Here is a 548,446-nt window from a genome sequence, read left to right as displayed (position 1 = left end):
CAAAGATACTTTCAAATAATAAGAAATACACATTTTTAGGACATTTTGTTATGGACATTTTTCATGAAGAATATGCTTCGAATTTTGAAACTGGTGCATTATTAAAACATTATTAAAACTGATTTTACAGATGAAGAGAGGAGACAGGATTCGTGACCAGATCTGCCTGATCTCCTGAGGGGTTTTGATAGAGTGGCACTTGATTCAGAGAGTCTTCTTTCATAATGAAGTGGACACACTCCTGCAGAGGACTTTAGGCCAATCACTGTGTGCATCATCAGCAGTGTAAAAATGGAACATGGCAATATCAGCACTCTTCTACTGTTTTTTTAGATCAAATTACTGATTAAGATAAGAGATTAAAGGTTAAACTGCTCTACCAGTTGTTTCAGGTAAAATTTTAAATAAAGAAAGAAATTTGTCGACATGAAGTCAAGTCATTCAGAATGTGCATTTAAACATCTTCACAGCTATTTTCCCGCTAGATGGCAGTAATTCCCCATTCATCCACGAGAGAAGTGCAATAATGGAGCCCGATAGAAAACCGTGAACCCAATTATTAAGTGATTTATTACGAAGGACTATTGCAGGCTTTGTCAGCGTTACATAGTTCAAGTATACAGGTGTTTCATGTTTCGTAACAAAAAAGATGAACCAACAGAAAGAGAAAATGGCACACGGGCTCCGTGAGACCTTGCCCAGTGACGTTTCTGAAGTATTTTGTGTTTGCTGCAGCTGCAAAAACATAAGTGGTAATCTATCTTTTCTGCCTGAGAAAGAAAAGGTGTAGGCTAGGACAAGGATTATACAGCAAATAATCACGTGGCGATAGAAAACTCTGTGAGATATATATAGCAAATAAATATTTAATAAGAGATCAGAGACATATTTACGTCTGTCATTTTTAGCATACCTTTTCAGAGCGCAATAAAGCCTATTTCATTTCTGACAGGAATGAAATTGAGCCTGTGAGGAAGAAAAGTAGTGTGCAATCGTATTGTTGTCTTAACAACATAATTGTTTATCTCGCATAACATCTTTTTCCACGTGTGTTTGCTTTGTTTTGTTTTTATAATAAATAAAAAGAAAACAAGTAGATAGAATAGATACAACAGAGTGTTGGCGGAGTCTGGCTTACATTCGGCACTTCTGGGTTAATTCTGGCGCGTTTTTTTTTTTCACAGTCTGGTGTGAAACAGCATTTGGCTGAGCCCCGGCAGGAGTCTGGCCAACCACAATAAAATAAAAGCACGTTGTATCTTTTTGGCTGAGCAGTGGTTAGAGTTTGGTCCAACAAAAAAAAAAAAGAAAATATTCAGCTGCCATCTGGGTGAGTTTTGGTTAGCTGAAGAGTAAATAAAATATCTCTGGCATTAATGTGATTTACAGTAAAACAGACTTGTGTAAGATATGTCTACCTAATTTTATACATCCTTTATGATATTTATTCAAATAGCAGATACTTTTGGATATTGTAATTAATTAAAGCAACATTTATGGACTGAAATCGATTGAGAAATAAAAAACTGTGTTTTTAGAAAAAAAAAAGTAAGTTCTGGGGAGAAGACTGTATTCTTGCGAGAGTAAGCTCCAGGGAGAAGAGATAGGCCTAAGTAATCTCGTGATTACTGTCTCGTGAAACACTGCTAGGGATTTCCCGGAATCTGTGCATGCGTTCACACCATAAGGTTCATACACAACCCGTAAAGGTCCCCAATCAGAATGTGACGTGTAATGTATGCGTCGAAGACGCTAGTCACGTTTACTTTCACTTAAACTTGGCCAACGATCTCAGCTTCAGTGCTGATAGTGAGGAACTAACTGATCTTTGCTTCATTACATTTTATACATATTTTTTCATTGCCAACGTTGATCTGCCTTCAAAACACCCAGTAAAAGAGTTGCACGATAACGTGCGTCATCAATACGACAGACCCTTTACGCCATTGGTTCTGGCTTTTGTTCACACAGAGCTCGTTCCGGGACTGAAACCGGCAATGTTACTAGGTCCCCAACCCGGGATCGATCCCGGTGTTGTGCCCAATTTTGACCCCCTGCCAAATTATTACCCCCCTCGTTCAAATCGCTACCTGATTGCCTAATCCTAACCCCACCCCTAATCCTAACCCCTCCCCCAAACCTACTCCTAAACCTACCAATACTAGGGGGGTAATAATTTGGCAGGGGGTCAAAATTTGGCATAACACCGGAATCACACAGAAGGCAATCTAGCAATGTTCCAGCAATTTTCCGGGACCAATGTGCAGTGTGAAAGGGGCTCTGGTAAACAAGTTAATTGTATCTGTTTTGATTAAAATGGTGCATTCGTGTCAAGTTTGTGACAGGTGTTTTATTTAGCGTTCTCCTCTGTGCATCCGCGTTCATCACTCTCTCCCCAGATCTTATGTTACACTTTTCGTTACGCCTGTCATACACTCGACTGACTTGTTGTGAACGCGCCTGCTTGAGCAACCAGAAGGTGGACATTAAAGTTTATAAAGTTTTAAAAATCTATATTTTTCTTAAACTAACACATTGTTTCACTTCAGAAGTCCTTTATTAACACCCCGGAGCCATGTGGAGAAGTTTTATGATGGATGGATACTTTTTTTTCGGATTCAGAAACGGGGCACCAATTACTTCAATTATACAAGAACAGACTGGACAATGTTGTATATAACTCTGAATGTGTTCGTCTGAAAGAGGAATGTCAGACATGCCTACGATGCCCTGAGGGTGAGTAAATCTTGGACTAATTTTCATTTTTGGGTGAACTATCCCTTTAAGGTCTGTTGGCTGTCAATAAACTGCAGTGTTTCCGCGAGCAACTACAATGATGACATTTAAATTCCCATAAATAACTGAATTCTATGTGTTTAAAACAAGATTAAGCACTCTAAAGAGGAGTGACAACTGTATTTCAGCCTGTCCAGTGGGAAGGAAATTTAACCCTTTAAGTTATCATGTGGTCAGTCAGTCCCAGATGTAATACAGGAAATGACTATTATATAGATAACCGGGAACTCTCTGTTTACAATTTATAGGCCATGAAGTCCACTGTCTGCTGTCAACACCATTGATGTGTTTTCTCTGACCTGAAGCGTTATCCTACTGGGAATTTCAATTTAAAACGGACAAATGTTTCTGGCCATAAAACGAGGCAGAAAGAACACATTTATGCGAATTAGCATTTAAATGATGCTCATTTGACACTAAGGGGCTTAGTTTTTGCCAAGAAAACATTTTGAGTATCATTACCCTGCCAACAGCCAACTCTAAACACAGGAAGCATTCATAGTTTCATGCTGTTTACACCTAATTTTGAACCCAGCATCTGTATAACATTGCGAAAATTGAGATTAATCAGACAAGACTGTGTTTTCCTGTCCTCACTCATCTGTTTTTGCTCATGTGGCTGCTATGGCTTTATCTTCCAATCCATAGCTGGCCGAATTGGAGCCTAGCATGTTATTTCGCTGCCGTAGCCCATCCAACCCTTGATGTGTTCATTTTCAAAGATGCCCATCTGCTGTGGTAAATAGTGCTGTTTGAGTAATTGTTGCATTTTTTCAGTTTGAACATGGATTGCTATTCAACAACAACTTTTTTTCTTAGCAATGGTGCTTATTTGGAGTAGTTTTTCCATTTTGGTGCTTGGCAAAGATCAGTCATCAAGTCTGCATGTTTACATACTGAAATGGAGCCACATTTGCTCTTTACCTGGATGTTTACATTCTTTAAAAGCCTATTGATTATTGAGATAAAATCTTTATGCAGTATTGATGCACAGTCTCATGTTTCAATGTCCCAGGAGGCAGAATATCAGTTATCTGCAGGTCTGGAAATTGAATGAAAAGATAAGCAGCACAGGAAGTCATTCAGATGATGGGAAGACCAAGCAAACAACTCAATAGTATGAGACAAAAGACTTGATAGCCTAGTTTTTTTCTAGAGATAATTGCATAATTAATTCTGAAATATGCCAATAATGATCTTCAAGCAAAAGCACCCTTTTTTTTTCAAAGACACAATTCTCTTGGTCATAACTGTCACCCCGCCCCGAATACGGGACGCCTAGGTTTACTTCACTATATTACAATCAAATCTAATCTAATCTTGACAAACTATATATCGTTGGAAAGGTCTAAGATTCCCAAATATATATTTTACCAATGTTTTTTGTTAAATTTTATGACTATAAATTTATGTTATAACAGGAGTTTTGACCCTCTTCGTTGCCTTTTTCTCTATCACATTTTTAGAAATCATCAGAAGTTATATATCAACTGAAAACTTAAAATTTCAAAATCAGACATTGCATTACCATGTAAATGGTACATCAATATCATGCTACAAAATGTTTTCAGTCATGAATTATAAAAATTTAGGTTAGTATCATGCACATTCAAGTCTATCTTCATAAACGTGAGTAACAGTTAAGGGGTTAAAATACTTTCCATCTTCTGAACTCTAAGCTTTTTTCTGATGCAATGAGAACTTTAACTTTGCTTCCAGACTCAAATTGAGTGCAATATTAGCTATATTATGCTCATATAAATCTTTTTAAAGTCTAACAAAACTTTGAAAACATTGAAGACTGGTTTCAACAAAAGTTCAGCCTTAATTCATTGGTGTGCTGAGTACATTTTAAAAGTAAATGAAGATATCAAGGTTGAAGTTGTCCTGCAGAGATGTCTCATTTCCTAGACCTTTTCCTTTTTTATGTTTCTTCAGTGATATGAGCCTCTCTCCTCCCTGTCTCTCAGCAGCTTTATATCCCCTGCCTTACAGACACTATGAGTGGTTGGTTTGAGTCTAAACATCACAGCAGCTGTGGGTGGATGATGGAGCGTGATACCAGAATCGATTCTCCACAAATTAGATACAGTAATGGGTCATTTCTCCCCATAAATACCCATCGCCGCTGGGGCCACTGTGTGTTCTTAGCCTTGTGTACACATATTTTTTTAGACTTGTATCAATCTTGTTCTAACCCAGATACTGTAGGTCTTTCTATATCAAATTATCAGAGTTAATAGAATAACAAGAACAGGGATTGGTCTGTTGAATTGACCCTTGGCACAATCTGAAAAATACATACGTAATACTGGACTGTAGTACAATGATGCTTTTGTAATCTTTAAAAACAAAATAAAATAATAATATAATAAATAATATAATATAATACAATAATCTAAATAAAATTAAAATGTAAGAAATTTCAGAGGTTTTTAAAATAACTGTCATGATTCATGTTAAGAGCAAAGCCCTGCTTCACCTGTGTCTTAATGCATTTTGGGCAACAGTGAAGGACTGCCCCCTCATCTGTCAACACAACAAGTGTTTTAAACATAATGGTTTATGATATGTTGGGCAGGTCAAACTTTGCAAGGACAGTCTGGCACTTCTGACTCAGCCTGAAGTTGTCCTTTATATAAAATATTTGATATAATATATATAATATATAGTATGTTAAGAGACGTAACATTTCTGTGACGTGCTTGAGGCATTCGGCTAATCACAACACACTGGATAGCTGGCCAGTCAGAGCACATCTTGCTTTTTCAGACCGATGAGCTTTGTAAAATCGACGCATTTCAGAAAGCGGGGCATAGAGGAGAAACAATAATGTACATTAAATGAAAAGTAATGTGTTTTTTTTACCGTAAACCGCAAACACATTTCATTACACCAAATACACGAAATAATGTTCTTTTTAGCAGCATCATATGACCCCTTTAAAGGCAAAGCATAGCATATAGATAATAAAATGTATTACGGTTTTCAACATGGTTAAGAATAAGAAATCTATCTTGAACACCAAATCAGGCTTATTAGAATGATTTCTGTTGGATCATGTGCCACAAAAAAAAATGAATTCTAAAATTTTTACATTTATCAGACGCTTTTATCCAAAGCGACTTACAGTGCATTCAGGCTATACATTTTTTTTTATCAGTATGTGTGTTTCCTGGGAATTGAACCCATGACCTTTTGTGCTGCTAACACAATGTTCTATATATATATAATATAAAATTGCAGGAAACATATTCTACAGTTCCTTAACTTGTATTCTATTTTATTTATGCTTTTTTATACTTAAAGATAACCAGATTTTCAAGGCCGGAGTGCAACCAGTTCAGGCATTTGATGAATCTATGCATACGTTTTTCAAATGATATGATTTGTTGTTTTAAACAGCAATGTTCTTTCCTATATATCTGGGGAAAACCTTTTATTTTAATAGAATACCGATGTATTAAAAACAACAGCATTTTAACACTGTCCTAACAAAAATAGAAATCTGGCAATCAATAAAAGGTCCTGTTGCTTCTTATTATTACATTCACTGGTGGTTATGACAAAATGTTTGCATGTACAAAGTTAACATAGAAAAGATTTGCATCTATTTAGGACTGTGTAAGAATGTGGGAGGGGACTGAACCATGACCCTACTTTAATAGGAGTTAAAAAGGAGACAATATTGTTGTTTTAGTGTGCTTCCACACCTGTAGATCAATTGCTTTGTTCCGAAACGGAGATTAAAATGATTACAATGTTTATTTTTATTCTTGGTGCGGTTCCCTTTCACATGGCAAAGTTTCTAAACAGACCAAAATTGTTAATACAAGTTTTGTGCGAGTAAACTGTCCTCATTGTTCAAAGTTCCATGGTTTATTTTCCAGAATTCTGCTCATAGCTGTAATCCATCAAGATGGAACAGCAACAGCTTCGAAGGCTAATTGTTGTTGTTTTTTTTGCTGTTGTTTTTTGCAGCTGTAATTATATATTGCATCCCAATGTGCATACTATCCATTAGGGTTGGGCCAATAGATGATGCCATTGTCCATTGCCGATGGCTGATAGACATCACATTGTCTAATTAGAGGCGTGGCCACTTGAGTGACAGGTGGATTGCCACTGCCGAGACTGCTGTCGAGCAAGATGGGCATGGCTTCAGCAACCAGCTCCTGCCTTTTTTCCCATTTCCGATGATCCGGGACGGCCTGCTCTGCCCACCTTGAGCTTCAAAAATGCTCTTCAGAAAACTACGGGTGACGTCACGGACACTACATTCATGTTTTTATCCAGTCTATTGGAGGAACTTGTCTGCCAGCAAAACTGCTACATTTGGAAACAGACAAAAGGTTCTCTTCATGGAGAGGTTTATTTCCCAATCAGTGGGAGACTGGGAGAGTGAATGTAGGCAGCATTTATGGGACGTCTGTTCCCATTCAGGCTCCTGACATCTTGGTCAGCGCAGCAGCTCAATTGAACCTTAATAATAGTGCCAAACCAGCAGTTTTCTGCATGGGAAATGGAGTTCTGCTGTCAAAACTGTCATATTATCATTCTCCACCAGATAGACTTGACAGCAACACATGATTTTATGACCCTTCAAGCATAAAGCCAGCTGCATTTCACACTCGGGGAAATATATATTCTCAAGAGAGTTTTTCATACCGTTTCAACTGATCTCAGGTATATTGCTTCCAAGTACCTTATTATTCTTATCACCAACTAAGCTGATGCTGCACATGTTACTGTTTGGGGCAAGTCTTCTAATATTAAGTATCAGAGATGTATGCTATTGGCAATTAATGCAAGAGCTTCTTGCTTTTTTAACTCAGTAAGTCATTATGTAGAGTGCTAGTGTGTTGTTTTGCCAGTGTTGATTTGTTCTGCTGTCAATACTGTGTACAAAATGCGTAAATTAGTTTTTTATTTCAAGTACTATAAACAAGCATTTTCAAGATACTCTGATTACCACTCTTAAAGTATTCACACTGAAACCTCACAGGCCCTTTCTGAAGCCTGAAGCATTTGTTTAGAGAAGCGGGAAACACCTTTAAACAGGCTCATACATTCTTGTTCATGATTGTCAAAAAAAGATAAACATACCATGCTGTCTTTGTGCTCTGGCTGTCACTAATCCAAAAAACCCATTTCAGTTACATGATATAAAAGGCCTGGCAGCAGATTTCAGAAATGGACTTGGTCCAAAGAACAAAGGTGAAGACTTTTTATCACTAAATGTGGGTGTTTTTTTCCCCACCATGGGCACTTTTGACCCTCTGGACTTTTTAGAAAATGACTCCATTATATTTGTATATATGCCATATGCATTGCATATGAGTACAACAGTAGCTTATATTTTAAATATACATAATTACAGTTATAATTATAGTACTGTATCATTTTCACCCTTTTCCACTGTTTATGCATGTATATATTTGTTTTTTCCCTAAATAAAAAAATTAAAATTAAAAATCTTCTTTGATTTCTTTCCTCTGTGTAATACAAATGGACAATTCAGTGCATAAATCATGTACTTTTATGGTACTTTTGTGTCCTTTTTGAAGTACAAAGTCTTCAGTCCTCAGTCCACATTCAAATGCTCCCCTCTTGTGTTATGCAGAGGAGAAAAGGTCAGATGAGGATGTGTGGATGAGTCAATAATTACTTTTTTGGGTAAACTATTCATTTAATAAAAATCTACCCTGGGACAAAACTCATGAGTCCATACGCATTTGAAGAAACATCCTGACATATTGCTGAAAATTGTGCCTTGCTAAGAATCATATCGTCTCTCACATACTTACTTATTTTAATGACATTTAAAGCTTAAATGCCACACACTTAGGATATCGCTGTTTAAAGACCTCTGCTGTAACATTAAAAAATTATATGAATAAAGACATATAAGTATTAAAGGTCAGTTGTGATAACTCATGACTGAATAGAAAGGCAGGCATTCACAGCTATACGATTCCTCTGCGTTGCTAACCTGACAATGAACCAGATAAAAGACTGATGTAGCAGAGTTTGGGGAGAAAAGATTGTCACCCTCAGAGAAACATCATTTTGATGCCACCATATATCAGTCAGGCTGATACTGCTTCTTTCAAATGGCCTGCATATCTCTAGGTAATGGCAGTGCACAGCTGCTGGGAAAGTGTTTTTCACTTACAACATACTATACTTAATGCATTTCTAAAGACGGGGGAATTTACTAAACTGTTGTAACTCTCCTGCATGTAATATTTTAGTAAAGCATGCTGGTGTTCACTCAGAACAGGTCTGCAAGATGGGAAATTGCACCACACAAATTACACTCATGACAGATTTTTGGCTGTTTGACCCATTACCAGATTAGCATAATTACTTTAGTGAATCAAGTGTTAAAATGCACAGCACATGCAATTTAATGATGATATCAGCAGGTGAAAATATATCTGGAAAGAAATTAAGAATGAGATTTCATCTAAATGTCACCACATTAAACAGTTACAGTAGTTGAAGAGTCACACACTGGCATCAACAGCAAATCCAATATATCATGCCATTAAGATTTAACCACAGAATATAAATGTACTTAAATGCATGCAATATGCAATAATGTAAATTATATAACTTTTTAATTGGTCTCTTTTTTTATTTAAACCATCACTTCTGGCAAGTACCAAGTCATATAATCAATAATAAAGCTTTCTCCAGTGACAAACTCCATCCCCCATAGTTTTTTTTTTTTCAAAGCAGAATCCATCAACATATTTATATAACTGCTTTAGACTGTTTTCATTCATAAACAGTGTTAAATCTTTCTTTTTTTTTCTCTCCTGGTTCAGATTACTTTTTCACTAGTGAAAGCAATATTATGGATAGAGAAATCTTTTTTTTTTTTTTTGCTGGCAGCAATGGTAAAATATTAATTTTAATAATTAAAAATATATCATTATAGATAAGTTTCTTACAAACATGCAGGTTTTCCCTTAACAGCTGTTAGGACTCTTGTTCCGTGGCACCCATCCACTGCAGAGGATCCATTAGTGAGCAAGTGATATAATGCTAAATTTCTCCAAATCTGTTCTGATGAAGAAACAAACTCTACATCTCGGAAACGCCTGATGAAAAGTAAAGTTTCAGCAATTTTTCAACATGTGAAAGAAATGTGATTTCTGGATTTATTTTTATTGGGTTGCGAAACAAATTTTGGTAAGCATGTTTTCAAATCCACCCTTTTTTAACCTGTTTGAAGACACACACATTTCCATCTTTTTATAATCCGTGTTCCCTTATGACAGCAAGGACAGTGACATCTGTTGAAAAAGCGACTAGTGTTGCTGGATGAATCACATTTGCAATGGATGTCTGTCTAAAGGAATTTAGAGAGTGTGTTCCACATTGGCACATTTACATTCCGCAGGTCGAATATCCTGGGAGACATCATCAATTAAGTCAAATTGCATCATCAAAGGACTGACAGGTTATTCACATTAATGGCTTTTGTTAATTACAAGCATAACTAATGAACATGAATTGGGGTCACTAATTAGCTTTTTTGTGTTGTTATATTTGGCTCACTAAGGATGATATGTGTGGTTCAGTTTGGAGGGCCACACTGAAACAAGCAGTGCATTGTAAGCATGGTTGAGATATTACAAATGCTGGAGTTAAATGACACTGTAAACTCTAACGAACCAGAGATCATATATACAATTATTGCATTGCATCTGTGCGTTTAATTGCTGATCATTTTCTCCTCCGATGAAGCTCTGAAATCTCATTGGCAATGAAATTAAAAAAGGCACATAAATACATCTAGTTTAGTCGTCAAGGGATAATTCACTCCAAAATGAAAATTACCCGATAATTTACTCACCCTCAAGCCATCCATTTGGGAACCTGAAACCGCTATTTTTTGGAAACGGGTCCAGGAGTGGATAAATCTGAAAATGACACCTTTGCGTTTTCGTGTCTACAGTCAATCCGTAGATTTTGTGAAACGATGATGTCATCACCCCACCTCTCAACCCTACACTGCTAACAGCAACAACAACAACAATGGCAGACAACCAAGGGCGTAACTTTGGGTCTACCATTGGGGGGGTTAAACTCGCGGCATATTTATTTATTTATTAATTTATTGTATTATTTTCTTGTGTAAAAGGTAACATGCTAATTTGCATAATTTAATTATGCAATCCCCCCCAAAACGGGTGACTGTATTGGAGCAAACAGCAGTTACAATTCAGTGACATTGGTTCTACACAGTCCCTGGCACCCTCTGACTTTACCTCATAGGACACTGGCAAACGAACATCTAGCCAGCCAACTCCAGTCAACAAAACAAATCATCAGCTAACTCAGTGTTTCTCAAACTTTTCTGCCATTCCCCACTTCAGAGGTAGGAAAGGGTTCCGAGCCCCACCTGTCCCCAATCACCCCAACAAAATGTTAATAAACTAGGCTTTAAGTTTAACTGTTAAAATGTATTTTATTAACATCACATTTTAAAAACTTAACATCAAATAACAGCATTAAAAAATTTCAAATAAAGAAAATGAAAGTGCAATTATATTATCACTTTGCATGAAATAAGACTCAAAATTAGATTAAAAAATAATAATAATTGTGTTTGCATTTAGCTTCTGATAACATCAATACAAGTGTGGACTAACATTAACCTAGTTGTGCTTTGATTCATTTTGACACTTTGCAAAATCCATGCAAAAAGAACAACAAAAAAACAAACAAACAAACAAAAATAAAAATAATCTCAAATTGAACCAGAGGTGGTAAATTCCTAAAAATGTACGTATTTTTTTAGGTATTTTAATAAGATAGATACCTAAAATACGTTGCGCATACAGCTCAAGTAATGCGATCGTTATAAAGGTGTTTGAACAACAAAACACATCCACTTGCACATATTTGACAATCGGAATATCAGATATATCCTGCTATAGCTAACACATTTGTGAAATTTTGAATAAAAAAGGAAATAAAAGCAGATCATCAGTCATTCAGCACTATTGTGGCTACGGTGTGACAAGCAATGAATGGCGCGTCTCCATGGGAACCATAAAGCGATACTACGATCAATAACGGTAGCCTTGAAATACTTTTAAACTTACGTGTGAAGAGGTTAAGCAACGTCAAGGCTTACATTTAAATGTGTCTTTGTTTTGAGTGTATGGTCAATAAATAACGGAATTTAAAAGATGGGCACAAAACCTGTTTGTCATGTTTCTATTCCCCACACTTTGAGAAACGCTGAGCTAACTTAACAGCTAACTTAAGGGTACCTCCGTTTGGTCAGGATTTTTCGTTTTTCTTTTTTTTTTCTTTTTTCTTTTTTTTTGGCTGGTGTCGACAAACAATAAAAAATCATTGTCTGGCTGCCTTTCAGTGTCCTTTTCATCTTTCCGTCAGCTTTCTCCAACCATTCATCCCATCGACTGCGCAAAATAGTGAACAAACTTGGTACAGAAAGCGGGTTGGGTAATACCAGAGACTTTGGTAATACCAAATCGGTGCGGTGGGCGGGGGGTACATTACAGATTATTTAAAATATGATACTATCTTTCTTGCTGGCAAATGAAATTAATAAAGAAAATGAACAAAAGTATTCATTCTGAATATTTCATATCTATTTTAATCTGAATGATGTGATGATATTGGGGGGGTTATATTAGCTGGATCTGATTTTTGGGGGGGTCATGACCCCCGTAACCCCCGTGCAAATTACGCGCATGCAGACAACATGCTTGTGTTGCAGACGCTACTGAGCCTGGTAGCTTTATTAACTTTACAAGCTTTTCTTGTAGTTGTGGTTGGTTTGTATACAATGCACAGAGTTTATGCGCATGCTCCATCTCGTTTTCTGTTTTTAATGTATCTCTGTGTATAATTCTGTGGCAGAATTACAGCACCACATACTGGTCTGGCATGTATACTACACCACTTTGAGTCGGTTTCAGTGGTGTCGTGTATGCAGATATTTCTTGAGATTACATTGTTTTTATGCAAGAACGTGGAATAAAAAAGATCGGATCGGGAAAGATCTTACTTCTGTGGATGAGCCCTACATCATCCGCTGGTATGCAAGTCTCTAGTAAATGCACATATGACAGTTAGAGGAAGATAGAGATTACAGTTTATACATTATTTAATATAGATATTTTTCCTACACAAATGCATCGCTTTACCCTGTGAAGTACCTTTTATGATGAATGGATGCACTTTTTGGGCTTCAAAATCTCAAACCTCCATTCACTGCTATTATAAAGCTTGGAAGAGCTAGGACATTTTTTTTTTTATAACTCAGATTGTACTTGTCTCAAAGAACAAAGTCATATACACCTAAGGGTGAGTAAATCAAGGGGTAATTTTCATTTTTAGGTAAACTATCCCCTTAAAGGATAAAATTGTAAAAATCTGTAAGACATTCTTTTTTCTGTGGAAGAAAAAAAGAAGACATTTTAACCTTTCAAAGTTCCAAGAACTTTGGTAACCAAGATTTTTTGGCGCCTATTGACTTCAATTGTATCCACATCTCTCAAAATATTATCTTTTATGTGCCACCACAAACAAAGTAATACAGAACTAGAATAACATCAGGATGATTTTTTTATTTTTTTATTTTATGAAATACATATCACCTTTACGATTGCCATGACAAGTTTAAGCATGTGAAATAGAGAGAAACTGAAGAATTTCAGTGAACTGCTAGGAACATTTGCATGTGTGGAAGCAGCTAATGGGACAATTTGCCACCAGCTATTCTCTCTCTCTTTTAGTTACCATAGACATCTCTCCTTCCCTACCTGTGGGCACTGGGGACTCAGATCGCTTTGATTAATGCCTCTCAGCATGAGGCATGAACCACTCTGCCCATATGAGCCAGTCCTACAGCGTCTGAAGCAGTTCACATCCTTCTTCCAGCTGGGCCTGTATAGTGTCTATGTACGTTGTCACACAACCCCTTGGGATTTAATTGCAACATCTGTGCACTAAAGGAATACTGGGAACTAGAGCAACAAATGCTTTAGCACCAGCTCAACCTCTTTTAGCAGCTACTCCAAGCATCCAGACAGATCTTGGTTATAACAGGCTTTGCAAAGATTTGTGGCAGAATATTCTATAATTGCGCTTGACCTACCCAGCAATAAATCATTTTTGCCAGCTTGTAAAGTCTGCTAGTTCACTGATCTGGTTAAAAGAGATAAACAATACAGTCCAGCACACAATTTATACTAAAAATACTTGTAAAGACCAATGTAGTTTTAAAATAAATGTTCTTCATTCAATCATCCTCCAATGAGGTGGTCCCAGCTTTTTTATTCTGCCCAATCACCTGGAAATTGAGGCTAATGAATGGGCACACAAAGACATTCAATTCATGAATTATCTTCATGATTGGTGTGTAATTACGTTATCTAGAGGGATCACAGTCTGGAAACATGAAAATGCTTATGAGCCTAAGGTGCCTTTGGCATTGATTTTTCCTAAATTATTAACTGGAATTGATTCAAAGCAATGGCTCATGGAGCCAGAAATGTTTTTGAAGAGTAGACAAACAAATTTACATCTTTACAACTTAATCAGATCTAGTCGAACTGAAATGACAAGCTGAATACCTGAAAACTGGCTGCTTTTTCTTTTTTAGCTAACGTAGTACCTGTAGCCCTGTCAAATTAGCTTAATTATATTTATTTTCAAATCATCACAAATATAAATAACCTGAGGAACAGACCAAAATGTGTTTTTTACTGCCAATAAATTAATTAATAAAAATGACCATTTAACTTTTTGAAAACATTTATAATAAAAATAAATATTTACTGGGCACCAAATCATATAAAAAACAATAGATAAAACAAATAATATTTTAAAATAGAAAAAACAATTTTTGGGGGGCAGCTAAAAATTCAGCTTTGACTTCACAGGAATAAATTTTATTTTTAATATATTTATATATATATATATAGTATATAAAAAGTAAATTTAAATTGCAATAATATTTCACAGAATTAAAAAAAAAATCTATATTTTAAATCAAATAAATGCAGCCTTCTTCTGTATAAGAATGCTTTATGCATATCTTAAAATGTGACTTTATTTCGTCTTCATTAAATATCTTCATATTTTTCTTTTTTGGATGAACTAAACATTTAATAAAAAAGGGATAATTGTTCAAAATTTGCCATATACAGTAGTATGCTAAATAAAAGGTGAAAGAAGTGTAACTATAACTGCAATGTATTGACAGAGAGAGGAAAGCTCTAATGGAGGTGACTGACAGAGGACCAGAAGGTAGCAGAAGCTTTGACAAACAACTCAACTGAACAGAGATGAGATGTACACAGTGATAAAGCTCTGCTGAAACCTACTTATCCTCTTGATCCCTCTATAGGAAGAAAGGAGCACTCAAGAAAGCAATCATCCAGTGGTACAGAGGGAACCTTGAATGAGTTTATGGAATCATGAACCTCACGGAAAATTATCCACGTTTCTTGAGTTTCAACTACAAAGCTTATATGGAAATGAAAATCTTGTTTGTAGTCATAGAACCTTTTAAGCCATTTAAAATTTCCTTTGATTCTAGACTGCAGGGTACAGGGAAGGAAGTGATGTTGTGCTTGTGAAAGTTATGAGTGGATAGATGATGATGATGATGACATACATATGTTGCGCAGGGCTTTCCATAAGAGCACTTGTGAAGAACCAGTTCGGCTCATTTACTGGCAGAGATGAAAGCAAAGAGCGCTAAAAATAGCATCAGTGCTGTAGTGATGCTACTCAAGTGAATCAACATGTTTAGCAGGGTTTGTCCACGGAGGTGATCGGATGTTAAATACAGGTCCAATCAATACAAGTGTCAAAGCAACACTTTAGAATAATCCCTACAATCTGGGAAAAGCAGGAAAGCACAAGTCTGCCATAACCTCCTCTGTAACTCCCACCTTTCTCTTTCTCTTTTCATTGCAGTTCTATGTGACATGCATTGTACAAGCTAGGGCTTTAATCGTTTTTCGATCAATATTTTAGATCAATATAACAGAATGACACACTTCTTTATCTTCCAATTTGGCAAAGTACATAATTATAGTGCTGTTTAGCAGTGAACAATGTTTATATGGACAGTTTTGTGGGAAGTCGTGGCCTAATGGTTAGAAAGTCGGACTCGCAATCGAAAGGTTGTGAGTTCGAGTCCCAGGCCGGCAGGAATTGTGGGTGGGGGGAGTGCATGTACAGTTCTCTCTCCAACTTCAATACCACGACTTAGGTGCCCTGGACCAAGGCATCGAACCCCCAACTGCTCCCCGGGCGCCGCAGCATAAATGGCTGCCCACTGCTCTGGGTGTGTGTTCACAGTGTGTGTGTGTGTGTGTGTGTGTGTTCACTGCTCTGTGTGTGTGCACTTTGGATGGGTTAAATGCAGAGCACGAATTCTGAGTATGGGTCACCATACTTGGCTGAATGTCACGTCACTTTCTCACTTTGTTTTTTTTTCAATTGTAAATAACACAGGCATGAATATTCAGATTAATTAAAGTCTGAATAACTGTTAGATTGTATTTTTCTATGCTACTGAGGAGGAAGGAATAAAAGTAATTTGAATCAATATTAATTTCACTTACACCTGATTGAGGATGTGAACAAACTAATTAAATACGTGCATTCTGCTTGTCAGCGTTTGTAAGCGTTACCTCAAATCATGGCTTGTTGGGGAGAAGTGTGGACTTACAATTTCCCCTCGCCAGACGACAAAAATGGACTAAAATAAATTCCACTGAGTATCTAGGAAAAAGAAGGTCACAGACACTTGGGTTTATTTTACTCAGCAACTACTCAGAACACCCTAGCAACCCGCTAGAAAACTGAAAAGGAATCAAAAACACCTTAAAAACCTATTTAAACTATATATCATATGCATCATATATCACTATAAAAACCTTAGCAGCCACATATTAACATCCTGGTAACCATCTATAACTTGTTGTCTGACGAATTAGAGGTTATTCTGCAATGTTATTCCTCAAAGACACATTCAGATGTACCCCCCCCCCCCCAAAAAAAAAAATACATGACATTCACTTTTTTATTAACCTTATCAAACTTACATCTATCCATTTGGATGATAAATTTATACAAAGCGACTTGCAGTGCATTCAAGCTATACATGCTATTAGAACATGCATTTCTTTGGGAATTGAAACAGTGACCTTGGCTATGCTCTAACAGTCCAGTTACAGCTCAACTTATCAGTTATCAGCAAATTTACATAAAGCAAATGAAGTGGGAATGGATACATGCCTCATGGCCCTTGAAATTACAAGTCACCTTTCCAACCTCTATTACGAGTATTCTAATTTATGCCTGATTACAAATAAACCTCCTCAGCCAGTACAGTGTGTGTGACTATCTCAGCCAATGCACTAAAGCACAATGCATGAATTATAATGATGTTTAGCTCAAAGGATAATGGAGAATGACGAAAAGACAGTGTTTTAATGAGGCAAATTCTTCAACCCACAAACCAGTCTTAAAAAAAAACAAATAAATGTCTGTGCTAAGAAGAAATTGCCATAAAGGACACTACGGTACATCTAAGCAGTTTTTAAGAACATAAAGTATCAATGCATTTTCTGAGTTCTTCAGTATGAATTTAATAGAACTTTAAGTGCTACACTTTCATCAACTGCTTAGATATCTAATGATGAAATATATATTAATATTGATTGATTGACTGATTAATTGATTTATTGCTGTATGGGTTCCTGCAAAAAAATTCTGGATAATGATATTGGGTTCATTGCTTGACCTAGAGAAGCTACCAGAAAACATAAAGCATGAAAATGAGCGATAAGAGCTTTGGTAATGAAAATGCCAAAAGTTGAACAAGTGCTAAACATGCCCATTGACTTTGTTTTTTATAGACATTTTTCTATCTTAGAAAAATGAAAGGAAGTTATTTGTCAAATTAAAAGTAATCAAAATCAGACAGGCTCTTTTAGGTTCCTATTTCAGATAACTTAAGTCATTAAAATGTACCACAAAACTCTCAAAGAAACTATAATATATATATATATATATAAAAAAAAAAAAAAATATATATATATATATATATATATATATATATATATTTTTTTTTTTTTTTTTTAACAGTATTATTAATGTGCCTAAAAATGACTTCCATTATGATAATAGCACTTGTTTTTGGACATGATGGACATATTCAGCACATGTCAAATAGCTCAAGGAGCAGAAAATCATGTGGATATTTCTAGATTGAGATTTTAAAGTGTCTCTGATTCTATGTACTTCCAGCCAACTGACCGCCATGATTCGCTGTTCCAATTACATCCGCTCTCTGAGAATAGACTCACTTAAATCTATTTTGCAGCTCTCTCAATCGGGGTCATCATGAAGGGTAGAACAATCAAAAAGATGCATAAGAATGTTGTTCACTACATTGCACAGCAGGGAAGGAAAAAGGCTATGAACTCTGATCAGAAGAAAAATAATAAAGCTGTGTATAAAAAGGTTTGACTGTCCATTAGCCTATTAGAATAGTTTAAAATGTCATTATTTACTCACCGTCATGTGTCCATATGCTGTTTCTTCAGTGGTTCCATTGTCTGTCAAACTCAAAAAAAAAAAAAAAAATACGATATGGTTTAACAATATGGTTTAAGTGATGACATTTGAGTTTTTCCACTGTAATTTATATATATATATATATATATATATATATATATATTTCAAAAACCTTTGTATTAGTTCATTTTATTACTAAAATGTTTCTGGACTTTAAATTACTGATTTATTATTTGTCTAAGGCCCATATGAGCAGTTCAAACTCTTCCATAATTTTATAGACTACATGTACTTTAGCTTGTAAAAGACACTACTTAATGACAGACCAATTCTCCAAAGACACAGTAAAGCTCACTCCATTCATTATAACTGGACTGTTTACTAAGCAGCTGCCAGTAATGTTGAATCCTGCATCTGCTGTACAGTGCTCTGAAACGTGACCAGGGCTTTAAAGAGTGCATACTAAAGGTCAAATACCATCATCCTATTTCCCCCCTTATATAATTAGCTTTATGACATATTTGTACATCTGCCATAGCTCAAAGATGATAATTAAAGGCTGAGGTCACTGCAAATCATGTCGGAGAGCACCTATATACAGTATACATACATATTTTTCATATATATAATTTTTCACCATAGCGTGTTCCAAGTTAAATAACCTCATTACAAATTTTTTTTTTACCAAATATATTTGAGTGCATTAGTAACATTTCAGTTCACATGAGAATTCCCTCAGATACTCCTCAAATGCCTTTGCACTTTTTAGTGTTTTGCTACCTTAAAATCTGTTGCTCTCCACATGCAATACGTGAGTACAGCAATCACAGTCCAATTCAAAGCGAAGAGCACTGATCTAATGCACCCTGAACAGAGCACGTGAAACCACAGGGAGTGAATTGCTCCACAGAGCACTTCACTTGCAAGTCAATCCCAGGAGCAGATGCAATTAGATTTGTAATCTACATTTGTCAAAACGAACAACACCTCTGAGACTCCATCAAGACAACGAAAAATTGAACACGGCAGATGGCCCAAAATTAATACACTTTTTCGAAGGCTCTTGAAAACAACTATACAAACCTCAAGAAAACAACGGATCAAGAATGAATTAATTCTCTATGCACTTTGAAGTGTAACATTCAAACATACAAGAGTGATAACAGCATGTTGTTTTCTGCACTCTGCCACCTTACTGAAAAAAATTACTTTTTTTGCTATCTTGAAATAAATGTAAAATTTAAAGACAGAGCATTACAAAGATTTGAATTCCAATACTTGGGATTAGGGATTAAGAGAAAGTAACAAAGGGTTGAAAGTACTTTGGCATTGATTATTTTAGACGAACAAACTCACAGCTTCAAGGCATTCACAGCTTCATTCATTGATAATTTACAGTTTGCGTATTTATGTGTTCTCACAATAAACTTGTGCAGTACCCACGACAGTTACATACACAGAAATTTGTTATCTTCGTTTGTTGATGCATCCAACTTAATGAGTGAGCACATTCCTGTAGCTAGTAATTTCCATAAAGCTTGGTTTTCTACATACCCTCGGTTATTTTATGATTATTCAGAAAGTGTGCCATTCTTAAAAACAGTTATTTCAACAATTATTTCTTTCTTAGAGCACAATGCATTTTTTTGCATACGTGTCATATCTGTCAGTTCTATTTTTTTCCTAAAATTTAGGATACATTTTATTGCAAACTTGGCAGATAGGCAAGGAAATGTTTGCATGCAGAATTTACATTCAAATATGGCATATGCACAGTTAATGGATATACAATATAAAATCAAAGAATAAACTAGTTTCAAACAAAATCAGGCAAAAACTAAGTTTGTTTGGAGTTTGTTTCTGGAGTTTAAAGCAGCTTAAAAAAGCAAAAAGACAGTCGTTTGACAGACAAGACAGAGCAGATTCATTTTGGTATGAAACAAAGTTTCGAACAATAGATATCATTTTGAGACTCTTTAATGTGTCGTTACCGATCGCTGTAGTTCCTCAGTTCAAGCAGCACATGAACTGATTATCCCTTCCTCTGTACTAGTTATAGCACAAAATAAAAATGAAAAAAGATCAGAAGGTATTTTGTTTCAACTTCAGAAAGATGTCAATACACACCATTTTTCAAGTTCAAGTCCACCGATGTTAAAGGGTTAGCTCACCCGAAAATGAATATTCATCCATCCTCTACTCACCCTCGAAGCCTCCTAGTTGCATGTGACTTTCTTCTTTCAAAATAATCCAATCTGAGTTATATTAAAAATCATCCTGATTTTGTTTTTGTAAGAGAAATATCCCAATTTCAATGTAATAAACACTTTTTTCCCACTTTTGCTGACTGGCACGTCCTGATTTTGCTGAGTTAGATGTGTTCCTAGGTCAACATATTTTGTTGACCCTGGAACAACATTTTACTCCAAAAATATATTCTTAACCATATCCCTACACCTAAACCTAACCTTAACCATGAGTAATCCCTAAAATCAGGGGAAATGATAGATGAATGACACTGATGTTGTCCCAGGAACATTTCTCACTTGGTAAAATCAGGTTCTGCGTTGGGAATCGGAAGACATGCAGGTGGAAAACGTACTCGGTTACTAAACGTAACCTCGGTTCTCTCTAGAAGAGCGAACGAGTACTGCGTCTTAGCTAAGACGCTACGGGAAAAGTCTCTTTTCACGAAATACTGAAGCAAAAAATTATCCTTAATTTTGTATTTTTGTAAAGCGCATTTGCAGCAGTACACAGCCATAGGCGAGACGGCTCGTTCGCTCATTGGCTTGTTCTGCGGCAACTGCACAGCCTATCGAGCGCGGGCTGATGCAACATCAGACCAATAAGGGCGCTTCGCGCCCTTCTTGCCACTTCCCGCCGAAACGGGTGTGGCCCAACCTATAAAAGGAGCTCGAAAAGGCTGACTCACCTGATTTATTTCATCGCCGAAGCGAACCAGAGTGAATCGTACGCACGGCAGAGAACGCAGTACTCGTTCGCTCTTCTAGAGAGAACCGAGGTTACGTTTAGTAACCGAGTACGTTCTCTTACGAGAGCTCTCTCGTACTGCGTCTTAGCTAAGACGCTACGGGAACCCGATGTAAAACGCCGTGCGCGCAGGGATCACACACCGATAAACCTGAAGCAACGCCCAGGATTTACAGTGCACAGTCACCTGAGGGACTCACAGAGAGTCCGGGACAGAAAAAAGGGGGAAAAACCCTCCGTCCCATATCTAGCAGCATCCGTAGATGCGGCAATATGACATCACACAGCCGAGGCAAGGCCTGACCAATGTGGCAATGCGGGTCTTACGCAATACTGCCCATATAACAGTCGGCAGCGCCTAGCGCTCATGAATTCAGAATTCCCCTCAGGGCCCTGATTCTTCTATACCGACAGCAGCCTTTGCTTGCAAGGCGGGAACCTCCAGGTTATAGAACCTGATAAATGTAGACGGCGAGGCCCAACCCGCCGCCATACATATATCCTGCAAGGAGATCCCAGTAGACCACGCCCACGACGAGGCGACGCCTCTTGTGGAGTGTGCTCTGACGACCAACGGGCACTGAAGGCCCCTGGAAGCGTAAGCTAACGCTATGGCGTCAACTATCCATCTGGATAGAGTCTGTCTCGAAACAGCCATTCCTTTGGAACGTCCACCGAACGAGACAAATAGCTGCTCCGTCAGCAGAGCGAGACACATAAGCTCTTAAAACCCTGACAGGGCAAAGAAGACTCGAGTCTCCATCCTCCCCTGACACCGGCAGGGCAGACAGGGCAATAACCTGAGCCCGAAACGGTGTGTTGAGGGATTTCGGCACATAACCGTGCCTAGGTTTGAGTATGACCCTTGAGTCATTGGGCCCAAACTCCAAGCACGACTGGCTCACCGAGAGCGCGTGCAAATCACCCACACGCTTCACAGAAGCGAGAGCCAACAAGAATACTGTCTTGAACGACAGATGCTGAAGGCTAACCGATTGGATAGGCTCAAAAGGGGGACCCTTCAAGGCCTCCAAAACCGCCGCGAGGTCCCACATAGGGACTGACGGATGTCTGGGAGGATTCAGCCTCCTAGCTCCTCTGAGGAACCGGATGACTAAATCGTTCCTTCCTATTGACTGACCGTACGCCGTTTCAGAAAACGCCGCGATGGCCGCCACATAAACTTTGAGCGTGGATGGGGCTCTGCCCTTATCCAACAGCTCCTGTAGGAAGGAGAGGACCTCCGTCACCTCACAACTAAGGGGTGAATAACCTCGAGCTGTGCACCAGCTGGAGAACACCGACCACTTCGAGGCATACAGACGTCGTGTCGACGGAGCTCTAGCCTGAGTGATGGTATTTAGCACTCCCCCTGCGAGATCAGCGGGTAACCGTTGAGTGCCCATACATGGAGGGACCACAACTCCGGTCCAGGGTGCCAAATCGAGCCCCTGGCCTGCGAGAGGAGATCTCTCCTCAACGGTACCGGCCATGGGGCGACATCTGCTAATTGCATCAAATCTGGGAACCATGGATGGTTCTTCCAAAGAGGTGCCACAAGCAGTATTGAACATCTCGTTTCTCTCACCCGTTCTATCACCTGCGGAAGGAGGGAGACGGGAGGGAACGCATAAAGCGGGCAGCACGGCCATTTCCGTGACAGCGCGCTTTCGTTCTTGGAAAAGAATGTGGGGCAGTGAGCGTTTCCGTGGGACGCAAAGAGGTCCACCTCCGCCATGCCAAATCTCTCCCACAACAGCCGAACTGTTTGCGGGTGTAGAGACCATTCTCCCGTAGGGACATTGCCTCTGGACAGCCTGTCTGGACCCAGATTCTGCAGTCCAGGCACATGCACCGCTCTCAGCGAGCGCACGTTGCGTTGAGCCCAAATCAGGAGGCGTTCCGTCAGCCTGTACAGGTTTCGGGACCCGAGACCGCCCTGGCGATTTATGTAGGACACCACGGACATGTTGTCCGAACGGACTACGACGTGGTGATCCTTGATATGGGGACAAAAGCGCGTCAGCGCATTCTCCACTGCCAGCATTTCTAGGCAGTTGATATGATGGAGCTTTTCCCGTTCTGACCATAGGCCAAAGGACGGTCTGCCTTCGAGCAGCGCTCCCCATCCCGAAGTGGAGGCGTCCGTCGACACCATTTTCACACTCGGGGAAGTCCCCAGGCTTACACCTGATCGGTACCAGCCGTTCGCTGTCCAAGGTGCTAGAGCCGCAACACAGCTCTGATCGACCTTGAAATGCAGCCGGCCAGACGCCCACGCTCTGCGCGGCACTCGAGCCTTCAGCCAGAACTGCAGGGGGCGCATGCGGAGCAGGCCCAGCCGCAGAACCGGAGATGCTGAGGCCATGAAACCCAGCATCTTTTGACAGCGTTTGAGCGACACAGTCGCGCCACAGCGGAAAGAACTCGCTGCACGCTGAATGCCCATCGCGCGCTGTGGTGACAGCCGCGCCGTCATGGAACACGAGTTCAGAACTATACCCAGAAACAGGATCGTCTGACTGGGGTTCAGCGAACTCTTCACCCAATTGACACTGAGGCCGAGCTTCTCGAGGTGATCGAGTAAAACGGCTCTGTGGTCCATGAGCTCCGCTCATGATCGGGCCAGAACCAGCCAGTCGTCCAAATAATTCAGCACTCGTGTGCCTCTGAGTCTAAGAGGAGCGAGCGCTGCATCCATGCACCTCGTAAGCGTACGAGGAGCTACGGACAAGCCGAATGGCAGGACTGCAAACTGGTATGCCTGGCCCTCGAAGGCGAATCTCAAATATCGCCTGTGGTTTGACGCTATCTGTATTTGAAAATACGCTTCCTTCAGATCTATTGACATGAACCAGTCCCCTCTGCGAATCTGCGCGAGGAGCTTCCTGGTCGTGAACATTTTGAAACTGTGTTTCATCAATGCCTGTTCAGCTGTCTTAGATCCAGTATGGGCCGGAGACCCCCGTCTCTCTTGGGCACCAGAAAGTATCTGCTGTACAGCCCCCCCTCGCTTTGAGACACAGGCTCTACAGCCCCTTTGCTCAACAGATTTGATATTTCGGCCCGAAGTATGTGTGCTACTTCTGTTTTGACCGTAGTTTCGACGCGCGCTGAAAAGCACGGTGGGCGTCGAGAAAACTGTAGCGAGTAGCCTCTCTTTATAATGCCTAGCACCCAATCCGAAACCCCTGGAAGCACTGACCATGCATCTGCATGAATGGCTAAGGGCTGGATGCGAAACGCGCTCTGTTGACTGGGCAACGGCGGCGCTCGAGTGTGCTGCGCATCTGAGGCGGGGAGCGCGCTGATCACAGCGGGCAGATCGCTCTTCCTCGACCCCGTTCCGGCGCTTAACCGACTGGAGGGAGGCTGAGCGGGTCCCGTGGGACTCGATATATCTGCGAGTAACCGTGGGCTGCATGTGTGCACTTTTACCACTTTCAACTCGCTGTCTGCCTGTGCAGAATGTACGTGCACGGGTCTCATTTTTACAGAAGCCCCGCGCCGTATGTGACATAGTGTATGTGGGCACTGGGAAGTGGGCACGTTTACTATGCGGCGCGCTCGACCGATCTGTGTCGATCTTATGTGCGCTAGCCCTGTGTGCAGGGCTGTGCTTACATGTGGAGATGGGCACTGGGTAGTGGGCATCGTCACTGCATTTATAGCACCATCGGCCGTGGCCGGACGAGCATGCACGGGTTTCGTTTTTACAGAAACCACATGACGTGTGTGACATAGTAATTGTGGGCACTGAGGGGTGGGCACGCTTACTATGCAGTGTGCGCGACCGACTTGAGTCGACATTATGGGCGCAGGCCCTGTGTGCAGGGCTATGCTTACATGTGGAGATGGGCACTGAGGAGTGGGCATCGTCACTACATTTATAGCACCATCGGCCGTGGCCGGACGAACGTGCACGGGTTTCGTTTTTACAGAAACCACATGACGCGTGTGACATAGTGATTGTGGGCACTGAGGAGTGGGCACGTCTACTATGTAGTGCGCGTGATCGACTTGAGTCGCTTTTATAGGCGCGAGCCCTGTGTGAAGGGCTGTGCTTATATGCGGAGATGGGCACTGAGCAGTGGGCATCGTCACTACATTTATAGCACCATCGGCCGTGGCCGGGACACCAGAAATTACACCTTTTTCGGGAAATATCTGGGTAGCCGTGATAACGGTTTTCGTGTGCAGGCAAGCGGGCAACCGTACAGGCTTGCGCATTGCAAACAACGCTGAAACAGTCACAATCTCTGGAAACTGAAACAGCGGCGCGCTTCGGTGACAGCCCGGCCGCAGCGGAACTCGTACACCGGCGCTTCGATGAAGCAGCCATCGTGTGTAGTGCCGACGCAGCGTCATGCAGCATGCGTAGATGGCTTTCCCAGGATGGCTTCGGGGCTCCCGGCCTCACCGTAATCCTCTGCCGCGGTCCCCGCGGCGCGGGGCGACGGCCAGTAGAGCGAGAACGGGGGTCTCGAGCTGCGTTGCTGAAGCTGTTGTGATAACGGCTTTTGTGTGCAGGCAAGCGGGCAACTGTGCAGGCTTGCGCATTGCAGAAAACGCTGAGACAGTCACAATTCCTGGAACTGAAACAGCGGCGCGCTTGGGTGAGAGCTCGGCCACAGCGGAACTCGTACACCTGCGCTTCGATGAAGCAGCCATCGTTAGTAGTGCCGACGCAGCGTCACACAGGAGGCTTTAGATGGCAACACCGCTTTTGCCGCCGTCCAGCAGAGGGCGGACAAAGGTGCGTCGCTATCGCCTGTTCCACCAGCGGAAGTGAGTGGTAGTTCCTGTTTTTAGCATCATCAGTGTGGAGAATGCTAGTGAGACAGACGAACGAGTTCGTGCTGAATATGGAGCGTTCCAAGCCTTCGCCACCTCTTCGTGAAGCTCAGGAAGAAATGAGGCGGGCTTTGAGAAGTACGCTCGTCCGAAAGGGAAATACCATCCAGCCGGGAACGAGAGGGGGGGGCGCTGGTGCAAACCACTCGCGGCCGAGACACATCGCGGCCAACACGAGCATTCGCCCCGGCTCCTTCTCGATGTCAGCTCGTCTGCTGGGCTTCTGAGCAGAAGGCGCGAGATCCTCGGAGCTCGCCCAGCCATCACTGCCCGAAGCCAGCAGAGAGCGCGTGTCCTCTTCCCCCGACGCGGCCCTGAGATCGACTTCCTCGGGCGACGCGCCGGCAAACAGCGGGCGCTGCCCACCGGGAAGCGATGCAGGGGGGGGGCCGGTGAAGCAGGGCGAACCGGCGAGCTCGGTTGAGCTGAAGACGGTTCCGGAATCCGCTGGAAGCGATGCTTTTACGGCGCCTCAGCGCAGCGGAGAACGCAGGCTCAGAGAAAAAGGCCAGGCGAGTCCTCAGAGTCACCATGGCAACAGCTCGCAGTGGGGGCATCCGCCGTCAGCGAGCGCGAGCGCTGCATGATCTTCACCCAGGCAGGAGACACAGATGACGTACCGGTCTCCCTCGCTGAGTGGGGCTCTGACGAGCCGCAGGAAGGCATCTTAAAAAAGACGCGAGCTCTTATACGAGTGTGTGTCGCAGGGCGAACACACACACACACATAAAGAACAGCTTGTATATAACAGGATTGAAAGGATATAGGCGCCGGATAGCGCAGCAGGGACGGCAATGGAAGGCGGCGATGCCAGCAGCTTCAGAATGGCTCGTCCTGCTGATGTGCTTTCTCAGACGGCGCTTGCTTCCTCCGTGATCCAGCGATGCGTGAGCTTCGCTGAAGAGATGAAAAATCAGGTGAGTCAGCCTTTTCGAGCTCCTTTTATAGGTTGGGCCACACCCGTTTCGGCGGGAAGTGGCAAGAAGGGCGCGAAGCGCCCTTATTGGTCTGATGTTGCATCAGCCCGCGCTCGATAGGCTGTGCAGTTGCCGCAGAACAAGCCAATGAGCGAACGAGCCGTCTCGCCTATGGCTGTGTACTGCTGCAAATGCGCTTTACAAAAATACAAAATTAAGGATAATTTTTTGCTTCAGTATTTCGTGAAAAGAGACTTTTCCCGTAGCGTCTTAGCTAAGACGCAGTACGAGAGAGCTCTCGTAAGAGAACGTAGTACTTCAGCGCTGCATGGTTAGTGACGAGCGCAGAGAGAGAACAAAACAAAATGTCTATCACCCCCCGGGAGCCATGTGAGGGATGTTTTATTACAGATGCGCGCACTTTTTTCACGTCTTTTGAACAGTTGACAACAAACACCCGCTTACCCCCATTGAAAGGATTGGAAAAGCAAGGACATTTTTTTATATACAGTAACTCAGATTGGATTATTCTGAAAGAAGAAAGTCACATGCAGTTAGGATGCTTCGAGGATGAGTAGAACATAGACAAATTTAAATTTTGGGGTGAACTAACCATTTAATCTACTCTCCTGTCTGGTTCCTTTGTTGGACAAAATGGCAGATTCTTCATTATGATTGGTCAGATCACCTGGATCAGTGGATTGTAGAGCCAGTGCAAACTTATCCCCATATGATCAAATGTTTTCTTAACTGCTGTTTTCTCACCACTGTCAGTAGCCAGGTTTCCATCCCAAAATGCAAATTTAACTTATGCGCAAAATTTGAATATCACACAAAACATTTGCGAACAAGCACCACAAGCACCATTTCCATCCAACAAGAATTGTCACTTCCTGATAAACTGGCACTTTACATCACTAAGAAAAGTGGGAGAATCTACTGAATATAATAATTTTCCTATATAATAAATTACTTGCACCTCAGAATGTGTAGACGAAACACAATTAATGTTGTTATTGCTTTCGAAGGTGGATGCTGCTGTTTGTGAATGCAGTGGTTTAACAGTTCTGGGAGGAAATTAAACAGACATACTTTTATGACAGACTTTGCTTGGGCATTTCCAAATGACCATATAATAACATTTCAGATGCTGTGGAACAAGATCGGTCCGCTTGTTTGTCTGGATTTACCATCCCATAGCGCAGTCACATGACCTTTTTGATGCGCTTGGAGGAATTTATCCACAAAATGCATTTCAATCTCCCATTATTTGCATTAACCCTTTTTGGCAAAATTCAAAAACCACCTCTAGCAAGTGTAAAAACTTTTTTACGAATTAAGGCAATTTTATTCGAAATTTTGCATTTCCATCACTTGATTCTGATGCGATACTTGGAAATGCACATAAAAGCAGGGTAATGGAAACCCAGCTATTCACTGTATGTTTATTTTGTTATTGAGAGGAAAAAGAGCAGACAATTTACCCATTTAAAAATATCTACATTTATCTACATATAGTTTACATATATAAAAACTTTGTGTATTGAGTTTATTTTTACGTCTAAGTTTAGAACAGCACTTCACCATGAGTATTTTGCAGACTATAATGAATAAAAAAAAAAGCATTGCTCCATTGGGATTTAAGAAATGGGATTTCAGATCATAAACATTAAGTCATTATTTCAGGAAAATCAAGTGGTTAGCTTCATCATAACTTCACTTCTGGCTGGAAAAACAAAAAGAAAAATTATCCAATTAATTTATTTCAAAGGTTGGCAAATATTCAAGTAGAACATATATATATATATTTACAAGCAACATAAAAATCTTAATTAATTATTTGTATTTTGTATATGATGGCTCTTGAAAGTATGAAAGACGTTTCACTGTATGCTGCCTTCTGTGTTTCTTTCCATTAAAAAACAAAACAAAACATGTATTTCCCCAATAATAGTGTAGTTATTCCATCTATCAGCAAGGAATAACTTCAGAAAATACCCAGTCAAACCCTGAGCCTTCCTTTAATTAAGTAATTTGTCTTCTATATACTGTAACCAACATGCTGTTATTGAATCGTAGGGAAATAAGCAATAGGAGCCTGTCATAATCAGATGGGACACAACAACAGGAGATTTCACTTTCATTATCAAAAAATGCAAGTTTTATACTGTAATCACATTCGTCTAAGAGCAGAGGCCTGCGACACACAGTTCTCAGAGTGACAAGGCACTGTAAAGCTGATTTTATCGCTAATATGTTGGCACTACACCAAAGAAAGTCCTTCTTTTCAAAGTGCATTAGTCTTGTTATTGGATGGAAGGCTCCTTTACCCAGTAGGCAGAGCATTAGATGAGCCCATTCTGACAGAGGGCATTTTCAAACTGAGTGTTTTGGGTGGACCGTATTGATTTATTCCTGTGCTTTTGAAATCTACAGCCAAGGAGGTGTAACACATTCACAATGCTTACAGCATGTCATTAATCTCCCTAGAAGACGCTCTTCCTGCCAAGTTAGGCACAAAATGGATTTACTGCTGAATCTCAGGCTTGTTAATTAATAACATATTTTAATGATGACTTTTTTGGTTCCTCAGATCTAAACAAACAGATCCTCCCATCAAATCCCAAAATACAAATGGTTTAAATCCTCTTTACATGCATGAGAGTTTAGGGCTGAAATGCACGTATCAAAACACGTACACAACCCTTAAAGAATAACCAGTATGTTCTTTTATTACTAAAAACAAATCGATAAAACCTGTACAGACTGAATTGAAAATGTTTCTCTGTAAGTTCCTGAGATAGTGAAATGAATGTTTAAGGTACCATAGTTGAATATAGTGGACTTTTGAAATAAAGTGGCAAAGTGCTCTCTCTGTGTTTCAGTGAAACTATATTCCAAATACAATGTATACAATAATTATTTATCATCTATATACAGTATACAATAATTATATATACATCTACTCAAATACAAGTAATTAAAAATCTATCAAAAGTATGTGTAAATATTTATTTTTATTTTACTTAACAGTTGACAGAGACAATTGACTTTTTAACAAAATTACACTTTATATATATATATATATATATAGGTATAAAAGGTATAATATGGTACCATTTAACTTATGCGCAAAATTTAATATCACACAAAACATTTGCGAACAAGCACCATTTCCATCCAACAAAATAAGATACAAAGGTGTACCTTTCGAAGGGGTACAGCCTCAGTTTTTTTAGTATTATTAGTATTATACTATTATTATTTTAGTAGTATTTTAAACTACTTTTTCTTAAGAGAATAAAAGTTACATTTCAACTCGAGACCCCAATAAAATAAAAAATAAAAATAAAATAAAAAATTCTGCAAAAACAATTATATTTTATTATAACAACATAAGTGAAAGAGAAAATTATATTTCTCAATTGCACAAATCCTTCATTATAATATACATGTACATACATGGAACACACTACACTACTTATATTTATATTATATATACACATACACTTATTTATCCAACACACATACTTAGCGTACAGTTAAAATTTTTCCACATAATATACATGTACATACATAAATGCTAATTTTAATATACCTGCCATACATTGTCAATTTGTATATTGTCAATCCTTACCCACCTATTTGTATTTTTTGTATTTTTTATTCCTTATTGTGTTTTTTGTTCTGTCGCTGTTATGTTGCACTGCGGAGCTCTGTCACGAAAACAAATTGCTCGTATGTGTGAACATACCTGGCAATAAAGCTCATTCTGATTCTGATTCTGATTCTGATTAGAAATTTTGAAAAAAACACTTAAGAGAATCCAGTTATTTAACTATTGCAGTTACAACAGGAAACACACTTTCTAAGGTGCACAATCTCCACCTCCAAAATTGCCAAAAGACAAAGAACACAATTCTGCACAAAATATGACAATATTAAGTAATCAGAACTTAAATATAGTGATTTACACTATATACATAAATGTGCCAAAAATATATACGATCAGATATAGAACTATAGGCCTGTATTTATAATATTATGAATGAAATGTGCGTTATATGGAAGAAAGTCGAGGTGCTCTATACAGTGGAAACCTCACCCCCGCCGACCCCTTGTCCATTCCATTTGGGAGAGACCCAGAGGTGACCTGTCCCTGGCGCCGTGCCCCACTCCCCTTTCCCCTTCTCAAACAGCTTCTGTGCATGGGACCTTCTCAGCAAGCAGGGGCGCCAATTTGCCAATTCCCAACAGTGAAATGATAGATAGAAAACCACTTTGCGAATGTATCATGAAAAAATGCCCTGCTGCCCAGTTCGTCCATGCCAGAAACCTATGCTGCTTCAACTAGAGAGCCAATGCAGTGATCACAGTACGGGCACAGTACTGCATTAAAATGATAAGGTTTATAATAATACTGATACACAAATTTTTCACAGAGCATTAAAAACAAGCAAAAAATATTCACTATACACAGCAATCATATTTTGCTACAAAGGCTGTTCTCATAACACAAGGAACTTGAGGGAGGCAGAAAAGACGCTGTGACCCTCTGAACCTGCATCCGTTGTTGCTGTTGGACAGTGTTACTTATAAAAATGTTTGACAGATTATTTCATTTCATGTTATATAATAATTGTTTTGTCTTATTTTTGTACTGTCGATTATCTTGTCTTCCGAATTTCTTTGAGGTGGCAGTACCTCCTCGGAGAAAATTTCCCTGAGGTACAGCGGTAGATTCAAGAACATAATACTCTGTGGACACCTTGAATAGCAGTCCCACTCTCCCCCTCATGCACACTGTGAATGTGAAGACAGACTGACCGCCTGTTTGAGGAGGAGGTGGTGGGAGAGGGTGAGAGTTGGCGTGACATGCTGAATCACACAGATAGTCTAAATTTACTCATGTCGTCAATGGATGAGCCTTTCATCAGTGCAAGGATGCACTTCCTCATTTAACAGGATAGATCATTTACTCAGCCTGAAGTCCTTCCAAAACACATGACTTTCTTCTCCACCAGATGCATAGACACTTTTTTTTTCTTCCATGCAACTACAAAGAATCTGGAGTTTCCTATTTTCAAAGTCTTCTGAAGTCAAACATAGATTTATCAAAATTGATGAAATTGCACTGAAAATAAACGGTGTAGAAAAATTTTCCCAGAGGAATTATTGGTGAATTTCACAAATGATAATTACAAAGAAATTGCAATTTAAAACATTTAATTAAACATGACATTTTTAAGTAAAACGTAAAACTTGTAAAACTTGAGAACCGGATCAGTCATATTCGTGAATGAATCATTTATAGTGTTTTTGTGCACTGAATAAAGTGATTTATTGATCAGATTCATTCCTTACACAAAGCTAATGTATGTATGTAGTAGTAGAAAACTACTAAAGAAATTAGTAAAGAAACATTTCTGGATGTATTTCATGTAATTTATTATTTGTACACGTATTCCACTCTTCTTGCCACTTATTTAATATATAACGATTAATAATAGGTCTGATCTCTGAGGAGGAATTTGACATTTGTTTACTTCCTGGTTAAAAGCCTCCTTTGCAGCTGCAAGCTACTGCATGACTTTTGGAGAACTGGAATATAGAGAATGACAACTTTTACCATACTTTAATGGTGCTTTCAGTTCTCATTCACTGAAAATGCATTAGGAAAACAAACAAGCAAACAAAAATGACCAGTAGTAGGTCCAGAATTCCTTGAAAAATTTCATTGTGTTTTCATTTCTCTATGGTTCTCACTGTGTTCTGTGATAGAAAGTCATACAGATTTGGAATGACTAATTATTTTTTTCTCATTTTTGTGCTTGTAATGCTACTTAAAATAACTCTGATGGGCACTCACACTTTGGCTTAAATTCTAGAATATTAAAGCTCCTCACCCTCTCCAGGAAATCAACACAGGAAGCTCTCAATGCACCGAGAAAAAAAATGCAGTGAATGGGAAAGCACATGAAAGAAACTACATTAATGAAACAAGAGCTTGAGAAAACAAAAAGCGTGCACATGCATCCTCCATTAGGGTCTTTTTGATCTTACACATGTTCTCTAGGCCAGTGAGGGTTCATTTTATGCAGAATAGCGTATGCATAAAACCACAAAATTAGGTCTGCCAGATGCTTAATCAACCAAGGTAAATGTAAACACAATGGCACACTTATGCAAAAAAGACAGAATTTGAATGTCTCCCCAGCAAAAATGGGTAATTAAGAAAATAAACATGACAAAAGGGATTATTTAAATCACCATTGTCAGAATTAATGCTATAAACAAGTTATGATAGACAACAATCTCCTGCAGTTGTCACAGACAAAAAGTAATGGTTTTCTAACATAATAAGGCTTTGTGCAAGTTGAGAAACGGATGGATTTGTTTTTCATCAGATGTCGGCTGAAAACTAAAATTGTCAACCTCATTTCCTATAAAAATTGTAGGAATGATAAACTATGTTCCTGCACATATGTTCTTAGTGTTGTCTGTTCTCAGAAAGAAAAAAAAAGCACTGAACCTCTGGTAGTTTTAGATCCAGATTTCCAGATCTTATTAAACCAGGGTAAGGATTTGAATGGAAGTCAATTACTGGTGTCATGTATCTTTTAAAAAGATTATACAAATATTACAATAAAGAAACCCTGACCACTGTCTAAGAATTTCAGACGAGGATGTCTACTTTTAAAGAAAGGAGTGGTTATGAGGTATTTCAGATTTAATTCATTATGAAGGTAACCAATTCACATGAAAAAACATGGGTAATAATGCATAGGTTTATAATGCATATTAAAAATCAATTATATTATAATATATTATAAAGTGAACGTGGCTCAAGTCTAGTGTGTCTGGACCTTATCAGGCACAAAAGTCCAAAGGGACACAGCATGGGTGCTGTCTCACTGTGTCTCCATTACACCTGAATGCCGTTAGGGGGGAAATTATGGCAGTAAAGGTAGTCCAAGCCAACAAGGACAAATGGCTGTGTGGTGCAGTAAGGAGAAGCAGGGGGTTTAATCTAGAAGTGTTTATGTTGTTATGAACAGATGGCATATGTAGCTAACGGCCAGAAAGAACAGGCAAACACAGGCTAAAGCAGAGGGTCACATTCCCTCACATAAATTAGTATATGTAATGACAGGATGCCTTGGCGGTGTGATGGTAATAATAGATAATGAGTTAAGAGACTGTGATATTAATGTTCCCATCATTAGAATGGAGGCAAATGCCATTTTTTTGCAAGCAAAACATTTATTTGTACCATTGGTTGTGCATGTGGCAAGGCAACAGCAGACCAGCCAAAAATAAAGCATGCAGTCCAGATGATGGAGACCACACTGAAAACAAGAATACAGTTTATGAATTTTTAAAATTTCTAATGGTTCCAAAAGGAGGTTTTCACAAGTGATGTCATTGAAAGAACTATTTTGTAAAGGAATTTACAAGTGTAAAGGAATAATCTCAAGACTCATTTTCCACTAAAAAGTACCTTTATGCAATGAAAAGATTTCATGCACATTAAAGGTTCTTCATGAAACAATACATGTCATTAAAGAACTAATCAGATTTATAACACTGATCACGTAAACGTCTTTGATCAAAAGGTCAGAGGCATCACAAGATGCCTTTGGATAATTGTCAAATCATGATGGAAACATGATCATCAGATTTCACACACGTTGCATTAATAATTAATGATTAAATGCTGTTATAAATAAAGTAATATTAAACGTAGGGGTGAAAAATTAACAGTGATTTAAAAAAAACACTATATGCCAACCAATGTATATATGGATTTAAATAAGCAAATTCTAAAGATTTTAGAACTGAATCATTATTGCAATAAGTAGTATGTTTCTGGCATGTTGTATGTTTTGCAACTATTCTTTTTAACCCTTAATGATGCAGCGCATAGCTTTTTAAACAACCATGGTGGAAGACGTACACATTCATATTCCATGATGACAATACCAAGATTCCCAGTGCTTTGTTTCTGAAACATTGATCAATGAGCATGAGGAATCATTGTTATGTATGAACTGGTAAATATCTTACATACTGAACCTGATGAACCTTGGTATTGTCATCCTGGAATATGGACATAGTAGGTGCACAGTAGGTGCATCTTCTGGTTCAATTTTCTGGTTGTTTGAGAAATAGAAAGGGTTAAAAGAATTGTTGCCAAACATACAAAATGGCAGAAATATATTAATCACAGAGATAATTATTCAGTTTTAAAATCCTATGTTTATTTAAATTGTGGCCAACAAATTATACAGGAACCAGTATAGAAGAAAATTTAAAAAATTCAATTTAAAATGAAAACAAGGTGTGATATGTCATATTTCTGGACATCTTGAAAAGATGCACAAAAAAGTTAAATAAATGTAAATGCATAAACTAATATGAGTCAAAAGAGTGGGTATATACTTGTATGAACAGAAGAGTCTGTGTGTTTGGATAGATTATCATTATATAATCCTCATACTAAAAAGTGGTAAATATTTAGTGAAAGTGACGTGACATTCAGCCAAGTATGGTGACCCATACTCAGAATTTGTGCTCTGCATTTAACCCATCCGAAATGCACACACACAGAGCAGTGAACACACACACACACACACTGTGAGCACACACCCGGAGCAGTGGGCAGCCATTTATGCTGCGGCGCCCGGGGAGCAGTTGGGGGTTCGATGCCTTGCTCAAGGGCACCTAAGTCGTGGTATTGAAGGTGGAGAGAGAACTGTACATGCACTCCCCCCACCCACAATTCCTGCCGGCCCGGGACTCGAACTCACAACCTTTCGATTGGGAGTCCGACTCTCCATTAGGCCACGACTTCCCCTCAAAAGTAACAACTCTGGTGGGACACGAACCCACAACCTTTGAATTAGAAGTCCAATGCGCTATCCATTGCGAAAGAAAGAACAAGCAGATGTGTCCAGACTTTTGACTGCTACAGTAACTGAAACCGTAAATAGAAACAAATAGCCACAGGAGCTTATAAATTATTACTAAGATGTGTCAGAGAAATGCTAGAGGCTCAATACACAAATCTAGAAGGAAAGTAGTGTTTGGATGGCACAGATTACCCCTGTGGTGAAAGAGTACCAGTAAATAAACATCTCAGTGGGAGGACCCATGGCTAAGCAGAGATAACACTTCTGTAAATGACAATCTAGAGCACATGATAAAAATAGTAATAAATCTCTAATGTCTTCTGAGTGCTGTGAGCTCCACTTAGAAAAACACTCCTGTCGGCCTGTATGAATAGCTCAGGACAAGTGGTTTATAAAAAGCTCTGGTTGAGTAATTGTGAATAACAAAATACTATTTCAATTAGCCTATTCTTAAAAGGCAAGTTTACATGCCCTTCATCATAGTGCCCAAGCCGGAATCAATATAAAAACAATTCATATACAGGTGGTATTATGACAGGCATGCTGTTAAAAGGAAGATATAAATATTATGCATGAACACATGGGGGTCTCTGGTCAATATTTTATTTTCATTTATTGATTTTAAATGTCTTTTTGTGGCTCAGTCTTTCATGAAGTCTTAGCTTATTGTAATAGACTGCCCGAAAAGCAAGTAAAAATAAATAGAGGATTTATTTTTGATATAAAAAAAAATAAAAAAAAATCGACCAGCAGACTATGAGCTCATTAAATGCAAAACTTACTGCAAAGTCTTTTGTCAACTAAGCGACATGAAAGATGTTTTCATCAATAAAAACATTTTCTAGTGCACAGCCTGTGAGAGGATGTCAAGGTAAATACAAAGGGCAGTAAACACGGCTGGTTTACAAAAAGCGAGCAGCTTCAACATGGAGGGGGAAAAAAAGAGTGAAACAAGTGTGTGCGTCTTTGGACCAGTTCACTGCATGTCATTTTAGGGCACAGAGAGCATCTGCCATTTATGCTGGCAGAGACTGATGGATAAGCCATGCTGAGATGCTCAAATAACATCCATCTTACAGAGGTGAACTAGGTCAGTGATGACATTTGGAAAGCTGCTGATATTTCTTTAGGAAAATGTAACCCTCCTGCTTTGTGGTTATGGTAGTGTTGTAAAAAAAAAAAAAATTGTAGTCTGACTCCAAACTGTTGTGGTTGGAGTCTGTTAAATGAAAATTAAAACTGGCTAAATATGAACTTCCCCTCGGTCCATGCAGTGAAGGGGTGCCATTAGAATGATTAAGACATTAATCGATGGACTGGAGACGTGTGGATTCCTTGTGTATTACTGTGATTTTTTTACTGTTTTTTATCAGCTGTTTGGACTCTCATTCTGACGGCACCCATTCACTGCAGAGGATAAAGCAAGTGATGATCAGCTAGTGATGTAATGCTACATTTCTCCAAATCTGTTCAGATGAAGAAACAACTCATTCTACACCTTGGATGACCTGAGTGTTAAGTACAATTTCAGCAAATTTGAATTTTGGGTAAAGTGTTCCTTTAAATATCTAAAACAATGTTATTACTATGAATGATTTACACAATTTCAAAAGAGATAATAAAAATATTTAACATTTAATAACCTAGCAGAAATTAGTTATAATCGTAGCATATCATTCACCTCCCAAGTGATGACAGATAAGCATCTCCTAGATTTCTTTAATATCCTGCTAGTGTGTCCAGATAAGCACCTTTCAGATTTATTGGAGTTAATATTTGCTAATGAGCTTTTATATAGCATTTCATTATACAATTGGTTAGTACATGAAATTCTAATCAAATTTTAAATAGTTTTATTGAAGGAAACCTGATTGCATAGGCTCCCAAATCCCTCAATATGTTTGGGCAAATCAAGACTTTGGCTATCGGGTAAACTGATAAACGTCCAGGATTTCACAAACAGTACTATTATATATAAATACATTCTTATAGGGTCATTTGTTTACATAAAAACAGAAATAGTAAATCATTACAGATCACTTGAGTGCTAAACACGGTCACATTAACGCTGAGATGGACCACCCATTCAATGTTTGCTTTGAAGACAGAAACACAAACACAGTCACGTTCTCTTACACTTTGGTCTGATAGATCTTCACTGTATTGAGGTTGCCATCTAGCCCCTGAACAGTATGGCTTAAAGCGCACTGCAACATTCTGAACCTTCCCCTGTAATGAATCTGCTATTGATCTAGAGCTACAGACTCACATACGGCTAGACCTCGGGCCCCCTGGACAGGAAAGCAATCATAATATCCACTCTCAGTGGTATGACTCCTCAAGAAATCCCTGAAGGTGCAGCACACATTTCTGCAAGGCATTGTTTTGCACCTAGTACTCACAGAAAAACAAAAGTAAATAAAATCAAGGACCACAAAGTAATCGATTTTTTGATTGCTGAACATGTCCGCAAAAGCTCATTCACACAGTAGACTGAATGCGGTTTAGAAAACAATGAAGAAATCTAAAAGTATGATAGAAGTAGGAAGGAAGGCAGAGTCCTTCTAATAGCATTTTTATTTTCTTACAGTATGTTGCTATGATATACATTATGATATATACTACTGCTGAGAGGCCTGTCACAATGAAAAACTGATACAAAAGGACAGAAATACACATTAGTCTACATGAAATATAACCTGCAAGCCCTTTTAAACTAACACACAGGTGACAAAATCCATTTTGAAAGTATTTTGATTAAATCTTCTAATCGTACATATGGCCTATCAGTCTGAGAAATCGTCAAAAAACACCAAAATTTTCACTTGAGACTTCAAATGACAGTTCTACTTAACACCTACTATTAAAGGACTATTTTAATTGTAGAAGAACAGAGATAGCAAACCAAATAATGCCCAATGCACAGTGGATTGGTGCTGAGGTACCAGGATTAGGCACTTGAGTAAATAGAACTCTGCCAAAAATGGGGCAAGTTTCCAGTTATCAAGGCAGAGCTTAACTGATGGCCTTTTTTTCTTTTTTGGCAGTGATTATCTACTTGCTCTACTTGGTCAGCACTATAAAAAAAGAACAAAAATATCCCATAAATCCAGCATTAAATATTCTATTCTGAAACACCATTAAATTAGCATACAAATTAATAAAACCAATTCAAGAAATAATGGGATAAGCACCTGCAGAAAAAAAAACAGAGCTTCTGCAGCTTCCTGTCTTGAGGCACAAAGCGGCCACCACAGAGACTGCAGGACTTATGTAGGTTGACTGAGGGGACGTGAATGGGAACACTGAATTACATCACAGAACAATTGTCAACACATTCATTGTGCAAAAACCCATGAAAAACATTCACAATCAAATCAAATAATACTGGAACTCAGGAGGAGTTGGGCAAAATGTGTCAGTGGCTAATCTGTCATTTTTATAATCAATCAAACTGGATCAAATATTTAAAAAACACTCAGCACAATACAGCTGCATACTGAATAAGAGGTGCTTTTCATTTTGCACGTCAAACTAAATTTTTGCAGCAGACAACTTATTGTCAAAGCAAATCAATAAAAGAGACATTTCATGCATGTTAGGCATTTGGTAAGTTTCGGTTCCAATTGCACAAAATACTATTATTAGAAAATATTGAAAATAAAATATCAAAATTAAATATTTTTTCTTCAATATGAAAATGTCAATAATGTACAGGAAAAATAAAAGACTTTGGAACTGGTTGTTGCCCAGCAAATTATTATTTTTTTTAAGTGCATACAAATACAGGTTTCTCAATGATTCCTTGTTTCTCATTTCTTTGAGGACATACAGAGTAAATGACACATCTTACCCCACTCTCCCTTATAAGGCTTACTGTTGTGCCATCATCAATGTGCCAAACACATTCACTCCTACACTGCATTGACTGATGCTAGAGAACAGTGCTGATTGTGTCAAAGTCCTTACTAATTTGGGAGCTACTTGGCAGGGACTTGAGGTACTCCAGATGCCTCCTAGCATCCTCCTGGTTATGCCGTACGTAATAGATGACATAAGCGATAACCATCGTGAACCAACCAAACATGGTGACAAACATAGCCACATCGGTAGTCTTATGGTGGAAGTTACAAAAGTTTATGCCCGAATCCAAGACCTGGATGACAGGCTTGCCGGCGTACTCTTCCTGAACAGCGGTGTGGCAGCTCACCTCGTTCACAGTCTCGGGATCCAGCCGAAGTTCACGCAACACCTCCTGAAGGGTGCACTCACAGTGCCACGGGTTGTTGGACAGGCTGATCTTGGCATGCAGCCGAGCGAAGGCTTCCTTAGGGACGCTTTGCATGTGATTATGGGACAGGTCGAGCGCCCGCAAGCTCTCCGTGACACCTTGAAAAGCCCCAGCATCCACGGTTTCGATGGCGTTCCTTGACATGTCCAGCTCTTGGAGCCAGGGAAGGTTTTTAAAAGCCTGGTTTGGGATTTTGGTGATGTGATTGGAGGACAGAAGAAGCGACACAGTATTGTGAGGAAGGTCGGAGGGAATCTCTTCTAGGTTGCGAGAGGAACACTGCACTACTGTCAAGCCATTCCTCTCAGAGCAGTGGCAACTCTTGGGACACGCAAAACCTTTTGCACTCAAACAAATCACAGCTAAAATGTATCTCAAGGTAAGGGGACAGCCATGAGGGATGAAGACTTTCCTTGACACATGAACCCCTCCAAGGAAAATCATGTCCAGCTTCTTACTTTCTGAATGCTCTACACTTCAATGACAGTCATTGTTATTCCAAGTCCTATTGAAAAATTAACAAATAAAAATGAAAGGTGTCATTCCAACAGCGGGACTTTTTCCTTAGTAATGCCCTGTGAGAACATGTGGAGTAGTGATTTATAATTTTCAGGTGTTTGAAGTCATTGTTAGTGTCTTGGAGAGAATCCAAATGAGTCCATCAACATCTGAAAGGCAATTAAACATTTGAGAGGGAAATGTTCTACAGCCAAGTTTTAATTAGAAGCCAAAAGCAGAAGGAGGATGTGAAGAGGGCTCCATTCACTTAACATCCCTTCTGCCAAGTCTGGAAACTGCAAGAATGAAAGGAGATAAGAAGAATCACCCACACAAACAGACGTTAATGTGAAGTAGCATGAATTAATAATTGATTAATTTAAATATTAATTAAAGGTGGCTTCAAAGGCATGGTTCACACAAAAATTAACTTTATGTCGTAATTTTCTCAACCTTTTGTAATTCTGAACCTGTATGAGTTTCTTTCTTCTGTGGAACATGAAAAGGTATTTTTAGAAATATATCAGTGGGTTTTTTTCTTTCTCTCCATACAATTGAAGTCAATGGTGACCAAAACTATCTGGTTTCCAACATTCATCAAAATAACAAGAACAGCATAGGGGTAAGTAAATGATGACAATTTTCATTTTTGGTGAACTACTTTAAAATATCCTTTGTAACAAAAGCAACAGAGTGCTCTGATCTGAAATGGCTCCAACCATGACAAAAATTTTATTTAAGTCCCATAATTTTGCAGATAATAACATATAATCTCATTATATGAGAAAGGACAGATTTATTAAAACAAAACGAATCAATTTCTCATTTACTCCATGGCAACACAATGCTCATTAATGGCTATTATACACTCTGATGATAAAGCAAAAAAAAAAGGAATCAAAATTTTTCCCATCAGTGAATAGAGGAAATAGGCAGAATATTCCAGCTGTTTTAAATACTGACAAACTCCAAAAAGGACAACAACAACAAAAACTTAAGGCTTATCATAAAAGTTGTCAATATGACAACTATATTTCAAGTCTTGTAAAGAACAGATCATATGAGCTACTTACATTGAGCCGACCAATCAGATCATGACTGCCCTTTGAGGAATCAGTCTACAAGGATAGCTTGTACTTTGTCAAAACCCCCTCTGCTGAGACAGCAACTCATTTTACAAGTGGCCGTAAGGCAGGTAGATAATATTAATATGCCAAAGGCATGCTGCAGTGAAGCGACTTCCATTCTTTCCACTGAAACTTTGTCACAGGCAGCACTCGAGACGTGGATGCATCATCTTGAAAATGTCGAAATAGAAGATTAATTCACTGGCAATATACAGTGAGCAATAAGCAACACAGCTCAGGATTTATTGCTGGTTCATCAGAAGCTCAGTAACAGAAGCTGATTATTGTGATGGATGCTAAAACCACATGCCACGTTTGGAATCCAATAGGATGCAAGTACAAGGTTCATCTATTAAGGCGTGTTGCGCAAGACAGTGAGAGTGTGACAGTACAGCTCCAGCAAGCACAGCACGTTGCATTTTGGTTGCAGTTAGGCAGAAGTGCCTTTTAAAAACATCTAGAGAAACCACACATACCACTGAAAAAATTATAATGCACCACAATTAAAAATGCTAAAAATTTTGATAATTATACCCGGCATGGGTTTCTTTAATATTAAAAACATCAGTATTTTTATAATAGAAACAAAACCTGCTTAAAATGCAACGTTCATAATATGCTTTATTTTAGCATAATCAAATGAATTAATATACTTGAATACAAACATGTCATTTGTCTCCCTTTTTAAGCTTACATGAAATTAAAAGCCAAATGTGTGTCAACAACAGGAAATTTAACTTGCAAAAATGTAACTTTAATTAATTGTGAATATTATTATTGCTTTACCACATTAAGTAGGAGCACACTAGAAATTCATGTTTCCGTCTGGAGTCACAGGAGGTGTGTTTTTATTTTATTTATTATTTTATTTTCTGAGGTAAGGCACTTAACCTCAAGATAAAAATATATCAATATCTTCTTAACACATGAGAGCAATGTCATGTAGGCTAGCTGTAAAACGGAATAAAAAAACTGCTGGAATTATGCCAACTATTTAGATTATTATTTAGACTGCAATAATCTTACAGCCAACCTCTGACACTTTTTGAGCTAACTATTAACAAGAAAAAAGAAAGACAAGGTTGAATATCATTTTATATCAAGCTCTCTCTCTGTCTCTATCTCTGTCTCTCTCTCTCTCTCCCCCAGTGTTATTTTTAAAGACGACGCTGAGGTATCCTATTGGTAAACACTTTAAACAGAAAAAGTACGAATCAAAAACAGGCACTACGATACAGGTACGAAGGTACACTGTACGAGACAGGACTTGGTATGTCCTGCTAACAACTGAATGAATACGAGAAAAGAAATGAAACAAAGAGTCACCGTGTAGAGAAATACATAAGACGTAAAAAACAGTCAAATCAAAATAATACTGCGACAAAAACATTGCATGGCCATATAAAGACAAGACAAATCCCCAGCACTTCACAAAATGAATAACATTTACGAACTAAATGCATTTATTAGCCTATACCCTTTTAATGTGTGGTTTCAAATAGAAAAATATTAGAAAGTTAGCCGTTCTTAATATAAACTGAATGCTTCATAATGACTTACCATAGTTTGTTGATAGTTCAGTGGATCAGTCGCCTTTGTAGTGAGTAAAAGTGAAGAGCACACAGCAGCTATAAGACATCCGCCTTTCGCTGATTGGATGCTGAGCCCGGCGCGCTGCTCCGGAGGCTGATGGTGCGCTCGCTCCACCCACATCTCACCGACTGCTCGTGGAGCGGATTTTGATTCATTTCAGTGATTCGAGTCTTTTGAATCAGTTCACCAAAAAGATCCATTCATTTGCGTTTTCAAGTGGAATCCTTTGACCAACGTGACTGCCTGGTTCGTTCAGTGGTCCCTTCTGCTGGCTGCATCGTTGGAGTACTATTCTATTGTAAAATAATAACACTTGTCTTAATACTTCTTATAATGAATATCTTACGAGCTAAGGTAAAATCCCCAAAGTGACGTTCATGAAAAATAGATTTAGCCTAATTCCCGTGATTTATGCTTTCTATCGAATGGTTTACTAATCTTGAGCACCCCGCCCAAATATATCGTGTTTTACCTGATGTAAGTTTGCAGTCTATGATTTGAATAAAGTAAAAGTAGACAACAAAAACGTTGTCTTTGAGCCAGGCGCAGATAAACAAACAGCCACCAAATCATGAAAAAAAATCTGAGAAGTGTTGGGAGCGTTAAAAACACTGCTGCCACGTGGCTTTGAACCCACGCTTCAGAGTGCCTTTCAAAATTAGTCTACTAGTTACAGTACGTTTTATTTATTATTTTTCTACCCAAGTCATGTGATTTAGTCATAGTGTTTCGAAATGATCTCAAAGTGCTACAAAAAAATGCTGTTGATAGTATATACCGTTAAGGACACGTTTATTTTATTTTATTTTATTATTATTTTATTTTTTTTATTTTTTGTGCAATATAAGTGTAGTAAGACCTCAAGCTAGGTTTTGTTCGTTTGTTTGTTTCTGTTGAGATTTTGCAAGATTTCGACAATATCAAAACAAGGATGCTTCTCACAAGTTCCTAATTTGTGTTTTTAATTTCCAGCTTTGTGTATCTGTAATGTGGATATATACTTAATGGTCATTAAAGTCTTCAAGATTTCGGAAGCAAAAACTATACTACAGTAGTTTAAATACAGCCTAGAGCGAATAACTCTCAATATTCAAGAATAATCAATAAAATCATAACAGCATTTATAGCATGTTTTAGGCTACAATAACATTAAGGCTACTTGAGGACATTTATCCAGGCTTGAATAAAACATAAAACACACCAGTAATGACCTGACTGTAAAATGTTACCCTGGACCACAAAACCAGTCATAAGGGTGTAACGACTGGGTGAAGGAGTGGCAGGAAGCAAGTGCGAGGTTAAAGGGTTAGTTCACCCAGATAGCAAAATTATGTAATTAATAACTTACCCTCATGTTGTTTCAAACCCGTAAGACCTCCGTTTATCTTTGGAACACAATTTAAGATATTTTAGATTTAGTCCGAGAGCTCTCAGTCCCTCCATTGAAGCTGTGTGTACGGTATACTGTCCATGTCCAGAAAGGTAAGAAAAACATCATCAAAGTAGTCCATGTGACATCAGAGGGTCAGTTAGAATTTTTTGAAGCATCGAAAATACATTTTGGTCCAAAAATAGCAAAAACGACGACTTTATTCAGCATTGTCTTCTCTTCCGTGTCTTTTGTGTGAGAGAGTTCAAAACAAAGCAGTCTGGATATCCGGTTCACGAACGAATCATTCAGTTCACCAAATCGAACTGAATCGTTTTAAACGGTTCGCGTCTCCAATACGCATTAATCCACAAATGACTTAAGCTGTTAACTTTTTTAATGTGGCTGACACTCCCTCTGAGTTCAAAAAAACCAATATCCCGGAGTAATTCATGTACTCAAACAGTACACTGACTGAACTGCTGTGAAGAGAGAACTGAAAATGAACACCGAGCCGAGCCAGATAAGACAAATCGAGGAGCTGATGATACTGTGCATGTGTGATTCAGCGTGAAGCAGACTGACACACAGAGCGCCTGCACCGAACTGATTCTTTTGGTGATTGATTCTGAACTGATTCTGTGCTCGTGTTATGAGCGAGGGTAAACCGAAGGCTTGAATCAAGGGCAATCATCGCAAATGACCCCATTACGTCGAGCGCAAAAAGAACCAGTGAACCGTTTTCTTCAACCGGTTTATTGAATCGAACTGTCCGAAAGAACTATTGGTGATCCGAAAACCGATGCAACCGGTTCTTGACTCGTGAACGAGTCAGTCTTTTGTTCGTTATCTGGCTCGGCTCGGTGTTCATCTTCAGTTCTCTCTTCACAGCAGTTCAGGCAGTGTACTGTTTGAGTGCATTCATTACTCCAGGATATTGGTTTGTTTGAACTCAGAGGGAGTGTCAGCCACATTAAAAAATTTAACAGCTTAAGTCATTTGTGGATAAATGCGTATTAGAGATGCGAACCGTTTAAAATGATTCAGTTCGATTTGGTGAACTGAAGGATTTGTTCGCGAACCGGATATCCAGACTGCTTTGTTTTGAACTCTCTCACACAACAGACACGGAAGAGAAGACAATGCTGAATAAAGTCGTCGTTTTTGCTATTTTTGGACCAAAATGTATTTTCGATGCTTATAAAATTCTAACTGACCCTCTGATGTCACATGGACTACTTTGATGATGTTTTTCTTACCTTTCTGGACATGGACAGTATACCGTACACACAGCTTCAATGGAGGGACTGAGAGCTCTCGGACTAAATCTAAAATATCTTAAACTGTGTTCCAAAGATAAATGGAGGTCTTACAGGTTTGGAACAACATGAGGGTAAGTTATTAATTACATAATTTTGCTATCTGGGTGAACTAACCCTTTAACACAATTTAATGGAGACAATGATACAAGACAATACTGAGACACAAATATGATGCAGGGAGGAATACACAGTCCAGGATGGTGGCGATGAGTGAAGTATCCAGAAGGCGGAGGTGAGTTGGCAGCAGGAGAGGGTGACACAGGAACTGCGGGGAAGCGTGCCGTAGGTAAGTGGTGTTGCTTGGTGGTGGGTTGCGTAGAGTGGACGGGGTTCCGGGGAGACACGGACATCCAACGCAGAAACACACAAGAATGCAAAGCATAGGTCACAAACATGAAACAGTGACAGCTGTTGCTGATGACAATTAACGGAGATGCCCACAAACTAATCAGTGCTGACGTGTAACACACAGACTTCACCCACAAAGTGCACAACCCAGAGATCACGGTTTACCAACCGCAGACATCCCAAGTCTCCCGGAAGTTCCGGGAGTCTCCCGCATATTGAAAGCGGCTCCCTGAGACCCGCAAATTAGTTAAAATCTCCCGGAATCTAGACCGCGCTTGAGCAAAAGCGCGCATGCGAAACAGATACTGTGTTTCAAACCGTGTAGCGCACGCACGGCAGAGAGGGAGAGGGAGCGAGAGACCTTGCGTGTGTGTGCTAATGTGCGTGTGTGCGAAGCGCATGTAAGACAGAGAGCATCCTGATTGGCCTGTTTCTGCAAATCAACCAATCAATTGTCAGTGTGGGCGGGCTTTTATCTCTTGTCCCGAACAAAATTAATCAGTTATGTCTATCTAGAAACAGGAGCACCATTGCAGAGGGAGAGTGCCACAAAACAAAAAAAGTATAAGACACATTTTACGGCAGACTAAATGAAAGTGTACCCCTGTCTTATAGGTGTCAAACATAATGACAGTCTTGCTCAAGCATTGCCCATGGTGGGTTATATGATTGCAAAAGGCATGTTGAGGTGAGTTGACAAGTTTAATTTCATCTGCATATTATTCAGGCTAGTTGCCAAGGCTACATGAAAACAACCAACTCCTTTGACCTGTTTAAAGTTGCAATGGAAAATAAATAAAAGCAGTTTACATAAATTGTATAAGCAGATTATATAAATAGTAAAAGTAATCTACATATTTAAACATAATTAACGAATAATCACATAGGCCTATAGCTTATAGAAATAATATTTTATGCTTTTATATCTGTTAGGGACCACAACATGTTAGGGAGGCTAAGCACAGGGAAGGCTGCTCCAATATATCTCAGTTCTCCCATTCAGATAGGCAAAGTCTCACTAAGAAGGTGACTACAGCTGAGATGTATTTCCTTCCTTTTGGGGGGGGGGGATTGGGGGGGGGTACCTCCCTGAAATGACTTTTTGCAGGTTGGGAGGTCTGCAACCGTGACAGTACCCCCCCCCTCTAAGAACGCCTCCTGGAGTTCCCATAAGGGCCTACCTGCTGATTGTAATCATCAATAAGGGAGTGATCCAGTATGTCCCTAGCAGGTACCCAACTCCTCTCCTCCGGACCGTAACCTTCCCAGTCCACCATACTGGAATCCTCGTCCCCTCCATCTCGAGTCCAGAATACGATTCACCGAATAAGTAGATTCCCCATCTACGAGATGCGGCGGTGGGGGAACCGGGGTAGGCGGATTAATACTTGAATAAAACACGGGTTTAATTTTGGACACATGGAAGGCGGGATGTATTCTCCTGTACGCTGGAGGTAGTTTGAGGCGGACTGTCACCGGACAAATGATTTTGGTGACAGTAAACGGGCCAATGAATTTGGGAGCTAATTTGTTAGAAACGGAACGGAGAGGAATATTGTTAGTAGAAAGCCACACTTTTTGACCTACGACGTAAACGGGAGGCTTTGACCGGTGGCGATCAGCCTTGGCCTTAGTGCGCTCCCTCATCCGGAGCGGAGTCTCGTGGGCTCTGGTCCTGGTCCAAGTCTCACTAAGAAGGTGACTACAGCTGAGATGTATTTCCTTCCTTTTGGGGGGGGGGGGGGGGGGTACCTCCCTGAAATGACTTTTTGCAGGTTGGGAGGTCTGCAACCGTGACAGTACCCCCCCCTCTAAGAACGCCTCCTGGAGTTCCCATAAGGGCCTACCCGCTGATTGTAATCATCAATAAGGGAGTGATCCAGTATGTCCCTAGCAGGTACCCAACTCCTCTCCTCCGGACCGTAACCTTCCCAGTCCACCATACTGGAATCCTCGTCCCCTCCATCTCGAGTCCAGAATACGATTCACCGAATAAGTAGATTCCCCATCTACGAGATGCGGCGGTGGGGGAACCGGGGTAGGCGGATTAATACTTGAATAAAACACGGGTTTAATTTTGGACACATGGAAGGCGGGATGTATTCTCCTGTACACTGGAGGTAGTTTGAGGCGGACTGTCACCGGACAAATGATTTTGGTGACAGTAAATGGGCCAATGAATTTGGGAGCTAATTTGTTAGAAACGGAACGGAGAGGAATATTGTTAGTAGAAAGCCACACTTTTTGACCTACGACGTAAACGGGAGGCTTTGACCGGTGGCGATCAGCCTTGGCCTTAGTGCGCTCCCTCATCCGGAGCGGAGTCTCGTGGGCTCTGGTCCAGGTGCGGTGGCACCTCTGGACAAATGCGTGAGCAGAGGGGACCGCGACTTCAGATTCCTGACTAGGAAAAGCTGGTGGCTGGTAACCTAAGCTGCACTGAAACGGAGAGAGGCCCGTGGCTGACACTGGTAACGAATTGTGAGCGTACTCCACCATAGAGAGTTGTTGGCTCCAGGAAGAAGGATTCTTGGACACTAAACATCGCAACGTTCTCTCTAAATCTTGGTTGGCTCGCTCAGACTGCCCGTTACTCTGGGGATGATAACCTGAAGACAGACTAACCGTCGCTCCTAGCAATTTACAAAATTCCTTCCAAAATTTGGATATGAATTGGGATCCCCTGTCAGAAACCAAGTCTACCGGGAGGCCATGTAACCGAAAGACGTGATCTAGGACAGTGACCGCTGTCTCCTTGGCTGTCGGTAATTTGGGCAAGGGAATGAAATGTGCCGCCTTCGAGAACCTGTCCACTATGGTCAAAACGACCGTCATGCCATTAGAGGGTGGGAGGGCGGTAACAAAATCTAGCACAATATGTGACCAGGGTCTCGAAGGGATAGACAGCGGTTGAAGAAGCCCATCTAGAGGCCGGTTAGACGAATTACCACTGGCGCAAACTGAGCAAGCCAAAACAAAATCGTGGACATCACGAGCCATAAGTGGCCACCAGAATCATTGTTTAACTAAACCCTTGGTTCAGCTTATCCCTGGATGACAAGCAACGTTAGAGCAGTGACCCCACTGAATAACCTCGGACCGTAACTCCTCCGGCACAAATAAACGATTCGGTGGGCAACTGGGCGGAGGCGTTACCCCTTCTAAGGCCGTCTTGACCTTCGATTCCCCCACGAGTGCTGAGACGAATTTTGATTTTCTCAGCTAAAATACACTCGGGAGTCACCGGGCGGGCAGAAGGATCAAAAAGACGTGACAAAGAATCGGGTTTGACATTTTTGGAACCCGGGCAGTACGACAGAGTAAAATCAAAACGACCGGAAAAAAGTGCCCACCGAGCCTGCCTGGAATTAAGTCTTTTGGCAGTTCTAATGTACTCTAAATTCTTGTGATCGGTCCAAACAATGAAAGGTACCCCTGACCCTTCCAACCAGTGATGCCACTCCTCTAAAGCTAAATTGACAGCCAACAATTCTCTGTTACCAATGTCATAATTGCATTCAGCAGGAGATAAACGATGTGACAAAAACGTGCAGGGATGCATCTTATCGTCCGAGGCAGCACGTTGGGAAAGAACTGCTCCTACCCCCACCTCTGACGCGTCAACCTCCACCACGAACTGCCGTGTGGGATCAGGGGCTACAAGGATGGGAGCCGAAAGAAGTGGCTCTTGAGGTTGGTAAATGCAGTCTCGGCTGCATCCGACCACCTGAATGGAGTACTGGGGGAGGTCAAGGCCGTCAGAGGTGAGACTAGTAGGCTGAAATTACGAATGAAACGTCGATAAAAATTGGCGAACCCCAGAAACCGCTGTAGGGCCTTACGGGAATCTGGAGATGGCCAATCTATCACAGCCTTAACTTTGTCAGGATCCATACGTATTCCCTCGGACGAGACGATATACCCTAGGAAGGGGACAGACTGTGCATGGAATACGTATTTCTCCGCCTTGACAAAAAGCCTATTCTCGAGTAATCTCTGGAGCACTCGTCTGACGTGTTGAACATGTTCCTGGAGAGATGAAGAAAAAATCAGTATGTCATCCAGGTAAACATATATAAACTGATCTACCATGTCTCTCAACACGTCATTAACGAGTGCATGGAAAACCCCTGGCGAGTTGGAGAGCCCGAACGGCATCACCAAATATTCAAAGTGCCCTCTAGGGGTGTTAAAGGCAGTTTTCCATTCAATTCAATTCAATTCAAGTTTATTTGTATAGCGCTTTTTACAATACAAATCGTTACAAAGCAACTTTACAGAAAATTATGTTTCTACAATATTTAGTAGTAGCTAGTAGTTTGTGCACGTTTGACAGGATTTTAGAAAAATAAAAATAATAATAATAATAATAATACAAGACGTAGTCAGCTAGATGATGAACAATCAATATTATTAATTAATAGTAATTATAGGATGCAGTCACACATGTAGCAATAATTGTTAGTTCTGTTTGTTGATTCAAGGTTAGCATCATCTGGGGTCCTCTGAGGGTCAGCATCATCTCTTCTCAGGTGTTCTGGATCCAGACTGGAGCTTGTGTAAATCCTAGTTACGCAAAACATAGAAACAAAATAGAGACATCATTAGCATAGCTGCTGATCCAACAAAGTAAAATTAGTTTAACCCAAGCTAAAGAATAAAAATGCAGATGCAACTACACTCACAATTTAAGAGATACATTATTCGAATGCTTGGCGAAAGAGATGCGTTTTTAATCTAGATTTAAACAGAGAGAGTGTGTCTGAACCCCGAACATTATCAGGAAGGCTATTCCAGAGTTTGGGAGCCAAATGTGAAAAAGCTCTACCTCCTTTAGTGGACTTTGCTATCCTAGGAACTACCAAAAGTCCAGCGTTTTGTGACCTTAGGGTGCGTGATGGGTTGTAGCGTGGTAGAAGGCTAGTTAGGTACGCAGGAGCTAAACCATTTAGGGCCTTATAGGTAAGTAATGATAATTTGTAACTGATACGGAACTTAATAGGTAGCCAGTGCAGAGACTGTAAAATTGGGGTAATATGATCATATTTTCTTGACCTGGTAAGGACTCTAGCTGCTGCATTTTTGACTACCTGTAGCTTGTTTATTGACGAAGCAGGACAACCACCTAGAAGTCCATTACAATAGTCCAGTCTAGAGGTCATGAAAGCATGAACTAGCTTTTCTGCATCAGAAACAGATAACATGTTTCGTAGCTTGGCAATGTTTCTAAGATGGAAGAATGCGGTTTTTGTAACATTGGAAATATGATTTTCAAAAGACAAATTGCTGTCCAATATAACACCCAGATTTCTGACTGTAGAGGAAGTAACAGTACATCCGTCTAGTTGCAGATTGTAATCTACAAGATTCTGTGTGGTGTTTTTTGGTCCAATAATTAATATCTCTGTCTTATCCGAATTTAATTGGAGAAAATTATTTGTCATCCAATCTTTTACATTTTTAACACACTCTGTTAGCTTAGATAATTGGGAAGTTTCATCTGGTCTCGTTGAAATATATAGCTGAGTATCATCAGCATAACAGTGGAAGCTAATTCCGTATTTTCTAATAATATTACCAAGGGGCAACATGTATATTGAAAATAGAAGGGGACCTAGGACGGATCCTTGTGGCACTCCATATTTTACTGATGATAAATGAGATGACACCCCATTTAAGTAAACAAAATGGTAGCGATCGGACAGGTAGGATCTAAACCATCTTAGAGCCTGCCCTTGAATACCTGTATAGTTTTGTAATCGATCTATGAGTATGTCATGATCTATGGTGTCGAACGCAGCACTAAGATCAAGTAAGACTAGAAATGAGATGCAGCCTTGATCTGACGCAAGAAGCAGGTCATTTGTAATTTTAACAAGTGCAGTTTCTGTGCTATGGTGGGGCCTAAAACCTGACTGAAATTCTTCATACAGATCATTTTTATGCAGGAAGGTGCTCAATTGAGCAGACACAACTTTTTCTAAAATTTTAGACATAAATGGAAGATTTGAAATAGGCCTATAATTTGCCAGTACACTAGGATCTAGTTTTGGTTTCTTAATAAGAGGCTTGATAACCGCCAGCTTGAATGGTTTTGGGACGTGACCTAAAGATAATGACGAGTTAATGATATTGAGAAGCGGTTCTTCGGCTACAGGTAACAGCTCTTTTAGTAATTTAGTGGGTACAGGATCTAATAAACATGTTGTTGGTTTAGATACAGTGATAAGTTTATTTAGCTCTGCCTGTCCTATATTTGTAAAGCACTGCATTCATCCCCCTTCCGGATGCGGACCAAATAAGCGTTACATAAATCCATTTTTGTAAATACGGATGCTCCCTGTAACCTCTCGAAAGCTGAAGACATCAACGGTAATGGATAGGTGTTCTTTATCGTGATGTTGTTCAGCTCTCGGTAGTCAATACAAGGTCGCAGAGAACCATCCTTCTTACCCACAAAAAAGAATCCTGCCCCTGCTGGAGAAGAGGAAGGGCGGATGAACCTCGATGCCAAGGAATCAGAAATGTATTTCTCCATGGCCTCCCTCTCCAGAATAGAAAGAGAGTAAAGCTTGCCTTTAGGCGGAGACTTACCTGGAACTAAATCTATAGCACAGTCATAGGGACAATGCGGAGGAAGAGAAGCAGCACGGGACTTACTAAACACCTCCTTTAGGTCCAAGTACTCTGCGGGCACATTTGATAACACCATGGTCTCCTTCTGAAAGACAGAAACAGGCACAACAGGACAAGCAGAAACCAGACCAGACTCATGACAACTTTCACTCCACAAGGTGACTGTGTTGGAACCCCAATCCACTCGTGGATTATGTTTGATTAACCAGGGGTGACCTAAAACAATGAGAGCGACAGGGGAGTCCATGAGGTAAAAGGATATGGTTTCACTGTGGTTGCCTGAGGTGAGCAGAGTTATGGGTTCAGTGTAGTGAGTGACGTGTGGCAGTTCCTGGCCATTGAGTGCGGTGACATGGATGGGATGAGACACAGGAAGGAAAGGAAGGTTCAAGTGACGTGCAAGGAGAGAGTCAATGAAATTACCTTTGGCCCCAGAGTCCAGAAGGCTATGACAGTCGTGAGTGTGGTTCTCCCACCGCAGTTTCACCGGAAGGAGTGTCGAAGGTGTGGTTTAGGACTTCCTGGCGGAGATCCCACCCGACGATAGTAGCCTCAAACTTACTACCGGGCTGGCTCTTTTACCAGGCATGAATGGATGGAATGCTCCGAGCCACCGCAATATAAACATAGTCCTTGGGACCTCCGCCGCTCTCTCTCCCCCCGGGAAAGCCGAGCTCTACCCACCTGCATGGGTTTGTGATCGTAGATGGCCCAACCATGTTCTCTCGACTCGAGTGGCCCCTTTCCAGAGAGACGTAATGGCTTGTAGGACTGGCTTGTCTACCCAGGTGATTAATCCGAGTGTCCACCCGGAGGGCCAGGTTGATAAGGCCGTTGACCATTGGGGGCAGCTCGAGGAGGTAGATCTCCCTCTGAACACGGTCGGCCAGCCCATGCAGGAATCGATCCCATTGCGCCGCCTCGTTCCACTGGCACGCGGCCGCCAGGGTGTGGAACTGAATGGAATAATCCGCCACCCATGATTTCCCTTGCCGGAGGTCCGAGAGCTGGTGAGCGGCCTCCCTGCCAGCTGCTGCTCGATCGAATACTCGTTTCATTTCTTCGGAGAGGGCGTGGAACGAGGCGCAACACGGATGTTGATTCTCCCACACCGCCGTACCCCATAAGCCGCCCCTGCCAGAGAGTAGGGTAAGAGCAAACGCAACCTTGGACTCTTCTGTCGCGAAGGTGTGGGGCTGCAATGCAAAATGCATGGAACATTTGTTGAGGAAAAACTTGCAAAAGTTAGGCTCACCGGAGTAGCTGTCTGGCGCCGGAAGTCGCGGCTCTGGCCGGAAGTGGTCCTGGGAGTTCTCCCGGGGGACGGACAGCACAGGCGGTGCGGTGGGTGCAGTGGGAGAGGTGAGTTGATGGATCTGCTGGGTGAGCTCGGACACCTGTGTCACCAGCGCTTGGATCGCGCGTCTGGTGTCCACGATGCTCTCCTGCTGCTGATCCATACGGTTGATGCTGTGATGAATGAATTCAGAAAGTGAAGTGGTGCTCGCTGCTTCCATGTTGGGTGAGAGCGTTCTGTAACGACTGGGTGAAGGAGTGGCAGGAAGCAAGTGCGGGGTTAACACAATTTAATGGAGACAATGATACAAGACAATACTGAGACACAAATATGATGCAGGGAGGAATACACAGTCCAGGATGGTGGCGATGAGTGAAGTATCCGGAAGGCGGAGGTGAGTTGGCAGCAGGAGAGGGTGACACAGGAACTGCGGGGAAGCGAGCCGAGGGTAAGTGGTGTTGCTTGGTGGTGGGTTGCGTAGAGTGGACGGGGCTCCGGGGAGACACGGACATCCAACGCAGAAACACAAAAGAAAGCAAAGCATAGGTCACAAACATGAAACAACGCTCTCACAAACACAAGACGCTAGACAAGCCAATATATATGGATGAGTAATGAGTGACAGCTGTTGCTGATGACAATTAACGGAGACGCCCACAAACTAATCAGTGCTGACGCGTAACACACAGACTTCACCCACAAAGTGAAAAACCCAGAGATCACGGTTTACCAACCGTGACAAAGGGTAATTTCACGAAATTGAGATATATACATCAACTGGAAGTTGTATAAATAAGCCTTCCATTGATGTATGGTTTGTTGGGATAGGAAAATATTTGACAGAGATACAACTATTTGAAAATATGGAATCTGAGGATGCAAAAAAAAAAAAAAAAATTTTAAATTGAGAAATTCACCTTTAAAGTTGAAATAAAGTTCTTAGCAATGCAATGCAATTACTAATCAAAAATTAAGTTTTTATATATTTACAGTATGACATTTACTAAATATCTTCATGGAACATGATCTTTACTTAATATTCTAATGATTTTTGGCGTAAAATTTAAATGGATAATCTTGACTCATACAATGTGTTTTTGGCTATTGCTAATATACTCTACCTGTGCTACTTACGACTGGTTTTGTGGTCCAGGGTCACTAATGATTTAGGAACTAATTCGAATCCCTCATCATGAACCTAGAATTGCCAACATCTCCTTATTTTGGCAGGACTGCAGAATATAAAATGACTCGTAATGAGTAGTCTGTCAGTGACAGCTGACAGGTCAGGCCATCACTGCACAGGACGGGAGCCTCTTGTCAAAACCTTGCTCATGTGACATACGTGCAAGTCTTACAAAACTGGGTGCACTGCTGTGTGTAAAATGAGGATACAATTATATTTGTGTGCCTCGACTTTGTTTATGAATCCATTTGTTTCTTAAATGTAGAACTCTTCCATGAAGAAACAACAATTTGTGCTGAGGGCAGTAAGAAATTAGAGAGTAGCCTATAAATGTCTACAACCTATTTGTCTGGTTGCACATCACAACATTTATTTATTTATTTTTTCTTGAAAGCCTCACAGGCACATCATTTGTAGAATCCTATTAAACATTGTGGTTCAGGGCTTTTCCCTAAGGTAAAGATAAGAAAAATGCTCCCTTTTTCATTGTGGCTTTCTCAAACCTATATAGCCTACAATGACTCCAGTTTCAAACAGGGCTGTATTTCCTGAGATAATTAAAAGTGTGAAATCAAAAGTGTTTAATTACTTACCACCACTGTGTTCCTGCCGACACCATCCACCGGTTAAATCACATCAGTTACAGGGTGTGATTTACATCAAGTGAACAAATTTGCTTAGTGCATGTTATTACCTTAATTGCTTCTGTTGAATTATGGGTAATGTAGTTTAAAACAGAATTTAAACATAATTGAAGATATTGTGAACACAAAGATCTCCTCAGAGAGCCCCTTAAAACTGAATATGTGGAGATAATTGGGATATTACAAGGAGTTCATAAAAAAGATTAATGTGCAGATCTTTACAGTGACTCGCTTTGAGAGTCCAAAATATTCCCCTCTGGAGAAGTTTGTTCAGTCTCTTCCCTTCTTTTATATTATTCTCTATAATTTTAATGATCTTCAGGGTGTCTAGATTGAATCTGTGGGCAGTTTCAGAAAGCTTGGGTTTGTTACTCAACCATTTAAATTCATAATATCATCTTTTCACCAAACAACAACAGTATTCTACTTCCTTTTCTTTTGGCCAAAAATAAGAGATTGTTTGGAATTACACTGGTTTTCATTGTACATTTTGCTGATGGCAGACAGACCCTCAGTGAACTCTTGATTGTTTTGTGTTTTGTAAGCAGTTCCCCAAACTCTTATTTCCTCTGCTGCTCATTGTACCTGGATGCACTATTTTTTTTATCTCCCAGCCATTTACCAGAATTGCATAAGCAGCCATTTCTTCTAATAAAACCTAGTTCACTGTTGGGACAGATTCAGCTTAATGTATTTTAATGTAGATATATTTTATTCCATCTTCCTTTTGGGAAAGATCCAATGATAATAATCCAATGATAATAACATTTATCAAATAAACTAGCATTTTTAGCATGTACAGTACAGCTTGACACAAACATTAAAAGTCTTGGCATTTGAATACAGATTTAGAATTTTAATAAAGCAATAAAGCTGCTGCCACTTACAGTCAATCCTTCAATCTGTGTGACCAGAAATACCTCTGTTTTTGCAGTATGCTGTAAAAAAAAATGCTTATAAACTTGTTCTCACTATGCATGAGCACAAGGTAAAAAAGTTGCCAGTCAATGCACATAATTTTTTTTTTTTGCAATACTACTGCTTCCTGGTGGATTTTTTCGAGTCCATTCATAGCAGGAGGAGATTTCAGAAATTACAGATGAGCTGTGCTTGGTATAAATTAACTGGATTTAAGTGACAGGTACAGACAGCAGTCTGTCTGCACTTCCAGTTCGATGTTCGTCATTCTGCTTCGGATCTCTTACAGCTATATGATATATCATGCATGGCACCCAACTGAGATACTAAGATAATATTTGCAATTTGGTGATTCCCTGGAGGTTGAATTTAGATTACTGAATATTTCTACACATCACCGGCCTTGATGTGCTCAGGATTGATGATTGAAAGTGAAAGAGTGAAGACAAGTCTGTGATTTATAGCTCATAAGATCACAAACAGGACAGTCAGTTTCTGAGTTTCTCTGACCAGGGTACAAAGTAGAAGTGTAGAAGTCTGTAGAAGTTTATATTAATTTTGTTCATAAGAATATAGGAGAGAACATAAATGTTATACTCCATGTTGAGCTGATTTGGACTCTTAATAGGGTGTGTGTGTGTGTGTGTGTGTGTGGAGGCCTTTAAAGAGTCTCTTTGACCTTTCTGTTTAGCTACTGTAGATGGTTAGATGCATTATTAATGTTCAACTCTGCTGAAGTGGACAGTTATGAAAAGATATAGATAAGAAAGAGGATGGCATTCACTTGTGAGAAGGTGAAGCTTCTAGTGTACATCCAGCTACAGTCATATAAAAACTGATAACACAGTTATTGCATTCATCCATTTTAATGTGAAAACTTGCCCTGTTTTGATGTGCTATATCAGTCTTCCATAACATTCATTGCTCGGCTGCCCATTGGAAAATGTTATTGCACACAGATTCCTCTTAGCTCTTAAGAATTAATGGAGTTCTCAGTTATATTTTAGATGTTTCTCCTAAAAATACTTAGAAATAAATAGACACAAATGATACAACAGTTGAAATGCAGTACAGATAAAGTGATACTTGTGAACAACTGAGTGCAGAGAATTTGTTTGTAGAATTGATACAGTTCCTATCTAAAAACATTTTTCAAATCTGATACTCCATAGAGCAGTTGTTCTCAATCTTTTTGACTCAAAGCCTCCTGATAAGAGTTAATAGGACTTCTTCTCTTTAGAAAATTTTGATATGAACAACAACAGAGAGATACTGTACTGTGATGTAGAGTTCTTCACTGGTTGCCATTAATTCACATCATTCATACTTCATATTTGCAAATTTCACAGTACTGAGAGACCCTTACTGCAAGGCAACAAGTCCACAATATATATATATATATATATATATATATATATATATACCTGATCAACATGCCCTGTATTTCTGTTGGAGGCTCAAGGAGATGTACTGTATAACGTGGCATTGCAAAGTCATTAGCCATTGACAAACTTTACCTAATTGTTTAAGGCAGCCCATTTTCTCTTTCAGTACACCTTCACCTGAATGATTTCCCTCTTCTCGAGTGTCTTTAATGGATAAATTACGTGTGTCAAGTGCCAAAAGAGAATTCTGCCTGTGTGACCATCGGACTAATTCAAGTGAATCAGTGCTATGACAAAGCAAATCCATCTCCTCTGATGGTTTGGATCCTGATTAAAACACGCTTTTAACCCACTTAGATTTATCACAATTAGCCCATGAGGTCCAGTCGGGGTGTGCTGGTCACTGTCACAAATCTGAAAACTAAGTCCCACAGCGCACCTACATTTGTCAGAGCCAAGATGAACAGAGTGTTTCGGAGGTTAATTAAAAAACCTGTTCTGTATAAAGCTCTTACAATGCATCAACGCTGTGACAATCCAGTGTGAAACAATCCTTCGAGAAGCTCTTAAACGGCCTCTGTCATGGATAAAGAGAGGTAGTGAGGTGTGGAAAAGGGAAATTATTTTGCCCTGTATTGTGCGTTAAACGGTCAGCCGTGCGTGGAGTTGATAACAATGCAGTGCCTAGAAATTTGTCAGTGTGGTTTTAGGGCATCCGAACAAACTGGATCCTGGCAAATTCAATCAGGAGTTCCTTGTGTTTAGACAACATGTATCATGCAAATTTAATATAGATTTATTATTAACATTTTAGACCTTGTGATACCTCCAACGGTGATACCTTATAATCTGGTCTGCCTCCTTCAATGTACAGCAGTGATTTTTGAATAGAGGTTCAAATCCTTAACCTTGCTGAAACCTGACCAACAAAAGACAACAGACCCATTGATCAGTAATACTATCTACACTGGATACACTGTGGATCCTTTGCAGTGAATGGGAGCTGACAGAATAAAGAGTACAAACAGCTGATAAAAACATCACAATAATTCACTAGTAATCCACATGGCTCCAGTCCATCAATTAACATCTTGGAGAGTAAAAACTGAGTGTTTGTAAAGAACAAATGCATCATTCATGTGTTTTAACTTTAAACCAATACTTCTGACCAATATTCAAATCCATAATCTAAAATAATGCTTCCTCCAGTTAACAATCCATGTTGTCAAAAAAAACTAAATCCACTGGTTTTGGATATTCACTTGCCATAATCAAGCCATAAGCCATAAATTGATAGTCATGTGAATTACTTGTGGATTGTTGTGATGTTTTTATCAGCTGTTTGAACTCTCATTCTTATGGCACCCATTCACTAGATTCATTGCTGAAGCGGTTAGCAAATAATGTTAAGTTCCTGTTAAGCTAATCTGTACCGATAAAGAAACAAACATATCTACATTTTGGAGGGCCTGGGTGGGTACATTTTCAGCAAATGTAAAATTGACATGACAAGTTGACAAGTTGACATGAAATGGAAATTGAGATTGTCTTCCCTAATTGTGACACATTAAGAGAGAAACAGCTTTGTGAATGAGAAAAAAAGATGTAGGGCAAGACTTGATTCTGTCAATTGGGAAGTGGGACGTTAATGCTTTTAATTTAAGCACATGATTAAAAAAATATATGGGCAAGCTTAAATTACTTATAATAAACACAGCAATATTCCACAAAAATATCAGAATGATCTATTTGAATTTCACAGTGACTTTAAATACGAGAAATAAAAACGGCAATGATTGCTTTAGCAAGCCACATTACTCAGTTGTTCTGTGTTGAAGGTTTAATAAGCTTATTGTGATCTTAAAGTCATAATGAATTGGTACTTTACAAATTCAAAACATTATATAATATAAAGTAGATCGACTCTTATCATTTCCAATATTACATGCCTGCAGTTCATTTTTTTTTTGTCTTATCTTTTAAATACACATTAAATGACCTGTCCTGATGAATAATTGATGAAAAACACCTAATTAGTTTCCATGCCCTGTTTTACCCAACATAAAAGCCAACCTTTCAGCAATTCAGAGGGTGCCACCAAAGGGAATAAGGTGTTTTGCTCTGTGATTGACAGCTAAACTTACCCAGCTCCACACATTTATGAACAAAGTGATTGAGGTTTTTAATAAAGTGTAATTAATTTATTCTTTGTATTGGCTGTCTGATAAACCAGAAGTTATGTTAAGGCTGAGGATTCTATGTTGTTTTTAACTTACTTTAAGGACAATCAAAACAGCATTTAAGTGAGATTACCCTATGTATGTTGTCAGCTGTGTCTGCAATGAACTCTTTATTCATGTCAGTTTCTTTCATTGGTCTCTACATTTTATGCAATTTCAAACAAGGCTGTCAGATGCATGGGAATCACACATTATTGGGTTTAAGTAGCTATATTAAGGATGAAGTCAGTTCCCAGGGGGGCAGTTTTACTTCAGACTATTGTCAGTGGAAATCGAACGCCATATCAAGAGATGTAGATATAATGAGTCAGTGCACATCTAAGAGAAACATCCTTCAGAAGGAAAATAGAATAGAATAATCAAACACTGTTTCTAAGAAAAAAAAAATATATATATATATATATCTGAGACTGACTAACAAATAGCTGTATTCTGTATAGCTCTATTGAGTCACAAAGGCATAAGGAAAATTATGCCAGTAGGAATTTGCATCAAATCACTTAGCTACTATTCTAAAACAAGTTTTTGAAACTGGATAATCATGATTATCAATGATACCAATCCACAATCTGACTTGTGATGCATCCTAGAATTAAACCACACCATGCTGGTTTGTTTGGCCCCGATAGAAGATTATTTTCTCTGTTTTGGTCACCAATGGAGTTTGGGTTCCTTGCCACTGTCACCATGGCTTGCTCAGTTGGGGACACCTAATATTCAGCAATATTATTGAATTGACTGTACAGAAACTACTGGATGAGAACTGAACTGAGCTGACTGATGGCACCACTGTAAAAAACATTTGATGCGATGCAAAGGTTCCATGGATGTTAAATGTTCTTCAAGTTACAACGTATGACAATAAAGAACCTTTATTTTTACTGTTTAATTTAAAGGGATAATTCATCCAAAATTAAATTCGGTCATCATTCACTCACCTTCTTGTTGTAACAAACCTGTATGTCCATGAAACACAAATGATATTTTGAAACAGAATTGGACCCCACTGACTCATCTTTTATTGCTTTTTTATTAAACCCACATAAATGAATAAGATCAATAAAACCAACCTTTATTCAGCTTTTCTAAACCTCTCTTTGGATATGGACTTTATCGGTAAATCATACAACAGCAGTCAACCATTCAAAAATCCCCTTTCGTCCCCCCACAATGGTCAATTTTATTCAGGAAAATTGAAAAGCATATGTAGTTTCCGATTACTCCACCTGTACTACCAGAGTGTTTATCCTCTGGACTGCACCTCGTCTCCTCTTTTCCATAGGGAACATGCAGGCCTACAGCCAAATGTATTGAGGGACTTGGGGAGGGCAATCAAGAGGTGTTTTAATTTGAGCTCATTTCTGGCAGGGAACAAACTGAGGCCAATGACGGAAGGTGGGTAGAGGTGACCTCTCCTCCCCCAGGAGTGACGTACTAATTTTGAAGTATAGCAGTGATCTAGGGCAGTTTCCAAAGCTTTCCCTTGGCATCCGAGAAAGGCCAGCAGGATAAACGGGCGATTAGCCACGCTGAAGTTTTAATTGAAACAAAATGACTTTGAGATTTATTAGCGGTTATAGAAAACCTTGTGCAGCAGAATTGCAGAGGACAGCAAATAAACCGTTGTTCAAAACCTAATGGATTTTAAATAACGATGCAGGTTGTTCATGGTTCCCAGGTGAAGCTTGTATATGCTGCTGCCCATGTCCCGATTCAAGCACAACCTTGAATCTCACTATATTGTCTGAGTTAAAGGTCTCTGAAGAATAGAAATTGTCACAGAGAACTGTAGACACTCACTGCTATTGATTATGCCACCCAGGAATAAAAACACCTTCGGCCTGACCATGAATCACTTTAAATTTGTTGCTAAAGTAGGTCAAGCATCTTTAAAAAATATAGAGTTTATACTAAATATCAAGTGATAAAACATCTGGTTGCACTGTTTATGAGGCAAAATCACGTGCTAGTTAATTTACATGAAGCTAATTACAACATTTAGCTACCTCTAGTGGTAAAAAGATGCATTGTGATAAAAACAGCTATATGAAAAAGTATGTCATCTATATAAAAATACTTCAAATTAATTCAAATAATACATTCTCTGTCTTAACAATACTATCTATCTATCTATCTATCTATCTATCTATCTATCTATCTATCTATCTATCTATCTATCTATCTATCTATCTATCTATCACATTCTGTATTGTGAAGCACTTTGGATCAATAGTGGTTGTGTTGAATGTGCTCTATAAAAATATAAACTTAATAAATAAATAACTGAATGCCCCAAGCCTCCAGGTTTCCATCATGACAAACCACAAAGGATTAACTAATATAAATAATATTAATAAAAAAAAAAAAAGGCACCACAAAAATTCAAGGGAAAAACAAAATTTATTATCTCCTTTTTACAAAACATTTCAAAGTTTAACCTAACCTCAGTAGTAATTTGAATCTAATATAGACCTGCAAGCAGCAAGTTGTCCAACATAAAATAATTACTCTGTTACATTTTGTTTTCCAAAACAGAATCATTTACAGAAGCACAGACAGGTAAACGGCTTTTTTTATTATTTTTTTATTTTTTTGCTGCTCTAGTACAATGAAAAACTGCATGACGAACAAAATGAATGCAATGATTTTAGATGCGCACAGTGAGAATTAATGCATATTAAAACTATGAGTGCAAATTAACCACATGATTTGCATGAGAACAGCATCATGTGAATATCATAAGGTCGGGCGGGGATGAAACATTAAAAACACAAAAGCCGTTTGTAATGGCGTACTGAGTGTTCCACCAAACAGTAAATCACTTTCGACACGTCACTGCAGTCCTATATGAACATTTATTTTTATTGCATTTGTGAAATAATAATCATAACAATAGTAATAAAAAATAACAAACGCCTCCCTTGGTTAAGCATTCTGCTACTGAGAAATGTCAAAGTTACGCATGCTGCTGTCTGAATATTAATATGCATCTGTACAGTGATCTAGAGCACAGCACGTTATGGACTAAACATAACATCAAATAAAACATTCCATACATGTATCACAAGACATAGCCTTGTGTAAACATACAATCTAACTTAATGTTTAACAGAGTCTAAGACACTGACACAAATATTACATTTCAAAGCAGTGCAAAACATATAGTAAATGCGACAAGAAACTCAACGCTGAATCTAAAACACCAACAAAATGTGTTGAATAATTCCATATAAATGAGATACTTTAAAGCAACCGTATGGCATCATTTCTGGCCATGTGCACGGATGGCTCAGCATGACCATGTGCATGCCTTAACGAGTCCAATATTATAAAAGTTCTGTGCTCATAATTGACATTAAATCATAAAATGTTAGATTTTGGTGTAAATGAACTCTTGGGTGCATATCTGTGAATTGATTGCAGTGATACTGCTTAACAGATACCAAATAGAAATATAGAAATATATATATATATCTTTATAACCTCAATGCCTTGCAAATGCATGCTTTTGTACCTGATTTAATAAATAAGAATTTTTTTTTTTAATGGAAGCATGTTTCCACCTAGAAATAATATACAAATAGGTAATTGTGAGTTTGAAATCACAAAAGACTTATTTCTAGCAATATAAACAAGATATAAACTCAGAATTCTGAGTTTAAATAAAAAAAAACTGGTTTCTTATTAGATAATTCTTAGTTTACATCTCGTAATTGTTTTAGTTTTTTACCCCCACAAGGAATAAGGTATGTTTTTCTTGTAATTACAAGCTTATATCTCACAATTCAGACTTTTCTTGTACTATTCGGTCTCTTAATTCTGAGGAAAAAATGTCCAAATGATAAGAAATAAACTAAAAACTGTGAGTCCACATAAGTCCACATTGTGAGATTGCAATGTCATCCTGTGGTGGAAACACACTTCCATCATTTTCTGTTATAAGATTGTATGCATGATTACATATTCTCATGTAAGAACCATGCAATTGGAAAATGGCAAGAAAGGTAAACTAGAGGTTGAATAATGAATCATGTTGAAGCAGTTACATTCAACTTTCAGCCTCAATACCACATTTTACACATTTAAATGTGGAGGATGAAATACATATTGATTGCCGACTGAAAAAGTTCCGATTTGGATAAAATGGGACCTCAGCTTGGTTGCAATCTTCAGAAAAAATTTGGGAAAATGTTCAGAGCTTAATCAGAGGGCTTCAGTACTGGAAATAAATCACTTAACTATTGCAAACATTGACAGTTTCGCTGGGGTGAGAATTGAAGTGTGTAATTTCTGCGCAACTAGCTAACTCATCCCAAGTCAATGGATGAAAAAAGCCTCAGTACACTGACTAAACAGGTTTTGTGTGGAAACAGATCAAAATTGAGTGCCTTGCTGCTAATCTTTAACATGCACGGCATGACATATTAATTTTAGAGGAAGGTACCGGTAACTCATTTTTGTAGCATCTCCAAATATACAAGTCACTAGAATTTCTCCACAGGTATTTACAATACAACAGACGGGGTTTACGGCATTACACATTCATTTTTAATGTCTCCAGACCTGAAAAGCACTTCAATGCCATCATGGTCTTTATATAACTGCCTTAGGAGATGCATGTACCATACCGACCCACAGCATCTTCATATTTATTTCAACATCTCATGTCACGCAGATTGTTTTTTGCTGCAGAAATTACACATATCTCCTTCAAAAAAAAATATAATAATTGTTCTGATGGATAAAATAATGGGAAATAATCTGTTTGCATCATTAATACTGTACACAGGCTTTCTTAATAATAATTATTCACAGCAAAACATGCGAAATAAATAGCTTAAAGTCAATCAAATTTTGCATGTGAGAAAAAATATTATCAATAAGGCTACATCAGCAGGAGGAGACACACTCGAGAATCATGGGTATTAGTAATAATAATAATAAAAACACACAGTGGCTTTAACTGAAGCTAAGCAATTGTTATAAAGAAACAATCATGTTTAAGAGCAGACCAGGGTACGAAATCTGCCATCACTTTTGAAAGTCTGGCCGAAACCCATGAACATTCCAGAGCCCGAGATACAAATGGTCCTGACTAATCATTGAAGAGAGGACTAGGGAAATTACAAAGTGCTCTGTTGTATTGGTATGTTGCAGAAATACGGCCATGGCAGCTGTGTCGACTGTGCGTGTGCATGTCTCAGACGCTGTCAGTGGAGAACCAACTCTTAGTCTCGTCTGACGCATGCAGAGCTTGTGCATGTCTTTTCAGTTCGACCAACAAATATGGTTTTGGAGAGCAATATGGAAAACACTGTCAGAATGAAGTGTGCTGCTGCTGGACGCATGAGGACAGGGCCCAAAATGAACACTCGCCAACTGCCAAGTGTGAGTAAAAATTGATTGAAATTGAATTAATTTGTAATATGAAATCAAGGGCCTCGTTTATAAAGACACACGTTTAATGTCAATGTACGACAACTTCCAAAATGTACCTACGAATGAGTCAACAATGCTGAAACAATGTCGGATTATTTTAAGTACATTAATATATGAGCCAGTATGTTTCCAAAATGTCCATATACACAAACATTTTTACTGAATGCATCCCACTTCATAAACTGCAGTTCAGTTTAAATTCAAAATGGGCATACATACGTACATATATGTAAAATATAAATTAATAATTAATAAGAATTAATAACTTATTCATTTGTGAAATTCAATTTCACAAATCCCACTTCATTAATTGCAGTTCAACTTAAATTCACATTTGTTTTTGCCTTTATAAATCTTGATTTGTTTCTCACATTTAATTCACAAACCCGATCATATGCTTTTTTTCTTTTCTTTCTTTTTTTTTATGAACGAGGCCCCTGGTGGTTATCTTAATCGTAATGCAAAACACACTTTCATGGCAGGTAAAAATGTTCATCCAAAATGTTGAGGAGTGGCAAAAAGTTAATTTTGGACCTTTCATGAGAGTTTACCATACTCACAGAGAGAGCGTATGGTAAAGGGGCATGGGTTGGATTTCATTATCAGCACATCTGTATTCACTTCCAAAGAAATAAGCCACTGTATTTCTCATACTATGGCAAAAACAAGTCGCATATAAAAAATCCTATAAATAATTCTGCTGTAATATATTCAGTTACTTAAACGTAGATTGTGTGCTGAATTGAAATTCAGTTTTGAAAAAACTGAGAGCGCGGCATACACATTCTCATGTCGTTTGTTTTCACACTGATTTTCTTCTTTCTCTCAGTTCTGAAAGTGAATACAAGAAGCTAATAATGGATTCTTTGTGTTACTCCGCATGCCACAATGACAGATGCAAACAAATCGTACAGGCAAACATGGTGGTGCAAACATTCCAACTCCATCAGTCCGTTTCATTATTCATGTATGAGATGCACTGTTGTAAGGTTCCCGGTGAGCAAAGCCCTGGAGCAAAGCATAGGAACGCTACTTTAAACTCAATCTGACCTAATGAATGATTGGGAAGTGGAGGATTTCATTGGCTTTGCTGTACCACACCACAGAATACGGACCGGAAAACGTGAATTCACAGTGAAAGTGATGGCAAAACAGGACACCGGTGACGTGAGGTACTAGAGAGTCAAAAAAAGTCAAGTGTTTTTTAAAATAATTATAAAGTAGGACCATCGGGAGCACAACAAAGGTTGAGTAGGAGGAACATCAAACTGAGATTTGAAACATGTGCACATTATAGAATAGAAATTAGTCAGAATTACTGAAAATACAGGACAGCAAAAGTACAGAGAGAAAACAAACTAGGTGCAATGCCATTGGCTCAAGGGTCATGTGATGCAGTGAAGGATCATGGGTAGAAATTAGAGAGTGCCCATTCCAGTGACCTCAGACGTCAGCCTAGAATAGTTAAGGAAAGAGGAAAAAGGGGAGGGGTAAGGAAAAGATAGAAAAAATAGATAACATAAAATAATTCTGAAAGCATTTGACACTTCTGTACAAGAATGATAGCTTTTTCCGCCTTTTTGCTCTCCGCGTCGAGTAATAAGCATGCATTACCGTCGATTCAGTTAGGCTGAAAACAATCACGCTCCCATAATCTCTTCTGCTTTTAAAGAAACACAGTTTCCAGCACCTCCTCCTTGATTCTGACATGCGTTTTCACTTTGTTACAACATCTGCACCACATCACTAGCTCCTTGCCAATAGCATTGCTAGAAAATGCTATTGGATGCAATCTGCTTTTGACGTTTTTTTTTTTTTTCATCTTTGCTGTTAACAAGACTTATGCAGCAATCATACTGAACTAATCTAACAAATTTAAAACAATAAATAAATATATAACAAGATTCAAGCATTCAGCATGCTAAAATACTACACTAAAACACTGCATAACATGAACAAATCATACTGCAGTTGTCCTGCTTTTCTTTTTTACCATTTTTTTGTTTAAATGTCAGTAGTCTGCCTACATGAACGTAGCTACTGATGAAGTTAAACATGGGGTTTAAGGGAAAGGTTGGTGAGTTCTAAGGGAAGATTGTATATAGGTCTATTGGGAATCAGCTGCTGAAAGCTTCAGATAATGAAAGCAGTTTGGGGCTTCAGGATGTAGTCATTGATGAAGGGTCATTCCACATGGTGGCCACGTCTCTGAACCTGCCATCAGAACCGTGGGAAAGCAATATGCATTAGTTTGGCCCCGGCCACTACCCTGCAAGCCTCCACATCACACACAAGAACAGATTTAAAGGTCCTGTGGCTAGATATCTCTGATTCCCCAAATACACTGCTCTGTACACAGTGTGAATATCCTATGTGAGCTGCTTTTTAGAAACTGTGTCGACTTCGAACATCATAAATATGTTATGTTACTGCAGTATGGAAGAAATTGGAAACACTTTTGTGAAACGTTGACTGGCTCACCTTGCGTTGATGAGGTACTGGGCAAGGCTGATGTTGGCGGGGGTTCCTGTAATGGTGATCTGGCGCTCTGATGACCCTTCCATGGCATTAGCTATTTTGATCTGCGCTCCAGACATCTGACGGATCTCGTTGATTTTGGTTCCCTGGCGCCCGATAATGCAGCCTATTAGCTGGGAAGAAAGCGGAAAGGTTATTAAAGGACTGTCAAATAGGAAACACAGTTTGATAACAGCAAGTATGCTTCTTTTTCTAGTATCTGCCATGGAATAGTTTTGTGACAGAAAACTAAACCACGTAAAAATGCTAATTTTTATAATTAATTGTTTTATCATTTGGAAGCATGGATTCAAAGAAGAATCAAATAAGATCCCACTGGATAAACTAAAGATGGAAACTTGAAACATTGAATCGAAACTTACACTACTGTTGAAAAAAAAAGATACTTCTATTCAGCATGGTGACTTGCATTAAAGGTGCTGTATGTAGGATTGACACTGAGTGGTTGAACAAGGTATTGCAGTCCAAATTAAACATTTTGGAGAGGGTTTTTCCACCTGGCCCCTCCTTCTCGGACTTGACGCACACGCAGGTTGCCAGATTGATGACACCAATAGGAACAAACGCACTTGACAATGAATTAAATGAAATACGCTCTGTTTCTGCCAACTGGCAACCTGGGGTGCCGAAACACAATTGGGTAAACTGGCAGCAGGCGGGTTTCACAAACCAAAACAAAGACTGACATTCCGGCCTGGAATGCACATTTCCAAAGGAGAATAACTGTTTTTCAGATAAACAAGTATGTTAACTCAGCATGTTTCTTAAATCTGTAAACATATTATGGTACTTTATGCTTTAGTAGAGTCAAAAACTTACATACAGCACCTTTAAATTGTTAAAAAGTGTTGGTAAAGACTTTAAAATTTTTGCTATCTATCAATGAGTAAATGGTGTTCTTTTGAACTTTCTATTCATCCGAGAATCCTGAAAAAAAAAGTATTACAGTTTCCACAAAAATATTAAGAACCGCAACTGTTTTTGTAGTTGGTAATAATAAGATACATTTCTAGACCAATGTTCATAAAAGACCCTGACCTGAACTGTACAACAGACATTTATTCTCAAATAAATTGAAAAGTCAAAATGGAGCATCAATCATTATACTCACATCATTGGGAATGGTGAGTTCATGAGTACTGGCCGGGGGACTGGCATCCAGACCTGGATCAGAGAGCAGAGGGAAGCTCGAGAGACAGCCTAGGATAAACAGCACTGCACACACACGCTGGAAAGTGTCTACACTCAGTGTGAGCTTTAGAAGACTTTGGCCTTAATGGACCAGGTGCAGAGTGCGAGGAACTCTTAGTCCTCATGAGGCTTTTATATGGAGGCATTTTTTCACCTTAAACTAACATAAATATCTCTAACGGTTCCCACATCTTGTCTTCTGTCAAGGCAAACTTCCCTACAATATATACTTGGTCTAACAAAAACAAATACTGAGATATGTTTGATATACAGGTATGTGTGAATAGCAACATATTGCACATATTGCCCTTAGTAATAGGTTTATTCTGAGCTTGAATAAGGCAGTGTTTATCAAGATGAATACGTAATGAGATGTGTTGTGGTCTGTAAAATCTAAACACTGATATGCTGCTCTTATGCCGGATTCTGAAGGGCAGGAAATAACACATTTTGTGCCATTGGTAATTCCTTTAAAGCATCAAATTCTACACCATTAGTCCCCTGTACGTGACAATGTTGCATAAGCAGGAAAACCTCTCTATCTTTTATCCAAGGTCTTAGCAGTAGAAGATTAGGCGCTTCAAAAAAAGTTGACAAAAAAAAAAAAACAAGGTAATTTTTACAGAAATTGAACCTGAGGTTCAAAAAAGTAGAAAATAAATAAGAAAGAAATAATGGGTAGGATGAATGAAAAAATTAATGGATATATTGTTTAATAAAAAAATAATTAAGCCACTTAAAACTAACAAATAATATAAAAATGCAAAAAATAAAAAATAAAACACTTAAAATAAATAAACACTAAAAACAAACAAATAAGATAAAAAAACATAACAAATAAAGTAAAACAAACAAAAAAAATAAAAAGGACTGAAAAAAAAAAAAAATTTAATTATTTTACAAGTAAAATAAAACAAAACATGAACAAATAAAACACTAACAAATAAAATAAAGAACTAATGAACAAGATAAAACACAAAGTAGAAAACACTAACAAATAAAATAAAATGCAGTAACTTTTTTTTAAAGAAACAACACAAAAATCTCAAATAAAATCCACAAAGTTAAGAGCAACCACCACGGGCATGTCATGATGCTTTACATTGAACGAGAAGGAAAGAAAGAGAGAAAGACGAAGAGAGCGTCTCTACAGGTACAAAGAGAAGGAAACTTCAAAAGGGCTCGTGGGTACGTACCAGGGAAAGCAGGGGTGGTCTGTCCGAGGGGGGTAAAGGGGGTTTGCTGCATAGCCAACTGGTGGAGCTTGGTCAACTGCTGAGGGTTTGGAGGGACAGTAGAGCTAAGAGGTTATTGTTATAAGACAGGTCACACCAAGAAATCAAGAAACTAAACTAGAACAAAGAGACAAAGAGGATAAGAAGCCATGACACACTGTGGTGGAAGAAGAGCAAGAGATAGCTGAAGAGATAGAAACTTTAGTAGGACTTGGCCTGACTTGGTGGGCTAATCTTATCTGATCGCTAAATGATCTGTTATAAGCTCCGTCTTGGGAAAAAAATATTAGCTATTAGCATTTTAAGATTAAAGGGAAGTGTAGTTTATGCTTTTTTGTAACCCGAGTGGCTCAAAAGAGACTAAACGCATTTGAAGATGGCGTTGAACCACGAGTGAACCGTTATCCATCAGAGATATGAACATGTACTGTAAGTGCGTGGGTAACCTTCAGAGGACACGCAAGCCTATTTTACAAACAGTCTTTGAACCACAGCAGACTTGAACAGAGTGTTGGTGTGAACACCCTCTACATCGGAGTTTAAAGCAGGTTGAAAGGGATGTCCAACCTTGACTTGAGTTATTGCAGTGTCAGCAGAAGCGTCTCTAAGCATCAATCACTGCCAATCCTAAATGACAAGAACTAACACAAGACATCTCTGCTTCTCTCTGAAAGATATTGATTCAGATCATCAGTGAGGAAAACACAGCTATCAGGATCAAAGAATCCTGATAGCATCTGGATTGTGAGCGTGCTTCCATTTTCCTTTTTTATTTTACCTTTCTCTTCTGTACAGCATATTTATTGTGTTCATTTGTGCTTTATAAATAAATAAATTAAATTAAATTTTGATCAAGTCTGTGGTTCTCAAACTGTGTGATGCGTAATTTTGATGTTGTGTTGGAGTCTTCAAACAGTACTTTTATTTTTCCACATTTGCCTTCTCATTTTCCGTCTTGTATACACTTCTGTTCACAAGTTAGGGGTCAGAAAGATTTTTTTATGTTTTTGAAACAGGTCCCTAACGCTGAAGAAGGCCGCATTTATTTGATCAGTTAAAAACACTATTACTGTGCAATATTACATTATAAAATAACTTTATTAATATATTTTATTCCTGTGATGCGAACCTGGATTTTCAGCAGCCTTTACTCCAGTCTTCACTATCATATGATTCTTTATGAATATGAATAATAATAATTGCTGATCTGCTGCTCAATAAACATTTCTTCTTATTATCAATGTTGAGGACTGCTAAAGTTTGCTGCTAAATTTTTTTTGCTTAATTTGCAATTATTTGTAATGTGTGTATATATACATGTATATATATATATATATATATATATATATATATACATGTATATATATATATATATATATATATATATATATATATTATAATATAAAAAATATCAATTTTGAATAACTGCATACAGAATAAAAGTATTCATTTCTTAAAATCTTACTAACTTTTGAAGTTTAGTGTACACTTTTAATGCAGCTTTGTGCATGTAAAACTGTTATGCAACTGTAGTGAAACATTTTGAAAAATCTAATTAATTGCTAATTTTAATGTCAATATAACATCAAATCCAGCTGCCTCTGCAAACAAATTATGCTTTTTAGTCCCGGCATTATGTTTCTCATAGAAATGTTGATATGCTTAATGGAGATTTTGCTTAACACTAATCAAAGATGACACGTCTTATATGTAATTCTATGCGGACTCTCTAGAAAATGACAAACACTGTCATTTCCTCCAACAGGCCAAGTCCTTAGAAGTTTGGTTTACATTTCGGAGGGCTGAGGTTGAGAGCATTTTTAGATCAAAATTACACATCAGAAACGTCATATTAATATTACTGCTTAATATTAATAGAGAGGTCCACGCTGAAAACTACAGAGCCATGCAGACTGCTGACGGTGCTGGGGGGAAGAGGGTGGATGGCTGGGGACTCACATCTGGGTGTGGAATGGCATATTGTCCCTGAATCGTGTAGGCCTGTGAAGATAGACAGAGAGAAAAAAAAAGAAAAGAAATATGGAATCAACATTTTTGCAAGGCTGCAGGGCCCATTAAACACAAGAACTAACTGATTCATAACCGCTAAAGGATCTATTAATATTTTACATTTGGTTTCAAAAGCTGAGTTTTCTTTCATATTTGATGTGAATATTTTTTATGTCTAGTTATACAGTAATAATATTCAGCGCTTTGAATAATTGAGGCTATTCTACACAAATTTGCAACACTCCTGGCTTTTCATATCTGTGCGTCTGTTCAGGTGCACACTGTGCTTAAAATATATTTCATACTGTCTTCAAATAACAAGCACGTTCCTTGGGTAGGTAGATATACCTGACAATAAAAGCAAATCTATTTCGAAATATATATCATCCTTTAAGTTTTCTACAGTACGTACTATTCTGAACCTCTTTTAATGCAGTATCATATTTTCAAAAATAAGAGCTAAAGGAAGATTAACTTGAAGTGTCACACTGATACTTGTGTTGTATTTCATGTAAAAAGCCATGATGTGCCATCTATGGTTATGTTGGATGAAGTGTCTGTGGATGAGTTTCGTTAAAAAGATGCAGAGAGCTTTGTTAAAGGATATTATTACTCATCATCAAAGGAATGTTAGATTAGTTGCAAAAAAATTACAAACACATTGTATTTTGTGTTGGTTAGCAAATGAGTTGGGATGACTTTGAAAACCATGTTTGATAGCATATCCCTTCAATATTTATAACTTGACATTTTCAAGTTTTATTGGAATCTCAAATTAATTCAAATCCAGGTCGACAAACTCTATCGAGACTTTCTTACACACATCCTGTGATGTTACACTTCAAGCTTTGAAAATATTAAAAGGATATGATATTTGCTCTGAGAGGGAGGAGTTTCTTTTGCAATAAGGCTGAACAACATCAGTCGAGAATTCAGATACACTCAAAGCAGCCGAAACGCAATCATTGGCATGTGAAAGGTGAGGAATGCAATTTTGTATTTTTCAGTGTTGAAATATAATCTTTCTATCCCAGTCTGATATTCAAAATCTTCTAAGGTTTCTGAAGGTTGATTTCCTGAAGAGAATAATTACATTTGAAACATAACTCTGTTTGAATGTGCAGGGAAAGTGTAAGTGAAGAAAAATAAGAACATTGATATGATTAGATTTGTCCTAATTTATTGACCTTCACGCAGAATTCTAAGGCAGTCAGCTGCATGAATATGTGTAGAGTTTTTCACTCCTTATAAATATGCACCTCATCCCAAATGCTTTCATGCTTTCTCTTTTTACAGTAACTTGTAATGGGGCAAAATATGAAAATGAAATGAAATCGAAGCACTTGAGTTCAAAAATGTACATAACTGCACACAAATGCATGTTATAACTTGCAAAGTGAATTTAAAGTGAACTAAAGTCTTCTAAAACCTCTTATGGCGCTTTTCCACTACACAGTACCAGCTCGCCTCGGCTCGCCTCGACTCGGCTCTGTTTGGTTTTCCACTGTGTAAAAGTTGTAACTGTACCGGCTTCCAGGTACTTTTTTTCGTACCACCTCCGGCGAGGTTCCAAGCGAGCTGAGGCGATACTATAATGTGACGTGAAAACACAGCAGACTGCTGATTGGTCAGAGAGAATCGTCACTATTCACTGCGTCATCATTACACGTGCCAGCAATAGTATCCAGAGAGTATCCAGAATAACCCCGCCATTTTTAAAAAGTTTGGCCAGAGATTGCGTGATATATCCAATATATCCCGAGGATCAAAAACAACATGCACTCGATTTCCTCCATTGTCCTGTGTGTGTGGGTAGCGGGTGTGTGTCGCGTAGAAGATTACGTCACGGCAGTTTCCTGCAGCGTCGCTATGACAATCAGGTACTATTGTGGAGGTACTATCTGCAATGGAGAACGGAGCGAAAAGCGAGCCGAGCCGAGTCGAGTCGAGCTGGTACTGGTAATGGAAAAGCACCATTAGAATACATTAGTGCAGCAGAAATACAAAAACATAAAAAGTATGCATTCTTTTCATTTTCATCTCTGCTTAAAATGGACTTTTTGGATGGCAATAGAAGGCAGACTCTCCTTATTGAGTCCGATCTGAACTCTTATTGACAATCTAAAGCTCCTCTCTCTCTCTCTCTCTCTGCAGGCATTTCCCTGGTTAGGATGGTGTGACAGCATGCAAGTGAGAAGGTGAGAAAACCTGAGTGAACTAACAGGCAGTGGCTGGTGCTGCAGTAAAAGGCTGAGGTTGGCTGCGGACGCCGCCAGCGGGTCGGCTCTTACCTGGCCACCTGAAAAAATGACGGGGGTGGAGGCGGGCTTTGGACGGTAGGGAATGGTGGCACCTTTCGGTGGGGACTAGGAGAGGGGAAGAGGTAAGAGGCAGAAACAGCGTTAGACCAAGAGACAGGTGTAGACAGGTGTGCGTGGTGGAGTGTTTCTGTGTTGAAGTTGTACAAAAGTCAGGCAGGAGCACAGATGTCGTGAGACCCCAGCACTTGAAGATTTGTATTCTCTAGGCTGTGTGTTGTGAAGCTCAAATGGTCTAATCCAGAAAAAAAATCCATAAACCAGGAACAAAGTGGGAAAAATTCAAGCTAAAAATATCAAGGTGGTGCATCAAAAAGTCAACAGAGAAGGGCCTCGAATTGACTTCAAACAATGAAGTACACCATTGTTTAAAAGCTGGAGGTTGGTAAGTATTTTTATTGTTTTTGAAAAATGTTCATATAAAATACAGTAAAAACAGTTATATTGTGAAATATTATTATAATTAAAAATACCTGTTTTCTGTTTGGATATTTTAAAATTAAATTTATTCCTGTGCTAGCAAAGCTGAGTTTTCAGCATCAATACTCAAGTCTTCAGTGTCATATGATCCTCCAGAAATCATTCTAATGTGTTGTAACTGATGCTACAGAAACATTTATTCATGTTGAGATCAAGTTGAACGGTTAATCTTATTTTTATTTATTTATTTATTTATTTTTTGGTCTGTGGAAAAGTTTTTTTTTTTGCAGTATTCTTAGAAATAAAAAAAAGTTAACAAAGTTAAATATAAAATGATAAGATATAAAATAAAATAGAAATAGAATAGAAACAACAAAGTTTAAATAAAATATATCTGGAAATACAAAACTTTCATAACATTATAAATGTCTTTGCTGTCACTTTTGACCAATTTACGGCAACCTTGAAAAATAAACATATGTATTTTCTTAAAAAAACAATAATAATAAAATAAAAAAACTGACCCCAAACTTTTAAACAGTGTATATACCGTATTTTAGAAGTCGTTTTTTAATTAGTTCTGAATTCAAAACAGTAATAACGCAATAAAGGTGTTGAACAGTCATATGCCATGATTAAATCACCTCATCACATTGCATGTTTAATTATAATTATTAATAACTGCATGTTTATTTAAGTCTGAATCAAGTCCAATCTAATAAAAGAGTCGAGAAAGAGAATTTTGCGTTCATTTTCCACACTGGAAATAAAAATGGTTTGCTCGAAAGGGAACACCACCAAATGAAGGCTGAGCAGTATACACTGTTTTAGTTTGCAGTTTCATATGTTAAAAGGTGTATCTGATCACACTGGAAAGGTCCAATCAAGCTGAATTTTGGGAACAATACTAAGTGAACTGATCTGTGCATCTGCAAATGTAAAAAAATTGTTCTAAAACTTCAGCTACACACAAAGGAAGAGACAGTACCTGTTGTAAAGTCCCATGTGATCTGATTACTTTAGAAATATATCTGTGGCTGTACAAGCCAAGAATGAAAAGCATTTAATAATGCCCAATCAGAGCACAATTCATCAATCAGCCCTACACATCATTGGTGGATAAGAATAACATTTAAATCAATAAACTGAGAGAAGTCGTAAGCAAGCCAAAGGAAGCTGTGTTTCATTTATCACAAGTAAAACAATGTAGTCTCTCTTTGGCAGGGTGGCTGTAATGGAGTGTGGCTGTGTGTACGATTGTGCTTCCATCCCATTGTTATTGTCATAAAGAATGGATTTCACCCAAAACAATAATCATCATTACTCAGCATTGTGGAGTTCCAAAACAGACTTACTTTTTCTGAGACACAAAAGGAAAACGTTGTACTGTACGTACTGATAGCTCTGTTCTGAGCAATTACAATGAATGGGGAATACAACTTTTCAGCTTTAAAAAGGAGTCAAAGCCATCTTTTTTGTATCATAAAAATATTATAAACACGACTTATGCACCATATCCAAAACTTCTGAAGCCAATAAGTGAACTTGATCAGCTTATTCATTAAAAAGATCTAAATGTACAGAATAATTTGTTCATTTTCTTCTATATTTCGATGTACATCAAAGAGAAACCGATTATCAAAAAATAAATAAATGTAGTGTGGTTCTATCTTGGTTCTATCCATTGGTTGTTGATTGGATGAAGACGGGACACATGATGTATAAAACACATGCATGGATGAACAGTTCACAGTAAGATCAATAAAATGCATTTAGAAAACAGATACAAAATATTTAAGCATACTTTTCAGATATATGTATTTGAATTGCATATAAAATTACCATCCAGTAGGAATGCATAGTTTTAAAATAAACTAATAAACTAAGTCCAATGTATATTTGTCAGTCATACAGGTAAAAAACAGGTAGGATTTCTGTAATACCATTAAACAACATGTTTTAAATACACAATAACCAGGTTTATCAATCATCAAAAAAATCGTATTACTTTCAATCTCATACATTTTAACTAATTGAATATGGCTTGTTCCTCGGTTAGCCATATCTGAACCGTTCATACCTTTTTTAACTGAATACGTTTAATTTTTACAGTGAACTAATTTATACTAAGCAATCTACATGAATGCATTCTGACTGAAATATGATTATTTAAATACAATTACATAAATAGTTAATAACTTAAACCATGCCATGATTTATTTCGAGTGCAATAATTCTCTTACATGTTTTATTTATATATATGACTGACGAATATGTATCACAAGATTCTTAGTACAGCTCAGAAGTTCAGAAGGTGCTTTATTTTCCCTTTTTTTAACTTCTTGTGTTCAACAGAGTAATGAAAGTCATATGGGTTTAAAACAACATGACGAGTGGTAAATAATGAAATCTTTTTCATTCTTATCCTTTAAACAACACTGTACAACACTGTACCTCCAGCATGACCACACATATCTGTTTGACACACTGGATGATGGCTTCCGGGGTGCCGGAGATTGTCACTGCGCGCTCTGTGGAGTTAGGCAGCATGTCTCCTGCTACCTGCACCTGAGCTCCTGTGGACTGGAGAGAAAAAGAAAAAGAAAAAACACCAGGCTATGATTGCGAGCATCCGCTGCTGATGATGGTGTGATCTGCTCTGAGACCGCACTGCTCTCAGGGGAACGCTGGGACAAATGTTGCCATCTGCATGAATCCGTGTATCATTCGTTCTTTCGTTTTTCTAATTGAAACCAAAAATGGAAAAATAAAAAAACGACTTGTTTTTTTTTATCTGTTTCCAAAACCAAAATGAAAAAACAGATAAAGCTTCGTTTTCCGATTTTCACATTTATGCTAATATCAAGAATTTAAAAAACGGATATCAAGCGTGTGTGTTTCACGTTGGTGTTTTCGTCTGATGCTAGTTAGTGACGGTCATTCTTGAACGATTCGATCATTTTAAACGAATCTTTAATGTGACTCGGGAAGAACGAGTCGTCTCTGGGAGTGATTCGTTCAGTCGCGCATGCGCAAAATTCTATAGTTTCTGTACAGGAATAGTCTAGTTCAGTGGTTCCCAAACTTTTCCATTCCACGACCCACCTAGACAAGTGTAATATATTTCACGACCCACCAAAATATTAAAAAAAAAAAAAAAACAACGAGTGAAATTACTTTAAACCTAATCTTACTTAAAATTTTTATGACAGAAATTAAGTATTTAAGAAAAATAACCATTTTATTTTAGAGTACAACTGAAAATTTCACTACAAATTTACAAGTTTTAATTTTTGTTTACTGGCGTTAAAATATGTAGTGTCCATAAAAACGTGAAGCAGGCTCACTCCAGTGAAGTGTGATCTGCGCTGCTGTGTTTTGTTGCATTCATGATCCTTCCGTGTGTGTCGGCGAGAACGGAGCACAATCCAACACTTTTTTAGAAAAGCATAAGAAGCAAAGCAGAACTATCTAAAACAGTTTGGAGATTAAAATAATTGTGAAATAGGTAAAAAAAGACCGATTGAACCTTTTAATGACATTGCTCTGAGACCTTCAAAACACGCAACGCACACGGACTTAATTGCAATTTGAAAATCACACTAAGGATATTGCAGTTCATTATTAATGTTGGTGGGCTATATCGTTGTGATGAGTGGGTTCCCAGTTCCCGCCTCCTTCTTCCTGTGATTGTGAAGATTTTAATGTTTTACACTGGTGCCGAAGCCAGGGAGGAAGGAGGGGCGCGCTGCCGAAGATCCTTCGCCGCTGGGGTGAATCCGCAGTGCCATCGAGCAGGGCGAAGGAGTCTGCCGCCGAGGGTGCTCGATGTGGTGGGCTGGAGTGAGTTGCCGGGGGGGGGGGGGGGGGGGGGCGAACTCACTCCAGCCCACCGCCTCGATGACTCCTTCGTGGAAAGAGGTGGGAACCGGCGGACAATCAAACAAAGTTTTAATAACCAAATAAACACAAAACAGCGCGACAGCCCCTCTCGGATGACTGCCGTGCACAAATAAAAAACAAACACAAAATAAAACCCAGGCCTGGTCCTCTCTCGTCCTTCACTGTCATCGCTCCTCTTTTCTTTCCGATCTCCTCCGTGGTTCTTGAGACCGGTGAGTGTTGCTCATTTCCCAATCACTCCACCGGCCTAGCTCTGTTCCCATGGCACTAGGCCCCGCCCCACTCGTCACATTCGTGCAGCCCTAGACTGAACTGTGTTAGTGTCTGTGTGTCATTGAAACGCAAAATTAGCTGCAGCCAAGTGACTTTGTGCGACCCACCTTGTTCCATTCCGTGACCCACGAGTGGGTCGCGACCCACAGTTTGAAAACCCCTGGTCTAGTTCACCTGTTTCAGTCAATGCAGTGGGTGCCGGTGTTAGAGAATTGATTAGTTCATCTCTTGAGTCTTTCGGGTTTTCGAGTCGCTCCTCACGTGACAGACCCATAAGCTTTGACCATAGACTGGAGTTACCCTGGCAACAAATCTCTGTGTATATTATTATTATTATTTGTCTTTATGGTTTTAAGTGTATTGCCTTAATGTTTTAATGTTTGTATTGTTTAATAATTATAATAATAATAATAATAATAATAATAATAAAGACTGTATAAAAGGCTTTATCCTATCATTCGTTCTTTTGTCACGTGACGTGACAGCATTGGATGGATGAATTTACATGCTTCCTTACAAACAGGTGCCTAATCATTATTATTATCATCATCATTATTATAATTATTATTTACTCTTACAGTTATTGCATTTCTAAGCTTTTTACTTCTTACAGTTTATAAATGTACAAATTTCTGTCATAATGGTTATTTTCTATACACTGAATGTTGTAACAAAGGTAATAAAGAGTACTTATTAATGAACACATATGATTATGATGGGTTTAATTTCCTTGATTTCTCTTCTTTGAACAACACTTTCAAAATTAATTGGATAAGACAGTGTTTGTGTAATCCAAACTCAATACGGATTTTTATCCCCAATGACTACTTTTCCAAATTTGGTGGTCTCCCTTTCCTATTGATCTGTATTTACAATATTGCTAGAATCCCTTACAATTTAACCAAATTTCATAAACAGGCATTACTTGCATGGTCAATCATTTTTAAGCACGTCTCAGCCGTACCTCATTTGGAAATCTATGTTGGTTGTTTCCTAGTTCTTTAACTTGGAAGGTCTTATTTTAAGTCACAAAAAATTCTTATGTAAATGTAATTTTCCAGTAACTCCCAAAGAATTCTCCATCATCATGGACACTATTCCTAAAGGAGTTGTTACGCTTTCAAGGGACTCATTAGATCATCCAGCACTTTATCTTTACACCCATTTGAAATCCCAGTAGGAAAACTATGCATTTTGTTACATGAAAGTGAAAAAGTGATGTGACATTCAGCCAAGTATGGTGACCAATACTCAGAATTTGTGCTCTGCATTTAACCCATCCAAAGTGCACACACACAGCAGTGAACACACACACACTGTGAACACACACCCGGAGCAGTGTTCATCATTTATGCTGCGGCACCTGGCGAGCAGTTGGGGTTCAGTGCCTTGCTCAAGGGCACCTCAGTCGCGGTATAGCCAGACCAAGACTCGAACCCACAACCCTAGGGTTAGGAGTCAAACACTCTAACAACTAGGCCACGACTTTGTCCAGTATCCTTCATCACGTAACTATAAGATTAGATCGCTTTTTCAAAAGGAGCGTGTAACAACTCCATATGTGGTGTCTTATTGGAGGAATGTGGTTGATCATATTGATGAGAAAAAAGTATGGACTCTGTCTTTGGAATATATAATAACTAACAAGGTTAGAGAAATCTCATTCAAATTGTTACACAGATTTTACCCAGCTTTTTGAAAAGGTTTAAATCAGACATAGATACAAGCTGTTGTTTTTGTGGAGACCCTAATGAAACTGATATACATATTGTTTGGGATTGTCCTCACACACAGCTATTTTGGAATGAATTCTCTAATGTTATCTATCGCAGTGTGCTACAGGGTTTCTCTCTGCTTTTTAAGGATGTACTGTTTGGCTTCTTTAATATTCAAAAAGACAAAATTAATGTATATTTCATTATTAACCAATTATGACTTCTTGCAAAATGTCATATTCACCGCAGTAAATTCACTCATCAAAATCCATTATATATTGTTTTTTGTTTTTTTTTTAAAAGAGGTTCAACAGTATATCCAAACTATTTAATCTTCCAAAAATCTTAAGGCTGTCAAAAATGTTTAATCTTTTCAATGCTATTTAAGTTTTCGATTAGTATTATTTATTTTTATGTTTACATACGTCTGTAAATGGTGCTTCGCATATAATGCCACTTCTTTGTATGCAATATTGACATTACCTATCTGTACTTTTATCTTTGGTACATTGGCATTAATCAAATAAAAAAAGAACTAATCAATTCTCTTTCCGGTGAACTAGAAAAAGGTGAACTAGAACCATATGCGACTGAACGAATCACTCCCAGAGACGACTCGTTCTTCCCGAGTCACATTAAAGATTCGTTTAAAATGACCGAATCGTTCAAGAACGACCGTCACTAACTAGCACCAGACGAAAACACCAAAGTGAAACACACACGCTTGATATCCGTTTTTTTTATTTTTGATATAAGCACAAATTTGAAAATCGGAAAACGAATCTTTATCCGTTTTTTCATTTTCGTTTTGGAAACAGATTTTTAAAAAACAAGTCGTTTTTTTATTTTTCCATTTTTGGTTTCAATTAGAAAAACGAAAGAACGAATGATACACGGATTTGCATGCAAGCATATGTTTCCGTCTAAGTCTTTAAAAGTGAAGAACGAAATCAGCAATGCCGTGATTTCCATACACCAGGGGCCTTCAGCCTTTTTTAGATAAAGCAACTCTTGGTGGATAGAAAGACTGAGCAGTAACTTGATTACACTGAGAACAGGATGTGTCCAGTGAGATGTTAATACATTGTTTTGTATATATTTGTGAGTTTAGTGGCTTTGGCAAGTTCATAAGCCAGTAAAAGAGATCTGACAATCCATGATCAGAAAATAAGACTTACAGCTGGGTAAAGTTTCATACCTCTCTCATTTCTTTGATTTTTGAGCCTCCTTTGCCGATGAGGGAGCCGCATTGACTGGCGGGCACCACGAGGCGCAAAGTGACAGGGGGCTTACTGGTGGCTGGGCTGTTGCTCATGGAGTTGATTATATCCTGAAGAAATGTCAGAAATGAATAATGCAGATAGTAGATAATACAACTTTAATGTGGCAGAAAACACAGAAACCTACAGCACCATTACCATCACATCAAAACATTTATGAATAGTTTCGTCAAAGTGGTTTGTGTTAAGTGAGATTTTCATATACTGTATTCAGGACAGCACCTCTTCAAACTTGTATGCGATCATAGCGAAGGCCTTAAAGATGGCATCTGTGGGTCCAGTGATGGTGACGATCCTCTCAGGGCAGTTTCCTTCCGAGATGTTGATGCGAGCGCCGCTCTGTAGGATGCCAAAAGTCAAGTTAACCCTCATATTCTTGTTCTGCTTTTTTAATTGCTCAAAAACACACTTAAATGTGCAATTTTAATCGGTCTCATTTTTAAAAAGGGTAATAAGTTAATTTCAAATGACTACTAATATTTCTTACACAAACAACACTGAGGTCAGTGGGATTAAAGAAAGTGAAATCTCAACAGAACAAGAGGATTTTGGATAAAACGAATACCTCTTCACGCATCTTCTTGACCGTTTCCCCTTTCTGTAGCAAAAAGAAGAGCGGAGAATTTGATTCAGTGCTTAAAAAAAAACATATACACAAACACAGAGTATTATATATATACTGTATTTATATATATATAATCAGTATTTAGCATACCTTTCCAATGATGCTTCCAACTTCCTGCAAAAAAAAAGAACCAATAAATGATATGAACACGTATATGAACCAGTATATGAACACATTTCCTCATGAAAATGGCTACGTTTTATATTCATTCCTTGTTTACTGAGATTTAATGAGTCTAAAAGGTCACTGGTGCTGACAACCCCTGGTTCACCTTGGCCTGAAACAGTGGGTCAGGAGAGGACAGATCCCTGAGGCACACAGCAGTGACATCACAAGCCCACCCCCATCCACCTCCCTCTGTGCTGCTCTGCGGGCTCAACTTACCTTGCCGTGCATGAGAAGCCGGATGGTCAGGGTCACATTCAGCCCGCCCTCTGACTGGACTTTGTTGGGTTCCATACTAGGAGTGGAGGTGAAGCAGGAATATGGTCACGTGACAGGAAATCCCCAGGAGTAGGACGAGAAAGATGGTACAGCAGCCAACCAGTCACCTGCAGGGGGGGATGGGATAATCACAGACAAGAGTCATGAAGAGCCCATAGACTTCCAAATGAGAAACCAAGATGGTCGCAGAATGCTTGACTCTGCTCAGGAGCGAAAGCTCAGAATTAAAAGAACGCTGTAACATAAAGAATGCTTAAAGAAAAGCATTCTTTATGTTACAGAATGCCTTTTGTAACATAAATGTCTTCTTTACTGTCACTTTTGATCAATTCGATGCATTCTTGCAAAATAAAAGTATTTCTTATGATGTATTATTAAAAAAAAAAAAAATTGAATGCAAATAAAACACTTTGAGAAGAAAGCATACAGTGTTTGTAAAGATTGAATATAACTCCCTAGTCTCATGTTAACATTTATTTAAGTTCTGTGGCCATACATTTTTTGTACAATGTGTTTTATTAACTGGTGAATTTTCATTGAAATTACCTTACTGTGAGCATGACTGCTTTTTTTCCTGATAGTTTTCTGTGATAATCAACATTATGCTGTTAGTATGGACATTAGTAGAATGGTTGTTAGTATTGTATTGAATATGGAAAATTCTTTTAACTCTACACTGCAACGTAATTAATAGCCTTTTGAATGCATAGTTTGAACACAAGAGGGAGCACTTTACAAGTAATTAAAGTCAACTTAATATCATGTTTATTGCCAGGCAGTAACCTCAAAATATTTTCATAATCTATAAGCTGCTGCGATCATTCGGCTTTGCTGCACTGCTGAGCCAAATATTTCATGGGCTATAATGTGAGCGTAAGAAGATGCATGTCTTACAAAAGCGACATCCCAACCAAACTGATCTAGTTAATTACTTATTAATAATAAATCAATAAAAATAAATGCATTAGGAACCTAGACTTTACAGCATCAATGTCCCAGTGCTTAAAAAGGCTCTCAACACAAACACACCATGACAATATTACAAGTAGGCAAAGATAGAATCTGCATAAAATTTACCCAAATAAATATAATTCTACACATTTGGGTCCAAATTAATTCAGTGTTAGTTATCATAGTTATGAAACAAAATTAAAACAACATACATAAAACCCAAATCTCAAATAATTGAATTTAAAAATTTCAATTAAACATTTTATTAAAAACGTATTATTGAGGATCATTTAGTTGCACTTTCAGCCAGAAGCATCAAGTCCATTCAATTCTGTGTGAAACTGCAGATTTCTATGGGTTTACCATAAACAAGGTCATATAAAACAACTTATTTTCCATTTTGTGTAAAAATTCATAATATTCAGCTTAATCGAATCTGTATGTTCTGTCTCTCTGATCCCTCTGATGAGTTCTCATGCTCAGCCGTATAATGAGTATCTGTCTGTGCTCTGATGAGAGGCCGAATCCTAACTCCTCAGCACAGCTTCAGACCTGTCCCTTTTTCGGTGATTTACGCCGACATGTGGGTCTGGAGATCAACAACGATTGAGAGATTGAAACATTAAGCTGCTCCAGTACAGCTGCCAGACCTTCAAATGAAGCGCAGGATAAAGACAGAGCAAAACGTGAAGGATGGTGACCATTAAAAAAGCATATTGAAAGACAAATAGTGTACGCGCTCAAGAAAGAGATGTGCGGAGCTAAGTTTTAAGCATAAATTGTCAGGTTATGTGTAAGAGATGCATAGAAAAAACAGAGGAAGGATAAGAAGAGATTCACAGGGGTATATGAGATGAGCTGCCAGCTGTCCGCAAATCTCCTGCTTAGCACAGATTGCATAAAAAATCTAATCTGAGCTAAGAGCACACAGAAGCAGCAAAACAAATGGACACAAGTGAACCGGCTTGTACTCCTACAAACAAGAGCGCTCAATTTTAACAAGCCCCAATCCTGGGAAAACAAGAAGTGTGCTTAACTGTACTCAAAGTGAAAGTACTTGCACATAATATAATACTTAAGTAATAAAAAGCAACTGTATTTAAAGTTTCTAAAGAGAATACACTTTAAAAGTTTATGAAAACTTGCACATTGTCATAATCCACATCAAATTTAAACTTTTACTCCAAAGTACATTTTCGATCATTGTTTTAATATTTTATAATGTTTTAAAGTGCACTTATTGTGATGTATTGACTAACATACTAAAGCACATGTAACATTGATGATAATTTATCAATAAATCTACTAAACTGCAGCATACAAATACATAAACACAAATGCATTTAAAGAAATGTCAAAAAAGTTAAAGCATTAAAGAAGCGTTATTTTAGTATCACTGACATACTGTTATAGTTTTTATTCATAGTTTTTATTTTTTATATTTTCAGTTTTAGTTCATTTCAGTTTTAATTTCACTAATTATTTTTTACATTGTTACTAAATAGTTTTTTAATTATTTATTTCTATTTCACTTTTAGTTTTAGCTATTACAGTAAATCAAGTTAAACTAAATGAAAATGAGACCTTGGCAATTATCTGAAATATAAAAAAATAAATCTAAGCATACATTTATTTTGTATTCATTTTTTTTTTATTTAAAGAAACTACTTTTTTGTTGTTTTAGTTTTAGTTAACTATAATAACTCTGCATATTTTAGTTTAGTCAGTACCCTATTTCAAAGAAAATAAAACTTATGACATTACATATGAATTTTTGCACATAAACTGATCACCACTTATAAGCTACTACTAAATATTGTACAAACTTAATTTTCTGTAAAGTTGCAATGATTTGTTTTGTAAAAAGCGCTATACAAATATACATACTTAGGTCCTACTTATGTGGGTCACTCTTAAGTTCAACTAACTGTAATTGATATAAATTTAACCTACAATACATTTTCATTTAATTGAATTTACATGCAACTGAGTCTCCTAAAACATTTCATTCAGTTCACATTTAAGTATATCCTTTAAAATTATATTATTTCTGTAATAAGTACTCTTTTTTTCAAAAGTATGCTCATATGAAGCTCTTTTTATGGGAAATCAAAAGAACTCTGAACAAGGTCTTATTCAGAGAACCGATGTAGCAATTCACTACAAGAAAAATGAAGAGAGAGAGAGAGAGAGAGAGAATATAATTACATTGAAAATTGGGTTGCATTCAACACTTGATGCTTTATTCTTCGATGTTTTCATTGTAGAAATATCTTCTGTCATGGTGTGTAGACCCTCTCAAACACAGCAGAATGTTTTGGAAGCCACAACCACATTTAAATGCTGGAGTAAATCCTTTAAATTGCAATAAGGAAGATTGCACTGTATAAATGACATTAGAAGTACCTGAGTTAATTTGTTGCTGAATGTAGATATCATTGTAAGCAACGGGATTAAAAGGAGTGACAACTGTATTTATCTGCTTGGTGACGGAGAGCATACAATCCTCCACACTTCTCCTCATGACTCAGTGTAGTGTTTCATCCACCTCAGATGACTTGAATCTCAAATGCCTTCAAGTTCAACCCCACATGAAATCTTATCTAATTAAATCAGCCTGTAAGACAACAAACAGCACAGAGGCTGTGGGCGAAGCGCGAACTCCTTGTGGCAACTTTACAAATACACCAAATTTGGATTGAGGAAAGACAATCTTATCGTTTATGTGATGCTAATGCTCCATATCTGGTGCTTCAGTGAAAAGCTGCATGAATAACATGAATGTTATTACTTAGATGATCATGTTTAGTGAACCGTTAAGAATGCCTGAAGGACTACATTTTTAAAGTGCTCCTTTCTTTGTATATTTTGAGGTGACATAAAAGAGGCACATGTTATCCTTAAATTCATATATATATATATATATATATATATATACACACACACACATACATACACATACATATATACATACATATATACATACAGTGCAGACCAAAAGTTTGGAAACTATTTTTAACGTTTTTGAGTTTCTTCTGCTCATCAAGCCTGCATTTATTTGATCAAAAATACAAGAAAAAACAGTAATATTGTGAAATATTATTACAACTTAAAATAATAGTTTTCTATTTGAATATACTTTAAAAAATATAATTTATTCCTGTGATGCAAAGCTGAATTTTCCATCATTACTCCAGCCTTCAGTGTCACATGTAACATCCAGTCTATCACATGATCATTTAGAAATCATTCTAATATTCTGATTTATTATGAGTGTTGGAAACAGTTCTGCTGTCTAATATATTTGATGAATAAAAGGTTAAAAAGAACTGCATTTATTCAAAATAAAAATAAAAATTCGAATAATATATATTCTAATAATATATTTTCTTTACTATCACTTTTTATCAATTTAACACATCCTTGCTGAATAAAGTATTGATTTTATTAAAAAAAAAAGAAAGAAAGAAAAAATTACTGACCCCAAATTACTGACCAGTAGTGTATATTGTTATTACAAAATATTTATATTTTAAAAACATAGCATCTTTTTTTTTTTTTTTACTTTTTATTCATCAAAGTATCCTAAAAAAGTATCACATGTTCTGAAAAAATATTAAGCAGCAGAACTATTTCCAACTTTGATAATGAATCATCATATTAGAATAATTTCTAAAGGATCATGTGATAATGATCCTAAAAATTCAGCTTTGCATCACAGAAATAAATGATAATTTAAAGTATAATACATTTAAAAACACTTATTTTAAATTGTAATAATATTTCACAATATTACATTTTTTTTCTGTATTTTTGATCAAATAAATGCAGGCTTGATGAGCATTAGAAACTTCTTTCAAAAACATTAAAAATAGTAATGTTTCCAAACTTTTGGTCTGTACTGTATATATATATATATATATATATATATATATATATATATATATATATATATATATATATATATATATATATATATATATATTTATATATATATATTTATATATGTATGTATGTATGTATGTATGTATGTATATGTATATATATATATATATATATATATATATATATATACACACACACACACACACACTGTATACACACACACATACTAGCAATTTTTGTGTGATTTTTCTTGTGTGGGTGGGTGTCTAGGTAGAAAATAAAATAAAAAAATTCACACAAAAATTAATTGTAAGGTTAATTTACAATTAATTACAAAGAAACGCCAACACGTGAATAAGTATTTTCTTGTAAAACATACTCCAAAAATCTTTATTTGCAATTTTGAAAAACCTTTTTTACATTGACTACATAGTGAAAACTGTGTTTAGTTGCTAAAAGTGTACAGGGCCCATGCAAAAACCCCGGACATCTGAACACTACTACATCTGTGAGCTGATTACAGCAGCCATCAGAGCAAAAGCAATGGATGCATAAACACACTCATGTTACTGTACCTCAAAAGGCATGTGTCCTTTTAACCACTTTCTATTGATGTCGGAGTGTGAGTGTCTGGTACACTGCAAGCACATTTCCGATGCCTTTCCAGAAAGTATGAGCAGATTAAAAATTAGCTATTAAAATACTACACATTTTAATTCTATTTTATGTTAATCGTAAGTCTGATTTCTTGCCGGTGGTAGATAAGCTCAGTTTTTGCTGAAGCACAGGATATAGAAAGTGGGTCATCCCTTCCTCTAAAAAGCTTCTGGCCCCTTCCTCTGTGGTACCTATTGAATTAATCACGCTTTACGCTTGGTCAAGCAGTGCTCCCAAAATGCTCCTTTTTCTATCTCTCTCCACTTTGCTTCTAACGCAGCACAATACTGTCTCATATTAATTCATATAAATGACCAAACAGCCAAACATGGTGTGAAAATATGTTTAGTAAAAAAATCGGTCAGAATATATTAAAACTAAAACTAAATAAATAAAAGTGTGTTTGCATATTCAGTGTTAACTAAACATTCATAAATGGATAGTTCATCCAAAAATTACAACTGTCATCATTTACTCACTGTTTATAACTCACATTATAAGCACAACCATGCATTTATTTCATTTGCAAAGTAAAAAAAAAAGTAGATTATCTGAAAAATGTTGGAGTCCAGACAACATTGGATCCCATTTGACTGATTTAAATTTCAATTAATGAACAAAAACAATGAAAATTGATGTTCCACAGAAGAAAGCACTGTTAGCGTTAACTAAAACTGTAACTAACTAAACCTAAAATCATTTTCATTAATTGAAAAAAGCTCAAATCTAAATAAAGATCAATATGAGATGGGATATTTGAACATAAAATTAGTAAATGAAAATTAAAACGTATTAAAATTGAAACGAAATTCAAATTGAATTTAAATGAATTACGGTGGCCAAAAGAGCTCAATGTGCTGCAATAATACATGCAAATGAAATACATGCAAATGAAAAAAAAATAAAAATAGAAATAAAAAACACCAGCAAATTAAGAAAACATCTTAAGTAGTTTGACAGCACATGTAACAATAGCACAGACCCAACGATGCTTATGAAAATTAACCATGTTTTTTTCATAGTAAAAGTGTAGTAACCATGTTTTACCATTTGTATAATCACGGTTGTACAAATACTATGGTAAAGTATGGTTAGTGTGGTTAATTTAACATGGTTTAACTGCAGTAACACCTTCAAGTCACCTTCAAGTTTTGAAACCTTTATTTATATAGCGCTTTTAACAATACAGATTGTGTCAAAGCAGCTTTACATTAAATAATAAATAATATTTAATAATATTCTAAAATAAAGTTTCAAATATTAAATGGGAAAATTGTCTGCCAATAATGCAAAAACACAATAGTAAACACACATAAATATATAATACATGGGCTAATTATTTATTTATTTTTATAGTAAAACCATGGTTAATTTTTTTTAAGTTCTAAAAGTAGCCAGCTTACATAACATTTCAAAGTTACAGTAACTGTGTAGTATATCGTCAGCTTATTTAGGCTAATAATATTCCAAAAAAAAAAAAAAATTATATGATCAGGATGTTAAAATAAACAAAAATCTCACCTTTTACAGAAGACATTGATAAGCATGTGCCAGGTTTGTCACTTGTTGCGGTTCCCTTAAACTTTTCCGATGTGGTATGTGCGTATTTGCAGCCTGTTTGTGTTTTTGCAGCACATTTGCATTTGATTGTGTTGTGAGCATTTGCAGCACATGTGCTGTCAAACAGATGAAGATGCTTTCTTAATTTGCAGGTGTTTTATTCTATTTGCATGTGTTTTTTCATTTGTAGCACGTTGAGCGCTCTCGGCCACCATACGAAATTTGAAGTTAGAAATTTGTAAGAAGTACTAAATTTACTCAAAATAAAACCCAAATAAAAAATAACGCTAAATAGAATAAAAATGACAAGCACATAACAAATGAATCACAGCATAAATACAAGTTAAATGAAAAATTAATAAATGTGGTAGCACTTTATTTTACAGTCCAGTTCTGCATGTATATGCTATGTACTTGTTATTCTGTAGTAATTGTAATAACTGGGTAATAACTAGGTACTAACCCTGAACCTAACCCATGTAGTATCTTCCAGTACTTAGGTAAGTACACTGTACTTAGATTCCAGTACTTGGGTAAGTACAGGTAAGAGCATATAATGCAAAATTAAGTATTACATTATATATTACATTACACTGACTCAAAATGGCAAAGTTACAACAATTACAAGAAAGTTCTGCAGGTTCACTTCAACCTCACCTGACTCCAAATCTCACAGATTATTGCCTGAATAAACGTTGGTTTTATTGGTGTGTGTTATGACTATTTAAGACTATTTAAGATGATTTAAAAAAAAATAGCTATGCCTTCGCCAAGTGAGTGGAAGTTAGAATAAGTGGATACATGGAGTGTACAAAAAAGACATTTCAAAGAACATTTAAAAATGGTGTTTGTATAACACTGCTAAAACAGGAGGAGAAAAAGAATAACCTTATTTCTTACAATAGTGTGACAGGAGACAGACCCTAAGGCTGCAATTCACTCCAACACAACCAGAAACAAACACCCCACTTCCTCTGCAATTTAAGCAGGTCTGCAATGAGAAAATAAATCAAAATGCTTGTTCAGACCATAGGCTGTTTTTCTAATTAATTAATGCGAAATGGAAAAAGAGGTCTTGAGCATCAGGAGCAAAAAGACTGCATAAACAATCCATTTGTCAAATGCTCAAAGCTATTGATTCCTACTGACCAAAATCACACAACAACAAAAATGTGGCTACAATGGGGGCACATTCAATGAATTTCTCCTTTGACAAAATCATTATAATGAAAAAAGTGAAATACTGGAATGAAAGTATTTTAACAAAATACTCAACCACTAACATTAGAATTATATGAAATGATGTTCACAATCTAATGCTAGCATGCTCTTGCAAACTGCTGACACGATGTCCACGGCTAAAGCATGTTGAAAACAGTAACATTTCTATAAAACAAAGTAAGAAGTATATCCAAGTAAAAAAGGACATTTAGTCAGGAAAATGTGTAGGCTGGGAGTGGATAACAACATGGACACTTCAAAGTCAAATTTTTTTATTGTTTTTGGAATAATGTTCAACAAGACCAGAAACCAGTTAGGGTTTTTCAGGCTATACCTGAATCATAAAGATGTAGAACAGCAAGTGCGCTCCTCTATGACAGAAAGAAGGGGGTAAGTCCCTGTACAAGTGGGCTGGCAGAGGGGCCTGGACAGATCAAGCGCCATGATTTATCGTGTTAAACACTTCACTAGTCCTGTCAGTGTATCAAGGGCGAGAGCTTGACGAGAGGCGACAGTGTTTATTGGAGACACTGGCTCATGCGAGATTTCAGGGCAAATTATAGCCTGAGGCAGTTTGTCTTTTCTCTTGCTCTCGAAATCACAACCATGGGCGAGCACGAGGATGAAAGACAAAAAGCAACCAGGAAGAAGGGAGGTAACGGAGGAATAATCGGAAGCAGCACAGTCATTCTTCAAGAAAGACTGTCAAATACTATTTTCAGAGAGGCCAAAACAAGAGCCAAATTAAATTCTTCATGCTGTCTAAACCATTTTGTCCAGGTTTAACCCATCTTAGTACAATATATTCGGTAATAAAAAAAGAAAAGAAAAAAGAAACATCAGAACAAAACAAAAAACAAATTTAATAAACTGGAGATTTTCAATGATAAAATATCAGAACAAATCCAGATTTTTTTTTTTTGTATAAAAAAAAAATTATATATACAAAATATATATAAATAAAAAACCTAGTTAAATTTTCAAAAAATGAAAGAAAAAAAAACATTAGCAGAAATCTTGCAATCTTGCAACAAACATTTTTAAAAAATATGTATAAAAAAAACAAATTTAACACTAGCAGGCCCAAACATCCCTTTGAATGTTTTTTATTTATTTATTTATTATAAGCTAATTGGGGAAAAAATTCAAATAGTTTAATTTAAAAAAATCCCCAAAACAGGGCAGAAAACATGAAAAAAAAAGAAAAGAAAAAAGATTTAAATTACAGTTGTGTGTAAAGAAAAACAAGAGGATTAAATGTTGCATGTGTATGCAACAGAATAATATGATTTCAAACAGGATTATAAACCAGAACAGAACACGTCCACTGAGATCAAAAAGATCAAATAGAAAAAAAGTCAGTCTTTATAGACATGCAGACAATAACATTCTGTATTTTCTAATAAACAAATAGCAGCTGAAATGCTCAATCTGAAGAAAAAATAAAAATAAAAAATGAAACACTGATGTATGTAAATAAGTAGAACAGACCACACAACTTCTGATGTTTTGACTCTCACATTCACAAGATTAGTAGAAATTACAAATTTTAAGATTTGTATTATGATTGAGAGAGGATAGAGAGGATATTCTTTCTGTGATGAGGTCCTTATGATGGGTCATCGCTAACCGTGGGGAGGAATTAAATTAAAACCTCTGAATGAAGAGCAGGGCGGGAGCATTTGATCTACAGCGTTTTATAAACACAGAAAACACAAAGCAATATAACAGGCACCAGAAGAAAATGCTAAATATAATCTGAGTCCACCCACCGTCATCTGGCCTGCCCTAATCCTCCAAGGCAGTCATTACATCCAAACATAAATCAGCCATAAGCTTGCTTCATAATTCCACGCTATAAGGAGAATTTCACTGCAGAAAGTGCTGCTTTCATCCTAAATGTCATAAAATACTCAGAATGAACTTATGAACCCTTTCATGGCAACTCAGTTTGAGTGTCAAATACTATATTATGTATTTTGTACTTTTTTTTCAACTCACAATTGAATTTTTAAGATAAATTTTCATCAGGACAGCATTTTTGAAATTTCATGAGTAGGTTTTTTTTTTTTTTGCTGTGTTGCATTTTCTATAGTTCAAAAGAAAAGGGAAAATGTTAAAAAAATAGTCGCCCAAAAAAATTACCCATTATTAATTACTCATAACAAAATTTACGTTATTATCCAGAAACCCAGAATTCAAAGCAAAAATACCCTAATCCCAAAAGCAAATATTTATTTTAATTTTTTTAATGCAAACAGAAATTTTAATTGGATAATAAATAATAAATTAAATAATGTCTAAAATAAAAAAAAATAAAAAATTATATAATATTTAATTATAGGAAAACTGTCATTTTAAACTTCATTATATATATATATATATATATATATATATATATATATATATATATATATATATATAAAAGACTGAAATTAAAAGGGATATAATGGGCAAAATCCAATTAATTAATTAACAAACAATTAAAAAGACCATTTATTAGGACCAAATCAATTATGCATAAGGTCTAGTCTTTGTTTTCCTTTACTAGAGTCTCAGCTCATGCACATAATGAGCGATCACATATTTTTTGATATAGATCAAGTAATTTGCCCACACACATTTTTGATGGAAAATATATTGATTAATTAAAATGGCCACTCACCAAATACTAATTCCCTAAACACATAATGCAAGCAAACCGTGTTAAAACCAAGTGATAATACAGGCTTTCGTGGTTACATTTTTTTTAGGCACAAGTGTTCCCTGTGGGCATGTGGCATCACCAGGGCTGGGGTCTCTTTGGCTGGGCGTTGTGTTGTGAGGGAGGAGGGGGCACATGAACACTCATATATGAACAACTCTAGAGGAGCCTTTTGTTGCAGTACGCGTGTCTGCAGGGGCACCCTCCCCTACTCAGCCTGACAGGCGGCTCGAAAACTGTCATCCCTGATCAGTCGCCCTAGCCTGGATCTCAACCCAAATTATAATCAAGAGCTCAGTCGCCCAGCAATGCCAATGCAAGATCAAGCAAAACCAATCCAGGGATCTGAGACCCGAGATATCGGTACCAACGAGCCATGCTACGCTAACGGCCTATTTATCGAAAGTGCCGAAATGCTAAATGGAGACACCTCTGGTTGTAAACTGCAATATAAACCTTTGTATGAGAAAATCCCAATAATCCATTGGGAAGATGGTACCATGTCAATATAACCCTACAAATTTAAATTCTCAAGTTGAATCACTCTCAGGTTTAGAATAAAAACTCTTTGTTCTGCTCATAAATGTCTACTAAAAAACTGGCAATGGGTGGACTCCGTACCAACAGTTTTTTAAGAAGAAATCTTTCTGTTTCATTGTGACATATAAAGAACTCGTGACGATAATTGAGGTAACGATGACGAACAAAACTGTGTACCTCTCTAGAATCATTAATCAAAGGGCCGAGCAGCATTTAATGTTGCAAGGTCGGAATCGCAACTGAAACTGACACACAAGTCACAATCCTTCACGCCATACTGTATGCGGCATACAGACAACTGTCAAACGATATACAGATATAGCAAAAAAATGCAACAACCTACAGCAAATAAAGCAAATCAGTTCAAAATATCACAAGCTACTTAGACCACAACAAAATATACTTGTTTCAAGATATTTCTTGAAATGTAAAACCAATATATTTTAATGTTAAATGGTCTATATATATTGACTATATATGGTACAAAACTCTTAGCATTAGGAGACTTGGGACTAAAGGAATTATTCCAGGGGAACATCATACATAAAGACAGCATAAGGTTAATTGTTCAGTTCACTGAAATACAGAACGCCGTTCCTTACGGCCATTCATAACTAACCAGGCCACAATGTTATATCAAAATATGTATTAAAAATCACATCTGAAAACATAAAAATATTTACCTTCACAGAGCTCTTAACCGATGGCCACCAATACTGACGTTCGGAAAGGACTGAAATTAAAAACCACAGAGGGAAAATGATTTCTCCAGTGATCTCTCGCTCAACCCCAATGGAACGGCACCATTTGATTGGTCCTGCTATGAGGTCATGTGGGTGAGGCGCTGAACACGTGATCCCACACTGGATACAATGCGCAAAAGGCAAAAAATGCCTAAATCCAAATTTTACTGCACCTAGTCCCTTGTTTGTCGAAGACATTATCACTGCTTGGGCTGAGGTAAAGGTTTTTTGAGGCTAGAGGAGTCCCACTACGCTCATCGAGCAGCCCCAGGGGTATTGGGGTAGAATCGGCACCCAAGATTTCAGCCGTCTGGGTATGTCCAATGAGCGACATGTCAACGAAGCCGTACCCACAACTGTACATGCCCATTCCCGCAGTCTGGTCCAGCCCAGGGTGTCTGGTCACCACCTGTAGACTCTTACATCAGTTATTCTGTCACTAAACTGAATATTTGTCTGTTGTGACATTTAAGATTCAACCTTCATATGCTTTTTTGCCCATTCTACCTACCCCTCACCCTGCTCGGTCCTCGTTTTTTCTGAGCTGAAAGACGTACAGCATGAACAAAAAAAACAAGCGAGCAGACATGGGCTAAAAACCAGGAGGTTTAAGCCGGATGAGGGGCGGCTTTCCATCAACATCACAATATCTGACAGTTCTTGTGTCTACCAGCCATTTTAATCTGGCAGAGTGAGGAATTATGGGGGGCTCCACTGGCTTAATCTGGATTACAAACCTCTGGCTAATTTGCTTCATCTGATCATCAGAATATGAATTAATCACGAATCACTAGGTTAAAACCCTTAAAATCATCACTTAATAATTGTTACTCAGGCAAATATCTCAATGCCTTTGAGAAAGGTTTAAAAAGTCAAAATAAGCCAAAGTACACTAACAAGTTTAGGTGCTCCCGAGGTTAAGACCAACCTAAAACATCACCTCGAAAGCGTCTAAATTTGAGGCCAATTGAATGGGTGCCTCTTTCATTCTTCACGGAGGTAAATTCAATCCAGTCATTAAAGACAACAGAAACACTAATTCAAAGAGACGAATGTTCAAACATTCACAAAGAGCAAGAAACTTAAAGTGATTCCTGTGAAGTAGTGCAAAACAAAACCATAAAACCCAAGATATACGTTCTTAGTGCAGTTTATCTATCATCCTTACCCTTAGAGGAAAGTTCTCGAGGTTGAGTAAGGACCAGAGATGGAAGAAAGTAGGCACAATGAGAGGAACATGAATGTGCCTAGTCCTACTGTATAAGTAACCTCAACCAATGCCCCCAGCAAGGTCAAAAGGCAGGGTGGGGAGGGGAGGCACAGTTGACTTGTTTGAAGACAGCAATGGGTCCATCAATTGAGCAAGCTAATAGGCCCTGACGAGCATGAAGGAGACAACAATCATACAGAGTTTGAAAGGCTAAAGGTCACCTGATCTCACAGAAAACACAATGAAAATTTGGTAAAGAACATCAAATCAGTCTCTTGTTCTTCAAAGTACCATGCGTCTAACAGAGCTCTGCAGAAGCACTTCCTGGATTGATCAGTTTAACTTTGTCTGTCAGCCCTAATTGAGCCACAAGCCTGCAGGGTTTAATTAAGAAGCTCATTACTGACTGCGTGACACGAGGTCCGCTGTACTGGCTCAGTGCTTTGCTTCGAGAGACCTGAAAAATCCATAAATCGCTGAGCGTAGAGGGAACGTGCAAATACCTATGCCAGTACCGCATGACAGCAGCCTTTTATTTTATGCACTCGAGCAAAATCTCTTTCCCTCAAAGAGTTCTCCAGGACGTTCTTAGTGACAATGCAGGGTCCTGCAAATGCAAAGGTTCTTACCCCAATGCCTTCAAAACACTTGAGGTCAGCATGAGAATGGTTCTTTCTTTCTAAGAGGAAGTGGATGCTAAAGACACCTTGCCCTGGAGGTTTAGAGGAATTCTGTAGTTTAAGTGTATCCCTTGGCCATACCTTCACACACAGGCTGATGATAAGTGGAAAATTCTGTTGCCTTGGGTCTCGGTCACACTGCTGCGTACTGGCTTTTGTCCCTGCTCTAAAAGCTTTTATGCCACCCCTCTCACCCAGACCTAGCTAGAGTCGGTAATGGAAAATTTCGCCTGACCCTCCATTTGGTTGCAGTGAGAGCCTTCAATAATGGGACACCCCTGCAGCTAAAACCAATAGCTTCTGACATCAATTTCAAATGGAACATTCAGGGTGGAACTGTCACCTTTATGGTGCATAAACAACTTTGTTAATTCACAGAGCTAAAACATGCAAGGCCATGCAATGTACAAAACATAACACTTCGACATAAGGAGAACTGTACATCTGTGCTACATCACTGATAAAGTGCAAAACGTGTTGTTAAAAGAATAGTTCAACCAAAAAATTCAAACGGTCTCATCATTTACTCACTTTAATTACGCTCCAAATGTGTGACTTACTTTCTTCTGTGGAACACAATATTTTAAAGAGTATTTTATAGTTAACGAAGAATTCCCATTCACTAACTATTTTATGTCTAAAGAGTCAAAACAGACACCATGTTTGTTTTGAGAACTTGGGTGGATTTTTATGAATAAATACTTCTATCCGATGCGTTCGTCAAACACTTGTATAATACTTTTATGGTGGTTTTATACCTATACACTTTTATCATGTGGGGAAAAACAAGTAGCATGTTCATCTGCAAAAATTCAACAAATAAGACAAAACAAATATAGAGAGATTATATTTGGGAAAACTATTCCATTATTTTCCTTTTGCCAGAGAGGCTGAATTCAAGCAAAAACATCAAAGTTAGACCTTTTTGTTTTACAAATACTTTTATGACATTATAAAGATATGAATTCAACATAAAATGCATTTGTGCATTCATGCAACATCCCTTTCCAACCAGCTTATTCCAACCAAAAATCGCAAACCAAGCAATACACAAATCAAAAAGAAAAGAACATGTTTTTGAATAGGTAATTTTTTGACCACACTGACTTTCATAGTATGAGTAAAAACAGTTGAAACATTCTTCAAAAGAAAAAAAATGACAAGAGGATAATTAAACAATGAAAATGTCCTCTTCTGGGTGAATCCCTAAGTCTAACAACAAAAATGAGACAACAACAGCTTCACTATGTTATAAGCATTTACTGTGTGTGTGTGTGTGTGTGTGTGTGTGTGTGTGTGTGTGTGTGTGTGTGTGTGTGTGTGTGTGTGTGTGTGTGTGTGTGTGTGTGTGCAGTTTTGGATTTACCTTCAAAAGTTCATATGCATAGAAAAAAATTGAACCTATTGCAGATGCATAGCAAGAAACTCACAGAATGCAAGCTGCTCTCCAACTGCAATTAATTCAGACACAAGCAATGAGAAGGAATGCAATCACAGGTACAGTATATGTGAATTTCATGCAGTTTTACTGATTTAGCAGGGAACTGAATTGTTACAAATGTTCTATTCATGAAAATTAAAAAAATATATATTAAAGAAGAATTCAAGAATAGCAAATAACAACAAGTACAACACAACTTTTCAACAGTGAAAATGAGAACTTTTGCAAAAAGCACCAAATAATATTAAAATGATTTCTAAAAAAAACCGTACAACACTGATTAATGGAGTAATGGCTGCTGAAAAATCAGCTTTGCTATAACCGGAACAAATTACATTTGAAAATATATTCAAATAAAATAAATATCAGGATTAAGAATGAAAACGAAAAAAAGAATGACAAATTCTCCAGTGTGTTACAGCACTTCTAAAAATATTCCGATACAATATAGGAGTACAATTAAATGATTTCTGGGGAAACTGCTTTAGAAATCTTTCATTTAAGAAACAGGAGTAAATATTTTAACTTAAATGAATAATAAAATTGCAAAAGTCAATCACATACAAGTGTAAAGGAAAAATGATAATTTGGTGCTGAGATATTCAGCTGTTGTGTATCCGAAGGAAACAGGCGCTGCATGTTAATGTAGTCCATCCTCCACTAAGATGTCTGTTCAGCTCAGCTTGTTCAGCACCCTACATGGCTCAGCCTTCCTTAAAGCAATGCCTCATCATCCTTCAAACAGCACCAGTGATTCAGAGAGACCTCTGGAGTCTTCTGGGTCTTTCCTTCCTCACTTTCCTATGCTATATCTTCTTATACCCATCCCTCCCTCTGATCCAGAACAGGGAGGCTAAACACTGCGGCTCATGTGGCCGGGCACCAAGACCCAGTGACACAGGACTGAAGTGGCTGAGGAAGATGTCACAGCGACTCACTGTTGAAGTTCTCTCAGAGTTCTCTTGCCAAACTCCCTCTCCTCATATACACTTCAGGCTATTCTTTAGAGCATGTATGACTCCTACTGTCTATGCTGACAATGTAAACAATACAGAAAAAATATATTTTAGAATGGTAGGTCGGACATATAGCCTACATTGCTATCTGACACAAAAGGACAATAAAATTGAGACTGCAATGCCAGCAAGTAATTGCAATGGTCTGTAGAACAAGTCTAAATAAATCAACATGCATTTATCAGTGTCTGGAGATTTGTCTCAGGGGAGTTGTGAGTACGATATCATCCTCACTTTCTGTCGAGAAGGCAAGAACGATTAAAAGTCCCTCGGCACTCAGACACAGATTCTGAGGAACAAACCTTTTTAATCTAGAAAAGAGGTTGTCTGTTGCATGTTTTAAATATTTTCTTTTATTCACTTTTGGGGGTAATATGTGAAGTCTAATGTTGCAAATATTTGTTCAAAACAGATATTTTTTTCAAAAAAGATAATTGTGTGCTAATGTAAAAAAAATAAACAATAATATTTAACAATAATATAATAATAATTACCAATAATGAAAAAAAGCTGCAATTTAAACTCATCATTTTTGAGATGTTACGTTGAAATTACAAGACAAATCACAATAGCGAGAAATAAAGTTGCAATTTTGAGATATAAACTCTATTAATTCCCCAAAAAATGAAGTCACAATTATGAGAAGTCACAAAAATGAAAAATAAAGTTGCAATTTCAAGATAATATATTCAGAATTGTTAAATATGAGTTCACAATTACAAGAAACATACTTAATTTTAAAACCTCACTATATTGGATATTAAATAATAATAATAATAATAATAATAATAATTAATTACATTTATCACTAACCCCTCTTCCATTAGGAAGAAAAAGTCACAACTGCCTTTGCATTTTTTTCATTAGGCAAATTATACCTGACATTGTATTGCTATAACGATACATTTTGCTATAAAATTTTTAATTATTAAAAGATGTCACTTTAATGTATTGGCAGTTATTTTAAGTCTTAACTTCATAACATTTTTACAAAGCTTAATATATGATGCTTATGTGTGTCCCTGTTAGGAAATCACTGAAATATAAGACTACAAAAAATCAGTGGAGAAATATCTGGAAACAAAAGAGTAAAAGAAACCAAAATGTAGTCAGCTCACACTGCCACTGGAAAGAAATAGAGCTGTGTTTGCATATTTATGCATGCAATAACTGAATGTGTCAGGGCACACTGTAAAACATGCTTACATAAATAAGCTTGTGTAGTAAGTATTGATGTAAATATCTATAAAATCAAAGCCAAAATGCCTGCCTTTGTTTTCTGGAGCACTGAGTGTGTGTGTGTGTGTGTGTGTGTGTGTGCGCGCGCGTTTAATGCCCTGCCTTAGAATCAGTCAGGCTGCATCAGCATCAAAGTGAATCATTAGTGGCAGAGGAAAGTATTGCAAAGCAAGCTTGAACAGAAACAAACAATCCATGTGCTGTTGAAAAGCATGACTGTTTAACAAGGTGAATTATGCAAAACACAAAAGTGCATTCTGCTCAAGACCGGATCAATGTGGCAATCGCTCCAGATTTCAAAAAAGCTAAAATGACAGGCAGGGGTGGTTCTATGGGGAACTTTTATAAGGGTGTTAAAATGATCAAATAAAGCCTTTTTTCTTCCACAAAGTACTTAAAACCTCCCACTTCCAGAGTGTTCAGTGACATAACTAGTCCCAGACTATTCTATTTAGATAACACATCCATACAAGACAAAGAATTCCTATTTGCTAGTATTCCAATCATTTACCAAAACTGCAATTATTCACTGTACAACATTCTGATTTTTAATTAATAGGTATATATGACTAAATTGAAGGCATAGTCCACCACTCATCATTTACTCATCCCAACCCTGTACTATATGCATTTTTCTTCTGTGGAATACAAAAGAAGATATTTTAAAGAATGCTAGCAAATTAATAGTTTCAGGTCCCATTGACTTCTATAGTATTTTTTCCATACTATGAAAGTCAATGCGAGTCGAAAGCATTTGGTTTTATAGCGTCTGGACCAGTCAGATACACAACTATTTGTTATTCTTAAAAAATAATCCCTAACACCCTTAACCACTTCAGCTGTTATTTAGATTTTTTGAGAATTAGGCATATGCAATATTGGACCCACCGGTGGGTCCCCAGAGTTGATGTGGTTAACCCAAACAACTAGCCAACTATGAGGGTCTATGGACCTCCCCCCCAAAATGCAACTTCCACCTCAAAAAGGCAGAACAGGCCCCTGGTTACAATAGCCGCATTTCCACTGTTGGGCCAGTAATAGCCTCGGGCCTGTAGCACCGAGGCCAAAATAGCGCTGCGTTTCCACAGTCAGGCCTGAAGTTCTGCTGCACTTCACTAAAACCATCATCAGAAAGTCATCAGAAAACGAATGAAAAATAAATCACTGGAATTAGGGCGATCACAAAACGAACACGATAAAAGCCGCCGTTTGTTTGCACGCTTTGTTAAATATTTAAATGTAAAAGCATCTATGTTTTACCATAATAAGGTGATGCATCATAATGAATTAATTTATCAGGATTGAAAATTAGTCACACAGAAATAAAGCGTTATAAACATAGTCTGCTATTCAGTTGAGTCTGTTTCTGTTTATTTGAAGTCACAATAGCCTATATACATCACATTTAGAAAGAATGATCATTTCTATATTTTATAAAATTCCCGAACAAAAACTAAACAAGACGAGACTTATGACAGATAAAATATGATACTAAATAAATACACGTTTGTGATAGAGAATAAGAAGCTGACGTCTGAATTTTTCAAGCGGTTATATTTACCATGTTTACTATGGTAATGTTAATGCCTAGCGTGAAGTCTTTTGAATCGCTTATAAATATTTCTGCCTTGTATGGTGATTATAATCCACATCAGATCAAGTTATTTCCAACACTCACTGCTGACTGAAAGTGAGTTTTGAGCTCAACTTATTTGTAAAAGTTTTTAATGCTGGTGTTATAGCTATTAGCTTTCTGAAATGATCCACTCCGCTGACACTGACGCGGTGAAACTCCGTCTTTGTTCATAACCACTCCTCTAGCCCCAGCTGGCCCGCTTTTGGCTACATTTAACTAAAAAAAAAAAACGTTTTACTCAAAGGTTAACTTGGAAGTTTTTAGAATTGCATGGAAAACAAGAAAGTCCAGCTATAGACAGGCTCTAAAAGCTGCCAGGGCCGAGCATATCCACAAACTCATAGAAAATAACCAAAACAATCCAAGGTTTTTATTTAGCACAGTGGCGTGATTAACAAATAACCAAATACCAGCCTATCTAAATATTCCCTCACACTATAATAATGAGTTTATGAATTTTTTCACTGGTAAAATAGATAATATCAGAAATACAATAACAAATGTAGATTCTACAGCATCTAACATTTCAATTTCATCCATCGCACCCAAAAATAAACTACAGTGCGACAGGATATAGGACAGGAAGAGATAAATAGACTGTGACGAGTGGGGCGGGGCCGAGGGACATGGGAGCGAGGCCGGTGGAGTGATTGGAGATGAGCTACACCTGTTCGACCCACCGGTCTCGAGGCCCACGGAGGAGATGGAAGGATATAAAACTGGAGCGACGACAGTGAAGGACGAGAGAGGACCAGGCCTGGGCTTTTAGTTGTGTTTTGGTTTTTATTTGAGCGCACCAGTCGTCCGTGAGGGGCTGGTGCACGGTTTTGTGTTTATTTTTGTAATTAAAGTTTCATGTTGATTGTCCGCCGGTTCCCGCCTCCTTCTTCCGAATATGAAGGTTTAATTCATTACATAGACTTATCACTGAATCTAAACCAACAACATACCTGTTAGATCCTGTACCTACTAAATTATTAAAAGAGTTGTTACCTGTAGCAGAAGAACCGCTTCTTTAGGTCACGTCCCAAAACCATTCAAGCTGGCAGTTAAAAAGCCTCTTATTAAGAAACAACTAGATCCTAGTGAACTGGCAAATTACTGACCCATTTCAAATCTTCCAAAAAAAAAATTTTTTTAAGTTGTGTCTGCTCAATTGTGCTCCTCCCTGCACAAAAAAAAAATAAAAAATGAAACATCTATTAACAATTTCAGTCAGGTTTCAGGCCACACCATAGTACGGAAACGGCATTTGTTAAAATTACAAATGACTTGCTTCTTGCATCAGACCAAGTCTGCATCTCTTTGCTAGTTTTACTTGATCCTTGTGCTGCGTTCGACACCATAGATCATGAAATACTCATAGATCAATTACAAACCTATACAAGTATTCAAGGGCAGGCTTAAAGATGGTTTAGACCCTACCTGTCCGAACGCTATCACTTTGTTTATTTAAATGGGGAGCCATCTCAATTATCAACAGTAAAATATGGAGTGCCACAAGGATCTGTCCAAGTTCCTCTGCTTTTTTCAATATACATGTTGCCCCTTGGTAAATATTATTAGAAAATACAGGATTACTTTCCACTCTTATGCTCATGACACTTAAATATAAATCCCAATGAGACCAGATAAAATTTTGTAAATTATCTAAGCTAACAGAGTGTGTTGAAAATGTAAAAGATAAGATGACCATTTTCTCCTATTAAATTCGGATAAGACAGAGATATTACTTATTGGACCAAAAAACAGTACACAAAATCTCTTGGATTACAATTTGCAACTAGACAGATGTACTGTCATTTCCTCTACAGTCAAAAATCTGGGTGTTATATTAGACAGCAACTTGTCTTTTGAAAATTATATTTCCACAAAAACAGCATTCTTCCATCTTAGAAACATTTCCTAAGCTAAGAAATGTTACCTGTTTCTGATGCAGAAAAACTAGTTCATGCATTCATGACCTCTAGACTGGACTATTGTAATGCACTTCTAGGTGGTTGACCCACATCTTCAATAAACAAGCTACAGGTAGTCCAAAATGAAGCAGCTACAGTCCTTACCAGGAGAAGAAAATATAATTATATTACCCCAATTTTACAGTCTCTGCACTGGCTACCTATTCATTTCAGTATCAGTTACAAGATATTATTACTTACCTACAAGGCCCTTAATGGTTTAGCTCCTGCATACCTTACAAGTTTTCTACCATGCTACAATCCATCACGCTCCCTAAGGTCACAAAACTCTTGACTTTTGGTAGTACCTAGGATAGCAAAGTCCACTAAAGGAGGTAGAGCTTTTTTGCATTTGGCTCCCAAACTCTGGAATAGCCTTCCTGATAATGTTCAGGGTTCAGACACACTCTCTCTGTTTAAATCTAGATTAAAAATGCATCTCTTTGGCCATGCATTCAAATAATGCATCTCATAGTTTGATTGCATCATTTAATAATCGCTGTTAATAGTGTTCATCCTCTGTTTGATTACGTCTTTAGTTGATATTTCCATACATTTCTGCCATATGTACATAAAGTGACAGTCACCACTGATAATCTACTACTAAATATTGTAGAAACTTAATTTTCTGTAAAGATGCTTTGTAACTATATGTATCGTAAAAGTGCTACACAAATTAACTTGAACTGAATTGAATTGAATTAACTGACTCCTTTTCATAGCTTCATTCCCTGTTTCTCTAATGGATTTATTCATCCAGTCTTACTTGCCCTTCCGCGTGTATGAGTGACTGTATATTTGTTTGCAGAGGTGGGTAGTAACGAGTTACATTTACTTCGTTACATTTACTTGAGTAATTTTTTGGGGTAACGAATACTTTTCTGAGTATATTTAAAGATGGGTACTTTATACTCTTACTTGAGTAAATTTTGGGGGAAAAATCTGTACTTTTACTTCGTTACTGTGTGTTACGCTCCTCTCGTTACTTTATCTTAATGCAATAAATGTTATAATGCTTCAGTTTATTCCAAACGCGCCGTCTACTTTTCTCTGGGCAATGAACGATGCCCATTCGCGAATGATTCATTCTTTTGAGTCAATTCTGTTCAAAGGCTTGATCAAACCAATTGGCAAACGAGTGAATTGGTTCATGAATCAGTTTGAATGAGTCGTTCAGTTCCCTGCCGCACGCGCTGAGCGTCTGAAGTGGTTCACTCAGAGTTGTAACGTTTAAGAACAGAAAGAGCGTTGAAAACGTGACTGGAACAGCACTGAATTGAAATCTGCAAAGGCTATTATTTGCTAGCGATGGAGATCCTTATTAGATGAACACCGCGTGTGCTGTCTACTGTTTAACAGGTAATAACTTGGGCTACATTCGATTACAGTACACGATACCACTGTGACATTAGTTTGTTGTACGTGTGTGGCTTATAACAGAGGGGAGTCAAGTTGAATGCAGCTTCCAAAAGACAAAAAATAGCCGATTAAGATTTTACTAATTTTAATACAATCACACCTGTGCAAGTACGTTCAGCGAGTCATATTATCAGCTGCTAAATTCAGATCTGTGATTGCTTGCTGGCGCTTAGCCAGAGATAGATGCGTTTATACAGCGCTGCGCATTATAACCAATCACACATGATTCTTTTGAGCTTATTAAAGCATTGGCCAATCAGAGGTGTTCCGATGAGTCATCGCTAAAATGCCGGTGCTTCCTTCACTCGCTCACTGACTGGAGACCTCTTTCTGGTGAATTCTCTCGCAGGAACAACAAAGTGCAGATGTGTGTACGAATCTTTAATTAAGATATTGATTTCACAGTGTTAACAGTTTCAGTGATTTTAATGGAAGTTTCTGAGAGTGATTGAAATCTAGACTGTCAGTGAAAATTATCTTTAATAATGTAAATGTTATTTGCTCTCTTTCTGAACAATGAAAGATTAGTAGCAATATTTATATCACATTAACTTTCAATGTTAAATTCACATTTAATATAAAGTCAGTCGTATTAAAAATATGCTATGGCATGACACCTATATCTGTTACTTAAGTAAACAGACAGGGTTTTATAATAAATTACATAAATTGGAGTAAAGGCTGATGAAATATATACATTTATACACGCACACATACATTACATACATTTTATCTATATATCTAAATAAAAATAGGCTCAGTATATATGACCCAAAGTAACTAGTAACTAACTACTCGAGTAGATTTTTTATCCGATACTCTTTTACTCTTACTCAAGTAACTATTCAAGACTAGTACTTTTACTTTTACTTGAGTAAATATTTCTAGAAGTACTTTTACTTTTACTTGAGTACAGTTTTTGGGTACTCTACCCACCTCTGTTTGTTTGCTTGGATTAGTTGTGTGTGTTAGTGCTTAGTTAATAAAACCTTTGGTGTACAAATTGCATGAGTTTCTGATTCTGCCACCACTTTGTGAATTATGTCCCTTTTACAATCCGATCTTGCAATATGCTCTAATGCATTAATACTGTAAGAGGGTTATTATCTGTGGCCACGAAAATATCATTTCTTAGATTTAATATAAAACTACACTGAATGTTCGCTGGATGAACAGATTAGTTATTGACAATAATAATTCTGCTAAAGTATACTGTAAAGCTGATATAAATAATTTTAATTCATTCTAATGAATTGTAATTATTTATATACATTTCCCTTCTGAGCTAATTTGCAACAGTTGCAACATTCTTCAAAATATATATTTTTGTATTTTACAGAAGAAAGACTTTGGACCAACATGAGGGGGAGTAAATTACAAAATGTTAATTCTTGGTGAACTATTCCTTTAATACATTTTTACACTAATACATGTATCCTGTATAAGTAATAATACATGATTATTTAATGTAAAATGCAATTGCCTTCCTAAAGGCAGAACTAGCCCCAGTCTGCTTCCACCAGTAACATGTTCTAGAACAGGGATCCTCAAATCTGGCAAAAAATCCTCAAGTTTAGCTCCAAACATAATCAAACTCACCTACCTGTGATTTTCTAGTGATCCTGAAGACATTGATTAGCATGCTCGGGTGTGACAAAGTGCAAAAAAAAAAAAAAAAAAAGACAAATTGCATAAAAAAATGATGGTGAGGGTCTACATTGTATGAGAAAGAACTACAATAATCAGTATAAATATTATACAAGGCTCATCCTGATTTTCTCTTTCAGTTGGATGGCTCATCTTTCTGTACAATAGGCAACATCTGAAGATCTTGTGTACCGGATCCTGAGTCCAAATAACTCTTAAATTCCAATGAGCTAAAAACTGGCAGCAATATGTTTGCATGGTGGTGCTTTCCACATAACAAATCCGAAAAGCAGAATTCATATCAGAAAGCAATTTCAAGATTTGGTAAATATTGCAAGAGGGCATCTGACCATGACACAGGGCTTGAAAATATGGATGGCCGAATGGCCTGGGGTCAGTGTGAGAGAGATTCGAGGCTGTCACTTGCCTGATCAGACCAGAGCTATGTTGACATTTGTTGATCTTGACTTTTTATATATTTATATGTTTTTATATCTAAATAAGTAATGTTTTGCATCACATACCAAAGGTTATCAGCACAAATGTATTTTATAATTGTATAGCTGTAATGGAGATGCATTGCAGCTGTACAAATTTAATTTACAATTGCACCTTAAAAATCTAATTAAAAAAATCTAATTATATAAATTGTTTACTGTATATACCTAATATTTAACACACACACACACACACACAAATAAACTATATAAAAAATATAATAATAAATAAAAAATGAAATTAATTATAGAGCTGCATATTTTTTTTACTACAATGAAATATATGAAATGCACATATACTGCAAAGGACTGTATATACACACACTAATTAATATACATGAACATTATAAAATATATTCTTATAAATTGCATTTTTGTTCTTGCACATTTAAAATACTGTACATTGCTAAACACTATTTATTTATTTATCCATCCATCCAAAGTTACAAAACCTGAACCATCAGAAATTCTTATAGCTGAGCTCTGTGAGTACAGAAATAATCCTCAACCTCCAAGATGTAATATATTGTTTTTATGACCAGGCATGTTCATGCACATCCTCTCTGTGTGAGTTCAAAACTCACGTCACTAAAAAAAAACATCAAAAGTGAGCTAGTGTAATGGCAATAATTAGGTCAATTTTCCATTCACCATATGAGCCAATTATAACATGTTTTAGATTAAAAATGACTTTAATGACTTACAATGGAGTCACACTACAAACATTATGTTTCAGAGGAGTCACTGCACTCTGCTCATGCAAATGCATTCTGTAACTGCTGAAACAGTCATTGCGGTGAGCCTGAATGTATTGATTTGCAATGATGTTTACATAAGTTGCATGGTCATTGCCGTCATGCTCTGCATACATCAAGAGAAATTCAATTGGTTACGAAATCTCCAGATGCGCATGCAAACAGAGGATAAAAAAAACATCCAGGCTCCTACAAATAAACACATGTGAATGTGCTCAAGCTGTGTACTATGAATACATGAATACTAAAGAATGACAAATTAGAGTCAAGACCACACAACACACCAGACGGAGTCGGTCTGAAACAGGAGTGAAATAGTCCATCATAAGTCAGGCTTTAACTGCACTGGAAACATTAACTGTGACAAACAGGGGACTCCAGTCCCTGCTGAGCTGATAATGGTGGCACTGAGATGTTAATAAGCATAATCTGCATGTGCCCTGAATTCACTCATCCCGCAGTCACAGATGGGCTTGCCTTTAATGTGTGCCCAGATGACAAGAGCATCATTTAAGCCAAAATACCAAGAAAGCCAAAGCATGCAGCCGAGACAGGAAGCGCTCCAGCATGTTAACTACCCACAAGCCTCTTCATCCATCCTCCCCAGACTGTGTACAATTTTTATGTCTTTTGTGCCACGTCTCATATATTATTTCCCCAAGCAACCCTGTATTGAGAAACTTCATAAAAAAGGGAGATGCTTTGAGACAGAAGAACATTCTGTATTGCTGTCACTGATTGAGAAACCAACAGAGTACATGGACATGTGGATTGTGTCAGACACATCAGACAGGCAAAATCAGAGCTTGTTATGAACAATTTTAAACTCTACTGTAGGTTAATCACATGAGACTTGTCAAGAACACGTCAAGGTCATATTACACCCCAAAATAAATAAATTAATTAATAAATAAATAAAATACATGATCCTTCAGAAATGTGGTGCTCAAGAAACATTATTATTATCAGTAACATATAACGTGATACTTTTTTAAGAGCTGTTTAATGATCAGAAAATACTGTATCAAATTAATATGAAAAACAAATCTTTTGTAACTTTTGAATCATAGTGTATAAAATATTTTATCACCATTGAGAATAAACAATCTCTGTCACATTACAGTAATGAGATATGGTTGACAAATATGCTTAATAACAGTTTGATTTAAAAAAAAAAATTAATTCAAAAGCAAATTAATATCTAGACATGTATGCCCAGTTATATATAATATATATATATATATATATATATATATATATATATATATATATATATATATATATATATATATATATATATATATAATTTAACATACAAATGCTATTATTAATATAATTTCAATATTATTTTAAATTATAGTTTTAATTATCTAATTAAGTTAAAACAGCATCACAACATAAAGTGAAATGTTTCCTTTTTCCTCATCTGAAATTTCTGAAATCACAAAATTAATTAAGGCAATTAATATACCCACACTGACAGTCTCCCAGTTTTAAGTTCATAATATATTTAAATTTTAATATATACTTGAAGCCCACCTACATTGTATAATATTAACAGAACTATATTACAATATGCAGGACCTCAAGTCAAAAAGGCTGAGAACCTATGCATTATGGAAATTCAATTTTGGTTTGAAACTTTGTTTAATTTAATAACTTAATAGTTCCATTTAATGTCACAATCAAAAAAATGTCTTTGATTTTGGGGTGAAACGTGATCCGCACCTTATCTCTGTGTATATACAGTAGATGTGTAATTATGAAAGCACATATGAAGAGATTTTTCACATGACGTGTCAGTGCTGGTTAAAATGGCTCTGCTTTGAGTGCCTGTCTACCATCCAATCCAAAGCATTTCTCAGCAACTAAGCAAAGCCTGTCAGGGTGAGCTCAAGTTTGCGTCGTGACAAAGCGCCGGCATCCCCTTTTGCCACCAACATGAGCCAACGCGTGACACAAGCTCTCGCCGGTTCATGCAAGTTATTTTTAATGCACTATTCCACAGTCCCTACACTGCTGGCCCTTGAGCAAAAGCTGCCAATGTGGCAAAACTACTCACACTGACAAAGGACAAAAACTCCCTTGAGAGTTCCCTCTGAGGTGTCTGAGAAACTAAATAACCGTGATGCAACGTCATATACCTCTGGAACTACCCACTGCGACAGATGCAAACATGCACACATCTGCCATTAATATTCATTATAACAGTTAGCCTAATTTCTACAACATTCGCTCCGTCAGAATCAACTGCAAACACAGTCAGCAAAAAAGTCTCATGTCACACCGCCTTAATATATCACAGTCACATTTTCCCATACAACTTCAAATGACTCTCTCCTTCAGAAACATGCTCATTACATTCAGTGGGGGGGGATCAATACATACACTGTGCACTTCACATTCAGCACAGAAATAAACCCACGCACTTCGAGGCCTACAACAGTCAGCAAAAGCTCCCAGCCGAATGGATGCTGATTCATCAATAGATTGCCAATGCAAAAGGTCATCCTATTTCCTATAATGGCATTTCCTGTTCAAAAACAGATGGCGGGCCTAAGAGAAAGATTATAAGAATTAGAAGGGTTCTACAGAAAAAGGGCACTGTACTCACCAGAGTTGCAGAAAGTTGTGGATCTCAGGACATAAATGGAGAGATTGGCCAGACGAAGGCGGAAAGAGAGCGCAGCTGTGTCGCTGTGCAGATCAGTTCATCAGCCTTTAGACTTCTTTCCAGGTTGATAACCGGCCCATTCTGCAGGCAGAAGGGCAAATCAAAACAACACACTGTCGTCATGTCAGTTTAAGGCATGTTCATCAGTCACGCGAGGCTGCCATACGTTACACCTTCTCCACATCAGGGTCTCTGTGGGTTTGCCTTAAGAGCACGGGTGAAATCACACAAGCCATATGTGCATCGATTTACTTATCTCACGGTTAACTGAATCCTTCATCAGGGACATCTTGTAAAAAAATACTAATAAAAGAGGCCAAATGCTTCGGCTTCTAGTGCCTGACATTTCTGTGAAAACACCATGTGTGGGAGATTTTTACCTAAAAAAAATTCATAAAATGGTGTCACTGACCAGAGAGGGATCCCAGAAGTCTCTTGGGTTTTCTCTTCCAGGTCATGTGACCACGTGCTGCCACACTTCCAGAGAACTTGGGAGAGTTCCGTCTGTCCAGTGTATCTCACCCTTTTAAAGAGATGAAGAGGGATGAGAAAACATTCCAAATGTTTCAGATTTCATTACAGTTGAACGAAATTGATGCATTACCTGAGCAACTCCTTACTGTTTCTCTGTACAGGAGGTTTACTGTATTTAAATTTGTATTCAAAGGTACACTTCTGCTCTTCCAAACCAAGATTCTGCAAAAAAGACAAAATTGTATATTATTTTAAATCATAACTAAATGTTGGAATTCAGTTCCATTCAGTGGTGTCTTTAAAATACATATTTGTCATTTTTGCTATGCTGTAAATGTTAATATTTCCATCACATTTGTCTTAATACATAAAAAATATTTATGGTAAAATATTATTTAATATATATACACAATACACTTTTTGTAAAGATGGAAATTATATTATCATCATCAGATATGTTTGTTATTTTTGTCACGTCCATTATTCAGGCAATTTATTTGGAAATATTTCAGACTTTATTTTCTACTAGATATGTTTTAAACCAAACAAGCAGGAATTGGTAATTATACATATTATACTGAAATTTAATAAATATATTAAAGTTTTTTTTTTTATTACGATAATAATGATTAAATGAATGTATATTACTATATACACGCTTTATATTATTATTTTAGTATCATCTTAGTTTAGACAACACCCATAAATTTGAAATTAACCCATAAATTAGAGTAGCTCTCTAATTATTTTTCTAATATATTTTATTATAACAGGGAACATCTCTTACGTCTGTGACTGCACTGCCAAATCCAGTCTTCAGCTCCCAGTAACCAGAAATTCCTTCAAAAAGACAAGGGGACATTAATGAGCATATATGTCTGTCTGTGCGAAAAGTGCTCCCCCTAAAGGTCATGTAATGCATTATTTGACAAGACTATGATGAATGTGTTCTCTGGCTCTGTGTGACACAGTAGTGTTTATCAAATACATGACATCTATTATAAAGCTGAAAGTTCATACTTAATTTTGATCGGATGAGCTGCCTTCAAAGCTGCTGTAAAATGCCCGTAAACACACATTCTATATTTATTCGTATTAATCATAGTTTCTGTCGACTAGGAACAAACAGTAATATAACTAGTGAGATAGATATTTGACCTGACAAGCCATGCTACAGAAGATAAGCAACTAAAAACAGCATCTCAAAACCTGAACCTTGACCTGTCTCAGTGTACAAAAAAATAGAAATAAAAAACACTTAGGAAAGACTGCCATCTACTGGCAAACTCAACTACTGACACCTACTGTCAATCATTTTCCAGTTTGATGACCATTTTGGAAAAAAGGAGACATGAGGACGTCTCCACATGTAATGTACTGGCAGAAGAAAGACCTGTTAAATATTTGCCCAGACTGGACTCAGCTGCCCTTAAAACCAATTTAGCCAATTTATTTAAGGGCTTCAAGTGGATGCAGATAAAACACTTCGGTCCTCAGCCTCAGGAGCGATTGTGCAAACCAGAAGTTAATCAGTTCCTCTAAAGGCGCTTACAATCTGATCTCCCGTTTGACATGGAGCCACTTCAGAGGGTCCCCGAGATGAAACTCTATAATGATGTAGACCGAAATTCAGCACAAGAGCTCGACACTCAAATCACACTGCATTAATGTTTAATGATCTCTAAAAGCTTATATTCCTTTTTTCGCTTTCTCAGGATCCCACGTCCCGGCGTTTACAGATTATCACCTGACCCCTACTCAAGGACTGTCCCAGTGCGATGGAGAACACACATCAGTGAGATTAAAGATCTCTGTTGTGATGGCGGTTACAGTGCTCCAAAAAAATCCATAAAACACATAAGTTATCTCCTTACAACACACAGCCCAGAGAGCCAAGTATACTCACCATCATCCAAGAGTGTATTTAACAAAGCCTCTGGACTCTTTTGTTGAATATTACGCTCAGTGAGTAAAGCATGAATGACATCAAAAGAAACGCATACGGCGTACGCGTGTTTACATTTCCTTTTCCTACCGGCGATATTTCCTATGTCTTTATAATATATTTACAGTTTTTCCAATACTGTAGCAGTCACTCAAATATTTTTTTCTACCATAAATGAAATATTAATAAGATCTAAACTATTTATATTGTGAGCATTAATAATGAATCGCGGTCCTTTCAACATTGTGCTTCAAAACGTAATATCAAGCTTGAGAGGAAAGCAGATATTTTTCCATTTTCATTTAGCCGGGGGGTTATAAATTAAGAGGGTCCGTGCTTTGCTAAATATTGTAAAAGCACCTAATGCATTAATCAAATAAGTAAATCTTTGTGGGCCGAAGCAGCACAAAACAGCGCTATTGAACTGTGTTTAAACGTTTCATTACTTTCATTTACTAATAAATAAATGAATCAACTTGGAGACACTTCAGTGGCTGTAAAATTTTTGAATCGAATGACATTTTCATGGAGACGTTAAAAGGGGAAAGATCTCCACAGGGCTTTTAGAGAAAGTGCAGACTCTTAACTCCGTCATGGAAAAAGTCAGCTCACTTCTGCCGGTGTGCAATTTCATTAACGCTTACATGCAGGCAGTCATTGATTTGCAAAGGAATCTCTCCGAAATGCAGGTCTAATCAATCAAACGTCTCCATTAATTTCAGCTGGTGCTGTCGCTTGAATTCACAGGGCCTGAATTTTTTTTATGGGTGGGCCCAAGGAGGTTTATAATACCTGGAGAAATTAGCCATCCGTTAGCTTCCCCATTCATCTCAAAGACAGCTGTTTGGCTGGCAAAAGAACCCCGGAAGTATCCAACAAACTGAAAAAATACAGCATCTAGATACAGTATCCAATACAATAACTGGTTTTAATTATATGTGATTACATGGTTAGTTGGGTATTATTATTTGCATTGTTTTTCCCCACCAGTTGAGAAGGACTAGAATCCGTTTTTAAAAATATTATTTACTTGTACAAATATTATACATTTTTTAAATGTAACAATATTTGTATTATATTAATAAGGAATATATATATATACAATATATATATACATTCATATATATATACACATACAATCAGTTTAAATAATAAAAAATGTCTGTATAAAATTCATAATTTAAGTTATTTTATATTTGTATGTCAACATTAAATATTAAAACATAATATGAAGAATAAACATTTAATTACAAGATGATATTATTATAACAAAATTACATAATCCTTTTTATATAAACATAAACATATTTACTTTTAACTTTTATAAAATGTATATTATTCTTATGTTTCACTGCTGTCTGACACAATAAAAACAGACCCATGACCCATTTTTGGTTCTTGACCCCCTACTGGAGAAATACTGCTGTATAAGACCTTAGCAGACCCCACTCATCATAGCTTTGTCCCCACAGCTCTATATAAAGATCATTATTTTGTGTGTTTGGTGTAACAGAATATGTTGACATGCTTTAATGTTCAAAAAACACATTATTTTTCAAATACTGTACATTATTGTACGTCCTCTACTCCACACCTCTTTCAAACGCGTCCTTTTCCACAAAGTCCCTCCTTCCAAAAAGCGCAGTCTGCTCTGATTGGCCAAGGGACCTAGTGCATTGTGATTGGTTAAACACCACAAGCACTCATTGGAAATGTAACGCCCCTTTCCATAATCGCGAGCTTCATCTTTCAAAATAAATGTAAAGACATGTATAAGTTCAAACCCGAAAGGGCAACAGAGTAGTGATGCACGGGTCATCTCATAACCCGCGGGGTCAGGTTTCGGCGGGTAAAGAAATTGGCACTTTATTTGCAGGGTGGGTTGGGGCGGGTCATTAAAAACAAAATAAAATAAAAATCAATTTATGTTGCGTGCAATTTAGTGGTGGAGATTTTTATTCTTTCAAGAAATTTGTTAATTTCCAGTTCGTTCACCAAAATTATTCATTCAGATTTGTACACTGATTTGTTCAGTAACAATTTCTTCATATTACACAAATACACCAGCAGGTGGCGAAAAAGAGTGTCTTATGTGTTATGTCTTAAGTGAGCAGTAACCTCCCGCTCTCTCTATGAAGAAAAAAGGATTTTGGTCTATATAGCTAATTTTGCCCTTCATTACAACTGTGAGGGGCGTGAATTTTTTTATAACTCAACCTTTTAAATTATATTAAGACTTAAAGTTCTGCATAATTAAGGGCGTGGCCACTTGAGTGACAGGTGTATTGCTGCTGCTGACACTGCAGTCAAGCTAGGTGGGCGTAGCTTCAGCAACCAGCTCCCGCCTTTTTGCCCATTTTCGAATGTCTGGGAGAGTCGCACAGTGATGCGCTGCCATGATGGCGACGGCTCGCTCTGCACACTTTAAGCTTCAAAAACACTCTTCAGGAGTCTACGGGTGATGTCACGGACACTACGTCCATGTTTTTATACAGTCTATGGTCTTAAGTCAAAGAATTTATTTACTTGTTACAAAAACTGATTTGGCTTTATTAAAATGTGTATATAATCGCATCAAATAAATAGTCTAAATAAGATGTTCAGATGAACAAAGCACAAGGTTTTCTTGCATAATTAACATTTTAATTGTTTGAATCAGACAGTTCATATATAATATATTCACATTAATAAATCGGAGATTAAACGTGGAGTTAGGTTCTGTATGTTAAATATGAAAACAAGAGTATGTGCACAGTACCTATAACTGAGCTTTGTATTTGCTGATTGCTGAACGAGATTTACATGCTCGGCTGACTGACCTTGTACCCTCAATTATTTCATTCACGAACAAGATGTATCAGTTCATGCAACTCATTCACGAACGAGAACAGTGAAGGGCGTATTGGTTCACTACATTCAACAAATCACATGCTCCTTCACATCTTATACTTGAAGGCTATTGGCTCGAGGGTGTGGATTACGTTAACGATTCGTTCACCTAAAAGATTCGTTCACTGACGAACCATCACTAGTGCAGTTTCCAATAGCCTATATTAAATATTTGGAATATATATTTTCATATTTTATTAGGTTCTTTGATAAGGTTACAATATGAAGGTCTAAGTAGCAACGTAACTTCCGTGATGTCCCCGATGTGTGGGTCAGGGCGGGTATTTGCGGGGCGGGCCAAATAATTTCATAAAAACGGGACCCGCGGGTTGGAAAAAAATCCGACCAATGCATCACTAGAACAGAGTGGTGTGACAGACACACTAATGAAGCTCGTATGTGATTCCAGTACACAAGCCACAAAAAGTTAAGACAGCTGACTCCACTGTGTGACCCTGTCTCTCTCGTGCGCTCACAAGTGAAAAACTCTGCATTTGAACAGTCAATAGCAAATACTTAAACTAATAACAAAACATATGTAGCTGATTCAGAAGCGTCAGATTATCATAGCAAAGTCAGAATAACCTCTTCTCCTAGGTTCATGAAACGGTCATCCATAAAATGTGTTGCTGTTCTGTTGTAAGTAATCTTAAAGATTCCTAAATGCATCTTCTTTTGGAAGGCAAAATAAATTGCTTTTGCTTTCTCCTAGATACACACAGCATCTCCCTGACATGGCTGCTTCAACACTAACTGCGGTTACTAAAACCACACCTTCTTTCTTTGCTGAACATTTGGACGACATTACACAAATATTTCCACATAGTGATGTAAACGTGGGGGCGTGTTTAAAAATGAAAAAGGGAGTAATCATAAAAGCCACACAGAGGCCAGAAAAATAGACAGTGAATAAGATGTTATTTTGATATATTACTGAATAAATTTCAAACACAGTATTTAGCTGACACAAAGCAACTTTGTTCAACTGAGTTGAACAATCGCATTGTTGTGGTACCATGACTATACATCAAGTGTATATTCTCCCAGAAATATTAAAATCATTGCTAAGTGTATGTCACCGTGCAATAAAGAAAACACTGTTGAAAGCAGTTTTTTGACCAGCAATGAAAATAATGCGGGCGTGATGTGTGAGAGAGTTCGGTGGTTTGCTTTCTCATGAAAAAATGTTTTGAAAGTCAGTTTGAAAAATTGAGCAAGGTTTAAAAGCGAGCTGCAGTTTCAGCAGCCCGAGCACAGCGAATGGAGCCGACCAAGTGCGGAGGGATTACACAGGAACAAAACAAGTCAAGAAGCAGTAAGCATAATGTTAGGAGAACTGCTTATGTGCAGAAACAGTCTGCCAGGGCTGTGAGAGCCTGTCACTTACAAACAAACACCCAGCAAAGGAGCTTATCGAGGAACCTTTAAAAGCATTTCATCAACACCAGCTTGTATGACTTTGCCACCTCTTTTCATTCTCTGTGATACAAACCTGTTCAAAATGCAGATATTATTGCATAATCTTGCCTTGAGTCACAAAAATCTAGAATACAATATCGCTACTGCTACACACAAACGACTTTCAAGGAATTATAACTATAAGATTCAGTAACAAGAGACTTATTGTGAAAAATAAAGGCACCTAAAATGCATTCATTCTCGTTTCACTTATGAAGCACTGATAACAAATTCAATTTAGTTTTTAATCTAATTACTTTAAATATGCCAAGTGATGTAACATTCAAAAAAAAAGAAAGTACAAAATTGGCATGTAAGAGCTGGGAAATAATATATATTTTTTTAATCTTTATTGTCCAAAGACACATTAAAATTGTTATGAAAGTACAATTCAAATAAGCTGTTATTTGAAACTTTTCATTAATAGAATCCTGAAAAAATAATAAATATATTGTAGAAACTTAATTTTCTGTAAAGTTGCTTTGCAACGCTATACAAATAAACTTGAATTGAGTTGAATTAAAATGCAAAACAGTTATTTTAAATTGTAATACTATTTCACATTATTACTGTTTTTACTATATACCGTATACAAAATAAAAGCTTTGGTGAGCATTAGAGACTTCTTTCAAAAGCATAAAAAAAACGTCTCAGGTTACGAATGTAACCATGGTTCCCTGAGAGGGAACGAGACACTATGGGGAACACCTCGTCGTGACCCGTGTCTGAAGCATACTTTGAAAAAATGCCAACGTGTTGGCCGGCGACAGCCTCTGACGTCACTACCAGTGCGACTATAAATACGCGCCCGTAGGACCCGTCACTTATCTTCTTCGTGAAGCTTGCGTCCGAAGCATGGCAGGGAGCTAGAGGACGCAGTGTCTCGTTCCCTCTCAGGGAACCATGGTTACATTCGTAACCTGAGACGTTCCCTGTCAAGGGAACTTCGAACTGCGTCCTCTGAGGGGACACTATGGGGAACAGTATACCCACGCAGAGGGGAGTGCAGACCAGAATCATGGCAAACACTAAGTACCAACTCTACCATTTCACCGGGAGTCGCCCCTGGGACAGTTCGACGGCTGTCTATGACATTATCCCTTATGGCCAAAGGCCTAAGCTACATACCCAACTTACCTGTAGGGCCCTGGCCCGGGGTAGAGCTGAAGGCTTGGAATCACAAAAGATTCCTTTAAAGGGATACAGCTAAGAACCTAGCACTTTCTTCTACCAAGTCTTGCCTGTCACACAGGGGCTATTGCTAGCTTTCGCAAAAACTTGCCGAAAGAGCTGTCCCAACAGTACTCTAGTAGCGGCGCCCTGTTCTAGATAGGTATCAGAGGATACCTAGGTGGAGTGGTGCCCAAGATGAACGGGGCTTTAACCGACTCAAGAAAGGGCACAAAGCAGCCGCCCGAAGCCCTTACCATATAGGATTTTAGAAAGAACGCAGAGTACTAGCGTGCGAACTTACCACAGTGTGGATTTCAGAAAGTGTGCAAAGACTTCACGTGCACACTTACCATAACATGGATTTACAAATACTGTTCTAAGGAGGGGCTCTCGTGGCAATCTGATAGTGCAGCTCGTAGATGGAATGGCCCGGGAGCAGAACAATTGGAGGAAGGAATGTACAGACGAAGCCTCTGCCACATCTGTACCATGGCGTCCAGCCCCAATGGAGCTGGCTGAGTCAGAGGAAGCCAGAGGGGATAGTGCAATGCTCTCTCGAGCCGCAAAACCGATCCACCCAAATCTGGACAACCTCTCCTAACTCTGCTTCAACACCTTGGTGCGAAGGCGCCATTCCCCGAGCCTCAGCCCCTGCCTCAGCAGGATGTCTGCTCTCACAGTGCGTCTCAAAACAGTATGTAGTACTGGAGCGCTCTGATGAAAAAACCCGAGCATTCAGTCTCCTACGAGAGGAGGACTCCGAGCTCCGAGCAGCATGCTCATAGGCGACCATTTTTCTTTACTTTCTTTCTTTTTTCCATGATAACAATAATAGATCGATCTTACCGTTTTGGTCGTTTCTCAGATGCACGCTTCAAACAAAACAGTCAATGAAGACGAAGAAGATGAGTGACGGGTCCTACGGGCGCGTATTTATAGTCGCGCTGGTAGGGACGTCAGAGGCTGTCGCCGGCCAACACGTTGGCGTTTTTCAAAGTATGCTTCAGACACTGGTCACGATGAGGTGTTCCCCATAGTGTCCCCTCAGAGGACGCAGTTCGAAGTTCCCTTGACAGGGAACTCTAATAGTAGTGTAAATACCAAAACACATTTAACAAAGATCAGTGTGCGAAGTCAGAAAATAATGTAACGGAGTTAAAAGGATTAATTTAATATTAAAATGGCCACACAGATAGACTCTTTCCTCACCCATCTCAATATGCTTTGCTCTACATGCAAGTAAGATAAAAGGCTTGTGCACCAGTTTTCAATAGCTGTATCAGCCATCCGGACACACGCGTATTACCCAGGCGAGTTATTATAGTTTATGTGCCCTTGGCATTAATTGGGAGCTAATGGCATTTCATAGATATCCTTTATTTGACCCCTTTTGTGCTGAGCGGCTTTTGTATATTGAGGTTGTGCTGAGCCTCAGACGAGATTCAGTCCCCCAGAAGCCCCTATTCCACCTGGGTATCTATGCCTGAGGGAGACAGCTGTCCCATAATACCCTTCACAGTGTGTGTGTGTTCTTAACATATGGGTGGAGTTCTTCTGAAGTCGCTCGCACAATCTGTGAAAGGGCAAAGCTAAGGACTCAGGCCAAGAGCCTATAAAATACTGCTATATAACACAGAGGATGAAGGAAGTGGCTGCCCACGGCACAAAACAGTACCTATTAGTGTTCTTGATTATGGTTATTGATCATTGAAAGCTGAACTGAAAAGTTCAAATGCTTAAATGTGGATCTCATTCAGTTATTATTACTGTATTTGACTACAGCTGATTAATTCTGTCATTGCAACAACACAAACTGACACGCGTGTTTCCTTGAAATCCATATGGCATAGTTTTATAAACACTGCAATCACTTTGGCCTTTATTTTGTAAAAGAATAGTTCATAAACTATCAAACACTCACCCCTGTGCTGTTTCAAACCTGTATTGTTTTCTTTCTTCTGTCAAACAAAAAAGCACATGTTTGGCGGGATGTTGTTTTCACACTGTGGTTTTCCATACAATGAAATTGAATGGGTGTTGTCAAGCTCTAAAACTGACACACACACACCAAAAAAGTACCATAAAAGCACAATAAAACTAGTATACACTGGATGAATCACACGTTATATCGCATGTCTCATGAAGCCATATGATAGATTTATATGTGGAATTCAGCAAAATAAGTCACTATTCACAAATGGCTTAAACATTATATATATATATATATATGTGTGTTCTTGATTGTAGATATGTAATTGTTTATTTTATATATTTATTTATTAATTTCTGTAGCTTGATAGCCAATCAAAAGTGAGAGTTAAAAACTTCAACGTGTGACAAATAATCTATTTCAAATAATCTTTTGCACTTTATATTCATCAAAGAATCTCAAGTTATTTTTTCAATCAAAGTTTATTTTAAAGTCTAATAAAATTTCACAATATGAATGGTTTTACAGTATTTTGAATACATAAATGCAGCCTTGGTTAGAGACTTTTTCAAAAATAAATAAATAAAACTCCCAGCCCCAAAACTTTGTATATGCAAGATATGTTAAGTCTGTACATAGTGTATGATCTTCTTAACTATTCAAATGTGTTCGGTTAACACAGAGAAAGACTGCAAATTAGCTTTTAAAATAGACAGGAAGGGAGACGTGCAGAAATGTTTAGCAAAACGCTTGACACTTTCACACCTTTATGATTGGAGGGGTTCTCCTTTAAAGGCTTTTAAGTCTTAATCCAGCAAAAAGGCTCCAGCAGAATTTCAAAGGCATTCAAAGGCACATTTGAATATCTCCACAGCTCTGTACCTCCCCCTCCAGCAAAGAACAGATAGCGATATCATGTGCTTTACCTTCGCTGCTGAGGTTTTATTGAAGCGAGGGATAGTGCCGTGATGTCACAGACAGTTCTCATCGAGTTAAGATTGAAGGGAATTAGCCGATAGATCAAATCCCTCGACCTTGTGGGAGAAATCACAGCGCTAACTAATCTGCAGCTCAGATTTTCCTGCAGGAAGCAGACTGAGCCTCAACTTGTGATGCGCTGTTGAAGAAAAAAATGTCAGAAATCAAACAGATCCCGTTAATTACATTACACTTAAATGACTTATGCATCGGCCACACTTTAAAGTTAATATCTTGGACTATGGATGAAATCCTGCTCATCTGGTTTCTGGCAGTCATCACACAGAAAACGCATCTATTGCAGATTATACAGTATATGGGTTTAATGTGTCAACAATATCACATGGCCCTATTCCAACTACTCTATTTGTTAAGTCTTCCTCGTATTTCAGATCATTATTGTCTTCTTCAGTTATGTGGAGCAGCATAGCATAAAGAATCAATATTAGCTCTACACTGGTCTTAACAATGACAAAGCAGTATGTAAGGGTATATTGACTGAGCCTTTATTCACAAAACAAGAGAAATGCATACCTAATAAGTATCTTCTTAATACTTGCTAACCCACAGTATTTTGTTTAACCATTTCAGGCGGTTCAGAAAAAAACAGAAGTTCAATATATGGACAAAAAAAAAAAAAGAAACCCACAGCATTTCTCTTTACTGATGGGTAAGAATGGCAAATAAAAATGCATATTGTTTAAGCAAGAAGAGAAATATAACTAATAATAACTAATAGTAATAATAGTGTGTGTTTTGTGTGTCTATGTATAAAACATAACGTTTTTGTACAGCAGAGGAAATGTAAAAAAACTAAAACGACTTATTTATTTATTTACACACACATTACCATTCTTTTTTTTTTTAATTGATACCTCTATTAGGCAACAATGCATTAAATTGTTTAAAAATAATAAATGTATATTGTAAAAAAATAAATTAAAAAAACCCTTTCTTTTTGACCTTTCTATTAATCAAATAGAATGAAAACAAAAAAATCCTGAAGAAAATCTAGCACAGTTCGTTCAAAATGATGGATTCATGTTTCTTCTTCTTTTTTTTCAAGAAATTAATCATTTCATTCAGCACGGATGCATTAAATTGATCAAAAGTGCAGCAATAAAAAATAAAAAAAACTTTTACATTGTCACAAAAAAAAATAATGTGAATTTTTTTTACTTTACAATATAATATATGAAAATGTAATTATAAATACATTAAAACCGAAAAAAGGTGTTTTAAATTGAAATAATAGTTTACAAAATGTTTATGGTTTATAAATTCGAATCCCTTTTCTGTACTTTGATTACATAACTTTTGTCCAAAAACTAATAATGCATTAAATTGTTTTTTTTTTTTTTTATTACAGTAAAATAAATTTCTATTGTAAACAAAATATTCAAATTAGAAATAAATTCTGGTATTTTGTCTTTTCTATTTTTTCAAAGTAGCCTGAAAATTTCCATCACAATTTACACAAACATAATAAGCAATGTTAGAATGATTTCTGAAGGATCATGTGACGATGAAGACTTGACTAAAGAAGAGTCAACTTTGGCATCACAGGATTAATTCAATGGTTAAATATATTAAAATAGAAAACATTTATTTTAAATTGTGATATTATTACAGAATAGCAAAATATTTACCGTATTTATGAAATTGTTTTGAAAACAAAATTTGTGAAAACAAACAAAAAAAAATTAGAACCCCACATTATGAGTGGTATCTTTAGGCATATACAAACATTTTTGAGTGATGGCACCAATTTGAATCTTTGAATCAATCATCTAAAACAGTTTTAATGATGTCCAAATTAGACACTATTAAAACATCACAGTCTATGAAAGATCACAAAACTAGTATAGTGACGCAGTCTTTGAGTAAAACATTTATCATAATTATAGTAAAATTCACAGAATATTGCCAACAAAATCATCTTAATTATATTGGGGATATTTTATATATCAGCCAAATCCTCTTGAGGGTAAATATAAGGACACAGAATTCAGATTTCCAGATTTCCATACAGTACACCCACACAGAGCTGAGAGGAAACTCGTGCCTCTTTCCTCAATCTGTGCATCCCCAGAACACAGCAGTGTAACTGCTGACTTAGCTGCGCAGATGCTTTGGAAGAGCGAACGGCATCAGCTCAGGAAAGTGTGTCAGGCAAGCATATTTGTTATAGAGAGGGGCAAGCCAGAAGCTATCCTGAACAGACGACGACAACAACAACAAAAAAAGGCCCAAGGTGAACCCAGTCAAAACAAGGCCGATGTTTACAGGTTTAAGATGGGAAATGTCACTCAGGAGTCCATTTCGGTGGCTAAAAAAGACTTTTCAAGCAGCAGGTCACACCTTTCCCCTCACACCCCGCCCCGCTGGGTTCAATCTGCCTATCTCCGCGGTCACCACACTCTGGAACGGAGGCCTTGCCAGGGAGCAGGTGGGAGGGCATCAACAGACATGAGGCAGAGCTTTTACGAAAAGCTCCAGAGGCTCTAGATTTTATTAGAACGCATTTGCACAGAAGCAGTCTTCCTCTCTCTTCTCCTCACAACGACGCTGATCACTCTCCATCTATAACGGGGCGAGGCTGCTGAGAAAATGCTGCATCATTCATGGTTGGGTGTCTCCTCGCGTCACGCCATGTGACCCGCTGACACACTCCCATCTTGTTGGGGGTTGGCTACGAAGGCAGGCAGAAGCATGGTAGGAGAACCTGACCAAAGCCTCGTGCCATAGTGACACTCCGCAGATTATGTCTAAATAAAGCCTCGGCATTGCATGAATCACTCTGATACTGATCCCACTGCTCAATGAGAAAGGAAGAGAGGAAGAGAGAGAGAGGGAGGGAGCAAGAAAGCAATGTAAAAAAAAATGGCAAGGGAGCCGGAATGTGAAGTGGAGAAGGCGTTCATCACTGGAGTGCCATGGCTTAGCCTAAGAGGCTTGAATAATCAGTGGTTAAGCTGTCAGCCCTTCTCTTGCACCTACCGCGTGCTACAAACTCCTGGGCGCTTTTAATCAAACAAAAACGCTGAGATACAGCCACAGACAGGCTTCAAAGTCTCTTTAAGACTTATCCTGACACATTATATTCCTTGCAATGCACAGGCACCATACGGCAGCCACATCTTCTCAAGTCCCTGACGTAAAGTCCAAGTCTAGTTTCAAGTCTTTGAGGTGAAGTCCAAGTCGAGTCTCGAATATCTTTTCAGAACAGTTTTCTACTACAGGTTGGTTTCATAAACCTTCTTGAAGGGCAAGCAATTTTGGATATTCTCACGTTTCTAATTAGGAGTCCAAGTAAAGGTTACAGCTGCACAGGGGAGCATTTCCCATACTATGACGTAACTCGCTGATTTACCACCATAGTACGATGTATTGTTTTCTGAAATGAACTAGCTAGTTACGACTATTTCCCAAACACGGTCGCATCTCCGTCGTTTGAACCACATTAGTTCAACAACTTAGGGCCATTGTTAATGACGTGACACACGTGGTGGAGGAATAACTTCTGTTCCCTGTCATTTTGCTTTATTTGATGTTTGATTCATTGCGGGTTACCCCTTACGTCATACTCCAGGGTTCCCTTTAGGGATTTATGTACATGTGCACTCTTCAAAAATGGCGCTTTTAGAGGATGGGCAAAAATACATAGATTAAAATTCATTTATATTTAGATGGAATGGAATATATAGATTGTACTGCATGTTAGCTTGCTTATAGTGCCCAAAACCATATTTATTTAAGCCCATATCCCTTGCTATCAAGAAACTATGCTTCTAACCACAGCTAAAGAGATGTAGGTCCAACCACGTAAGTTTGCGACGCTGTTTGCGAATGTTCGTTTGAAATATGGTTTCGGGAAACACAGAATCGTTGAACTATGTTGGTAACGACAGAACCTGAGACCATAGTTGGCTAATGATGCTTTTGGGAAACGCACCCCTGGTCGGTTTAATAAACCTAATCCTTTTATTATGTTGTTTAATTTGAAATAAAACCAAGTGTCAAGTCAAACGTTTTCAAGTACAGTTTGAGTTCCAGGTCTCTCAAGAAGAGTTAAGAAGAGTCTTCTCTAAACTAGTTTAGTTTTATAAACTTTGTTGACGAATAATCAATTTAATACATTTTAGAGTGGCAGGATGGCCTGCTATAATAATAAAAAAAAAAGTTGTTCTTATAATTATTTAACCACAAACGTTATAATTAAAGTTTTTATTAAATTAAATGTAAATAAATATATATGAAATGTATTATATTTAATAAAATGTTCCTTCGTTCATTACTTTACCAATAATTGATAAAATACTATTATTTAATAAAAATAATAATAATAAAAATAATAACAACAATAACAATTGAGGAAAAATTCATTCTAGCAAATATAAAAATATTTTAATGGTTGAGGTCTGAATTTTGAATTTTAAATTGTGAATCTGAGCTGTGAATTCGGAAAAGCAATGTTCCCCTTAAAATAAATAAAGATTCCTAAAAAAAAAAGAAAAAAAGCCCATTCCTATGAGGTAGGTCAACAGGAAAAATAAATCCTTGTTGTTGAGCCCTGGATTTTGTATTTGGAATCTCAAGCCAGTTCTTTTAGAACTCAAGCACAACTTGAGTCCAAGTCTCAGACTAGAATCTCTATCTCTGCCATACAGAAACACAGAGACCAGCACATGTGCATTCAGTGTATAGCTTGGAATGGACACCATGACTGATTAAATTGGATCACTGACAGATTAACAACAGGACGACCTGACTTAATCAAAAAGCCAGCCGCATCAGAAGCTTACACGACCCACGGATCTACAAATTCAGACAAGCCTGCAATGTCTCCTTAACCTTTACCAGAACATCTCCGATCCACTACATCACAGGAAACAATAAAAATAGCCATGCCACCCAGTCAAACATTAAGAACGATGGCAGTGGGGGGTCCAGGGCCGGTTCGACTCCATCCCCAACCCCCCTCAGCTTCCTGGGTCCTGATTGATCTCACGGCCCATCGGCGGGTTAAATTACACTGCAGAGTGGCTTTGCGGAGAGACAAAGGACCCAGGATTTCACAGGCCATAATTCTTTCCAGGCCTTAACTTTGAAAAGGTGCAGCATTCAATTTCAGCCCTCGGCAACACTTTGCATTCGCTTATGAGTTATGACACAGCCATGATGTTTTTAACTTACTACATGGCCATGCAGAGAAGACCTGCGTACCAATCAGACTGAATGGAGGATGGGTGTGAGAAAAAAACGCAAACTCTCTGTCAGCACAGAGCATCAGTTATAGCGAAATTTAATACAGTAAATAAAAGCGGCTCGTCTTCTGGCTGAAGCTAAAGACGAGCTGGCTTTTTTCCACATCCTACTTGCAGAAAGCACTGAACTAACGTCGAAATGAAATCATTTACATGTACATTCATGTTTGGATCTCAGTCCGAAGTGACATCCAGGCTCCCATAGTTTCCTGGCACGTTGGGAATGGAGAAGAAGCCCAGGGAATGGCAGAGGCCTTTTGATACTGCAACTCTGCCGAACCAGCAACTCGGAAGCCAGGACAGCATGAGATCCGGAGAAAAAAAAAAAAGCCAAAGCACAAAAAGACCAGCTGCTTCGAGATCATGGGCATCAGCGAAAAAAAAAAAAAGTCTTGTTAGAGAGAATATAATTGAACTTGTCTGGAAAGTAATAGCCTTTCCTAAAACTTCATGCATCTGTTTCATGCTGATGAAAATATACATTGAGGTAAATATGCAACTGAAACTAATCTAAAGTGGTTTAGGAGATACAAGTCCTCATCGATGACATTTCCAATTTACTCTAGCTTAAGAATCTGCCCATATTTGTAATCACACTACGTGATAAGCACAGCTTACCAATATAAGTCCACAAGCGAACAGCTAAAAAAGGCACCATGCTAAAATGCAAATGCTGATTGCCTGACAGGAACATTTCAAAACACTCAAGCTGTCAGTGAAACAACTTCGACATCCAAGAACCTACTAGATATAAAAGTCACAGTTCTTTATAAAGTCAAGCATTAGGGCATGTCTTACTTCTCAGGAGGTGCCGCTATTTGAGCAATGGTTTAGAAAAAAAAAAAATCAACAATATGAAGCCGCTGAGCTGTTTTAGAGTAAACATGAGGGGCAGCTACTGTAAAAAGTCACTGAATGTCCTGAAAGGAAACAAGTAATGATGGGAGGTTGAATGTATGTCTCGATTAGCAAAAGATATGCTGTTTGCCTCTGAAGCCTTTTGATGCAATCCACTTTACAAGAACTGGATATAACAGATAAATGCTGTAAATAAAAGAAAGTAAGTTAACATTTTTCATTCCTGCTATTCCGTCTGTGTTTCGTTTATTGTTTGAACAATCACACCTTCTTTATTCCACAGTTGGAAATAGGCCAACAAGGCAGCAAAGGAATAATGGTGTTAATTAAGACACCTGTTCTTCTCTGAATTCACTCACCGAACCTTTCAATAACCCCAGCAAATTCTGCTCTATATTTAAAAACTGATTAATAAAGGGGAATATGTTCAGGTATAATGTGCTTGTAAAAAGAGCGGGCATTGGGCATGTAATGGCGTTAATCAGATTGATTGGAAACGTCTTTACCCCTAAAGTGCAGGAGACAAGTTCGAGATCTGTCAAACGATGGGCCGGTATTGATGTTTGCACCACTTCAATCTAACGCAGCACCCATTCACATCAAAGCACTGAACTGGATGAAGACCTAAGCAGTTTTTTGTCTGCTGTGCTTTGTAGATTTAGAACTCTATACAAGTATATTAAAGATAATGCTTCTAGCTATTCGATTTCACGCGTCAGTGCATCCTGGAATGCAAGTCCAAACTTCTGTGGTCAGTTTTCTCCTTCAGGTCAACAACTGTCTTGATGGAACAATAGTTTCTAATTAGAGATAATAACAACTCTTTGTATTCTCTCTATTCTGATAAGACAAGGATTAAAAAGTTGGTGTTAAAGGGGTATATCTCCCAAAAATGGAAATTCTGGCATTTAACGTCCATCATGATGTTTAAGACCTTTTTTATGTTCTTCTGTGAAACACAATAGAAAATGCTTTGAAGAAAATACTGTAGGTAACCAAACAGTTTTGATTACCATTGACTTCCATTGTATGGACAAAAAAACCCCATCTCAAAATATCTTCTTTCATGTTCTACAGTAGAAAATCGGTCAAACAGGTTTGAAATAATGTGAAGTTGAGTAAATGATGACGGGATATTAATCTGACGAGCATTATGCTTTTAATAGCTCCCTTTTCAGATACTAACTTTTATTATTGCCAGATTTGTGCAAATATATGTTGAATGAAAAAGTGCAATGGCACATTCCAGTCACATCAGATAGACTGTATTAAGGAGCTGATAGCATGTGAAAGGCACCACAAAATTGTAATTGCAAGTGGGAAACTCAATTTTCATTAAGCCCAGAGTTTCTGAGTTGGGGGTGTGAAAGTGAGAAAAATAGCAGTCAATGTATTCAACATCTGTAGTTGATGGTAAATTTGTTAAAAGGTATAAAGTTTCATGTACAAAACACAAAATGACAAATATTTTTTTATTGTTAATAACAATTCAATTTACAGCACCTTATATTGTTAAAAACACCTGATATGCATTCTTCATTTTGTAAAAGTTAAAAAAGCTAAAAAAACCATTTGATGTATTTTTTGTAGAAAATGTACGTTGCCATCTTGTTTTGATCAATGTGATTTGAATGTGCCTGACATCATAATTACAACTTCCTAACTCATAAATACAAACTTCCCACTAAGGCCTTGAACACACATCATTTCTGTCCCACTAATTTCAACAAACACTGAATGTTTATAACTGCTTTCTCAAACTATTGATAAGATGGTCATGCTGCCAAAAACTGGACAAATGACATGCTAAGCAATGTTAATTAACAATGAATACCTTATTTGAATATGTCAGTCCAGTAGTTACATCATGACATGGGTAATCCCAGAACTGAAAAGCATCTGTAAGTTTCCTCTAAACACCTCAGCATTAAACAACTCTGACACACAGAAAATAAACTGCTGCAGGGGTCAAGGACAACACAGAGAAAGTGTGTGAAGCTAAAGTACACACTCAGATCGTGGTGTGGTGCATCGGCTTTCCAGCGTATCCATAGCCAGTGGGCATTACACTGCTTCAGATATAGTCTTACATAGATGAAGTGGTAAGTACTGAATTTGGGCTCGAAAACAGTGACCTCACAGATTCTAATCCCTCATCTCGTTTTGCACGCTTTCCTCTGAGAGGAACTGCCAGAGGGGAAAACTTGAAAGCTAAGGAGAGTGAGGGAGGGTGCGTGTGAAAGAGCGTGTGTATGAGAAACAGAGACAAAATGACATGCAAAGAGGAAAGAGTGCAGAGAAGCGGGGGAAAAAGCACAACAAAGTCACATCTAGGTGCTGGCTTACCTGCACTCAGTTCACAAGACGGGACGGTGAAGTGAGGATAGTCAAAGGGGTTGTGGGAGGAGGGTCCGGGCGGGTTGATCCAGCCGCTGACGGGTGGTCCGGGAGGGAGGAAGGAAGGATGGAGTGACAGGGAGCAGGGAGACGGGGAGGCCAGACGGGGGATATGAAGCACTAGTCCTCTTTCTTTCCCTCTTTATCCCTCTGGCACAGAGGCAAAGAGGCAGACACCAGTACCTGCAGCCACTCAAATAATAGGAGAGAAAAGAGTGCTCACATCCACACACGCTCCAGCAAGGGAGGAAAGAGAGAACGCCCCTCCCACTCCTTCCCAGGACCCAATCACACGCAGAATTCACTGGCAACGAATGGGAGCGCAGGCAGCCGGTGCCATGCCCTAGCCAATAAATGCAATTGCTCATATCCAGTTGGAATAATTAGTCCGAGAGCAGAGCAGAGCAGCTTCCCTTCTGAAGGACAGACAAACAGGCGCACTTACCCAATAAGTGTGATTTAAGACCCCAACCGACATTAGAGTAATTAGATTGTGCCGCACTTAACCTAGCAGAATAACACTGCATGCTCCACTGCAGAACTGGCACAGGCAAAGGCTACACGGGATGGGCTTTGGAAAGGTGCAATGATGTTAAGCAGGCAGAAATGATGCGTAAAGAGAAGGAGAAGGAATAGGAATTTTTAACCCGGTGATCAGTGCGCATGATTATCACACAGTGACACTTTCAGGCTTGGCGCTTCGCTCCCGGAATTCAGAATCAGGGGCAGAAATGTAAAGAAAAAAAAAACAAGCTTAGTATCAAAACACTCTGGCCAAAATTCAAAATGTTGGCCAAAAAACATAACAAAATGTTTTTTTTAATCATGATTATTATCATTAATTTATGGCATCTGACAGCTCTGATTATGCATAACCAGACCTAGAAATACATATCACATAATCTGTGAGTTGAAATTGATTTAATTTTAAATAAACTGATCAATTCAATTCAATTCAAGTTTATTTGTATAGCGCTTTTTACAATACAAATCATTACAAAGCAACTTTACAGAAAATTATGTTTCTCCAATATTTAGTAACAGCTTATAATATAATATAATTGATCAAATACTATTACACATATTCACAATTTTTCTAAAGTTTGGGGTACAGTTTTTTTTGTTTATTTCTTGTTTGAATGAATAAAATTAAAGACTTTTATTATTATTAATTTAATCAAAAGTGGCATTAAACTGTTACAAAAAAGATTTAAGATAAATACATATTTTTTTTTTTAAATATTCAAATAAATGCTGTTTTTCCCCCAATTCTCTATTCATCGAAGAATGCTGGAAAAAAATGGTTTCCACACAAACATTAAAAAGCAACACAATAATAACGGACACTAATAAGAAATGTTTCCTGCGCACCAAATCAGAATGATTTCTGAAGGACGACACTGAAGACTAATGGTTGCTAAAATTTCATCTTTGCCATCAAAGGAAATTTTTTTATTTTAAAATATTTTCAAATTACAAAAAAATAATAATAACAATATTAATTATATTGTAATAATATTTTACACTATTACTGGTATTACTGTATTTCAGATTTTTTTTTAAATGCAGTTTTGGTTAGCATAAAAGACTTCTTAACAACAAATGTAAGACTTTTTACATAATCTCTAAAAATGCTAAACTTGTGAATTGTAGTGGTTTTAAATATATGAAAAATATTGAGAAATTCATCTTAAAATCAAGTCTGGGGTGGCAAATAATGTCTGTTAATCAAAAAGTTAATTTCTGACTTTGCTCACACTTTCACTGCATAAAACCAAAATCATAGACCTGGAACAAAGAGCTCATTTCACAAGACCTTTTTTTCTGTTCTCCAAATCAATACTCTGGCTCAGGTCTTGGCTTGAGAAATGATCAATGGTGAACTGTTAGAATGACGAATGTAATGCACATTATCCCCTTCACAGCGGGAAGGATTGATGCGGGGACAGAGATGTAATAATGTCCCATTAACAACCGCAAGGAAACCACCTCTATATACTTTCAGGATGACAAGGTGGTGCTCAAAGTGGTGAAACTTCTCTTAGCACCCGATTCTGCTGACGTCCAAGTGACCAGGCATTATTTCAGGGTCGGGGCTCCCGAGCCATTCTCGGTTTCTCAGAAGTAGTACGCACTTCTGCTCAGTGATTCTTGTGCAGCGGTGAAATCGATGCACCTATTGATATCATGCATCATAACATGGGCCGATATGCATAAAATGAGCAAGCACAAACTTAAGCACAAACAGATGACTTTCCAGACATCACATACAACAGCGTATCAGTATTTACAAGTAAAGCAGCTTAAACACAGCGAAAGTGAAATGTGCTATAGACTGTGGCATATACAGAGCGCAGGGCTTCCTCCAAGAGGACTGGGTGGGAGAGGAGGGCCCATAAAAAATGCATGAGCAACAGGAGGAGATGTCACATCGGATATGTTTCCAGCTGCAGAGATACTGGTGTGTGGAGAGCTGCGAGAGTGAAACGTACAAGTGAACTCCGGTCTAAGAAGAGAGAAGTGAGGGGAAAAAGCACTTAACTTCCACTGCTAAACCTGCCAAAACCATTGCCGCGCTGTGCCAGCAATAACAGAGATTTAGACATAAATCCATTGATGCACTAGAGATTTAATGGCTTATGTATGGCTTGATGCGTAAATATCCACAATCACTATAACAAAAACTAGTATTTATTCAGCCTGTATATCGAGGCTGTCATCACACTTACTTCCCTAATGATTTTCATTCAGTCTGAGACACAGATCTGTTTCATTATAAACGCATTTACAACAATGGGGTTTTGAGAGCATGGCATGCACTGCCTAAGTCTACAATTTCAGAAAGATATCTCATCAAATATTCATTAATTCTAGAGTACAATCATGCTTTAAATGTCATGCTTAGCAGGGTAGATGGGCACCGCTCAGGCAGGAGGATTTATAACATGTGGCACTTATACATAAGTGGATGTCATTATACTGGGGCTTGATGTCTTTAAACAGTGAATGGCAATGAAAACAAACATATGTGGGCCTTAAACAAAAATAAATAGTGGTTTTGTAGTTTTAAATAAAGCGGAATAATTGGGTTACATTTGTTTTAAGAATTGCAACAGATGAATCCAACCCAAGTTCTTTGGGAAACATGCCTGTAGCAACATTTCTGCAAAATGATGTTGCATTGTTATGTTATGTTCATTTTTGTACATATCGCAGCATTTTAGAAATGATTGTCCAGTGAGTGGCTTTATAAGATTAATGCATTATCATGTTTAAAAATAACGTGCCACCTACACAAAACCTAATTGACATTTAGAAAATGTTAGATAAAAGCTAATTTGTTGAAGCAAAATAAATCCCTTAATGAGCTTTTTGATCATGACTCATGGCTGTACCAGGTGAGCTATTGTGTAAGTTTACTACGTCAAAAGTAAGAAAAGCCATACAAATAGAGCTGACTATGTAATGCAAAAACAAAAGAATTTATTACTTTATAAATTATGCACTATGGTTAATGTACTAAGGTCAAAAATCTACAAGGAACAAGGAAATCTGCAAAAATCTACAAGGAAAAAATAAATAAGTAGGGATTTAACAAAATTATCAACATCAAAAGTCTCAATATTATCGTGGTCACATGACGAGACAAAAGGTCTTCAGGGCAAAAAAAAGTGTAGCTTAGTAATATATATTTAAACTTCTTATTCTAACATAAATGGTATTTAAAGTCATTTAAAGCCAGTTTGCTTTGGCACAGTACTGAATCTGTCAAATGAACTAAAATCAAAATCACAATATTGCTTAATCCAAGTCTGTTTGTGCAGCGAGTTTCGAAGCGCACACTTCATTCAGGCAATGAGCTCGTGATCCGGTGTTTTCCGTGCCTCAGAACGGCTCTGCTCAGTGAATGAATGCAGTGAACTCGTTTATTTCACGTGTTGTGAGTTTAGCGCGCATTTGGAAATGCGATGGCCACCAGTTATGCTTTATTTTCACGGCAGATGATTACAGAATTTCACTAGATTTGTAGTGAGATGCATTTTTGTAAGCCTGTTTTCACTGAAGCTGGAGTTTTTCTTCAAAATAAAAGCTCTACAACCATTTCTGTCAAAATAAAAGCTTAAAAGTGCAGTATGAATTACTGATAGCTAGCTGTTTAAATTTAAATTTAGCTGACGCTTTTATCCAAAGCGACTTACAATTGCTATATATGTCAGAGGTCGCATGCCTCTGGAGCGACTAGGGGTTAAGTGTCTTGTTCAGGGACACATTGTTGTCTCACAGTGGATTTGAACCCGGGTCTCTCACACCAAAGGCATGCGTCTTATCCACTGCGCCAACACCAAAAGCCCACAATCAACTAAATCTAGTCCAAATCCAAAATATCTCTTTCAGAAGTAGAAATTAGGAAACATGTATTGTAATTTGAATTTCCCTACTGTAAAGCAAAAATAATATATCTATGAAATAATAATTGTAATTTATTTTACAGTGCAATTGCTTTACAATATATGGCTATTTCTGTCATTGTTGTTATTATTATATTCTAATTGTTTGGCTTCCTAAAACACCGGTGTGGATGTAATTTAGACTGAGACAGTATTTCACGAATAAAAAGAGGGTTGAGACCCCTTTAAAGTTCTGGTACAAGTCAATTCACTGACTTTTTTCTGAGTAAAGTTTCTTAGTTTAGAGCATGGGTTGCAGCTCCTAATTTTTAACTCTCATAGTGCATTAGACAGAATAATTAAACTTTAAAATGAACAAAATTTTCATCTTTTTCCCCAATTCTTTTTTTTTTTTTTTTTTTTTTTTTTTTTTAATATCGCAATATATATTGTATAGTGGACTTCATATTGCAATGTTAACATATTTTGAGATTTTGATATAATTTCATCCCTACAAATAATCCTATATTATTTGATAATCTGTCCTGTAATTAATTTATGTGAATGGGAATAAAATTATTGGTGCTTTACTACCACTAGTGATCATTTCAGCTAAACCTGCACTGCAAAAATGTAAACAACGGTATGTTTTTTTTTTTTTTTACGAAGAGCTCATGTTAAATTCAATAAAAGACCAATTGCAGTTTGACCCTCATTAGTTTTTTTTTTTTTTTTTTAGTTTTTTTTTATCTGGCATAAGTGACATGAGATGATATTTGGGATTGGAAATAATAAAACTAAAACTTTTTCTAGCACAATCAACTCTCAAAAGATAAGGGAATTTTGATTCCTAATGATATGACTCCTTTAATACTTTATTTAAAACACATTTTCATGGTTAGTAAAAATATTTATGGATCGCAAATCACCTCATTGTGAGACATAAAATTAATTTTGGGTCCTACTCATATGGTTTAATAACCTTGACAGTCTGTAGATTGCAATGACTAGGATTTAATTGTTAGTGCAACAAATAAGACAATATTTTGCTCAGTATAATTTTGAGTAATGAGGGCTATCATATTTCCATAGCCATTCTTGTGACATCTCATTTAAGCAGCATCTTATTGACAGTTTTGGCATCAAAAAACTTTGCAAAGACGAGAGCGCAAGATAGTAAATGAAGCAGCAGCATAAACCACCTCCATAAAACCAACAGCGCTCAGCGGCACAGCATCTTCATTTCAGTGACTCACAAAGACAGCATAAACACAGCACGTCTAACAGACATGGCTTTGCCTCCGCTACCAATGCAATTAAAGCCAACATCTTGTCCTGCTCTCGTATCATTACCGTCTGTAGACCATTTGGATGCGCTTTGTTATTACTTACTTGCTGCTAAATATAGATTTCCTGTGCCAGCGCTAGAGATTGCAGTCAGCTGCAGATTGTTCCATGTGTTTGCAGTCACAAGGACTTACGTGGACACTATATCACTCGACAGGGGTGCAACAAGCTCTTTTGGATCGGTCAGCCATTTTTTGGGGGGTCAGTATAAAAAAACTGATAGCAAAGAATAAAAAAAAATGAAGGCTTATATAGGATACTTCAGTGCTGTATTAGCCTAACATTAAACTGTTATGTTTATACACTAGAAGTAAAAGCATGATTTCTATTTTATTTGATCAGCAATTTTCCACATTTCAGAATAATATTAAAGCAAAAGTATGGAATATCACAAATGGATGTGTAAGAATTTTCGTAAGGTGGTACTTCTCCTTTACTATCCAGTCAAACTCATCCATAAAAAGTTAGTCATTAAAAAAATTTTAATAAAAAAAATAATAATGATAAAATAAAAAATAAAAATCACATGTAGGCACAATATATATGCATCCATAAAACTTATTTTAAGCTTAAGTCTGTCTATCAAAAAGTGTATATCATAAATGTAATCTCTTTTTTTTCATACTGTGGAAACTAGTTGTCACATTTTAATCAAAGTGAATTTCTTAGGTTTGCTTTTCACTTTTCTCTGTATTGTCATATACATTAAAGTCTAAGTTTTAATAAATAAAAACGTTTTGAATTAAGTATTTGAAATTGAAAAATCAATTAATACATACTGAGGAGAAATTACTTGAATATTGGACAAACTTTCTGAGAGAGACCGAGGGGCGTTACTGTTACATTCACCTGTCTACATTCCATAGAAGCATAGAAGCCGCATCAAAGCTACAAATACATTGTGTGGTTACACAGAGGCAGCAAAAACGTGTTCACACGAATTCATGATCGAGAGAAACAGTGAATCACGCGCGATTGTAGCTTTAAATAGCAGATAGAAATAATGCACTTGCTTATTGTCGTGCCTGAGCTGCTGTATGATATATCATCCTATAGTTCAGTGAATTCCCCCTGCAGAATCATATGGAGCCAAAAGAGTCTCAATAAAGATAAATGCACACACAACATTCACATATGCACACATAGGATTCATACATGCACACACATAATTCATAAATACACACACAGGATACACAAATGCGCACAAAATTCACAAATGTACACACAAAATTTAAAAAGCACAGAAGATTCACAAATGCATACAAAATTCAGAAATGCACACAAAATTCAGAAATACACACACAATTCAGAAATGCAAACAACATTTACAAATGCGCTCAAGATTCACAAATGCACAGGACAAGATTCACAAATGTATTTCTGATGCACACACACATATATCTTGATTTACAAACTGCTTGCTGTCTGTGAACTTCACTGCATTTGTGTGTGAATTTTGAGACTCCCCTGACTTGGCTCGACACACAAATGCCTTTTTTTAAACAGGGAATGATCTGCAACCAATCAGATATCTCCCTTGTTTTAGCCAATCACAAGAATGCACCCCACGTGGGGGATTGTTTACTTATAAGCCAATCAGCGAATGACTCACTTTCCTCAGCGAACAACTCACTTTCCTCACGCAGCGAACGACTCACTTTCCTCAGCGAACGATTCACTTTCCTCACGCAGCGAACGACTCACTTTCCTCAGCGAACGATTCACTTTCCTCACGCAGCGAACGACTCACTTTCCTCAGCGACCGATTCACTTTCCTCACGCAGCGAACGACTCACTTTCCTCTGCGAACGACTCACTTACCTCACGCAGCAGGAGACTCACTTTCCGCAGCCGGAGAGTCACTTTCCTCTCGCAGGGAACGATTCACTTTCCTCACGAGTCACGCAGCGAACGACTCACTTTCCTCACGCAGCCAGAGACCCACTTTTCGCAGTTGGAGAGTCACTTTCCTCTTGCAGCAGACCACTGACTCTCTCTTCATGTAGGGACCGATCATTATAATTAAAGTGACTTCTATATTGCATCCAAAAGAATATTTAGATATATTTAAATATTCAAAAAGGTGTAAAAAACTTTTTTTCTTTCATTAAAATATTTCAATAAAATGAAATAATTGCCTATTGCAAATTTATGGGGAGTCTCAAAATTCACACACAAATGCAGTGAAGTTCACAGACCGCAAGCAGTTTGTAAATCAAGATATATGTGTCTGTGCATCAGAAATACATTTCTGAATCTTGTCCTGTGCATTTTTGAATCTTGAGTGCATTTGTAAATGTTGTTTGCATTTCTGAATTGTGTGTGTATTTCTGAATTTTGTGTGCATTTCTGAATTTTGTATGCATTTGTGAATTTTGTGCGCTTTTGTGTATCCTGTGTTTGTATTTATGAATCATGTGTGTGCATGTATGAATACTGTGTGTGCATATGTGAATGTAGTGTGTGCATTTATCTTTATTGAGACTCTTTTGGCTCCATAGAATCAGTCTTGGCAAATCATCTGCGTTCCCGATTTTCTGCTGAATCTTATGAATGATATTTTTACCTGATAACAATTCTAGATGTTTTGTTGGTGACTTGCTTTTCTCTGGTTTACGTCATGGTCAAGTATTTAGGCCTTGTTGATTCAAAATCTGAATATCCATCACCAACCATCAGACGTGCCGTAGCCCACCAATTTGACATTTTCCAAACTAGACAACGTAAAATGAGAACCTTCAATACCACGACTTAGGTGCCCTTGAGCAAGGTATTGAACCCCCAACTGCTCCCCGGGCGCCGCAGCATAAATGGCTGCCCACTGCTCCGGGTGTGTGCTCACAGTGTGTGTTTGTTCACTGTTCTGTGTGTGTGCATTTCGGATGGGTTAAATGCAGAGCACAAATTCTGAGTATGGGTCACCATACTTGGCTGAATGTCACTTCACTTTTTTCACTTTTCACTTATAAAAGGCTAAATAAAGACTGAAGTGACCGGGGAAAATAACACATGTTTTATATTTAACCACCGACGGTATGTCTGATTCGTGAAGGAATTGTTCTTTTGAGTCTGATCTTTTTAATGAATAGGATGAGCCTGAATGAGTGCTTTGAATCAGAATTGTCTAAATTATTAATATAGGCTACCATTTAGAATGAATCTGTCCAAACGATTCTCAACATCAGCAGTTCCCACTTAGAGCGTCTCTTTCAGACAAATACGAATCGAAATGAGTGCTAATCTAAGGATTTGACTGATGAGGCGAAAAGTTATTTTAGAAATCGTACAGATGAAACGAACTGCTGCACTCTATATTAGTTTAAGCTAAATTGAGCCACTTTTGCCTTTAATCTTTATAACAAAAATTTATAAAAGACAGACAGACAGACACTTTTTTTATCTAAATTGTTTTCCCGGGACTTCCCCTGAGGGTCCCCCATTGCAGTAGCAGGATATGCAGCTGTTCAATATACACGAATTTGCACCCATTACTCATCTGGAAGTTTCTGGGAAAAGATTTGTGCATTTAAGGACTTTTTGTCACGCTGCCTGGTCTCTGTTTCCCTGGGTGTCCACTAGTGGGCTCACTTCCCCTTAGGCACCTCACCGTAGGCACTACAATTCCCACTAGCCTTGTCCCTTCATCACAGTAATTGCACTCCTGTTAATTGCACCAGGTGCCTTCACTTATTAGTCATTAGCCTCCCTATATTAACCAGTCTTTTCCTGTTTTCTGCATGGAGTCCTTTCCTTCTGTATCCAGTCTTCTCGTCTTCCGAGTTCCTCGTATTCCGAGTTCCGGTTCCTTCTTTGTTTGTTTGTTTGGATAGATTTCTGGTTTTGACCCTGGCTTGTTTACTTCTCTTTGGATTACCCTAATAAACCCTACTGCAATTGGATCTCTCGTTCCCTGTGTTTCACTGTGTCTCCGACCGTCACAGAAGGACTCCATCTTGCTAAGATTCAGCGGTGTGTTTTTTGATGTTTCTTCCCCAGCCACCGAGCGGGAGAGTTGTTTTAAGGGAACCCGCCTGGTCGTTTTTTGTGGGACCCGGGGAGGGCGCAGAGGAGTGAGTGGTCGAGAGGAGGTCCAGCATCGCTCTCCACCATGGCCCCCCTTCGACCCTGGGCTCGTGAGGGACGGATCGGAGCCGCCGTCTCGCCATTGCGGACGGAGAGGGGAGAGGAGGCGCACGTCTGCCGAGCCAGCGCCGCTGCACAAGATGGCTGCCAGCCCAGCGCCACTGCACAAGATGGCCGCCAGCCCAGCACCACGATGCAAGATGGCCGCCAGCCCAGCACCACAGCACAAGGTGGTCGCCAGCCCAGCGCCACTGCCCAAGATGGCCGCCGGCCCAGCACCACTGCCCAAGATGGCTGCCGGTCCAGAGTCATGGTACAAGATGGCTGCTTGTCCAGCGCCTCTGCACAGGATGACAGCCACCGTTGACCCTCCAGAGTCGAGTCAGGCTCCCGTTGACCCTCCAGAGTCGAGTCAGGCTCCCATTGACCGAGTCAGGGCTAGTCACCATTGACCCTCCAGAGTTGAGTCAGGGCTAGTCACCGGTGATCTTCATGGGCAGAGTCAGGTCACCATTGATCTTCTTGAATCCAGTCTAAACACCATGGAATTATTAGAGCCTCCCCACGGCTCTGCTGAACTACCAGAGTCTCTCCTCGCCTATGCGGAACTTCCAGAGCCTTGTCACATCTCAGCCGAACTCTCTGAGCGCTCGACTGATCCTGTCGTGGCCACGGAGGCCACCCTTAACTTGTTCATGTTCTCTGTTTCAGACTTGCTTAACCAGACTTGCTCTCCTGTGTCATCGATCCCACTGTGGTGGTCTTCTGCGCCGCCCTGGTGGGCTTCTGTCTCGGCCGCACGGATGTGGTGGTCTTCTGCTCTGCCCTGGTGGGCTTCTGTCTCGACCGCACAGATGTGGTGGTCTTCTGCTCCGCCCTGCTGGGCTTCTGTCTCGACCGCACGGATGTGGTGGTCTTCTGCTCCGCCCTGGTGGGCTTCTGTCTCGACCGCACGGATGTGGTGGTCTTCTGCTCCGCCCTGGTGGGCTTCTGTCTCGACCGCACGGATGTGGTGGTCTTTTGCGCCGCCCTGGTGGGCTTCACGTTATGTTCTTCCTGGACTTGTGTTTTTTGTTGTTTTGTTTTTGTTTCTCTTCTGTCTGTTTCCATCCATGAACCTGGCCCTCCGTACCTCCCCCTGATCCTCCGCCGGTCCACCTCCCTCCTGGGTTCCTTGTCTTTGTCTTTCTCTCTGTTTCCCTCTATGGACCTGGCCCTCCGTCCCTCCCCCTGGTCCTCCGCCGCTCCACCTCCCTCCTGGTCTCTTTGTGTCTTTGGTTTCTTCTTGGGTTCGGTGGAGCATCTGGTAGCTGCTCCGTGGAGGAGGGGGTAATGTCACACTGCCTGGTCTCTGTTTCCCTGGGTGTCCACTAGTGGGCTCACTTCCCCTTAGGCACCTCACCGTAGGCACTACAATTCCCACTAGCCTTGTCCCTTCATCACAGTAATTGCACTCCTGTTAATTGCACCAGGTGCCTTCACTTATTAGTCATTAGCCTCCCTATATTAACCAGTCTTTTCCTGTTTCTGCATGGAGTCCTTTCCTTCTGTACCCAGTCTTCTCGTCTTCCGAGATTCCTCGTGTTCCTGTTTGTGTTTCCTGTTTGTGTTTTTTTTTTATTGTTTTCTGGTTTTGACCCCGGCTTGTTTGAACTATGATTTGGATTACCCCAATAAAAACATACCTGCTATTGGATCTCTCTCCCCCTGTGTTTCACTGGGTTGCGATCGTCACACTTTTACCTTATAATAAAACTTTGTCTTTTGTTTCAGTACAGATCACAACAATAGTTAATCATAAAGACAGTCATCCTGCTGAACTCCTGCAGAGTTCCTGCTGTCATCCTGCACAGTGACGATCCATACTCCATCTGAAACCATTTTAAACCATACTTCTTAATTTCCATAGCATTTAATTTATTTTTTGGCACACCATTTAGCTTAATTTTCACTTAATCAGCTTTCGCAAATGGCCATGGGTTATTTTACCACAGACTTATTGCACCTGGCCGAAATGCTTGCAGAGGACCTTTAAGTCCTGAGATACAAAAGGGGCCGCTTCACCAGCTTGCTGTCAGCAGTCTCTGATTTGTGCCTTGAGGCCCTCTCAAGGCCACATTGCTAAATCCCATTGAACAGGCTGTAAAACCCTTCAGGCGGACAGGGAATCAGTGCAATGGGCACTGAGGAGGGATTGCAATGTCTTCAAAGGGGCACGCTGTGCAATTTAGAGACATGCATGAATCAGGACTTTGGGGCCCTTTGCCATAGGTGCACAGAAGATATTTTCCGAAGAGTATTTCAGTGCTTAAACAGCATTTAGTAGAAACGCATAGTTTACAGTTCCAAGCACTGAGAATGAAGAGCACTTAAGCTGATCAAAGGTGGCTTTTATATGAACTAGAATTAAGAATATATACCACTTAATCTTAACCTGACAGTGAGTTCTTCAGAAAATTTGTTTTTATGTATATATCACTTAAGTAAATAGCCATTTTGGGTAAAAAATAATAATAATAAATAAATTAAATAACCTTTTTAAACCTCTAATGATTGTGGAGAAAAATGCTTCTCACAAATGAAGACAATAGGTAAAAACATTTATGAATTTAAAAATACAGACTTAATACTTGGAAGAGGAAAAATGTACCTTTATTTTTTTAGTAATCAGTCAGTGAACAGTAAACACATTCTTGATATGAAATGGCTTGTGAATGATTTTCTGATATGTTAATATTGTGCACGAATAGAGAACACAGTCTAAGATATGTGTAGACAGATCAGGTTTTAAGAAAATAGATTTTTATACACAAGAACTAGCGCCAAAGTTACTGTGGCAAACAAAACAGAATCATTTATTCAGTGCCTCTGAGACATGGTACAGCACAACTGGTTAAAAAAAGACTACAAGCCCATAGGATTGTACTGAATTCATCAGTAGCACTACAGTGAATTAGGTGTTTGAAATTCCATATGGATAGAAGATAAAGTGTCTTCATAAAACACATCTGTCTCTCCCAAACAACACTGTCAGCAGCTGTTTCATCAGTGAAAAGCAACAAATGCAACCAAAGCCTCTGAAATGTCCAATGAATTATAGGACATGGAACCGCTATTTTTGAGTAACAGAATTTTTTACATTAAAAAAAATCCCCTCTTTACTTAAATCATTCACTTTGCTTTATCAAAACTTCTGGAATCAACCAGAAGTGTAAAACAATGACACTAAGAAGAACGTCCATATGAAATTTCACATTAATCACAATGAATTTTTTTTTTTTATATATATAAAAACGCAGTGATCCCATAAATGCAAGAGAAGTATTTAAAATACATTTGTTTTGCACAAAAACTCTTTTGAGGGATAAGAATTTAAGTATTCAAAGCATCTTGTTTTTGCCCACTTGAGCTTTTTCGAGAGAGTGGCTACGGTTAACTATTTAAATCTTGCACTTTTATCTGTGGAAGTAAGTAAAAGTGCTTACTATAATAGAAAAAAAATGGTTTAAAGTTTCAAATCATATTTAAGCTCTTTTAATTGCAAAATAAATATTTTCTCTTTTTTAATCCTAAAACTAAGATGTCAGGTTTGCCCCTCAGTATCCAACAAACCGTGGATGAAAATGGAAACGGTATAGACATATAAGTGGAAAAAGTTACACAAAAAATATAGCTAAAATTGGTTAATATACCAATTAAGACATCTTATTAAAAAAAAAACTGATGACAAACAATTCATATACAACATTTTAAAAACACTGCCTCAATTGGCCTCACTTCTCTGGTTTAAACCCCTGAAAAATATGTGCCAACGCCCTGAGAAAGAGCAAACACCTCCACGTTCAACCTGCCTCTTTGGCGTTACGGTGAGAGAACAGATGACTGGCAAATTCTCCTTTAGGCAGACTCAGTTCTTTTTAAAACAAATTTGTCATTTTCATTTTTTTTCCTCCATTCGTTAGATACAGGCATCTACTGGAGCAAAGCTGGGCCTGTATAAATGGTTGTGTCGAGTGTTCAAAGGCTCTTCAGGACGGCTTTATTTCTTGGATTGTGTCATGTAGCTGTTCTCGATGCACAGCACGATGTAGGAACTGGAGCAGCTGCTGGAGGTCTGCTGGAGGAGCTGGCCAGCCTGCAGAGATGAGGCCAAGCCTGTCACCGCATGGTCTCCGGCCCTCCACGTCTCACAGTAGTTATCCGTCTGCCTGTGACCCCTGCCACTGGACCCATGCCAGATCATCTTCTCTGGCCTACAGGATGGAGGAAGAAAAACTGTCATTTTAGGTGGTTTAAGAAAGCCTCAGACTGCATTCAAAAGCAGGAACACCTTTTTTTAAAATTGCAAAGTCAAATCAGGGGATCGGGGTGCACAAGATTTTAATCCATCAACTGTTAAACTACACTTTGTTTACAAGGTGCATTCATCTGTAGCTCTAGTACTCTGAGTGTTTTTAAAGGAAAATGGAAAGTGACAGGATGCTCTGCTGAGGCGTCTGTTTGAAGGGTTCACAGGAACAGCCAAAGCCACTGGCACTCACCAGGCACTGTCCCGCAGGACATCTCTGCCATCAAACGAGTAGATAGGAGCATTGTCCTTCATCCTGCTCTCTGAGTCACTGAAGAGAGACTCCCAGCTTCTGAAAAGGACTTGATCCTGCAGAGAGAATATCAATGCCATGAAAAGATAAAGAAAAATTCAAGATCATCTAGTGAGTTCATGAGTCATGAGTTTTGAACTTTTAAAAAAGCATTGAAATATATTTATGAATGTTCAACTTAGCTGCATGATAAAAAAAAAAAAAAAAAAAAAAAAATTCATGTAAAACGAAGATAAACGTTTTCGCTGAAAACTATAGAGTAGCAACAGAACATGACAGACAGTGTTAGGCTAATAATAATTCTACATAGTTCTACATACAAAAAAAACACAATATTTTAGATTTAGTATATGATTTGATGCTTTATTAATAATATTCATATATTTGTATCATGTTGTCTCCACTTTATAAAAGCAAATGGATTGTAGTGACTTATTACAGTACTTTAAATACCTTGAATTCATATCTGTATGAGTCATGGAATATACAACGTGGTCATTATTTGTTTACCAAAACTAAAACCATAAAAAAATACATTTCAATAAATGTAAATATAATACAACTAATAAAAATTACAACAATTTTAACTAAAAGTAATATGAAAAAAAAATACAAGAGCAAATTCTAAATCTTAAAAAACTATAATATCTCATTGATACTAAAAGAAATACTGCTACACACCTTGAGGTTGACAATCGGTAATGTCTCTCTGTCAGATTTGCGCACGATACTGTAGAGATCCTGCAGTTTGGAAGACAGGAAGGCTCTGAACGTTCCCTTCAGGCCCACGGCGCGAGCCTGCTGGAAGCACAGGAAGTCTGCCCCACGAATGCCTCTCATGTTGCCCACTTGTGGAGAATTCAGGGCAATAAGATGCAACTGTACAGAAAATGAAAATTGTGTCAGAAAGGAAATAAACACAGGGGATCTGTGAGAATGTTGCGATAAAGTTGACAGAACTAACCCCTGGTCCGGAAGTGTGGACGTGGCCTTCTGGTTGATTGACAGAGTGGCTGGGATGGCGGGCTGGAGTGATGGGGTTCCTCTCTGGCTGTGCAGGGTATCTGTGTGGTTGTACAGGATCGGTGTAGGGTGGGTACCGTGGATCTGGGTAACGGGAGTCAGGTGGATTGGGGTTTCTATTCTCTGGCTCCCTCCTTGGAAACTCGATCGGCGGGTGTGGTGGAGAAATCTGCTCTGCCCCATTGTTAGCTGTGTGGTCTTGGGAATAGTGAACAACAGGGGGCGGCTGGACCGCTGCCACTTCATTGTCCTGAGGAAAAGCCAACAAGCTAGTCATACCTTCAGGAATTAATATGCACATCCACTAATTCCAACCTCCTTTGATTAAACTGTGGGTGCTTATTTGAATGTTAAAGCATAAAAAAGAGCTTTATTCACACTGCTTACCACCTCTCCATAGAAGGGTTTATAATCTCCAAGCTGCAAATAAAAGGAAAACTGTTCAAATTTGAGAAGAGAAAAAAAAATCCTTACACTGTATTGTTTTGACAAATAAGAATGCATAAATATGATGACAAATAAGAATGGATAAAATTATGAGAAAAAAAAAGTTTAAGTGTGTTTCTAGAAATATGTGCATTCATGACAGTTTTCTGTTTATGAAAAAAAAAACGTTATGTCATTTTATATTATCATATCATAATTTAGATTTAACAGGTCTAAAAATGGCAAGTGGTGTGACCAACTAAAAAAATTATAATATTTTATTACATCTTGAGTGTTCTTAAATAACTACTTTCCCAATAATAAATAATGTAATAATAATAATAATATAGTTGCAAGCAGCGATGACGGGCCCAATTACACAGAAAACATTCTGGTTGTTGACTTACAGCAATGAAAGGATCTTTCTATCTTCCAAAAAGATTGATTTATTTGTTTATTCACAATTATTAAATAAGATTTAAAAAATGTGCGGGGTTATCTCTTATGACAAACAGCACAAATCCTGCCATGCTATAAAAATGTCAATTCTAAAAAATGTATGAACTTACTGACCCTGGCAGTCTTGAACTGTCATGACTTAAGTGATTTCCTGTTTTATGGTTTACTTGTCACATGACAACAAAATGGTTATACACCAACATTAACTTTAATCTGGCAGACAATTTTTTTTTTCAACAAATGATCATTATAACAATGTTTAGTTTATGTAAGGAATGCATTTTTTATGAATGAAAGGTGTGAACAAAAATGAGCACAATACCATCACTTGTCTGATACCGTCCCGAACTCTGAGGTAGAGATCGTTTCTGTCCAAAACGTAAATCAAAGCACCTTCAGTCTGTCTGCGTGCTGTAGCCATCATTATGTCATAAGACCTCAGGAAAGCCACCTGCTGGCACATTTAAACCATGGGTATGATTAAAGTATTAAGTACCAGGTGTGTAATCATATACGTGCCATTAGTAGTTTCTTTTATCAATGTCCCACACTCACCTCAGATCCAGTGCCAGGAGTTCCCGGTGGGCCGGGGGGACCTGGAGGTCCGGGAATACTAAGTTCTAAAATAAACAAAAATCACACAACACTGTCTGTTAATTTACTTCCTCAAAAATATTCTGTTTGTTAAGAATTGTACTCATTTTTTCTTACGTGGTCTGTAGGCTCCAGGCAATGATGGTGACCCTGGAGGACCAGGGGGTCCAGGAGGTCCTGGGTTTCCTGGACGACCATCATAACCAACTCCAGGAGTTCCTGGTGGGCCCTGCGGCCCAGGGGGACCTCTGATTGAGTCTCCTTTAGGCCCCTGGAAAAGATGTCTTTGATGAGATCATTTATATGCAGGCAAGTACTCAGTTCAATTTGTGTCTAGAAACACACAATAATTCTTACAGGAAGTCCAGGGTTTCCTGGTGGTCCTTGTACAGCTCCAAAACGAGGGTCATAAAATCCACCTCCTGGCTCTCCTTTCTCTCCTTTAAGACCTATCTCACCGCGCTCCCCCTTCATCTCATTCTGAGGAAACAGATACCATATTTTGCATTGGATAAATCATAAGTAAATTGTTTCATCAATACTTTAATTTAGAGAATCACACACCTTTAGGGCATATATATCAAAGTTAGAGGAAAACCCTGTGGAAAAAATGAGAGAATACTGCATTAAATACATTCAAAACCAAAATATCTTTAACAATGATTTGATAATGATGTCAAGCTACTGTAGTAAGTCACGATACTTTAGCCAGGGAGTCACTAAAATTTACCGCGACAGAGACAGCCTTGTTATTCTCACCTGCCACTGGCCCTGAATGTCAAAGAAACAGCAACAGTGGTAAATTTTACCTGGTGATCCCGGAACACCAGGAGCTCCCTGGTCTCCTTTCTCTCCTTTCATAGCTTAGGAAAACAAAACAACACATTGCTCAGTGTTGGTGAATATATTAGAATTTGGACATTTGAACTAATTTCTGTTTAAATCAATATCAAATGCAGTTTTTAATACATGCTTCTCCTGTAATGTTGAATGTTTTTGAGCAAAACAAGTCATTAAAAAGGAAATTAAATGTAGGTTGGGACTTGATTTTATCCACTGGGAAATAACTGGACCAAAGTGAAGTTCATTACATCAGCAGTAAAGAGAAAAAGAGGCAGAATCTTTCTTTAGAAACCATTCACAGTTAAATCATGTATAGTAAGATCACAAAAGTACTTTAACAACATAAATAAGTGTACTTTTTTATTTCACGTTGACTTTAAGGACCTTCTGACAAAATATCTTTTGATTATGTGCTGTGACAAGAATGACTGTAACAACCTACCTGGATAGTTCCTCGAGTGATCTTCATATCTCTGAAATGGAAAAAGATCACTTCAATTCAGCATAGCCAGAATTTGGAGCTCATTTTGCAACATTTCATCCATGAATTAACAGCTTATTTGACACAAAAAGCACTTACACTGAATCTGTCCAAGGGCACAGCAGGTCCAGGGGGACCAGGGGGTCCTGGGGGACCAGGAGGACCCTTGAAAAGACATACAATAACTTATGAGGGAAAAGCTATAAATATATCAATCAACAAAGGAACAAATTTATTTTCAAATTCAATAGCTTGTGGTGTACTGACTGGGTAGCCATATCCAGAGCCTGACCCTGATTCTCCCTTCTCTCCTTTGTAACCGTTCACACCTGGACGGCCCTACAGCCAGAAAATTAATTCAAGTACATAGTCAGTTAAATATGCTGCTGTCTGCCAAGGAATATTTTTTGTTGATGAAAGTTGAGAGACTTACGGGTCTTCCTGGCATTCCAAATTCACCTTTTAAACCCGAAGGGCCAGCTGGGCCCTGAATAAAATGAGGGATGACTTAGATGTTGCTCAGAATGCTGCAAATACATCTTTAACTTTTAACGTAAAAAAAAAATGTAACAAATGCAAACATACAGGAGGTCCGATTGGTCCAGGAAGCCCTCTCTCACCCTACAGAAAGAAAAAAAGGAATTAATTTTGATGTACAGTACTAAAATGTTTGTACACCTATTTAATCTTAAGTATTTTCCTTTTTGAATGTTAGTTAAGTCATTTAAAAATATGAAGAAACGCAAATGGAACTTTTAATTATTTAGCAGCAAAAAGTCGAATCTGTATGTTTCCTGGACACTTCAATATCCAATTCAAATTGTTGTTTTTTTTTTTATAAAAAACAAAACCAAGCAAAGCAAAGCAAAGCAAACAAACAAAACCTTTTGGGCTATTAGTCCACCAGGATAAAATGGGTTTCCATCAGGTCCAAGAATTAGTCCGGGTTCTCCTTTCTCCCCCTACAAACAAAATTATGTTGCAGTCAAGTCTGGGTTTTTAAACTCTTCATTTTAGGATTTATCTATTAGTTTTTGGTTACAAACCTTAATGCCATAGCCTGGTGAGCCAGGTTCTCCTCTGTCACCCTTTGGTCCCACTGGGCCCTGATTAGTTAAACAGATGGAGTGTAAGATTGATTATGAAACACATAATTATTACTATAAAGTTTACATATATATGTAATGCATTACTTACTGGGAATCCTGCTTGACCAGGAAGACCAGCCCCACCCTGAAAATCATATAAACAATTTATGAATATTACAAAATTTGATATTATGAGTCTGTTTTTCAATGCCGACAATACCATTTCTGGTATCCTAATGCCATTTATAATACTAACAATAGACTACCAGAAGACAAAATTAAATTATACCTGAGGCCCTGGTCGTCCAGTTTCATCATACTATACAAAAGAAAATGACAAACAGTATGACAAACATGAACCATTATAGGCTAAAAGCAATATAAATGTGTAGACTTACATTTTCAGAATAATGATAATTAATTGGTCCAGGTGGTCCAGGGGGGCCGGGTGGACCTGGAAGTCCATTTCCATCTCGACCAGGTTCACCCTAAACAAATGATCACATTTAACAATTATTAAATAAGTCATTTATGACTTTAAAGTCACTAAACCACTTTAGATCAAAAGTAAACTCACTCTATCACCTCGGTCTCCCTTGTCGCCCCTTGGTCCCTGCAGGAAAATGCTAAATATTGAAATCAGCCTGAAGCACTGCACATCAGAGTGGCTGTTAAGTAAATTTTCACCTAAGAGTTTTATTAAAATGAAACGCACCTGTGGTCCAGGGAAGCCATCCAAACCAGGCTGGCCATCTTTTCCCTGAGGTCCCTCACTTCCTTTCTCACCAGGAAATCCTGGTAAACCAGGTTTACCCTGAGGAACAAGATATAAAAATAAATTCACAAAGTCTTCTAGGCATGATCTATACATGATATCTTTAGCATATAAATCTCATTAAAACAAATAAATGAAGTCTTACTTGTGGTCCTGGGTCACCAGGAGGTCCCTGAAATTAAATAGGATTGCAGTAAATGAACTGCTACAGATCAACAAAGGTAAATAAAAGTGCAACAGAAAAACAAACCTGGACTCCCATTGGTCCTCTTACTCCAGGGACTGAACTGAAGTGAACACCAGAGCCCTCCATATCATCCTGAACACATACAGAGAGCTCAGTATTTTTGCATTTTTCCTAAAAGACTTTGAGATGCTAAGTATGACTGACTAATACTTACAAAACCAACATGATAGCTTGGGCCAGGAGGACCAGGTGGTCCCACAGGTCCCATTGGTCCTGGAAGTCCAGCAAGTCCACCCTCTCCAGGAAGGCCAGGGGAACCAGGAGAACCTTTGGTACCCTTTAAACACAAGGAGGAAGAAATCAATGAGAAGGGTGACTACTAGATCAATGAAGTTATCTTTTGAGATTTACCAAGAGCACAACATTTTAGTTTGCACTTTCAGACAATGCATTAACAAAGCAATGTCACAAAGAGTCCACACTAGCATCAGTGTTTCAATATAACGTTTCATTTCATGTATTAGAACTGTAATGTAGAAAGTTGAGATGTTAGTGAAGAAAATCAGTTGCCACACTCAAGACCTGCTACCTGCCACCCTGCAGCTTTAGAGGAAGAAGGATGAGGTAGAGTAGAAGAGAAGATCATAGAGATAGCTGGGAAAGCAGGAGTTTAGCTACAGAGACAGAAACATAAAAGAACCGAGTGGGTTTGAAAAAGCTGTTTTCTGAAACAGCTTTCCACACAGTGTCTTATCTAGGCATGACACAATAAAGCAACGCCATTCTTCCATTGTTCTTCATTAATTAGCACTTTTGATAATGAACAACTGCTCTACAATGTTATTTCCATTACATTTCAAAGTATCTACTGTAAGCAATCTGTTGTGGAACCCTATAAAATTACATGAATGGATTAAAATGACTCCTTTTTATGTATCTTTTATTTTTATTTTTTATTTTTTTGGCAAAATTACAGCATGATTGGATGATTAGGATTATGAAATAATATTTATCTTAATGAAAATGTTAATTTTACATTAAGGGAATTCGATCCGCTTGGAAACCAAGAACACTAAATCATTTTCATAAAATAATAGAAATAACGTATGATTATTTCACTTTGCTTAAACTGTCATATTTGTTTTTATGACGGTCAAGCAATTTTTAAGATAAAAAAAAAACATTTAATTATAGATTCCCATGCGTCTTGGAAAAGGGTAAAACAAGCAAAAAAATCTGTACATAAATGATAATTGAAAATAGCTAAATCAAATAAGTTTTAATGAAATTTAGAAAAAAAAAGTCGAAACAGTCTGAAAAACAGGTTTGTATTTATCTACAATTTTGTATTTCTGATGCTGACAGTGAAATCTCACTTGTACAAAATCCTGCTCCACAAAACTATATATTATACATATATATTAGAAATCATTATTGTGAAGACAGATTACTTCTCATAGGATATTGCTTCGTCACGCCTGGATAGGACATTATGACATTATTTTTTTATTTATTTAATTTCTATTAAACGCATACAGAGCATTCCAGATTGCTGAGCTTGTACAGACATTTAGACTTAACATTCAGATATGTGATATGCAAACAAACATGTGCATTCTTTGCACAAGTGTTTTAGAGATTTCTCACGAGGAGCCAATATTACGCAAACTGACCTTCTCCCCCACAGGTCCAGGTAGGCCCAGCTCACCCGCATCACCCTGTGGAGCACAAAATCAGTCCAGTGTCTAAAGATAGGTTCCATTACAAGGATCTCAACAGAGCTGAATTACGCAACTCCAAATCCATTAAAGGACCATCACAGCTCTCTATGTATGGACAGGGTTCCTACACTTTTTTTACCAATGGATTGCTGTGACTTTTCTATGAACGTTCCAGTCATTTGTGATTACAGCATAAGGATGTTTTAAAAATCATTTTATAGAGACTGGTTGGATTAACATTTGTATGCCAGAATGTGATTAGAGGGTCCAACCAGTGTCCCTCTGCTGTATGTTATTGCACACCCATTGAGCCTAGCCATAAATAGTGAAATAATGCATTTAAAAATGTATAGTATGCTTAATTTACAAATTTCTCCAATAAGACAAACTAATGTCATCACGCTGGCTTGTGAGCATGTTTACTCTCCACAAGCATCCACAAAAAGCTAAATTTAGATAATTAAATGTTTTAAGGCAACGTCCTTAAGATTTCTTTAATTTCTAAAGAAGGTTTTTCCAGGTTTATTAATCACAATGTTAAACACACTGTTCTTTTCTAGGTTTTAATAGAAGAGATTGGACTTCCTACCTTTTCTCCCTTTGGGCCAGGTAAGCCTGGTTTTCCATCAGCACCTGATGGACCTGGAAGTCCCTATAAAAAAAAAACAAGATCCTTTTTTGAATTTAATTATTTTCAAATTTTTATGACAGGGAGAAACAATCAGAGCACAAACATTACCAGTGTTGGGAAGTAACGCATTACTTCGTAACTGTAATTTGATTGCTTTTTTAGTAATTTATCGCATTATAATAGCCTTGTGTGTGTGCGGGATGTGGGAGAATAAAATCATTTGCAGGACTCCTGCAATACAGAAATATCCCAACATAAAATTTGTTATTCATCTTTTGCGTAAAAGCAAAAAAAAAACAACTAATATAACATAAAACAATTAACAGGCGCAAGCATAGGCAGAATTTCTATTTATAACACGTGTTTGCAGCGTTAAGCAATGCTGATTTCTGTAATGGCCAGTCAGAGAATTGACTTTTTCATGTAAATTTCATGGATGTACAGAAAAAAGTAACATAACTAGTAATGTAATTAATTACTTTTTAAATAAAGTAATCAGAAAAGTAACTTGATTACTGCTATTTAACTATTTAATTACATTTTCAGAGTAACTTGCCCAACACTGCACATTACCCACATGGCCACGTCTCGCTATAAAGCTTTATTCTGACACAACATATCCAAACCAATGCTTATAAACATGCATCACGTCACCTTAGACTTACCGGTTGACCTGGAGCTCCATTTTGCCCAGGAGGACCAGGAGGCCCAAAACCACCAGAGCCTGAAGACCCAGTGCCAGCGGGACCGGGGGGACCAGGGGGACCAGGAGGACCAGGCAGGCCAGGCAAACCAGGCATTGCCTATCAACAAATAAGTTTAAGTTACTAAGTAAAGAACTGCAAGCTTCTATAAACAGAAAAAAATTAAGAATTACAAATAAAATGTTAACAAAACTCCCACATTTTGCTTCATACAATGTCTGGACAAATTTGTATTTTTTATTTTAAGAAATAACTACTTTTATTCATCAAGGGCATGTTTAATTGATCCAATGTTACAGTGAAGACATTTATAATGTTACAAAACTTTTCAATTAAATGCAATTTTTCCAACTTCCAAAAATATTAATCACAGTTTTCACAAAAACATTTTTTTTTTACATTGAATAATAAAAAAATATTCTTGAGCATCAAATCAGCATATCAGAAACACTTCTGAGGTCATGTGACACTGACAACTGAAGTAATAACTACTAAAAATTGAACCATGTCATCACAGGAATTAAAAAAATATAATAGACAAAGAAAACAGTTATTTTAAACTGTAATAATATTTCACAGTAATACAGTTTTTACTGTATTTCTGATCAAATAAATGCAGCCTTGGTGAGCAAAAGAGACATTAGAAAATCTTACCAACTCCAAACCTTTCAAACATTAGTGTATATGAAGTAAACTGAAGATTATCAGCAATGAATGACATACAATTCCAAAATTGAAATTTCTAGATGTTGAGGAGTAGATCTGACTTTATGCTAAAAGTTAATATAAGGATGTACCCGCATACTGTCCAGATCAAATCCAGAACCCTCCATGTCCACAAATGTCTATAAAATAAATACAGAGGAAAGATTATGAAACAGTTTTTAAAAGGTAAGTGATTACAAAAACAGATGACTAATAATGAACTCACAGGCCTATCTGAGAGAGATGGGGGTCCCGGTGGGCCTGGAAGCCCTGGAGGCCCACGAGGTCCTGGCTGACTTTCACCTCGATCTCCCTAAAATGAAAACAGAACAAAAAGTTGAACTGGCATACTATAAAAGGCATTCACATTCAATTCGAAATGGTGCACAACCCTGATACTGTCATAATAAGCCAAGATAATTGACATCAACAAACTTACTTTCTCTCCTTTGAGTCCAGAACTCCCAGGAGTTCCAGGAAACCCAGGAGGTCCAACTTGACCCTGTTACCAAAACAGATTTTTAATTATTTGCACATGAAACGCATGAATACAAACACAAACACAAAATAACAAATACAATCATACTTTCCTTCCCATTTTGTATAGTAAAAACGAACCGTTCCCCCCAAATAGGGTATAATTTCAAATTTAAATGTACTATTTTATAACAGAGGTTCATGAAATGCATTACTTACAGCTTTTCCATCTTCACCAGGGTCACCCTATAAAAGAGAGGAAGGAATATTAGTTTTGTTCAGATATGACCAATGCATTATGCATAGTCTCAAGGGCAGAAACACAATGTGCCTTTGTGTTTGCAATGATGCATATCTTAAACCTGTATTAACATCATTCTCTGCTTGTGATGGGGAACACCATAGGGATCTATTACTGTTCTAACACATCAACAGCAAATGCAAGACTGACCACTTATGACACATACGGTTATGGTATAACGCTGTTCCTTTTAAATGGAAATGCATTCGCTAATAGAAAATAGAGCAAATAATTGAACCATTCCTTTGACTGTGATCTACTCACCGGCTCCCCATCGGCTCCAGCAGGGCCAGTGGGTCCAGGCGGTCCAGGTGGTCCTCTTGGTCCTGCCATCCTCTGCACAACTGACCCATCTTGCCTAACTTCTACCTCTGCACTGGGCCCTTGGGGACCGGGAGGGCCTGGAGGCCCAGGAGGGCCACGGTCACCCTTTAATCCAGGATAACCAAAACCAGGATTGCCCTGAAATAGAAAAAAGCCCATTTATACCAAGGATGATAACTATAATGATAACGGTATGCAGTAGATTTAAAAATCATTCCTGATTTAAAAGAATATTGTTCTTGATGTGAATGGGCTTCAAGCTTCATGTATGTCTCTAAACGAATAATGCATTAAAATAGGAAATTAATATTTACTCTTAAAGGGGGAACTCAGCAACATATGATAATTTTGCATTCATTATTAGTACTTTATTTCATGAAAACAGACATTAGGCAGACCATCTGTTTGCCTATTATCTAATTTTGTGTTTTACAAAAAAATTACAAGAGTGAATTATTACATTTTCATTTTGGCATGACCTTTTCCTTTAATTCACTTTTAACAGGTGCAAAATATGTTGTCACAGTTATGTCAAGGTAGAAGCCTCAGAACAAACCTTCATTCCTTTTTCTCCTGCGTCACCCTGTGAAAACACAGACAAAAATGATTGACCTGTCTGCCACTCTCATCACTCTAACAGACGGCTGAACATTCAAGCTCCCCATCATTGACTTCACACATTACTGTGAAGTCTGAAGGGCATAAAACTTCAATGTAACAATTCGATTAAAGAAAAGGAACCGGTATCTCTGACTGTGGCTGAACAACCACTTCATATAAACTCAGAAGTCATTTAATATCAGCTATTAGCAGTGCTTGGGTTATTGTTTTTATAAAAGCTGTTTTATAGTTAAGATACATAGCTGCTTCTATAAAACGAATATTCTGACTATTATACCACATTCAGAACCATTAACCAAAATATGCACACCTAAGATTGCATATCAGTTGAATTGTAGATGAATGTTGCTTGTCAACTGTAAACAGTCTATAATTAAACTAACTATATTATTGCTGGATTATTTGAACAAAAACAACATCCTTTACTATATTTAAATTACTGTAATGGACAGGTTCTCAAGACTTTATTTTTTACCAGGCTGTTCACAAAAACACTCAATGAGGTTCACAGTCCCCAACACACCTTCACTAATTCTGCACCGCCGCCAGACACAGATCCAGTTCCTGCATCGCCCTTCTGCCCCATAACACCCCTGTCACCTTTAGCACCCTTCTCTCCTCGGTCTCCTTTTGCACCTGTAAATTTAAGAGCATCTGATTAACATAAAAATAATCATTACTTCTTATGCATTTTGGAAAACATATCTGTCTCATATCTCACCCCAAAGACAACAGAACAAAATAAGAAATTAATAAGGGGCATTTTAATTAACCTAGCATTTGGTGTACAGCATATATTTTAAGTTAATGTAAAAAAAAAATGCCTGTGATATAGAAACAAGAATTCAACAACTGAGAATTATTGGAATAAAAAAAATACAACATAGACATGTTATGATATTGAATATTTTAGGGGAAAATGTGCTAAAGTTTTATGGCCCTAAAAGGCTTATAATGTCTCATTTAAAAACAAACAAATACATAAATACATTTATATTTTATTTTAATTATTATTATGTTTTGTGGTGAAATGTGACCTGGACATGTTTTTGAGACAAGACAAGACAAAACAAAGACAAAGACAAGACAAGTAAAGATAAAAAGTAAAGTAAAATAAAAATATAATAAAATAAAATAAAGTAAAATAAAAATACAAGTTAGAATATTCAAGGAAGATGGACCAAACTCCACATATTCATGTAAGAATATGCCTACCAGCAGAAGCTTCTCTAAGCAGGTCAATAAGCATAGTGTTTCAATAAAACAACACAAATACAATATAACAATTATAGCAATAAACACCATACATCTGCAGCTCTACTGCTTGCTCCCAGTCTGCTGCAGTCCCTCTTGGGCATCTCTACACATCCACAGCATTCTGCCAGCTTTTCATGCAAAGCATCATGTAGAAATTCAGAGATTCTGCTGAGAATTTCTGCCTAGAATTTCTATCCAGAAATTCCATGTCCATTTGAGAGATTTTGATCCCTTCTTTAGTGACCCACCTGTTGAACCTGCAGGACCGAGCCTGGACTCCACAGAATACCGTACGCCATCGCCAGCTGAGCCTGATGTACTTAAAGAGTTTGAAGCTCGTCTAGAATCATCATATGACCCTGAAGTTTGCCTGCTGACGCCGACTGAGTCGAGCGTTTGTCGAGGGTCACCATATGAGCCAGAAGTTTGTCGAGAACCATCATTTGAGCCCGATGATTGCCGAGAATCACCATACGATCCAGAGTTTGTTTGGGAATAACCATACGAACCAGAAGTTTGTTCAGAATCACCATATGAGCCAGATGTTTGCCGAGAATCACCGTAGGAGACAGATGTTTTTCGGGAATCCCCATATGAACCAGATGTTTTTCGAGAACTGCTATATGAGCCGGATGTTTGTCGAGAATCACCGTAGGAGCCAGAAGCTTGCCAAGAAGAATCGACTGAGCCTAATGTTCAACAAAACTTACCAATTCAGCTCATTCTGAAGAAAGATCACACTTCAGTAAACCATTTACAAAAATTATGCATCTATGAGTGTACTGATGTAAAACAAAAAGCCTGACCCCTTATTTTATATAATATAATCAACAACAATGTTGTTTTGATAATTACTATCATTATCAGTGACTTATTATTACATTCTGTATTGTGATATCAAGCCTTTATCTCGTATAATTGTGACTTTCTGTCTCAAAGCTATAACTTCAGTTTTTCACAGTTCAAACTTTGTAAGCTGGCAGATACAAATGTAACTGACAGAGATCTTAATAGTGCGATTTTCACAAATAGAAATGAATGTTGATCTGTATAAAAATGCAATTAATTAAAATTGCAATAATGCCTCAGGTACTGGCACTGGCATCCATCCTTGGGTTTAAGCCATTTACAACAAAGTCTAAATAACTCTTTTTTCTGAATATTTATGCAATTTAATGTAAAAAGATTTGATTAAACACCAGAAGAGGGCGCCAAATACCACAGTGGCCGCTTCTATAAAATCACTCAGTTTTTATAAATTCAGTCTAGTCCGTCACATGTCAAGGAAATCTTTGCCAACTATTTCATGAATGATATCTACATTAGTAAACCAGAGATTACATTTTAAATCTCTCAAAACTCTGCTGAAAACACTAGATCAGACCTGCATGAACTGGTTGACCAAAACAGCAAAACATAGTTCAAAGTGGTCAAACAGCATCGGCACACTTTCTGAGTAAGGTGGTTGATTAATGAATTTTCTTTCATGAATAAAATAACAGAATCAGAAATTTGTAAATGAACCCAGAAATGTATTACACCAAGTTTGCAAGAAGAAAAAGAGCCACATAAGAGTTCAACAGAGCAATAAATGATGGGCTGTGCTGTCAAACTAGCTGATGTTTTACAGACAGATCAATTCAGACCTGACACTGAACAGAGTGAAATCTCACCTGTCTGCTGCTTCTCATCAAGCGGTCTGCTGGTCACCGGCGGCTGCTGGATCGGCCGAGAGGAGGGAGGGGTCGGCTGCAAATGATGCATAGCATTAACACAGCAATTAACATAAATAAACTGCAAAATAGTATCAATCAAACTTTTAATGCAATGCACATAACAGTATAGCGTAAACAACCAAAGTATATCACTCCTTATGCCTTTCATACCTTATCCAACATTGGGAAAGCAAAGAACCGTGACACTGACTGCATGGATATTTGTACACTAGCACACTCATTCAGGCAACTGTGAGAGAGATTCAGACATACAGCTAACAGTTAACAAAGCTCCTTGTAAAAAAGTTGCCAGGGCAGGACGATTGAAGCAGAGACACAAAGCGGGCCTGACCTTGCACTTTACAAAACATGTGCTGCTGAAACAGCAGAACCCACTGATGAAATAGCAGGCATCAGGTTCTAGAACACTCTGATCCTCAGATTTCACGCCGGGATTGAGAAAAAGGAGACTTTGGCGAGAGGACATGAAGTGCACTGATGGCCAGAGTGGGAGGATGCTGACAGCGTGTATTTTCGGACCAAGAGAATGATCATCTTAGGGAATGCAGGCCACGGGTCCTGAGGTCTAAAGATAGGGGTCAGGGGTGGGCAGGTGGGGGCTGTCCGGCTAGATGAGGAGGGGGCTGCTAAACATCTGCCATCACTGTCACTGCTGCGGTGAATCTCGGCAGCTACTCTGACCTTGAACACATTACACTGAGTTACGCTGGAGAAGTTTAAGACATGGAGGAGATCATAAGGCACAGAAAGAATTTTCCTTGTGCATTAAAAAGGGGCCATTCTTTGCTGCCACATGTTTTTTGCATCATGGTCTTCTAGGAGAGCAATTTGGATTATTGCTTGGAAAGTACTGGCTTCTTTGGATATGCTCTAGTTCTGGTACACTTCCTCAGCTTCGTTAAGGGAGTCTAGATAAGGGTTTTTGAGACTACTCTACAATTTGTCTCCTCTGTGTCTCTCCACATCAGCATAACGCCATTTTGGAGAATATGAAGTCCCAGTCTAAATCAAATGATTTGTGATAGGCAATCCGATTGGAGCGCTTTGAAACAGTGAATCATTTTGCGACGCAATGGTATATATATAAAATTTTTTTAGAATGTGTGTCTAAAAGAATGCAAAATACAAGTAAAAACATTGTCTATCAAATGTGGTCTCAGATTTTGAGCTTGTCTCTATATGCTATAATAATAATTATACACTAATAATACTTGAGCACCAAAGACATGCTGAAATTCCATTTCTTCTTTACAGAAAAGTGTAATGAAGTCAAACATGTTCACCACACTGTCACAAGACTACTCCTCTCCCTCTAGATATAATAATCTCATAAAATTAGATTACACAAAGAGGCCTACACAGTTTCCAAGAATGCATGGCAACTAGGTGCCCTCTCCTCAGATGCACTTTCCAACATCCAAGGAGAGTTGGATTGACTGTGAAACAAGCGTGGAAAATATCCCAGAGGGGAATGTGGCATCCATCAAAATGGATTCCATGGTAAGACAAAAGAAAGTTTACTTTACAGCACTTCGGAATGCCATACTTCTCTTTGTCACAGCGTGTTAAAACATATTGTACAAACAAAAACTGTGTAATTTAAAATTACTAGGTTAGACTTAAATTAATACCTGCATGCTCGGCAGCAGCGGTTTAATTGGGCTTCTTCGCCCGAAAACGGGCGAAAACTTGAACGTTTTTAAATGTTTAATTTTTTTGCTTCATCGGATGGGTATGAAACTTGGTGACTTTTGTTGTATTACCTATATGAACACACAAAAAAATCAAGGAGATGATTCTGATATGTTAAAGGGTCGTAAAAAAAAATGTCACACTTAGCTTCCTCCCGCCCGAAAACGGGCGACATAGGAAATGAATAGGAAATACGAAAAAATAGGAAAACTCAGAGAAACTTTTGGTGGTACAAGCTACAGATCAGCAACTGTGCTGAAAAAGTGTACAGCAATGAAGGGGTGACACTCTAGAACATCAAGAGTGCAAATAAGATCCCCCCCCCACACACACACACACACCCACGCACACAAACACACACACACACATACACAGATAAACTGGCGACTGCAACAGCAAATTTGTAGAATATTCCACATAAAATCAATAAATGAAAAAAAAAACTTGCTCAAATGCACACACACACACACACACACACACACACACACACACACACAGAGAGAGAGAGAGAGAGAGAGAAAGAGAGAGACTGGTAAGACTGCAACAGCAAATTTTGAGAATATGCAAAAATAAATAAATAAAAAATACAAAAAGAGACTCTCGCTCAAATGCAACACACACACACACACACACACACACATTGTGTTCCCTTTCTAACCAAATGCTATAGTTTGATTGTAATCATAATGCAAAACCTGATACTTATCTAAACATTTTTGTTAAGAAAATAAAGTAATCATCTTTTAGAATATCTAAATGTATATCTAAATAAAAAAACGAATAAGATAGAGAAATCATGTCTAAAACAACAAAAGGAATCAAATAGCCTTTCTACATAGGATATATAGGAAGCTATAGGCAGCCTACAGGCTGGTACAGGACATTACACAAAAGTGGCTATTTTTTAAAGCCACTAGATGAAGTTCTTCTCCTGGAACATTTTTTTTTTAGGCTGGCACTCTATTTTGATGTGAAATGCTGCATTTATTGAATTTTTTTTTAAAAATAAATATAAAATAAAAAATGATATATTAATTCTAATGGAAAAAATAGCTCATAAAAATTATATAATTAATGCAAAGTATCATAAAAAAATCTAAAAATTCTAAATAATAATTAGAAAACATTATAGAACAAAAATATATTTGATTGGTTATCCTGGGAAAAAGTAAAGTACAATTTTAAGGCTTCGCCCGTTTTCGGGCGGGAGGAAGCTAAGTGTGACCCATTTACGAAGAAGCCCAGAGGGTTTAAAGATGTTAAACAAATATAGTGCCAATAAATACTTGTAAGTGAAAGGAACGATGCTGCTGAGAAGCAGTAACCTTCACATAAATACAATATACTCACAAAATTAATAAAAATTGGTCTAAACATACTTAAATGACACTAAACTTCAGCATTGATGAACAGTGGACACTTATGGAAGAAGATCTTTGCACTACACACCTAACAGCCACCTGGTTTCTTTCCATTGTAATTAGCTCTGCAAGCTCAGACACGGCCTCGCACATCAGTAGCAAAGGATTCATTTAAATTTTCACATGGCCTATTTTTGGATTAGTAACACAAGGCATGGGAAGATCTGGGATTGGTCTGGAGATAATAATATTCATCCGGGACTTTCCCCTAGAAGGTGAGCAAGTGCACAGAAACAGACCTGCCAGAACTCACAGGCTGCTAATCTGGAAATAACCGGGAACCTCTGGATCATCATTAGATGTTTTAAGTGTGGACCATAAATGGATCACAATGAGTTTACAAAAGTGAGCTCAGCTTTCTGAGGGAAAATACAAGTAGTACCTGGACTGATGGTGGTCCCTCTCCATCTCCACTTGCTCCGTAATCACCTGATCCCTGTAGATTCTAAAGGAGAACGGAAAACTACATTTATTCCCTGAGTGTTAACAATGAGAAAGACTCTTTTCATAACACTGCATCTAGATGACTAGAGGGCATGTGTTACATAATGTGTCACACTGAGCAGAACCTGATTTTACCAAGTGAGACATGCTCCTGGGACAACATCTTTGTTGTCCCTGGAACAACATTGTGATTAACCAATCAGATTTGAAGAACAAGTTTATAGACTTTGTGAAGTTTACGCTTACAATCACTGTTAGGTGCTTGTATATCAGTGTCATTCATCTATCATTTCCTCTGATTTTAAGGATCACTCATGGTTAAGGTTAGGTTTAGGTGTAGGGATATGGTCAAGAATAAATTTTTGGAGTAAAATGTTGTTCCAGGGTCAACAAAATATGTTGACCTAGGAACACATCTAACTCAGCAATATCAGGACGTGCATGGGCATTAAAGCTTTATCCTGTGGAAAACATAACTAGGGGCAATGCATTCTTTTCTAGAACTGAATAGAAGTGAATTCCAAGCATTATCTGTTGATAAACACTCCAGGTACATTTCACAAAAATATTTAAAAAAATAATGTAAAACATTTATTTCTGCATTAGAGGCCTCTCACAACAACATACAAAGGGTTAAATAATTTTTACATATAATTTTTTAAAATAAAAAAAATTGGGGGGGGGGGGGGGGGTGGTATTTCAGGGTTAAAAATGAAAAGTGACTCATCCTTATGTCATTCCGAACCCATGCTATTTTCGTTCTTACATTAATACAAGTCAAATTTCAAATGTCTTTTTTCAAAGCAGTTTTACATTAATAATACAGGAAAATAACTGTTAATTTTGTAAAATTCATCAATTACAAAACTAGCTCAATTTAGGTTAAAGCAGTTCCCAGGAAACAAACTAAGAACATATATATACCATAAAATGCACTATAAGTTGCTTTAGATACAATCTTCAGCCAAATGCATAAATATGGATGTAAAATGATGCTGCTGCAATTCTGAGATGAGTCACCTGGGGAAGAGAGTCTAATTCTGAACATTTTCACCAGGCAAGCTATTCCTTTCACACTGGTCTCCTTCATAAAAGACTACACAATAACTGACTATAGTATACGCCTTCAAATCTTTCCTTTTTATAAAAAACAATCCACTTGTTTGAGAATACAGGCTAGAGTGATTTATGCAACTGATCTCCCAGCGAACAATTTCGCTGCATTAGCCAATCTTTGGATTGATCACCCATTTTAGAACCCCTTAACTTTCAATAGTGTGTGTAGCTGTGATGTGAAGCATTTATGTAGCTATTTCTCTTTTCAAAGTTAGTTCAAAGGCAAAGCTGCTGAGACGCTGAAGCTGAGACATAATTAAGGCATGACACATGAGTGGAAATGATTATTTGACTTAGGTCATTTTTAGAGCATTTGCTTGGTTCCGAAAAAGGGACTTAAGTCTTAAACGATTACAATTAAGGATTTTTTTTCCTGGTTCAGTTTGAGCATTTTAGATAATATAGCTAAGCAATATTACACAAGGCCTGAATATCATCACAAATATAAATGGCATATTGCTCTTTGAACGTAAAATCAAAAGGTTGTTTTTTTTTTGTTTTGTTTTCTTTGTCAATGAAAACTTCCAAATGAAATCACATAACCACATAAGTGCTTCGCTATTAAATGAATCTGTGTTTTGAACAAATCAGTTTAATGAATGATTCATTGACTGAAGGAATCAGATGTTTAAATGAATCGTTTGAATGACTCAACTCATTACTTACATGAACTTTTAAGTCTTACCGCATCAAAGTCATCCTCATCTTCTTCACAGTGTCGTTCAGCTGCCCCAGGGTCTTTCAACACCCTGATATCGCCAATAACACCCTAGAACAAACACACGCACAGGTTACTGAGCTTATTTTGATGGCCATGGCAGGTGTGGTGACATACAGTCCATACTGTAGGGCAGCTGCTCATTAGAAACTGAGTCCACTGTGCTTTTTTCATGCCTGTACCTTCCACGGCAAAAATGCTTGCGGTCAGATAACAATGTGTGCCTGATATCTTAGTTTTAAAACACATGGCTATCTGTCTCCATGTGGGATTTCCCTTTCATGGTTTGCACTGCAGCACAGATGGCAATAACATTCAATACAAGCAACACATTTCTATATTCAATGGCTAATATAAATGTCTCATTAAAGGGATATTTCGTCCAAAAAATGAAAATTCAGCCATTGTTTAATCATACTCATATTGCTGCAATGCTATATGACTTGCTTTAATCTTTGGAAGACAAAAGGAGATGTTTAGCAGAATGTGGATGCGTCTCTTTTCCATACAATAAAATAAATAGGGCCCAAGAGCTGTCAAGCTACAGAAGGATAAGAAGCACAATAAAAGTAGTCCATACAACTATTTCTGCTCTATTTCTAAAGCCATATGATAACTCTGAGATGTAGAAGACCAACATTTAAGCTATTAATGGGTGGCAAATTTCAAAATGCATCAAATGAATGAGATTTAAAAGCAACATTAAAATATTTTTTTTTAGTGAATAATGAGTGTTTCTCGCACAAAGCTATCAAAACGTTCAATATAGTCTATGGACTACTGTTAGGGTACTTTGGTGAGACATCTGATAAACTATTTACTATCATAAGGAACAGCTAGAACATCCAAATAACTTATTTTATGGCCTACAAAGAAAGAAATACATACAGGCTTGGAGCATTATGAGGATCAGTAACTGATTACAGAATTGCATTTTTGGGTGAACTATTGCTTTAAGTAGATCTCCATTCAAGATCCCTTTGGGGTAATAGGAATTGTGGGTAAGTTGCTAGTAAGATCCGACAGGACTTCCCCTCTCATGTCTCAAGAGCTAAGGTCAAAGGTTTAGTAGCAGAATCCAGTGAAGGAAGCTTTATGATGTCTTAATTGTCCTTTTTTTTTACGCTGTGACCTGCCAAGACCCTATTACAGCCCCAACGCGGGGTCAGATTTACAGTCCTGATCGCCCCACAGTTCTGCAGATAAGCACATGTCTTAATGAGAGGGATGAAACAGCAATCATATCCTGCTTAATCAGGTCTGTAATTATGATGGCCATCTCCTTATGGTGGAGTTACCACAGGAAATGGAAGCCACATGAAACAAGGAGCCAAACTGAACAGAACAAGATCCATCTGCTTTTAAGTTTCCATTATGAGCTCTGGGAAATGTGAGGCATTTCTGCTGCCTCAGTTGCCTCACTATGGTTATTGAACAACATGCTTGAAAGCACTAGCATAACTGGTGGGAACAAGGCAGGCATTCCATCACTTCACAGATCAGTTAGGCTGCTTTAGTAGCACAGCAGCTGTTGAAGAATCTGTTGGCCTATAAAAGCTGTTCTTTGAATTATTTTCATATATAATGTAAATTGTATATATGTTTTAAATTATATTTTATATTTCAAGTTCATAGTGGCAACCAATTATTTATAGAGTTTATATATTATTTATATATTTATGATTTTTAAAAATAAATTAGAATACATTAAAATCTTAAGGATTATTATTATATATATATATATATATATATATATATATATATATATATATATATATATATATATATATATATATTATTTTTTTTGGAAATCAAAGTAAAATATAAGTAATGCCTCTAAATATCAAACTTAATATTAATAAGTTCATCAATTAAGGAAGGAATAAGTAGGAAATAAATGAAAAATAAATATATAAAATAATATAAAATGAACAAATAATATAATTTGATATTGATATAAATACAATACAGATATAAATGGATATAAATACATTTAAACATGAATTACGCAATTCAGTTACATACAAAATTAAATGACATGTTAAAATAAACAAATATATATTTCAAATGAAATATATAAATAATATTTTGTATTAACAGAAAATAAAATAAAATAAAATAAAATGAATGTATGCTGTTAGTACTCATCTGACTCAATTCGGGGGAAGAATAAGTCAGTGGCCGGTTTACACTGATCTAAAATCAAGCTGTGGGGTCAGCTTCTGGACACTGCCAGACAAAACTAACAGGAGCTAATTGCTCCCCTGTGGTTTTTTAAAGCAATTAACTACTCTATTCCAACAAGGAAAGACTAGTAGACCATTTTACGACAAGAATGTTTGTTGTGTTTTAAACAGGCCAATTTTAGCGATCAAATCATGCAGCAGTCACTCAAGCACAGACACTTTCATTGCACTTTCCCTTTTCTGGCCTAAGCTACTTTGATTTGACTTGTTTTAACAGGCATATCATGATATGAAAGTATGGACCATGTACATACCAAAAACCTATCAGGGTCAGCTCCACTGGCATGACCAACAAACACTCCCGTCTGGGCATCCATGTCCATATCATCTGGAGACCGCTCAAAACTCATGAACTGAGGATCTGAGTCACAGTTGAAGTAGAGGGAAACACGCTCTTTCAAAACACTGATGGAAAACCGGGTCCAAGTGTTCACCATGGAGGGCACAGAGAATCTGGCCACCTCATATGAGCTCTGCGAGTCAGGCTCGGTGTAGTAGAAGATGATGTACTGCTTGCTCTTCTCCACCGCTGACAGCTTCACACCAACATACATGATGTTCTGAGTTGGGTCAGTGATGGAGAAGATGACTCCAGGCTTGGAGGTCGTGGGTTTTATGTTGAAGATGAGGGAGAAGTCACGGAAGAAAGGGTTGGGCAGGTGGGCCGCAGCTGACTGACCCACATTGGAGCTTTGGTCAAACACATAGCCTGGGTTGTTAGCATCATCAAATACTTTGGAGACACCATCAGGTGGCGGATCACCAATTAACTGCAACAGCGACACTCCACTTTCTTCTGTGGAAGGAAAGGAAAAGAATATAAATTGACCTTATTAAGAACAATACAAAAGTGAATGGGCAGGGATGGGCAGCAGGCTGGGACTATGTTAAAAAGCACTTTATTAGTCTGCTCAAACATGAATTGTAGAGAAAGTGCTCAACATTGACATCTCTGATGAGGAATCAAGAGGTGCGTCTTGACTTTAGTAGTGAAATACTGTGAGAATTTATTATTTTTGGCTGTATACAACATCTCGAGTTAGCTCAAAGTAATTTCATCCTTTTTTCAGGAGGAAAATGTGTGAATAAAAAAGACAGATGACCCTCTAAAGAATAATCAATTTCATGTAACTCCTGTTAGGGACTTTTTGATATCCTGAAACAATATAGAACACTTCTGATTTAACAAGAATGTACATTTATCAGCCAATAAAATTTCCCAGTTTTAATAGAAAGTGACCTCTTGGATTTATTGCTCACAGGGGACCTTCTTAAGGGTAAAGTTTACTATACATGTAGTGCACTGACATCTTTTTAAAAAATCTAAATATGTTTTATACTATGTGAACAACCTAAAAAAAGTTTTTTTAGAGGACTAGAGAGACCGCAAGTAAAGATAAAAAAAAATAAAAATTTACTATGATTGACTCGAGGGGATATAAAACTTGTTTTGGCCTGACACAGGGAAATTTCCTGCCAACTATGACGAATTTAGGCTCCAAAATGAAAGTATAAATTAGAATTTATGCTATAATATTAGAATAAAAATTTAATTTCAATAAAATAAAGTCTTCTCAAAAACAAAAAAAACAAATAAAATATTAATGGATACTACTTTATAGTGTATATATAAATCAAACTCAGACTGCTGGGTGAGATCATGAAGACTTTAAGACTTCAATCTCATGCTAATATCACTCAGCAAAGACATATTTAGCCACTTGTGAAGATAAGCTAGACATGGAAACATCACAGGCTCCCTGTGCTGACATGTCATGAGGAGGAGGGAAAGGTGTGAGGTTACAGCTGGACAGCTGAAGACCCTTCCAGTTCCTGCCTATATACACACACATCCTTCGGGCGATTCTGCTTTTTAAATATAGAAAAGTAAAAACATTGTTTCTTGCCAAAACATCCCTCCTTTTACTATCACATGAAAGATGATTTTGTTTTGTTAGACAAAATGAAACAGCATGAATTGAAAGCCCAAAGAAAATAAACAAAAAACAAACATCAAACACTAAATAATATAACAAGTGCTCATTATACTGATGTAAAAATGTGTGTTTTGTAAACGTAAATAGAAAAATTAAGGATGATGTCAACTTGTAGAATTTTGAGCTGCTTTCATGCTGTAAAGTAAGTCTTTTGAACCATGACGACTTTGTAAACGTTTTGAAAAAAGACTACCAAGTATAGCTCATGAGCATATGGTCTTATTTATCAAACAAGGATCAAAGTCCTTTAGGGGCTTACATATTCATCCTTAAGTTCTTCTGATGGTGCTTTTGTTATGAGTTGAAACAAAACTCTTCTTGCCTTTGTTGCACATGAAAGGATTAGAAAGAAAATACACCTTACATATGGTTTTGGTGTGACGTGCATTTTTAGTTGACAATGTTTAGCTTGTGAACCTAATCTTTGGGCTGATTTAACTAGACAGAGGAGAACCACTCTTCCGAGTTTCACTATTCAAAGCTTAAACCGTGTTTTTAGATCATGACAGGATAATGACAAGCTTAAAAGAGGAGGAGCTTTTGGAGCTCACCTGCATTCCTGCACATGGTCAGATACTGTTGTGTAAACAGTGGACATGCTAAACTAGCCTTCAGTGGCTAATGCCCACTTCAGTTCGAGACTGAATTTTTCGGAGACAAGTCAGGCTTGTGAAAATCACTCTAGGGAAACCAAAATCCCGGACTTTTGCTTTTCTGACAGTAGGCAATAAATTCTAATTCCTGAATCCAGATGTGTGTCGGGATAGAATGAGACTTAACAAAGCCCCTGAGGCCATGTGTGTCTGATCTTGTACATGAATACAACAAACCAGACATTTGACACTAATGACTATCATAAAGACTTTAAAAATTATTGCAACTGAAAAATGCTTCCATTTTTGACAGCACCAATCATTACATGGTCAAGCTGGATGAAGACTAGGTAGTGCCAAAAAAAGACAGAGTCAACAGCATAATTCATTCAAAGTGAAATGATATTCAGTGAGAAGGAAAAATTTGTAATTTTATTTTTCAGGATTGACTGGATTGTTTTGGTTACATACCAAAAATCTAAAACAAATAAAATATTTAAAATAAAAATTATAAATGTAACAAAAATATAATATAATATGAATAAAAAATTAAAGAGGAGACAAACACAATACAATGCAGCTATAAATGAATAATTTGATGTTATTTACTGAAAGTAAATATTTTGGCAAAAACATTTACTACAGTCAGTTCTAGTTGATTTCATCTTGTACAAGACATTAAAAAAGAGGTCTATTAACTTCTTTCCATGACACTGCTGATGACCTGTAACATTCACGTTCACCAAACAAGCCAACCTTGACATCATTATGCTTCAATGTTTTACAAGTTCACTGTAACCTGGTGAAGAAGAAAAAAAGGGCCACCTAGTTAGACTTAAAAATGAACACTTTAATTAATGCACCTGTTTATTGATCCAAACTAAATAGGCTGATTAAACCAAACATGAAAACTGTTTCAGGTGCTACAGGCTAGTGGCCCTTATTACTGAAAACACAAATATAATGTTAAACTTCAGGCCCCTTACACATTTTAAGTCACACATCAAAATATGACTTTAGGGGCTCATGAGAAATGCTTAGGTCCTGATTATACACGCTGACAAGAGAGTATACAGGGCATACCTAAATGACAAAGGGGCCTATAAACTGTTAAAATGCTTAAAACATCACATCCATAAAACATGAATCAAACTGAAATTCAATTGAATAAGGTAACCTTTAACACTCCGTTTTAAGATTATGAATACCAAAACTCACTAATTTTCATATTTCCTGGTTTTAGCTTGAAGTTAGAGTAGTTTACACAAGTTTGTCACTTTAATATGTGGCTGCTACAGAATGTAATTTCTAATCAAGCTTAAATAAGATGCAAGCTGTAATCAGTTTATCCTAAAGCTTTAAGAGCCACTTACTGGGAGTCCCTTCTTAATACTGATAGAATAGGCCAAATCATCAATGTTATTCACCAGTCTTGCACTTTGAAACTTGAATATGGAGCATTGTAATTTATGTGAGTAAAGAGTGGGTGTACTTTTCAAATCATACATCAGCAATCAAACGTCACAGATGACCTATTTATACCAAACAGGCATGTGTACAAATTTGTTGATTTGTACCTTTTATTGGAAGACAATACTTATTTGATTGGAAGACAAAAATACTGTATGATCCAGTTTGACATCAACACTGCCAGTTTACCCCAGCAAACCCGTTTAACCTTGAAGGCACCATAAAGGCACAAAGAACATCCCTGCTAAGATTCTCAACATAACACTTCCACATTGTAACTTTTTTTATTTTCTGGCCATTGCAGGAAATGCCCTCTCAGTTGATCCATCACAGAATGAATTGAGCTCACTGTCTATTGGCACTCAAGAGACTCCATTGTTGTGGAAAAGGTCCATGAATCACACAATCACTTCCATTTTCACAATGAAGCCATTTTTCCCCAAATCTAATATTTCTATCTACAAGCTTCACTGGAGCCCAGACACCACATAACCCCATTATGATCTGTGACACTATTTGAGAAAGCTTTCAGAACAGTCATGGGAGGATATGAGACGAGACCATACAGAAGATGAAATGTGTGAGCAGCAGTGAGAGGGAGTAACTGACTAAAAGTAGTGACATTAATTACAGAATTATTTTTTAGCACTGTGACAGCAGCTTTAAAAATAATGTTACAGTGTCAAAGCTACACTGCAGCTCAAAACTTTGGGGTCAGTGGGATGTTGTTGTTTTTTAGTTTTTTTGAAAGAAATTACTTTTATTCAGCAAGGATCCATTAAATTTAACAAACGTGATATTAAATGCATTTAGTATGTCATCAAATATTTTGGTTTCAAATAAATGCTACAGCATCTTTTAAACTTTCTATTTATTAAAGAATCCTGAATAAAATCGATAGTGGTTTCCACAAATATGAAGCAGTAAAACTGCCGTCAATATTGATACTAATAAGAAATGTTTTCTGAGTACCAAATAAGCATATTAGAAGGATTTCCAAATGATTGTGTGATTGAAGACCTGAGTAATGCCTGCTTAAAATGTTGCTTTATCACAGAATTAAATTGCAATTTAAACTATATTAAAATAGAAAACTACAGTATCTTACCAGCCCTAAACTTTTGAACAGTAATGTAAATCAAAGCAATACATCTCTGTTCCTTAAAAGTCCCATTCTTTTGTGAATCAATTGATGTCTCACAAAACACTTAATTTCAGTTCAGTACAGCCATCCTAATTGAGACTGTTTTTGTGACGAACAAATAAAAATACATCATCTTAAAAAATGCTGCTCCCTAAGGAGTTTTTTAAAAGTAAGGTTTCAAAGGCTTTCCCAGCAAAGGGGAATTATGATGAGGAATGCAAATACCTTTAAATAACAGACTAATTAACAAGAAGACCAATCAGTTGTAGTTAAAGGAAGATTAGCCAGTCTGTTACATACAGTGTTGGGAAAGTTCACTTTCTACATGAACTAGTTCAAAGTTCAATTCACAAATTTTAAAATGAACTAGTTCAGTTCATAGTTCAAACTACAAAATTTTGAACTAAAGTTCACAGTTCTAAAAATGAACTAGTTCATAGTTCTTTTTTTTTCCATAGCCTACGTTGCTGCGAGCTATTATTTTTCAAAATTATTGCCACAGCCCATATAGAATCACAGACAGCAATTATTTTATCAGTTTTAACAATGAAGCTATGCGTCAGATTTCATCTTTATATCCAATTTTGAATCCTTATCCAACCAGGGTTTACATTAGCATTGAGGGGACAGCATTTCCCCATTGTTGCTTTAATGCTTTGTCTCCCATTCTCACCGACCTTGTCATAAACATCATAAAATTATTTTACATGATCATACGCCTTCTTGCTACATGCTGCTGTCGTTTGCCGTTTTTTTTTGATGACGCGTCACGCATGCGGCGGATGGCGGTGCGACACTGGTGGTTGGTGTTGCCAGATTGGGTGTTTTTCCTAAGACCCGTTTACGGTGTGTTTTAGCCGGGTTTTCGCCTGGAAGGCTCTATAGAAATCTGGCACCCTATTGAACGAAGTTAACCTTCGAGCGTGCCGTTCACAGACACCAGAATGAACGTGTTCACAGTAACGGTCATCAGGCAGTAATACAGCACGTTCAGTTCACGTTCGCCCAAAATATGAACGAGTTCATGAACTATCGTTCAATGAACGCGTTCAGGCACAACACTGGTTACATATTAGCTTGTCCTTTACACATGGCCCCTGAGCCTCACAAAAACTAACAATGGCTAGACGCTGTCACACTTAACAATCTATTGCCCCTGACAAATTTCACTTTCCAACACAAGCTGCACACCTGGAATTCACTTTTTAGCCTGCGATGAAACAAATGTCGAATTCCTCACATGTAGCTAACATGAGAACTGTATAATTAGCATAACTCAAACCATGAAGAAACATGTGCAATCTGCACGACCATAGGGATGCTTTACAGCCACTGAGAAAGCCTTGGTTTCTTGCCTTAATATTGTGGTTTGATCTTATCTGCCCTCAATCAGTCCTGAATAACTCTAAACACTGCCAGATCTGATTTAATTTAGATGTTTCCATTTTTTAAGAGAACTATATAATGAGGTTGATGAAAAGATTATTTAAACATAATGTACAAGCAAACACATCTCCAAATCTACAGCAGAATCTAACATACAAGAAAGCCTGGGGCTAGTTGGTTTACACACACACACACACACACACACACACACACACACACACACACACACACACACACACACACACACACACACACACACACACACACAAACATATACATACATACATACATACATACATACATACATACATATATATATCCAGTAAATATTTCTTAAGGTAGGTTTTTTAAGGCAGTTTCTATATATAGCCATATACATAGTCTTGGATATATCTCTACTATATATAAACTTGATGTTGCCCCTACAGTCACAATGCATGGGGAAAGCAGTTACAATTGCAAGCATATATACATATTTATAAGCTTTGCCCCCTAAATTTCATTATCTGAATTTTTTCTGTGCCCCTTCAGATTGACTTTGATGGTCTCCAAAAAACATTATGTCCACTCAGAGTTGTCAATATAACAAGCTGTCTGAAAGATAATGCCTTTTTTAGACACACTTTTAAGATAAAGAGCACTTGGCCCCAGCAAACACAGGAAATCCATGCAAGAGTCTACAACAGGCAAAAAGTTTTTAGTTTTTTTTGTTTATCATATAAAACCATCCGCAGTAGCTATTCATCATGACTCTGTTTGCTCATTGTGTATTTATATATGTTCATTTTCCTCACATGACAGTTTATTCTGTAACCGTGTTTCTAGATGTTTATCACAAAACCACACAAATACCAACAGTATGCTCTCAGGATTTACTTGGCAGAGGATTCCAATCATAAATTCAGCCTGAACATATGGACTAACAATTCTGTTTAAAGTCACTCCTGCCAAAAATGTTAACCTGAAAGCTGCATTTACTGCGTCTCAGCACAAAGACATACTTATTAGAAGACAGATGGTACTATCATCCAGCCACTGAGACGATGAACATTTATCTGTCCTCCACAGTGAAGAACAAACTCCGGAATGAGGGGGAAAAGTCATGTGAACTGCATTTGTTGTCAAAAACAACTCGAGATCAAAGCGTTTGACTCCCACCTCTATATTCAATAAAAAGAGCTCATCTTTCAATGCGAAAAACACTACAAAGTACAGAAGACTCTGGAGCATCTTTATTAAATAAAACCAAATTAACCAAAACAGCTCATGGCATTTTCACCATACCTACTAACGACACCAGAACTGATTCTGTTTAACTTGCATTGCTATTTAATAATAAATCAAACAGAAATGGACCTTCCCCTGACTTAAAATACATGCTTGCATGGAGGAATGTAATACACCCAGCTTACAGGTTAACAATTTGACCAGCTGCATACTCTGATAAGAAACAGCATGCATTATTTGCAGATGTTTTTCTCTAGGTTTACTTGTACTTGACAAATACCAGTTCAAAGATACTCCACTGGAATGTAGGTCAAGAAAGAATGTGGGTATTTTTATGGTGAATTTTTTGACAATATTTAACAAGTTAATTCTACTTTGTTCACCAAGTCTAACCACATTTATGAAAACTAATTATCTGAACAATTACAATACCATCACAGCTCAGGGAGGAGTCCCAGTTTAAATCATATTTCTAACCCATTCCAAACAAAGTTAAGCTACTTTGTACCAAATGATCTTTAGCAGATCCATATTTACATCAATACAAAATTAAAAGTACTCAACAGATTAGGTTATGCTATTATAGATGCTGCACATATTCAGGGCTTCACACATTGGTTAAGAGTCATGATTCTCACATCTTCTGACCAATGAATTTACAGGACATTTCCAGCCATTCTTGATTACTTGATCATTTTAGGCAATAAAAAACCTGAGTAACTGAAAGAAAGAAAAACGAATTAATTAATTAATTAATTAATTAATATAATATTATATAATATATTTTATATATAATAAAATAAGCTTATATATAAAATATGTTATAAAATATTTAATTATAATAATTTTAAATTATAAATATAAAAAATTCCATCCTGGACTGAAAACCACAACAATCCAAGACCATGGGAACTGAGAGTCGCTTGTGCTTTGAAATACAAACTTTATTTAATATATGTTTATTACATAAACATGCAAATACTTGATTTAGTAGTGCCATGCAGTCATCCTTCACATTTCCATGCAGTTTTGACAAGCGTGCAAAGTAAATGCATTAAAACACATTTCCCCAGAGAATTTGTGTGCTTACAACTGAAGACCACACAACACTTATGGACAAACAAAACCCCTTGTGAGGGCTAGTGATTGACAAACGGACAGACAGGTGATACTGGTTGAAAATGCATCTCTCTCCTTTTTTAAGAGCAAAAGAGATGGCATTCTAACCGGGCGTTACCTTTCTGGTTACTAACTGACAAGCACCGATACCCATCATGCTTCTCTTCAGGCAGAGAGTGGCACTCCACGGGGAGGCGGCCCTCATCCAGGAGCATCCAGCAACTGTCACGCAGGACCTCGCAGAAACTGCGACAGGGCAATGGGGGCAGCAGTCCAGGTGGGCCGCACCGAGGTGTCAACAGCAGGCAGAAAAACCATTCCAAGCTATAATGGCAGTTCGACTGCAACAACCATGCCCATTCGGTCAAAACCACCTGAACTTCCTCCACGCTGCTTTGATTTAGAAAATTTGGTACTGTGAAACTCTCCACTCCAATTCTGGTGCAAAATGGCAAATCAGAATCGACAAGCAAGCAACGCGGGGATTGGATGGTCGTTGGCATGCTTGCTACTAAAAACTCACTTTCAATGGTTAGTAGGCTATCTGAGACAGAGTATTCAGTGGAATACAATGTTGTGTTATCATAATCATCATGCTCTGTAGAATTACCCCCATTTGAATCATTATAAGTGCTAACATTTTTATGAGAAACATCGATGCTTTCGTCAAATCGACTCTCTGTTGTGTCACTGATGTGCTGAAGTCCATCCATCTGCAGTTTAAAATTTCCCACATGCAATCTAGCATCTTCACCAGCAATACCCAAAAAGTTGGTTGACGTAACATAGCCATCCTGTCTTTCATGTCCAGATCCAGATCCGGATCCGGAAGCAAATTCAGACCATGACCCACTTATAGATTCTGACTCAGTCCCCAACCCTGACCCGAACTCTGATTTCCTCTCAAAATAACCTCCATCAGAACTGACCTCTTTCAGGACCTCAGTTACGGAAGCACTTGTACCTGTTGTTCTGGGCGGTTCTGTCCTCAGTGATGATGTGGGCCTTATGGTTGTCAGGTAAGCTGATGTCTGTGTGCCCTTAGCATTTTCTTTCAAGTCATCGAACCAGAACCAGCCATGCGTGTGGCGTATCCTCAAGCACACCAGAATAAAGAGACACAGCCAAAACCTGAGCTTAGACATCACTTTCACTTCCAGTCACTCAGCAATTAAAAAACAGAATCCTGACATGCCCTCAATAGTAATCCACACCACACACACACACAGACTCGTCCCTGGCTCACCGTAAAGTCACCACAACCACCCCACAAGCCAGGCAGGAAATTTTTAGAGGAGGAGTAACATATTTAAAAGAGAGCAGGAGGCTGGTTCATCATTGGCCGAGCTTGGGGCCTTTTCCTCCCCCGTAGCTCCATCTCCCCTTTGTCCTTGTGAAAGAGTGTCACTGATGACAGATATTCGTACCAAAAATGCCTGCAAGGAGTCCTTTTGTATACCCCGGTGGTTTAAATGCCCTCACTGATGGAATTTAGAGTTGCTTCAGCTTACTTTTACAGCTAAGGGGCAGAGAAATTCCACAGACCCTCTGTTACACAGAAACAAGCAGCTTAAATACTCAAAACACCTCTTAAAAGCAAAAATGTACCCTTTTAATGGGTTTGTCTTTTGCCTGAACCTCTGATGTTAATTCTAGTGGAAAAAATAATAATACTAAAGCTGCATTTTCTGAAGGAAATGCCATTGCTTGCCAGGCAGGTTTAGGTAGTTTATGAATACAGTAATACAGTAACAGTAACAACCAACAGCAGACATACATCCATTTAAAAGGTTTATAAATATTAATAATCAGAAAGTCTGAGGAAAGTCAGTCTGCTGTGCAATCACTGTAATTATGTATTTTTTGAGTTAATCGATCCTACAAAACCCAAACTATGCTACCTAGTTAGAACAACTTGAAATCCTTCCAATGATACAGTACTAAATGTATTCCACGTTTAGGGTACAGAGGTGTCATTAATCACTTCATAACTACATCCGTGAAGTTTAAACAGTAGCCAACTCAACTCTCCAGCTCAAAGCTGGAACAAGATGTCTAAAAACTTGCTTACCTCCGGTATATGGACTGAAACCAACCCCTGTCCATTCAATATAAATCTTGCTTCCTGGCTAACTTGCAATTAGTTTTGCCCAAGCCCACCCCTTCCTCTGCACTTTAACCAGGACACAGTTACAGAGCTATCTAGAGCTTGTGCACTTGTTCAGACAAGCATACGTGCATGATGTGATGCGTCACGCATGCGAGTGTGATGCGTCACGCATGCGAGACTGCGAGTCGACGAGACGCTGCGCATGACACGTGACGTGCTTTATCAAGGGCCCGACCCGACCCGGCCCGAGGACGGTGGCAGGAAATATCGGCCCGGCCCGCGGGTCGGGTCGGGTCGAGCCCGAGCTCGGGCAGAGAATCTAAGCTCTAATCCGAAGTGCACACACACAGCAGTGAACACACACACACTGTGAACACACATCCGGAGCAGTGGGCAGCCATTTATGCTGCAGCGCCCGGGGAGCAGTTGGGGGTTCGGTGCCTTGCTCAAGGGCACCTCAGTCGTGGTATTGAAGGTGGAGAGAAAACTGTACATGCACTCCCCCCACCTACAATTCCTGCTGGCCCGAGACTCGAACTCACAATCTTTCGATTGCCAGTCCGACTCTCTAACCATTAGGCCACATATATAAGGTATGAATATGCCACTGTAGATTAACATAATGCAGTATTCTAAATGAAACATTAATTTGCTGCATCTTGTATATAATAAGTCGTTTATACCTTTGATATGTTTAAAGGGACCGTTCACCCAAATTTTTTATTTTTTTTTACTGATGTGTAAAGAAAACGATAGGTCTGTGGAAGAACCTGAACAGTATTTATATAGTCACGAGCCACGGGGTTTAATTTGGTTTTGTTTTTGGACGTTTTTTTTTTATTTATTTTATTCCCATCCACTTGCATTATATGACTAACAGACTGTAATGGTTTGTTTTAAAAAATGTAAAAGCACACTGTCAACTAAAATTACAGTATATATCACTTTAATCAGAAAAAAATTTAATACAATATGATGTCAGGAAGAAATATTGACAAAATGTGAGACAATTAACACAAAAATTAAAACAAAAGACATAAAAAAACAACAAAATAAATATGTAAAAATTAAATTAAACACTGGTCATGTCTTTATCTGAATTTTAATTAAAATAAAAAAATAAAAACCTTTTCTTTTTTTTCAGCATAGGCTACTTTTAGTAGTGTGCATTACTTTGGTTAACAGTTGAGGCAAGTTATTAAAAAAACCTCACACCTCACCCCAGACTAACACTATAAGCCAAACGATACAATGAGTCTTGTGTGAACTTGTGGACAGAACACACAGAGCATTGGATTAAAGATGATTAGAAGACACACAATTATTATTAAACATTTTGATGTAAACTGGATAAAAGCTGAAGCAAGGGATTTGGTTCAAAGAAGACTCTAGAGCTCTTTTATTAAACAATGAAAGGACACAATGAGCAATGCGGATATTCCAGAAACCTACAACATCTGCCAAAGCCCTTGAGGCACAATGAAGAAGTCAACCCTCACAACAATTCAACAAAATCACTGGGGCTGCCCACAGTTAGCGTGGGAATGACATTAACAAACGCTGAGCAACAAAAGTGTGGACAGTCCTCGAACCCCAGCTAAGAACACAGTGAATATACTAGCATGGACTCAACATAGCATTTAGACTTCAAGTGGACACTGCTGGACGAGTTTTGGAAGTGGCACTGTACCAAAACCTAGTGAGCTGCCTTGCTGTCTATTGTACTACCTTCTAAAGGTTACATTATTAAAATTTTGGTGAAGTTTTGTGCACAAAAATTTCCATTATCAATTGTCAATAGTGTAGCAATGCATGTAGCACAGCTTACACAAAAGTCCATTTCAAACCATGCAGCTTTCTGTCGGTCATTGTGGCAAATTCACGTAACCAATCTTTCATTGACACACGAAAAAACCCTGATTGCACTCATTCCCGTTTCCCAACTTGATGTTGTTCACAAAAAATTTAGAATAATGGTAAATGTGACTACAAATGGACCCTCAAGTTTATGTACTACATTGGTAAACATTTTAAATGAATAACTTTGCGAGAGTTGTATGTTCTATAGCCTATAGTATGAATTTTAGTATGAATAAATTCTGGACATACTACACCCAGATTTTTGGCTTTGTCATGTGTCCTACAGTACAACACCAGTTGTGTCCCTTCATTGTAATGGCCTCATGGGATAGTAAAGTTTCCATCAGATTCGCACTTCAGAAGCTCGCCGGAAGTACTAGGTACTTTTTACCAACTTGTTTTGTAAACGGTTTGCCTACTTTTCACCTACTAACTAGGTTTTAGTGCAGACCCATGTTTAAACAAAACTGACAAAAGAAAAGCTGCAATTAAAAAAAGAAATCCATATTAACCAACCAAAAATGTTTCATTAGAATCGTTTTGCCAATTAAAAAAGAACAAGAAAAATCAATACATGTAGGAAATGAATACAATAAGCATGATTGGACTCCATTACTTAGGCCACTAGTAATTTCCACAGTTCTTCTGGATTGAGTCTGTCTCAGTTTGTTCAGTTTCTTCATGTTATTCCGGACAGACTGATGATGATGAGATCAGATCTCTGTGTGGAGCACTGGTTGCTGTCAGACTCCTTGAGCAAACCAAAATCTCACTGTATTATTACATTTAATGGCAAAAATAATGTTTGGAAATGTAAACTGATATTTACTACTGACACACTACAGCAAAAGATAGAAATAACTGACTTAAAATCATTTTTTGTTGGTGAAAATACTAGTGGCCCAAGACTTTTGCACAATACTGTAGGTTTAATGGAAGTATGACTTCATTTTTTTTTTTTCTCTGTACACAGGACGTAAAGGTTAATGAACTGCAAACACAGCTTTTCCCCCACAAGGACACTGAAACACGAGCAGCTATGAGAACATGACATCCACAACACATGCTTCTTATTACCTTGAGTCAAAACATCACATATATCACCAAAACAGCTAACAATTGAGTAACTGGTCCTGCTGTTAGATTTTACATAAGGGTTAATGCTAAACCTCATGATTCAGTGCCTACATGGCTGGGAATCTTAGTTTGCAATTGTCCTTGGTGACTCCCTCGCAGTCATGAACTTTCTCGGAGCATGTTCAGGGCCAACGTGTTCTCTGCCATCTTTTTGTGGATGAAAGCTGCACTCATCAGGATATAATTTAACATGAATTGTAAAAGATACAGCAGCTTTTACTCTTTGCTGGTACAGAAATAAAAAAGGTGCTTGTGCTGTTTTTCTTTTGGGGGGTACCTAGTTTTTAATGACTGAGAAATTTTTGGGTGCCACTGCCAAAAGACTGTAATGATTGGAAAGTTTGCTATTTGAGCTTTGTTTTGGGCAAAACTTGTTTTAATCCTACACCAGTACCACACATGTTAGTCTGAGAAGTTTGAGGTGCATGGGATATGAGAGATGCACGGCCAGAAAGGATGGGTGGCCAAAAACAACACCCACACCGGTATGCTTTCAGTCACACTCCTCTGCAAACTCCTATGAGGAAACTGAGCTTTCCTGACACTTCCTGCCTCTCATAAATGAGAAATGTATCCTGGACATGTTGTGTCCTTGGGTGTGTTTGAATAAAAATATCTTCATTAATACATTAATGTTTTCATTAAACCCTCATTTTTTGGATGGTTTGGTTTTCATCAAAACAATATGGTCTCATAAATGTGTAAATTATCAAATTAAAGCAATACTTGAAATAGATAAAAATGTTATGTTCTGCACTACCATTTAGTAGTGGGGGTCAGTATTTTATTTAAAGAAATTAATACTTTTATTCAGCAAAGTAACAATAAAGGCATTTATAGTGTTATAAAGACTTATTTTTCAAATAAATGATGTTCTTTTGAACTTATTATTTATCAAATAATTTAAAAAAAATCTAATAAATAAATATATCATGGTTTTTATGAAAAAATATTAATCAGCACAAATATTTTCAACATTGAAAATAACAAGAAATGTTTTTTGATAACCAAATCAGCATATTAGAATGATGAAGGATCATGAAGACTGGAGTAATGATTGCTGAAAATTGATTTGCCAGATAAAATATATTCAGATAGAAAACTTTTAGAAATATTTTAAATTGTAATATTTCACATTATTACTTTTTTACTGTATTTTTTATTAAAAATGCTGCCTTGGTGACCATCTTTTTTCTTTTCTATATACATTTGCCATATACGTATATAATTGTCAAACTTTAAAAGAGACTAAACAAAATTATAAAACCACTGTAAAGAATATATATCACTCATATTGAAGTGCATATCATAGTGAAAAATCTGTGTTCGAAGGTATACTGCATATATACTGTGTGTGTATGTGTGTGTGTGTGCGTGTGTGTGTGTGTGTGTGTGTGTGTGTGTGTGTGTGTGTGTGAATAAAATGATATAAGGTTGAGAAATACTGTTTATAGGGTTGTAACAGCAATGAGGTGAGTTGGAAACTAGACAAATGAAAGGATTTTGTGAATTTAAGCAAAGCGTTCTGCATTTACAGGTGACAGGGAATTTGCTGAGTGCTTGTAATTAACTTGAGCACAGGGATAATAACAGCATCTCATCCTGTTTCCGCTGTCCACAGGATTTCTTTTTAAATGCAGAGACTCTGAACGCCTAACTCAGACATGCCAAAAGCAGAAGTTATGAGATGTGCAAACAAGGTGTCCTTGATCCACAATAACACAGAAACAGATGTGACACAGGTTTACTGCATCAGTAAACAAGAGCTGACAGAACAACAAAACTTGATTAAGTATGTTTTTCGGGTTTTCCCACTTAGGTTTGTCATGACATAGCGGCTAGCCAAACAGCATTGACACAGACACTCCTACAGGTTTTTTAACTTTAAGTCAGTTTAAAATTCTGTTCCTGATGAATCACAAGGTCTCAAAGCCGAATATAATGTTTACACACTTTAGGTAGAAGAACCTACACAGCAAACCTTCTCAACATAATCTTGTTTTAGTATGCGAGACCAGCAAAGAACAACAGAAAGTTTTTAATAAAGGAAACCTTCTATGTAATATAAAAAATACACAGGCTTAGAGCAGATTAAATTGAAAGACAAAATAAATACAGATTAGATTCATCTAATTTCATTAGAAGGGGAATACCTAGTGATCGCATGCTGCAATTTCACTCTTGACTTGAACTTCCAAATACTTCCAAAAATATTTCTTGTTTCGTGTCAATCAAATGACATGTGAATGTATTCTCAAAAGCTTCAGGATAGCACAGCAGTCAATACGAGAATAATTGAGCAAGTAATCAGACCCCTGCCAAAAAGCCAGAAGATATCAAATCGCCTCTCACAGTGTCCAGTGATCTTTCTATGCATTGTCACTTCCTCCGATCTGTCATCACCTGTCAGGTGTCTCATCTATGCACTGTTTCAGAGAACTATGCCATCCGATATAACATTATACCATATAGCTAAATTAGTGAACCTGATATGTACTTAGGCTCACAAAAGCTGTAGACATTTCAACACAATCCTTTATGAAAGAGAGACACAGTGGAATTCAACAGACCAAATTTAGACAATTTCTTCTTTAGATGCTTTTGAATATGATTAGATTAAGACTATTAAAAGCAAACTCTTCATCGTGTCATTCCAAACACAAAAGAAGTTATTAATCTTTTATTATTAGTTTTACAAACCTGTTTGTATTTCTTAATTTTATTGTTATTGTTATTTCTTATGTATCTATTATTATTAGTTTTAGTACTCTGAATTACAACTTGTGTATCACGCCTCTTTTGTCAAATGATGACCATGGCTGTATCAGGTCACATGAGCGTGAGAAAAGGATAAGAGTATTTTCAGTTTTGGGAGAACTACCCCAAGGTAAACACACAAAGGAAGTGCAAATAGATATAGTAAGCCATGCTACCCATTATCTACACACATTGAAAGATCTATGATGACCTGAGCTCTCTAAGGAGCATATGGCAGATCCATATGTGTTTTTACAGCTACAAGGCGTTGTCAACCCTGCACTGGGTCTCCATACAGAAAGGTCACCCTGAAAAAACAAACCAAGCCTCAGTGATGTTACAAGCAGCTTGCACAATACCCTCAGACTGAATTAACTGCAAATTAAAACACGTCAACATTTGTTTTGTGTGCATTTACATGAAAAAATGGATTCACTGAAGAATCCATGCCGTCGAAACATCTGATTATTGTTTGCTCTGTTTCAAAATTAAAATAAATTGAAAGTGATTAAAAAGAATAAGTGGAACCCTTACTAGAATATGTTCATATACACATGCATATACATAAACATTATCGGTAACACTTTCTATGAAGCCCGTATTTATAAAAATATTTATAAAATTCTCTATCAAACAGCCATAAGATCAGATGAATGTGTAACATGACACATTCATCTGTAATATCATGTGTAAAAATTCATGTGTAATATGTGTAATATCAGTTTTATTATTTTGATAGTACCCTTTAGACAGCTGTTGATAAGTAACTCCAACTACATATCAACTAGCGCTCATTAGAGTATTACTATGTCTGCTACTGTAAATATATGCTAACACTTTATTTTGATGGTCAACCTACAGATAAACTGACTATAAGTGTCTTTGCAAGTACATCATCTTATACCTCCATACTAGATTCAACCATTCTTGAGCATATTTATACTCCAATGAGAGTTAATTGGCATGTAGTTGAAATTTGCTTACAGTCGATTGATTAAGGGGACCAACAAAATAAAATGCAACTATATAAAACATTGCATTTTTCTCAGTTGGAGTATTAAGCTCACATCAATTAGTTAACATTAGTTCCACAGAAACACTCAAATAACACTCAACATCTAACCAATCTCAGGCTGTAGTAAGATACTGTGCAGATCTTAAACAATGTCAAGATATGATACAGTCCATTATACTGTAAATGAAGTAGATTTAATATGGTGTTCATTGTGTGTTATAAATAATCATACTCTTAAACTCATAACCACAAATATGTTAGCATTAAGATGTATTATAATTGTTGTTATGATTATTCATGAATTGATATAACATTTGTATAACATATGTTTTTTTATAATGCATTATGCATTCATTATAATGCCTTACCCTTATAATGTATTTTAAATACGGGCTTCATAGAAAGTGTTACCACATTATCTTAGTAGGATGAAAAAAATTTGGGAGGTACAGAAGGATACCCCATCTCAAACTTCAAAGATTCTGTGACAATGAAATGGAATGCATGGCATGCCTTCATGACACCAGCAGGCTTTTGTTTGGAGCTCTCCGACTCTCTGTGGGTAGAGAAATCAGCAGGCAAGCCACAGGAGGGCATTTACATGCTAAACACTGCTTCCTCAGGGAGGGCGCACTGGGCTGAATTTACCCAGGGGGACAGAAGGCCATTTAAAAAAGTAATGAGTTTAGTTAAGGGGAATCTCCTGAGAGGAGGGTGGTCCTGACTTCATCCGATCTCCAGTGTCTCCAAAGAGTCACTCCTAATCACCGTCTCACAGTGAAGTATTAGTATGTGTCAACAAGTTGTGTTCAATTGTGTTGATTCTCAAGGCATCTATAGTTAATTCTATTCACTGGACTTAGATAATAGATAATGAAATTACTTGGACATTTTTAATGATAAACAACAATAATAATATAAATAATTTTATATTATATATATTGTATTTATATTATAAATAATTTAATAAAACTGAAATGCAAATAATATATATTAAATAATGATATAATGATTGATATATATATATATATATATATATATATATATATATATATATATATATATATATATATATATATATATATATATATATATATATATATATATATATATATATATATACATATAATGCAGCATTGCAATATATTTTATAATATATAAAATATAGTATTATAATATATTTTATAATATATAAAATACATATATAAAATACAAATACACAGTAAAATATAAAATATATTTTGGCAATTAAGGGCAAATTCTTTCTGTGAAATCTTTTGACTTGAATGTAAAATAAACAAACAAATAAATAAATACATACATACATATCATTTCTCTCCATCACTGTGTTAGGTCTTGGGAACACACTTTGGAAGAGAAGCAGTAAATGGATTTAATCAACAGTTAAACTCGTTCAACATAAATTTTCAACGCCAGGTACTTCTCTGGGCTGTGCTGTGTGTTATATTATATTCCAAAACTGCACAGCTTTGACTGCTTTCTAGTAAATCTTTGGAGGTGACAGAGAAAGGGGGCCCAGCGAGGTGTTAGGGGATCGGAAGAAAAACTTTTCTGTCCCTTCATACACCCCCACCCATCCAGCACACTGTAAAACTTCCAATCCTATAGCACGCTCCACTAAATCTGCCAGAAAACAACTGCTTGGAAAGCTAGACAATACCCTTAACTTTTCAGCGTCATCTATGGACTTGCTGAAACCAAATCCTTACAGCTCCACCATGGGAAATAAAGGAGTAGAAATACAACACTGAACTCTAGGCCAGAAGTTCATGTAAAAACCAAGCGTCAAGGATTCAATAAATGAAAACAGGCTTCCAATATAGGCGCTAGAAGGTTTGCAGAATGAGGTCAGCCCATCAACAGTCTATTCTGGCCTGCAGAAGACTTCAAGGAGCATGTCTGGGCAGAAACCAGTGTGAGAGACGCTTGTTTCTCGGCTCTGAGCAGCTGAGAAGTCTCCCAATGAGAAATTGTATGGGTTAGGGTTGATGTTTGCAACGGAAAATATCTCTCAGGACTCTGTCAGGGACGTGTCACGGCCCAGCAGTGCAGATAAAGAGGGCCTCCACTTGACAAGTATCTTTCAGACCTCATTCAAGACCTGCGCTCTGTGTAAACACAGGCAACAGAGACCCAGAGGGTCTTTATCCTGCTCAGACACGCGCTGCACTCGCTCTCATTCATTTCATCAAATTATCAAAACGTAACATCCCCTGGTGATCTTTCACAACGTCCGTACTAACAGTGGACTGCAGATACTGCAGTCTATATCAGATCATACCAAATCTGAATGCAGCATGTGATTTTTTATTTTTTTTTTATTGTACAAAATGATACAAAACAGAGCTTTATTGCTAAATGCCAGAGCAAACTACTGCCAGAAAATGATCACATCACTACATCTGGGCATTGTAAACATAATAGCATATCTTTTTTATTGATGCATAATAATATAGTTTTAAAGATGCCCGAGAATGCTTTCCAACTGCCTTAAGGACAAACTTCAGTAAACAAGACGTCAGTTTAGCATGAGTGGCTCTCCCTGCTGTACGATGAGAGCTTTACACAATGCAAGCTGTTGTATAAATGAGATTTTCATTAAAAAAATAAATAAATTTGATAACCGTTCAAATCATCATACTGATCTAAATAATTGATCTGAAGAAACTGATATGAATTTATGCTTTAAATAAGTTGGAAACACTTTAGAATTATGTTCACTTTGATTTTTTTTTAATGCATGAACAATGAGCAACACTTATCAGCATTTTTCTTTTAATTTATTTATATACTATTGTTCATTGTTTAATCATGTTCATCGATAACAGACAGTTTTACCTGAAACATTTTAAAATGCACATGAAGAAAGGAGCATACTGTACATAAAAACTGTTCATTGTATGTTCATGATACCAAATGTAGACCTATACAAGATAATCATATTATAATGAAGACAATACTAATATTATACAATGATGTTTACCTACTTTCAAAAATGTTTTTAATGATCTGACCTTCTGGGGGTTTTATTATTTTCCTCTGGTAGATAATAAAACACACACACACACACACACACACACACACACACACACACACACAAAACAGAAAGAAAATGATAAAGAAATAAAGAAACAACTTCTCATTGACAAACAATATAAAGTGTGACATTACATATTAGTCAGAAAAATATAAATGTAACATTCTATTGAATCTTATAATAAAGTGTGTGTTTTTATTGCATTTTATTTTTGATGCATTAGGCTTTAATAGCTCATATAGTATTATAATATGGAGCTCATATTCAACCATAAAACACACACATACACACACACACACACACACACACTCACACAGAGGTTTATTTTACTCAGAGGTTTAAACTGAGAAAAAAATTACTTCTTAAAATATTAATTACAACATAAAAGTCATGTAGTATCCTTTCTAAAAAAGAAAAAAAAACACCTTAATTTCACAGAAAAAAAGACACGTGTAACAAGAACTAAAGGTGTACATACAGTATGTACAATTAAATGTAGCCTAAAATGACAATTTTACTTGCTAAAAGTTATAAATTATCAATCTGTGCTCAAGTTTTAATCATGCTGTAATTTAGAGACCTTAGAAATGTGTTTATCAAAAATGAAACAGTAAGCATCCGCCTTACAATTTTCTAGAACACCTGAGCAAATTAATATCCAGCATTGTGGTGTGACTATTGCACAGGAACACAAAATCCAGTTTTATTCATATATTTTGAATTTAACAAAATATAAATATTATCCTTCTCCACTAGAGGGAACTGCAAGCACTCCCTGTATATTGAGCTAAAGTATTCAAAATATGACGAGTGATGTTTAAAATAAAATAAGAAAGGATATAAGCACTTAAACTTAACATTGCAAATATTTGTTTCAGAAAAAAACAAAAAAAATCAGTTACATGCACCTTTTGTCACGGCTTATGCTGCTGGAAGGAACACGGAGCCGAGGGATAAACAAAACAAGGATTTATTAAATAAAACATAAACAAGGTAAGTCGTAAACAACAGGTGGCAAGAGGCAAGTGGCAAGTAACAGGTGACAAGTAGACAAGTTAACATTAAGACGAGTAGACCCGACAAAACAGAACTGCAAGGACAAGGCTTAAGTAGAAGGGATAATTGGGGAAACACAGGTGGATGGCATGACTAAATTAACAGGGACATGGAACACATGGGGAAATGAAGAGACACACCTGGAAACTAATCAAACCAGACACGGAAGACAGAAACTGGGTCACAGGGGCAAAAACACACAAAATGAGTCCAGGTGTGTGACAGTACTCCCCCCTCCCGGTAGGTGCGTCCTCGCACCGTAGAAACAACAAAGGGAGGCGTGGGTGGGAACTTGGGAGGAGGTTCCGGTGGAGGACAGCCTCCCAGGAGGGGGCCAGCAGACAGGGACTACAGAGGAAGGAGCCAGGGAGGAGATGACGGAGGGAGGAGCCAGGGAGGAGACAGGAAGGATGTGAAGCAGGAGGTACCCAGCAGGACCCAGGCCACAGCCATAACGGCCCAAGGTGGGGCCGACGGTGGAAGGAGCCATGGAGGAGGAATGGTCACTGACTCCAGGGACTCGACCCACGGCAACGGAGCAAGTGGAGGAGGAGCCCGAGGCGGAGACGGAGAGCCGAAGAGCCAGGGTGATGGGGAGGAGCCGGAGGTCCTAGGCGGAACAGATGGCTCTGGTGACTGACGCGGCGATGTGGATCCGGAAGGCCGCGGTGAGGCCAGAGTGACCGAGGACTGAGGTGTAGCCGAGGGGATGAAGGAGCCTGACGGAGCCGGAGGGACGGAGGGATGAGGCGAAGCCGGAGGAGTGGAGTCCCGAGGCATAGGATGGACGACGCCAGACCAAGGCGGAGCCGGAGGGACGAGGGAGCCAGGCAGAGCCTGCGGACTGCCGGGCCACGGCGGAGAGGAAGGAGCTAGGAGCCATGGTGGAGCCGACGGGTCAACGGGCCGAGGCGGAGTCCAGGCCTCAGAGGCTGGAGGCGGAGGTGAGGGAGACGCCGACCAAGGCGTCGCTGGAGGATGGCGGTCCCGCTGAGCTCGCACCACAATGATGGTAGGCTGAGGGCGAGCAGAGGGGCAGCCAGACGGCAGCGGAGGAGGAGGCAGGAGTGGGTGGGAGGGTGGGAATTTTGGAGGAGCAGGCATTGGAGTAAGCTCTGGGGCTGGAGCCCTTCCTGGGCTTAACGGAGGATCAGGAGCCCGTCCTGGGCTTAACGGAGGATCAGGAGCCCGTCCTGGGCTTAACGGAGGATCAGGAGCCCGTCCTGGGCTTAACGGAGGATCAGGAGCCCGTCCTGGGCTTAACGGAGGATCAGGAGCCCGTCCTGGGCTTAACGGAGGATCAGGAGCCCGTCCTGGGCTTAACGGAAGATCAGGAGCCCGTCCTGGGCTTAACGGAAGATCAGGAGCCCGTCCTGGGCTTAACGGGGGAACAGGAGCCCGTCCTGGGCTTAACGGGGGAACAGGAGCCCGTCCTGGGCTTATCGGGGGAACAGGAGCCCGTCCTGGGCTTAACGGGGAATCAGGAGCCCGTCCTGGGCTTAACGGGGGAACAGGAGCCCGTCCTGGGCTTAACGGGGGAACAGGAGCCCGTCCTGGGCTTAACGGGGGAACAGGAGCCCGTCCTGGGCTTAACGGGGGAACAGGAGCCCGTCCTGGGCTTAACGGGGGAACAGGAGCCCGTCCTGGGCTTAACGGGGAATCAGGAGCCCGTCCTGGGCTTAACAGAGGATCAGGAGCCCGTCCTGGGCTTACAGGAGGATCAGGAGCCCGTCCTGGGCTTAACGGAAGATCAGGAGCCCGTCCTGGGCTTAACCGAGGATCAGGAGCCCGTCCTGGGCTTAACGGGGGAACAGGAGCCCGTCCTGGGCTTAACGGGGGAACAGGAGCCCGTCCTGGGCTTAACGGGGGAACAGGAGCCCGTCCTGGGCTTAACGGGGAATCAGGAGCCCTTCCTGGGCTTAACAGAGGATCAGGAGCCCGTCCTGGGCTTACAGGAGGATCAGGAGCCCGTCCTGGGCTTAACGGAAGATCAGGAGCCCTTCCTGGGCTTAACAGAGGATCTGGCATAGGTGAATTGGAACCCCCCTCATTTTGACCCATTTGGCGCTCCATATTTTGCTCCCTCCTGGTGGGCAGTGTCGCCGGCTCTCGCACCTGGTCTGACGGGATGCTCTCTGGCTCTCCGTCATCGGTGGGCTCGGGCTTATGCCTCGTACCGTGGGGAGATTGTAGGCTGGGCTCTGGGTCCAGAGTGGACCTGGCGAGATCCTCCATTGGGCCGACCGTGAGAGGGGACCCATTTCTCACCAGATTCCACTCTATAAATGCGGCGAAATCCTCCCGAGGACCATCTTCGGGCGACAACGTTCTGCACCTAGGGTTCAGGCTGGCGTGATAAAAGGTGCAGAGCGCGTGGTCCGGGTAGCTGGTGGCATTAGCTAGCCAGAGAAACCGTCTGGTATGGTCCTCGAGAGACAGTCCCTCCTGCTCCAGCAGGAGGAGGAGGTATTCGGGGCGATAGAGGGGATCCATGACACACTACGGAAAGAAAAAGAGTGAAAAAACGGAAAAAAAAACGGAGGGAAAACACGCAGTTTATAACTTTTTAGGTCGGGTCTTCTGTCACGGCTTATGCTGCTGGAAGGAACACGGAGCCGAGGGATAAACAAAACAAGGATTTATTAAATAAAACATAAACAAGGTAAGTCGTAAACAACAGGTGGCAAGAGGCAAGTGGCAAGTAACAGGTGACAAGTGGACAAGTTAACATTAAGACGAGTAGACCCGACAAAACAGAACTGCAAGGACAAGGCTTAAGTAGAAGGGATAATTGGGGAAACACAGGTGGATGGCATGACTAAATTAACAGGGACATGGAACACATGGGGAAATGAAGAGACACACCTGGAAACTAATCAAACCAGACACGGAAGACAGAAACTGGGTCACAGGGGCAAAAACACACAAAATGAGTCCAGGTGTGTGACACCTTTACAGTGCAAAATCCTTTTGCTTGACATGCTATAACTGTGTTGCACATTTACATCATGACAATATACACTCATTTCTGCACTAACACAGTCTGATCAAGCTTAACTGGGTTTGATGACTGAATCAATATTTTTTTATCTAATACAGATCAAGCTTGAGGAGAGATCGAGCATGTACAGCAAAAGCATAAAAAAAATCACCCCCTACGGCCAAAACACACCTGTTCAAACACGCAGGCAGACACACACGCTTGGCTGTTAATAAGACTTGTCAGCATCTGATGCTGTGCTCTCCATAACACTGTAGTTCACACAATTCATACGTGAGGGTCAGGACTGGAAAAAAGACAAATGCAGAGGGGCGTCCCTCATCTGCTACTTAAAGTGAAGGAGTGTTGATATTAATGCCTTTTATCTTGTGTATATCAACACACTCGGGACCCATATAACATAAGCTTACAATAATCTTCTGATTGCCCATCACTTTACAGACTGGATCAGGTTTGTTAGTCTCACGTAGGTAGATTTGAGATTTTCAACATTTTTGGTACATACATGTACATGCCATACGAGACATGTATACCCCAAATACATTAAATTTCACATATGTTTGAGATACATAAGTAAATGAACATAAATACATTATAAATACATTATATATATATATATATATATATATATATATATATATATATATATATATATATATATATAATGTTTATATATATTTTATCAACAAATATTTACACAAAAATGGTACATTACAACTTGAATATTTCTGAACTTCATGTATTAATGAAATAGATCTCATATTTAAATCATGCTTGGGATATATAAGTAAATAGATGCAGATGGATGGATAGATAGATAGATTTTATATTAAAATTAAATATCATTATTAATAAGAATAAGGTTACCAACAAAAAAAATTAATGTGCTATTAAGTGCTTCAAACTAAATTCTGCACAGCTATCAAAGAACTGGACACCCACAAACTTTCAGAAACACCTTTTCTTTTCACATACTGTAGATTTATAAATCTTGTGCGTTCTTACTCACAATCAGATTTCATCCAGCAATATTCATCAGACAGTCAAGTAAACAGACACTGGGCAGGTGAAGCTGAGGCAACAATCTCAATGTTTTCTCCCTAGATAAGTAATAGCACTATGATATTTTCCACTTTAAGCGATCAGGCATCTAGGTGATGTTTTACTAGATGTCAAATTCACCATAAAGAGCTTTATCTCAAGTAAACAAAGCTGAGATCAAATCTCACGCTCGGGCATTTTCACAACTTGAACCTGACTACAAAGTGTCATGGAAACCGCAAGCACATGTTGTCTATTACAATTCTTGGATGTGTTAGGTTTGCAATCTCCAAAAAAGATTTGGCATTTTAATTAGCATAGCAACAATAAATCTGATTTCCCAGAACAGTGCTGGCTGAAAAGTGAAAATGCAGTTTTCTAAGGAGCCATTAGGGTGCGCCGCTGAGTCTAGTGCCAGAGGGCCTCTTGGGGTGCTGAGTGCAGCCTTTCCCACATTGACCTCATTACAGAGGACATCTCAATCAAAGCACTATCATTAGCAGGGCTTAAGCTCAGTGCCGTGTTACAGTGTGTGTGTGTGTGTGTGTGCTTGAGTGGCATGGTACGCGCAGAGACAGCAGACGGGCCGCATTGCTGGACATGGGACCCGTCTGGCAGGAACAAGCATCGTCTGTGTCTTGTCAACAGCAGGGTTGGGCTAATTATTTACCTGTGCTGAGATTTCAGACCTGTGACACGGCCAAGTCAAGGACGAGGTGTGGCCGTCCCCATCCGACCATCCCTCCTAAGGTCATATTAACTATTAAAGATAAAGCAAACATGCCTGAGGAAAGGCTTTGTTGAAGCTGAAACTCACAGATGACTACTCGTCCTTCCTAAGTGAGCTCAAGCCAACACTTGCCTTCACAAGTGAACAACAATGGCACAGATTTCAAGTTTCAGATTGGAGTTCATCAGACCTCGTTCAGATGCATTTGGGGGCTTTTACATAAAACACATTTTTATATTGAAATATAGCTGTATGGAGTGCAACAAAATGTAGAATGCAATTTTAAAAGTAAGATTATTATTAACTTGAAACAGAAAAACAATGCTATGAGTATGTTGGCACTAGTCACTACCATTAAAAATATTAAAATTGTAAATAGATATATTTTTTATTCATATTCGTATATATAATAAAACTTATATTGTTATTTTAATAAAATATAATGTATGATTACCATTATTAATCATATGTATTACTAGTATATATAAAATAATATTTATTACTATTATTGTTAATTCATATTTTAATTAGGTACTATTACTAATATTATAACAACATTTAAGATGTGTATATAATATTTCTTATTATATGCAATTATGTGCAATACTTATTATTATGAATATTCATTTATATTATCATTAGTACCAAAATAAAAAAATCATAAGATATAAAACCAATTTATATTAATTTAATAGACACTACATAACTTATTATAGGAAATAACACAAAAACTTAGGCCACTTAATGTACACAATATTTACTTAATTTGTTACTTAACCAAAAAATGTATAAAGAAAACTGCATGCATAAACTAAACAAAAATTAGTGTATAAACAGAAATTGCTTGTTAATTAAACAACAATTAAACAATTAAAAGTCTATCAACTGAATTATGGAATTTTGAAGTAAAAAAAATTTAAATACTGTTTATTCTTGTAAAAAGTATTCAATAATCTTTACTTTCAAAAATACTTTCTTACAGTGTAAAGTTTGTTGATAATCTCAAAATGGCCAAATACTTACTAATCTGTCTGACCAATATATCAGTTTATTAATATGATAAAAGAAAAGAGAAGTTATGAGGTGAAACTCTAACTCTTGTGACCAAGCAGTGGACTCTGTCCTGCCCTCCTTCATTTACAACAATGGCTTCACTGACCTCCACACAGAAACCCACACCTGTCAGTCTTTAAAATGCCCATCAATCTGTTTCCTGAAAAGAGAGTCCTCTGCTGTCCTAAAGCTCTATTGAAAGCCACCAGGGGGATGGGGATACTTCTAAACAACAGATGTTTGATGGGCAAGGTCTTTGAAAATCTGGATTTTTGAGTCAGAAGACAGAGAAACAGAATTTGGGAAGCCAGCAAAAATGGACAGACTATATTAAGTAGTAACTTCCCACAAAGTCTATGAGTAATGGCCACTAACTAAAACAATACCCTAACACAGTGGTTTTCAACCTGTGGGCCGCCAATAACTATTAAAAATAATAATATTGTTAATATATGTAAAAATGTCTAAGTCATAACATAGTAACATAATTTAATATATATAATTAAATAAAAAATAAATATTAAACTGTAACTATGCTTTTACTATTCAAGCTCGTTGATTGGTTTAAGAATAAACTGCCAATTTATCTTAGGGTCAACATAAATGGCTGTGAACAGTCAACAGTCCTCCTGACTGCTCGCTCCACTGACTGTCTACCCGCTGCCGAGCTCTGTCTGGATTGGGGCCGGATTTACGTAAATCTTCTTAAAAAATAAATGAAGAAATTTCTTAAAGGGTTAGTTCACCCAATAATCAAAATTATGTTATTAATAACTCACCCTCATGTCGTTCCAAACCCGTGAGACCTCCGTTCATCTTCGGAACACAGTTCAAGATATTTTAGATTTAGTCCGAGAGCTCTCAGTCCGTGTTTTTGAAATAATTTTGAATTTTGAAATTAATTTGAAATAACCCAATAAATTCATTAAATAATTATTATTGTTTGGGATTTAAGACCAGTCTGGGGCTGTCATAAAATTAAGAAGATATTTACGATGATTTTTAAGAAGATTCTTTTCAAGAATTTGAATTTCTTAGGTTTTCTCTTAAGAACAATCTAAAAAAAAAAAAAAGAATATTCCTAAGATAAATTTTTGGAAATACAAAATATTCTTAACTTTTTTCTAAAGTTAAAAAATAAGAAGAAAACTGCAGTTAAGAAGAAATTTTGTTTTGTGAATCCAGCCCCTGGTTTTCCAGTTTTGTTGAGCAGTGCCAGCCTGAGTTATTTTCTGCTCATTGCCAGTTCATTCAATAAAGACCGTTAACAATCTAGCTTATGAGTACTGAGTAAGTTATTAACCCAACAATAGCGGGGTCAGTTAATTTTTCTGCAGTGGGCCGTGCAAACATATCAACAAAAAGGTTGGGAACCACTGCCCTAACATAATGAAAAAAAGAACTCAAAGGGACTTTCAAGCAAATAAATAAGGACGAGTTTTGGAACAAACAAGTTATATAACTGAACATATTTCAACAGTCTGCTGGTTCATTCATGCAGACATAAAAAAAGGACACATAAGCAGTCAGTGTGACTCTTATCAGAAGGAAGTCGACCAGTGACACATTTTCTCAATGTATATCATAGCATGGCAACAGCTGCCGTCATGGACAGTGAGGAAAAAAAAAACTAATGTAAACAGAAAAATAAAAATAATATTAATTTGCAACTAAAAAAAATACAAACATGCATGGTTACAACGGCAAAATAAATAAAAGCAAGGATAAATAATTTAGATTTTTGATGTTGAAGTCATACATCTGTTTAAACTCTGAGGTATTTTTTGCTGAAAATACATCTGTAAACAAAAGAAAAAAGCAAAATTAGACAGATGCCAACATTGAAATGTTGTATGATATGCCATGTTACGAAAGCCTTGAAAAAATGTAATTAAATCATACTAAATTTGAAGAAATTAAAATAAAAGTAAATTAATAAACATGGATTTAAATAAAAAAAAGTTTCAAGTTAGTTTTATGATTTTTTTTATTAATACTTTAATTCAGCAAGGATAAATTAAAGGGGTCATTTGATGCGATTTAAATTTTTCCTTTTTCTTTAGAGTGTTACAAGCTCTTGGTGCATAAAGAAGATCTGTAAAGTTGCAAAAAGTCTCAAATCCAGAGAGATATTCTTTATAAAAGTTAAGACTTGTCCACGCCCTCATAAAATGGCTCGTTCTAACCCGCCCCCATATATCTACATCACGATGTGGGAAGATTTGCATAATGCCACCCAAATGTTCACGCAAAGAAAGAAGGTGTGACTTTGATTCTTGCTGTTGTATTGTTGAGCAGTGTAGAGTAGCGCTTGTTGTTTGTCGTTTCTCTGATTACAAATACAGACATGGTTTTATATTTACGCGGCGCGATACGCAACGCATAAAACACAGTGTAAGTCATTATAATCAGTAATTATGTCCCCACTGGATGCAGCAAATGCAGATCAAAAGTGGCAAGACTTAAGTTGTTACGAAATATATCTAATTCAAATAAATGTGGTAATTTGGAAGTTTCTATTCAAGAAACAATCTTGAAAAAATGTATAAAGGTGATCTTTACACTAATTAATGTTATGCACAACACCTGTTTTCTACATTGAAAATGTACCAAATTTGCGAGTTTGATTTATGAAGCATCATGGGAAAATGTCAAAACAGAAAAACAGATTTTCCACAGCATTACTTTTTACTGTATTTTTGAACAAATAAATGCAGCTTTGTTGACCATTAGAAACTTTCAAAAACATAAAAAAACATACCAACCCCAAACTTTTAAATGGTAGTATATTATTATTATTAATTTACTTTTGCACGAAAAAACCTTTAGTATTGCACTGGTACTCGTTATAGCACTTAATCTATTGTTACATCTTGATCCTGAAGCAAACTTGTCAAGAACTACTACTGTAGTGTACGTCTCATGCACATACACCTACTCACGTCAACCCTCTTGTCACTCTCACCTCCTCCATGATGTGGATCACAGACGAAAGAGAGGAAACGGAGGTGGTTATTGGAAAGGATTATCATCTGGAGAAGAGGCCATAATGGGACACGAGCCACCCAACAACATCTGCACACATGCTTTAGTACAAGGAAACCTATAATAGCATCCTAATTCTGCTCATTACTCTTTTCTTTGATGAAAAAAACTACATCTGCTGCATTAATTGGGTGCCTCGTAATACTGACAGGATGTGTTTATTCTTCTGGGAATTTCATGGAATGGATATTTTTATCTGAAAATCATCTGTTGCCTTTGCGTTTACTTCCAGATAAGTAAAGGCTTTAAGAATGAATGGGTATTCATCTTCAAAAAACCTCTCAGGAGAAGGGTGATTCTCCAGATATCTCTGGGGTTCGGGAACAAAGCTCCTTCAAAGGACAGCCATCAGGGTGACGAAAAGGTGGAAAATGCTGTCTGCCAGAGGGAGAATAGCTGGGTCCTCCCTGCCCTCCCACCAAAATACTAGAGCAACTCACAGTGTGAGATCTTTTCAGACCCTAACGCACAGTTGGATAGAACATGTAGAAAGCATGGGGTCAACGATTTCCCTTCCCCTTTCTCACTTTTTTCCATTAAAGGACTAAAGCTTTCAAACACTGAATCAAACATGGTTACTGATAATTAATGCCATAGTATTAGTTCAGTCATGACAACTGTTGGGATAGATTGCAAAATCTTTATTAATGTAAATAGAATGTGCATTTTTTTTTGGTCTTTGCAGACTAGATCTGCTGCGGCAAAACAAGTAGACTTGCTTCTGCTAAATGCTCAGATCATAAAATTAAAAGGAAGTGTGCTGCTGCTGATATAGAAAGGAAGATGCCTACATAGAACATCTAGACAGGTGGTGCTGGGGAGGCGGAGGGCTAAGATGAGTAGGACACTGTCCCAAGAGCAGTATAATAAAATAAAATAAAATAAAATAAAATAAAAAAATCAAGTTTGGGGCTGGTAAGCTATTTTATGTTTTGAAAGAAATCTCTTATACTCACCTAAGGCTGCACTTATTTGATCAAAACTACAGTCATATCAAAACTGTTGTGAACTAATTCATGAACAGAAACTTCAAAATAACTGCATTTATTTGAAATATTTTTTTTTTTGTAACATTATAAATGTCTTTATGGTCACTTTTGATCAACTTAGTGCATACTTTCTGAATAAATGTATTAATTTATTTCAAAAACATTCTGACGGACCCCAAAGTTTTGAATGGTAGTGTACATAAGAAAGGATGACAGACGCATTTAGACCTCCCTGACAGTTCACTATGCCTTTGATTAGAAGCCAAATGGTCAAATGTAGGAAGTTTCCATTCAATACCAGCATTTCCTTTTACCTTAAACTGCCAGTTCCTCTTTTAGCAGAATATTTGGGCATTTCAGTGAGTGCAAGAAGCTTTTAATCAAGTGGAAATGAGGCGGTCCAAGAGCAAGAACTTTATCAATATTGCTCCATCACCTGTGCTGGTCCCACAGGACCCACATGTCTGCACGAGACTACAGCATGTAACCTTCATTTATCCAGACCCTCACTTTGTTAAAACTTAACAGCATGAAGTAAGGACATTATGTCAGTCTACTCTTTCATGTCAAGCCATTTCCTTTGTGTCACTCAACAAACCCTTATTTAAATGCATTTAAATTTGGTTTAACAGCATCTCATGTGACTTGACCTTGTCGTTTTGTTGTAAATTTACCCTCATAATTTGGGCTTATTTAACAGTTCTGCTCAAATAATAAAAAAAAAATCTTTAGTGTCATTGACTTTGTAACTACTTCAAATGCCAAAGTAAAGAAATGGTTAAATAAAAACCAAGGCATATAAGCTTGATCTTAAACTTTAAAGACAGGAAGAATGTTTTTTATTAACATGAGAAATTAAGGGAGCAGCTACTGATGTGTTAAGACATGACTTTACATATGCTGACACCTGCAGAATTGGCAAGAGTTAAAGTTTGGCTTGTCAGTTTATCAGACTGATTTTCCCTTTGATTCATAAAAAACAAGTTACTGTATTTTAGCCAGCTTAATTTTTGTCTGAATGAAAAAAATGTTAATGTTTTCACCTAAATATAGGTAGGTAGGATTAGGATATTATTGCTGATTCATGCGTGTTTATTGTAGAAAATGCAATTTTACAACTCTAAAAGGCCTCTCATAACTCCCTACAGTGTATGTTATTGGGGTTAATGACAAAGACACAAGTCAGTGACTCAGGACTTAAAGAAATGAGTCAAAGCATCATGTATGATTTTTCCCTTCACCCACTCATGGGAAACTCCTACACGTGTTAATACAACCATGACGAACTCTCAAGTATTTTGCATGTAAGTCCCACAACCATGTTTATATCCCTGAGTGCAGCTTTCTATGCAGTTTAATAGTTCTTACCTTCCCATTTAATTTTCCAAGAAAGAATCTGTCTTGCTTATTTCCTTTTTGTGATCTATTAAGTATCACGTAAGTATGTGACTGCAAAGCTTCCACACCAGTGCTTGTGACCAGAGTTTTCATAGCGGGGGGCCACTGGGTCATTTCAATAGTGGACCACTGACCATCGCAGCCTAGTAATCCTCGAACAAAACTCAACAGTCATTCGGCCTGAACGTCAAAAGACCCCCTGCTAGAGCAACATTCAAGAGCACTTTTCCACAGGCCTGTCTGTGAAACAGAGCCCTAATTGCACTTTTCTAATTTAACATGATAAAACAACTTAAATTTGTCTAGATGCTTCTACTTATTTAAAACTGAATTTATCATAAAGCCCTACTGACTGAAATTACTGGGACTTTGTATTAAAAAATGGATTTGGTGTTATAATGCAAGATAAAAAAAAAATAGTTTGAGCTAAAGGTCTGGATTATTAAAAAGTGGGCCAAAACCTATTGAGCTGCATTATGTGACGGTGTATATATATATATATATATATATATATATATAAAACGGTTCAATCATACAGTACAATTATGCTTGTTATCATAATCACATTATTAGAAGCATGATTAATGTACCTCTAAACATTTTATGGTAAAAATAAATCATAATTGCATGTACTTTTAGTACAGAAGGCAATCCCAAGATGCATTGTAAAATATTATTATTATTCATTAAAAAGCCCTAATAATTATTTTTTTAACTACAATACACAATTTACAACAACAACAACAATAATAATAGCGACTTTTGCAATACCAAAAAAATTATACATAAAAATTATTTTATACCTAAAAGTTTTTTAAATTATTTAATCAAACAAAATTAATTAAAAAACAATTCCCAAAATTATTAATAAAAAGTAATGATAAAAATGTTACATTAATGAATTAACTGATTATTCAATAGAAAACATGAATGAATGAATGAATGGTCAATTTTACTCAATATTCATGTGCTGTATTTTCATATTTGGAAACGACATGCTAAACTCTATATAAGTCAAATGAGAATCGAGTCATCTGTGTGCCTCATGTGAGGAGATATGTTTATGTGAGTTGCTGCCTTTAACACTGAGGGAACCCTGATGAAATGGATTTTAAAAGAAAATATTCTAGGAAATAGATTTAAAGTCATTACAATGTATTAAATAAGTTGGCAGTAGACAGCAAGGCTCATTAGGTGTTTGAAACAGAGCCACTAAGTGCCAAGGCACTATGACAGTAGATCCAGCTGTGCTTATCTAAAAAGACAAAACAAAAACTGACAGGATGTCCTAAAATGTGAAGTGTAAATGGATATTTAGAAAAAAAAAGAAAAATAAGGGGGATTAGCCAAACTCCCTGAACTTCAGCTGTCTGTTAGCCCACAGGCTGACTCACATTCCCTGGAGAAACAGCCTGAGTAAACCAACCTTCCCTCAGGACGCAAGCAATGCTTTCCCTCCTCCATACTTCCCTGTATCCGACGCGTGCTGGAAGCATTCGAGAGCCTTTTCCCAGACCTGAGGGTTAATGTGCTTACTCATCAGAGTAAGAGTGTAGAAAATGGAGAGATAGAGTTTTGAAGAACACACATTATTCTAATCATAAACACAATGTGGGCCTTGATGTCTCTGGAGGGGAAAGAGCTTATGAGAATAGAATTAATGAGCACGATCAGAGAGCTGCTTTGAAACACCGCTCTCATGATGAATGCCAAGCAATCAGACAAAGAGCAAATCTGGAGGGCCCACGTACAGTCCGCTAACCTGATGTGACAGGCAGACACCTCTAACCGCTTAAAGAGGCTAGACAGAGGAAGCTACTCCTGGAGATGGAAAGAAACTAAATTCTGGCAAAGAAGATCCTCAAACAACCACTGCCTCTGCCCTTTCTATACTCTCTCCTCTTATTCTACCCCAAAGGTCCCCTGGAGAGAATCCATTCCAACTTAATTATCCCACTGGAACAAAAGAGCCATGCCAAACAAAAAAGAGTTCAAATTACTATTTACAGACCAAAGAGCCAAAAAAGGAAAGGACTGACATAAGAAAGCATCAAAATTTCCTGTTTAGAAAAATTCCCTGATTCATAATAAATCATGTTTTGCCGTAAACAAACCATTTCTTTGTTTGGCAGCAAAAAAAATCGTACAAATTCACACACGAAAAGAAAAAACTGGTTTGATGATCTCAGTAAAGAAAAAACCCTTGTAAGACTTCCTAGTTCCTTAGTTTTACTATGCCTCTAAAGCTAAAACAATACCATCTGGTAGATCGCTACCAGCAGATAGATAAAAAGAAAATAGCAAGCTCTTCCTGTTCGTAGGTTTGGAAATACTGATTTCCCAGGCTATTTGCCTTGGCATTCACCAGCAGGCCACTCCTACAGTCAAGCGTGACTATAAAAACTGTGTTTTCAAATTCTTCATTGTGTGGGCCTTAGGCTATGCTGTTGAAGATGTTGTGTTGTTCTCTTAAGATGAAAAGCACTACTTACAATAAGTGCTCGGCTATAATTGCTTACAATTAAAGTCTTAAGAACAATTACTTCATTCAGCTTTATTCAATTAATGTTCAAGGAGTGCAAAATATTAACTGAAAAGAAAAGTCTGAATGCCATGTGTTTGCTAGGGTGTTGCTCGCTGGTTGTGTTACTGAGTGATCTTTAAAGTGTTCCAAGTTGCTAGGCAGGGAACTGCAAGTAAGAGAGAAATTTGAAAGCCAATGTTGTTGCTAGATGATTGATAGGTGTTCTGAGTGGTTGCTAGGGTGTTGCTAAACAATCTTAAGTGTTCCAAGTCACTAGACAGTTGCTAGAGCATTACTTAACCATTGCTAAAATGTTTTTTCTAGTAGTTGCCAAGCAGCGACTGGGTCGTTGGTAGGGAGTTGCTAAGGTTTCCAAAGTGGCACTTAGAATGTTGCAAGGGAGTTGCTAAGTTAAAAATTGTAGATAGAGTGTCTGATGAAAGTAAAGACACTTTTCTGTTAGGGGATTTTAACATAGATTGGTTCTCTAAAGTTTGTCCATTACGCAAAAAACTGTCCTTAATGGCCAGTCTCTGTAATTTCACCCAGCTTGTTATTCAGCCCACTAGAATCGCTGTAGGTATTGATGGCAGGAATACATCTACATGCATTGATCTGATATTCACTAATATACCAGAGCTATGTTCACAAACAGTTTCCAAAGCTGTGGGGTGTAGTGACCACAATCTGATTGCTTTATCAAGAAAAACTAAATTGCCTAAATCTGGAGTCAGAATTGTTTTCCGCAGGTCCTTTAAAAGGTTCAACCCAGATTTATTTATATTAGACATCAATAATATGCAATGGTCAGATGTTCTTGAAGAACAGAATGTCAACACTGCTTTAAATATGTTTATGGATAAATTAATGAAATTGGTTAATATGCATGCTCCCCTGAGGAAAAGGTCAATAAGAAGTAACAGCGCTCCATGGCTGGACAACTGGAAGCCTGAAGATAGGAAGACGTACTGCACATTAAGAAACAAAGTCACTAAACTAAATCATAGTAAAAAGAATGGTTATTTTAAACAGAAAATTTATAACTCTGTGAATGATGGGAAAAAACTGTGGAAAATACTGAATGTATTAATGTGTAAGAAGTCAAAGTCATCCCCAAAATTTGTTGAATGTGAGGGGCAGTTCATTACGAAGCCACATGATATTGCAAATTATTTTAACAATTTTTTTACAAGAAAAGTGGATATTTTAAGATCTGACATGAACAAAACTGACAGTGATGCATGCCAGAAATTGGTTGATAACATAATGCAGGGCAAAAACTGCCATCTCCAATTCAATACTGTAACTCAGGATGCCGTAGAGAAGCTGCTACAGGGTCTATCTATTGATACATCTGCAGGTATAGATAATTTGGAAGGAAGAATACTTAAAGTAGCTGCGACTCAGCTTTCAAAACCTATAAGTCACATTTTTAATAGATCCGTTTTGAGTGGTACTTTTCCTGAGCTTTGGAAACAGTCAAAAATTATACCCCTTCTTAAAGATGCAAAAGTGAGCTTTACTGGACCAAATAGTAGACCAATCAGTTTACTCCCAGTGTTAAGCAAAATTTTGGAGAAGATCATCTTTAATCAAATAATGGATTATTTCAATACAAATGAATTGATGACAAAGTTCCAACATGCATATAGACAAGGGTTTTCCACAAACACTGCCCTAGCACAAATGACAGAGGAGTGGCTAACATGTTTGGATGAAGGGAAACTAGTAGGAGCTGTGTTTTTGGATTTTACAGCAGCTTTTGATGTAATAGACCATAGACTTCTCATAGCCAAACTTAAAGCATATGGTTTTTCACACTCAGCACTAACTTGGGTGCATAGTTATCTTTCCAATAGGACGCAACAGGTTTATTTCAATGGTAGTCTTTCCAACTGCTGAACAACATCATGCGGCATAGCACAAGGAAGCTGCCTGGGTCCACTTTTATTCTCAATATTTATAAATGATTTTCCACATGTTTTTAGAAAGGCTAGTGTGGTTATGTAATGCTGATGATGCAACTTTGTTCACTGCAGCATCAACATTACCTGAACTCAATGAGAATCTCCAGCATGAGCTAAACACAGTAGTGGACTGGGTGAAAAATAATAAATTGGTACTGAATATTTCCAAAACTAAATGTATGATATTTTGCAATAGATAAATGTTACCAAGTATCACCCCACTTAATCTGCATATAGAGAGCAATGTGGTCGAGCAGGTTATTAGATTCAAACTGCTGGCTGTTAGACTAGATCATTTATTATGGTGGTCAGACCAGATTGACCACATTGTCAGTAAGATGGGTAGGGGTATCGCTATGTCCAGAAAATGCTCTGTATATTGTCCAACTGCTACATTGAAAAATGTCGTCCAAAGTCTTGTTCTGTCTCACTTATATTACTGTCCAGTAGTTTGGAGTAGTGCGGCCCAAAAACATCTAAGAAAACTTCAAATTGCACAGAATAGAGCAGCCAGAGTAGTTCTGCACTGTTCTTTTCGCGCTAGTGTGCGTGAGATGCATATTAACTTATCTTGGTTAACAGTAGAGGCAAAAGTAAAATATAATCTTTTGTTGCTTATGCACAAGGTCATGGCTAATGAAGCATATAACTTTATAAAAGAAAAAATATTGTTTAGTGGATATGGTCATGAGCATGTGACACGCTCAGTCAGCAACAAGATAATGATTACTCCCAGTCCAAGATGTAATTTTATGAAGAAAACTATTGCATACAGAGGGGCTGTAGAGTGGAACTCACTTCCATCCAGCGTCAGGGAACTCAAAAGTACATTTTCTTTTAAGAAAACAATAAAACAGAGATTACAGGTGTGAAAGTATTATTTATTTGTATTTTTGCATGTTTTGTTTTAAATTGTTTGAATTGCATGTTGAATAGATGTTGCTTTTTGGATAACTGCATAATTTGTACTTCTTTCAAATGTGTGTCATGGTAGCTAATATATCGTATAGTTTTCATAGATTTTATTGATGTATTGATTAATTGAATTTTGTATTTTTGTATTGTGATTTCAGTGGACCCCAGGAAGACTAGCGACCACCATAGTGGGAGCTAATGGGGATCCAAATAAAACAATAAAACAATAAGTGCTTTCTATGGTGTTTCAAGAAGTTGATAGGAATACTGCAAGTAGTTGAGAGAACTTTTTAAAGTTGTGTTTGCTATGCAATCTCTAAGGTGTTTTGCTAGTATTTGCCACGCAGTCACTGGGTGATTGCTAAGGACTTGCTGAAATGTTTTCCTTGTAGTTGCCAAGCAATGACTATGTGGTTGCTAGGGAGTTGCAAAGGATTTAATAGTGCTTCTTAGGACGTTGATAAGGTATTGCTAAGTTGTTTCTATTGTGCTTTAAGACTTTGCTAAGGATATTGTAAGTGGTTGAGAGGATGTTTGAAAGCCTGGTGGTTGCTAGGGTGTTGCTAGGTGTCCTGGTTGATTTCTAATGTATTTCTAGATGTACTGGGTGGTAGCTAGGGTGTTGCTAAGTGGCTTATAATGTGTTTCATGATGTTCCTAGGGAACTGCAAGTGGTTGAGACAGACAGACAGACAGACTGATGGATAATTAGAAATATATATAAGTTCGGATTTAATTTTTAAAGACAACATGGGACAGGTGGAAGGACAGTGCCAAGCTTGGTGGATGAGGTTTTCTCATTTTAAAGCACACAAAAGTGACTTAATGGGATTCAACCTGATTACACATCCTGACTGTGAGCATGCTTTAGAGAGTCAGTCTGGTGCTGAGGTATAAGAGAGAGACTCATTGTCCACCGCCACATTCCTGACGTTGTCTGTGCTTTACTAAGGAGACCCTGTGGGATGGGCAGTGGCCTCTCACGCTGACCTTTGCTAGAGCTTCAGACACTATACTCAACAGCATTTAAGAGCAGTGGTGGGGAGCAGAGATGAATCAGCAGGAAGATAAAGGGACTTGTTCAACATGAGAATGGACAGAAATCAGGTCCCTGTATGACAGGCCCCCCACAGCAAAGGGGATTTTTCAAAGGTAATGGGTAGATCTCTCTCTCTCTCTCTCTCTCTCTCTCTTCCCCCCATTTGTGTCCTTGTTTTCAAACAATGCATCTTTCATAAAGGGATAAATAAAACAAAAGCAACAACCGCAGGGTACACAAGAGACAATTTGTAACAGGGACTTTAGAAGCCATAATTTAATTAGGGCACAAAGCAACAGGAAAACGCTTAAACACTCTCACTCTCAAAGTTCAGACAGGCCAGTCACTTGTTTACAACAAAACATTTCTGTATAGATTTATTATTTTACAGATAATGACAGACACATCAGTGTACAAAGTACTAAATATGAAATGTATAGGTGTGCAAGGAATTTGGGGATTTTTCTCTACTGTTCATTATAGCTTACTGTTCCTCTTTGCTTTCAATCTAAAATGTTTTTGCATTGTCTTGTCAATGCTTTGTTCCATTAACTGATGCTGACTGATGTGGATGCCCTCAATGGATGTGGATTAATCATTACTTCTAGAGAATTTATACCCATTTATTTCCTTCTTTTTACTCTTAGATCACTCTCAGAGCAAATACATGTACATATCAACATTGTTGTCAAAGGCTAAAAGATACAGAAGAAACCTTTTTCCCCAGCATATCATATGATTTGTAACCTCTCAATGTCATATACTTTCTCTGAAATTGCTCATGGTTTTTTTTTTTTTCAGTCAGAGAATAGCCACTATTACCAATTAGAGATTCAAAATACACAATGCAAAAAGTAAAGATTTCTTTAGATAGATCATTTAACGAACAGTAATTTACCAAACAGTATATTTACTAATTTTAATTAAATAACTGTAAACTAACTAATACGTGAAAATTGCAATCTAAAGACTCAATTCACAGAATCAGAGTTTTGAATCAGTTTTAAACTGACTCTGAAATCTTTGTTACTAAAGTTTAATAAGATACACAAATAAAACATCTAAAAGTTCTAAAACATCTAAAAGTGAATTTTGGTTTTATACTTGCAGCCAATGGAAAATGACATAAAAAAATCTTTAAAAGTATCATGAAATGCAATGTGTTCTAAGGTCACAGAACGCAGGATCATTGAGATTTGTGTACTCTAGAAATATACAAATCTTACTTCTTCCCAAGCATGTTTCCCACACTAATTTCATTTACTCCAGTTTGTAAACAAATTATACTGTTGCTCAAGTTTGTTTCTGCTTTTGAGGTTACCTTATGGTTATTCCTAAAAACTGTGGAAAAACATAAACCCAATAAAAAGTCTGAAAAGCATCCCAAAAACAGAGCATTTCTCACTTTGAAGAGATAACATGTGACAGAAACGTGAAAAGCTGTCAGCTCCAAATCCATTTAGTTATACAACACTAGCTAATGGGGAAAGTTGCCTCTAGGTAGTGAAATCATGGCCATCGAGGTTGAGAACTCGGCTAAATAAGTTCCTCAGTAACTGTCCAAAAACCTGTTTAGAAAAGATCAGGTGTATTGAATGACATTGTGGAACTGAATAGCGCTGTAAGAGCAGGCAGACTGGTGAACAGAATGCATGGCAGGAATGCGGGCAGATACCGCTGTTGGGTTGAGGGAAGCTACACCTGACAGGATCACAGTTTTAAGAGTCTCTCATTTCCCTCCACTGTCAGGTCAACACGTATCTTCCTGCGCTCCTGAGAAAGTCCCACCACAAATCTACAAAAATACAAGCCTCTTCTGACTTTAACGAGGAATAATTTGTCACTTCTATGCTTCTAACCACATTGTAAATGATTCATCTGACCTCTTGGAAGACGGCCAGTGCCCGCTCACATCCATTGAGATGTTCCTACTGTGGCTCCTGGCAGCCCAGACACATTTCACAGAGTTCTGGCTGGGAGACGTAAAGAACATGTTTTCCTAATCCCCATTAGTCATCTTGCAAATGTCTGTATCAAATCAGATTAAAGACATCCTGACAAGACTCTGGTAACAAAACAAATCCACAAACAACATTTTTATGCCAATTACGGTGCCCAGACTAAGACTTAGAATGTCTAAAGCAGCATTCTTTTTTCCTTCAGATTATTTGCTTTCTCTTGACCAGGTTTCACATAATCATGAATTAATGTCAAACTTAATTTATTCCGAGGGTCAGGACTTAAATTAATCTTTTACATAATGTCCTAGAAGCAGGTACTCACGCCATGGATTTTCAGTGAGGTTTCTGAGTTCACATCTATTCCACAAGGCTTAAAGCGTCTTAAAGGCTCCTAAGCTTATGCTTTCATAATGATTAAAAGTCATTAATGTTAGAGCTTAAGCAGTTTTTAAGTATTACAGACACAGTAAGGCATCCATTAGAGAATATGTCTTGAAAAAGATATATTTATTTTTTAACCCCATTGGCAATTTCATGCTTAAAACAACATTAAACTATTTGCTAATGGAGCAAGATAGATGAACTTAATTTAAAATGAGTTTTCCAGGGGGGTTGGATTAATGATGATTTAAAGACATTTATATGTTTTCTGAGTTCAATACAGTACATTTTCTCAAAAAATCAAAATGATGTTTTGTGGTGTAGCACAAATGCTATTATATTCCTGTAATTAGTGATTTGACTTTTTTTTGCAGTGAATCAAACAATGGAAAAGGCATAAATGTATATCTTACCTACTTATTTTTTGTTTTGTTTGCTCCACAATCAGAGAATGCTTGTAGTGGATATGAAAGTGCAATAATAACATAAAGATGCAGAGGTTTTATGCCAAATTTCAAGACTGAGCAGAGGATGTCGATCAAAGATTTAAGCATGTGGTGACATGCTTTTTTTCCTCTGCTCTATGAACATACTGCCTGGTAATATATAAAAATACCCAAGGAAATTAAAAGCAACATCAGATACAAGACATGAATCAAAGATATTAGAGCTCTCTTTCAAAGCCTAGTAAACTGCCTTGCAACTTACTGTCTACTGAAATTGAACCTATTGCAGTAAATTGTGGGATTGCATTCTCCAGGAAGGATACATATAGTATTTTAGAAGGCAGTATAATTATCTAGCAGTGCAGCACCTATATTACCATCGAGAAACTGCAAAAGGAAATGCGTATTTGTTATATGGGAATGAAAAATGTGTGTTTGGTGCATGACAGATTATCTCTTAAGCTTTTCAACTGAGTGGAGCTCAGCTGATCCTCTAGGAGATGCAAAGAAAACTGCTATTGTCACTTTCAGAGGGCTGCACTTAATACACCTAATCCCTGGCACCTGACAAGGTGAGGCCTCACAGCAATGCCGCCACAGAATTCTACTGACAAGAGGAAAGGTTTTAAGCTTTTGTTTCAATGGTAAACGTCAATTGAACGGGGCTTAATAAGTCTTTGACGTGAATGTACCTGAACAAAACCAGTGTCTTCACATGCACCAGCAGCACATGCTCTGTGACTGAAACCAGTGAGTCAAATGAATGACTCTTATGTACTGATTCTTTCTAATGAATCTGTAAAAAAGACTCATAAATCAGCTTCTCAAGTCTAAATCATTCTTACCTAAAATGATCTTCTAAAGCTAATGAACCTGTACAACTTGGAGTCTGTTGCCGTTTCTTGGTTTAGCTTCATTTTAAGATCTCTTGAGTCTGTCAGTGCCTGTTCACATTCCAGTATGTAGTCATATCTAATGAAATAGGGGCCCACAGCTTCACTTTTCTGTGGGCATCCACTGACACATGAACCAGACATCCAGCATTCTTGGCATTCCCTTGTCAATCAGTGAGTAAAACTGATTTGAACAACATATCGAGGTATAACGCAAAGCAATTAACTTTTTCCATATGGTGATAAAATAACATAACTTGTGATATAGGACGAATAATAAATAGTTTACTCCATCTGCAAGGGATATAAATGATGTGGTCTGGAAAAGGTATGCAGCTAACATTTTTTTTTCTTCTTTTTTTTGCTATGGTTTAGTCAACAGCATTACCACAAATTTGGGACACAGCCCAAAGTGTCTTTGATTTATGATCAAAACAGAAATAAAACAGAAATAATTTCCATGCAATATACTGTAAATAAGGTGTCTTCACTACAGAGAAGGTGGTGAACATAGAAAACAGACATTTTTAGACTGAACGATTGCTCTTGTTTAGGGTGGTCTCCAAGTTGTGAAGAAAAAACTGTATCCATAATCATGATTCGGAGTCATTTAATCTTCACACATTTGGTGTGTGCAAAATCTGACTCTTAACTTACTTACTTAGAGGGTCCCAAAGCCACAGTGTGAGAACTCCCATGTAATGACAAGCTTTTAGTTAGAGGCACAGCATCCAAATTATAAAACTCTCTTTGTTGTTTATTATCAGAGATGAAGAAGTTTAGTCTTTAAATGATCACTGTTTGTAATTTTCACTTCCAATAATAAGGCAGACAAAAAAGCCTTCCTCAAAAAAGGCCAAGTCTATTTAATAACAATTTAGATAAGATCCCACTGTTTAGATGCTAATTTCTTTTGAAAACAGAGACTATGGCCATGTTTATACTTGGTATTAACATCAGTCTCCAGTGATTCCCTTAGAAGCAGTCAGGCAGTCACTGAATGCGTAACTACAATTATCACTTACTATGTCAATGTCACTTTATGTTGATTTAGAACAAATTATTTGTCTATTCACGGAGTTTTCAAACTTTTTGATGAGAAGGACCACCTAATATGCTGTGATGGACCAACATTCATGATCCAATTTAACTGTGTGAGGAAAAAGTGTGATATTAAACAAAACACTTTAAATACTGAATATTTTTTGCTGAACTGTTAAAACGATAGCTACCAACAGAACTATAAATCACAATTAATCTTATATTCCAGATTATGCTTCAATTTAATTTTTGAATTTATGATTTTTATTTTTACCTAAAAAAAAAAAAAATCATAACCCCCCTAAAAAACATTTTGAAAACCCCTGATTGATCGAAGTTACAAATTCAACCTCTTGATGAGAGCTGCTAAAAGAAAGAAAAGCATGACATTAAAATATAATATACATACAATATACATTAAAACATAAAACAATTATATGAAATTAGAATAATATTTCTTATATATATATATATTTTTTTTTTTTTTTTTACTATATTTTTTTACTTTTTTACTGTATTTGTGGCCAAATAAATTCAGCATTTTTCAGCTTAAGAGACATCTTTCAAAATATTTTTGGGGGAATTTTCAGGGGCCAGCACGGCCGGAGTGCAATGGCCTCGCCTCGCCCTGGGTGAACCACCTTCTTGATCATGGTGACTCCCCTGCCAGGTAAGTATCTAAATATTTATATAGTGCTTTATATACAGTAATAGAGATTGTTTCAAAGCAGCTTCACGGTATTAATGTTAAGCTTCACATGTCCAAGCAGGCATCACTCTTAGTCTACTTCTGATATGGTGTCTTGCATGAATAATAGTGAAATAAAAACACTCCAACATTCTGTTGTGGTCAAAGCATTGCATTCTGATTCTGCTGCCTGTTCACTGCCAGGCTCATGAATCACCAACAAAGATGTAGATAGCATTTTCCAGAACTGTTAGAACAGGGATCTGTTAAAACAATACTGTGTGGGTCTAGTATATACACATGCATGAATGAAAATGACTCAACTAATTCTGGTTATCATCTTAGGTTACAAACAGCTTCACTCAAAACAAGATTGAACTAAACAAGAAATGGTGCTTGGCACACAGAGCTACTCAAATGAGCTAGAAACACACAAAACAGATTCCCAGCCATGTCAAAACACACAGTGACATAATCCCACCTATGCATTATGCTGTCTACATGGAAAACCCCAGATATTATATGAACCATACAACTTCAAAACATATTCTTTGAAAGTTTCACTCAAAGCTAACATGAAATTCCATGGCATGGGGAATGAAATGGTCCTGGCTTCAAAATTAATCCCTGTTGTTTGGTGACTGACTGTTAAAGAAAGCCAATACTTAAGGATTAGCAGACCAACTGTGACCTTTTTTGCTTGTTTGTAAGAATGACTAAGAGAAGTCTGAGTTTTGCTGATAAAACAGACCTACGAAGCCAACATATCTCTATATGCTCATATGTAACCATAACCTACTCTTCTTAAATTAACATGGTAATCCTGTGTAATGAACTAAGAAATTATCTAAAGGTGACGTCTTGCCTCAAGCAACATCAGAAGCTTTACATTCAACAGGACCACTGAGAATGACAAAGGGACCCTTCATCAGTCGAGCCGTGCCTGTCCCGCAATTAGCGGTAGGCAGACTGAAAAGAGAGAGCCGGTCGCATTGTATTCCATGAGATGATTTTCCAAAGAGCGTCTAAGATTTCCAGCCACTCGACTCAAGATAAAAAAGGGCAAAGGAATGATAATCTGAGGAAAAAATCTCTCTGAGAGCTGTGGTGACACTTGCCTCAGGGGAGTATGCATTAACTCAATGTGTTTTGTGGACATAGTAAATTTACCCCAACAATAGGAGACATGAGACTCATAGGCAGTGACTCTACATTCTAAAGTCCTAAGCAAGATAAAATCATAACATCAGTCAGCACCAGGTACCAATGTGGACTTGACCCAACTAGCCTCTATTCTTACAGGCCTAAACTCAGAATGACCTGGATTCCAGTAGAGATACACAAGTATTCCTGTTTACTGGAATTAGTAAGACAGATCACGCAAGGCTACATTTGTTTGTTTAAAATTACTTTAATATTGGAAAATAGACTATTTAAATACATTGTAAAATGTATTTCTGTGATGAAAGGCTAGATTTTCTTCAGCAATCACTTCAGTCTTCAGTGCCACATGATACTTCAGAAATCATTCTAATATGGTAATGTTATAAATGTAATACAACATTATAAATGTCTTTACTGTCACTTTTGATCAATTTAATGCATACTTACTGAGTATCAATATCCATTGGTCAAAAGTTTACATACCCCTTTCCGATTCGAAAAAATATTAATTCTATCACCACAATAAGAGGGATCATACAAAATGCATGTAATTGTTTATTTAGTACTGACCTGAATAAGATATTTCACATAAAAGATGTTTACATATAGCACACAAGAGAAAATAATAGCTGAATTTATAAAAATGACCTGATTCAAAAATTTACAGTCCCTTGAATCTTAATACTGTGTTCTTCTTACCTGAATGATCCACAGCTGTGTGTTTTTTTTAAGAGTTATTCGTGAGTCCCTTGTTTGTCCTGAACAGTTAAATTGTCTGCTGTTCTTCAGGAAAATCCATCAGGTCCCACAAATTCTTTGGTTTGCAGCATTTTGTGTATTTGAACCCTTTCCAACAATGACTGTGTGATTTTGAGATCTATCTTTTCACACTGAGGACAACTGAGGGACTCATATGCAACTACTACAGAAGGGTCAAATGTTCACTGATGCTCTAGAAGGAAAAACCATGCATTAAGAGCCGGGGGTGGAAACTTTTAGAATTTGATGAAAGGGCAGTACTAAATGAAAAAAATATTATTTTTAAGCAAAATAAGAAAAATTTACACATCTGTATTCTGTTCAAAAGTTTCCCTTAATGCATGTTTTTTGGGGGTCATCTTTATAAATTCAACTATTATTTTCTCTTGTGGAATATATGTAGACATATTTTATGTGAAATAACTTTTTCAGGTCAGTACTAAATAAATAATAACATGCATTTTGTATGATTCCTCTTATTTTTGTAAAATAATTCACATTTAGCAGATTCTGAAAGGGGATGTAAACTTTTGACCTCAACTGTATGTTTCTGTTTTTACAAGAAAGCACTGTTCTGAATACGGATCTTTAAATTCACATTGTAATATGAACATTAACTCTAGGGGTGTGCACGGATAGTCGAACATTCGTTCTGCTCTAATTATTCGATAAATAAAAATGATATTCGAATTTCGCAAAAAAAAAAAAGAAAAAAGTTCACAATAAAACCTAATTTGGTCACTTTCTGTGATTCTCCACGCCATATTTGAAGATGTATGCAAGCAAAAAATAATTAATGAATGAATAAGAGGCCGTTCACATATCGCGCCTTCTCCTTCTTTCCAAAGGGCTCGGGCAGAAGTGCTCCTGAGGTGTCTGCCGTTGCTAAACAACAATGACGCGCTCTCTCCATGAAGACGCGGAAATTTCAGCAAAGGATAAATGGATTTGCAGCATAAAAAAATCGCTTTCAGTAGCTGGCTACTAAATTTATTTCAAAATGGCAATCCATATACAGCAATGATCAGCTGTTCCTTCATCTTGGCTGATCTTTCAACGTTGTTAAGGGAAAGGATGAAGCTGAATGTTTAGTTCTTGTCACATGACCCGCGGTGCGCTTGCGGCATTCTAAAAAGTTTTTAACTCGATGCGGTGCGGACGTGCCTGGAAAAAACGGACCTCCTCTTCTCGCGTCTGCCCTAGACCCTCGGCACAAACATTTCAGGTTTCTCGATGAAAACATGAGAGAAGAAAGAAAAAAAACCTTTTTTTGAATATTATCAGAACATTTTCCTTGATGCGAGTGGTGCGGATGCAGCTGCCGCCACCAACGATGAAGAGGATGCAATGCCCACTCGTCGGAGAAGGCTGAGCCAGTTCTTCAGCGATGATTACAGAGAGTCCAGCCGAGATGAGTGGGAACAGTTCTTGCTTCATCCACCAGATGAGGATCTCATTCAGTGGTGAAATGAAAACATGAAGTGCTTCACAAAACTTATTCGCTTAGCACACCGTTATTTGTGAGTCCCGACAACGTCTGTGCCGTCAGAGCGCGTTTTCTCCGTGGCCGGCCTTATTGTTAACAGACTAAGGAGCCGACTTTCCCCCGATCATGTTTACATGCCTGTGTTTCTTAACAAGAACATGTAAAACAACAGAAAAAAAGCAAAAAAGATTTGCTGACAGTTTCAAAGTTAAGTGTAGGCTACGTTCTATAATAGCCTAATTGCTGCAGGCTGCTTTACGTTTTTTCTTTGTTCACTTTTTTTTTTTTGCTTTTAATCTGTACTTTTGTTTGTTTGCACGCATTGTTAAAGGTTTTCAGCTACAAAACACGATGTGTAATGTTCAAGCTTATTGTGTGTAAGCTTGTTCAAAATGACGGAAACAATAAATGTTGATGAAAAGTAACGTCTGTCTCATTAAACTTAATTTAAATAAACGAATATTCGAATATTCGTTTTTTTGTGAGCTCAAAAATTCGAATGTGATATTTGCGGAAAACGCCCTTCCCTTATTAACTCACAAACATTAAACAACACAGTACCGTCATGTTTGGATATTTCAAGTTGCATATGAAAAACATACAACATTTTGCTCAAAGAGTAAATGAGATACCAATTTAATAACTATAAGAATTATCAGAAGTCATTTAGTCACAAATTGAGCTAAATGTATATTTCTTAGTGCATGCAATCTGCAAAAATTATGCAAAAGCAAGATGCATCTATTTATCTTTTACATTCAATTCAGATAGCAAACTCATATCGCATCTAAAACAATAACATTTGACATGGAACCCTAGAATCAGGTAACTGTGTAAAAATAGTTTACAACTGTGTCCTGTCCACATCAGAGGATGAATGCAGATGTTTAAGAAACATTAACTGATCCAAACAGCCAGAAAATGATTCATTCTCAATCCTAACTTTGGAGCCCATCAGTAACTCAAAGCAGTTCTTCACTGTAGTCCATACAAATAAATCAGCAAATCCAAAGAAACAGTATTGTGCCCAGGGTCTCACTTTACACAGCATTTTAGTTCACAAAAGGGATAGCAGAAAAAGTAAGGACAAAATCGACATCAGTGACATAAAATTCCAGAACACAGGGAAAAACTGTGCCAAAGATTGTATTATGCTGCAATGGAGTAGAAAAAAAAAGAAAATCTATTTCTCCAACTTATTTATTGGGACAATGGAAAATGTCAACTTTCATGCAACCCGTTATCTGAACTGTAATTTTCAAGCATGCAGAAACGTAGCCGGTGTAACTGGTGCATAAAGGCATTATAAACCTGAAGCATTTCAATGAACTCCACCAAGTTACTGTACAGCAAAGCAGCTTGGTAAATTTCAGCCAAAAACCCTGTAACAAGAGAGTCAACAGTTGACTCGTCCAGAATGATGGCCCTCCCTCACTTTTTGTGTGGATATGTTGATGCTTTGTAAAAGAATGGACTGGCAAATCCTTCTTTGCTCTCTAAACGTTCTAACTACCCCACAATTGGTTTAATTCCCTTCCCTTTTTGTGAATGTCTCAAAGCATGGCACTGTGCCATCTGGCCTACATTACAGAGAAGAATAGAGGACTTCCTTCATTGTTTCGGTTCCAGCTCAGAGAAAGGACAGTTGCGGTCTCTGAACATGCTGAGCAAAGTGATGCTTTGGCTTTTGTGCTGATACAAGCCCAAGCAATTAACAAAAAAATGTGAAAACTTAGAACTTCCAGCCCATGCAGTCTGTTTATACTTAGCAAATTAGATGCCAATACTTGCCAATGCCAATTCGTAAAGGTAAAGTAAAGTAAATTTAACATTTACAAACCCATTTGACTTTCTTTTTGTTTTGTTCTGCAGAACACAGAAGGAAACATGAAGACCATTTTCCATGCTCTTCTCTTTGCATTTACAATGGGGACGGAAGCTTAATAAACTAACAATATAAAAGTTTTGTGAGGTCATACAATATATACACGCTATTATTTAAAGTTTAGTGGTCTTTAAGATTTTGGGCAAAATAAATAAATAAATAAATAAAAATATTTATTCAACAAGGATGCATTAAACTGATCAAATTAAATTTATGATGTTACAAAATATCTATGTAAAACATATATCATAAATTGTTATAATCATTTAAGCCATTTATATACCATATTTTCCGGACTATAAGTCGCACTTTTTTTCATAGTATGGCTGGTCCTGCTACCACTAAAGGTATATCATTGCTAGGCATCTTCAGGGCTATCATCCACTCGCGAGGCAGAGGCGCAGGCGCCCTACTATGGCGCTGTTTTTGGTAAAACATGATTTCATTAAGTTTTGTTTTATGGAAAACTTTTTAAAAGATATTCGTTTTTTATACATTTTATCTTAATTTTGATCAATGTTTTATCAATTAATTGCCCGTATTTAATAAATAAGAAGCAAATATATAGCAGACAATGTAATAACCTTAGTGTAATTGACAGAATTACTAAAAAATATTTTGCTACTTAAAAGTCAAAGATTTTTTGTGTTCACAAATGTGTTAGCTATGGAATGAAATATCTGATATTCCGATTGTCAAATACATGCAAGTGTTGTTTAAAAACCTTTATAACGATCGCGTTAGTTGAGCTGTATATATACATATATATATATAAACGGAAAACAAAAACAACGTGAAAAAAAACAGCTGGCTGATCTTTTACGTCTGTTAACTAATGACTCATGCAGTCATTCGCGTGGTTGTGATTTTTTAAAAGTGGAACGTAGGCCTATTTTTACATTTGCACGTGACTGTTTTGAACCCGTGTTTAGACCCGTGTTTCCCCTGTGTCCGACCCGACCCGCACCCGTATCCGACACAGTTGGATATTTTTCACCCGTTTCAGCCAAATTTGTGGGTCACCCGTCGTACCCGAACCCGTGCAGGACTCTACTGCGCAGTGCTCCTGTAGTCTACCACTGAAAACATAGAGTGCCCTCTCGCGGCTGTAGACGGTAATATTTTCTCTTGGTTCTTGGTTCTAAATAAATGCGACTTATAGTCCAGTGTGACTTATATATGTTTTTTTTACTCGTCATGGCGTATTTTTGGACTGATGCGACTTATACTCAGGTGCGACCTATAGTCCGAATTTTTTTTTAATTCATTGTTGTTTAGTCTTCTCACTGTGTGTTTAAGGGTTTGTCTTCACAAATAAGAGATAAGAGGAAATGTTTATGGGATGTTGTAGTGAAGCAGTTTGGTATAACTCTACTTGTTGGATTTGGTGCTGGTCAGATAAAGTCGGAGCATTAAAACATACAAGATCACTTCTTTTCCTGCTTCTGTTCTTCTCAATTCTCAGAATCAACTGGTCTTCATTGGAGGTGAAAATGGTGATGGATTATGATGCTTCTGTTCTTAGGTCTGGAACGACATGAGAATTTGAATTTTTGTTGAACTATCCTTTTAATTCCCTCAAGTCTTCAAATAAAGCAACGTCCTTTCAAAATAAACATACATCCAAGTAAAATCCACACACCCCTGACTCACCACTCATGAAATCAGAGAGGGGGAGGAAATGGTCACGGCACAATGTTTGTTCTATCCCAGCATGTCTTAACACGCCTCTAGCTGTCAAATCAAAGAAGAGAGCTGCACTAGCAGTGAGAAGGATCCTTTAATGCCATTTCATGTGAGCTCCTATAGAATAAGGTGTTGCTATTGAAAACAGGGTTTTTGCACCTGCCTCAAGAGGGCCTTTAGAGTGTTAAGTCTCATTGCATTCATCCCTTGACAACTAAAGAGCATGAATGATACCGTCTCCCATATCTGACCTCAACCCCCCGTTCCCAGAACTCTCAAGAGAGACAGACTTGGGTAAAGGACCTCCGCAAATCTGTGTTTTGTTCTCAAGCCCACTGCTCTCGATGATAATCTCCCCTGCCCAGGGGATGGACGTCTTTCACACTATTGGGGAGAAAGATTTATGTGGGGTGAAACAAGAGAAGTGTTCATGGACACTGCAGTTGAGAGAATGAATGAAAGGAGGGAATTCCAAACGTCATCTTTTAAATGCTACATCAAAGAGTGAACAGCATTAAAAACCTATTTCAAAAACACAGAATCTACAAAAAGAAAAGACAACCCATATCAAGAACATATGGAGCAGCAATAGACCCTGAATTGCTCGGAGCGACTGAAGGTATCAGTTCACTGGCCTTTGCCCTAATAGTCTTGTGTGGTGTACAGTGGTGGTCATTCAAATCCCACCTTCATTCATGAGAATAAAGGCAATGGTATGGATTTCGTGGGATGTTGTATCTGGTTTCCTGCAGCCCTGCGTTCAGCAGACTGTTACTTGGGACATGTAAACACTTCTTAAGCTGGTGGGAGTATAAAGTGCCAGGTAAGGGGATCTTACTTCTCCCACAAGTGCCAAATAATGCTTTGTGCCTGACAAATCTACACCTTCGTAGGCATCGAAACCATTTTCCTATTGGCAGCCCCTCGTTACTGACCAGTTGTCAAGATCTACTGTCGAGATGACTATGCAATCATATTTTAATTATCTCCTACTGGAAAAAATATGTTGTGTGGTTGTGTGATATATGCATGCTTCATTTAACATAATTTTGTTGGATGAATAAAATTAACCAATTAATAATCAAAGCAATTACAAAAGCAATTAAAAATCAAAAGGCTGAAAAATACGGAGTTTTTTTTTTAAGCAATAATCGCAATATGAAAATAATAAGATGTCTGCATGCCAAAAAATTCTCACTAAATCAGTGCTTACAGGCGAGATAAAACAAGTTCAGCCCTCATCTACTGCAATTACACATAATAATTCTTATAGAGAACAATTATTCAAAACAGTACTCGTGTGCCAGCTGTCATTTAGAAGACAGAAAATTAAAAATGAGTATATTTAGATACATAAGAAGAGTGCATATAAGCTTTGTTAATTACCCATTTAAAAAAAAATTGTAGAATCAGACTCAATTTGACAGTTCTATAAAGTGTAAATATAATAAATAAATATAATATATAAATGACTATATCCATTATATTGTTCTATTTTAATCATTTATACAGCATTTTCAAATATTTTAAGATATTTTGTGATGTTTCTTAGGCTCACCAAGGCTGCATTTGTTCAAAAATATAGCAAAAACAAAAATTTTCAGTAACCAATTTCTATTCAGTCTTCGTGTCACATGACTCTTCAGAAATCATCATAATATGCTGATTCTAATATGTAAGAAATGATTTTTTATTTTATTGTAATTTTTTTTATCAATGTTAAAAACTATGTATATTTTTGTAAGCACTATGTTTCCAATATTCTCTGATGAATAGAAAGTTCAAAAGAATAACATTCATTCTAAATATGTATTTTATATATATATATATATATAATAATATATATAATTTCCTGAATAAAAGTTTTCATTTCTAAAAAAATTTTTTATTATTATTAAGAAAGTTACATTAAATAATGGATGAGACATCTACCAAGCATCATTCTTCCTGGCTCACAAGTGACAGGCCACAAATCTCTCCTATGCACCTCAGATCCACTGAAGTACAAATTTACACCGATGACAACAGACAGTAATAAAGACAACATGCAGTCTCCCCATCCCCACCCGTCTACCCCTCCTTATCAACACAATCTTCTTCAACAGCAGCTGCAAAAGCAAGACACTAACCGTAAAACCCAAACAGGAAGTCAATCTATCATCTATTATTACACAATTCACCTTACAATAAAACTACACACATCTATGTCTGCATAATGCAATTTCACAAAAAGTCAACTTTTCCCATTTGCTTTTAACGCCTTTAAACCACAGGTGTATTTTTGAGTGAGAATGTGAATGTGAGATGTGTACAGAACCCATTGGCCTGTCATTTGTCAAATAACGCCATAGAGGTAAACTGCTGCCACAATTACAGGTGAAGGGAGCGGAAAAAGTAAGGGTTTCAACCTGGGCAGGAAGGACTTCAGGAGCACTCAGGGGCCGCTCTGTGGCCTATTAGCCATGATGATAGTAGGGTGCAGGCCATAAAGAGTATTACAAATCGTTCTTTCATGACACAAGAGCTGTAATTATGGATTTCCTATTGGTTTTTGGCACTGATTTGCTAAAGCTTCATGTGAGAGCAAGAGGTTCAGACACCAAGGACAGACGCTACACACACACAAAAAAATACAAACAACAGCTGCTAGCGCTAACAGCCTCACCCTGAAAAGGGAGAGGACATGCTGCAGCAAATTCAGATAAAAGCAAAATATCTTGTGGTATGAGCCGGTAGTACATGTATGCAAATATCTTCTAGAATTGTGGTTTAAAGCTCAAAAAGCTTTGAAGATCACTAAATCAACACTTAGAATAGACCTAATTGTCTCTGAAAGATATCATTTAGGCAGAGCTGCATTTATGGAACTGGACCAAAATGAGAGACCTTTAAGCTTCGACCTCATGAATAGCCACAGCGCACACCTGCTTTTATTGAGAGGACACAAATCCACTTGTGGAACAGCTGATAGCTCATTGTCCCAAGCAAACAAAGAACAAATCCAACTTTGTGACCCAATAAATTTAAAAAAAAAACAGTTTAAATGGCGACCCAGCTGACAAAAAAATAAAATAAAAGTTGCTTAAAGGACTAGTTTAGCAAAAAATAAATGTTGCTTCAAATTTACTCACCAAGATGTATTTGAGTTTGTTCCTTTGCCATAAGAAAATTGCGGAAATTTAGCATTACATCACTTGCTCACCAATGGATCCTCTGCAGTGAATGGGTGCCGTCAGAATGAGAGTTCAAACAGCTGATAAAAACGTCACAGTAATCCACAAGTAATGGACTCCAGTCCATCAACTAAAATCTTGTGAAATGAAAAGTTCTGAGTTTGTAAGAAACAAATCCATCATTAATGCATTTTTAGTCCATAATTCATTTCATAACATTTCATCCAATGAAAAAGTCAATCCCCTCTTTTCCTCTTGCATAAAAAAAACATAAACATATTTGTTTAGAACCGTTTTGGACTGATTCTGCGTGTAAACACTGCTTGATCTGTGCATATTTCTCTCCTTAGAAATTATGGACTTGTATTTTAGCAAATTAGATTTTTTAAATAAATGTATCAATCCAAACAGTAACATACATACCTGCTACTAATACTACACTCTTGACCTCATCTGCCCTAGATCTCGGACATTACACGTGCTATTAGAAGGCACACCCTTTAAACACCCCCAAACATTAAGAAGAAACATATGCTCTCATTCCTGTCACTGAATGTTAGCAATACCCTCTGTTCTTGCATCTATTACTGTGAATAGATTACGACACTGTGCTGTAAAACACAGATGTGTCACAGTGAGTTCCCATTCATCAGTGTGGTCCCCACCCTTTTAGCTGGCAACTGGAGTATCACATCTCCAAAACAAGCATCTATTTAAAGCAAATCTGTGAGACTAGTGATAAGACGTCATTTGGGCATTTTGAATGTATTGGACGATAACTGCTTGTCTAATTAACAAAAAAAAGAGATCTCATTTTGACCCATCGAATGAATTGCCTTGAACACAGCAGTGTTAGGTAACTTTGCTAGACTGTTCAAAACAATGAAGTCCCAATCTGTATTGCATATGTAGTCTACATAGGTTTCAAATTTATGAGGCAAAAAGCCACTGGCAGCACAGCAGGCAAACTTACAACATGAACTATTAATCTCTGGTATATATTTTTCATGTTGAAGTGTGAGATATGGCTCATTGCATATAATGTAGGTCATTGCTGGGTCATTTTGACTAACTAAACAAATTAACCATGAAAAATAACCAGATGACTGCTGAATGACATCTAAGAGTAAATATATTCTCTGTGCATTCCAAGTATCTGAACAATTTTTGTTTACTTTTGGAAGATACACAATTTTGTGTTGGGTCACTGCTTGTTAAAATTATAAAATTATAAAATCCTGAAGCAGAACCTTTTAAGAACCACTGATCTAGAGAATTTTTCCTCGCAAAAAATCTTAATTTGTATGAAGCTAAATTCAAACAAACTGCTTATATCTTCCATGCAACTCTTGAACTATTAATTTCTTAATAATGTTGTGAGAACATTGCATAGTGTATGGACGTATTTAAGAGTAGAAAAAAAATTAAATGAGAGCTATTAGTCTCCTTGACAATTGCAAATCATCTGCATCAACTGTTACCATTTCAGAATGCCTCCAGTTTAATGGCAAATCCAGACTCTTTGTACGGATGAGGTACATGAGAAGTGCACAAATACACATTCTCTCACTCACTCACTGACCTCCACACACACACACACACACACACACACAGTTTAGCCATCTCTTGATCTAAGGGGCTCCCATTCTCACAAAGTGGGTTAAATACAGCCCATTTAGCTCACGGGATAATGCCATCTCCACTGCTTTTCTTGAAAAGAAGAGGTGGGTTAAAGAAAAATCCAATTCACATTCACATTCACAGCCAAAGAAACGGGCCCCCACTAGAGTCTGAGTGGGGAAAAGACTCGGCTATGAGTGGATCTGTTTATTGACTGAAACCACATGAGTTTCTGAACCAGGACAGAATTTAGAACATCCTTCTGCACTTTTAGTTTCTTCTAAAAGAATGGTAATACCAAAGGAAAAATGTCCAAGTTGCAGTTCACACACAAAAAAAGTGGATGTTGATTCTAACTGCCAAGCTTGAAAAAAGAAAAAGCACCATTAAAAGCATGTAAATCTGAAAATAGTGACAAAATAATTAATTTCTGGGTGAACTCTTCCTTTAAATAAGCACTGCCATTCACCTACAAGAATGTTGCCGCTGGCTAAAAGGTCAGGCTTCACACATGCAACACGCCCTTCCATCAAACACACCATAGATCATCTGTGTAAAAAGTCAATGAAAACTCAAAGACTTCTATGTTGTAATGATTAAGTTTTATCCATGTCATGAAAAAGGAGGCATTACGTTCATTTTAAAATATGATTAACAAATACGTTACTACCTGTGCGTGTTCAAAGGAGTCATCAAAACATGTTTAGACAGTAACATAAATCTAGCATCAAAACTTGCATTTAAAGTCATCATGTCATATCATGTTTAATCCACCCTTTTAACCTCTTCAACAAATTTCCAACAATAAATTATTCCATAATGGAAATGCAACACAAAGTTGATGCTATTTTCTGAAGGGGATGTAAATGCTATTAGATCATCAATCCAACAAGAAACAGATGAGACATTTATGTAATAAAGTAACTAATTATAAAGAAAAAGCAATCAAAAAGGTGTCAGAATCACCAAGTCCAAATTTATAATAAAAAGAGAAAAAACAATACAAACTTTTTATTTTTCTATTGCAACCAAAGTCCAAATATATAATATAAAGAGAAAAACAATACAAACTTTTTCTTTTTCTTTTGCAACCAAAGTCCAAATATATAACAAAAAGAAAAAAAAATACAAACCTTTCTTTTTCTATTGCTAGAGTATTAACTTGTTTATAGAACTATAGCATACAATCAATTTCAAATATGCAATTGGTTTTGTTAATCTTAAAAAGTTGGTCTAACTAAAGCACTGCACAGAGAACAGGTCATGGAGGTTATTTGGTCTCCAGGTATCAGAGCACGGAGAAAGCTTTGTTTTGTGTAAAAGCATATTGTTACTTGCAACCGCAGAGCTCTCAACAGGACTTTCCTGCCTCCTATCGCTTTGGCATCCATATACAGCAGGTGGGAACCCTTGTTTGCTGTGATTTTTAATGCATAATTTCACTCAGTGATTGAATATCCCAGTTGGGTGTCCTTTTACAGCTGTTCTCCTCCTACCTGCTGTGCAGCCTCAGGCCACTATCAGTCACAGAGCGACAAAATGATGTCAAGACAAAAGAAAAGTCCACTATGAGGCAAGAAAGCAGTCTGGACTCAGGCAGCCCTAACACAATATCAGTCTCTTATACAAAGTGAAACAGATTATTTAAATAACAGAGCAACTCTTTCTCAGCTACTATCAAAACAGATGACATGGATTTGACATGGAGTCAAAGAGTGAACACTAGAACACTTTTACCTACAGTATTAAAAATCATTCGGCACATCAAGAATTTACTACTGCGCATAAATCTTTAAATCCAACCAGGGAAACAGACCTGCAAGGTATCTATTATATGAGATGAAACACTTAAGTATTTGAATGCCTCAATCAAAAATGCAGATGGCACACTTACAAACTTTGATGCAAGTCTGTCTGTTATCCTTCTATAATGTAATGACAGCAACAGTGATCTCTGTCAATCAAATATTTATAAAGAGGTTCTCAGTTTCTTAGGCCTGCCACACATGACAGCTGTACAGACTTTTTCCTAATTAAATGGTCTGCAGCTGAACTCAGGGGAGAATGATCCACATCTGAAAATGCTCCATAACTTCCAATACTACTGTAGGGTGCAGATCCCACAAACCACAGCAGAAACATCAAACAAGTCCAAGCTAATGCTCACAAGATCAGAGAAAGACACTGGATGGAGAAGCACATTTTGGCTAAATGTCTTTATCTAATAACATAGCAAAGAGGGAAATTTAACAGACTGAATTTGAAGAAAACATATTTTGATAACATGCACCAGGGAAACATAAGTTAGGAAGATGTGTTAGATAGATATTATGCTGAATTGACAAAAAAGTATTAATTGTGATATTTAATTTTTTTAATGCTTGACATTCTGCTGTTTTGATCAGCTACTACTGTGGATCTACAGAAAATAAAGTCTGTAGCCTATCTCTCGACTTTCCAAAAAGTCTTGGGACACACGTGCCTGTGGTCCATCTCGCGTCCCGTGTGGAACTGTACTGACCTCTCCTCTGCGACGCAGCCGGTGACAGAGCAATGAACACGCAGCAGAGGAACCGCTCCAGAAACGCGAGACACCTGCAACCATGAACCACAGCTGATTTTTTGTTTTGTCCATCTTTATCATTTACACTCCAAAAAAGCTTTTCTGTGAAGTGCATTTCTCACTTATACCTTCTTGCCATTTCAGTTTGTAAACCGTATCTGTACCGCCAGCTACATGTGACCCTGGTTGGAAGGTGGAGCAGTTTCCAGCTTTAGAGTTAGCAGAGCGCTCGCGCCGGTGCAGCAGCAGCTGATGAGAGTGATCCGGGAGCCGCACTGATGAAGGAGACGGAGCGGGAGGACAGCGGCGCACCAACAGTTCACCGGGAATCCGCTGGGTCCTAAAGCTTTCCTGGGCTGACTGGACAACCCACCTATACCAGCCCCTATGACGTTTTTCAAATATTTTCTGGGAAAATATGTCTTACTGGTTGGAGACAAAGATTTCATTCACTGCCCACTTTTGCCAGGAAACACATTATTTTTGCAATGATATTGGATGATAAAAGAAATGATTTTTTAATTAATGTAATGTTGATTCTGGGAAAAAAATTTCATTCATAAATGCAAATGTATGAAGATGAAACCTTATTTTTCTGTATTCAAAAGAGACTTTATTTGTAATTACTTTCCATCATTGGAATGTATGAAAATGGAAAAGGCCCAGAAATTTGTAGGAATAATAAGAGACTTTGGTCTCTTAGAAGAGGAATGAAGAGACCCCCTTTTTTAATTCACTCTCTTTTACTTTTATTACTATTATTACTATTATTTATTCAATTGATATGTGCCTTGCTTGAAGCCCATTTAACTACTTCTGCTAATGCCATTGTAGATGTACAGTATATTTTGTTTTGTTCTTGTTGTTCAATAAAAAAAAGCCCCTGTGACGCCCCGAGCTTCCATTTCAAGTACAGAAGCCCTAAGGATCATGTATTTTGTTTTTTCTCTTGCTCAGCATCTATTAATATTATTCTGTTAATTTAAACGTTACGACGTAGCCCCGCACATGACATGCAGGAAAAAATAGTAGGCTAAATGTACTAAAACGTGCACACGATTACTATTGCTTTCCCTCTATTTATTTTGTTCACTCGATTTATAAATAGTGCGCACGATTTACTAATTCGTTCCCTCGATTTGCTAAATCGTGCGCACGATTTAGCATATCTAGGGAACGCAATAGTAAATCTTGTGCACGTTTTAGTACATTGAGGGAACGAATTAGTAAATCGTGCGCACAATTTATTTATTTTTTCTTGCATGTCATGTGCGGGGCTCCGTACTACGTTACATTATTAAAACGTGTTAACATTATGCACTGGGAAATAACAAACCAGAAACAGTAATATTTTCACTTACACTAAAGATTAACAAATACTTTGAAATATATAGTCTATTGCTCACAGTTAGTTAATATTAGTTAATGCATTTACTTATGTTAACAAATTTGACCTTATTGTAAAGTGCTACAAACCCAAATCACCCAGGAATTTTGTTTGCATTTTTAGCATTATTTAGCGTAGGCCTACATTACATTATTTACTGTAAAACATGTTTTCCGTGACCTCAACGTAACAAAAGTTGTTTTCTTAAGAACTTGACTCTTTTTTATTTCTTTATTATTTTTATTTTAATATCCTTTTACATCAGAATATATAAGTAAATAATGTACAAAATTAAAATTCCTAGGTGAACTAAAATGGTAACATTAGCTAAAATCAATAAATGTATTAGCTTCTGTGAACTAACAATGAGCACTATATATTTTAAATAATCTTCATAAATGTTAGTTAATAAAAGTATAATTCCAATTGTTTGTTCATGTTAGTTCACAGTGCATTAACTAACGTTATTATTCTTCTAATTTTGTATAAACAGAGCAAATATGTAGTTGAAAAAATAATATTACTGTTAATCATATGGCTTTATCTGCAAGATTGCAGATACCTGTGTGGGGGAAAAAACTATGGATTTCTTTGATGACGCTAGATGAGTGTTGCTTTTGTAGTCTTTATTTCAAAGCACTGCCAGCCTGTTAGCAGACAGATCATTCACAGTAAATCACTAGCATCACTGTTATGAAATGATAAGTGTGTAATATCTGCGCCAATGTGGCACCTAACAAAAATGCAAAAACAATTACGGCAGTCTCTCTCATTCACCAAACAGATTTTGTTTGCTGACTACGACTAGTGATGCAAAATTGAATCGGCATCACCAAAGTGATTTACAAAAATATTGTCAATTTCAAAAAGGTTTCCTAAACAACTCCCTGTCACCAAGGTGTATAGTCCTGCTGCAGACTCACACCATTGGTTGCGTCAATTTCACCATATCAGGTTGGATGAAACAGAGTAATGTTTTGATAACCAACAAAACTTTACCTACAGTTGTCTCTGCATGTTAAACTTGGATAGCACATTAACAATATGACATCACCTTGTTTGTACTGAGGAAAATTTCGAACTGCCATTAAGAAAAGGGGTCAACAAAAAAACAAACAAATCTGATCCTGTCTCTGAATGGGAACAATTTCAAATGTGTACAGAGTTCCTCCTTTGCTTCCAGCCCTAATTTGTCTCCCAGATGAACTTGTCACCGGCGCTCTTGAGAGAAGCATGACCTAGAGTGCAATTTTAACTTGGGGTTACATAGTGTGCTTGTGCAATGCAAAGGATAAGACGAAGTCCATTGTGAGCAGATTGCTTCTCGTACATAAAAGTTAATCACTTCTCAAATATGTCTGTCACTGTCTGGTATGCTGTCAGCTAGAATGGACTCATAAAATCAGAATACCGATAAGATGTGTCCAATGAGCGCAAGACTTCGAATTCTTAGGGATTGCAAATGTTCTTTCGTGCCCACTCTGGGTAAACATGCTTCTAGACATAGTATGGGATTAAACAAAGACCCTGTTAAGGGTAATCACATAATATTTCAGCTTTCTTTCAAGCTGAACTCAGACCATACATTCTTTACAACAAGTGCGAGGTAAAAGAACCTGTCGCCCAATCAGATTTATGCACCAGTGTGAAGTGGGTCAATAAGAGTGCAGCTTTTGTTTTCCCAGTCAGGTCAGCTTTCTAGGGAACAGCGGGTCACCCAGAGAGGAAGAGGAACAGACACACACACACACGCACACCTTTGCGTACGGAAACACCCACTGGCACACAAATGCATGCATGCATACAGCAGTAAGGCCGCCTCATCAAAGCGTCTCCAGCATGTTCTCATTATGAGCACTCTGCACCATGGGTAACCTCTCAGTGAGGAGGAGAGGGAGGATCGCAGAGGAGTCTGATGCTAGTTAATTTCAGTCACTACCTCTGGAGCTAAAGCTGTGATCAGCAGTTTGTGGGCTGCTGTTCAAACACGTTCGCGGACCCGATGAGCTTAGTATTCCTATAAAAGCAAAGAATGCATTAAGAACATGGCAGAGAAATATATGAGTATGTATATATTAAGGTAAATGCAAAATATTCAGCATTTTATCACCATAATCATATGTAAGACAGAGGCACGTTAAAGAGATTTATGTTTAAACTGGCATTTTATCATTATAAATGATGTTTATGTCAGTCCCTTTAGTAGAATCAACAGACTCAGCAAAAACAAACTAAAAAGTATGTTAAAAGGTAATAGAACAAAAACAAGTAATGTGTGTAAATAGGTTATTTTCGTTGCCATTAAAGTGAAATATCTGAACATAAACAATAGGAGCCTGAGAAAAAGACTAATTTTAGAAGAAAATTTCAGACGGCACTTAGAGGCTTTTGCATCTGAACCCTTCATATATATATATATATATATATACACTCTATCAGTTCTGAGTATATATATATATATATATCAGCAATTTTGAAAAGAAAAGCCAGAATTGTATATAAAATGTTGCAATTTACTTTTTTTCTATTCGCAGTCGACCATCTGGATCACACAGTGTGTTTCCATAAGCTAAAAAAGATGCTTACTATGTCAGGAACGTACTAATTTTGATTTCAGGAAGGACTTTAGACCTAGAAAAAAATATGAACACCAGATTTTTGGCAACCAACATTAAAGGAGCAGATTTCCTTCACAGATGAAAGAATCGAGGTAAACAATGTTTAAAGAGTGAAGCCATGTATTTAAAAAAGGTTGGTAATCTAATCAACAGAGCTAGTAACTAATAACCGAATTAAACAAATACACAACTAGATCAGCCTTTCACCAGACACACATAACTCCTAGAACCAAGACAGCATTTTTCACAATTAACAGTCATTTCACAGTTCACTAGTCGAGAAGAAAAGCTGTTCTTTCCCAGTCTGGGCATTAATGGTAAATTTAATGGGTAAAAGGGGGGAAAAAATCTTTAGTTTAGTTCTCAAAGTGACATAAGTGTCAAACACTCACAGCCCTGTACAATGAATAGAATAAAGAACAAGTTTTAAACACTTTGGTCATACACCTGGAATCAATAAAAAAAAAATCAAGTTATGTTGTATAATCCCCTTGTCACGGCTTATGCTGCTGGAAGGAACACGGAGCAGAGGGATAAACAAAACAAGGATTTATTAAATAAAACATAAACAAGGTGAGTCGTAAATAACAGGTGGCAAGAGGCAAGTGGCAAGTAACAGGTGACAAGTAGACATTTAGACGAGTTGACAAGTAACAAATGGACAAGTGGACAAGCAACTAGTAACGAGTAGACGAGTAGACCCGACAAAACAGAACTGAAAGGACAAGGCTTAAGTAGAAGGGATAATTGGGGAAACACAGGTGGATGGCATGACTAAATTAACAGGGACATGGAACACATGGGGAAATGAAGAGACACACCTGGAAACTAATCAAACCAGACACGGAAGACAGAAACTGGGTCACAGGGGCAAAAACACACAAAATGAGTCCAGGTGTGTGACAGTACTCCCCCCTCCCGGTAGGTGCGTCCTCGCACCGTAGAAACAACAAAGGGAGGCGTGGGTGGGAACTTGGGAGGAGGTTCCGGTGGAGGACAGCCTCCCAGGAGGGGGCCAGCAGACAGGGACTACAGAGGAAGGAGCCAGGGAGGAGATGACGGAGGGAGGAGCCAGGAAGGATGTGAAGCAGGAGGTACCCAGCAGGACCCAGGCCACAGCCATAACGGCCCAAGGTGGGGCCGACTGTGGAAGGAGCCATGGAGGAGGAATGGTCACTGACTCCAGGGACTCGACCCACGGCAACGGAGCAAGTGGAGGAGGAGCCCGAGGCGGAGACGGAGAGCCGAAGAGCCAGGGTGACGGGGAGGAGCCGGAGGTCCTAGGCGGAACAGATGGCTCTGGTGACTGACGCGGCGATGTGGATCCGGAAGGCCGCGGTGAGGCCAGAGTGACCGAGGACTGAGGTGTAGCCGAGGGGATGAAGGAGCCTGACGGAGCCGGAGGGACGGAGGGATGAGGCGAAGCCGGAGGAGTGGAGTCCCGAGGCATAGGATGGACGACGCCAGACCAAGGCGGAGCCGGAGGGACGAGGGAGCCAGGCAGAGCCTGCGGACTGCCGGGCCACGGCGGAGAGGAAGGAGCTAGGAGCCATGGTGGAGCCGACGGGTCAACGGGCCGAGGCGGAGTCCAGGCCTCAGAGGCTGGAGGCGGAGGTGAGGGAGACGCCGACCAAGGCGTCGCTGGAGGATGGCGGTCCCGCTGAGCTCGCACCACAATGATGGTAGGCTGAGGGCGAGCAGACGACAGCGGAGGAGGAGGCAGGAGTGGGTGGGAATTTTGGAGGAGCAGGCATTGGAGTAAGCTCTGGGGCTGGAGCCCTTCCTGGGCTTAACGGAGGATCAGGAGCCCGTCCTGGGCTTAACGGAGGATCAGGAGCCCGTCCTGGGCTTAACGGAGGATCAGGAGCCCGTCCTGGGCTTAACGGGGGTTCAGGAGACCGTCCTGGGCTTAACGGGGGATCAGGAGCCCGTCCTGGGCTTAAAGGAGGATCAGGAGCCCGTCCTGGGCTTAACGGGGGTTCAGGAGCCCGTCCTGGGCTTAACGGGGGTTCAGGAGCCCGTCCTGGGCTTAACGGGGGTTCAGGAGCCCGTCCTGGGCTTAACGGGGGTTCAGGAGCCCGTCCTGGGCTTAACGGGGGTTCAGGAGCCCGTCCTGGGCTTAACGGGGGTTCAGGAGCCCGTCCTCGGCTTAACGGGGGATCAGGAGCCCGTCCTGGGCTTAACGGGGGATCAGGAGCCCGTCCTGGGCTTAACGGGGGATCAGGAGCCCGTCCTGGGCTTAACGGGGGATCAGGAGCCCGTCCTGGGCTTAACGGGGGATCAGGAGCCCGTCCTGGGCTTAACGGGGGATCAGGAGCCCGTCCTGGGCTTAACGGGGGATCAGGAGCCCTTCCTGGGCTTAACAGAGGATCAGGAGCCCGTCCTGGGCTTACAGGAGGATCAGGAGCCCGTCCTGGGCTTAACGGGGGAACAGGAGCCCGTCCTGGGCTTAACGGGGAATCAGGAGCCCTTCCTGGGCTTAACAGAGGATCAGGAGCCCGTCCTGGGCTTAACGGAAGATCAGGAGCCCGTCCTGGGCTTAACGGAAGATCAGGAGCCCGTCCTGGGCTTAACGGGGGAACAGGAGCCCGTCCTGGGCTTAACGGGGGAACAGGAGCCCGTCCTGGGCTTAACGGGGAATCAGGAGCCCTTCCTGGGCTTAACAGAGGATCAGGAGCTCATCCTGGGCTTACAGGAGGATCAGGAGCCCGTCCTGGGCTTAACGGAAGATCAGGAGCCCGTCCTGGGCTTAACGGAAGATCAGGAGCCCGTCCTGGGCTTAACGGAAGATCAGGAGCCCGTCCTGGGCTTAACGGAAGATCAGGAGCCCGTCCTGGGCTTAACGGGGGAACAGGAGCCCGTCCTGGGCTTAACGGGGGAACAGGAGCCCGTCCTGGGCTTAACGGGGAATCAGGAGCCCTTCCTGGGCTTAACAGAGGATCAGGAGCTCATCCTGGGCTTACAGGAGGATCAGGAGCCCGTCCTGGGCTTAACGGAAGATCAGGAGCCCGTCCTGGGCTTAACGGAAGATCAGGAGCCCGTCCTGGGCTTAACGGAAGATCAGGAGCCCGTCCTGGGCTTAACGGAAGATCAGGAGCCCGTCCTGGGCTTAACGGGGGAACAGGAGCCCGTCCTGGGCTTAACGGGGGAACAGGAGCCCGTCCTGGGCTTAACGGGGGAACAGGAGCCCGTCCTGGGCTTAACAGAGGATCAGGAGCCCGTCCTGGGCTTACAGGAGGATCTGGCATAGGTGAATCGGAACCCCCCTCATTTTGACCCATTTGGCGCTCCATATTTCGCTCCCTCGTGGTGGGCAGTGTCGCCGGCTCTCGCACCTGGTCTGACGGGATGCTCTCTGGCTCTCCATCATCGGTGGGCTCGGGCTTATGCCTCGTACCGTGGGGAGATTGTAGGCTGGGCTCTGAGTCCAGAGTGGACCTGGCGAGATCCTCCATTGGGCCGACCGTGAGAGGGGACCCATTTCTCACCAGATTCCACTCTATAAATGCGGCGAAATCCTCCCGAGGACCATCTTCGGGTGACAACGCTCTGCACCTAGGGTTCAGGCTGGCGTGATAAAAGGTGCAGAGCGCGTGGTCCGGGTAGCTGGTGGCATTAGCTAGCCAGAGAAACCGTCTGGTATGGTCCTCGAGAGACAGTCCCTCCGGCTCCAGCAGGAGGAGGAGGTATTCGGGGCGATAGAGGGGATCCATGAAACACTACGGAAAGAAAAAAGACTGTGAAAAAAAACGGAAAACAAAACGGAGGGAAAACACGCAGTTTTTAACTTTTTCAGGTCGGGTCTTCTGTCACGGCTTATGCTGCTGGAAGGAACACGGAGCCGAGGGATAAACAAAACAAGGATTTATTAAATAAAACATAAACAAGGTGAGTCGTAAATAACAGGTGGCAAGAGGCAAGTGGCAAGTAACAGGTGACAAGTAGACAAGTTGACATTTAGACGAGTTGACAAGTAACAAATGGACAAGTGGACAAGCAACTAGTAACGAGTAGACGAGTAGACCCGACAAAACAGAACTGAAAGGACAAGGCTTAAGTAGAAGGGATAATTGGGGAAACACAGGTGGATGGCATGACTAAATTAACAGGGACATGGAACACATGGGGAAATGAAGAGACACACCTGGAAACTAATCAAACCAGACACGGAAGACAGAAACTGGGTCACAGGGGCAAAAACACACAAAATGAGTCCAGGCGTGTGACACCCCTTACATAGCAATAACCAAAATCAATTATAAGTGCTTTGTTTTTTTGTTTTTATATATAACCATTATTTAACCTTTTTATTGTTGTCAAAATGTGAGAGTTATCACTTTAAACAACTCATGAGAAGAACTCAATAGAAAAAATGCTACATCAAACCACTTTCATATGGTTTTTCATTGTTGGACTCCTAAATAAAAAATAAAAAAACTTTTCATGTTCAAAATATTTGACTTAATCAAGCCATAAGACACACAGTCCTACATGTGCTTCCAGGCTAAACAATTTTCAAATATTTCAAACATAAATGCGTTTTACACTGAGCTATTGTGTATCAAAGAACAAATAGGGTCAAGATCGTTTTACAGTTTGTTCCACCTGTCAAAAAGCTGTTAAGACCCAAGTTGTAGTTGGTTTACACCCGGTGATAGAACATCCTTATCTTGTCTGTCAATTTTTTCTCAGAAAACATGCTTCATTGTACTCATCCATGTCCTCCAGCTAAGCTCCAATCATTTCCCTCTTGATTTGTATTGTGCTGCTGTTGTGCAGAAATAATCTGCAGTTCTGTTTCAAACATAGGCCCTTTGAATTTATTCTATTTGGGATAGTCAATTATCAAAGACTCTTCTGTTTAGAGATGAATGTGTCTGGTCTAGTTGTGGATTTTTTTCTGTCAAGAGTGGATTTCATATTTAAACTTTTAGAATAGTGACTCAAATTCCACTAATATGACATTCAAGCTGATGACTGATCCATGTATGCTGCTCTGTTCTCAAGGAATTTGGATTGGTTGTGTTATGCCACAGTTGGGACTTGATGCAAAACAGTGAAAAAAATTGTTTGAAAGTTGTTGTTTTTTGGGCTGACACATTTTTAACAATACAGTATGTGCATTAGGGATGTAACGATTCACTCAACTCACGATTCGATTCGATTCATGATTATTTTTTTTACAAAATGATATTTAAGACAAATTATTAATTAAATGTGTCCTTTTATTATTGCTTTGACAAAATGCTGTAAATTTCTTTGTGAAATTGATATATAACACTATAAAACTATACTAATATAGCATTTGCTCTTTTGTTGGATTTGATTGCTTCTATTGTCCTCATTTTCAAGTAGCTTTGGATAAAAGCATCTGCTAAATGACAGAAGTTAAATAGAATGTAAATGTAAATAACACAACTAAATTGAAAATTTAAAACAAGCCCGAAATCAAATAAATAAGTAACACAAATAAAATACATCTCTTCATATAAACAAAATAAGGCTTCGTCTGTGCTCTTTCCATTTAGAATTAGAGGCAACCACTGTTTTTTAATCATGATCCAAACAAAGATGCTACATACATACAACATGAGCACTTTTTAATCTAAATTAGATTGTAGAATTTCAAAATCTGAAGCAAAAACAGAATGATTTTACTTCAATTTTGTGAAACTACACATAAACATATCAGCATGGAAACAGAAACAGCAGAGGAGCTGAACGAGACGCAGATTCACTCTCTGCCAGCAGGTGGAGCTGAAAGCATTTCCTTGGTTACCGCTGTAAACAAAGCAGCGCTGCACTTATGAACTTTAATATGCATTATACAGAGGCCAGATGAAAAGAAAAAATACCATCTAAACTTCTCTAAAGACAGTAAGTTCCCCTCAGACATACATTCATAAAAACTCCTCCCCCTAAATGAATCGCGATTTGTTTAGCATCTCAGCTGATTTGAATCGTCATATATTTACATCGATTTTCAACTGGCTCGCGGTTAATCGTTGCATCACTAATGTGTATTCATTTAGTATTTGCAGAAACACTTAAGCTAATGTTTAAAAGACTGAGGTCAGTAAGAAAGTTTTTGTTTTTTAACAGATGAATACTTTCAGTAAGGATGCATTAAATGGTAAAAAGTGACCGTGAAGACATTTAAAATGATTCAAAATAAACATTTTATTAGTTGAAATAAATATAAAACGTTTACAAAAATTGTTTCAAATAAATGCTGTTCCTTTAAAAGTTCTATTTATCAAAGTATCCTGAAAATTGTTCTCAGCTTCCGCACAAACACTAAGCAGCACATCTTTTTTCAAGATTAATAATAATAAATGTTTTCTGAGCAACAAATCATCATTAGAATGATTTCTGAAGGATCATGTGAACCTGAAGCCTGGAGTAATGGCTACTGAAAATTCAGCTTTGCTGTCACAGGAATAAATTACATTTGAAAATATATTTCAATAGAAAACTGTTTATTTAAATTGTAATACAATTTCACACTACTACTGTTTTTACTTCATTTTTGATCAAATAAACGCAGCCTTGTTGCACGTAAGAGACTTGCATTTTTATTATTCACAGTATGCCTTAAACTATGGATCTAGGGCCACACTTTTAGTAATATGGGTGAGGAAATGGCTAACAATGACATTCATGAAAGAATCCTGTTATCTGATTGTGGAATCAGAAAGAGGGGCCTTTTGCCTCAGGTTGGGTAAAGTGCATAAATCTTGTAGCTATAAGAAGTTCAGATTGGATAAGCTTTATGCTGTTTAATGTATGACAACAGTCTCCAAAAAAGGTCTCATTACCTTGAATCTTTTCAGGTATTAACATATTGCCCAAAAATGTGATACAAGAGCATTGTGCCTCAAGAGGAAGAATGTGCAGGTGTTACTAAATGATGTGTTACTGTATATTCATTCAGAAATACACTTTAGTTCAGCTTTGTAAGATACATGTTGGTTTTTTACAATCACTTCTCCCACAAGTTGTTGTTAAATTATCGTCCTCCATGTCCGCTGCGTTCTCAAAACTCAGGCAATTTGATAATACCTAGAATATCAAAATCAACTGCGGGCGGCAGATCCTTTTCCTATTTAGCGCCTAAATTCAAAAATAACCTACCTACATTTGTTCGGGAGGCAGACACACTCTTGCAGTTGAAATCTAGATTAAAGACCCATCTCTTTAACCTGGTTTACACATAACACACTAATACGCTTCTAATATCCAAATCTGTTAAAGGATTTTTAGGCTAAAATTAGGTAAACCGGAACAGGGAACATTTCCCATAACACCCGATGTACTTGCTACATCATTAGAAGAATGGCATCTACGCTAATATTTGTCTGTTTCTCTCTTGTTCCGAGGTCACCATAGCCACCAGATCCAGTCTGTGTCCAGATCAGAGGGTCACTGCAGTCACCCGGATCCAGTACGTATCCAGACCAGATGGTGGATCAGCACCTAGAAAGGACCTTTACATCCCTGAAAGACAGTGGAGACCAGTACAACTAGAGCCCCAGATACAGATCCCCTGTAAAAACCTTGTCTCAGACGACCACTGGGACAAGACCACAGGAAACAGATGATTCTTCTCCACAATCTGACTTTGCTGCAGCCTGGAATTGAACTGCTGGTTTCGTCTGGTCAGAGGAGAACTGTCCCCAAACTGAGCCTGGTTTCTCCCAAGGTTTTTTTCTCCATTCTGTCACCGATGGTGTTTTGGTTCCTTGCCGCTGTCGCCTCTGGCTTGCTTAGTTGGGGACACTTCATTTGCAGTGATATCGTTGACTTGATTGCAAATGATTGCACAGATACTATTTAAACTGAACAGAGATGATGACATCACTGAATTCAATGATGAACTGCCTTTAACTGCCATTTTGCATTATTGACACACTGTTTTCCTAATTAATGTTGTTCAGTTGCTTTGACACAATCTTTTTTGTTTAAAGCGCTGTATAAATAAAGGTGATTTGACTTGACTTGACAAGTCACAGGATTGTTCTGGTTTTGTTCCTCGCTATAGAAAGAAAAAAACAGTATTTAACAAGGAGTGTTCATTGACGGTTGCTTAATCATGTAGTGTTAAAAAGACATTGAAATTTGCTATACATCATGAACCCCAAACCATGTTTGATAAAATTTTCTGAATAAGCAACATAACCAAAACTGGGTCAGAGAATGTTTGTGAAAAACTCAGAAATGAAACGATGAATTATTGTGATTTAAACAAAATATTTAACGAAAAACAGGACAGAAGGTCATGAATACTCTCAATGGAAGCACCTGAGTGGAATCCGCATTATTTGGCTCCAGGTGCTCCTGCTGACTGCCTTGTTCACACATGTAGACCAGCATACCTTCAGCTACCACCCAAGACCTCAACTCCTGTGGCTGGAGGCAGGTAGTTAGTGCTGTCCAGGGCTCACAAGGCCATCAAAATTCCTGACACTTTCCATTCAGGTCATCTTGCACCAGTAAGGGTAGAAGCCATGCATTGGCACCTAGACTGTGGAAACAAATGAACAAATTAACTATTAAATATACAAAGTGTAACAACCAATTTATAAAGAATTAAAGTGAATCATTTTAAAGAGGCAAATAGACACAGGAAGTGCTCGTCATACCAAGTTCAAGCATTGTTCAAATAAGTCCAAACTAGACAGAGAAAGATGGAAGAAAAGAGAAAAAGATTTTGGAAGATCATTCCACCAGCCAGGAATGGTACACGAAAATGTTCTGGAAAGTGATTTTGTGCCTCTTTGTGATGGTACCACGAGGTACGAAGTTTTTACATCATTTATTAGTGAAGGTTAATGTTGATTTCCATATATGCTAATACATGATTATTTCAGGTCACAGAGATTAAAATTAGTTAATTTAATTGAAACATGAAATGTTAATTAATCCTGAAAATTATTATTTTATATACTTATATTTTATAATATACATATATTATAAGATAAACTGTAATTTATATCAATAAATGCCATTAAAATCCAAAAGCTTTAAGTCAATTAACCTTATTATGAAGTGTTAAACTTAAATCTTTCTTTAAAAAGTAAAAGGATTATTAAAAAAAAGTGTTTTCTACTGAAAATGTTGCCTATAAAACAAGCAACAATGAATTTTAGAATAGCTAAAATAAAACAATGAAGCAAGACCATTAAAAGATGGACCAAAGGAAAGACTGACAAAGTCTGAAAACTACTGCATAGCTCCTGATTCTTTATCACCACACAGTGGCTGCCAAATGAACTGCATGACTATCACTTCATTTGTGAACAATCTGGCCTACTACAGTGTATTCTTTATTCAGATTAAAGAGACTGTGCTTTAAATGTGAACATGTTTAAACAAATGAATAACTAGGCAGACAGTTCGTAATGACTCGGCTCAGACAGACACCTTCCAGCTGTAATGTTTCCTGGCAAAAAAAAAACAAGCAAGTAGAGACAGGGCACTGCAGGCATTAAGCATCCAGGCAGATTTCTAAACCTTGTGTAAATTCATTTGAATTGCTAGAGCTGTGCAATTGTCTGATAATATATGCATCGCCTGTTTTCTTTCAACACAGTAGATCAGCAGGATTCATTTTTGTGCTCTTGCGATTTGCAGAGGTAGTAATATTAAATGACAGCTTGGCTCTGCTGTAGATCAGCGAGGTCGTATAGGAATAGACTTGCCAGGCTCAATTTGAAATCATGAGGAAACAGTGAGGTAGATGTAGGAAAAACAAAAAGTGAAAATAGTGAAACTGAGAGGTCATGCCAGGCTTATATGTCACTCTGATTTAGCGATACACAGGTAAACGCTGTCACGACTAGAAACCAGCCATTTGATGTGCTGAGGCTCCAGCGTCTAAAATACATGAACCAACTGAAGTGACAACAAGAGAAATGATGGAACCATTAGATCTTTAAAAAACATTCTTTCACACGGTGCTTTGAACAATGTCAATGTCAAACGTGCTCACTTGCAACAGAAGTGCAATTAATGGAAGAGACATGCATATTTTCGCAAATATTGAGACATTTTCTTGGCACTCTGACATCCTTTGCTAAAGATGTGCTGCTGTAGACATTCAGCATTCATGTCTATTCATGTTTCAGAAGTCAATCTGAGAAAGTATTTGGAGCCTGGGGAAACTCTCTGTGTTTTCTGTTTAGTAGTTTACCAATTTATTCCATCCCATGAAACGTCAAAAGTGTTATTCATCAGATTACTTAGACCTGTGAAAATCTGCCGACTGCATATTACACTGGGTCATTAGATACATAGCCAGGTGGTTTCTATGGTACTTTTCTACAATAACACATTCTGTGATTATTTAAGCCAATAACATTTCCCCACATCGAAAATTATTTGTTGTTTGGAATAAAATAGCTGTCTTGCTAAACCCTAAATAATATTTTCACAGTTAATACATGATCACAGAAAATTAGATTGAAATAACAATCATTTATAAGCATTAACTGTTAAAAAGCAATATTTATCTTGATTTTGTGTTTTTCTCTTGCTCTTCAGTAAAACTGTTGTCTCCTCTGTAAAAAGATCATGTAAGTACAATAGTTTTCGAAAAGAAACAACAACAAAATGTTAGAGACAAATTATAAAAGAAACTCCCAGCAGCAGTACCGTGATTGAACATATTCAGCAGAATAACTGCTGTAACAGAGGAATAATGAAAATCATTCATTTCTTGACTGTAGTGAAATCAGATTTGCTACTTGCCCAAATCACTCTTTGGGGAGTTCGGAACTAAACCATCTGAAAAATATTGTGTGTAAAGGCATTTTACACTTTTTAATACACTTCATAACGTATCTTCATCTCTGTGCTTCTATCTATTACATGCTTGGTTATCATAGATAAACCAATGTTTTCTAAGAAAAGGAGATCACTTGTCGGTGCAACGGCCACCTTTGTGAACAAATGGCTAGAAATATATTTGGATAGTTCTAGCAGGTATGCAGCCAAGACACAACATGTCAGAGCAGGTCAGAAGAAAGCTGCTTATAAAGCAATGACAACACTTTTTAAAATGAGAAATCATGAAAAATCTTCTACCTGGATACAAAAGAACTTTGCGAGACATTTTGTGGGTTTGCTTCAAATGTAAAACTTCAGTTTGATATGTAGGTCTAACAAGAAAATAAATGACTGATTATTGGGGGACAGACAGATTCTCATTTTATTATTTGGAATCATCAGGTTAAAGGTTTTAGACAAAACTGTTAAGGCATGTGAATAAGGAGTCTATTTTTGAAATAAGCTAACTGGGTATTGACAGCTGTTGCAGTTCTCCTGCCAGCAGAGGGAAGGAGAGAGCTGTTAAGTGCTCTGCTTGCCATTGTCAAACCACTATAAATAACAAATTATTATAATTTGTTATTTATAATTATTTATTTTTATCATACTGCAACAGTAAACAAAGTTAAAAAGTTACAGCTTCCAGTAGACAGAGACAACAACACACAGACCAAAAAAAGAAAACAGAAAAAATATTTGCAAATAAATAAGTTGTATAAACTTTTGTGCTATAAATGATAATGGAATAGGATTGAGTGAGATGCAGGGATGTACTAGGATGGAGGGGTAACAAATAAATATAAGGATATTGCACATTTTTATTGCGTAAGTGGGGAACATTTAACTGTTCATGAGGTAGATATGTATACAACTTATGGTGAATTTAGGTTTATTCAATGTATCTATAAACAATCTACAAGTTCCAAGTCTCATATAGAAAAGTGGAATTTACATTTATAAGCTTATTCTACTGTAGAATACTTCTAAATGTCAACAAAATTAACTCTTTTCAAATTACTGGTGTATTTAAATTTCATTCTTTTTCTACCAAAAAAAAAAAAAGAAAAAACAGGCCACATGTACTGATCACCAGTGTTGGGAAGGTTACTTTGGAAATGTAATAGGTTACAGATTACAAGTTACCCTGTTTAAAATGTAATAGTAGTGTGACTTTTTCAATTACTTTATTAAAGTAATGTAACTAATTACTTTTGGATTACTTTTCTAAATTTGTGAAAATTAAAGAATAATAAATGAAAGCATATACATCAACTTAAATACAGTTATCTAATAAGCATGTGACGTATTCTGTGTAATAAACTCCTGAAATATTGGTGTTTTTTTTTAACTGCTGTCTCTTTGTATATGATGATAGTTTTCTCAAAATAAGTAAAATGCACATGAAGTGACACAGAGCAGTTCTAGAAATTATGTTTATGTGCTCGTGTACTCCTATATTGAGGCGGCAGGGGTTGAAAACACTGCGAGCTTCAGTAGGCCTATGTAGTAAATGAAACCATGTCTTTGCCATTAATAACAGGAGGGGCGGACTGGGAAAAAAATTCAGACTGGAAAATTCAAACTCATACAAACAAATTCATGGACAAAACTATTTTTTTGTATGGACCTGACATAAAAAAAGGTTTAAATCTTTAATTTGGGGACATGCAAAATAATTAAAAGTTCTCTCCTGAACGGCACCTTCACTTCTATTTTTCTCTTCAGTCTCTTTATTTTGCCCTGTTATCCATCTCTCTCATGACTTTAATACTCAAGATTGAACAAAACTATACTTTACAATACAATACTCTACAATGCTAAAATATCTTTATAGAAAAATCCTAATACTGTACACGAGTCATGTTTTTCCCTTACAAAAATTAACCTCGCTTTTATTAGCCTATATAAAAGTAAAATAACCTTGTTTTGTTTTTGTTTTTTTGCAAATGGATATGTATTTATTTTTAAATAAATACATTTGTAAAATAATTTTACATTTTTGGTTACCACAGTTAAACAATAGTAACCATTTTCTCTGGATTTATAGTTAAATATTAAAATGTTAATTTTCGTAAGGGTTGTGGTGTTGTCTGTCGTAGCTCCCCCTAAACCTATAAAAAAAAATCTGATTTTTTTTCAGCTAAATTCCTACTGTAACATTACAACAGATAATAATGATGTCCTTTATATAGTATTTTGAGTGATGACTGATGAGCAACGTGCTGCTGCTTGATTAATTAAATAAAAAAACAAAGACAAAAAAGCATCTATACAGTTGAAACTGACCTGAAACCCTGAACAGTAGTTCTGCTTCTCTGCTCCAGCTGTGCGCTTCCACAGTCCACTCTATTCTCTCTCTCTCTCTCTCTCTCTCTCTCTCTCTCTCTCTCTCTCTCTCTCACATTGATTACTCTGAGTCTGATCCAAACCGTTTGGCGGAGGTGCGGAGAGCGCGCGAGTCATGACTAACACTTCATGACTTATTAGAGATTTAATTATCAAATGGCGGATTCGCAAATGATCGCTTTAGTACATTCGGCAGGCAATTATACAATAATGATATTAAATAGTGGGGCAAAATCGGCTGCCAGGCCACCGGGAATTGTCCCGGTTCTCCCGGTGTCCAGTCCGCACCTGATTTCCACAGACACGCAGAATGTGCAAGTCATATATTGCATTTTTGGGGCTTTATATTCACAGACACTAGTCGATGTCATGTTTTGATTCAAGTGTACTGACCTACTTTTGATTTAGTCATCCAAAATGTGGGATATTCCGTCCGCGTTAGGCATTTCGTTTTTATGACTGGATTCTACGAACCAGACTGTGTTTCCGCATCCCGGAAATTATTAGGGTGGTATGTCTCAGAATAGTCAGTGCAATTTGGGAATGAAATCAGTTAAATCTGTACGTGGATGTGTGTAAATATTCAAATGTAATCCCCTTTGTAATCGTTAAAAATTTCATAAGTAACTGTAATTTAATTACTCATTTTTTCGTAGTAACTGTAACTAATTACAGTTACAATAATTTTGTAATTAAATTACGTAACGCCGTTACATGTAACTAGTTACTCCCCAACACTGCTGATGACCCTATGCATCTGCATTTGGTTGGTAAGTAGCAAATTGTATTCATATCCAACATAAATAAAGCTTTTACTCAAACTTCTTGTTTTAATGGAAAATACGTCAACACGAAGACAACTGGGCTTTATCAGCCACACATAGCTATTAACAGACTCTCAATGATGTTTTTTACAATTATACCTTTTGCACAGTCCATATTGCAACAGGTTGGAATACATAAAGAAACGATGCACTTGCTAATATCTTTTTAAGCAGCTGGTGGAATTTGGATGTTTCAAAAAGAGGACCGCTAATCCCTGCAGGTTTTCACAAAGTGGCTTGAACAAACCGTTTCATTGCCAGGATGCTGGTTTCAGGGTTCAGGGTAAGATCAGATTACTTCCAATGGCTGAAATCAGAGGAGGCAGCTTTGAGCCTGTGAGATGTGAGCCTCTAAACAGCTGAGGGGTCACTGCTCTCCGTGTTCACCCTCACACATTCATAAGCCGAATCACACGTGCATGCAACTCCCCTCTGGATCTGTTCTTTGAACGATTCATTCTTAGATATTTCCACAAAGGCATTTCACAGTTGCTCAGTTTATTAAAGGACAATTCGATGTACCTTTTCTGACAATGAAATGCACTATGCTTTTCGAAATAACAATATTGGCTATTGTCACACCAGTTGAGTGCAGGAACATTACACCATTTGCATCAAATGTTGTTGTCGTTGTTTTGAAACAGGCCAGAGTAATTGTGATCAAAATACTTGTTTTAGTAATTTGTAGGCCTACACCTCTACTAAGGCTGATGACAGATCCCATAAAATTATGGCCATTACCAGGAATCCTCTGCAGGCTCTGAATGATTTTGGATGGCTATGCTGGTGCTGATTCCACAAAAAAAAAAAAAGATCTGAACATAAATGCTGAAAGTTTTCAGGAGGCCAAAGGACTACAGCCCTTCTCCTTAAGTTTTATTGCAAAGTCTCAAGTAAGTCAAGCAATCTGCTCAGGACGAGCCATCCGACCTATCTTTAGCCACTGCGAGCAAGTGAATGGAGAGCCTGACTTATCTTCACTGCTGTCATCGAGGCTGCCAGTATTTTTAGGGGACAGCAGCAGCTGCAAAAGCATTTAACGGCCTTCTACGAACAATGACACTAGGGGTGTCTCAGGACTAAACGCCACACAGATTGTGGGACTGCTGGAGCGTTCAAAGGAAAGCTGTCTGATAAGGCTAAAATCATCTTAAAAGGGGCATGTAAAAGCTTTGGCAAAATGGGCAGGTGACACTGACTAGATGTTAATGAGGAGGACTTACCGCAACTAACTTACCAAAGTGGAAAAGGATTATCTATTTTTTTTAAACCACTACCACTGGAAGTGAGGGCCAGTGAAGCAGGAGAAGCTGGTTGCCACGGAATGTATATTGACAGTTGTCTCTAAGGACTGAAGAGAGGTAGGATATGTTTGTTACAAAGTGCAGTTTCCCTGAGGTCAAAGGTCAGTCTAATTAAATTAGGAACACAAACAGAAGGTTAATCTCCTTTTAAAGTCCTAAGGGAAATCGTCGATGCTATACATTTAAACCTTTAACATTAATCCCAATTGATTATATTATAAGAGTATCTTCCCTGTTTGTTTCTTTCTACTACGAGTTCTTTAATGTTGACCTGAACACCCGTTTTCTTCATTTGGACAATACAATATACACACTATGCAGTGGATACATATAGAGTATATAGTAATACGGTTAGTGTGTTCTAGGGAGATTTTTATAATGTAGTTTATGTGTTACTTATATCATGTGTTGTTGTCTTGTTTGTAGCGTAGCACAAACCTCAATGCGTAGCATGATGAATAACCAGCAGACATTTAAGTTTCTGAAGAGGACACCGGATCGTTTTCCTGAAGTTCACTGTGCGTCATAGATTCCCAGGACTAGCGATTCTTGTGTTCTGCCATCCTAAAACAGATAAACTAGCTCTGGCGTATAAACATTCCCCTGTACACTTCAGAGGCCAAACATGCAGCGTGATTGAAATTGAGATATATATATATATAATTATATTATATATAATATATCATATGAGGGCATATTAACCAACATGGTCTGGATTGCTTCATATGCAACAGAGGATATTTTCAGAGGAAGATATCACTTAAAACTACAGATGAAATGTTTCTTTCTTGAAACTTATGACAAACAAACTAATTTTGACAATGACATTTAACACCTAAATTTGTCACTGCATTTGCTAAAAGGAGTGTGAGAGGCATAGCATATTTTGACTGAGAGGTCCCCATGGGGTGTGTCCTGCCTGAGTGTGTGAGACCTATGTTGTATGTGCACGCGTGTTCTGTAGTGTGCTTTGTGATACCTGACACATGCCCTCTCACAGGTCTTTATTTAGGGCATACTATATAAAGCACTTTCCCATTGAAATACAGCACCAGCTGTGTTAGTTATGTGTTGTGGTCGCTGTTGCAGTATGGCTAAAAGATGGTTCACCACTTCTCACACAAGGCATAATATCTAAGAAAGTTCTGGCCATTAATATTCTGGTGTACTACCTTTAATCTGGGGAGAGCTTACACCATAAAATGTTGTTATTACACACACCAAAACTCAATGAGTTTTTAATGAGACTGTATAATTTAGCAGACAATTTGAGAAATAGCTAGTTTTTCAAAATTATTGGGACATGAATAGTTTGGTTATTCATTTTTCATTTTCTGAAAAGACAAATATAGTTAGACAATTAATGCCATGAACAGGTCAAGTCGAACAAACACTGAACTATATTACTTTAGTAAATGATGAAAGAGGTAATTTGTCAGATCCAGTGCCAAGTCTACTTCTGCTTTTAAGTAGAATTAAAAATATAATAATTATGATTCATATGGATCATATGCATTACTTTAAAATGTATAATTCTGCATCCTGTTTGCTACCTCAGGATTTTTGACATTCAACTTGATATTTTAGCACATACTGTCTGTATTATCTAAATAATGTATGAAACTGTTTTTTATTATCAGTGCATGAATTAAATGTCATTTTCTTTGTTTCTAATCGGAGACTTGATAAACAGCTGGACAACAAAATTCTTCCAAAGTAATATAGAGACTGAATGCCTGTAGCCTGTCAGTCTGAGTGGAGGTTGGCAAGTGAGCAGGGATGGATGTGTTTGGTGGAGCACCACGGTTCCTGGCCTACCCTCGTCCTGTGGTAGTACAAAGTGGCACAGATGCAGTTCTGAAATGCCAGATTGGTGGGGATCCCAGACCAGCAGTTATATGGGAGAGAAACAATGAGAAGATTCATCCAGAGGGCAGATACCGGGTGTTTGAAGATGGCAATGTCTATAACCTTATCATAACTTCTGTGACAATGGAGGACAGCGGGCAATACATCTGCAAGGCCAAGAACTGCATTGGAGAGACTTACGCTGCAGCCACTTTGAAAGTAGAAGGTGAAGCACAGGAGATGGAATTTCGGGAGGAAAACAAGCCCCGCTTCCTCATAAAGCCCCTCTCGACTAGAGTTGGTCGAGGAGAGGATGCTGTGTTCTCCTGTAAGCTGTGGGGAAACCCTAGACCAGAAGTGATGTGGGAGAAGGATGGCAAGAAGTTGAATGAGATCTTTGAAAGCACACATTTCGCCATGAGCTATCAGGATGGAGGATGGTTCCAACTAAAGATTTTCAAGACAAGAGCACCAGATGGAGGGGTCTACACATGCAAGGCCAGGAATGAATTTGGAGAGAGTCTGGCAGGAGCTGTGCTGTTGGTGGATGCTGGACCAGGACATGAAGATGAAGGGAACCGTAACGGTTACACTAACGGCCACTGGAAAGCACATCAGGGAAAACAGAGAAGTGGTAGGCAGGTTGCGACAAGGCTGAAAGATGATCCACTGCCAAACTCAGCCAAAGTGAAAATGTTTGCAGTGACAGAAGGGAAACATGCAAAGTTTCGGTGCTATGTAACAGGGAAGCCAAAACCAGAAATATTATGGAGGAAAGATGGGAGACTTATCTTGTCTGGGAGACGGTATCTTTTGTATGAAGACAGGGAGGGTTACTTCACACTTAAAGTTCTCTACTGCAAACAACAGGACAATGGAGTTTATGTCTGTTCTGCTTCAAACACTGCAGGGCAAACCCTGAGTGCTGTACACCTTATCATCAAAGGTAAGAGCCATCTGACTTTGGATACGATCAATGCAGATCAACACAAGTGATCTATTATATATCTAAAAATTTGGCATAAACTTTATATGGCATGTACAATTAAGGATCCAGTTGCCATCTGTTATGTTGAGCATTTGGTACTCTAATCAGCAGTTACTTTTCTGATGATTTAATTGAATGAAATGCATCAAGGGAGCTTTAAAATTACCTGACCTGGCCAAACTCATTAACATGAAACAGATTCCACCCAGTCTTATATCTGCAAAGTCACTTAGGCTTTGAAAGGCCTGAGGCCCACACACGTGATAGAAATCTCTGGAGGCAAGCTCATATTTCTCACATGGACCATCAAACAGTCAAAACTGATTGCTTTGCATGACTATGTTGTATCAGAGCCAGGCAACTCCATAAAGCTCAAAAGGCTTTCAAATCACCAGGTTTAAACCGAAGGTATGTCTACTAAGCATTACAAGACAAAATAATAATAATTATAATAATACTGTCAGGGATGCCATTTACTCTTTTAGTCATAATTCTTAAAGATATATACTTTTTAGTAAGGTACAATAAAACATGAAACATGAAAAAGATAATAAGAAACAACAATTCTAAAATGTAAAATCATTGTTTTTAAATCAAGTTTTCATGCATTTTATCTTGAAGTTAAGCCTAACTGCACTGGCAGATTTTTGGAACTTTAAAAAAAAAATTATGCAGGGTTGCCTCTCAAGTAAATTTATAGTTTTTTAAGAATTGTTATATATTTTAAACAAGAACATTTTACATAATCTTCACTTCAGTATACATAGTATACCAATTACTTTCTAAAATGTAATAGTATAACAGTATGAAAACAACATCATTACTGATTTCAGATTACCTCATTAGCACGTTAGGCATCAATATCAATGCTGGTCGAGGCTAATGTATGCAAAGCATGGTCTTCTGGTTAGTTGATGGTTAGTTAGTTAAAAAGCATAATTAGGACATCAAGCACATAACAATCCAAAACAAACAATACGCTGGTCATTGTTAGCGGTGTAGGTATTTGATACTTTGCAACTGCATCTCTGCAGAGATAATGCAGATCTATCCATTACTGACATTAAAAAAAAAACACACACATTTTAAGAACTTTCCTTTTTGGGCTCTTTTCATCTTGTAACAACAGAGCCACCGGTTCGATTTAAGCAACCACTGAATGACTTGCAAGTATGGGAGAGAGACTTGGCTGTTCTTGAGTGTGAAGTTCCTGAGGACTCTGTTCCAATCACCTGGTACTTAGAAGACAGACGACTACAGCCTGGAGCCAAATATGGGATGGAGGAGTGGGGGACAAAGCGACGACTTACAATTCGTGATATTGGAGTTGATGACGATGGGATATATCTCTGTGAGATGGCTGATGGGGGCAGAAGCATTGCTGAGGTAGCAGTCAAAGGTAAAAAAAACAAAAAAAAAACACACAAAACAAACAAAAAAACATCAACAACCACTCAGTTATTGCATCTGCCTGGGAAAAACAAATTTTGAGCATTTGCAGCTCTATAACTTCCATCAAATGCACACTTGATGTACTTAATGTAAACTTGCTCTTGAAGGTACCATTGTAAGAAAGCTGCCACGAAAAGTTGACGTTCTGGAGGGGGAAAATGCAGCCTTCTGTGTAGAAGTGGAGGAGGAGGAAATGGACATTCATTGGTACAAAGATGGAACAGAACTGAGGGAGACCCATCAGACCATTATCAAATCCTTTGGAAGGACACACATCTTGGTTTTTGTCAACACCACACCACAAGACTCTGGTATGGTCATGTTCTATGTGGGTAGATCTAAGACGTCATCACAGCTACGGGTGAAAGGTAAGAAAACATTTGTTTGGAATTAATCATATGTAAACACACCTATTTCAGAATGTGAAAAGTGTTCATTTTCAACTAACTTCTTCTCTTGTGCTAATTTCAGCTGCAAGGCACTGTCCACCAAGCTGTCCAATCGGAGTACAGATAAACACAGAAAGAGCAAATGCAGCCCTCCTTTCCTGGTTTCCAGCACAAGACTCTCGGAAGAATCCACCTTCAGGGTATATAATTGAGAGGCAAGAGGTTGTTGGCTCACAGGAGTGGCTGCAATGTTTGACCACAGACTCTGCAACCTCAGTGGAGATTCTTGGTGACAGCGTTCCATGCGAGGCAGACTACAGATTTCGGATATGCAGTGTCAACAAATATGGAAGGAGTGGGAATGTAGAGTTTCCTCGAGCAGTTCACCTTGGTAAGCTCCTATTTAGGGCTATCCATTGTATACACAAAAAAATCACTAACAAATTTCATTCCCAATTCCAGTCCCAGTTGCCAGAATACAAGCACCTCTACAAGATGCTTTAGTGCCAGAGGGCCAGGATGCCTGCTTTACCATTGAGCTGTCTGCGTCAGTTTTAGGGACTTGGTTCTTAAATGGAAATCAGCTTCAAGACGATGACCGTTTCTCCATAAGGCGTTCGCGTACACACCAGTCCCTACGCATTCGTGGGGTACGGGACACAGACAATGGAGCAGAGATCACCTTCATTGCCTATGGAATTAGAGATTCTGCTGCTTTGTATATACAAGGTATACACTTAACTTTGATTTCCTTGAACCAAGATATATTTATAATGATATTAACTGTTGTACCTGTGTTGTTGAAATTGCTGATATATTCTCATCAATCAGCTCCACTGGTAAAATTCACTCCACTTTCTGAAATGGATCGAAACAAATTTGTGGAGGTTGGCAACCCTATTGTTCTCTACTGTGAGCTGTCAGACCCTGAGGCTCCAGTTCGTTGGTATAAGAATGGTGTTGAACTTCAATCAATGGAAGGTCTGCACATCCAGTCAGAGGGAACAATGAGGAGGATTGTCATCCAATCAGCTGATTTCTCCCACTCAGGAGTTTATAGTTGTGATGCTATTGATGATGTCATCAGGTTTAACGTGGAGGTTGAGGGTGAGTCTTTTCTGTTCTTACTATTCTGTTCTTCAAAGTTGTTAATCAGCTTCATAATGTTGACATGTCGGAAATCTAAGAATGAAGGCATTTTTAATAACATTCATTTGCATTCCTATGAATTAAAATCAAATGAATGTGTCCAACAATGGAATCTTGCACTTCCAAGTGTCTAAAGTTTACCAAATAATGCTGAACCAACACACATATAGCTCCACCAGTGAGGTTCTCCATTCTTCCGGACCATGAGAGGAACAAGTCCATTGAAGCAGGCTCACCGATAGCACTGCAATGTGAGCTCTCAGATCCACTCGCCCAGGTCTCCTGGTATAAAGATGGTGTGAAGATTCTACCGCAAAGTGGACTAGACTTCAAGTCCAAGGGTACAAAGAGGCAACTGATTGTCCAGTCAGCTGAATTTTACCACTCAGGAGTGTACAGCTGCAAGACAAGGGGGGATGCTGTACAATTCAATGTGGATGTTAAAGGTGATTAAAATGTTTACTAGTGAATTAAATTACAATTTCATTTTGCCTGACATGTCAAAAATTGATTAAGAGTAAGATTAAGATTTAGATTAAGATTTCTTTTTTGTTATATTAATAATAATGACTATTAAAACTATAAAGTAAGGACACTCTAAAATATCCGTAGCCCCACCTGTGAGGTTCTCTGCTGTTCCTGAGGTTAAACGGAGAAAGTGCATTGAACCAGGCTGCCCCATTGTTCTGCAGTGTGAAGTTTCAGACTCTACTGCACAGGTCCGGTGGTACAAAGATGGGTATCAGCTCCTTGTAGAATCTGGAGTAGACATCAAATCAAATGACCGCATGAGAACACTCAGTATTCAATCAGCACACCCTTCTCATGCCGGTGTGTACAGCTGCACAACTAAGGATGATGTCATCAAGTTTCATGTGGAGATACGAGGTGATTTTGGCCAAATGTATTCCTACCTTACAAATTAATTATGTCTTCTTGCAATTATGCCACTAACAATCACTGCTTTCTGTATTGCTCTTTTGTCACATTCTTTAGTACATCTGTCAAAAAATGTTCTGCTTTAGCTTAAAAATTTTGGATTATCTTTTCATTGTCATGATGTTCTTGTATATTGAGTTATTGCATGTTATCTTAAAGCAATAGGTCTTTTAATCTGGTTAATTTCTTGTCATTCTTGATGATTCTGATATAAATCATCATCTGTAGCTGCACCAGTGAGGTTCTCAGCTGTTCCTGAAGTTGAGACGAATAAATGCATTGAAGCTGGTGGCCACTTTGAACTCCACTGTAAGGTGTCAGACCCTACAGCCCAAGTCAGCTGGTTCCACAACGATATGCAGCTTCAACCCGAGACTGGTTTGAATATTCAATCAGAGGAAGATGTAAGGACACTGGTAGTCAATCCAGCTGAGCCCATTCATTCTGGATTGTACCGCTGTGAATCATCCGACGACTCTGTCCATTTCACTGTGGACATCAAAGGTGATTTATGACTTTTTGAGAATCTTGTTCATCCAGTAACACATTTGCCAAACTAGGTGCAAACTAACAATCAAGCTTTTTGTTGTCTGTGTCTCTTAGCAGTGATGTTATGGACATGCCTCTCACCATTGCATCCAACTTGTTGGCAGCGATTTGATACAAATGTTACATGTTTTGCATTATTTAACTTGCTTCTTGGCAGATGGTCTGAGAAATCACAGATAGGCAGTCTAGATTACTTTTTAATAAGGGATATTAATTATGTATATTCTTTAATAATGCAACGGATCACCCTTAGACCCAACGGTGATGTTCTCAACATTACCAGACACAGTGAAGAACCAGCTGGTGGAAGCAGACTACTCCACTGATTTGCACGGTGAGATCTCAGATCCAAATGCCAATGTGTGTTATTACAAGGATGGCGTAGGGCTTGTCTCAAAAAGTCAGCCTCATATCAAATCGGAGTGTACCAGGAGGACGTTAGCTGTCAAGACAGCACAGCCCTCTAATTCTGGATGGTACGACTGTCTGAGAACGGGTGATGTCATCCAGTTTAATGTACAAGACCAAGGTGATTTTCAAATATTTGCTTGTAAAATACTTAATGTTTTTGTGTGACAACTAACAATTGTGTGCTCTATGTAGCTTTTTTTTTTTTTTTTTTTTTTTTTTAATCTCTTTAAATGTATTCTGACAATGTTACTTGTATGTCCTTGGCTTCAATGGCCATAATTGGTTCTGTCTTTCTGAGTTTAGAAATTAGTCACTTACATTGAATAAAGCATTCCTCTGTCAATGGTCATCTGTAGTGCCACCACCAACATTTTTGGCTGATCCTGAAGTTGAGAAGACCAAATGCACTGAAGAAATGAAACCTGTTGCACTACATTATGAAATTTCAGATACCACTCCATATGTCAGCGAGACAAAAGAAGAGAAGGTCATGCTTTCTCAATCTGAACCTAAACCTAAATTTGAACCTGATTTGGAACTTGAATCCAAATCTGAATATGAACCAGAAACTGAACCTGAAGTTCACTCAGATGCATCCAGAAGAACAGTAATCATCCACACACCAGAGACTTCTCTTTTCGAAGTAAACAGCCAAAAGATACCAGATGATCCCATCCCATTTGAAATGGACCAAGGTGGTTTGCCACTTATTTTAATGCCATTCAGAATTAGGAGCATTAACATGGCTGAAGCAAGTCAGTTATTGTTTTCTTTGTGGCTTTTCTAACAGCAGAACTGTCTCACTATGAGGTGTTCAGTGGTGAGACCTATGATGACTCTGTCCAGTGCACTGTGGATATAAAAGGTGATATAATGCTACCTCAACCCAAGCATTTAACCCAGTGCCTCTGTGCGACTAACAAAGGTGGTTTTAACTATCCAATGGCTCTTTCTGGAGATGCTGGTCCCCTGCATCTTGGTTACCTTCCCAAAACTAACCCATGCTATCATGTCTTTATCCAACATCCAGTTGGTCTGCAAACCCTTCTTCCAAACTAACACTCATTCAATAGACTTACCTATCTTCATTCTTCATTGAAGCACATATCATTTAAACTTAAACTGTACACGTTTACATTTGCTTGAGTCATCTTGTCCATGTGTCATTCAGAAACATCATCAGTATTGTCTTGACTGAATTATGTTACAGAGAGCTGAAATACAGAATAGTTGAATGAATGAAAGTTGGTGATATGACTTCTTGTGTAATTGCGTTTTGTTTTTAATATCAGTTTTAACCACTGTTTGGCTTGTTTTAGACCACTATGTGATATGGTCATCACTCTTACATTTTTACAATCTTGAAATACTCTTAAAAATTAAAAAAGCTTTTCTGACTATGGAGACAGAAAAGAAAAGAACTTCACACTTTCTTTGTGTAAAAAATTCAACTATAGAAGAGTTCCTGAGAACATCAGGAACTGAGGCTGAGATCAGATCTGAAAAAGAGAACAACAATCTCCCAATAGAAAGATCTGGAGAAGAGATTCAGTGGGATACCCCAGTGTCTGTAGCTACAACCTTCAGATTGATTGAAGAGGAACAACAGCCAGAACCAATGCTACAAGCACTGCTACAACCAATACTACAACCAGAACTACAATCAATGCTGCAGCCACAGCTACAACCAATGCTACAACCAATTGTACAACCAGAGTTACAACCAATGCTACAACCACAGCTACAACGGATACTACAACCAGAGCTACAACCAATGCTACAACCACAGCTACAACCGATACTACAACCAGAGCTACAACCACAGTTACAGCCACAACTACAACCACAGCTACAGCCACAACTACAAACAATGCTACAACCACAGCTACAACCACAACCACAACTACAAACAATGCTTAAACCACAGCTACAACTAGCAAACCAGATAAATACTTCAGTTTCTGAAGATGAAGGCTCGACTCACATCACAATACAAGAGAGTGACATGGATCGAGATGTCTTAGCTTTTAAGGTGGATGTTGAAGGTGATTTAAATAGTTAGCTCCATCATTCTGCAAATAATGATGGGAGCAAAATATATGCCATTGACATTTACCACCTAACAACCACTTAACGTCATTCTTCTCTATTCGGATCCATTACTGAATCTGAATAACTTCGAAACCTTCAACTAACTGACTTAGATAAAAAAAAAAACAGCTACTTTTTATAATTATTTACCTATAGAATTCCATCACCAAATATTTATCTAACAAAGATCACCTCACTAAAAATTATATTGTATCATCTTTTAATCTAACTTATAGCCAAAATAGTGTCATTTTAATATGCAAGTAATAAAAAGATACAAGTCTATACAATTTTTGATTGCAAAGCTATAAGTGCAGTTTATTTAGCTTAGATAATGTAAAGTATACAATGTAATGTGTCATAATTGTAATACATGTCTCTTTTCATATAACTTGAAATATCCCTAGCTTCGAGGACAAATTCCACACCAATTTGTGGAATGGATGAAAGCATTGACACAGACTGTTCCAGTGTACTGCTAACTGAGAAATATAAACACACAATCCAAGAAAAACCTATATCCTGCCAAGAAGATGAGACAACCGTAATATTCAATAAACCTAAAGCACAGAAAGAGCTCATCCAGTCATCAGAGATGTGTTTGCAAGAAGCATATGAGACTGTTACCAAGGATGAATTTGTTGTACATCAAGAGGATATGAAAGGTGACTCAAGATTGTTTTTAACACACCATTAATGGTCAAAAGCAACTAACTGTGTCTGGCTTTTGCTTAAATGTTCTGTACCCTTGTCAACCAAATTGTTTTACACTTACAATCTTAATAGATAACTCACGATAAACATTGCTTTGTCTCCTCAAAACTGAAGAACCTTGTCATAAAGTAGAATTCTTTACACTACCACCAGAAGATGAAGCTGTCAGACCCATTGAAGGTGATTCTCCAGTTCATTGTTACAAGGACAGAATACAGTTCTACTCTGAAAATGGACATACGCTTGAATCAGAGGAAAGTGTGCGAAGACTGAATGTTCCAGCTATAGGCTTGGGTCAATCAGGTGTAAACAACTACAAGGCAAAGGATGATGACATAATATTTAAGGTGGATGTCAAAGGTGATTTTTTTAAACTAGTTTAAATCCACACTGCTACATCAGTTCCAGTCTTTTAATCATATATTAAAATCAAAGAAAAAAAAACATATGAAATGAAATGACTAGATCTAAAAAAAAAAATAACATTTAATACAGATTAAATTATACTTGTAAATTATACTGATACTCAGTATATAACTTCAATTTAGTATAACTTTTATAGTATAACTCATTGCTATTTATTTTAAATATAACCTGTTTAGGTCAAACTATCTGCTTGCATTAAAACATATTAAATTAAACCCCTTAGCTACATCTTTGCAAACTTCAACTATCCATGAGACTGACAGGAGCAAGTCAAATGATGGAACTGATATTGCTAATTTTCCACAACCTGAGGTATCGAGCACAATGGCAGAGGTGTGCTGGTACAAGGAAGGTGGGGAACTCCAAGAATGCGACATTATCACCCAATCTGAGGAGACTTTCAGAGCTCTTGTGAAAACAGCCGAGCCGTCTCACTCAGGAGAACATGCTTGTGAGACAGATGATGTCACCGTCCAGTTTGCAGTGGACCTACCAGGTGATTCATCAGTCATCTACGCCAGCTCAATCCATCCGATTACCAAACTAACCACTTCGATCATGCAATGGTTACTAACTCTGTTCAATCTGTTGTTTGGATAAAAGCCAGAATAATAGGTAGCTGTAAAATGTTGTTACTACGTATGAACATTTTGGTAGAGAAAATATTATTATTTACATTTGCATTTCATAGCAGCATCTGGAAAAGTTAAAGTAAAATAATTTTCAAAACAGTAATTAGTTGACAAATTGGCAACTTAAAAGTAATTGTCTCATTCAGATATCTATTTAGTAATTATCATGTTGATTACAAATACTACTAATAATTTACAATGATATACTTCTTAGGGATGCTACAGGAAATCCTATCACTAACTAACAAATGTACAAAGTCAAAGGCCTGATATACACAAGTAACACCACTAAATTCATTTTCATTATGTTTATCTTTGATGTTTGTTGCCCATGTTTTGTCTTTGTCGTAAAATATCTGTCATTTTGAATGTTGTCTTTTACTCTTGCGCTACTAATTTTTCATCTTATATTCGAAGTTCATGTCTGTTTTCTGTTTTCTTCCCAATTTATTGATTACAGTAATTCAATATATTCTTACAGTTATTTTCTTGCCAAACAGACTCTTTCATAAAACACTGAATGTTAGTCAATATTTTGACTCATTCTTTAGAATCAAGTTTTGAGAAAAATTATAAATGCATGTATGTTTTATAAAAAGGAAACAATCAAAAGTAAATGTGTCTGTACAAAATTCTGTAGCTCCACCTGTGACGTTCTCCAGTGTCCCTGAGGCTCAGCGGTCCATATGCATTGAGTCAGGAAGACCCTTTAAACTACAATGCGAAGTCTCAGACCCTGATGCACAAGTCTGGTGGTACAAAGATGGGAATGAGGTGCTTCCTCAAGATGGTATGGTTACTGTGTATGAGGAAGCCATGAGAACACTATCTGTGCAAAGTGCTGAATTATGTCACAGCGGAACTTACAGCTGTCAGACAAACAATGACGCCATCTCATTCCTTGTGGAAATCAAAGGTGATTTGATGTTTTCTTTCATGAAGACACCACATGAGATGTGTGTATACTGAGCAAATAAAGCAATCTCCTTTATAACTATGTATTATTAAAAAAATATTTTGACCTTTATCCCTTAAAAGTAGTGTTTACTGATTATAACTCAAGCACATGCATTCATAAATAGGAAAAAGCAACTTATTAGGCAGTGTTTTTCTACTAAATCATGCAGCTCATTGTCTATGCTAGGGGTGGGCGATATGACCAAAATTTTATTTCATGATATGAAAAAATCCTGATAACAATATATTAGTATATACTGTAGTAATGTTTGTTATTTAATTATTCTAACTTATTAAAAATAAGAACCAAATTACAAACAATAGAACAAATATAACAAAGGGACAAATTAAAATAAGTTTTTTATTTAATGTGTAGTAATTAGTGGTCAACCGATATATCACCAAGATCTATATATCGGCCGATATTTGGCATTTTTCAAATATTGCTATTGGCCGATATGTTTTTCTGCTTGGCCTATGTCTTCGAGGCGAGACTTTTATTTTGACGGCGCTGAGAGCGGCAGCTCTTTAGTAAATTTGTTCTTACTAAAGCTACAAAAACAGCAGTAAGTTATTTTCTTTTTCTCAGATTTAATTTAGGCTGCTGTCACTTTAAGATCAAATGCACGGTTCCAATATAATGACATACATACATACAGTTCCCTCTCAAATGTCTACATTCACTTAAGACATAAGCAACTGTGTTTACAGGAATATTTCACAAAATGGACAGTTTGACATAAATGTGTGTAAGTGCAATAAGATAAAAAAGAGAGCAGAATTCGCAATCGCATGCTGTATGATAGGCAGTTTTCTGTGCGTGTGCTTCAGCTGTGTCAGTCAATGCATGACCACTGCAATGAGTTCTTTTTCAAATCTTATTGCATTTAATAACTATATTTAACATCATGCATGTCCCAAATTTGTGATCGCATGACACATACTGTCTGAGACAGGTGGCTTTCTCTGCGCGTGCTTCGCAGTGTCAGTCAGTGCGAACACAAATACCGTAATATAAACTATACTAGTATTGTCAAATGTACTCACTTACCAGGTACCGGAAGGTACTGCAATTTTAAAAAGATCCATTTCCTGCTAACATTTGAGCGCTGCTGAGCAGATTCTTAAACACAAATGATTGGCCATAGTGTTCACACGCTCAACAGATATAACTGATTGGCTACAATGATCATCGCTTCACACTCTTCACAGAGTGCTCACACAGAAGCACATAGGAGCATTAAAAGCCGTGTCTATCAGCGCGGATCCGTCTATATGCAGATATATTAGGGATCCACTGATAGTCACAGCCAAACAGTCATATCTGTTGAGCATGTGAACACTATGGTCATTCAGTGGTGTTTAAAATTGAAGTACCGACTGGTACCGAAGTCGGTACTTTTGACAACACTACACTATACTAGAGTTTCTAAAGATAAACAATTTATACTGTACCATCACCACAATATACAGTGTCATAACGCTCAGCCCTACTTTATGCCATTCACACCTTTGTAGCTCCATCACTGAAGTTCATTCCAATTTCAGAAGTGGAGAAGAACAAGTCCACTGAAGTAGACTCACCAAATGTTCTGAAATGTGATCTATCAGACGTTACCACAGAGGTGCTCTGGTGCAAAGATGGTAGAGAGCTGGCCCCAAACCCTGGGCTCAATTTCCAAACAGATGGAAATATGAGGAAACTAACTTTTCAATCAGCAGAAATGTCTGATACTGGAAACAACACCTGTCATGCTTCAGGTGATACTGTATCATTCAAGGTGGACATTCAAGGTGATTTTCACAACACTACCACACAATTAACTATTGTTTCATGGCATAATCAGATATTTCTTTCATTTCTAATCACTCCTGTTGAAAAACGTACTTCATGTAACGTCTTTACCATCCACTGAAACCCTGCTTCTCTCACTTCTTGATAACTTAATAGCAAACCCTGTGACTAACACATTAGTAGGTTAAGACTGCCTAATTGTCTTTTGAAAGATTTATAAACTAATCATGTTTTTTGGCACAAATTAAATTGTCAATAACCTACTTTTTTTTTTTTTTTAATTTTCCAAATTTTCCTAGCACACCCTGTTAGGTTCTCAGCACTCCCAGAAATTGCAAGGAACAAGTTTATCGAAGCAGGCTGTCCCATTATACTTCATTGTGAAATCTCAGACCCTACTGCCCAAGTTTCCTGGCTCAAAGATGGAGTCGAACTCCTACAAGACAGTGGACTTGACATCCAGTCAGAGGGCACTATGAGGAGAATGATCATCCAATCAGCTGAGCTCAAAAACTCAGGCATGTACAGCTGTGAGGCTGTAGATGATCGCATAGCATTCAAGGTGGATGTTGCAGGTGATTTTGAGTCTACATACTTTCTCAAAACCACTAACAATGAGTCATATAACGCTTCATCCACTAAATGCTGTTTGCCCTAATCAGAGTTTAACAAAATAAACATTCATAACCAAATAATCAAAGCCCCTCTTGTTAAACACTAAAATGATCTCCTCGCCACTTTACAAACTGTAAAAAGGATTATAAAGGTTTTTGAACATCTTCCGAATCACTTACTATACAATATTATTATATTGTATAGATAATGTCACCTAATTTAGACATGCTCATTAATTTATATGCTCAGAAGAATACACATCAGAACTTCAGTAGCAAATAACGAGATACGATCTCATGATATACACTCAGCAAAATGTCTCATTCATTAGCCATACGTACGTTTTAATCTCTTTCATCATTTCATTTCATTTCATTACTTTTTATATCTTAGAAAGGCTTTTTGGTAATTCTATGAATTTGACTGAACAAAAATCCTCTTAGCTCCACCAGCGATGTTCTCAGCTGTTCCTGAGATTGAGAAGAACAAGTCCGTTGAAGCAGGCTGGCCAATCATTCTCCAATGTGAGATATCTGATCCTACAGCCATGGTCCAATGGTACAAGGATGGATTACAGCTCCTACCTCAATCTGGGGTTAACATCCAATCACAGCACACCACAAGGACACTGGTTATCCAATCAGCAAATGTATTCCACACTGGGTTTTACAGTTGTAATACTGCTGATGATATCAGCGAATTCTTTGTGGATGTTAAAGGTGACATACAATATCCAAAGTATTTTGTTATATAACTAACAAATACATCATTTTGTAGAGTTCCGTTTTCATTGGGTGAAAGCATTCTTCTCTACCTTTCAACAGATCCATTCTTGCTGCTTTATGGGCTCCTTAACCATTTTCCTAATGCAGGAATATACCTGAAGCTTCACAAGTTTGTTTGCAGCATTTCCACCAACTACTACTATTCTTAAATGCTATTTAACCAGCATCTTGTTTCTCTTTATTTTTAAAGAAACCATTCACGCTGGGCAAGCATGTAACCTTTATTATCAGTGCTTAACAGCACTTAATTCTCACAAAGCTTACATTAACTGTATTCTCATTTTCTGTTTATTACATTTGGCTTTTAGATTGGAGAAAGTTATACAGGGCTGCCCATGCAATCATCATCAGTGCTTGAATTGCATGCTTCACATCATACCTGTGTGACAAATTAAAAGCAGCACAACATAAAAACTAAGGTACATTTCCTTTACATTGCAGCACCTCCTGTGACATTTGCCTACATACCAGAAGATGATCTGCACAGAAATATTGTGGAACAAGACAATCTACTCCTTTGCTGTCAAGTGTCCAGGTCAGATGCTTCTGCACAATGGTACAAGGATGGAGTAGAGCTAAAGCCTAATGACAACGTCCTCATAGAGGCAGAAAACACTATACGAAGACTGATCATCCTGTCAGCTCAACTCACAGATTCTGGGATGTACACCTGTCGTGCTGGAGATAGTGCATTAACATTTAAAGTTAATGTAAGAGGTGAATAAATATGTCTATATTCATACCAACAACTCAAAATCTGATCAAATTTACAAGGCTGTGTAACAAATTTATTTTGCTTCACAGAACCTCCAGTGATGATTGTATATCCCAAGGAAGATGTCCACCTTGATCGCTATGTTCCTGAAGAAATTGTCCTCAGCTGTGAACTTTCACGGCCAAATGGAAAGGTGACATGGTTCAAGGATGGACAGAAACTACAGGAGAGTGAAAACATAAAGCTGAAGTCAGAGGGTCCGTACAGACGATTAAAAATTCTGCGCAGTGGTGTTGAGGACTCAGGAGAATATGTCTGTGACACAGCTGATGATTCAATATTCTTCAATCTAAACATTAAAGGTATCAACTTTAGGTTTAAAATATATTGCATGTAGAGATTTCTGATGTCAGCCAGAAGGAAAGTTCTTGCAGCAGATCAGATTGAGATATTCATTTGAATGACAGATTACAAAGACTTTTTTTTTATCTTGGAATACCATGCATTGATGAATTTGCATGAAGTAAGAATGATCAGGAACATGCATTAGGAAGTAAATAAGGTCCATTTTGATGTCATGTTTCCCTATAGAACCACCGGTGCGCATAGTTTCTCCAAGCCAGTCCCAAATGGAACTTTGCCAACAGACTTCAGAGAGGATGGTCCTGAGCTGTGAAATCTCTAGACCAAACGCCACTATACGTTGGTATCGAGATGGACTTGAAGTGGAGGAGAGTGACAGCCTAATTCTGGAGGTTGATGGTGTCTATAGGAGACTTATTATCCCAAAACCAACTGTCAAAGACTCTGCAGAATATGTCTGTGACACTGCTGATGACTCAGTGACCTTCTTTGTAAACATCGCAGGTGTGTCAAAGACCCTCTATTTAATAATCAATAATAATAAAAACAGCTTCAGTTCTCAATGTCCATAATGACTTTATTTCTTCATGCAGAGCCACCAGTTAGATTTATTCGACCAAGGAAAATGGCTTATGGAGTAGATAAACTTGTTGGAGACATTGTGGTTCTTGAGTGTGAAGTGTCTCGACCAAATGCTGAAGTTAGTTGGAAGAAGGATGCAGAAGAGATTGAGGAGAACAGCAACATAACTATCACAGAGGATGGCACAAGTCGACAGTTAACCATTCACTCCGCAGCTTTTGAAGATGCAGGGCAATATGTCTGTGATGCTAGAGATGATGTGATGGATTTCCTAGTGAAAATCAAAGGTACATTTCAGTGATAAGCAGATTAAAATGCTTTGATGAATCCATCACTGCAACTAAATAACATTTTACCCTCTTCCTTCCAGATCCACCAATAAAAATTCTGCGGAAAGCTGACATAGAAACAAAACGCAGATTTGTAGTATCTGATGCCATTGTGTTGAAATGTGAGATCTCAAGAGCAAATGGGGTGGTCAGTTGGCTTAAAGACAATGAGAAGATTGAGGGAAATGAGCATTTCATCTTTGAAGAGGAAGGAACATTCAGATCCCTGATTGTCCTGAGCGCTGAGTTGAAGGACTCAGGGGACTACATGTGTGATGCACAAGATGATAAAGTTCTCTTTAGTGTTACTGTAGAAGGTACTGCTTGTTAAAAGGCAATGTAAACAATGAAAAGCATGCACATGCTCGTTCAAAGAAAATATACAAAACTTTACCTGTATCTTTAGCTTGTCACTGGGGGAGTATCTTATTTAGCCACTTATGGTACCATTAGGCATAGATAAGGTACACCTAACTTTTAAGGGTACTGCCCCATTGACAAACTGCTGTTCCCCCCAACAATTTTTGCACAAATATTTTTGACAGTGTACTTTAAAAAAAAATCACTTTTTTTTTTTTTTTGCTCAGAGGCTCCAGTGTCTATTGTTGGAAATTCAGAGAAGCCAGAACACCACATTTTAATGACAGGAGATGAGCTTATCTTGGAATGTGAGGTATCCCGAGTAAATGCTATAGTCCAGTGGTACTTCAATGGACGTTTACTGCAAGAGGATTCACGCACACACATTAAAAGCAGAGACACAACGAGGAAGCTTGTGATATCAGAACTTCAGACATCTGACTCTGGAGACTATCTGTGTGATGCCATTGATGACAAAATGACAACTAGACTAACAGTTCAAGGTAGATTTACCAGTAGCATAGCCAAGAAAACACAATTTTAAAATGTGTTAATTAAAACACTGTGCACACAATCACATCTTTTTTTTTCATAGAACCACCATTCAAATTCATCAAAAAAGATGAAAGAACAAATATTTCAGCCTATGAAGAAGACAGTGTGACACTACGTGCCACTGTTAACAGGGTCAATGCCTCAGTTAAATGGCAGAGAGGCCATGATCCAGTCAGAGGTGATCGTTTCCACACAACAAGTGATGGTAACAAACACTACCTCACTATTAACCCTCTTAAGAGATGTGATACTGGAGAATACACATGTCATGTGGGATCTGACAAAATGCAATTCAGTGTCCATATTAAAGGTAAGACCAGGGAATGGGCTGTGAAATTCTACAACTCTACAAAATGTTAAATGTGACTGCTTGTAAAATATCTCTAGTAAAAAGTTGTCTAAATTGTCTCCTAATCAGCAATGAAAGTGAAATTCTCCAAACCACTAGACAACGTAGTGGGACTCAAAGGTAGTGATGTGGTTTTAAAATGTGAACTGTACAAGTCAAAAGGAGATGTTCAGTGGCTTAAGGGAAGCCAAGAGATTGCACCAAACAGACATTTTACAATCAGAGCTGAGGGTCGAGTGAGAAGCCTGACAATACATGATGTGACAGAAGATGATGCAGGAGAGTATGCTTGTGAATCTAAAGATGAAAGGACATCTGCAACTGTAGTGGTCAACGGTAAGTTAAATTCTACTAAAGGACAAAATCTTGATCTGAAATCACAGATTAATTTTGTGCCATTTTCTTCTCTTCTTGTCCCAAGTTCCTCGCATTGTGGAGTTTATTGGAGAGCTACACAACATAACTGTCATGGAAGGAGAAGACGCAATATTTAAGTGTGTGGTATCTCCAGAAGATGCAAAGTTGGCCTGGTTTAAGAATGGCCAGCTGATTTCATCAAATGAGAAGTTCAACATCTCAAGTAATGGATTATGCCATATGCTGCATATCAACAACTGCGTAGTGTCAGATAGCTGCAAGTTGACAGCCGAGGCTGAAGGTGTGATTTCCAGAGCTATCCTACAGGTCCAAGGTAGAATTCCATCCATTAATATTTGACTGCTTTACTTGATTTTCGCTTGCTTACAAATCAATCAGAATGCGACTCATGAACATGTATTCTTAGCATCAACCTATGAAGTAACCAATTAACTAATGGGTAATTTTTTAAATAATATTTGGAATGCAGAGAGTGGTATATTTTAAGAGCCTACGCAGGTCTTTAATGCCATGTCAACATGTTTGAGTTTAATAATGACCCTTTCAGACATGCCTGAATTGCTGAAAAGGTGCTTATGATGGCTTGTGCTTAACAGCTTCTCCAGTTAGAATTCCACTCTTAACTGACAGAGACAAGTGTTACTACAGCACATAGCAATGTAGAATGAGGAGCTGTACTCCAAGCACATAAAATAATGTCATTCTCATTGGCTCTGCTTATTGGTTTTCAAATATAAAGACTTTTCTAAAGTGTTAAAATGCAACGGGAAAAGATCTCATCATTTAGCCTTCTCTGTATTCAGAGGCACAGGTGCTTTTCACGAAGAACATGGAGCCGGTGGTTGCAGAGGAGTTTGGTGAGGCAACACTTGAGGTGGAGGTCAGCCATGAGACTGCGGAGGTGCAGTGGATGAGACAAGGAGTGGTAATACATCCAGGGTCCAAGTTCACCCTGAGGCAGAATGGCCAAAAACATTCTCTCACAATCCACAAACTCACCCTTTCAGACCGTGGCACCTACAGCTGTGAAACGCTTCATGACCGCACACAAGCCAAGCTCACTGTGGAACGTGAGTCTGCACTGCCGCTTTCTTTCTCACTATGTGCTGTTGTTAGCATTTCTTTATGGTGATGGTCCCTCATAACCGCCCGTTGCGATGTTGTTGTCTTAAACAAACTGAATCAAGTGACCAAGAGTAATGCGAGCAGGAGGCAGCTACTTTAGTGACACTTGTTCCACAGTTTGACAGCAGCTAACAGGTGACTGGCACACTACTTACTGAGTCCTGGGAAACAGCTTTCTGTATTGACATTAGATCAGAAGAGTTATGATAATTTAATTAAGTATGCCAAATGAGAACTGGATCAAGAGCTGGTAAAAGGTCCTGGCTGAGTAACCTTTTAATTCCTCTTAGTTGCCTGTGAAACATAGATATTATGAGAGGAGGATGCAAGTTTCATGTGGCTATACTCATAACTGATTTCAGTTGCCTTCAATCCATTTATTAGCCAGTCTTATTTCAAACTTATCATAAAGCATTTTTAATATCTCTTCACATACCTTTTCTAGATAAAATTGATTTACTCTTTAGAAAATAAGCAATTAATTACCAGTGATATACATTCTTTTCAGGATAGGTCAAGACTATGAAGCTGTGTTATACAAATGAGCAAGTGATGAGAGAAAGTCTGCACTTTGGCTGTTCCTGGCACCAACTATGAATCTGGATCTGTTTTCATTGCAGCTAAATTTATGCACTGGCCTTCAAAATCTAGGGTGGTGTCACCAACTCTCTAAAATAAACCCCTCTTTTCAGCGGGGAATGCCTGTCTGCCTGTCTGTTTTGGAAAACTTAAAAAAATGTTGGCATAGCCCTGATCGAAGGCAGGATTTAGTGTATTGCTAACACCATGCGCACAAAACCGTGCCAACTAATTCAACAACTGTTGCTCTATTTTTTCTCTTTATTACCTTTCGCTTTCATCTTAATCTGTCTTTATTTTACAAAAAAATCTCTGATATCTAATTGCATCACCATTGAAAAATACTTTTCTTGCATTTAACAACCTGTGCTTCTCACACAGCACGAAAAATCAAGATTCGGAAAGGTCTAACTGCGATCCAGACTTACGAACGGGAGACGGCTTCTTTTGAGGTGGAGCTGTCACATGGCAATGTGGATGGTGTGTGGCAGAAGGATGGGCACATTCTCAAAAACAACAACCGCTTGCGTATGACAGCAAAAGGACGAGTACACAGCCTAACCATCGCCAACCTGACCTTGGATGACACTGGCAGCTACATATTCTCTGTTGAGAACATCAGATCACGAGCAAGATTGGAAGTTAAAGGTGCAAATGAAAACTATGTTTATAGCAGAAACATAAAAGGGCAGTTCATCCCTAAAAGGAAAATTAAGTCATTATTTACATTATTTAGCAGGTGTTGTTCTAATGCTGTATGCCCTTCTTACTTTTTCAAACCACAAAAGAAGAAGTTATCTAAAATGTTTTTATCTATATACTGTAATGGCAGTGAAAAGCAACCAGCTACAAACTTGATCACAAAATGATCCCATGCAACTAGTGCTTTCTTCGCTGTAGTAAATATATTTGTTGTGTTCCAGTTGTAGCAACAACAAAATGAGTTTGCATGTCCACAGCATCAGCTTTCATTCTGACAACTGGAGTTCAGGTTTGGAGATACTCACCTCAGAGAAGAAAATACACAGATACTTTTTGGTTTTTCTAGGTTTTGTGGTTTGTGTGGGATTTTTATTAATCATGATTGATGTCAGAACATTTTTTATTTTTTATTTTTACAATATTTTACCTTTTGTGGTCTAAAAAAGAAAGAGGTGCATACTGTTTTAGAATAACACCAGGGTGATCTATCCCTTTAAATGAGATGTACTGTAATTCTATTCACTACAACAAATCACAGCTTACATGTTTTTTAATTTTGTTTAAATTATGGCTGCCCCATAATACCAGAAGAGACTTGGTTGACCAAAATGTTATTAGTCTCAGAAAAAAATAGTAAATAAATAAAAATACATACTGTGATAGGCTAATACAGTACATCGGGCAGGACATTCAAACAGTCACCATATATCATATATCGACCTCTAATATGACTTATCATCTGAAATATGTTAGTAGCAGCAACTTTACATGGCTGCTCAATCTAATATTAACCTAGAGAAATGTGTGCTGTTCAAGTGTCTGTGGAGTGTGTCTGAACAGTAGTGCTCACTGAAGGACAGATGGAGATGCACTCACTTGCCCTTAAAATACTCTGTAAATTTTGGGCACACAAATAAGAGTAATACACCTTTAGAATCTGTAAAGACTCTACATTTATTTGTGTGCACACACAATAACAACAAAACATTGTGCTTTTGTAAAATAATGAAAGCAAACAGGATGTGCTTTCTGCTGTTTTGATCTCTATGAACTTGAGCGCAAAACTCCAAAACTCTGTGTATGCTTGCCTTAAAGACATAAATATATATATTTGTGAAATGTCTATTTTCAAATGAACCAATTCAAATGGAAAACAAGTACTCTCAAATTACATAATCTGTATGCAGGGCCATCCTTAGCTGATGCAGGGCCCTCTGAAAGGTAGGGTGATCGCGTTCTGGGGCGGGGGCTGTTCCCCTCGCTCTTGTTCGTGGTGGGGCAGAGTGCAAAGAATGGCCCTGTTTGTATCAAACATACATAAAGGCATATCCGCTACTGTGGATATGATGAGTCAGTGTCACCAACTTCTCTTAAACCGAAAACAAAGAAAGCACTAGTTCATCATTGAATTAGGCTATTAAAATGTTAATGCAACCTCCTTACGGTTTTTCGCTGACACATTCTATCATAAGGCTACTTCTGCCAGTGTGACGTGGCAAGCCTTATGTGTGTGCTTAAGCGTTTATCAGGCAATGTAGGCAACTAAAGTCTCATTATTATGATTTAAATAAGTTATTAATAAATGTGCGATTAGTTGACTAATGCTTCCAATGAACGACTAGTAGTCAACCAGAAAAATCTTTAGTCGAGGGCAGCCCTAGTTACAATTTGTTTAAATCATTTGTGAAAACAAGAAAAATTTACTAGAATAGCAACACAGCACTAGATATTAAGACTGTAAAAAGACAAAATACACTTAAAGACACATTGGGCCCTATTTTAACGATCTAAACGCAAATTGTAAAGCGCATGGCGCATGGCTTGTTTCCCGACAAGTGAGAAAGCAGGGATGACAAAAAAAACCAAGCAGTGTTTCATATATATATAATATATATGTTTTTTTTTATTATTATTATTGCACTGTAAAGAATTAATTTAAAACTGACTTAAAACTACAACTTTTCACTACCAGCACTACCAGCAAACATTGTGAAACCACTTCATTATGCATTGCAATCCTTTAATTTTTTATATTTGGCATGTTTGTGTGCTGCTGTGCATCCCTGTGTTTAATAAGCAGCGTGTACGCGCGTTGCAGACCTGCTTATACTAACATGCTCTTTAAATAACAAAGAAAAAACATTGTGCCAGACTTTAGACCAGGTTTGAGTTGGTCTATGGCACACTCTCTTTTCAGCTCCTTAAAATAACAATGCACCAGCAATGCGCCTGAACACACCTCTTTTTTAGACCACCACGCCCATGGGCGCACAAATGGGTGCAAATGCATTTGCTAATTAAACGACGTGACACTCAATGGGAAAATGCGAACAGCGCCGGACTGAAACTAGCAAACACACTTGCACTGCGCCTTGCATTGCATTGCGCCGGCTGTATGATAGGGCCCACAATCTGAGACCAAGTCTTAAAGGGGTCATGAATTGAGAAAACATATTTCCTTGCTCTTTTGACATACAAGAGCTCATTTGTACTATAAAAACATCAAGTTTCAGAACTCAAATCTTCCTTGTTAGTCCAAAACCAAGCCAAGGTGCCAAAATGACGCATTTCGAATTTTATCTCAGTATGACATCATAGTGCAATGAAAGACAGCCTCTGCAGAATATTAACAACACTTCATTGAGGAAAAAAAAACAGTCATTGCCCTCCTTTTGATCCTAACACCGCATCTACACTGGGTGTAAGCAGCGTGACTCTATGTGACTAAAGACAATAGAATTCTTTATAATCTGTTATTCTGTTTACACCAAGCGGCAACCTTCTGGTCTCTCTCGTGAAACCAACATGAAGTAACTAAAACTGCAATTCATCTACTGGCCGCTAGAGGCTGTCTCCAAACGGGAGTCAGTACCAAAGACTCCCCATGTTAAATTGCCCAACTTTACAGCATAAAAAAAATGTTTACAGCCTGGTATAAAAAGTGGTTTACACTAGACACACCAGACAGCGCAATGTGGCAAATCCCACTCATCAAACTGGGGCCTCATTCTATTTCTGATGTGAGCACATTCCGCATGCAGTGTAGAGAGAATCACTGATTATAGTGGGTTCTTTTGCCTTTAGTCGCGTTGTATTGAGCCAGTGTAGACACAGTGTATCGTTACAAAAGCACTAACAATGTTAGTTTATTCACTTCATTTAATTGTGGATTTATTTTAACTAATTTTAACTAAATTATGTTTTTTGATGTAAAATCTTGCTAAAATTCTAAGTAGACATAAGAGAACATTATAAAAAACAAGCAATTACACACATAAACTGGAAATTTAAATTTAAAATACTCATCTGGGATTCAGTGTTAAAATACTTTCTAGTTTAAAGTGGAAGGACAACTAAAAGTATGTAATTGATATGCTGACTTCTATTTGGCTGTGTGGCACCTTTAAAACATTACTTTTGTTTATTTAAGCTGCCTGACATCAACTCCAGGCTCAACCGATGACATGAGTTCAGGGCAGGACAACTCTTATTTTGAAGGGTTATTTATTGTTAGTTTAGAAAACCTGTTTGTGAACTAGTGGTGCAGAAATTACACAAATGCTAAAGTGATTTAGCAGTTCTGTAAGATTTAGCCACTGATTTAAACCACCCGTATCCCTTTAACCACACACCTTCTCTCCAACACCCTATACTGTACAAAAACAGGCACCCAAAATGATCTGAAACACATATCCATAATCCTTAAATAACCTATGAAGGTCATGCATAACCTCATATTAACTTAAAGCGCCAAGGTATACTGGCTTGCAATAATCTGTATCTTGTTTCTTAATTGCTTTGGCAACAATTAACATATAAGGGGTGGAATTTGGCCATGATCAACAAGTCGTAGGAGGTAAGACAGTCCAGAGCAATGATGTAAGTCTCAAACTGGTTAAATTTCAGACGCTGATGACAGTACAATGGCATGGACAGACAGCTTTGCTACTGCTCTTACCATGTGTCAGGTTACACATATAAAAAGATACAGATCACATGATCAGACTACAGCTACTGAAACATTTTAAACATTCACAAGCATAAGGTGCCGGTGTAAGGTAGTCTCTTCTATGCCAAGTCACTCAATATGGCTTATCCTTTGGAGTCACAGAGCTGTCACTGAGGATGACAATAATGTGTAAACGCCACAACAACAAAGGACTCATCTCAAAGTCCTCTATGCACAAAGCTGAGGTATGGTTAAACGATAAGCTCCTGTTGTACTAGACAGATTGATATGTACACAGCTGATTCATATGATCGCAAAAGTCAAACGGGGCAACCATAGGTAAATTGTCAAAAATAATACGAAATATTGACAGGCTTTGAAGATCAACGCCTTTCAAATTTGATCAAAATAGTTTTGTCATTGGGTTTTGCCTAATAAAATGTACATATCTAGCAAGTTTTCATGTCAAAAGGCTGACAAGACTCCTTTGCTTCCTCAGAAATTCCAGTAACAATTCTGAAAAAGCTTGAGGATATCAGGCAACCAGAAGGATCTGGCATAACCCTTGAATGTGAGCTCTCACGCCACAACGTGGAAGTCAAGTGGACAAAGGTAAAGTTACATTAAATCCTCAGCTGTACTGTAAATAAAATAAAATAAAAATCCATGAGCCAATTACTACTAATAATTATGTGAAAAAGAAACTTGTATAAAATGAAGTGGTGGGCTGGGGGTCTTCTTCTTTCAGAATGAAGTTCAGCTTAAACCAGGAAAAAATCATCGCATTTACTCGATGGGAAGAAAGTGCTTTCTACAGATACTGAAGTGTGAGCTGGGAGACTCTGGTTTATATGTGTGTGATGCTGGGGATGCCATTACCTCCTGTTCAGTGGATATCTATGGTAAGAACAGAAAGTCTTAGATTATCACCACAATAATCTGCAGATTATATGGTTTCCTGATTATTTAAAACTAAATTTTAGCTATATCTTAATCACGCTGCTGAAGTTATTCACTCGAAGTACAACATTGCCATCTACTGGTACAGAGGTGAAATTAACAACATGGGAAGCATTTACCTTTGATTTGTTTTAAAGGAGTACTTTACTTTGTGAAATTATGCAACGCATTACTATGTTTATTAACATTTCAACAGAGAGGGAGCTTGAGATACTACAAAGCTTAGAGGATCTGGATATTCAAGAAGGTCAGAATGCAGTGTTCATGTGTGAAGTGTCCCTGGACGATGTGTCCGGAGAGTGGTATAAAAATGGCGAGAACATAAAACCAACCAGTACCGTTAAGATTCGTCAGGAAGGTTATTGTAGCACCTGTTGCTAAACTTTACCCTCTTCCAAAAATTTACAACAAAATATTTAAATCAGTATCTGATCATAAATTTCCTGAACCATTTTTTTCTTTACTTAGGGACAAAGCAATTCCTCCTCATATGCAATGTTAAAGAAGACGATTCTGGAGAGATCAAGTTTGTTGCAAAAAATCTCGAGACTACAGCTAACCTTGAGGTGGAAGGTCTGTATTTTGTTTAAGTCAAGCATTCACTACAAATCCAAAGCTAGTCAACCCCTTTGATGACAAGTCACAAATGCTATGACATTTCAAATTGGTTTGAAATGTGGCCAACCAGACATTGGATATTTACACTTTCCCGACAATTGAGAAAGCAGGGATGACAAAAAAAACCAAGCACTGTTTCATATATATATATATATATATAATATATATGTTTTTTTTTTATTATTATTATTGCACTGTAAAGAATTAATTTAAAACTGACTTAAAACTACAACTTTTCACTACCAGCACTACCAGCAAACATTGTGAAACCACTTCAGGACAAGACTGCTCTGGAAAAAACCCGCGTCATATTGGACTGCACTGTGACCAATCCACGTTGCAGCATTCGCTGGTATAAGGGACCGAATGTCATCCTGCCCTCAGAGCGCTTTGAGATCTGCAGTGAAGGGTGCTATCGAAAACTTGTGATTCAGCAGGTGTTGCTAGAAGATGAGGGCACCTACAGTGTCCAAGTTGGAAACTACACATCTTCAGCAAAACTAACTGTTGAAGGTGAGGGAAATTCTGCCCTTTTACACCCATTATGGATTCATTGACAGCACTGTCATATGAAAAAATTAAGAAAAAACAAGTAGTTCTTTGAGCTGTCAGTCAGTTGTTCATTTAGAGATCAGATTTGTTCTATTATTAGGCTATTTGGAGCCTCATTGTATGCACATAATAACAAACCAATGTTTTCAGTCAGTAGCATGTAGAGAGAGAGAGAGAAGCTATAGCCTATATGTGCTTAATGTAAAAATGTGACTACATTCATTGAGATTGTGGGAATGTAAATGGAAAGTCATTTAAAAATTATGATAGGCTACATTCTAAATCAAGAAAAAGCTACCTATAAAAAGAGGTTATTGCAAAGATTTCAAAACAATATCTATCTATCTTTTGTACTGTAGCTTACATTATAATGTTTTGAATCAAAAATGCACTTGAAGCATATAAACCAACATCATCGAATAAGTTTTGGATAGAATTTCAATACGCTATTGCTGCATCCTTACACAAACATATATCAACAGAACCTTAAAATATTTGCTATGTCTAATGAAAATAATCTTTTCAGATGTTGCAACAACTTAAACCAAGCAATCACTTCCCTATTAGGTGGCCATTCTTAATTAAAACCAAACGCGTTTCTTGGCATGAACTGTAATCTGAAATGAAACCGTGTGTCACACAACACCTAATCTCGTGAGAAATGACCTACGTCAAATACATTTTAACTTGTTTTCTTAGCAAAATTACTTAAGCAATTTGTGCATTTCTAAGTGCTTTAGATGAATAAATATCATTCAATTTACCCTCAGTTACTTGTCACTCAACTGTAAGCGCCCAAAATTTTCTGCAGTTCCTACAAGTATCCCTTTTACACCTACAGTACCATAGACTGTACAGTACCTATACGCTTGCTGAAAGTACACCATAAAAAAGTGAGGGAATTTCATAATTAGCCTAAAATATAATTCAAACCATATCTGCCATGCTCTAAAAAATTACATATTTATGTTGGTTTCATAGATAAAAAAAAAAGATAAAAAACAACTTTTCCAAACAATATTCAAAATCATTTGCAACAAATGTGCACGTCATGACAAAAAAAAATTGCTACCTGCATGGTAATTTTGCTAAATTTGATTGTGAAATACTGATTTTGACATATTAATAGTATTGTATAGGAACTGCTTTTTTATTTTAATAAATAAAAAAAACATTGCATTAAAGGTATGATTGTCACTTCTTCTGTTGAAACAGCTCAGTCAGTCCTAATGGTGAGAGAGCTGCAGGATGTGGATGTGACCGCTCCTGCAGATGCAAGCTTTGAATGTGAAGTATCTTTGCCTGTGGCCAAGGCACCTACCTGGACCCTGAATGGGGAGACACTGCATCCTGGTCCTAAAGTTGTGGTGGAGAAAAATGGAACCATTCATAGGCTCATTCTCAAACAAACATCTGAAGACATGAGCGGCACAGTATGCTTTATCACAGGGAGAGTCAAAAGCACTGCACATCTGCAAGTCATAAGTAAGTTGTATATTTTATTATAGTAGATATAATGCATGTTTATAACTTGCCAAGTAAAAGTTTACAATATGTGCTTATATACTGTACATATATATGGTAAAATTACTTTTACTCTGAATAGAAGATGTTTTTGATGCCTATTCTTAGACACGGAGTCCAGACTTGTTTTAATAAGAACTTGATACACTTAATAGCTTGGGGTCATGTGATTTACATTGGTATCCAGCTGAGGGTAAGGGTTTATCAAGTGACTGCTGACTTATTAATCTTTTTCTTTTTGGCAGGTAACCGCTGAGCTGTAATACTCGACTACGCCACTTTTTAAATACAAAAATACCAAATGAAATGATGAAACTATTATCTGTTTTAATGTGTCTGAAAGAGATAGGTCTATAATTAATTTATTTGAAATGCAAATTTAAAATCGTTATTATTCTGTTTTACACATCATATCCTGCTCTACGTTCATTACATAATAATTGTCAAGTTTTTCTAAATTTATGATCTCAAACATTGTGCTTTATAGGCTACACAAAATGAACAACAGACACCCAGACGTGTATTTCATCCATGTTGTTACTGCTTAAATTTCTTGCACATTAAATTGGTATTTAATTTTGAAAATTGTGTACTACTGTATATCCTTGTATAGATATGCTTTGTGTCGTTTTTTAAATTCTTATTTGTGGGATGCAGATTGAAGTGAGGTTAAGGCAAAATAAAAATCTGCAGGGCCAAAGATGATCAAAAGAGGGTTTGGGACGGAAAGGAACTTAAGCATATATAACAAATACACTGAATTCAAGAATACAGACATTTTACAAGCTAGGGAAACATTTACAAATAAATGAAAACGGTTTTGATAGCTTTAGTTGTTTGCTTCTGTTGTAATCAGAAGGTATGTCACAATTCTTGCCTTTTTCTGAAGTATCCAGATATCCAAAAGTGCTGCAATTTTCCCTTGTTAAGCAATATCTTTCAATAAAACTTAAAAACAAATTTTCTTGAGGAGTGTTCTATTGTCTCTTTTTTAGTGAACTGTCAATACTGCAATCCAAAAAGGAAAGTTACATACATTACTTATATTCTCTGTTCATTTACACACTTACTTATCTTCGCGCTGTTGATTACGGTTGAGCGCCACCTCTGGCTTAATCTCACGACATCAAAGAAAAGGACAAATCTTTTCTTATGGACACCCCTGTTTCTAAGGACGATTTGTTTGGAGAGGCGGTCACTTCGGTGGTGGATAAATTCAGGGCAGCGAAGCAGCAATCACCCGCCTTCCGCCAGCTGATTCCTCGCAGGCCCAGGGAGATTGAACGGCGGCAGGCAGGTTCTCGCTCAACCTCCTCTCACCGCCAACGAGTTGCCTCACGAGAAGAGCCTTCACCTATGGCGCCCCCTCGTAAGAATTGGGGTCCTAAGGTTTTTCCACCGGCTCGCCAGTGACAGCAAAAGAGGTTAGACCTGAGCTCGACGGCTAATGCCTCTCGTTCTCGGGCCCCTAATAGCAGCTCCTGATACTCTCGCTGCTTGCCAGGATCTGTGCCCTCCACTAGAGAGCGCTGTTGGACCGTTTTTGCGCATCCAACCCTCTCACTGCAGTCCCCACGCTCAAACATTGGCTGTCTCGCCGCAAAGGGCGCTTCGAGCAGCATTGGATCGAGTTTTCATGTCGAGCGTTCCCTCAGACACACTGCGCAATCCACCCATTTTGGATTTACGCCGTTTGAATCTTGCACTCAGGACGAGCAAATTCAAGATGTTAACAGTAAAGTCTATTTTGTCTCAGATTCAACCAAACAACTGGTTTGTCACGATCGATCTGAAGGATGCATATTTTCATATTCAGATCATCAAGAGACACAGGAAGTTCCTCAGATTCACTTTAGAGGGCAAAACGTATCAATACCCCGTTCTTCCCTTTAGCTTAGCTCTGGCTCCCCGAACTTTTTCAAAATGCATGGACGCAGCTCTGGCCCCGTTGCGGCTCCAGGTGCGTTCTCGTGTTGAATTACTTAGACGCTTGGCTGGTGTTAGCACAATCGCAGACTCAAGCACACTCTCACCGGGATCTTGTGCTGAATCATCTAAACAGCCTGGGCTTATGCACGAATTTCCAGAAGAGTGTTTTAATTCCCTCTCAACGGATAACCTTTCTGGGAATAGACTTGGACTCTCGCGCGATGACAGCAAGACTATCTCTCCCGCACGCTCAGTCTCTCGCGTCATGCGTGCCTCACTTCAAAGTGGGTCGCACAGTGACAGTGAGTTTATGCCTCAGACTTTTAGGTCTAATCGCAACGGCATCCCCTGTAATCCTTCTGGGCTTACTTCATATGCGCCCCTTTCAGTGGTGGACGAAAAGTCGGAACATTTCACCCCGCTGTCTTCCACATCGGACGATTTCGGTGACACGGAGGTGTGTTATGTCAATAAGACAGTGGATGTCAACCGAATTCCTTCTAGCTGGAGTTCGGCTGGGGGGAACGAGATGCTGCGGTCCCGGCCGTTCCATACCTTGATAGCATTCTTCTTTAGTTCATGAAATCTGAGCGAAATAGCGCGTGGCACCCAGGTATACGATACGTACACATGCGTGGGGCGGTGCCAAGTGCTATTTGGCCAATAGGATTGGCGGGATGGTACAGTCGTGGCCAAAAGTTTTGAGAACTACATAAATATTGGAAATTGGAAAAGTTGCTGCTTAAGTTTTTATAATAGCAATTTGCATATACTCCAGAATGTTATGAAGAGTGATCAGATGAATTGCATAGTCCTTCTTTGCCATGAAAATTAACTTAATCCCAAAAAAACCTTTCCACTGCATTTCATTGCTGTCATTAAAGGACCTGCTGAGATCATTTCAGTAATCGTCTTGTTAACTCAGGTGAGAACGTTGATGAGCACAAGGCTGGAGATCATTATGTCAGGCTGATTGGGTTAGAATGGCAGACTGTTAAAAGGAGGGTGATGCTTGAAATCATTGTTCTTCCATTGTTAACCATGGTGACCTGCAAAGAAACGCGTGCAGACATCATTGCGTTGCATAAAAATGGCTTCACAGGCAAGGATATTGTGGCTACTAAGATTGCACCTAAATAAACAATTTATAGGATCTTCAAGAACTTCAAGGAAAGAGGCATCCAAGAAAGTCCAGCAAGTGCCAGTATCGTCTCCTAAAGAGGATTCAGCTGCGGGATCGGAGTGCCACCAGTGCAGAGCTTGCTCAGGAATGGCAGCAGGCAGGTGTGAGCGCATCTGCACGCACAGTGAGGCCATGACTTTTGGAAGATGGCCTGGTGTCAAGAAGGGCAGCAAAGAAGCCACTTCTCTCCAAAAAAACATCAGGGACAGATTGATCTTCTGCAAAAAGTATGGTGAATGGACTGCTGAGGACTGGGGCAAAGTCATATTCTCCGATGAAGCCCCTTTCCGATTGTTTGGGGCATCTGGAAAAAGGCTTGTCCGGAGAGGAAAAGGTGAGCGCTACCATCAGTCCTGTGTCATGCCAACAGTAAAGCATCCTGACACCATTCATGTGTGGGGTTGCTTCTCATCCAAGGGAGTGGGCTCACTCACAATTCTGCCCAAAAACACAGCCATGAATAAAGAATGGTACCAAAACACCCTCCAACAGCAACTTCTTCCAACAATCCAACAACAGTTTGGTGAAGAACAATGCATTTTCCAGCACGATGGAGCACCATGCCATAAGGCAAAAGTGATAACTAAGTGGCTCGGGGACCAGAATGTTGAAATTTTGGGTCCATGGCCTGGAAACTCCCCAGATCTTAATCCCATTGAGAGCTTGTGGTCAATCCTCAAGAGGCGGGTGGACAAACAAAAACCCACTAATTCTGACAAACTCCAAGAAGTGATTATGAAAGAATGGGTTGCTATCAGTCAGGATTTGGCCCAGAAGTTGATTGAGAGCATGCCCAGTCGAATTGCAGAGGTCCTGAAAAAGAAGGGCCAACACTGCAAATACTGACTCTTTGCATAAATGTCATGTAATTATCGATAAAAGCCTTTGAAACGTATGAAGTGCTTGTAATTATATTTCAGTACATCACAGAAACAACTGAAACAAAGCTCTAAAAGCAATTTAGCAGCAAACTTTTTGAAAACTAATATTTATGTAATTCTCAAAACTTTTGGCCACGACTGTATAGGGCTTCAGACATTCGTCACACCGAGAAGTGTTCCCATACGGTGACGTCACCGCAGCATCTCGTTCCCTATTCAGGGAACCGTGGTTACGTAACCGAGATGTTTTCTATGAATGTGCGATACTTCCGGTTCATATGACGAAGAGAATAACAACGCATGGTAAAAACGGTTTGTACTGCAAACTAGTGTGTTCGTCGTTAAGACTATACATTAAAATAATTTTGGTCCGATTTGCAATATAAAAGCTGCAACACGATCTGATTTTTTACAATTTTTTGGAAGCAATGACACCGGAAGGCAGACTCATAAAATGTACAAATGACTGCACACGCTCTTATGGAAAAATAATTGAGATTAAAATAAAAGTTCAGTTTAGAAACATATAAGCTATAAAAACATATTTTGCATTTAAAAGCACTGCACATTAAAAAAAAAAAAAAGAAAAAAAAAAAAGGTCATATGTACAGCTTAAGGTAATGTGTATGTTTAAAGTACTAATATGTAACTTTTAGGTGTGTATCACCATATCCAAAAATAGTGACCAATTAGTTTTTTTTATGGTTTTTAGTTATAAAGTGACATATTAAATTTTCCCACTGACTTGAAATTAAATTTGTTGGTTTCTGTTTAGATTAATATCTGTTAAAGATTACTTGCATAGGGCATTTCATCTTGTTATTGTTTACACACACACACACAAAAAAATCTTTAGGTAACGCTAGAGGGAGCCATAAGCGTTCAAATAAATTTAAGAATAGGCGAAACTAAGTTTTAAAGTTTTTAATCCAAGTCTACATTTTTCTTAATAATGCCCCGAGTAGCTATGAAAATACTTGCTGTAGAGCACATTAAAATAGTCCATGAGGAACCTGACTACTTGATCACTGCAGATAATACACAAGAGAAACAATTCACAAAGCTACAAGCTCTGAAGCCTACCCACGATCACATTTTTGTTCTGGAGAAAAAAGTATTACACGTTTCTAATTCAACCATTACAAATTAAGAGAAATGCATTTGTGGCCCCTCTCATGCATCGGTGAGAATATTAACAAGGCGGTGTATTACTCAAAACAAGCACTACCAAGACTATTACATAACCTCTGAAAAACATGGGCCTGGGTTGGTCCTGTTGCATAAGCGGACTAGTGTGAGAAGTCCTACTGAGATTGATGAATAGTGAGACATCGGAGAATGTACCAAGGCAGACATGCAATTCAGTAACATGTTCTCTACTGCATCATCAGTTTCAAACGCTGAAAGGCTATGTACTCACGTACCTATTAAATTTAGGCTTAAGTTCGTTGACGTTTCATAATTTCTTAGAAAGTGAATTTTAAGTAAGTTTGAATGACTGACATTGAGTACCTTTTTTTTCCTTTTCATATCTTCACAAAAAAAATTTTTTTTTCAGACTTTCATAATGATTTATATTAACTCATTTTGAAGAAGTCAATCTTTCTAGAGTATCCTATACACAAACCATGTAACTGCACATCCAATACCTGGAAATAACACCAGAATAAAATACAGGGTTCGATTCAAGTACAAAAGAGAAAAATCAGTTGTGCTTTTTAAGAAACAAATAACACTCAAACTGCTCTTTAAACTTTTATGAATAACAAAATCTTTTTTTTTTCTCCATGGCACAGCACTATTTTCATTAATATCACAAATATAGAGATGGCAAATGTTTTGCCATCACCAAATCTATTTAAAAAGTCAAACACTGAAAAATGGACAAAAGACCAGTATTAAAAACCATATCATCATCTTTCCACTTTTCCCCGGACACATGGACATCACCGTTATGTTTCGAAACATCAATATTGGCACTTGCAAAACAATCAACTCAGTGCTGAGCAAGTATACAATCGCCAAGAGGAAGGCACATCAACTGTACATTAACAGGGCTCCCCAGTCCACAGTACGGCATGCTTACGCCGATGCCAAAATCACTTTCTCAATGAACCATCTGACAGCTTAGTGATCTAATGGAGAGTTAAGGCATTACAAGTCAAACATCTGTTTCCACTGACAAATACAGACTTGATTCCAGTATTCTTTACTCGTTTTGATTAATATAAACACACAAATGGCATACTGTTATGAATTTAAAACTATGCAGCATCAGACAAACTGATTTTGTAAATAAGACCACTTTGATATCCTCTGACAAATTTTTGCTACTGTAATTTTAAGGCCACAGTGAATGACCTCGCATTAGACAATATAAAGCATACTGTATATGATTCAGAAGGTGCATTAGCTTTACCTTCGGAGTGAAAACTGGCCGTGGGACACAACAAGTGCCGGACCAATTTCCCTTTCTTACATTTGTTGCTTTGTGAAACTTGAATTTCAAGTGCTGGCTGATTGCATCATGAGTCTTTCTTATCGGATTAAGAAATTGCAGGAGGAAAATAAAAATAAAAAACATGATTTTTGGAAAAATAAAGGGATAATAAACGCTTGTTTTAGAGTCCAATAAAGCTGGCTAGATAAAAAAAAAAAAAGACAGCATATTATTCCATGTGATTGCCATTTATGTTTTCGCCCTTACTTGAGATCTTGAAGTAAACTCATTAAACACAGGGAATGAGGGAAGTTTAACTCAAGATATAAACTCAAGAAGAGGAAGTCATTTTCTTTATAAAAAAAAAAAAAAAAAAAAAAAAAAAAAAAAAAAAAGGAAAAAAAATAAGCGTTACAATCAACTATTTTAATTTTAACAGGGCTTCCCTTAACCATAAAAAATGAGAGTTGCTAAGGAGTAACACGTTTTGGGGTGAATCACACAAACACATGCATAGGCCACATTTCCCCCTAAAATCAAGAGTAAAATAAAAACTAAATATTTGCATAAAGAAAACAAAGCATACTTTGACTCTTTTTTTTTTGCATTGCGAAATTAGTGTTATGACAATTTAACACATTTTCCCTCATTATTACCATAACACATGCTTTAGTTTTGTTTTCCTTTTGTGGTTTTCATTACTATTTACATTGTAGATTTTTATTAGATTACTGTAATACAGTACTTTTGGCATAAACAAGCATAAATTAAAGGCAGTCCAACAAATACAACCATAATGTATAAATACAATACAATTTAAATAATATATTTTTTTTTTACACATTACAGTAAATTTAAGTTTGCATTATGGCAACATTTCGAGGGAATGTGCTTAGTTGTCAAAATAATGTCACAAAGGCAAAAAAGCATGTCTTATTTTCTTTGCACAAAATATAATTTCTATTACTTGACTTCAGGGTGAAATATGCTCTTGCTCGCTTTCCTGGGATTCACGCAACTGAGTGTTAAAACAATCAGCTTCTTCTTTTATGCATGTGATAGCTAAAACAGTCCTTCACAGTTCTGTCATTCGATTTCTTTTTCAAACATCATGTGAATGGAATTCTTGGTAGGTGATGAGGACTGAGATAGTGGCTGGTCCTGTTAGGGGGAAGCAGTGTGGAGCTCCGAGCCCAGCAGCCTCCCTGGCCCCATACTGACAGCTGCCCTTAGTGTCGTGCTAGCTAGTAGTCCTCTGCTGCTTCAGCACAGTGTACACATTATCCACTTTACTCAGTCTCTCGAAGAAAGGGATGAGATCCAGCAGCTCTGTGTCAGACATGTCATCAAACCAGGAGGCTACAGGTACCTAAACATAAGAGAGAAGAGTGTCTGTTAAAACTAATAGGAACAAACTCACACAAGGTTTAGCAGGCTAAGCACTGTGCATAATATATCATGAGACCCAAAGCAGTTATATGTGCAAAAGAAGAAAGGAAGGCAATAACGTACAGCATTGTCTGGGTGGAAGATGTAGGAGGCTGGCGAGTTATCCACAATGATGACTTTGTTGAGATCCCTGCCTAGACGGCTTAGGTCCTTGACATAATTTCCACGGTGGAACACACAAGATTCCCGGAAAAGACGGCTTCGGAAAGCTCCCCATTTGTCCAGCAGATCCGAGACGGGATCAGCATACTAGCAAAAAAACAGAATGATGGTAATGTGACGGACATGTTAAGACAGAGTGGCTAAAAGTGTCAGTATCAAGAACAAAACATGGAAACACCTCTCTAAAATACAGTGTGATTCTAAGATAAAGAATATATAAATAAATCTAGAAATATTTACACTACCAGTCAAAAGTGTTTAATGAAGAAGACTCTTCTGCTCACCAAGCCTGTATTTATTTGATCCAAAATACAGCAAAAACAGTCCAATTTTGAAATATTTGTACTATTTAAAAAAAAAATTAGTTTTTAAAATGGAATTTATTCCTGTGATTTCAAAACGGAATTTTTAGCATCATAACTCCAGTCACGATCCTTCAGAAATAATTCTAATATTATAATTTGCAGCTCAAAAAAAGTGTATTACTATTATTGATGCTGAAAACAGCAGAGTATATTTTTTTCAGGTTTCTTTGATGAAAAGAAAGTTCTGAAGAACATTTTGGTTCTTTTGTAACATTATAAAAGTCTTTTTCATCACTTCTGATCAATTTAAAGCATCCTTGCCAAATTAAAGTATTAATTTGTAAAGGTATAAGATATATTAAGAAATATGTTGTTTTTAAATGAATAAAACAATTTACAAAATAGCATATCTAGTTCCAAAAAAAGTAGACTAAAAAAATAAAACAATGTTAATGAAAACAGTTCACATAAATGTATTAAGCTGTATTTTTGTTACAGGTCTGCAAGAGACCATTTTAAACTAAATATTTTCCACAGATGTGGGAACCCTGTAACATCTATAAACTGATACATACAGTAAGTGCTGTTCATTCCTATTCATTAATAAACTTAATACTGAATACCTTGCATAGTGCAAAAATCCATTTGCATTTCTTACCTTGGCTAAGCTTGCAGTGAATAACACGCACTCGAACAGTTCCCCCATCCGTTTGAGGAACTCGTCGACATGAGGTCTCTTCAACACATACACCTACAGAGACAGTTCAAATATGAGTCATTCCTGCAAAGGATTCAATTCAGCTACTATCTGAAGGGTTAAAACCGGCGCTAAATCAGGTCACAGTCATGAAGACACATTACTAAATAAATAAGATTTATATTAGCCTGCATCTTGATATGAAGCTTCATATAACGATGAGTTTTATACGATCGTAGAATGATAAACCCTGTTTTAAGAGACGCAATAAAAAGGGTTGTTTTACTCTAACAACTAGGTCAGCCAGGCTCTTTTATGAAGCTGGTGGTCTCATTCCTGAACCAAGTCATCCCGAATAGGCTTTCCGGACATCACAAGCCTATCCTGGATTACTTGAAACAGGCCAAAGCCTTATGTGTCAGATGTCTTCAGTCCAGTGGTGTAACTGGGGCCGTTGGCCTTTAAAGGGCCAAAGCACCGTACTGTCATAGCCAGAGAGAGCAGGAGACGCACTCTGAGGAGAGATTGATGGCCAGTGACTTCTCAGAAGCCAGTCTGGGTTCCTCCATTTCGTCAGGGCCCAGAAATAGCCACCTTCTGCTCTGACCCATCAGCGGAGATGCCAACGCTACTGTCAGGTAGCACAACCGAGTTAAGCAGCAATACGTAAACAACTGTTCAACACTGCGCAACAGAAGACTAAAAAAGTTGGTTTTGGACTGTTTGATAATGTAATCACAACTGTTCATTCTAATGAACAGAAATTGCATTAAAATAAATACATATTCGGTGTGGGAAAACAACGTGTTTTTTTTTTTTTTTAAAGGAAGCAAGTAACAGGAAAATCACTCACATTATAAATCAACAAAACGGTTAGGGCAGATTATCAGTTTCACACACACTAAGAACAGAAGTGAAACATAACACGTTCATCTAATTAGGATGAGAAACAACAGGCCCACAGACTTATTTAGAACCTTATAAGTCACCACTGCAGTCATGCATATAACGGGCTATGATTGGCTACAATTCCCATCCACTGCCAAAACATGAAAACATGACGAGTCAGCAAAAGGGACTGGAAGTTTTCTGTAAAACTGCTCTCAAACTATGTTTAATGAACAGCACTAAACAAATATGAAGAAATGCTTATTACCAGGTTTATGCATCTAACAAAGTGGGTAGAAAAATGTATTTGCATTCCCTATATATAATATATTTTTTGTTATAATTACACTATATATTTATATAAAATACACACACTTTATTTATGAAAATGTATATTTTAGGAAGCAGGTTCTTCAGGGTGTCATCACATTTCCAGGATATTGGCACTAAAATTGGCAATTTTCTTAATTGAAACCGCAGTTATAATCTTGATCTATTCTCCCCAATTGATTCATAGCCTGATTTTCAACTCATTAGTTATTTATGAAAACCCTTGTATGAGAACAGGTTATGCTCACCTGATGTACTGTCCCATCAATTTCCACTGGAATGATAAAGTCAGCATTATTGACCGGCTAAGAAGAAAGAAAAAAAAAACACAATAAAACTGACTGAACTGTTTTAGGCAGAAGAAAATAAGTAAAATCTGTATTGTAGGTGACTGGATCAATGACTGACAAGATGTTATTGAACATGATGTCACCCAGCAGGCTCCAGTCATTATTTAGGCCATTGCTACAGACCCTGAGCGTGCTCTTTAGATAGGTCTAGAAACTCAATCTCAAATGTTGAGATAATTACGTTTATGTGTTATAGAGATGTCAGGACAGTGTGACCTACATTCAGTAAGGAGTAACATTATGCTGTCTTGTGCTAAAAGATCACACTTGTTCACCCCATACATGAAAGATGTCATTATTTATTCGCTCTCAAGTCATTCCAAAGCTGCATACTGTTCATTGGCACACAAATTAAGATTTTTACAAATCTTTACTTAGCAGTTTATAATGACCATAGCATAGTATTTTTAAACAAACGGCTTACATTTAATACACTCAATATACTTCAAGTTGACTTTCAGAGTCAGTAGAAAAGTGTCGCTGCTGACACTCCCAGGAGGAAAACATTCCTTTTCTTCCTGGCTTTCCCAAATTGTACACATGGCACATTAATGATGTCATGCAACAGGAGGGAAAAAAATGTCCATAAAGAGTCAAATTGGCTCATTTCTCCGGAAAAGTGCATGCATGCATGTAAAAACAAACAGTAAAGGCACCATTAGACAGAATCATTGAACTAAAAGTAGCATACTGCACTTTCTTGAGACAATTTGATGCTTTCCTCCAGCTCAAATAAGCTTATTTGTATTTACACTGGCACAAACACTGCTAACTTGTGTCTGGTATCTAAAACTAGTTGTTAAACATATTGTGACAGACATTGCAAGTGTTCTCTTACAATGCAGACATTATTTAAATGATTACATTGCATAAGAACATTAAATTGGTTCAATCTGTTGCATTTTGCCTGCAAAAATATGTCTACATTAACATGCAAGAGCAGATTTAACCGATACTGGAAGTGTGCTTCCTCTCTGTTTGTATAAAAGGCGTCTGTTTACAGCAAAAATGTTCATTGGAGCATTCTGCTACTCTACGGTCAAAAAATTAATATATTTATTAAATGCATTATTAATATACTATATAGACTCAAACATGTTCCCTCCCACCAGCTGTGATTGGTTGGACAAACAGAAATTCTGATCAAAACTAACGCCATTGGTTGAGTTTATGCTGCTGGTTAGACTGCTCAAACAAACAAAGCAGTGTTTTGATAGCTTGGAATACTTGGAATTTCTGTCATCATTACTCTATTCTATGTCAAACCTGTAAGACTTGCTTTCGTCTGCATTACTATTTTGAACTGCTGTTGTCCATATAATCAAAGTCGGTGGTGTCCAAAACAACACTGGACCAAACTGACTAACACTGTACAGACAAGAAACACTGAAATTATATTTATTTTGAGTACTGAAGAAAAAAGCTAGTCTTCCAGGTTTGGAACAACATGACGTTTGGTTAGTGAATAAATGATAACAGAAATTTCCTTTTTAGGTGAACTGTCCCTTCAAGCCCTGAACAGGAGAACATCAGATAAATGACACGCTTCAGCTTTAAAGTTTGTGATGTGAATGCATGCAATGGTGTTAAATATCTATCTATAACATCTGAGTCAAGTGTATCCCATACCCATGAGATGATTAGCTGAGCTGCCAACAGCACATGTGACATACAGTTAATTCACACCGACTGCGAGCTATAAAGTGTTGGAAAAAGAGGCCTCAACTCATTGACTTACCTTGAATGAGCTGTGGACTAGTGTTTCATCCAGATCAATGACTACACAGATCTTCCCTACATCTTTAGACTTTATCTGTGGAAGAAGTGGTTTGGCTGGGACCTGTATTAAACATTTCAAGGACACTGGTAAATAAGTAGCCACATTAGCATTTACAACAAGAAGCTATTTTGCAATAAAAAATACAGTATAGGGTCTTATGTCACAGACATTAGCATACACATAAAGACTGGAATTGCATGTCAGCTATACAAAATTTATGTTTTGTATCTTATTATATTATGTATTTCTAATCTGTCAGTGAAGAAATTTAGTTTTATGAGTAATATATGTAGGGCTTTTTCGTTGTACTGTAATGTATGATGTACAGTAAAATGTGTCAACTGTTAAAGATTTTATTTGATATTCTAAATATTTATTGGTGAACAGGGTTGCTTCATATTATTAAGCGCTATAAAGTCACATGGAAAAATTCAAAACACTAAGCATGCATGGCGTGTCTAGAATTTCAAGAAAATGGAAAATAATTATCATGGTTTTTTTTCTTGTTTTAACTCAGGTAATGTGACACTTTCATTTGTTATTCCAAAACAACACACGTTTTTTTAAATAGTCCAGTGAGTTAAAGTAATTACCACATGGTTCATATATAAACAGTTTTTCATTTAACTGTCAGAAAAAATAATAATAATTATTATAAAAAATAAAACCGTAATACAGCATATAAAAATACCATTCAAAAGTTTGGGGTCAGAATAAATTTAAGGAAATCTCTTGCTCACCAGTTGCATTTATTTGACCAAAATACAATAATATTGTGAAATATTATTACAATTTAAAATAACTGTTCTTTTTAGTATATTCTAAAATGTCATTAATTCCTGTTAGGGCAAAGCTGAATTTTCAGCATCATAACTCCAGTCTTTAGTGTCACACAGTGCTTCAAAAATCATTCTAATATGCTCATTTGGTACTCAAGAAACATTTCTTATTATTATTATCAGTGTAGAAAACAGTTGTGCTGAAACCAAATTTGGTACTGACTGAAACCGAATATTTTCCAAAGTTTAAGTCTTAACTGTTATATTTGTCATTGCTTTAAAAAGAAAAAAAATCACTGAGTCCAAACTTTTGCACAGTAGTTCATTATGCACAACATAATTAACATTATGCAAATACAACATGCTAAATCTTTGGTGTCTAACTTAAACAGGGTGTATTAGTTACAGATATTAGTATCCATAAAGGGCCATAAGGTAGCTCTTTCAGCACTAGCATTCCATAAGCAGAACAAGATCAAGTGACTGACTGCAACTGGGATGGGATTGCAAAGCTGCTGGCCAACCAATTCTTCATCGAAAAGTACACAGTGCACACACACAATCTGAAACCGACTCTGTCCTACGTTTACAGAATGAGTATCTCAAGAACTGCAGGCTCTTCCGGATTCATTACCAAGTCGGATAGTGTACAGATGACACTGATTTAAATAACATAACATATGACATGGAATCAGAATCCAGCATGGCGTCTTATTTTAGTTCTGTTGCTACTGACTTTATACTAATTAAAATGTGAAGCAAAAACCAAGATGGCAGGAATGTCTGGCGCCTCAAAACAGACTGAATGGATTCTTTTACAAGCAAAACATTTTGACATTGTACTACCAAATTCATGCATAGGCTTTTCATAACATGCGGAAATGAATTAGCAAGTGTCTCCCCCAAGAAAAAGGTACCTGATCTATGGGTGGAAGACAGAATTCACAATCACAGTCCTCTGGGTACTCTTCATCTTCAGATACATCACTCTCGTCATAAGAATGATTCTGTTCACTGTTTTTTTGGTCAGACTTAAATAACGTGTCTTGTTCAGATGCTTCACTTCTTGCAACTTGATGTATAAGTTCCTCAAATTTTTCCTTTTTCTGGGTATTCTCAGACAGGCCATCTATTCCAGGAGGATGAATGAGCCCAAAGGTGTCTTCTGGCTCGGTATTGGCCTCTTGCTGATCATCTGATACCCAAATAGTGCCAGCCTCTGTGTTTGACTGCTCCTCAAAGGCACAAGGGACCAGCTGATCAGCAGTTGGGGTTTCCTTACCTTCGTCACGTCCCTCAGAACATCCCACAACATCCTCAAAGTCAAACAGGGTTGTTTCTTCATCTTCAGAAGTTTCAATCTCTCCACAACAAGGTCCATGAGCCCCCTCAGTTTCATCAAAGTCAGAGTGTGTCTCCTCATTTGCATCGATTTCAACCACAGAACTGAGATCTTGTACGTTTTCTGTGTTCTCAGAACTGTCATTTTCAGTTAAATCCTGACTGACCTCACTTCCTTCAACAGGTGATTCAACTCCTTGAAATGTGTCCTTCACAGCACACAGCTCTGTAGAATCTCCAGATACACTGTCGAAAGCATTTTCAACGACTTTTTCAAGTCCACAACCTTCAACAGCTGCAACACAGGACACTTGCATATTAACAAGGGGTTCAGCGACCTCTCCATTTCTGTAGCAAAGTTCATCATCCATGATCTCAGAATATGAGGAGAAGCATTCATCCATAACACCAGCCCCAAAATCTTCAGTTTCATGGAGCTCATCTGGTTTGCCACGTTCAACTGGGAGTCCAACAGCCACAGCTTCAGCATATGTTTTAGTGCTTTTCTTTTCTGTCACTTGTTGCCCAGAATCAAACTCGCCTTCTTCTTCACAAGCATCTAAACCAAAATTCTCAGTGTTACCTTCATCAGGGTACTCATCTGGCTGTAGAATTTGAATCAAGGACTCATCATCCTCTTCGAGAAGGTTTTCCTTATCACATGGTTGGTCTGAGAAGATTTCAAATGATTCAGACTCAACAAAACTTTTGAATGATTCAGTTTCAGAGCTACCTTGACTTTTACCATCCATGCAATCACCATACTCCTCCTCGCTCGATTCATCTGAAGAACCTGCCGCTGTGGTCACTGCATCCAGGGAGATGTCCACATTCGAGTGGTGTTCAAACTTTATCTCCTCCTCATCATCAAGTTGAAAAGATTCAGTTTCATCATTACAACTTTTCCCCTTGTCCAAGTCATCACACTTTCTACAGAGCTTCCTACAGTTGTCCAAAACTTCTACTTCAGGGATTTCTGCTTCTCCATTTGACTCACTGATTTCAGTAGCAGGACTTGAAATCTCTTTATTATGCCTCAAAAGATCAGTAAGAAATTGAGAAAGCCACCGAGCCTCAAAAGTTTCCATTGATCCAGAAAACATGGCATCAGACTGAGATGGTTTCCTAACCTCAGTTTTACTGCTATGATTAGGCAAAATTTCTTTGGTTATTTCAGGGTTGTGAAAGGCAGAGCTGTGTGTTCTTGAAGACTCTGGGCATTTTTCTGCACGTCTGCTTTGATGTGGGCCCTCAGAAAGGTCAGTGGGCACAGAGGGAGTGCATTGTTCACGGACATCACATTTCTCAAAGTACGTTCCACAGCTTGTGCATTGTTCTAAAACCTTAAAACATACAGAGGATTCACTGTGCTCAGAGAGCCGGTTACAGTCTTGATACCCTTCAGTTTGGGAGTCAAAGGTCTGACTACAATCAAAGTTCTCCAACGAACAAGTGCAATCATCTAGGCTGTCATCAGTGGTGTCCATTTGCCCAGTAAGCTGTGTGTGCTCAAGGGACACACAGTGGTCAGATGGCTTACTTTCTTTAGAGTCCTGACACAGTTCAGAGGATTCAAAATGTGTGGCATGGTAGTTATCAAGCTTGTTTTGATTTTTATACTTGGACTGTTCAGATGTCTCGCAGTCTTCAGAATCTAGTTCAACTACACTGTTTTGATCAGATAAGTTGTCTTCAGCACTGCTGTTTTCACACTCGCTATGCTGATCCTGATAATCTGCATCGCATTCAGAAAGCGTTTCATGATCTGAAGGACCTAATTGTGAGGACTCAACAGAAAAAGAATCACAAAGATCTCCCTCAGTTGCTTCTTCTGCATCATCTTGTGGTAAAGATTCACAATCATCTAGGCTCAACTCAAATGAAATGATTTCTTCTGCATTAGCTTGTTGAAAACAGTCTGGGCTACACTCAAATGAAGTTACCGATTCTGCATCATCTTGTGGAATAAACTCACAACGGTCTGAGCTCATTTCTGATAAGTTTAACTGTACTGCATCATGTTGTTCAAAAGAGTCATGATTACCTAGTCTCATCTCAGATAAAATGATCTGTTCTGTATCATCTTGTTGAAAAGACTCACAATCATCTAGGCTAATCACATCATGTTCAGAAATCTCACTTTGATCACTTGGCTCAAATGCAATGCTAAGTTCATCATTCTGGCTTATTTCAACCAAGTCAACTGAAGAACTGCTGATTTCAAAACACTCACTGTGCTCAGAGCAGCTGTCCAACAAAGAGCTGTATCCAGATGAACAAGACTGATCTGAAAATTCACCATTGATTTGACCATTTTCAATGCAAATTCCATCAGCTTCGTTCACCTCAATGGCATTTTGGTGTGCACGTTCCAAAGACTGGTTTTCCTTTTTAGGATCTCCTTGTCCGGAGACCTCAGAATGGTCAAAGCACAGTTCAGTGGGCATGTTTACTTCTGAGGGCTCGCATTTAAAAAAAAGTGGAGGATTCCAAGTATTTAGTAAAGTTGCTTTCGACAAAAGACATCCGTTCTCCAAAACACTGGCAAAGGTCAGAAGAAGGAAAACACTCCAAACATTCTCCTATAGGGTTGCTTTCTCCAGAGAGCCTGCAAGTAGAGTCAGAGATCTGCATTTGCAGAGGAGGCTTGCCAGGCTGAAGGGATTCGTTGAGCCCACAGCCTGCCTGAGACACCAGCAGCAATGTGCACGTTGACATGACAGAGGGGTTGAGACTCCTCTGAACCCTGCACTCAGCCCGCCTTCAGGACACCTACCGATTTATTTTGGTGCTTCAGAGATGTGACAAATAACTCCTAGTGTATCAAATCACTATAAAAAGCTGAAGTAAGGCATAAATCTGAATCCGACACCTACAGCGTCTTGACATCCGATCTGCTCGTAGTTGTTCACAGCCATGCCCCCCCCCCCCCCCCGAATAATTAGTTAAATGGAATTATGAGTGGCAAAATATTTGAGATACCTTCATATCGGCTTTCAATTATTTGGGATTGGTTGGCCAGCAGATAGCTTTACTTTTCGCTAAATAAATGTAAAACATTGATTCAGAGTCATTTAGGGTTTCTAAATGAGCACAAATGAGATTAATTCTCATCATGGTATATTCAACTGTAACAACTCGTAAACAGGAAAAGGATTGCGCAAAAGCTAACTTGAGGTTTTGGTTTCCTCACTATCACAGTTGATCATGTGGCTCTCAGCCGTGTTAACCACGAGCTGGCCAGTATTCAGAAAACTCTAAAGAGGTCAGAGTGGGACATCAAAATAAGAAGTTACCAAAACTGAAATAACTCTTACTTTTGAGATGGTTCCGTTCTCTTCCACCAGCAGCGGGGCGTTGTTATTGACAGGCACGTGATCCGTTTCGTCATGACAAAGGCAGCAGAAGAGACTGTGGAAAATGCCACGACTGCGGGGTTTCTTCGATGAGGATGCAGCATGTGGAGGGGTACCTGGGAAATGAGAAGCAATCATATCACACCAACAGCTACCCTGCTGTCCATATATCTTTGCATACATGATACACTCGACTAGTTCCGACAGCTTATGCTCGTTATAAGATAACAGTCCTCGTATGCACATAAAAATTACCGGTAATGACTAGTCTTCAATGCAAACATCAAAATAAAAACTGTACCCTAAATTAAGGGTACCCTTAATCCAAAACATGACTAAGTCACATTTTGAGATAATGATTAAGACAAGCAGGCTTCTTACATTGTTGTAAAATCTTTCACTGAAAGCCTTAGCATCACTGGTGTTTTAAATGTACTGTATATATGGATTTCTGAAAGGGTGGAGTGGAGGTTTTATTAATGGGAAACACATGCGTCACACCCATGAGTTTCCCAAAACTTACTCCCTAATCTGAGCTTCAACATATGACACAGAACAACAATGTTTTTGAGTCTAACACAGTGTAGAACAAGTATGCAAAATATCTGACATGCCCTCAAACTAACTAGTCAACCACTAAAAACACAAATTGATTGTCCTTTGCATCTCTGCTAAGAAATCCTGAAATAATATCGCATTTTACTTCATTTTAAATTTGCAATAGCACAATTTGTTTTCACAGATGGTCGCAACATGACTTTTGTGTCCCAAAAGTGTGAATTTAAGAAAAAAGAAAATAAATACAGAATACTATTAACTCTAAAGTAGTCTGAAGTAGTAGCAGAAAAGACACTTTTAATAATAAGTCAATATTTTAAGCTTTTAATTTGGCTTTAATACAGTAAGAATATAAAAGCAAATGATTTCATTTTGCAGGTCTTTAATAATAAAACTGTATAAATGGGCCTTTCTTAAATTAAAATACATAACCACCTCTAGGCCCATATTTTAAGGGAATATTTTGCAAAGGTTATCATTATCATCATATTTGAGGGTTCTTAAATAGAGGGTTCTTAAATAAAATCAGTGTTAGAACACTCATATATAAAATTATACTAACTACCAATGCCTACTGTTTGCTAATAAGCAAGATATTTGTCACCAAATACAGCAGATGGAGACATAGCATCCATGAATAGTGACACATTACAGGAAATCCACATGATTATGGATCTATGTTGGGGCTCGGGGCAGCAGCACAGCCCTGAGCAACTTAGAAGAGCGAACAACAGCGACGAAAGCTGGACTTTGCAAGACAAAATCTTTGACAAATTAGGCTGCCGCCAAGACGGCAGAGGCAGCTGTCAACAGGGAAGATGATCATGCCATTCAAAATTCAAACTTAAAGTTAGTTACAACATACAGTACATTCATTGAGTTTCTCTGAGAATCTTATTGTGATTAACGGTAAAAGAATGTGATCAGAAACTGAAGGCTGAGTTTCTGTTTTAAATTTAGATCAGCCTATTTGATTTATCTTCATTCTGACATGTCCTACAACATAAAAGCTGCCCTTAAAACCAAAGTTAACCTATATGCCATGAGCTGCCAGCAATCATCTGGATATAAAACACGTCTTTTGACCTTCAAACATAAAATGTAAATGGACACGCTAACCGTGCATGTGACCCTCTGTAAATAAATATCCAGAGAATCTGACAGATCGTAATAGTGAAACATCGCTAAGCGATCACACCTGCATCCCGACACAGGACACGAAAGTGGCAGGTTTACAAATGTGAGGAAAAGGGCAGGTGAAGGGAACTGTGAAGAAACCGCATCCATCGCTCCACACCAACTCTTTTTATATAATACATCAGAGGGCTTTAAATAGCACCCGCGGACAGCTGTTGACAGTGGTTAGTGATGGCATGCTACACAAATATAGACCACGCCATAAACGGAATCACAAAACAAATCTTTGTTGTGTTCCCGGAGGGGAGACAGGAGGGAATGGCCCAACCATATGTTTATCTCTTGCTGTACATGATACCTTGATGGACACTATGATGAAAGAAAGAAAAGCTGTAACCTATTAGCTTGGAGCAACAAACCTGAACTTGTAAACAGAAAAAGATCAAACAGCGACTAGCTAGCAGACAGACAATTATAAGGAAAACTTGAGTCCTTGGCGTTCTGTAATGAGCCTGAGGTCTAAATACACTTTAACTCTCCAGAGCTGATAATTAGGCTACAACTCTTTGACCCCACCCAGTTCAGTTTCTGTCCACATACTTAAGGGTGGCTTATCTGGGTCTCTTTTAACGAGGGTCCCAATGCTATTCCAATCCCAACGGACAGAGGCCACTCAGCGACTGACTTTACGATGGTGATATGCGATCCCACGTTACAAACACGTAACTTGTTTCATGCCACCCCTTGGTGGACAAGGGCAGCCGATTTGTGTGACATTCCACATACTTTGCACATTCAATGAAGGAATCTAGACTAATTTATGGCTCTGTGGAACTGGTGTCACCAAAATGAAAAAATTAGAAATTTTTTAAATAAAATATTAAAATAGCACAAATGAATAGCAAGCAATCTACTAGTGATATTATCATTGCAACCAATAAGTACACTTTGTGAAAGTAAAGCATATCTTGTCAAGTAAAGTGCAGATTTGAGAAAAAAAAAAAAGTCTAAGATTACTAAAGCAACACAAACAACAATATTCTGAGGAAAAAACTAAACGGTGACTAGTTCATACAAGAAGGGATCATTAGAATGGATGTTACTCAAACCGCAAAATCTGTAATTCGTGGATTACAATTTGGCACATGCTATGGTAAATATTTGTGAACAGAAGTACATATTATGGTATTGTAACTGTATTCAAGGATCATGTTATTTACTCGATATACTTATATACTCTAATGTTTCTAAGCGAGTGGCGCCGATACAGGATGGCTGCCTCCGTGACGTGCTCTGCAGTTGTTTTTGTGTTTTTGTTAGTTTGTCCTGTCTTTAGTTATATTCCTGCAATCAGTTTCACCAGGGACGAATTGCTGGATATTCGGCAACACACATCTCCCGATATTTCACCGGTTTTCGACTATTCTGATGTTTTGCTGGACATTCTTGTCGGCGGAGCGGCTGCGCTGATCACACGCTTCAAGAGGACGCGCAGACGGGGAAAAAGAGCTGGCGCGCTCGTGAGACTCAGAAAACGCGGATTTCGAACACCGTTGCCTAGCATCCATCTGGCAAATCTCTGCTCTCTACCCAACAAAACGGACGAACTGCTTCTGCTCTCTCGGACAAATAAAGATTTCTCCCACTCTGCTGCTCTGTGTTTCACGGAAACTTGGCTGAATGACACCATACCGGACAGCGCGCTCCATCTGCCGGACTTTCAGCTGTTTAGAGCGGATCGCGACGCAGAATCAACGGGGAAATCGCGCGGCGGCGGGACATGCTTTTACATCAATGAACGGTGGTGTACAGATGTAACTGTGTTAAAGAAGACGTGCTGCTCAAATCTCGAAACGCTCTTCATTAACTGCAAGCCGTTCTATTCGCCGCGGGAGATTCATTCGTTCATTCTGGTTAGTGTTTACATCCCTCCTCAAGCGCACGTGAGCTCAGCTTTACAGAAACTCGCTGAGCAGATCACAGAGACAGAACAACAACACCCAGACTCTGTTTTAATCATTCTTGGGGACTTTAATAAAGCCCATCTCTCCCGTGAACTGCCAAAATACAGACAGCATGTTACTTGTCCCACAAGAGACAGTAATATATTGGATCACTGTTACACAACAATAAAGGATGCATTTCACTCTGTTCCACGAGCAGCTTTGGGATGTTCTGATCACCTTCTGGTTCATCTTATACCGACCTACAGGCAGAAACTAAAATCAGCTAAACCTGTATTAAGGACTGTAAAAAGATGGACTAATGAAGCAGAGCAGGATTTACAATCTTGTTTTGACCTCACTGATTGGAGTGTTTTGAAGCTGCTGCCACCGATCTGGATGAACTCACAGAGACCGTAACATCATATATCAGTTTCTGTGAGGATATGTGTATTCCTACCAAGACTCAACTAAATTACAACAATGACAAACCGTGGTTCACTGCAAAACTCAGACAGCTCCGTCAGGCCAAAGAAGATGCTTACAGGAAGGGGGACAATGTCTTGTTTAAACAGGCTAAATACACACTGGAAAAGGAGATCAAAGTGGCAAAGAGGAATTATTCTGAAAAAATAAGGACTCAGTTCACTTTGAACGACTCCGCATCAGTGTGGAAAAGCCTAAAGAAGATCACCAATTACAAGACACCACCCCCCAGCACTGTGGAGAATCAACGACTGGCAGACGATCTGAACGAGTTTTACTGCAGGTTTGAAAGAACACCCATCACCTGCCCTGAACACCTCCCCACACAACCATTCACACCATTCACAACTCCTGCAACCAACCCTGAATGCCTCTCCAAACAACTGTTCACACCACTCACAACTCCTGCAACCCACCCTGAACACCTCTCCAATCAAGCGCTCGCACCATTCACACCTCCTGCATCCCCCCTCTCCCCCACACCTGCAATACAGATCAGCGAGGATGCGGTGCGCCAGGTCTTCCGGAAGCAGAAAAGGAAAAAAGCACCAGGCCCAGATTGTGTTACACCAGCCTGTCTGAAATCCTGTGCTGACCAGCTGGCCCCCATCTTCACACAGATCTTCAACAGATCGCTGGAACTGTGCGAAGTCCCTTCATGCTTCAAACGCTCCACCATCATCCCTATCCCAAAGAAATCCAAAATTACAGGACTAAATGACTACAGGCCTGTGGCTCTAACGTCTGTAGTCATGAAGTCATTTGAAAAACTGGTGCTGGCCCACCTGAAAGACATCACTGGACACTTGCTAGATCCTCTTCAGTTTGCCTACAGAGCAAACAGGTCTGTGGACGATGCAGTAAACATCGGACTGCATTATGTTCTGCAACACCTAGACAGACCGGGGACCTATGTGAGGATCCTGTTTGTGGACTTCAGCTCTGCCTTCAACACGATCATCCCAAACCTCCTCCAGCCCAAACTAACTCAGCTCTCCGTGCCCACCTCCGTCTGTCAGTGGATCAACAGCTTCCTGACAGACAGGCAGCAGCTAGTGAGACTAGGAAAATACACATCCAGCACCCGTACAATCAGCACCGGAGCTCCCCAGGGCTGTGTTCTCTCCCCACTGCTCTTCTCCCTGTACACTAATGATTGCACATCTAAGGACCCCTCTGTCAAGCTCCTGAAGTTTGCAGATGACACCACACTCATCGACCTCATTCAGGACGGTGACGAGTCTGCTTACAGACAGGAGGTTAAAGAGCTGGCTGTCTGGTGCACTCTCAACAACCTGGAGCTTAACACGCTCAAAACAGTGGAGATGATCGTGGACTTCAGGAGAAACCCCCCTGCACTCCCCCCACTCACCATCATGAACAGCACTGTGACTGCAGTGGAGTCATTCAGGTTCCTGGGCACCACTATCTCTCAGGACCTGAAGTGGGACATTCACATTGACTCCATTGTGAAAAAGGCCCAGCAGAGGTTGTACTTCCTTCGCCAGCTGAGGAAGTTTATCCTGCCACAGGATCTGCTGAAACAGTTCTACTCCACCATCATCGAATCCATCCTCTGCACTTCAGTAACTGTCTGGTTCAGCTCAGCTTCTAAATCTGACCTCAGAAGACTACAGAGGGTAGTCCGGACTGCTGAGCGAATTATCGGTACAACCCTCCCATCTATTCAAGAACTGTACTTATCCAGAGTGAGCAAAAGGGCTGTTAAAATCACTCTGGACCCCTCACATCCAGCACACTCCCTCTTTGAACTGTTGCCATCTGGTCGACGCTACAGAGCACTGAGCACCAGAACGACCAGACACAGGAACAGTTTCTTCCCTCAGGCAATCCATCTTATGAACAGCTGATAATAACTGTGGGACACACTACACTATTTATATTTATATACACTACACTTTTTATCCAACACACATACTTAGCGTACACTTAAATCTTTTGCACATAATATACATGTACATACATGGAACACAATACACTACTTATATTTATATTTATATACACTTACACTTATTTATCCAACACACATACTTAGCGTACAGTTAAAACTTTTCCACATAATATACATGTACATACATAAATGCTCATTTTAATATACCTGCCATACATTGTCAATTTGTATATTGTCAATCCTTACCCACCTATTTGTATTTTTTTGTATTTTTTATTCCTTATTGTGTTTTTTGTTATTGTGTTATTGTTATGTTGCACTGCGGAGCTCTGTCACGAAAACAAATTCCTCGTATGTGTGAACATACCTGGCAATAAAGCTCATTCTGATTCTGATTCTGATTATATGGTACAATACAACAACAACAACAAAAAAACATACTATTATCATGGTATGTCCAAATTATAATGATACTGCAATAGTACCATAAAACATTATTAATTGTTTCTTGAATACAAAACATGTAATAGGAGTCTCAACATTTAAAAACTATAAACAAGTGCCAGAGTTGTAAACAAACAAATAAATACATTATAATACATATTACTTCACTCCTGCAATGTTTTAGTGGAATTTAAAGTGTTTTCTGGGAAATGTTTATATATATATATATATATATCTGTTCTAAAAAATTATGGCAGTCTTTTAGAAAATTGGACAAATACAAATCATGTAAAAAATCAAAATCTACAATCAACTCAAACTTTTTATTTTTGAAAGAAACACCAAATACAGTAAAACTGTTATATTCTGAAATATTACAATTTAACTGCTCCCTATTTATGTTTTAAAATGTAGTTTGCTAAATTTTCAGCATCATTACTCCAGTCTTCAGTCCTTCACAAATCATTCTAGCATGCTGATTCGGCATCAAGAAAGATTTCATATTATCAATGCTGAAAAAGGTTAATCTATGGTTTTGTGGAAACCATGCTACTTTTTTCAGAATCTGTTGACAAATAGAAAGTTTAAAAGAATATTATTTATTTGAAATATGAATCTTTTGTAATTTATATATATATATATATAAAATAGCCTGTGTTTACATATAGCATGCATCCATAAGTGTATCTCTGTTGCAATCATCATCAAACACACATTTTTCGTTTTCGTATGTTTCACTGCTGTGTATTTGGTAGTAAAATTACAGTGACTGAAGTTCTAAATTAAATTAACTAGTTAAATCTTAGTTTCCAACAAATACAGAAGCCACTAAAATGGGTCCAACCACTGACCAATGACAAAGTGTCCAGTACCAAAAAAGAAACAAGACAAATAGAGCAGATCATAAAATGACAGTCTCGCCGCTTGGATTAAACTCAGAGAGCATGAGAATCCTCCAGGGGCCCCAATGAACTCACTCTCCCTCCCGGTCTCCCTCTCGCGCACCCTCACTGGAATGCAGCCATATCTCTGGCCCCTAACTCTGCTGCACTGTGCCCGCCGGCCAAACCAAAATAGGAACAGGAAGTGTGAGGATGTGAAGTAAGAGCCGTCGCAATGCAATGGAAGGCCCACACTGAGCCTTCATTGTGTCCCGCCTCTGACTTCCATCAGGCAGATCATATTTCACGTACAAACAAAACAGGTCAAAATCAGCGAAGGCTTGGGAACACTATGCCGAGATAATCCACAATGTCCTGCAGTCAGGGAGGGATTCAGATTACTAACCACATCCACTGACCCACTTTGCTGAGGCCTAACACCTTCCAAGACAGGAAATAACAAAACCGGTTATGAAATATTAGGAATATTTGGCATATGCAAGCAGACTAATCAATGGAGCATTGGCCGCTGTCAATCCCAAACATGGAGAAACGACTAGGGTACGCCTTTGAAGCTTGACCTTTCTAAAAATACAGTACTATAACAAAGTGGTGAACAGGTGCTCCGCTGAAAATGTATCCAGTGGTCTTGGACAATGTCTTGGCATGCTTTTCACAGGGTCACGCCAAAACCTAAGACACAGTAAACAACATCATCCAGTGACATATCTTCTATGTTGGTGCATTAATCAGCGCACCTAAATTAATCCAGGTACTAACATGTTCCTGAGCTCAAAGACCAAGCTGTTAAGATGTCGATTACTGAATTATCCAAGCAGTCCGGGTGTTTGTACAGCCAGACGCGACACGTTAGAGTTTAGTCTAACTCCAGTATCCAGGAAAAGACTTCAAGTCATGCACTGAATTTAAGGGATTTTAAGGTTCATAACTTGCACTTATTCCATGTGAAGTCTGACAGGTTTATGCAACTTGCCTTCTACTTTTATTATTATTAAAATATTTTAGAATGATTGCCAATACACTTTTAAAAAGAGAAGAGAAAGGTGCTAGCAACACCAAGGTCATGGGTTTGATTCCCATGGAATGCATGAACTGATTAAATGTAGACTTTCCAAATGCATTAAAGTAAATATTTTTTCTATGCATTTTAGCATTCTAGTGCTGCCACAGAGAGAAAGGAAAACTTTGTTTTCCTGCAAAATCCAATTAATTCAAAAACCAGCTAAATTAGCAGTTTTTCTAATAAGCTTTATCCGCGTGTTCTATAATAACAACACAAAATACATACAGACCAGGGCTCAACAGTAAGGATGAATGACCCTACTGACCTGGGCCTGGTGTGCCAGCAACCCTATTATACATTCGCTGTTCTTGTGCATGTGTTTTTATGCTATGAAAATATAAGCATTTGGAATTCTGTAGTGCTGTCAAACGATTAATAATCATGATTAATCGCATCCAAAATATAAGTGTTTACATAATGTGGGTGTAAGTACTGGGTGTATATACCGTATTTTTCGGACTATAAGTCGCACCTGAGTATAAGTCGCATCAGTCCAAAAGTACGTCATGATGAGGAAAAAAAAACAAATATAAGTCGCATTTATTTACAACCAAGAAAAAACATTACCGTCTACAGCCGCAAGAGGGCGCTCGCAGCTGTAGAAGGTAAATTTTTCTCTCTCTCTCATTTCTCTTGGTTCATGTCAAATTAATTTTGATAAGTAAGTCACACCCGACTATAAGTTGCAGGACCAGCCATACTATGAAAAATAATCACAATTAATCATTTAACATAACTAGAATTTTGTGATACACTGGACACTGGGGATGCAAATTGCACTTATTATAAACTGATCAACAAACTAAAAGTATCTGACCAGCTAGCACAGATTTTAAAGAAGTTTTGTAAAAAGTAAACATTTGAGCAAGTAAAAATCTGTTAAGGCCCCCCCCCCCCCAAAAAAAATCCTTACTCTTGAGCTATACACAAACTGAACTGTCAACAAAATGCACAATTACAACATACTATAAATAACACCAATTTGCTTCTGCCATGATCCTTCAAGGCTGACTTGTGAGTTTGAGGTGTGTCGAAAAAAATCCAGTGCTTCCTACTGGTAATTCTGACTTTGTTGTGGTGTTCATGGGTGCTACAATTTACGACACGACCTGAATGCAGTAATGTTATTTGTTAAATTGAGTGTACACACTGAAGACTAGACAATCCAGGGATTCCTCCTAAGCATCAAGGCATGTTGAAACAAGCCACATATGAAGAACTGAACCACACTGCTGGACTCAAACATGTAATGGTAGGCGTGATCACGTTTACAGTATGTTACAGAGCACTAATTGAGTTCCTTTGATGTGGTCTAACTTGCATGTCACCCTTTCAGAACAAACATGCAGTTCTAATCATGTTTGCAAATGAAAGTATAAAAAGTTCTCACGAACAGTCCTCATCTCGAAGACCACAGAAGCATCATTTGACTCATATACACCTCAAGCTACTCAGTCTTCCCACGATTCATGAGACAGCACTTTTAACAGACAGGGCAAAAGAGGGACCCATGCAAGCCTAACCAAAACCCAGGCAAAACTCACACATCAACCATGAATCTGATCACAAATGATAGTAACAGCCAGTTAAAAAAAAAATAATTAATTAATACTTTTTAAAACTTCTAATATTATTATTTAAATGCATATAATTTATATTTTATTTGAATTATTTAAAAAATACTTTACATTATTAAAATGTTGCACAAGGTAAAGCTTTGTTTATTAACTGCAGCAGTGAAGAATTAAAAAAAAATGTGTATAAACACACAAACAAAATTGCAGACAATTATAAGTTACAGATATGATTTACAATTATGAATAAAACTTACATTATTATTGTAAGCATTACATTTTTGCACATAAATTGCAGCAGTGCAACATTAAAAAAAAGATTATGAATACACAAATCACACTCAGTGAAATCTACATGCAGACATTTTCTGACATGGTTATTTATGCCACAGTGTTTCTCCATATTCATCCGTGTGCATATACTTATTCAAAATGACTTCTCGATAGGGCTGTAGCTATCGAATATTTGAGTAATCGAGTATTCTACCAAAAATTCCATCGATTAATCGAGTAATCGGATAAAATGTGTTTTTGCTTAAAGTGCAATATTAATTATGCAAGAGAAAATAAGACTCCTGGCTCTTGTGATGGTCACGGAGGGACCGCACGTTCAACATGGACGTTAATACGCACACATACGCTCAAACACACACCAAGACTGCTTGGTGATACAAGAGTTTATTGTAATTATTGATCAGAGAGTGAATGAAATGTGTAAACTATGTGTATTGTTCCTGTGTAGCGTTTGTCCCGTGATTTTTAGAGTCCTGGTAAGAAACAATGGCAGGAATTATTGGTTCCGCTTAGGGTGGGAATCTACCATGTATTAATTGAGCGTGGGGGTTTCAGGGGCAACGTGGCCGAGTTGTTGCTGTTATTTCCTGTTTAATGTGAACGAATTAATAACATCAAAGTAGATTTATTAAGTAGAACATCATGCCAATATGTTTATTCCAGACTCTGTATATTTAAGGGAACATGTGTAAAGTGTTTTCTGCGAGTTTGTCCCTCCACATGTGGTAATGGTGCTGGCCACCAGTATAAATGTGAATGTCTTTGTAATGGAAGGTAGTCTGTGTTTGTTTCTGCAGTGGAGAGTGTGGCCTGAGGGTTGCAAGTATTTTATTCACTCTCTGATCAATAATTACAATAAATTCTTGTATCACCAAACAGTCTCGGTGTATGTTTGTGCGTATTAACGTCCATGTCCTCCGTCTCTTAAAATAAACAACCAAGTTTCCTTTTTTAGAAAAAAAATATTTTTCTTTTTTAAATGCATAGAATGCAATGCATACATCAAAAATAAACATTTAATTATTATGTTGGCTTGGCAAAGCCAACATACTGTTATGCTATTTAAACTTCTCCTTCTTATTATTTTTCTGAGACTAAAGATTCTAAACGCTTCTCCTCCTAGGGCTTTAAAGCCACAAGCCCCAAACTCGGCAGACACCTGCGGGATAGAGCGGTGGTGTGTGCTATATCTTTTCAGACTGATCAGACTTAAAGTTTTTTTTTTAATTGATTTTTTAATGTAAAAATACATTACCCATAGACTTACATTGTCTGAGAAAAATTGCGCCCCTACAGTTGCAATACCTGGGAGAGATTAAGGGGAGGAGTCGGGTTTCGTTTCACTTTTAAACCGGTTAAAAATACAAGTAAATAATACAATTTCCCTCAAACTGACAAGCTAAACCAACATATCTGATTATTACAGGGGTCATGGCTCATTAATAATTGATTTCTGGGCAGAGAGCAGCCAGAAAGATGAGAGAAGAATCACGGCTGGTCAGCTCAGGCATTGTCTCCACGGAGCTCACAACGAGCGAATTTATTCTTATTTAAGACCTTTTTAAATTAAATTATATCGGCGATTGCACGCAATCTACCCGTTAGAACACACCAAGAGCTAAATTCAGATGTTTCTGAACTGTTTAAAGTAATAACATGATATATTCGCGGCAGCCAACTGGCCGCGAGCTCGCGATGTATTTCTCTGAACACTTGAAGTCCACATAGAGAATTTACAGCCTTTCACATTAAAACACTGCAGCTAAACGGCACAAAACAATTAGAAGAATATATTATACACATGAAAATGAGTGTTTATATGTGCTTGTGAGATTTTCTCTGTCAGACTGAAAGTCACATAGATTGATCGGCGCTGCACAACATGGTAAGTCATTTATATATATTTTTTAAGAGCTTCTTAAAATACAATATTACTCCGAATGCACACAATCCACCCATTAGAACACAACAAGAGCAAAATCCAGGGTTTTTTGAGCCGTGTATGTGTGCAAAATGCAATATTTGACATGGCGAAGGGAAAAAAAAAGTCACATGACAGCCGCGTTTCGGGGCGAGATCGGACAAATAAATACACACTTCATTCACACTGACAAGCTAAACCAACATATGTTATTATTACGGGGTCAGATCTCATTAATAAATTATGTCTCTGGCCAAAGAACAGAGAGAAAGACGAGAATGAGCGCTTCATCAGCCAGCCCAGTTATCACTACGAGCTCAGAATAAAAGCATTTTTTTATTTTTTAAGAGCTTCCAAAAATAATATCACAGCGAATGCACTAATCCACCCATTAGAACACAACAAGAGCAGATTTCAGGTGTTTTTGAACTGTTTATGTGTGCAAAAGTAAATATAATTTGACAGCGTGATACAGCTTATGAATACTGGAAGGAAAAAAAGTCACGACAGCCTTTTAAAACCCTCTGGAGTCGATTAACGCATACACGCGTTTTGAGTCATTTTCTCCTGATATACCCGAAAATTACTTAAATTACACCTTCAGTTTTAATCGTACAGATAAGAGCAATACATCAATCGAATCTGTAAAGGGTCTACTTTTTTTGGATACAAACATAATAACAACAAAACTTTGTGCACTTATAAAATAAAGATAACAAACAAGGTGTGCTGTCTGCAGCCTTTGTCTGCGCTGATCTTCATTTACAAACACGTCATTAAAATGAACTGTAACTCCATGAATACTCAACGAAGAGACATGAGAGATATATATGAGAGATATATCTATAGAAAGCTTGACATGTCTACTTTTAAACTAAACAAGTGCTGCCGAACAAATATTCTGTGATAAAGTAATCCATATCAAAACAACGCGATGTCCTCTTTTCACGTCTCCCTTCATTATATCTAATGTGTATGGAAGGCCAAGAGGGTCAAATACACGTGAATTTTAACGCGTCAACAACACGTTAAATACGTATATTTCACGCGTAGACAACACGTATTTAACTCGTGTTGTTTACACGTGAAAAATCAGCGCGTATTTAACGTGTATTTCACATGTTAAATACACGTTAAATACACGTGAAATACACGTGAAGTACGCATTAAAAATCAGTTTGAACGGGTCAATGTCATTGGCTGCTGAAGACTTGGGTCAAACCACTTCTGTGAGCTTAGAGGGGTGTACCATTCATAGACAGGCAACCACCATTTAACATGCTATAGATCAGCTTATTCAGCCTTATTATTGAGTCTTTTTTCTTTTCTTTTTTGTATAGCCTATAGAAATAATATATTTAAGTTTCAGTTTTATGAAATATTTATTTTTTAATAAATATAAATAAAAATTTTGTGGTGATAGTATAAAGTTTATAAAAGGTACAGTATTTTGTAATGAAACAGGACTTTTTGTTTAGCTCTTGACTCGCCGAAGTATACTATATATAGTGTCCCTTCTTTAATTTTTCAGTACTGTGTGATAACTTAAATATGTTGTCAGTACTATTAAAATAAGATCAAATTGAATGGTATTTAGGAGATTATAGTTTTTGCATGACTTATTTCACATTCAGCTAGACAACCCTGTCCTAGCTGTTATCATAGCCTATGCTTTTTATTAAAAAGGAAAACAGCAGGGGACCATGGAAAACGACCGTTGCAGGTGTATTTTGTTATGGTATTATTATAATTTTTTTTTGAAACTCAAGAATGTTGGGCACACAAGTACTGTGGCTCTTTTGCCCCATGGCCAAGATGGCCAAGCCAACATCAAAGTTAGTTCACTAACTTTTAATTCTAGTTACCCATTGTTTCTCTGTCTGTACTTGTACTGTGAACAATGACAAGAAAGTTGACAGATGAATTAAGTGCCATTCAGTTGGGGTTTTAAATAAAGCATTTTCTGAGATGCACATTAAACATTAAACACATAAAACATTAATTTAATTTATCTTTTAATTATTGATTATTAACGTTTTGGTAAACAAAGGGGATTTACTATTAAATATAAAACATGGAAGAAATGTTGTGTGATTAAACCTTAAAAAAAAAATAATGTTTGATTATTTTATTTTTTTTGTGGTAGGCTATGTACATTCTGGTGAACAATAGTCTTTAACTGGCCTTTTATTTTGACGGGTTGACGTACCTTTACAGTTCTGTGTATGTGATGTGACGCTAGTTTTACTCAAATCAAATGGTCAAATGCTCATGAAGTGACTGTCAGAGCAGTTCTGGAGATGTTGTTTGTGTGTTCACATCCTTATTTAGTGAGACAGCAGACGCTGAAATCACTGGAGCGTCACGCGCGCTTTAGTGTGTGTTAATAAAGGAAGATGCGCTTCTGCTCTATTCATTAACAGAGACATGCAGAACATGCAGGATTCATATTTAAAAAGACTGTTCCGGCTTAATATTTACAGATATTCGTCCATATCGTGATTTGATGTGAGTGCAATGACTATTTTTTATTAATTCATTCAAAATTTGGCAAATTCCGTGCCATTCCGCGTTTAACTGTAAATTCCGTTTTTATGACTGGATTCCACGATTCGCTCCCCGTTTTCTGCATCACGGAAATCATAGGGCCCTAGTTGTGGTATGCCAGCTCTTTGGACACACACCACAACGTTCTTTTTACGTTTGCCCGCGCCCTCAAATCAAAACACTGCTGACTCCTTGCAGTATGAGATTTCGGATGCAGCGCTTGTGGCTCCTTCCGCTTTGTGGGTGACGTAAACGCGTTGTGTCACATAAAAAAAAATCATTGCGAAAGAACCTGACATGAGTTTAAAAACCAGTTCGATTAGGTGAACTGGTTCAAGAAGAACCGGTTAAATCGAATGATTCGTTCGCGAACCGGGCAGCACTACACTGCAGTGTTGTGAACGTGCTCACAACAGACCCGGAAGTGAAGACAATGATGAATAAAGTCGTCATTTTTGGACCAAAATGTGTTTTCAATGCTTCAACAAATTCTAACTGACCCTCTGATGTCACATGGACTACTTTGATGGTGTTTTTATTACCTTTCTAACCATGGACAGTAGACCGTACATACATTTTCAATGGAGGGACAGAAAGCTCTCGGACTAAATCTAAAATATCTTAAACTGTGTTCCGAAGATGAACGGAGGTCTCACGGGTTTGGAACGACATGAGGGTGAGTCATTAATGACATCATTTTCATTTTTGGATGAACTAACCCTTTAATATCTCACATGGCTTTACAGGCAGTACATGCTCTTAATTCCTTTTCAACCATGTCATACTTCGACTTATAAAACAATCTGTTTCGTTTTACAGTCATGGGGCAATCAGAGATGTAACTACCTAGTTCTGCAACATTCTCTCTCTAGGCATAACACAGAGACTTGCCCCTTTTTTAACTATAATACAGCCGTCCTAAATATTCCACTGTATCACCTTCTTCAACATGAGACTTTTTTTATTTGAGCACAAATGACTAATATATAAAAATGAAATGCTAAGACAGATGGAAAGGGTCTGTGCACTGTACTGAACCTGCTACAGGGAGTGGTTTTCATCAAATCTCTAACAAAAAACACAGGCCTGTAAACCATCTCCATCTCTGTGCGCAAGAGGGGAAAAAGGAGCGCTGGAGAAAAACACAGCGGTTGGAAAAACAAGCAGTGAGGCTGACTGCTATGACTTTATCCATAGAAGATCCTCCCTGGCTCTCACTGTAGTCGTCATCGTTTAGAAAGCACGCTTGTGTTCATTCAAACGCATTTATAACGTTGCTGAAACATATCCGCTTTATATTTTTAAAACATAAAAACTGCTAACCTCTACAAAGGTTAAAGTAACAAAGCTGGTGTAAAATATAAGCTAAACTAAAGCAGCACTGCATCGTTAGTGTTGCAAAGTATCTATGTTAATGTTTTAAATAACTTTTGTGAAAATAAAATGAAATACTGTTCCATCATCATTTAGCATAACATAATTTACATTAAAAACATACTTATTCTGACCATTACTTATTAAAATATATAAAAGAAAATGTGATGCTAAATTTTACTATATTTTAAATTATTAAATGTCTTGACATGGTTACCCTGTTTTTATATGCCTGATACAATCTCTTTGTATATTAAGTGTTGTTACAGTGTGAGTGGATGACATTTTACTGGGCGTATTCTGAAAATCATGGTAAAAATGTAGTATAGTCATTCTTTTTTGATCTGAAATTAAATAAATACAATTAAACAGAACTAATTGTAAGAAGACAAAAAATTAAGCTGTATTAAACATGCTTATTAGCATAATATCCGAGACCAAACTACCTACTAACTATTTATAAATAATTGTATAGCATAAGGAATTATAACAAGGAATCAAAATTAATATTGTGCTAATCTAAGCCATTCATTTTTTTTTTATAAGCTAATTTTATTTTTATATATTTCATGCTTGTCTGGTTATACATAGATATCATCAATGAGGAAAAAATATGATTAGCAAGTCCAATAATTGATTACGGAGTCACTTTTCATCTAACCTTTGACCTGCAAACATCTTGCTTACTGTCACATTATGACCTATGACCTTTCAATTATATTACAAGTCAAAAGTTTAGGCATTGATCTTAAAAGCTTCTTAAAAACTCATCTAAAGTCCTTAATGCTTGAAGTTAGAATTGCATTAATGCCACCACTTCCCATATTGTCATTTCATAATTTTGATGAATATGATTATTGCAAAATGTGAAACACACCATAAGTAAAGCATAAACTGGTGTGTTTAACTAATAAAAAATTTCTATTTTACACGTGCTTCCCTGATCATTTAATGAATCCTTACCACATTAAAGCAAACTACAAAACCATACCAGTTCAGCACAATAAAAAGAACAATTCTTGTGCACTGACAGCAGAGCAAAAAGACTTGATCTGTAAATCAGAGATAAGACAAGAGAGGCTGAAGACTGCCATCACCAAACAATGCAATCTTTTCTTATGATAACCTGTCACCTGAGGAGGGACTCATGATTATGAGTTACGTGCAGACATAAGCATAAAATGACAGAGACGATGAACTACAGCAGTAACTTTAAAGTAAACAAGAACAGCCTTCCCTCAAACGTCAGTGAAGAGTGTCATCATGGACACGCCCACTACATCAAAGGGGAAAATATATAGTTTACTCTTATTTTTACTTAATCAAACTCGAGTTTATGACATGCAAATGAAGCTAACTCTATGAGATGGTGTTATTATAATGAATGGATCCTCATCTCCAAGATGAATCAACTGTCACCAACCATCATAAAGTGAATATCACATGTTTTTGTAGCGCTTTGATGTGCGGAAATGTATGACTGAGTTCTCCTTAAAGTGGAGGCAATGCGGCATTTTGACGGAATGAAGCTCTGTATGAAGCGGCGGCCGCGCACCACACATTCATCAGAGTTTGACATGTGCCCTCTGCAAACTTTTTCTGGACTCACCTCTGTCCCGAAGAGGAGCACTGGCTTCTTCATCCCTGCTCACTTGCGTGATGATCGAGGAGGACGGGTGGTCCATGAGATCCGTAAAGCCAGTCAAATCGCAACTTAAAAAGGGTTTCCGTATTAAAATCTTTCGGCTGGCTACGACTGAATTGAAAAAAAAAGAAAGAAAAAAACCTCCCTGCAAATGCCCCCAAAATACAAAAGACTTTTACCGCTTAAGAACATTCATTATGCGACACCATACGATGCTGAATTTGATGTCTATGCCTTCATGAGTTAGACGACAAAAAGAAAATTAAATAAAAATAATTCTAAAAAGTTGAGTTCCTAGATGGTAACTTTTCACAACATGGAGGTCGGCTCTACTCTCAATTTCGACATACAAACATGGAACTCGACGGTTTCAAGGCACCCTTCGTCTTAAAGGGGCAACCAAAACGTAGACAAGCCGGTTTAAAGAAATAAAGTTTATGCAACCGTATTATGTTAGAAATCAGAAGAAAAACAAGTGTATTCACCAGTAACTGTGAACATAGTAACTGTTAAAATAAAATATTTAATAATCTATAAGAAGGTGGCCTCACAAAACATTTTAGGGTAACTAAAAATTTTATTGAATTGCATACATTATTATAATTATATGAATGTAATATAAATTTAAAAAGTAAATACCTTTGTACATCAATAATTACTTTTTTAATGGCTTTTCAATGCAAGCATTATACTGTATGTAAATAGTAATATATACAGTTCACAATATTGTTTATCAGGTTTTAAGTGCAACACTTTTTTGTGTTAAAAATACTCTTATATTCAAGAGGAACATGTGACATTTTTAAGATTCTCTGTAAATTAATTGTATTATTTTTAGTGGGTCCACTTTTTGATTTTTGTTTATTGTATTTCTTTATTAAAGAAAAAAAATCGTTCAAACGTACACAAATAAATATTTTATGGTATTGGATTTATAATTTCTTTAATCTTTTTTTTTTTTCATTTGAACTAGATAGGAAATCTGACTTTGGTACAAAGTGGTCTATTCGCTCGGACTCGTACCTGATTAAAATGCGTTGCCCCTTTAAAATCTATACGCAAACAAAGTTTAAAAGCTCTCTTGGTCTTCGCGTAAGAGAGTGCCCGACTTTGAGTTAAAACAAGTTTTTCTAACGTCCGACATGTAATATATATCGAAAGAAGTAAGGCGTAAATTATTTTTAAATGAATGCGTGTGCATTTTCTACGTTTTAACATGTAACAGAACTTTCTTGCTAACTTTTTTAGCATGAGTTGTGAGCGCGGGGGGCTTGAGACCGTCTTCAGGGAGCGTCCTCAAAGTTCGTGCACTCTGTCCTGTTGATTACAAAGTTTAAATCATTGGTATTCATGACACACTACATTTAACAGTCTACAGTCTTTCACTGAAACCATGAACAAGACCCTCCAGATTATGAGTTAGAAGATTTTTTTTTTTGTCATATCAAAGGTTCTTTCCAAAATATAACTTTTTTTTAGCGCCATTCTATACGCACCAAATTAAGGATGTAACCACATAACGGGGACAAAATGTAAAAGTTTAAGAAATTAACTGATTAATGATCCACCACTTTATAAGATTGAGAGTGGTGTGGTCATGATGACCCTAAAATTTTAATATAAACATCCCTGATATAAATAAATACATCTTTATAATAATGTAGCAGACTACTTACATAAATTGCATAAATCCTGTCATACTGTACTAACATTTTAACGTAAAAAAGATGTATGATTATAACTTGCTTTTTAAGTTTCTAAGTCCAGTACATACTAATCTCAAAATATTATAACAATATAAAACGTATTCTTACATTTTTGACAAAAGTATCAGGCAGACGAGAAGCCATGTAGGTTTTCCGCAAAGATTTGATCGTGTTGATAATTTACAGGCCTTAAAATGAGCGTCAGGCTTAAAAGGGTAAAGCAAAGTCTTCAGCAAGCCCTTTATTTTATCGTAGAGAGTCTAGTGACAGATGAATCACTGTGTGCTGTTCACTGAGGACAAAGGCCATGATTTGAAGTATATAAACCTCAAGACAAAAGACAAGAGGACCTGTGTCTCTGTTTGTCTGTTTAACAGCTCAGAGGATGTTATACTGCCCTGAGTCAGCTGGTTAAGTGATTTTTATGGTCAGACAAGTACTAGTGCCTCGGAGTGATTAATAATCTGAGAAACGGATATGTCAGGGCAAAATAAAACCTGTTAACGGATCTTGTCAGTATTTTCCATCTAACACTCATCAGCTGACAAGTCAAGTACTTCATTTGTGATTTGGAGGTCACTATAAGACATTAGACGTTGTATATCTGCTCTGGTCACCAGAACTTGGTGACTTCACACATGAGGGTGCTCAAAAACATAATGGCACTTGGGTCCATCCTTCAGCAGTTTTCCAGTCTTTGACCAGAGGATGAAGGGGCCTGTGAAGGACTGCACTTCCCTCAGCAGAACCACATCTTTCAGTTCCTGCAGACACACACTGGAGGGCACTTTCTGATGCGGCGCTTTCCTCGATTTAGGCAGACAATGGTGCACATTCACACAGGCGACAAATCAAAGGTCAGCTGTTACATTCAGCTGAGACACACAGCACTAAATAGAGCTCTATCTATATGCGATTGTGACTCACAGTGCTCTCACTATGAAGCTGGATGTGGATAGCTGCCTCTTGGACTTGAGGGTCGTTCAAAGTCAAAGGATGGACATCCTGGATGTATTTGTGTATTAATTCATGACGTACTGGAGAAGATTATGGATCTAGAGTTTTGAAATGACATAAAGAGGTTGATAAAAGATGGAGTGAATAGTTGTGCTGTATATAGTCAACCCATAATGAAAAGACCCCTGAGATGACGTGTCAGATCCAAACAAAAGAGTGCACAGTCAGAGGCCTGAGAGCATGCGAATAGTGTCAGCTTATGGTCATAACTGAACGCCGTCTGGTTGAATTGGTCTGGTAATGATATTTAGACCTTTTTGATGCACTTGGAGACACTAAAAAGATTGGAATTCTGTGTAGTATTGCTGACAGCTGATTTTATTCATGAAAAATCATGTTTTCAACATATACACACTTCATTCTACTGTAAAACATTCATGTTATCTCCACATTGTCACTGTTTTAGTGCAACATAATTCATTCCAGAAAAGCCCGAATTAGTTTCACATTAAAGGGTTTGCTCAGCATGACTGAAAGATTAGTGAACACACACACACACACACAAAATGAAAGAATATTAAACCTTATTCACAACAACATATTGAGTCCAAATTCATTCCTCTTTATTGTGATTCCATTTCTTCTTCGTTTTAGTTCTCGCACCATAACATATTTGAAACTAGAAGCTTGATCAATTTGAATAACCCAAAAATAAACAAATTGGATAGAGGAACAAACCCAATGTGTTAGCATTTATGCAAAGTGATTGAAAACAGAAGAGAGTTTGCACTGAACCTCATAGTAAGCACTGCAAGAAACACTAAGCAAACAGTTATTTTTAACCAAGCCAATGTTTTTGTTTGTGATAGAAGGTCAAAAGTCATCACTTGCTATCTGTGGTCAGATGAGGACACAATAGGACTGTCTTAAAACAATGAGGACATTAATGTGGCGTTCCCACACCTTTTGACCAGTGCATTTCCATGCCAGTTCCTGATGTTTCTCATCACAATTTAAAGAAAATGTAAAAATGTTTTTTTAACTCAAAAAGAGCAAATTCTGATACTTCTTTTCACTAATCTCACTTTGCTTTTTTTCGCTTTTTTTTTTTTTTTTTTTTGCTGTATAGTGAATGTGATTCATGTTTTTTTGTGGATGTAAATCACTCGTTTGTCTATTAGATAAATGAACAACTAAACACATAAAAAAAAAAGAATAAAACGAGCATTGACTATGTTCACCAAACAGGATGCAAACTGTTCAAAAATAAATCCAAATAATACAAACTATGTAAGCAATACAACGGTGTCTCTAATAAAATCAAATCAAGATCAACACCCGTTCATAGTCTCCAAATAAAATTAAATCCGCTTTTTGGATTCGTAATATTTTTAGACATCTACATTTGTGCATGGAGATAAGTTAAATTCAGTCATTAATAATCTCAGATTTTATTGTGGACAATACATTTAATATATTTTATAAATAACTCTGTAATATAGTTTATATATATATATATATATATATATATATATATATATATATATATATATATATATATATATATATAGATAGTATAATTTAGACCTAAATGAGATTAGTTTTAGATAATAATAATCATTTGACCATAAAGTTACTCTCATTTAGAGGGAAATAAATAAATCTTATAGCAAAAACTTTCAATGCAGCAGCTAACATGTCCCTTCAGACTTCAGACATGGCACTTTCTGAGACATTTCCATTCGATCCATTGATCAATAGGTATTTTCCAGGCACATCTTCACCCAGCTGATCTCTACATATGGACAGCTTTGGCCATTGTACTCTTCTCTTGTGTTCACAGGAAGTGAGTTTTCTCCTAAAACCATGCACTATGAAGAGGAATTTCTATGCATGCGTATTCTACGGTATGCACTGAAATCTGCAATATACAATACATTCCTGGTGTTAAAAAACACAAAGACCGCAACATATCAAAAGTTGAATTTGTGAGGTGTCAGGGAAAGCCAAACTGCATGTGCTTCAATGCAATGGGAATTCTTGCAAAAATTCACTCACTCCCTAAAGCTGTGAGGCCTTTCGATATTAAAATAAAATTAATCTACTTAAGATCAAAACACTTCAGTAAAAGACAAAAAGCCTCTTTGTCCGATGATTTCAACATGATTTCAGTCAATATTTTTCATATATTGATAATCACTACAGTATAACAACTAGCAGTAATAAAAGTATTACCTATGCCATAAAAACTATAGTTCAAAAAAAGATATACACCATTTTCCACAAATCTCAAGGCCTTTGTTCACAATTGGAAGACGCCACAAAAAAAAATACACATTGACATGACATTTTTTGTGCCAAGTAATGGACTAGATTGCTGTCATCTTGATGTTTGTATATGAAATAAAGTAACTCTTCTCAACCACGACAGGTCCAAAGTTGACCGTTCGCTAGAGATCCAATGCTAAAATAGGTTTGTCAAAAAGTCATTAAAAAAAAAAAAGAGTTGGACGGGAGAGATTAAAGTAAGGACATCTTCCTGGACAAAAACACAACTGCACTGTGCATGCTGGCTAATGGAGGTAAATGCACTCAAATCCATTATGCTTTTGGACAAGGGGTTTTGTGTGTGTGTGTGTGTGTGTGTGTGTGTGTGTTTCTCGTCTCAGAACCGACCCCAGGTGTCAAGGCCAAAACATCCGGTGCTTGATCTGCTAACACACACCACACGTTAACTGACCCCTCAAGGGCCCACAGAGGGCAGCCTAGAGGGGCTTGGATGTCCTGAGGCTGTGTCTCTCTCTGTCCTTATCCTGGAGAACCCCAGAGCCGTCTTTCATCTCTCTGGAGGACGTCCTGTGCTGGAGCTCACTGAGAGATGGGTGCTGCAGGGGTGCCGGCTGTTGAGGGGGTGCTCTTGTAGGAACGTAGAAGGACTTTGTGCTTTGTTGCCACCTCGGCCCTGACCTGCTGCTGCTGCTCCAGGAACTCCTTGAGGCGTGTGGTGGTAAACGTGAGAGTCTGTCTGCGCAGTCTCATTAGATAAGCATCCTGCAGCCAGGAGTTGTTAAAGCAGTCTTTAATTGTAGGACGGGCCCTGAAACACACAGTGCAGAAATACAAGAGTCAGATCTGGCCCATACTGAATGCTAGATGACTATAATGTAAAAGGTGCCACTAACATCACACCAAGCAGAATAAATGAAATGACCAAATAAAACATTTTAAAACATAATTATAATTTTAAAAAAAGTGTCATTTAGAAATTACCGTAATTATCAATGGCGATGGTGATTCTAATTAGATCCTTATTACATTTCTCATTTTATTCAACATTTTTCTGAAAATCAGTTTATTAAAAAAAGTACAATCAAGACTACTATGATGTACAAATACTTTAAAATGCAAATAATATGCATACATAGACATGACATTTCTTTCCGTCAAATGATGGGACTAGAGCGCTGTCTTCTTGATCTTTGTTAAAATGAGTATGAAATAATACAGCACTACTATGATGCATGGATATCTATATACATTACATATTTATAATATTAAAGTAATTTAAATGGCCATGATTGTCAAAGGTGTCAAAGGCACATAAATATTAGAAAATTTAAATAAAACATATTTTTGTGTATTACTATAATGTAATTTGTGTATTACTCTACTCTATAGATAGATAGATAGATAGATAGATAGATAGATAGATAGATAGATAGATAGATATGCTGAAATTAAAACAAGGATGATAATTGGGGAGCACCAGCCAGTGAGATTGCCGTTTGCACATTAGTTCAACCCACTACCGGAGAAACCGGCAGTTCATAAAAGCTGAAGAATTCCAAAGGAACGCTGTAATTTTGACAGCAAAATACAACATATTGGTTACATGTAGCGTGCCAATTCTGCATGGTATGTAAGACTCTCTCTCGCTCTGTCTCTTTCTTTGTGTGTGTGAGACAAAGCGACGGTGAGTCGTGCGCTTCACACTATGGGACGTCAAATACAGGTTAAAATATAGCGGTGCTAAACTTGCACTTAGCCTCCAACTCACACACTGGCGAGTAAAATCTGATAATTTATTATATATCTGAATTTATTTGTGGCGAGTGGGGCGGGGCCGAGGGACTTGGAAACAAGGAGGGAGGCCGGCAATGATTGGGAAATCAGCGACACCTGCGACCCACCGCCGGTCTCGAGTCCCACGTAGGAGATGGAAGGATATAAAACTGGAGCGACGACAGTGAAGGACGAGAGAGGACCAGGCCTGGGCGTTATTTTAGGTTTTGGTTTTATTTTGTGCGCATCAGTCGTCCGTGAGGGGCTGGTGCGCTGTTTTGTGTTTATTTTGTTATTAAAGTTTCATTTGATTGTCCGCCGGTTCCCGCCTCCTCCTTCCCGATGATTATGGGGTTTTTAATGTATTACATTATTATATATCTGAGAATTAGACCTCACTAAGTTGCCCAGAGCAATGTAGAGAGTTGCCAGATGAATATTTCTTAAAGCAGTGTTTTACTCACCAAGGGTAGCTGCACAGGATCTTCTTGAGGAACAGAGAGGCACTTTGGGACACATTTTGGTAGAGCTTACTGAGGTCAAACTTGGCTGCCTGAATTCTGGCCTCTGTCTCAGCAGGGTCATTCTCTGTAAACGGCAGTCTCCCGCTGAGCCTGAATGGTGTACGGCATGACAAAAGCTTCAAGTTACACACTAGAATAGTGTTCTTGTCAAACACAATCACAGCCACTGACAGCTCACAAGCACTAGAGAGCTTCTGGAATGCGACGACAAAACGCAAGGGACAACACACAAATTGTAACATTACAAATGCTCCCATTGATATAAGATAGGAAACTGGACATTTAAAAGTCAACATGGAATTAAAACAGACCCCATTCCCTTCCAAAGACAGAGCTGCAATGGACAACACTCACATGATATAAGTCAATACACCAATGCTCCAGATATCAGCCGGTGGACCCACCACATCTCCTTTCAACATCTCAGGAGCTTTCAGTAATCAGCAGAGATTCAAACACATTGGTGAGTGTGAAGAAATGTGCAATTGCTTATAATATATACATAAATAAAATATTAAATGAGAGTGAATGGTATACCATAGGATTATCTCACAAAGAAATAAATACAATGTTTTACCTAAAATCCTCTGGGGTTTATATGAAACAATAAATTTAAAAAACTGTCTTACACATATAATCCAGTGTTCCAATGGGTGGAGAGAACTGCTTCAGGAACAGTGGATTGAAGGTCTGTGCACTACCAAAATCAATAATCTTAACAACATTCATGTAAGTGACGATGATATTGTCTGCTTTGATATCCAGATGCAGGATTCTCCGGCTGTGCAGGTAGTCCAGACCCTGAAGTATCTGTACGATGTACGCCACCACGTCATCCTCTGAGTATCGGAACCTAGAAAGAGAGATAAATGATAAGGTGTATTTCATAATCTTCATGCTGGCAGAGAAACGTCAAATAATATTTACCAAACAAGATTGCTTAATGAATGTTTTGTAATTCTAAAGGGATAGTTCACCCAAAAATGAAGTACTCAGTCTCTGACCTGTCAATCAGACTATAGAGCAGCTCTTTCCCTGAGCAGCACTCAGAGATGAGCACTAGGTAGCGTGGGGTGACGTAGGCCTCATGCAGAGCCATGACCTTCTCGTGGTGGAGCGACTTCAGTATGTCATACTCCTGTAGCACGGCCTGCTTGCTCTCAGGCTCATACGGCACAATCTTGGCCATGTACAGGTTACCGGTGGCATTTTCCCGACATTCTCTGATCACACCAAAACGACCTCTGTGGTGAAGAAAATACAAGGGGATCAATGGCTGTCAAGTTCAATATTATAGATTTGCCGTATAGTAATACAGAAACAATTTTTTTTTGCTTGAAAAGTGTTGATACTTCCTTAAATAAATAAATAAATAAACCACTTGAAATTAAAAAAATAAAAAATAATAAAACAACAAATAAAATAAATCAAAGAAGAAGAAAAAAAGTGAATAAAGAAATAAGCAATCAAATAAATATACACAAATAAGTTTAAATTAATACAACAAAAAATATAAATAAACAAAAATACCAAAACAATAAATACACAAAATAAACAGCTATAAAATACAATTTAAAAGCAATAAAATAAAATATGCATGACTACAACTAAAACAAAATAACTAAATAAACAAATAAATAAACAGGCATCATAAAACCATTTAACAAAATATAACACTATCATCAACTTGGAACAGTAATTACATCAAGAGCTGATTCACATTATGACATTATTGTTCTAGTAAAGTGTTTATCATGTTATGATATCATATGGATTACTTACAGCTTCTTTTGTATGTGGTGTTATCTGATTTTATCATTTGATGTTGATTTGATAAACAGCCATAAATAATGTATGTTCAATGTGACACTGGTATAAGGTACTATAAAAAAAGATCAGTCACTGCACTTTACCTTGCTTTCTCATCCATGAATGTGTATGGTTTCTGTGGGACTCCCTGCCTTAGGGTCGACTCTCCAGGTTTTCCTATAGGGGTCCTGCGCCCTGTAGGAGTGATGCGTCCAGACGGAGTGGCTCTTCCACTTGGAGTCATACGATTGGGTGTGCCAGTACCCTCCCCTACGGGACTCAGACTTGTAACTAACACCACCGGTGGTGACAGGGCAGGAGAAGGTGTGTTTGGGGTGACTGGGGTCACATGGGCTGTAGTGGTGGTCGGGACGTACATGGGCACTGAAGAGATAGGCTTGCCCATAGCAGGTGGAGGGGAGACCAAAGGGGGTGGGGACACCGGAGGAGTTTGAGATGGAGGGGAGACTACATTCACAGGGGTCTGAGGTTTGGGCAGAACGACGGGCGGTGAGGGTTTAGCAGGAGGAGGCTGAGCTGCAGGGGATGCTGGGGAGGGTTTGGCCATAGTGATGTTGAGAGTAGTCTTAGCTTTAGCTGGGGTAGGAGCACTAGGGGATGGAGTTCGGATATCAGGCACAGTACGATGACTCGGGGGAAGAGCGGCAGGGGAAGGTGTCGTAGCTGATGCAGGTGCAGCAGGGGGAGACGCAGGCTTTACCGGCTGGACTGTGGAGGGCGCTGAAGTCACCAGTGGAGCTGCAGCCTGTTTAACGGCAGCAGGCTTCATCGCAGGTAGAGTCATTGTGGATGTTACCACTGAAGGTGCAGGAGCCGGAGCTGATGGAAGCGTTTTGACAACGACTGTTCCACTGGACTTTTGGGGTGCTGTTGAAAAGACTTTGAATTTGAAAAACAAAGATGCACAGATGCATAATTTCCATTCAAAATTATATTACACTATTGTTGAAAAGTTTGAAGTGGGTACTAATGTTTTGAATGATTTGGAATAAAGTCTTATATGCTTGCCAAGGTGACATTTATTTGATCCAAAATACAGTAAAAACAGTAATATTATGAAACATTATCATTTAAGGCAGTGGCCTCAAACTCAGTTCCTGGAGGGCCACAGCTCTCCGGACTTTAGCTCAAGCCAGCTTCAAATCACACCTGCTTGGAAGTTTCTAGTAATCCTGAAGATCTTGATTAGCTGGATCAGATGTGTTTGATTAGGGTTGGAGCTGTGCTCCTCCAGGAATTAAGTTTGAGATCAATGATTTTGGTTATGCTGTATTTTAAGCCATTACTCCAGTCTTCAGTGTCAAATGAACTTTCAGAAATCATTCGAATATGCTGTAGTTGCTGTCACTTTTGATCAATTTAATGTTCCCCTGCTGAATAAAATTATTAATAAATAAAAAATAAATTAAAAAAACTAACTGACCCCAAATGTTTTGACCAGTACTATATTGTATTATATTATAAATATATTCATCTAATATTATAGAGTATTTTGAATCAAATTCACTGTCATTTGGTAGTTTTGTGACATTCCATTTGTCTTCAAAGAACATAAAAAAGGTAAGAGACACAAAAATGCATTTAATATCGGTACACCTGCAGCAAAAATTAACATGGCTTTGTTTAGTAAATTATTGGCTGCCAACAGTGTAAAATTGTTGAGAACCACTGATGAAGGTAAGAACATTTGTGCACCTGTTGAGTCCAGGACGATTTTTTCAGACAGATTGCTGTAAGGTCCCTGACCAGCCTTGTTCACACAGGCTACTCTGAACCTGTATGTGGCACCAGTTGGAAGGTCTGTGACATTGTAGTAACAGTCAGCCACACCTGTGGCTACTATCAGCCAGTTAGTCTCACCTAGGAAAATAAATATTACATTGTTACATGTCAAGAATAAGAATTGGCTGCAACATCCTTCCTTTCCAAAAGAGGGCAGTAGAGCTGAAAAAATAATAACTTTTTCCTCTACACTTTTTTTTTTTTTTTTTTTACATTTGAACAAAACATGTACAGTAGCAAGAAAATATAGGCGATTTAGGAAAATTAAGATATTACATTATCGCTATCATAAAACATTCAATTTTTGCTTGATTATCTTTTCAACAATATATTTTTTAAATCTCACTTTAAATTGTTAAAGTAGGATAAATAATGAGTGCTGTCCACTAACCCTCTGTCTTCCTCTCCAGAGAGTAGGTGCATGGTGCCGTGGTGTCTGAGGGTCTCCATACCACCAGAGCGGTGTTTTTATACTTCTGAGGCACCTCAGGAGTCCCAGGACTATTAGGCAGACCTACAAAATAATATTTGGTGTTACCTACTAGAAATTGTCTTGGTTCTTATGTCTTTCGAAAAAACCTTTAATTGATTGGGGTACTGTAAATAAATGTTATTTATTTAATACTTTATTTAGCAGACACATATTAAACTTATCAAAAGAGAGTAAAGAAATTTAGAAAGTTACAAAAAAAAACTATTTTAAATACATGTATGATAAAAGATATATTATAATGTTTCTTAAATGATAGTGTATTAGAATGATTTCTGAAGGATCTGAAGGAGTAATGGCAGCCGAAAATTCAGTTTTGCCACTCACACAATCGCAAGAATAAAGCACACATCAAAAACATGAAAAAAATTTTTTACCATCCCCAAAACTTTTGAAAGGTAAGTATATGTTACTGACTTTAGTGCAAATTGTATAGAAACTGCACTGATTAAATATTATAGAGCTGAACATAAACAGAAAACTTTATGTTTGCTATAGAAAGTCATGCTTTTCCAGCTTTTTGCAATATACAAATTGTCCTTGACCATGGAAACTTTCAGACATTAATGTAAGAAAGAAAGGAGAAAAAAAAGAATAAATAAAACAAAACTGTCTCAGTTAGAGTATCTACATAAATTCGCACCTCTGCTAGCAAGTCACCCTTCCATATTAATCAGCTTTGTGAACCACAAAAAGGAGTGAATTATTTATTGCCTGCTGTTCTAGGAGAAAGTAGCTTTGCACAATGATAAGCAGTGCATTAGCCTGCTCACAATGTTAAAAAGCCAATGGCAATTTCTGTTGTCAAGACTAAAAGAGATCCTTCCTGAGTCTTGCTGTGATGAGTTATGCACTAACTCTTAAAAAAATAAATGTAACCGTTCTTTCACTGTCCCACTTTCATCTTTGTTCTAGCCTTTACTTTTCTGAGAAATTCTTGATCACTGCAATAAAGCACTTCTCTTCTTATTTTCTCCTTAAGGGGTTTTAACACTGACAGTGCTTCTCTGCAACAAAATGATGAGATTGCATTCATTTTCATTGAGATTTCATTTGTTTTCTGTGACACATCAAGTTTGAGTGAAGTGATGCATAAAATCAGATGCACAACCATGTCAGAAATTGTCAGCATTCTTGACTAGTGTACTGATGATCATTCTAGTTTATGAAATGATCCATTATGCGTTGCTGCAATTTATACATAAACACTTTCCCCAGCAGAATATTTAATTGCTTTGGATAATATCTGATTTCTTTTGTTTTGTTTTCTCAGTCTATTTCTCATTTACCCATCTATTCTCCTTCCTAATCAGCCAGACTTTTACTTCCTCATTAGATTTCTTTCTGATCATTCTTGTCTTAAACTTACGAGCAAGGGACACAACGCATGAGCTGGTGACAGAGGCGTGTGTGTTCGAAGCCACACATTCATAAAGCCCTGCATCCTTCTTGGTGGTCTTCATAATCATCAGGAGCTGTCTCCCATCAGGGCAGGATATCATGTTCATCCTTGGGTCTATCTCAAGTGGCTTCTTATCTGAGAATACACAAAGTTGAAAAGCAAAACTGTTAGTTGGGAACTTGAAGTTTTTCCAAAATCATAATTTCAGATCCACAATCTGGTGTGCTCTAATGTTAATGTTGACATTTTAGACTTTAAATTTGGTGTTGTTACTTTAGGGTGACATTTACTTTGAGGTGAAAAAAGATCCTTCTATATATAGCCAAATGTAAATAGGTTTGCTTGTGTTGTATCTAGAATTTATGGTTTAGTGCAGCACAGATACTTTTAAAGAACAAAATACCAATAAATAAATGCTTTTATATGTTTTTTTTTTAACTCTCAAAGTACTCCATATTGGCTGAGACGGTATAATGTGAAAGAACTAATTTCTACAGACACAACATAAAGCCAATATAGGGAGTTAATACACTTACAATTACTGCAAAGTTATTTTATTTTCAGTATATTCAGTTACGTTTTTTTGCACTCAATTTAGGTCAGATTCTATTATCTTTACTCCCATAGAAGCTTATATTACAGTTTGAATTAGACCTTTCATCCATGAGATGCGTGGGTGAGGACTGCCAGCAGGGAGGCAGCTGAGAGTTACGGGATCTCCCTCCAAGAGAACGTGGTCCCTTAGTTTGATATGGAACACAGGAGGGAAGTCTAGTTGTTGAGAGAATCAGTGAAAAGACTAGTGAGACAGGCACTATAATTTATCTCCCACAGCTGTCCCAAAGCAAGTCCATATGCATAATTGATTCATTGATGATACATGTAAATCTTTAAACAACACTGGATGTAATCAAATAGGTGTCTTCTTTTGTACAAAAGTTACTGTAAAATTCATAAAATGAAATGCGCAATACCAGATGTTAGACGTGTGTACTGGCGAGAGCGGAGAGAGCCATTCTCCCTTGCAATGGAAGCTGGGATGTCCGGTTGGGAAATCGTCTTGTCTCTTTTTCCCCTTGTCAACCCCCAGCGGTCCCATCGTGATCTGTGTTCAATTTCTGTACCTGGAAAAACATTACGGCCTTTTATCAACAAGATCAAATTAAGAGCATTAACCCCCCCACCAAAAAAATAATATTTGTGTACTTTTAACAGCTGATTCTGATTGGATGCTTGACATGGAATCGAGTGATTCTGATGAGGTCCCTTTCCCTGATTGGGCAGCAATTTGGTTCTGTGGGACACCCATCCTCTTCAGACTGCCACCTTCTGAGGTGGAACGACGCAGTTTTGTGAATATAGGTGTCCTTTTCTCCATCTTGCTTTCATTATCATCTTTCCTGTCCTCAGAGTGGCTCCTAATCCTTGTGGATAGGCTTGCCATGGTACTGCCGATCTTCTTGCGCATGGCAAGGATCGGTGACTCTGAGGGTGCTTTGGACTCAGGCTCTGGGGGAGGCTCAGGACCTCCATCCAACCTCACCATCTCAATCTCTTTCTTTTCTTGGGATCCCCTCCGACCCAGTGCCCAGGACAGACGACGTCTGGGTGCTGAAGCTTCCTCTTCTTTGAGCTTCTCTTCCTGCCTCTCTACTGATGGGGTTCTTTTCAAGCGCATTGAGAGTCTCCTCATGAACCCAGGGTCCTTCTCCGCCTCACGAAGATCCTGAACTGACTTGGACTTCTCCTCCAACCGCCTTGGAACAAATTCTAATGGTGCACCAATTGGCCTTGGGCGATACATTTCTTCTGCAGTTTCTGGAGCAACGGTGGAAGGCTTTTCTTCAGTTTTCTGGAATGAGAAGCGTTTAAGACTACGAGTTAGAGAGGACTCACGCTTCTTGAAACGAGCTTCAAAGACCTCCTCAGATGCAAGGTCCTGAATGTTGCTTCCAGGAGACGGCTCTCGCTCAGAGGAGGCACGAGTGGGAGTCTTAGGAGGACTTGGCTCTTTAGGAGGATTTTCTGTTGAGGCAACCCGAGAAAAGACTGCAGGATGTTCAGTGCTTTGGGGAAGGTCTGGTTTGGATGAAGAAGTTGGCAAAAGGGTTGGTTCAGAGATGTGTCTGGAAATGGGTGCACAGGCTGGAACTGAAGCTGGGCTAGTTGTTGGGGTGGTTGATGCAGATGTAGGCACAGGAACAGGAACAGGACCAGGTTGGCTAGATGCCTGGACTGATGGTACCATGATGGTCTGCATGATACTAGCATATGCAGACACTCTACCATCTGGGAGCACTGTACGCGCAGGGAGTGATGGAGTCACATAAGTAGAGACGACACTCTGGGGGCTGGGGGCTGGGGCAGCTGTTGGGGTCACTATTATTGAGCTGGTGGTAATGGTGACCTCTGGAGACTTTGGTGATGCCTTTACATCATCCTCAACTTCTTTAACCTCATCCTCAACTTCTTTTACCTCATCCTCAACTTCTTTAACCTCAATCTCTGGAGCAGGAGGCTCCACTTCTTCCTCTTGTTCTTTATCCTCTCTTTCTTCCTCTTCCTCAATTGTTTCCTCTACTATGGGGGTCTTCAGCTTAATTTCATCCACTTTTTGAGACTTTTCACTGGGCTCCTCTAACTTGCTCTGGACCTTCTTCTGTGCATCAGTCTCCCAAGATTTCTGATCAACACTACTAAATTCATCTGCATTAGTTTTTGGCAAAACAATGACTTCCCTGGATTCATTGTCCTTGTAGACAGCTGATTCTTTTTCCTCAATTTTCTCTTTCTCACATCTTTCTGGTTCTGGTGTATGAATTTTTGGGGTGATGGGGCGAGAATCCTTAACTGGTTCTGTGAGAGCAGACATAGATACAGCTTCCTGCAGTCGTCTCTCTTCTATTTGTGCCAGTGGGATCTCTAGAGGTGCTCCCATCCGTCGGTGCAAGGGCATGGGCTCTGAATCACCCTGGCTGAAAGAAGCACTCTTGCGGAGTATCTTTGTCTTTGGGATATCATCTCTAGGAGACTCGCTGGATGCCGCTCTAACAAGCGGAGGGTTACCAAGGCGAGACCCCCGCACATAGCACTTCTCATCCCCCATGCCTAATGTCTCCAGCAATGGGCCTCGTAATCCGCTCATCTTGTTATCTACAGAGCCACCCCTGAGAAGTCTTTGCCTCATAAGTTCCAATTTCAGGGCATAGTCTTCCTGGCTCAGCTTTGCAGCTCCTGGACTTGGGCTTCTCCTTGGAAGCTCCATCGATACTGACTTTTGTAGAATTCTACTTCCATCGGTAGAGCTTTCTTCTGTGCCCTCCTCTGGTTTGATGTGGAGCTGTAGGGCACTGTCAGCTGAGCTCCCTCTGCGCAACTCTCCTCTGCGACGAGCTCCCTCTGGCTCATCAGACTCCATGCTCGAACCTCTGCGCATTGGTTTCTTTGCGTGTTCTGCTCTTTTGGCCAGTTCTGCTGGTTCTACATCAGATGAGCCTTTTTCATCATCTTGTGTTGACCTCTTCCTGGCTTTACCCCTAGCAGCTGCATCTCCACCCTCTTTTTCTGACATCTCCACTTCCATGGGCTCTGACTTCTGATGGCTTGAAGCAGGCCTCTCAGCATTTCCATTCGGTCTACCTGTCATTTCATCATCCCCTACAATTTCAGTCAGTGACATTCTAGAACCTGAGAATTCCATGTTTATGGGCATTGGGATAAAAGGCAGCTCATCAATGTCTTCATCCGAATCTGATGATGATGATGGTGGTGGTGAGCCTTGTTTCAGATGCCGTGGAACAGCAATGGAAATGTGGCTAGAGGAGTCATCCAGTAACTCAGCTATAGACCTCATCACCATCTTAGATTTATAGCTGATAAGAGATCGCTAAAAGAGATATGTTAGCATTGTTACAATGACATACTAAAAGAATATATAATATTTTAAGCACTGAACAAAATTCATTAAAATGATCTTACCTGCCATTTTCTTCTGGACATAAACTTTTTGAGGGACTCTGTGCTGATGCTTTTACCCTTATTCAAGGTCTAAAATAATGAAATATGTATTTTAACAATCACAGTAAATAACTTTTTCCATTAAATACTTTTATCTAAATAGTTTAAAACTTAAAATTTATGTTGAACTTGATGTTGAATTAATTTATATAACATATTTGGATAGCCACACGTCTAAAGAAGCATTTCTTTACTCTTCTACTCTTTCGTTACCTTGAACCAGGGATGCCGAAGACATTCGTTAGCATCGGGTCTCCTGCAGATAAAACAACATTAAACAAATTGCCAGTTAACACAAAGCGCTCTTAGCAGTAGAAATAATTTTCTCAACAATATATTATCAACAGGAGTATTGTGCTGCAGATAAGCACCGTAGATTCCACTTACAATCTATCAGCCACCAGCAGTTTAATGACGAATCCCTTAGCTTCATGACAGAGGTCGGTAAACATGCTTTCTTCAAAAGCTACATTATAGTTCCTGATGTTGAGAACAGAACTGCGGTCGTTTTCTCCAGCGAAAGGAGAAACTCCAGTGAGACTGCAAAACAGAGTTGTTTGTTGAAGTCTTAACTGAAGATACTGGTATTAGTGATGAACACTAAACTCTTGTTTAACATAAATTAACATAATATAATGTAAAATTATAGCATTATTTTTATTCTAATAGACAGATTTGAAATAATCCTACCATAAGTATGTTAGAACTCCAACAGGCCTGTGAGAAAAAAAAAGTTGAATTGTGAGGCACTAATGTATTCATGATACTTTAGAGGCTGCATACAGATTTGTTCAAGAGCTGTTTTGTGATGGAGGCACCAGGTGCGTTACCAGATGTCCGTTGCCTTGGAGACGGGTGTCTGGTTAACAATCTCTGGGGCGACAAATTCTGGAGTGCCATATTTGCAGTACTGTGCCTCATCAGGCGTGAACTTTACAGCATTTCCAAAATCACATATGCGGATCTGATCACTAGTAGGGTCTGCCATGAGGATATTATCAGGCTGAGCAGAAAAAAAGAAGAGTCTAGTCAACACATTGTTTCTTTACCGTGATTATTCTTATGGAAGAAAATGGTAAAGACAGCAAATTACATAATATTTACCTTTAAGTCTAGATAAAGTATGTCATGATGATGAAGATAACTAATACCCTCCAACAGCTGCCTCACGCTGGATCGGATCTGCAGTAAACAATTCAGACAGTTTAGGGACACTTTATTCTCTCAATAACTAGAACATGCAAAGAGAAATGGCCCATGACAAACCAAATGTGACAATAGTCTGCTCAAACATTTGGAACTTTTTTGGTCACTTTGAAAGGTCAAACTGGTTCACTCACCTCTGACTCCATTACTGTTGATTTCTTTGTAAGCCTTTCGAGAAGCTCCTCATGGCATCTTTACACATTATCAAGGACAATCACAGTAATGGGGCAAAGCTCGTCATCACTACAATGTGTGAGAGGAAGTGTGATTGTGCCAGATTGTGTGGATGTGAGATAATTATACAGTGGGGTCCAAAAATCTGAGTTCACAAGTGAAAATGCATCTCTTTTACACACCATTTCATGTTGTTCAAATAGATAAATCACAAATTATAGTCATAACAGTTAAAGTTCAGTGTTCAACTAAAAAAATAAACATGTCCTAGTATTTGGTTTGTTTTACTTTTGCAGTCTAGAAATAGTGCAGAAACTCGATATTTCATATTAATTTTACACACTTTTATATTCAAAAGCCTAAAACTTTTCCAGACTTTTAGACTCCACTGTGTGATTATATCAATGTAAGTGCATGTTTTATGTAAGATGTCCTTTCTTTGTGTGTCTTCCCCATGAGACTTTGCCCTGAAGGACACATAAGCCAACTATTTGTGACAGTCAAAGCACAGATGGACTGAACCAATACACACCGGAGCGATTCTAAGGCAGGTGTGAATACATAGGGTAAAGATTACCCAAGCATCTATAGCAACTCTCAGCGCAGAAGGGCACTTTCAATCTGTACGTCTGACTCACAATGTACAATGAGTTCAAAATAAACTTCACTTCATTTAATTTGAAATTGCTTTTATGGCCGGAGATCCTTAAAGCTCTCAGAGATGTTAAAGGATACAGCTCAGTAATGATGATAACAGCATTCTTCTTCTCAAAGGCATCGTGAAAGTAGAGGATCCTCTCATGGTCTAGATGAGACAGGATGTTCAGCTCTCTCAGAGCAGAGACCTTCCGTTTAGCCCGAGCGGAAATGAACTTGGCTGCATATTCGATCTTTCCCGCTTTCTGTATCACTCGTTTCACATATGAGAACGCCCCTCTAAGGAAAGAACATTTCTCATTATATCATAGAAAACAAAACATTTGTTTGGGGATAAAAGGTGAATGGTGTTTTAACAGGTGTCAACAGCAAACTAAATGATAATCAGTGGAGCAACCGCATAATTCAGCCAAGGAAAAGATGGTGTCAACGAATATATAAATAATCAATGCTTATTTAATTTACCATTCAATGTCACTATTTCTTTGCATGCCACTAGTAGCACAATATTACACTCTTCAATTTAAAAAAATGACCAATCTAATTGAATATAGATTTATTGCAATTTACTGTAACATGACTATGTAATACCTGTTTATTGCATTACTGCAACTGGGTGCTTTACTGCTTTTTTTCCTGTTTTATTGGAGTTTCTTGCACAATACCAGTCCATGAATTAACTCTGCTCTTACCCCCATGCTGTAGTGTAATTGTGTGAACTTTGTCTCACTGTAGGCAATAATAGCTCTGTTATATGTCATAAGGTCAGTATTGATTTGATTATTTATTGTAAGTCGCTTTGGATAAAAGCTTCTGCAAAATGTCTAAATGAAAATGTATGTTATTTATGTATTTATTGACAGAGAGAGAGAGATTCAGCATGGAAAAACTGATCAACGGTGACAGAAATGTATTACGGTTTACATAAAAATATTACCAGTAAGCAGACACAACTGTTTTCAACACTGATACACTGATAAAAATAAAAAATAAAAACCTTCTTGAGCCCCAAATTAGTATAATAGAAAGATTTCTGATTAGTCATGTGACACTGAAGATTGGAGTAATGGCTGCTGAAAATTCAGCTTTGCCATCACAGAATTAAATTCCATTATAAAATATATTAAAATTGAAAAGAGATGTGTAAACTGTAATAGTATGTCACCGTATTAGTGATTTTATTGTATTTTGATCAAATAATTGGTAAGCATCGGAGACTTTCAAAATATAAAAAAACGGTAGTGTACATACAGCCAAATATTGTGTAAAATACTCATTTTTGAACAATTACATCAATATGTTTTAGTAATGAATGAAATGCATATTTATAATCAGCTTTTTTGTTCACCGTCTGTGGTCAAAATATTGCCAAAAGGTATCAAAGCGTGCACCTATGATGCCTTAACATCCTCTTAGAGCAGACAGCTCTCTAGGTTTTGGAAAAGAGCTATTATGTGTGTAGAGCTGTAGCATGTGTCTGTTTGCACAAGGTTCAGGTCTTAATAGAACGGTGGCAGTCGGCCATAAAGATTATAATTAAAGCACAGAGAGAACGACAGCATGCAGAGCAGAGATACAGCGCCACAATGGCTGCACTCCTCTCTGCCCAGTCGAGCGCTCACTGTACCATTGTGTTAAACAAATAACCCTCTCTTTCAAATGTGGTTTGACTGTCTTTATATATTAAACCGTTTCAAAGTCGCATTGATGCAAATCTGACCAGGTTCAAAACTGATATGGTTTGAGGAGTATGATAAGCATATTGACTGGAGGTGTTGATTACTGAACATACTGCTTTAAACAGACAGCCCTAATATTTATATTAAGGGCTTCTGGGTAGTTACTCAGTACAGAAGCTGTGCAAACCTTGTTTGTATGAGGCACAGAGATCACATTTTTTACAACCTGAGAAATTTCAAGGGTCTTGTAGCCTCTTCTGAAGTGGCTGAATGATTCTTTGATTGTGGAGCTTGAAATTGCATCCTTCCCTACCAAAAGTGGTTTTTTAATACTGTGCCAACACTTTCCTCAGCTGGTGCTTTATTAAACCTTAGACATGTGTGATGAGTCAGAAGACCTGAGATCTGTCATCAACAAATGCTGATGGAGTCTGCTTTTTAAGTTTCTAGGCAGACAGAGGAAATCATTAGAGATAAATGGTGCATGTCCAAGTGAGGCTCCGGGCGGATGACTCACCTCCCAATTTCCTTGTGCACGTCATAGTAATCAGTGAGCCTACGCATTTTTCTTAAGATGGACGCCTCGTCCTCCATGGGGTCGTCTTTGTACTCTTTAGCTAGACACAGAAATTACAAAGTTAATTTCTAAAAGCCAATCAAATAAATTGGCAAGTTTTTTTGATCAGGCTACACATGCACTGTGGGATAAATAAACTCATTTTCACATTTTTCTGAAACATTTCAACACTTTCATTACCATTTTAATATACACAAAATAAATATATTAATATATATATAAATATTTCTTTCAAGTGTCCATACAGTACGTACATTAATGGTTTGAAAACTTTATTGTATGATTGTATGTTTTGTTGTGCTTTGTTAACATTATTTTCTATAAAGTTGCTTTAGAACAAAATATATTGTAAAAAAAATATATTAAAAAAACATTATATGTTGTACATGTTAAATACATTTTTACACTTAATATTTCTCATTCAGTATATCTGATACAATTTTCAGAGTTTTTGATATTTGACTGATATTTTAGGAAATTCATAATCGTAATCTTAAGGAAATCAATAGTATAATTCAGAAACTCATTGGAACTGGTGATGGACAAGGGAATCACCCGTACAAAATGTTATCTTTGGCCCCATGACATTGCTGGATGTATCCCTTTATTCCATCTCACCTGGTTAGGACACGAGGTTGCAGTAAGGTGGTGGTGAGTCAACGTGCTTAGAAACACAACCTCCTTCATTAAAGTGAAAGTGCTTACCGATGTGGACAGTCAGCTCAGCCTTGCAGGACACAGAACCAGCCAGATTCTTAGCAGTACAGGTGTAAACTCCTGAGTCATCGGCTTGAGTGTTCAGTACCACTAGAGAACATTCATTGTCATCGTACACAAATGTGAAATGGCTGCTTTCGGACAGCAGGGTGTCTCCCTGAAAATCAGAGGAAAACAACTGAGTGGCCATCCAACTGCTGTGATTTGAATTTAAAATGATTTTGTGTGGGTTTGAGGTGAACAGGGTAGTGACGAATTAAATAGAAGGCAAAGCCTTGAGGCAGGAGATGAAATATCCAACAGTACCATTCAAAGCATAAATTAGCATGATTTACAGGATGTGATAATGCTCTCAGGGATATGGCTCAAGGAAATATCAGGCAAGCAGTGTTAGTGAGAGACCAGCGTGTGGAAAAGGGGATGACATGGTTTGACCTCAAGATCTGAATAAAAGTCAGATCTACCTTTAAAGTAAGTTTTTCCAGGTGTACATGGGAGATAAAAAAAAAAGAGATGAACCCTCAGCTAAACTCTAAAGTGACTAGAACTGATATGAAAACAACATACATCTGCCTCAGCATGAGTGTCAGGAATGACTTCTGGTGAAACAGCAAGAATTTTTGGCTTCTAATTAAATGGGCAATTGTTTCTCTACTATATTTATATTCCATGTTCGCAAGCTACGAGTTTAAGTATTATAGGTTTTCACTGTCACAAATGTAGAACCATATTTAATAGAACATAAATCCTCAAAAGCTATTTTCAACTTAAATGGTACATGCACTACAACAAAAACACACACCTTATACCAGAGGATGTCTGGGACGGGCTTTCCTTCAACCACCACCGCAAAACGAGGAGTCTCGCCTACATTCACATCCAGGTCTTCCATGATGGTCTCAAAAGTCGGCGCCACTAGAGACAGAGAAATCAATGAGACTCAGATTATGTGCAATAAGAACAGAAACACATCCAGTTTGTAATCTGTACACAGCAACATACCTGCCATTTCCAGGGTTAGGGTGCAGGTGTCACTGCCATACTTGTTGCTGGCGATGCACGTGAGCTGACCAACATCACTGCTCTTTACCTTGCACAGCATCAGTGTATGCTGGTCATCATCAGGCATGCTCAACTCAAACAGACCCGGTCTGTTAGACAATGTCACTGCCCCTCTGTAAATATGAAGGCAGAATAACTACTAGCTTTCTTTTTAGACAACTACATTCATGTCCTTGCAAAAGCAAAAGGATTGTGTTGATATTTATGACCCTGGACCACAAAACCAGTCTTAAGTCGCTGGGGTATATTTTTAGCAATAGCCAAAAAAAACATTGTATTGGTACAAAATTATTGATTTTTCTTTTATGCCAAAAATCATTAGGATATTAAGTAAAGATCATGTTCCATGTAAATCTCCTACCGTAAGTATATCAAAACTTAATTTTTGATTAGTAATATGCATTGCTAAAAATTCATTTGGAGAAATTCAAAGGCGATTTTCTCAATATTTTGATTTTTTGCACCCTCAGATTCCAGATTTACAAATAGTTGTATCTCGGCCAAATATTGTCCGATCCTAATAAACCATACATCCATGGAAAGCTTATTTATTCAGCTTTCAGATGATGTATAAATCTCAATTTCGAAAAATTTACACTTAAGACTGGTATTGTGGACCAGGGTCACATTTTAGATTATATGACTATGCAAATTAATAGATGCAAGAAACAAATGACCGAATGGATGCAACAACAAACAAAATAGTATTCAAATAGGTATAACACTGATAAAACTGTTTAGGCATTCTGAACAAACCCTAACAAAAATATTTGAGGGAATACTAATACATTGTAATACAATAATTATAAAGTATAGCAAATACGTAGCCATTCCAAAATGATTCAATGCAATCAAAATGCAAAATACCTCTTCCATGTGACTGATGCATTGACATGGTTGAGAGTGACTGTGATGCTTAAGGGCTGCTTCTCCACCATATACACAATGTCCGGCTTGTCAATGATTATAGGAGCCTCCTGGAGGTACGGACCTGCAGACGGAGAAATAAAAGCCAGTCTCTTGCAGTAACTCACGCATCTCATTGACCAGTCTGAATGTGGCTGTCCTTGTCTCCTGAGGCATACCTCTATCTAGTAGCTGCACTGGCTCGGTGGCAGGCGATGGCTTGCTAAAGGCCTTGCTGGTGATTGATAGCACCCTGAAGGCGTAGCGGACACCTTTAGACAGATTGGTAATGGTATAGATAGTCTGTTTCAAGCAAGAGGCAATGATGGTCCACTGGATCGACCCTAGAGCTTGCTGCTGCACAGCATACATCAGGGAGCTAGGATCTGGAAATCAAATCAAAATATTTTATTGTTAAGTTTGAAAGCCAAAACCAAAAAAGGAAATCTGATTACTTCCGATACATGTTTGAAATACACTACAAAGAGAGGAAACAGCGCTTGACAATATGGAACAAGGACACTCAAATTTTATGGCTCAGGCAGTCAATTCAGCAGTAAATCTATGATTGTTTCCAACAACATCACCAAGACATAGAATATCTGTTGGAAAGCAATAAATAAAATGTTACGGTACCACAGTGCTGGTATTCTATATTTAGCTGGTGGCCATACTTGGAAATGTGTTAAGGAAATAAGAGGAGGTCAGGTTAATCATCTGTGATGTTATCCAACTAGCGTCACCACACTGTTGCTCTATCAATATTTACTGTATGCTGAGAGAGTACATTTAGTGTAAGAGAGGATGCCAATAGAGTGACTCTTGGAAATGAAGATCACAAATGTGACCCTGGAGTACAAAACAAGTCATAAGTAGCATGGGTATATTTGTAGCAATAGCCAACAATACATTGTAAGGGTCAAAGATATAGATTTTTCCTTTTTCCAAATATCATAAGGATATTAAATAAAGATCTTGTTCCATGAAGATATTTTTAACATTTCTTAGCGTAAATATATCAAAACTTAATTTTTGATTAGTAATATGCATTGTCAAGAACTACATTTGGACAACTTTAAAGGTGATTATCTCAATATTTAGATTTTTTTTTGCACCCTCAGATTTCAGATTTTCAAATAGTTGTATCTCGGCCAAATATTGTCAGATCCTAACAAACCATACATCAATTGAAAGCTTATTTATTCAGCTTACATCCCTATTTAAAATGGGTTTTCTGGTCCAGGTTTACAAACGAGAAAAAAAATCACCCAATTGTGTAATTTATCATCACATTTGTAAAATTCTATAATTTTTGTTACAAAAAGCTGTAATATGGCTTTAGAAGACTTAAAATACAGTGCAAAAGTTCCATATTTATTATGCTTCTGCAGTGCATTTGAATAATTTTTTAAGCTTGAAAGCATCGGGTTCTATTCATTGAAATGACATGAAAGACAACAGCATTTTCCTTTATTGTCAAACTAATCGTTCAATATCTCTATTTCTCCAAGAATAAGATTACGAAGAGAGCCACTGGTCACAAAACAGAAAGACCTGTCCCAAACTCACATTATTGGTTGAACCTAATCAAGTTGCACTTCTGGTGCAATTAGCAATGCAAAAATGACAATTTTAAGAGCCTTGCTTCACTGGTTTTGTTCTTAAAAGAACTAATAATTTTTTTAATTTGTCTTTAGAGATTGAGATGTGTCAACATTTGTGTCTATTTTAAGTATTTTAGAGAAGCATCTGAGAAACAATGGATATTTACATGATACATAACTGGGAACTCTATAATCCTACAGCTATGAAAGAGCAACCACTGACCAATTAAAATGTTCCTTTGGGGAACTTCAAACCTTAAAATGAGAATGCTACAGTACAAGAAGACTTTCTAAATTAAATTAATATATACATAAATAACATGCATAATTATACCAATGGACGGATCCAGTCTTCTGGGTTTCTTCCAACTTAGCGTGATAGTCTTGCCAGTGATGGACTCAATGACTGGGGCCCCATCTGGCGGGTCAGGAAGGATGTCTAAAACGGCAAAAGTGTCAGTCAGAATATTTATTTGGTGCCAGAGGAGTCTCTTGCTATTTTTCACACATGCACACATATGCATCAGCCTTAAAATACATTGTAGTATTCCTTTGAACAGTCTGGCATGTGGAAAAAAAAAACTAAAACAGAAATAAGCTGTGGTTATATGACGATGACCAGGCAGCTAACTTGGGAGCATTTAACTAATCCTTCGGAGTAACTCACGTCTGCAAATTCAAAGAATTTTTTTTTTTTTTTTTTAAACATAATTTGACCAGTTAATTTTGAATAATTACCATCGAAGGATTTTAAAAATAATTTTAAATAAATATACGAATTTATATAAAATGTATTTATTAATTTATATCAATTCATCTATTTTTAGGTTTTTTCTCAGGGAACTTGTGTAATATGCATGTTTATCGTGTCAATATTGTGGTTACTGATCTTTGAAATCATGTTCATATTGTGGCCAAAATATTATCATAATAAATAATAATATAATATAATATAATATAATATACATAAAGACTTTTTAAGCTTTTTAAGTTCATTTTAAGATGCACTTTTTTCTAATGTATTCAAGTTGTCAAACATAGCTAGCAGAAGGAATTGATATTAAACTCACCTGTCACATAAAGATGGGCATAGCAGGTGGCCTTGCCCACCTTATTGGATATGACACACTTGTAAACTCCTCCGTGGGCATGACAAACAGAGCGGATCACCAGGCTGTGAACATCTCTGACTACAGAAGACACAACAGAGAGAATAAACACTTTATGTTCCTGCTATTCCCGCCACTCACACTATCATTTCCACAGGGACTGCTTTCCGGAAAAGCTTAGCAGACTGTATGAGAATTGAATTATATTATCAACTAACTTACACTGTGTCATTTTTCTGTCCTCTGTGCTGTCAATCCTCTTGCCATTGTGAAACCAGATTATGGCTGGATACGGCAGGCCAGCAACTTTGCACCGGAGCACAGCCTCTCTGCCCTCAACTACATCCAGATCATAGAGCGGCTTGACAAAGTCAGGCATGGTGAAACGTTCCACCTCATTCTCAGGCACCTCAGGTTCCTCGGGAATGGAGGGCATTTTTTCCAGCTTTGCTCTAGTAAAGATAAACCAAATCATCAAGATGTTATGTTTTATGCAAAAATGTTTCCATTAAAGAACAGTTTTGGGATTTTAGTCCTTTGATGCTTCCCCAGAAAATGAAAACTGTCATCTTAAAATGCTGTTTTTGTACATGCACAAAGCTATCGTATCCATTCAAAAGATTTGGAATATGGTGCTCGTTATATGGATAACATTGTGGTGTTTTTGGAACTAAAAATCCACACTGATCTATCCTTATATGGAAACGAAATATGTAATGATTGTTCAAAATTTTTCCTTTTGTGTTCCATGGACAAAATAATTAATCCTCACAATAATAATTTTTTCTGAATTGTTAGATATAAATTTCCAATTGTGAGAAAAGTCAAAATTGTGAGATTAAAAGTAACAATTACCTTTTTATTTTTTATTCCTTCATGCGACCTCACAATTCTGATGTTTTTCTTGCAATTGCAAGTTTATATCTCAAAATTATGACTTTTCTTCTCAGAATTATGAGTTTATATCTCACACTTCTGACTATTTCTCTCAAGAATTGTGTTGCAATTCTGAGTTGTCTCACAATTCTGACTTTTTTCTCAGAATTGTAAGAAAAAGTCACAATAACCTTTTTATTTTTGTATTTCTTACTACTTGACTATGGTGACTTTTTTGAAAATTTCGAAATTGCTAGTTTAAATCTCATAATTCAGACTTTTTTTCTCAGAACTGCACAGTTCAAATTTTATATCTCGCAAAAGAAGAAGAACTTTCATTTTTTGGGTGAACTAAACAACTTTTAAACAAGTTCTGAGTGAATCATTAGTCAAAAGCTCATACATTTGAGAGGAAATTGCTGGTCTGGGCTCCTGCACATACAGCTCCGCTGCACACTCGGCCTCCCCGTGTGAGTTCCGTGCTACTACTGTGTAGAGACCCTCATCTTCATTACTAACATGAGAGATGATTAACGAGTGCCGTCCTCCTTCTTTCAAGATCCGAATGTCTTCGCTTTCCTCCAGAGGATGATCTGTTGAAGACATGACACACAAATGACTCAACCAGGACCGACACTAGGAGGCACTCGAGGGAATCAGAGTCATACCAAAGTGGCTCCAGATGACCCGAGGAGGTGGCGTCCCGCTGACCTTGCAGTCAAATCGAGCATTACGACCCTCGATAACTTCTAGTACATCCAGCTTACGGGTGAAGAGGGGCTCTATGGATGCTACGACCTTTAGCCTGGCACTAGAGGTCAGCTCCTCTATAAATCACATATGACATGTGAAGTGAAATTAATAGTTAATAAGCAGCTTGCAATATATGTACTGATCATGTCATGAAACATTTGGCAAAAAGGGTCATACTTATAACCTTTTAAAAAAAAAGGGGAAACAGTTTAAACCTTCTCTAAAATTTCTTTTTGTGTGTGTGTTTAGCAGAAGAAAGTCAGTGATACTGTTTTTAAATAACATGAGTGTGAGGGTGAACTATCCCTTTAAGATTTCTGAGCACAACAATCCACTTAATAATACAATGGAATGAAATAATCATGATGATTGTTAAAAACATTTTTTTTTTAAATAGCTGATTTTTTATAAATTCAGTTGCTTATTTCCAATTTTCGAAAAAATCTAAAAGAATATGCAGAGTACAGGTGCTACACCAAGCCAAGAAAATGTAATTCCTCATAATACAGTATGACTGGTTTAATGTAATGAGACTTGTAGAAGAATGATATGTTAGTGTATAAAACAAACCATGTGGACCAATACCAAAGCTGCTCACCTTTAGCTGTGCTCAGTTTGCAGGTGTACGTTCCACTGTCATCCTCATGTACAGAGTTAAGCAGCAGCCTGCACCTTTTCCCATCAAAGTGCATCTTACAGTCCAACAGAGCTGGTTGTATGAGTTTCCCATCTGACAGCCAATCAACATCTGTGTCCTGCGGGCCGATCACATGACACTCGAACAAGGCAGTCTCCCCTGCCTTCACCATCACGTCCCTCACTGGCCGAATGATGGCCAGGCCTGGCTCTATTGGACGAGCTAGAAGAAAAATGATAAGGATCTAGCAAAGAGTGGTGAAGAAAAACACCCCATATAAGGAAATCCAGAGCTTAAGTTAAAAGCACACAAGAGTCTTTGCATGTGTTTAATCTGCTGCAGATATAGAAGACATAGTCTGCTAATACCATGTGTTGTACAGCAGAGCAGATATATTAGAAGAATATGCTAATACGTTGTCTGTCAGCATAATCCGCTCATGGCTCAGTACGGATTCAGCTCAAAATTATACCCAGAATTCCAAATTGCCTGGTCTGAGACTCTGTATTTTGGTGCTCTTGAAATGCATATTATGCCAAGGCTAAATTTATGCATATTATACCAAGGGTGCATTTATTTGATTGAAAAGTAAAATATATATATTTTATATTAATATAGATTAATAATATTAATATCTATATTATATAAAAAAATATATAAATTTTTAATAACTTTTATACATTTTAAAATTTATTTTCTTCCTGTGATGGCAAAGCTGACTTTTTAGCAGAAAATCCTGCAGAAATCATTCTAACATTGATTTGGTGCTAATGAAAGTATTAATTTCTTTCCTTTAAAAAAACAAAGCAAAACAAAACAAAAAAAATCTTACTGGCCCCAAAACTTTTGAATGGTATAGTATATATTAAATATATTTTAATATTATATAAATTATATTTTAACAAAACACTGATACTGACTCACTAAATTAACTGCAAAACCTGTTAATAAAGTATGTTAAAGTATGTTTTAAAATGCAAGACTTTATTAAAATCCTGTATTTAATACATAGAAATTATTGAGAGAAAATTGTACAACTGCTGGAAAAAAAGAAATTTAAAAGAAATTTAAACCATGACAAATTTTTTCTGTCTTCATATAAAAACTACTTACATAATGCATTCGAACACATTCACTGACTTACATTGAAAAACTGAAATCAGCTGCTGAAATCGATCATTTGAAAAATCCTATTTATTAAATATTCAAAAGGTGATAAGCAGTGTTGAGGAAGCTACAAACGGCTCATAAGGTAAAGTATTTCAACTACAGTGACTGTCAGGGTAATGAACTTAGGAATGGCTTAGTTGTCTCTGCATATTAAGCTGAGCAAGAAGAAAGTATATAAGCAATGAGCAATCACATAATCTTTAGGAAAGTATTATCTACAAGATTTATCATGCTTGTGATTCCTTAATGCATACAGACCACGCAACACTAGCTGAAGCCCCTACCTTTCACCTCCAGTTTGCCCTCACACTGTTTAGTTCCATACTCATTGATGATCTTGCAGGTGTAAACACCAGAGTCTGACTTCTGTGCCGATTTAATTATCATCTCGAAGTTGCCTTCCTCTGTCTCATGGACGATATGCCGTGCACCTGTTTTAATGGTCACTCTGTCTCTCAGCCTGATACAAAGGAAAATAAAAGTGTAGTTATGACAATGCTTCAAAATGAGCAAACAGTCCATACTGTTTAAAACTATATTATGAATTATCTAGATGTAAATAAATATTTTAGATTTGAACATACCAATAAAGCATGGGTTTAGGCTGTCCACTCACTCGAACAGACATGGTCACCTCTTGACCCTCTATAACTGTTTGGTCTCCAATAACAACCTGTTATGTTGGTAAATGTAGAGGCTCATTATTATTTGATAAAAAAAAAATTCCAATGCTTTTGCATTTTATTACACAACTTTTTTGCAATATATGCAACTTCTCTGTTCCCCTGAAGAACTTTGCTTAATAGACATTTGTCATCGAAATAAAATGAAGTTCAGTGATGAGTGCGAACGCAACATTTCTTTTTTTTGCAAGAGAACCCAAGACCATTTTTTCTCCCATCTTATGTTTTTTTCAAGAACATTTTTACATGTACAAAAATATTCCAAAATTTAATCAGGATCTTATTGTTTCCAAAAAAAAAAAAAAAAAAATAGGAATGGTCATATTTAAAATGATTTTGATTATGAGGATTACATGTTCACAATGGCCTGTAGCCAGCTATGAGGCTTGTACTTCAGTAAAATTTTCATGTTCAAAAATAAAATGTTCTCTTTCTGTTAAACTCCTCGTATGAATGTATAATTCAGTTTAGACAGTTTGCAAGAATGTTTAGCATACTTGGTATCAAAATGATGACTGCGAAGCATTTACGACTCCAAATGATTACCTCCTCTCGTTGAAATCGCTACCTAATTGCCTATTACTAACCCCTCCCCACACCTAAACCTAAACCTACCATTAACCTACTAGGCGGGTAATAATCTGGCGGGGGTCAGAATTCAGAGGGCGCAGGCGTTTTACAAGCGTTCTTGGACTTGTCTTTTCCACTTAATTTCACACTGTAGAAAGTTAATAAACTTGGAAGTAGCAGTTTAGAGTCAGCAATATCTTATTTGCACAAGATTGGAAATAATTTTTTTGTTTGTTTTAGTAGCAATATCTGGCAACACTGAATATTTTGGTATTCTCTGATACCTGAAAGGATGGAGGCTCCTTGAATCGAGTATCCACAATCTTCCTCGGCTCAGGTCCCCTGTATGAGGAGAAATCAATCCCCTCCTCAAGAGGACTGAGGTACTCCTCATCAGATGTGATGGGACTGCTGACGTCCATGGGTACACCAAGGTTCCCACGCTGGTCCTGACTGGGCTCTATGAGAAATACCAATGGAATTGGAGTGGATTTTCAAGCAGTACTAATAGATTTGCATGTTTACATCTTTGGGCAACCTTTAACAAGTATAGTCTACATTCATCTCAATAAAAACATTTGCAGAACAATATGATTTTCTATTCAAAAACAACATCACGGATAGCTTAAATATATGTATACAGGCCACCAGGGCACCATACAGACTTTATTAAAGAGTTTGGTGATTTTACATCAGAGTTAGTTCTGGCTGCAGATCAAGTTTTAATAGTTGGTGATTTTAATATCCATGTTGATAATGAAAACGTTGCATTGGCATCAGCATTTATAGACATTCTGAACTCTATTGGTGTTAGACAACACGTTTCAGGACCTACTTATTGTCGAAATCATACTCTAGATTTAATACTGTCACATGGAATTGATGTTGATGGTGTTGAAATTATTCAGCCAAGTGATGATATCTCAGATCATTATTTAGTTCTGTGCAAACTTCATATAGCCAAAATTGTAAATTCTACTTCTTGTTACAAGTATGGAAGAACCATCACTTCTACCACAAAAGACTGCTTTTTAAGTTATCTTCCTGATGTAACCAAATTCCTGAGCATATCCAAAACCTCAGAACAACTTGATGATGTAACAGAAACTATGGACTCTCTCTTTTCTAGCACTTTAAATAAAGTTGCTCCTTTACGCTTAAGGAAGGTTAAGGAAAACAGTTTGACACCATGGTATAATGAGCATACTCGCACCATAAAGAGAGCAGCCCGAAAAATGGAGCGCAGCTGGAGGAAAACAAAACTAGAGGTATTTCGTATTGTTGGCGGGAAAGCAACATATCCTACAGAAAAGCATTAAAAACTGATAGATCCGATTACTTTTCTTCTCTTTTAGAAGAAAACAAACATAACCCCAGGTATTTATTCAATACAGTGGCTAAATTAAGAAAAAATAAAGCCTCAACAAGTGTTGACATTTCCCAACATCACAGCAGTAATGACTTTATGAACTACTTTACTTCTAAAATCGATACTATTAGAGATAAAATTGCAACCATTCAGCCGTCAGCTACAGTATCACATCAGACAGTGCACTATAGACCCCCTGAGGAACAGTTCCACTCATTCTCTACCATAGGAGAGGAAGAATTGTATAAACTTGTTAAATCATCTAAACCAACAACATGTATGTTAGACCCTATACCATCTAAGCTCCTAAAAGAGGTGCTTCCAGAAGTCATAGATCCTCTTCTGACTATTATTAATTCCTCATTGTCATTAGGATATGTCCCCAAAACCTTCAAACTGGCTGTTATTAAGCCTCTCATCAAAAAAACACAACTTGACCCCAAAGAACTAGTTAATTCTAGACCAATCTCGAATCTCCCTTTTCTGTCCAAGATACTAGAAAACCTGGTATCCTCACAATTATATTCCTTCTTAGAGAAAAATGGTATATGTGAGGATTTCCAGTCAGGATTTAGACTGTATCATAGTACTGAGACTGCTCTTCTTAGAGTTACAAATGATCTGCTCTTATCATCTGAGTGTATCTCTCTATTAGTTTTATTGGATCTTAGTGCTGCGTTTGACACAATTGACCACAACATTCTTTTGCATAGACTTGAACACTTTGTTGGCATCAGTGAAAGTGCATTAGCATGGTTTAAATCGTACTTATATGACCGCCATCAGTTCGTAGCAGTGAATGAAGATGTATCCTATCGATCACAAGTGCAGTATGGAGTACCTCAAGGCTCAGTACTAGGGCCGCTACTCTTCACGCTTTATATGTTACCCTTGGGAGATATCATCAGGAAACATGGTGTTAGCTTTCACTGTTATGCTGATGATACTCAGCTCTATATTTCTTCGCGGCCAGGTGAAACACACCAATTTGAAAAACTAATGGATTGCATAGTCGATATAAAAAAACTGGATGACGAGTAATTTCTTACTGCTAAATTCTGAAAAAACAGAGGTGTTAATTATAGGACCAAAAAACTCTGCTTGTAATAACCTAGAACACTGTCTAAGACTTGATGGTTGCTCTGTCAATTCTTCGTCATCAGTTAGGAACCTAGGTGTGCTATTTGATCGCAATCTTTCCTTAGAAATCCACGTTTCTAGCATTTGTAAAACTGCATTTTTCCATCTCAAAAATATATCTAAATTACGGCCTATGCTCTCAATGTCAAATGCAGAAATGTTAATCCATGCATTTATGACCTCAAGGTTAGAGTATTGTAATGCTTTATTGGGTGGTTGTTCTGCACGCTTAGTAAACAAACTACAGCTAGTCCAAAATGCAGCAGCAAGAGTTCTTACTAGAACCAGGAAGTATTAATTATTAAGTATTAACCAGGAATATTAGCCCGGTCCTGTCAACACTGCACTGGCTCCCTATCAAACATCGTATAGATTTTAAAATATTGCTTATTACTTATAAAGCCCTGAATGGTTTAGCACCTCAGTATTTGAATGAGCTCCTTTTACATTATAATCCTCTACGTCCACTACGTTCTCAAAACTCAGGCAATTTGATAACACCTAGAATATCAAAATCAACTGCGGGCGGCAGATCCTTTTCCTATTTGGCGCCTAAACTCTGGAATAACCTACCTAACATTGTTCAGGAGGCAGACACACTCTTGCAGTTTAAATCTAGATTAAAGACCCATCTCTTTAACCTGGCATACACATAACATACTAATATGCTTTTAATATCCAAATCCGTTAAAGGATTTTTAGGCTGCATTAATTAGGTAAACCGGAACCGGAAACACTTCCCATAACACACTATGTACTTGCTACATCATTAGAAGAATGGCATCTACGCTAATATTTGTCTGTTTCTCTCTTGTTCCGAGGTCACCGTGGCCACCAGATCCAGTCTGTGTCCAGATCAGAGGGTCACTGCAGTCACCCGGATCCAGTACGTATCCAGACCAGATGCTGGATCAGCACCTAGAAAGGACCTCTACATCCCTGAAAGACAGCGGAGACCAGGACAACTAGAGCCCCAGATACAGATCCCCTGTAAAGACCTTGTCTCAGAGGAGCACCAGGACAAGACCACAGGAAACAGATGATTCTTCTGCACAATCTGACTTTGCTGCAGCCTGGAATTGAACTACTGGTTTCGTCTGGTCAGAGGAGAACTGGCCCCCCAACTGAGCCTGGTTTCTCCCAAGGTTTTTTTCTCCATTCTGTCACCGATGGAGTTTCAGTTCCTTGCCGCTGTCGCCTCTGGCTTGCTTAGTTGGGGACACTTCATCTACAGCAATATCGTTGACTTGATTGCAAATAAATGCACAGACACTATTTAACTGAACAGAGATTACATAACTGAATCCAATGATGAACTGCCTTTAACTATCATTTTGCATTATTGACACTGTTTTCCTAATGAATGTTGTTCAGTTGCTTTGACGCAATGTATTTTGTTTAAAGCGCTATATAAATAAAGGTGACTTAAATGGTTTAAATATTGACAACTTACCTTGGTCATCAACTTATATTAAGTATATTAAGTAGCATTTAGGTTCATGGCTGTGATGTAAACTAAAAGCTATTGGCTATTTGACCCAGTAACACTTCTGTAGGTCCTACTTCAACTTCCTGTTTCAACAAACAGAAAGAAAACAGTGCTGGTCCTCCCATTTCATAGTGTCTTTAAGATGCATCTATTCAATGTAAAGCTAAACTACTGATGTTGATTTAAACATGGACATACAGAAATAATCTACAGAACTGAGTCTCATTCCTTAAGTGAGGTACATGTGTAAACATATGAAACCATTTGCCATGAGAGGCCTGAAGCCACGGCATTCGGTGAGACTCAGCGATGCATGTACCAGAAGAAAAAAATAGACACGGTGTCTCTTCTTACAACAGCTTAGAGCATATATATTACCATGAACCCGGGTATGATTCTAATTTCAAAGCAGTAAAATTTTTAAGAACACCAAACAGCTCAAAGGCAGTGGTTACTTTCACTTTTTGCTAAAGAAAAAAAAGAATTAAACTTTTAAAACAAAGCATCCAAAAGTATCTTAACAAAAAATAGCAAAATAAAAGCTTGGTCAAGTTCTGTAATACTGAACCATTTTTTGGAAACCCACCATGCAAATTCTTTAACACAAACCTACCTGGCCCTGCTCCTTCTGCCAGACCTTAGCCATGTACTAAGCCAACACCGAAGGCATCAGCGCATGTTCAGTCCCGACAGTTTTTCAGTGTGTTCAGCACCTTAGTGAATGCCCCCAGATTTCAACTGGTGCAGACACTATGTCTTCCGTACCCTCTCTTGCTCTTTCCCTCTGGCTCTCTCACTTTCAATAAGACACTACCTCTCACATTTACATCAGCACAAACAGATGTAGCTGTCCTCCCTTTTTTCCATTCAAGTCAAAGGAACTGCCATAAAATACTTCTCATAGCAACCATCCTATTTATATGCCTCTTACAAACTCTGTCGCTTCTTCTGTAGCCCAGCAAACCTACTATAGTATCATGAACTGTAAAGAAAATTACTTTCATGCAAGTCTTTCATCTGTCTGGTTCTTGAAATTTCTCAAGAGCAACTATTTAGCTGTTGTGTCACTGTGGAAAATAAAGACCTAGTTGGCAACAACATTTAATGGCAGGTTTTAACAACATGCTGTCAAATAAGTAACACAAGGATGCACTATATATGAGATTATTAGGAGATCGTTTCATGGAAGAAGGAGAGCTAAAAATACCCCCGGTATTCACCGCCCTAATAAGGCAAAGCTTCTCTTTCTAACCATTACCACAAACGAAGAAGCAGGAGAATATTAAAATATAGTATACTTATAATATAAGTCTTATTTTGCATTTTCTGCAATGCTTCATCGTAAAACATGTTAAACAAAACCCAATGAAAAAATTACCAAGAAAATAAATAAATAAATAAATAAAACCTTTATTGTCCCCAAAGTAAACATTTGTCTTCAGCTTCACCATATATAAACAACACAATTAATGCAAATCTTAAAAACAGCAAGTAAATATTACATGTACTGAATATTTCACTGTATTCCCATATGCACATATAAAAATAATAAACTAAACTACAACATATAATAATAATAATAATAATACTAACTATTGAAAACTAGTAAATGAAAGCAACTTCATTACTTTTTTTGTTTGACAAAGTGTTTTGGCTCAAATTTCCAATTTGTCAACATACATTTTGCATTTTTGAAATTTATTATGAGCCAAAATGCAGTTAAACCATTCATATGTTCAATTTAACCTCTGGGTTGCTATGGTAACCATCCAGACGGAACCATGTATGGAGAACTAGGGAGATTTTATAGAGAGCGGAGAAATCAAAGCAGCACAAAGAAAATGTTTGACGAGGCACTGGAAAACCAAACAGTGAGCTCATGTGAGAGTTGGTAGCAAGGAAAAAAAGTGTTATGGTTAATTTAATGACTATTTTGCTTTAAGGGTGATTTTAAACACCAACACATTGATGCTAACCCGCACCCTGCAGGGCTGCATGTTGACAGTGTTACTCACTGCCTTTGATCCTACTTAGATATCTGAAGGTATTGAAATTCACTCCTCTAAAATCCCATACGTTACCCTTCAAACTCCCACATCCTCAACTCAGGCTGCGAACACAATATGCACATCCTTGCTGCTCAAAAATATTTACTCAAAACATTTACTTGGAGGCATTTTCTGCATTGTTCAAAACCAAATATCCAGATAAAAGCAAGTAATATGTTTAAAATTAGGAAAATTAGGAAATCTAATTCTAACTCTTCTAAAAAAGATTAAGGATGTTAACACACAGTATGGAAAAATGTAAATGTATTCCTTTTCATTGAGAATTGGAGATTTGCCACATCAAGAGTGACAGCTATCACTGGTGATTGCCACAGTTTTGAGCAGAGCTCAGCTTTATGCAAATAAAAGTGTTGCAGTGAGACAACTAACAATGGGAGTTTGGACAGTGATCCATCAACTGCGACTGAGTAGGGATGTCAACCAACCACCAGCAGAACAAATTGCTGTCAGTGAGAATGTCCACTGAGAAAGGACATCCTATGGTGTTCACCATAAAACACTCACCTGATTTGATGAAAAGAGTAGCGCTGCTGGACATCTCGCCAACCTCGTTGGTAGCAGTAACTGTGTATGTTCCTGCATCACTTGGCTTCGTCCATTTGATGAGCAATGTGTGCCTTTCCCCCTCTACCTTCACAACATGAGTTGGACTGTTCTTGATCTCAATGTTATCTCTCTTCCATGTAACTGAATAAAAAAATACATTTCTTTGCGGTTACATTCCTCCAGTAGCAAAATTTTGAAAGCTTGAAAGTGCAGTCTTATTTCTGAGACGCTCTGGAATTATAGTATATAATAGTTGACAACTTGTAAGTTAAAGTCTTCACATTATGCATTTTTGAGTAAATGATTCAAAGTCAACAGGGACTACACCAAAACTGCATCAGTGTGATGCTCGTGTGTATTACAGTTTCAAGTCAAATAGGCAAGATGATAAAGGAGCTGTTTGAAGTTATTACAGCATAAATAAAGGACTTACCTTCTGGGAAAGGGGTGCCACTGATGATGCATTTTAAAAGAACCTCTGTTCCAGTAGAGGCCACAGTGTCCTGAAGCGGAAACTCAAACACAGGAGCCTCTAGAGGATCCTCTCCTGCAGACACGTACGAGTCGTCTGAAGATTCTGTAACAGCATAAGATATTTGTCAGATCCAACAGATGTGATATTCCTCAACTTGAATTGGAGGTGCATTGCAAATCAGGTTTTGTCTCACTTTTTGTCAAGTCCAAGGTCAAAGAATTGCATGCCACTGGAAATGCCTAAACTTACCTAATTCAGGGGACATTGGTCTTTGTCTGCGTCCCCTTCCTCTGCTTCTTTGGGGTTTTTCTTCTTTAGCTGTGCCACTTTTCACAGCCTTATCAGTCTTCTCTGCAGGTGTGTCTGTCTCCATTGGCTCCTCTTCGACAATAATTTTTGGTATAGTGAGCTTTAGAGCCGGTGGCAGAGGAGTCACATCCAGTTCCATCTTTTCCTCAGATGAAGAAGATGAGGAAACTCTTGGAGGTTTGGTGGGAGCTTGGACAGGACATTCTTGAATAGCTACAGTTTCTCCTTGCACCAAAGGACTTTCAGGCCTTCTTTCCAGTTTTCTCAGTGTGATCTCTATTGGCGTCTTCTTATGCATGGACTCATCATTTGCTTGTGGTACTTCCTGAACACGAACAACCCTCTTTACTACTGGACTTGCAGGTCTTGGTTCCACTTTGCGTAATGTCATCTCTAAGACATTTCGGGATGGAGATTCAGCTCTGCCTCGAGAGCGCTCTTCAGCCATGGATGTGATCTCTACAGTTGGAGACCTTCGGGTACGATCTCTGCTTGGGCTTGGGCCCCGAAGTCTTGGAGACCTTTGTCCAGGTAAATCAGAGAGTGACATGGCCTCTGGAGGTGATGGTTCTTGTCCAAATGTGCTTACCACCTTGGTGGTTGGGACAGACCTATCGCTTTCAACTTTTTGTCCCAGCTGGTCTTTTCGTCTGCGAGAGGGTGATTTTGGAGGTGATCGTTCCTTGGCTTGCTCTCTCTCTCTCATCTCTTGCTCTCGCTGAGCACGCTCTCGATCCTGCAGCTTTTGAAGAACCTGAGGTGGGATGGGTTCTACCTTCCTTATAGGCTGCCTGCTCCTGTGAGAAGTAGAGAGCTGCTCTGTTGAGAAAGATTTCTTCATGTGTGGTTTACCGACAAGCTTTTTGATGCGCTGGAGCTCCTCTGTGAACTTGTTCTCAATGTCCTGCACCTTTTGGGAGTAATGGGGTCTGTCCTCCAGGGAAGAAGCCCGTTGTTTGAACATGGTCCTTCTCTGGGCTGCGTCTGCCTTCAGAGCCTCACGAAGGTCTTCTTTGGAGCTCTCCCTCGAGATCCCCAACCGGCTCCCTCCTTCATCAGAGTCAATAGATGATGCTCTGTTAAATCCAGCCCAAGAGCGTCCTGATATAGATCCCTCTGGGTTATCGATACTTTTTCTGCGCTCTTCAAAGACACGCACTTTCTCGAAGATCTTGGAGCTAGCTCTTGTTAGTTTTGGTGAAGGTCGAGGTGTAAGTTCCTTACGGGAATATTCGCTGACGGGGGTTTGGGGTCGAGAGTCTTGAGCACTACTCTGAGACATGCCTGAGGATTTGTGTTGCTTTATCTTCTCCTCAAACTCTCCTGGTACTGTGTCTTGATATTCAGTTGGCACAACAACTTTCTTGCGTGGGGCTAGGGGTGTGGCAGGGGCTGAACCAGAACGGCTGAGCAAAGGAGAGGCAGTAGAGCGGCCAATTTTGGGGGAAGGGGGTGGTAGAACTTGAGGGGGAGATTCCCTCAAAACTTCTTCAGATGGGCTCCTAAAAGAAGGTGTTTGAGGGAAATGTTCTGTTAGAGTATGGGGTTATGCAAGGGGAGGAGCCCAACTGTTTGGATGACGACTTTGGAAGAGGGGCCAGAGAGGCTAATTTCTCTGATGTGGGACCTTAAATGGGACCGTCTACATGTGTTTGTGTGCAAGTTACTTCAAATCTACTTCTGTTAATGTCTTAATTTGAGCTAAATAATTTGATTTATATATATATATATATATATATATATATATATATATATATATATATATATATATATATATATATATATATATATATATATATGAGGAAAGAGTGATGTGAACCTTCCCAACTTTGAAATTTCAGGAGAGGTAAATAAAGAAAATTAAAAATGATAATGAGCTTCTGTTAACTGTATTTTCTAATTAGTTATGGTTGACAAATTTGAATATAAAAATAATGCGAGGGGATGTTCAGAGCATGAATAATACGTATTCCATAAATCTTGTGTGACAGTCAAGAGCACAAATGTCTATAAGGCTAAGAAATCTGAATTCTGTCTTAAAACAAATTGTGATTTATTTGTCATAGTTTGCAACACAACTGAATGCTCAAAATAAATGTAATATTAGCACGTCAGATTAAATTGTGCCTACTAGCCTATACCTTCCAAAATCACTGGGCTAGACCACCACACATCACTGGATATTTACAGGAATAAGTTGTGTCATTTGCCAATGTCAGGAAGGAAAAGTGAAACAAGGATTAGTGCATGCACATAACTATTAAATGTTGAGTCATCAAGAACACTGCTAAAAGGGGTCTAATTCAAAATGGCTGTGCACTAGAAAATGTCTGGAAAGCAGTAAAATTTAAACATCTTTCTTGTTTACACAGCACAGACCAAACTGCACTAAACTTGAATAGCTGATAGAGCTAAAAGTACTGTAAATCCAACCAGTGTAGCTTCCTTCCCAACTGCCTTTGACAAACTTATTCTTGTATTCAACATCCAGTGCACTATAATAAGTGAACATCTCCCATGCAGCATCAAAATCATGCAAAAACAAAGCACAAATCTGGTTAAAACAGAGGGATGTTCCTTAGAAATGAAGTATGACAATAAGCAACTGGCAATAGTGGACAGTTTGCTACTGATAAATAAATTTACAGTGTTTTACTTTTTGGTTTTACTTGAGGGAATAATACTCAACACATTAAAGTGTTTTAGATTGCACTTTATTTGAGATCATTACCATTGAAACACTGATACTGAACTTTGGGAAAAGTTAAAAAACATAACATTTTTTTTTTTTTTTTTTTTTTGTACAGAGCCGTAACCTGTGTGGATAACACACATCTTCGAGACTGCTTACAAGATCTATGCCCTCCTATCCTTGGGAGTCAAGGCATCATGTGCATGCATGCAAGGTTTCATGCTGTGCAGTTCACCAAAAACAGCATGCACAAAAAACCAGGGGGAAACCGAAGGGGTCGATGATACCTAACACAAAAATGTGATGCAAGCATGTTTTTAATGCAAACTTTTGATCAGCCTCAATTTTGCATCAACTGCTGTGCGGGTAGAAAACTAAAAGAATTTGCATATGGACAATGGGGGTCAAAGGAAAGTATGAACTAAATAAAAATAAATCTAGATGAGGAATGAAAAGGCAATAACAGTGCGTGAGGGAGGTGCTGTATTATTCTAAACTAAATTCAGACTATAGTTGTTTCAGTAACCTCTCAATCTTGTTCTATAGTTTTTTATATGTATATGTATATGTGACGCTTTAATTTACTATTACTTTTATTATGATGCATGGTAAAATGGTAATGTTTTAGTGACAAACAGAATGAGCATACAGCCAACAGAAGATGCATCACCTTCAGCTTACTCAGCGAAAACTATTTTGGAGTTTAAATGCTTTGTCTTCAGATACAACAGTTTGGCCTACAGCAGCACTTCCAGAGAGGATCTATTCTTAGATTCCTTCAGCAGCTCCCGAAAAATGTTGACCTGCACAAAAGGTCATTGTGCTCTCAGCATCTCAGTTTGTACATGATGTGACACAGATCTGACAGATTATAAGTTGGCTGCTTTAAAGGCCAGGTCATTACCTGACAGTGCCCTGCACCTGCCCTCTCTTAGACAGAACCATGACTTTCTTTAAGGTTATATCTTAGTGGTAGGCACAAACAGGAACAGCCTGTCATTACCAATAGATCTTGGTTCAACACATTCATGATACAAATGAGAAGCAAATCAAAAGCAGAACCAAACAAAGGGGATTGAAAACAAAAACTAATGGATAACAGCTGGCTTGAAAGTATGCAAAGCCTGGGACTGTTCAATGCTTAAAAGAGTGGGATGAAATTTGAAAATCTGGGTTATGATATATTTTTAAAAAACTATAATTTGAGCTAGAGTTTGAGTGATATTTGGTTCCAAGAGTGAGACAGTCGACCCTGGCTCAAACATGGATGAAGAAGAGTGCTACGGAGGGATGAATGACAGAAGATACAATCAATTGCCCACTTTTCTTTTCTAACAATATCTATCTAGCTTTCATCCAACCATTAACAACACGACATACAGTTTTAGTCAAATTGTAAGAATGATAGTCTGATGTAAGAGACACAAGTTATTCAAATCCAAGACAGACAACCGACTACATAAGAAAACACCTGTCACGAGTCACACATCTTCTTTTTAACAAACAACTTTCACAATCAGAAATGTATCTAGAATGACTTTTTTTTTTTTTTATCCAGAACGTGAAATATTTCTTGGATTAAGCCACCGAAATTAAAATGTGAGAATAGTCTAGATGTTTTTGTGACCCACATCAAGACAGAGACCCATCTGAAGTAAAAAACTATCTTTTTTTATCACTAATAAGCAAAGAAAAAGTTAAATAGTTTTGTAATAAAAATAACGCAAAAAATACTTTTTCATCAATAAATCTAGAATATTTTAAGGAATATTTATGGTGAATTTTAGACTCTCACCACATTATCACCACAGGAAAAAAATTCACTTGAGCATGAAATCAAATCACTTAGATTGACATAATGTAAAAGTTCTATCAATGACCATGTGAAATTAATATGAGCATCAACTAAAGTTCTTCAGTGCCTTTTTAGTACAGCTCTCCAAAAATGAAATAATACATGTATATTACAAAAAAAGACAACTTTTGCTGCGCCGCCACTTGCGAATGAGTCACGTATAACTGTAAGGCTTTTGGCAGCTCACACAGATCTACACTCTGTGGGCTGAGCTGAACCTCATCCAAACGCAGAGAGCCCACTCACTGTATCTTCTGTCATTCCTGTGGTGATGTAAGCTGCCTCGTGGGGCCACCACAACACACGTCTCAGATGCCGAGAGAGACAGAGCAGGAATTACAGCCTGGCTCTTGTTCTCAGCCTCCTCCCATCCTTAGCACTTACAGGGGACACCATGTTAGAGCAAGGGTCTCTTGTGACTCTGACGGGGGCTGTGGTTGTTTATCTTTTAATGAAGGATCTTTTAATATATCTGTGTTTTGGTTTGCTTATTGTGGGCTGTGGCTGATTGCGGTTTATTTTAGCTTGGGAAGGTTTACTTACAGGGGTACAGAAAAAGTCCTTCCTCTATAAAGACTGAACGTACTACCATAGTAATCGCTAGCTAAAGACACACTTTCCTCGGACCCCCAAACCGGTCGGGATAGATTGGCGCGTGATGCTCGAATCAGAGGCTCGACCCCTAGGTGCCTGATCTGGGTGCCCGTCGGCTCCCGGCTGTTGGCTTGCCTTGCTGACTGCGGCCCCGGAGCTCTTGATCCCAGGGCTAGAGCTTCTTTCTCCAACACTGTGGTCTCTCCGGCGGCCCAGCGATCGCTCGCATCTGGGGCAACATCCATCATTCTCTCACCTGCAGCAGAGCGAAACGGGAACAAATAGAGCGATTTAAATTTCAGGCAGGATGCTCGACGTCCTAGCGTTCACATGTTATGACTCATCCACGTTATCAAAAAAAACGCTAACAACAGAAATGACTTAACTACAATTTCTCTTTTTCAACATAAAAACCACCTAAGAAGATCTTAAAATATTAATTAAATGGGTCATATAATGAGAAATAAAATGCTACTTAATCTTTAGAAATAATAGCATTCATTATACAAAAAGAACTTAAAACTTACTTCTAGTGCTGTAAAAAAAATAAAAGCATACATATTGCGTGTGTGTGTATTATGTATATATAATACATTATTTGTGTGTATTTATTATGTATATATAATTACATTAAAACATGCATGTATGTGTATTTACATATACATAATAATTACACACAGTACACACACTTATATTATGTAAGCACAAGCTTTTACTTTGGATGTCATTAATAATGACAGCCCTACATGCTTCATAAAAAAAGACCAACATTTTTGGAAAAATGTCTAATTTTAAAGTTCTGATGTCAAAAAATAAAAATAAAAACACTCAATGGAATATTTTAAATCTATATTAAATTTGAGACACAGCAAACTGCTCTTATTTCACATGCGAAGAAGAGGGCATTTACATACTGTAAATGTCTTAAAGGTACAGTAGCAATAAACTGTCTGATTAACTATATCGAAAAGGTTAATTGCAACCATTTTGGTTAACAACACTTTATTTGGACCTTAGATAAAAATAAAGAAAAAAAGATTAAGAAAAACAAAACTGACACATAAGCACTTGAAATTCTTATAAGAATGAAATACTGTTTGTTATGCCTAGTACTAGTGGATAATGTAAGTGGATTACAGGAGCATGCATTCAGAGGTGTGAAGAATAAAGCCCAGGTGATGCCATTCAGCTGCATACTGTGTTGAAGCAAAGTCCCAGCTGATGCCTTGAGAGCTAGTGCGATTCACAGTGACTGAATGGATTAAACTGCAGTCAGGAAGCATCCATCAAAATCAATGACAATGTGCCTCCGCCCACCCCCTACGCCCACCATAACAGATCAAATCAATCACTTATGTCACTACGGAAATCAAACGCTCCACCAAATCCTGACACATTTATTTCTCCAGTATCTCTTTGTTGGTGAAATTGTTGACTCATTTTGTCTAAAGGCTTTGGATCTTACAACTGTACGCTATGCGCTGTGAAGACATCATTCATAACAGTGCTAATGACAAACAAGCAATTTAGAGTGCAATTCAAGCTATATTGCTTGTGGAGCACTTTTCTAAAATCTATCTTTGTCGAAAGCTGCATTGTTCACAAGATAAATGAATTTCAATGTTAGATGCTGAGATCAAAATGGATATTTATATACAGGCCATGCTGTTCTCACACTTCTCATTCCTAGGCTGAAATCAGGCATCAAATAAATATCACTCTATTCCTCTCTTCTATTTTTTTAGTCCTCTCTCATGATGATGAAAGAAATGGAAATATTGTTCACCCAATCTGTAAGTGTCTCAAATATACTAGCAACCACGTTCCCCATGGGGCTAACGGGAAGACTTTTGTCTTGATACATATTGACAAACGGGAGTTCAATTGCCTAGATTTCACACAGGGACTAAATAGAATCAAGAGAATAGTCTTTGCTTCTGTTTAATGATAATCTATATTCATGAATATAATCAAGAATTTTTTTAGACACAAAAATTTAAAAACCACACATGCTCACATCCAGCCTCCAACCAAGAACTTTTGTGTGGAGCACCTTAAATCACATGAAATGCATGCAACGTGATCTCATTATTATTCATAGATTGTCATACTTAAAGCATGGTTCAAGCACATTTTCATACATTTGGAAAGACAATAAAATGCACAAAAATGTACTTTACATAACCTGTGTATTTGAACAAGATAATTTAAGTATTATTTAATTTATATGAATAAACATGCAAAAACATTTTATAATGCCTGCCTATTTAATTCTAATGGTCAAAGGTGCATTATGACTATTTTCATATAATAAACATTAGAATCGGACTTAAGAGAAACAGAAAAATAAAGAAATATGAATTGATGAAATAAAGAAAAAATTGGATCTAATATGTATATGCATGTTCACTTTACATCTGAATACCTATGAATATTTATATTTGATTAGTGACTTGGTGTTAATGTGAGAGTTTCTGTTTGTTGTTACCTCTTTATTTATACTCCTCTGAGCACCTGTCTTATCAGATCTGTGATAAGACATGCTTAGAGATTTAGCAAAATGTGTGATTTATCTGAGGGAACCGTTGTGTAAACGCTTCCAAAATAAACAGAATGTGTGAATTAAGTCACTTTAATGTCAACGAACGTGGGTTTTCAGTAATATAAAAAAAAAAATTACATAAATACATTTTTTTTTTATTCACATGAAACATTAAGATTGTCATTATTTATTCCCCATGTCTTTCCAAACCCCTGTACTGTATGCAATTCATTAAATTGACAGCTAATTGTGACCAGCCATGTTAAACTCTAAAATAACCAAAAATAATCAAAAAAACAACACAGAGGAACTATAAAAATGTAAGCAATGCGATAGCTTTGTGTGAGGATCAGACTGAAATGTAGCTCATTATTCACTGAAAAGGTCATGTTCACAGATGAGAAAAAATGTTCTGTTTGGTCAGTGTGCCATTTTTAAATCTGAATGCAAATGAGATTTCAGAGCTTCAGTGGAGGGGAAGATTATCAATGAAGAGTGAACAAATCAGAAAACACCATAACGCTACAGCAAACTCAGAATATAGCAAATAAGTTGTAAGGTATGTTTACTTTTTTTCTAATGCTGTTTTTGAAGAAGTAATAAACATAGAGAAAAATATCAGCCAATATATTGGCCTTGGCGATATATCGGTTGACCACTAATGTCCGCACCCAGCCCTCCTTCCAGAACCTATACACTTCCAGAGAGAGGAAAAGAGCAAGAAAACTAAACAATAAAACCCACACACCCAGGACATGATGCTTTTGTACTTCAGTACAGACCACTAGGCACCAGAACATTCAGGAATAATAGGTTCCTATATCCAGCTATAACTGTTAACAGCAACAACTGTATGGTCCATTACTTTTACTAATATATTATATTGGGCATTATGCATTAAAAAAAGGCAAAACACACTGCGCAGTGCACACACCTGTTAATGTTTCTGTTTACTCAGTCAAGATGTTTATTCTTGCAATGTATCTTGTATTTAATATACTTAAGTGCTCAGTGTTCCTGTAAACCAGAAACAAACCTTGTGTGTGTGAGCACACTTGGCCAGTAAGGTTTTTCTGATTCTGTTTGACAGCCTTTTCATTCTATTGGGGGAAACTATTCCTGTAATGGCTGATGGGTTTATAAATAAACTACCATTCATATCATACCATATCCATTTAGGGTTTGTAATTTATAATCTTTTTGAAAGAAGATGCTCACCAAGGTTGCATTTATTTGATCAAAAGATTTTGTACAAACAGTAATAAAGTAAATTATATATATATATATATATATATATATATATATATTTTAGTTTATTTTTCAGCAGCAATTACTCCAATCTTCAGTGTAACAACATCATTCTATTATGCTAACTTGATGCATAAGAAACATTTCTTATTATTATCAATGTTAAAAACAGCCGTCCTGTGTTGTGGTAAGCGTGGTGTTGTTGTTTTTTTTTCAGGATTCCTTACACATGGTAGTTCATTTTAAGTGTCATTTACCTGCCTCATCCTGAAAACCTCTGGCTCCTTCTTTAGCTTCCAGGGGTATTTGTGGCTCAGCGGCTTCGTCTTCTGTAGTCTCAGAGTCTAACACAAAGAAATAAGACATTAAGTAAAAAAAAAACACCTGTAATGATAGCAGATATCAAACTAAGAAAATAAAACCATACTATGACTTTGAGTAAACAGTTTTTACTTTCTTGAGGAAAAGTGTATCACAAAGCAGGATTTGGGTTGCCACATAGTGATAGGTAAAATGAATAAATAGAAATGGTGTTTGAAATGGGAGCTTGATGGGGAAAGAGAGGATGAACCACTGCAGTGAGCCCATAGATGAAAACAAACATTACCATAACTTTGCTTCCGACAGGAGCGGAAAACTTCGCTTCCATAGTGGCAGAGGAGAGAAGCAGACAAGACATCACCGTTACTATAGAGACGAATCCCATCCCAGAAAATAGATAACACAGCAACAAAACTGCTGAATGGAAACATTTTCACAGTTTACTGGTCTTGGTTGACTAGTCATTGGTACACAACATCACTGCCATCTGCTTTTGCTTTGTTTAGACGAATATTTCTTGAAATTCCATTGGGCAATAATTCAATGATTCATGTATAATATATTGGTAAATTTGAATGAAATTATCATCCTTTTTAAATGAGATCGAAGCTAATTTAGTTACCCAGATGGTACCATAAATAATCTACTGTGTATTTCTAACTATTAATGATTATCAGAAACAACATTTTAATCCATGAGGTTCGTATATAATAAAAAGGAACTAATATGAATTCCTGTGAATGAAAATCTTCAATGGAAAATGTAATAGAGTAATCCACATTAATTCTGCCTGTCAAATTAATTTAGGCATAGTTTCAATTTAAAGAGCTTTTATAGGGATCCACATCTAAAATCTCATCATATCAGTGCAAAAGTGTCAGTATATAAGTGCAATAGTTCGTATAAATTGCTTCAGTGCTAAGCACTGCTAAGCTTTTTGCATTATTGATGCTGAGATTATTGTGCCTTTGTACATAAAGTGAACTGATTCATTGTTTGGCTCCTCTTTATCGGAGCGAGCAGACAGACAATTCCAGAAAATCTGTCTAGCATGACTTCTCAAACCCAAGCACACAGACACAACACTGACTGACATCTTCAATAATAAAGGAAATAATAATCAAAACCACAATGGTTTATTAAAAAAAAAAAAAAAATCACAATAGCAACACAATTCAACAACACTAACAATTCATAAAAAAGATGCACAGTCAGCACTTAAAACTGAGGATGCATTGCATAGATGCTGTATTAAGGAGATATATTTCAGAGTATGCAGATTAATATAACAGGCTAAATTATTTTATAATTATCAGACATGAATATGAATGATATCCCCATTAGCAGTCATTTATAATAAACGCTTCTCAGAGGTAATGGGATCAGTGCAGCAGCGGAGGTACTTTATACACAATTTAGGGCATACAATTTAGATCATATTTGTCTGAACTGAACACTTCCTCTGATGTAGGCCCTCTAGGTGTCTCTGATGAGGTTATGGAGGGCCTTGATTCAGAGATTGATAACATGAACATACTCAGAGGGATATTAGATGACATTTTGGGCTTGCCTCGGAATATCAAGGTGATGGAAATCCTAAATCTTAATGAGCATCTCCAGATGCTACAGAGGCTTAGACTTTGTTTTGACACACATTTGTGTGATACTTCAAAATTCGAAACACATTTTGGAAGTTGGCAAGTTGCGTATGGCACAGCTGAATATAATTATAGACAAGCACAGTTTTCTGTCTTGTGTTGGCTGTTTACATATTTCATTCTGAATCAAGAAGTCTGAACGAGATATCAAGGAGCCAACTAAATACAGAAAACCAAACATAAACAACTTTAACTTAGCAAAAGTTATTTTGAATTGAGGTAACAAACATAATGGAAAAATGCAATTCATATTTTAAGTTTCCAAAGTCGTGTTCAGTTCACTTTATGTTACTGGGGGGAGGAAAGATTGAAAAGCTTGTATGTTTTTGATATGCCATCCATAAAAAAAATATATATTTAATAAATGAACTTTTGTGGGCCAGGGTGTAACACTACTTAATTTCCCAGAATGCATTACCTATGTTGAAATCAGTGTTATTATTCCGAATTAAAACTCAAATTAAAAAATGCCAAAAAAGTACTACAAACTACTAAAATTAAATATAAGTAAAGCTAAATAGAAATTAAACTGAATTCACTTGAAAACTGAAGATATAAAAATAAAAGTTGATTTAAAATATTAATAAATATTCTGAAATGATATAAATAATACTAAACACTGGATGAAATTCTTCAAATTCAGTAAAGTCCTCTTTGTGTCATTACAATTCAATTTCCAGTTTAACTTTCTGTAATCGCCAGTTCGATTCAAACTCAATCTCATGACTTCAGTTCTGCAATTTCCCATTTTTCCCATGACTGCTAGCAGATGGATATTGAAAGATTAGCATCATTCGCTTTCAAATTGTAAAGGGAAAAATCAAAGCATCCTCGATTTTAAACAAAGACTAGACATTCGATGACTGACAGACTGAAGAGTTATCGTAAAATCTCTCTTGTAATAACCTGTTATCTATAAAGCCAAACACACCATGAGTGAACCGCCCAAAAGTTCGGTTAGAATGTCCGGTTTTCTGGAAAGAGAAAGAGAGAAGAGGTATGTTATTAGTTGCAGAGAATGCTACAAAATGTATGATTATGACTTCAAATGAGTAAGACAAGCATTTCAAACAGTAGATCAGCAGATCTCCCCAAAGCAGATTAACAAGAGCACTTTGAAATGAGAAGAGAGATGTAGCAATGGCTACCGCTTGTGCCACTTGTCTGTCTTCAAAACTAAAAAAAAAAACATGTCCATCTCTGCTCTGCTAACCTAGATTTTAAATCTTATTTTAAAAATTAGGGCATTTGTTGACTGAGAGGCTAAAAAAATTGAGCTAGCTTCTTTTGCCAATCCCTGCGTTGGTGTACCCGCATGTCACAATGCATCTGCTAAATGACAAGTATGAAAGCTTCCAGTACAGCTTAAATGGACTACAGAATGGTTGATCTTATTCTGTTACAAGATGTTATTCCTGGTTTTCAAGCAACATACTGTAAGGCATGTAATTCCTTTGTCCATTTCTAAACAAATTCATCTTGTTCAGTGGGAAATGCGATTCTCGGCTTCCCAGTATAGCTTCCTTTCCACCTGTGTGCAATTTTCACAATGGATGAATGTAAACCGAAGCAACAGCGAGGATGCATATAGCAGCGGCTGTCAGTCACTCCCAATCCATTAGTTACAGGGAGAAATGAAATCCTAATGGCTGAGGCACCAGTAATTTCAAACCCTTCTTCTGTGAATCTGCTCCCTAACAGCATTAGCTAAGGATGGTGGCCATCCGTTTCAGAGACTTGTGCCTGGAGGTTTGCAGGGCTGGTGAAGGGGAAAGGCAAATAAAAGTGGATGAACTTTTAGAGGAATTACAAGTCAGCCATTTAAATTAATTTGCTTAAGCGTGGCTCTTTCTGCTTGTTGCATAGAAAATATTTACAGGGCATTAAAACATCTGAATAATTCATAGGCAAAAGAGGATTCATGTGCATGTGATGCTGGTAAATTTGTCATTAGCCTCCATGTTTGGCATCTTAATGGACAAAAAGACTAGTTCCACTTCACCACACAAGTGCCATGCATTATGCAAAAGATATGATTTCTTCTATTGCCTTATTTAGTCAAAACCAACAACACAGTCACCACAAATGCATAATATGATCAGTCAACACATAAAGAAACTGAAACTGTGTTAAAGAAAGTGTACATTTCCCACTATATGTAACAGTAGTATATGCCTTACACAAGTAATAATTTGAACAAAAACTAAATTGAAAAAAAAAAAAAAAATTCACTCCCATTTAATTTCCACTAGACAAATATTGTGCATCCAAACACTTTGAAAACTAACAATTCACCATTAAACCATTTATGCTAAACTGTTATCCCTATATGATCAATAATAATAGGGATGCTTGCTTTTTCAAACACCATTAATCACAACAAAATCAATGCATCCACATAACAATCGATTCCCCAATCTTTAAATGGTAAATGAACCAAGAGCAGACTTGGGAGGATGATATTATGTTTGAGCTTTGGTTCCTCATCCCATGATAAATCTGAAAGCTGCTAGTACCAGAGGGCCCTTCAAGCTTCAATTACATTTTCCAAACTGACACTTATCCAAAATGACCTGCCAAATGCACACTCGCTCCTTTGATTGAGAGCAGGCCACCGAGGGAGGATCTTCAGCCAACCATCTGTGCTGCGAAGAGCTGAGCGACGCTCTTCTTACTGGGTCAATCAGAAGTAAACAAGGACACAAGCTCTCGTCTTTTGACATTCAATGTCTACGTTGTATGACAACATCAAGAACGGCTACAAAAAAAAAGACACAGGGCTCCACAACTAATTATTTTTTATGATAGTCTAATCCGAGTCCTCTTTGTCCATAGGTATATGGTAGCAAAGATAAAATGAAACTGAATATCTATATCTCTAACAAGTTTATAATATACATAGTTGGTAAACATAATATTTCTAATTAGCATGATTATATTTTTTGAGCTAAATTTGTGATCCTAATGATCCTGGTTTCTAAGATACATTCACTGTAAAAAATTCCTGTAAATTTACATGGAAATTTAACAGCAAATTGCTGTTTCCATGTAATAACAGCATTTTGCTTTTTTACAATGCATTATGGGAAGACTTGTTCACTTCGGGTTGCGTGGTCGATCAACAACAATTTGACACTGTTATTTAACAGTATTATACCCTATTTTCATCCAATGAGCACAAGGCGCGGCATTTTGGAATATCAGATTGAGGTAGGTTTGCAACGATTTATTATTTTATTATCTTTAAATGACCTATTACTTTAAAATATAACATCTTAAACATCTAATGAAGCTTCTGTGAATTAAATCAGATGCCTCAATTAAATTATGTGTTTTAACTAACGTTATAGGCAAATAATAGGTCGACCGATCCCAGACTGCCGTCATACAGCCATCTTTATCACACACACACACAGGTAAGAATCCCTAATTTTCATCCAACCTGCATATTTTACCAAACTTTATCCAAGTAATAGATGAATGGGAATGAACGAAATCAATCTTTTTTTCTTTTGTGGTAAGTTATGTTATGTGCACATTTCAGTCCATGAGATAGAGACATAGACAATAATTTATCTGCCGGTATAACTTAATTTGCCGCTCCACGCTTAATTTAATCGCCCTGTTAAGTAGCCTAGCCTACTTATAAAATAACAATATAAAGATCCAGTGCATTCGGTTAGTGAACGGGTAAGATTTGCAGGCACACTCATAACGTGTGTGTAGGCTAAGTTAGTCAAGCATGCACGCGAATAATGAAGTTTGAGTTTATTTATTTTTGTCAGTAAATGGTAGTGAGGAACATTTTAAATTCTTGTAATTACTAGGTCAACAAACCACTGCTGGCTTGATCGCAGAAATAATAGTAGCATAACAGCGTCTTGGACTGCATCTCTTTCAGACATTTTAACGAAAACCGATGGCTTCGGTAGTTATTAACTAGAGAATTCAGTATTTTTTTTTTTCTTGTATCGTAATGTTAACGTGCGCATTCAGTCCATGAGAGACATCTAAAAACATAGACAAATTCTCTGCCACTCCGCGCTTATTTTAATCGCCCTGTTATCAAGCAGCCTAACTTAGACTACTTATAAAATAGCAATATCCAGTGAATCCGGTTAGTGAACGGGTAAGATTTGCACGCACACTCATAACGCGTGTGTAGGCTACTGTCAAGCATGCAAGTGACTTATGAAGTTTGAGTTTTGAATTACGAGTGTATATGAAACGGGCTTTTTTTGTCAGTAAATGGTAAGTGAGGTATGAACAACATTTAAAATTCTTGTCTAATTAGCTACTGTAAAGGTGCCTTTTCAAACCGCTGCTGGCTTTATTGCAGCTACTAATAGCAGCATAACAGCGTCTTGCACTGCATCTGTTTCAGCCATTTTATACAAATAGCCTTTTACCTCTGTAGAATATTATCAACGTCATCAGCAAGTATCACATTAAGATTAGTCAGTTGTCTTAAATTGTTATCTTTGACAATAGATGTCTGCCACTCCTGCTGACCTCGAAAAGACGGGGAACCTGCCTGTGAGTCCTCGTTTGATCCTGCTTGGTAAGTATATCATATTAGACATGTCTGCAATTTATTTGACTAAAACAAGGCTCACACAAGTTTTACTATTATGAAGGATTCACATTTAAGTGCTTAATTCTAGAGTTTACTGTCTTTGAATCATGTTTTATTACACTGTGCTGGTTTGAATTAGAGGACATTTTTATTAATCAAAGACAAGTTTGAGTCTTTACAACAAAATCACTAAACTTTATTGTATTGAAAACTTTTTTCCCTCTCGGAGGCTGGCTTAGCATTAAAGGAGAACTCCGGTGCAAGATGAACCTCGGGTGTAATAACACATTGGTACCGAGTCGACCGTTCTCTGGGATTTGTTTTCATTAAAATCGAATGTAAAGAGTTTTTTCTCTTCTACAACAGTTTAGCTTATAACGCAGTATATGGGGGCATATCCTAAGTAAAAAGAAATCGCTAGTTAATACCACTAACAAGGCTCAAAATAGCCCCTACACTAACACGGTAGCATAATGAGGGTCCCTACATACAAACCGAAGTATTGAGAACTTTTATGTTATTATTATGCTACCGTGTTAGTGTGGGGCTATTTTGAGCCTTTTTAGTGGTATTAACTAGCTATTTCTTTTTACTTAGGATATGCCCTCATATATAGCGTTATAAGCTAATCAGTTTTTAGAGATAAAACTCTTTACATTCGATTTTAATGAAAACCCAGAGAACATTCGACTTGGTACCAATGTGTTACTACACCTGAGGTTCATCTTGCACCGGAGTTCTCCTTTAAGATAAAAACAGACTAAAACAACCTTTCCTTTTCCTTTTTTTATTTATATAGAGATATTGTAGGTTTTGTTATCTTGTAAGACATGACATTGTGTGCATTTTTTCAGGTTATAAAATAATGTACTAATTTCTAACTACCTTTTCTACACCAAACTCTCCAGAGATCATAGAATAAACATTAATTTATCCATTCCTTTATGGTCCAGGTGATAATCCAGGCCAATGGATGAAACGATGGATGATCAGCCTCGAAGGCCGAATAATCTGCGAGGGTGTTCAGCCAACTTTTCTCTCTGGACTTGCTGCATTGTTCTCTTCGTATTACATTTTTAATTTGCAGTACCAAGAGGAAGCAGCATAAGCATAAGGTAACAAGTTTGGACTTATTTTATTTATTTCTAATTAATATGTTAGTATTAGTATGGTGACAATGGAATCCTCAAGCCATCCTAGATGTACATTACTTTCTTCTTTGAGCCGAACACAGTCGGAGTTATAAAGAGAAAATAATATACTGGCTTCCCAGCTTTGCAATGGCATTGAATAGATCCCGAGTTTTTGAAGCTCCAAAAACCGCATCTATCCATCATAAAATCCATACGAATCCAGGTGGTTAATGAAGTGAAGCGATGAAGAAAAATATACATGTTTATAACTTTTATCAACTATAATCACTGGCTTCCAGAAACAGCCGTACGCGAGTTCCAGATAGAGTCGAGTTCCGGCAGAAGAATGACCTCTGACCCGACATATGAAATCTTATATCAAAGTCCTTTTCTTTCAAAACGTCTTAAGCCCTATTCGGACGAGACTAGTTTCACAGGGGGACGTTAGAGAAATTTATGTTTCACAGATGTACTTTGAGATTTTAATCCTGTCCGAATCTGCCATGTCTGTCTTTTTCTCACACGACCTCACACGATTCCAGAGCAAATGACCTACTGTTTTTCGTCAAACTCGGCGGTCCTCAAATAAATCTAATCCCGTCCGAATGCGAATGTCTGTGATTGCCAAAAATGTTTTTTTCCAAAACGCTTTTTCTTCTGTGTTTTAGTCAACGTGAACTACCGTAAAATCTCTCGCTATCGCGCCGGTATTTAAGTTTCTGCTTTTTGGGCACCGATAATGGATGTAGATGTGACGCATTCGTCAATTCAAACCTAAGCTTTCGCTACGTCTTCGCCATACGTCCTACGTCAGGTCAGAGGTCACCCTTCCGCCAGAACTCAACTCAATCATGAACACTCATACGGTCATGCCAGATGCCAGTGATTATATTTTATTTATAAAATACAGATATCTTTCTTAAAAAAAGGCATGGCTTTCCTTATTAGACATTTACTAACCCCACTGGATACATATCGATTACTTTTATGCTTTATTGATGCGTTTATTGGAGTTTCAAAAACTTTACAAAGCTGGGAAGGATGTTATGCATTATGGCTGGAAGAAGAAAGCCATATACACTTAGGGTTTGAGGGTGAGTAAATTATGGGATAAATTGTTTGGGGTGAACTATTCCTTTTTAATCATTGTTGACTGAAGATATTATCCTCTCTTATTTTTCAGACGTTTTGTTGGAATTAATCCAGAAAAGGGGACCAGGGCTGCAAGGGGAAAGGTGATGTCCAAAAAATCTGGGAAAACCGTGCAGAAGAAGACCATAACAGTCAGTACCAAAGTATCAAATCTTTTAAAAAGACTTATGGACTTTGAGTGGCACTTCATTTAAAATGTAGCTGACACTCCACACTCATGCAGTTTGTTTTCAGAAACATGGTCGTCTGGTATTATATTTTGTTTATACAGAGTTGTTTAGATATTAAAAAGGGCTGGTGTTTTTTAAAGCCTGATTTAAGAGTTTTTTTATTATTATTTATTTTAAATAATTACTTTGTTTTAGTGCAACTGTTTTTGGGCTAATGTTTGCTAAAGCCTCATTTGACACTAGATTTGTATTTTATATAGAGGTAAGTCAATTCTTTATATTTTGTATTTGTTTGCTTTTTCTTAAGCCATTTTTGCATTTTGATGGGTGCTTATTTGTATGCACTGAATATTACTTGACTAGTATTTTTTTTATTTGCCTGTTTTAGTTTACAATAATTGAGCAGAATTTATCTGGTGTTGTATCAGAATAATAAAAAAAATCCTAACTTGGCTTTATTCTTTTTTTGTAATCCATGACAAAAATAATGTGCAGGGTTATAATAGCATTTAGAATTGAAATTATTGGGGTGTCATTGTAAAAAATAATACTGTAAAAAAACAGTTAACTACTGGCAGCTGTGGTTGCCATTATCATACTGTAAAAATACGGTGTGTTACTGTTTTTGAAATTAACAGCTAAATACTGTTTTGACAACTACAGCATATAGCTGTTAAATACCAGGCTGTAAAATTACAGTTTTATACTGTAGTTGTCAAAACGGTATTTAGCTGTTAATTTCAAAAACAGTAACACACCGTATTTTAACAGTATGATAATGGCAACCACAGCTGCCAGTATTTTACTGTTTTTTTACAGGATTATTTTTTACAGTGTTGTTTTGGCCAAAATTGCATGCATACTTCATTATGAAGGGAATTGCAATGCCTTAACATTCCAAATGCATTACAAGATCAATTAAAACAATAATCCAAGATGTTGGCATTCTGGGCAAATCAGAAGAAATGTCAAAAATAACATTTACATTTAATTCCTTTAAATTCCTTTAATTAGTGTTCCTGTAGCTCAATTGGTAGAGCACTGCCCAATAAAGCACAATGTTGGGGGTTCGATTCCCCGGGAACACACGATATGTAAAAATTGATAGCCTGAATGCACTGTAAATCGCTTTGGATAAAAGCATCTGCTAAATGCATAAATTTAATTTAATTTTGAACAGAACAATTTTGACCACAACAGTTAAATCTATCACAAAATGCATTAAAATAAGCTCAATTTAATAATAAAAATATTGATGAAAAATTCTAATTATGTCAAAAATTGTATTCAATACTGAATAATATTCATAATAAAATACTTAAATCCATTAAAACTTAACATTTTACCTAATATTTGTGTGTATCATTAGCTTAGCAATATGCTAATGCCAAACTCTTTTTAAAGTAGAAATTATCTCAATTGTTTCAGAAAAGGGCTATAAAATGTTTTAAAAATATGATGCAGTCATTAGTTGGCACCAAAACAACATCACCCGAATGAAACAAAGCTGCGTTTGTTGTCTTTTTCTAGCCACTCTAAATCTTCAGACCTTGGAGAGCTCCAATTATTTTTCTTGTCAGCCCACACCACAGGCTTTCATACTGGATGAATCAAGCAACTCAAGGTAACGGCTCTGGACGTTTAGATGCATCATTTTTACCTTCTTGATCACCAGGTAATTTATATGTTGACAGGTTAGGCTCAGACTGAAGTCTGATGAATGCTGCCAGGCACTATTTAATCTGGGTTATGGTATCTGCCTTCTGCTCTAACTCCACTCTTTCAGCCCTGAGAGTGTGGGCTATTTCAATCTCACCCGATCTAACTTTTCATTACTCCTGCCAATGCAGCATGTGAATCACTTCACACCTTAAGGAACACATCTCTCTCAGCTACCCATTGCATTCCCTAATGCTTTTGAGTCAGCAGGGCAGGTTTAGAAAAAACAGTCGGAGCTCACGTAATTCACGGGCCCCTCTACACTGGTATATGGCCACTATATTGATATTACTCAAACATCATGCTGGCCAAAGGTTCGTTCTAAATGCTTAATGTTAATCTGAGGTTTCAAATTGATGGTAAATTGGTTGCAGTTCACAAGGTCAGAAAAATTTTACCATTAGTTTCTCCCGTCACAGAGGTCAGTTAATTCTCAGCACATAGAGACTCTTTCACCTAGATATCACACTATAGAGACTGTGTTTGTTCCCCGAACTAGAAAATACAAAAAACGTCCAAACCAAGTTAAGATTAACAATTTAATTGAGGTTCAACAAATAAAAAACAGAAGCAATATGGATAAACAAATGATAAAGCTTGGCTTATTGAATATCAGATCCCTTTCTACGAAAACACTTTTTGTAAATATGATCACTGATCATAATATAGATGTACTCTGTTTAACAGAAACCTGGCTAAAACCTGATGATTACATTATTTTAAATGAGTCCACCCCCCAAGATTACTGTTATAAACATGAGCCACGTCTAAAAGGCAAAGATGGAGGTGTTGCTTCAATTTATAACAACGTTTTCTGGATTTCTCAGAGGGCAGGCTACAAGTATAACTCGTTTGAAGTCATGGTACTTCATATAACATTATCCAAAGAAACAAATGTTAATGATAAATCCCCTGTTATGTTTGTACTGGCTACTGTATACAGGCCACCAGGGCACCATACAGACTTTATTAAAGAGTTTGGTGATTTTACATCCGAGTTAGTTCTGGCTGCAGATAAAGTTTTAATAGTTGGTGATTTTAATATCCATGTTGATAATGAAAACGATGCATTGGGATCAGCATTTATAGACATTCTGAACTCTATTGGTGTTAGACAACACGTTTCAGGACCTACTCATTGTCGAAATCATACTCTAGATTTAATACTGTCACATGGAATTGATGTTGATGGTGTTGAAATTATTCAGCCAAGTGATGATATCTCAGATCATTATTTAGTTCTTTGCAAAATTCATATAGCCAAAATTGTAAATTCTACTTCTTGTTACAAGTATGGAAGAACCATCACTTCTACCACAAAAGACTGCTTTTTAAGTTATCTTCCTGATGTAACCAAATTCCTGAGCATATCCAAAACCTCAGAACAACTTGATGATGTAACAGAAACTATGGACTCTCTCTTTTCTAGCACTTTAAATAAAGTTGCTCCTTTACGCTTAAGGAAGGTTAAGGAAAACAGTTTGACACCATGGTATAATGAGCATACTCGCACCCTAAAGAGAGCAGCCCGAAAAATGGAGCGCAGCTGGAGGAAAACAAAACTAGAGGTATTTCGTATTGCTTGGCGGGAAAGTAACATATCCTACAGAAAAGCATTAAAAACTGCTAGATCCGATTACTTTTCTTCTCTTTTAGAAGAAAACAAACATAACCCCAGGTATTTATTCAATACAGTGGCTAAATTAACGAAAAATAAAGCCTCAACAAGTGTTGACATTTCCCAACACCACAGCAGTAATGACTTTATGAACTACTTTACTTCTAAAATCGATACTATTAGAGATAAAATTGCAACCATTCAGCCGTCAGCTACAGTATCACATCAGACAGTGCACTATAGACCCCCTGAGGAACAGTTCCACTCATTCTCTACCATAGGAGAGGAAGAATTGTATAAACTTGTTAAATCATCTAAACCAACAACATGTATGTTAGACCCTATACCATCTAAGCTCCTGAAAGAGGTGCTTCCAGAAGTCATAGATCCTCTTCTGACTATTATTAATTCCTCATTGTCATTAGGATATGTCCCCAAAACCTTCAAACTGGCTGTTATTAAGCCTCTCATCAAAAAACCACAACTTGACCCCAAAGAACTAGTTAATTATAGACCAATCTCGAATCTCCCTTTTCTGTCCAAGATACTAGAAAAGGTGGTATCCACACAATTATATTCCTTCTTAGAGAAAAATGGTATATGTGAGGATTTCCAGTCAGGATTTAGACCGTATCATAGTACTGAGACTGCTTTCCTTAGAGTTACAAATGATCTGCTCTTATCATCTGATCGTGGGTGTATCTCTCTATTAGTTTTATTGGATCTTAGTGCTGCGTTTGACACAATTGACCACAACATTCTTTTGCATAGACTTGAATACTTTGTTGGCATCAGTGGAAGTGCATTAGCATGGTTTAAATCGTACTTATATGACCGCCATCAGTTCGTAGCAGTGAATGAAGATGTATCCTATCGATCACAAGTGCAGTATGGAGTATCTCAAGGCTCAGTACTAGGGCCGCTACTCTTCACGCTTTATATGTTACCCTTGGGAGATATCATCAGGAAACATGGTGTTAGCTTTCACTGTTATGCTGATGATACTCAGCTCTATATTTCTTCGCAGCCCGGTGAAACACAACATTTTGAAAAACTAATGGATTGCATAGTCGATATAAAAAACTGGATGACGAGAAATTTCTTACTGCTAAATTCTGAAAAAACAGAGGTGTTAATTATAGGACCTAAAACTCTGCTTGTAATAACCTAGAACACTGTCTAAGACTTGATGGTTGCTCTGTCAATTCTTCGTCATCAGTTAGGAACCTAGGTGTGCTATTTGATCGCAATCATTCCTTAGAAAGCCACGTTTCTAGCATTTGTAAAACTGCATTTTTCCATCTCAAAAATATATCTAGATTACGGCCTATGCTCTCAATGTCAAATGAAGAGTTTGGTTCCAAAACGCTATAAATCCAAAATTGTTAAATTGAGAAAAAAGGCATTTTCTTTCCCAAAAGACTGTTTGTATGAAAACTGTTATTTTCTGTTTCAAACTGTAATATATCATTATGAGTTTGTAATAACATAAAAAAATCAAATCCATATTTTGATTTTAAACATTTATTAAACAAAGACATTTTTTTTTCTCCAAAATGCAATATATCCATAACACGTTTTTCCCCAAAATGCTACAAATCCATTTCATCAACAAAAACTCACTTTCTGTATGAAATTGAGCAAAGACATAACAATAAATAACAAGGAAAGGCTGTCTATACATATGACAAACCCCAAAACTTGAACAACATCACTTATATTAAGCCATTAAACCAATTTTTAAAAGTACATTCATCTCGCTGCCTTTTTCAGATTGCATTCATTTCAGTCTTATATTAATGCTGTTAATAGCAACATTTCAAATTCATCCTGAACTCATATGTAACATTAGAGCAAAATTTTGTTTCTGAACCTTCGTGAGATGATCCTTGGAGAGCAAGTAGTAATCGTTCGTGACCTCCCTCTCCTTCTGTGCATCTTCAATTGCCACCTTGGGACGTCTTCGCTGTACCCGTTTTACTGTTATCAGGCGTAAAATTGCTTGGTCTTGTTCGGCCTTCGTGGTATGACAGTAGAGAGTGTCGAAGTTTTTTATAAGATCGTCAGCTGTCAGTTTGTCGGCATGACAAAAGTTTTTTGATTCACTGTGAGAACAAGCAATCGCCGGTATTTTGCCACCGCCTGAGTTTCTGACTCTCTTTCTGACTTCCCTTTCGTGGTTGTCTTTTGACGGCTTCCGCTTCTTTCCCACAGACGACACGACCACTGGCTCCTCAATACCATCAAAGTTATTCATTTTATTACCTATATAAAAACTTAAAAGTCTGAGGCGAGTGTTTACCGGCGTCTACTGACAGGGTGCCGCCATGACAGTTTGCGTCATGGAATGGTGCGCGGTGATTGGTCGAAGGGAACTGTAGGGCTTTGCGGAAAAACAGGACTGGCGTTTGTCTCTGTTTGAGAAAAAAGGGAAGAAACAGGGCAGCGAAACACGGCGGATATCGCGTTTTGTTAAAAACTGATTATCGAACTTTGAATAGAGAGTCAATGGGGAGCTTGTTTTGGCGGTAACTCGTTTTTTTCAAAATTGGCGTTTATCGCGTTTTGGAACCAAACTCTTCAAATGCAGAAATGTTAATCCATGCATTTATGACCTCAAGGTTAGAGTATTGTAATGCTTTATTGGGTGGTTGTTCTGCACGCTTAGTAAACAAACTACAGCTAGTCCAAAATGCAGCAGCAAGAGTTCTTACTAGAACCAGGAAGTATGACCATATAAGCCCGGTCCTGTCAACACTGCACTGGCTCCCTATCAAGCATCGCATAGATTTTAAAATATTGCTTATTACTTATAAAGCCCTGAATGGTTTAGCACCTCAGTATTTGAATGAGCTCCTTTTACATTATAATCCTCTACGTCCGCTACGTTCTCAAAACTCAGGCAATTTGATAATACCTAGAATATCAAAATCAACTGCAGGCGGCAGATCCTTTTCCTATTTGGCGCCCAAACTCTGGAATAACCTACCTAACATTGTTCGGGAGGCAGACACACTCTTGCAGTTTAAATCTAGATTAAAGACCCATCTCTTTAACCTGGCATACACATAACATACTAATATGCTTTTATTATCCAAATCCGTTAAAGGATTTTTAGGCTGCATTAATTAGGTAAACCGGAACCGGAAACACTTCCCATAACAACCTATGTACTTGCTACATCATTAGAAGAATGGCATCTACACTAATATTTGTCTGTTTCTCTCTTGTTCCGAGGTCACCGTGGCCACCAGATCCAGTCTGTGTCCAGATCAGAGGGTCACTGCAGTCACCCGGATCCAGTACGTATCCAGACCAGATGCTGGATCAGCACCTAGAAAGGACCTCTACATCCCTGAAAGACAGCGGAGACCAGGACAACTAGAGCCCCAGATACAGATCCCCTGTAAAGACCTTGTCTCAGAGGAGCACCAGGACAAGACCACAGGAAACAGATGATTCTTCTGCACAATCTGACTTTGCTGCAGCCTGGAATTGAACTACTGGTTTCGTCTGGTCAGAGGAGAACTGGCACCCCAACTGAGCCTGGTTTCTCCCAAGGTTTTTTTCTCCATTCTGTCACCGATGGAGTTTCGGTTCCTTGCTGCTGTCGCCTCTGGCTTGCTTAGTTGGGGACACTTCATCTACAGCGATATCGTTGACTTGATTGCAAATAAATGCACAGACACTATTTAACTGAACAGAGATGACATAACTGAATCCAATGATGAACTGCCTTTAACTATCATTTTTGCATTATTGACACTGTTTTCCTAATGAATGTTGTTCAGTTGCTTTGACGCAATGTATTTTGTTTAAAGCGCTATATAAATAAAGGTGACATTGACATTGACTGGAGCAGCACCAATGGGACACATTTGTGCCTTATCTACCCATACAAACAAATTTTAGTACCTTAAGTGAAGTTTTAAGGTAGTATTTAGTATTGAAGTGTTTTCTTCCAATGTATGTTTTACATTGTGCAGTGCATTTCAAGAGAGCTCTTTAAGAAATTTGAGATTAACTGTGCCTTGCTTTTTTCACTTTCAAATATAATTTAAGACTTAATTTTCAAGATTAAAGAGTGTTCAGGAAAATAACTCTGCAATTGATCCTATTTCTCACATTTGTATACTAAATTATGATTAATCTTGTCTTTCTTGCATATATTTAATAATTTATAGACACTGCACAAAGATGATGGCTGCATATGAAACCAAATCCAACTGCCTTGCTCTCTCTCCAGTCAGTCAGTTAATTTACAGACAGCATTTTTGTATGAAGACACCTTTTAAGGAAACTGATTTCAGACAGGCTTTCAAACCATAATGTCATGTTTAATGGGCTAGAACAAATTAAAAATGGGCTTTAGAGAAATCCAAGCCAATACTGAAGTGCCTAAAGTGTTTATTTCCCAGTAGAACTTGATTCATATGTTGATAAATTAGCCTTCTTCACACCATCAGACACCATTTTTTATTCTTTCCACCAAGCAAACATACATAGGATTGTGAGATCCCAGGTAGTAAAGGAGTCATCTATGATTCTATGTAAAAAACTCTTGGTAAACAAGATTATGCAAATACTGTTTTGAGACACCTCTTCATACTGCAGAATACTGGCTGCAAAACAAGACTTTTCGGGTTTTGGACATAGCTAACAGCAAACAAGATGTGTGCTGAGGGTGATAACAACAGTATCTTGAATATTGAATACTATCTTGTTTTGCTGCCTTGCAAGCACTGGTATATGAGTTAGGATATGTGAATCTAGTTACCCTTTACTAGCAGCAAAGCGATCCCTCCCTAAAACACATCAAATGGAGGGATGAAATAATTACATATTATTCACATGACAGCATAGAAAATAAAACTACCATTTAACCTACATCTGAAACTATGACTCAGCCACCTGTTCGGTATACGTCTGGTCTCTAAACTAAATCTCTGCCCCATCCACCCGCCTGTCTCCGTCTGCCGACTAAGATCCAATTATCTTTTTCTTTCACCCATCCCCCTCTCCTCTCCTTCACACCCACTTTTCCTTTCATCTTCACAAGGATTCAACCTAAGAGGAAGAGGGGTACTGTAAGAGTTTGTCCTGCTCTCACCTGTAAAATGTCACAATGACATATTGGTAAAAGATGGAAACTTTCATGCGTTTAAAACCAATGGCAACGCGGTGGTGTGCAGATTGTTTATTTTCACTTTATGTGCCATCCAGGGAGGGGATGGTTTGCATTTTGACCCGACCATCATTAGTGTCATTAGTGGTGTTTGCCAAGCCATTATATTACAATTTGCCATTTAAAGGAACAATTTGACCAAAAATGTTATCATCTATACACCCTAATGTTGTTCTAAATCTGTATGCATTTATTTTTCTACAGAATACAAAAATAAAGAACATTTGCCCACTTTGACTTTTACCATATGCATGCATAAAGTATGCAAAATAACAATATCTTCTTTTTTGCAAGTGGTACTGTGTCAAATTTTTACAGCTTATTGGTAGAAATGGTGGACAATAACACTCAAAAAGTAAAACATGATTGGGAAGAGGAAACGTGTTTTAATATTCATAAAAACATATGGGATGAGTGCTTGAGAAATGTACATACAGTACATGTTCTGTAAATGCTAGACATAATTTGATTCAGTTCAAGGTCATTCATAGGCTTCATTATCCTGCATTAAAACTTCTTAAATTTTATCCCATGATTTCTCCACTCTGTAAGTGTAAAACAGGCACCCTGTTTCATTCTTTATGGTCATGTAATAAAATTCAGCCATTTTGGAAATGAATATTTAAATCTCTTTTTGAAATGGAGCCTGAGCCTCGTATTGGACTTTTAGGGGCAGAAAATACCTTTTGTAGTAAACATCAAACACAAGTCATTTCGCGCGGCATGTTACCTGCAAAAAAACTGCTCTTACAGATGTGGAAAGCAGATTCTGTCCCTGCTTTTGAGATGTGGGCAAGGGAACTGGGAAATATGTTACATTTGGAAGATATTAAAAGATAAATTATCAATTTTCATCATTATCTGGAAACCAATAAGATTTTGGGCTACATGTCTTTTAATGAAACTGCTGAAATGTACACTATTTAAATATCCATTGTTGACGTCCATTAGGATAAAAGATTCTATATTAACACTCTGTTTCTTATGTACAACATTCCTGATTGTAAAGCATGTGAAGTAATCTTCTACACCTTTTTTTTTTTGGAGGGGGAAAGGGGGGGGGGGTGTTCTGATATAATGCTTCAATGTTCTTGGCTCCAAAGTTATGTACAGATAAGGGTGCTAGATGTCATATTTTTCCTGTATAGTGGCTATGTTTGTGACATTGTGTGTGTTGTTTCAAGAAAATTTAAATGAAGAGACTAAAATAAATGCATTCAGATTTTGGAACAACGTGAGTTTGAACCAAAACAACCAAAGCAACTTTTTTGTCTTGGACCAGTAAATAGCCACCTAGCAACCCACTGAAAACACCTTACCATCCACACAGCAATGTCTTGGCAGTGGAATTTCAACAGGCATCTTGTTTTGGAGTGCAATAACAGGCTGCTGATGTGAAGCTGTTTGGTTGCAGTATGTATTGAATGTAGTGAAAAAAAAGACTACAAATGTAATCATTTTAGCTGATGGTCATGATGTAAAAAATCTTCCTGTTAATGCACTAAAGTGTGAGGTCGTCAAATTTATGATCCTACAGATCCCTAGAAGTATGCATCAGGGAAAAATAGGTTGCTGCTACAAGCATTTCTGTTTTATTGCACTTGGACAAGGAAACAACCTACATGCTGACTTGCCATATGTCTTCTGTATAGTGGTGCAAAATCTAACAATACGAGTCCCATATCCAATACAGGATTTCAAAATGAAACTTTGCTGTGATAAACAATCTTGGATTTCATATTCCTTGAGAAGGACCACTTAAGATGTGACAGCAAAGCACCCAAGGGGCTGCCACCTTTGTCTCTGTTGAATCCCAGAATGCATCCGAATAAGATGGGGTTTAATGAGCCATGGACATTCACCTATTCATCTGTAATCATCCTCACGCAATTAGCCAGATGGGTGCCGTTTGTTTACAAGAAAAGGGTGGGGCGCAGGAGTGGGAATGAGTGCTAACAGCCCTAAAGGAGGGAACTGGGTCAAGCCTCCCTCAGACAGAACTCACTGAATGACAAAAACCCACACATATGGGTCAAACTCCCAGTCAGTTATGAGTCAGCATGCAAGGTAATAATAATAAGGCATGCAAGGACTCACCTGAAAGCGTTTCTTGGACCAGATTTTCTTCATGGCTTGGAGTAATCCTGGTTTTTTGTTGCGTTTAACCGAGGTGGGAGTGACGTTTTCTGGGAGCTGGGGATTCACGGTCAGACCCGGTTGTGACCTGATCGTATCGGTAGCATGATCTGAATCCAGCTTGGACTGCTGAAAAAGCCACTTGAGAGAGGAAACGTACCCAGCTGATTGGCAATTCACCTGGTGAAATTTCTCTGAGAGCAAAACTTCTCTCTCATCAACTTGATTTTTCTGAGCATACTCCCTAAAAACTCAGTTCTGTATTACAAAGTTGTTCTGCTGCAGATGTTGTTCTTTCAATTTAGGCAGCTGCTCAAACTAACACCAGAACAAAAACCGTTTGAGAAAAAAAGAACCTAGCAGACGGCACCTCCTCAGTGCTTGAAGATTCCCAGAGGCAAAAAAAATCAGAGCTGGCTCTAAACCCTCGATCGAGAGTTGACCAATAAGAGCGCAGAATAATAAACTCAACCAGCAGCAGCAAGCGAAGGACTGTGTGTGTGGAGAGGTAAGCAGAGAGAGAGAGCGAGCAAGAGCGAGAAAGGGAGAGAAACCACTACCCTGCACCGTTTCGGGGGAAGGGAGGGGAGAAAGACAAAAAGAGAAAGGAAGGGAAATATGGACAGATTGAGTGAGAGAAATAGAATGATTCAGTCCTATTGAGCCTTGCACTCAGGGATGCCAGTTGGCAAATCCGTTATCATGTCCCGTTTAGTTTTTTTCCCCTTTTCTCCACCTCACTTTCTCGTTCTGTTGTGCACCGAGGCTGAACGTGTCTCTCATGCCCAGCAGCAGCTCCAGTCAGGAGTCTCCTCACCAACTGCCTTCGTTTTATATTCAGGATCAATGCCCGTGACGTCAGAGCAGCTTCCAGTCTATGGTGCCTTTTTGCTACCCACCAGCAGCACATTTTTAAAATAATTTTTGTCTCTTCGCCTTCTTAAACCCCAAGGTACAGGTGGGTGGTATGAACAAAATCATAAAATATATAGGCTTCATTTATTTGTTTGTTTTTAAATAAAATGACTTAGCATGTAAATAAAAATTTGTGATTATATCAAAAAAAAAATTGAATTGTTGCTTAGAAGCAGTAACCAATTTAAACTCGGTTTCTTCTCGAGGCTAAAGGAGTGGTCATGCTCTGCAAATTTTCGCAGACAAAATCCAGTCATTTCAAAAGAAATCTACATGATTGAGAATTTGTTCATGATGGTGAAAGACTTCAGATTATACCAACAGAACGTCACTACCGTGAGAGCTGTGCTTAATACATTGCTATGGTGTTGTTGAGAAAAAAACAGATCATTTGGTTTAATATGGTTCACCAATTGAATCCTTCCCACCTGGAACCCCAAAGCAGTTCTTTTTCTTGTTAGTCTCTTCCACTTATCCATTTAAATCAATTAATAAAGAACTAGAAACTTAAAGCACCTTACACAGCAATTCAATCCTTAACTCGACTTGTTTGGGGAATGTCATGCTTGACATTACTCCATATTTCCACATGGCTATGACCTGTAAACATTGTAAAGCAGTCCTTTCCATCTGACAGCTTCAGGAAAAAATATCGACCAAGGTATAAATGATACATCAGCACACGTTAATACTGTTGCATAGTACACTCTAAAAAATAAAGGTGCTACACGATGCCATAGAACCACCTTTTTGTCTAAATGGTCCCATAAAGAGCCTTTAACATCTGAAGAACCATCTTTGTGATGAAAGAAGGTTCTTCGGATTATAAAAAGGTAAGAAAGAGATAGTTCTTTGTGGAACCACAAATGGTTCTTCTATGGCATTGCTGTGAAGAACCTTTTAAGCACCTTTATTTTTAAGAGTGTATATCATCATGCCCTAACCCATCTACTCATTCCTCTCATTTCCTTCTCCAATAGTTTAAACTAATTAATGCATTTAGGTTTATTAAAAGATTTATTAGAATTTACATCCCTTGGACAGATATCAAATATCTTTAATGAGAAGACTGAGGCAATCATGTGCAGCTTTGCATAATGAAATCATGAATTATAGAATCACACACCTGCTATGTTAGCAAGGGGGTCTGAGAGAGACACATTGATTTTGAGCTCTTTTATTTCCCGAGAGCACATGATCTGTACCGTTACAGCAGCAAATGGATGTCATACAACAAAATCACACTTGAAAAAAACATTGAGAAACAGACTGTGGTCTACGTGACGTGGCCACTGAAATGGATTGCCATTCTTCATAGCCGAACTGCTCTCATTATAGAGGCTGACGCCTGCTGAGGCAGAGCATCAAGGGTGTTTTGAGAGAGCCAGACACCTGACACATTCCCTTATTCATTCTCATTAGCTGTCTCTGCTCATGTTCATAACAACCCAGGTGGACGGTTGTTTTCCTTCATTGCTGTAGAGTTGTCCACACCTGGGTCCTTTTGCTCTAATGTATTGCATGTTAAGCCAGCATGCATAATATTACAAACACTGCACTGAAAAGGGTATCTGGTGCACAAAAGCACATCGTCTAGATATACAGTATATTTATAATGCACACATAACAGCTTAATTGGTTTACAACCACTTTAATGTTAGTTTAGTCGGACGGTCATTAAAAAATATTATTCTTCCATTTAATCACAGATAATTTGAAGCCAAAATCTTATTTATATTCTCAAGGCACATTCCTTATCAGGATTGCTGCACATTATTCCACATATTTGTCTTGTAATCTCTACCCAAACATGCCTTGCCTCAAACAACACTCATTTTCATCTGATATCACAAATCCTTCTCATTTTGAATCTTTCCTTTTCATGATAAAATCAATTCCTGATGTATAAAAGGCCAGTCGTACGTGTTTTCCTCATTAAATATCCCATTTCACTCAGGAATACATAAGATAACAAAAGTAAATGGATCAGAATATGTGATGCTCAATATGAGATTTCCTTTATCTGTATCTGTCTATATATTAAATTATGCATGTTAATTTCTCCTTATTTTAACATTTAGAATTTATGGTTTTATTTATGATTGGTAGTGTATACTAATTAATTGGAAGCATTTCAAGTTAAATGATCATTTATGCTGTTATAAATGGACATTAAATTACAATGAACAATAGTATATTTATAAACCAACATTAACTTAGATTAATAAATGCTGTAAAATAATGTTGCTCATAGTTCATACATTATGCATTAACTAATACATGATACTCAATGCAATAACTAACATTAACAAAATGAACCTTAAAATCAAAGTAATGATCAGATCATCAGTATAGAATTTGTAAAATTGGTGCACTGCATCCCTAGTTAGAAGTCCAATTCATGCTGAGTCTGTGATTCAATCTGTTTTTCTCAGATATGAGGTGTTTGTTCAATGATGTGAACAGCAGCGTTACAAACTAGACTGCCAATTGACCTAGTCTCATTCTAAACACATTTTCTGTGTGTCTTTCTTCTATCTCTCCCTTCAGTCCACTCTCATTCTCTCTGACAGACAGTGGTCAATATCTGAGGGACCAGTACAGCTCTCTCTTTTCCCCGTTTCATGGATCCCATCGATCGGTCTTAAGAACAATTATAAGGATCAACTCTATTCCACGAGGTGTCACACGCATCAGTGTTGTTTTCACCTGTAAAACTGCCACATACCTTACTAACACTAGCTGAGACATTGAATCATAATGCTGAATATCAATGTTTCTGATTTAGTTACGAGAAGAGGGCTCAGACACAGCTCTAGGATGAGTTGGATTAAATTGCTTGCACACATTTCCAAGACTAAAAACAATAAACATGGTTGATTCAGTTTTCTTTTCTTTTTTTAGTATAAATGCAATAAGCATTTACACTAAGCACCACTTTACATTATATATATATAATTTTTATTTTTTAAGGGGTCATATGATGCGATTTCAAGTTTTCCTTTCTCTTTGGAGCGTTACAAGCTGTTTGTGAATAGGTAAGATCACTAAAGTTGCAAAGACTAAAGTCTTAAACCCAAAGAGATATTATATTTAAAAGTGAAGTCTTGTCCACTCCCTCCTAAAACGCCTCGTTTAAACACGTCTACGTCACTGTGTGGGAAGATTTGCATAACACCGCCCAAATGTTCATGCAAAGAACGAAGGTGTAACTTTGATTATCTGTGTAGTATTGTTACCGCTGTCGCCATGTTGTTGAGATGCTGTGTTTGTTGTGAAACATTGGTGACATTTCATTACACCAAATACACAAAATAATGTTCTTTTTAGCAACGTCATATGACCCCTTCAAGAAATACTGGTCACACTTCATTTTAAGGTCCAATTTCCACTATAAACTAACCATTAACTATTACGTCTACCTCGAAAAACTCCTTTAATTACTGCTTATGAATAGTTAGTAAGGTAGTTATTATGTTTAAGTACTGGGTAGGATGAGGGATGTTGAATATGGTCATGCAAAATATCTGCCTTATAACTATTAAGACACAGCCACTATTCTTGTAATATGCATGATAATAAGCAACAAGTTAATAGTGAGAATTCGTCCATGAATTAAAGTTTTACCTGAATACTTTTATTCAGCAAAGATGCATTAAACTAAAAGTGAAAGTAAAATACTACGTTACAAAAAAATTATATTTCAAATGAATATTCTTTTCAATTTTCTATTTCATGTTTGCAACATGGAATAATAAATAAATAATCTAATTGTGACTTTTCTTGCAATTCTGAATCTTTCACAATTTGGACTTTTTATTGAAATTCTGAGAAAAAATTCAGAATTGCAAGACGTTAACTCGCTATTGTGAGACAAAATGTTGCCATTAACAATAACAAAAATTAGATAATTTAAAAATTAGAGAGAAAAATATCAGGATTGCAAGATATAAACTCAAAAACTGAAATTCTGCATTTACATCTCGCAATTATAACTTTTTTTCCTCAGAATGGCGAGTTTATGTCCCAAATTGCAAGGAAGAAGTCAGAATTAAGAATTTATCAGAAGGAGATTAAAATTGACTGCAAATTTTTTTTTTTTATTCTGTGGTGAAAATGGGCTTCCAAACCAAGTTTTTTTTAATGACAGCTTTCATAAAATATATTTCATAACAACAAAGTGTTTCTTGAGCACCAAATCAACATATGTGACACTGAAAGACGTGTGTAATGGCTGCTGAAAATTCAGCTTTGCCATCACATGAATTACATTTTTAAATAAATTTTAAAAAGAAAAGTTATTTTTGACATTTTATAACAATAGTACTTTTTAACTGCATTTTTGATCAAACATTGTACCTCACAGTAAAAGTCAGAAGACAAAGCCTTAAATAATTAACTTGAAATCAATGCTTTGTTACATCTCTTTGCAATTTGTTTTCCATGATGACTCATTTTAGCCACTCTGAGTAACAGGCATACAAACTCTTCACTCATAGCTGCAAATGCCCAGCGGGCAGTGAAATAATGGCTTCCTATCTTAATGTGAAAGGCACACTATACAGAGTCAATGTGAGAGTTATGTGAAAGTGATTAAAGCAAGCATTGAGTCGTCCTCCAGGAGTCAGTCCCTCCAGTAAGGGCCCAAGTTCCCACTGCACATCCACTGCAAACTCTCCATGCTTAGATCAGCAGGGCCTCCTATTCCCCTCTCCCTGGGGAACCATCTAATGAAATGTGCAGCAATTTCAGAAGCCCTACAAGCACTGTGTAATAACCAAAACGACTCTATTTAACAAGAACAAGTCACATAAATCACAGGGCATGGGGACTTCTGCAGCACATTTATGTATGTGCTTGTAATGGGACTCATGCAAAGGAAGTTCAGGCTGAATGTAAAATAAAAAAAGTCATTATTTCCTCATCTTTGTTCTATAAAACAAAATTAATTGTTAAGAAGCACCTGTGTTCATTCAGTTTGAATTAGTATGAATGGATAAAACAGAGGGTCTGACATTCTTCCTAACGTCTTCTTTTGGGTTTTAGAGAAGAATGAAAATAGTACCAGGATTTGGAATGACTTGAGGGTGAGTAAATGAAGACAAACTTTCTCTTTTAACCTAGTCCTCACCCCGGCTTGTCTAATGGAAGATGTGGCCAGACACCATCAGTGTCTTCAATGGTGCTTCAGACAGGCGACAGCAGTAGTTTATTCATTCCATACACACACGATCTGCAGATAAACCGCCTTCTGTCTCTCTGAACACATTCATTTGCAACACGCCAGGCAGCAGGAAGAGTCCAAATATTACTGGGCTGGGAGAACATTAAAAAAAGGCTTTAGAGGAAACCAGTCAAGAGACAAGTCAAGAACTGGTTTGTTTCTTACAACATTAAAGAATGGAAAAATTCTGTGCTTTGATTTCTCACAAAAAAAGCACTGTGGCAATACTATGGTATTAGATGTATATTGTACTCCGATATATACCATGGTACTGAATGAACATATTTATACACAAAGATTTTAATCAATACGTAAAATATTTTAAAAGTCTTTTATGACAAGACTTCATTTATTTAAACAAAAAAGATAGTAAACCACTAATGTAAAATAGTATTATGATTTAAAATGACTTGTCTATTTAAATATATTTTAAAATGTAATTTACTCCAGAGAAAAAAAAGATCATCCTTCAGAAATCTCGTGCTAAAATTTAGCATGATTATCATTGTTGAAAACAGTTGTGCTACTGGGGAAGTCGTGGCCTAATGGTTAGAGAGTCGGACTCACAATCGAAGGGTTGTGAGTTTGAGTCTCGGGCCAGCAGGAATTGTAGGTGGGGGGAGTGCATTTACAGTCCTCTCTCCAACTTCAATACCACGACTTGGGTGCCCTTGAGCAAGGCATCGAACCCCCAACTGCTCCCTGGGCGCTGCAGCATAAATGGCTGCCCACTGCTCCAGGTGTGTGTGTGTGTGTGTGTGTGTGTTCACTGCTGTGTGTGTGGACCTTGGATGGGTTAAAAGCAGAGCACGAATTCTGAGTTGGGTCACCATACTTGGCCGTATGTCACTTTCACTTTCTCTTATTTCTGTGGATACATATTTATCAGGATTATTTGATGAATTGAAATTCCGAAGTCACAGCAATTACTAAAATAGCAATATATACCTCTATTTATTTATTTATTCATGTTACGTGGGAGTGTGGTATTTTGTGTGGTTCATGGGGAAGATGTGTATTCCCTGGTGTGTTCTTTCTTTCTCTTTTGCTACTCTCACTGTAATGACTCACAGGTGAAGCTGCTAACGAGTGACCTGATTGGTGACTGGAGTGATTGGCGCTGTATTTAAGTCTCCTGAACCATGGATCTATGGCTCCCTGCTCTCATGGCTTCATTGACTTAAAGACAAATGTGTTGTTTATGTAGCATGGTGCCCATAGTGTTTGTGAAATGATTGCTATGAGACCTTTGAGGTAAACCACTATCTTTTGTTAATTTATGATTCTTTTTGTTAAATCCTGATCCTTATCTAATTGGAGCATGGTAGGGAGGTGGGTGCCTTTTTCATTTATTATTCGTTTTCTCCTGGTTATGATAATTAGGGAGGGAAGCTTTTGTATTTTCTTTCTTGTTTATTTTTCTAGGTTAGTATCTCTAAAATGAGTTAGCTCTGTTTTGTAATTTGTTTTGGCTTTTCCCCCTTCTGAAGTTTATGTTGCTCCTTATTTACCTCTGTTTAATAAATTTACTCTTTCACTTTAAAGAGTGTTTTTGGTGTTTTGAAGCCTTGGGAGTGAGAGCGGGGACTCCAGGGAGTCTGTTGATTGGCTCCCTGTTTATTGTAATGAATGGGTTCTCTTACGAGAGCTCTCTCGTACTGCGTCTTAGCTAAGACGCTACGGGAAAAGTCTCTTTTCACGAAATACTGAAGCAAAAAATTATCCTTAATTTTGTATTTTTGTACAGTGCATTTGCAGCAGTACACAGCCATAGGCGAGACGGCTCGTTCGCTCATTGGCTTGTTCTGCGGCAACTGCACAGCCTATCGAGCGCGGGCTGATGCAACATCAGACCAATAAGGGCGCTTTGCGCCCTTCTTGCCACTTCCCGCCGAAACGGGTGTGGCCCAACCTATAAAAGGAGCTCGAAAAGGCTGACTCACCTGATTTTTCATCTCTTCAGTGAAGCTCACGCATCGCTGGATCACGGAGGAAGCAAGCGCCGTCTGAGAAAGCACATCAGCAGGACGAGCCATTCTGAAGCTGCTGGCATCGCTGCCTTCCACTGCCGTTCCTGCTGCGCTATCCGGCGCCTATATCCTTTCAATTCTGTTATATCCAAGCTGTTCTTTATGTGTGTGTGTGTGTTCGCCCTGCGACACACACTCGTAAAAGAGCTCGCGTCTTTTTTAAGATGCCTTCCTGCGGCTCGTCAGAGCCCCACTCAGCGAGGGAGACCGGTACGTCATCTGTGTCTCCTGCCTGGGTGAAGATCATGCAGCGCTCGCGCTCGCTGACGGCGGATGCCCCCACTGCGAGCTGTTGCCATGGTGACTCTGAGGACTCGCCTGGCCTTTTTCTCTGAGCCTGCATTCTCCGCTGCGCTGAGGCACCGTAAAAGCATCGCTTCCAGCGGATTCCGGAACAGTCTTCAGCTCAACCGAGCTCGCCGGTTCGCCCTGCTTCACCGGCCCCCCCTGCATCGCTTCCCGGTGGGCAGCGCCCGCTGTTTGCCGGCGCGTCGTCCGAGGAAGTCGATCTCAGGGCCGCATCGGGGGAAGAGGACACCCGCTCTCTGCTAGCTTCGGGCAGTGAGGGCTGGGCGAGCTCCGAGGATCTCGCGCCTTCTGCTCAGAAGCCCAGCAGACGAGCTGACATCGAGAAGGAGCCCGGGCGAATGAGCATACTTCTCAAAGCCCGCCTCATTTCTTCCTGAGCTTCACGAAGAGGTGGCGAAGGCTTGGAACGCTCCATATTCAGCGCGAACTCGTTCGTCTGTCTCACTAGCATTCTCCACACTGATGATGCTAAAAACAGGAACTACCACTCACTTCCGCCGGTGGAACAGGCGAAAGCGACGCACCTTTGTCCGCCCTCTGCTGGACGGCGGCAAAAGCGGTGTTGCCATCTAAAGCCTGCTGTGTGACGCTGCGTCGGCACTACTAACGATGGCTGCTTCATCGAAGCGCAGGTGTACGAGTTCCGCTGTGGCCGAGCTCTCACCCAAGTGCGCCGCTGTTTCAGTTCCAGGAATTGTGACTGTCTCAGCGTTTTCAGCAATGCGCAAGCCTGCACAGTTGCCCGCTTGCCTGCACACAAAAGCCGTTATCACAACAGCTTCAGCAACGCAGCTCGAGACCCCCGTTCTCGCTCTACCGGCCGTCGCCCCGCGCCGCGGGGACCGCGGCAGAGGATTACGGTGAGGCCGGGAGCCCCGAAGCCATCCTAGGAAAGCCATCCATGCATGCTGCATGACGCTGCGTCGGCACTACACACGATGGCTGCTTCATCGAAGCGCCTATGTACGAGTTCCGCTGTGGCCGGGCTCTCACCTAAGCGCGCCGCTGTTTCAGTTCCAGAGATTGTGACTGTTTCAGCGTTTTTTGCAATGCGCAAGCCTGTACGGTTGCCCGCTTGCCTGTACACAAAAACCGTTATCACGGCTACCCAGATATTTCCCGAAAAAGGTGTAATTTCTGGTGTCCCGGCCACGGCCGATGGTGCTATAAATGTAGTGACGATGCCCACTGCTCAGTGCCCTTCTCCACATGTAAGCACAGCCCTGCACACAGGGCCTGCGCCCATAAACGCGACTCAAGTCGATCGCGCACACTGCATAGTAAGCGTGCCCACCCCTCAGTGCCCACAATTACTATGTCACACGCGTCATGTGGTTTCTGTAAAAACAAAACCCGTGCACGCTCGTCCGGCCACGGCCGATGGTGCTATAAATGCAGTGACGATGCCCACTCCTCAGTGCCCATCTCCACATGTAAGCACAGCCCTGCACACAGGGCTCGCGCACATAAGATCGACACAGATCGGTCGAGCGCGCCGCATAGTAAACGTGCCCACTCCCCGCGTGGCTTCTGTAAAAACGAGGCCCGTGCACATACGCTCTGCACAGGCAGACAGCGAGTTGAAAGTGGTAAATGTGCACATATGCAGCCCACAGTTACTCGCAGACATATCGAGTCCCACGGGACCTGCTCAGCCTTCCCCCAGTCGGTTAAGCGCCGGGACGGGGTCGAGGAGGAGCGATCTGCCCGCTGTGATCAGCGCGCTCCCCGCCTCAAATGCGCAGCACACCCGAGCGCCGCCGTTGCCCGGTCAACAGAGCGCGCTTCGCATCCAGCCCTTAGCCATTCATGCAGATGCATGGTCAGCGCTTCCAGGGGTTTCAGATTGGGTGCTAAGCATTATAAAGAGAGGTTACTCGCTACAGTTTTTTCAACGCCCTCCGCGCTTTTCAGCGCGCGTCGAAACTACGGTCAAAACAGAAGTAGCACACATACTTCGGGCCGAAATATCAAAACTGTTGAGCAAAGGGGCTGTAGAGCCTGTGTCTCGAGCTCAAAGCGAGGGGGGGGCTGTACAGCAGATACTTTCTGGTGCCCGAGAGAGACGGGGGTCTCAGACCCATACTGGATCTAAGACAGCTGAACAAGGCATTGATGAAGTGCAGTTTCAAAATGCTTACGACCAGGAAACTCCTCGCGCAGATTCGCAGAGGGGACTGGTTCATGTCAATAGATCTGAGGGACGCGTATTTTCAAATACAGATAGCGTCAAACCACAGGCGATATTTGAGATTCGCCTTCGAGGGCCAGGCATACCAGTTTACAGTCCTCCGTGGCTCCGTGCATGGATGCAGCGCTCGCTCCTCTCAGACTCAGAGACATGCGAGTGCTGGATTATTTGGACGACTGGCTGGTTCTGGCCCGATCACGAGCGGAGCAACATTATTGGTCTGATGTTGCATCAGCCCGCGCTCGATAGGCTGTGCAGTTGCCGCAGAACAAGCCAATGAGCGAACGAGCCGTCTCGCCTATGGCTGTGTACTGCTGCAAATGCGCTTTACAAAAATGCAAAATTAAGGATAATTTTTTGCTTCAGTATTTCGTGAAAAGAGACTTTTCCCGTAGCGTCTTAGCTAAGACGCAGTACTCGTTCGCTCTTCTAGAGAGAACCGAGGTTACGTTTAGTAACAGAGTACGTTTTCTGTGAAATACTCTTTGAATAGAGATTTGACCTTTCATTCGTAACAATTCAAAATTGTCACTTTTGGTCAAATTAAAACATTTTACTAAATAAAAGTATTAATCGGTTTAAAAAGATATCTTCCTGATCCCAAGTGAGTAGTTAGTATTTTAAGCAGTGCATACAATATCATTTAACGAGGTTATGCAAAATTCTGAATATCAGTTCAGTTTTAAAATAAATAAATAAAGCTGAAATTTAAAAGGCATTCTCAAGTGTTTTAAATCAATCATGCACAACCTTGGTTTTTAGATGGTACTTTAATATGCTTCAAGCTTTACTGTAATACTATGCCTAAGTTGGCCTTTTTAAGGTCAAACTAAAATAAAATATTTAAAAAGTCCTGTAAGCAGTTTCATCTGTTTTGCTCACTCAAAAAGAAAAACAACAAAGTGATATCTAAGGCGATAACCTTACTGCATTTTCCCTTACTGACATTCCAGATTCCACAGTAGCCGAAATGACTTGAACCAGACAAATTAAAGAGTCGATCAGGGCTGTGTTTGAAACATGAGCCGAATTCCTAAGGAAGTCATAAAACATTCTGTGCCACAAGTCCCAAGCAAGATAACCAACCAACCAAAGCTTTCACAGAACAGCTTTCAACATTAACACCACTAGAACAATTATTGACAATTTCAATTCAGAGAAGAGATTTGTCAAATTTGTTGTTCATAATTGAAATGCAACGCTGGACATCACATGTAAACCCATGAGAGTTAAAGACTTCCATTGACTTTCCCCCACCTAACAGAACCAGACTGAAATTCCTAAGGGGAAGGGAACCTCTGGTCTCCACAGAAGTCTTTGTGTTAAGAGAATGGCAAATAAACTGTCTTTTGTACATATATATGGACCAGAATGAACTCAAAAAGACTTATAAATGAATCAGTCCATCGCTTAACTCCATATTCATTTATATGTAACCCACACCTTTGACTATCATGTTATAATCATTTATTGTGTATGTATTTTAATAACTATGGGATAACTTAAGGATTCATAATCATGTTTGGTATGTTTGTGATGGAAACTGCTTGCTTTAATTAGTCCAGACAATCAAAAATTTATCAAATGTATCATATTTGTGTTATAAGAATCATGTCCAAAATTATACCCTACAAGAGCGGGAAAATTCGGACCACATGCTTGGTAAGATAAACATATGATTTATGATGCCCCCGAGCCAAGACAATATCTGATTGGTCAAGACAACATTTGAGGTGGGGCCAACAGTCCAGTTTAAATACACAGGACACCATAAAATATCTGCTTTTAGTTGTAAGCTTTTAGTATCTAGCTATGCTTTTTAGTCTGTAGCTATGCTTCTGCTACTAGCCATGCCTGCTTTTAGTTCTAGCCTTGCTTTGGCTATCAGTCATGCCAGCTTTTAGCTTTGCTTCTTAGCTTTAGCTTTTAGCCATGCTGTTTGTCATCACTGTTCTTTGAGCGCGGTTCCAGCGTGCTTCAGCCTGCACGCCTGCTGCTACTTAGCCACGATGAGGAGAAACACCACCTATAGTCTCGTCAAACTTTACTTTTTTTCTTTTCCGTTTGAGAGTTTCGTGTTCTGAGTTAAGTTTTGTAACGTCGAGTTCAACTTCAGCCAGCTACACACAACTCTCTGCATCTTCAGCCAACGCCCAACACACCACGGGCCTTCTCAGACGTCACTTCAACGACTACTGAACTTCCAGCCAATCAGCGACAACAAAGTTTGCTGTAAACTTGGGATTCCATATTTCCATTCTCTTAAACTCATCCTTCCCTAACTTTCGATCTTCCTGCAACTTGTTTGAATGTGTGAGTTCGTGCGTTTATGTGTTAGCTTAGTTTATATGTCTTAGATTTATCTAATAAAGCCTTATTCATATTGAAAAGAGAAGTATCTTGTGTTTTGTGCTTACAAGTTAATGTCTTAAACTGCCGATCTCGTTACTGTGCTAATTGATAGTTTTCACTATAGTTTGGATATTAATATCCAGCGCAGATTTGATGTTAAACGGCTTGTTCAGTGCATCGCAGAGCGTCTCAGTGATCAGCCGTGAAACAGTGATTCTGTTCAAATTCCCTTTAAAATCTTAAATGATTCCCTTTGAGCTAAATTGACCTGTTTCCTTTACACCACTCACATTTCAAAGTCTGAACTGCATGTTATCAGTGTGATAATGCAGTTCTACCATTTTGTAAATAATGTGAGATTTGGTCCGAGAGTTAAACATCACATGATGGCGTCGATGCTTACACTGACAAACACTGACACTAAAAAACAGATAACGTTATAAAGCACTATGAAGACAAAAATCCTGTTCTCCACTGCAGAATGGCAGCAAACCAGAGCAGATGGTTCACCCTCAGCCTGCTGGTCCCTTGCAGACACTGCAAAAAAATGATTGAAGCAAATCTGGCTTAATCATCCCTTACAGTAACTGAAGCTGGGAGGTTAATGGGCTGAGTGCAGAGGAAATGGTGGGATGATTGTGGATGGTATTCCTTCACAACAAGCTACCCCAGTCCATAGTCATCTTTGATGATGCTTGGGCAGTTGCTTTAAAGTAGCCTCAACCAGCACGGAAAATGAACTATTTGATACAGCTGCCAATGGTGGTTAACTGAAAAAATACTGGCCATGAAACTAATCTTCAAACTTTTTATAAACAAATAATACATGTTAATATGCCAACAGACTGTAGCTGTTTTCTTCCGCACCTGTTCCAACAGACCATGATTTTGTTCCTCCTATTTCAATTTTGGTGATTTAGTGCAAGTAATATTCTTGTGTCACCACATGGGGTTCAGGAGGAAAGAAAAATAACCTGCATCCTAGATGATTAAATATCCACTGAGGCGAAGTTGTTAGAAGACCCAACCGTTGCGCCAGATGTTTTCATCAGCACATGATTTTATTATGTCACTTATATCAGCTAGGGACAGATGTTCTCACAATTTAAGAACATCTTAAACCATCAAATTCTGCAAATTCTAATAAAGTTAGCCAGCCAACCGGCAAATACCTCTGATCTATTTACTGTCCATATCTAAATTTTACTCACATTTGGTGCTCAGAGTGGGTTAATTTTGGACCCTGGACAGTAAGTACAGACTGATATGTGATATTCCTATGTACTTGAGCCATAGAAGAAAACAGCACGGGCATCCAAGAAGTCAAAAAGAAATCAACAGTGTGTAAATAACTAGTGCAACTAGAAAAAATTCTCGATATATTTTGTTGACTTTAAAAGCTTTGTGTCGAAACACAATTATAGTGCATTGTTCATTGTCCACAAAGTAACATGCTTTGTGCTGGTCATCATGTTTAAGACAGACAATTATAGAATGCCATTATTACAATGATCCCAATTACTGATTTATTAATATACATTTATGTACATTTGTACAAGAAACTATCATCAGTGTTTTCCAGCATGATTTCGATCTTCACTATTCACTGTAAAAGCACTTGTCAAGCAGCCATGATGTGAGACTGACACCTCCAGCTGACGCCCTCGAAAACACTTAGCCTCCATTTTCTGCCTTCCTCTCCTCTCTCTCCTGTCTGACTCAAAGCCCACTTCACTCGCTCCTTGGCTGCTCATGTCTCTTCTTCCTCATATTTTCCGTTTTTCTTACCCCCACAAATTCAAGCTCTCTTTCTCTGCAGTTGGAGTTATACCTGTGCAAATCATATTTTTCTCTCCAGCACCTCTAAGATATTAATCATACTGTTCTTCTAGCATTCAGCTTTATCATCACTGGAGTAAACTATATTTTTAAAATGCATTAAAAAGGAAAACGGTTATTTTAAAATGGCAAAAATATTTCACTTTATATACTGTATTTCTTGATCAAATAACAGTATAGAAAAATTGCAGGCTATTCATCATCTAGTTCCTGCACATAAACAATGCACACGCATGACACTGAAGTCATGTTTTACATGACATTTTATCATACTAGACATGTATACTTCAGAAATTTTGATGTCTACTGCCTAGTATCTCTGTACTTTGTAATTTTGTAAATGCCTTACTGCAAACTAAATTTAGGCTTTTTTCTTTTTCTTTTTTAGCCTGGGGGAAATATTTTTCTGTGGTTATTGAACCTGGAATATTCATTTAAAGCTCCTTTGCACTAGCAGATCTATCCTGGTCATCGATCATCCATTAAGAGCAGTCCTGTCTCTGACGTACAGTCACATACTGGAAAAGGGCTAATAAAATTACACAGACAAATTTTAGACCGCGTTTCATCTCTGTCTGCCTGAGCACAGAGACATTACTCTCTTTCTGTCCATTAAAGGAGACATTTGTTTTAGCTCAAGTCACATTAGCTCTAACCAGAAATGGTCCAATGTACCTGACCTTTCTGCCACTTATTGATAGGATACAGTATAAATGATGGCAAAATCAGTGCTAACAATTTGAATTTTAACACTGCTAATATTGTTGTATTTTTTTCTCATTTGAAAGTTGCTTTGGACAAAAGTGCCTTCTAAATGTAAATGGAGATATCAGTTCTTAAAGACTGTGGAATATAACAGTGTTGGTTAATTACTTAAAACATCAATCTAGCTGACTGACTAGCTGGCGAATACTTCCATATAACACCTGGGAACTGATTGGCACGTTCTGAAGTGTTTAGATTTTCTCCACAAAAACAATAAGATTATATTTGTCCTGTTATTAACCGCAAGTAGGTCAGTATGAGATTGGAGAAAGGTAGAGGTATTTAAGAGAAATCAGTTTTGTGTGTGTATGTGATTGTGTTAATATAGGCCCTATCGTCTTGAGATATAATCAGCATTAAGAAGGTTAGGTTAAAAAAGCCTACAAACTAAATCATTTGTCTAACACTTGTGCCAAAACTAGCAACTGTTTTTTACCTGCCATTCAATTTACCTGGAATGATTGGGTTTTGTTGAACTACAAGCAAAAAAAAAAAAAACATGAAGCGCCAGTTGTCACAGAAGTTTTGTAACCTTTTTTTCTAATCAGAGTAAAGCTTTTACAAATGCTAGCCGATTTGGAATGAGGTAAATACAAAACACCCTGCAGAGTATGACGCACTAAGCCAGCAACAAAAAGCCATTGAACAACAATGCAGTCACACTGCAGATGCACTCAACACGCCGAGTCAGGCTCTTAAGAGCATTATGGGAAGTGTCTGTGGCTGCTGATAATAGCTTTTTGCTCCTTTAGGAGTCCTGTTAGCTTTACAGAGTGCTTTAACAAATAGAGAAGTACAACAGAAATTCTCAACGGTGTTTATCTGGAGGCAAATGCTACACAATCACAACAGAAACAAAAAGATCACTGGTCAGATGCCAGCAAACAGCCAACGGACATTGTAGGTTCATAACGATGTCGAAAGTGATGTGAAAATACTCCAGTGAATTTGCTTCCGCCAAGCTAAGGAGGTGAAATAGTGTAGTTGGGTATTCACGTCACCAATAATATTGTGATATTTGGATCACGTGTCACACTTAAGGTGTGGTTATGAGTACATCACATAAGAAAGATTGGTGGGATCTCTAACTTGTAGAACCTCTTTCTATATCATCAACACAAGGAAGACACAAGTGTCATAAAATAGACTTTATTGACAAAAGATAAACAAGAGTAATCAACAACTGCTAAATGAATACCATAAACGAAAAAAGGAATATAGTGCATAAGAAGCATAAAATGCAAGTGATTATGTTGGGTGTTGCTAAATCAGAGCTACATTATCTGGAAAGATAAAATGTTGCTACTCTGAAACAAATAAGGTCAAGAACCTTATATATATATATATATAAATAAATAAATAAATAAATTATATATATATATTATTTATTTATTTATTTATTTATTCATTTATTTAAATATAACCTTATTTATATCAAACAATTACTTGAAAGATTATCAGCTATATAACATCTAATGTAAATTAGAAAAAAATCATATACTGATAATAGACAACAATGCCAAGGTCTCTGTAAGAGGTTTGGACAAGTGATATTTACGTTCTCTGCGATTGAGTGATCAGTCTGGTGGCAGTGACTTCTTCCACTGGTTGTGCTGGTAACAGTTCAGTGGGGAAAGGAGCAGGAATCGGTTTGAACAGCCCTGAACATGAAGCATTGTAGGATGCTGATCTCCTGGAGCACCAAAAGGTCATAAACTCTAGAACACGCAGATGTGGCCCTGCAGTAGGTGCAGAAGGTTCTTGCCTGGATCACGCAAAGCAAGTTGCTCTCCGGAGCTTAATCTTGTTGCAAATGTCTGTGTGTCTTCTACCTCTCTGGGCTAGAGACTCAGAATCCGCTTTGTCTCGCTAGGATGAAGACTCGGACATGCTGCATCTGTTTCTATTTCCTACCACGCAGGCCGGAAACTCAGAACAAGGAGTGTCTTTTGGGAAGGTACCTTTATCTCTTTCCAATGAGGAGAAAAATGCAAGCCAGAGTGACGAGACAAAATCAATACAACCCATTACAAACGAGGCATTTGTTGCATCCAGTGAGGACATAATTACTGATTCTAATGACTTATACTGTCTTTTTATGCGTTGCGTATCGTGCCGCGTAAACAAAATCATGTTTAAATTTATATTCAGAGAAATGACAAACAACAATCGTTACTCTACACTGCTCAAAACTCGCGTTTGTATCGTCAGTGGCAAATCCTTTACATATGAAAACGTACTTACAGTCTGTGAGTCAGAAGCACCAGACTGTCCTTGCAAACTTTGGAACTGCCCCACTTTATAGAAACAGACACCGGCATTGTAGGCTACTCTCCCAGGAAACAGCCCTCGTCCACCGTAAAATTTGCTGCACACTAGGGCTGCAACTAACGACTATTTTAATAGTCGACTAGTCACCGACTATTGAAACGATTAGTTGAATAATTATAAATTTTTTCTAAAATTTAGCAGGAGATTGCTTTAATTCTGCGGAAAATGATAGTAAACACAAGAAAGAAGGGGGTACTTCAATGAAAAATGCATATTTTATTGAACTTTGCTGCTGATAGGCCGATTCATACTAAAAGTAAATAAAAATGCCCTGTCTAAAACCAATCAGGCACAGCGTTCGGTCAGTATAGACGTAAATGCATAAATAAAGAAACTCTATCATTTTTATAAAGGACAGGCACATTTGTTTTATAAGAAAAAATAAATTAAAATCAAGTAAACATTTTCTTCCTGTAAACCAGGGGCAGGCACATTAGCAGCAATAAAACAGTAAACAAAAATATTAAGTGAATTTTGTGAGATACATTCAGTGGTCAATCTGTTGCAAAAGAAATTTACAACTCGTCTCAACATTATGAAATCTAACGGTTTTAAAATAAGCTTTCAGAGTCGTCTGAATTTAAGTTTTAAACATGGACTGTGTGATACTACCTGGACACAAACCTGTCATGGTGGACAGACCAAGTTTAAAATCAACATGAGGCTCAGGCTATGTCGTTCAGTTTATTCATATTAAGGAAAGTCAGCATATCCACATGGTCTCGTGTGAGACTTGCGCTCTTCTGGGAGCAGATATTATCCTATCATAACAAACAATATATCAATGGAAAGATTATGTATTCAGCTTTCAGATGATGTATAAATCTCAATTTAAAAAAAATTACACATAAGACTGGTTTTGTGATCCAGGCTCACAAATGTACAATGTACATCCAAAACAAAACGTATTGGCTTCCATGTTATTTAAATCTGACCGAGGCGAGTCAAACTCCGGTTTACATTTAACTGTCCGACGTGCTTTCTCTTTAAATGTTCATGCATCCCCGAGGTGCTGCCGTGATACGCAAGGACTGCTTTGCAAACCATGCAGGTAATCTTTTTATTCGCCGTATCCAGGCTAAAATGCTCCCAAACTTTAGATGTTTTGGTACGCGCAGCTGCTGCGTTGGACGCTGCCATTTCTGTATGTTATCGCTCAGCAGAGAAGCTAATGCGCATGTGCGACTCTCGGCAGAGATTGTAATGAAGAGAGATGCCTCACTCGGTCGGAAAAAACATGTCTGGCGACAACTTCGACAATGAAATTCATTGTCGACTATTTGTATTATCGATTTTTGTCGACAACGTCGATGAATCGTTGCAGCCCTACTGCACACATCTGAATATTTTGGTTGAACTGTTCCGGAACAGTCTTGTAACTTAACCACTGATTTCTAGTTGTGTCCTCTTTTGGAAGGCCAACCAAAGCAGCTTCCCTCTTAGAACAAAACACAGCATTTCCACAACATGGTGGCGGCCGAAAAAGCCAGAATAAAAGTCATGCCTTCTTTCTTTGCGTACCACAAAGTGACGTAGAGATGTGGGGGCGGGTTAAAATGAGACATTTTAGGAGGGCATGGTTGACTCTTAACTTTTATAAAGAATATCTCTTTGGATTTGAGACTTTGGTTTTTGCAACTTTACAGATCTTCTTTATGTACCAAGAGCTTGTAACACTCCAAAGAGAAAGGAAAAATTTTAATCGCATCATATAACCCCTTTAAGGCCAAACATAATGGAAAAAGATTTAACTGTCATGTATGCATTAATTAGTCCATTAACAGCTGAGTTTGTGTAAGATGTTGCAATACACATCGCTGTCACTGAGAATAATTATTTCTCTGAATAAGAATGGGATGTGTGTTTGGATCAGTTTAAGTTTGAAAACAGTCCTTAATAGATTTGATTGAACTTGTTTCACCCACTGCCGCTGCGTCCAGAGGTCCTAAGGAATTTTTATGGCGATCACAGGACCAAATCTGAAGAATCAGTCAGTTGGTGGGTGAAGGGCAGAAACTGCATTATACCAAAAGTCTTTTTCTTGCCCTCTAAGAGGTGTCTGGCTGTTGTCATGGCATCTTTATCTGATGGCATTGGACAGTTTGCTTATGTTAGTCCACCAAGATCCAATTAAAATGTAGCAAACATTTGTCCACTATTGTGGTCAGAGAGGGGCCCCACCATAAACTGGGCCCTGGAAAGTGCTTTCCACTACAATATCATATAAAAAGACTGGGACAATTGTAATGTGCAAATTTCTTCAATCACAACTCAAAAATCGCTAGCCCAGGACTATTGTGTCTTCATGTCAGGCTACTATTCAAGCTCAAGAAGAGAAAAATAAAAATTTGGCACCCATACATACAGCGAGCAATCACATAATTGATTCCTCTTTTGCATCTCCTTGCACTTGAATGGGCACATGCATACAAAATTATTTCAAAATACCTGTCTCAGTAAGTACTCTCATGAACACATTCGGTTGTCTGAAGTGAATGTAAACAGTGGCGCAAGAAATCCCATGTGTATTGTTATATTGGATCCATGCAATCAGTCTTAAAGGGACAGCAGCCTATAAAAACCTGCTGATGTCTGTCTGTTTCAATGTTAATTTCAACAAAGAATAATCTATACTTTCTATACCATGAACACTATGCATTACATTTCTGTACCTGAAAACGAATTAGACCATATTTTATTTGTAACTTTGTTCAATTTTATATTTATATAATAATTATATAATAAATTCAATTTTATATTTATATAATAATAAAATAAAATAATGTGATCTTAGAGGCAAAAACTAAAGACTTCAGAGAATATATATATATATATATATATATATATATATATATATATTAAACTCTTTGGCACATTTTAAGAATAAACCTAGAATTATGCCAGGTAACAAGACAATAGAGATGGAACACAAAGCACAATATTAAGAAACAAATTTGTATATATATATATATATATATTTGTGTATATATATATATATGTTTATTTCAGTGTTTTACAGATTTCGCCTCTTATTTGAAAAAGTTAATAAAAAATATTTGTCTTCTATTAAAAATCAATATTTTGATTACTGTATTTTTACTGTTGGCACATATATATGTTTTTTACACCAAAAGATGACATGTAGACCCACAGCAGTCTGTGAGTTATGAAGGAAAATATAGGATAAATATATATAAATGAAAGAAAATATTAAAGAACTGTCCCCAGTCTCCCCTGTGTCAAAAACAGAAGAGTCTGATCCCTCAAGTATTGAGTCACCTCTGGAGCAGAGTGGTATTGTGTGGTCTATCTTAGACTGGCAGGGTTATTATGACTAGCGGTGAGGTGGGTGTTTGCAGCCTTTGATCATAACTGGCTTAAATTAGGAATTATCTCAAGCACATGACTTCACTGGCAGTCTACACGTGAGACTTGCTCCGTGTCAGTCTCACTCATACGTACCCACATCTACACACACACACAGCATGGGTGTTTATCCACACGCTGAAGGACAGCAACAACTGCAGCTCGATAGGGGAAGTCCCTGTCTTTCTGTGGCCATTACAACACAGGCATGATCAAACCGAGATAATGGCAACCAGTCTGTAGGACTGAAGCTACCGCAGTGATGACAAATTGATGCATCATACCAGATATTGGAAATAGACTGATACCTGTCTGATATGTTTACATCATGGCATTTCCCCAACATTCATACATGCCTTAAACAGTGCACATCCTCAAGCTTCATCAATCTTTGCTGCAGGCTAAAGTTGCCATGAATAAAAGATGAGGTGGATGGACCTTGTGTCTCACTATCTATTCAATCAACATGTAGTTCACAGCCACAGCAGAAATAGATACAGTGAATAAGACCGTAGCTTTCAAATGAGAATCCCCAGATCTGCCTTTAAAAAACGTGGTATAAAAAAAAAAGTCCTTCTGTAGCAAAATACATTACAGCAAAACAGAATCTCAGTTTTGCCATCTTTATGTATTTACAGGCACAAAATTAACAGTGTTAATATAAAATGTGTCACAGGGATGTGTTTACTCGAATTATTATTAGTTTCCTTAATTCATAAAGCAATTTACAACTACTTTATAACTCAAACTGCTGAACAATCATGAAAAATTCACAAAATTCACAAAAGCTCAACACTTAGTTGCAAATGCAGGTCATCCAACCAGAATTTAAAGTTGGAGCAATCTGATAACATTACATACATACATACATACATACCACTATGTGTGAAAGGGATTTTAAAAAACCCATACTAAACTACTCAATGGACCAGAATATATTCAGCTCAAATATGTTTATTCAATTAGCGTAAGCTTCATGGCTCCTCAGTTAATCAGTGGGTCTGGGGCAAATGTTGCGTTTGCCCCAGTCTCATGAGTGTAGCATCATGGGAAAGTACTCTGTGTGAATCCATTTCAGTTTTAAAGCTATGCTAATTAGGAGCGTTTAATTGGAAACAGAGGGAGTGCCATGTGTGGAATCTGACTAGTGGGAATACAAATGGAACGGAAAACCAACAATCTTTCCAGTCTAAAATGCTCTTCAAAAAAACACAAAGTTCCAACTCTTAATTCTTACAGGACGAGTTGTCTGGATTTAAGAGGCAGATAAATGCACTCCTGTGATCACATATTCTATACTACACTAATACATCTACACAAGTTGCTATGTTGTTTGAAAATCATAAGCAGCCAACAGGCCAATGAACTTCTTGATGTCTTATCCATCTTATTTTGCAGCTAAAATACTAAACAAATAGCACCAGAAATCTCACATATTCAAGTTACAAATCGCCACGTCCACCCTCACATCGAAAATAAAGTGGAAACATACATTTTGTACGGAGCCCTGCACATGACACGCAGGAAAAAATATAAGGCTAAATCGTGTGCACGATTTACAAATTCATTCCCTCAATGTACTAAAACGTGCACACGGTTACTATAGCGTTCCCTCGATTTACTACTGGGTTCACTCGATTTAAAAATTTATCAAATGCGCAGTCTTATGATCAAATGCACATTATTATTCTTTAGCTTGGGTTAAGCTAATTAATTTTACTTTGTTGGAACAGCAGCTATGCTAATGATGTCTCTATTTGTTTCTATGTTTTGCCACGGGATTTACACAAGCTCGTCTGGATCCAGAACACCTGAGACGAGATGATGCTGAACCTCAGAGGACCCCAGATGATGCTAACCCCGAATCAACAAACAGAACTAACAAATATTGCTACAAGTGTGACTGCATCATATAATCATGCATCATGCTGTTAATAATGTTCATCGTCTGGCTGACTACGTCTTGTATACATTTTTCTGAAAAATCCTGTCATACGTGCACAAACTGACAGTCACCGCTTATAAGCTACTACTAAATATTGTAGAACCGTAATTTTCTGTAAAGTTGCTTTGTCGTGATTTGTATTGTAAAAAGCGCTATTCAAATAAACTTGAATTGAATTGAAATTGTGCGCACGATTTACTATCGTTCCCTCGATTTGCTAAATCGTGCGAACGCAATAGTAAATCGAGAGAACGCAAAAGCAAATCGAGGGAACGAATTAGTAAATCGTGCGCACAATTTATTTATTTTTTTCTTGCATGTCACGTGCGGGGCTCTGTAATTTTGCTGTTTGTACCACTTAAAATTAAAAGCATTGAAACTCTGAAATTTGTTGCCATTAATAAACCATTAACTACAACTTTTGCTTCTATAAACTCTTAATTTGCTGTTTATTAATAGTTAGAAAGGTAGTTGTTAAGTTTAGGTACTGGATAGGATTATTGTCATGCAGAATATGTGCTTTATAAGTAATAAACAGCCAGTATGTTAATAATAGGCATGCCAATAAGCAAAAAGTGAATAGTGAGAATTGGTCCCTATACTGAAACGTTACCAAAAATCACATAATGCATGGTCCCTTGTTGCTTAATGCTTTAGTTAATATCTATAAATCTGAAGTGGAACACTAAAGGTAAAATGCTAACTACTGGTAAAAAAAAATTGTTTTGAGAAAAAAATAGCAGTATCATAAGGCTACAGGCAATCATAGAAAAATGAGTGGGTCAGTCAGGCAATCAAACAGCCTCTCCTACATAACATACAGTTCATATTGCAAAAGAGGCTTGATGGTTGCACTTCAGTCTAAAGAAAACAGCCTGGACCTATTCAGGAATTTCATGTTCCTATATAGAGATCTCTGAGTGACAGGTGAAGCCTTATTTAGCAGTGACGTGTTTCTAAGGATGCATATGCTGGTCTGCAATCTACTCCGATCATCTAGTGTATTGTTTCATCACAAAGATTTGTATTTGTGAAGTTTGCAATAGACATCTATAAAAAAATTATACTGCAAAAATATAGCAAAAACCTTACCAGCACAATTAAAACATTTTTTATTTTTATTTTTTTTGCAATTTACAGAGCCAAGTGCTGTCATAGAGACAGGTGTGATATCTCTATTGCAGTTACATTCTGGTGCCATATTTTCTCCATTCAATTCCAGAAAAATTTTACTTACAGTGCCTTTAAAATTATTTCTTGCATCAGTGAATCGTCTAACCTCAAGCCATGTTCAGCACACCACCATTGCATCAATATTCATCATTCAACTCAGAACAAGAGCACAGGATGGAAATGTATTATATATTTCAATTTGTTTCAGAGAGGGAGAAAGAAACACAGACGACTCAATCCAAACCAAACCAAACGTGTGGTCACCCTTCATGATCCTCAAATTTTGCTTACATCATAAACCTTGGAAAAGATGCCAGTGTGAAAAGGTGTAGACTGAAATACCGCAGGTCTTAAAAATGCAAGCAAGATGAAGAGGTCTTGAGCGAATGTGGGGTGCTTATTTCGCTCTCTGGAACCCTGAAGCCCTTTCATGCTCTTTTAAAACTCTGGTGAGTCAGATGTTTTTATTCTGGAGCCATCTTATATCCTTAACACCCTAGCAAAACTACTGCCTCAAAGCTGTACCAAAAGATTAGGTGAGGTGATTTTGCCATGTAAGAACTCAAATTTATTTTAAAATCAATACACATAACTACATGAGCATGTTTTGTTTTATCACATCATTAACAAAGCTCTGAGGTCATGCCACCTCTCTGCCATAAACCAGGATGGAATGAGATTACATAGACCATCATTATGGCTTTAATTAGATCAAGGACAAAAGCTCAGAGATACAGTGGCATCATTTTGAGGTTTCAGGGCAAGAAAGGTCAATGAAACTCCAGCCACTTATATATAAGTGCCACAACAAAACAATTATATGTCCACTAAATTATGGCATATTTTATGAAGCTGTTGTTGGAACAAATACACAGAATGGCAAAACTGGATTTAGCAAACAATATAATACAATACAATACAATACAATATAATATAATATAATAATTAGCTAAATTACATTTTTGATTAATAGCTTTATAAAATGTAATTATATTTTAATATTAATTTAATTTTATGAATTATTTAAATACCTTTAATATAGTTCAGCAAAGAGTAAAAATAATATTATAAAATAAAATAAACATAATACTACAATTTAATACAATATAATTACATTTTCCAAAGCTATTGATGAAAATAATCCTTTTTACTTTAATTTATTATAATTAATATAAAGTTCTTCCAAGTTGTAAATTATATTTTATGTATTAATGAATCTAAATTTTATAGAGCTATTGTTAAAATAGATATAAAAAAAGAATTTAATTTTGGAATCATTATAATAATAATATAAATTATAGATAGTTCCACTCAAAAGTGAAAATAGTTGTTATTCACCCATCCTCATCTTTTATTCTTTTTCTTAATGGAACAAAATTAAGATTTTTTTTTATACATATACAGCAATAGCTCACAGTGTCCTGATGGTGTTTAAAAATAATAAAAAGATAAAATAATGGCAGAATTTAAACTGTATACAACTTTATGTCAAGATTAGAGTAACAAAATGCTTTAGCGGTGACACATAAAAGTGCAACACCAGAGGTTTGCTAAAACCACCCACTCTCTGAAGGTCAATGAAAACCTAAGCACAAAGTAAACAAGATGCTTTTAAGAAAATTAAAATCAGTGGATCATCGTTAAGTGTTGATGCAAACGCAGTTAAAAAAAAAAAAGGATAACTGTCTCAAAGTGCAGAGGAAATGGGCTTTCTAGTGATGCAGAATGTCGCCAATAGCAGATTGGAAAAGCAATAATTTTTCAGTGGAGCCTGAGGGATGCTTCAACTCGTCAAAATCACTACACAAAACAGAATAAATGCATATTAACTCAAGTCTATTCCAATGCACTGAATTAGTCTTTTTGCATCCAGTATTGATTCATATCCACCTACAAGCAATGCAACAACACAACCTCTCAGCTGGACAAAGAAAAGCTGGTAATAGGCAGAAAATGAATGACTGAGGGAGGCACAGCTGTGTGCTTTGTTAGAGAGGGCGACAAAATGTACCTTAGCTTGTGTGTGCGCATGCATGATTTTGAGTGTGATTGTGCATAGATGCCCTTTTATATAAAATCAACTACTGAGGACCGTTATTACTTCCCCTCTATCATCGTCTTTGCAAATTGTGAAATTGCCTTTCACCTACCATAAAAGAACAAAACAATATTCAACCGCTCTAATAATTTTCCATGAGTCATATGTGCTGATGACAAATTAATAACTTTGTCACTCTGCGAGGGTCCATTAGCAAAACAAGAAAAATCCTTTGAAATCCATGCAATTTAGTGGGGATTATAATTTCCATTTGGATTCAAATATAAATGATGTTTGAGACCTTTCATTACACACTCCACTGAGCATTTGTGTGGACTTTTTGACCTCTGGGACCAATGGAAAGTTGTGCAAAGCCAACAGAATGCTCTCCTTTCAATGCAATTATTGCTAAGTGTGTGGGCTAAAGCCAAATCCCACACCTTACTGCTTCCCCCAAATGCAAACGCAAACGTTTTGAGACTTTCTTTGCTTTGCATTGAGAAAGCCACTATTTTAACAGCAAAAAGAGCAATCCATGTCATATAAATTCATTAACATATAATAATTTTAACTGTAATTTGTTAGCTAATGACCTTGAGAAGCACTTGAAAGAAAGCCATACATTTCAAATAAAAACCAACAGTAAAGAATAAATAAGCAACTCTCTTCAACAAGATGATAAAGCTGTACATTTTGATGTTTCTCTCTACATCTAGATGTACTTTTCTCTCTGTACACCATGTACATACTGGTTTTTCCACCCCAGCAGTTTCAAACGTCCACCCAACTCCATAATGCACAGAGCAATTACAGGTGAAATGTTCCCTGAAGAGACAGAGACAGCAGGCACTTTGCGAGATAACTATTCACTGAGGATGAATATAAGTACTCTCAATTTGAGTGTCAGCTGAAGCAGACCAGAAATATACATTGCTGTTGCATGTTTACAGATTTAAAGGCTATTTAAAGGCACCAATAAAGATTTATACCGCAATGGGGTTTGTTTATACAGGTTTTATTTTAATTCAAGCTGTGCTGTTCTACTTAAATTTGAACATGGCTTAACAAATCAGTCATTTAACCTTCAACCTGTGATTAAATTTGATTGTCTGCCATGATTGATTCACCATAAATGGCAGTAAGGTTACTTGTTACTTCCTTTTTTAGTGACATTAGAAAAAGCCTTTGCAAGAAGTACTAGTATGTAGTAAAGGGATTTTTAAACTTAGATTTACTGTTGCATCAGTTATCGAGATCAAAAACATACAACTAAATCTCTAACTGAAATTCAGAGGTTATATTAATGAATGAATATGTTTAAAGCTACACTATAGGTTTAATGATGGTTGAAGTACAAACAAGTAAATGTACCATAAATCTTAGTCCTTATTAGTGCAACCCACTGTGAAATACTTGTTTGCTAAGTTTAAACATGATGGTCACCAGCCAAAGTCAGCCTGGTGTCTTGCATCACAATCTAAATCAGTAATGATTCTCAGACAGCACTGACTATTTCAAAGCAGGCTATTTTTACCATTCATGTAATGACAGTATTTTACAATTGTAAACCAGGCAAAAACATACTCTCCCTCTCATTCAGACTGACTCTAATTGAATAAGGTCTAGGCAAAACTCCTGAGCTGAAGGCCTATATATAGCTGTGATGTCTTCCTGTGTAACCAGAGAATGAGTGGCCTATTAACATCACAAAAATCTGAAGCCTGGCACATTCCACTGTCAGAAATAACCACAGGGGTAGAGATGGTCCTTCAGGCCAAAAAAAAAGGAGAGACATTGAAAGACAGAGAAGTGGTGGGGGAAAGCGTAAGAAATGCAGAAATAAGAACAGAGAGAAAAAGTAGCAATTTATAGATTGAGAATGGTCAGAATGACAAAGAAGTAAAACAAAGCAATACAGACTCCAGAAAGATCAAAAAGAAAGAAAAGGGAGGATAACAATGGGTAGGAAGAGGCAAAAAAAAAGAAGGAAAAAAAAGACATTGTGAAAGAAAAGCAAAAGAGAAAGACATCTGGCATTTAGCTGAGTGACAAGACAGGTGTAAACGCCACAAGTTGTCCAGAGGATTGACACATGCATCATGACTACAGACGTCATAGACACATACTCTAGATCAGTGGGTCTTAACTGGTTTTACTTTTGGACCCATTTATTTCTGAGCATAAAAATGGTTTGACAAAAAAAAAAGCACTAAAAACCAAAATGAAAATGAAAAACCAATATAGGCTATTTATTTTGCTATCATAACTATGCACAATAATATGGTTATCTTTTATTATATTGCAACTTATTGAGAACAACCACTGCCTTAGAAAAGTTCACAACCTTTACACGCCCAGATTTCAAGCCATTAAAAAAAAAAGTACTAATAGCAGATATTAAAGTTTTGTATGCCTTATACAAAATATATTCTCCACAGATCCTCCTGGAGTACACTCAGGGACCTCCAGAGGTCCAGAGATCCTAGGTTGAAAGTCCTTACAAAAGCATTACAAAAATTTTTTAAATGGGTCCAGTGAGATGCAACAAACCCTTAAAAAATCTAAAACCCAAAAGATGATGTCAATCATTAACATCGAATTCAATAAACAACATACAACAATTATACATTTAAAGAGAATCTTGCAAGTACAGTAGAGGTAAAAGTTTGACCTGGCTACATAAAGCACCTACACTATTTCTGTTGATGGAGTCCAAATGAGAAACCCAAATCCAATGATAGTCATAAGGTGCCTGCATTGCTGAGCACTGTGGCGATAAATGTTAGTGGATAAATGTTAGTGGCAACCATAACACTGTCAGTATGATGTGATCTGATGTGGCCAGTCCAGCACGGTGACTGTGAAGGACGACAAGGAGACAAAGCCAATCCATCTGAACACATCTGAAGCTGGACGCCATCACCTCTCATCACAGCACTGATCCAAAACCAATGAATTTACTCTGAACAACTAAAACCATATATATTCCTTTCTGACAAAACTGAAGTATTAAGATTAACAATTTACTATTATTTTCTAGGGTTAAGTTATTTACTGGAAATTCAAGATTGGGTCTTAACACTGTCAACCAATGTTGCAATATTGTCTCTGATGTGTTTTATTTATATCCAAAAAACCCTTGGATATGAATCTTCCCATTTTAAAGCAAAAACTTAAACATCAAAATAATGAATATTGTTGCAAGGCTGAAAACTATAGCAGTAACTTTTTTTAGCGATACTGCCCAGCACTATTGTTTGCACATTCCTTGTAAAGACATATCGTTTCTCTGGGAGAAATATTTTAGACTGTAAAAGAAAACAATATCTGCTACATTTCTGCCGAAAGGTAATTGCAAAGAGCACATGAAACCTCCTCTTCATTCCCAGGTTAGTAAGGCGGCGAAATGCTTATTTAAAACCTTCAGAGGAGAAGACGAAACACCCTGACTTGGGGGGCGGTAATTTCACAGCTCTACTTTGGGATGGTTGAGCAGATTGTCTCAGCCCATCAGCTGCCCCCATCATTCCACCCTCGGCCACCAAACAGGTCCTTGAGGTAACTGCCACAATGGAAACCCAACCAAACAAAGTGACTGAAGAAGGAGGAGTGGCTACTTCACTTTATTTTCTGTAATTTGATTAGCCACCATTTTATGAGACATATCAGAGGGATGTGTTACTCCTTTAGCAAATTATCACATGTCATGTTTTGGTGCGCAAGAACATTTGCCTTCCACCTTTTTCTCTGAAGCATAAACTCGATAATTAGCCACATAAGCTTGATAATCGGGCAAAATGTTCTTCTGTTGGGGATCTTATGTTCTAGACATTTCTACAAGGCTGTAGGTAGTCGAGTTCTCAAAATGAAACATTAGTGTTACATTAAAATAGCTACATTCGTAGTTACCTTCACCCAAATCCAAAACGGCAAGGACAGCACTGCTTCTGGCCTCTCCGAGATGGTTGGTGGCGATGCAGGTATAGAGGCCAGCATCACTAGGTTTGCAGTCCCTGATCCACAGGCCTCCGTATTCCTGGTTATCCATGTTGAGCAGGTCATCATTATGGTACCAGAAGAGGGTAGGTTGTGGGTCTCCAGCCACAGCCACTTTCAGGCGGATATCACAGCCGGTACCTACCGCAGCGTTCCTCATCTTCCGGATGAACACTGGAGGAGTTGGGGTTGGGTAGACAGAAGCAGCAGGGTCTGGTACGACCTGATCGGAACTAACTTTTGCCCGTTTTGATGGTATCCTGGGACTTGGAGGAGCCATTCTTCCTGCTTCTTCATCGGCACACTTCTTCAGGGTCATCTGAACCTCAGCTTTCCTCATGATCCAGTGGAGAGCTTCTTTACGGACTGCTACACGTTACTAAACTGACTGAAGCTTCAAATTACATCAAGTATCTCTAATGCACAAAATAAAATAGCTTTTCATAATTTAAAGTTTTGATATGGTAAACATATTCCAAACATTCAAGCAGACATCTTCAAATGCAAGAGTACACTCCAGGTTATCAACACCAGTTAAATGCAATACTTACTTATAATATGACTTCTTAGAAAAGTGGAAAACTCTACGTGCAATAACAGAAGACCTTCTGAAAGGCCTTCAGGCAAGTAGAAATGTAAAAAGAAAGAAATTTCCCACAGGTTTTCTGCATCATAAATGTTTTGGAATAGGTTTCTCACATCCTTGAGATGTCCTATTAGAGAAGCTGAAAACAAAATGTTTAATCTTTCTCCAATTAGGCGAATGTAGCTTGCGCCTGTACTCCTGGCTGGATGGTATTTTTAGAGCAAGTCCCTGAGGATCATATTGCATTAGCAGCTACCCCTGTTGCCTTTTGGAAGATTTGGCCTCAGCTTTTCACGCTCAGATTCAGGTCCCCCAGTTCTTCGGGATCTAAGGGAAAACAATGACCGCTGAATCCTTTAGGCGATTACTCAACTGCAGGATTTCCAATGGGTTTCCAACTCTGTGCCTGCGGTGCCCAAACTTTCGACCCCTTGCCCTCCAAGTTAAGCAGTCTCACTCATGATAGCCCCCTCCCTCCACTCGCAAGACCCCCAGGGAGGTGATAGACAAGTCCCTCTAAGTCATCAAGGAACAGCTGTACCCTGATAAGTCAAATTTTTTGGACAGCCCAGATACTTTGGCCCAGCCCCTCATCTTCTCCCCTGTCACTCACAGCCAATCACAAGCTTCAGAGAGTGTGACAAGGGGGCCTAACGAGGGAGGGGTTCGGAATAAAGCTCTGATTCATGTTTCAAAGATAGCTGCTGAATAAGAATCGACATCATCACTACCATCAGTTTCATCTTGGCAGTGGGATTTTTTTCCAATTCTCTCAGAAAATAACATGATTCAGCACTCAAGCCTTGTAAGGATTAATATAATTTTTCAAACAACCCTCAGGACAAAATCTGTTTTTAGTTTTTAATATCTCATCAGCGATGGAAATAGTTATCAGGATTAAAGAACCAAATACAATCAATGCAACAATAGCTTGCAAATTCAAAAGAAGACCATGAGAACCAAACAAAAGACTAAAAACAGCTGCTATATGACATAGATTGCCATCTGCTGGACAATACGTATACATGCAAGCTGTTTTATGGTTCTTCATTATGAAAATATACAATATTCAATAACTGTAGTGGTTGACTACTTCAAGGATTGTACATCTAGAGATGTAGAATAATTATGTATAATTATTTATTTTAAACTCCCTAAATAGAAAACTATTAATCGAAAATGCAACCTGTAGATTATTGAGATTAGATAGATAGATAGATAGATAGATAGATAGATAGATAGATAGATAGATAGATAGATAGATAGATAGATAGATAGATAGATAGATAGATAGATAGATAGATAGATAGATAGATAGGATTTTGTTCATTCAGCAGCAGTTAGCTGCCTATGCAATTAGTTCAAAAAGGTCAACAGCATAAGGTCATAAATCAGCATGGATGATATATTATTCTATTACTAATTAATTAAATGTGTGCAGTAAACCTCAATTTCATAATTTAAAATAATATTGTATCCAATGATTCAATATAATCCATGTATCAGGGCTATTTATACAGATTTGTATAAAATGCACAATATATGACGATTTTCACAGCTTTGTGAGTGTTTTACCTGTGATACGTTTAACACCAGCAGAGTGTTCACAAAACACCAGCCCTCTAGTACGTTCAGCAGATGACTGATGTTCATTTTCCCTACTTTAAAATGAGATCAGAAACAAGTAGAAGATTTCAGAGGGCTGAATTTCATGCTAAGCATGTGCCTTCTCTTTGGAACCCCCTTTGAAAGGAAAATCCTCTCTGCAGTTTGTCCTGCAGGACCCAGTTGTCATAGAAACAGCATCGCGCTCTGGACTACTGAATTGAGAGCAAATGTGTGGATGGTGCACAGGTCTCTGAGTGAGTGGGAGGGAACAGGGAGGCAGATACAACACTTTACTATTCTAATACAATAGGGGAGATAGCAGATGTTTCAGCAGGACACTGTTTTAGGGCTGAAATGACTGGAAAAGGCGTGGATGAATGGCAGGCATGGCGACACTGGTGACAAGAATGATGACGTTAATGGACAACAATGAATAGAAGAGTTACACTTACGTGTGGTCGAGTCTCACTTAAAGCTGGAAGGAGAGCGCCTTGATGCCGTGATGAGTGGAGCGTCTGGTGCGCGTGTAAAACGTCGCCCCCTGCTGCTTGAAAAGATACCCTCATAATTAGGGTGTTTCCTCAGTGATGTCAGCAAGGATGAAAGCTGCCCACTGGAGATCACATTTCTCCTATTCAGCGCAAATAAATCAAAAAGCAATTTGACATATTGATTCCCAAAACAAAACTTACAATGACCAAATATAAGTCAACTTAATTTTTGGTGGAAGAACTCAAAAGTTCCTTAAAATGTGTGATGTTATAATAAGGACAGCGGTATCAGGATTTAAGGCATCATGGTTATTATAGTTAACTTAAAATAAAACCTTTATTAATAAATCTGTTGCTTGAAATAAAATAAACTATAACCAAAATCAAATATAATATAGAAAAAAAAATTATTTGTATTTTATTTCAACATTTTAATTTAGTTGACCTTGATGTTCCAAAATAATTAAAACTGGAAAAAAAAAACTTTATAGACATAAATAATTATAAAAATTACAATAACACACAACAAAACTACTAAAACTTTACAATTAAAACAGAAAATATACAAATAAAAATAGAAATTATATAACAAATAATTACACATTTTACACATAAATATCAAATGTACTGAAAATATGATACTCGCAATATGAGTTATAGCGTATATAACTATTTTAAGTTATTTACAGCTCTAAAATACTTCATCATCTAGACAGTCTCTATAAAATGGTTTTTAAAAACGAATCACTCATTTTAAAAGTCTTGGAAGAATCAAAATAATTTGTTCACATTTAAAGGGAAAGTTAACCCAAAAATTTAAATTCTTTTATCATTTACTCAACCTCCTTTTGTTCCAAAACTGTAATACTTTCATTTTTCTATGGAATACCAAAACAGATCAGTGTATAGAAACATAATCTAGTTTTATCAGTGGTCATTATAAAATTGGATAGTATTTTTGAACTTCACATCAGAACAATAAAAACTATTTGAAGTTAATCAACAACTAATATATTGTGCTAGCAAGTAAAAGTTTTTCTCCAAAACATGTTTACATGTCTCTTTTCATTGTGGCGTTATTTAAGTTACGTTACAGGTTAGCAAGGCGAGACAAAGTTTCAATATCAAACGTAGCCTATCCTCGTTGCAAGTGAACCTATGTTTAACTTAGTCTAGATAAAACAATTTTTTACCTCGTTAAGTTTTGTTGAATGTTTTCAAGGATGAAGAAATAGGCTATCACATTTGCTTCCTTTTCTCTTTTCTTTTCTTTTATTTCGGCCTAAATAACTTCTTGAGCTTCGTTTGATAGGACGCGTGGCCCTTCGTCGACTCAGACGTTGATTCTGGCGAATCGATTCGTTCTATTCGGTCTTCGCTCTCATAAATTGCGTTGTAAATTCATCTCTGTGAATCGGCTCCTCGTGCTCGGTTCTCTTTTTGCGCTGGGTGGGAAGTAGGATTCATTCTAGAGAATCAATTTCGGGCGGTTCATGAAAATTAACAGATAACAAAATGACTCACAGATTTGGGTCCTAGAACGGCTTGTCTTTCATTTTTTGTAGTAGAACATTTACTTAAAGCTGCAGTTAAATGCTTTTATATACTGTATTGTATTGTAATTTAATATTTATTGTAGCCGAAATCTATGCGTTCAAGTTTGATGCTGTCAGTTTTTCATTTATTTTATTTATTTTGAACTTTATTGAGCGCCTGTAGATGTCGCTGTTTTATCACAATCTCTGCAGCTGGTTTGTTACATGAGTTCGCTGGTCAAAATAAATGGGTTTGCTATCATTTCTAACCAGGAATAAATATTATTAAAAAGAGAAATCAAATATTAAAATAAGTGATTCAAAGAGAAGTATTTTACTCCATTAGAAGTTAATTGTAACTATACTACAGCCTTTTGATTAATTACAAATTCTAGACATCTTCAACATTTGACTGATCTTAGACATGACATCTGCTCTTGGGCAAATACTATAAGAGGAAAAAAGGTAAATCTAAAACAGAATTTCATGAACTGAAGATCGAAACGGGGCGTCACAGTTGCTAATGACATCAGTGGAAATGAAGGCAGTGCCACAAACACACAGCCACTGCGCACATCACGAGCAGGTGAGAGACTGACGTCAGGTCGGATGAAAACGGCCATACAGTAAACCTGCTCCTTTCCTCTACCGGAATACATCGCTGTTTGAGGATTGTTAATAGTGAGCACAAATTTAGGATGGTAATAAAATGATGACTGAACGGAGAGAGCAGTCTGTTGAAGGGATCGTCCTCCTTCAACGCCAGACGGTGAAATAACATAAACTTCCTCACAACAACCGGGTAAGTGAGCCACACCGCTGGCTGCTTTATACTGAAACATTGTACAAGAAATCAGTTGTGTTTGTAACTACATGTAGGTATTGTGTTTGTGCAATATGCAGTGTTAATACAGGCTAGGCTACTCATTTTCAGAAGGGACTACACCCTGTGAAGTTTATTATGATGTTGCTGTTTTTGAATGTTGACTTTACTTCATTCCACAGCCCAATGATCTCCACCTCTTAATTGTGTTCCTAAGAATGTAGTTGTTACTAATACTACCTGATATTCAACATTATATGAACTAGATGTGTAATTATGAAAAAAAAATCTTTATTATTGTTAGTCAAGGGCAGTTGCTGAATTGATTTGGTTTAAGGTCATCATTTTTGATGACAAAAGGTGTGCTGCATTCTTATGTAAAATTGGATTTAGAATCAGGTAAAAAAAAAAAAACTGGACATAGAGTGACTGATGACTGTATCAGAATTGTTCAATCCACAAAAATATGCTATAGTGTACTTAATATTAAACACTGAAATGTACCAGTATTCTTATGAACTATGTAGACAATGATATGCAAATTATTAGCATGGGTGAATAGAAAAATAGACAGCTTTAACACAAAATACTGTAGTCTGATTTACAGGCTTTGATATCACAAAGAAAACATACTTGAAGTTTATTTTTCTACCGTTTATTGTTCTACCGTTTTTATTTTTATTAATATAGATAATTAGATTATTTTAGACAGTAGCCTATTATGCTCAATGAAAATTGCATTATGAACATTATGAGCCCATGTGTATGTGTCTTTGTTGATGGACACTTTGCATAGGATTATTGGTTTTTGTTTTTTGGTTATTTTTATTTATTTATTTATGTATTTATTGAGACAATCACCTGACCCATAAATGCAAGTTACCTAATCAGATCTGCAGGAAAAATGACATCATGACAATGCATATTGGCTGTGCAACTATGTCTCAACCTCTTCAAGGTCACATAATATGATGTGAATGACAGTAGACAAGGAAAAAATATATCCCATGAAACATCAAAATGTGTACTGTAAAACTGGGAAATATTTTGCTGGCATTATTTTCAGTGTCTGTCAATGGAAAATATATTTTTTGGTTCTTCAAGTTAATGATATTCGATTTACCAACTAAATGTCCCCCAAAAAACAGCCAAATCTTGACCAAATGGTTATGCCCCAACATTTGAAAATTGCTAGTTAAAGCTACAATGTAAAGACATTATCCAACGTCCTTAACTGATATTTATGTTTATCTCACAGAAATGGCGAGTGATCGGGTGGCCATCCTTACGGATGATGAGGAGGACCAAAAAAGGAAATATGTTCTGTCTGAACCATTTAACACTCTGTCCCTGGGGCAGGTGGCAAACACTACACCGTCCGGTCAAACAGCACCGACTGCCCCCACTGACACACGCCCTTCTCAGCCCTCTCAGAATATGGACTGCACAGAGAGGTGCTGTGCACGAATAGACAATCATCTCTTGGTTTCCAAGGTCTTCTACTTCTTCTTTTACTCCGCATATGGCTCTTTACACCCCCTGCTTGCTGTGTACTACAAGCAGCTGGGAATGACACCCAGCCAAAGTGGCCTGCTAGTTGGGATCCGTTATTTTATAGAGTTCTGCAGTGCGCCTTTCTGGGGAGTAGTGGCAGACCGCTTCAAGAAAGGGAAGGTGGTGTTACTGTTTTCTGTACTCTGCTGGGTGGTCTTCAACTGCGGTATCGGCTTTGTCAAGCCAGCAGCTATGACCTGTGTCAGTAAGGACCCTACTGTTGGGACACCAAGCAATTTTACAAACAATACGCAAACTGGTAACCATACCAGACAAAGAAGATACTTGATTGAGGATGTGTACTCTGCTCCTCCGCTTTCTCGGCCAATATTAGCAGCATATGGACCTCACTCTAGATACATTCGAAGTGTAAATGTAAATACCACAAGCACTCCCTCTGGAAACTCCACAGAGAATCCTGTCAGCATTACTATGCTGTCTAACTCTACAACAACGTCGCCCCGTCCCTCGACAGTAACGTCAAAATCTACCTCGACAACTGAAACACAAGATACTACTGCCAAACTCAGTGACTATTTTATAGTCTTTAATAAGGAACAAGTAGATACTATATTTCTCTTGATCCTCTTGGTCATTATCATTGGTGAGTTCTTCAGCGCCCCGGCTGTGACCATTGTGGACACCATCACTCTTCAGTACTTGGGACAACACCGAGATCGTTATGGACTCCAGAGAATGTGGGGATCTCTGGGTTGGGGTATCGCTATGTTGTCGGTGGGCATTTGGATTGACCACACGCACATCACAATCATCATCCAGGGCTCGGGTTGTGTCCTGCCCGACTACAAGAACTACCAAATTGCGTTCATTGTTTTTGGAGTCCTGATGACCTCAGCACTGATAGTGGCGACGCAGTTCCACTTTGACAACAGGGTTTATCAGTCAGATGAGGAAAGGGACAAGAAGGGGGATGTGGAAATACCTCAAGTCGTGCAGGAAGTCTCGTCTCCAGAGTCCAGCACAGATGATGCACCCGTTTGCCCAGAGAGCAACCCGCAACATTTTCCCTTCAAAGATCTCTTCCGGATCATTTGTGGCGTCCGGTATGGTACGGTTCTCTTTGTGGCCTGGTTCATGGGGTTTGGTTACGGTTTCGTGTTCACCTTCCTCTTCTGGCATCTGGAGGACCTGAAGGGGACCACCACTCTCTTTGGCATCTGCTCAGTGCTCAGTCACGTGTCTGAGCTGGCCGCTTATTTCATCAGCCACAAACTCATTGAGCTTGTTGGACACATCAGGTGGGAACTTAATTATGTGAAATATATGGCATATTTTATACTAAACTGCACTTGTATTAAGTTTTTATTGTGGAATGTAGGGGCTTTAATTAAGAATATTAATTTAGGGATATAAATTAGAAGTCTTATTGGATTTGTTTAAAGGCGGGTTTGCATGTGCTAGACAAATTAGGATAACCACTTACTGCTTGTGTGCCTGTTTAGTCCACTTCCAATGCAAGTTGTTTGCCGAGGCTTTTCCTGTAATTTGGGACATTCACACTGAAAGCAACTTGTAGAAACCAAGATTCAGTCAGTTTCAGTGAGAGTAGACAGCTGAGCAATTAAGCAGACAATTGTGCACACGAGCATACTTGAATGCAAATGAGCAGCGGCGACTAATGAAAGTGCAGACCATGTTCTTCCACCTGATAGAGTTGGATAGATGAGAGCCGGTTCACACAGAAACCATTTTTGTGTTCTATTGTGCTGCTTTTAATTATTTTTCTATGTAAACATGCATTAGGTGACGTCTTTAACTGGTGCATCATGTTTTGCTTACTTTTAGCCCCATCTTTTTATGTTGTTCTTAAGAATGCATCCTGTGTGAACCCATAAGACGCCTATGAAGATTCCACTGTCATTGTGAACAACACCCTTGTTTATTGCCAGTTATTGTTTTTTCTTTAAACCATACCCAAGCAAAACATAGCTTAATTAAGAAATTGGGCAGGATGAATGAACTGCTTGGTTGCAGTTTTACCAGAAAATATATTAATATATATTAAATAGGAAGTGTCAGTAAAAATCTATTGGTAGCCACAGCCATGAAGAAAACATCTTTGGAAGCAGTATTTTTTATTATTTATAATTTATAGTCATATAAATAATAGCGTTATTTATATTTGTAGTATTTATTCCAATTTCAAATCAGCTTTTATTTTACGAATTTTAAGTTTAGTTTAAAGTGCATGGAAAGGCGTATTTTTCCTGATGTTGTCAATACATTCTGATTGCTTTAAAATATTGCTTGGGTTATAAATGATTTACTGATTATATGATATTCAGTTGAACAATCTACTATGCATTGTCTGTCTATATCATAGACAGGTGGCCTCTGAAGTTCACGAAAGCTAAACACTCATATATGATCAGGGTTTAGTGTTGAGCAAATTTTTGTACGGGCAGAGCCAATATAGTGTTTATGTATTTTGGACCTGTGCCCAAGCACCGCCTTCATCTAATGGTTACCATAGCCTGGTTGCTTAATATTTTATGAGAATACGACCAAGAACATCTGGTCAAAAGCGATGTAAATGCAATTATTTCTTGTGCCATGTCTGTGTTAACACATATAGGCTGGCATATTTGTTGCATAGTTGTGTACATTAGGCTTACTCAGAATTGTTGAATGTGTCTCAGTAAGTACTGTTGACTTTGACTAAGCTCTAAATGGGCACTGCCTAGCCTTGGCACACAATGTACAACCAAGATGCAGGCCACCCTTTTTCAGGATGTTTACCATGTGTTTCTGGGCCCTGGTAAACAGGCAGATGGAAAGGTCTGCTCACATCCTCAATCTGCTTTGTGGTATTTCTCAAGTGTGTGGTATTTCCCAGAGCAACGGCTCATCCGAGCGAACAAGATGAATCACCTTAAGATAGCTCAAGTTGTAATGGTGGCTCAGTCTTTGCATTTTTAATGGCATTAACTGGTAGCATTTAGCAGATGTTTTGTGATACAGAACCCTTAAACAACCCTGAAACTGTTATGTTTGTCGCCAGATGCTGTTTTGTGAAAAGCTGATTAGTTAGCAGGAAACTGCATCTGCAGGCTTTGTAATTGTTCTGCGTAACAGAGCTGCAGCTCAATACAAAATATATTTTCTGGTTTACCACACTGAGCATTTCAGTTTGTAAAAAAAAAAATTATAATAATAATAATAAAATCTAATGGATTTGAGGTGGTGAAGCTGGCAGAAATGCTTGTGTTATTACTTGATAGCTGACAAACAGATTATATCTCACAATTGGGGTTTCTCTAACAGTGTAATTTTTTTTTTATCTCAATTTGATTTTATATCTCATTCTGTGTGACTATCTCACAGTGCTATTTTATATATCAAAATTGTTTCTTTATATTTCATAATGTGACTTATCTCACAATATTTACTTCAAATTTCACAACGTGACTAGATGTGATAAGATTTATTGAATAACATTTTATATATAAAGTTTTATATAAGTATAAAACTATTAGCAAAATTTTCATTGTTCTTGATAAATAATATAATATAATAAATTCTGGTATTCTACATTTTGAAATCATTTATAGAATCTTCTTATGGAGATGATTTGTTCATCCGTGTGATACCTTCGGTTTTGTCTCTGTAGTCTTTGTTAAGTGGCCTATTTCAGTCATGACTGCGGAGAGGCCTGTAACTTTATCCTGCCATTAGCCCCATCACACATTGTCTAGGCTTTACAGCATTGATCCACTGAGCATGCTTCTTTTGTGGATCGATTCTAAAGCTTTCTAAAGGCAAAGGGTGTGGTGGAGCCAAAATAGTGTACAGTGAAATGTTCTCTGCAGTTTGTAGAGTCAACATTTGCATGGCTATCTCCCAGAGCTGCTTTTCAGAATCAGAATCAGAATCAGAATCAGAATGAGCTTTATTGCCAGGTATGTTCACACATACGAGGAATTTGTTTTCGTGACAGAGCTCCGCAGTGCAACATAACAGCGACAGAACAAAAAACACAATAAGGAATAAAAAATACAAAAAAATACAAATACAAATAAATACAAATTTTGTATAAAACTTTTTGCGTGTAGCTGCATGGAGAAAGCAGTTTAAAAGCTCCTGTTTAAAGGATTTCGTATAGTTTTTTGGTGTTTTTATGCCTTAAATGCACACAACTATAGGTAAGCCATTAGTAGGTTGATTCCAACAAAAATGTGTAAACACTGTGGAGAAAAACATTGCTCTATTTGAGCTTCCTGACCAGCCCGACAACAGCGATGCTGACGTAACCAGTGGTGTGAGTTTGGGGTGGGGCTATGTATTTGTTCAACCAATGGTAGACAGGGAGAGTGTTTAGGAAACCTGTTTGGAAACCATCTTTATTCTATTCAAAGTTACGTTGAAACGAAAGTAGCAACAGACCTTTCTTCTGTAATGTGACATACTGTACATCCCAGTTAAAAGGATTATTGGAAAAGAAAAAACTTTTTTTATTCCTTATTTTTATTATCAATCTGAGCTTGCAGGTGATCATAAAAAGGGGCGGGTTTTAAGCAAACTGAATGTTTGGAGATGTCGCCCATGTTTTGATGTTTTAATTAAAAATTGCTAGAAAATATATGCAGACTATAATTTATGCTTAGTGATGCCGGTAGCAGAGAAATGAGATACCTAATTTTTAAACAACGGTTTTCCAGGAAACAACATTCAAAATAAACTGGCATTAATGACATTAACGTTGTTTTTTCCTGTTGGAGCTTCAGTGTTTGTTGATTAGCACTGGCGAGATCTTGTGCGGTCACGCTCACAGCCCTTACATAAGACAGAGTGAGTCATTCATTCGGGCGTCAGAATAGAGACTGACATCACCAGCAAATGCAACACCCAGCCTTAACTACAATAGGCTTTATAAACAAACCGGGTTTAGCTACACCCAGTGTGACATTTTCATTGTACAGAAAGCATTGTGTCACGTGCATTAATTAAATATGACTCAAATAATACATGATTGTGTTCTTTCTTTTTAGAGTCCTTTATATCGGACTGGCCTGTAACACCGCACGCTATCTCTACATCTCCTACCTAGAGAATGCATGGATAGTTTTACCCATGGAAGTGCTTCAAGGTGAGAAATCAGGGTTTTTCGTGTTGCTCAACTGGCCTTATCAAACAGGAAGTGGAGTTTGGATTGGTAGGCTGTGTTCTTGAGTGACCACAGCTGACATCGAGATCATCTAAGGACATGATTTAGCTATTTTTGAAGTATATCTGGCAGTTTATTGCACATTAGATATGCTGTTGAAATCACACAGTTACAGTTAAGAAATAAACAGAAAGGTTTAAGCAATGCTGTTTTTATTTCAAAGCTAAAAGACATTTGTTACTGATACTTAGGAGCCTAGATGTAACAATACATTAGAGGTCGACCAATTAATCAGGCCGATTTTTGACCATTTTTAATTAATCGGCATCGACCGATTATGCTGCAAGCTAGGCTGATTTATAGGCAGGCACGTCTGCAGGCAGCTGTACCGGAGAATCTGCAACTTGAATCTGAGATGGAGCAACTCCATAAAATATAGTGGCTTGTTCTGAAAATCTGACAAGCAACTTAGTTTCTTTACATTTATGTTCGCCGTATTCTCCAATTGATTGACACTGTCTGCTCACAGTTAAAGGCCAATTAGTGCAATAATTTAAGTGCTGTGGCGAAGGCTAATTTATAAAATATTCAGCCCATCATGTTTGTCATATGTCGTAGTTTCAGTTTAATATGTTGCAGGCTCATTTATTGGGAATTAAAAATATTAATGTTAATAAATCATAAAAAAAATATTGGGCTTGTTGTTGAAGCTTCAGATGCTTGTTTGTCTCGCGAGAGTTGGCAACTGTTAGCTTCAGCTAATGATGGCAGGGCAAAACGGACTGTTTTGAAAGCATAATTACGTTTTACCTAGTCTTGCATAGCCAGACCCTCAGACGGACGGTAAGGTCTGGAATCCATTGCAGCTTTCATTGGCCAAGGCCCACCCATGATGCCGTTTAACCGACATGTCAAACAACCAATCACAGTTTGTTACATTTCAGCGTCACGTTTCGGGGCGTGGAAATGCCGTCACAATAACACACCGACATGTCTCTTTAAAATGTTTTCAAACTCTCAGATGTATTTTAAAGATGTCGTGAACTTTAAATATTTCACATACTTTTGATAATCCAGCATTTAAAAGAACCTGATAAGCGCTCATCGTCACAGTTGTAAACACGGCGGCTTTCTTCTTTCATGAGGCGGTTTGGCGACACGTCATATTTGTTTCCAGACAAAACTTTAAAGAACCCGACACATACATGTCCTAGAAATCCTGTATGATTCAAACAATCCGATGACGACTTTGAAACTCCTGAAGTTTTTACACTTTTGTGTGTCATATGCATCAGATGTTCAGCCAACGGTCCGTGGGCGTGATGTCTGAGTCTGAGACTACGTTTAAGATAGCACACATACGTCTGCAAGATGTCTATTAAAGATCACTTAATCTGGAAAGCAGCTGCTGTGTACAAACTGCCAGACGTCTGTAAGATGTTACTATTCTAAATTATACATTCTGATAGAAAGCAGCCCATGGACGTATTGTAATTGAGCAAAAACTGTAAAAAATAAATCTTCTAGATTTAAATGCAGACGTCAAATAGACGTCTCTGAGATGTATGTGTGCTATCAGGCTATCCTGCTAGAATTTATACCAACTGTGCTTATTATATTCATAATTCAACAAGTCATTTGCATGTAAAAGTATAAACAATTCAGACGAAAGTCCTGGGCTGATAATAACGTGCACGTTAACTTACCTCGTAAAATATGTCTGTGGGTCCAACAACAGCCTCCACAATGTCATTGCTCTTTGCCAGTGCACTCTTAAGCAGTAATGAGCAGCAGGCTGTTTAATATGTGTGAACTTTTATTTTTGTTATCACTATGGCCATTTGACTTCTAGCAGTGTCCAGTGTTTCCCATACATTGAGTTATTTGTGGTGCTCAGTTTTGAAATTGTGACGAGCTGCCACAAATGTTTGGGAAACGCTGGACACTGCTAGAAGCCAAATGGCCTTAGTGTCAACAAAATAAATAATAGGGAAAAAAAGGAAAAGGCTTATATTTCATTGAATGAACTGAGTATGGAATGCCATCCCTGCCACGATTAGAAATAAATAAATGTACAAAGAAATATAAATAAATAAATAGCACTGCATGTTTTAAAAATTATAATACAGCGCAGGAGTTTTTATATGAATGTTATCTTTGAAAAGATCTGACCATCTTCAGAAAAGCTTTGATGTCATTCTCATTTCGTCTTTCCTGTAATAGCTGATAAAGTAGAGCTTATTTGATTACCGCCATTACCAGGGAAACCACTTTTTCTCCTGCTCCAACAGCGCCTCCTGCTGGCAGAGAATGAATTTGCATTTCTGCGGGAAACACTGTTATTTGTCAGCGAACATAAACAAAACAAATAGTTTTGAGAAGGTGCTTAATTTTTGACCCATGTATTATTACTATGAATAAGGCTACTACTAATACTATTACTATCTTGTACCTTGTAAATGAACATTTACTTAAACTCTCATTTATGAATGAAGGGGGGGAGGAAAATCAGCCAAAAAAATCTGCATCATATGTCGGCCATTGGCTGCCCTGATTTCTAAATATCAGCATCGGCAAGAGAAAAACACATACAGTGTCAGTCGACCTCTACAATATATTGGTCAACATCAGTTCTTAGAAGAGTGAACTCTTCTGTTTCTGTGGAAAGCACAGTTATTAAAAGACCTTTGAAACTTTCTAAGCAGGTTTAAAAGCCTGTTTAGCTGCTTCAGCCACTACTGGCCTGCGACTGTGTTGACTATTGACAGCGTACAGGATGACCCTGTTCCCACCTCACATGGCCTGTTTGCTGAAACTATAACTGAGTAAAATACATTATACACTACCAGCCATACTTTTTTTTTTTCAAGAATTCTCTTCTGCTCGCCAAACCTGCATTTATTTGATCCAAAAAACAGCCAAAGCAGTAATGTTCTGAAATATTTGTATTATTTAAAAAAAACTGCTGAATATATTTTAAAATGTGATTTACTCCTGTGATCAAAGCTAAATTCTCAGCATCATTACCCAAGTCTTCAGTGTCACGATCTTTCAGAAATCATTCTTATGTTGCTGATTTGCTGTTCAAGGAACATTTTTATTTTAATTATTATCTTCAATATTTAAAACAGTTGAGTAAATTCTTTTTTTCAGGATTCTTTAAAGGATAGAAGGATCCAAAGATCAGCATTTATCAGAAATAAAAAGCTTTTGTAAGACTGTACCATTCATTTTTGGGTAAAGAAAGTATGGAATTGAATCTGAATTAAGATGAAAATCAGATTATTAGACTGATTTCTGAAGGATCATGTGACTAGAGTAGTGATGCTAAGAAACTCACAGGAATAAATGACATTTTAAAATGTATTCAAATAGAAAACAGTTTTTTTCAAATAGTAAAAAATATTTCAAAATATTACAGTTTTTGCTGTGCTTTAGATCAAATAAAAAAAGGCTTGGTGAGCCGAAGAGACTAATTAAAAAAACATAGAAAATTGTGCTCTTCAAAAACTGGTAGTGTATATCAGCGTTTAAGACTGCTTATTTATATAAGTTCTAAAGAATAATTTGATTAATATGAAAATACAGTGTGAGACCAATCCAATACAACAAAAAACGTATTAAAGGAAGTTGTTAGGCACAACATAGAGTGACATTAAGCTGTTTACAGTTCCTTTTTAAATGAATGTTCTTGTTATATTAGTCAATACAGACAAACCAAAAGATACATTTATTCAAGTAATAACAAGTTAATAAATAATCACATAAAACGGATTACATTTCATTTGTGAAAGTAAATGCACTAAATTATACAAAACAGGCGTAACTATATAGTTAATATATAAAGTATTTTTGAATTTTCACTTTTACTATTATGACAGCCTAAATAGCATGTTCTACTGCTGACTCTCTGCAAACATTTTAATATTTTTGGTTATTGTTTTTTGTTCCTATTTTGCTTTTGCATTTGGTTCCTGATGAACTTTTAATGGTCTTGTGTAGCAGTCATATTACGTAGTGTCTGTATAGAGCTGCTTTTCAACATTAAATTCAGATTTGTTTGTTTATCAACTGCAAATGTTGTCTTATTGTTGTGGTCATATGTATTATAAATGTTTCTCCATTCAAGCAGATGCACAAGTGTTTATTTATGTTGATGTGTGGTGCAGGTTTGACACATGCAGCCGTGTGGGCGGCATGCATCTCATATTTGAGCGCTGCTGTTCCTCCAGCTCTGCGCACGTCGGCTCAGGGCATCCTGCAGGGGCTGCACCTGGGGCTGGGGAGAGGCTGTGGAGCCATGCTGGGAGGGGTTTTTGTCAACTTCTTCGGTATGACATTAACAAAGACCATGTGACATCACAGACATTCCACACATGTGCCTCATGCATGCTTTGATGCTGTTTTATATTTAGACACAGTTACAAAGATTCAGACTCATGTAGTTAAAGTGAACTCTACATTATTCTGTATCCAAAAGTCTGAGACCAAATTGAAAATATTGCATTTGATTTAGTTTGTTTTCAACTTAAATATGAATAAATTCTTAAAAATCTTTTTAAATGTCTAACTTAAAACTTATTTGATAAAAAAAAATACAATAAAAACAGTAAAATTGTAAAATAATATCACGATATATATATATATATATATGTGTTTATATATATAAAACATGTATAGAGTATTATAAAATTTATATATATAAAATTCTCAGTCTTTTGGACCCCCTGCTGAATATACATATATCAAGCATAACTTTCAGATTGTGCTTTTCAGTGTGAATGACTTTCAGCTCACAGTTTCAAGCTTTTCATCTTGCAAACTTCCTGTTTAGGTGCTGCAGAAACCTTCAGAGGCCTCGGAATGGCCTCTCTAGTCACATTACTCATCTTCTCTCTGATACAGTGGCTGTTAGGTCAGAACGAGGATAAAAGTATGTTTCATCCTGCTGTTTAACAACAAAAAGGTCATTTTGCTGCAGTGAAACCTGTGACAGCTTATTGATTACGTCTTTGTGCTCTTTTACAGAGGGCTCGATGTTGGCTGAGAACATCCCAGTTCCCTCCAGCCCGGTGCCTATCGCCACTATTGACTTAGTCCAGAACCAATCGGCATCTCAGCCAAACCTCGAATCAAAGACGCCTCCTAAGAAAACCAGGCATCAGGAAGAGCAAGAAGATGTCAACAAGCCGCCCTGGGTGGTGTCTGCTTCCCCCTGGGTCACCATCGCTTTCGCCCTCTATCAGATCAGAGATATGGTTGCTTTGTCAAAGAACAAAGCCTGTGGTGAAAGTCAAGCCCCGCAGGTAGGGTGGCACCCTTTGTGATTTGGGATGTGGACGTAAGGGGGTGGTGAAAGTTTCACTCTTGCTATTTAATAACATTTCATTACTAATTTTCTGATTTATATCTATTAATTTGTCATGTTGGCTTTTTGGTGTGTAATTATTGTGAAAACCAATTTCATACTGATGGCAAATTATATTTTAAACCTCTTTACTGAATTGTTCAATCTTTCTCTTTGCATTCATGCTGTCATTTTCTCAGGGGAATGGTGAGAAAAAATCCATGAACTTTGCACTTTGATTTTTGTACACAAAACTGCATGCAGTCCTGTCACAGTCTGGTATTGCATTTCCTCTCTCATTCTTAATGTGTTCTTGGATGATTTATGTAAGTCTTACTAACACCATTGTTTAACACACATCTTAGCAAAAATAAATGCTTTTCTGTTGTCAGTTTTGTTTGTCTTTTCTTAAACACACTTCTGTGCTTCAGCTACTTTGTGTCCTCATATTTGAATTCAAACAAATGCTTGGCTGGGAAGTCTCACGAAATATGTCCAAAAACCTGTCTAGGTCATATTTCACCCTAAAATATCATATTTTTAGTGATATATTTATACCCCATGTTCTCAAAGTTTGATTTAAAAATTATTTAAATTATCAAGTATTAATGCATCATAGTAATAACTGATTGTGCAATTTTATTTTTATTTGAAAAAATAAAGTATTATTTCTTTAGCCTTTTGTGCGATTTTATTTTTATTTGAAAAAATAAAGTATTATTTCTTTAGCCTTTTTTAAATAAGAATAAATGAAAAATGTTACATCTAGGTATAATGTAATGATAATTGAGGAAAAAATATTATAAAATGTATTTTTAAGAACCACTTTTTAGAATTTTTACATTTTTGGATTTATGCTTTAAAAAGCTTTATGCTTTTGTTATACTGCCTTTATATTTGTTAAAATAAAAATGTATCATTAATCTTAACCCTATAGAGAATTGTTAAATATTTTTAAAATAAAAACCTTCTTATGCATTAAGAAAATGAGAATTGAGAAAGAACATGTGAAAAATCTCATCATAAAATTGAAAAATAAAGTTTTTATTTACATTTTGGGGTAAAATGTTTTAAAAAGTACTCTAGCACACTCTTTAACAAATCAAGTGTACCTTACTTCTGTCATTTATTTTGCATGTTTAACCTTTATGTTCTCTTTTTGTAGGAGACAAATGAGCAAACCTCTGCGATGCCACCTGCTGATGAATCCACATCATCACAACCCGATATATTAAGTCCAGCAGAATATCTCTCCCAAGGACCTACTACCAATGCATTCATTCCTCTAAACACTCATCCTGTCCGACCTGTGGAAGAACTGTCTCCATCCACAGGGACAAACGAACCAGTAGAGAACTCTGCACCATTGCCAGGGCACTCCAAACAGCAGCCTCCACAATCCAAAATCAACTGAACCCCTTTGGGATATAGCCTTGATTTAGAATCATGTTATGGGGTGTGAAAGGTGACCGCTGACTTTGGACCAAAAAATATTATGTTGACCTACAGGTATTCTATATTAGCGAGGGATTTGTTTTCAGAGGCGATAAAATCAATATGCTTTGCACTGCCACAGTAGATGTCTTGCCTTACTCACAAAGGGCCTGCAAGTCTCTGTAAAGAATGTTTGAAGGTCAGTGCCTCTGAGTAGATCTGCACATTACAGAGCGTCTAATGCTTATAATCTAACAGCTGAGGTGCTTCAGCATAATATACATGGGACTTGATACAGCAATAGAGAAGCATAGTTGCTTTGCATTCTTTGTTATTTTACTGATTGTGCTTCATTTCTTGTGACCAAATTTAAATATAAAAACATCTACTCTGTATAAAATATGTAAAAGCCATGCTCTGTTCTGTTAAATATATCCAGTCATATCCATAAAACTATGCATAAAATAGTAGCTATTACAAACCATCAAAAGGTATTGATTTGCACTATGGTGTCTGAAACCATCTGCCTTCTCAGCTTTGTGTATAAGTGACCTCCGCTTATGTTTACATATGATGAAACAATAAAATATTCTGATTGACAATTTAGCCATTTGTGTTTTTTAATTAAATTAGATGGCAATATAAAAGACTGTAAAAACTTGAAATGTTTATAAAAACATACATTCTTCAAGATAAAAGTTCAATAAAAAGGAAAAAATTGAAATGGCAGCATGCAGATATGTAAACCAGCACGAGTTGATGCACCATCCAATCTGATATCGGCCCTCCAAGACTAGGATTGGACATCCCTGCACTAAAGGTTATGATGATAGAAAATAAAGTATCAGATTGGAGGGGGAAAAAATATTTTAGTGATTTTGTGCAGTCAAAGAAACTGCATTCGTCCACAAAACCTTTGTATTCTCTCAAAAACGCAGTTTCTGGGGTTTTGCAGTTTTTGAAAAATGCAGTTTTTTCATTTTGCCAATGAAAAAGGTCCTTGGAGAACGCAACAATTGTGCGTAAAAGCAGAAGCTTTTTAATTACAATGTCCGATGAGCTTACCTATAATTTTATAATTTGTGAGCTCCAAAAATGACAGAAAAAGGACCATAAACTTAGTCATGTTGCCCTATTTTCCGTGTCTTCTAAAGCCACAAGGGACAAATGAAATAAAAAAAAAAATTAAAAGGGTCAAAACGCGTCACTCTAGCGCATGTTTCTACAGAAAAGCAAAAGAAACCCCGCGCAAAAGCTCATTCTGCGTGAATGGAATGCCTCCACAAATTGAGCACATTTCAGATCACTCTCTTCCGGTATGTGCTAAAAAGAGGCGCGAAAAGTAAACTCAAATGGTCAAACGTGTAAGCCAGTAAATATTTACATTTTTTTTAAAAACATGAAAAAGTGGAATGTAAAAACGAATTTTCTTTGAGCAGCCACTAGGATAGCTTTATGTGATAAATAGATCTAAATGTAAGTTGTTGTTTAATAGTAACACGTTCTGCTATTCTATCGTATGACGTCAGAAGACATGGAACAGAACGCGCAAGCCATGACGATGCTTTGATGTCCGTTTTGGAGGTTTTAGAAACGCGTTTAGTTTCACTATATGATAATTTGTAGATTCTGCTAAACATCCTCTACTTGTTCAGAGGAAGCCAGAGGTTTAGATTAAGATGGGGACGAGTAAACAACAAGATACTTATAAGAGAACTGTTTCTTTAACCAACACTAGAGGGCACGGTTTCCTTAAATAACATAACTGCCGTGGTACTGTATGTGTTGAGTCATTGTGAGTCATTTTAGGGAAATGTATTAACGACTGCAATGATGTCCTGATGATCTGATATACCTGAGAGCAGCACAGTCACTATCTATTAACATACAGTATGTACAATACAGTGTTATTCCCACTGGGTAGTAGAATACGAACTCCTGCTAAAAAAAAAAACAACCCACATCTTCTGAGAGATCATTTAAAAGCAAATGCGAGCAAAAGATTATTTTTACCATCCTTATGGACCTAGTAATGTTCCTTAGAGTCATTCCTTCCTAAAATATTTTGCAATTCAAAAAGTCTCTGTTAAAACAACAAAATCACTCAACCTACAGACAGAAGGACAATTTTAAAAGAAATCCTGGTCTTCTGGATCCATGGGTTCTGGCTGAGGGGTGTAGGTGACGGGGGGATACGGGCAGACAGCTGGAGTAAATACATCAGGACTGGGGATGTTATTTTGGGTTGGGGGACTGTTTCTCTCCAGCTCGTCTTCGTTATTGTCCTCTGCTTCTCCTCTGTGCGACTGGGTGTCGCTGGAGCTGCTGTTAAAGAGCAGGTTTTCGTAGTACGCCCCGCCAAGCCCATACTGATTCTCATGATTCTGAAGCTCCTCTTGGGTGATGTGGCTGCCACTGCGGAGAAACTCTGCATACCTGAAAGAGGCAGAAAACAACTGGTGAGGAACATCATTAAATAAAATGGGATGTATACAGTACGTGTGACCTTTGAACATACGCTTATTTTGATGAATACAAAATATAAATACTTATGTGGTGATCGGAGTCTCAACACAGTGTCCCATGCAGGAAAGCCAGGCCTGTTACAGTGCTCCCGTAATTCATCCAAAGAGGCTCTGGTGTGGAGCTCTCCCTGCTCTCTGTATTCCTCCTCAGTCAGTAGCCTGACCTTGGGCCGTTTCTTCCTCCGGATCAAGCCCAGGAGTGAGTAAAAGAGACTGAAGGCAGAAAGTCAAAGTTAAAACAAGCAAATTTTTATGATTACATAGGCCTATTTTACCTGTTCAAAGGTTTATTTCAGCTCACGATTAGCTTTCATTTTCCATCTTAGACTTCGTCAGCATGAACTCAAAATTACAATATTTTTCTCAATGCATGTCTTATTGTATACAATTCATGTCTGCACATTATTTGCACCAAACAAAAAAAGAAGACTGAAGATTTTGTGTTTTTGACGCCAATATCTGTGGATTTTTCTAATTTGGCTGACATTATAAATCCTTCTTGAACTGGGGTCACACTAGACTTTTTTTTTTTTTTCCTAAGAGAATTCAATGATACACATGTAATGTAATGCAATGCTGCATTTTTATAGATTTAAAGATCAATTTTTTTAATTCAGCTAAGACGTCATGCTATGACTTATCAATCTACTATTGGTTACACCATGTTTTCACATCATACGAATTCGGAGGGCAGAGTTCACCAAACCTAAACTTTGGTGCGCAGCTAAATTTGCATGAGCTTCTGTCTCCTGTCTGCTGAATTTGCTTTTGTAGGAATGGAAGTCAATGGAACATAAAAGTATAGCATCACCAGCCCTTTTTAATCCTTTCTCCAACCTCCTGGCTTCATTTAGGCAAGTAACGATGATCAGTTTTTGAATTCAGTTGGATGGGGAAAATACAAAGCCCTGCCCTAAAAATTTGTCTCCTGTTACACAGTTTGTGGCGCTTTTCTTACCTGCACATCCACACCAGAAGGCTCCAGGCCAAGGGCAGAATCTTCCAGCACAACAGGAACATGATCAGTACGTAGCAGGCAGGGGGGAATGTGATCCCATAGTACACCATAACCATGCCCACTACTTGCATACACCACGTCATAAAGTTGAGGGTGTGTTTGTTTGTGATGGGCCCACGTTTATAGCACACAGCAAAGCTAAATAAGCCAGATATGAGCACATAAACTGCAGAGAAAGAGAAAAGAGAAAATGTCAACATCATTTTTAAAATGTCAAGTTTGGTATTATTGACCTCTCTGCACATGCATGCATTCATACAGCACCATACCATTTTATGTAGTAAGGTAACAATTAAAAAGCACACCCAATTTGTGTCAGACAGAAGCAGCCTGCCTGAGCTTGCCTGTCATAAACAGTCCATAAAGCAAAAGTAATAATACGTACATACAACACTCAAGTTACAACAGTCACAATAGAACTATACACGCTGAAACAACCTAGTGTCACGTTGCAATCTTTCACTTGCTAAAACGTGCATTATTGACTCTGTGAAATCAATTTAAAATAGTGGATGTCATGTGGTATATTTGCCAAGCTTACTACACTCACTGAATGCAAACATTATGGGTTATTGCTGCAACAATGGATTGCCAAATACTCTATTATACAATCCAAAGAACAATGGTGATAAATAAATGTAACAATATTGGTTATACTAATGTACTGTGTCATTATTTACTCACTATAATTAATTGAAGAGAATTTATTATATTATGAACAGATAGCTCTTTTAGCTCTTAAAAACAAAAATAACCCTTTTGACAGTACGTCACAAAATGCTTTTTTGATTGAAAACAAAGAAGAAGAAAAAAAGAGGAAATAAAAGGGCCAAAAAAGCAGACATTCACTGTGGCTGTAATCCTCCCAGAGCCTTTTTGTTTTAGGCACAGAAATCAATGTTCCAGCAGCACTGCGGCTTCTTTCCCTAAATCTTAATATGCCTGTGGTTCTCGCATTCAAACACCGATGCATTTACATACTGCGAGTGCTTGAAGAGGGAAATTGATTTGGCAGAGAATAGAGTCTATTGAGCAGTCAAGAGGCAGTCATTTCAGCATTCAAAATACTTGGCCCTCATATTATAACACTAACGGAGCCAAGATATACGATACAAAAGGTGAATCTCAATCTGCTCTCGACTGTTACTATGTGATGCTGGCGTGTACTAATGCAAGCGCTTCAGCTGATGAAACATGCAGCGAGAGTGTGTAGAAGGATAATCTGTCTAAATGACATGTACAGGAATTATTCTATTGTGTAAAGAACACATCAAGCTAATTAACAGACAAGACGTGGCATTCAACTGAAACACAAAACTGTACAAAAGGTACATTTGAAAGACCATTTATTAACATTAGCGAAGGCTTACTGTCTGATGTAATTAGCTGATGAGATGATTGCAAAGAAAAAACAGGGCAAGATGAGTTGCCTAGTTACCCAGTAATTCCATCCAGTGATCAGTCACAATGTCATCCCATTCATTTAACACCCTCTGGATCCCCATGTAGGACAGACCAGAGCCAGCGCCCAACAACACCAGGAACAGCCCTCGCTGGGGGGGGGGGGGGGGGGAAACAGAGCCTTAGTGAATGTGTTTGACCTTCTGACCTGCCCTAAAACTGTAAGCTGCCAATCATTCTGCAATTAATTGAACAGCACTGTTTTTTTTTTATAAATCCTTACGCTGATGTACATGACTGAGGATGTTTGTGTCGAGGAGTGAGTCTCCACCTCCCTTTATCTTTAATCTCATTGGCAGAAAAATGACAGCTTTGACAGGCTTAAACTCATACTACTCATCCAACATGTTTGATCAGTGTGAGGAAATATGTATTACTGTGTGATCATGATCAAGGTACACACCGTTGGTACAAAGTTTCGGAGCACGAGCGTCAGGAAAACAAATGTGGCGATGACTCCTAGTATAACGCCAGTGGTGTAGAAGAACAGTGGACTCCTGGAAAACAAGAAGAGTCGGTTAGAATTATGTGTTTTATGTTACAACCACAAATGAATTAAATATCAATTTTAAGTGACAACAGCTGTCAAGCTTAAAAAAAAGCACTGTAAAAGCTATATAAACATAGTCCACTTATTTTTCGCATTAGAAAAATCCCTGAAATTTAGCTGATTCAAGAAAAATCTTCCCTAGTTACAACACACATGAGACCCATTGCCTTTTTGTCATCAAATCATGTGTGAAATGCACACTGATTTCAATGTTAATACAGCTGGGACTTCAAAGCATTGGTAGACAGACAGATTTTCAGCAAACAATTATTACATTTAACTGCAATGCCCCCCACTGTTCAAGAGCATATTTAAAGCCCCCCCCCCCCAAAAAAAAAGTGTCAATATACTGAAACAATTACAGAATATTAAAATGTGTACAAATTAAATAAACTCTATAGTTCCATGCATTTCAAGAACTAAAGGTATTTCACACTTTATGACCAATGCAATAACACGTTGCTTCCAGATTTTTGCCAGTTATAATATTTTATAGTGAAAAAAAAAATCACAATTACAGAAATTTCCATTACATTTATTTTATTTTACACTGCAAAAAGAAAAGAAATGGTCATGAATTAAAATAATTAAAAATAATTAAAATAATACTGACCCTATTTTAGTTGTTTAATTGTTTAGCTGTTTATTTAGTTTAAAGCTTGTTTTGAAAGCTTTTAAAATATATATATTTTAAGTAGTGCTGACAAATGATTAATCGCGATTAATCACATACAAAATGAAAGTTTATGTTTACATAATATATGTGTGTGTGCTGTATGTATGTTTATTATGTTTATATAAACATAACACACATATGCATGTTTATATATTAAATGTATTTATATATAATATAAATTATATGAATACAGCACAAGCAGGCATCAAAAGATACCCAAAATATTACTTCAGAAAACCAATTTTACCATGGTCTCTATTTAAAAAAAAAAAGGCTGAATAAAGATTCTTCATAAAATGCCTTAATTTTTTAGGTGAACAATTCCTAAAATATAAAGAAGTCATTTTTATATTAAACTACTTTATCTTATCCCAGTTTAAGGTGGTGTAATTTGTTTGCAAAAAGAAAAAAAAAACTTGATCAGAATTAAATCTGAAACTCTACTGCAGAACATCTAAACTAGAGCTAAATTGCCACTTACCTGCATACATTTCCCGCTCCGAAAAACAGCACCAGCCCACACACAAAAAGCAGGAAGCACATTCTATTTATCCCTGTAAAAAGAACACGATTGTGATTCATTGCCAAACTAGTCTTTGTAAGAATAAAGTGTGAGTGACTTTTCTGGCTCACTTTTGTTGGAGACGTGTAGTGTATACTCAGTATTGCTTCTAGGCGACTTGGTCATGAAGCAGACATCTTCATCAACCAGAGGAATGTCCAAAGACTTCTCCCTTCTGATAGTGGACGGCCAGTAGTGTTCAACAAAGCAGTTAATAACAGTCAGAAGATCATCTGGATGGTGGCAATTTCCCATCTCCACCGGGAACACGACAAAGACATCATTATCACTTGTCACGTTGACCTGCGAACAACAAGTTGTGATTTGTTAGCATTCAATTTAAAGGGAGTTAACCCAAATGTTTTTTTTTTTGGTCATTATTTACTTACCCTATGTTGTTCCAATTAAAAAATGAATTTAATTTATTACCTTGAAGGTGGACCAGATGTCCTTCCATTTGATTACTGTACCAGGGCTGTAACAGAAGCAGCGACTCCCAGAATACTCGTGGGCACTGTCTCCCTTCACATAGGTGCAATCTGTCAGAATCAGGAAAGGATCAGAGGAACTCCTCTGCTTTCATTTAACAATCCCCATCATCCGTTTCTTCTTTTCCATATCTAAAACAGTATAAAAGCATCCCAGAAAAAGACCAACTGGCACCAGAAGAGCTTCTGCCCACAGAATAAATTCATCTTAATCACTGAACTAATACAACTGCAACATCCTCACTTTATAAAAACCTGACATGCTTATGCGTGGCTACTTCTATCCAACAGTATTAAGTCACACAATTTATGTTTTTCATTTACAGCAGGGTTTCCCAATCTGGGGATCGTAAGTGAACTGTTACTGCAGGAGATCTGTTAGTTGATGATGGTAAGCTAATAATTAAATAAATCATAAAAATGTACAATTTATTTGAAAAACATACAAAATAAAACACTAAAACTATAAGCGTATCAAATATTATATTTGTTCTTCAATGCTATGACCTTTGTGTAGATAAAGATTACCATATAAAGGCATGACTGTTTGGATTTATATGAAATGGTAACACTTTACCAAAAAGAGTCTTTTTGTAACATTAAGATTAATAAATACTGTGAAAGCATTGTTCATTGTTTCAAAATTTATTGATACATTTATCAATTTTAATGTTATATCTCTTATCATTAGCTAATGCACTGTGAACTAACATGAATGATCAAGGTATAGGCCTAATTAATATTTAAAAAGTACAGTATCTTTTTAGTAATAAAGTTCAACAGTATTTTACTTGGGAGAGTTATGTTCATTTTCATTAGTATTCATTATAAAAAGTTTTTTTATTGACTAACTTGTTATCATCCAGTGAAATCACTTCTCACACTGTTTTCATCATGGACATAAACTGGTCACAGTGAGAACAAAACAGACCCCATAAAGTACTACAGGGCCTAAAACAAGGCTTCATTAGTCATAATATATATATATATATATATATATATATATATATATATATATATATATATATATATATGGAACTGATATGACTGATATGAAACTGATATGAAAAACAGATGCTTAGTCAGAAATCAGGTTACAAGGACCATGATAAGATTGCATACACATGCAGACAAACCAGCTATGTGTGGTTATTGTTGTCTGGATGCTGAAAATCTCAGATACTTAAACTGTTATCCATATTGCTTATTCTAAAATAAAGAAAAAGACCGGAAAACCAAATACCACGAACTATTTCCTTATAACGTTAACGTTAGTCTTTAAAAAAAATACTTATGTAACACTTATATAACCATTTTTACATAATAACAATGTCCCTATCTAGAAAGCACTAACTTTACAGGTCTGAAAAGTAACTTTAACGTCACATAAATTACATATTTTATGTCCAGCTCATATAACGTATACAGTATGTTCACAACACAAATAAAGAATAGTTTAAATGCAACTGGTGGTTTTATTGAATTCAAAATCTCATAGATAAAGATATGTCGAATAACATCTATACACGATGTAACTGTTTTGAAATGTTAGTTATGTTCGTTTATGCTGAAGTCTGTTTAGCATATGGCTCAAATCATTTACCTGCGTATAAATAGCCTTTGTTTCCTTCTGCACTTTGCCAGGAAGCACACAAAAGTGCTAAAACGGGTATAAGGGCAAATAACTTTCCCATGTTTTTGTGTCTTATTGTGTTAAATTGATGGTTTTGGTTAATAATTGGTCTGCTAATCTAGCATTGAGCTAAGCTAATGTTTTCTGTTTCAAATTCGGTGGGCTTCGTCAAGCTCCGTGTAACCCAGACCAGACTAACAGTTTCAGAGTGCATGATGGGTCCCGATATTTTAATTTAACGTTACTCATTTATCAATTACAATTTAAAATGTAGAAAGCTAAATGACAAACAAAGTCGTTAAATGCACAAAAACCACATTAAAAGCTATTTCAAAGTTGAAATTGTCTTAATGGAGTCAATTTAGTGTTCGATTACTCCGGTCTTAATCCGCAGTCAAAGGTTTAAAAATAAACAACAGTAGGCATTTAGTTAGATTTATGTAGGCTACTATTGTAGAGTCTATTAGGCCTATTTTCAGTTTGCTTTTATTTTTATTCTTATTTTAGTCTTTGTTTTTAATTTAGCATAAGTTTTAGTCATTCTGTTATGTGCTTTTGTCATTTTTAAGTTTTTTAATTTGACTACCGGTATTTATGTTTAATTATTTTTTTATATCAGTCTTCATTTATTTCCTAGTAATTTTAGTTTTAGTTTTGCAGTTAACTTTTCAAAATTTCTGTTTTTATTTATCTAATATTAGATTTGATTTTATTTCAGCATTAGGCCTACTTAAATAAGCAAAAATGTTTTAGTTTTAGTAGGCAAGTTCAGAATACAATAGATTTGTACTGCTTACTGGAAAGTAAACAATGTTGCATGTTGCATGCATTGATACATTTTTTTATTGAAATATTAAAACTTTGTGTAAAAATGCAAGAAACTATTCTGATAATAATGCTATTCTGATATTAAATCCATTTGTTTACAACACTGGAATTGGAAGAAGGCTGAGCACATTGCATTGTCTGTATGTTAAAATCTTAAAAATCATGAAGATTTCTATATTAAAAATATAAATTTCTAACGCATACAGTTGGCTCTTTGTGAGTGCAGTCTCTGTGAAATAATAAAAAAACACTGTCAAGCGCAAGGTTGGGGGTTCGATTCCCCGAGAACACATGATAGGTAAAAAAAAATTTGATAGCCTGAATGCACTCTAAGTCAAAGCGTCTGCTAAATGCATAAATTTAAATTTAATTTAATTAAATGTTGCTATCTTATAAAATGTTGGAGATCCATTGTATATCATCAATTTTAAGCAATCTTGAAATGTCTAGTCCTTGAAAAGCAGTCTTGAAACAAATGCAAAGATAAGCAGTGGGAAGAAAAACGTTAAACCAAAATCTAGAGGAGACCAGATGAAAATGTCATCTCTGTGCAGTCTTCGCCCTTTGAAATGGAAGGGGGATTTTTGTGGTGGGCGTAGACACAGCAGGCGGCTGCTTTTTCATTTCTCTAGGATGCAGAGACAACAGCGGCTTTTCCTGACAGGCACACCCACGCCAGGCTGAGACCCACTGTCACTTACGCTTGCATAGAGTCAGCAAGCATCTGACTAATGCAGATGCTGTCTAGGAAGAATTCTAACCTCGTTGCCCCAAAAAGAGAGCATATCTTTTCTCATTCAACATATTAAATGACAAAATTTCAGCCATTCCACTGCATGCACTCAACGATAACGTTTAGTTCTAATGAGGCTTATATATTCAGTTGCTGTAGCAGACTGTCACAAGATTATGTCCCACAGGGGAAAGTATTAAGAAAAAAAGTGTTGGTTAGAGGAAGGCTTTGTGGTTTTTGTTAAGGTACAGAAAGTCCCTATTTGACGCAGTTAAGGGCCTTTTAACAAAATAACTCAACTGGTTTCGTGACCAACATCACTGGTTCAGAATACTAATAGCTACTGGTAAATTAGATTATTTTAGCATGATCATAACATTTATGATACCAATGTTGATTTTTGTTTTCATTTTCTTTTTTGCTGATTTGAAATGATAGCATTTTACCACACATTAATTGGAAATATGCATTAATAGAAACAAAATTATTGTAACTTAAGTGTTAATATGCCTTAAAGGAACAGTTCAGCCAAAAATAATATAATCTGAATATCTACTCCCAGGCCAAGATATATTTGAGTTTGTTCTTTCACCGTAATACATTTGGAGAAATGTAACATCTCACCAACGAGTCCTCTGCAGTGAATGGGTGCCATCAGTATAAGAGTCAGCATCTGATAAAAACATCACATTGATCCACAAGCAATCCACATTAGTCCAGTCCAGCAATTAATGTTTTGTGAAGCAAAAAGTAAAAGAAAGCAAAAAAAGAAAGCAAAAAAAAAAAAAGTTTAAACTTTAAACTATGGCTTATGGTCCACTATCCATGATAAAGTTTCTGCCAGTGAAAGAGTCCATCCACTGTTGTCCTCTCACATCAAAATCCAACTATTTTAATTGTTTCACTTGATCTATGCAATTGTTACTGGGAGCATATTTCTCCCCTGATTCAGATAATATGAATTTTTGCAATATTATGAAAAGAGGACTCATATTTTAGTTGGAAGCAATGGTTTGATGTTTAAAAAAATGTCTATAAATGTCTGTTTGTAATAAAAATGTCTGCTTATTATTACAAACATGCCATTGCAGTCGTGTGGATTGCTTATGGATTATTGTTTTTATCAGCTGTTTAACTTTTCATTATGACAGTAAAGCGATGCTAAACTCGTCCAAATCTGTGAAGAAACAAACTCATCTACATCTTGGTGGAAATTTTCAGCTTTTGATTTTTCGGGTGAACTATTCCTTTAATTGTAGACAAACATGAATAAACACTAAGGGTCTAAATGTTCACTTTGAATTTGCTCTTGTTTCTTAATTCTCCTTATTTTATGTCACAGAATGAGACACAAGTTTCAAAATGAGACCCAAGTTTCATCACAACAACTGCGGTCGACTTCAAAAAGAGGTTTTGGCAAAGAAAGCATTCCATGGACGAACGCCTCTCCAAAACACAGAAGGACTTCTGAGCTTGTGATTAGTGGGCTAAAATCTGACACCCACAGAGCTGGGCCTTATGTTGGTGCACTTAAGCCCGTCCTACACCCAGGATAGCTGGAGGACTTTGAAGGCAAATAAGGCCTCAAAGCTTTCACAAGATTTTCTGTCCCATGAAAGTGCTCTTGTTGGTGACCTTTTTTCTTGATCTTTCTGTTCCTTTGTTGTCGTGAGCATTCAAACGGTTCAGGTCACATGTTCCTCAGTCCCATTTTTATAATAGCGACATATTTGTGATGTTTTGATCTGTGTTTTGCGAGTTGGAAGATTGGCAGTTTTTTCTCTTTGTGTTTTTATTTACATTTGCTCATGTTTTTTTCCGTTCGGTTTCCTAAAGGAGGGTGGTAGGCTGCTGCTAGCCTGCAGAGAGCAAGAACGGTGATTGACATGAGCAGAGAGCTGAAAAAAATCAGCCGAGGCTGAGTCTTTCTGTAGGTAGGCGGATGAGTGGGGCGAACCAATCCACAGCAGAGCTTGTTTTTAATTGCCGTCTGGTAAACATCAAACATAAAAAAAAACAGACGATTCCATCTTAAGATACAGGGTGTTTTGGAAAATATGATATGCTGTGTGATTTCATCTATTGCTTTATGCCGAACATATTGCAAGTTTTTATATTCCTGAGATGCTCGCTGTCTCGGGTCATTAGAAACTCTTGTTTGCTTTGTTGTCAGAATTGTAAGTAGTGCAGATGCTGAGGAGGAGTTTTTACTTGAGGGAACGCTTGAATGTTTTAGTGCTTTTCTATGTGGTAAATGTTGTTTATTTTAATTAAAGTTCACCCAAAAGTGAAAATTCTGTCATTATTTTTTCATCCTCATGGCGTTCCAAGGCATGTACGCTGTTACTGGTTCCAAAAGGAGATTTTTTGAAGAATGTTCATGCAGCTCTTTTGACTACAATGATAGTTCAAAGTGACCATGAATGTAAAATAAAAATGTTCATTATACTAGTCCATAGTTTTGGTCATATATGCTCTTTTTGGAGACACAAATCTATTGCATGGCTTTAGAGGACTTCATATTTAATGCACAAAACATATGGCTATATTTAATGTGTGGTCTGTTGTTTTGGTTGGTTGTGTTGAACTATCACAAAGCTCATTTCAATGATCACATCAAATTTACTTTTTGGGGTATTATTAATTATTTTACCGTTCAGAAATTTGGGGTTGGTACAATTTTTTATGTTTTTGAAAGAAGTCTCTAATGTTTACCAGGGCTGCATTTATGTGTTTAAAATTCAGTAAAAAGAGTAATATTGTGAAATATTTTAAATAACTGTTTTCTACTTTAATATATTTAATGCTATAATACCAAAGTACTTTAATATACATATACATATATATATATATATATATATATATATATATATATATAGATAGATAGATAGATAGATAGATAGATAGATAGATAGATAGATAGATAGATAGATAGATAGATAGATAGATATGAATTTTTTCCCCCAAAAAATTTAACATAATTCTTTTACAACATTATAAATGTCTCTCCTGTCATTTTTGATCAATTTAATGCTTCCTTCATGAAGAAGAGTATGAATTTCTTTCAAAACAACATTCCTTAAACATTAGCCCTTTCTTTTCATCTCTTTTGAATCTTTGTGTTTTGGGTATTGTAACCCATGTCACCAGTCATTATTCGTATACATCGAGTGTCTAAAACCACTGTTTTTCACCTCCCATCACATACTGATCCAAACAAGGTTGGAGAGTTGTCAAAACCGCATGACCCTCAATTAATCCTTTTATTTTCATTTCTCTATTTAAGGTTGCGCATTGATTGGTTGGATCATTCTTCATTAGCCATGCTGTGCAGAAATGCATGGAAGGGTGGGCGGCAATCAGACTCTGCTAGAAGCCCCACCCACACAGCCAGGTCCACCAGGGGCCTAGAGATGTGATTACAGTTCATTAACGTGGTGTGTGTACAGGGGGTGGGAAGGACACTGGTCATTACTGTGTTCAAATGTAGGTGGTGCCCTGAAACACACAGGAAGACGTGGGCAGCACACACACCCATGCTGCAGCCCTGAAGTCCTTTGTGAGGAATATTGGATGCAGAGTTTGACTCTAGGGAGTTGGCAGTGCATAATTACTTAGACGTGGAGACAGAAATTTGTGTTTGGTTGCAGTGGCACTTTGCATTGACGGGCTATTTGGAGGACTAGCTCATATTCTAAATTCAGCCAGTGGTATTTAAGCACCTTCAAATTAACCACAGGTGTAATTAACTAGGCTTCAAGTATACATTCCTGCATGATGGGATTTGTTTATGGAACATCGGATTCCTAACGCATATATAGACACATTCACTGTAAAATGAAACCATTAATGCATTTGGTAATGTAAAAAGCAGAAGTGTGTTAATGACAGACCCTTAAGACATTACAGAAGGGGAGAAATCTCATGAAACCTGCCAAAACATTTCACTCCCATATTAAAAGAAATAAGAAATTACATTTGAATAAAGAAAATGAAGCTTTAACATTTACCATTCAATGTTCATTTCATGATTGTTGACTTCTGCATTTCTTTAAGATGCTTTTATCCAAAACGTTTAAATGAAGAACATCAAAAGCAATTTGTCTTAACTAAGAAAATGTATCCCTCAGATACTCATTCAAATGTGGACATTATTACTGTTATTATTTTATTATTATTATTTCCATTATTCTCAATGGTGATTCTCATTAGCATCTCATTACTGTAAGAAAATACTGTAATACAATGATTTAAAAAAACCAAATTATTAAAATAAGCATCAAATAAGTTAATTTATTTTCAGCAAATGTCATTACCAAAATTCAAACAATAAATAAGTGAAACAATACATAATAATAATAAAAAAATGATTCAACTGTTATTTAAATATAATTTATTATAATTTTATTTAATTAAAAAGTATTTAATGAGAACCATTGCAAATGTTGGGAATTAAAAATAAGTAAAAACAAAAACAAAAAACAATCAGTATTATTTTAGTATCATTAGCAAACTAATATGGTTTTTGTTAACTGAATCAAGATTTATTGTAGTTTTTATATTTTCCATTTTCATTTTAGTTAAAGTTATAGCAGCTTTGTTCTTTTTGTAGTTTTTGACTTTTACACGTTTATAGCTTTTATTTATTTTTATTTCAGTTTTAGTTGAGTTATTTTAGTACATCAAACTACAACCCGAATTCCGGAAAAGTTGGGACGTTTTTTAAATTTTAATAAAATGAAAACTAAAAGACTTTCAAATCACATGAGCCAATATTTTATTCACAATAGAACATAGATAACATAGCAAATGTTTAAACTGAGAAAGTTTACAATTTTATGCACAAAATGAGCTCATTTCAATTTTGATTTCTGCTACAGGTCTCAAAATAGTTGGGACGGGGCATGTTTACCATGGTGTAGCATCTCCTTTTCTTTTCAAAACAGTTTGAAGACGTCTGGGCATTGAGGCTATGAGTTGCTGGAGTTTTGCTGTTGGAATTTGGTCCCATTCTTGCCTTATATAGATTTCCAGCTGCTGAAGAGTTCGTGGTCGTCTTTGACGTATTTTTCGTTTAATGATGCGCCAAATGTTCTCTATAGGTGAAAGATCTGGACTGCAGGCAGGCCAGGTTAGCACCCGGACTCTTCTACGACGAAGCCATGCTGTTGTTATAGCTGCAGTATGTGGTTTTGCATTGTCCTGCTGAAATAAACAAGGCCTTCCCTGAAATAGATGTTGTTTGGAGGGAAGCATATGTTGCTCTAAAACCTTTATATACCTTTCAGCATTCACAGAGCCTTCCAAAACATGCAAGCTGCCCATACCGTATGCACTTATGCACCCCTATACCATCAGAGATGCTGGCTTTTGAACTGAACGCTGATAACATGCTGGAAGGTCTCCCTCCTCTTTAGCCCGGAGGACACGGCGTCCGGGATTTCCAACAAGAATGTCAAATTTGGACTCGTCTGACCATAAAACACTATTCCACTTTGAAATAGTCCATTTTAAATGAGCCTTGGCCCACAGGACACGACGGCGCTTTTGGACCATGTTCACATATGGCTTCCTTTTTGCATGATAGAGCTTTAGTTGGCATCTGCTGATGGCACGGCGGATTGTGTTTACCGACAGTGGTTTCTGAAAGTGTTCCTGGGCCCATTTAGTAATGTCATTGACACAATCATGCCGATGAGTGATGCAGTGTTGTCTGAGAGCACGAAGACCACGGGCATCCAATAAAGGTCTCCGGCCTTGTCCCTTACGCACAGAGATTTCTCCAGTTTCTCTGAATCTTTTGATGATGTTATGCACTGTAGATGACGAGATTTGCAAAGCCTTTGCAATTTGACGTTGAGGAACATTGTTTTTAAAGTTTTCCACAATTTTTTTACGCAGTCTTTCACAGATTGGAGAGCCTCTGCCCATCTTTACTTCTGAGAGACTCTGCTTCTCTAAGACAAAGCTTTTATAGCTAATCATGTTACAGACCTGATATCAATTAACTTAATTAATCACTAGATGTTCTCCCAGCTGAATCTTTTCAAAACTGCTTGCTTTTTTAGCCATTTGTTGCCCCCGTGCCAACTTTTTTGAGACCTGTAGCAGGCATTAAATTTTAAATGAGCTAATTAAGTGGATAAAAGTGTATAATTTCTCAGTTTAAACATTTGCTACGTTATCTATGTTCTATTGTGAATAAAATATTGGCTCATGTGATTTGAAATTCCTTTAGTTTTCATTTGATTAAAATTTAAAAAACGTCCCAACTTTTCCGGAATTCGGGTTGTACACTTAATGGCAAATATTGCCTTGAAAACTAGCTGTAATAAAATTGTATATGTTAATTTATTTCAGGTAACGTTTATTTTATTTCAAGTAATGAATTTATAATTTTTTTTTATTAAAATTTAATTTAATTTAATTTTAGAATTTTAGTATTAGTGTTAGTTTTAGTTTTAGTTAACCCTGCAAAATGGAAGAAAAAAAATAGCAATGCACGGTAATGAGAATTTGGTGATGAAAACATACTTAATTGTCATTTTAAATAATAATGTTGCAATGCAAAAACGTATAACATAATTCCTATAGAAACTTCTTTTGGTGAATTTTTTCTTATAAGCTGACAGCGTAAGTAGGTTTATCTACTCCACGCTCTGATGCAGTGAACATAGCCATCGTAAAAAGCAAATCTACCTTGATGTGTGACAAGCGTTCCCTGGGGCAAAGCACTCTGGGAGCCATCTGTGTTCAAACTGCAGGGATTACATTGCTCAATCCCCGTAGCAAATAAGGGAATTAGGGTGAAATTTAATCATATACTGAATTATAGTCACTGACACGATATTACAGCCCCCCCATGAGTTCTGTGTGAATGCAGTTCAGACTGATTGACTTAATCTCATTCCTCAACCTGATTTCACGAACATGGTATCTTCCTTGCTTGGTATTCAGTTTCCTTTCCGTTGGATTTTCCTGTGAGCATTTCACATTCAGATTCTTGAGTGCTTACAGTCCTTTCACTGGGACTGTCAGGATGTCACTTGCTTCATTTATTCATTAAGATATGCTTGTAATGCTTTCATGTGAGCGCTGTTGAACCAGTCTGATGTGAGTTATTGATCTTACATAGATTTTTGTGTCCAGTCATTTCGATACTCTCAGTTCTTTTTTTCAGATACTATATTTCTCATTGCAGAAGCCATATCATGTTCAGTATTTATTCTCAAAGTCATATTGAATTAAATGAGTTGGCACATGTTTTTGTCTTATTCGTTGTCTGTTGGCAGGTTTCCCTGTTCCTCCAAAGATATTAAGTTATTTTCAAATGGCACTCTGCCCAGCCACTTCTGAAATACTTGGTTTTCGGGAAACATACTGTTAAATGTAATTTCTTTTATCATTTTATTAAAAATAGATACTGTATCACTGAACGACCGTGTACCAGTGCATGATGACAAATAGTCATACTGTTTCCACTTTGAGAGCTACAGCAGATAACCAAAAAGGTACCGCTCCAATAACAGGTTTTGTATCTTTTTTTTTTCTCTGAGAGTGTATGGAAAATCTCAATTAAAGGCAGATCCTAAAAAAGGCATCTACTGATATTGCAAAACTGTTAAAAACCAGCTCAGCTTCTAGAATGATTTAGCAAGTACTTTACTTGTTGATGCACTTCAAGAGCTGAGACCAGACATCCGTTCACAGTCCCTCTTCCTCTTTGCTCTTCCTACAGGTCAATCATTCTCCAGTGTATATACAACTGTGTATGTGAGTCTGAGGCTCTGGGGTCACAGCACTCCACTCCACGTCCCACGCCAAGCTTGTTTTTTAAGAATTTTCCTTTCAGTTCCCTTCTTACATACATATACGCCCATTCATGAACAAACACACAATAAACATTTATTCTCTTACACAGGAAGTTTGTGCTCTATTTAAACTGTCATCGGTTCAGAAGGGACATGCTTAAAAAAATGCTTCCACAAAATGTTACAGGACATCTGGGTGAACTTTAACTCAAATCTCAGATCCTCTGTTCAGTCGTTTTTAAGTTTGACTCTCCAATTAGCACATGATCATTGTAAGTCAACTGCTGAATACTGTGTCTACTATATCAAAACGAATAAGAATATCAGAATGTATTCGGCCTAAAAAAAAACATCAACTTAAGTTTAAGGCAGCACAAACAGTTGTTTATTTAGCAAATTCAGTAACATTGTGAAAAAATATTACAATTTAAAATAACTCCTTTCTACTTAAATATAGTTTAAAATTCTATTTATTCTAGTGATGGCAAAACTGAAATTTTCAGCAGCAGTCTTCAGTGTCACATGATCTTTCAGAAATCAGTCAAAGATGCTGATTTTGTGTTCAGAAAAAAATATTTTAAGGATTCCTTTATGAATAGAAACTAACATAAATGTCTATATTGTCACTTTTGACCAATTTCAGATTGATCAATACAGCCTGGCTACAACCCGACTAACAGAAATATGACCGAATCTTTAATTTTTAATTGCATGAGGAAAGTCTATGGCAGCAGAGGGTTCTGTCAAGCGTCAGAAGTCTATCTTCGGCAAATAATTTTCACCAAAGTGAGCGATGACCTTTGACTCCACACTGGAATCATGGGAAAGTTTGCTGGGAAAGTTTGGCCAGACACAGCCAGACGGTTCCAAGTCCCAGTCCCTATCTTTGGATGCCAGATACCCCCCACCCACACCAAAACACACCCAAGCGCTAGAAACCAGCCTACGCTTACACACACACGTTCTCTCGCAGATACATTCACACACAAAAACCCAGATGTGTGCAGCTCACCCACCCACATTCACACTCAAACACTCGAACACATAAATACCTGCCCACACTCCCACACTTTTGCGAATATACGTAAAGACACAAAGTTTGTTTGAATGAATTTTCATGTTCAGCTACTTCCCTGCATGAATGCATCTAATCCTCACTCTCTTACACATGCATGCACAAATTCACACACTCTCTGCCTCCTTCACACACACACTTAAAAAAAAAATGGTGAGATTTTGGTTGTCTTAGTTTGTGTCCATTCGATCTCCCTCTCGCTCTTCCTCTTCTCAAATGCACCCTAACAAATGCAGAATTAATTCAGTGTTTATGTGTGTGTGTCTGTGTGTGTGTGAGAGAGTGGGTGTCATGGTGTTGGGTGGGAGGTCTTAGATGCTGAATAACAGTAGTGTGTTTCTGGCAGCTGTGTGTGAGTGCAACCGAGTGCAGAGCTGTGTGGGCGTCCTCAGAGCGGCGGCCATGCAGAGACTGTCGGGCTCAGACCGGGCCTTGTGGCTTGTAGCCACCACACTAATTGGGTAAAGTTGAGTATATGTTTTCCACAGCCTGAAATATATCAGCAGTAAAAGTCTGAAGTGTCCACAATGCTCGGTTCACACAGTCTTATGTTACAAGAGATCTGAAGTTTATTCCAACTTATTTGGCATTGTGGAAGTAAGCCATTTACGATGACTTCTGACTCATTAGTAGCTTTAGGTAAATAATTAAATTAAATCGAATGTTAATGGCTAACATTCTGGCAAGGGTTCTCTCAAACTTATGAATAAACGATCTTCATAGAACATTTGCTCAAAGTTGTATTTAATAGCCTACCTAAACTCATCACGAAAACGTCCCTGTGGGAAATTTTTCGCAAGCTGCAAAATACATACCAGTAAGTAAACATCAATGCAGTAAAGTACATATCACTCCATTTAACAAGCTTGTTTGATAACTTGCACTGAATTGGACTCAAAATGTGGAATCCTTGGCTACAAATACTGTGAAAACTTGACTCACGATGAAACGCTTTTTTATCGCTCACGATGCAACACTGTTTTACTCTTTTATTTCACATTGAATATCTCATGAAACACACACTACGTATTTCGCATCTTGTGAAGAAATTCCCATTAGTACGTTTTTGTCATGAGATCGGGTTGCAACTAGCATAATGTTCTAAAAACTAATAAATATATATATACATCCTTCATGGCAACTTTTTCTGGTTTAGAGAATATTCAAAAGTAACTCTCCCATAATGTTTGCAAAATTACTTTTGATAGCCAACTTTAAACATTACACTAATTATAAGTAACTGTGCAACTACATATTAACTAACTCCTTAAACTGTTTAAGTTAAGGTTAGTAAAATAAGTTGATGTAGGCATGCAAAGCTCCTTACAGTCAGTAGAATGTCTTTGTTAGCAGATATTAAGCCGACAATCTACTAATACACTACTGACTGGTAGTTGGCATGTAGTTACAAAGTTACATTCATTTTCTAAAACAAATTTTTAAAAACTGGATGTTATGAGCATTCAGCAAACATGCAGAAATAATGTTTTCATAACTTTTTTGTTTGTTTGTTTGTTTGTTAGCTGGGACAAGTTTGCAATATAAAGCAGCATAACAGTCTGTTTTTACTTTACAGGTAAAATAATTGGATGTGTATGACACCAGAAGCTTTGCACAGTCAAGTTACAAATGGCCGCTCTTACAATAAAAATAAGGTGGATGGAATGCATTTTGATGTGAATTTGGCCTTACAGGTACAACAAAATTTGATTTCAATATTTTGAAACTCCTCAGTGGAATGGTTTGAGGCATATTTCAATCTCACAACAAGATTTCTCCTATGATTCAATCAGAACATAGCTCTGTCGCAGTCATAAACAGATAAAAAGATTTGAATAAGAATGAAGCAATAAGCTATGAGAGGCCGTGAGGGATATTCTTGGGCACGACATGAAGCAGTGCAGTGTGCACAGAAAAAAAATACACCAATATTCAATAGTCTATTTGCAATTAATATTTATAATTGGAATAAATAATTTGTACACAAGCCAACAAAGTTGTACAACAGACTTAAACCAGCCGATCTGGTCAATTAGTTGGTTGCTACAAGCTTTAATCAAAGATCATTTTTTAATAGTACTGCAGTGATGACGGATGTTAACCACATGAGTTTACCTGTTTGGCGTGATGATGTTTAATGTCCTCGACAACCGCTGTCATCCTATTTACCAAATTGTTAGCCACCAGCTATGTGAAATCTTGAGCTTGTGTTAACTGCAGACCATATTAAACTCATAAAAAAAAATAATAATAATAACAAACCTAACTTGAGGACGATGGAACCAGAAGTACTAAAATGCTAATGCTTTCCAGTTTTTGGCCTGCATAAATACATCATCCCTGTAGCATTCTTCTAGTGTTGTACAAGTACTTCTCGGTACAAGAAACCACTTCAGATGTTTTGCTTGAATTGCATTGAATGTTGCTGGATACAATACAGACTGGATTAATCCGAACAAAAGTCTATACATTCCACGCAGATCTGTGCGAAAGGGGAAGGCCAGTGACGCTGACTCTGGGGGTTTCAAGCTGCAACAAGAACAAACGTATCACAAAAGTTGTCTATATGACTTGTGTGCTTTATATTCCAGTTCTTATGAAGCCATATGTTATGATGCGGCTTTGTGTGATGAACAAACTGGAATCTGGCTGCCGTAGGTCTCGTTGGCATGCTCTCGTTTCATTGTTGGCAATAATGTTCACGAACAAATCGATTCTTCCGAGTGAATCAGTTGAACCCGTGCACAAAACTGTCTGAATGATTCGTTCACAACTCTGATCGATCTGGGTGTTCAGTTCTACTCATAGAGTCAATGATCCAGTAGCAGTTAACAGATTGAGTGATTAACATATTAATTTTTGGTCTGTTCCTCGCACAAAGCCATCGTATGACTTAAAAAGAGATGGAATATAGTGCCTAAGCATACATTTACCATACTGGTGCATTCAACCACCAAACAGTGACCAACATATATAGACGTTAAGTTGTATTTTTGTGTTTGTATGACACAAGGGTGAGTAATGATGACTTTTCATTTTTTGGCCAGCTATTAATTTATTATATATATTTATCTTTGCTATTTATTTTAAATACCACTACCTCTGAAATTCATCTTTAGATCTAATGCATTCATTTATCAAAGCTGGATTTACAGAAGTAGAAAACGCAATTGTAGCTTGTCTTTAGTTCAACATGACATTAATCGGCATCTTTGTGCACATGCTCCGAATGAAGTGGACGCTTCGTGTTTATTCAGCAAAGATTCGTTACACATGCTGCTTTTATTTCATTGACGTGCCAGATGTGTATAAACTGAAACTTACATTATGATTTTCTACCATCTCTGTTTTTATTAACAGCAGAAAAATAATGCATGCAGTCTGATACACCTCATGAAATGCAAGTTCAATGCATACACAGATAAAAGACAAGAAGAGACGAACGAGTATGTATTTCTGTGTATGCAGCAACCACTCATTCTTTTAGGCAAAAGGTCTGTGTGGTTTAATTGGCTGAATCTCCTCCAGACCCTTGCTCTTGTGTATACTGGCCTCACAGGCCAAAAGGATATTTTATCTGATCACTGGCTGGAGAACTAATGGAGCAGCTGTCAGATCTGTGTGCCCAGATCGTAATGACATCGGCTTCAGCAGAACAGAACAGAACAGAACAGGTAGGCCACTCGCTCTCAACGCCCACGGCATGTGGCTCATTTCCCCTGGGCTTTGAACTGCCCTCACTTTGACCTCTCTCTTTATTCCCTCTCTCTCTGCTTTTCTGAACATATGTTGGGCATTGTGCTTTCTCACATTTCTCCTTTTGCTTTCTGTATATCACTAGACTAGAGGATGACTCGTTGGTTTATCATCATGTCTGAATCATTAAATCAATCTGCTTTTTAAAAAGATCGTTTGCCACTCTGAATTCTGGTTGGATGTGCATTGCAAAATGCAGATTTTATATGTTAAATTGCTTGGAATCCATAAACTGCATTTAGTTGTGCTTCAGACAATTTACCATTGGTAGAGCATGGTGCTAGCAACACCAGGGTCTTGGATTTGAATCCCACTGATTGCATATACTGAAATAAATATGTAGCTTAAATTCAATAAAAGTCACTTACACTGGTTTTCAGTGATTATGGTAAATATCTGTTTCATATATGTCAATTTTTTTTATCATTGATTTATATTTAAACACTGAGATTTTCATAAATCAGAATATTTAATAGAGTCTAGATTATGATCTGTTGCAATAAAGAGTAAACAAAAACAATTTTACATATATATATATATATATATATATATATATATATATATATATATATACACACACATACATACAGATAGATAGATAGATAGATAGATAGATAGATAGATAGATAGATAGATAGATAGATAGATAGATAGATAGATAGATAGATAGATAGATAGATAGATAGATAGATAGATATAAAATACTTTTTCTAGGATATGATATACATTTTTAGTAATATGACATACAAATCCATGGAAGCTTTCCACCATGGGATAAACAATTAAAAAAGTAATTGCAACGTTTTATCTCACAATTTTGACTTTTTAAGAATTGTGAGATACATTGTAAACTTTCAATTGCAGGAAAAAGTCAGAGTTGTGAGATAAAAAGTCCCAGTTATTATTATTATTTTTCTTTTCATGGTGGAAACAAAAAACAGAATTGAGAGATGTAAACTAACTCACTATATGAATTCATAATTCTGAGGATATATCTCAGAATGTTTCTCTGAGAATTGTGAGGAAATAAAGTCCAAATTGTGATACATAAAATGAAAAAAAGTCTGACTTGCAAGATAAAAAGTCACAATTACCTGTAGCAAAAATAGGCTTCCATACAAATGAGATTATAGAATTGCTATCAACTCATTGCTGTTTTTGTGGATGAATTGTGCAGCTGCTCCTTGGAAACAAAACAAGTGCAATCGGATCAAATCAAATGTTTCTGTTGCTTCTATATATGTGGTGAAGCAATTATAAGACCCTTTGTGCAGGGAGTAAATTATATTAATTGAGACTGCAGCTGTGGGGAAACACTTGACAGTACCCACTCACCTGCTTCTGAATGTAATTTACCTTGTTGGAGCCCTTTCTGACATACCCTGTTTCGACAAGTGTCATTCACTATAATTTCAGTGAAACACTGACACCCAGAATTATTATTTAAGCACTGCATCTGTACCAATTCATTTTCACTAGCCGAGATCTCAGAAAAGCAGAGAAATCATGTTGATCATGATGAAGTCATCCAGCTATCATGAGAGAGGATGGGACTATTGTTCTGAGAGAACTGACATTTGTCCACTAGTATACAGTACATTCCTGAAAAACCATTGCACCATTTTAATCCTTAAAACATATATTACGGATCCAAAAAATAGCATTGATAATAATAATATTTTTTTTTCTTGAGCACCAAATAAGCATATTAGAATGATTTCTGAAGAATTATAAATGACGATTGGAGCAATGATGCAGATAATTCAGCTTTTCCATCACAGAAATAAACTACATTACATTTTTAAATTGTAATAATACTTCACAATACTACTGTTTTTACTGTTTTTTTGTTATTAAACAAATGCAGCCTTAATAAGCACTAGAGACTTCTTTCAAATCTGGAAAAAAAAAACATTATGCGTCAAAGTATTTTCTTTAACACACACAATTGGTGTTATAATTTCCCAGAACCATCTAAAAGATTGCATTAGCACTGACAGTGTGTACTAGGACGTGATGTAAGCTGGTTAACAGCGACAACATTAGTGCGCAGAGTTCAACAACTGAAACAGAAAAAGAACAACGTTAACAAAAGGAGGATGGAGGACGTTGTGATCAGAGCTGTGTTATTGTTGTGTCTCGCGGGTTTGACAATAATGGACATGGAATGTCGACGTGTATGTAAAGCAGTTGAAAGAGTGGAAAGTAGGACTAAGAATCTCCAATGAGAACTGGCAGTGCTACAATTGCTACAAGTGCCTCAGCGTCTGTCCATCTATCCCTGTTCGCCATACAGTACTTGCAAAATAAGTTGATACAATGTTTAATGTATGTTTACACAGCATTTTAAATCATGGCGGGTGAAGGCGTTTTCACACACATCCGACCAATCAATGTATGCTTACATCACGGGTAGTACCAGTTTTGCTGGTTAGACCCTGCCCCGGAGTAGGAACTAATTTGGTTCCGGAAAAAGGCAGTCCGGTACAAAAATTTTACCCAGTTCTGGATGCTGCGAAAATGGCAAAAAGTAGATAGTTCCACAATTAGTTCTGGTACTATGAAAAGGTTCCCGCGGGACGAAAGGCCCTAATAATTTACTACCCTGCTTTAGCCTACCACTGCAGACCACAGGAACCAGATGAGTCCTCTGCACAATCTGACTTTGCTGCAGCCTGGAATTGAACGGCTGGTTTCGTCTGGTCAGAGGAGAACTTTTTTCTCCATTCTGTCACCGATGGAGTTTCAGTTCCTTGCCGCTGTTGTCTCTGGCTTGCTTAGTTGGGAACACTCAATATGCAGCAATATCGTTGACTTGATTGCACAGATACTATTTAAACTGAACTGAACCCGATGATGACATCACTGAATTAAATGCCTTTAACTGAAAATTGAGTGTTTACTATTGTCATTTTGCATTATTGACACTATTTTCCTATTTAATACTGTAAAGTGCTTTGACACAATCTGTTTTGTTAAAAGCGCTCTATAAATGTTGATTTGTCTTTAACTTGAACCAGACCTTAATACACATCCAAAAACATATACATTTTACAATAAAATTACATTCATTTGCTATTAAATCAAATAGAATGTGTCACCATATATGGAAAATTTACCCAATTAATAGGTTTCTCTTGTAAACAGAACTCTTTTGTTTTAATGCTAAAAAAAACAACAATAAAAAACATGTTTTGTTTTGTTTTTCAGTGAAAGTATTGTCTCACTCATCCTGTGAATCAGTTGCATTCCTTTTGGTGTGATTTAAAGCTCATTGTCAACTGCACGGTTGTCATTTTTAGGATCAATGTGGTAGCCATCTGTCAATCAGCTGTCAAAACAGAAACATCTCATATTTTCCTTGGCATCTTTCGTTTGAATTTTGGCACAATATTGTAACATTTATCAGTTCCCAAAATCATCTCAGTTCATCTCTGTCAGAGAAAAAAAAAGAAGGAAAAAAATATAATCAAGCATGCATGGCACCTTCGCCAGGCTGCTAGCTGTTGCTGGCCTACTTCCTAAAAATAGCATCTAATACCAAGGCAGATTCGAAGACTTTTACTGTACTGCTCTCTCTCTTTCTTTTTCTCTTTCTCTCTCACCCTTTCTGGCACCCCCCACCCAACCCAACCTCCACTTTCTCTCTTTTGTCTCCTTTTCCATCTGATATCGCTCTTTCCTCACACCCTCCTTTATTAGTGGACACATCGAAAGTGTTGTTTAGCTATTTATATCAACTGTGATATGTAAGTCTATTAAATAAATTCTGTAGAGTATTCACATATGTATTATTGCGTGAATTGAAATGTGTTTCTGATGGCATGCATGCACATTTATTTAATAATAAAATGTGACAAATGCAGTTTAAAACACATTTCAAGGAATTCACTCTATCATAGCACATTGTTTACAGTTTGGCGCACATACTGTATGCTGCTTTCACACAAATAATTAAACCTTTCACTTACAGCATTATGTGCTCATTAATGCTTATTAAATCTCTCTTTCTCTCACACCGCAGGACTGAAGAAATTTATAAGGAAGTAGTGTTACAGAAATGTTATACACTTAATAAAAGGTAAAACGCTCCTTCTTCCTTTAGTGTGTGCCTCAGACAGCACATCCATTTTTTTTAAATAGTCATATTTAACAGTATAATTCCTCATGAAAACTACATAACCATGAACCATGAAAAAGAAGAAAAAAAAATCCACCAAGCGGTGAATCAGAGTGAGAAAATTGCAACAAAAGAATATGTCTAAGTCCCGCACTGTGAATAATGCAAATCAGTATTTTTTATTTTTCTCTTTAATTTGATTTTCACTTGCATTGTTTTTGTGGGATTGTAGTTCTTTCCTTCATTGAAGCCATTAGGAACACAGTCTTTTTAACACATATTTGAAAGTTTTTTAGATATGTTTTTGATTCAAATAAAAGTTTGTAATGTTGTGAATCCTCATGTAGGTAATAATTGGTTTAGTTCATGACTTATAACTATTTAATAAAGCCTTTTTTTTAATCACCGTGGGAGAAATACTTATGGAACCAAGGCCACTGAGTTTACTTATTATCATTCTGCTTGGAAACAGTGTTGTGCTTATAAGGTACCAAGCTGTTGCTACAACCACTTAAGAAAGAACTAATCAAACATTGATTTTTCTATGAAGCACTTATTAGAACTAGGTTTGACTCATCTGAACCTAAATTGGTTGATTTCAAAATAGCCCACTCTTACTATTTCTGCCATCTTTATATGCCAAAAATAAGAGTATGCTATTCTGAGTCATATTTACTTCCTGTCCGGGTCCTGGTTAAAAACATTTTCAAGAGATGTGAGTCATTCCAAAGGACTCTATGGTGACAAAAATGTACTCGATATCTTGATATTTCACCTTTGATTATCAGCATGAATTTTGAATCTTTTGAATTGATACTTTGATGTTTTTGGACATAATAAGCGTCCTTTGCTGCATATAAAAGAAATTACCGACCTTGTGTTTTGAGGACAGAAGAACTGCATGTCATGTCAGCTGCCCACATACAACCAAATACGAAATACTCACAATTCTCAAATTGTTTGTCAGCCAGCTTGCTCCTTCGGTTTATCTAAAGCACATGCTTTTTTACATGAAGAAGGAGAATCTTTGTCATAGTCTTTTGGCCATGAGTGTTTTATGCAGCCTAATCCAGCGGCAGTGTTTGTGTGTGTGTGTGTGTGTGTGTGTGTGTGTGTGTGTGTGTGTCTATGTGTGTGTGAGGAGAGGATTAGAGCCAGCTGAATCACTGTGTGTGGGAGTGTAAATATCCTGAAAGAGGAGTGAGTAGTGGCTGCATACAGGACCACAGCCCCTCCCAGCATCTCCCTTTTCACTCCTCTTCCTGCTGCAGACCCCCAAAACATGTCTGAGAGCACATCTCTCAATGAATCTCCGCATCTGACGCTAAGGAGCAGTAAGAGAGATGTGCTGAGGGGAGAGGTTTGTTTTGGTTGAGTCACTGTAACAATGAAAGTCTCTCAGTCACAAACCCCTTAGAAGAGTATAGTTCCCGGCGGGTATTCACTACTTGAGGACCACACTCAAGGAAAGCACAAACATCTGTGCATGCTCAAAAGTAAGAATGACTGTATTGATAATGCTTAAACATTCCGCTTTGGGTTTCTTCTCAGCCCCCACCCTAAGTGTTAAAAAGCAAGCAATTAATCTAGCATAAACTCCTAGATCATTTTAGCCGGCAGCCATATCACCCTGGAGCCCAAGACTAGTTTCCCACTGAAGCTAAGCAGGGCTGAGCCTGGTCAGTACCTGGATGTGAGACCTCCTGAGAAAACTAGGTTGCTGCTGGAAGAGGTGCTAGTGAGGCCAGTAGGGGGTGCTCACCCTGTGGTCTGTGTGGGTCCTAGCGCCCCAGTGTAGTGATGGGGACACTATACTGTCAACAAGCACCATCCTTCGGATGAGACGTTAAGCTGAGGTCCTGACTCTCTGTGGTCAGTAAAAAACCCAGGATGTCTTTCCAAAAGAGTAGAGGTGTGACCTTGATTAGTCGTTGTAATATTAGCATACTGAACTGTGATTGATTATTTTGATTTGCATATCGATTTAATCGATCTTCCCTTACTGCATAGAGAAACCCTCTACTTTGACAATATTTTACAACCAAATAATCTTGGGAACTGCTTTTACTAATTTAGTCTGATTGTTTTCAAAAATGTTTAAAAATAATACAGATCAGACTCAAAAGAATGATTCGTTCATGAATCAGACATCGCTGCCAAATGAGACCGCATTGATTTAACCTCACTGACTGTGTTTACATTTGCTCTGATTATGATAAATATACCCTGATGTGTCATACAAACGCCTTTTCTATTTTTGGGTTAAAGGTCATACCCTCTTAAGCTAAGTATGCAAACATAGATCAGACTGTGAAAATCTGTATTGTTAGAATGCAATTGTAATGTAAATATGCATGGTTTTATCATATCTATCTATCTATCTATCTATCTATCTATCTATCTAATAAATATACTCTCTCTCTCTCTCTCTATAAATATATATATATATATATATATATAACACTATTGTGCTTCTTTGTGGTATTTCCTTCAGGAAATGCAAATACTTTTTATTTATTTATTCGTTTTTATTCTTTTGTATTCTCTTTAATTACAAACTGAAGATCCAGAATTGCTGAAAATTTCACTAGCTAATTAACTCATCTCCAGAAAGTGCATTTTTAAAAGTAAAAAAGTAATTATGTTGTTTATGAGATTGCCTGCAGAACTTGTTATTGGCCATCAGCGCATAACTCTATAAATGGAACAGGTAGAACGAATAAGATGTGAAAAAGGGCCCACTGGAATGCACAAGGACCCAGTATGTGACAGGCGTACAGGCGGCCACCGAACAGTTATGCTGTATGCTGGCGTATTTTCAGTAAGGTCAACAGACATGATAAATGTCCATGTGTGTGTGTGTGTGTGTGTGTGTGTGTGTGTGTGTGTGTGTGTGTATGTGTGTGTGTATATATATATATATATATATATATATATATATATATATATATATATATATATATATACACACATATATATATATATATACACACACACATATATATATGAGGCGGTGCATGCGGCTGATATGAGGTTTGGTATTCCATGCAGCAGCCTCCCACGCGCCGCTATCGCCCACGCCAGGATCTGCGTCACGCAGGCGCGTGGGAGTGAGAGAGCAATGTAGCAAGCGCGGAATATCCCAATTCTGGCAGTAGGGGAGAGAGCGGAAACCAACTAGTTTGAGAGTCCCTCCGTAGTTCAAACTACAGAGTGCGTGAGAGTTAATTCAATAACAGAGAGCCGAAGGACGCGTCGCTTACCCGCCGAACGCGCGGCACCTCATTGGACAGTGAAGCGTCGCGTAACTCTACGGAGCGTCATATTTCAGAACTTTAATATTCATTCAACCACACGCCACTTTTGGAAGAGTTTTGTTGGAAAAAGACAAAGAAAGAAAACCAAAAGGTATGTTTTTTTTTCAATACTTTAGTGCAGTCTCGCTTGCAAATGCAGTGGAGCGCTGAATTCTTGTTTTTTGTGCAACTTTCCTGCGTGTTATTGTGATCCATGTGCGCGCCGTGCAGACCGGACAGCTCTCGGTACCGTGTGTGAACGCGCCCCCGTGGGCGTCTGGTCGTCGGCAGCTGTGTGTGTACAGCATCCTTAGCGTTTCTTCACTTCCAGTCAGAGTATTCCCAATGCTTTCCACTGTGCAATGGCTTTTGTATGTGTGGATTTCATACGCTGATATTTTTTCCAAATGAATTTCAAGAGCTAGCTAAAGGATATTATATGAAATGTTATTTTAAATGTTCAATAATCTATATTAATAGCTACTGATTTGTTTACATGTAGATACTAAAAGTAATGTATGATGATAATAATGATAAAAATTAATCTAGTTGCATGCAGATATTACAGGGTTAACAATCCAGAAGCTAAAATTTTTAGACTATTGTAATTATTTGTATGTATTACAATATTGTAAAACTAATATAGCATTTCCAGTGAAGAAACAAAATTTGTTGTGATTGTTGTGACAACTGGTTTGGTCAAAGAAAATAAATAAATAAATAAAGGTCTAAAGATGATCTGCCATTTATTTGTTAAAATTTGATGAAAGGTGTGAGAAAAGTACAATTTCCATGAAATTTTGGTGAGCAAACAATGTGGCGGATCGTGCAAAGCAAACATTAAGGCGAAAACCTTTTCTTTTTTTCTTGAAAAATAATTTTACTTTTAAGAGGATTTTGCAGATAGCACATATCAAATTTCACCTCTTTATGCTGAATTGTTAGTCAGATACAGCATTTTATGTGTAATATTAAAATAACCAATGCATAATATAGAGCTGAGATAGACAAATATCGTAACTTATTTCAACCCTAAAAACTTAAAATGATTTTAAACCATATTATTTATAGTTATAAACAATGACATCATATTCATATTTCTTGAATAGAAGATGGTTCCAAACTGTTTACTTTATTTCTACAGCCCAAATTGAACAATTTACTTCTAGCAGTCCTGCCATAGTCTGCAATGACAGAATAATAACAATATGATAAGTGTCTATAATAGAAACTACCTTTGATGCTTGGCTCCTAATGCTAATATAATGCTGTTCTGCCAGAGATGGTTTATTATTGTTCCCATAAACATTAGTAATAGTTAGTGATGCCTCATATTTGGTTTATCATTTGAATAATAAATTGGAATGAGGTAATGGGAATTTTTGTTTTGAAATGTTGCTTGTGTCCTGTGAATTTATGACTCATTGTTTACCACTTCATTGTACACACTGGGCCCCCAATACACTGACTCGGATGTTACTAATATTAAATGCGAAGTGGTGAACTTTTATCATGCTATTCTCCTTCTCTACTTTCCCCACCAATATTTTCCCCTGTTATTTTCGAAAGACCCTATGACGAATCGTACAGTATTTGGGTTAAAGGCACTGCCACCTGAAATGAATGTGTTTGCACCCATCTTTTGAAGTGCTTAGAAAGATTATCAAAGTGGAACTTGAGTTGATGGTCCTCATAAAGAAGCAGTTGAAAGGCAATGTTAAAGACATTTATATATATGATTGTGGCAAGTTATTTTACATCTGGTAGTATTTGTAATTATTAACATACCATACCTTTTAACATACATACTTGTTAAAAGAATAGGCTAGTTGACTCAAAAATGGAAATGTTCATCCTCATTTAATTCGATTTTCTTTCATCTGTGGAGCATAAAAGGAAAAGTGTAAAGGGTATGAGAACATTGCTGCTGTTTTCTATAAAGTGAAAGTAAATGGTGACCAGAGGCTGACCAATATACTATTCCGAATCATCTGAACTCATATAATAGCAGAACTGACCATCATTCAAGTTGACAGACATTTCTCACCATTCACTTTCAATGTGTGGACAAAAGCAGCATGGACATTCTTCTAAACATCTCTTTTGGTGTTCCAAAGTATATTGTAAGTCATGCAGGTTTGAAACAACATGAGGGTGAGTAAATGATGACATAAGTTTATTTTTTGTATAAACTATTACCTTAAGAGATACCCCACTTCTTATGTACACACAAACAATTCCTTTTCTTGTGTAGTCATCCACTTAAGAAGTGAATCGATTGTTTTCCTCTTGTAGTGTCTGATGTTCCTTTCACAAAAACAGCCCTTGTAGCTTTTATATGGAGAGCAGCTGTTCCACAAACATTTAGTCTGATGCAGAGGACTGATAGGTTTCCTATCAAGAGAAGTTCCTTTTCAATAGATTCATCGCATTCACACTATTTAGTACAGGTCTCGATGAGAATTCATAATTCATTTAGATTGATAAGAGGCTGTGGTTGGGCAACACGAGTACGTGCTGTGAGTGCTTTCAGCTTGTTGCGTGAAGCCCTGGCCTAAGATCTCCAGCATTAGGAAGCCAACATGCTGCGGGGAGAGAAAGCTTTGGATAAATAGCTGCCTGAGTGCCATCCATGCTGATACTAAATTGGTTTCAACAAGGCACCCTTCACTTGGGTCTAGGCCTCAGTCATCCATCAGAGTGGTGGATCACTCTGCTGTGCAGTGGGGTGTCCTCATTAGACTCCATACACTCACTCATCAGTACTCACTATCAGCCTCGCTGTGTTAATGTTCTTACTCACCTCTAGTACACTAACAGTCATGATGATTTAGCAGCATCTGTCATCTTTTACTGCCACTGAAAGAACAATAATTGAGGTCTGGTATTCAAATTGGCATTGTTCTTCATTTTTAAAAGTGGCTATTTTACTTTTAATTTTTTTTTATTATTATATATATTTTTAACTTTTTATTTTTAAATTGTTTATTTATTTAATCCTAAAGTATGTAGAAATGCCATAAAAGAATTTCTTTTTTTGCTGTTATAGGTTTGTTGTTGTAGTGTCTCGGAAAGCAGTTTATGTCTTTATACTTCATTGCAGGCAGAGAAAAGTGCATATGCAGATGTGTGTCTGTTCAAGTTGATTTGGAAATTTTGGGTAGAAGGAAAATATTTTAAAGGCATATTCATTTCTAAAAAAAACATGCAGTTGGTATATTTTAATGTAAAATGCTGTTTTCTGATGACGTTGAAACAATATCAGTTTCTTGACATATCTCTAGGGGTCAGAATACTCTCAGAAAGAATATGGTCCCAAAATATGATTCACAAATGAGTAACCTAATTCTTATTCTCAAAATATGATTCACCACTTTAAAAATTAAAAGTCTTGTTTGGAGATCTTCAGACTGCCAGGCTGGAGGAGACCTCTGGAGAACCTCTAGGCATCATTTTGAACGTGACTCAATTATAATTTTGTGTACTCAATGAAGTTCAATATAAGTGTCTCTCAATGCCTTTCCCCTGTGATGGGGGAAGAAACTGTTGACCGTCTTTGAAGTTCTTGTAGGAACTTAATTTTGTAAGTTTTCAGGTTCCTTGAGGTTCTCCACATCGTTCTGCCACTGATCTGATGAAACTTTAATTTCTGCCATGATCTCTTCATTTTTACTGTGACAAATTCACAAACTATGACAAATCCGTGATCTAATTGACATTCACATAATATCATTCAAATATGCAAAACATCATTCATAAGTACACAATTGCGCTTTGAATGACTGAATGATTATTCATGTGCATTGTCTATGCATTTGTAAATCATCACTATAAGTATGCGCAGATCCAAAAATGAGTGGCGATTTGCAAATGCAGATTCAAAATATAAACATTTCCCTACCAAATCTCAGATATTTCAGATATATCATTTCTAAAACACATCTAAAATAAGCAAATGAACTTGGTTACCACATTGGTATGCATTACAGTATCCGACAAAGTTTGCATGCGTGAACATTTGTTGTGCATTCATAATCCCTGTATCCTTCTAAGGAAGAAGTGGGTGAATTAAAGAAAAATGCAGAGCGCTATGTTCTTAGCATGCACACCTACCGTCCCACTCCCACACGGCTTCATTACCCCACCTCCCTCCCCTGCAGCCAATCTCGCTTTTATCTGTGCTGCTGTGGATCCAGATCCTGACAGTGGCAGCTGTAGAAGCCAGATCCCAGTAGAAACAAATGAGGCCTGTGCTGAGAGAGTCCACCTACGCGTGTTGCAGAGGTGGAGTGTGGTATGTGACTCTCCCAGCAGCTCAGGAGCCTGACAGGAGCTCTCTTATAGTCGCCACTATTGGATCCAGCCACACATTTCTTTTCCTCCCCCTGCTGTGGCAACCAGTGTCCTCTCCTTCAAGCACTTTTGCTTTGTTTCCTGTAATTGCTGCTTACTTTATTCCTTCCTTTGTTCAGGTATGGCAGCGACTTTACCCAGAACCCTTGGGGAGTTGCAGCTCTACCGCATCCTTCAGAGGGCCAACCTGCTGTGCTACTACGATGCCTTCATCCAGCAGGGCGGCGACGACGTTCAGCAGCTCTGCGAGGCCGGCGAGGATGAGTTTCTCGAGATCATGGCTCTCGTAGGCATGGCCAGCAAACCGCTGCACGTCAGACGCCTACAGAAAGCTCTGCGCGATTGGGTCACAAACCCTGCCCTGTTCAATCAGCCCCTCACGTCCCTTCCCGTCTGCAGCATTCCCGTCTACAAGCTGCCCGAAGGGTCGCCCACATTGTTGCCTGGGAATGGCGCCCGTGGAGACACCCAAGTCAAAGTGCCCAAGTGTTTGGCAGCTGCTTGCGTGGATCCCGGAAAAGTAGAATCGGGCAACGGGAACTCTTCTGCCACAGTTTCGCCCCTTCAGAGTGGCAGCGAGCCACGTTTTTGGACTGGGCACGGCACAGAGAGCGAGCACAGCCTGTCCCCGGCAGAACTGGGCTCTCCGTCTTCCCCTCGGGACGGCCTGGAGGCACTAGACGCGGCTGCTGTTCAGTCTGTGGCAGAGTGCGTAGAAAGAATCGCTCAGACTTTGCCCAAGAGTGACCCCGGAGAGGTTAAAGAACAGTTGAAGGGAAATAAGAAGCTTGCCAAGATGATCAGCCACATCTTTGACATGAGCGATGAAGATCCGCACAGGGAAGAGGAAATCCGCAAGTATAGTGCCATATATGGGAGATTTGACTCAAAAAGGAAGGATGGGAAGCATCTGACTCTGCACGAGGTGCGTTTTACGGAGCTTTTGCATCTTTGGGTGCTTTTGGGGTTTAAATGTATCACGCACTTCCAAGCGTGCTCTGTTGAAAAAATAAGCAAATGCTGGTTAGGTGTGTTTTGAAGCATGGCAGCTGGTTTAAGCTGGTCCTTAGTTGTTCATTATCTGGTTTAAGCTGGTCCTGAACTGGTTATAAGCTGATGAGCTGGTCCTGAGCTGGAGCTAGTTGCTTAGGACCAGCACATGACCAGCTCAAACCAGCTGCCATGCTTCAAAACATACCTAACCATCATATGCTGATTTTTTTTCAACAGGGTAGCTGTACTTCCAGTAAGAAATTATTCAAAAAGTGCTTCATCAGTTAATTGGCTGCACCAGAAATATAATGCAGGGGTGTTGCTTGCTTGTGGGACTGGTTTAATTCTTTGCACGTGACAATATGTATTATTTATTATCAAAGTAATAATAAAAATCCCCTTTTTACATAGCTGACGGTGAATGAGGCTGCAGCACAGCTATGTATGAAGGAGGTGGCATTGCTGACTCGCAGGGATGAGCTTTTCGGACTGGCCCGTCAGGTCTCCCGAGAGGTCACCTACAAATACACCTACAGAACCAGCAAGTAAGAACTTTGAGGTCATTTCCCAAACATGAAACACCATAGTCGACTATTTTTGGACCTTTGGTTAAAACTGAAACATGCAATTTTTCAGTTTTAAAATAATTTCTCATATCCTAGTTCATTATGCACAGAAAAGTTTCCCTAAAAAGTGTTCACACTGTGTCTTTGTAACATTATAGAAACATTGTACTGTTTGAGTAGTTCGGGTAATCAGCAGCATGAATTTTGGGCAGGATGGTCGGTTTGTCAGACCATTTCCACAGATGCAGGCCTTAAATATGAGAGCCAGTATCTCTGTATAAAACATTTTACCATTGTTTAAATCATAAAATTCCCCACCTAAATCAGTGAATAATTTTCTGATAAACACAAAATATCCTGCAGATTCCACCTCGTTAGTATAAAGAACGCACATTGTAGAGGAGTTGTTTGTTTTAATGGATTTAAATTCTCTGCATGCATCACTTTTTTTACACCCCATAAGTGACTAGAGTAATCATTCATGATGTTTAGCCTTTAAGCCAAGAAAGAGATAGCTCATGCTAATGCATTGTGAGCAGCTCAGGATCTGCTCTCTGGTAGTCTGCTTAGAGCCGAGCCGAGATATCAAACTCAGCTTTGTGCGGGGCGTGTGTGTTAAGGTGTGAAGTGCTGCACTGAGGTCTACAGAGAGATGAGAAAACTCCCACTCCTATGCATCTAAAGGCACACAGGCCTTGTCAGAGACTCAAAACCTGCCATCCAAAGAGACCTTGCAGGTGTTTCCTGGATTGCCAGGCTTGCGTGTCAGTGGATGGAAAATTCCTTTTGGCGTTACATAATTGTAGCCACTCATTCAGAACTTGAAAGATTGCATCACAGTCGTGGACTAGGTATTGCGAAAGTTATCTAGGCCAAGTTTTCTTACAATGCTTCTTACGTCATATAATGAAATTTGTCAAGGGCACTCCTAAATTAGGTTGCAGGTGAAAAGCTAGTATTACTAAAGCATACATTAGCATTTTAAGGCCAGGGCTTTCAAGCATGGGTCTATGAAAATATTGAAGAGGTTCCATGCAGGAGATAATAAGCATAATTAATAATGGGGTGGGGTTTGAAAATCCATGTTTTAAGGTTTTTTTATTTTAAATTAAAAAAATCAGCATTTTGGTTAAAGTAACTGTAATAACATGTCCACAATGGTAGATTATTTTCACTTAGAGACAGAAAAAAACTAAATCTAATTGCTTACCCTTACATATTCAAGTCTCTTATACTCAGCAAGACTGAATTTATTTGAATCAAAAATATAGCAAAACACTATTAGTGTGAAATATTATTTCAATTTAAAAAGTTTTCTATTTTAATGCATTTTAAAAAAAAGCCATTGTTCCAGTCTTAGTGATTCTTCAGAAATCATTTTAATATGCTGATTTGTTTCTCTTAATATAATACATGTTGAAAACAGCTGTGCTGCATAATATTTTGGTGAAAACCAAGATAATTTTTTTTCAGGATTCTTAGATTAATGGAAAGTTCAAAAGAACAGCAATTATTTGCAATAGAACACTTTAGCATTATAAATGTATAAAAGTTTTGTCTATTTAAAGCATCCTTACTGGGAAATTATTATTTTCTTAAAAATATATATATACGTACTGTTCTGATACACACACACACATATATGGTCAGGACATTTTTTTTTTATAATAATGTAGAATCGCTAGTGGTTTTACCCAGCTTTTTCAGTGCTGAACATTAATTTTCTTTACTGCAGATCTAGATGCGGTGACAGAGATGAGCCATCGCCCAAGAGAATTAAAACTGAGGTGAGTAAAATTACTTTTTGATTTCTCCAATCCGAACTCCAAATAATCTGTCTGTAGCTTGTTATTAATGTGCGCTACGGCTCTAACACCGATATGTGAGGAAACTGTTGTAGGAGGCAGGATTGACACTGGGTGGGTCCATTGGCTTTTTGTTTGCATAGCTGCCTGTCAGCATACTGAGCTGTGTGGGAGGGCTTTGCAGGAGCATGCGGGGTAGCTCCATCAGGATTGCATGTCATGGTGTAGGGGAAAAGTCAAAGTTCAGCCTGGAGAAGTTACAAAGGACCAATGTTCGCAAGCCCACTCCCTCGATCACACCTTAAATCCATATTTAGCTGGCCCACGGTCACTATTTTTCCATAACCTACATATCCGTGATCAGTCTGCCCTGTACTACACACATAGTGATCTTATTGATGTGGCTTGCTGAAGAGGCCTTTGTGCTCTATGGCAGCTGTCCATACATGGCTCTCTAGTGACACATTTGATCATTGTCCAGTCGTTAGATCTACTGGAAACTTCTAACATCCCACATCAATGCTTCTGGGCTGGGCTGGTGTCTGAAGAAGAGCAGGTGTTTGCCCGCTTAACCTCTGCACTAGTTTCACTCTGCATATGGGCACAAAACATGTGACCACTTCGGAAAATCTGTGGTTTCTACCCACTCTACATCTAAGGAGAAATGAGACCTTTATCATTATCAGACAGTGGCAAATTACCAAGTGCCTTCCTTTCCCCCTAATTTGCATTGTTACTCACTTAATAATCATATTTGACCTCACTTTTACGTCATGTTCCCACACTAGTAATGTGAATAAACACCAGCACCAGAGAAGCTACTTTAAAACTGTAGCTTGTACACCACCATTCATAAGTTTGGGTTCAGTAAGATGTTTTTTTTTTTTTAAATGTTTTTGAAAGTCTTTTCAAACTAAGTTTGTGGAAACTGATACATTTTATCCAGATTATTTGATGCATAGAAAGTAAAAAAAGAAAAAGAAAAAAAAAACTGACCACAAAGGTAGAGTAGTTACTCTAGTCAATGACGCATCAAGCTAATAAAAAGTATGGTTTTTGTAATCAAAGCCAAATGAATCTAACACAAAATCAATGAAGATCTCAGTTTGGGTTATAGAATTAAACTAACTTAAATATGTTTGCTCTAAATTCAACAAAGGAAAATATAGAAAACAAATTTATTTGTAGTTAAAACAAGCAATAAAAGGCAATACTTAAGAAAATACTGTGCTATGAAAAAATGTATTAAGAATGTTAACTTTAACAGAAACTGTATCTGCTGCACATTAGTGGTAGCCATATTTAGTGTACGACAAGAGCACTGAACTTAGCAGAAATCATGTTGAGAATGTATTATAAGCATATTTATCAACCCAGTCTTTTGCAATAGACATTTTATGTGAAGCAACATACAATAATGGAATGAATTACTCACCATTTGTTTGAAAAAAGACATCTGCAAATTCAACAAGCAGTGACAGGCATCCAAACAGTACTCTCTATTCTAAGCAGGTTCTTGCTACAATTATTATTATTATTTTTTTCATATAAATTAATTCTGTTTGGTTATAAATGTGATGCCTCATGTCATGCTGATTAAAGATGTCATAATTCTAAATGGCACATCCACGTTAACCATTTTATAATTTATGAAACAAATTATTGGAATTTAGTGAGGTAGAAATCACTTTATTTTCTTTATAGAGCCACAGATTAGTCACACATCCATGACACCCACAAACATAACTGAACAAACTGATTCACGGAACGGGATCTGAATTTCCTGCTATGTTTAAGAAAGGGGTACCAACATACCATTTTTTTTCATGCTACTTGAATTGGTGAATCATTTTTTATTAAAAACAAATTCCAAACTGATTCACTCATTCTGACATTCCTGCTACATTTAAAAGAGAGGGTATATTTTGTCACATTCTTTTAGCAATTTACCAATTGGTCAAGCTACCTCACCGCTTTTTTTTGCAAAAATAACTTGATTGTGCACAAACAAGCTGAACTTTTGTCTGTACTACTGAAAATTCTAGTCAAGGTAGTGTCTTGCTGTTTGATGCTTATTACATTGTTTTTGCATTTCTGATGCAGTTAACTTGCACCCAACTCACTCTAGGATGGATTTTCCACATTTAACCATTTCAAAGTGTGTGACAGTTAATAGCATGTGTGTCTCAACTGCAGAAAAGAAAAGCATAAACTTCCCCTCCCCCTCTCGCTGTCCCTGTCTGGCCTCGACTCTGCCCACATTACACTCCCATCCACACCAGTGAGAATAAGCCGCCCGCCCACATGCACCCAGACAAGGTCCAAATGAGATCAGTTTCGCGCCCACCCGTATTCTTGAGGTAGAAGTGACATCATTACGTGGGTGCACTCGGAATCACCCACGCCCAGTATGCATTTGCGCAGATACCACAAAGTGAAAAGGGGCCGAGTCTGAAGACACATGCGTATACATGCAGCCGTACGCACGCACCTTTGTCTGTTCGCTCTAGAAGACCATGGCAAGAAAGAGAAAAGCCATAACTCACAGGAGTGGCTCGATGATATTATTGTTACTGCGTGAGTGTTGGCAAATTTGCGTCAGAGCTGTTATTAGCAGTGACTTCTCTGCCTCAAACACCCAACTAGTAATGAAAAGAATGGAATGTCTGTGGTAGTTTACACCCATGGCAACCCATGTAAACATTTGAAGTTGTCAAGCTCATCCTTCCTGTAGTAATTAATACGTAGTGGTACGGCAGACAAAATGTTCTGTTTGTTCATCCGCCCATCAGGTTGAAACTCATCCTGAGGGGATTCTTAAGTGGGGTGACATTTTATTAAGTATCTGACCTTTTCGCTCCAGAGGAATGAAGCTTTAGTTAGTGAAAAATCAGTGGCTTCGCTCTGTGAAGTGGTTGAGATGAACAACTTGTCCTGGAATTGTTCAGGCCTTTTTCAAATGTCACACTAACCCCATGGACCTCCAGTAAAAAGCTGATTCATACAGCCATCTCTTCGTCTTTGACTTGTCTAATCGTCACTTCCTGGTAAACTGGCAATATATCTCTCAGAAAAGTAGAAGAAGCCACTGAATATAATAATTTTCATATATAATAAATTACTTGCGTCTCAGAGCGAGCAGACAAAACTAAATAAATTGCATTCGGAAGTGGATGCCTGCTGTTAGAATGCAGTCATGTAACATTTCTGGGATGCAGTTTTACAGAAATATTTTGATGACAGACTTTGCTTGGGCATTTCAAAATGACCATATAACATTTCAGATGCTATGGAACAAGATCGGTCCGCTGGTTAATCATGTTTTGCCGTCCCATAGCACAAAATCATATTATTTTTTAATGCGCTTGGAAGAATTTACTCGGCAAAAGCGTTTCCATCTTCCATTATTCGCATGAACCCTTTTTCGCACAAGAAAAAAAACACCTCAAGCGAGCATAAAAACATTTTTGCAAATTAAGTGATTTTTATTCAAAATTTGGGGTTTCTGATGCGATACTTCAAAATGTGAAAACAGGGTAATGGAAAGTTTGTGGACTTACTAGAGGTATATTGTCATATATCCTCTTGTGATGTGATGTGATGTGTTATCTTTTGGTGTTAATTTGCAAAAAAAAAAAAAAAAAAAAAAAGGCCTGTACACATTAAAGCTGCATTAAGACAAGTGTGAAAAAACCCCCACAGCTTTAATAGAGGAACTGCAAATGTTACTGTCACAAAATGATCATCTTTAAGGCCTGAGACTTGTATTTCACCTTCACAGTTAGTGTTTGTTTGTTTTTTTTTTGTTTTTTTTTTGCAAATTGTGGCTTGTTTGGATAATTGTGGCTTAGTGTTTGTGGAGTTTTTGGTGATTGCTTCATTTTTGTGGTGTTAAAATGCTTGACCGCTTATCTTGGATGAAACTATGAGTAAGTGGGTTGATTCTTCAAAAAAGTCCGCAATAAGATTATTCTGTTTATTTGAGCAGAATTAGGTAACATTCAATAGCATAAATTTGGGAAGGACTGTTTGTCCTGCTGATACAAGGCGTGGATGGAGGGAAACCGGTTTGAAAATCATTATTTTTGCAGAAATGGCAAACTTCATTTTGAAATTGACTGCTTCTGGAAGGGAATATCAATGGAATGTGTATTGATCTGCAGGAGGGCTGTTTTGACCTCCAGGAGGCGCTGCAGGCTATTCACATGCGCCAGGAGACCCTTAAGGAGCAGCTAGCCCACGCCAGATCTAAGGGAGAGGAGACGGTTGGGCGGAACATCCAGGTGACTGACTGCATTATGACAGTGTGTTTATTTGTGTGTGGGAGAGGAATGCTCTCAGGCGCCTCGCTGACTCCGTCTTCATGTCTGTCTACCACCACACGTCTCGCTCTGGTATCCTATCATGCAGGTTTTTGGGTCAGTAGTTGCAAGAGCTTTACCTGTCCTCCTGACCATGACCTACTTTTTGGTCGACTGGTCTAATATATAAACAATTAATGGTTGGATATTTGTGAAAGAGATGAACTGATCAAACTGACTTTTATCAGCTTTTATATATCAGCTTTTTGCTGATTGTTGTTGTACTAAGACAAAGTTTATACTTGTCTCCATTATGTCTCAACCTCTAAGCATTTAAAACATATTTTGGGCTGTCATTTCTCTTTTCAGTAGATAGAATGACAGAATGCATTGTCTCAGAAACATCAGTTAATTATGCTGCTTTTGTGTTGTGAAGTGGAAACGTGTCATTTTGTAACTGTGAATAGCATCTTCCTGTGTTAAAAAAAGCGGTGAAAGTTTGCCTCTTTTTAGGTAGGATGCCGTTGCACATGTAGGAGGGGTGCTATTGGAATCAATCAAGCTCCACACATAGTGTGGTTTTAATAATAATCAGATAAATGTACTGAGAAAACATTAATATAAAAATAACTAATTATTTATAGTAATTGTAAACACCGTTTCATTTTCAAATGGATTTAGGATCCTTCAAATTAGCAGATATTTGGAACTGTAGGAGTTTGTTTATGGTTAGTTTTGTTTTGTATCACTACACTTGCGGTATGTTGTGAATGATGAATATTGGAAATCATTTCTGCCACTCGTACACATTTCTGTACGTATGACGCTACACACATCCGCCTGTCTGACTCCCTGCTGTCTGTGCATATTATAGGTTCAGCTGGAGCGTCTGTTGGCCAAGCAGATGGAGATACTGCATGACGCCGCGGCGCAGGATAGACTGCAGGCTCTAGAGTGGAGGGTTCCACCAGGGCCCTACAAACACAGCACAGGCAGACAGAACAGTAACGGGATCTCTGCTGACAAAAACACTGACCAGCAGGGTAAGTTTGTGCATTTTAAAATTTGAGATGATGGATTATTTGTCATGTTGTGGATGCTTTTATCCAAAGCAACAAACTGTGCAGCAATTGCAAAAATATATATTTTTAATCTTATCTACGAAATCAGGGTTTTTTTAACCACCTAAGGTCCAACTAGGGAGTTCACAAACATTAAAAAAAAAAAATAATAATATTTTTGGGGCTGTCAGAGTTAATGTGTGGACTTAAGATCGAGGTAATATGTTTGACTTTTTTTTTTTCTACTTTGACATTCACCAAATTTGACAATATAACCATTTCATTTTCTTGTCTAAAGAAATTGCACTAAAGCACTAGAGTTTAATAGTAAGGGGAAAAAACATGCATATATTTTAGTGCTGTCAAATTATTAATTGCAATAAATCGCATCCAAAATAAAAGTTTTTGTTTACATAATATATATGTGTACTGTATATATATATATATATATATATATATATATATATATATACAGCATTTTAAAAATATTTACATGTATATATTTATATTCTTACATTTTATATGTAAATATATTTACAAATTTTCATAAATATATACATGCATGTGTTTGTATTTATATATGCATAATAAATATACATAGTATTAACACTTATATTATGTAAACAAAAACTTTTATTTTGGATGCGATTAATCGCAATTAATCATTCGACAGCATTAATATATTTATAAAAAATAAAAAAGTGTTAATCTCAGATTTCAATTTAATAAATAGTAATATTATCAAACATGAAATGATGATATTTATCATATTTACATCAATTTATTATTTATTTATTATTATTGTGTATATATATATATATATATATATATATATATATACAGTATATATATATATATATATATATATATATATATATATTAATCTTTATGTAATAATAATAGTAATATTAGCAAAAAGTTTTGCATGATTATAATATAAAGTGAATTATTTAATTTTGGAAAGAATTACTTAATTTTGTTACTTAGTTTTATTGTCTTTCAATATCATAAAATATTTTTAATATTAATATAATATACCATTTTATAGTTAAATAGTTTTGGAAGTCCTTTACATCAAAACATTTGAAAATCCTAAAGCAAGACCAGTTGAGAACCACACTGCACACTTTATTATGTAAAGTCAATAAATAAATGTTCACGATCCCAGACCAGAACAAAACAACTAGTATTATTATTACTGTCAGAAAAGCAGACAAACTGTGTTTTACTCTTGAGTGACCATCCAGATTATTTTTGTACACATTAGACAGTACCGAAAACCGGCGAGGCGTTTCAGTTGTTGTTTCTCAGATAATTCAGTAGCTTGCATCACCTGTTCCAGACTCTCTTTTTTCTCGCTTCTTGTTGGCACTCTCATTTCTGGGGCTCATCTGGCAGCTGCAGGCGGAGGCGGGGTGGTGGGTGTCAGAGAGGGGAGGGGGACGTCGGGTAGAAATATGAACACAGCTTTGCGTTCAGCTACTAATCTTGTGCCTAAGAATGCCATCCATCTGGAGTTCATTTTGACCCTTATGTTGGTACATGACGATAATTACTGCACATACACCGAATCTGAGCACTGATTATCTGCATCACAGCACAAGCACAAATGTTTACACCTTTACATGGGATTTTACATTGCAAAGTAGTGCCTGACTAAAATGGGTTTTTTTTTTGTACCCCTATATTGGCCACCTAGCTTTTTAGGTATAATATAATTTGATAAGATGAAATAAAACATAATTTAAAGAAGATTTTATGCATTTATAAGCGCAAGGTATTCTGTTTTGTAATTTTTGGTATACTACACGTCACATATTTCCTTCTTTTATGCACCAGCCATTGAGATGAATGGGGATGCTAACAGATAGCTTTCTTTAGCTATTAGATCTCCTTGGAAATAATTAGACTTAATTTCTCATCTGCTGTAATGTGAAATGCTTGTTCATTATTTATAATAATTATTTGTGGTTGTTTCACACTCACTGAACACAACAGCGCTCTCTCCCTCCTCAGCTCTGAGAGTAACTCCTTCATGAACTCTCGGAGTACACGATCCCTGTCAGCTTCCTAATATCCCATGTGTTATATCCCCAGAACTCCAGAGTGGGTGTATGGTATCTGCAGAGAGAGAAAGAGAGTGAGAATTAGATGAGATCTAAATATGTCCTTCTTTAACCTTGACTGTCCCTCTGCAGGTAGGGCTCTAATGAAATGAATCAGTGCTGGTAGGGGTGCAAGTAATAGTATTTCAGTTTCATTCTAGAATTTGATTTGAGTGTAAATATGCAAAATAGATTTTTAAAATGCTTTTGAAAGGAGTCTCATTTATCACAGTTTAAAAATTATATTTTATTTGAATATGATTCTTAGAAATTATTCTAATATGCTGATTTATTATCAATGTTGTGCTAGCTAAATATTTTTGGTGGAAACCATGATACTTCTTTTTTTAGGATTCTTTAATGAATATTAAGTTTGAAAGAATAGCATTTATTTGAAATCGTTTTGATTAATCCTTATGAAATACATGTACTTTTTTTCTTGAAAATAATCTTAATAAATAAATAAATGAGTATAAGGAATTATAATTTGAATGCAACAAAGAGGAATTAATTGTTGAAATTTAACTTAGTTTAACCCTCTGGGCTTCTTCGGGTCAAAAAAGACCGAAACCATGTACGTTTTAAATTTTTAAATTTTTTTGCTTCATCGGAGGGGGATGAAACTTGGTGACTTTTGTTGTATTACCTATGTGAACACACAAAAAAATCAAGGAGATGATTCTGATATGTTAAAGGGTCGTAAAAAAAAATTGCACACTTAGCTTCCTACGGGTCAAAAACGACCCACATAGGAAATGAATGGGAAATACAAGAAAATCCGAAAACTCAGAGAAACTTTGGTGGTACAAACTACAGATCAGCCACTGTGCAGAAAAAAAGTGTACAGCAATGAAGGGGTGACACTCTAAAACATCAAGAGTGCAAATAAGACACCCTCCCCCCCACACACACACACCCACACACACAAACACACACACACACAGAGAAATTAACTGGTAAGACTGAAACAGCAAATTTTGCTATATTTTACTATATAATCATAATAACTCCAAAACTATAGCAAGGAGAGTCAAAAGGTAGGTATCGTTTGAAAGAACTCTTTTTAAATTTTTCAAAAATATAAATTAGATTACATTTAGACATTGTCCTGCAGAGAAATTGCGGATAAAAGACAAAATATATATATAATTTGTATTATGATTTTGCATATCTTTCTTATTTGTCATGGAATAACTCAGGAAGGAAATAAGGTAGGAGGAAAATTCTTTTTTAGTGAAGTCCCCCTACATGTTAGCTGCATCTGGATAAAAAATAATAATAATTTGGATAAAGGAATCAAAAGTTACAGCATTTGGAACAGAGATAGCCTTTTTGTACAGTCTTTGACGCCCCCTTTGACGCAATTGTTTCTCCATGAAGAATATCTAGTCATAAAAGCAATAGATTATGTTAATTTTAGGCTCATTGTAATTGTAATAATATGCTGTAAAAAATGAAGTGCCATTTTCAATGATCTGTGAATGTTTCATGAGCTGTATGATGTTTTTGACACATTGCAGTACATTATTTTATAGATTATGAAAAAAAAAGAAATTGTATTTATCACCAAATAACTCAGCAATACTTAAGATTTTTTCAAAGTGGATACATTCACTGTAAAGGTCATACCCTAAGCTTTCAAATGACATCAACTTTGTGTTAATCAAGGCAATATTTTTGAAAAATATGGTAATGAATATTTTCGCAGCTAGGTGGCGCCTGCTGGCGGTACACTCGGTTTTAGAGGGATTACTCAGCACTCGTTAAGAGTTAATAAATGTGATTAGATGCATTAAAAAGCTGAGATCCTAAGCTTTAAAATGATATATAGATTGTGTTGTTCCATTCAGTGGTTGCTTAGTAATTCGATTTTTTTTCTTTCCAAATGGGAATAAAAAAAAAAAAAAAAAAAAAGCTATGGCAGCCTATAGGCGGTTACAGGACATTACACACATTTATTATATTTTAAAGCCACTGGATGGCGCTCTTCTCACTTGAATTTTTTTTTATTTTAGGCCTGCACTCTATTTTGATGTGCAATGGTGCATTTATTGAAAAAAAATTAAAATTAAAATAAAATAAAAATATATATATTAATTCTAATGGAAAAAATTGCTCATAAAAAATATATAATTAATGCAAAGTATCATAAAAATCTTTAAAAATTCTAAATAATATACAAAAAATATTATTGAACAAAAATATATTTGATTGGTTTTCCTGGGAAAAAAAAAGTTACATTTTTAAGGCTTCGGTCTTTTTTGACCCGGAGGAAGCTAAGTGTAACCCATTTACGAAGAAGCCCAGAGGGTTTTAATTTGATCTAAGACAGATAGATAGATAGATAGATAGATAGATAGATAGATAGATAGATAGATAGATAGATAGATAGATAGATAGATAGATAGATAGATAGATAGATATTTTGAATGATGAATGATGGATACAAAAATACAACAAATAAACTGGAAATTGGAAATATTTATAAATACATTTTTTTTTTAAATCAGATACAATAGGTTTATTTAACATAGTATGAAGTGTAATAATTCAAAATAAAAATAAAACACTACATAGTACTGTAAGAAATACATATAAATTGATTTTTATTACAAATGTTGGATGAAAGACAGGGTAGCAGAACACAGTTTCCCAGAATTTATTACCTGTATCGATTTTCTTTCATTTGTAGCTTAGCGGATTCCTCATCCTGTCATTCCAATGCAACTTCCTGTGGGACTCGACCAATTCCGATTCGCTCTGAATTCCAACCTTGAGGTCCAGTGGTCGTTAGCTTCTGTGGTTTAAAATGAGGTATTGTAAGGAGTGGGTGGCAGAGACGTGTCCCCTCAGCTGCTGCTGGTAATTAAAGGGCATTGTGTTAAGTTAAAAATGACAGACATTAGTCATGATGCTGCACTGATGCTGTCAATAGACACAAATGAGATCAGCCAGCCAGGGACAGAGGAGGTTAATGTTCTGTGTGAAGGTGTATGCCGCATTCACTGTCCTCAGGCTATTACGGCATGTGCGTTGGCTGGCTGTAGTCAAAGAAAAAGGTGCATTCGTATCAAATGAAGCTCGGTTGCATGTGCAAGTGAGAGTATTGTGCTGAGTGTTTCTGGTAGGCGGAATGCTTGTCTCGTAGCATTAACTTGGACTCTGTAATGGACATAATGATGCAGCCTTGTGTTTTGTTAAATGGCGATCGTAAATACAGTTGCGAGGTGAAAAGAGAACATGAGTTAAATCGAAGGCTTTGTTTTGTTTCGTCTCTACAGGAGAGAGGCCACTGAATCTGAGGGTGACCAGCCAGAGGACGAGCGTATCAGACGGAGACACGCCTCTCGGAAAGCAGCTGGCCAATGAGTTGAAGAGACATCATCACGCTAATGCAGAGAGCAAGATGTCAGCAGCCACAGGTGTGTGTCGAAAGGGATATGAATATGTCATACAAAGACTAAACCTACTGAGCTGCCTACATAGGCAACATCTAAGGCATCATAAGCACCCTATAGCTAATACACCTAAGAAAGTCAGCATCATATGTGTCCTTGACAAAGGAAGCATCCTATAATGCATTACAATGAGCTTAATAAAGAGCTAAAATCTCATGGAGTAATTGAGAGTTCACATACACTGTTTTTTTTTTTTTTTTTTTTTACTTTAAACATTTTAATTGCAAAAAGAAAAAAGTGAAAAAAATGGCTGTAATAATGTTGAATACATTTATTATATTATTATAAAATATATTATAATTTTTTATAATAGTAATAAATTAACATTCTTTTCATTTTAGAAGCACGTGGGGATATGACAAAAATTATAATTATCAATGATGATGGTTATTATTATTAATGTATTATTTTATTTTTTATAAATTGTCAGTTTTTCCATGTTAGAAACTTATGGGGACATGGCAAAATGACAAGGTCTGATCATTAAATTCATAAAGTAATTAAATTATTTAATTTCACCATATGTTCCATCTTCACTTGATTGTGAAATGCTAACTATCATGATTTGATCTTTAACACTGTGAGGTATTTTTAACCATTATATTTACACATTAAGGAATGGTCCATTTAATGTGTAATTGCCAACTTAACATTTACATTTATGCATTTAGCAGATGCTTTTATCCAAAGCAACTTGCAAATGAGGAACCTTGCAAGCAATTTATCATACATTACATAAAGGGTATCCATATAGTCTCTTAATCTTTTTTCTTTTTCTCTTTTCCAGAAAACGGAGCAGATGGATCTTCACATGCCCTCAACCTCTCTGAGAAGAAGACCATTAAATCCGAGCCGGAGGATTCCAGATAGCAGCCGTGAATGCTTTCGTTTCAAACCTACAACAATACACGTCGTCTGTCAGTGAATACTAAACAAGCACAACTACAGTAGAGCCTTAACAACCAATGTTGCCTCAAAATAGAGTTTATTTTAGTTTCTCGCCATTTTTGTTTTTGCCAAAGCACCTAGAGCCCTTATTTCCATTCTCCTGAGTAGATTCACACTGTTTGTGCTGTCACTGACTGTACTCGTTTAATTCTCTCTAGCTCTCATCACTTGTTTTTATGCTCTCCTATCGCTGTGGACCACAAAGTCCGCTATTTGTACATACATAGAAAATGTCTGTTTGAAAACGGTTCAATGTTATTTAAATACAGTATGTGTTGTATGTATATATGAATGCATGTAAAATATCACTGAAATGGAGGGATGCAGTGTTTTTAAAGTTGTTAGTAAGCAGCTGTTGTTAAGTGAGCCTCCTGGATTGGGTTTCTCTTTAAAGACCCCATGCAATCACTTTCATTTCCATTTTTTTTTTAAAGAGCCAGTAGGCTTTATTTACACCATAAACAGTGATTTGCTACTTGCTATTGCTATTAGATAGCTGGTGGTATTGTTAGCAAAAACAATATTATCATTGTAGAGAACATTTAATTCAACAAAAATATTTGGGCTGCACAATGTATCAACATATTATTGATATTGCGACAAGGCTAAATGCATCAACAAAAGTGAAGCTTGGCACTGTTCATTTGCTCAAGTACTTGTAAATTTAGGCAAAAATGAAGAAATTAAGACGGAAATATTAGTATTGTAATCCTACAGTATTTTAAGGTATTTTTTTATTAAATATTCTCTATTTTGTAGTACATTAGTATTTTATTATTTCTTATTTTAAGTATAGTTATATTAAATGAGCCAAAAACAGTGAGTTCATTTTTTTTTGTGAACTCTGCTCACTTTATTATTACTAAAAGATGTTTTCATTTGTTCTTGTAAAGTCTACCCAAGTGCAAACAAAGTTTTCCACAAGCTGTTCAACAGAAAAACTAAATATCGCAAATGTCTGTTTTTTCCCCAATATCATGCAGCTGCAATCAATATTTTTTTTATTGTTTATCCCACAAGAGAATGTTGTTGTTTTTTTGATCCGTGAAAGTGAATTTTGTCACTAGCACACTAGCATATAGATGACACATAGGGACTAAAAACTCTAATTTTGATCTCATGGGGTCTTTAAGGAAGTCGTTTGTCAGAATTTCTGATAGCAATGCTAACGAATCTGAATATAAAAGTCTACTATGGTGCTATGGCTGAATTTATTTGCGTAACAGAGGAAAACTGCGGCACACGTTGCTATTTAAACACTGAAATCTCGGAGCCAGATGTTTGGCCTCCTTGTCATCTTGAACGAATAGTAATGCCTGATTTATTCCGATACGAAGCACAATTAATATATTTAATCGTACTCTATACATACCGACAAAATGCTAATACAGACAAGCATGTCTCCCCTCCCGACCAATAGTCATGTAAATAGTTTAAAGACATTTGCAACTGACTGGACTTGAAAACAGGGCGCCATTACTGCACCATTCCAGTCTTTATCATAATCACGTAACGTATTTGTATTTCTGAATATTTAGTCGTAGAGCAATACCGGGTAGCTGTTGTCACTTAACTCAGTGAACGTGTCTAGGTGTCCCAGCCCAGAGGACTTTCACTGTACAGTATTTCTACTCTGTTTCGTAGTGTAGACATAGTCTTAGATTCAGCTAACAACGTGCAAATGTATGTGAAACTGATATGCACTAGTGTTTGATTCTCAAATTTGCATCCTACTGCTCAACATTTCTTGTGTTTCTCAATGGTGATACATGTTTTTGTAGGACTTGTACCCGTGAAATCATCGAGTCACACTCTCTATGTAGTTTTAGAGTATCATGTGAGGTGAAGTAGGCACAAGATAATCAGGTTTTCCACATTTACATGTCTGTAATGTACCGGTCAAGCTGTTTTATAATCTGTATTTGTGTCAAAGACAAATACCTCTCTATATCGGTATGAAGAGACCGATTTTTAACGTCCTGATCATACACTTCAGTATTTCGCGGGAATATGTGGAAATGTTGTATTTTATTTTTTAGGATTATTTTCAGAGATCTCGAGTATGCAAAATCTTAATTTAAGTGCCATTTTAAACATATTTTTGAGAGCGTGCGATAAGTCGGTGGGTTACGAGATGTCCCGTGTGATATAGACGAGCGTTATGTGAATATTTATCTGCATTTTCAACTTTTTGCCTTAGTTTGAAACATTCCACGTTGCGATTCTTCACTGGTGGTAATTTATTTTGGATGTTCATTTTAGTTGGAATGGGAAATGAGATTTGGGAAGTTGTATGAACATCTGAGACTTAAAGCCTCGACAATATCAAGCTCTCTAAGAGCACTGGAACAAAATTGACTTTAGGAAAAAAAAAAACCTTTGATGAAGAAAAAAACTGATTGGACCTTACTGATTACATCATTACCAATGACCTATATAGCAAGACATATCTAGACGCCTACCTTTGTTCCTTGCTTGTTACTGTCTTTAACCACTCACAGAAATGATCAGTCTTTCTCTAATCTTTGTACCTGCTTTGTATAATAGACTTACGCATCTTGGACTGTGGGATGAAACTGTGTTGTCAGTAGAACTTGTTCTCATCACTTTTGAGTAGAGAGTACATTAGGATATGCATACGGTAGTCCTGCACATATTGTTTTGTAAACACTAATATATTTAATTTGTTATAGAGCACATGAACATTAAACTCTATTTTTTTGACATCTGATTGTGAAGTCCTTTTCATTTCTCATGCTTTGTTTCAGGGCCAAAATTCTATACTGGACATCAAGTGGTTTAACATATAAACACTGAAATTTCAGAGGCACTTTTGACCTCCTTGTCATCTTAAAGAATAAGTAGTGTCTGATTTTTTCCGATAATTAATATATTACATCATACTCATACAAACAAAATGCTAATATATACAAGCATGTCTTCCCTCCTGACCAATAGTCATGTAAATAGTTCAGAAACATTTGCATTGACTGGACTTTAAAACAGGTTTTGATTAGGCTACTGCACTATTTCAGTCTTTATCATAATCACGTAATTTCTAACATATAAAATATGTTTAACATATAAAAGTAGACATAAAATATCCTTAAAATAAGAGGTTTTTACTGAATTTCCTTAAAACTACAAGGCTAGAGAAAACATAACAGGGCTGTGGCAGGAAACTTCAACGCCCACAATGCACTGCCCTCTATCAGACTACATGTGAGCGGGAAATACAAAAAAGCGGAAGTATCATTTGTAGTTTTGACAAAAGCCCTGGCGGTTAAAAACGTAAAACGCCTCATCCGGCAGAGTTTTGCTGAAGGGGAAATTTCTTTGCAAGTTAAACGGAAAAATAATAGGCCTACACATTGTTTACTTTATTACGTTACCGACGTTGTAACAATATAAAGTTGATAATTAGTGAATTTTCCTGGTTTAATTAATATTAAGATTATTATTAAGAGTTATGAATTTCAGTCGATTATAAATTTATTTAAATTAAGTTTTAATCGATTTACTGTCTTTTGAATTAGTTTGTTTTATTAATATTTCCTGTAACCCGTGACTCACTGAACAGATGTCAGATGTTCTTCTTTTTTTCTTTTTTTAAGATTATTTAAACGTAAATTACCATAGCTAGAAAACCTCAGTTTCAGTCTGATTCAGTAAGTCTCCGACTACAGCTGTAATGGTCTGCATAATTATGTATAGAGACAAATTCCTGGCCTTCATGATTATGATTATCTAGGCCTATTTAAAAAATAAATAAAAAAATAAAAATACATAAATAATATATATATTGAAATGAAATGGAATGGAGGCAGGCTATGGGGATTATGTAATGATAAAAAAAACATCTTATATTCTATCTTCTTTTACACTTCCATCCCAACTTCTTGGATGCTTTTAAAAAGTCCTGAATCAGTTCACATAAGTGTTATTATTCTAGTAGCCTATAATAGTGTTAGTATTACTATGTAGAATTGGTTTTCGTTTAAAATTTTAGTTTAAGTTTTAGTATTTTTTATATTTGCATTTTTCTGTCGTTAGTAAACACAAATTACTTGTGTAATTTTGGATGGCGAATAGAGGAAGCTAAACGTATTTTGTTATGAGTTGTGCCTGTTGTGGTGATGTTATGTTTCTTATCTTCTTTCAAGTAACGTTAGGCCTATCTTGCTTGCCTTGCGCACAGGCAGACGACACTGAGGGCAGCGTGTGGGCCGATGTGTCTTCACCTCTATTCATTTGCATCTACATCATATTAACACATTTTGAAACTGCAGAATGACTCACAAACACTCACTGTTCTGCTTCCACCCTTTGTTGTGCGTACGCAATGTCTGTGTGCGTGTATAAACCGTAAAAACCATAAAGCCAGTGCTGCTGATAAGCGCCCCACTGCCGCCCACAGACAGCCCGGAATCAAGCCTCTCCGCGCGGATGTCACAGACCGGTCACGGCGACTTGCCTGATCAAGCGTCATTCGGGTCATAGTGGTTTTATTTTGAAAAATTCAGGTGGAAAAAAATAAACATTTTGCCTTCATCTATCAAACGTATTAAAAAGTCCTGTAATGCCTGCAACCTAATGAAACTGCAAACAATTTGTCTACACTGCCTCCCCTACAGAGATAAATATGGAGACTGAAATTATTAAAATTTTGATTAATTATCCAAAAGTTTCAAAGTAAACAGCCGAATTGTTTTCTTGCATGGAGTCCAAGGAGAAAATCACCTTATAGTGCCCCCTAGTGCACTAAGAAATGAAGTGCTCATTGGCAAAAGCGTCATTTGTACAGGATTTGGACTTAATTTAAAAATGCAATAAAGAAATATCAATTACTTATGCATAATATTTTGTGAAACCATTTTTTTTCAGGATTCTCTTATCAAACTAACAGAATTAATTTTAAACCTTTTTAACATTGTAAATGCTTTTACTGTAATTTTTTTATCAATTTAATGCATTTTTCTGAATAAAAGCCTTAAGTTTTATTAACCCCCTAAATGTTTCTTGAGCAGCATATTAGCATATTAGATTTTTTTCTGAAGGATCATGTGACAATAATGATGCTGAAAATTCAATTTTGCATCACAGGAATAAATTAGATTTTAAAATATATTCAGTTTTCGAACTATTTACAAGTACTACATTTAATTTCATTTTTATTTATTTTTTGTATGTGGACTTTATTAGTTTTATTTACTATTGTATTATGTTTGGTTATTTCCGGGGTTAATCTGCGTACAGTTCACAACACTTCTCCACAAGATGGAAGCATCACACTATACTGTACATGTGTCTTTATGCATTTTGTTTTAAAGCCAGATGTGAAATTGTGTAATTATCTCTCTGTGACAGTAGGGGGCGAGAAAGGCTACATTTCCTTCTGGTTCAGGCCCTTTTTTTTCAAGTTTAGAAGTTACTAGAATGAAAAGGCCTCAATGACTCATATCATTTTTTTTTCTCAAGGGCAATGGCATGTGGTCTAAAAAGAATTCCCATACAGAAAATAAAACTATTCTAAACAAAATGTCTTTTTTTCTTTTCTTTGGATGGTCAAAATAAAAAAATTGTGCAGGATTGTATGCCAGGACTGTTGTAAAGCAAAACAGTGACGTCCACTTTTTCAGTGGCCATGGATCAAGAAGTAGCTTTCCCATTCTCAAGAAAAAACAAAAAAACAAATCTGTAATGAAGTTTTCTGAACCATGAGCCAAACCCAACTAACTCTGAGATGTTTGAGGCTGACTCAATATTGTCATTTGTAGTGCTTCATGGAAGTAGATGCAGTCATTTTGCAGTGCTTCATGAAAGTGTTACTTCTAAAGGCCTACTGTTGCACTATTGTGGCACAAAATAATACGATGTCAGACCAAAACAGTAAACTATTTTAATCTTTAGTGACTCCTTCCTAATGTTCACCATCATAAAGTTTGCTTAACTTGCAAATGACATCATTGCATCATAAAGCACCATGTATTTTTAATTGAATTGCTCTTGGTATTTTGTCTTTTTTCCAAAAGGACAGTATTGCATCAATGACTCTTAAGTTTCTCATTCATTTTTCCATTGAGGTCACAAACATACTGAGAGGTATATGAGATGATGCATGAAAGAAAAAGGAGCATAAATGACTTAAATAGCTTAGATTACTATTTATAAATGTCATGCAATTAATTAAAACATCATGTTAAAGTATAAGGTTGCACTGTCAGTTAACTTAAGTTAAACTATATTCAAACTTAAATTAAAATAGAAATATTTACCATACAGATACAAATAAAAAATATAAAATACAAAAATAAATGCTAATTCAGAATATTAATAAATACTATCATCGACAATGGAGTGTTAAAAAAGTTAGAAGTTATTTTAGTAGTAATATAGTATAATACAGCGTTAGTATCTAAAAAAAAGTTAAATGCACGAATACTTACATGACAACAATAAACATTCACATCCCTATACTGAAATAAACGATATACAAAATCAGAAGAAAAAAACATGCAACAGTGAGTCATTGCAGGATGTGATGCATGGCAATCAAAAATGAAATATGTTTTATTGAGCCAATGATGCGATAGAATACGCGCATATATTAGCACGTTGTCCAATAGCTCGTCAGGTGGGCGTGTCCGAGCGCTTTTGCTTGGTGTTCTTCACTGAAAATCTACACTATCAGTGTGTTTGTGTTCTAGAACTACAAGTGGTCTTCTAGCATTATTTAAAAAAATAAAGACATTAATCTGAATTAGCTCGACAGGATTGAGATGTTACAGTTTAGGGCTTCACTTGTGCTGAAGGAGTTGATTCAAACCAGCCCAAAGCGTTTGTTTTCTGACATTATAGGGCATAAGAAGACTTTCCCAAACGCGTACATCTACAGCGCTGCTTATCCGGCTGGTATAATATCTAAATTAAAGTCTGACTGCAATGGAAGACCTTTCTGTCTGCCTTTAGCTGGGAGAAGATTCCTATGTACAAAGACCGAAGGATCGATTGACTCTACAGAACCGGTGAAGAAAGAGGAGTCCGTCCAGGAAGCGACGGCAGATAGGTACGAAATTTGGTCATGACGCATGAGATATTCAATCCTATTGGTTAGTAGTATATAATAGCATGTGTTTAGCACACGCGCCAGAATATCCTTGAAAGACAGACAACGTGGCGTTGTGTGTACACTTTTACAGCAAGTGGGTGGAGAACATGTGTACTAGTAGTATACTTCATGTTAGAATAAAATGTTATCAGTTTGATTGGTGTAGGTCAAGTATATAGTGTTCATTTCTGGTAAGTTAATGGTCACACCCCATTACTGTAAAGTAGGGCATCGTCTAGATGTGACATTGTGTCTTTACAGAGATGAGTGAATAGGTCTCCTTCACTACAATGCACTGACTCGCATTTTCCGTTCACTTAAATGTCGTCTTTTCGAGGGCGTGACTCCTGTTCTGATATCAAAAACCAACTATTCATCACGAACCAATAGTATTCGAGTGTTTTGTCTGTTAGGGAGTATTTCATTGGTTGAGCTTACTGAAGGGATACGCCCTTCACGAGTTTTGATTCTAATCGAAACAGCTCGAACCATAGACATCTATATGATGTCTATGGCTCGAACGACTGAATCAGGCGACAGGCGTCTCGTTTTGAATAAAATTAAAGAACTAAGCATATCGTTCGTGAGTGAAAGTAATCGAGCGAAGCATCTCGGTTCCGAACGTTCTGATTTTCGTCAACCAACTGAATGATTTGGAGCATTTAATATTACAAAGAAAATTAATAAATCGGAACAGTTAGTTCATGATCCATATTAAAGAACTAAAAAAAAAAAAAATTTAATCTGTGATAACAGAGAAGCTCACACCACCTAAATAATATACAAAATATCTTTCAGAATGTTATTTTCCAGCTAAGGAAACATAAAAAAAAAAAAAAACAATTTACAGGCAACCAGAATCTAACTTGACTTCAAAGAACTCTTGAAAGTATAATAATCCTTAGGGTTGGAGATTGACATTAATTTCACAAATCTATTTTATTCTGATTTGCATAGCTCTTATTCGATTGTAACTTTATATTCGTTCGGATACATCTAAACATACCTTCATTAATGTTTCCTTAACAGTTCATTAATGTTTATTTAATGCTAATAAAGAGGAAAAGATTCATGCATGCATCCACCACATTAAAGGGATTCTCCACCCTAAAATGAAAAATTTGTCATTAATCACTTACCCCTGTGTCGTTCCAAACTCGTAAAAGCTTTGTTCGTCTTCGGAACACAATTTAAGATATTTTGGATGAAAACCTGTAGGATGTCCCATATACTGCCAAGTAAATAACAGTGTCAAGGTTCAGAAAAGGTATGAAAAGTCATCGTCAGAATACTCCATCTGCCATCAGACGTGCTGTGTTTCTACGTGTATTTAGCTTTGATTTGAAATAAGATCGCGCATCCTTGTGGCGCGGCTGCCAAGTAAATAACAATCTGGGAAGCGAAGGGAGTAACCCTTCAAAGAGCATCAAAATTACATATATTGATAAAATTGTCAATTTAAAAGCTGGCATTTCTTTAAATGCAAGAAGGCACAATGCATATTGTTTATTGCATGCGAGGCGTGCTACAAATAATGTTTAGTCTAGTTTTTTTTCAGGAATTAACAGAAAGCATTAAAGACTAAAAATGGAATTTAAGAATATTGGTTAATCAAAATGAAGATTAAAAATAATTAATCAATATTATCAGCCCGGCCCTAGTTAGTGTGAATGGGACTTTAGTTTCCAGAATATGGGCGTAACAATTATGAATGTGTTCCGTACATTATTGAATATCTTAACTTATGTAGGCTACTCCTGTTTTTATACAGAAGCTTGGTAAAAGTCATACTGAGGTGAGGTTTTAATGATTAAATTAGTTTTTTCTGGAATCTTAGTAGTTATGTAGATTACAAAAAACATATTAATTAATGCATAATAAGACTTGTATTTTGAGTCACTGAGATGAATCAAAATGAAATGACTATTATTGCTTACTTTATGGAGGTTGGAGATGGGAATGGCGGCGGTGGTGGCTCTTATCAGCTGCTAGATTATGACACTCCGGCTGTGGAATGTCAATAATGCACTTCCGCAAACAGACAGAGAGCACATGGGGAGATCATTAAAACTGTTTTCAGTGCAGCAGTTTTCTCCATATTTATAGATCTATATATGAAAGTTTCAAAAAATCCTCCCTTGCTGTATAAGCAATCCTTTCCTCACGCTCTTCTGTTTGCTCACGGCTCACACGGTGTGCGTGACTCATTGCTCGTCTGTCCATATGGATTATTCATAAGATGACGCAGAAGGCCCGTGCTGTCCCTGAAGAGAGACTTTAATCGAGAGCTTGATCATCTTCTCATGAATGCCACTCTGTCTCAAGATGGGCAATACAACATCCATTTTCCAGACAGAATGTCAAATTAAAAGTAATTTTCTGCTAGATTTGTGAGAATTTCTGCCCTCCTCCTTATAGATGACTTTTACTTTCTGTTAATGAAACGCTGGGCATTTGTTCACCTGGCATAAATAAACTGATGATGCATAATCCTGTTTAGTAACATGTTGCACTCCTCCAGCAGATTACACAATTAAAAGTGCTGTAAGGTCGTAATGGAGTGAGGTTTTTGAATGGCTGATAATGATATCAAGAGAGAAGAATGATCATTTGAGAATGTAATCATGATGTAATACCTCCATATCCTCATCATGGCCTTGCAGTGTTTATTCTTCTCATTAAATGGCTTTATACATGCAATGAGAAGCTGCGATCTGACACATCGTCCAGTTTGAAGCAATAACTTCTGGATTCTTATGGAAATTAGATATTGCTTCTTGTGTTGTCATGGTGATATTCTGCTCAAAGGTGAGGAGAGGTGAATGATGAGCTGCTGATGTTCTGGGTGAATGCGAGGACACAGGCTGCTGGATTGTTCGTGAAGCCGATCACAGACACCAGACACATGCGGTTACAGACTCTGAGCTTCACACCAGTGCTGTTTCCTTGACAACTAGACTAACAGGTTATCATGAAAGTGTGAAAGCGAGGTTTGTTGAGGAATTGCTCTGATATAGTTTCTATTTAATGACTAGAACTGATTTAAAATGATCAAAAGAGGACGTTACTTTCATTTGCAAACTGTTTTGTTCATCGGATTATGCAGAAATAGGCTATGCATTACTGAATGGTGGTATTGTATGTGCTATTAGAAATGATGTTCTTCATACTGCACATCACTATTTTCAGCAAGGCCATTCTGAAGGTCATTCACATTTCTCTTATTGATCCGTGGGATGTCAGTTCATCTCTTGGGGATCCCAGAAGGCTTTTCTGCGCTCCGTCTCTAATGGATTGGCTCTTGTGGATTGATCTATTTAGTAGAGCACTCTGTCATTATTTTTCAGCACTTAGCTGTTTTTTTATTTTTATCCCACTCAATTATGTTCCATCTTGATTGGTGTTGTGGCTGTATTACTAGTGAGCATGAATGCTACAGACTCTGAGAAGCATTAGAGTCTAGTAAGACTCTATCAAAATCTAGTAAGATAGACCGAAAGTGTAATTAGTGGGTTTTAAGTGGACTAAACTGAAACATCACGTTTTAAAAATGTCAAGCTCCAAAAATGTAAAAATGGACCACATATGCACAGATGATCCATATGATGCATTTAGAAAATATAAAGGGTGAGTGTATCAATCATCAAATGAAAAATATTTTTCTTATTATTTGTGTTATTATTTGTGTTATTATATTATTTATTATTTCGTATTATTTATAATTGTATTTTTTACTATTTTTGTATATGTAGTAAAGTCTTGTAGGCACTTGCTGCTTGTTGCTGCAGTAGACATTAAGGCAGCTCACTAGGTTTTAGATCACAACCGTTAAAAGAACCCCATTCATCAATAATCAGTCATTTTTAATGACAATGCAACACGTGCAATTGTTAAACTGCAGTCTCCATGTGTAACATGATGCATGGCTCTTTCAGAATGACACAAGCCAACTATCTCCATGAGGCTGAAATAACTGAAATGTTTTCAGTGAAAATATCAAGCATTGAGGGGTTATATCTGTTCACCCTGAGGCCCAAAACATACAGTATGTCATGTGTACCAGAAGTATGTCATCTGTGCTCTTGATCACTAAAGTACACTTTTATCAGGCATTTAACTGAAACTCTGTGTCTAACTGTTACTTTACTGGTGGAATTATGATCATTTGTTGTTTGTTGATTCACTGCTGACAACTAACCTCCTGTCATATGAATTAAATAGGTGCACTCAGACTTTCTCCGACAGTTCAGCTAATTGTGTCTAAGACGACGGAGTGTAAAAAATGGACTGATTGTCTGGCATGTCAGTAGAAACTAATCCCTCAATCTCAAAAGTCAGTAAACAAATTGCTGGGATTTTCTTGCCAAAAGTGAACAAACATAAATAATTGAAACCTGCATTTAAAGCTATTATGTGACAGGTTGATCCTGTCAGCCTTTGCTGTCAGGCAGGCAGGTGCAGTAAAGTTATGTGACACCAGAAACCTGAAGAGACTGTTCTCCTGAGAGCACGTGGTACAGAGGTGCATGCTTTCTCGCCCCTAGGGCCCCATAGAGGTGTAACAGAAGTTTCCACAGTCTTCTAGAGCTTCACATTGCATTTGGCACAGGACTGTAACGTTGCAATTTTTTTAATGATAAACGCAGGAAACAAGTAAAATAAATGTCTATATTTGTTTAGCAGATGCCTGACACTGGTTAAAATCTGACAGTAAAGACATTTGTAATATTAGAAATGATTTAGATTTTAAATAAATGCTATTCTTTTGAACTTTCTATTGAACAAAGAATCATAAAAAATTACTATGATTTTCAAGAAATATTAAGCGTGCGATACATACTGTTTTCAACATTGATAATAATCAGTGTATTTTAATGATTTCTGAAGAACATGGTTTTCTGAAGAAGATTACTGCAGGAAATAATTTCAGCCAAAGTACACACAAATTTTAATGCGAGAAGAATTAAAAAATAAATGTGCTCCACTATTATCTGTTTATATTAATTAACAATTATATTAACCTATTATTAAAATATTTCAATTCATGAAAAATGGCACTTTTAAATGATGAAATGGACTGTTAAATTAGAAATTTGAACTGATTCACTTAAGCTTCAGTTTAAATTGATTTACAGAACTGAATCAGACCTGTTAACAAACTTACCAACTTTCATCCGTGCTACTGAGATGCTTTTAAACATTTCTGTTTTAAATATATTTCTGGCTTTTTATATTTCTGGAACTAGTCAAGTAAAAAAAAGAAAATTAGAAAATTGTCAGATTTATTGTCGAATGTCCGATTTATTGTTGAATATCCGAATAAAATAGTCTTTATAAAATTCACAATGTTGCATTTTATATTTCTACCAAAATCATTGTGAATATAGTGAATAATGGATATATCACCCAGATTTACGGTGTTGCAAGTATTTAGTTATGTAAATGTTTAGTAAAGAAATCTCAGTGCTAAATTCTGGCCTCACCTACAGAGTGTGTCTCTGTATCCAGAATTCCTATTTCCACTTGGCACATGGTTTAGAGCAGCATACCGCTGTGTCAGCAGCAGAAAATGTAGATTACAGTCTGTCCTATCCAGATCCCCCACCAAGAACAAACTCTTGACCAAAAAACTACACTGGCCGATCTTTTTAGTTTTCACTGAGAGCTGTCAGCTGAAGATAATTTAGACAGCAGCTTATATGTTTCTGCATCTGTTAAAAGTGAGTTTTTTAAACCAAGTGTGAAGGAAGGTGTTTTGTAACAAAGTATATCCTAGTAACCAGCTTGGTAGTTCAGCCCAAAATGAAAACCTTCATTATGTCTCACTGTCAGAGATTATGATGAATTCACTGCAAGACCTTCTGCTTTAGAATCTTTGAATTGTGGGCCAAAAGGGAACTTGTAGTTTGTAAAGTATCTATCTTTCTTGAGCGAGTTCATGAACAGGAAGAACAGAAGACATATATAGCATCAAGTGTCCATTAATTCCACTGGGAGGTTTGACAAACTTACCCTGAAGGTCATCGTCTCATCTATGATCAATAAACAACTGTTAAGTTTGCACAATGTGCGGTATACAGAATCGACTGCCATGTGACCTGACCAGTGGTGCAATAAAAAACAGTTAGTTAGCAAGATAGTGAATATATATTTTCAGTTTCACATGCCTCATCTATGGAGATACTTCCTCTCCTGTGTGTCTCAAATGAGCCAAATGCATGGTCAGTTATAGTGTCCAATCCACTTCTCATTTTTCCTAGTAAATGATGGCCTTTATGCCTGGAACGGCTGTCGTGTGAGCATGTATCCGGTAGACTTTGGTGGTACGGATGCAAGTTTTGGCTGATTCCTTTAACCCATCACTGACCATTTATTAACTGGTAACAAACTTTAAATCAGACACCGCACCCAACATAAGTGATATAGGCTAAAGATGTAGAATTGTCAACAGAGGCAAAATCTGTTTCATCATCCTACTTAATGCGTTATATGATCACACTTCACTTGAAACGTGAATGAAATATAAAGTGTTTAATCTTTGTTTGCAACAATCTGCATCAGACTATGCCATCTTCTTGGATAAAATGGTTCCAGATGGTGGATTTTTGTTGTTGTACATTTCATATTTTCTGATCTTCCTATTCTGATCTTTATATTTTCTGAATAAGATGATAGAATGTAGATTAATTGTATATTTTCTGTACTTAAACACATCGATTTAACAGGTAGTTGTTTGTAGTTAAAAAAAAAAATTATAATAATTGTGCTGCCATAAGAAAATTCCACAATCCCTGCTGTCAGGTCACAGTGTCTGCACAGCCTGTGGTTTTTGGTTAGGTGTTGGGCCCTGTCTTCTGTGAGCCGTCAGTGGTGTGTGAATAGGCATGCAATGTTTGTTTTATTAAGTCTGCAGGAGGGCGATGAGGCTCTCTGACAATCCCATTATCACACACACACTGCAGAGATGGAGAAACAAGTGATGAAAGAAGAAGAGATTGGACCAGAGTCAGACAGATGCACTGTTTTAAACACCAAAGACCTTTGCTGCTAAATAGATCCCATAGGTCCAGCACCGATGATTCATCCATTTCTCTTTTCAGGGAGCTTTGGCTTTCATTAGACAGATCTAGAGACCTGATTCTGCTGCAAGCTGATACTGCAATTCTGATGAGCACACAATTGATTTTTTTGTCAAGTAACGCAGGTTGTTGACTATTTACTTTAAGTGACCTCACTTCAAATGAAATGAAATGTATTTTTGTTCAGCCCTGTGTCTGCGTAGTATAGATGCTGAATCAGTTTAATTGTAAAAACAGATAGTTGGGGTTTTTGCATAATGACTTGTTGAGCTGTCTGTGGGCTACATTGTCAGATCTTTCTGTTTGTGAATTTTTTTAAGTCATTTTCATGCATTTAGTGTTCTCTTATTGGAATATTTTGGATGCATTTTGTGGCAAAATATCAATCAGAGCAGAACATAGTGTCAGCTCATCTGTCATTTTGTAGGTTTAGGCAGTAAAAATTTAAATACTTTACAAACTGAAAGCAAATATTTTTGGCATCATGGGATTAGTATGATAATCTGATAATGTGATAGGTTATATCAGATATTTTTTTGTTTTGATGTAACGATCACGTAGAGCAGGTTAACCCTGTATTCTGAAAAGAAAGACTGAAAAATATCATATGTAGTCATAACTATCAGTAAAGTGCTGTCAACGTAACCAGTAGTTCAACTAAAAGAAAATAGTCCCAACAAAGAAAGGATGATTAACTAATTAAACAGATTTTACTGAATAATTCCTAATAAGTTGTTTAATCTATCAGTATTTTTTTCTTTATTCATTCTTTCCTGACTGAGGGACGAGTTAAAATGAAAATCCTTTCTTTTTTTCTTTTCTTTTTTGATGTAGCAGCTTAAGCAACAGTACATTATTTCAAAACAGATGTAGTTCACCTTGATTGATTGTAGTAAATAATACAAAATATTAAATAATATTTATAACAATAATCATTTTCACAATTCGGGGGAGGTCCGGTATATATTTAATCAAACTCCATACTAAATAATTTCAAGTGTTTGTTCTTGGTCTATCATGGAGACTGTGGGAAATGGTCCACTGGTTTCCGATGTGGAAAATATATTTTAGAGAGATTAAAATAACATTTACATTTCCATCCACAAGGGAAGGGTCTTTTGTTTTATACTTCCACAAAGCCTGGCCGTAATGGCTTCCCAAAACCCACACTGTGTCCAACATTTGGTGTCCCCGTCTTCAGTATGTGCTTTCTGTTTTGGTGTAATAAAAATCTGAAGGCACTTCCACCCAAACTCCCGCCATATGTGAGAGTTACTACATTTCCCCTGGAATTTACTTACATCAATCCACTTCTCATTCAATATATAAAAAACTTATTTTTCCCATTTTTCTTTAATGAAATGAAATGAATATTTAATGCATTATACAATCATGAAAGATTTTTGATTGTTTGATCAGTTTTTAAGTTTGTCATAATTGATTTGACTGATCTGTTTATTGTATGTTTCTCATTGATTCTGCATGTTTTTCTCTCCCTCATTGCTCTGTCTGCTGTTTGTTTGTGTGTAAGTATGATTTGAATTGTCACTTCCAGTCTTTCACCTCTATCAATCCTTTCTCAACAAATTCCCTCTCTATGTTTCATATTCCTCACAAATTATCCCAAACGATCAAAATCACCTTTTTGTGCCATTCCCATGACACCCTTAGATGTGTATTTAAATAATAAAAAAAAGCATTCAAATGAAACCTAATCAAATGATCTCTAGGAAAATGAACAGAGCAAATGTAAGTCAAGTTTGGTAAAGGATTCTGAGGTTCTGGAAATGTTGGTGGTGTGATGTGTTGGGACTTCTGGGAAGGTGGGGCTGTTGGTGCTCTGTGAGAGGATGTTTTGGCAGGCTGCTGGGAACTACAGTCCTGGCCAGACTGTGTGTTGTGGCTCAGTGCCACAGCAGCTTATGTAGAGCTCCATTAGACTCAAAGCCTTCTAAATGTGATAATGCAATAGCTATGTTCGGTCAGCTCTTAATAGACCCTGGCAAGAGTGAATCTACACTCATGTATTGTGCAACTGCTAATGCGTGTTTTCATCACAGAAGACCTGGAACATGATGTCAGCGTAGTTAAGATATTTTAATGAAAACAAATGACCATTTTATTTTTTCGCAGTGTAACAATTTAAAACCCAAATATATATTTACCCATTACATATTTGTAATAATTGTTGAAAACATTTTACTTTTATAGTCTTTCTATACCAAAGTGTAACTAATGCCTACCATTATTATTATTATTATTATAAATAATAATAATTATTTTATTTATTTTTAATTATTTAATTATTTAATAATTATTGATTAGTTTGTTATTATTTTTGAATTGTTAATACATTCCTTTCATTACAAATTATTCCTATAGTTAATAATAGGCTTATTTTTATCAATGCTATAATTCAATGATCATTCAAATTGTTTAATAAAACATATAAATATATAAATGTAATTATATGATCTAAATAAAAATGTTATGTAATAATAATATATGAGTTATATAAATGGCATTCATCAAGCCCAATGTCCTGTCCCAAATTTCTGTAAAAATAAAAAAAAATAAAAAATGTCAGCACAAGAATTAAGTAATTTCATGGGCTCTTTAACTCTTCACTGACTCACTCTTTTTCTGTTAATCGTTGTTGCATGGTTATATTTTCTAACATTAACCCCAACTAATTAAATTCCTTTTATGGTTTCTTAGTATATTTGAACACATGACATTAAAATACACTCCAGGCTGATCTAATATGTCTTTTCTTGTTGCTGTAGATTGTGGTATATTTTATCATGGTACAGTAGAAGTCATTGATTAAGGTCAGATCACTCAATGCACTTTTCTCTCTTGTTCCAGGAGAAGGAAGGCTGGCATCATGCCCAGCTTGGAAGACCTGCTGTTTTACAGTATTGCTGAAGGCCAGGAAAGGATCCCAGCTCACAAATTCATTACCGTGAGTGACAGCACACCCCTTACACACATTTGTATTTGAAGGACGGATATTATTGGCTGTACCTTGTTTTGTGTTCATAGGTCATCGTTCTTTGCAATAGTATGACCAAAGGGTCAGTGCATATAATTACGGTTGTGTTGTTGCACCACTAAACGGGGGAAACAGACTCATGTTTTATTACACCAAGGCCATTTTATCAAACTTCACCAACAAAGGAAGTGAAATCCCCTTATAAGAGTGTTGGGATTGATGATAGTAATGAGTAATGCCATAGACAGTTAGCTGTTAACCGTTATTTGAGCTCATGGAAATATCTTGTTTACATATGCATTCAGGCACTGAAGGCCACTGGACTTCGAACAGGAGATCCACGTCTAAAGGAATGTATGGACATGTTGAAGGTCACCCTCAAATCCACATCAGATGGTGTAATGCTGGACCGACACCTGTTCAAAAAGTAAGTTGACACTGTTTTTAATGGGCCGTAGTATATTTATGGTTTCCTCAGACATGGATGCATATTATTATGCATACTACAAACTGTGTACTTAAAAGCTGCACTTATTATTCTTATAACTATAATAACCCCGAAGGCAATTACCCTGGTAAATCAAGGTGAGAATTTCTTAATCTGTCAGATAAAATAAGAGGAGAGAAGAAATGTGTATTTTCTCATACACGTTTAGAAACCACACATACAGTATATGATTGTATATATTATGATATATAATAGCACTTTGTGTCTTATTTATGAGCAAACTCTGACAATCTGCTCCCTCTAGCTGTGTCACTCCTCAGACGTTATCCATAATACCTGCCTCTATACACCAGCCTGATAGATGTCTGTTTTTCAGCTTCTCTGCTGTTGGTGCTGTGTTTACGGCCCGGTCGATCCGACTGACACTGACAGCTTCATTACAACCTGAAGAGATGGGTGCTGTGCTGTCAGCTTGAAGAGGCTTGATAGATTATACTCAGCTTGCATGACAGAGCCATAAAGAGATGTTTGGGAATGAATACTACTACTGGCATCATTTAACAATTTTAAACAAAGAATTAAAGAATCAAACAATCAAACAGCACTTTTGATGAAAATCATGACCATTCACAAATTTAAATAATGTATGGAAACTTTTTTCCAACTTTCTGTCATGGGATAATCAGATGTGATATGATCTAGGAAAACCCAACACATGGTGAAATTTTACCTTTTTTATGTTTTGATACCATATGAAAGCTGAGTTCAAGCTCTTTTCATTTTGTCCATAGCTTGAACGTAACAACAGTTGGCTGATAGCTATGGTTTTCCGGAATGGCATTTTGAGAAAAAAATGTTTAAAGTGGGACGGGTTTCACTTTCACTTCTACTTTGCTGTCTGTCATCAGCGCTATACTGCATCATTACACGAACAGACTAACATTATCCTGAAGAGGACAGTTTTCTGTTGTTTACTGCATCATGATGGGCATAGTCTCTGAACTTTTGATCACCCCTTGTATGTTTGGATAGCACGAATAGTGTACCTTGTATTTAGAAAAGCGAGCCCAGCGCACCTGTGTGCATGTAACAGACTGTCATCGGACTCCTCCTCTTTAGTATCATCATCATCCGATCCTTCATCTCTGGATGTGAAATAGTCCATTATAACATCTTTTAGGGCACTGAAATAACCACTGAGACAAGCAAGATCGTCTAAGTGAACAGCTTCAGACTGCGTCGTTTATCTCACAATATTAATAAGTAAATCAATTTTAATTGCGGGTGGGAAATGTGCGTTGATACACCATTATTATATATGTCACATGATTTATTTTGATAGGTTAACTGTTTCTGTGGTGTTAAGAGAAAGCACTTCTGCAGCATTTTTTTAACATGAGAGAAAGACAAGTCTTTTCTGCTTGCTGCAATAAATCGCCATTTTTCTGCATTAAACAAGTGAATTTTGCCAAAATATTTTCAGAGATGATAGACAAGATGTTATAGATTAATAATTGAATGAAACCCCTAATTTTGACAAAAAAATTTACATACAACCTATTTTTAGAATTTCCTGAAAACGTCCCAGTGTGACATCCGACAGGTTTTCCCAGATCGCATCGCATATAAATAAGGTAGTTGTGGCTTTTTATGACACAGTTGTAGCGTTATTCTTCACAATTCTTTATATCTTTACATATTTTATCAGGTCAGAATTGTAAAAAAAAAAAAAAAAAAAAAAAAAAAAAAAACGTTGAAATGACCTTTTTTTTTTTATTATGTGGTGGAAAAAACCAGAAGTAAACTCTGAATTTAAAGAAAAAACTGAATTGTTATATGTAAAGTAAGTTTAATTTTAAGTGTGTGTTGTCCAATCAAAAGTAGATGCTTTCATATTTTTAAATCTAATATTCTGTAAAAATGTCTTTGTTCTGTCAAATAATGAATTGTGAAAAAATTTCAAAATATGTGCTTTTTTACTTTTGCTTTGGAAATGGAAAAGGTCAAGTTAGGTTGATTGCATTGTGGGATATATATATATATATATATATATATATATACGTATATACGTGTGTGTATATACTGTATATACGTATATATATATATATATATATATATATATAAAATCGTTTATATATTTATTCATTTAGCAGACGCTTTTATCCAAAGCAACTTACAGATGAGGACAGTGGAAGCAATCAAAAACAACAAAAAGAGCAATGATATTTAAGTGCTATAACAAGTCTCTGTTAGGTTAACACAGTACACATAGCATGGGATTTTAAATAATATAATAAAAAGAAAACAGGTAGAATAGAAAAAGAATAAAGCACGCTAGTGTTAGAGGTTTGTACATACACACACACACACACACACACACATATATATATATATATATATATATATATATATATATATATATATATATATACATATATATATATATATACATAATATATAATATTGTTTTTGCAAAAGTCTTTCAGGTCATCTATCCATACAGCACACAGTATAGGTACTTACTGCAGAAATAGTAGCAAGCTTGTATGCTATTCCAAACACATCGGCTCCTTTTTAGCTTCCCTGCCCTATAGACAGCAAGTAATATATTACCTTTTGAAAATTCACATCCACATAAATCTGCACAGCAGCACTGTGCACAGCTGCTTTGAGATTCTCTGGCCGTTCAGGGACCTTCATAAAGCAACTGGACCAATATTTCAGACACAACCACAAGAGAGGTCTGGGTTTATGATATCTGTGGATGCTTTACTTCCCTCTGCTTTATAGTGGAAGCTCTGCGAAACCAGCCATGGCTTCCTCTCTCACACCATAGATGTTTTGATAGTTTAAAAAAAATCTTACATTTTTCAGTGGGAAATGTTCAATGGAACAGATCCAGTCTCTTGCTCTTTTACCTTCAATCAATGCGAAAATGAAGATTTTGGTTCGTGAGGGAGTGTAAAAGATTTTTTAAAGAGAATAAAATGTCAGTGTTTCTGTATTTATATGTGCTGCTTTGATTCTTGAGGGCTGCAATTAATACAAAATAGAAACGTGTTGCATTTTAAACACTTTTCGCCCTAGAGTGCATACTTAAAAAAAAAAAAAAAAAAAATACTCTTTACAACTAAACAGCATGATTGAGCCACTTTATGCAGGTAATAGGTCTTATAGTCAAGCTAATAGTGGAGTTAACTTTTATCTCTGATATTTGTCACATAATTAGACGAAACAGAGACATACTTTCTACCACAAATTATGAGAAACCAACTAGTAGGTATTAATTCATCAGCTCTGCCCTCTTTGTTTCTCCAGGTGTGTCCAAAGCAACATTGTTCTCCTAACACAGGCCTTCCGGAAGAAATTTGTAATCCCTGATTTCCAGCCTTTTGCCTCCAATATTGATGCACTTTATGAGAAGGCCAGAAATCTCTCCGGCGGGCTGGTAAGATGAGAGAAACACAAATAATAACTCTTAGTGATTCTTTTCAACTTGACACAACCATTGTTTCTGATCACTTATTTCTTTTGCTCACAGGTTGCTGACTACATTCCCCAACTTGCCAAATTCAGCCCAGATCTGTGGGCCGTTTCCCTGTGCACAGTCGATGGACAAAGGTATGAATCCTACACCTTCATTTACTGACAACTACTTATTTTAGCTTGAGATTAGCTTCATCTATGGAGAGGATCATTGACTAGTTTCACTGCATTTGTTCCTTAGGTTTAGCTTCATGTCAAAGTGTTAAGGTTTTCATATTTCAACAACCTTTGGTGATCATTTTGGGTATTTATTAACCAGACCACTTGAATTGCGCTACCACTGACCATTCACTATATGTACATTATGACAAGTACCGGAAATACTTCATGTATTTTATGTTTTAAAACAATCAGATAAAGTGGCAGCTAATCTTGAAGTTGAATAAACACTCCACGTATCTCCTGGACTAGTCAACCAGTGCAGATAAAATGTGCTAATGTTAATCTTCTTATTTGAGAATCATTGATAAGAGGACTATAAACTCACAGTCATTAATGTTTCCCTCAATACTTAGACCCATGATGTGTCATGGTACATCCTTTGATCTCTGATAATTAGGACATACTAAGATATAATCTGTATGCTTTTACCCCATGCTATAGGATTTGTTGTAAAGATACACAGGGTGCCCACTATGTTCATTCACTAGTTACACAGTAACTGTCAGAGCCTTGAACTATTGACAAAAAATGATGGAATAACATTAGTCATTTTACTTTGTATTTACATTTTTACTTTTACTTTCTTTAAAAAAAGAACCAGATTAAGTGAATTAACTCTGATAGCTCCATTTTAGCAAATTTGCATCAGTTGTGTAAAGTTATTTAAAAATCCTTTTATCTATTTACATATAAAAAATTTTTGTCTATTTCATTTGTACATTTTTTTTGCTGAATTTGAAAAATAGAAATCTATGTTCAAAAGCAACTCATACTTTAAAATGTTTTTTTAAAGCAAAATTATAATTTACATCTTTAAAAAAAAATTGCATATAAATATACAGCATGATCACTGTCCATTGACACAACTGTTAATTTGGATTACATTTAGAAAAAGCAATTATCGTTTATTTGAAGAATTTAGAGATGAAAAGAGCAGTTTATAAAGGTCAGCGCAACTGGAGAAAATGTCTCTAGTTCTGATCTCTGTTTACTCTTTTGCACAGACACACAGTGGGTGACACTAAAGTGCCATTTTGCCTGCAGTCGTGCGTGAAGCCGCTCAAGTACGCTATTGCCGTGCATGACCACGGCACTGAAAATGTGCACCGATTCATTGGGAAAGAGCCCAGCGGCTTACGCTTCAACAAGCTCTTCCTGGATGAGGATGGTAAGGATTAGTGATGTGTCGTTCGTGAACGAATCGTTCTTTTTGAACGAATCTTTTAGGTGAAGGAATCGTTCTCGTTCACGTAATCCACTGACTCGTACTTCTCGTTCACTGAAGTTCCTCCCTTCACAGCAGCGCGGCGCTATAAGCAGCGCATGCGCAGCTCAGTGAACCGGGTAACAACCATTTCATCCTGTCAAAGAATTACTCAACCTCGAGCCAATAGCCTTCGAGTATGAGATGTGACAGAATATGTGATTTGTTGAATGTAGTGAACGAATACGCCCTTAATGAACGAGTTTCAGATGAGTCTGAACTAGATCTGGAGATCTTATCGTTCGTGAACGAAATGACTGAACTGGTACCCATGTCGTTCGTGAATGAGTTGAATGCAGGGGCGTAGTTTATGTATAATATTCAAATCCATCAGTTACAACCCCCCCAATATTTCAACATGAAAATCACAGTAGATCAAATGAAAAATATAATAGAATTTATTTAATAGAATTTATTTATTTTGTAAAAATAATTTTGTTCCTAATCAAATATGAGTATGTCATAATAAATCAGACAAAAAATACTCCCCCTCCATTGAACCGATTGGTAACGCCCAACCAATGAGTCGCACTTTCACCAAAACAAGCGAGAGGTGTTTGAATGGGAGAGCACACGGTTAATGTTAACGCCAAAAATGAAGAAAGCGCTGCACAGCGGACTATATTTAACTGCTGGTCAGAGAGGGAAGGAAAAAAATAAAGCATGTACTGAGAATGAGGTATGAGAATATTGTGTAATAGTTAGTACACACCACATATATTTTAGCTAGCTAATCCATTGCAATGTATTTAGCTATAACTATCAGTATAACAAGTTACCAAAGCAGCTGTCTGTTTTGCTAGTATATTTTTCAATAGTGTCTGTAATTATCAACGACAAAAGTATTCACATCGGTGTTTGTTTTCTTACTAAATTAATCTGACTTTTGAACGAATTGGATGAATTAACGATTTAAGTGGCTAACTCATTAAAACAGTGAAACACTGCCGCCTACTGGCGGTTTCAATACTTAATTTCTTTCTTTTGCTAATCTCTACTATGTTAGAATTTTATGAATGATGATTATACACAAATTTTAATAACGTTATGAGGTGTATAATCTCTTAACATGTTTTTATAACAGATTCGAGGTAAATATAGCTGCAGGGTAGAAAAGTCAGCAGAGGGAGAGGAGGAGCAGTTGATCAGGTAAAGAAGATGCCAAAGTTAGGCTATACATTAATGCCTTTAATGTTTTAAAGATGTGTTTCCCTTTAGAAAAAAAATTAAAATGCATTAAGGTGGAATGTAAAAATCTTAAAATAAATGTCTAAATGTTGTCTCTTTCATATTTGTATATGTTGAATTTGTAATCAGTTAAAGCATGTTGCCAGATAGATAGATAGATAGATAGATAGATAGATAGATAGATAGATAGATAGATAGATAGATAGATAGATAGGAAGAAATAAATTATCCAATAACAATACACACACAAAAAATTTTTTTTTTAAATAACGGGCAGCATACAACGTTCAACCCCCCCAATGTTCAAACCAAATCTACGCCCTTGGTTGAATGAGCTGATACATGTCGTTCGTGAATGAAATGACTGAACTGATACACATGTCGTTCGTGAATGAGCTGATACATGTCGTTCGTGAATGAAATGAACTGGCACATAGCTTATCTCGTTCGTGAACGAAATGAATGAGAGTAAACCGGGTTAGTCTGCCATTTAGCATGTCAATCTCGCAAAAATGCAAAGCGCAGTTAAGTACTGTACTGTGCACATACGCTTGTTTTGATATTTAGCAACTCCACGTTTAATCCCCGATTTATGAATGTGAATATATAATATACAAACTGTCTGACCAAACAATTAAAATGCTAATTAGGCAAGAAAACCTTGTGCTTTGTTCATCTGAAAAACTTAATTAGACTTTATAAATTGAATGTGATTATACACACATTTTAATAAAGCCAGATCAGTTTTTGTAACAAGTGAATACGTTCGTTGACTTAAGACATAACACATAATACACTCTTTTTTTGCCATCTGCTGGCTTATTTTGTGTAATACGAAGAAATGGTCACTGAACGAATCAGTGAACGATTCTGAACGAATCATTTTGGTGAACGAACTGAAAATGAACGAATCTCTAAAAAGAATCATAATTTCCACCACTAGTAAGGATTATAACCTGAGTTTGACATTAACACCCACCAAATGCGGGTGGATTTTGCTTGTGGCGGGTAACACAGTGACTCCAACTAGCCACTTTGGCGGGTTGAATAATTGCCAGTGTGTGAGTTGGAGGCTAAGTATAAGTTTAGCACAGATATATTTTCACTCGCGAACACTCTGACTCTGACTGAGGGCTTCAGAGTTTCACTCTCCGTCAAGCGATCTGTGATATTTCTCAGTTCATCTCAATGGATACGCGGCGCTTCTGTATTTGATGTACCATAACTGTAGTGTGTGAAGACACACACATCGCCGTCACTTTCTCTCACACACACGCAGAGACCGAGAAAGAGAGAGCGTGAGTGAGTGAGTGAATTGACTCGCTACATTTAAACAATATTCTTTGTTGTATTTTCATGTCAATAGAACGGCGTTCCTATGGCAGTCTTAGAACAACCGGGTTTTCCGGTAGTGGCTGGAGTTAATGCACAAACGGCAATCCCATTGGCTGGTGCTCACCTATTATAGTCCCTGTTTTGATTTCAGCAAATCAGTTCAGGCGAACGTACAAAACTTGATTAATATTCATGAATCCAGCAGTTAGTAATCCTTAGTGTGCTTTATAGTTCTTATTAGAATTCGTATCATTTTTATCCTATCAGTATTTTTGTTAGTTTTCTCTCAAATTTTTTTTTTTGTCAGAAACATTGAATGACAGAAAAACAACCACCTCTAAAGTTAAAATGTTTAATATTCATTCAAACGTGGTTATCAAATTTACTTCTAATTACTTAAGTTATATTAAATAATACTTGATTATTGTGGCTAGTAAAAATGCTGTGTGGCTAGTAACTTTGGAAAACCACTATCCACATTGGCTAGTGAGCAAAAAAGTTAATGTCAAGCCCTGATTATAACCATCAACTTGACTTTCTTCTGTAATATATTATGCATCCCAAAGAAATAAAATTGTGTTTTTCCACAGACAAACCCCATAATCCAATGGTGAATGCTGGTGCAATTGTGTGTACCTCTCTTATCAAGGTAAGCCTGTTTCTTTTGTTTTTATTTTATTTACATGTTTTTGACTAACTAAACTCACATTTACCTGATTTGAATTAGCTAGAACAGATTATGATATTTGGCAGTGGCCAGAATATTGCTGATAAACGTTTTGAGACCAGTTGTATTTTGAATAAGTGATTTTGATCAGTGCTGCCTAATCTAAGATTAAATGACGATCAGTGTGTTTTGTAGGTGGTTCTTGTGTTTTCTCTGTGTTTTATTACTGTACACAGTACACCTACTCAAGGCCTCCACTCTCATTGTGAACTTCAATGTGTGAAGTTCATCCTGTTTTCAGGACCATTATTGTTAAAAGTCTGTTTTCAATGAATTTTGAGTAAAATTCATTCAGACTTTCTATTCTCCACATTTTTTCCACCCACTCTTGTGACTTAGGCTGGGTGATAAAACTAAATAAGTGGTTTATACAAAAACTGCACAAATTCTATTAAAAAATTATCTAATTTACATAACAGAGCCCATTCAGTACCCTAGATCAGACGTAATTGTTTATGTAAGTGCTTTCGTCATAGATCATGAGAAGACCGGTCTATAGAACATAAGTATACAAGTATGTATTTTTTTTATAAATGTCAGAGCAGCTGGAGAAAAATTATAGAATCTATTTCATTTCAGTGCCTCTCTGAGTCTTAAATAGGCCCACTTGTTCAGAAAAAAGTTTTGTAACAAAATATATTCTATTTTTTATGATTATCCTTTCAGACTTTTTTTTTTTATAAAATTCTTCTAATTTCAAGACAAAATCGAGGCAGATGTGCATTGTTGAACTTTGTTGAAAGAGTATTCCATTGCTTTATTTATATGCATCAAAATAATATGTGGCAGTAAACCACAGTATTTTCCTTTATATATATATATATATATATATATATATATATATATATATATATATTAGTGCTGGGCAACGATAAAATGTTTTAATCGCTATTGTAACAATATAAACTTCACAATCACGGAAAGAAGGTTGCGGGAACCGGCGAACATTCAGATGAAAACTTTAATAATCAACAATAAACACAAAACAGCGCGACAGCTATATAATTTATACTACTTAAACTATTTAAGCTTAACCTACTTTTACTACTTAAACACTTTTTGGAAACTTTGCATTAAAATTCATATGATATTCAAGATATTCACAGAGTTGCTTGATTTTACATAACAGGAAGAATAATAGCAAATGTATTGTGAATATTGGTTATATCGCCCAGACCTACTTGTGCCATATTAAAAAGAAAATCTCTATAGACTATAAAATGCATCATATTATATATTTAGTGTTTTTGCTATAAGCCTTTGTAGTGGTTTCATGAAGCCTGGCTGGTATTTCTTGGAGTTGTTTGCACCTTTTGGTTGTGTTTGTGTAATACCATGGATTCACCTTGATCTTTTATGTGTTTTGATCCATGTGCAAACACACAAGACAAGAAAAACACTTCAGCTGGGGTAATGGCGGTTTTGTTATGTAGATGTAAATGCTGTAGATTCACAGGTTCTTATTGCCTTATGCACAGTTTACACACTTACACATAATATATGCTCACAGTTGAGCCCTTGTATACATATGCATGTGTGCGTGTTATGCAGAGTGATTATTTCTAAACAAAACACACATACAAACGCACATACACATTTCTAGGATGTAGGAACTATTGTTATCCCCTGCATTGACAAGCTTGCATAAGAAAAACTGTTCATATTTTTATGCATTCATTAGGGCTGTCAATTTAATGTAATTTTTAGTGTAATAAATCATAAAGATTAAGTACTTTTGTGTAGAGCCTGACCGATATATCGTTTTGCCAATATTATCGGCCGATATGAGCTTGCCGCCAATATGAAATTTTTTTTTCAGAACATATAATTCAGATAAAATGCTTGAAATGGTGTAATTACTTGGTTTGTCCAGCAGAATGCACTACATTGTTTGCTACTGGCAACCATTTGATGAAATGATTTAAAGCTGAAGTCTATGGAAAACCATTGAAACTTTGAACGGGCATATCTCTGTAACAGCGCAGTGAATCCGCACCAAATTCAGGGGATCCCTAATGCATATCAAGTGTACATCTAGAGGCCCTCTTTTGAATGAGACCACCCCCCACGTCGATAGCCCCCGGGGTTCGGAAGTTACGGGTGGTTAAATTTGCAGTCCGGCCCCAATCCAACCAATCTTGCTGAAGGGATCCCAGAATTTGGTGGAGATCCGCAGGCGGATTTGCGAGATAGTGACACCAATCAACACTTTCACTTTAGTAAGGAGGTTTCTTGTCCAGGCAGCATTCAAGCTTTGTCTTAGTAGAGTCCACATGAAATTCCGCCATGATTCCAGTTCTAAGGGAAAGTACGCGTTACATTCAAAGTGAATTAAAGTGCGCGAGACGTAAATTTATAATGTATTTATTTACAGCAGTAGGGGAGAGCGGGGCACAAAGTAATACTCTTTGACTTTCTCAGTTTGTGTATATTCACATGGGGTTCAGAATATTTTTTGAACCACAGTAATTTTACACTTGACAAATATGTTGCTGTGTTTCATAATTACGGTGTATACGTTTTTGTATGCGTATAAGTAAATGTGACATGCCCCATAGATGGAGTATATTGTAACATCTGAGGGGCACGTTGTAATTTGGCCATATGACAGCTTAAAATCTTATCTGATCGAAAGAAAAAAATGCATAAGACAAATGAAAATATTTTGTTAATAAAATAATATATATATATATATATTAGGGCTGCACGATATTGGGAAAAAATGACATTGCGATATTTTATTTTTCTGCGATATATATTGCGATATTTTTTCTTACAAACAAAAATGGGGTGAGCACACTTACATTCTCATTTTAAATGATTTAAACATCGACACCACCATATGCGCGAGGGAGAGAGAGCAAGACAGCGCTCGTGTTGTTTGAAAACGGCTCGCGCTCTCTCTTTCTCTCTCTCTCTCTCTCTCTCTCTCTCTCTCTCTCTCTCTCTCTCTCTCTCTCTCTCAATTCAATTCATATTGCTTTATTGGCATTACATACAAAGGTACATATTGCCAAAGCATTGTACATAGCAGAATAGAAACAAACAAAACAAAAATACATATATATTTATAAGAAAAAAAAAATTACATGCAAAATAAATCCATATACATTTCTATAAACATTGATGGTACTTCTAATGTGTCTGTCTCTCTGTCTGTCTCTCTCTGTCTGTCTCTCTCGCGCGCGCTCTCTCTCCCTGTCTCTCGCGTGCGCTCTCTCTCCCTGTCTCTCGCGCGCGCGCTCTCTCTCTCTCTCTCTCTCTCTCTCTCGCGCGCACGCGCTCTCTCTCTCTCTCTGTCTCTCTCTGTCTCTCTTGCGCGCTCTCCCTCTCTCTGTCTCTCTCGCGCGCTCTCTCTCTCTCTCTCTCTCTGTCTCTCTCGCGCTCTCTCTCTCTCTCTCGCTCTCTCTGTCTCTCTCGCGCTCCCTCTCTCTCTGCCCTGTTAAACTTGCATGTGGTTTTCAGTCCTGTCAATTATAAACTTTCACTCTATGATGGTTAAGCTGTGCAATTAATCCGCGAATCACATTCGTCAAGTGCAGGGGAGCAGCTGGCCCGTACAGTTAATGAATAACGGATCAACTACGACAGCCTACATCGCACATCCTGCGATGTGACTATCGTGGATTCGTACATCGCGATATCGATGCTTAAACGACACATTACAGGTGATATTACAGATTCTTTGTCAGATTTAAGTTGAACCGCGGTCCCAGCGTGTGCAGAACCGTGTGTGGTGAACCGAACGTTTTTCTTTTTTTTTTCAGCGAACCGTGCCATCCCTAGTATATACTGTATTCTATAATGTACACAAAGAATATCGACCGATATATCGGTATCTACCTTTTTTTTACTCCCTAATATCGGTATCAGTATTGGCCCTAAAAAAAACATCGGTCGGGCACTACTTTCATCTAGATGTTGCAACTGTCACTGATGTACATCTAGTGCCTTTTCACAAAGGAAAAAACTGTAGATGTTATGTACAAATATAGCTTCAAGGGGAGTGCTGTGGAAATATATATATGTATCTATCTATCTACAACCCGAATTCCGGAAAAGTTGGGACGTTTTTTAAATTTTAATAAAATGAAAACTAAAGGAATTTCAAATCACATGAGCCAATATTTTATTCACAACAGAACATAGATAACATAGCAAATGTTTAAACTGAGAAATTTTACACTTTTATCCACTTAATTAGCTCATTTAAAATTTAATGCCTGCTACAGGTCTCAAAAAAGTTGGCACGGGGGCAACAAATGGCTAAAAAAGCAAGCAGTTTTGAAAAGATTCAGCTGGGAGAACATCTAGTGATTAATTAAGTTAATTGATATCAGGTCTGTAACATGATTAGCTATAAAAGCTTTGTCTTAGAGAAGCAGAGTCTCTCAGAAGTAAAGATGGGCAGAGGCTCTCCAATCTGTGAAAGACTGCGTAAAAAAATTGTGGAAAACTTTAAAAACAATGTTCCTCAACGTCAAATTGCAAAGGCTTTGCAAATCTCATCATCTACAGTGCATAACATCATCAAAAGATTCAGAGAAACTGGAGAAATCTCTGTGCGTAAGGGACAAGGCCGGAGACCTTTATTGGATGCCCGTGGTCTTCGTGCTCTCAGACAACACTGCATCACTCATTGGCATGATTGTGTCAATGACATTACTAAATGGGCCCAGGAATACTTTCAGAAACCACTGTCGGTAAACACAATCCGCCGTGCCATCAGCAGATGCCAACTAAAGCTCTATCATGCAAAAAGGAAGCCATATGTGAACATGGTCTAGAAGCGCCGTCGTGTCCTGTGGGCCAAGGCTCATTTAAAATGGACTATTTCAAAGTGGAATAGTGTTTTATGGTCAGACGAATCCAAATTTGACATTCTTGTTGGAAATCACGGACGCCGTGTCCTCCGTGCTAAAGAGGAGGGAGACCTTCCAGCATGTTATCAGCGTTCAGTTCAAAAGCCAGCATCTCTGATGGTATGGGGGTGCATAAGTGCATACGGTATGGGCAGCTTGCATGTTTTGGAAGGCTCTGTGAATGCTGAAAGGTATATAAAGGTTTTAGAGCAACATATGCTTCCCTCCAAACAACGTCTATTTCAGGGAAGGCCTTGTTTATTTCAGCAGGACAATGCAAAACCACATACTGCAGCTATAACAACAGCATGGCTTCGTCGTAGAAGAGTCCGGGTGCTAACCTGGCCTGCCTGCAGTCCAGGTCTTTCACCTATAGAGAACATTTGGCGCATCATTAAACGAAAAATACGTCAAAGACGACCACGAACTCTTCAGCAGCTGGAAATCTATATAAGGCAAGAATGGGACCAAGTTCCAACAGCAAAACTCCAGCAACTCATAGCCTCAATGCCCAGACGTCTTCAAACTGTTTTGAAAAGAAAAGGAGATGATACACCATGCTAAACATGCCCCGTCCCAACTATTTTGAGACCTGTAGCAGAAATCAAAATTGAAATGAGCTCATTTTGTGCATAAAATTGTAAACTTTCTCAGTTTAAACATTTGCTATGTTATCTATGTTCTATTGTGAATAAAATATTGGCTCATGTGATTTGAAAGTCTTTTAGTTTTCATTTTATTAAAATTTAAAAAACGTCCCAACTTTTCCGGAATTCGGGTTGTATCTATATATATATATAGAGAGAGAGAGAGAGAGAGAGAGATGTCTAAAGGGACTTTTTGTAATGTCTAATCAATACTTTAATCCATAAAATATTTTATTTATCTTTTATAGGCAATTTATTAATTTGTTACAAAACATGCACGTAATGTAATTAAAAGTCAATTGACAGCCCTAGAATAGTAGTAAAAGGATGCATTGTCAGTCACTCTGCGTGACGATTGTGAGGCATCCTGTGAACAGGCCGTGAAGTTCAACCTCGCATCTCCCATCACACCTAAACTCAACCATTGTGATTGCTTTTCTCATATTGATCTCCTGTGATAAATGTCTTTCGTCCCTCTGATGTGTTCTGGTAGGTCAGTGCTGAATGTAAGTCGTGCCTGTCGGTTTCCTTTGCACCTAAGTAACGCATGGCATCATTTCCTCCTATTCTGTCCGAGTCCTTAAGCACCGCCATGAGCGTGTACTAAAAGCGTGTGATATGCTGTTAAAGGCTCTGTGTGCTGTTTTATGTTGTTACATATTTTGCAGACGTAGGATCTGTGGGATTTTTTGACCACTGCTGCAGGTCAATGACGTTGGTAATTTTTCCTTTCCATTTTTCCCTCCCTCCCCATGAACAAGCCTGGATACTAAAATATCAGTAGTGCCATTGTGTTCCTTAATAAGATGGCAACTGCATAAAATAGAGAGCATCTGTGCTGGACCAAATGGTATTTACTGATGGAAACTACAGAAGCACATAAGGTCCATTTGTTATTATTTTATTCAGCCTTTTTTTTTCCGTAAGATCTCAGTGCAAAAATACTGATGCATGGCCTTTGTGTGTTTCACAAGTAAACTTACATTCGGTAACTTACGCAATACATTCGGCATATATAGTAATGTCCAGCAGGGGTGTAAAAATACAGAGAAATTGTGTTTGCATTCAGTTATGGTTACTGTGATTTTAATTTAGTAAACATTTGATAAAACACACTTAAGTGAAAGAAAAGTTTCCACATTTAATTGTTATTAAATAGAATAAAGATTTTTTTATAATATTTTTTATGAATGTGCTTTGAGATGTGTATATATATACTGTAAAAAGCACAATGCAAATCAATTGGATTCAAACTTTTGAAGTTAGCAGCACTCAAATTCCGTTCAACAATGAACAACGATTTTACTTAAAAAATAATTACTTAAAGTCAGAGTGTTCATGCTGAATTTTTAACAGCTATTACAGTTCCAGTTTTCAGTGTCACATTATCCTACGGAAATCTTTTTAATATGCTGATTTGGTGCCTAAGAAACATTTATTTTATTATCAATAAAAATAATTGAAAAGTGTTTTGTTTGTTGAAAAGTGGTGCCTTGAATTTGAAAATTTCAAATTTTCAGAATTTGTGAAAACTGATTTAATTGAACTGGACTTTTTTGTGCCAGCGGTAAAGTCTTACTATAGGTTTTTTGAATTAAAGCATTACTTTCTTTCAACAATATCACCCAAACATTTTAATTATATTGTTTATACATACAACAAATGCATTGTCAGGATTTAACGCAATTATACTTTTTCACCCCTTTGTAAATTTAATTTGGTAAGAATACAGTTTTCCCAAAATAGTACAGGAATATAGTAAAGTGCAATTATTTGCGTACTTTACACCCCTGATGTTCAGCAGTCTAAACAGACAGTCAAACAAACACATTAGTCACTCTCCATTTATGGCAGTAATGCAATCAATCTCAATGGCTCTCTTTGCATTAATTTGATGGGTGCCTCAACCCACACTTGTAGGTTAGTGGACACTGATCCACACTCACTCAGAAACGCATCAACACACAATGCACAGATCCTCCTTGCACATCATCTTAAGACATTACCAATCCTTCTGATTCACATCCACTCTGTTTTTTGACCACTTCTGTGTTTGGCCTACAGGTCTTCATGAACACGTTTAACTCCAGTCTTTGCTCAGTAGCGGTTCATCTTCATTTCCTTTATAGAGCATAACAGTACTTTACCGTAGTACACATATGAAATGATTATGATCTCATTGATATCTAACAACAGATTTCTAACTGACAATTTTAGCATTGTACTAGTAATATTTAAGGAATTAAATTATCTATTTCCTTACTGCTAATCTGTGTGAGTTAATTATTGTTCTGATTTATTTTTCCCTATGATTTCCTGTGTCTTTCAGCAGGGGGCAAGCAATGCTGAGAAGTTTGATTATGTAAGTTAATTATAAAAAGATTATGTTTTATTTTTCACAGTAACAGTTGTTTTTGAGTTTGATTGATCTGTTCTGATTTCTCTATTGCAGATGATGAACTTCTTGAAGAAGATGGCAGGAAATGAATATGTTGGTTTCAGCAATGCCACGTATGTTGAGCTACCAGTTCTATACTGTAGTTTTGATCATAAAAACAACGGGCAAGCAGTCCAAAAATAGTCCTCATCTGTACTTTCAGAATCTGTTTTTATGTTATGCATGATTTGTATTGTTGGGTTTGATTGAGGTAACAGATTATTTATATCAACTGATCTAGATTCCAGTCGGAGCGTGAGTCAGGAGACAGGAATTTCGCTATTGGCTATTACCTGAAAGAGAAGAAGGTTAGTATCGCAGGGATGTGATTAGGTGATTTATTGCAGCCATTCATCTCTCTATTTCTCTTCAAATATACCCTTCACATTTTACATGCTGTTACTTTTTTGGGGCCATTCACACAGAACACATTTTTGCTTTGAAAAACATGAGACGCAGGCAGTGGAAGGAGGAAAAAACGCAAGGCTCCAATACGTGTTGAACTTGAGCTTTAAATGTGTTTTTAGAATGCCGCATCCTGCGTGAAATGCTGAGATGTGAGACGCAAGCGCAATGGTCTAAGATGTCTGTAAAGTGCATGTTTAGATAAAATGGAAAATTAACTTAACATTTTTTTTTGTGTAAATGGCCCCTTTGTCCAGGAGTGGTTCCATGTTTTAATCTAAGTTTCTCTTGAATGCAGTGCTTTCCAGATGGTACAGACATGACTGGTGTTCTGGACCTCTACTTTCAGGTGTGTAGAGACATGCCTCCCATTTCTGAGTTACTGTCAGAACTGAGTTACTGCAACAAAAAAGTTATGAGCTTGTTGCAATGCATTTTGTGATTGCCTTCTTAAATGCTGACATTGTAACTGATATAAACTACTATTCCTAAGTTTGGGGTTAGTAATATTTTTAACACGTTTTTTTTAATGCATTCAGTTGATCAAAAATACAGAGAAAACTGTAAAAATATGAAATATTACTTTGTTTTAAAATATTTTATATATAAAAATGTCTCTCTCGCTCTCTCTCTCTCTCTCTCTCTCTCTCTCTCTCTCTCTCTCTCTCTCTCTCTATATATATATATATATATATATATATATATATATATATATATATATATATATATATATATATATATACACACACACACAATATTTATATTATTTACTCCATTTCTCCATTTAGAAATCATTCTGTTATGCTGATTTAGTGATTTTATTATTATTGTCAATGATGCTTAATAATGTCTTTTTGCTGAAATGTTTTTTTCAGGATTCTTTGATGAATTGAACGTTCTAATGAACAACTTTTACTTGAAATTACATTAAAAAAAACACATGGTTTACTTTCACATTTGTCAGAATCTGTAAATCACTGCCGATATATTACAATTGAATGTTTACTGGAGAACATAGAAAGTTGATTTGCTCTGGCTTAGTTTGACATGGCACGAGCATGGCAGGACTGCAGTGACTGTCCCTTGACTCCTGTCATGTGTCTCTGAGATCATGCGGTGTGTGTAATAGGATAGTGCAGCTGATGGCTTTCTCTTACACACACACACACACGTGGTCAAATCCTTAGGGTGTTGTTTTCTGTAAAATCCATGAGGAAAGCTGTCAAACAAAGCATGCTGAAATAAAAACTGTGATTTGGCATCCTGGCTTAATATTTCTTATTCATACTGTATGTGTTTATCTGTTTTTGCATCTATATGTGCAGCTGTGCTCCATCGAGGTAACGTGTGAGAGCGCTAGCGTCATGGCTGCCACATTGGCCAACGGCGGCTTCTGTCCAATCACAGGCGAGCGTGTGCTGAGCCCCGAGTCCGTGCGAGACACCCTCAGCCTCATGCACTCCTGTGGCATGTATGACTTCTCCGGACAGTTCGCCTTCCATGTAAGTTTTTGTTGATGCAGATTCACGTGAGTAAATCCAGAATCACAGTAGTTCACACAGTATTTATGCCAACTCACTTCCTGTTATTTTGGAATACTGTATTACCACATCATGTGAACTTTCCTCTTTTTCCTTTTCCTTTCCATTTCACATTTATTTTTTGTAACTATTATCTTTAACTTTTAAAGGAAACATTAAAGTAAACTTTTAAACATCGCCTGCCCTCATTAAGTCATATTTATCCAAGTTACAGACCAATACATACCAAAAACAGTTGTACCAATTTAGAATGCAGTAGATAAAAACCTGTGACTTATTTCTTGCAATACAACATAAATGTGGTTTGCAAACATCCCTAATTTAAATGCTAATCAAGCTAGTTATAGAAAATGAAAATAAACCAGGCTATTTCTTCTTAGTGATCCCCACCCAGAATCCTACTGCCAAACACAATATTTTCAGTTACGGTTATCCTATTTATCTGTATATAATTGTTTAATGTATTTTGTTCAGGTGGGTCTACCAGCCAAGTCAGGTGTATCTGGCGGTATTCTGCTGGTTGTGCCCAATGTGATGGGCATCATGTGCTGGTCTCCTCCGTTGGACAAACTCGGCAACAGTGTCCGGGGCATCCAGTTCTGTACGGTATGTCTGTGTTCTCGTTTGCAGACACACCTACACACACAAACACTTTCATTTCTTATAAAGTTCAACCTATGAACTGAAAATAAGGTGGGAAAAAATATTTGAAAACGCTTGGCAAGATCGTAAATGTTCAAACACACACGAACACACACATATACATTTGTGTGTGTGTTAAATGTGATATATATGTTTTACATTGAAAAAACAGTAACACTGAAAAGTTGAAAATTCAACTTTATCACAGGAATAAACTTTTTTGTTTAAAGACTTTTTTTGAGCAAATAATGCATTTAACACACCAAAAAAAATCTTACCAAGCCCAATTTTTTGACCAGTATGTTAGCTGTTTATATACATGATACTTTTTAATTATTTATAATTAATAAAAAAAAAAGTGTACAATCTTTAAGATTTTCTACAGTGTTTTACAGCTAGGTTGAAATACATAAACTTTATATTGAAACATTGTCAAAATATGTTCAAATTTGTAGTTTTTAATAATTTTGTTAAGCTGTATTACTTGGCCCTAGATGCATATCAGGCATGAATACAAAGAATGGGACAGAATGTTTTTAAATATGCTTTTTGTCATCTATCGCTTGTCTTATCTGTTTGCTGTAGTTTTGATTCTTTTATCATGCACTTGTGAAATGACCAGAATCTGTCTGTGTTATTTTAGGTCGTTCTGAGAAGCAGCACTTGTTAAAGTCTGAATATCAGTGCAGCCTCTCAGACCCTTGCTAAAGGTCAAGGAGTCTATAATTACTCCCCGTGTGTCCTAAGGAAATCAGTGCGGCCACAATCCATGTCTTTGACTCATTAGTGGTCCCCAGCAAAGGGGCCAGAGTTAAAAAGAACAGGGGCTTTGCCAAAAGAACAGTAACAACTGGCAGGTCAGAGGGTCAAAAGACAGGAAATGGACGCAAGATGAGACATCCAGACATTCCTGCCAACTCCCAACAAATTCAGGGAGTGTCCTAAATCAATGAACACTTTCATAGTCATAGTTTACAAGGTGAAGTAGAGTTTGAAGGTCAGCTTCAAGTGTACTGCTTATATCACAAGCTTGAGTCCACATGAAATCAAAATGAACAATCATTATTAAATGATATTACAGTATTTAATATAAATGATTCTTCACCCTGATATATGTCACAATAGGGAAGAAGAGACTTTAAAGGGTTAGTTCACCGAAAAATGAAAATGATGTCATTAATGACTCACCCTCATGTCGTTCCAAACCCGTGAGACCTCCGTTTATCTTCGGAACACAGTTTAAGATATTTTAGATTTAGTCCGAAAGCTCTCAGTCCCTCCATTGAAGCTGTGTGTACGGTATACTGTCCATGTCCAGAAAGGTAAGAAAAAAAAACATCATCAAAGTAGTCCATGTGACATCAGAGGGTCAGTTAGAATTTTTTGAAGCATCGAAAATACATTTTGGTTCAAAAATAGCAAAAACTACGACTTTATCCAGCATTGTCTTCTCTTCCGTGTCTGTTGTGTGAGAGAGAGTTCAAAACAAAGCAGTATGGATATCCGGTTCGCGAACGAATCATTCGATGTAACCGGATCTTCTTGAACCAGTTCACCAAATCGAACTGAATTTGTGTAATCCACAAATGACTTAAGCTGTTAAATTTTTTAATGTGACTGACACTCCCTCGGAGTTCAAACAAACCAATATCCTGGAGTAATGCATGCACTCAAACAGTACACTGCCTGAACTGCTGTGAAGAGAGAACTGAAGATGAACACCGAGCCGAGCTAGATAACGAACAAAAGATTGACTCGTTAAACATAAATAAATATAAATATAAAAAAGTAATTAGAATTATGATAATGTTCTGTAATAGCAAAAATATTAATAATGCATATAAATACAATACATAATAACATTATCTTAGCTTTAACACGTGCTAATTTGCTTCTCTGTTCTTAAGAAAGACTTTTAGAAAAAAAAAAAAAGAGTAAAAAAAGAGCGTACAAAAACTTTACGAACTCAAAAAATAGATATTTATTAAAAGAAAAACATTGGTTGCTTCTAACCATGAAAACACAATAATATATATATATATTTCAGGTCTTCCAGCCAATTCTATCAAACATTTACAATTAATCCAGAATGCAGCAGCAAGATAGATTTTTAATGAACTGAAAAGAATACACGTCCCACCTCTGTTTATCAATCTGCACTGGCTACCAATAGCTGCTCGCATAAAATTCAAGGCATTGATGTTTGCCTACAAAACCACCACTGGCTCTACACACCTTTACCTAAATTCATTACTTCAGACTTATGTGCCTCTAGAAGCTTGCGTTCTGCAAGTGAACGTTGCTTGATTGTGCCATCCCAAAGAAGCACAAAGACACTTTTACAGACTTTTAAATGTTCCCTCCCTCCATCTTCATCTTTTCCATCTTTATTTGACCCTCTGACTCTAGCACTCTCTATTCGAATTCTATTCTTAAAATAAAATAAAAAAAAACACTTGTCCCTTTTATACTTCCACTCTATTCATTTGCTGCTTGTTTTCTTAAAAAAAACTAGCTTTCTAATCTTTTTTATTCTGTTTTATTTTCATTTATTATACAATTAACAAAAGCCTCTAACACTAGCTTGCTCTATTCTTTTTGCATTCTATCGGTTTCCTTTTTATTTTATTTATATACACATATATATATATATATATATATATATATATCATTGCTCTTTTGTTGATTTTGATTGCTTTTATTGTACCCATTTTTAAGTCGCTTTATATATATATATATATATATATATATATATATATATATATATAATTATTGTTATTTATTTTTTTAAGTGGAACTTGTATTATTCTATGGTTTAAGATATAACCACATAATTTCCTAAACAACAACACCCTTTTAAACCTAGAAATGTCACCTTCAGAGACTATTAAAAGTGATCACATGAACTAAACCTCACTGAACCTGAGAAGTTGAATAACATTGTGAAGGAGGTTCATTTCAGCATTACCATAGTACAGAGAGTGCTTTAATGAAAGCAGGAGGCTTTTCTATGCCCTACACGCTCTCCTGTCACTAGCAGACCACCTTCAGACACTGTGTGTGTGTGTGTGTGTGTGTGTGTGTGTACCTCTCAGACTGACTCCTGTGTCTTTCTCTCCTGCTGTAGGATCTGGTGTCCTTGTTCAACTTCCACAACTACGACAACCTGAGGCACTTCGCCAAGAAGCTCGATCCTCGCAGAGAGGGAGGGGAACAGCGGGTGAGTGCCCTCTTCCATTTCCCCGACAGCCTCGCCCTCCCCACGTGTCCCATCGATGCGTTACACCACTTCTTGTATGAATGACTGCACATAATATAATTTTATCAAGACTATGAAGCTGAGAAAATACAGCAGATGAAGCTTATTTCCATGAAACAATCAATCACGCCCCCTGCAGGAGCATTTTTACACTACATGCATAGATAGGTTGCTGCTTCACGAGCCCAAAGAGTGTAGCTGTTTTTTGGCTATTTTTGATGTTAAAACAGCGAGTAAAGAGCAGCGGTTGATTCATCATCAAAGTTCTCAGCTGTGCATGGGATTCTAATTTTGCATGTCGATTGCCATTTCTTGATTTGCCATGTTTTACGCTGTTTTATCCCATTCGCTTGCTTCAGTCTGCGTTTTCAGATTTGTAATCAGAAGGCCCAGACGGAATCTGTAAACTTCTCCCACATTTTGAATAATCTGTGCAGTGGATGTAAACATGGTAAAAAGTGCATACTCTTATCCTTAGCTGGAAAAATAAATGGATTAGCTAAAATTTTTAAAATGAATATAGACCCGATTCAAAAAATACAGCAAAGCCAAATAAAAAATTGCAACAAATATTTGTTATAAAATATAGTATCATTGGCACAAGAAAATTGCAGCGATATATACCGTCCGTGGTGATGCCATTTGAGGCTTTTGAATCCAAACTATGTCATTTATTTGACTTGTGTAAACACAATGAGGGTTTTTTTTAACTAAGAATAATAATAATGCAGTTATTAATAAGCAAAGTTGTTGCTGCAAAGTAATATAATTTATTAAAAATATATTAATATAGAAGTAGTTTTATATCATCTGTATTTTTACATTACCATCTTATTCATTATTGTATATTACAATGTAATCCTAAAACTATTTTATATTATTATTATTGTTATTATATGATGTATGTGCAATTTTTATAAGCCATATTATTTATTTATTTTAATAGGAGGGCTCTCTTTGTGATACCTTCTTCAGAGACCCACAAAACTAATCTGTTCTCTGTGTTGCTCAACACAGCAGTACACCTCTGGACCCCAGGATAACCAGAGCCTTTCAAATGAGCTGGCTCTCAATGACACTGTGTGGACAAAAGTCTGGCCTACTGAGCACAATGAGACTTTATGCAGTTTATCCGGAAGAGATTTTCTCTGTTTTGATTTCTTCAGTCTGGATTCTTAGATTTATAATAAGCAGGCCCAGATGGTATCTGTATACTTTATCCGCATTTCGAAAAATCTGTGGAATGGATTTAGACATGGTAAAAGGAGTTCAACAGCTGAAAATATTCTTATGTATATCTGAAAAAATAAACAGAATTGAAATATTTAAACCTGATTAAAAAAAAAAAAACCTAGGACATGAAAAGATTGAGATTAGGCAACTCAGACTGTTTAAAAAAGTTAAAGTTGCAAGTTAAAATAAGCGAAAAAGCAATTAGAAGGCTTTTTACATATCCAAAATATGCACACAAAAAAATTCCAAGGGGTAACATTATCAAGTGGCTCAATAATAATAGTAAATATTAATTTTTTCAAATAAATATAATTTATATGCTGTTATTTATATTCATTATATTATCCAATCCAAAATAAAAAAATGTAGATTATTATTATTATTTATTTATATATATTTTTTTATTAATCTGCATGCACAGATTCCGTGTGGGCCTGGTCATCTGTTAATAACGATAATAATGACTTAAATCAGACTACTGCAGCTTAAATGAGGCATGTGCAATTTCTGTAAAAAGACCTCTTTTGGGTTTTTTGTTTTATAAAATGTTGAAAAATCTGACATTTTCCCAGCCGTGTGAATACTAGGCCTCTCTTTGTAGACTGTGTTTGTTTTTGTTGACTTCGAAATCTGTTCACAAGTCACCATATTGAACAGTGTGAGTCACACACTTTCCCTGGAGACCCCTAAAAAAACTAATCTGTTCTCTGTGTTGCTCAACACAGCAGTACTCCTTCGGACCCCTGGATTACGAGAGCCTTCAGAAAGAGCTGGTTCTCAAAGACACTATGTGGACAAAAGTCTCGCCCACTGAGTGCAATGAGGACAGCTCCACTACTGTAGTCTATAGGATGGAGAATGTCGAAGAAGGCTTCTAAAACTGATCTGACTCACCTCGGCGAGCTCTTTGACAGTATATATTTACATATTTGAGCAGTTATTTATTTTCAATGAATCTCATTCTGCGCACATGTTAGTTCTTCACCAGTCTCGGTGAATATGAATCAGTATGGTAGAGCATATGTCTATAAAGTCTTAGGACTTGGCTTGTGTTTATCTTTCTGTGCTAATGCTTAAAAGCATAGCGGAGGGTTTTATTCTTCATGTGGACTGCATGGACGTTAGCTGCAGTGGGATTTATGGTCATAGACCAGCAGGTGTTTTTTTGGTGGATGTTGAGGATTGGCTGCTGATCAGAGACTACAGGTGGTTCTGTGTTGCTCTATGATTGAATGCTGTGGTCATGCATAATGAACCGCGTCTCACCACACACAGAGTCTTCAGTGAGGCCTTTAACTTGGTGTCATGAGCATATGGACATCTTCTGAAATATTTCGTTACCAGTGACTTGGGCCGGAAAGAGTGACCTTCATTTAAAAATAAAAAATGTAATTTCTGACATTATTTATTCACCCTCACTTTGTTTTAACCTTATATGTTGCTGCTGTTTCTATGGAACATAAAAATATTTTTAAAAGAATTTTCATGACAAGGTTGTTTTTTGTTTTTTTTTAACTATATTCCATATAAAATATCGTAAAATAAATAACCATAAAAATGGTCCATCTGACTATATTTTTAAAGTCTTCTGAAGCCATATACTAGCTTTTTGTTATTATCAATCTCTTTCATTGAATAATAATGATTCCAGTCTGTTCCTAACACAAAGCTGTTACATAGTTGACCAGACAATGAAATCAATAGTACACCCAAAAATTAATATTTGGACATTTACTCTTTCTGACCCCGTATGATCAGGATGTTGTTGTTTCTTTGGAACTATTCACTATTGCTTGTCTTGGTGTCTGCGCGTCCTGAGAGGACTGTTGTAATGTGCAGTGTTTGCATCATAGAGCCGCACTAGTACTGCTCAGCAGCCACTTAAAGTCTGCTCTCAGACCGTCTTTGCAGTGTAATCAATAATGTTACAAACCTTACACTCTTCCACCTGCCCTTAGTTACACTTCTGTCTTTATATTCTCATATATTATTGCTGGAAACATTTATGCACCTTATTGACAGTTCAAAATGTTAGTTCATATCAAACTAAGCTTCGATAAGCTTCTGAAGTGGTTTTATCGGTTAAAAGATGCTGCCCTTATCAGGAATATATTAAGTATTACCTGATTTTGTTTTATATTTGTTGCAAAAATGTTTTAAATATAAATGTTCATTTTATTTTTGCATGATTTGCTTTGCTTTCACAGGCTTGTATATTTCTTGGTTTTGTTGCTTAGTTTCACAAGTTTTGTGTATTTGTATTCTAATTTTCATGTCTTGTGTTTGTGCTGCTTTAGTGGAGAAGTGTTTCTCATGCTCACTGACAGCTTTAACAGTCAAAATATGAAATATGAGTTGATTACAGTCTGGCTTGAGGAAGCAGCTAGCTCTGATTACTTGAACAGCTGTCAAATGCTTCATCACTATATTTTATCATCTGATTTTACACTGTCATAACAGTTCTGTTTATTTTCTCTTTTTTTCTCATTGTGTATTTGTCCTTTGTCTTTTTCTGTATCATTAATAAATGTATTTAATCGCATTTGTTGCCATTTTGTGTGTTTTGGAAAATGATGAAGGAATGTGTTCCTTCATCATTTTACTAGTTTGTGTTCTGAAATTCTCAAAAAATCATTCTTGTTTGCTTGAATGACAGCTTTACTTAAATTCCAGTTTGACTACACCTTGCATGAAAACCACAAAAAGCAATCACATAAAATACTTCTATAAAGGAAAACAAAGTTGCAGGGGGAACAATTTAAGCTTTGAGAAGTCATAGAAATTGATAAATTATTTGACATCTTTTATGATGCACTTAATATGAGGTATCATTTATATAAAACATTATTTTATATTGTTTTTAGAAGATTTTTTTATTGTAATTATACAAAATATACTTCGCCTAGAAGTTGGTTTTTGTGCACATTTTTTTTAATTTTCATCCACTAATGGTGCATGATTGGAAAAGTCATGTCAATTTGTTTAGCAGAAGGAGTGGGCACTTTTTCCGGATCTGCCGTCCATTGTAGCTCTGCTGCATTCTGTTGCACTTCATTGTAAGTTAAGTGTTTAGTCTGTCTGTGCAAATGCAGCTATCACAGTTCCTGTGCTGTTTATCAGTTCTCCACACATCCTGTTCTCATTGGCATGAAGTAACTGAACCTTGCATTGATCCTGTAGATCCAGGAAGAGAAATGAAACCGTACAGGGAACCTCATGGCTTAGTTAACAAGAAGTTAACATAACCACATCTCTTTCAGTCATTATTCTATTATTGTTATTAGCTTTTCCTTGTAATCCATCATTTGTTAGAAACACAGCTCTCTAGTTGTGTTGCAGTAATACCATTGTGTTCCAAATGTCTGATTTTGAGATAAATATTTTATTCGATTACCCATCATTTTGCATCTCATGTACTATCATTAGGCATGAAACTGTGTAACAATAAACACTGACTTGAATTAAATGTTCATTCAAACAGTAGTGGTTTTGAGTGTGTGTGCGTCACATGCTGATAGCACAGTGTAACTTGACACACAGATGGCATCTAATCTATCGTGCTTGCTTTCTTACATGCTGGCATGCAACAGTCTAGAAAACCTTCAAAGCAGCATAAGATGTAAACAACCTTCAAAATGACCTTCAAGCAGTTTTAAAAAACAAAGCAAGTTTGTCTAGGTCTTATGGTTGACAATCTGAAATGAACACGCACATTTCTGGAGAATAATTACACATTAGCACACAGGAATAGTGTTTGTGTGTCTATTTAAGACATTAAACTGACTTAGATGTAATTAGATTATAATTAAACACACATGCAAGGAGACTGACATTTCTCAGATAATCTTTAGGCACAAAGACACTGACAACTACCACTGTATGACTTATTTTGATGTTTGTGAAAAGGAAAGCAACAATACTTCATATATGAGATAACAGTATAATTAAAAAAAAAATGAATTTACACATTCTAAGTATTAAATCTTATTATTAAATCTAAATTAAAATGCATGGTCATTACGTTTTTTTTTTTTTTTTTTATGTAATCTTTAAGGACATTTTTCATCTAATGTTAAATACCAAGTGTTTGTGTTGTAAAACCAATCATATTTGAATTGGAACTTCTAAAAAATTCGAATTGATGGTTATGGTTGGTTTATGATCACTTTTTTGTATAAAACTTTACTAAGAATGACACGAATAGAATTTACAAAGAATCGCTTTGCAACAATATGGGAACTTTTTTATAAGTTGTATTTGTTGTCTTGAAGTTTGGGGTTTTGCTGACTAATATGAAGGGTTGCTGATGTCTTTCTGTCCATCACCAGCATTTGCCTTAAGACAGCATTTTTTGCATGGCAGTAAAATGCATGAGTTTTATTTATTTATTTATTTATGTATTTTTGCATGGCTTTGTTTGCTCATTTATATAATCAATGTATATAATACAATCAAATGTATCGTGTTGCATGGGTTCTGCCAATCCAGCTGAAATAACTTAAATTAAAGCTTTCATATTTCAATGCACTTGATAAAATTTTTCATTGTCTATCTGCTGTTTCCACTCACCAGTTCTCTATTCGTTTCATTCTGTTCGAGATAACGGAGACAGTATGGAGGCCTCTGCTTCTGCCCACCATCTGTTCATAATAACATATTTCTATTCCACAAAGGCTGTTTTCTATCATTCCAGGTGAAATCTGTCATCAACCTCCTCTTCGCTGCCTACACAGGAGATGTTTCTGCTCTCAGAAGGTACAGAGTTCTTCATTGCCTACAAGTTCTTAAGAGCATTTTTTGTTCTATCATATTTTCATCATACGTGACTGCAGGTTTGCACTGTCCTCCATGGACATGGAGCAGCGGGACTACGACTCCAGGACGGCTCTGCATGTAGCAGCCACTGAGGGTACTACACCACACATGCTGTCAGTTTAGCTTGTCACTTATTAGAAGCCAAGAACCAGTGGTGTCTGTTAGTTTGGTATCTGATTGTTTGTCGACTGGCAGTCAATGAACTGAAAGATAACAAAAAGATGACAAACAGAAACTGAGCTGTATTTTACTTGTGCATTTTGACTCAAAATGTGTATGTCCTTGTCACTAGGACATATAAATTTCGTAACGGCGCCACATGGTGGTCAAAAGTGGTAATGTTTTAAATAATCGTGATTAGCACAAGTTTTTATTTACATTATGTGTGTGCTTTGTATATTTATTATGTATATATAAATACACACAAATGCAAATATATATTTCAGAAAATGTTATGTTTATATTAATACAACCTTACAATGTGTATATTTTTTGCATTTTATTTTGATTTTAGGACATATTGAGGTTGTACGTTTTCTGTTAGAGGCCTGCAAGGTGAATCCTGTTCCCAAGGACAGGTGAGCGAATTGATTTTAGAGCAAATATTTATTTTCTTTGGCTTTTTAATTTAGAAATAGGTGATAAGAAGCCATCAGCTTTTCCATGATGGTCTTGGAAAAATTTTCAAGAATTAAAATTTTAATTGGATGTTGATAAAATCCTAAAAAGTCACGTAGAAGCCACCAAAATTGATTTCTAATAAGAATCAGTTTGAACTTTCTCTTTGTGAGTGCATTAATTCAAATGCATTTTCATATTGAATTTCAAATACAGTTACATTAATAAATACATTAAAATACATTTGGATTGTGTGCATATATAATGTGCATTTTATTATTATTATTATTATTATTATTATTGCCAATTATAAAATTGGAGATTTAAATCTCTAACATTGTAGAAAAAAAGAAGTTTTGAATTACTATTGTAAATTAATATTTTTAAACATTCATTTTATAATAGTACTGCAATAAAAACATACTTCTGTCTTAACATTAATAATAATAATAATAATAATAGTGCTGTCAAACGATTAATTGCAATCGCATCCAAAATAAGTTTTTATTTACATAATATATGTGTTTGCTCTGTATATTTATTATGTATATATAAATACACACACATCCATATATATATTTCAGAAAATGTTATGTTTATATATTAAATATATTTATTTATAATATAAATTATGTGAATATATAAATGTCAAACACATCTTACCAGTAAACATACACTCATTTTCATCCTTCTCTCCACTCTCTGAAGCAGAAGTCTCAAAACTCTGTTTAGTGTTCCTGTAGCTCAAATTGATAGAGCATTGATCTATGAAGCGCAAGGTTGGGGGTTCGATTCCCCGGGAACACATGATAGGTAAAAATTGATAGCCTGACGGCACTGTAAGTCACTTTGGATAAAAGCGTCTGCTAAATGATTAAATTAAATTAATTAAACTCATTCTTTCCAAACATCCTACTACTTGTCCACTTGATCCTATTCCATTTCATCTCCTTTAAAGCCATTTCTCCTCACTCCTTTCAACCCTAGTGGAAATGACATCTCAGGAACCGCACTCCAGTGGTTTGAGTCTTGCCTCTCAGATAGATCCTTCAAGGTATCTTGGAGAGGTGAGGTGTCCAAGTCACAACATCTAACTACTGGGGTGCCTCAGGGCTCAGTTCTTGGACCGCTTCTCTTCTCCGTCTACATGTCATTACTAGGTTCTGTCATTCAGAAACATGGCTTTTCATGTCACTACTATGCTGATGACACTCAACTCTACCTCTCTTTCCATCCTGATGATCCGATGATAGCTGCTCGCATCTCAGCTTGTCTAACAGACATTTTTTGTTGGATGACGGACCATCACCTTAAACTCAGCCTGGCTAAGACATAACTGCTTGTGGTTTCAACAAACCCATCACTTTATCAAAATTTCACCATCCAGTTAGGCTCATCAACCATAACACCTTCAAAAACAGCTAGAAACATTGGAGTTGCGATTGATAAGATTAATTTCTCAGACCATATTACTAAAACTGCCCGGTCCTGCAGATTTGTTAGCTAAAATCATCACAATTAAAAGAACCAAAGACTTAAACTACTTCAGTCTGTGTGCATTGAATTTATTTAATTTCACAATTTGAGTTGAATTACTGAAATAAATGAACTTTTCAATGACATTTTAATTTATTGAGAGGCACCTGTATATAAACAATAAATATACACAGAACACACACATATTATGCAAACAAAAACTTGTATTTTTTAGGTGGTTCATTGTTTGGCAGCACTAAATAATAATATTTATTATTATAATCATCGTCTAATATTTATACATTAATAAAACTAGAAAATATTTAGAAACCATGGAAATAAAATAACATGTATGTCCTGTAGGTGGGGCAACACACCTATAGATGAAGCGAAACACTTCGGTCATCATGAGGTGCTTGCGCTTCTAGAGGAGTACAACAGTAAATACAACCAACCGGTGACTGATGCAGATAAAGAGCAACCGGTGACTGATAAAGATAAAGAGAGCACCGAGAAAAACCTGGACGGGATGCTGGAGAAGTAACCCTTTCCACTAGCACTAGAGGATACACTTCTGGAGCAGCCCAGTGAAGGACTGCTCCATCTCAATATCAGTGTTGTGTTTTGTTTGTTTCTTTTTTTTTTTTTTTGTCAGTACATTTTTTCGTTTCACGTTGTCTCCTGTAACGTTATTTTTACATGCCTTTGTGAGACAATTGTGGCTTGTTCACAACTTCTTGTTCAGGTGTGTTTGATTAGGGTTGTGTACCCCTGGTACAGAATGATGGAATTCAGGAGCATTACAAACAGTGAGATTTGGCACGGATGCGCAAACACTCACGACACTTAAAAGCTGCTGGCCAACATATCTTCCTTTTTATGTTGAAAAGAAAAAACGGTAAGTTAGCTCAGCAGAACAGATGCAATCAGGTAGCGATTTGAACGAGGGGGTAATAATTTGGCAGGGGGTCAAAATTGGGCACAACATGTGTTAAGTCTGAGGAGGAGGGGCCAAGTGAAACAAAACCCTCTCCAATATTTTGAATTTGGATTGCAATACTTAGTTCAACCACTCGGTGTCAATGCTACATACAGCCCCTTTAAGTTTGCATGCATTTTGTATATCTGTATCACTTGTATTTTACTATACCTCATTATTTAAACATTTTAACCACTGCCAAATACATGGTTATTTTTAAGTTTTTATTCTTTAGTCTTTGTCAGATAGATGGTCTATATATATTTGTCAATGCACTCATAATTTAAATGTTTACATGCAGAGCCCCCAAGATGACTGCATTTTGAGAAAGTACACAATGGTATAAAAATTACATTATAAACACCATTTAATTTAAATCCTCAACACCAGCTTAATCATTATTGGGTATAATTTAAAAACTCCTTTATTTATGAATACTCATTATTATAAATTAAAGACACTGTGCAATCCATCTGTGCGTTTACGTACATTTTATGAAGTGTTAAATTACTGTAAATGTAGTTTATTGTTAGACATTTGTTTTAGCAGTGGAAAAAATGTCAAACCTCTTCACTCTTCTAACACTTGAAGAAAGTCATTTAGACGAAACTGAAGTTTGTGTAAAAGTAAATGAATGTAAACTGTTTTAAAGACACTTCAGCACTATTCAGTACTCTTTGACGCTAAGATTTCTTGCAAATATCTGTTAGACTGTATCTGACTCGAGTTGGCGTGTGTACATGTGCAGTTATAGCAATGGTATATAAAGATTCATCTTTGATGTGCAATAATGAATAAAATTGTGTTAGTAATTAAAAGGGTGAAATTTTACTTATACATTATACATGCAATGGACAAAACACTGAAATTCTGACTGGAACAAAAAATTCTGACTGGAACAAAACTCAAAAGTAATGACACTAAAATCTCAACTATCAGCACAAATCATGTTCAAAGTGAAACAGTGTAGGATGAGTTATACATAAAAATATAATACTAACCATGAGCAACACTACCAGTATACATTTGCATTTCTAACCTCATTCTCATTTAAAAACTTAAATCCTCTAGATCTGATGAGTCTGACAGATCAAGGTCAATCACATCCAACCCGTGGTCTTCATTGACATGCTGTTGTACCATTCTGGATTTGGTCTTCATTTATCCCTCCTACATCTAAAAGAGAACAGATTTTTACTGTATCCCAAATGTCTTGATGGTATGCAAATACCAGGACAAAAGCACAAACATATAAGAAGAGATGCATGTAATACAGCATTTTCCACTTTATTATTTGGTAATTTTTTTTGTGCATTGTTTCCTTTGCTTATGGGATTTCCTAATGGGATGAACTGGGAAATTATGTCTTAGTAAAACTAACTCTTATCTTATTTTATTGTGTAAGTTAGTTCAACTTTCAGCTCAATGGTCAATAATGGCTCATTATTAAATGCATAAATGTGAATGTAAAAGTCTTTACTGTCAGATGCACTGGTATAGTAGCGACCAAAGGCAACGTCTCGTGGGATGTCTGGGTAAAGGTAGACGAGGGGATTCACTGGATCCTTCTCTCCATCAGTGACGGTATAGTCAAGGATGATGTTCGGTAAAGAGATGTTGTTCAGATCTCTTCTAGTGTAAGAGTTTGTTGAATGCACCACAGGTTCACCACCTGTGCTGACATGATAATCTCATAAGAGATTTTACAGACACACCTAGATAGTTATCACAACATGAAATATTCCTGTTCAAACAAATATACAAACCATCCTTTGAACGATCCACCCATGTGATGATGATTCCTCCACATTGAGAGTTTACACTGAAGTGCAGAAGGAAAGTGCCAGGGAGTTTTTCACTCAATAAAGCCTTCTCGCTCTCCTTACTCAAAAACCCCATAATGTACCTGTACACAGTGAATGTACGGTTGTCCCATGTGACTCATGCACTATAGTCCAAGTCTACTGAGGCCATACAACAGCTTTTGCTTGAATCCTAAAATTTAAGCCTCCTCTCAAATCTTGAACTCTTTAAAAATCTGCCATCTCGTGAGCCGGTTTTCATGTTAAGTGATTTGAAAAATGGCATTGGCTTTCACATGAATGACACAATGGCACCATTCAGATGGTGAAGGTTAAACCCCTTCAGATTTCTTACCCATCATTCCAAATGTTGGGCACATATTTTTCAGTAAGGTCCAGATGTTCGTATATCCACTGCCAGAATGAATCACCAGACTCGGCAGACGCCTAGATGAAAACACAAAAATTATTCAAAACAATATAGTGTGATAATAAAAAAAATACTGCTTTCATTATCTCATTAATCATGTTTTTTCACAGCACAAAGAATCACATCTACTATAAAAGTATTTAATGTCTGCGCTTTGCAGTATCATGTTCTTCTCACTAAGTTTTGTTTTAGCAGTAAACCGTGTGGTGACACACAAAAGGAACAAACAAAAGCGAGGTTGTTCAGGAAAGCGAAAGCAACTTTCCTGCCTTAGTTTCAATCATTTATATAAACTCACTTTATAAAATGTATTCCAATGGATGAGTCCTTCCGGGTTACCTTGGGCTTCTCGACCTTAAACGTTTTTTTTTTTTAAAAAGTGTTCTGTTCATTTAATTATGAGCATTTATGCAGTCCCATTTCAAGAGGTAAAAGAAAGCACAAACAAACACACCAAGAACTTTGTCGGCCAGCGTTCTCAGCTGCTCAGAGTTCAGCGCTCGTTTAGTGGCCCATTTAACAGGTGGAGGATTCAAGAAGAAGAACAGATTCTGAGAGAAAGTGTGAGATGGACAGCAAGAGTCAAAACAGACCACTGACCAACATCAGCACAGGAAGACGTGATCTGTTTGAACATATTATCCGATGTTGCAGTTCAGAAAGAATTTAATGTTGTACCTTTGTCTCAGATAAACACTGTATTCAGAAAGTCCACTTTAAGCAGAAACTTTAGCTGCGTGTCACAGGTGATTAAGTGCAGCTCCTCAAACATATTGAGTGAAAACTGGAAAAAAAGAAAGCTACTTAATAATAGCAATAACCAGTAGTTCACTTTAAGTGACTTTTGTTTATCATTTTGTTCTACCTCTTTACTTCTAAGGGTCTCATCTCCCTTGCAGTCTGTGGAAATCAAGAAAAATCAAGTAAGTAATTATAAATGGTCATTTATTTATTATATATTGTACTGTTTAAGTGTTTATCATCACCAGATGACGGAAATCAGCAGCTAGACATCCACTAGATTCATCCAAGGTCATAACTTTGTTAACAGTACCTAAGAGAAAGAATTTTCTACATCTAGGACATAACACAATGTGTTGTATCAGTGAGGACCTCTGACATCCATAAAAAAATGAAATGTATTGCTCTATATATGTATTTGAAATTATGAGCTAATTCAGTAATTGCAATTAGCATTCATCTGTGCTCTTTGGGTTAATGTAATATGTTACATACCCTTTCACTTGATCCATCTCAGAAAAACCTCTAAATGAGAAAAATATCCATGAAAAAAATATACACAAAAACAAAGGTCAATATATATAATAGTGATTTATTTCACTAATTCCATTCAAAAAGTGAAGCTTGTATATTATATTCATTCATTACACACAGACTGATATATTTCAAATGTTTATTTCTTTTAATTTTGATGATTATAACTGACAACTAAGGAAAATCCCAAGTTCACTATCTCCGAAAATTTGAATATTGTGAAAAGGTTCAGTATTGAAGACACCTTGTGCCACACTGTAATCAGCTAATTAACTCAAAACACCTGCAAAAGCCCTTAAATGGTCTCCCAGTCTAGTTCTGTTGTACACACAATCATGGGGAAGACTGCTGACTTGACGTATGAATCAGGATTTCTGCATCCAAATTTTGTTTTTGGTTGAGAGTTGAGAGTTCATTTCAGAAAGTTTGACTAGTAGTCTAGTATCGTAAAGCACAATTAAAGCAATGACAATTGATGTCTATGAAAATGACTGCCAATACAGTGTCTGTTGATAAAATACTAAAATCTCTGAAACCCACCTGATCTTTACACAGAACTGAACTCCTTTTCTTATCACCAAGGGTCTCCGGCGATACAATTGCATACAAGGCTGTCCCAAGAGAACTGAAAAACAGATCACATCAGATGTCATGTCTGTTTTCTTTTAGAAGTAACAAACCACAAAATACATTTTAATTTCCCAATGAACCCACAAATACTCTATCGACAACCAAATGTTTTTTTTTCCACAGCTTGTGCTCTACATATAAAAACACAGAAATGTATGAACAGATAAAGCATTGCGTCTCACTTTAATACAAGGTTTTTGAAGAGTGCAAGGGCCTGGTCATCTAGCTGGCTCTTGCCCAGAGTGAGGGGGTCGTTGTTGTAGGTGAATTTCTGCACCAATTCATGAACTTTCTTCAGCTGCTGACGGATCTGTTGAAGACACTCTGCCAAAACCGAGAACTTTAAGAGCAATTAGATCATAATTACAAATAATTCACAATAACTCACATAACACAAGACAACATGTTCTGGGCCATGTTTAAATAAATAACCAAATAAAAACAAATGCAAACAGAGTATCTTTATATAATCCAGCATCACTCTGATACACACACATAACTTCATCAGATTTTTAATGAAGTTAATAAATGACCAAGTACTGTATTCACTGATAACGATTTAAAAAGACATACATTTATTAATTAATTTAATTTCTGTACTACTTCAAGTACGAAAATTATTTAAAAAATTATTTTAATGAATGAAATCAATATTTAAACCTATAAGTTGTTTAAAAAAAAAACAAAAAAGCAAACTCTGATTTCTGATGTTGTTGTTGTTGCAGTGGTGAGCCCGATCGAAACACTGAATCACTGAGTCAGTTGAGAGTCGAATTAGTTCGATAACTGAATGAATCATGAATCATGGCAACGATGGTGCTTTTTGGAAACGATGCCCAGCTCGGTTGCGTGAACTGAATCATTGAAAAGAATCAAAACAAAATTATTAAAGCTACTTCTGTCATGGAATATCGATGCGCCTGCCACATATATCTACTGCTGATTTTCTGTGAATAGAACGACGTAATTTCGGTCAGATGTTTACAAAACGCTTATTTAATAATATTTGGAATAAAGGGCACGAGTTATACTACTCTTTACAATTTTGAAGCTTGACAGACCAGCCTTCAATCAATGTCATGATTTTGTGACTAACTTTTGGATGTGAATGTCCTTCAGAATTTCCAGTTTTTCAAAACATGAGAGTGGGTAAATGATATAAAAACATTAGCATTATAATAAATGTTCTTTTTTTGTTTGTCTTCATTAGGTTATTTTCTGTCCAGGAGTAGTGTCAACAGCCAGAGGTTCTCACCAGCTCTGCAGCTGCTTCAGACAAGTGTTGTGTGGCCCGCCGATACAAACCATCTGCTGTCTCTTCTTCCACTCAGGTAACTCTTCTGATATGAGTGTGAGCTGGATCTGCTCGGCTACAGTCAGTGCATAAGCAGTTTCTTTCATCACCATCTGCACACACAACACGTTTATACAGGATGCTATCACAACCACTGTTCCTATATACTGTACTACAGATCAGTAGATAGCTGCTACACTACACTGAAAAAAACTGCCGCATCGACCACATTCTTACAGATATTCATATTCACGAGGTCACACTCGCAAACAACTCTGCAAGTGTGTTTACATACCTACCTCTCTTTTTATGTGTAGGTCAGTAAACATTTGTCCAGTGGCCATTTCCTCCTGTTGACTCTCTTTTGTTGTATGACACATTGTTCCAGCCTCGACTGAAAATATGGAGAATAATGTCCACAAAACTGTAAAAATAAATCTTAAAAATGTAAGTCTTTCATATTTCAAGTGCCCCATATTCTAATACATTTAGATAGACAGGTTGATAGGAAGGTTGTTGGTTCAATCCCCGGCTCCACCTGACCAAGTGTCGAGGTGTCCTTGAGCAAGACACCTGACCCCAGCTGCTCCCGACGAGCTGGATGGCGTCTTGCATGGCTGACATCGCAGTCGGTGTGTGAATGAGTGTGTGAATGGGTGAATGTGAGGCAACTTGTAAAGCGCTTTGGATGGCCATGTGGTCTGTTGAAAGCGCTATATAAATGCAGTTTATATAAGTTACTTTACTAGTAACTTACACTCCACGGCTAACCTGCTCCAGGGCAGATTATGTTCTGGGTTAGAGATCTCAAACTGAAGTTGGACCAATCAGATGTGAGAAAAGTGACACGTATGACACAAAGTCACTCCAGTTTATCTTGTTTATCTTAAAAAAAAATAATAATAATAATAAAACAAAATAGAAGGAGTCTGGCTTTAATAATAATTACTGAGTCATTTTATGATTTACATAATTTTTTGTGATTTATATTTTTATTATTATTATTTATCTTTTACACACAAGCAATTTTAGTTTAACAGTTATTATAAATCATTTATTTTAAATAAATATTAATGTATGCAGATAATGTAATAGGAAATAAGCTGTAGTATCGATAGATTGCACTAATTAAAATTTTAATATGTTCGAGTCTCTATCACTATATATTTTCAAATGTATAAACTAAGTTAACAAGTTTCACTTGTCACTGCACTGATAGAGCAAGATTATTTATTTTATTTGTCTCGTGATTGGCTGTTCACCAGTGATGTCACACATTCATGTGCACAACGCTCCACAAACTCAGAATCAAAAAAAACTGAGTTGACAAAGAATGTTGATGGACAGCATCATACCAACAAAGCTGGATTGGAGAGGTTGGGTTTTGTCAACTCAAAACTAATCCTTTAACTGAATTTGTTCAGCTACCATCATGGTACAGGCCGAAGACCAGTGGGTGATGGATTTATAGATTAGAAACTTCTGAGCCAAGCGTGTTTAAAGCATAAAAATAAATACGGACCGTTGAATGCTTGAATGTGATTGGCTGACAAACATTCTGAGGTGTGCGATTATTTTAAGGGAAATGCACTGTGAGTATCATTCCAGTCAGCTGTCCCTTGACCACATTACATTTCCATATCACTTTGCATAGTAAAGCTGTAATAACGATCACATATTTTGTATATATGGTGTCAAACTCCCCCAGAAAGCTCACTTTGGTCAGCTGTTTCGAACTGCCGAAAGGAACTCGAAACGAACTTCGTTTCGTCCTGATTTTGTTGGAAATTACGTCATATCAGTTCGTTCTTTGATTTCATTTGAATCAGGGCCTTTAGTGTTGAACATAACCTTTTCTATTGAATAAATGTCAACCATCGTTTTCCTTTGACATATTAAGACTTGTCTTACACACTTTATCTTTAAGCGTCATAAAGATTTCCATCTGGAGAAAAATAAAAAATAATAGTAATACATGAATATAAACCATTTAATAGTCTTTATTTTTACTTCACATGACAGTATTTAACATTTCTTTATTTGACCTGGCTTTGAACTGTAGCATTATTTCTGTCTGTTGAAGGTCGGCTGATGTTTATTTCTGTTAGACTGTATCTTGCTGGTTGGTGTGTGTACATGTGCATAATGCAATTGTATGGAAAGATATTTTAATGTGCAAAAAATAAATAAATGCTTCACAAGATGGATAAGAATGTCCTTTTCACAAACAAATGTCTTCACAGAAACAGTTTTTCAGAGTTTTTTGAATGGTACACAGAAAAATAAAAAAAAAATGCAACATGAAAGTTTCTTTACAATATGTTCACGTTTTATACTAACAAAAAGAACAGGATTACACTGTTTTAAGTGTATTCTTTAATTTGATAGAAGAAAGTAGCTCCTCTTCACACAAGTGGAAAATAAATGGATTAGATTCATATATATATATAAAAAAACATGCAAAGATAAAACATTTGGGTATCACTATTAGTTTTCATTATTCAATATAGATGTATGTGTGCCAGATACAATACTTCTAGAAACAGATGAATTTTCCTCCATAAGAAAAGCACTGCATTCAATTTAGATGCATTAGTGGAGAAACGTTCCTCATATCAGGTTTGCCTTGAGGTGCTCTAACACTTTAAGGGTCTTGAAAAAGGTCTAAAAACATATATAGATAAGATATGAATATTGTTTTTCAGTTACAGAAATATATGAAGTAGAAAAAAGAAAGTAATAACTTACTCATCTGACACAGAAATTATGCGCCTGCCTATATATGGCCTGATATATGACCGAGGTTTGTCTATCTCCATCTCTTCTGTATCTGTAGGACAAAAGATCAATGATGTAAAGATCAGGTTGATTCTGACAGTACATACAGACATGCTCTCTAACATACAAGCACTAACATTTTACAAAAGAAAAGTCCCCAAATAGTCTTTGTGAACAGTAGTATTGTAGAACAAAATGGGAATTTGTTAGGTTTGACATCCATTTTGCTTGGAAAAGGTGGTTAGATTAAAATAAATGGCACTTGGTTCAACATTTTGTTATTTAATGCAATGACATCACCATATACTGTATGTATACACATTTAGAAGAAAAATGTCCTATAATAAATTTAAATACATACAGTGTATTTATTTTGTGACATTGTACCCTTAAGATCTGGATCGTAATCTTATGTAGCAGGCTATTGACATCTGTTGTATCAGTTTTACACTCTTATCTTGCTTTCTTTTTTGAATGAATGAATGGTTACATAAAGAATATCTACCATCAGAAGAGCTGATATAGTAGCGACCAAAGGCGTCATCTTTTGGGATATCTGGGTAAAGGTAAACGAGGGGGTTGACTGGAATCTTCTGTGAAGCAGTGAGGGTGTAGTCGCGGATGACGTTGGGCAAGGAAATAGATGCCAGGTCTGATTTAGTGTAGGGCTTCACTGAATGTGTCTTAGGTTCACCTGTATTTGATGACATTCATTCACATATATTACAAGACTGAAAGACAGATATATATAAATAAGTAAGTGATCAAATACTCCAATTCAAACCAGCACACACCGTCCTTGGAATACTCCACCCATGTGATGGTGATTCCTCCGTCTCGACAGGATTCACTGAAGCGCAGAAGGAAAGTGCCAGGCAGTTTGTCGCTCAACAAAGCCCTCTCTCGCTCTTTACTCAAAAACCCTATAATATACCTGTGTATATATGTGGGGAAAAAAAGATTAAATTGGAGTGGATAACGATGTCAAAGAAACTTATATATTCATGGCAGTTATAATACTATTAATTGGAATATAACTTTAGAACATTTTGGCATATTATCATGCTGTTTCGGGTTAGTTGATTTAAAGAAGCAACTTATATATTTTTGTGTGAAATCAGAGTTTCAAAAGAAAAAAGTAGGATGGGATTTTATTTTATTTTATTGGGAATTGCTTGGATTGTGAAAAGTGGGAGTGTTATATATCAAAATCAAACATAGGCAGAGTCACACAAAGACGAGCATGTTTTTTTCTTTGGAATAAAGCAGCTGTATCAATGAATCCTACACAATAAGAAAGACAGTAGCGTGCACAGACCTCCGGAGGGGTAGGGGCTAAACGACGTTGCTAGGGTACAATCGCGGTCCGAGGGGGTCCCCCTCAGTTGAAATCACAGTCTGGGGGCACATAGACTGGACCGAAAGGGAACTTCAGTGTAGTGATTAAAGGAGCATTGCGTAGGTTCTGAAATTTCTAACCGTTACTGACACCAGTGGCCGTTAGAGGAACTGCAGCCAGTCTCATGCTCGTTCTCAGTGCACACGCTCTTTTTTTTTTTTTTTACTTACGAGGAGTGTCCGTGGGTGTCTGAATTGTGCTGGAGGCTGGTCGCTTCTTTCCATCCGCAGAGTCCATTTGAAAACACTATTGCCGCTGCTTACTATAATGGCTGGCGTGCCGTACGGTTGTAAGCCCAAGTAGACGAGAACGTGCATGACGTCACATTTTGTGAATTTTCGCGCCAATTCGGGCCCGACTCATCCAAACACAATTGAGCCTACAGGCTGATAGAGGCAACCGTGGTGGACAGTCGAGGTGTCATTCTTTTTTTTACATCATGGTTGGCTCATACATGTACAAATGAAAACTCTATCTCAAAGATTTTTCTTAAGTAAAAACCTCCACATAGCTCCTTTAAAGGGGCAGGGGCTCGAGCCCCCAACTCCAACACTAGCTTGCTCTATTCTTTTTCTATTGTATCTGTTTTCTTTTTATTTATTATGTAATTTTCTTTAAACTTGCTATGTGTAATGCATTAGGATAACTGAGACTTGTTATAGCACTTGTATATCATTGCTCTTTTGTTGATTTTGATTGCTTCCATTTTTGTAAGTCACTTTGGATAAAAGTGTCTGTAATGTTATGTAAATGTAAAATTACTGAACATAAACACAGAAGCCTGATAAAAAATGCATATTTTTTCTGAAAATTTCAGTCGGCACTTGACTGAAATTCTTTATATATTTTAAACGCTTCATATATTTTAGAATTCTAGGACTTTAAGAAATCTACAATAATAATAATAATAATAATTTAATAAATATTGTTGATTGTACACATCTAAAATGGAACGGATTTTAATATATAGCAGACAGATAGTAACAGGCCTAGATGCTGTATTTGTTCCATTGTCTGTAACGATGGAACTCTTACCCATCATTCCAGATGTTGAGCAGGTGTCTTTTAATAAGGTCCAGAACTCCATCTATCCACAGCCAGAAAGGTACACCCCTCTCATTAGGAGACATCTAGGTGAAAATGCACAAGTTATTTACTCTGCTTCCATTTTATTAGCTAAAGCATTGGCATGGCATTGCTTCATCAATGTTGATGTGACAATATTTATTGCACTTGCCCTTAAAATGAAAAAAAATAACATATGTCCAGTTAGTTTCGAGTTCTGAATGCACAGCTGTTCTTTGTGGAATCTGGCTATTCTACTAAGTTTTGGTTTATCAGTAAATCATGTGGGGACAGCAGAGGAACAAACAAAATGTTAAAGAAAACGAAAGTAACTCTCTTGCATTTGTTTGAACAGTTTCCATAAACTCACCTTACAAAATGTATTCCAGTTAATGAGACCTTCAGGGTCACCTTGGGCATCATGACCTAAAAACATATACAAAATGTAGTGCTATGTACTGGAACTATCAGCATTTACTCAGTTCCATTTCAATAGGTTAAAAATAAAGCACATATAAACACACCAAGAACTTTGTCAGCCAGCGTTCTCAGCTGCTCAGAGTTCAACGCTCGTTTAGTGGCAGAAGAAAACTGCCAGCTTAAGACCTTCGAAAGCTGCCCCCATTTCACAGGTGGAGGATTCAAGAAGAACAACAGATTCTGAGAGAAAGTGTGAGATGGACAGCAAGAGTCAAAACAGAAACCTCAATAGAAGACAAAAACATTGATGAGGGGAAATGGCCATACGTGGGGTTCACTGCAGAGCATGTTGTACCATAAGCTGGAGCCCCAGGCACTAGGTAACTGATTCACATGGGAGATCACCACAATAGGAAGTGATGTGATCTGTTTAATAAAAAAATAAAAAAAAATAAAAAAACCAGTATGGTCAGAATAACTGGTCTGTTCTACAGTTGATATGTCACAATAGGTAGCAACATTTCAGAGTACTTTACCGATAAATCAACACACAGTTCTGGCTGAATGAGTTGAGTTTCAAAGTTAAGTATGTGCAGCTCCTCAGAAATGATGAGAGGAGTCTGTAATAACAAGGAGGAAAACATCAGCAATTCCTTTACTCATTTTATTTGACATCACAGTATGTGTTTTTTGGCCTACCTCACTGGTTCTGTTGTTACTTTTCATCTCTTTTAATTGCTGTGGTAATCAGAGGGAATGAAAGATCAACAATAAACGTTCGGTTAGACATTATATTTATTTATTACTTGCAGTAATATGTTTGTTTTTCACACCTTACCAAATGACGAAATTCAGCTGCTAGACATCCACTGGATTCCTCCAAGTTCATAACTTTAGAAAATGTTCCTAATATGTTGAATTTCCTCGATCTAGGACATCAGAAAACAGACATTTGGATTATTTGAGCTCTGACAGCATGCATACAAATGCTAATGGTGTTTCTTGATAAACAATAAATTGAAAAAAAAAGAAAATTTTATTCAGAACAAAACAGAATAATTTGATTATTAGGGTTTAGATTTGGCATTTCAAGCTTATCTTCTGATTATTATAATGATCACTGTGCAAGTCTGGGGAAGTCGTGGCCTAATGGTTAGAGAGTCGGACTCCCAATCGAAAGGTTGTGAGTTCGACTCCCGGGCCGGCAGGAATTGTGGGTGGGGGGAGTGCATGTACAGTTCTCTCTCCACCCTCAATACCATGACTTAGGTGCCCTTAAGCAAGGCATCGAACCCCCAACTGCTCCCCGGGCGCCGCAGCATAAATGGCTGCCCACTGCTCCGGGTGTGTGCTCACAGTGTGTGTGTGTGTTCACTGCTCTGTGTGTGTGCATTTCAGATGGGTTAAATGCAGAGCACAAATTCTGAGTATGGGTCACCATACTTGGCTGAATGTCACTTCACTTTTTTTAAGACTACACAATGCAGTTAGTGTACAGTAATATTATTACAGGTTTCAACATTTTTGTGGTTGTTATGCTATGCGTCTAAATGCATTGGCTCATTCCAAACATCATATTATAGTAATAAGTCACATTTGTGTTATGAGTTTCTTTGTTCTTTGTATATTACGTACCCTTTTATTGTGTCTTTCTCTGTTAAATCTCTACAGAAGAAAAACAAATATACTGTATGAATGCATAGATAGATGGATGGATGGATAGATAGATAGATAGATAGATAGATAGATAGATAGATAGATAGATAGATAGATAGATAGATAGATAGATAGATAGATAGATAGATAGATAGATAGATAGATTGAGAGGTTTTGCTTACTTGTCAATAGAGACTTTTACTTTGAGTTGACAGTTCAGTTCAGGGAGTTTGACTAGTGATCTACAAAATAATACATAGCGACATCACCGAAGTTAAAGGTTTTATTAACTTACCATGGTAAACAATGAGTCCGCACACCAGAAAATGCTCCTTAGCAATTTTAATGATTGTGGGGTGAGCAATCATTAAAATTGCTAAGGAGCATTTTCTGGTGTGCGGACTCATTGTTTACCTTTGCAACTACTTTTCTGCCCAGCACCCAGTTCTGTTGTTTTAGATGTGCGTGCTGTACCTTTGAATTTTATTAACTTACCATCAATTCAAATAAGGAACATCACAGTGTTATGGACGGAAACTTCAAGAAACCCACCTGATCTTGACTGTGAACTGCACTCCTGTTTTTATCACCAAGGGTCTCTGAGGATGTGTCGGCATACAAGGCTGTCTCTCCACCACAAGAGAACTGAAAGACACATCACAACCACTGCCATCCTGTTCAACACTTAAATCTTTCAGAAGTGATGCACACCACAAAATATATTCAAATTCCCCAGTGAACCTTTAACCCCACAAATCCTCCCATCAATACCCAAATGCTTTTTAAATTTTTTCTACAGCTTGTGCTCTACATATGAAACCACAGAAAGGTATGAACAGATAAAGCATTGAGTCTCACTTTAATACAAGGTTTTTGAAAAGTGCAAGGGCCTGGTCATCTAGCTGGCTCTTGCCCAGAGTGAGGGGGTCGTTGTTGTAGGTGAATTTCTGCACCAATTCATGTACTTTCTTCAGCTGCTGACGGATCTGTTGAAGACACTCTGCCACCACTGTGAACCTGGATCACAATTCATGTATTAGCTAATTATAAAAAATAATATATCAGAATCACCAACAACAACAAAACAAAAACAATATGAGTTTATCAGCTCCAGTTTGAGACTACGTTGGGTATAGAAATACTTTTATTAATAGCCTTTTGGAACAACTTGTAATTTCAAGGATTGTCTTTCTATTTAAGTAATTAAATAATATAAAATATCAGATATTTTATTTTGTGATTATTTAGTTTCCAGGTCATTTGAAGCGGACCCTAGAGGTTCTCACCAGCTCTGCAGTTGGTCCAGACATGCATTGGGCGGCCCACCAATACAAACCATCTGCTGTCTCTTCTTCCACTCAGGTAACTCTTCTGATATGAGTGTGAGCTGGATCTGCTCTGCTAGAGTCAGTGCATTAGCGATTTCTTTTATCACCACCTGCACACATATTTATGCTATATTTAAGAAAAAAATATGATACTGAAGACAATGGCAACATTAAAGTCACCTTAAAATCAACACTGACACTTTTTTTTAATCCATGTGCCCTTGTAATCTTTAATCAAAATAACTTCCCCTGCCTCTTGCAATGACATCTCTCATATGACACGTTTACTGGTTTAAGGGTTGGAACAATTAAACGATCCAATCAATTCCCAATGGATAAAATCAAGTCCCACTCTACATCTGTTCAAGTTTGAGATGCCAGAGATATAAACATCAAAACCAGCCTCCCCAACACACTCGATCTGCTCCAGTTTGTATTCCGTATAACCGCTCTACAAACGTTGCAATTTCCTCCACCTGGCTCTTATCAACCTAGAAAATAAAGACTACTATGTTAGAATGCTGTTCATTGACTTCAGCTCAGCATTCAACACAATAATCCCACAACAGCTCATTAATAAACTAAACCTGCTGGGCCTTAATTGTTCCCTCTGTAATTGGATCCTGGACTATATAACTGGAAGACCTCAGTAAGTCCGTGTCAGCCAAAACACCTCAAGCACTACCACACTGAGCACAGGTGCCCCACAAGGCTTTGTGCTCAGCCCGCTGCTCTTCACGCTGTTGACCCACTACTGCACTGCCAAGTTCAGCTCCAATCACATCATCAAGTTTGCAAATGACACAACGATGGTAAGTCTCATCAGCAACAGCGATTAAATGCACTACAGAGAGGAAGTGGCACAACTGACTGAATGGTGTAGCACTAACAACCTGTCCATCAATGTGGGGAAGACAAAGGAGGTTGTGATGGACTTCAGGAGAAACTCTGTTGACTGGGGGTGGCCATCGACAGCTCGACTGTGGAGAGAGTCAGCAGCACTAAATTCCTGGGGGTGCACATCACAGAGGATCTCACCTGGACCACCAACAACATGTCATTCTCCAAGAAGGCACAACAGCGCCTACACTTTCTACACTGGCTGAAAAGAGCAAGTCTCCCTCCACCCATCCTCACCACATTCTACAGGGGCACCATTGAGAGTGTGCTGACCAGCTGCATCACTGTCTGGTTTCTAACTGTAGTGCAGCAGACTGCAAGACCCTCCAGCGGACAGTTAACACAGCTGCAAAGTTCAGCACCAGATCCGACCTGTTAATATTTGGCCGGTTACCCGACCCGCGCCCGCGATAAATCACACACGCTAAAATCATTGCAATTAAAGTGTTTTATTTTTTATCTCGCACCTCTCTCAACATCACAACAGCATCATAAATGGGCTAATGAAAACAGGCTAAAGTGTGCTTTGTTTTGCACCATTCAAGTAATCTACCAACAGAACCTAAATAGGCTATGGAACCTGATAACTATACACAAATAAACCTATTAATGAAAAAAAAAAGAACAAGAAAAAAATACAACCTGAGCCTGTCGCTCACAAACTATGGATTTACTTTCCCTTAAGGTTAGAGTGCAGATAAAGGATATCGTCCACAGGACCAGGTTTAAGCTGCGTTCTCCGTTCTTGAATTACAAATCCAGCTGTGGAAAAGTCTCTCTCACTCGCGGCGCTCGAGAAGCATCAACAAAAGTCACACTGTCACAGTGGTGGTGACGTGATGGGTCAAATGTCATATATCGTTGTTGCGTTTGTGTAATGGTAATTTACACAACATGTATATATATATAGTATATTTATAGTCAAAATCTGTCAGTAGGTTAGTTGTGTATAGGTACAATATTTACGTGAAGCCTTTGTATTTTTATTAGATATTGTATATTTATAATCAAAATCTGTCAATGGGTTAGTTGTGTATTGGTTTATACCGTTTTACTCCATTGCTGTATGTCTGTATTTATGTAGCACCGTGGTCCTGTGAGGCATGACATTTCGTTCCACTGTATGTCCACACATGTGGCAGAATGACAATAAAGCTCAGCCTGAACTTGTTATTATTGAGATAACCCCAACTTGATAATCACTTTTGCCTTTGGCATCATGTTACACTTTTTTTGTGTTAAACTTGGAGGCTTAGATTAATATCACAATAGAAAAGTCTATGGTAACTTCTGTTTCATGCAGACTTTACTTGCACATTCCTACAGATGTGAACATTCCTGAGCTCAATCTTTCAGCTAAATCTATGTAGAGACATATTACTGAAATCTTGACCTACCTCTCTTTTCACGCTCAGCCCAACAAACATTTGTCTAATTGGCATTTCCTCCTGCTGGATCTCTTTTGTTTTCTGGCTATTCATTTCAAATTCCACTGAAAGTATAAAAATACAGTCCATACCATTTCTCACTCATGTGAATTCACACTGTATTTGTCCACAGCATTGATCTAACCAAATATATCACAAAATATGAGATGATACCAGGAGAGAAATGATAAAAATGTATCTAATGTTACCTCGACTCTGCAAAGTATTTCTCTTGAAGTCGTACTCATCTTGCACATCCTCCAGATCTTGAATGTCCTGTTCTATTTCCTACAAGCAATAAATATTCCACAAGTGCAGTAGTTTGAAAATTTGTATTTTCATGTAAACCGGTGTCATTTAAAGCATTTTTGTGGTAAAGAGCCAGAACCATACCATTATTCACTGAGATGGTTTACCTGCACAGTCGTTTTCAAATTGTTGACTTTATTGGCCAACTCGTTTTGCTGTTCCATAGTGATACTCCCATGTGAGGAACCAACTTTACCCTTAAAGCAAATTTACGAAGATGAATGATAAACGCATGTGCAGTTTTGAAATGACAGCTGTAATGGAAGACTAAATGCCTTACTTGTGTTCTAAGTGCATTTTCCAGTATCTTTCTTTCTTCATTTAAAGTGCTAGCTATGATCATAGCCATGTGAACAGGATCCTCCTGGAAGTGCTCCTAATGGGAGACAATTATTTCCATTAGCAAGGCCGTTTTATTTTAGAATAATGAAATCAGCTATATTAATGTATATTGGATGTAATATTGTATGAAAAACAACATAAAAATTGCACCTGTAGGTTTCGCTTAATTTTGCGTATATTATGCTGTAAAAGGAAGTTGTTTCCTAGGTTGAGATGGCTGTAGTGCTCATCCAGTTGGTTTAGGAGTTCATGGAAGCGCAGGGTTGCCAAAGATACATTACTTGCAACTGATTCCCTGCAACCAACAATAAAGTGTTAAAAGATATGATTTGCAGCAATTCATGATACAGAAATTTGCAATTGGTTAATACATTCAATAACTACAAATGAAGCATTAAATTTAAACAAGTCTCACCAGTCGTGACTCTCAATCCATTGACTGAGATACTGTCGGATCTCCATTGGAAAAGCCTCATCGTAAAGCTGGTCCACTTGCTCTAAATACAGAGAGTCCAGCAGCTGCAGCTGGCTCCAGAGTGTCATCTGAAGACATAAACCACAAGCTTATATGAAATAGTGCAAGAGCATTTATTTGCAACATCCTGCCTTTGTTGAAATTTGTCACATAGTACAATGTTTATGTGCAGTTGTGTTGATAGTTACTATAATAAAATGTGTTATAAAAATGCACAAATGTATTATTTTTTAAGAATTTATCACACTTTCATTTGGAAAAAAAAAAAATATATATATATATATTAATATTTAAATTAAAAAAGTCTCAGCACTCAGAAAGTCACTCATCTGACCATGGTCACACTAGACTTTCATTAAGACTGTTTCAGGATTTAGACAGTTAGGCTACTCGTAAATGTCACTCTTTAAAAAAATAGTTTTGTATGCATGGGAGCAATTAAGGGTCATCAAACCCTTGTATTAATTTGTACTATTTTTTTCTTCAGGTCATAGTTGACCAATAGTGAGCTTTTAAAGGCAACGAAATGAGAGACTTTTTTGCATGAGTTTGCGTCTCCGCTGTCCCGTTTTAGCAAATATGAATGGAAATAAATGGAACAAAAACTGTAGTATATATGACCGCACCATATGACAAAGCAAAATATAATTCTAAAGACTGATTAAATGCTTCTGTTCTATGCTATTAATATTTAACACGTCCGTTCTTTTTTAAGCTGTATGTAAAAAATAAATTATAAAGACAACCATGTTTTCAACTCAGTTTTCATTGCATTATAAACAGAGTAAACTCATTTACATACTATTATATTAACATTTGCCAATTTCCCACAGCCTTTACAGAAAGAACGAACGCTTAGATAACATAGCAGAAAATTACCTTTCAACATAGAAGTTGGGTCAAGGCACAAAAGCAGTATATCTCAGGCTTAGCAAATACACAAGATACAAGTAAACTGAACTGTTTCTGCTTCAGACTTCTATTGTCTTCAGTGACCCCATAATGGTAAAATATGAAATGCTGACGCAGGTTACCGCCCCCACTGGCACCGTAGGCCAATCGGAATGCTCTAATTTCCATATGCAAATACACCAGCGATAAGAACCAATCATGTTCCACTACGAACGCTTAGCCGCGCACCTTTAGCGTATGGCTGTTCTCGGCAAGCGCAGCCCTCCCTTTACTTTCACGCTGATCACAGAATAGCAACTGATGTGAAAACAGAAACTTAGCAAATCACTAGACTAGTATTACATTAAGTTTGGTAATAAGATAAAAGCCGCTCATAATCATCTAAGGAGCACTGATAATTATATGAAAAGAGAAAGGAAGTTACATCTGTGGTTGCATCACTGACCTTATGTGGACGAGTCTGTCAGGCTGATATGGTTTGGATTGGGGGGGGGGGGGTTGTGAAACTGAAGGCACAGCCACCGCGCAAGCATGCGTTTTCTGAGAAAGCGAGACCTAAACAGAAACGAAACTTGGATTTACGTCAATTCCCTATTATTTTACTACACGCCACTGGATGTTTTAAGGAGACCCCTTGGTTGTCCATGTGCTTTGTTTTAAGCGTAGAGGCACAAACGGATAGAAATAGATACGACACCCGTTTAACGTACATTAAAAATTATTTTATCGTGAGATATGAGTCATTCTTCTTGTGAATTTGTTGAGAAACGTTGAATGAATGAATGCTCTGGTTGTAATTTAAGGAAGTGGTTCAATAAAGGGGAAAACCAGCAGCAGGTTCATAGTGAAACAATCCATCTAACGTCACAAAATCCTTTGCAAATATTTGCTTATGTTTACGCCGTTGTTTACTCGCCAAGATGATGTCACTTCCTGGAGGATGATGTCATTAAGGAACTGGGCAAGATTGCAAAAATCCCGGAAAAAGGTCCTGATATTTGTTAGTTAAGGCGATATGTTAAAAGACAAATTTAGGCTATAGGAAACGGGGGTAATGCATTGCAAGTAACGCGAGTTACAGAATTAGATTACTTTTTCAAGTAACTAACGCATTACTTTTTAATGTAACGAGTTACTTTTTCAAATAAATAATGCAATATTCCTTGTTATTTCCCCATTTATTGAATGACAAGTCTCCTGTACCCATGTTGAGAGAAATCAGAGGTACAGCTGTGTGCGCTGTTGTAAACATGTTACTGTACAGTCGTGGCCAAAAGTTTTGAGAATTACATAAATATTAGTTTTCAAAAAGTTTGCTGCTAAACTGCTTTTAGGTCTTTGTTTCAGTTGTTTCTGTGATGTACTGAAATATAATTACAAGCACTTAATACGTTTCAAAGGCTTTTATCGACAATTACATGACATTTATGCAAAGAGTCAGTATTTGCAGTGGCCCTTGTTTTTCAGGACCTCTGCAATTCGACTGGGCATGTTCTCAATCAACTTCTGGGCCAAATCCTGACTGATGGCAACCCATTCTTTCATAATCACTTCTTGGAATTTGTCAGAATTAGTGGGTTTTTGTTTGTCCACCCGCCTCTTGAGGATTGACCACAAGTTCTTAATGGGATTAAGATCTGGGGAGTTTCCAGGCCATGGACCCAAAATTTCAACATTCTGGTCCCCGAGCCACTTAGTTATCACTTTTGCCTTATGGCACGGTGCTCCATCGTGCTGGAAAATGCATTGTTCTTCACCAAACTGTTGTTGGAAAAAGTTGCTGTTGGAGGGTGTTTTGGTACCATTCTTTATTCATGGGTGTGTTTTTGGGCAGAATTGTGAGTGAGCCCACTCCCTTGGATGAGAAGCAACCCCACACATGAATGGTGTCAGGATGCTTTAAGTCAAAGTCTTTAAACAAAATACATTGCATCAAAGCAACTGAACAACATTCATTAGGAAAACAGTGTGTCAATAATGCAAAAATGATAGTTAAAGGCAGTTCATCATTGGATTGAGTTATGTCATCTCTGTTCAGTTAAATAGTGTCTGTGCATTTATTTGCAATCAAGTCAACGATATCGCTGTAGATGAAGTGTCCCAGCTAAGCAAGCCAGAGGCGACAGCAGCAAGGAACCGAAACTCCATCGGTGACAGAATGGAGAAAAAAACCTTGGGAGAAACCAGGCTCAGTTGGGGGTCAGTTCTCCTCTGACCAGACGAAACCAGTAGTTCAATTCCAGGCTGCAGCAAAGTCAGATTGTGCAGAAGAATCATCTGTTTCCTGTGGTCTTGTCCTGGTGCTCCTCTGAGACAAGGTCTTTACAGGGGATCTGTATCTGGGGCTCTAGTTGTCCTGGTCTCCGCTGTCTTTCAGGGCAGTAGAGGTCCTTTCTAGGTGCTGATCCACCATCTGGTCTGGATACGTACTGGATCCGCGTGACTGCAGTGACCCTCTGATCTGGATACAGACTGGATCTGGTGGCCACGGTGACCTCGGAAAAAGAGAGAAACAGACAAATATTAGCGTAGATGCCATTCTTCTAATGATGTAGCAAGTACATAGGGTGTTATGGGAAGTGTTTCCGGTTCCGGTTTACCTAATTAATGCAGCCTAAAAATCCTTTAATGGATTTGGATATTAAAAGCATATTAGTATGTTATGTGTATGCCAGGTTAAAGAGATGGGTCTTTAATCTAGATTTAAACTGCAAGAGTGTGTCTGCCTCCCGAACAATGT

The 548,446-nt window shown here is 37.4% G+C and overlaps 14 protein-coding genes and 1 pseudogene across 53 annotated transcripts; 4 read left to right on the top strand and 11 right to left on the bottom strand.

The window, feature by feature from the left end:
- Positions 1-39,829: 39,829 nt before the first annotated feature.
- LOC132095469 (leucine-rich repeat-containing protein 3) lies at positions 39,830-43,834 on the bottom strand. Its single transcript, XM_059500509.1, has 2 exons — positions 43,541-43,834; positions 39,830-41,149 (listed from the first exon to the last, which is right to left on the bottom strand). The coding sequence occupies exon 2, from the start codon at positions 40,797-40,799 to the stop codon at positions 39,999-40,001; it is 801 nt and encodes a 266-aa protein (XP_059356492.1). The 5' UTR covers positions 40,800-41,149; positions 43,541-43,834; the 3' UTR covers positions 39,830-39,998.
- A 19,465-nt stretch (positions 43,835-63,299) lies between these two features.
- Positions 63,300-132,338, bottom strand: LOC132095467 (poly(rC)-binding protein 3-like). Of its 10 annotated transcripts, none has more exons than XM_059500497.1 (17): positions 132,061-132,338; positions 114,004-114,056; positions 113,347-113,438; positions 113,155-113,265; positions 112,683-112,823; positions 84,250-84,416; positions 83,956-83,979; positions 83,806-83,838; positions 83,463-83,579; positions 83,159-83,290; positions 78,524-78,652; positions 75,554-75,697; positions 73,281-73,322; positions 71,283-71,361; positions 70,007-70,059; positions 68,839-69,008; positions 63,300-68,571 (listed from the first exon to the last, which is right to left on the bottom strand). In XM_059500497.1, the coding sequence occupies exons 6-17, from the start codon at positions 84,322-84,324 to the stop codon at positions 68,517-68,519; spliced, it is 1,053 nt and encodes a 350-aa protein (XP_059356480.1). In that variant the 5' UTR covers positions 84,325-84,416; positions 112,683-112,823; positions 113,155-113,265; positions 113,347-113,438; positions 114,004-114,056; positions 132,061-132,338; the 3' UTR covers positions 63,300-68,516. The 10 variants fall into 10 exon arrangements, with proteins under 10 accessions (XP_059356480.1, XP_059356483.1, XP_059356487.1 ...); XM_059500500.1 differs by having other exon boundaries at positions 71,283-71,358; XM_059500504.1 differs by having other exon boundaries at positions 75,623-75,697.
- Positions 132,339-144,559: 12,221 nt separating this feature from the next.
- On the bottom strand, positions 144,560-228,211 carry LOC132095461 (collagen alpha-1(XVIII) chain-like). 6 transcript variants are annotated; one of them, XM_059500479.1, is made up of 42 exons: positions 228,026-228,211; positions 227,856-227,929; positions 168,775-169,316; positions 166,242-166,325; positions 164,379-164,441; positions 160,821-160,896; positions 158,414-158,526; positions 157,826-157,852; positions 157,210-157,407; positions 156,864-156,890; positions 156,607-156,669; positions 156,394-156,480; positions 156,260-156,307; positions 155,424-155,561; positions 154,717-154,779; positions 154,080-154,124; positions 152,621-152,743; positions 152,470-152,538; positions 152,365-152,391; positions 152,160-152,258; positions 152,022-152,057; positions 151,843-151,932; positions 151,734-151,763; positions 151,554-151,589; positions 151,403-151,462; positions 151,241-151,318; positions 150,942-150,977; positions 150,790-150,843; positions 150,624-150,695; positions 150,456-150,521; positions 150,318-150,348; positions 149,842-149,895; positions 149,597-149,631; positions 149,390-149,512; positions 149,150-149,303; positions 148,994-149,058; positions 148,761-148,892; positions 147,941-147,973; positions 147,495-147,803; positions 147,212-147,409; positions 146,471-146,586; positions 144,560-146,182 (listed from the first exon to the last, which is right to left on the bottom strand). In XM_059500479.1, the coding sequence occupies exons 1-42, from the start codon at positions 228,034-228,036 to the stop codon at positions 145,969-145,971; spliced, it is 3,999 nt and encodes a 1,332-aa protein (XP_059356462.1). In that variant the 5' UTR covers positions 228,037-228,211; the 3' UTR covers positions 144,560-145,968. The 6 variants fall into 6 exon arrangements, with proteins under 6 accessions (XP_059356462.1, XP_059356463.1, XP_059356459.1 ...); XM_059500480.1 differs by having other exon boundaries at positions 168,775-169,313; XM_059500476.1 differs by lacking the exons at positions 227,856-227,929; positions 228,026-228,211 and adding an exon at positions 177,575-178,717.
- LOC132095683 (U1 spliceosomal RNA) lies at positions 213,397-213,551 on the bottom strand (annotated as a pseudogene).
- An 18,734-nt stretch (positions 228,212-246,945) lies between the features above and the next one.
- Positions 246,946-277,546, top strand: LOC132095459 (obscurin-like protein 1). Of its 12 annotated transcripts, none has more exons than XM_059500466.1 (34): positions 246,946-247,260; positions 248,884-249,997; positions 251,169-251,438; positions 251,599-251,859; positions 251,963-252,271; positions 252,343-252,609; positions 252,712-252,987; positions 253,200-253,475; positions 253,642-253,917; positions 254,197-254,472; positions 257,427-257,684; positions 257,848-258,093; positions 258,383-258,655; positions 259,432-259,707; positions 261,360-261,542; positions 261,843-262,118; positions 263,385-263,660; positions 263,748-264,020; positions 264,250-264,525; positions 264,615-264,890; positions 264,974-265,249; positions 265,520-265,795; positions 265,888-266,157; positions 266,266-266,532; positions 266,618-266,887; positions 267,378-267,644; positions 268,660-268,926; positions 273,429-273,541; positions 273,678-273,831; positions 274,086-274,247; positions 274,358-274,462; positions 274,754-275,020; positions 276,275-276,544; positions 276,829-277,546. In XM_059500466.1, exons 2-34 carry the CDS (start codon positions 248,983-248,985, stop codon positions 276,837-276,839), a joined length of 8,814 nt encoding a protein of 2,937 aa, XP_059356449.1. In that variant the 5' UTR covers positions 246,946-247,260; positions 248,884-248,982; the 3' UTR covers positions 276,840-277,546. The 12 variants fall into 12 exon arrangements, with proteins under 12 accessions (XP_059356449.1, XP_059356446.1, XP_059356448.1 ...); XM_059500463.1 differs by having other exon boundaries at positions 261,297-261,542; XM_059500465.1 differs by lacking the exons at positions 257,427-257,684; positions 257,848-258,093; positions 258,383-258,655 and adding exons at positions 254,771-255,046; positions 255,285-255,623; positions 255,722-255,793 and having other exon boundaries at positions 261,267-261,542.
- A 4,735-nt stretch (positions 277,547-282,281) lies between these two features.
- Positions 282,282-312,623, bottom strand: ctdsp1 (CTD (carboxy-terminal domain, RNA polymerase II, polypeptide A) small phosphatase 1). 2 transcript variants are annotated; one of them, XM_059500461.1, is made up of 7 exons: positions 312,218-312,623; positions 294,415-294,569; positions 288,936-289,037; positions 287,096-287,152; positions 285,591-285,683; positions 284,529-284,714; positions 282,282-284,385 (listed from the first exon to the last, which is right to left on the bottom strand). In XM_059500461.1, the coding sequence occupies exons 1-7, from the start codon at positions 312,291-312,293 to the stop codon at positions 284,257-284,259; spliced, it is 798 nt and encodes a 265-aa protein (XP_059356444.1). In that variant the 5' UTR covers positions 312,294-312,623; the 3' UTR covers positions 282,282-284,256. The 2 variants fall into 2 exon arrangements, with proteins under 2 accessions (XP_059356444.1, XP_059356443.1); XM_059500460.1 differs by lacking the exons at positions 294,415-294,569; positions 312,218-312,623 and adding an exon at positions 290,674-293,458.
- A 4,635-nt stretch (positions 312,624-317,258) lies between these two features.
- Positions 317,259-352,340, bottom strand: LOC132095676 (striated muscle preferentially expressed protein kinase-like; the record flags this gene model as incomplete). The annotated part of the gene is made up of 38 exons (XM_059500802.1): positions 317,259-318,013; positions 319,443-319,592; positions 319,857-319,932; positions 320,132-320,355; positions 320,507-320,746; positions 321,416-322,199; positions 323,028-323,192; positions 323,506-323,628; positions 324,974-325,141; positions 325,661-325,777; positions 325,981-326,130; positions 326,213-328,892; positions 328,985-329,053; positions 329,237-329,279; positions 329,411-329,563; positions 329,714-329,740; positions 329,854-330,026; positions 330,128-330,205; positions 330,364-330,421; positions 331,139-331,339; positions 333,257-333,356; positions 334,022-334,190; positions 334,836-334,948; positions 335,036-335,208; positions 335,963-336,086; positions 336,181-336,387; positions 337,940-338,044; positions 338,676-338,795; positions 338,937-339,166; positions 339,994-340,183; positions 340,259-340,417; positions 340,942-341,202; positions 342,435-342,610; positions 342,735-342,823; positions 343,688-343,863; positions 349,975-350,157; positions 350,450-350,593; positions 350,741-352,340. Coding segments are annotated over 38 exons (10,227 nt in total), but the record flags the coding sequence as incomplete, so codon positions are not given.
- A 2,698-nt stretch (positions 352,341-355,038) lies between these two features.
- On the bottom strand, positions 355,039-413,865 carry LOC132095455 (striated muscle preferentially expressed protein kinase-like). Of its 6 annotated transcripts, XR_009422448.1 has the most exons (6): positions 413,752-413,865; positions 412,520-412,698; positions 362,617-362,684; positions 360,339-360,368; positions 359,989-360,075; positions 356,146-356,197 (listed from the first exon to the last, which is right to left on the bottom strand). XR_009422448.1 is itself a non-coding variant. In XM_059500458.1 (3 exons), exons 1-3 carry the CDS (start codon positions 410,211-410,213, stop codon positions 355,887-355,889), a joined length of 825 nt encoding a protein of 274 aa, XP_059356441.1. In that variant the 5' UTR covers positions 410,214-410,974; the 3' UTR covers positions 355,039-355,886. The 6 variants fall into 6 exon arrangements, 1 of the variants encoding a protein (XP_059356441.1); XR_009422450.1 differs by lacking the exons at positions 412,520-412,698; positions 413,752-413,865 and adding an exon at positions 379,361-380,292; XR_009422449.1 differs by lacking the exons at positions 412,520-412,698; positions 413,752-413,865 and adding an exon at positions 379,361-380,292 and having other exon boundaries at positions 360,339-360,373; positions 362,642-362,684.
- A 770-nt stretch (positions 413,866-414,635) lies between these two features.
- LOC132095454 (major facilitator superfamily domain-containing protein 6-B-like) lies at positions 414,636-428,978 on the top strand. 2 transcript variants are annotated; one of them, XR_009422446.1, is made up of 7 exons: positions 414,636-414,895; positions 416,175-417,729; positions 421,480-421,577; positions 425,765-425,926; positions 426,430-426,528; positions 426,624-427,149; positions 428,108-428,245. XR_009422446.1 is itself a non-coding variant. In XM_059500457.1 (7 exons), exons 2-7 carry the CDS (start codon positions 416,177-416,179, stop codon positions 428,354-428,356), a joined length of 2,439 nt encoding a protein of 812 aa, XP_059356440.1. In that variant the 5' UTR covers positions 414,637-414,895; positions 416,175-416,176; the 3' UTR covers positions 428,357-428,978. The 2 variants fall into 2 exon arrangements, 1 of the variants encoding a protein (XP_059356440.1); XM_059500457.1 differs by having other exon boundaries at positions 414,637-414,895; positions 426,624-426,901; positions 428,108-428,978.
- Positions 428,979-429,583: 605 nt separating this feature from the next.
- On the bottom strand, positions 429,584-437,479 carry LOC132095453 (nuclear envelope integral membrane protein 2-like). The gene is made up of 9 exons (XM_059500456.1): positions 437,260-437,479; positions 435,598-435,707; positions 435,240-435,471; positions 435,088-435,160; positions 433,784-433,877; positions 433,358-433,472; positions 431,860-432,085; positions 430,926-431,114; positions 429,584-430,812 (listed from the first exon to the last, which is right to left on the bottom strand). The coding sequence occupies exons 1-9, from the start codon at positions 437,348-437,350 to the stop codon at positions 430,506-430,508; spliced, it is 1,437 nt and encodes a 478-aa protein (XP_059356439.1). The 5' UTR covers positions 437,351-437,479; the 3' UTR covers positions 429,584-430,505.
- Positions 437,480-458,639: 21,160 nt separating this feature from the next.
- On the top strand, positions 458,640-481,222 carry LOC132095451 (NGFI-A-binding protein 1-like). Of its 3 annotated transcripts, none has more exons than XM_059500454.1 (8): positions 458,640-459,020; positions 463,381-464,186; positions 464,666-464,799; positions 466,556-466,607; positions 470,810-470,908; positions 471,801-471,969; positions 477,374-477,514; positions 478,338-481,222. In XM_059500454.1, the coding sequence occupies exons 2-8, from the start codon at positions 463,383-463,385 to the stop codon at positions 478,418-478,420; spliced, it is 1,482 nt and encodes a 493-aa protein (XP_059356437.1). In that variant the 5' UTR covers positions 458,640-459,020; positions 463,381-463,382; the 3' UTR covers positions 478,421-481,222. The 3 variants fall into 3 exon arrangements, with proteins under 3 accessions (XP_059356437.1, XP_059356438.1, XP_059356436.1); XM_059500453.1 differs by having other exon boundaries at positions 458,644-459,020; positions 470,789-470,908; XM_059500455.1 differs by lacking the exon at positions 470,810-470,908.
- Positions 481,223-485,143: 3,921 nt separating this feature from the next.
- Positions 485,144-527,196, top strand: LOC132095450 (glutaminase kidney isoform, mitochondrial-like). Of its 6 annotated transcripts, none has more exons than XM_059500449.1 (18): positions 485,145-485,564; positions 495,560-495,650; positions 495,986-496,107; positions 499,447-499,576; positions 499,670-499,749; positions 500,841-501,004; positions 504,214-504,272; positions 512,189-512,221; positions 512,312-512,370; positions 512,538-512,604; positions 513,000-513,050; positions 514,027-514,203; positions 514,717-514,848; positions 518,012-518,104; positions 524,070-524,131; positions 524,209-524,285; positions 524,706-524,769; positions 526,649-527,196. In XM_059500449.1, the coding sequence occupies exons 1-18, from the start codon at positions 485,278-485,280 to the stop codon at positions 526,827-526,829; spliced, it is 1,929 nt and encodes a 642-aa protein (XP_059356432.1). In that variant the 5' UTR covers positions 485,145-485,277; the 3' UTR covers positions 526,830-527,196. The 6 variants fall into 6 exon arrangements, with proteins under 6 accessions (XP_059356434.1, XP_059356433.1, XP_059356432.1 ...); XM_059500448.1 differs by having other exon boundaries at positions 495,554-495,650; positions 512,192-512,221; XM_059500447.1 differs by having other exon boundaries at positions 495,554-495,650.
- Positions 527,197-528,290: 1,094 nt separating this feature from the next.
- Positions 528,291-530,133, bottom strand: LOC132095675 (signal transducer and activator of transcription 1-alpha/beta-like). Its single transcript, XM_059500801.1, has 6 exons — positions 530,101-530,133; positions 529,951-530,047; positions 529,795-529,850; positions 529,422-529,513; positions 529,031-529,170; positions 528,291-528,936 (listed from the first exon to the last, which is right to left on the bottom strand). The coding sequence occupies exons 1-6, from the start codon at positions 530,131-530,133 to the stop codon at positions 528,653-528,655; spliced, it is 702 nt and encodes a 233-aa protein (XP_059356784.1). The 3' UTR covers positions 528,291-528,652.
- A 1,431-nt stretch (positions 530,134-531,564) lies between these two features.
- LOC132095449 (signal transducer and activator of transcription 1-like) lies at positions 531,565-533,116 on the bottom strand. Its single transcript, XM_059500446.1, has 3 exons — positions 532,995-533,116; positions 532,657-532,808; positions 531,565-531,742 (listed from the first exon to the last, which is right to left on the bottom strand). The coding sequence occupies exons 1-3, from the start codon at positions 533,073-533,075 to the stop codon at positions 531,580-531,582; spliced, it is 396 nt and encodes a 131-aa protein (XP_059356429.1). The 5' UTR covers positions 533,076-533,116; the 3' UTR covers positions 531,565-531,579.
- Positions 533,117-535,056: 1,940 nt separating this feature from the next.
- Positions 535,057-545,832, bottom strand: stat1b (signal transducer and activator of transcription 1b). The gene is made up of 23 exons (XM_059500445.1): positions 545,674-545,832; positions 544,735-544,862; positions 544,470-544,614; positions 544,258-544,353; positions 544,085-544,174; positions 543,878-543,956; positions 543,639-543,733; positions 541,300-541,451; positions 540,872-541,030; positions 540,566-540,658; positions 540,196-540,255; positions 539,993-540,022; positions 539,196-539,286; positions 539,057-539,095; positions 538,894-538,977; positions 538,685-538,783; positions 538,462-538,597; positions 538,308-538,363; positions 537,908-538,002; positions 536,268-536,407; positions 535,979-536,167; positions 535,444-535,525; positions 535,057-535,359 (listed from the first exon to the last, which is right to left on the bottom strand). The coding sequence occupies exons 2-23, from the start codon at positions 544,860-544,862 to the stop codon at positions 535,332-535,334; spliced, it is 2,166 nt and encodes a 721-aa protein (XP_059356428.1). The 5' UTR covers positions 545,674-545,832; the 3' UTR covers positions 535,057-535,331.
- Positions 545,833-548,446: the final 2,614 nt, after the last annotated feature.

Source organism: Carassius carassius, chromosome 19 (assembly GCF_963082965.1).
Source record: "Carassius carassius chromosome 19, fCarCar2.1, whole genome shotgun sequence".
Lineage (NCBI taxonomy): Eukaryota > Metazoa > Chordata > Actinopteri > Cypriniformes > Cyprinidae > Carassius > Carassius carassius.
The sequence above is the reverse complement of the archived record's forward strand: the minus strand, read 5'-3'. Positions and strand labels throughout refer to the sequence as shown.

Coding starts and splice junctions, on each gene's coding strand:
- LOC132095469 (XM_059500509.1), bottom strand. CDS start 40,799: ATGATTTTCCTTGGAGGGGTTCATGTGTCAAGGAAAGTCTTCATCCCT.
- LOC132095467 (XM_059500497.1), bottom strand. CDS start 84,324: ATGGAACCCAACAAAGTCCAGTCAGAGGGCGGGCTGAATGTGACCCTG. Junction 78,653..83,158: donor AAATCAAAGAAATGAGAGAG/GTATGAAACTTT, acceptor TTTTCTCTCCAG/TCCACAGGAGCTCAGGTGCA. Junction 75,698..78,523: donor TATGTGTGGTCATGCTGGAG/GTACAGTGTTGT, acceptor CCCCTCTCCTAG/TCCCCACCGAAAGGTGCCAC.
- LOC132095461 (XM_059500476.1), bottom strand. CDS start 178,601: ATGTCTAAGCTCAGGTTTTGGCTGTGTCTCTTTATTCTGGTGTGCTTG. Junction 150,349..150,455: donor TGCCCTTGGACAGATTCAGT/GTAAGTGCTTTT, acceptor TTTCCATTTCAG/AGATATGAAGATCACTCGAG. Junction 149,513..149,596: donor TTGATATATATGCCCTAAAG/GTGTGTGATTCT, acceptor CTGTTTCCTCAG/AATGAGATGAAGGGGGAGCG.
- LOC132095459 (XM_059500463.1), top strand. CDS start 248,983: ATGGATGTGTTTGGTGGAGCACCACGGTTCCTGGCCTACCCTCGTCCT. Junction 273,832..274,085: donor CTGTTCAGTGGATATCTATG/GTAAGAACAGAA, acceptor ACATTTCAACAG/AGAGGGAGCTTGAGATACTA. Junction 274,248..274,357: donor CGTTAAGATTCGTCAGGAAG/GTTATTGTAGCA, acceptor TTCTTTACTTAG/GGACAAAGCAATTCCTCCTC.
- ctdsp1 (XM_059500460.1), bottom strand. CDS start 293,151: ATGAGACTAGGTAATCATGACTCTTTTGAACAACATGATGCAGTACAG. Junction 289,038..290,673: donor GTCTTCCACCCATAGATCAG/GTACCTTTTTCT, acceptor TGTTTAATACAG/GTCCCAGCCAAACCACTTCT. Junction 284,715..285,590: donor TCACTGCAAGCTTAGCCAAG/GTAAGAAATGCA, acceptor TTTTTTTGCTAG/TATGCTGATCCCGTCTCGGA.
- LOC132095455 (XM_059500458.1), bottom strand. CDS start 410,213: ATGAGGAAAGCTGAGGTTCAGATGACCCTGAAGAAGTGTGCCGATGAA. Junction 360,076..409,786: donor CGTTTTGGATTTGGGTGAAG/GTAACTACGAAT, acceptor TCTTTGTGTTAG/ACTCTGAGACTACAGAAGAC. Junction 356,198..359,988: donor AGGTTTTCAGGATGAGGCAG/GTAAATGACACT, acceptor GCTCTGCTGCAG/GTGAGAGAATGATGGATGTT.
- LOC132095454 (XM_059500457.1), top strand. CDS start 416,177: ATGGCGAGTGATCGGGTGGCCATCCTTACGGATGATGAGGAGGACCAA. Junction 417,730..421,479: donor GAGCTTGTTGGACACATCAG/GTGGGAACTTAA, acceptor CTTTCTTTTTAG/AGTCCTTTATATCGGACTGG. Junction 421,578..425,764: donor ACCCATGGAAGTGCTTCAAG/GTGAGAAATCAG, acceptor TGTGTGGTGCAG/GTTTGACACATGCAGCCGTG.
- LOC132095453 (XM_059500456.1), bottom strand. CDS start 437,350: ATGGGAAAGTTATTTGCCCTTATACCCGTTTTAGCACTTTTGTGTGCT. Junction 435,161..435,239: donor ACTACACGTCTCCAACAAAA/GTGAGCCAGAAA, acceptor TTCTTTTTACAG/GGATAAATAGAATGTGCTTC. Junction 430,813..430,925: donor AGACTCCGATCACCACATAA/GTATTTATATTT, acceptor TGCCTCTTTCAG/GTATGCAGAGTTTCTCCGCA.
- LOC132095451 (XM_059500453.1), top strand. CDS start 463,383: ATGGCAGCGACTTTACCCAGAACCCTTGGGGAGTTGCAGCTCTACCGC. Junction 464,187..464,665: donor AGCATCTGACTCTGCACGAG/GTGCGTTTTACG, acceptor CTTTTTACATAG/CTGACGGTGAATGAGGCTGC. Junction 477,515..478,337: donor CAAGATGTCAGCAGCCACAG/GTGTGTGTCGAA, acceptor TCTCTTTTCCAG/AAAACGGAGCAGATGGATCT.
- LOC132095450 (XM_059500447.1), top strand. CDS start 485,278: ATGTTACAGTTTAGGGCTTCACTTGTGCTGAAGGAGTTGATTCAAACC. Junction 499,577..499,669: donor GAAATCTCTCCGGCGGGCTG/GTAAGATGAGAG, acceptor TTTTGCTCACAG/GTTGCTGACTACATTCCCCA. Junction 512,222..512,311: donor ATGCTGAGAAGTTTGATTAT/GTAAGTTAATTA, acceptor TCTCTATTGCAG/ATGATGAACTTCTTGAAGAA.
- LOC132095675 (XM_059500801.1), bottom strand. CDS start 530,133: ATGTTCAAACAGATCACGTCTTCCTGTGCTGAT. Junction 529,514..529,794: donor ATTGGAATACATTTTATAAA/GTGAGTTTATAT, acceptor GTTTTCATCTAG/GCGTCTGCCGAGTCTGGTGA. Junction 528,937..529,030: donor GGTGGATCGTTCAAAGGATG/GTTTGTATATTT, acceptor ATGTCAGCACAG/GTGGTGAACCTGTGGTGCAT.
- LOC132095449 (XM_059500446.1), bottom strand. CDS start 533,075: ATGTGTCATACAACAAAAGAGAGTCAACAGGAGGAAATGGCCACTGGA. Junction 532,809..532,994: donor ACCTACACATAAAAAGAGAG/GTAGGTATGTAA, acceptor TTGTGTGTGCAG/ATGGTGATGAAAGAAACTGC. Junction 531,743..532,656: donor CTGAAGCAGCTGCAGAGCTG/GTGAGAACCTCT, acceptor ATTGCTCTTAAA/GTTCTCGGTTTTGGCAGAGT.
- stat1b (XM_059500445.1), bottom strand. CDS start 544,862: ATGACACTCTGGAGCCAGCTGCAGCTGCTGGACTCTCTGTATTTAGAG. Junction 543,957..544,084: donor ATTTGAAAACGACTGTGCAG/GTAAACCATCTC, acceptor TATTGCTTGTAG/GAAATAGAACAGGACATTCA. Junction 536,168..536,267: donor GGTGGAGTATTCCAAGGACG/GTGTGTGCTGGT, acceptor CATCAAATACAG/GTGAACCTAAGACACATTCA.